Source organism: Salvelinus fontinalis, chromosome 36, assembly GCF_029448725.1.
Source record: "Salvelinus fontinalis isolate EN_2023a chromosome 36, ASM2944872v1, whole genome shotgun sequence".
NCBI lineage: Eukaryota > Metazoa > Chordata > Actinopteri > Salmoniformes > Salmonidae > Salvelinus > Salvelinus fontinalis.
The window spans coordinates 11,279,090-11,855,805 of NC_074700.1; the positions used below are offsets into that span (position 1 = coordinate 11,279,090).

The 576,716-nt window shown below is 42.6% G+C and overlaps 5 protein-coding genes and 1 pseudogene across 11 annotated transcripts; 3 read left to right on the plus strand and 3 right to left on the minus strand.

Annotated features, from left to right (window-relative positions):
• Positions 1–263: 263 nt before the first annotated feature.
• LOC129835202 (synaptopodin-2) lies at positions 264–63,013 on the minus strand. Its single transcript, XM_055900691.1, has 4 exons — positions 62,773–63,013; positions 22,251–22,402; positions 8,453–9,219; positions 264–6,594 (listed from the first exon to the last, which is right to left on the minus strand). Exons 1-4 carry the CDS (start codon positions 62,878–62,880, stop codon positions 2,636–2,638), a joined length of 4,986 nt encoding a protein of 1,661 aa, XP_055756666.1. The 5' UTR covers positions 62,881–63,013; the 3' UTR covers positions 264–2,635.
• Positions 63,014–64,633: 1,620 nt separating this feature from the next.
• Positions 64,634–95,164, plus strand: sec24d (SEC24 homolog D, COPII coat complex component). 2 transcript variants are annotated; one of them, XM_055900693.1, is made up of 23 exons: positions 64,634–64,744; positions 66,267–66,466; positions 66,839–66,938; positions 67,371–67,489; positions 67,790–68,092; positions 68,408–68,553; positions 69,062–69,173; positions 69,915–70,042; positions 74,095–74,233; positions 74,547–74,662; positions 77,073–77,197; positions 80,216–80,407; positions 84,538–84,631; positions 85,494–85,610; positions 85,767–85,937; positions 86,877–86,973; positions 87,162–87,307; positions 88,118–88,256; positions 90,696–90,814; positions 91,229–91,408; positions 92,348–92,539; positions 92,709–92,798; positions 93,786–95,164. In XM_055900693.1, the coding sequence occupies exons 2-23, from the start codon at positions 66,316–66,318 to the stop codon at positions 93,924–93,926; spliced, it is 3,117 nt and encodes a 1,038-aa protein (XP_055756668.1). In that variant the 5' UTR covers positions 64,634–64,744; positions 66,267–66,315; the 3' UTR covers positions 93,927–95,164. The 2 variants fall into 2 exon arrangements, with proteins under 2 accessions (XP_055756668.1, XP_055756670.1); XM_055900695.1 differs by lacking the exon at positions 64,634–64,744 and adding an exon at positions 66,014–66,092.
• An 8,629-nt stretch (positions 95,165–103,793) lies between these two features.
• On the minus strand, positions 103,794–387,083 carry kcnip4a (potassium voltage-gated channel interacting protein 4a). Of its 6 annotated transcripts, none has more exons than XM_055900700.1 (8): positions 386,874–387,083; positions 126,248–126,372; positions 111,834–111,903; positions 110,089–110,159; positions 107,880–107,987; positions 107,444–107,548; positions 107,122–107,184; positions 103,794–106,986 (listed from the first exon to the last, which is right to left on the minus strand). In XM_055900700.1, exons 1-8 carry the CDS (start codon positions 386,944–386,946, stop codon positions 106,939–106,941), a joined length of 663 nt encoding a protein of 220 aa, XP_055756675.1. In that variant the 5' UTR covers positions 386,947–387,083; the 3' UTR covers positions 103,794–106,938. The 6 variants fall into 6 exon arrangements, with proteins under 6 accessions (XP_055756675.1, XP_055756674.1, XP_055756676.1 ...); XM_055900699.1 differs by lacking the exon at positions 386,874–387,083 and adding an exon at positions 308,110–308,715; XM_055900701.1 differs by lacking the exon at positions 386,874–387,083 and adding an exon at positions 220,843–221,137.
• On the plus strand, positions 360,145–361,117 carry LOC129835206 (ladderlectin-like; annotated as a pseudogene).
• A 14,204-nt stretch (positions 387,084–401,287) lies between the features above and the next one.
• LOC129835207 (adhesion G protein-coupled receptor A3-like) lies at positions 401,288–453,959 on the minus strand. The gene is made up of 19 exons (XM_055900702.1): positions 452,845–453,959; positions 434,788–434,859; positions 427,400–427,471; positions 421,676–421,747; positions 421,175–421,246; positions 420,590–420,750; positions 419,500–419,713; positions 418,913–419,077; positions 417,462–417,663; positions 417,047–417,196; positions 416,205–416,366; positions 415,797–416,000; positions 414,856–415,063; positions 414,290–414,498; positions 409,054–409,178; positions 407,040–407,163; positions 406,109–406,254; positions 405,089–405,184; positions 401,288–403,163 (listed from the first exon to the last, which is right to left on the minus strand). The coding sequence occupies exons 1-19, from the start codon at positions 453,066–453,068 to the stop codon at positions 401,666–401,668; spliced, it is 4,176 nt and encodes a 1,391-aa protein (XP_055756677.1). The 5' UTR covers positions 453,069–453,959; the 3' UTR covers positions 401,288–401,665.
• An 11,756-nt stretch (positions 453,960–465,715) lies between these two features.
• LOC129835208 (cytosolic beta-glucosidase) lies at positions 465,716–472,439 on the plus strand. The gene is made up of 5 exons (XM_055900703.1): positions 465,716–466,229; positions 466,802–467,029; positions 467,342–468,144; positions 471,428–471,551; positions 471,970–472,439. Exons 1-5 carry the CDS (start codon positions 466,175–466,177, stop codon positions 472,176–472,178), a joined length of 1,419 nt encoding a protein of 472 aa, XP_055756678.1. The 5' UTR covers positions 465,716–466,174; the 3' UTR covers positions 472,179–472,439.
• The last annotated feature ends 104,277 nt before the right edge of the window (positions 472,440–576,716 follow it).

Below are 576,716 nucleotides of genomic sequence, written 5' to 3' on the forward strand. Positions count from 1 at the left end.
TTTTTCACTGTATTATTGACTGTATGTTTGTTCTACTCCATGTGTAACTATGTGTTGTTGTATGTGTCGAACTGCTTTGCTTTATCTTGGCCAGGTCGCAATTGTAAATGAGAACGTGTTCTCAATTTGCCTACCTGGTTAAATAAAGGTGAAATAAATAAAATAAAATAAAAGCAGAAAGAAGGTGTAGAGGAAAAGTAGAGAGTAACAAACGGAATGGGATCTAAAAAATGCAGAAGAGACCAACCAAGGAAACGCAAACAGAAGGATAAAATACATTTTAATTGCTCCGATGTGAATCTTACAGGAAGTGCACTATGAAGAAGAAACACACAAAAGACAATGAAAAAGAAACAACTTCAAGAACGAAAGGAAGCAACCCTATACGAAATTATACCTTAACATTACAGGGTGGTTCATCCTAACTCACATTTTTTTCTGTAACTGTGCTTATTTAAATATCCCTTTAATGATGTTTGTTTTTTGGCATTATGTAAAATCAAAGCAGGTGGACAGAAACATAGAAAAAGGATGCAAAGCTGAAATCAGAAAAGTGAGAAAAGACAATCATTTGTAGGCCAAAGCTAGAGAGTAGTGAGTGACTGCCATTCGTGTAGGTGAAATTCAAGCCTACTAACCCTCCCAAACCAACAGCTCTCACTACACACAAACATATAATCTGTGACATTGGACAGTTTAAATGTAGGAACCTAACATGACGCAACAGCTGGTAAAAAGTTTAAAATAAAACCAAACCATTCAAGTAGGGTCTTTGGAAGACGCTGAAGGAAATTGTACACGATCTACATCCTACATTCGTCCAAGTACATTCCACCTCTAAGAGATGGGGGCCTAAAAAACGCGCAATCGCACACACACACACACACACACACACACACACACACACACACACACACACACACACACACACACACACACACACACACACACACACACACACACACACACACACACACACACACACCCTTTAAACCCCCTATGCTCCTTTGAGACCCCTCTTTCAAAGTCACTAAGATCTCTTCTAGCCATGGTAGCCAAAAGAATGGGCAACTGGACATTTTTTATACATGACCTTATGCATGATGAGATGAACATTTCTTAATTAACTTAGGAACCACACCTGTGTGGAAGCACCTGCTTTCAATATACTTTGTATCCCTCATTTACTCGTGTTTCCTTTATTTTGGCAGTTACCTATATACTTCCATAAAATACAATACATTAACTTTTTGCAATGTAATTTATGAATATTTTTGTTAAAATTAAGTCAGCAGGTTTCCTATTCATTATAGCATATGAGCATTATATCCACCAAATCTAAACAATTTCACTATACATACAAAACATATATATCCTCCTAAGATCCAGGAATTCATTTTCGTCCTCTCTAATGGACATGGTTTTTTGGTCCGTATCTCTTAGGCCATACATGTCACTGTGGTAGATCCTGTTGTACCTTTGAGAGGACATTCTGGGCTTTTCAATGACAACATGGTTGGTTATGGTTCTTCAAAATGCCTACCATCACAATTAGCACATTTCATAGTGTGTGTAATTGTATAATTATAATTTTTGTGAGTTTGATGTTCAAATGGTTTCTAATAGGTAAATATCTCAGGAATAGTTTGGTGAGTTTTTGAACAATGTAATCATATGTGACATTAAATAAGAGCTAAACTATGTTCTTTACCTACTGCCCCCACTTACTGTAATTGTTCATATTTTTTCATATTTACTATATTTACAGTCCTAATGGCCACTACAGTGAACATCCGTTGACATGTTTTTTTCTTCACCCCAAAAACTTAATAAACGTAATAAAAAATGTATAAATGATCTAAAACTGGGTCTCAGGAGAATATGTCAAATAAAGCCAGACAGTTCTCAAACCTGTCTCTAAATATATTTCAACTGACCAGTCCTGGTCTCCCTTACCATGTTTTAAACGTCTTTAGTCGCTACTAATCATTTAGTCTTCTCTTTGTCATCAAGGTCAATTTTGACAAACAATTATTGCACATCTTAACAGCTAACAAATACACTGTTGATATTGCAGAAGAGATTCTCAAAATTAGCACTCGCTCACGCACCTCCTTAGTACTCATCACCAACATTTTCTTAAATCACCTTTCAATCTACTCTCATTTCCATTTTTTTCCCCTCAGCAATAAACACTCACCTGTTCACATTCTGTCAATGCCTGCTCACAGACTCTGATGAATCAACACTGATTCACATCATAAGTCCACTGAATGCATTTCATGGCTTTCCTGAAAATCTACATTTTATAATTTTTTGGGCTCAGGTAAGTAATAAGCTATACCAATATCATATATTTAATTTTCAATGTGTTTTGCATTGCATTAATGCTAAGAAACAAACTTTGAAAAGCTTTGCTTAGCTGGTGTAAAACTACACCCGAACCTTATGATATTTGACATTCTAAAATGTGTCATATTGTGACATAATTTAAAAAATATATGTTGGCTGTAAAATATTGAGAAAAGGCATCTTAATAAAAGCCTTCTATGAATATGTTGCATTTGTATGAATGTCTATTTTAACTAGATGTTATGTTGTTTCAAGCAAATATGACTTAGTCATCCTATCAAAATCACTCTTTCTCCACAGCTGCTGGCTTCCAGACCTGGGCTGAACTTTTTTTGGCCATGAACCTGGGCTTTGGAGCGGTGCTACCCCCAGAGATGGACTCAGGCTTTGCTGCTATCGGAAAGCTGGGGACCACATAGGTACTGGGAGGTAGTGGCTGGTAGGGGACCTGGGGTGCTGCTTGGTAAGGGGGGCTATGGGCTGGCTGATATGGACCTTGGGGGGTCGGTTGGTAGGAAGGGTTTGGAGCTTGGGGCTGGGGATGGTGCTGGGGTAGATAAGGGGCTGGAGGGGCTTGTTGGTAAAGGGGATTATATGGTTGTTGGTAAGGGCCAGCAGGAGCTTGCTGGTAGGGGTTGTTAGGTGGCTGGTAAGCATTAGGTGGGACTTGGTGGTAGGGACTATCGTGCATGTTTGGTTGAGGGGGCATCCCATAGGGCTGCTGAGGGTGCTGAGGCTGCTGTGGATAGGCAGCATTCATTGGTCCAGCCGGCTGGACAGGGGAAAGTTTCTCATATCTGATTGGTTGGTTTTGGTTTGGAGGGACTGGGGCAGGGGCTGGGGCAGGCTTTGGTGCAGCGGCCTTGGCAGCCTCGGCAGCCTCCACTGCTGGGCCATATGTGAAAAGGGAGGCATTGAGCTGATACGGCTGATGTTTCATGACATCTATAACAGCAAGGGGTTTGCAGGCAGGTTTGCCTTTCCCTTTCTTGGCTTTGGCCGCAGGGCTAGATGGAGGGGGTTGCTTAATGGCCCCTGGTGGGTAGGACGGGGACTGTATGGGGTTGTAATTTGATGTAGGGGGAGCTCTGCAATTGGGTGAATATTTCCACGAATGAGGTACGGAGGGAGAGGGCGATGTGGACCTTGCCTTGTTTTCCTGCGCAGTGGCTGCCTGGGCTTGCTGGGCTGCCTGTGCAGTGGCTGCCAGCACAGTGTCCGAATCCACGACATACTTCTCCATACGAGACTGCCTCTTGGCGAACAAATCGGCTCCTTTCCCTGTAACAGCCGGCATCGACAAAGCTGAGCCCATGCCTCGCACTGGTACCAAGACGCTGGCCATTGGATTGATGAGGGGTGACGATGACCTTTCTCCAAGCGTGTAAGAATTCATTCGCTGTGGGCGAGGCGGAGGAATAGAGCGGGGAGCATTTTGTGGCGCATTCCCAGGTTTCGGAGCAGGTTGAGCCACTCTGTCCATCGGGGTCTGGGTATTTACTGGGGCTTGCTGTGGTTGTGGGGCCCAGGTACTTGTGTGTGTCTGAGGCTGTGCCTGAGCCGGGGCCCATGCATTCATAGGTGGCTGTGAGGGTGTCTGCTGTGGAGGTGGCTGTTGCCAGCTTTGCTGGGATGGGGATTGGGTTGGAGTTGTTTGGGCCCAATGTGACTGTGGCTGATCCTGATTCTGATCTGGGGTCCAGGCATTAATGGGTAGCTGTGCTTGAGCCTGAGCAGGCGCTTGGGCCCATGTATTCATATGGGGTTGGGGCTGAGCTGTAGGTTGGGGTTGGGCTGATTGGGCCCAAGGTGGCTGTGGTGGCTGGGCCTGGCTCTGTGGTGGTGTCCATGCATTCATTGGAGGCTGAGGTGATGACACCCAAGGTGGCTGAGGCTGGGCCTGGGCCTGGGGCCAAGCCTGTTGTGGAGGCTGAGGTTGTTGACCCCATGGTGGCTGGGGCTGTTGCTGTACATGTTCTTGAGGCTGAACCCAAGGTGGCTGGGGCTGTTGCTGAACTTGTTCTTGAGGCTGAGCCCAAGGTGGCTGGGGCTGTTGCTGAACTTGTTCTTGAGGCTGAGCCCAAGGTGGCTGGGGCTGTTGCTGGACTTGTTCTTGAGGTTGAACCCATGGTGGCTGGGCCTGTGCTTGTTCTTGAGGCTGAGCCCATGGTGGCTGGGGCTGTTGCTGAACTTGTTCCTGAGGCTGAGCCCAAGGTGGCTGGGGCTGTTGCTGGACTTGTTCTTGAGGTTGAACCCATGGTGGCTGGACCTGTGCTTGTTCTTGAGGCTGAGTCCATGGTGGCTGGGGCTGTTGCTGAACTTGTTCTTGAGGCTGAGCCCAAGGTGACTGGGGCTGTTGCTGTACTTGTTCTTGAGGCTGAACCCATGGTGGCTGGGCCTGTGCTTGCTCTTGAGGTTGAGCCCATTGGGGCTGGGCAGCCCAATAATTCATTGGTGGCTGAGGCTGAGCTTGAGGCTGAGGAGGAGGAGGTTGGGGAGTCACCCAAGGGAGCTGTGGTGGGGACTGACTTGGAGCTGGAGCCTGGGGCTTCATAACAGCAGGTGTCCAAGTACTCACGTGTGGCTGCAGTTGTGGCTGCTGTTGTGCCTGTGTTTGTGGTGGAGCCTTAGCACTCACTTGATGCTCGGGTTGTGAATGAGGCTGAGGTGGAGAAGGTCCATTTCTTCCCCAGGCTGGTGCTTGCTGGGGCTGCTGCTCTGCCTGGGACCCTGGTGGACTACATGTGTGTTTTTCTGGTGAGGGGGTGTTGGCAGGAACTTCCTGGGGTGCAAGAGGGGGGGAGGGTTCTGGGGTCGGTACAGGGGTTGGATCTAGTTCTGGAGCAGGGGCGGACTCAGGCTCAGAGGCTGTAGCAGGTGTGGGGACACTATTTTCAGCATGCAGTGGCAACTCCTGGTTGGCCAGCTCAGGCTGAGGGGACCAAGGCGGAGAGTTGGGATTAATGATGGGCTTGGGAGCGACTGGTGGAGGCGTCTTATGTTTGACCCGTGGTGACTGGAGAAAGTTGCAAGCCTCAGCCCCCAAGCTAAGGTAGTCCTCTTCCGTAGCTGACTCAAAATCCAACTTCTTGTCACTTCGGTTGAGGAGATTCATAAGCTCCGGGTTGGGTGGCACTTTGGGAGCCTGTTTGAAATTGAACATTGGCTTGCCCTTGAATCTGTTCCTTGTGTCCTGCAAGATCCCAGACTTAATAGCCGGCGTTGAAATGCGCTCGTCGCGCGAGGCAATCTGCTCCCCCTGACTCATCGCTTCTTGGTTGTTCCCACTCACTGGGGGAAGAATTGGGACGGGCACCTGGTTTTGTACCGAGAAGAGTTGGGGGGTTCGATTGCTCATGAAACTCTGCATTTCATTGCTTTGGTGGTTGGCGACGCCGTTCATGTTAGACGAGTACTGTTGAATTTGTTGCTGCTGGTGGTACTGCTGCTGTTGTTGATATTGTTGCTGCTGGTATTGCTGCTGCTGGTTGTATTTCTGCTGCTCGTACTGTTGTTGCTGCTGGTATTGCTGCTGCTGCTGGTATTGCTGCTGCTGCTGCTGCTGTTGCTGCTCGTAATACTGCTGCTCTTGGAACTGCTGATACTGTTGCTGCTGCTTCTGGTGCACGTTCACGTCCATGTAGGCCTGGCTCTCTGTGGTGGCCTGCATGTACGAGCGCTCCTCCATCTGCTGGTAGGCTGCATGCTTCTCCACCTCCTGCACTCCCTCCACAGGAATCCCCTGGCGCCTCATCTCCTCATGTTCGGCAGCGATCTCGTCCATGCGCTGGCGGCGCTGGGAAAACATCGTGGCCCCCTTGCCCGTAGTGTTGGGCAGTTGCTCCATCTCCTCTCCGGAATTGAGCTTGCGCTCGATCTTGAGTAGTCCCGTGTCCCAGTCGCAGGTTATCACTCTGCCTCCACCATGGGCATTAGTAATGAAGTCCTCGTCAAGCTCTGACTCGCTGGTTGTGGCTACGAGGGTAAATCTGATCGCTCTGGGGTCTTTTTCCTCGTAGTCTTCCTCCTCCTCGCTGTCGTCGTCGTACTCTGGTTCGCTCTCACCAGTGCCGTAGCTGACGAGTGTGTACTTCTTGGCCCTCTGTCGATGCCTCTTGAACATCAACACCCCCTTGTTGTTGGGGTTGGGAGCGTCAGCGTTCAGAAGAATAGCAATGCGCTTACATTTAGACTTGGCCTCCTTCACCTGCTTGTCTGACAGGCTCTCACTGCGCCTGAGCCCTGCAAAATAGAGAGAGGGAGAGAGATAGCGAGAGAGAGATAGGTGGAGGGAGGGAGGGAGGGAGGGAGGGAGGAAGAGAGAGAGGGTAGAGGGAGAGAGAAGAGGGATATTTCAAATGGTTGCTTCTTGTGGCCTATTTAATTGAACTGCATATAATGGTTATTAATAGCTTGGGTCTAATTGAGACGACCACAAATCATTCCATTTGGATGAACATGCATCGGAAAATGTTTGCCACACCAAGTTACACTGTTTTCAGATACCAGCAGGCCTGCAATGCAACCACATTTTCAAAAGTCTTTTGATAATCTTTTGAAAACGAAAATGAAAATAATAATACATCTTAACACTGCATGTCCACCCTAATGACATTGTGAAAACATATCTTAATACATTAAAGCAACCACTCACTAATTACTTTCACTGATATTTCACACATACAATCACTCTTTAAATGGCAGACATGAAAAATAGCAGAAATTCGGACAAACTTCTAACTTAAATCACACCATGCTATTAGATAGTAAATTAAAAGCAGTGTTAAATATCATAGCAGACAATTGTATTCACCCCATTATATTGAAAACCGGGATCTTTTTTTCAAGCAAAAACACATTTGTAGAAATCCCTCAAATGACATAAATGCAAGCAATAACCTACACATTTCCATAAACATACATAAGAGCTAAATCTAATCCATTCATTCACTCATTCATTCAATATTTCCCTGGTCCTGATCTTGTACTTGGTTATCTATAGCCCAACAAAAAGTCCTTTAAAGCCCTTTACCTCAGTGCCGATACTTATCACAGATTTGATCATTCAATCTACAAAATCTCTATTAAATCAACACAAAAAGCAATTACCTAATTCTCTGACCAACTGTCTAATATCCTCCTAGTTTGTTCCCCGATAATACACGATATTAACAAAGCTGTGAAAGCCTATTCAAATGGGTGGTCCCCATAGTTTGAGCCAATGGCAGAGCATAGAAGAGATAAAATGAATTAAAAATAGTCTGTGGGACGGGAGTGCATTCACCAGCACCCAAGCACCTTTCCCACTCCTTATCTGTAAGTCCACTCTCGGATCTGTCACCTAAACCCGAGGCGACGACAGTCATGTCCACACACTCTTTAACAGCACCAACCCTACACACACATACACAAACATAAAAAGCTGTGATTTAAAAAAGTACCCATCCTTACATTTTTATTTCCCTCAGTACGACTAACCTCAAGGTGGAGGAAGACTGGGAGTAGTGAGCGAAGCTCGCTTTACGGCGCGGGCTAAGACATATGGTTTTAAAGGATCGGGTAACGGGCTAGTGCAGCACATGCTGGTGTCCGTCAAAGAGCACTTCTGCAGGCATCATCAACGCGCTGGCATTCAATTAAATGTCATATTTATCGCCCTGAAAGACACATCCTCATCAAGCCCCTATTCTAAGCTAGAGGAAAACATTTATATATATTTTTAAAACACGATCATTCACTATCTCTACCCATTATATTGCCACAATCCTGCCCTCAGTGATCTTGGATACTACAAACTGGATACTATTCAGGCTTGAACTGGACCTCTCTGCTTCAATCCAAACAAAACCCCTCCCAAGTAAGAAAGAGCATCTACTATTTTTGGGGCCACATTTTTGTGTGCAACAGGGCACCGGGCTAAGGAATGCACACATGCCTCCCAGAGTTGAGTTGACAAATGCAGTTCAAGGCAGTGCTACAGTATGTCAGTCTGCTATTAGGTCTGAGCCGGTGCACCCTATAAGACAACAGTAATTTGACCCTCATAAATACACACACAAAGCAGGACTAGTAACAGTGGAAACAAGCATAGAGTACTCACTGGCGTGCCTGGCCCGGTGCTTGTTGGGTTTCCCAAGGTCCTTCTCCGAATCTGAGTCTGGCTCCTCTGCCGGCTCGGCACCCTCTTTTGGAATTCCGAAGGAGACAGTGAAGGAGGCAGGAGCTCCCTGGCTTTGCCCTGTTCCTTCCTCCCTGGGGGCTCCACCAACATTTCCACTGGCCCCACAGGCACCCTCCCCCTCTACCAGACATGGAGAACCCCTTCCGGCTGTGGGATGGTGCAGGGTGATCTCCACCACTCCATGCTGACTCAGGGGCTCCCTAGCTGGGCCACAGACGTAGAGCGAGCGGGTGGTGGTATGGAGGAGGGCCTTGTTCTGGAGGGCCTCTCTCGCCTGGATCTCCCCCTCTATTCCAAGAGCACTCCCCAGGGAGGTGCAGACAGGATCATCCAGGGTGTGTTCAGAGAGGGACCACTGGAGCTCCACCATTGCCCCTCCCTGGGGTCCTTCTCGAACTCCGTGCCCTCCGAGTAACTGGGACTCTGGGCCGCTGCACTCCCCAGTTGCGGGCACGCAGAGCTGAGTACGGACCAGATGGGTCCCTCTGGCGGCCTCCGTGTCACTCTCCGTCTCCCCATAGTAGGCCTCATCCTGGGACTCAGTGATGTAGAGCTCTCTGGGTGGTTGCGACCTGCCAAGGGACAGGATGCGGAGGTTGGTGCTTTCCAAAGCCTCACCAGAGGACTCCCTTGTGCCAAAGTAGGTCTCCTCTGAATGAAATGCTTCGGGGGTTAGTGCGCAGCATCTGTATGAGCAGAGAGGGGGGGGGGGGGGCGGAGAGTGAGGAGCATAACACATCATACAATAGCTTAATGAAAATCACTTTGAATTCACAAGTGTTTAGCCTGTGCATAATAAGAGTATGGTTTGGTATGGTCATTTGGTTTGAAATGGGATAGATAGATAGATAGATAGATAGATAGATAGATAGATAGATAGATAGATAGATGTCTCAGTTTCCTCTTCCCTTGAAGACGCAGGCAAAAGGTTATCTGGGGACTGGCATAAAACATCTCATTTTAGATAAACATGTTTTTTGATCTCATGATTTGATTACCTGGATTTCCAATATGTAATATCGTTGAATATTGTGCTGCGCACCAGAGCACTTGACGTTTGTGTTAACTCAAGCCATCTCATCCACCACTGTTCCCTCAAGTGGTCACCATAATCAAGCAAACTCAATCTCCGTCCCTCATGTTAAATGACTGGAGTGAAGCACTGAAGTGGAAGGCAATCACATTTCCATTGGGCCCCACTTCATTTTCCCTTTCAGCGTCATAGAGAAATGCAGTATGTCGTTGTGTCACTATAATTATTGCATTGGAGTCAATTAGAACCTAGCAACCAAAAGGGAAGGGGGTGAGAGATGTGACCAAACATAGTTAATTAAGTGATAATGCCCTCGAAGCCGGTGTTTGGAGGATATATTGGCACGTATTAATGACAAAATAATACACAAAACAGGCTCTGCCCCACCTGCCCTGAATTAAAAAATATATATATATATTTCACCTTTATTTAACCAGGTAGGCTAGTTGAGAACCTGGTCAAGATAAAGTCAAGGATCGGCAGGATAGTCAGTTTTACGAGGTATGTTTGGCAGCATGAGTGAAGGATGCTTTGTTGCGAAATAGGAAGCTGATTCTAGATTTAATTTTGGATTGGAGATGCTTAATGTGAGTCTGGAAGGAGAGTTTCCAGTCTAACCAGACACCTAGGTATTTGTAGTTGTCCACATATTCTAAGTCAGAACCGTCCAGAGTAGTGAGGCTGGATGAGCGGGAAGGTGTGGGCAGCGATCGGTTGAATAGCATGCATTTAGTTTTACTTGTATTTAAGAGCAGTTGGAGGCCACGGAAGGAGAGTTGTATGGCATTGAAGCTCATCTGGAGGTTAGTTAACACAGTGTCCAAAAAGGGGCCAGAAGTATACAGAATGGTGTTGTCTGCGTAGAGGTGGATCAGAGAATCACCAGCAGCAAGAGCGACATCATTGATGTATACAGAGAAAAGAGTCGGCCCGAGAATTGAACCCTGTGGCACCCCCATAGAGACCGCCAGAGGTCCGAACAACAAGCCCTCCGATTTGACTCACTGAACTCTGTCTGAGAAGTAGTTGGTGAACCAGGCGAGGTAGTCATTTGAGAAACCAAGGCTGTTGAGTCTGCCGATAAGAATGTGGTGATTGACAGAGTCGAAAGCCTTGGCCAGGTCGATGAATAAAGCTGCACAGTATTGTCTCGGTGGTAACGGTGGTTATGATATCGTTTAGGACCTTGAGCGTGGCTGAGGTACACCCTTGACCAGCTCGGAAACCAGATTGCATAGCGGAGAAGGTACGGTGGGATTCGAAATGGTCGGTGATCCCCACCTCTTTAAGGAATACCTAGGATAGGATAAAGTAAAGGATAAAGTAATCCTTCTGACCCCCCCCCCCCCCTAAAAGATTTAGATGCACTATTGTAAAGTGGCTGTTCCACTGGATGTCATAAGGTGAATGCACCAATTTGTAAGTCGCTCTGGATAAGAGCGTCTGCTAAATGACTTAAATGTAAAATGTAAATGTATCTGTTTGTTAACTTGGCTTTCTTAGATCTTAGAAAGGCATGGTAGGATAGATATACGTCTGTAGAAGTTTGGGTCTGGAGTGTCTCCCCCTTTGAAGAGGGGGATGACTGCGGCAGCTTTCCAATCTTTGGGGATCTCAGACGATACAAAAGAGAGGTTGAACAGGCTAGTAATAGGGGTCGCAACAATTTCGGCAGATAATTTTAGCAAGAGAGGGTCCAGATTGTCTAGCCCGGCAGATTTATAGGGGTCCAGATTTTGCAGCTCTTTCAGAACATCAGCTATCTGGATTTGGGTGAAGGAGAAATGGGGGAGGCTTGGGAAAGTTGCTGTGGGGGGTGCAGGGCTGTTGACCGGGGTAGGGGTAGCCAGCTGGAAAGCATGGCCAGCCGTAGAAAAATGCTTCTTGAAATTCTCAATTATTGTGGATTCATCGGTGGTGACAGTGTTTCCTAGCCTCAGTCCAGTGGGCAGTTGGGATGAGGTGCTCTTATTCTTTATGGACTTTACAGTGTCCCAGAACCTTTTGGAGTGACGGGTCGCCACTGGCTAGCAAGCAAAGGATAAGAACTTTGCCAGCCAGTATGGCAAAGGATATAGGATATGTGCCAATATATCCTCCAAACAGGGCATTATCACTTTTATGCAACAGGTTACCAACATGTTCAAATAATGATTGACATATTTGAATTCGTTATTTTGATGAATTGATTCATACTGTTTCATCCTTCCACAAGATATAGTCCCGACACAAATCTACAGTTGCTACCCAAGCCGGCTGGTTGCTCGTTCTATCAGTTCGGTTGCCAGAGATGCGACCCAGTCGCTTAGTCTTTTACAGTGTCTATGGACGCAAATCAGTCCTTCGTTCTAAATAGTCCATTGCCATACTGGCTGGCAAAGTTCTTATCCCTTGAATGCTAGCCAATGGCGACCCGTCATTCAGAGCAGGTGGGGCAGAGCCTGTTTTGCATGTTATTTTGGCATTAATACGTGTCACAAATCACTTTGCAAATAATGTAAAAAATATATATAATGAATAAATCCACATACAAACATTTTTGTTTTCTTGAGTAAGGCAGCTCCAAAATGCAGGTATTTCAGCCTAGCTCAGTGTTTTCTGTGGTGGTAGGGCAAGCCAGCAGAAAATGCGGAGTGTTGCGCCGTGATTGGCTCAGTGTTCTGTCACTCATGGGGACACTACGTCACCGCCAAGTCTAAGGGTAGAGCTAGAAAATTCTAGCCCCTTGGGTGCTGCCATGGATTTACATTAGAAGTGCCTATCCAAGAAGGCTCAAGGTCATTTTCCACAGATAAAATGACGTCAAATCACGTTATCTGTACAGTAGCTTTGATCGGACTGATCATGTCAACATCCTACTTTCAAAATCTTAGCTAGCAGTCATCATCATGAATCTAGTCGACAATCTACTGGCAAATCCTTTCTAATCATTGTCATATGAAGAGAAATTATAGATAAAACATATCAGTGCTCATTGGCCATTGGACTTAACATTCCACAACAAGTTGGAAATCGCATATTCATCAATGAGTGGTTTGGAATTAATCAGTGACAGTGGCTAACTGCAAGCATTGCAAAGCAATCAATAGCCTGCTATTCAGTAGAGTGGCTGTGTGGTCCCAAATCTGGGATTAAGGAGCTCTTTTCCAAGTTTAAAATGATAAACATTCATCATCGGCCATGCTGTCAATGAAACCTGATTTGTGCCACACTCAAAACTGTTAACTCGGGAACTGCAAAAACTTGACTTCAGTGAGTTCAAGACAACTGGGAAGTCGGGAATAAACAAGCTCCGACTGGGAGCTTTTGAACAGTCATCCAACTCGGAATTGAAAATCCGGCCTCTTTCTAGAGCTTCGACGTGAAGATCAATAACGGCAACATGATTCAATGTTGTTTTTTTTCCAGAGTTCCCAGTTGTTTTGAAAGCACCATAAATCCAGAGAATGTCAGACTTTGATGGCAAAATTTGCCCATGAAGGACCGCCTTGCCACCTTCCTGTTCAAGTGAGCACAGCACAACAAGGTGAGTCCAAAAATGTATTGTATGCTGCTGCATACATGATGTAATATGCCAGGGAGATATGTATACCGTAGCTAAGAAAATAATACTAAGTGTATGTTGTGTAGTAAGTAGCCCATGTGCCTCACTCTAATAATTTGCTATTTTTACCACTCTCAATTTATGCTACGGTTCTGACTTGGTGTACAGGGAGAACACTGTAAGAACGGCCCATGCTCTCAATTCTGTCGCTGTACATATCAAAAGTGCTAAACCAATAGTTATATTGACTACGTCCGTCCTAGCTCACTCATTTAATGTCTTAATCGAATTACGGATAGCCTCTTATCCGCTTGTCGTCCCCTTATGCCATAGTTTGTACATCTCAATTGTCATTAGAAACCACATTTGTTAAAGCAAGTCAGCCATATCAGCTATGTTTTTTAAAAGGCAGTAAATGAGGTTGAATGAACTGTTTCGCTGCCAGACAAGGCTCCGCTGATAGCCAGGTGTAGCAGTGGTAAGATGTTGGGACAACTTCTTGCCACTAGGGGGGTGCCATTTCGACATAGTACAAATTAGTTTCCAAATTAAACTGCCTCGTACTCAATTCTTGCTCGTACAATATGCATATTATTATTACTATTGGATAGAAAACACTCTCCAGTTTCTAAAACCGTTTGAATTATGTCTGTAAGTGAAACAGAACTAGACTTAGAGCAATTCTCCTATGAGGATTTGAAAATGCTGAAATCTGCTTGCTGTTCCCAGACCTGTGGATAACTCTGACTGTCTTCTATTGGTTGAGATGCACTGCATGCGCCTTCCCCTGGTTGTTAGCGAATAGGGAGTCTTGAAATGGCGTCTCTACGTAGTTCCCAAAGTTTATAAATTGATTGGGAACGAGGTGGCTCATTCTTTTCACCTTCGCTCGGGCGCATTGAGGACCTGGGGACGTTCTTTTGGAACCATCGGTTATAGATCTCAGACATTTCCGTCTGTGTTTTTATTCGATATAGGTGTTGAAGACATCGTAATGTTGTTATTTTGAACCGAATTATATCAGTTTATGTCAGTATATTGCGATTTTCGGGTATTTATTTCCTTGGCGCTGTAGGAATGTGGGTATCTCTCTCTTTCGTGCTAATGTTTATTGCTAATTGCAACTCTGAAGAGGACGTTCTCCAACCTATCAACGATTCTTTTTGACAAAGGACACCTTTCCCAAGATTCTGATGAGAGTTCATCGAAAAGTAAAAACTATTTATGCTGATAATTCATTGTTCTGTTGAAAAATGTCAAATGCATGAAACGCCATTGCTTGCAGTGTAGCATTGTGTTATCGCAGCCTGTATTGCGCAGTAAGGTTAATTTTAAAAATGTAATTCAGCGATTGCATTAAGAACTAATTTGTCTTTAAATTGCTGTCCAACCTGTATTTTTTTAGTCAAGTTTATGAATAGTTTTCGATAAGAGTAGGTGGCTTTCCAAGATGGCGCCGGACAGATTGCTTGAGCTCTAGGCTACTTTCTCATTGTATAAGCACAATTTGTGCCGCTAAATATGCACATTTTCGAACAAACTCTATATGCATTGTGTAATATGATGTTACAGGACTGTAATCTGAAGAATTCTGAGAAGGTTAGTGAAAGAATTAATATATTTTGGTGGTTTATACGTTATAGCTATTTTTGCCTTGAATCAATGCTGTTGTAATGTTCGCTATTGTGCTGAGCTAATATAACGCTATATTGTGTTTTCGCTGTAAAACACTTAGAAAATCTGAAATATTGTCTTGATTCACAAGATCTGTGTCTTTCATCTGCTGCACGCTGTGTATTTTTAAGAAATGTTTTATGATGAGTAATTAGCTAATACACGATGGTCTCTGTAGTTATTCTAGTCATTTTAGTGAGAGTTGTGATGGGGGGCTGCAATGGTAAACTATGATTTATACCTGAAATATGCACATTTTTCTAACAAAACCTATGCTATACAATAAATATGTTATCAGACTGTCATCTGATGAGGTTGTTTCTTGGTTAGTGGCTATTTATATCTTTATTTGGTCGAATTTGTGATAGCTACTGATGCAGTAAGAAAATGGTGGAGTATGGAAGTGGTGTCTTTTGCTAACGTGGTTAGCTAATAGATTTACATATTTTGTCTTCCCTGTAAAACATTTTAAAAATCAGAAATTATGGCTTTATTCACAAGATGTGTATCTTTCATTTGGTGTCTTGGACTTGTGATTTCATGAACATTTTATTATATGATATCCCTGTGGCTTTAGGCTAGGCTATGCTAGTCAGCTTTTGTGATGGGGGGGCTCCCGGATCCGGGTTTGGTAGGCGTTAGAGGTTAATGTAGGCCAGTTTGTGGGCACCATTTGTCACCATTATAGCACAATTAATGTATTGTTTAGTGTTGTTTTTTTTACATGCTAAAATCGCCACTGTTGCTAGCTAGCCAACTATGGCTAACTGACAGTCACGTCAAACAGTGCAGCCAGAATAACAAAAGTAGCTGCATTTGCATTTGTTTATGCTGTTTTCTAGTGACATTTATTTGGATACATACATAACAATGAGGCACGATTTCACCTGGCATAGAAAATGTACTCTCTCTCGTCAGGACACTGTTGTTCAGAGGAGCTAGCCAACTAGACAGCTAACACAATCACTTCAAACTGAAGCTGGAAAGACTGCAAACAAGCTGCACTTCGTTTCATTTTGTTTTCTATTGATAGTTCTTTGTATAAATCCATAAAAATTATGCTGATTCATGATTTCGACTGGCTGAGAAACACTGCCTGCCTGTCTGTCTCGTCCAAACTCCCAACATGTTCATGACTATGGGACAGCTGGAGATTGAATTTGAATATTGAAACAATGTTGCAAATGTCGGTGAGACAGACAGCAAGATTTATACAAATGTCTGCTGTTGGAAACTAAATGTTAGTCTAAAAGAAATGTGAGATAATGTCTAGATGCTTTTTATAGTGGAGATCAAGTTTATAAATTGCTAAACTGAGTTGATGAGACAGTGGATTGTGCACTCAGATGGAACAGAGTAAATAGGCATTTTAACGTCATAGATTTATTTAGCTTTTGGTAACTTGTGGAATAGACACTGGTTGGAATGTGGTTAGAAAGAAATCTGCATTCCGGATTAGTACCAACCTTAAAGTGGCATAATCTTGGCACCCAGAACCACATCTTGAATGTGAGCTGGTCTGTGTTTCATCTGCCACAAGAGGCATTTGGCTAATTAGCTTTGCCACAATGTTTATTTTCACCCATCTAGTCTGTTGATGTCAAAGTGTGCTTTTCAGATATGGGGATAAGAAAAAAGAAAGTAGGCTACTATAGTGTAACATAATCCACTTTCAAAGGGAATGTGTGCCTGCCGACTGATTTAGTGAGCTTCAAAAGTATTGCAAAAGTGACACATTTTTTGTTGTTGTTTCAGCTCTGTACTCCTTGAAATAATACTTTGACTATGAGGTTAAACTGCAACTCCACTTTAATTTGAGGGTATTTTCATCAATATCGAGTGAACCGTTTAGAAACTACAGCACCTTTTGTAAATAGTCTCCCCATTTTAGGGGACCAAAAGTATTGGGACAAATTCACTTACAGTTGTAGTCTACATATACCTTAGCCAAATACATTTAAACTCGGTTTTTCACAATTCCTGACATTTAATCCTAGTAAATATTCCATATTTTAGGTCAGTTAGGATCACCACTTTATTTTAAGAATGTGAAATGTCAGAATAATAGTAGAGAGAATGATTTATTTCAGCTTTTATTTCTTTCATCACATTCCCAGTGGGTCAGAAGTTTACATACACTCAATTAGTATTTGGTAGCATTGCCTTTAAACTGTTTAACTTGGGTCAAACTTCCTCCTGACAGAGCTGGTGTAACTGAGTCAGGTTTGTAGGCCTCCTTGATCGCACGCACTTTTTCAGTTCTGCCAACAAATTTTCTATAGGATTGAGGTCAGGGCTTTGTGAAGTCAATACCTTAACTTTGTTGTCCTTAAGCCATTTTGCCACAACTTTGGAAGTATGCTTGGGGTCAATGTCCATTTGGAAGACCCATTTGCGACCAAGCTTTAACTTCCTGACTGATGTCATGAGATGTTGCTTCAATACATCCACATAATTTTCCTCCCTCATTATGCCATCTATTTTGTGAAGTGCACCAAACCCTCAAAGCAACCCCACAGCATGATTCTGCCACCCCCGTGCTTCATGGTTGGGATGGTGTTCTTCAGCTTGCAAGCTTTCCCCATTTTCCTCCAAACAAAACGATGGTCATTATGGCCAAACAGTTCTATTTTTTGTTTCATCCGACCAGAGGACATTTATCGAAAAAGTATGATCTTTGTCCCCATGTGCAGTTGCAAACCGTAGTCTGGCTTTTTTATGGTGGTTTTGGAGCAGTGGCTTCTTCCTTGCTGAGCGGCCTTTCAGGTCATGTCAATATAGGACTCGTTTTACTGTGGATACATATACTTTTGTACCTGTTTCATCCAGCATCTTCACAAGGTCCTTTGCTGTTGTTCTGGCATTGACTTGTACCAAAGTACGTTCATCTCTAGGAGAAAGAATGCGTCTCCTTCCTGAGTGGTATAACGGCTGCGTGGTCCCATGGTGTTTATGCTTGCGTACAATTGTTTGTACAGATGAATGTGGTACCTTCAGGCGTTTGAAAATTGCTACAGGTCTACAATTTTTTGCTGATTTCTTTTGCTTCTCCAATGATGTCAAGCAAAGAGGCACTGAGTTTGAAGGTAGGCCTTGAAATACATCCACAGGTACACCTCTAATTGACTCAAAAGACGTCAATTAGCCTATCAAAAGCTTCTAAAGCCATGACATAATTTTCTGTAATTTTCCAAGCTGTTTAAAAGCACAGTCAACTTAGTGTATGTAAACTTCTGACCCACTGGAATTGTGATACAGTGAAATAATCTGTCTGTAAACAATTGTTGGAAAAATGACTTATGTCATGCACAAAGTAGGTTATCCTAACCGACTTGCCAAAACTATAGTTTGTTAACAAGAAATTTGTGGAGTGGTTGAAAAACTAGTTTTAATGACTCCAACCTTAGTGAAAGTAAACTTCCGACTTCAACTGTATGTGTATTAAAGTAGTAAAAGGTAAGTATTTGGTCCCATATTACTAGCCCGCAATGACTACATTTAAGCTTGTGACTGTACAAACTTGTAGGATGCATTTTCTGTTTGCTTTGGTTGTGTTTCAGATTATATTGTGCCCAATATAAATGAATTAAGCAATAAGGCCTGAGGATGTGTGATTTAAAACCTGTTGGGGATGGGGGCGCTGTTTAGACTATTTATGCTAATTTGGCTAATTTTTTAAACGGCTTCCCACAAAATCCTTGATCGTACAATATGCATATTATTATTATTATTGGATAGAAAACAGTCTATAGTTTCTATAGGAGTTGAAATTTTGTCTCTAAGTGGAACAGAGCCCATTCTACAGCAATTTCCCTGACATGGAGTCAGATTTGAGAAATGTTGGCCACTTTTCTGAAGTCAGTTAAAAGGGCACTGTCGTTGCTATGACTATACGGACACTTCTTACGTCTTCCCCTGGATGCCTTTACGTGATGACGATTCCAACGGGGTCGATTGCGCGTTCACAGGCCCTACAAATGAAAAAAACCTTTAGCTAGCAAGTCTTTTCTTGCTGCGTAACGCGCGTGGAAGACACCGACCCTCTCCTGTTCCAAGCGTTAGTTTAGCCTGTTATATTTCTCCGGTCATCTTTTCACTCGTTATAGGAGTTACAAACATCATAAAGTAGTTAATTTAAAGCGTTTTATAGCAATTTATATCCGTTTAGTGCGATTTTGGGACATTTATTTTTGCAACGATGTGAAAAGTTGGGCACGCTTTTCAGTTCATCCCGAACGCAGTTGACATTTCCACATGGCAAGAGGACAGCTTTCCACCAAAAGACGATTTCTCCCAAGAAAGGATCCTTTGCCCAAGATACTGATGGAAGAACAGCTCAAGGTAGGACATTTTTATTATGATAAATCGTGTTTCTGTCGAAACATTTTAGTGGCTTAGGACGCCATGTTTTTTGACGTAGCTTCGCTTGGCGCAAACTGTATTGAAAAGTAAGGATAAATTAAAAAATGTAATTACGCAATTGTATTAAGAATTAAATTGTCTATCAATCCCTGTCCACCCTATATTTTTTAGTCACGTTTATGAGTATTTATGTATAAGAGTAGATCACTGTCTAAGTGGCGCAAGGACATTTTCTGACCAGCTGAGCTACATTTCACATTGTCTAACCATGATTTTGGTGGCTAAATATAAACATTTTCGATCAAACTGTATATGCATGTTGTAATGTGATGTTACAGGAGTGTCATCGGAAGAATTCTGAGAAGGTTAGTGAAAAAATTAATATCTTTTGGCGATGTTGACTTTTATCGCTCACTTTGGCTAGAATCAATGCTGGGCTGCTAATTGCTATGTGCTAAGCTAATATAACGATTTATTGTGTTTTCGCTGTAAGACACTTAGAAAATCTGAAATATTGTCTGTATTCACAGGATCTGTGTCTTTCGATTCGTGTATGCTGTGTATTTTTACGAAATGTTTGATGATTAGTAGTTAGGTAAACACGTTGCTCATTGTAATTATTCTAGTCCATTTGTGATGGTGGGTGCAATTGTAAACTATGCCATCTACCTGAAATATGCACTTTTTTCTAACAAAACCTATCCCATACCATAAATATGTTATCAGACTGTCATCTAATGAGTTTTTTTGTTGGTTAGGGGCTATAAATATCTTAGTTTAGCCGAATTGGTGATGGCTACTGGTGTTGGTGGACAAATAAAAGATGGTGGATTATGCTAATGTGTTTTTAGGTAATAGATGTACATCTTTACATATTGTGTCTTCCCTGTAAAACATTTTAAAAATCGGAAATGTTGACTGGATTCACAAGATCTGTGTCTTTCATTAGCTGTATTGGACTTTAATGTGTGAAAGTTAAATATTTTAAAAAAATATTTTTTTTGAATTTCGCGGCACTGGTTTTTCAGTGGGGGGGGGGGGGGGGGGGGTGCCGCTAGCGCCACGCTGATCCTAGACAGGATATGACCAATATACCACGGCTAAGGGCTGTTCTTACGCACGACGCAATGAGGAGTACCTCGACACAGCCCTTAGCCATGGTATATTGGCCATATATCACAAACCCCTGAGGTGCCTTATTGCTATTATAAATGGGTTCCAAACTTAATAATAGCGGTAAAAAATGTGATGTTTTGTCACACCAGTGGTATACGGTCTGATATACCACAGCTGTCAGCCAATCAGAATTCAGCGCTCGAACCACCCAGTTTATAATGGTAAAACATGTATTGTGTCATTTTGGAGTCACTTGTAATGTAAATAAGAATAGACTATGTTTCTAAACACTTCTGCATTAATGTGGATGCTAACATGATTACGGATATTCCTGAATGAATCGTGAAAAATTATGAGAGAGAAAGTTAGGGCAAAAAACAAAATGTGCACCCCTTGGGGTCCCGAGGACCGAGTAGTGGATTTAAAAAGGGATTATAGCTTTCACTTGGATTCACCTGGTCCGTCTATTTCATGGAAAGAGCAGGTGTTCATAATGTTTTGGACACTTGTGTAAGTGAATATGTCCCAATACTTTTGGTCCCCTAAAGTGAGGGGACTATGTACAAAAAGTGCTGTCATTTCTAAACGGTTCCCCTGATATGAAAATACCCTCAAATGAAAGCTGACAGTTTGCACTTTGACTGCATTGTATCATTTCAAATCGAAAGTGCTGGAGTACAGAGCCAAAGCAACAACAAATGTGTCACTGTCCCAATACTTTTGGAGCTCACTGTATGTGTTCCCTTAAATATGGGCATCGGCACAAATATCCGATGGCACACCAGACGCGCACGGTGTGTGACGCCCACTGAGTAACTGTTTAAAAGCTGCTTGTTGAGTGTGCACACAAATCTCCAACAGCTGGTTCGTCAGCAGCCAAGACACTCAAAGGTCAACGCACTTACCAATGAACCACTATCTGTCCGTCCGGCCACCATGTTCCAGGTCACTCAACTGTGTACATGCAATTTTACAATGGTTGGGTCTAATCCTGAATGCTGATTAGTTAAAACTGCATTCCGGCCGGTGTCTATTCCACAAGTTGTCGTTAAAATGCAATCCACTGTCTCATCATCCCAGCCAGGCAACTTATAAACTTGATCTCCACTATAAAAAGCATCTAGACATTAACTCACATTTCTTTTAGACTAACATTTAATTTTTCTTGTTGGCTAGCTCCTCTGAACAACAGTGGCCTGACGAGTGAGCACATTTTCTATGCCAGGCGAAATCATTGGCTCATTGTTATGGATGTGTCCAAATAAATGTCCCTAGAAAACAGCTTAAACAAATGCAAATGCAGCTACTTTGCTGTTATTCTGGCTGCACGTTTTGACGTGACTCTAAATTAGCCGTAGTTCTCTAGCTAGCAAGCAAGGTATAAGAACCTTGCTAGGCAATATGGCAATGGAACATTTAGAACGATCGACTGGATACAGAACTAGCAACCCTAGATTTGTGTCGGGACTATATCTTGTAGAAGGATGAAATAGTATAAATGAATTAATCAGAATAACGTTTTTAATGAAAATATGTCAATGGTTATTTTAATATGTTGGTAACCAATTATATAAAAGTGATAATGCTCTCGAAGCCGGTGTTTGGAGGATATATTGGCACGGTTTGCCGGCCCTCAAATTACTGTAGTCTCGGGCCTAACAACATCCGTGCCAATATATCCTCCAAACACCGGCTTCTCTGCCATTATCACTTAAATAATACACTAGTGCTTGTTGTGTTGTGTTGAACCATGCCTTGAAGTATATGGCCCAGTTTATCACACCAATCCAACATTAAGTTATGAGAGCTTTGACATAAACCTGGATAAACCTGTAGCACCCCAAGGTTGTGGTGTTAACTTGGCAGTAATTTTTTAACTAATCAAAAGGCTAAGTAAACTTTGGGGTATATAATTCTGGATATTATGTGCAGACCCTGGTTTGAGAAACCATGGTGTAGTTAATGAAAAATCCAGCCTTTGGGGTTACCTTTTGACCAGTAATTGCAGGCAGTCGGCGCAGGCGTCAATGAGAGCAATAGCTTCTGGGAGGGAAAGGTCACCGCAGGGTTCTCCATTCAGCGACACCACCTCATCCCCCTCATAAACCCCGGCCAGGGACGCACGACCCCCCTCTTCCACCTACGGAATGACAAGCAGCAAGCAGTGGTGAGTCCCCAGGACATGCCTCACAATAAAAAATCACCTACACCTAATATTCAGGTTAGTGTATTTACTGTATGTTCAGTTCCAAATTAAGCAGCAGCAGCTGAAAATATGAGCTCCTACAAATATTGAAATTTAAATGTTTTTTTTAGAGTAAAGTACATCGAAAAAAAATCAAAAGAAAACTGCAAACTGAATAGGAGACCAAACAAGCAGCAAACAAAGAAGAAAGGCTTTTGAAAAAGTAACACTTTTTTCATAAAATTATACCGTTTTCTTAGCTAGCTAAGTTGTTTACCTGTTGCTAGGCAGTTGCTAGGGACATTCCTGGAAGAAGCTAGCTAGCTAACAAGGAGTGTCTAGTTGGCAGAAGAGAAGAAGGGACAAAGAAGGGACAAAGTGGGACAAAATAAGGACAGAAGAAAAGGGAAAAGGGGGAAAGGGGACATTAAGGTGAAGCAGTCCTCTAAAGACACAAAAGACAATAATACAAGAAACAACACTTCTATTGCCTCTCCCTCTACGATACGCACTTCCGGGTTGGAGTGAGTAGTTGCATTCCGCTTTGCTCCACAGGTAGTATTACATTTCATTTCATTACAGTACAACAGTTTGATTTGTTTGATCTTAGCTGGCTACATAGCCGTCTTTGTATCCAAGATAATTGTGTAGTCTAGAGTAATTGTCAAGGTTACCTAGCCAGCTACACTTTCAAACAAAGTCAACAACGCAGCCACTGCTAGCTAGCCTATTTCACCAGCCAGCAGTACTATATCATTTTAGTCAATAAGATTTTTTGCAACGTAAACTTAACTTTCTGAACATTCGAGACGTGTAGTCCACTTGTCATTCCAATCTCCTTTGCATTAGCGTAGCCTCTTCTGTAGCCTGTCAACTATGTGTCTGTCTATCCCTGTTCTCTCCTCTCTGCACAGACCATACAAACGCTTCACACCGCGTGGCTGCTGCTACTCTAACCTGGTGGTCCCAGCGCGCACGACCCACGTGGAGTTCCAGGTCTCAGGCAGCCTCTGGAACTGCCGATCTGCGGCCAACAAGGCAGAGTTCATCTCAGCCTATGCTTCCCTCCAGTCCCTCGACTTCTTGGCACTGACGGAAACATGGATTACCACTGATAACACTGCTACTCCTACTGCTCTCTCCTCGTCTGCCCACGTGTTCTCGCACACCCCGAGAGCTTCTGGTCAGCGGGGTGGTGGCACTGGGATCCTCATCTCTCCCAAGTGGACATTCTCTCTTTCTCCCCTGACCCATCTGTCTATCGCCTCCTTTGAATTCCATGCTGTCACAGTTACCAGCCCTTTCAAGCTTAACATACTTATCATTTATCGCCCTCCAGGATCCCTTGGAGAGTTCATCAATGAGCTTGACGCCCTGATAAGTTCCTTTCCTGAGGATGGCTCACCTCTCACAGTTCTGGGTGACTTTAACCTCCCCACGTCTACCTTTGACTCATTCCTCTCTGCCTCCTTCTTTCCACTCCTCTCCTCTTTTGACCTTACCCTCTCACCTTCCCCCCCTACTCACAAGGCAGGCAATACGCTTGACCTCATCTTTACTAGATGCTGTTCTTCCACTAATCTCATTGCAACTCCCCTCCAAGTCTCCGACCACTACCTTGTATCCTTTTCCCTCTCGCTCTCATCCAACACTTCCCACACTGCCCCTACTCGGATGGTATCGCGCCGTCCCAACCTTCGCTCTCTCTCCCCCGCTACTCTCTCCTCTTCCATCCTATCATCTCTTCCCTCTGCTCAAACCTTCTCCAACCTATCTCCTGATTCTGCCTCCTCAACCCTCCTCTCCTCCCTTTCTGCATCCTTTGACTCTCTATGTCCCCTATCCTCCAGGCCGGCTCGGTCCTCCCCTCCTGCTCCGTGGCTCGACGACTCATTGCGAGCTCACAGAACAGGGCTCCGGGCAGCCGAGCGGAAATGGAGGAAAACTCGCCTCCCTGCGGACCTGGCATCCTTTCACTCCCTCCTCTCTACATTCTCCTCTTCTGTCTCTGCTGCTAAAGCCAATTTCTACCACTCTAAATTCCAAGCATCTGCCTCTAACCCTAGGAAGCTCTTTGCCACCTTCTCCTCCCTCCTGAATCCTCCTCCCCCTCCTCCCCCCTCCTCCCTCTCTGCTGATGACTTCGTCAACCATTTTGAAAAGAAGGTCGACGACATCCGATCCTCGTTTGCTAAGTCAAACGACACCGCTGGTTCTGCTCACACTGCCCTACCCTGTGCTTTGACCTCTTTCTCGCCTCTCTCTCCAGATGAAATCTTGCGTCTTGTGACGGCCGGCCGCCCAACAACCTGCCTGCTTGACCCTATCCCCTCCTCTCTTCTCCAGACCATTTCCGGAGACCTTCTCCCTTACCTCACCTCGCTCATCAACTCATCCTTGACCGCTGGCTACGTCCCTTCCGTCTTCAAGAGAGCGAGAGTTGCACCCCTTCTGAAAAAACCTACACTCGATCCCTCCGATGTCAACAACTACAGACCAGTATCCCTTCTTTCTTTTCTCTCCAAAACTCTTGAACGTGCCGTCCTTGGCCAGCTCTCCTGCTATCTCTCTCAGAATGACCTTCTTGATCCAAATCAGTCAGGTTTCAAGACTAGTCATTCAACTGAGACTGCTCTTCTCTGTGTCACGGAGGCGCTCCGCACTGCTAAAGCTAACTCTCTCTCCTCTGCTCTCATCCTTCTAGACCTATCGGCTGCCTTTGATACTGTGAACCATCAGATCCTCCTCTCCACCCTCTCCGAGCTGGGCATCTCCGGCGCGGCCCACTCTTGGATTGCGTCCTACCTGACAGGTCGCTCCTACCAGGTGGCGTGGCGAGAATCTGTCTCCGCACCACGTGCTCTCACCACTGGTGTCCCCCAGGGCTCTGTTCTAGGCCCTCTCCTATTCTCGCTATACACCAAGTCACTTGGCTCTGTCATATCCTCACATGGTCTCTCCTATCATTGCTATGCAGACGACACACAATTAATCTTCTCCTTTCCCCCCTCTGATAACCAGGTGGTGAATCGCATCTCTGCATGTCTGGCAGACATATCAGTGTGGATGACGGATCACCACCTCAAGCTGAACCTCGGCAAGACGGAGCTGCTCTTCCTCCCGGGGAAGGACTGCCCGTTCCATGATCTCGCCATCACGGTTGACAACTCCATTGTGTCCTCCTCCCAGAGTGCTAAGAACCTTGGCGTGATCCTGGACAACACCCTGTCGTTCTCAACTAACATCAAGGCGGCGACCCGTTCCTGTAGGTTCATGCTCTACAACATTCGCAGAGTACGACCCTGCCTCACGCAGGAAGCGGCGCAGGTCCTAATCCAGGCACTTGTCATCTCCCGTCTGGATTACTGCAACTCGCTGTTGGCTGGGCTCCCTGCCTGTGCCATTAAACCCCTACAACTCATCCAGAACGCCGCAGCCCGTCTGGTGTTCAACTTTCCCAAGTTCTCTCACGTCACCCCGCTCCTCCGCTCTCTCCACTGGCTTCCAGTTGAAGCTCGCATCCGCTACAAGACCATGGTGCTTGCCTACGGAGCTGTGAGAGGAACGGCACCTCCGTACCTTCAGGCTCTGATCAGGCCCTACACCCAAACAAGGGCACTGCGTTCATCCACCTCTGGCCTGCTCGCCTCCCTACCTCTGAGGAAGTACAGTTCCCGCTCAGCCCAGTCAAAACTGTTCGCTGCTCTGGCACCCCAATGGTGGAACAAACTCCCTTACGACGCCAGGTCAGCGGAGTCAATCACCACCTTCCGGAGACACCTGAAACCCCACCTCTTTAAGGAATACCTAGGATAGGATAAAGTAATCCTTCTAACCCCCCCCTCCCCCCCCCCCTCTTAAAAGAGTTAGATGCACTATTGTAAAGTGGTTGTTCCACTGGATATCATAAGGTGAATGCACCAATTTGTAAGTCGCTCTGGATAAGAGCGTCTGCTAAATGACTTAAATGTAAATGTAAATGTAAATGTATGTAACTGAAGGTCGTTTTGGCCAACCACAGTTGTTTGATGAGTAACATTGCCTGAGATCTGAAGGCGTGTGTTAGCTCACCGGGTTAATGCCTAGGACTTTATCTCAGCAGGCTAACACAGACGTTTGCCACGCAAGATACTCAGGTTCAAACTTCACATGACTGTAGGTAACATTTTCAATAGGACCTTTACATGGATAAAAGACAGAAAACATTCCCTATTGGACTATGAGGACAGTCATTCAAACAGTTTGAGTGTGTTTAACCAAGTGGATATCGGGTCATTGGCAAGACTTACGATGATGTTAATGACACATTAAGCCAACTATTTTGTGTCACTGGTCTACCCACTACCCCATAATGTCAAATAGGAATTATGTTGTTGAAAATGTTTACAAATTAATTTAAAATGAAAAGCTGAAATGTCTTAAGTCAATAAGTATTCAACCCCTTTGTTAAGGCAAGCCTAAATAAGTTCAGGAGTTTTTGAATGACTGCCTCATCTCTGTACCACACACATACAATTATCTTTAAGGTCCGTCAGTTAAGCAGTGAATTTTAACCACAGATTCAACCACAAAGAAGGGCACATTTTCTTGTTGTTGTTGAAAAAGCAGACATTGACTATCTCTTTGAGCAAAGTGAATTATTAATTACACTTTGGATGGTGTATCAATACCATCAGTCACAACAAAGATACAGGCGTCCTTCCTAACTCAGTTGCCGGAAAGGAAGGAAACCGCTCAGGGATTTTACCATGAGGCCAATGGTGACTTTAAAACAGTTACCTAGTTTAATGGCTGTGATAGGAAAAACCTGAGGGCAGATCAATAACATTGTAGTTACTCCACAATACTAACATAAATGACAGAGTCAAAAGAAGGAAGCCTGCACATAACATGCATCCTGTTTGCAACAAGGCACTAACGTAATATTGCAAAAAATGTGGCAACGCAATTAACCTTTTGTCCTGAATATAAAGTGTTATGTTTTGGGCAAATCCAATACAACACATTACTGAGTACAACTCTCCATATTTTCAAGTATAGTGGTGGCTGTATCATGTCATGGGTATGCTTGTAATATTAAGGACTGGTTCAGTCTGCTTTCCACCAGACACTGGGAGATGAATTCACCTTTCAGCAGGACAACCTAAAATACAAAGCCAAATCTACACTGGAGTTGGTTACCAAGAAGACAGTGAATGTTCCTTGAGTGGCCGAGTTAGGGTTTTGACATAAATCTGCTTGAAAATCTATGGCAAAACTTGAAAATGATTGCTAAGCAATGATCAACAACCAATTTCACAGAGCTTGAATAATATTTAAAAGAATAATTGGCAAATGTTGCACAATCCAGATGTGGAAAGCTCATGGACATGTCTATCCCCTCCCCTATGCGGAGACTGAGGCCATGGAGAGCTACATACAGGAGAGCCTCCAGCAGGGTTTTATCTGCCCCTCTACATCACCAGCCTCCTCAAACTTATTTTTTGTTAAAAAGAAAGATGGGGGACTGCGCCCCTGCATTGATTATCAAACACTGAACAAAGCTACCATTAAGTTCAGCTATCCTTTACTCCTCATCTCAACCATGATCAAACAAATGCACGGGGCGCAGTACTTCACCAAACTGGACTTGAGGAGCGCTTACAATCTAGTATCTCATGCCTTGTGGCCTGTCTAATGCTCCTTCAGTCTTCCAGAACTTTATTAACAAAGTGTTTCGGGACATGCTGGGATGGGGCGTAGTTGTTTATATAGATTACATTTTGGTCTATTCTCCTGACCACGCCCAACATGTCTCGTTAGTCAGGTCTGTGCTGGGAAGACTGTTGAAGCATAATCTATATGTTATACAAGAGAAATGTTTATTTTTCCACCGGTCCTTGTCCTTTTTGGGCTACCTCACATCCACGGAGGGAGTGGAGCAGCAACGCGTCAGCGCAGTCAGGTCATGGCCCATCCACAACTCCGTGAAAGCAGTCCAACGATTCCTGGGATTTGCCACCTATTTCCAACGGTTCATCCGGGGCATCAGCATGGTGGTCGAGCATCTTACGTCCGTGCTGAGAGGAGGTCCCCAGTGGCTTCGTGGGTCGGAGGCGGAGAAGGCATTCGAGACACTGAAGGCACGCTTCACCAGTGCTCCCGTACTGGCACATCCCGAGCTCTCAATTCCCTTCATCGTCGAGGTGGATGCCGCCGAAGTAGGAGTCGGGGCAGCGCATAGAAAACCCCTCCCAAGCTGTGGCCCTGAGCCTTCTACTCCAAGCAGCTGAGCCCCGCCCAGAGGAACTACGACGTAGGGGACCTGGGAACTCTTGGTGGTCAAGAAGGCTCTGAAGGCAAGGAGGCACTGGTTGGAGGGGTCCAAACACCCTTTCCTGGTGTGGACGGACCACTGCAACCTGGAGTACATCAGGGCAACAAAGAGGCTAAACCCGAGACAGGCCAGGTGGGCTCTATTCTTCGCCAGGTTCCAATTCACGCTTTCCTATAGGCCAGGCTCGAAGAACGTAAAGGCGGACACCCTGTCTCACTTCTATGACACAGAGGAGAGGCAGGGAGAGGAGACCCCCATCATCCCTACGTCCCATATCATCAAGCCAGTGGTGTGGGACGTGGATAACGACATATGGCAGGACCTGTGCACGGAACCTGCGCACGGAACCCGCACCTGCACAGTGCCCGGAGAACCACGCCTACGTACCCACGGGTGTGCGAGACCACCTCCTTATCTGGACGCACACGGTGCCTGTGTCGGTTCATCCTGTGATAAGCCGTACCATCGCCTGCCTGACTGAGAAGTACTGGTTGCCCACCTTGGCTAGGGATGCCCGAGTTTACGTAGCTCCTTTCCCTGCTAGTTCCACAATGACCCTGGTCTCACCTCTCGGTGGACTTTGTCACTGACCTTCCCCCCTCCCAGGGGAACACCACCGTTCTCGTCGTTGTGGACCGGTTTTCCAAAGCTTGTTGCCTCCTTCCTCTGCCTGAGCTCCCGACGGCCATGCAAACCGCGGAGGCTATTTTTACGCACGTCTTCCGGCACTATGGGATCCCGGAGGACATTGTGTCAGACCGTGGCCCTCAGTTCACCTCACGCGTATGGAAAGCGTTCATGGAACGCCTGGGGGTCACGGTCAGTCTCACCTCCGGGTACTGTCCTCAAGCTAATGGGCAGGTGGAGAGGGTCAAATCAGGAACTAGGCAGGTTCCTGTGTTACTGTCAGGACGGGCCGAGGGATTGGGCCGAGTGGGCTGAGTACGAGCAGAATTCCCTCGAACACTCCTCCGCTAACATAAATCCTTTCCAGTGCGTGTTGGGGTATCAGAAGGCCTTGGCACCTTGACATCCGAGCCAGACCGAGGCCCCTGTGGTGTACGAGTGGTTTCGGCGCACTGAGGAGACCTGGAACGCTGCCCACACTCGTCTCCAGCAGGCCATGCATCAGCACAAGGAAAAAGCCGACCACCACCACAGTGAGGCGCCTGTCTTCTCTCCAGGCAACCAGGTCTGGCTCTCCACCCAGAACCTGCCCCTCCGCCTACCCTGCCGGAAGCTGAGCCCGCGGTTTGTGGGGGTTATTGAGGGTTATTGAGGTAACGTACCGTTTGCAACTCCCTGCTGATTACCGCATTAACCTGTTGGGGATGGGGGCGCTGTTTAGACTATTTATGCTAATTGGGTAATTTTTGAAACGGCTTCCCACAAAATCCTTGATCGTACAATATGCATAGTATTATTATTATTGGATAGAAAACAGTCTATAGTTTCTATAGGAGTTGAAATTTTGTCTCTAAGTGGAACAGAGCCCATTCTACAGCAATTTCCCTGACATGGATTCAGATTTCAGAAATGTTGGCCACTGTTCTGAAGTCAGTTAAAAGGGCACTGATATTGCTATGACTGTACGGACACTTCTTACGTCTTCCCCTGGATGCCTTTACGTGATGACGATTCCAATGGGGTCGATTGCGCGTTCACAGGCCCTATAAATCAAAAAACCCTGTAGCTAGCAAGTCTTTTCTTGGTGCGTCACGCGCGTGGAGGACACCGACCCTCTCCTGTTCCAAGCGTTAGTTTAGCCTGTTATATTTCTCCGGTCATCTTTTCACTCGTTATAGGAGTTAAAAACATCATAAGGTAGTTAATTTAAAGCGTTTTATAGCAATTTATATCCGTTTAGTGCGATTTTGGGACATTTATTTCTTTAACGCTGTGAATAGGTGGGCACGCTTTCAGTTCATCCCGAACGCAGTTGGCATTTCCACATGGCAAGAGGACAGCTTTCCACCAAAAGACGATTCCTCCCAAGAAAGGATCCTTTGCCCAAGATACTGATGGAAGAACAGCTCAAGGTAGGACATTTTTATTATGATAAATCGTGTTTCTGTCGAAACATTTTAGTGGCTTAGGACGCCATGTTTTTTGACGTAGCTTCGCTTGGCGCAAACTGTATTGAAAAGTAAGGATAAATAAAAAAATGTAATTACGCAATTGTATTAAGAATTAAATTGTCTATCAATCCCTGTCCACCCTATATTTTTTAGTCACGTTTATGAGTATTTATGTATAAGAGTAGATCACTGTCTAAGTGGCGCAAGGACATTTTCTGACCAGCTTGTCTACATTTCACATTGTCTAACCATGATTTTGGTGGCTAAATATAAACATTTTCGATCAAACTGTATATGCATGTTGTAATGTGATGTTACAGGAGTGTCATCGGAAGAATTCTGAGAAGGTTAGTGAAAAAATTAATATCTTTTGGCGATGTTGACTTTTATCGCTCACTTTGGCTAGAATCAATGCTGGGCTGCTAATTGCTATGTGCTATGCTAATATAACGATTTATTGTGTTTTCGCTGTAAGACACTTAGAAAATCTGAAATATTGTCTGTATTCACAGGATCTGTGTCTTTCGATTCGTGTATGCTGTGTATTTTTACGAAATGTTTGATGATTAGTAAGTAGGTAAACACGTTGCTCTAAGTAGTTTTTCTATTCCATTTGTGACGGTGGGTGCAATTGTAACCTATGCCATCTACCTGAAATATGCACTTTTTTCTAACAAAACCTATCCCATACCATAAATATGTTATCAGACTGTCATCTAATGAGTTTTTTTGTTGGTTAGGGGCTATAAATATCTTAGTTTAGCCGAATTGGTGATGGCTACTGGTGTTGGTGGACAAATAAAAGATGGTGGATTATGCTAATGTGTTTTTAGGTAATAGATGTACATCTTTACATATTGTGTCTTCCCTGTAAAACATTTTAAAAATCGGACATGTTGACTGGATTCACAAGATCTGTGTCTTTCATTAGCTGTATTGGACTTTAATGTGTGAAAGTTAAATATTTTAAAAAAATATTTTTTTTGAATTTCGCGGCACTGGTTTTTCAGTGGGGGGGGGGGGGGGGGGGGGGTGTGCCGCTAGCGCCACGCTGATCCTAACAGGACTTTTCATGTGTCTCTCCTCAGGCCAGTGGTGCCTGGTCTCCTCGCTGAGGCTGGACCCAATGATGCCCCGGCTCCTCCCCTGGACATCGAGGGAGGTCCGGCGTACTCGGTCCGTGAAGTCCTGGATTCGAGGCATCGGGCGGGGCGTCTCCGGTACCTCATCGACTGGGAGGGGTACGGCACAGAGGAGCGGTGCTGGGTTCCTGCGGTGGACATCCTGGACGCTTCTCTGACCAGGAATTTTCACAGTTGGCGCCCTGACCGAACTGCACCGTGTCCCTGTGGTCATACCCGAGGCCGGTATCATCCCGCTGCTATTGCAGCACGTCAGGGGAGGTACTGTCACGGATCCCCCCGGTACTGCTGCTCATTCCGTTCACAAGCTCCGGAGGTCTACGTCACCAGCCTTCTAGGCGTCACTGAACTGGATTCATTACCATCAACCCCGTACTGTCTTGTCTCATTATGTACGCCTGGTTCCCATTTCCCCTGATTAGTATGTGTATATAGGTGCCCTCTGTTCCCCATTGTCCTTGTCAAATCAAACTTTATTTGTCACATGTGCCGAATACAACAAGTGTAGACCTTACCGTAAAATGCTTACTTACAAGCCCTTAACCAACAGTACAGTTCAAGAAGAGTTAAGAAAATATTTAACACATAAACTATTATAAAAAGAACACAATAACATAACAATAATGAGGCTATATACAGGGGGTACCGGTACCGAGTCAGTGTGTGGGGGTACAGGTTAGAGTTAATTTGTCCATGTAGGTAGGGGTGAAGTGACTATGCATAGATAATTAACAGTTTTTACAAACATCCTCAAAAATTGGGGATCTGGGGAATCATGCCAAATCTTTTCAGTCTCCTGAGGGGCAAAAGGTTTTGTCGTGCCCTCTTCACGACTGTCTTGGTGTGTTTGGACCATGATAGATTGTTGGTGATGTGTACACCAAGGAACTTGAAACTCTTGACCCGCTCCACTACAGCCCTGTTGATGTTAATGGGGGCCTGTTTGGTACGCCTTTTCCTGTAGTCCACGATCAGCTCCTTTGTCTTGCTCACATTGAGGGAGAGGTTGTTATCCTGGCACCACACTGCCAGTTCTCTGACCTCCTCCCTATAGGCTGTCTCATCATTGTCGGTGATCAGGGCTACCACTGTTGTGTCATCAGCAAACTTAATGATTTTGTTGGAATCATGTTTTGCCACGCAGTCATGGGTGAACAGGAAGTACAGGAGGGGACTAAGTACACACCCCTGAGGGGCACTAGTGTTGAGGATCAGCGTGGCAGATGTGCTGTTGCCTACCCTTACCACCTGGGGGTGGCCCGTCAGGAAGTCCAGGATCCAGTTGCAGAGGGAGGTGTTTAGTCCCAGGGTCCTTAGCTTAGTGATGAGCTTCGTGGGCACTATGGTGTTGAACACTGAGCTGTAGTCAATGAACAGCATTCTCACATAGGTGTTGCTATTGTCCAGGTGGGAAAGGGCAGTGTGGTGTGCGATTGAGATTGCGTCATTTTGGATCCGTTGGGGCGGTATGCGGATTGGAGTGGGTCTAGGGTATCCGGGAGGATTCTGTTGATGTGAGCCATGACCAGCCTTTCAAAGCACTTCACGACTATCGGCGGTAATCATTTAGGCAGGTTACCTTCGCTTCCTTGGGCACAGGGACTATGGTGGTCTGCTTGAAACATGTAGGTATTACAGACTTAGTCAGGGAGAGGTTGAAAACATCAGTGAAGACACCAGTTGGTCCGCACATGCTTTGAGTTCACGTCCTAGTAATCCATCTGGCCCCGCGGCTTTGTGAATGTTGACCTGTTTAAAGGTCTTGCTCACATCGGCTACCGAGAGCATTATCACACAGCCATCCAGAACAGCTGATGCTCTCGTGCATGCTTCAGTGTTGCTTGCCTCAAAGCGAGCATAAAAGGCCTTTAGCTTGTCTGGTAGGCTCACGTCACTGGGCAGCTCACGTCTGGGTTTCCCTTTGTAGTCCGTAATAGTTTTCAAGCCCTGCCACATCCTACTACATCAGAGCCAGTGTAGTAGGATTTAATCTTAATCCTGTATTGACGCTTTGCTTGTTTGATTGTTCGTCTGAGAGCATAGCGAGATTTCTTATAGGCGTCCAGATTAGTGTCACGGCCCTTGAAAGCGGCAGCTCTAGCCTTTCGCTCGATGCAAATGTTGCTTGTAATCCATGGCTTCTGGTTGGGATATGTACGTACGGTCACTGTGAGGACTTCGTCGTTGATGCATTTATTGATAAAGCCGATGATTGAGGTTGTATACACCTCAATGCCATTGGATGAATCCAGGAACATATTTCAGTTTGTGCTATCAAAACAGTCCTGTGCGTAGCATCCGCGTCATCTGACCACTTCCGTATTGAGCGATTCATTGGTACTTCCTACTTTAATTTATGCTTGTAAGCAGGAATCTGGAGGATATAATTATGGTCAGATTTGCCAAATAGATGGCAGGGGAGAGCTTTGTATGCATCTCTGTGTGTGGAGTAAAGGTGGTCTAGAGTTTTTTTCCCCTCTGGTTGCACATGTGACATGCTGGTAAAAATTTGGTAAAACTGATTTAAGTTTGCCTGCATTAAAGTCCCCGGCCACTAGGAGCACCGCTTCTGGGTGAGCATTTTCTTGTTTGCTTATGGCCTTATAGAGTTGGTTGAGTGCGGTGTTAGTGCCAGCATCCGCCTGTGGTGGTAAATAGACGGATACGAATAATATAGATGAGAACTCTCTTGGTAGATAGAGTACCTTATGATAAGCTGTCGACCACACTACCTCAGGCGAGAAATACCTTGAGACTTCTTTAATATTAGACATCACTCACCAGCTGTTATTGACAAAATTACACACAGCCCCACCCCTCATCTTACCAGACGTAGCTTCTCTGTTCTGCCGGTGCATTGAAAATCCCTCCAGCTCTATATTATCAGTGTCGTCGTTCAGCCACGACTCGGTGAAACAGAAGATATTACAGTTTTTAATGTCCCGTTGGTAGGATAATCGTAATCGTAGATCATCCATTTTATTTTCCAATGATTGCATGTTAGCAAGTAGAATTGATGGCAGTGGGAGTTTACTCGCTCGCTTACGGATTCTCAAAAGGTAGCCTGATCTGCGTCCTCTTTTCCTCCGTCATTTCTTCATGCAAATGACGGTGATCTGGGCCTGTTCCCGGGAGAGCAGTATATTTTTCTCATCGGACACGTTAAAGGAAAAAGCTTCTTCAAGTTCGCGGTGAGTAATCCCAGTTCTGATGTCCAAAAGTTATTCTCTGTCATAAGAGATGATAGCAGCAACATTATGTACAAAATAAGTAAAGAAATAAGTAACAAACAACGCAAAAAAACAAACAGTATAGAACAATTGGTTATGAGCATGTAAAATGTCATCCATCCTCTTCGACGCCATCTTGTCCCATGTCCATTGGTCCTGTGAGTACCTGTGCTATGTTGTATCGGCCTCGGTGTTATTGTGCACTTGTTTTACTGGTCTCGTCCTGTGTATTATTTAGAGGGTGACACCTCGCTCTTTTGTTTGGGTGGAGAAATAAAAAACCCTATTACGTATTCCTGCGCTTGTCTCCTATCATTATACAGTGTGACACTTACACAGAAAGACTTACAGTTGTATTTGCTGCCAAAGGTGCTTCTATAAAGTTTTGACTTGGGGGCTGAATACTTAAGTAAATTATATATTTCTGTATTTCATTTTGATTACATTTGCAGAAAAATTTGTCATTATAGGTTATTGTGTGTAGATAGGTGAGGAAAAAAAAAATCATAGATTTTTAACCACAAAATGTGAAATACGTCAAGGGGTGTGTGTAAGGGGTGCGTACTGGCGGCAGAGAAGTCAGACGCAGGAGAGCAAAAACTGTGTTTCCAAATGGCGCAGTTTAATAACAAAAAACCCACCGGAAAACAGAACAATCAAAATAATGGGTACGTAACCCGACGCACACCAAGACAGACGTGCACAGCACTAAACAATAAACAATCACAATCATAAACAATCACCGACAAGGACATGAGGGGGAACAGAGGGTTAAATACACAACATGTAATTGATTGGATTGGAACCAGGTGTGATGGAAGACAAGACAAAACCAAAGGAAAATGAAAAGAGGATCAGCGATGGCTAGAAGGTTGGTGACTTCGACCGCCGAACGCCGCCCGAACAGGGAGAGGGACCAACACCAACTTCGGCAGATGTCGTGACAGTACACCCCCCCCCCCCCCCCCCCCCCCCCGTTGCGCAGCTCCAGCCGCACGTCGACACCGGCCTCGGGGACGACCCGGAAGGCGAGGCGCAGGGCGAAGACGGTGGAACTCCTGCAGCATAGATGGGTCCAACACGTCCTCGATCGGAACCCAGCACCTCTCCTCCAGGCCGTACCCCTCCCACTCCACGAGATACTGAAGTCCCCTCGCCCAGTGACTCGAATCCAGTATGGCGCGAACGGAGTACGTTCTTAGGATTTGCCAACTGCTACTGGAGGTTTATCCGGGATTTTCCTGGCCATGGACCAAAAGAATCAATGTTTTGTTCCCCGAGCCACTTAGTTATCACTTTTGCCTTATGGCAAGGTGCTTCATCATGCTGGAAAAGGTACTGTTCGTCACCAAACTGTTCCTGGATGGTTGGGAGAAGTTGCTCTCGGAGGATGTGTTGGTACCATTCTTTATTCATGGCTGTGTTCTTAGGCAAAATTGTGAGTGAGCCCACTCCCTTGGCTGAGAAGCAACCCCACACTTGAATGGTCTCAGAATGCTTTACTGTTGGCATGACACAGGACTGATGGTAGCGCTCACCTTTTCTTCTCCGGACAAGCTTTTTTACGGATGCCCCAAACAATCGGAAAGGGGAATCATCAGAGAAAATGACTTTACCCCAGTCCTCAGCAGTCCAATCCCTGTACTTTTTGCAGAATATCAGTCTCTCCCTGATGTTTTTCCTGGAAAGAAGTGGCTTCTTTTTGCCCTTCTTGACACCAGGCCATCCTCCAAAAGTCTTCGCCTCACTGTGCGTGCAGATGCACTCACACCTGCCGGCTGCCATTCCTGAGCAAGCTCTGGACTGGTGGTGCCCCGATCCCACAGCTGAATCAACTTTAGGAGACGGTACTGGCGCTTGCTGGACTTTCTTTGGCGCCCTGAAGCCTTATCACAACAATTGAACCTCTCTCCTTGAAGTTCTTGATGATCCGACAAATGTTTGATTCAGGTGCAATCTTACTGGCAACAATATCCTTGCCTGTGAAGCCCTTTTTGTGCAAAGCAATGATGACGGCACGTGTTTCCTTGCAGATAACCATGGTTGACAGAGGAAGAACAATGATTCCAAGCACCACCCTCCTTTGAAGCTTCCAGTCTGTTATTGGAACTCAAACAGCATGGCAGAGTGATCTCCAGCCTTCTCCTCGCCAACACTCACACCTGTGTTAACGAGAGAATCACTGACATGATGTCAGCTGGTCCTTTTGTGGCAGGGCTGAAATGCAGTGGAAACGTTATTTTTGCGATTCAGTTCATTTGCATGGCAAAGAGGGACTTGGCAATTAATTGCAATTCATCTGATCACTCTTCATAACATTCTGGAGTATATGCAAATTGCCATCATACAAACTGAGGCAGCAGACTTTGTGAAAATGTATTATTTGTGTCATTCTCAAAACCTTTGGCCACGACTGTAGACAAACCCGACAGGTCATTTCTCCACTGTCAGAGTTCTGTGACATCAGAGTGTACAGTGTCCACCAGTAAACATACCACAACAGGTGCTCGTCGTGTGACACAACAATGCATATTGCTGCTTCGTTCAGACCCGTAACCCAGGCATTAAGAATAGCCAAGGAGCTGGAGGGTGTTCAGGTGCAGGAGTTACCACTGACCTTCTCTTGCACTTTAGATATGGCAGTGATACTGTATCTACAGCAAGAATACAAGTCAGCTCTGTAATGCTGTCAGCTCCAAACCACGTCAACTCCATAACTCAATCATCAGGTGAGGTATAATATTAGATGCATGGACATACCTAAAGTAATAGGGACAACATAAGGTCTCAGCTGACACTGATACGTATTTTATTTAATATAACTGTGTCACTTGTGTATTGTTGGCACAGTAATATTAGGTTACTGTACTAATTGAAACTACATTCACCTCTAAAAATATTTGCGAAGTACAATGTGGTGGATACAATTACATCATGCACTGTAGATTAATATAACATACTACTGCAATAACTCTTCACATTATAAAGCTGTAGTAAATCAACTATAAATAGACTGTAGCTAGTTATGGAGGGCTACAATTACCACTGTCCTGTTATAAAACAATATAGGGTAAAAGACATACAAACATGTGGTTATTAGTGGAGTTAGTAGGATTTGGAAAAAGTTATTCGTTAAAAGGCGCAATCTGTGATTGCTACATCAATTTTTTTTTACTTTTAAAATAATGATATACGTATATCCATGAATTCTTGAAGAATATACCTTATAAATGCATCATGAGCTTAGTTCAACTGTCGTACTCCATTAGAACCCAAAGTACAAGACTGTTTTACTCCATTGTTTGTAAAGAATGTAATTATAAACAAACACTGTAAATATTTAAAACATGGTTAATTTTGCATACATAGCTGTGTCTATGAGAGTGGTTACATTTCTCCAGCCTAGTTCCTCAGCAGTTAATCGAAAGAGTGGCAGAGTGGCGGCTTTGTTATTGTTTGAACTGCACTTTATTTGTTTCACAATAAAAAATATTTTGCATCTTCAAAGTGGTAGGCATGTTGTGGAAATCAAATGATACAAACCCCCCAAAAATCTATTTTAATTCCAGGTTGTAAGACAACAAAATAGGAAAAATGCCAAGGGGGGTGAATACTTTCGCAAGCCACTGTAAGGTCCCACAGTTGACAGTGCATGTCAGAGCAAAAACCAAGCCATGAGGTCAAAGGAATTGTCCGTTGAGCTCCGAGACAGGATTGTGTCGAGGCACAGCTCTGGGGAAGGGTACTAAAACATTTCTGCAGAACTGAAGGTCCCATAGAACACAATGGAAGAAGTTTGGAACCACCAAGGCTCTTCCTACAGCTGGTCACCTGGCCAAACTGAGCAATCGGGGGAGAAGAGCCTCGGTTAGGGAGGTGACCAAGAACCCGATGGTCACGCTGACAGAGCTCTGGAGTTCCTCTTTGGAGAAGGGAGAATCTTCCAAAAGGACAACCATCTCTGCAGCACTCCACCAATTAGGCCTTTATGGTAGAGTGGCCAGACGGAAGACACTCCTCAGTAAAAGGCATATGACAGCCTGCTTGGAGACTCTCAGACCATGAGAAACAAGATTCTCTAGTCTGATGAAACCAAGATTGAACTCTTTGGCGTGAATGCCAAGCGTCACGTCTGGAGTAAACATTGCACCATCCCTACGGTGAAGCATGGGATGGTGGCATGGGATGATGGCAGCATCATGCTGTGGGGATATTTTTCAGTGGCAGGGACTGGGAGACTAGTCAGGATCGAGGAAAAGATGAACGGAGCAAAGTACAGAGAGATCCTTGGTGAAAACCTGCTCCAAAGCGCTAAGGACCTCAGACTGGGGCGAAGGTTCAGCTTCCAGCAGGACAACATCCCTAAGTACACAGCCAAGACAATGAACGAGTGGTTTCGGGACAAGTCTCTGAATGTCCTTGAGTGGCCCAGCCAGATCCCGGACTTGAACCCAATCAAACATCTCTGGAGAGACCTGAAAATAGCTGTGCAGCAACGCTCCCCATCCACCCTGACAGAGCTTGATAGGATCTGCAGAGAAGAATGGAAGAAACTCCCCAAATATACACACACTAACGTTCAAAAGTTTAGGTTCACATAGAAATTTCATTTTTTCCATGAAAACATACATGAAATGAGTTTCAAAATTAATAGGAAATATAGTCAAGACGTTGACAAGGTTATAAATATTGATTTTCAATTGAAATAATAATTGTGTCATTCAAACTATGCTTTCGTCAAAGAGTCCTACATTTGCAGCAATTACAGCCTTGCAGACCTTTAGCATTCTAGTTGTCAATTTGATCAGGTAATCTGAAGAGATTTCAACCCATACTTCCTGAAGCATCTCCAACAAGTTGGATTGGCTTGATGGACACTTCTTACGTACCATACGGTCAAACATCTCAATAGGGTTGAGATCCGGTGACTGTGCTGGCCACTCCATTATAGACAGAATACCAGCTGAATGCTTCTTCTCTAAATAGTTCTTGCATATTTTGGATCTGGGCTTTGGGTCATTATCCTGTTGTAGGAGGAAATTGGCTCCAATTAAGCGCCGTCCAAAGGGTATGACACGGCATTGCAAAATGGAGTGATAGCCTTCCTTCTTCAAGATCCCTTTTACCCTGTACAAATCTCCCACTTTACCACCAACAAAGCACCCCCAGACCCTCACATTGCCTCCACCATGCTTGACAGAAGGAGTCAAGCACTCCTCCAGCATCTTTTCATTTTTTCTGCGTCTCACGAATGTTCTGCTTTGTGATCCGAACACCTCAAACTTCGACTGTCCGTAACACTTTTTTCCAATCTTCCTCTGTCCAGTGTCTGTGTTCTTTTGCCCATCTTAATCTTTTCTTTTTATTGGCCAGTCTGAGATATGGCTTTTTCTTTGCAGCTCTGCCTAGAAAGCCAGCATTCCGGAGTCGCCTCTTCACTGTTGACGTTGAGACTGGTGTTAGTTGTACTATTTAATGAAGCTGCCAGTTGAGGACTTGTGAGGCGTGTGTTTCTCAAACTAGACACTAATGTACTTGCTCTCTTACTCAGTTGTGCACCGGGTCCTCCCACTCCTCTTTCTATTCTGGTTAGAGACAGTTTGCGCTGTTCTGTGAAGGGAGTAGTACACAGCGTTGTACGAGATCTTCAGTTTCTTGGCAATTTCTCACATGGAATAGCCTTCATTTCTCAGAACAAGAATAGACTGACGAGTTTCAGTAGAAAGGTATTTGTTTCTGGCCATTTTGAGCCTGTAATCTAACCAACAAATGTGATTGCTCCAGATACTAAACTAGTCTAAAGAAGGCCAGTTTTGTTGCTTCTTTAATCAGGACAACAGTTTTCAGCTATGCTAACATAATTGCAAAAGGGTTTTCTAATGATCAATTAGATTTTTAAAATGATAAACTTGGATTAGCTAACACAACGTGCCATTGGAACACAGGACTGATGGTTGCTGATAATGGGCATCTGTATGCCTATGTAGACATTCCCAAAACAATCTGCCGTTTCCAGCTACAATAGTTATTTACAACATTGACAATGTCTACACTGTATTTCTGATCAATTTGATATTATTTTAATGGACAAAAAATGTGTTTTTCTTTCAAAAACAAGGACATTTCTAAGTGACTCGAAACTTTTGAACAGTAGTGTAGGTGTGCCAAGCTTGTAGCGTCATACCCAAGAAGAGTCGATACTGTAATCAGTGCCAAAGGTGCTTCAACAAAGTATTGACTAAAGGGTCTGAATACTTATGTAAATGTATTATTTCCATTATTTATTTATTTTATTAGCAAAAATATCTAAAAACCTGTTTTGACTTTGTCATTATGGGGTGTTGTGTATAGATTGATGAGAAAAAATAACAGTTTAATCAACTTTAGAATAAGGCTGTAACGTAACAAAATGTGGAAAAAGTCAAAGGGTCTGACTAATTTCAGAAGGCACTTTATGGCATCACTGACAGTTGTCTCTGAGTTCTGACAGTTCTCAGTTCTCTCTGACTACCATAGGTCATATCTTTAATGCTCCCTAGCTGCCATGATAGTAATCCATTCTGAGAGGTCCATTTGTAACCTAACACCATTTTCCAAAATAAGCTCTTCCATTTGCTATATTTATAGCCTAGTTACCCAGAGTGACCTCTGGCGACTGCTTTCCACAAAAATCATGTTCAGCTCTCCTTCCAAGCATAACATTTAGGCATTTATATACAGGCAATTACCAGGGACGATCCCCAAGGACTCTCTGACTATTTAAACAACACAGCTGTTTGAGGCTAACTGTAAATAACACTTTCCCATGCCTCGTAGGATTCTCACAACAGTCAGTCCAATGAATAAAAAAAGTAGAAATTAAAGTGTGACATTGGATTCATTGAATTGAGTGTGATGTTAAATGCTTACTCGACAAAACTGCTAAAGGTTCAACCTTTGTCAATTTTGCTTTGTTGCTCTGTCCCCAACTGCCCGAAAATGACACTCTCTTCACTTGTTATTGCTCTCAGATCACATTTTTTCCTTTGTACAATCATTGTGTAAATATAGTTTAAGGACACACAGCAGTATTATTACTATAATGTTACTTGTTATTTGCCATGGGATGTTAATTAACCACTGACTAATCTCTCGTGGACAGCTTTGCAAGAGTTTTACTTCTGGGTAACCAAGATTAACCACTGACAACAAGCACACCAGTAAATCCTGTTTTAGATAATTGTTCACCTTTGGGTGGGTCACAACATCTCATCATTTACTAAGAGGTGAATAACAAAGTTGATGACAATGGAATTTAAAAAAAAACATTTTTTCAAGGGACACTAATTCGGACAAAAACATGTATTTCCCATATAGGAGTACTGCACATAGCCTTGTCTAGTCAGTCATAACCTCTTCCCCAGGCTATTGCACATTTGGGCGGAAACTGTCTGGGAATGAGATAAAGTCACTCACAACACTGATGTTTGTTCCTCTACTCTGGCACTAGAGGACAGTGTACAGCCAATGTAGGGGAGCACAGGTCATAAACAGCATGAATATAGATGTTTCTCCCAACAGTGACTAAAGCTGGGAAAAACCTAACGTACTAAAGTCCACAGTTCTGGGCCTGTATTCATAAAGTGTCTCAGAGTAAGAGCCCTGATCTAGAATCAGTTTTGCCTTTTAGATAATAATGAATAAGATTACGTGGAGTGGAAAGGCCGAGATACTGGACCAGCACTCCTACTTTGAGACACTTTATGAATAAAGGCCCAGTTTTATTCCATGAAATTGTCTTTCTCTTACAGTGAAAATGCACAATTGCTTTCACAAATATAGTATGAACTGAATGAAATAGATGATTTTACATTGGCCCATTTGCTTCTTTCCCACTATGTTGTCTCTACTCCTTTTATAAAAAATAAATAATTGGCTATTGATTAAAGGTCCAATGCAGCTGTTTTTATTTCAATATCAAATCATTTATGGGTAACATTTAAGTACCTTACATTTACCTTACTGTGGTTGTTTAAATAAAATGCATTAAATTGTTTAAAAAAAATAGCTATTTCCCAAGCAAGAATTTTCAGAGTGGTCTGAGTGGGGAGGGGGAAACTATCTGTTATTGGCAGAGAGGTTTGGAACTTTCTTGTTGGTCTATTAACTAATTTGCTACCTGGTGAGGCAGGCCAAAACTCCATCCCACCAAAATAGGATGAAATTGCAGGGTGTCTTTTCAAACAGCTCTTACACTAAAAGGGCATAATTCACAGAATTATTCCAACCTAATAGTGTGGAATATATAACGTTTTGACTGCACTGGGCCTTTAAACGCCCACACAAGTAGAAATCCACTTTTTAGCTGGTCAGAGTTTACCCATGATGTTGCACAACGATGTAAGTCAATAAATCAAGTTTTAGTCAAAGTATGATATATTTTTGGCTTGAAGTGACAAATCCGAATGTGTGACTTTGGATGTTTCTGTGAGTCTTGTGTGTCTTTTCCTATGATATGACATGCAAATTCTTTTTAGCCTACGTTTCGTTTCAGAGCTGGGTTTTATTTAAATGTTACCACCCACCAGCATGGCAATGTTTATTAATCAGAAACACCTACAGCAAAGTTCTTCCTATTCGTGAGTCAGAGAGCCCAACAGCTTTTCTCTTTAGCCTACAGTTGGGTTTCCACTAGATAAAAAAGCCAACAAGTCCAAATGTGCTATATCATACAATTGAATTCAAACAAAAATTAGCGTGTTTTGTCTTAATTTAAGGTTGGTAGCGTGGTAAGGGTTAAGGTGGGAGTTAGGTTTAAAATCTGATTTTAAGAAGAACAATTTTAGAAATAGACGGGGTATATGACGTTTCGTCTGTGTTAAATAGTGACGACCCTACCCTTGAACGCCTTGCCATGGAGCAAATTCAAATAACGGTTGCAAACTAACGTTTTTGCACCTCCCCTTTTTACCAGCTAATTATCTTGATCCATTTGATAATTGATCAAGTTTCAAAATTTTTTTTTGCTAGTTTGCATTAAAAAAATATGACCATTTAATAAAGCTCCTCCCGTCGCCGCAAGATGAATGGTTTGGACCACTAACGTTTTATGCAAATTCGTTTAGCATGGCCTGAGGGTTTGCAGGGTTTGCTAATTTTCGAAAATTCCATTGATCCTAAAAAAAATCTCCATCCACCCGGGGCACAGGTCTATACAAAATGAACTCGCTCATTGATTTCATACAGGTTCAAAACCGTTCAATAGTTAGGCTATCCATATTATTGGAGTTTATATTCTTTATATTTCTATCGTGGATTTGCGGCCGCAATTTATACTGAACAAAAATATAAACGCAACATGTAACAATTTCAACGAGTTTACTGAGTTACAGGACATATAAGGATATCAGTCAATTGAAATAAATTCATTAGTCCCAAATATGGATTTCGCATGACTGGGCAGGGGCGCAGCTATGGGTGGGCCTGGGAGGGCATAGGCCAACCCACTTGGGAGCCAGGCCCAGCCAATCAGAATAAGTTTTCCCCCAAAAAAGGGCTTTATTACAGACAGAAATACTCCTCAGTTTCATCAGCTGTCTGGGTGGCTGGTCTCAAATGATCCCGCAGGTGAAGAAGCCGGATGTGGTGGTCTTGGGCTGGAGAGGTTACACGTGGTCTGCGGTTGTGAGGCCGGATGTGAGGCCAAATTCTCTAAAACGACGTTGGAGGCAGCTTATGGTAGAGAAATTAACAAAAAAATGATCTGGCAACAGCTCTGGTGGACATTCCTGTATTCAGTACGCCAATTGCACGCTCCCTCCCTCAAAACTTGACTTAACAGTCAGTATCTGGTGTGGCCACCAGCTGCATTAAGTACTGCAGTGCATCTCCTCCTCATGGACTGCACCAGATTTGCCAGTTCTTGCTGTGAGATGTTACCCCACTCTTCTACCAAGGGACCTGCAAGTTCCCGGACATTTCTGGGGGGAATGCCCCTAGCCCTCACCCTCCAATCCAACAGGTCCCAGACGTGCTCAATGGGATTGAGATCCGGGCTCTTCACTGGCCATGGCAGAACACTGACATTCCTGTCTTGCAGGAAATCACGCACAGAACGAGCAGTATGGCTGGTGGCATTGTCATGCTGGAGGGACATGTCAGGATGAGCCTGCAGGAAGGGTATCACATGAGGGAGGAGGATGTCTTCCCTGTAATGCACAGCATTGAGATTGCCTCCAATGACAACAAGCTCAGTCCGATGAAGGTGTGACACACCGCCCCAGACCATGACGGACCCGCTCAAGAGTACAGGCCTCGGTGTAACGCTCATTCCTTCAACGATAAATGCGAATCCGACCATCACTCCTGGTGAGACAAAACCATGACTCGTCAGTGAAGAGCACTTTTTGCCAGTCCTGTCTGGTAAGCGACGGTGGGTTTGTGCCCATAAGCGATGTTGTTTCCGGTGATGTCTGGTGAGGACCTGCCTTACAACAGGCCTACAAGCCTTCAGTCCAGCCTCTCTCAGCCTATTGCAGACAGTCTGAGCACTGATGGAGGGATTGTGCGTTCGTGGTGTAACTCGTGCAGTTGTTGTTGCCATCCTGTACCTGTCCCGCAAGTGTGATGTTCGGATGTACCAATCCTGTGCAGGTGTTGTTACACGTGGTCTGCCACTGCGAAGACGATCAGCTGTCTATCCTGTCTCCCTGTAGCACTATCTTAGGTGTCTCACAGTACAGACATTGCAATTTATTGCCCTTGCCACATCTGCAGTCCTCATGCCTCCTTGCAGCATGCCTAAAGCACGTTCATGCAGATGAGCAGGGACTCTGGGCATATTTCTTTTGGTGTTTTTCAGAGTCAGTAGAAAGGCCTCTTTAGTGTCCTAAGTTTTCATGACTGTGACCTTAATTGCCTACCGTCTGTAAGCTGTTAGTGTCTTAACGACCGTTCCACAGGTGCATGTTCATTAATTATTTACGGTTCATTGAACAAGCATGGGTGTCACGCCCTGGCCTTAGTATTCTTTGTTTTCTTTATGTTTTTTAGTTAGGTCAGGGTGTGACATGGGGAATGTATGTGTTTTGTAGTGTCTAGGGTTGTTGTATGTGTATGGGGCAGAGTAGAGTAATGTTGTCTAGTCATGTCTATGGCTGCCTAGATTGGTTCTCAATCAGAGACAGCTGTCATTCATTGTCTCTGATTGGGAGCCATATTTAAGGCAGCCATAGGCAGTAGGCTTTTGTGGGGTGTTGTCTATGTTCTATGTTGCATGTGTGCACTTAGTTCTGTTTAGCTTCATGATCGTTTGTTTTGTTAATTTTGTAAGTGTTTGTTTTTTCCTTCATTAAAGAATATGTATTTTTCACGCGCTGCGCCTTGGTCCTCTCTTTCTCAAGAAGATGATCGTAACAATGGGAAACAGTGTTTAAACCCTTTACAATGAAGATCTGTGAAGTCATTTCGATTTTTACGATATATCTTTGAAAGACAGGGTCCTGAAAAAGGGAAATTACTTTTTTTGCTGATTTGAGTTACATTTAATTTACATTTTGGTAATTCTGGGACGTTTTCCAACTGGTTTGACATTGGGAATGTTCTCAAATAGTTCAAAGAATGTTAAGAAACAACGTTCTTCTGTAGAAATGTCAGTACATCAGGATAACATTTCCAACAAGTTTCATCAAATTTTATTAGTCACATGTACCGAATACAACAGGTATTGTTGTGAAATGAAATGCTTACTTACGAGCTCTTAATCACAATGCAGTTTGAAAAAATACAGATAAGAAATAAAAGTAACACGTAATTAAAGAGCAGCAATAAAATAACAATAGCGAGACTATATACATGTATCATGGTTCTCTTTAAAGTAATGTTCTTAAATTGTTCCAAGAACATTAAGAAACAATGTTCTTTTGTGGGAATTTCAGTACTTCAGCATATTGTTTCCTACAGGTTTCCTCGTGGTTCTATTCAAAGTCATGTTCTCAAATTGTTCAGGGAATGTTAATAAAACTTTCCATAACAAAACATAAGAAACTTTTGTAACGTTCAGAGAATATACAAACATATACATTCCATTCTCAGCATCAACAAACCTCTCTCTATCCTCTAAGTGTGTTCAGGTGTGTTTGCCGTGCCCACTAATTGGCCACACCTGACCTTAATGAGTGCTTGTTTCCTTTAAACTGGGGTCTGTTTGAATAGAATAAAATGAACAGCTTTGTATGTGTAAAAAACATGGCATGCTAGCTCCATCCTTGTGACGGAGGCAGGTGGCTAGTGCACTAATTCCGCGGATAGAGAACAGAAGATTATAGGTTTTAATTTCACTGATGCCGTGTCACAATAAAAAAACGAATGTGTTTGCATGATTAATGCTTAAGGAAATACATTTCCATGTGTCTGATCTGTGCTTGGAGTTCAAAAAGGTTAACCCAAAATATGCTAGCTGTGTTATTAAGTCTTATTGAAACATTTAGTGAATGTTTTAAGGAAGTTATTCAAAAACCTCAAAATAACCTATCATTTCCGTTCTCAGAGAGTTAATAAAACCTCTCAGGTAAACTTCAAAAGAACCAGAGTAAAACATTCTCAGAACCTCCCTGCAACCTAAAAATAAATGTTCCCAGAATAGGCTAAATGTTCACTTCTGTTCTCAGAATGTTTAAAAAAAAACATCAGGAAACATTTGGTTTTGTTCCCACAAGCAATGTGAAACCAAAAACATACATTCCCACAACTTCCAAGGAACCAAATTTGCTAGCTGGGCTGTTTCTCCTAGCTGTCACTCATTCTGCTTACAACTGTAGCCCAGAATTTCATGTGCTGCCTTGCCTACATTATTTCCATCTCCATCCTAGCCACCTGCCTCTGCCAGAGTCAAACCAGAGTTACCACTCTGTCCATGTCACGTTCCTGACCTGTTTTCCTTTGTTATGTATTTGTTTTAGTTGGTCAGGGCGTGAGTTGGGTGGGTTAGTCTATGTTTTCTATTTCTATGTGGGGTTTTGTGTTCGGCCTGGTATGATTCTCAATTAGAGACAGGTGTGTATCGTTTGTCTCTGATTGAGAGTCATACTAAGGCAGCCAGGGTTTCACTGGTGTTTTGTGGGTGTTTGTTCTTGTGTCAGCGTTTGGGCCACACAGGACTGTTGCAGGTTAGTCACGTTTGTTGTTTTGTTAATTTGTAGTGTTTTGTTGGTTTGCCATTAAATCATGAATACCTCCTACTCCGCATCTTGGTCCGATCCATGCTCCTCCTCGTCTGAGGAGGAGAACTACATTGACAACCTTTACAGTCCAACATAGTATCAACATGACACACATACGTATACCGTACCATAATAGTAATATACTTCTACTCCTAACAAAAGTACAATTTACAGTAAGTACATCACACTATCAATCATTTCAGAGCATAAAGCTAAAAGATGAAAAGGCCACTATGAAAAGGCCACTACCTGACAACCTGTGATAAAAACAAGACCTTGCTATATATATACAGATATGTTTTATGGGTTTCTTTTATGAGCTGGTAACCATCTGATAAAACAGTGTGACTCCAGCCTGGGTTTTAGGAGCAGTCTGTGTGCAAACAGGGCCGTATATGGAAGCCTCCTGTGAGCCTGTGTTTGGACTCTCTGTGGGAGGAAAGTCTGTCTGGACCACCACAGCACCACTCCTCCCTCCTCCAAAAAAGGAGGGGAAACCTTTCATTTCTTTCCCCTCCTGAGCCATAGTGATAGACACAGATGTCAGACAATGTTCTGGACTGGACTGCTTTGTCACTGTTAAATATCAGCCATAGATTGCTTATAAAATGTTCCTCAGAGTACTCTATATGTTCCGCTTAAATTGTTATTTCTTTTTTGCGCTTGGTATAGAAAGATCAACAAAGGAAACACTCGCTTATTAGTGTTCATAAGAGTGTTCATAAGAGGTTTGAATCTGTCATTCAGATTACAAATCAAATCAAAGTTTATTTGTCACGTGCGCCGAATACAACAAGTGTAGGTAGACCTTACAGTGAAATGCTTACTTACATGATCTAACTAATAGTGCAAAAAGGAAATTAGGTGAACAATAGGTAAGTAAAAAACTAAAAACAACAGTAGAAAGACAGTGAAAAACAGTAGCGAGGCTATGTACAGACACCGGTTAGTCAGGCTGATTGAGGTAGTATGTACATGTAGATATGGTTAAAGTGACTATGCATATATGATGAACAGAGAGTAGCAGTAGCGTAAAGAGGGGTTGGCGGGTGGTGGGTGGCATGACACAATGCAGATAGCCCGGTTAGCCAATGTGCGGGAGCACTGGTTGGTCGGGCCAATTGAGGTAGTATGTACATATGTACATGAATGTATAGTTAAAGTGACTATGCATATATGATAAACAGAGAGTAGCAGCAGCGTAATAGAGGGCAGCTTTCAACACAATCTTGTGTGGTTACAATGTGGCATTTACCACACAAAGATTTTAACGGTAAGACATTTTATATTGGCAGCTGTAAGGCTAAAATGAGACGATTTATGCTCACGGCATGCTTGACTGCTCCTCTCCCAATTTTCCAACATCATTTTTTGTGTCTTAAACACAACACAAAACCACAGGAAATACAATACTGTGCATTGAACACAGAGCTTCAGGCAGTTCCTACTCCATGCAGCTTTAAGTAATTATGTTTTTAAATCTCAGGCAAACATTTTCCATCTGTCTTACAGGTAACTATGGAAGTGGGTGTTGCTGTATAGATGGATTTAATCACTGAGTACAGTATAAAAAAAACTCAACTTGACATCAAGCACCGATTGACCACCACAGTGAACTCCCGCAGTCACCACAAATTAATGGACAGAGCCATTTGTCTCTCTCTATAACAACTCTACGACTGCAGGGAATGCTTGAGAAAAGAGTATTTGATAGTACAGCGTCTTTATCAAGCTCATGTGGTCTACCATTAGGACTAATGTACAAAATATGGGGAATGACTTCACTGCCCTCTTCTGAAATTACTTCCGTGTGCCTCAAATTCAAAGACAGAGCTATGGATGCCAGGATTGGCCATCCATGATATCCAAAATAGAGTTTTAACCATGTTTTTAGGCTGTACAGTGTTTGTTTATAAACATGGAGTAAAACAATTGTATATTTTCAGTTCTGATGGGGTACGACAGTTGAACTAATCTCACATACAAGTTATATTCTTCAAGAATCAATGAGTACATGGCATTAATTTATACATCCAATATGGATGTAGATGCTGCAGATTGCCCCTTTAACATTGACATGAAGGGAGTCAGAAGGTCTTTATATTAAGAAAACATTTACTCTGGTCTTTGGACGACGGGATTGACTTGATACGCAGTGACATACTGTATCTCAGTAATTGGACGGACCAAATAACCCTATTCATTCACTTACTGCCATCTGTGTAGACTACATAGGACGGTAACTTGAGGGTGACTGTCAGGATTTCTGGATTCAGTGTGGACACCGAGTCAGGTTAACTTACAGTTCTTATCTCATAGGATTTAATCATGTTGGAATAGCATCACTAGTGCTTTCAAAAGAGCTGTAGCGCCAATTGAATCCCAACTATATTATTTATATTGTCATAGCAATCCATACTAGCCAAGGCCAGAAAGTAGCCTTCATGGATGAATTGCCAGGGAGCTTTTCATCTCATGCATTTTCCCATGTCTGTCTGTCTGTCTGGAAACTGATACCATTTCAAGGGGCTGTAGAAATCAAAGGACTCCGTTTGCCACAACCCCCTGCACTGTGGCAGGAAATGCCACCTGACAGTAATTGATTAATCAACCATGTGTTTCAAGCACAGTGAATGTTACTCTTTAGGACTATGACCATGAGAGATAGGGAAAGGGAAAGGGAAACTGCAACATCCATGTGGAATGAAAGTGAGTTTGGTATTGTGCAAGTGTTGTAATGTTTCATTGTATGATTAATTCAGTAGCTACACTGAACCTGAAAGTATTAGTTTGGTCTCTTTATGCTTTTATCAGAGGTAGGCCTTTCCTTTGGAGTTACAGTCCCCTCCATATGTATTTGGACAGTGAAGCAAAATGTTAAATGTATCTCTATACTTCAGCATTTTGGATTTGATATCAAATGTTTCATATGAGGCGACAAGACAATGTCACCTTTCATTTGAGGGTATTTTCATACAAAGCTCCAGTGATGGACAAACAAACTGTGATAGCCACGCACAGACGTCTGTGTTTTAAGTCAGTAGGCCTAATAGATATTATTTTCCTGTAGGTGTTTTTGTCTATTTTTTCCAACGGCATAAGGACGAACACAGTGGTCAAATGGTAGAGTAAGTTCAAGTAACATTTATTCAACATGCTGACTTGTAAAGGGACTGTTCCGTCTTCATGAATCTATATGATAGCAATGAGGGGAAAACTCATTGACTACGACGTCAAAAGTTGTCAGTCAGCATCGACGTAACATGTTTCACAAATTCGGTGTGGCAGGATGTGGAGACACCGAAGTGTTCAAGTATAATTCAATTTCTTGATGCAAAATACTTCTAAATTCAAAGTAATTCATGTGAGATTGTCTTTACAGTGAATCAGTTAAGGAAATTACATGAAAATAGACCACGAATAAAACCAACAAAGAAATAGACCACGAATAAAACCAACAAAGAAATATCCCCTACTTATTGAAATGTGGCTGCATTTCAGTCAGGCCAAAGAGTTTCTGCACTTTAAAAAAATGAAGTGGGTTGTGACTTCATCAAGTTTTTTTTCTCCCAAAAACTCAGATTAAAAAACAACTTCCCATATATGGACAACAGCTTCTTGAGTGTAAAGAGACCCCCTCGCACTGTGGGCCTACTGCATGTCAGTACATTCAACAGTCACTTTCTCTTTAGAGAGAGAGCCCTGCTCACACAATCCAACAGAAGCTTTGAATAACTCCAATTTGTCAGATATGAAAGTGCCCTAACTCTGCCAGTGGAGTATTTCTCACAATCTTGGTATGTTAGCTTTTAAAACTTTTACTGACAGCTCTTCTCCCCACCCTCTGCTCCAACCCTCCTCAAAAAGTCTCAAGACAAGCTTAAAGTTATGTCTTCCAGATGACTTGCTGTTACCACGAGGTCACTCTTCAGATATCCCCGACTGAGGCATAGACTCGCAAGAGACGTCATCTATTGCCCTTTCACACCGGTACAGGCAAATATTTGACAGTTAAGCCAAAGAAGACATTAACACAGGGCTTATATAACAATGTGCTCAAACTTTGGAAAGACCCTCTTTTGGAACTTAGCACCCTTGACCCTAAAATACTGCAGTTTAATCAAACTTTATTTGTTTGACAAATCCAAAAACGAGTTCAATGAGGATGTCATGTGCAAAACCCTTTTCTTGAGGAGTGGTGGGTGTTTTCATTCCACTTCCCTACAAATTTTAATTCAACTTAATTCAACTTTAATTTAATTCAATTTGCCCCTATTCCTTATGCTACATTAGAAAGGCCTCATGCACAGCTGCCTTGCCTAAACAAGGCCTATTGTTGCTGTCTGATGTGAATTAAATAAGCCAAGTTTCTCTACATCAGTCTTTTTTGGAATGTCAACACACTCCCCAATTCTGCAATGAACAAGGTTTAAAACGAGACTATTTGTCTAAAAATGGAAATCCAGTAGTTTATACTTATTTATAGATGAACATTACTGGAGTGGCTGTGGCCGAGTGAGGCTTATCGTGGATGATATGATACAGCAGCATTGTAATACTGTCAATCAAAAGTTATAACTTGCTCTGCCCTTAAATAAATTAACTAAATCAATTGAATGTCAACATCAAGTAATAGATTCAAGGATGACTTTAGTTGAAATTGAATTACACCAAAAGCTAACGTTCTCTAAATAGCCACATGTCAGTGCAACGATGCATGTCCAGAAATCTATGTATGTACTGTATTTATGTTCAGTTTTCATTTCAAATAGAACAGGACCAAACTACAGAAACTCCCTCTGAAACACATATACCCAGAGGCTAGCATAGGTTTATAAAAGCAATGAAGTTACGGTAGCATAGTAACTGAGTGTTTGTCCAGAAAAACAAAGATATTCCCTTTGATCGTGCTCCATGACACTGAACAAGTGCCAGGCACTTAAAGCTCGGTGATAGGCGATTTCTCCCACTCTCTTTGAATACCAACCTGACTTCTATCAGATTCTTCTGACCTTTGTGTTAAACATTGCAATGCTGTTTTGTTGAAAGGCCACTGAGCATATGGGTAAATCAATAATTTAACAGTTTAGGATTGACCTCAATCAGTAGAACAAATTCAGAATGCCACTTAATATAATGCTTACATACACTACATTACTCATCTCATATGTATATACTCTACTCTATACCATCTGCTGCATCTTGCCATCTTTATGTAATACATGTATCACTAGCCACTTTAAACTATGCCACTTTTATGTTTACATACCCTACATTACTCATCTCATATGTATATACTGTACTCGATACCATCTACTGCATCTTGCCTATGCCGTTCTGTACCATCACTCATTCATATATCTTCATGTACAAATGATTTATTCCTTTACACTTGTGTGTATAAGGTAGTTGTTGTGGAATGGTTAGGTTAGATTACTCGTTGGTTACTACTGCATTGTCGGAACTAGAAGCACAAGCATTTCGCTACACTCGCATTAACATCTGCTAACCATGTGTATGTGACAAATAAAATTTGATTTGATTTTTGACAAAGTCAAAAGGCTGAAATCAACTATTATAATATACAGTATATTATATATAGAGGTAACTTCCAAAATAAAGGAAACACTTGAGTAAATGAGGGTTCTGGTGGCTCTGTTATGATGTGTGGTGCATTTTCCTGAGGGGTATCGTACAAAGCAGGTTTGAGGAGTTCGTGAGGTAACTTTGGTGGCTCACCTTCTAGCCAGGTAAATTTCTATGGCATCAAATCCTTCAGAACTAAGCTGCTCCAGGCCAGGCTAACTCACGGCTAACTCCACTCACCCAGAATGAAATGACTGAGGACCAATGAAATCCGATTCCCTCCCCCTTGCAAAGATTGCGTCATCCACAGGTGGCTGGTGTAATTGGGGAGGACGGGCTCATAGTAATGGCTGGAATTGAAAAATTGGAATAGTATCCCACACATCAAACAGCCATTATTAACTAGAGTCCTACCCTCAGCAGCCTCCTGTGGCATCATCATCACCTTCATTTGATGACGACTACTGATTAAATGTTTTATTAATCAAACTTTTTTTTCTCTTAAATAACGCAAACATTTAACACTTTTGTATGGCGGGCCCATGTCCCGTGTAGCTCAGTTGGTAGAGCATGGCGCTTGCAACGCCAGGGTTGTGGGTTCGATTCCCACGGGGGGCCAGTACAAAAAAGTATGAATGTATGTACTTGTAAGTCGCTCTGGATAAGAGCGTCTGCTAAATGACTTAAATGTAATGTAAATGTAAATGTATGATAGGAGTGTTAAAATGTGCTTGTGCATTGATAAGCACACCAAAGACGGCATTAAAGATAATGAATAAAATAAAGATGGCACTTCTAAAAGCCTATTTCACACCATAGCCTGATGAATTTGCAAAATGACATTTCAGTTTTATTTCGCCACAAATTAAAACGTGGCACTGACTCGCCCATGGATTCATGTTTCAGCATTGTCTCAATTAAGAGTCTAGCGTTCGACTAGCCACGTGCAACATGCACAAACAGTTATATGCCTGCTAGAGTTAGCGGCAGGAGGACAAGCAATATCCATCCTCGTAGTATGAATGAAGCCTGAGTTAGGAATGTGAAGCTAACTGAAGCTGGTTAGCTTTAGAAAACCCTGAGTAGATCTAGGTTGCTTCGTAGGATACCCCTGTGGTATGGTTTAGGTCCACTCAATGTAAACACATAAATACACAGCCATTCTGAGTGAATCATTTCTATCCTGATGTAAAGGCAGTCAATGTTGTTCTCCCCCTTAGACGAGAAGGAGCATGGATAGGACCAAGATGCGGATTGAGGGAAATAAGCCATCTTTTAATGAAAAAACAGCAAACAAGACACTACAAACTACAAAACAACAAACGTGACTAACCTTCAACTGTCCTGTGAGGACACAGGAACAAACACCCACAAAACACCAGTGAAACCCTGGCTGCCTTTGTATGACTCTCAATTAGAGACAAACAATACACACCTGTCTCTAATTGAGAATCATACCAGGCCGAACACAAAACCCCACATAGAAATACAAACATAGACAAACCCACCCAACTCACGCCCTGACCAACTAAAATGAATACAAAACAAAGGAAAACAGGTCAGGAACGTGACAGAACCCCCCCCTTAAGGTGCGAACTCCGGGCGCACCAGCACAAAGTCTAGGGGAGGGTCTGGGTGGGCGTCTGTCCACGGTGGCGGCTCTGGCGGTGGACGAGGTCCCCACCCCACCATAATCAATCGCCGCTTCTTTATCCCCCTCCCAATGACCACCCTCCCACTAACCCCACCTAAATGAAGGGGCAGCACCGGGACAAGGGGCAGCACCGGGACAAGGGGCAGCACCGGGACAAGGGGCAGCACCGGGACAAGGGGCAGCACCGGGACAAGGGGCAGCACCGGGACAAGGGGCAGCACCGGGACAAGGGGCAGCACCGGGACAAGGGGCAGCACCGGGATAAGGGGCGGCAGGTCCTGGCTGAGGGACTCCGGCAGGTCCTGGCTGAGGGACTCCGGCAGGTCCTGGCTGAGGGACTCCGGCAGGTCCGGGCTGAGTGGCAGCTCCGGACTGTAGGGCAGCTCCGGACTGTAGGGCAGCTCCGGACTGTAGGGCAGCTCCGGACTGTACGGCAGCTCCGGACTGTACGGCAGCTCCGGACTGTAGGGCAGCTCCGGACTGTCGGACGTCTCTGGCAGCTCCTGACTGGCGGACGTCTCTGGCAGCTCCTGACTGGCGGGCGTCTCTGGCAGCTCCTGACTGGCGGGCGTCTCTGGCAGCTCCTGACTGGCGGGCGTCTCTGGCAGCTCCTGACTGGCGGGCGTCTCTGGCAGCTCCTGACTGGCGGGCGTCTCTGGCAGCTCCTGACTGGCGGGCGTCTCTGGCAGCTCCTGACTGGCGGGCGTCTCTGGCAGCTCCTGACTGGCGGGCGTCTCTGGCAGCTCCTGACTGGCGGGCGTCTCTGGCAGCTCCTGACTGGCGGGCGTCTCTGGCAGCTCCTGACTGGCGGGCGTCTCTGGCAGCTCCTGACTGGCGGGCGTCTCTGGCGGCTCCTGACTGGCGGGCGTCTCTGGCGGCTCCTGACTGGCGGGCGTCTCTGGCGGCTCCTGACTGGCGGGCGTCTCTGGCGGCTCCTGACTGGCGGGCGTCTCTGGCGGCTCCTGACTGGCGGGCGTCTCTGGCGGCTCCTGACTGACGGACGGCTCTACTGGCTCGGGACAGACGGGCGGCTCTAATGGCTCGTAGCAGACGGATGGCTCAGACGGCGCTGGGCAGACGGATGGCTCAGACGGCGCTGGGCAGACGGATGGCTCAGACGGCGCTGGGCAGACGGATGGCTCAGACGGCGCTGGGCAGACAGATGGCTCAGACGGCGCTGGGCAGACAGATGGCTCAGACGGCGCTGGGCAGACAGATGGCTCAGACGGCGCTGGGCAGACAGATGGCTCAGACGGCGCTGGGCAGACAGATGGCTCAGACGGCGCTGGGCAGACAGATGGCTCAGACGGCGCTGGGCAGACGGGCCGTTCAGGCACCGCTGGGCAGACGGCAGACTCTGGCCGGCTGAGACGCACTATAGGCCTGGTGCGTGGTACCGGAACTGGAGGTACCGGGCTGAGGGCACGCACCTCAGGGCGAGTGCGGGGAACAGGAACAGGGCACACTGGACTCTCGTGGCGCACTCTAGGCCTGGTGCGTGGTACCGGAACTGGAGGTACCGGGCTGAGGGCACGCACCTCAGGGCGAGTGCGGGGAGAAGGAACAGTGCGTCCAGGGCTCTGGAGACTCACAGGAGGCTTGGTGCGTGGTGCCGGAACTGGAGGCACCGGGCTGGAGACACGCACCATAGGGAGAGTACGTGGAAGAGGAACAGGGCTCTGGAGATGCACTGGAAGCCTGGTGCGTGGTGTAGGCACTGGTGGTACTGAGCTGGGGTGGGAAGGTGGCGCCGGATATACCGGACCGTGAAGGAGGACACGTGCTCTTGAGCACCGAGCCTCCCCAACCTTACCAGGTTGAATGGACCCCGTAGCCCTGCCAGTGCGGCGAGGTGGAATAGCCCGCACTGGGCTATGCAGGCGAACCGGGGACACCACCTGTAAGGCTGGTGCCATGTACGCCGGCCCGAGGAGACGTACTGGAGACCAGATACGTTGGGCCGGCTTCATGGCACTCGGCTCGATGCCCAACCTAGCCCTCCCAGTGCGGCAAGGTGGAATAGCCCGCACTGGGCTAAGCACGCGTACTGGGGACACCGTGCGCTTTACCGCATAACACGGTGTCTGACCAGTACGACGCCCTCTTACTCCACGGCAAGCCCGGGGAGTTGGCTCAGGTATCCTACCCGGCTTCGCCACACTCCCCTTTAGCCCCCCCCCAAGAAATTTTTGGGTGAGCCTCTCGGGCTTCCAGCCTCTCATACGTGCTGCCTCCTCATACCAGCCCTCCTGGGCTGTGGCTGCCTCCTTCTCCTCCCGAGAGCGGCGATTCTCTCCCACCTTAGCCCAGGGTCCTTCTCCATTGAAAATTTGCTCCCAACTCCATTCCTCTTCTCTCCATTGCCTTAGTTCTTTTTCTCTCTCCTCAATCCGCTTGGTCCTGTTGTGGTGGGTGTTTCTGTAAAGGCAGTCAATGTTGTTCTCCCCCTTAGACGAGAAGGAGCATGGATAGGACCAAGATGCGGATTGAGGGAAATAAGCCATCTTTTAATGAAAAAACAGCAAACAAGACACTACAAACTACAAAACAACAAACGTGACTAACCTTCAACTGTCCTGTGAGGACACAGGAACAAACACCCACAAAACACCAGTGAAACCCTGGCTGCCTTTGTATGACTCTCAATTAGAGACAAACAATACACACCTGTCTCTAATTGAGAATCATACCAGGCCGAACACAAAACCCCACATAGAAATACAAACATAGACAAACCCACCCAACTCACGCCCTGACCAACTAAAATGAATACAAAACAAAGGAAAACAGGTCAGGAACGTGACACCTGATAGGAAAATGCCCCCATCCACAGGGCTCGCGGTGGCCCAACGCCTTAAGACACTTTGTTGGTGTTTCCTTTATTTTGGCAGTTACATGTATATTATATGTTATAAAACATAAATGTCAAAGTTTGTAAAATATTAGATTTTCATCTATTGGGGGGATGTTTTGGCACACGTTTTTGATGTCACAGGAATGTATTTGTGTAAGAGGAATGGATTTACGCTCTCTCTATGGTTGAGAAGTTGCTGACAGATTTCCTTAAACAAGACCTGGGGAGTGTAACATTCCAACACCTGGAAGAGCAAATTTTGAATTATTATATGAGCATTCTAGCTTCAAAGTCGGACAAAGTAATGGCAGTAGCCTTGTGGTTAGAGAGGCAGGTCAGTTACCACCCACTGGGCACAGATGTCAATTCAACACCTATTCCACGTTGGTTCAACGTAATTTAATAGAAATTACGTGAACAAAACATTGATTCAAACATTGTGTGCCCAGTGATCGGAGGGTTTTCAGTTCAAGTGAAGCAGTTTTGGCTATTTCGGTCAGGCTTGATGTAAATCCTTTTGTTGAGTTTATTTGATTTTTTACTGGGACAGTGCACATTAATCAACGTTTCAAGAATTTTCAACCGCAGTCCCTGGGCAGGTTATTAAAAACAATTACAATATAGACAATCATTGAGCAGTGAGCACACGCAGAGCAACATAGGACAAGCAAGACATAGCATACAGACAGAGCAACATAGAACAAATAGCAGCAAGACAAAATTCATAAAAGCAACAAAGTGTTTCCACACCTCACAAGCTACAACAGACAACATGGAAAGCGGCAATACACAGCTAGGGATTATGTTCACAAATCTGATTGACCTTTAGCCATGTCTTCATGCATTTTGTGAAAGTGTGATATGTGGTGCAGTTATGTGTGTCTGATGGCAGTGTATTCCAGACATGGGAAGCTCTCACAGAGAAAGTGGATTTACTAAAGGTGCTTGTCCTTAAGGGAACTATACAGTCACCTCTCATGGCAGACCTTGTGGATCTGCTGCCATATGTTTGGGTTTTCTGTTTAACAGAAATACTGAGTGGAGGGGGAGCCAGGCCATTTAGGATCTTGAATACAAGACATGCGTCGGTGTATTGCACAAGATTTTCCCAACTCAGGAGCTCATGCTTTCTGAGGATGTAACCGTGATGATGGCTATTGGGCTTCCTATCAAGCACTTTGAGAGCCTGTTTGTAGACAGACTGAATAGGTTTTAATGTTGTACAGCAAGCTTGGGCCCAACTAGTCAAGCAGTATGTTAAGTGGGGGAGTATCATAGATTTGTACAGTTTTGCTACCTCTGTAGTCAAACAATTTTGTCTAAATCGGAAATTAGCTAGGTTGAATTTGGCTATTTGAATTATCTTTTTCACATGCTTTTTCAAAGAGAGGTTGGAATCAAGTATGATGCCAAGGTACTTAAAATCAGATACCACCTGGAGCTTCTCCCCTGACACATAGACATCTGGCTCAGTAGCATCTGTTGCCCTCTTTGTGAAGAACATGCAAACTGTTTTTTTCACATTGAGATGCAAACACGAGTCACTGAGCCACTTTGTAACCTGGACCATTACAGTAGTGAGTTCTTGTGCAGCTTGTTGTTTGCTCTTTGCATGCACATATATCACTGTATCATCTGCATACATTTGAACTTCAGACCCAGTACAGACAGAAGGCAGATCATTAATGTACAGGCTGAACAGGAGGGGTCCCAGTATTGACCCTTGGGGCACGCACACATCATAGCTAAGAGTGGGCGACAGCTCATTGCTCTCTCTGACACACTGAGTTCTGCCTTCAAGGTATGATTTCATCCATCTCAAGGCATCAGGGGAAAAGTTGAACTTGGACAATTTTGTGATGAGAATCTCATGGTTAACAGTATCAAAAGCCTTCCTTAGGTCCAGAAACACAGCCCCAACAACGCCCCCTTTGTCCATCTTGGACTTCACATTTTCCAGAAGAAAGCAGTTGGCCGTTTCTGTGGAGTGTTTCGCTCTGAAGCCAAACTGCATGGAGTGTAATGTGAAGGGGCTGTTGTTGAGGTGGGCAATCAGTTGTTCTGTTACACACTTTTCAACAACCTTTGGCACCACAGTATCAGTGGTGATACAGTTTTCACATAGTATCATATGATTTACAAATAGTCTTTGTAAAAAAGGATTTGGGATAAATAAATTACTAAATGTTTCACTTGAGGTTAAATAAATAATATTGGTGCTCAAAGGGAGCATTATGGATCTATGAAGTGGACAGTTCTTTTAAAATGTATTTACAACATTCTATAAGGAATTATGCCATCTATGAAATTATACTATCATGATGAGTACATTTCATGATGAGTACATTTGCCTGAGACCTGAACACTTGTGTTAGCTCCCTGAATAGTTCAGTGGGCTAACAGTCTTGTGGCACACTTTGGGATGATTTCCAGGACACAGACTAAGCCTAGTCCTTGAATAAAAAGTAAGTTCAACAAAGCTTCTCCATTGAGCATGCTTTTCAGTCAGGGACTAGGTGAAATATGTGACTGGGAAACCACCCCTTAGTGCTTAGTACTTGGTGACATCACCAATCCTGTCAAAAAAGGACCTTTAAAATAGTTGAATTCTTCAAAAATGTAGTCCATATGTTTGGTCCATATGTTACCAAAGTCATTCCCTGGAGTTCCACAAAGCAAAACCAGGCTCTCCCTAAAACAAAGGATGTAATGACTAAAAGAGTCCTATAACCCAGTAAATGGCTACAAGTTAGGTTTGGGTCAGTGTTGTGGGTCCACTTAAAATTTCAATTAGGAGAGAGTACCCCCACAAAGCTTAGGAACCCTAAGTTATTTGGCCATTTGAGAGTTAGTATTTCATGATGAGGTATTAAAATATTTATTGGTTCAGCCTTTTTTATTGGCCTGCCTATTAGAACTTTTAGTGCAGGGGAAAGCATTGCTTGTGAGTTGTTCTCCTGGCCAGAACAAATCAATACCTCAGAGTCCTAGACCCCCTCTAAGCTACACCTTGACCCCTTGCTGGGGGGCTGGATGTGGTTGATGGGGTACTAATCTACACCATCATTCACAAGCATAATCATTTTCACTTCCTTTACAATGCACTTGACATAGCCTAGTCACACTGATCCATCAACTGTCTTTGGCATTCCTACATAAAGCATCCCTGTGCTTTAAGGGTCCGTTTATCCTTATGTGATGCTTCTTAGGTAGCTCCATGTGTGGCCAACGAAGGAGCGGATTGCCTTTTGGTAAGTATCTCTGTCAAAATGGGCTTACTGTCCATTCTCTAATCCAGTAGTGTACATACATAGTAATGTGTAGCCAAGTGGCCACTGTTCCTAAACATGAGGAGAATACAACTTGTTGGCCACAAATGCTCACCAAGAAAGTTATGCCATTGGGAAAGGCACCATTATTCCAGCTGGATACAATTACTAACATGTAGCAAGTAATAGGCTACAAATTAGACCTGCATGGGATAGGCCTACTGTATGAATCAACATGTGGTTTGCTGCACAATTAGGCCTATAGGCTTCAATTAAACAAGATTTAACAAATCTACCATTTTCGATTGAGACTTATCTAAATAAAAGTTCCTATCCAGCAGCTTTCCATCTTCTCCTCTGTTTAGGTTTTTATCACTCCGTGACCCCTGAAGACACGGTCTCCAAAGCACGAGCATGTTTAGATTCTTGACGAAATCTTCACTTGTGATAACTGATAGATCGCTCTGCACACCACAGTCCTCGAGCCTTGACCATATAAGGGTCCCCAGGAATCATACCATAAAAAACCCCATCTCCGACACACCAGAAAAAAAGGGGAATTCTGCCTGTCTCAAACACACGTTCTAAACTCAAAACATTTGCTCAAATAAAGTATTTTCAAAACAATTGATTCACCATAAGAAATGTAGGCTACAACATCAACCCTAAAGATCAACATCATTAGGATACCTGTCTCGTCTTCGCATCAAATAACCTACATGTCCAGCGTAGCTAATTGATTCATTTCCAAGTGGCCACTGTTCCTGAACACGAGGAGAAAAAAAACTTGTTGGCCTAAAGCCGCATTGTATGACATGTAAATGCACGTTTTACATGGTTCAATAGAAACATTCCACAAATAAACGCGAGACAAAACAAACTTGAAATGCGACAAATCATGATCTTGATGAAGGCTCCGTTGACCTATGTTATACACTGCAACGCCAAAAGCATAAACAATTAGCAAGAAAATACTTCAAACTAATGATGTGTCTACCTGATAAACCTGCAAAGGTCGGTAGGCATCCCCCTCTCCTTGGCAGAGACTGAAGCCCCAGGGCGCGCCTCCGCGCACCGTTACACAGATATAATCCCCAGTGCCCATGCCACACGCAACAGGCTCCCACCAAAACCGCTATCATCAAATTGTCCGGAGTTGGACCAACCGGGCTCTAGGAAACCAAGAGCAGCACAGTGCAGTACAATTCCCATCATCTGCAAGTTATCCCGATTCCAGCCTTCTCGTCCAGCCCGCTCTGAAACGTCATTGCACATAGCCCCGCCTGCTCATCTAGTTGTGCGCTCTTGGGAATGTCTTGTAGCTGCATTTGTATGGGGCCACGGTCGGGGTTGAACTTCTCATACAGTGTAGCTACAATAATAATGAGCTTTGATATCTCAATTTAGTTTATGTATCGATTATGCTGGCTGTTTTCTAGTCAAATGTATGTGTTGGCCTATAGCCTATTGGTTGAAAGTGATTTAGGCCTAATTTTTATTGTGTATCCCTATAAATTAGTTGATTACTTGCATTGTAAATATAAAAAGAATATCTGATGACTAGACAAATAATGGACTATTGGAACCTAACTTTGCTTCTTATAGTCCAAGGACCTTACATGCTCTTTTTACCGGTGTGAAATGGCTAGCTAGTTAGCGGTGCGCGCTAATAGCGTTTCATTCGGTGACGTCACTCGCTATGAGACCTTGAAGTAGTTGTTTCCCTTGCTCTGCAAGAACCGGGGCATTTGTGGAGCGATGGGTAAGGATGCTTCGAGGGAGGCAGTTGTCATTGTGTGCAGTGGGTCCCTGGTTCGAGGCGAGAAGAGGGACGGTAGCAATACTGTTACACTCTTGTTAAGAGGCGAATTGGCTCTGGCAGCCAAATACTCCATCAATACACAGGTGTTTGGAGACACAGATATAGCTAATTAGCACAGGTGCTACCTCTGTCTTCAGTCTGTTTTCCGTAAAGAAGCTCTGTAACATGGAAATGTGGCTTAATATGTGTAGTGTGTAGTAATTTAACCTTTTGTTTTTTGAAAATTATTTATCGCTGAGCGTTGGGGCTCTTAACAAAACTCCCCCAGGCAGAAGATAGGCCCATAGGCGCTAAATGTTGTTAACGTCTATGAATGGGTTGTCTAATGACGTTCTCAGTAAGTGGTGGCCCGCGGAAAATGTTCTCGAGTATGTGCATGTGAGGTACACAGGATATTGAGTGTACGGTTTTGCGTTTTGCAATAGGCCTACCTATACAATATAATAAAATACAATATAATATCCTATAGTAGAGAGACTAACTCTTGGCAATAGAACATAGTAGAGACATTGCTTTTATAGGGAACTTGTTTTGTGCATATGCGCGCCTACACAAACACAAGCAAGTGAATAAACACAATACAGCCACATGTAGTCTACAAATATGCAGAGATGCAAACCATTGAATTCAAGTGCTGATTGTGTATTGAGACGCTTCATGTTTTCACATCAAATATAATCTGCACATAACCTGGAGATGGTAGGACTACCCTGTTGGGACTTTAATTGTTATGATCTATTTGGCCTGGTCTCAATTACATAGACATTGTTGATAAGCCGTTTTAGATCACCTGATGGTGGATCTATTCGAATTGCTACTGCCTATTGAATGGAGAACGAAATCAAGTTTAGATAGGCCTACTGCCTAGTTTCATACGGCCTAGTTTACATTATGAGCAGTTGATTGCCTGCTTGACAGATCAGAAATGCACAATTTTCTAGAGTTTTATGCTACGCAATCGGCGCAATAATATTTGTCTATGCTGACGTGTTGGGTTTCCCACCGGTTGGTGCATGCGCACTTACCACTGAGAATTACAGCGAGTTACGTACGGACCGGTGCTGTGTTGGAGTTTGACGTGGCACTCTACTTTGACTATCAGGAATTCGTAGAGAAGAGGACTCGGCAGGTACTCCCCAGAATACAGGTAAATAATTACATTTGACAGAGAAGCCGAATGCGTTTTATAAGAGGGTATTTCACTGTCTGTTGTAGGCCTATTAAAATACATTTTATACCAGAATGCTTTCATAGCTAGCTAACCCGTTAGCAATTTCCGTGTATGAACGACACATTTTGTTTATTTGTAACGTTAAATACACCGCGCACACACGCTAAACACAATTGTGCTGCATAGATGGATATTGTTTCGGGTGGTGTAAACAACCGATATATTTTAATGCAGTTGATAAATATTGATGTCTGTCTGGTTGTAACTGAATGGTAGCTAGGCTACCTAGCCTAGGTCCTAGGTTGGTGAAGCTCAGCTTTTAAACCATCATAACGGTCTTTGACGTGGCAATTCTGGGTTGTGGCTGAGCTACTCGTCGTACATTAGCCTACGTTTGTTTTAGCCATGACTGTTTCTTTTGATAATTCTGTCTTTATTTATGGATTCCCCCCCCCTTTATTTAAGAACTTTGCATTTGATATATGTCGCAATGCGAGACAGCTGTTTGTGGCCTTAATTTAGCAATATTTGACAGCTGTTGTATAGACTTGTGGAAGTCCATCAGGTCAAGCTCAGGTTGTTCTAAAACTGGAGAAAAAAAAATGCAACCTTACCGAAAGATTTAAGGACAAAGAATAGCTTACAAGGGAGACCAATAATTCGTTTTTTCCTTTATTATGAATTGCCTATTTGGAGAAGGTGACTAACTTATTTAGGCCTACTGTATGTATTTATTTATAACCATTGGACTTACTGAGAGGCCTATTGCTCAATAATGATTTCACCAACACTGCACATGAGCTTGTGAAGTTAGGCCTGAATCAGTCATTTAATCATTTGAACCCCAATTAAGAGATACTGTATCTACCTACAATTTCTGCTTCAATATGCCATTAAGCAACCATTACACAGGCTTTCATCAACCAACAGTTGTAAGAAATTCTATATATATAATAGTGTAATTACATTGTGTTATCGCATATATTCATCTTAAAAATATTATTATTTTAGGACCATTGTTGCAGGAAACTGACTGACAACAGCAGTATAAATCAGTCACTTATAGATTAGTCTATGTTATCAAAGATGGAACTCTCTTATCTCCCAATAGTCCAATGTTCTTGGGTCTTGTTACACGTGAGCCGTGACGTTGTTTTGAGGTCAAATATTGCTTGTTGGCTTTGCCTGGTGGAGAATACCACTTATTTACTTTGTACTGGAGGAAAGTACTGATGTTAAGTATGAGGAAAATAGTGAAGACAACGAAGGATATTACGTGTGCAGTCTATGAAAAATCTTCTCATGGGCAAGGGGACAGTTGCAGGTTGGTTTGTGAAATTCTGTGAATTAGAGCTTTTGTATTCTCATTATTAAACTCAAACTACTGTTTTGGCCCTTCAAGTCAAGACTACGAGAATGCTAGAACAATAGACATTTCCTTAAATGATCTGCCTCATCAGATAGCAAAATTCCTTACTCTGTGCTTCCATCTTTGCAGATTGTTGGATCTCTGCCATTTTGTAATGAGAAGACCTTAACAGCACAGGATGAGTCAGCAGGGTTATGTTGCCACACCTCCCTATTCCCAGGCCCAGCCTGGGATGGGAGGCTACCCAGCCGGGTTTGGGAGCGCGCCTGCCCAGCCCCTCTATAGACACTATGGGGGACCACCTCAATCATTCCCCGCCCCACCAACAGGTAAAGCCACGTGCCTTTGGTCTCCCATTCCTCCTGTGAAGTCTTCTGTTTAGCTTTTCATTTAACAGGTCTGATCTTGTCAGTTGGAAAGTGTCCAGTAGCAGTTGTTCATGAACAAGTTAAGCGATGCAGCTTCAATTAAAATGACAATATTTAAGACTACGGATATGTTTTTTTCTGCAAGGGCATGCTATTTCCTAATATTATTTTTTGCTCATGTGTATATTGTACTCTGTATGTAATGTGTGACCGTAATGTGTGATGCTTTGTGGATGGCCATACTATTGCCATAGCATTTTGATCAGATGTTTTGCTCAGGTGCATGATTTGTATATATCATGTGTAACCATAAGAGAATGCTTTACCCTCCAGGTATGATGAAGCCTGTGTCGTCCCCTTCCGGGATGCCTCCGCCACAGGTCCCCAGCCATTACGGCTCAAACGGCCAGCAGAACGGAGCTCACCCTCAAAGGTAACAGAGCTTTCTCCACTGAGCAGAGTCCATTTACTACAATAACATTGTTATGGTCAATTCTACCCTTCTCCCTGAAGTATGCACTTGATCTGTCCAACCTCATGGAATTTGATTTAAATTAAAATGGACTGGTGCAATACATATGCTAGAAACGCCCTCTAGCCAATGTTAACACCAATTCATTGCTTTCAAACCCATGAGTGGAAGGGAGATAGTGCACACTTCAGGTAAAGAATTGTAAGGCAACCATCTGCATTCCAATACTCTTAGTACGTTCCTTCTTTCATTTTCTTCATGACAAATAGGTGAAAGGACTGATTTGGTTTTCCTCTGTACTTTCAAATCATTAATGAAGGAAAATAAACAAGGAAGCTAATTGATACTATTGGAACAGACTAAATATTTAGCTCTTTGTTTACTTTCCTCCAGCTACCCTGCCCCTCCGTATGGACAGCCACTTCAATCCCCCTACCACAGCATGGCCCACCAGGGCCCGCCCCCAGCACAGCAGCTCACCAATCAGATGGGTGCCATGAACCTCGGATATGGTAATTAACCACTGTTTGTAGAACTCAACACTGTTGTTTTAAGGATGGTTGGTGCATCCACTTTAGCTGGTAAACAAGATGCAAACCAACTCCCAATCAAGTTAAAAAGTAAACTGCCTTGTTGCCCAAACAGTAAAACGGAAGCCTTTAGGTAGATCTACTTTTCTTACTAGTGTTAGTCTATATATATTCAACAGAGGCACCACAACTTAGGTACACTTTCATGCAGTATGTTATTGTTAAGGCTTCATTCATGCAGTGTGTTGAAAGTGGATCACCCTCCCCTTGCTTTTCCTGCAGGTCCAGGGTCCATGCAGAGCCCTCAGGCACCTCCCACCTCTCCCCTAACCCAGCAGCAATTCCAGACTGCCCCTCCCCCAGCCATGGGACACCCACCCCTGGGCCCCCACTCATCTCAGATGGCTCCCCCACAATCACCCCTAGCTGGTCCAACTATGGCAGGGCCCCAATCTATGGGTGGCCCCCCACCCATGGGAGGCATGGGTAGGCCCTTCCCTGGCCCACCCCCTCCAGGTGCTGGGGGCTTCCAGCAGCCTGGGCCTGGAGCTGCCGGACCACCAGGACATCCTCAGCAACTACAAGGTACCGATAGCACAGTAACCTGGAGCTCAACAGTGGCCATTTCAAAGCTTTATGGATTTGTAGGGCCATTTTCCTGGAGCCAGATTAAGCTTATTCCTGGAATAAATGTATGTTTTCAGTCCAGGGATAGGATTTATCTGGGTCCTTGGATATGGGAACTCACTGTGGAACGCAAGCTTATTGTAGTGAATGTGGCGAGGAGTGTGCACAAAAAGCTTTTGGAGGACTGTACCGCTAAGTGTGTTCTTGCCAATAGGATTGCACCAGGCACAGGTCACCAGAGCCTTACACTGTGGAATTGTTTGTGTGTCACAGGTCAATTTGGGGGGCAGATGGCGGGACCCGGGATGGCGGGACCCGGGATGGCGGGACCCGGGATGGCGGGACCCTTCCAAGGTGGGGCAGCCCAAATGGCCGGCCCACCTCAGAAAAAGCTGGATCCTGACTCCATCCCTAGCACAGTGAGTTCATATTTAATTCTCCTGTGACTTCACGTCTTTGCATACCAGAATGCCATTTCACATGTTTTTCCTAGCTACCTCCAGGCCAGTATTTCCTTTACAGACATTATAGCGTGGACCCACACTGTACTCTTTAGATTTGGCTACTTCACATACAGTATGCGCCCAGGATAGACATGTTAGCCTATCCCCCCCAATTACCCTGTTGATCATGTTGTTTTTGTCTTATTTGGGGGAAATATATGACTTACAAATGACGATGTCAACCCTGTGTCCCGTAGTTAAAACAAAATGTTTGATTGATTGTGGTTGGGTTGTTGCCAGGCAAACGGCAACAAAGCAACAGCAGCATGTGAATTTGTACAATACCAATCTGTGTCCTATACCACACGCAGCCAGCAAAAACAGAGCGGAACTGATTGAAATCTTTCACCCAGCCTGACTGTCAAGGAAATGGCTCACCACAGTAGAAGCTCTTTTACCTACAATGCAACCTCTTTTGGTTCAGACACAAGTCATCGAGGACGACCAAGCCAAACGAGGGGGACAGGTGTACACTACGAACCTCAGGGGCCAGGTGCCCCCGCTGGTCACCACTGACTATACAGTACAGGACCAAGGTAAGGCACAGGAATACCAGTGTACAGTACTACAAACCTGTCGGTGTCATTGAACAGAACTAAAGGACACAGCTTTACTAGGACACACTTCTGAAATCTGTTATTGCTTTATTTCCAGTCCATCACTAGCACACCTGACTCAACTAATCAAGGGCTTTGTGATTACTTGACTAGTTGAATCTGGTTTGTTTGTGCTGGAATGGAACAATAATGTGCTGTTGTGGGGTTCCCCAAGGAATGGATAAGTAAAACGTGACCGATGGCTTTGGACAACACCGTAATAGCCTTAGTTCAATCATACACTTTTGAAAGATTTTTTAATGGCAACATGGGGAACATGATAGGGGTGTATTCATTAGTGCACACTGTAGCAAACCTGCAAAAACGTTTTCGCAAAGAAAATGAGTTTCTTATTGGACAAGTTCAGGTAGGTTCCTCCCCGTTTCGGACTGTTTGCTTCCGTTTAGGTCCAAGTGAAAACACCCCTGCTCTACATCAAACAAATAACTCCGGAAGCTATTACTATTAACAGCTCTACTTCAGACACAAACAGTTATTTACAACCTGATGAATCTTTATGAGGGAAGAACTGAATGATATTGTGAAAATGCAAACCTGTTTTAAATTGTATTTATATTTTTGTTGAAACAAACCAATATTATTACATTCTTTACCAACTTAATTAAAAAATATATTAAATTTTTTCAACTTGATCTGTTTCCATTTCTTCTTCCCCTTTAGGAAACGCCAGTCCAAGGTTCATGCGTTGCACCACCTACTCTTTCCCCTGCACGGCTGACCTGGCTAAGCAGTGCCAAGTTCCCCTGGCCACAATCATCAAACCCTTCGCCACAGTGCCAAAGAATGAGGTAGGCACTTGCCCTCTGTATGTTTGCAGAGATTATCCACATTGTTTTATGAAGTCGGACAACTAAGCCGCTTATGAATTCTGAAACCAACATGTTTAAACCCCAAACACTACATAAACCTCAGGTACATAATTGTAGAAATGTTTGGGGAGGGAGACCATAGCACTTGTTTTCCTCAGAAGCTCAATGACTCAAACTTTTTCATTCCTTCTAAAATTATACTTTGACCAAGTGCTGTAAAAGTTTGTGTCCCAAGGACAACCTTGATTTGGATCCTGTGTGGTCCTAGGAAACCTGCCTTAGATATTCTTCCCCTCGCCTTGTTATCGGCGCCAAAGGCCCTTTTTAGGCAATGTTAATGTAGCTATTTCTCTGTCTCATAGACAGCACTAATCAACTAATGTCAAGATCTGCAGGGACCACAGAAGATGAAAGCGGTTTAACAAAGCACTCATGTCAAGCGCATTGCCATCTCAGGTTAGCGCTCAGTGTCCAGACAGTGCTAGCACGATTCCCATAGTAGGAAATTGACGTATGCTAAAGCCCTGCATGGATTCCAAATCAAACGGGCTAGCATTTTATCAGCGCGTAGCATTATTGTTTGGTTGTTTGGAATTAATGACTTCACTGCACAAGCACTCGAGTGTTAACATTAAAATCGTGTATCGTACTTGTATTTATTATAAACAAATGTATAATAACTTCACGTCCTCTTTGGATGAACTGTTCTAATAATATAACTACTTGGCTGCATTGACGTCTGTGTGCAGTTTTATGGCCTTGGAGCCCATATGAAACACATACTGTTGTATATAAAAGCCTCCCTTCAAGAAAGAGGAGAAACCAAGGTTTTTGGTTCTGTTCCCTGAACCGGTTCCTTCCTCTGGTTAAAAGTCTAATTGGAGTTTCTCCGGATAGATTTGGATTACATTTACGCCTAGTAGTGACCATCTTTTAGACAGTGTTTTGGTTGTTAGGCTCCAATGTTTTGGATAGTATATCAGTTCAGTGGTGCGAATAAATTGTCTGAACTCATTTGAATGTAGCTTGGCTCTAAGATTTTATGCCCTGAAATAAATCTTCTAACTAAGGCTATATTTGAACTGTGTGTGTAACGTGCACAAAGTTGTTTGTTTTCGTTAGTAAATGTTTGTGAGTCTACAGACTGTGCATTTTTAGAGGCAATTTGTACCATATGTTCCCATGGGTTTGTTTGTGTGTGTTAGTGCTGAGCGATTAGTGCTTTTTGATGTTGGTTTTCGATTATTGAAAAATAATCAGATTTCGATTATGTTTTTAGACATTAAATGCACTATACATTACGTGGGTTGAATGCTGTAACACAGAATAAAACATTTAATAAACGTCCCATGATGGTAGTGACTACCCATTACTGCTTATCACTTATTAACCATAATTTATTCACATTACTTTAATTAACATTTGCTTAATTAGATGACTTTATTATTTATTTCCAAGTCATCTCTATAGAGCTGCTGCCTATGCTGTCAGAATATATATATTTTTCTTGTAGTTTTTCAAAGTAAATAAGACACTTTTATGACTGCTAAATACCAACGATCTATCACTTAGTTCATGTATTTTCAGGTAGAGATACCTCGCGAAGCAACTGCTCTCCATCCCTCTCGATTGTGTATTGTTCTGCCTCTTCTCTCTGTCTGCTCCACACTAACCTACCGTAGCAGGTGTAAAAGAAACACACAGACAAGTAGGCGCGCAATGGACTATCGTCATTGTAGTTAATTACCACATTTTCTGCGCTAAACTATGTGGAATATTGGCCTGTTGGAAACTAACTGCCTACTACATCGCATAGTTCGGGCTTGATCTGATTTATCTCCAGAGAAATTGCGCATTAAACTCACAGAAGAAAAACAGAACAAAATGCAATTCAAATAATTGAACCAACGTTGGTCAATTGGTTGTTTAAAAACCACGAAATAACCAACGTTTCAGTTAATCGCTCAGCACTACTGTGTGTGGGCTGGATAAGCTATAGGAGCACCTTTACCATCTTTATTCCTACACATCCCCACTCGGCAGGAGACATATTTCATCTTTACATTGAACAAAGCCTTATCTGGCAAGAAACATTCTGCAATAGACAAATGTAATGCGTTCAGTAGATGTACCATGCAGGTATTTACATGGCCCATGAGATTGAGACGTTTTCAAGGAGATAATCTGCTTTTTGTAGCATGTCGACGTGTGTTGAGTTGCATGAGAATAACTGTTTTGAAGGTATAGATGAGATCACCGACATATTTACGACTAAATGCTTTATGGCTGAGTGTGTGGGTCTACACAGGCAAATATCTTGATAGAACTCACACTTGTTTAACATGGCAACAACTTCACACTTGAAGACTGTTGCACTGTGTTAGGTGTTTTTTTTTTCCACAAAGGCTGTTTTTTTATTTATTTTTTAAGGTTTGAATGCAAAATTGAACAGTTAGAATGATTATCTAGTGTTGCAGAACCTAGGGATGAGGCATGAACTGAGGCCTGGGAAATTGGTCTGCCTTTTGTCCAAGGCAGTTACTACAGCCCAATTACTCAGGAGGACTGGCACACCTTTAAACATTCCTCCAATCCTTTGTGACACGCTGGCACAGGCACATGTCTTCATCACTGGAAAATATAAATGGTTGATATCATTTAAGTTTGACATCCCTGTTCGTAAGCTATCTTATTTCTGTAAAAATGTTTTTTAAATTATTATAATTTTTTTCCTTTTTAATGTAAATGATCGAAAAACATGTAAAATTGTATAATTGTTATATTCACATGTTGAAGCTTATGCCCTATTTTACGTCATTCAAGGTGTGTTATGTGTTGTGCCCACCATTGGTTGAGACAACATGCTCTTGAATACAGGGTAGGTGTCATGTTTTGGTTGATAAAAGTACTAAAATGAGAATAAAGTTGACATTTCAACTTCAAATGGTACCACAGAGATGGTTGGAGGTCCACACATCAGAGAATGTTGACTTGAATGGGAATTGTTTTTCAATTCTACTATCAATCTTCCATAAGAAACTTATTGAAAACATAAAAATATAGAAAATAAATGATAATTTTAAGTTGACATTTGTTGGTGGGTGGACCTGCGGTCATCTTTGTGATAGTAATTAGAAGTGAACATTTTACATTTTGATGGTGTACCAGCTAAATTGCAGTTGTCTGAATGGATAGGTTCATTCTATGAATTATATTTCTATGATTGAAATGACTGTTTAAGAGCATGTTGTGTCTCAACCGATGGCAGGCAAAACACAAATGTCAGATAATGTGAAATAGGGTCTAAGCTACAACGTGAAAGGAAAAAAATCAGAGTTAACACATTTTTATATAATTTACATTAAAACCTTTAAAAATTACAATTTGTATTAAAGAAGTTTGACAACACTTTTGTAAGCTTTTAAATGCTATCAAACCGTTTATCTTTTCCAGTGATGAAGACATGGATGTCTCATGATATGGTGGGGTATGCTAAATGGGTCAACTTCGAGCACCTTTTATCTCTTGAATGTTTTGGCATTCAGGTCCAAAAAGTTACTTTCTGAGCGCTTCTACAATGGGCAAATATGTATGGAAGGTTTCATTCAAATCAAAAGGGGTGCTGTCAAAGTGATTGAATTTAAATGGGTTTACCCAGAGAGCACATGGGCACAGTGTTATAAATCACTCTTTGACAAGGGTTAAGGGTTTGATAAAAGTTACATTTTTGACTGTAACCTTGCATCCTGGTCCTGTTTACTGATCTATATTCATTTGGATGCTTCTGTTGGTGTATAGCCAGCTGGTGCTGCTCTATAAACTGGTGAAGATGAGGCCAATGAAATGCATTGTAATCATCATGGTTAACCTGAAGCCTGTCTATTTCACACAAACTACCAAATAAGGAATCATCTATCTGTACAGTTGACTATAGCCTACAGTTGACTCTAAAACAAACATGTGTGCGACTTCTGTCGTGTGTGTGTCCGCTGTCTTATGAGACTGCCTATCTCCTCTGTCGTCTGGCCCAGACTCCTATGTACGTCGTGAACCATGGTGAGACTGGCCCAATCCGCTGTAACCGCTGCAAGGCCTACATGTGTCCCTACATGCAGTTCATGGAAGGCGGCCGCCGCTACCAGTGTGGCTTCTGCAACTGCGTCAACGAAGGTACGTCCACCCGTAACAAGGATGCCATGCAGGGCCTTACTGGGTCATAATGGTCTGTGGATAAACATAAGCTAAGGATCTGACCAACCTTCTTTTCTTGAAGCTCAAAGCTAGAACAGGTTTCTTTAATTTGGGTAACCAATAACTGAACGATCGGTTTTTTTGGAGGGGTTATTCTTAATATTTCGGACATAAGTTCCAACCAGTGCTGTGCTTTGGGTTTATTTTGGGGTGGTTGCTAAGCCGAGGCAATATTATGTTTGGGTTTGTTTTTGTCGCCACTGCTAAAAGACGTTCTTTTGTTCTTTCATAGTGCCAGCCTTTTATTTCCAACACCTGGACCACATGGGCAGAAGGGTGGACTTCTACGAGAGGCCAGAGCTGTCGCTGGGGTCCTACGAGTTCGCCGCCACCCTGGATTATTGCAAGGTACGCGATGCCCTACTATTGCGGTTTTTCTGCCTTTATAGTGAACCGTATGGATAATATTGCTTTGTTTCATTTTATACAAATAGATAGGAATTGGTAGAATAACTAGTTTGAATGGATGAAAAGTAAATTAAGTAGTGGTATACGTCACCAATAGACCTAATAGCCTACAATGTGAATTGACATGGGGGAAAGCTGTGACGATGCACGGATAAAACGTTCAGTGCTTGGCAAGAGTCTATTTCCTAAAAACCTATATGGACAGAAAGTGAAAGTTATTAGGATCTCCATTCCCAGTGGTCTATAAAGTTTTTGTGTGTGTAGGGAGGAGGTGCTCAACTCTTGGCAGACACTGCATTCATTCTTCATTTGGGACCAAATGATTAGAAGGAAGCACAGGCAAAAGCATGTTCAGTTCTGTTACATTGAGACCACTGCATTAAAGCCAAAAGAGATCAATATGTTCTCGATTTTGGTGCGCTCTGCGGGGTTGTCTTATCTTGTACATTATGGGTAGAGGTAGGTGGGGGCTAGCAACTTCATGTTTCGCTACTTAAGCCAACGTGTTACTTCAGTCTGTTTATTAATATTTAGAAATGTAGTCCTGGACAGCTTTTATCAATAGCCTCGAAGGTAAGCTATGTCACAGACTGTTACCACAGAAACAAAACAATGGCGTGCTCATCCACATTCCTGACATGGAGGGCAGTTGGATGTTACATAGTCTTTCCTAACGGCTCCAAGATCCAAGCAAGCTGTAAGTTTAAACACAAAGAAAGTACTGAGTGTGGTGGAGGTATACACCCGGCAAAACGTGAGCAGAAGAGGGAGTATTTGCCCAAAATTCGAGTCCATTGACCAATGTAGTTTTGATAAGAGTAGCCTACAATTTCAAAGGTTAGGGGATAAGTGGCTTCAATGTAAACACTTCTTATGGGAGAGTGAGAGTGAAAAAACATGAACGGAAAAGGAAAGGGTTTGACCTAAAACTTGGGGTACATTAACGAATGAAAGGAGTACGATTTCAAAGGCTAGTGGGAAAGTGGCCTCCGATTCAACGTCTCTGGTGTGTTTGTTGTTATGTGTTTGACATTTACATTTTATCTTTAAGCAATAAGGCCCAAGGGGGTGTGGTATATGGCCAATATACCACAGTTCTTATGTGCAACGCGGAGTGTCTAGATACAGCCTTTAGTGGTGGTTTATTCTCAATATACCACAAACCCCTGAGGTGCCTTATTGCTATTATAAACTGGTTACCAACATAATTAGAGCAGTAAATGTTTTGTCATAGGCTTTCAGCCAATCAGCATTCAGGGCTCGAACCACCCGGTTTATAATGACATTTTAGTCATTAAGCGACGCTCTTATCCAGAGCCAATTACAGTTAGTGCATTCATCTTAAGATAGCTAGATGAGACAACACATCACAATTGTATCAAGTACATTTTCACTCAAAGTATTTATCATCAGTCAATGCTAGTGGGAAAGGAAGTGCTGTTTTGGGGAGGGTGTCGGGGGCACCGTGACTTAAGACACTCTTCAAAGAGGTAGGGTTTCAGATGTTTTCAAAAGATCCGCAGGGACTCCGCTGGCCTGACTTTAGGGGGTGCCGGGACAGAGAAGAGATTTGATTAGGCTGAGTGGGAGTTGCCCTCCTGTAGGGGTGGGAGGACCAAGAGACCAAAGGTGGCAGAATGGCGTGCTCGGGTTTGGGTGTAGGGTTTTAGCATAGCCTGTAAGGAGGGCCAGTTCCTCTTGCTGCTCTGTTTGGGAAGTACCAGGATCTTGAAGATGATGCAAGTTTCGACTGGAAGCCAGTAGCGTGTGCGGGTGACATGGGAGAACTTAAGAAGGTTAAACACCAGGTGGGCTGTCATTCTGGATAAGAGCCCAGGCAACAGAGAGTTGTAGCCTAGACGGGAACTGACAAGTGCCTAGATTAGGACCTGCGCCACTTCCTGTGTGAGGAAAGGTCATACTCTACGGATGTTGTAGAGCACGAACCTGCAGGAGTGAGTCACTGCTTTGACGTTTGCAGAGAATGACAGGGTGTTGTCCAGGGTCACGTTAAGGTTCTTTGCACTCTGGGAGGGGGACACCGTGGAGTTGTCAACCGTGATGGAGAGGTCTTGGAGCGGGCAGGCCTTCCCCAGGAGGAAGAGCCGACATCCGAGCTCTGATGTCTGCCAGGCACCTTTGGCCATTGGAGGCAAGGTCAATTGTGTTGATTTTATGGTATAATTGAACAATAGTTGTCTTTGTGTTTCAGGGTTATATAACTGTATTTAGACAGTCAAATACATTTGACATTTTAAATACCGCGAAATATGAGCAAATAAAATAAGGTGAAGTAACACTAGTTGAATTGAAGTTGTAATTCAAAATGTCCTCGCTCTTTCTCTATCAGAACAACAAGCCAGCCAGTCCTCCAGCGTACATCTTCATGATCGACGTGTCCTATGCCAACATCAAGAGCGGACTGGTCAGACTGGTGTGTGATGAGCTGAAGACCCTGCTAGACAACCTGCCCAGGTACACACACACACACACACACACACACACACACACACACACACACACACACACACACACACACACACACACACACACACACACACACACACACACACACACACACACACACACACACACACACATACATACATACATACATACATACATACATACATACATACATACATACATACATACATACATACATACATATGCACACACACTATCAAACACTGACCTCTCATAGTCAAGGAATGGAACCTTGAACCGCCTGCATTTAAGCACTTTCTAGAAACTGTCCCAGCATCTCTGCCTACAGCCTAGCTCCAAGGTCTTTTATATAAGATATGCCAACTTGGAGTGATAGAGGTCTTCGAGACCCACTACATAGCCTTGGAGGTCACAGTAGGATTACGTAAGCGGTGGCCAAAATCAGAATCCTTCATACAATGCCGTGTCCTCCAAGGTAATTAGATACCATGCTAACTGGTGTCTCGAGGCAGAGAGAAATTACATTAGATTTATGGAAGTTTTGGTTTTCCATACACCCATCACCCATAATGTGTAGCTGGGTGGTTTGTTATTTGGGTGGTGGGCTGTGATACACTGCCAAATAAGGAGGTCCCACAAGTCCAAGGCAAAGAAAAAAGCATTAAGCCAAGTATTCAAGTATCTCATCGGTTGAAAATTGTTGCCTGAAGGTTGCTGGGTGTGGGATGGGGGAGATGCTAGGGGAAGGGAGATGCCAGGGGAAGGGAAAGGAGGAGGGCGGGCTAAAATGGAAAATGTTACTGTGCAGATTCCAACCTTGAATCCCGTCCAAAACACAAGAAGTCAGCTGCACAGATGGGTCTGATTTTGGCTGTTTTGTGTGGGTCGCCGGCGAGGAAAAAAGGTTTTGATTTACCACTGAGAAAACAATGATATACTTCACCTGGACTTTCCTAAAATAACGTATTTGGAAACTTTCTCTCGTCCCTAGCCTGCAGCCTTATGGACATATTTGTACAGAACCCTTACATCACCCCTGAAGCAGTTAGGTAGCGCTCTCTAAATAAGCCCTCTGTTTTTAAGTCAGACTTTTCTTCCCTGTTCTCTGTTTTGAAGCTTTTCTCTCTGCTGCATTTAAACTGATGGAAAACATGTTGGACACCCAACACTTATACAGATCAGCGATGCTGCTGAAATAGCCACGTTGCTAGTGCAGAAACGGGGCTCGGAGAAAGCAAAAACAGGTGTAGACTAAATCCTGTGGTATTTCTCTCTCATCTTAATACGTCATCACTGATACTCGGAATGATGATCTGTAAAGGGAGGAAAACAGTCTTATATTTCCTTGACAGTTTCTTATTAATGTAATTGAACTTCTGTTGAGGTTGGAGAGGTGTGTGTGTGTGTGTGTGTGTGTGTGTGTGTGTGTGTGTGTGTGTGTGTGTGTGTGTGTGTGTGTGTGTGTGTGTGTGTGTGTGAAAGAGAAGGAAATTGTTGGTGTAGTTTAATGTGCGAGAAAGTGCGTGCTTAATTGAAAGCATACGAGAACCCTTGTTTCCTTCACCAATCAGCACTTTGCCCTGAAGAAAAACATCCCTACGCCTTTCTCTCCTTAGCCCCTCCAGCCTCTCTAAGACTCAATACCCCACTACCCCTCCTAGAGAAAAAGCATAGTCAGGACCTTCTGAAGTGTAACTCTCCAACACACTTGTTCTCTTCTTCCCACTCTCCTCTGCCAATAAACAATCCCATATTCTGTTATTCCACTTTTCTGTAGATGTTTGTGTAAGTTTGTTAGGTGTGCCTGGGTAATGGCCCTTTTCATTTGCTGAGTGGTGGCTGCTGCAATAGGTGCCCATCCCCGTGAATTAGACGTTTTGTTTTTGTTTGCCCTAAAAAAGCAATTCTGCCCCCAGGAATGTTTTTAGTGCATCGGTTGCCTACCCTAAAGATTCACTGTAATTTATAGGGCGGGGAGTTGTTTTGGTAGAGCAAATAAATATACAAAGGTCCTCGAACCAAGCATGAAATAGGGCAGGGGTGTCAAACTCATTCCACGGAGGGCCTAGTGTCTGCAGGTTTTTGGTTTTTCCTTTCAATAAAGCCCTAGACAACCAGGTGTGGGGAGTTCCTAACTAATTAGTGATGTTAATTCATCAATCAAGTACAAGGGAGGAGTGAAAACCCGCAGACACTCGGCCCCCCGTGGAATGAGTTTGACACCTGTGAAATAGGGCCTCAGCTTTGATGTAAGGATCTCTGAGTGGTCCATGGAGAGTTGTGGGAAAGCCATTAGCTCTCTAATTTAACATGACCTCTTGAAGCATCCATAACCAAAACATGGACCAAAAGGACATGAGCAATTTCATAGGTCAACTTTAACTTAACTGTTTTCTATGTTGTAGTACTGTATGCATATTTAGCTGAAGCTTACATACCTGGGTTAAAATACTATTTGAAATTTTTCAAATGCATTGCGCGTTTGCTTTAGCCTGCTTGGAGTGCCAGATGGGCGGACTTTACACTTTTTGGAACTATTCTATTGTTTCCATTCCACCATAAACGTTCAATCAGCTGTAGTATTTTAAAGGGATCTCAAATAGTGTTTGAACCCATGTCTGGTAGCTACCGCTGCGTGCCCACAGTGTGTATCCACATTAATTTGTGATCCGTTCATATCAGGAACACTGTCTTTTGAAAAATCATGTTTAGAGTAACACTTTAGAATAGGGGACTTATTTGCTGCTTATTGGCCATTATGTCGAAGTGGATAAACGACTACAACAACTAAGTTGTTCATATACGCTGTAACATAGTGCCCTCTAAGGACCAGCATGTTTAGTAAAAAAAGAAAAATCCCTTTTCTGACATAACTCTCCTCGTCACCTGGTCCCAAATCTGTCTTTTAGACAAATATGATCAATGACATGACTGTAATTCATGACTCACGTCAGGCTACTCTCTTTTTCTTTCCATCTCTCTCTCTCCATTGACACACACATACACACACTCATCTGCCACTTTTCCTCTCTTCCTCCCCCACAGAGAGGATGGTGCTGAGAGCTCGATGGTGAAGGTGGGCTTCGTCACCTACAACAAGATCCTACATTTCTATAACGTGAAGAGTGCCCTGGCCCAGCCCCAGATGATGGTAGTATCCGACACGGCAGAGATGTTCGTCCCGCTGCTCGACGGCTTCCTTGTCAACTTCCAGGAGTCGCGGGCAGTCATCAACAAGTAAGAGAAAGGGCACATATCTTACATGAGAGTTGATTTGAATAGTGATCCTTGATGGCATATTTTCTCATATTTAGATATGTTAGTTAGTGTGTATGAATGGCCATAGGTAATGTGAGGAAACTGAAACTCTTGAAGAAGGCACTGCCACTCTTTAGCTTATGTAGCCCAATGGAAGCTCTTTGTAAAAAAAAATAACAAGATCTCTGCACACTGCAATCTATGCTCCAAAGTCAGACAACCTGATGAACACCAAAGGGTGAAAATCTTGTCTGGATGAATCTCACTTTGGAGCGCAGTGTGTTAGTAATTGTCGTTTTCTTTTTGCCAAGCGTATACTTTGTCTTTATCTCCAGCTCCTTCTCAAAGCCCATGGATGTGCATCTACAGTTGAAGTCGGAAGTTTACATACACTTAGGTTGGAGTCATTAAAACCACTCCACACATTTCTTGTTAACAAACTATAGTTTTGGCAAGTCGGTTAGGACATCTACTTTGCGCATGATTGTTTACAGACAGATTATTTCACATATAATTCACTATCACAATTCCAGTGGGTCAGAAGTTTACATACACTAAGTTGACACTACCTTTAAACAGTGTGGGAAATTCCTGATATGCTTCTGATAGGCTAATTGACATCATTTTAGTCAATTGGAGGTGTGCCTGTGGATGTATTTCAAGGCCTACCTTCCTCAGTGCCTCTTTGCTTGACATCATGGGAAAGTCAAAAGAAATCAGCCAAGACCTCAGAAAAATAATTGTAGACCTCCAGAAGTCTGGTTAATCCTTGGGAGCAATTTCCAAACGCCTGAAGGTACCACGTTCATCTGTACAAACAATCGTACGCAAGTATAAACACCATGGGACCATGCAGCCGTCATACCGCTCAGGAAGGAGACGCGTTCTGTCTCCTAGAGATGAACGTACTTTGGTGTGAAAAGTGCAAATCAATCCCAGAACAACAGCAAAGGACCTTGTGACGATGCTGGAGGAAACTGGTACAAAAGTATCTACAGTGGAGTAAAAAAGTATTTAGTCAGCCACCAATTGTGCAAGTTCTCCCACTTAAAAAGATGAGAGAGGCCTGTAATTTTCATCATAGGTACACTACAACTATGACAGACAAAATGAGAAAAAAAAATCCAGAAAATCACATTGTAGGATTTTTTATGAATTTATTTGCAAATTATGTTGGAAAATAAGTATTTGGTCAATAACAAAAGTTTATCTCAATACTTTGTTATATACCCTTTGTTGGCAATGACAGAGGTCGAACGTTTTCTGTAAGTCTTCACAAGGTTTTCACACACTGTTGCTGGTATTTTGTCCCATTCCTCCATGCAGATCTCCTCTAGAGCAGTGATGTTTTGGGGCTGTTGCTGGGCAACACGGACTTTCAACTCCCTCCAAAGATTTTCTATGGGGTTAAGATCTGGAGACTGGCTAGGCCACTCCAGGACCTTGAAATGCTTCTTACGAAGCCACTCCTTCGTTGCCCGGGCGGTGTGTTTGGGATCATTGTCATGCTGAAAGACCCAGCCACGTTTCATCTTCAATGCCCTTGCTGATGGAAAGAGGTTTTCACTCAAAATCTCACGATACATGGCCCCATTCATTCCTTCCTTTACATGGATCAGTCGTCCTGGTCCCTTTGCTTAAAAACAGCCCCAAAGCATGATGTTTCCACCCCCATGCTTCACAGTAGTTATGGTGTTCTTTGGATGCAACTCAGCATTCTTTGTCCTCCAAACACAACGAATTGAGTTTTTACCAAAAAGTTATATTTTGGTTTCATCTGACCATATGACATTCTCCCAATCTTCTTCTGGATCATCCAAATGCTCTCTAGCAAACTTCAGACGGGCCTGGACATGTACTGGCTTAAGCAGGGGGACACGTCTTGCACTGCAGGATTTGAGTCCCTGGCGGCGTAGTGTGTTACTGATGGTAGGCTTCGTTACTTTGGTCCCAGCTCTCTGCAGGTCATTCACTAGGTCCCCCCGTGTGGTTCTGGGATTTTTGCTCACCGTTCTTGTGATCATTTTGACCCCACGGGGTGAGATCGTGCGTGGAGCCCCAGATCGAGGGAGATTATCAGTGGTCTTGTATGTCTTCCATTTCCTAATAATTGCTCCCACAGTTGATTTCTTCAAACCAAGCTGCTTACCTATTGCAGATTCAGTCTTCCCAGCCTGGTGCAGGTCTACAATTTTGTTTCTGGTGTCCTTTGACAGCTCTTTGGTCTTGGCCATAGTGGAGTTTGGAGTGTGACTGTTTGAGGTTGTGGACAGGTGTCTTTTATACTGATAACAAGTTCAAACAGGTGCCATTAATACAGGTAACGAGTGGAGGACAGAGGGGCCTCTTAAAGAAGAAGTTACAGGTCTGTGAGAGCCAGAAATCTTGCTTGTTTGTAGGTGACCAAATACTTATTTTCCACCATTATGTTTGGAAGGAAACGGCTAGCAAGCCGAAAAACACCATCCCAACCGTGAAGCACGGGGGTGGCAACATCATGTTTGTGGGGGTGCTTTGCTGCAGAAGGAACTGGTGCACTTCACAAAATAGATGGCATCATGAGGTAGGAAAATTATGTGGATATATTGAAGCAACATCTCAAGACTTCAGTCAGGAAGTTAAAGCTTGGTCGCAAATGGGTCTTCCAAATGGACAATGATCCCAAGCATACTTCCAAAGTTGTGGCAAAATGTCTTAAGTACAACAAAGTCAAGGTATTGGAGTGGCCATCACAAAGCCCTGACCTCAATCCTACTGAAAAAGCGTGTGCGCGCAAGGAGGCCTACAAACCTGACTCAGTTACACCAGCTCTGTCAGGAGGAATGGGCCAAAATTCACCTAACTTATTGTGGGAAGCTTGTGGAAGGCTACCCAAAATGTTTGAGCCACGTTATTCAATTTTAAATGCAATCCTCCCAAATACTAATTTAGTGTATGTAAACTTCTGACCCACTGGTGATGTGATGAAAGAAATAAAAGCTGAAAGAAATCATTCTCTCTACTATTATTCTGACATTTCACATTCTTAAAATAAAGTGGTGATCCTAACTGACCTAAAACAGGGAATTTTTACTAGGATTAAATGTCAGGAATTGTGAAAAACTGAGTTTAAATGTATTTGGCTAAGGTGTATGTAAACTTCTGACTTCAACTGTATTTCTGTCGAAGCTGAGCTACATGTTACATGTGGTGAAAATAAATGTTGAATGACAGCATTTGATTATCTTCCCCATCAGGTTTCCAAACCCTCATTTTCTCTGCATCTCTAGTTTCAAATCAAATCCATTTTTATTCGTCACGTGCTGAATACAACAGGTGTAGGTAGACCTTACAGTTAAATGCTTACAAGACCTTAACCAACAATGCAGTTTAAAGAAAAACAATTGTTAAGTAAAACATTTATAAAATGTTTTGGTTATCAATTTTTTACTTTTCATCATAAACGCCAAGATGGAGTTGAAAAACAGTTACGTCCAGAGAATTCTTAGGAGGTTAAGTGGTCCCTGGAAGGATTTTATATTAAAAAGACCCATGAGGATTTATATGGAAAAATAGTCTTATCTTTGCAGTTGTGTATGGCACAGCACCAAAATGATTTATAACCACTTGATATTTTGATATGTCTATGCAGGCGTACAGAGTACATGGCGGTAGTCCATCTCAAACAGGGACTTTTGGCAAAATCTCTTACTCCCGATATAATTAAACAAATGTGAGTTGAGGCCTTGGTTTAGATCCAAATATGACTTTGGAAGAATTGAGTTGCTGCCTTGCAGGGTTTTTGTCTACTTGTATGACCTGTGAAATGGACTCTTCTGAACTGTACTTGTGCATCATAGTCCCCCAATGATCTGTGGAATTGTAAGGACATTGCCTTTGGAGCCAACCACTGGCTGTACCAGTAAACTAAAATGACTTCCTTTCCTTATCCCTTGGAAACCACAGATGGGTGAAAGTACTACGGTCAATGTCCATCCAGTTAACTATCTGTTCAGATTAGCTGTCATAAAGGAGGCAATGAAACAAAGCTATTTAACACGTAGTGTTGAGAACATTATACCAGTGGGGAATGATTGTGACACTGTCCTTTTCTCCTAACCCCTGTCCAGTCTCCTGGACCAGATCCCTGACATGTTTGCCGACACCAATGAGAGTGAGACGGTCTTTGCCCCCGTCATCCAGGCTGGGGTAGAGGCACTGAAGGTGAGAGGCTGGATGTCAACTCTCACTCACTCACGAGGGAAGGGGAGATGGCAAGTCAACTGTTACTTTGTCCAGGCGGTGATGGACTCTAAAGTGCTGATTTCATTTGAATTGTTTATTTACATTAGGACAGATACAAAAACACTGGCACATTGAAATGAAAAGTCAACAGATTAAAAGACAACACATAAATTGATACAGTGCATTGTGTAATCCTACTAGATGCTTATCAACCAAGCTTAAAACTAAAGGAAGTAGAATAGTCCAAACAAATCACAGCTGTAGAGGCCAACTGAACTTTTTGCAGTCACAGCCTCCTTACTGCCAACTCTCCCCCCCCCCCCCCCCCCCAAAGGGATTGTTTTCTTTTGTCGACAGACTGTTATACTGCGCTTCTGCAAATGGCATTGTGCAGTAAAGTTTCTCCAACCCAATGACTCTGCAACTTTCCTTTTCGCTTCCTAATAGAACTGTTTATTTAATTGGCTCCAACTGAATATTTCCCAACGACTTGCCTTCAGTTTGATTGAATGTGTGGTAGAGGTCAAATCGATTTGACATACGAACAGACAGACTTGCAGAAAATGCTAGTACGTGAGCATAATGGTGAGTCAGCAACTAATTTGGGGCGGTAAGACCGTTGACTCTATTGCCTTAGCAATCTGTTGACCTAAACTCCAACCATAGAATCCCTCACTGAAAATGAACACACAGAGACCCGTCCAGGTCAAATCAATGTTGTCTCCTTCATTGAAACAGTCCCACAACGAAATGCATGCATGTGCACACCTTCTTATATTAGCACACTTCTGCTATCGCTCTCGTCTCTGTCTCTAGTGTGATATTTATTTTTGTCCTCCAGGCAGCAGAATGCAGCGGCAAGCTGTTCATCTTCCACTCCTCCATCCCCACCGCCGAGGCCCCTGGGAAACTGAAGAACAGGGACGACAAGAAGTTGATTAACACAGAGAAAGAAAAGGTGAAGCAAAATTGGCAGACTTTTTAAATTTGTATTGAAAATGCAGACTTTAAGTGCACCATATCATCGGCTATCACATTTTTTTTGAGTGTGTGAGATATCCATAGCCTGCTTTCTAACGTGTGTGTTTTGTTTGGGTCCCCTGTGCGGTCCTAGACTCTGTTCCAGCCCCAGAAGGCTGTCTACGAGCAGCTGTCCAAGGACTGTGTGTCTCAGGGCTGCAGCGTGGACCTCTTCCTCTTCCCCAGCCAGTACGTGGACATTGCCACCATGGGAGACGTTGCCACACACACAGGAGGCTCCGTCTTCAAGTACAGCAACTTCCAGGTACTTACACATCACACAAAGCACCAGCTGTCAGAGCAGCTCATAGATTACTGCACCTGTACATAGCCCATCTATAATTTAGCCCAAACAACTACCTCTTTACCTACTGTATTTATTTATTTTGCTCCTTTGCACCCCATTATTTCTATCTCTACTTTGCACCTTCTTCCACTGCAAACCAACCATTCCAGTGTTATTTTTTACTTGCTATATTGTATTTACTTTGCCACCATGGCCTTTTTATATTTTTATTTATTTATATATATATTTTGTTTGCCTTCACCTCCCTTATCTCACCTCACTTGCTCATATTGTATATAGACTTATTTTTCACTGTATTATTGACTGCATGTTTGTTTTACTCCATGTGTAACTATGTGTTGTTGTATGTGTCGAACTGCTTTGCTTTATCTTGGCCAGGTCGCAATTGTAAATGAGAACGTGTTCTCAATTTGCCTACCTGGTTAAATAAAGGTGAAATAAATAAAATAAAAAACACACGCAGCCAAGGACAGACGCCACAACAAACATATAAATATTTTGTTACTGGGTGGACATTGGCAGCTAAGAGCTGAAATGCAGTGCACAGTCCATAAAGTAAAAGAAATCAATAAAGAAATCATGTGATAATGTCATTGTAAGGAGGGAGCAACTTAGTCACAGCCTCTGGAGCCTAGGCACCACCACCAAACATGGCATGGTAAAACGGGATAGTTTCCCCAGAGTGCTCATAGTATGCCACAGGACATTGGATTTTTTTCAAACTGCCATTTGAGTCCATTAGTTCTGTTATTGAACACATGTGATGTATCAAATTACCTTAAATGCATTAGAGCCTGAATCGCATTGATCTTGGCCCTGGTACAATAGTCCATTGAGGGTAAATTGGGGAAACTCTGCCACCTTGTGGTTGACTGTAGCACTACCTGTGTATTTCAGATGGAAAGGGATGGACAGCATTTCCTGAGTGACCTGAGGAAGGATGTGAGGAAGGCCATCGGGTTTGATGCCATCATGAGAGTCCGCACCAGCACAGGTAATTCAGACATCTAGTGTATTAAGTGTATGAGCTCATTTCATTGCCCTTGTATGTACTCAGGAACTGCAAAATATGTAGTCTCGATGTGTAGGATTTTTTTGTTGTTTCCAACAGTTTTAATACTGCTGGACTGTAGTGCCACGCCAAGATACTTACTAATATGTTTCCCTCGTCTCTCCTTCCAGGCTTCAGGGCTACAGACTTCTTTGGTGCCATCCACATGAACAACACCACAGACGTGGAGATGGCTGCCGTGGACTGTGACAAGGCTGTGACGGTGGAGTTCAAACACGATGACACACTTAGCGAGGAGACGGGCGCTCTCATGCAGGTGTGTCTCTCGCACACCACTCAAAAAACTCAAAACGAACACTGAATCTGATTTTAGAGGGGTTACCACTAATAGATATTTAGGCTCACTGCAAAGTGGGTATTTGACTGCAACCAAAATAAAAATATGCATCCCATTTAATAACCAGTGGTGTAAAGTTGTTGAGGTACCACTTAAGTCGTTTTTGAAGGTATCTGTACATTACTATTTCATTTGGCAACTTTAACTCCACTACATTCCAAAAGAAAATATGTACTTTTTACTCCCATACATTTTCCTACAACAAAAAGTACATGTTACATTTCGAATGCTCAGGCAGGACAGCAATATGGTCCAAATCATGCACCTATCAATATAATATCTGGCGGACTAAACACACATACTGCATTTATAAATTGTGTTGGCGTGTGCCCCTGGCTATCCGTAAATACAATCAATAATAATCAGGCTGTCTGGTTTGCTTAGTAAAAGGAATTTACTTTAACTTTTTACTTTTACTCAAGTATGACAATTAAGTACAGTGGTGGAAAAAGTACTCAAGTACATTTAAAACCAAATACTTTTAGACACGAAGTATTTTACTGGGTGACTTTTACTTGAGTCATTTTTTATTAAGGCATCTTAACTTTTACACATGTATGTACTTGTACAAGCGTACTTTTTCCAACGCTGCCAATATATCCCTTTCACAATGTGTGTTTTCAGGCAAGGGTTCCACAAAGCCTTAAACATCTCACTCTGATATGTTAGATTAAAACCCTGACAGTCTTTAGACACACTAATGGCTTCTGTGTGTGTTCTGCTTCCCAGTGTGCATTGCTGTACACGACCATCAGCGGCCAGCGGCGTCTGCGGATCCACAACCTCAGTCTGAACTGCAGCGCCCAGCTGTCTGAGCTCTACAAGAGCTGTGAGACGGACGCCCTCATCAACTTCTTCGCCAAGTCAGGTGACTACACACAGCAGAGTATTACTGTCTTTAGGCCTGTGTCAGTATGGTCCAAATGAGGGAAATATCCTATGTGTATCAAAAGACATTATAAATGTGAGGTGCTGACTTGTTGCACCCTCGACAACTACTGTGATTATTATTATTTGACCATGCTGGTCATTTATGAACATTTGAACATCTTGGCCATGTTCTGTTATAATCTCCACCCGGCACAGCCAGAAGAGGACTGGCCACCCCTCATAGCCTGGTTCCTCTAGGTTTCTTCCTAGGTTTTGGCCTTTCTAGGGAGTTTTTCATAGCCGCCGTGCTTCTACACCTGCATTGCTTGCTGTTTGGGGTTTTAGGCTGGGTTTCTGTACAGCACTTTGAGATATCAGCTGATGTAAGAAGGGCTATATAAATTGATTTTATAAATCCACTTTAAAGGCATTATGTATGTTTGCCTCATAGAAGTTGCCAAAAGGTTTGATTGCAGAAGATATGCCTAGGCTTGTCCACTTGGAATGTTCATTTATGTTTCCTGTTTGAATATATTCGCTCCCTCCCATCTAGGCATATTGAATGAGATTCAGGTATAAATAGTATCAGTTAAATACCACTTAGTAGTAGAACATAGCTGGCTGATGTGTAATTCTGCATTATAAACAGCATACTACTCTGGACGGTTCTGACTTAGAATATGTGGACAACTACAAATACCTAGGTGTCTGGTTAGACTGTAAACTCTCCTTCCAGACTCACATCAAACATCTCCAATCCAAAGTTAAATCTAGAATTGGCCTCCTATTTCGCAACAAAGCATCTTTCACTCATGCTGCCAAACATACCCTAGTAAAACTGACCATCCTACCGACTCTCGACTTTGTCATTTACAAAATAGCTTCCAATACCCTACTCAATAAATTGCATGCAGTCTATCACAGTGCCATCCGTTTTGTCACCCAAGCCCCATATACTACCCACCACTGCGACCTGTACGCTCTCGTTGGCTGGCCCTCGCTTCAAACTCGTCGCCAAACCCACTGGCTCCAGGTCATCTACAAGACCCTGCTAGGTAAAGTCCCCCCTTATCTCAGCTCGCTGGTCACCATAGCAGCACCCACCTGTAGCACGCGCTCTAGCAGGTATATCTCTGGTCACCCCCAAAACCAATTCTTCCTTTGGCCGCCTCCCCTTCCAGTTCTCTGCTGCCAATGACTGGAACGAACTACAAAAATCTCTGAAACTGGAAACACTTATCTCCCTCACTAGCTTTAAGCACCAGCTGTCGGAGCAGCTCACAGATTACTGCACCTGTACATAGCCCATCTATAATTTAGCCCAAACAACTACCTTTCCCCTACTGTATTTATTTATTTTGCTCCTTTGCACCCCATTATTTCTCTCTACTTTGCACATTCTTCCACTGCAAATCTACCATTCCAGTGTTTTACTTGCTATATTGTATTTACTTCACCACCACGGGCTTTTTTTCCCCTTTACCTCCCTTATCTCACCTCATTTGCTCACATTGTATATAGACTTATTTTTCTACTGTATTATTGGCTGTATGTTTGTTTTACGCCATGTGTAACTGTGTTGTTGTATGTGTCGAACTGCTTTGCTTTATCTTGGCCAGGTCGCAATTGTAAATGAGAACTTGTTCTCAACTTGCCTACCTGGTTAAATAAATAAAAATTCAAAAATACTCATACCCATATAGGGTACAGTGAGCTCAAAGTATTTGGACAGTGCCAATATTTGTTGTAATTTTGGCTCTGTACTCCAGCACTTTGGATTTGAAATTATAGCACTTTTTGTACATGGGGACCAAAAGTATTTGGACAAGTCACTTATGTGTATTAAAGTAGCCAAAATATTATTTGGTCCAATATTCCAAGTATGCAATGATGACATTAAGCGTGTGACTGCAAATGCATCCAACTAGTTTGTAGATGGGTTGTGTATCGGATGATTTAGTGCCCAATAGAAATGAATAGTAAATGTATTGTCATTTTATTGTAAACAATAATAGAATATGATTCTAAACACTTCTACATGAATCATGGTAGCATTCACATTATAGATAAACATTAATGAATCGTGAATAATGATGAGAAAGTAACGGGCATAAATATCATACCCCCCCCCCCCAAAAAAATGCTAACCTCTCCTATTATTGGTCATGGTGAGAGGTTAGCATGTCTTGTGGGTATGATCTTTGTGCATAACTTTTCACTCATCATTATTCATGATTATCTGTAATTTTCAAAACACTTCATGCTTCACTTTAGCTACCTTGTATATGTAAATCACCTTAAGAAAACTAAGAGGTGAAGTAACCCATATACCTCCCATAAAGTATTAGTGACAAGCAAACCCCTTGTATGAGAGCACTTCAGACAGCTTTGGTGTGGGAACACAGTTACTGACCTTCAAATGCCCTCTTCCTCTCAGCATACCGTGCCATGCTGAACCAGCCCCTGAAGACGGTGAAGGAGATCCTGGTCAACCAGGCGGCCCACATGCTGGCCTGCTACAGGAAAAACTGTGCCAGTCCCTCCGCTGCCAGCCAGGTCAGTGGCATATAACACAGTTAACTTGAATAGAAAACTTTATTCTCAAGTTGTGACAAATTGTCTTTGTGTATGTAGGGTAATATGTGAAAGATTTCTACTAATCCAGCACTGAGTGAGGTGTGTAAGATTGTGGTGTGATTGACTCATAGGTCAGTGTGTGAATGCTAGAAACTGAACATGGAGCAGCATGGTCTCTAGGGACATCTCAAGGATCTAGTTTCAAAGAAGTGTACTAACATCCAGAAACGTACAGGTGCAGAGTACCAAAGTAAACTGATAAGACAGATTCCAACTGCAGTATTATGCTTGCTTTCGTCTTTTCAAGAATTGCAAACAAACAATATTACTGTGGCGTTAGGGAGTCCTGTGTGTATTAGGAGTGTTCTCACTAGCTCGTCTCTCCTCATGTAGCTGATCCTGCCTGATGCCATGAAGGTGTTTCCGGTTTACTTAAACAGCCTGTTGAAGACTGGTCCCCTGGTGGGCAGCGCTGAGCTCTCTACAGATGACAGGGCTCACCAGAGACTCAGCACCACAGCCATGGGGGTGGAGGATACCCAGCTGCTGCTCTATCCACGCCTTATCCCACTGGTGAGACAACACACTAAGCACTCTCTCCTGCCTTATCCCACTCACCCACGCACACACACACATACTCTCTCGTCCCTTTTACCAACTGCAATTATTTCTTTCTTTTTAAATGAATGTTTCCTTTCTCATTGAGGCTAATGGACCTCTCTTAGTAGTTTTATATCACTCTTCCCAATCCCACTTCATGTACTCATATCAGTGCTGAGTTCTGACTACAAGTGATACAATAAAGAAACAACGATATTCTGTGTGGATCCCAGGCTAGCCGAAGGATTCTGAGGTAAAGAACCATTTTACAGATGAACAGCAGAGGGCAGCCTTTCAGTGTGTGTCTCCTATAAGCAACTACATTTACTAGTTATTTGGTATTGGCATCCCTGAGGTGTGACATCTTATTTGATATGCCAACTAATTCCATAAATATGATGGCAGTGTATGAGGCTGTGTTGCATGCCAGCACACAAACAATTACCCAGCACTTTATCAAAACCTGCCATTTTGTGGTAAGAAAAGCTCAGTAAATGGTGTCCATGAAAGACTTCTGAGAAGTGTGTTTGAGGTTAAATATATAAGTTGCCCTCAGAATAATTACATGCTTTGTAATTGTGACCAAATGTCTCAGACAATGGCAATTGTTCTCCTTCACTTCAATTGCAGTGTTTGCTGGGAAGTGGCCAGGCACTTGTGATTCATATTGTTTTAATTTGTGTGTCACCAAACACTGCAATTGTTTTTAAAGCAACACTGTAATATTGCATAATTAGGGGTGGAATGGTCCTCCTAATAATATGCTGCAAACTCTGGATTACCGCTCACTCTGACCTAAATGAAAAATGGATTTAACTTGTCAAGCTATCTTGATATTGGTAAAGCCTCCTCATTTCTCCAGCCTCATTCCTTCAATAAAGTACATTTATTAATCGATTCCTTTTCTTCCAGCACAACATGGACGTTGCCAGTGACGTGGTGCCAACTCCGGTGCGCTGCTCTGAAGAGCGCCTGACAGATGCCGGCATGTTCCTGCTGGAGAATGGGTGCTCCCTCTTCCTGTGGCTGGGTCAGGCCTGCCCCCCAGAGATGATCCAGAGCATCTTCAACGTGCCCTCCCTCGCCCATGTGCCCGTTGACCTGGTGAGGACAATAACTTCCTTAACCCCCCAAGCTCTACAGAAGATGGTGTTTGGAAACACTGAAGTTAGTTAGATACCATTAGTTCAGATGGTTGAGATATTTGAAAAGTTAATTCTAGACTGTGTAGAAAGCACAGCATATCACTAATATTCATGTGTGTGCTTTCCAGAGGTCCCTACCAGAGCTGGATAACCCCCAGTCTAAGAAGCTGCACTCCATCGTTGACTCCTTGCTTGACCAGAGGCCCAGCTCCATGAAGGTATAGTATTCAATGTTGGTTACTGTTACAATGCATACTTTCCCCTGGATGTCTAAACTACTTTGATATAATGAAAGAATGGTATTTATTTTTATTTACATTTATTTAGCTAGGCAAGTCGGTTAAGAACAAATTCTTATTTACAATGACGGCCTACCAAAAGGCAAAAGACGTGCGGGGATAGAGGCTGGGATTAAAAATATAAATAAAGGACAAAACACATATCACAACAAGAGACAACACAACACAAAGAGAGACTTAAGACCACAACATGGCAGCACCACAACATGACAGCAGCATAAAACAGGGTACAAACATTGTTGGGCACAGACAATGGCACAAAGGGCAAGAAGGTAGAGACAACAATACATCACGCAAAGCAGCCACAACTGTCAGTAAGAGTGTCCATGATTGAGTCTTTGAATGAGGAGATTGAGATAAAACTGTCCAGTTTGAGTGTTTGTTGCAGCTTGTTCGTCGCTAGCTGCAGCGAACTGAAAAGATGAGCGACCCAGGGATGTGTGCGCTTTGGGGACCTATAACAGAATGTGACTGGCAGAACAGGTGGAGGATGAGGGCTGCAGTAGATATCGCAGATGGGGGGGAGTGAGACCTAAGAGGGTTTTATAAATAAGCAAAAACCAGTGGGTCTTGCGACAGGTATACAGAGATGACCAGTTTACAGAATATCTGTTTGATGAATTGGGAAACAAACATGTAACCAAATTGACCACAACTGTCTTAAGCCCTGGACACTAACAGATCAAATTCAACAGGCTGCTCAAGTTTACCTGGTTTTGCCTGTAAGCAATTGTCAAATGTAAGGAGTAGTGAAATATTGTTGGTGTCTATTCTCACAATTTATCAATTAAGTGCCAGGGAGAAACAAGCAGCAGGACTCCAGTGCACAGTTTTGTTCCTCAAGTTTGAGTGAAAGTCATAAGCTGACTATGTCCCCATTTTTACCCCCCCCCCCCCCCCGCATAGCTCATGATTGTGAAGCAGAAGGACCAGTCTGAGATTATGTTCCGCCAGCACCTGGTAGAGGACAAGGGGCTCCACGGTGGAGCCTCCTACATGGACTTCCTGTGCTACGTCCACCGCGAGATCAGACAAGTCCTCACTTAACAACATCCACTGTGGATATCACCTAGCTGGGCTGGGCTAGGACCAAAACAACCAGAGGACCACACCACCTCTGACTTCAGAGCTGCCTTTCCAAAACCCCTTTACCCCCCCCCCCTTTACTCCACACAAACCTACGGGGCTACCGCTCGCTCTTTGTCAGTGTACCAGGATCTGTGCTCCAGTCTGCATTGTACGAGTCAGTCTGACTGCTTTGTCTGTTGAATTTATGTACATTAACAATTTAACTGATTTCTATGTAAATGGGCCAATGATGGTAAAGGGAATTTTGTGGGGTTCAGAACATCAGGACCACAGGGTTGGCTACATTTTGAAACAGACCATGTTCACTCTACGTTTCACTATTGACCAAACCAAATGTAAATTATTTTGTTTTTCTGGTGCAATTTAAATTGCCAACGTCTGTTTTAAGCATATGCATTCTTTCCAAAATTGTAGGTTTGTCACAATTTCTCATTATTAAGAAATAGTTTTGACAATGTCACAGCACCAAATGGTAATTTAGCTACATGGACTGGAATAAACATCTGGTTGTAATGACTGAACACTGGTGCCGTGGCTATTAAATGAATGATTCACTCCATTTGTGATTGGATCCATTATTTTTGCCATTCCCCTCAGGAATGGAGAGGAGGTGCTAGCAAGATAATTTTTACAAGGCTGATTCCAGTGACAACTCACTGCTGGGGAAAAAAGGGAGAAATAACCTAAATCTATTTATCCGTAAAGATGCAATTAAACATTCCACACTAAATTCATTCCAGTTATAGAACTATATGCCGTTTTGTTTTTATCAAGTTATTGCCGTTATTCATTTAATATTATGTAAAGTATTGTCATGTTTTGTCAAGTATTGTGCTCTGCAAACCAATGGTTGTGTTAGTATGCGACGTGGAGGTTTTGGGGGAAACTGTTCCTGTGCCAGTTAACCGTCTGCCTTAATTAAATTGTTTTTATGGTAGTAAATACTAGAGGCCAATATTCTATTCCAGTGTGATATAGATTGCATACAAACCAAATAGATTGAAAACATCTCAGGTAATTTGTGTACCTAACAATTGTGGTGCAGTGCTGGAAAACAGGGGCGTTACTCTTAACTGGAAAGACGGAAGTGTGGCTGGAATGGATGTGTTTGAGGGAAGGGCCTTGGAGTGGCGTGCCATGTACATTTTGATCAAAAAAATCTCTTGTTTTTGATTAAATTCCTGACTATATCAAGATTGAGAGGTTGTGTGTTTTTTAAACTTGATTCTTACTAACAATTTTGAGTTGGTTTAGTCTGGTGTAGAAGTTTAGTAACAAAATAATGTAATTCAACAGTAAGTAGTATGGTTATTACTTCATCATAAACTGTATTTTGTCATTTTGTTAACCAAAGAACATTTCAGCACAACATAACTACACACACACACACACATATCTGAACACAGGGGCCCGTGAACATTCGGAGCCTTTAATTGAATAATGCCCAGTGAGCTCACTACTTGAAGTCCTTTAAATCTCACTGCTAGGCCCCTACACTATTGATGGTAGCAGTTTCCAAGATGTAGCTAATGGCAGATTGTTGGGGTGTGAAAGAGGAACATACATAGTTGATCTCTCTCTACATATATATATACACACACAGTACCAGTCAAAAGTTGACACCTACTCATTCAAGGGTTTTTCTTTATTTTTACTATTTTCTATGTTGTAGAATAATAGTGAAGACCTCTAAACTATGAAATAACACACAGAATCATGTAACCAAAAAAAGTGTTAAACTCCTCAAAATATATTTTGGGTGATTGGAGAGGCCAGGTCATCTGTTGCAGGAATCCATCACTCTTCTTAGTCAAAAAGCCCTTACATAGTCTGGAGGTTTGTTTTGGGTCATTGTCCTGTTGAAAAACTAATTATAGTCCTAAGCGCAAACCAGACGAGTTGGCGTATAGTTGCAGAATGCCCTGGTTAAGTGTGCCTTGAATTCTAAATAAATCAGTGTCACCAGCAAACCTCCATGCATCACGGTGGGAACCACACATGCAGAGATCTGTTCACGTACTCTGCGTCTCACAAAGACACGGCGGTTGGAACCAAAAATCTATCATTTGGACTAATCAGACCAAAGGACACATTTCCACCGATCTAATGTCCATTGCTTGTGTTTCTTAGCCCAAACAAGTCTCTTCTCATTGGTGTGGTTTCTTTGCAGCAGTTTGACCATGAAGACCTGATTCACAGTTTCCTCTGAACAGTTGAGATGTGTCTGTTACTTGAACTCTTATTTGGGCTGCAATCTGAGGTGCAGTTAACTCTTATGAACTTATCCTCTGCAGCAGTCTTCCTGTCCTGTGGCGGTCCTCATGAGAGACGTTTTTACGACTGCACTTGAAGAAAGTTCTTGACATTTTCCAGATTGACTGACCTTCATGTCTTAAAGTAATGATGGGCTGTTGTTTTTCTTTGCTTATTTGAGCTGTTCTTGCCATAATATGGACTTGGTTTTTTACCAAATAGGGCTATCTTCTGTATACCACCCCTACCTTGTCACAACACAACTGATTGGTTCAAAGAAATTTCACAAACAAAAGCACACCTGTTAATTAAAATGCATTCCAGGTGTTTACCTCATGAAGCTGGTTGAGAGAATGCCAAGAATGTGCAAAGCAGTCATCAAGGCAAAGCGTGGCTTTGTTGAAGAATCTCAAACATAAAATGTATTTTGATTTGCTTACATGAATTTTATTTTTATTTTTTTATTTTTTTTTATTTTTTACCGTTATTTTACCAGGTAAGTTGACTGAGAACACGTTCTCATTTGCAGCAACGACCTGGGGAATAGTTACAGGGGAGAGGAGGGGGATGAATGAGCCAATTGTAAACTGGGGATTATTAGGTGACCATGATGGTTTGAGGGCCGGATTGGGAATTTAGCCAGGACACCGGGGTTAACACCCCTACTCTTACGATAAGTGCCATGGGATCTTTAATGACCTCAGAGAGTCAGGACACCCGTTTAACGTCCCATCCGAAAGACGGCACCCTACACAGGGGCATTGGGATATTTTTTTTAGACCAGAGGAAAGAGTGCCTCCTACTGGCCCTCCAACACCACTTCCAGCAGCATCTGGTCTCCCATCCAGGGACGGACCAGGACCAACCCTGCTTAGCTTCAGAAGCAAGCCAGCAGTGGTATGCAGGGTGGTATGCTTCTGGCGAATAGTGGTAGCCTCAGAGTACCAGAAGGTGGCACCATTATATTGAACGTTATTTATAATAAGGGTTACATGGAGAAAATCTGGACTCTGAAATTAAAGTGATGGCCTTCCCTTCACCAAAATATATTTTAGCTAAATCCTCCCTTAACCCTTGAAAAAAAGGTGACCCTCCCCTATACCCAAAATAATAATTCAAACAAAGTGGATCAAGAACATGTCTACCGTTTACCCTCACTTCTTGGACAGACCAGCGGCTTAGATATGCAGTTGTAGAAACTGTTCTTCATCCTGTAAGCGTTACACGGCAATGCAGGAATTTTGATAGCACACAGCGCTGCGGGCCAGGTTGTGGGTTCGCAGACCACCGTCGACAAGAGTAGGGGTTGAAAGATATCCATTGTAAAAGCATTGCCTGAATCTATCATTGTATTTGCAGGTCCAAGAAAAATTGTCTTTTATAAACATTTCATGCAATTCTGCATCAATTTACATATTAACAGAATATTTTAATACCACACAAATTACAGGCTAAGAATGGACAGAGATAGGCCTGTGTTCATCTTATCCTATTTCTCCAATACCAAATCAGTGTGCCTTGTTTGCAACAAAACTGTTCCTGTTTGCAAATAATTATATTTGAGATGTCATTATGAATCTGAGCATGGTACTTTCAAAAGTTAGGCCTACCGTTCCACCCCAGAGTAGACCTATGGAAAAAAATGGAAGCTTTAACTGCTGGATACTTTTCTTCCGTGGCTTAACCCAAAAAGAGAAGATCACAAGTGTTTCCCAAAAATCTGTCTAGGTTTAAACATCTATTGTACAGAAAGTGAATAGCTTAATCAATATATAGTGACAGAATTCAATTGCTTCCCAAGGAAAGTACATATTTTGTCTCCTTGGCTATAGACAGTTGTAACTCAGCCTCTGAATGTCATAGAAACTAAACATTGATATCCCCATATGCATCGCTGTAATGTCTTTCCCAGGTATTTTACAGCTTGTTTCGAGCATTGCGGACCAAAGCGCTGTTAAAAACTGAACAAAAACATAAAACGCAGCAACTTCAACGATTTTACTGAGTTATAGTTCATATAAAGAAATCAGTCAATTTAAATGAATTCATTAGGTGCTAATCTAGGAATCTCACATGACTGGGCAGGGGCACAGCCATAGGCCCACCCACTTGGAAGCCAGGCCCAGCCATTCAGAATTACTTTCTCTATAAAAAGGGCTTTATTACAGACAGAAATACTCCTCAGATGATCCCACAGGTGAAGAAGCTGGATGTGGAGGTCCTGGGCTGGCATAGTTATACGTGGTCTGCGGTTTTAAGGCCGGTTGGACGTACTGCAAATTCTCTAAAACGACATTGAAGGCAGCTTATGGTGGATAAATTAACATAAAATTATTTTTGTGGCCTTTTATTGTCCCCGGCACAAGGTACACCTGTGTAATGAACATGCTGTTAATTCAGCTTCGGATCTGTTTTATGTTCTTCAAAATCTTAAGCCAAGGGGTCTGTGCTTTTTACCATTTTCTTTAATAAAAAGGTAGGCCTATGGCATACCCTCTAATACCCCCTCAATTCAAGTCTTGGTTTTAAGTCAACAGCCATTCACTGACACTGAGGTAGGCCATTTAAAAAGAGCATGGTGGGTAGAGGAATTGACTGGAAAATATATGGATATAGGAGCCTATAGCCTATTTTCGTCTATCAAACATGTAGACCTACCTCTTTTCTTGAATAGGAAAATAAGAAGAAGACAGGCTCCAACACAACGCCCTCGTTGATAGTAAATCTAATTAAAATGAATCCGGTTTCATGACCATAAGCTGTCCATTTCCGATTGATTGTGCCGCGGCTGCTTCTTCATGTTTCAGCACAACAATATACAGTTGAAGTCGGAAGTTTACATACACCTAGGTTGGAGTCATTAAAACTTGTTTTCAACCACTCCACAAATTTATTGTTAACAAACTATAGTTTTGGCAAGGCGATTAAGACATCTACATTGTGCATGACAAGTAATCTTTCCAACAACTGTTTACAGACCGATTACTTCACTGTATCACAATTCCATTTGGTCAGAAGTTTACATACACTAAGTTGACTGTGCTTTTAAACAGCTTGGAAAATTCCCGAAAATGATGTCATGGCTTTAGAAGCTTCTGATAGGCTAATTGACATCATTTGAGTCAATTGGAGGTGTACCTGTGGATGTATTTCAAGGCCAACCTTCTTTGCTTGATATCATGGGAAAACACCATGGGACCACGCAGCCGTCATACCGCTCAGGAAGGAGACGCGTTCTGTCTCTTAGAGATGAACGTACTTTGGTGCGAAAAGTGCAAATCAATCCCAGAACAACAGCAAAGGACCTTGTGAAGATGCTGGGGGAAACAGATACAAAAGTATCTATATCCACAGTAAAACGAGTCCTATATCGACATAACCTGAAAGGCCGCTCAGCAAGGAAGAAGCCACTGCTCCAAAACCGCCAAAAAAGCCAGACTACGGTTTGCAACTGCACATGGGGACAAAGATCGTACTTTTTGGAAAAATGTCCTCTGGTCTGATGAAACAAAAATAGAACTGTTTGGCCATAGTAAGGAAGTTAAAGCTTGGTCGCAAATGGGTCTTCCAAATGAACAATGACCCCAAGGACAACAAAGTCAAGGTATTGGAGTGTCCATCACAAAGCCCTGACCTCAATCCTATAGAAAATCTGTGGGTAGAACTGAAAAAGCGTGTGCAAGCAAGGAGGCCTACAAACCTGACTCAGTTACACCAGCTCTGTCAGGAGGAATGGACCAAAATTCACCCAATTTATTGTGGGAAGCTTGTGGAAGACTACCCAAAACATTTGACCCAAGATAAACAATTTAAAGGCAATGTTACCAAATACTAATTGAGTGTATGTAAACTTCTCTACTATTATTCTGACATTTCACATTCTTAAAATAAAGTGGTGATCCTAACTGACCTAAAACCGGGACTTTTTACTAGGATTAAATGTCAAGTATTGTGAAAAACTGAGTTTAAATGTATTTGGCTAAAGTGTAGGTAAACATTCCCGACTTCAACTGTAAATTACTAAAATCTGGTTTATTCTGAGGTCAATAACTCTGATAAATACATAATGGGCAAGAAACATTGATTTTAATCAAATCTACTATAGTAGTAGCAAGTTACACTACATGACCAAAAGTATGTAAACCTAAAATATCACATTTATATAGTGGCAAGAAAAAGTATGTGAACCGTTTGGAATTACCTGGATATCTGCATAAATTGGTTATAAAATTTGATCTGATCTTCATCAGTCACAACAATAGTCACAACAAGACAAACACAGTCTGCTTCAACTAATAACACACTGCAAACATTCACAGTGCAGGGTGGAAAAAGTATGTGAACCCTTGGATTTAATAACTGGTTGACCCTCCTTTGGCAGCAATAACCTCAACCAAACGTTTTCTGTAGTTGCGGATCAGACCTGGACATCGGTCAGGAGGAATTTTGGACCATTCTTCTTTACAAAACTGTTTCAGTTCAGCAATATTGTTGGGATGTCTGGTGTGAACCGCTCGAGGTCGGGCCACAGCATCTCAATCGGGTTGAGGTCAGGACTCTGTTTCTTCTGTTGAAGCCATTCTGTTGTTTATATACTTCTGTGTTTTGGGTTGCTGTCCTGTTGCATCATCCAACTTCTGTTGAGCTTCAATTGGAGGATAGCCTTACATTCTCCTGCAAAATGTCTTAATTCACTTGGGAAATCATTTCCCCGTCAGTGATAGCAAGCTGTCCAGGCCCTGAGGCAGCCCCAAACCATGATGCTCCCTCCACCATAGTTGGGTTGAGGTTTTGATGTTGGTGTGCTGTGCTGTGCTGTGCCTTTTTCTCTCCTCACAGTGTTGTGTGTTCCTTCCAAACAACTCAACTTCAGTTTCATCTGTCCATAGAATATTTTGCCAGTAGCGCTGTGGAACATCCTGGTGCTCTTCTGCGAACTTCAGATGTGCAGAAATTGTTTTTTTTTGTACAGGAGTGGCTTCTTCCGGGGTGTCCTCCCATGAACACCATTCTTGTGTAGTGTTTTCCGCATCGTAGACTCAACAGAGATGTTAGCATGTTCCAGAGATTTCTGTAAGTCTTTAGCTGACACTCTAGGATTCTTCTTAAGCAATCTGCACTGTGCTCTTACAGTCATCTTTGCAGGACGGCAACAGTGCTGAACTTTCTCCGTTTATAGATAATTTGTCTTACCGTGGACTGATAAACGTCAAGGCTTTTAAAGATACTTTTGAAACCCTTTCCAGCTTTATGCAAGACAACAATTCTTAATTAGGTCCAGGTGCAATTAGGTCTTCTAAGATCTTTTTTGTTCAAGGCATGGTTCACTCAGGCAATGCTTCTTGTGAATAGCGTTTTTAAAAGGGCAGGGCAGCTCTAACCAACATCTCCAATCTCGTGTCATTGATTAGCCTAGGGGTTCACATACTTTTCCCAACCTACACTGTGAATGTTTAAATTATGTATTCAATATAGACAAGAAAAACACAATAATGTGTGTTATTAGTTTAAGCACAATGTTTTGTCTACTGTTGTGACTTGATGAAGATCAGACACAATTGTTTGTCCAATTTATACAGAAATCCAGGTAGTTCCAAAGGGTTCGCATACTTTTTCTTGCCACTAAGTATTCTGACCCTTAACTCGGTAATTTGGTGAAGCACCTTTGGCAGCAATTACAGCCTTGAGTCTTCTTGGGTATGATGCTACATGCTTGGCACACCTGTATTTGGGCAGTTACTCCTCTTCTTCTGTGCAGATCCTCTCAAGCTCTGTCAGTTTGGATGGGGGGCATCGTTAAACAGCTATTTCCACTGATGTTCGATCGGGTTAAAGTCCAGGCTCTGGCTGGACCAATCAAGGACATTCAGAGACTTGTCCCGAAGCCACTCCTGCATTGTCTTAACTGTGTGCTTAGGGTTGTTGTCCTGTTGGAAGGTGAACCTTCATCCTAGTCCGAGGTCCTGAGTGCTCTGGAGCAGGTTTTCATCAAGGATCCCTCTGTACTTTGCTCTGTTCATCTTTCCCTCATCTCCCAGTCCCTGCCGCTGAAAAACATCCCCACAGCATGATGCTGCCACCACCATGCTTCACCATAGGGATGGTTTCAGGTTACCTCCAGACATGACGCTTGGCATTCAGGCCAAAGAGTTCAATCTTGGTTTCATCAGACCGGAGAATCTTGTTTCTCATGGTCAGAGTTCTTTAGGAGCCTTTTGGCAAACTCCAAGCGGGCTGTCATATGCCTTTTACTGAGGAGTGTTTTTTGTTTGGCCACTCTACCATGAAGGTCTAATTGGTGGAGTGCTGCTGAGATGGGTGTCCTTCTGGAAGGTTCTCCCATCTCCACAGAGGAACTCTAGAGCTCTGTCAGAGTGACCATCGGATTCTTGACCAATGCCCTTATCCCCCGATTGCTCAGTTTGGCTGGGCGGCCAACTCTAGGAAGAGTCTTGGTGGTTTCAAACTTCTTCCATTTAAGAATGATGGAAGCGTCTGTTGTTGGGGACCTTCAATGCTGCAGAAATGTTTTGGTACCCTTCCCAGATATGTGCCTCGACACAATCCTGTCTCGGAGCTCTATGGACAATTCGTTTGACCTCTTGGCTTGGTTTTTGCTCTGACATGCACTGTCAACTATGGAACCTTATTTAGACAGGTTTGTGCCTTTCCAAAATCATGTCCAATCAATTTACATTTTCCACAGGTGGACTCCAATCAAGTTGTAGAAACATCTCAAAGATGATCAATGGAAACGGGATGCACCTGAGCTCAATTTCGAGTCTCATAGCAAAGGGTCTGAATACTTACGTAAATAATGTATGTTTAATTTTAAAATACATTTGCAAGAATTTCTAAAAACCTGTTTTCACTTTATCATTATGGGGTATTGTGTGTATTTTGATGAGTAAAATAATTTAATCACATTTAGAATAAGGCTGTAACATAACAAAATATGGAAAAAGTCAAGGGATCTGAATATTTTTCGAAGGCACTGTATAGAGTACACAGCAATTGGTTAAGCAGCACACAAAAAAGTTTTTGATCAGCAAGATCAGAGCAGGCCGGGGCTCATTGTTGGAATATCCATTACAGTGTGTAAGTTTTATTTACACCATCCCAGCAGCTATCCTTGAAATATAACTTTGTTCTGTGCTTCTCCGAGCATGCACTTCATAGACAATAGGCTATGGATCATTTGATTGAGACCACACTAAATAGCCTACAGGCACACTTGATATTGCGCGCCCAGAATCAGAGGTGAGGGGCGGCAACGGGGACACATCGATATATAGCCTAATTAGCAACTCATTCTAAAATACTGAGAAATATAGACGTTTCATCAATTACAAATTGCATGACCCACCCCTGCACTAGATTTAAAAAAAATACTAAACCTCCCCCTTACTGAAATTGAAAAAGCATGACCCTCCCCCCTTTTCCTCCAGATACCCATTCTGTACATTTCTATCCATCCCTAAGTGTCTGTCACAGCGCTAAAGGTATCATTTGGTAGCGCTAAAGGTATCATTTGGTAGGCACAAGTAAATTAACATTCAGTACAGAAGTGTTAAAAAAAACAACGTTTTTTTTGTCAGTAGTAGTTGATTCATTCAGGCTTTTTTCCGATGCATTCAAATTTTCCAAGATCAGAATTGGAGTGCATAAAATCAGAAATCATAGAACCCAATTACTAGCCTCATGCACCTCCTGCTATAATGATCCATTTAAATACATTAGGATGTAAGGTTGAATAACAGATTGACATAGGTCACTTTTTTGCAACACTTTATCATTACGGAACTTGTTTTCCAGAGACATATTCAGTATGGAGAAAATGTTTTGAGATGGAATGAACGGGTGCTACCTGAACTTGCCTAAATATCAGACTTACCATGGTTACGCCATGGATAATCAGTCTGAAAAAAGTTGCTGTTAAAAATGTAATAGTCTCTACAAACTAGGTTACTTACCGGTTGTCCGTGCTGTTGGTCCTTTTGTTGGAAGGTAGTGGAGATCAAATGTCCATAGGAAAGTATTTTTTACCCAACTTTTTGCTGCACCGGTAGGTTCTGTCGCTTGTATTTTCCACCTCGACGCATTTCACGTGATGCACATTATGTGAACAATAGCCAAATGTCACCGAACGTAGTCGACCAAAGCCTGTTCCCTGCAATCAGCTGGAAATACTTGTGAAATTTGTTTGGGACAACATTCAGTCTGTGCTTCGGTTAAGCTCGGCCATTGTTGACATATTGTGCAAGTCGCATGCGAATTGCGTCAACATTGAAAATACAAACCGATATAGACCAGAAAGTCGGGTTAATAACGCTACTCCGTGGATATTTTGTCTCAGATGACCTCCTACATAAAGGACAAAATCAGCAGACAACAGGTAAAGTACGTTCAAATGAAGTTTATTCAACATCCTGACTTGTGATGGGACTGTTCACAAAAAGCCAGCCTTCATGTTAGTGACGAGATGGGAGTCTTCCACTCTTGGATTTGTAGAGGCTATACCCGAACTTCTCTAAAAATAAACTTGTTTTTCATTGCAGGCTTTTCTGTGCCCTACTTAACTTGACCCATGTGTTTAGGAGATAATTAGCCAGCTGAACAAAATCATTGGTCAAATAAGATCAAGTGAGGTACACAAACAAGTTATTGTCCTAGAATTTGCTTAATCATATGGACATCAGAACATATTCCAATGGGTACATTTACATGGATACATAAGAAATTGCCAATTAAGGCAAGAAAAATGAATTGCACAGAATACTGCAGATACTACCTTGCTCGTACCAATCTTTTAGACGAAATAGTAGGGTTTTTGGAACCACCTGTGAGTGAGATTGGGGAGGGTGAGGCCCCATCTGCTGCCCAGCATGCTCTGTGCCTGCCCACATTTGGGGCCAATCAGGGCTATAATCAGAGACAGCCGCGGCCAATCAGTCTTCATTATGCAAAGAAACTGGACACATGCCCCAAACAAGAGGAAAGAAAACACAGACCCCATCCAGAAGCAACCTCTATCCAGAAACAACATCTAGACCCATAATACACTTGTAGGTGGTTTGATTCCTGGCCATTCGAATTGGGTTGAACGGTCAAATCTGATTTTCCCTCATGTGGTTTTTAGACTTAATTGGCATATATTGTTGCTTGTTGCCAGTTTGATAAGAACATGTAGTAGATAACTAGTTTGTTTAAACACATTAATGAAAGCTAAACAGCTACCACTTGTTTTGAAAGTTGGATCATCTTATCCTTAAAAGTTTTTGAACATTCAAAGCAACTGGGAAACGTCCATGGCAGGCATTGTTGTCACCTTAGCTTGCCACATAACTTCTGAGAAGCACGAGCACTACCACCAATCAGCCTACACCACTGTGCACACACCCGTCATTACTATGACAACCAGCAAATGACTGCTGTCTGAACACACAAATCCGATTTGGTCACTTGTAATTTGCTGTTTAGACAGTCAGTATTCCAAAATGGATTTTAAAAACAAAACTGATTTGAGCAGTGTGAAGGTCTGCAGTGTGAACAAGGCTCGAGAGGATTGGATAGATACAAAGTGAAATAGGTTATAGCTCCACCTTGCCTTCTGACAGGCCGAGTGGAATTATCGCCATATTGCTTACACCTGTCCAATCCTCCCAGATCTCTGCAATCGCCTAGAAAGTTGGGGCTAGGGGTTGTTTCTGGACAGGGCAATATATTTACAAAACCAGGTGACAGAGATTAGATTTGCTTGTATAACTTCATCCCAGTGATCCTCTTTATAAGACAGTGATCAATATACATTACATACCCAAGAAGACTGCAAATTCACCCCAAGAGTTAGCTTCTGCTTAATACTGAACATCTGACTATCCCTTTGTACACTGACTATCATGTTATATAAATAAAATCAAACATACCAGTGTAAACTACAAAATAGTGCTTCGAAGCATGAATGGAAACATGTCGACAGGAAACATCTCAAAACAGGGAAATACACACATGTAGGGTCACATAAAATACATTTAGAAGCAGCATAATCTTGTGACAAGATGGTCATTTCTCCTATGCGTAGACTCAAGGTAAGTAACACCAACCTGTGTGCTTCTAAGGATACTTTTCATTCTCCAGACTCATCAAATTCAATGTGGAGTGCATTGTCTCCTTCTAGTTGGCAAGTAAACATGAACAAAGTTGAACAGTCCTCAGATAGTATATACATATATTTTTTTAAATGGTACAATGTTAAGTCTATATTTTATCCGGGTCCTGGGAGAGCAAAGGATGGACCACGGTGGGTGAACAACCTTGGAGTTTGTAGCCTACTTTAGCAACGCTTGCTTGTCACTATTCATCACAAACGCTCACCTTTCAAACTCATTGTTGTCCATCTGTTCAAAGGCAGTGGCAAAATCTAACACAGCTGGGTTTCCTGTACTGCAGATAAATACTGACTGCGGCACAGCTGTTAAGATCGAGGCATCTTTGTACACAGGTTTGAAGAGTTCAATTTACTCAATCAAACCACAAAACTCAAATTGAAAAGGTAAGATTGGAAACCTCAATGCTTTTTTGCAAAGTTATTCCAGAATGTTTCATACCGTTACATCTATACTGTATTTGTTGTGTGACAATACTTCCTTATGTTTGCCTGAACAGCGTACAGTTGATAGAATAGTCCGGTCCAGAGCTCTCCACGTCAGCCACCAAGTTAAATGACGTTATCAAAGAGCTGCATCGATCTCATGATGTTCTCATCCTGGTGGACAAAGATACATTTTAAAGATATGTTGCTACTTCACTGACAACTCTTATGTGAATACCAGAGGTACTAAATACTGCATTATGCAAAACATATGATGCGATTGCAGAAAAGATGGCAGAAATAACTCACATTTTGGCAGCAGTCAATAAACTCATCTATGGTTACAACTCCATCTTTGTTTTTATCCATCTTCTGTTGGTCAGGAAGGGCAGAGATGTTGACAATGCAACACAATATCATGTATAATGGAACATTATAGACAGAAATACATTGAAAAGATGGTCAATTGTTCATTTCATTCCACACAACAAATGTCACTTTACTTTAGGGTTATTTGTATCTAAATATGACAAGCATTGGACTATGGGTCCATACAATAAATGCTGCTAATGGTGAACATAATATGCACATTTTGGCAACAATGTACAGAACTTAAAAATAAAAAACATACCTGAAAAAATATCTCCACGTGTTGCCGAGGCGTATCGTCTTTGAGTAGGGGATATGTGCATTTCCCCATCATGTCATAGATGGCCTTCATGATGTCAAGCATTTCCTTTAAAAGGGAGAGTTAAGATAACAGATATGTTGACAAGGACATTATGCAATACCCGACTTTCAGGGTATCATACTATGAAACATTGACAAAGTAGGGGATTGTTCTTTTTTTACATATCATTAGACTGGTTGTCCAGTATTAAAAAGACGTCCTGCTTTACATCTACATACAGTAGGTCATCACTCATACAACAAGTTACAATTATTAGGTCAGTATTGTTATCCCTTCTATTCGTATTTAAAGAAATTTATATATGATTCACTCTGTTCAGTCATCTACCATATCAACATCATCGTTGACAGCAAGTTGTGACATTAACGGGAAGTACCTCCTTAGTAATATAGCCATCCTTATTAATATCATACAGATTAAAGGCCCAGTTGAGCTTCTCCTGGACTGAGCCTCGGAGCAGGATAGAGAGTCCCATTACAAAGTCCTGCAGTCGAAACACAACCCATTAGACATTTGCACTTAAACAAACACAATACAATTGTACCAAGAATATCTCGAACATCAGCTAAACCTGAATGGATTGATATAGTGGTACATCCAACATACGCAAAAGTATATTCATGTGGAAAGATTGAACTTGAATTGAACTAAGTTTGATTACCATATCTAAGTGAATATCTTAAGTATCTAGTCTGAAAGACATAATGCATTCATCGATATGATTCTTCCCAACAATATTCTTCCCAAAAAGCAACAATTGAACAAAGAGAACATTATATCCTTGAAGTGCTGAAACTTAAATAATAAAAAATGCATTAGATTTGAAGAGTTTTTTTTTTGGGATCCCTATGAAATAGGCTTGAGGGTTATCCAGTACTATGGGACAGAAGGTCCCAGTGTTTATTAACGCCAGATAACTAGGGTGTAGAGCAATGACAACATGTCTGTTGTAATATGTAAGCCTATACTCTTCATTAATGTTAATTATATGTATGCTGGGGGGGGATTACCATAAATAAATATATATATATATACAGTTGAAGTCAGAAGTTTACATACACCTTAGCCAAATACATTTAAACTCAGTTTTTCACAATTCTTGACATTTAATCCTAGTAAAAATTCCGTCTTAGGTCAGTTAGGATCACCACTGATGCTGCCACCCCCATGCTTCACGGTTGGGATGGTGTTCCTCGGCTTGCTAGCCTCCCCCTTTTTCCTCCAAACATAACGATGGTCATTATGACCAAACAGTTCTATTTTTGTTTCATCAGACCAGAGGACATTTCTCCAAAAAGTATGATCTTTGTCCCCATGAGCAGTTGTAAACCGTAGTCTGCATTTTTTATGGCGGTTTTGGAGCAGTGGCTTCTTCTTTGCCGAGTGGCCTTTCAGGTTATTTCAATATAGAACTCGTTTTACTGTGGATATAGATACTTTTGTACCTGTTTCCTCCAGCATCTTCACAAGGTCCTTTGCTGTTGTTCTGGGATTGATTTGCACTTTTCGCACCAAAGTACGTTCATCTCTAGGAGACAGAACACGTCTCCTTCCTGAGCGGTATGACGGCTGCGTGGTCCCATGGTGTTTATACTTGCGTACTATTGTTTGTACAGATGAACATGGTACCTTCAGGCGTTTGGAAATTGCTCCCAAGGATGAACCAGACTTGTGGAGGTCTACAATTATTTTTCTGAGGTCTTGGCTGATTTATTTTGATTTTCCCATGATGCCAAGCAAGGAGGCACTGAGTTTGAAGGTAGGCCTTGAACTACATCCACAGGTACACCTCCAATTGACTCAAATTATGTCAATTAGCCTATCAGAAGCTTCTAAAGCCATGACATCATTTTCTGGAATTTTCCAAGCTGTTTAAAGGCACTGTCAACTTAGTGTATGTAAACTTCTCACCCACTGGAATTGTGATACAGTGAATTATAATTGGAAAAATCTGTCTGTAAACAATTGTTGAAAAATTACTTGTGACATGCACAAAGTAGATGTCCTAACCGACTTGCCAAAACTATAGTTTGTTAACAGGAAATTTGTGGAGTGGTTGAAAAACGAGTTTTAATGACTCCAACCTAAGTGTATGTAAACTTCCGACTTCAACTCTATATAGTTTCAGCATTATCTCGGGTCTTGTGGGTAAAGCTCAAGCTATGGAAAAGTTTGATCAACTCCTGTCAAATGCTCCTAGGGCAATGGGGTAGATAACTGGATTAGGACTGAGAAGACCAACTGAGTATCTCATCAGAGACTGATATACTGTATATAAGGAATCTCCACAACTGTATGTTCTATATTAAAACCTGTAATGTTAAAGAAATTGAGATATATGAATGGAACATTCCTGGTTAAATAAAAGTTAAACGAAAACAAAATAAATGTATGGACTAGTGTCTGTCAATCCTTTTCCTGGAGACCTACGGGGTGTTCAAGCTTTTGTTCTTGCCCAGCATTAACACACATGCGTCAACTTTGACACTATAGAACCAAATCTCGAATGTAAAATGTTTCAACGCCATTATACTTCAGAGAGCGACGTCAGTCAGTGATGAATGGTCAAGGACACACTAGCTTACCTCAAAACTCACAGATCCATCTTTATCCGTGTCAAACGCGTTGAACAGAAAATGTGCATATGTCGAAGCGTCTGAAATGAGAGACACAGTCTCGGTCAAACATTGTGATGACAAGTCACAAACTTAATTTACACGTACAATACATGCTGACAGCGGTTCCAACTAGAAATGTTCTACTGTGGTGTTCTCTCTCCTTTGGTCAACATAAAGCCATCATAAGTTTGTTTCCCAAAGCAGAGTAAGAATAAGAGATTTTAGAGTTGTTTTAATTTGATCGTTTTCCCAGTAGCAGGCCTTTAAGCAAGATGTGTTATCGCTCCCTTTCAAAGTTGCATCTTCACATGTTTTAGTTGCAACTCTCAGGCAATCCTAAAATATTTTCAAGCAGCACAACAGAACTAAGTGTCTATGTGTGTGCCTGCGTGAGCTCTCAAATCTTGGCCTGTTTGCGACTGACTGACAGCGTGTGTGTTTGCTGTAAAGATGAGAGATAAAATAAAAATGTGCTGAGTTTTCTTTTGTTGAGCTGTATGGGCTAATGCAGATGACGTTCCATCAAACGCAAGGAACCCAGGGGGATGAGCAGAAAAGGCTGCCCCAGTCAGTGTAACAAATAAACGGAGCACAAAAGAACAAGCGATATAACGACATTACAATGTAACATTGCTTCTTAAAAGGAAATCCATCATTGTACAGTGGACAATAAGACACATACTGTAGATCTATGACCTACAGTATGAAGACAATATTGCTTCATGTACTGGTTGAGGAGAACGTATCTGTGTGACTTTGGCTGCAATCCAGCACTGTCACATACAAACAGTTTATATAGAAAAGTTATGTTTTTATAGGTATCTAACGTACTATAGGCACCTGTACTTTATCATTGGGAAAGAAATTAAGATGTGTGTTTTGCAGAGGTAGACAAGTCTGCCCATATCCCTGGCGTTTACACAAAGTTCAGTCTCTCTTGCTGTAATGCAAGAGACCTCCAGAGCCATATATTTTGAGCTATATTTAGCCACGGACACATCATATAAAAGTGACTTGTGGGACACATCCTCCAGTGTCTTTCGATAAACAGAAGAAATATGTTTTATTTATATTTGGGTGAGATATAGTGCCTTATAGGGGGCTTTATAAAAACAATGTGTGAATTAGAAAATGGGAGAACTTCGAAGTAGAAGAACATTCCCTTTGGGCTTTGTGAGCTGAATTAACTGAATATCCATGTGCCACAGAAAGTTCAGGTGCTCAGATACTTATTTCCAAGAACCCAAACCCCTCTCTTTCCAGTTATACCAATTCCAATGACCCAATTCCACCGGATAACCAAAAGCAAAAGCATACCTTGGCCGTACACATTTTGTCCATCCAAATGCAAAAACCCAGAATAAAAATGGATTTAACATTTTACACTTGCTTTCTCAAGTCAGCATGAAAAGAAAACATAAATCTGTCTTCATTTCCACTTTGCCTGTCATGTGATATTCATTCATTCTTCTCCCGAGGCAGTCCCCGACCAGGGTTGTCTTCAGTAGACAAAAAACAGAAAGCGTTTGAAACAGGAAAAAATACCATACCTGTTGGACAAGTTTAAGCAGTAATTTTCAGTTTCAAAGTATTTTTGTGCCATTTTGTGCTTACTGAACACAACTCCGTGGTAAACACTTCAGTCTGAAGCAGCATGGTTCATGGGAGCCATTCATCAACCAGAACAATTCTCACCAGATGTGTCAACATACCTCCCTGTGGAAAGAACTGGGAGTAGATGTCTTTGAAGGTGTCTTCATTGACCACACCACTAGGGCACTCCTGCAAGGAAAAGAGAAAATCATTCCATAATTCATTAAAGGTTTCTCAATTCATACATGTTTTTGAAAAAGGCGAATTGATGTGATCACAGGGTCTTTGCTTCAGACGCACAAGGTATTATTAATTTGCCTCTGACATGGCCAACCCCATGCTGCAAGACATGAAAAAAGCATGTCTTGTACTGCTTAGAAAAAGACCGCCGTAGCCTTTCAAGTTTTAAAGTGTATTCGTTATGTGTTAAACAGTACAATGAAATTCTTACCTTGCAGTGATAAAATAGAATAAAACATTTAAGACTAAAAAAACAACAAAAAGTATATACAGGTCAGTGCCAGTACTTATTCAATATGCAGGGGTACTGGAGTGGTTGAATTGGGTTTATACATAAAAAGTGACTGGTAGTAGGACATATACGTAAACAGCAGCATACCACCCTGCATCCCACTGTTGGCTTGCTTCTGAAGCTAAGCAGGGTTGGTCACTGGATGGGAGACCAAATGCTGCAGGAAGTGGTGTACGAGGGCCAGTAGGAGGCACCATTTCCCAAATCCCCAGGGCAGTGATTGGGGACATTGCACTGTGTATGGTCTCATCTTTTGAGTGGAACATTAAACGGCTGTCCTGACTCTGTGGTCACTAAAAATCCCATGGCACTTAATGTAAGAGTAGGAGGTGTTAACCCCGGTGTCCTGGCTAAATTCTCAATCTGGCCCTAACACTGTCACCTAATCATCCCCAGTTTACAATAGGCTCATTCATCCCTGTAACTATTCCCCAGGTCGTTGCTGTAAATGAGAATGTGTTCCAGTCAATTTACCTGGTACAAAAAGGGTCTGAAAGGTGACTGGTAGTAGGATGATATACATACTAATGGTAATATATACACATGTGAACAGGAGTAAGTGTGACCAGTACCAGGATAAATGTTAATAGAAATCAATGGACAGTGGTGTAATAAATCTAATCAATGATCATTTTAGTAGAAGGGTGGTGTTCAATCCCAGGGTCCAGAGCTTGGTGAGAAACTTGGTAGGGCACTATGGTGTTGAACACTTAGCTTTGGTCGATAAACAGCTTTCTCTCATAGGTATTCCTCTTGTCCAGGTGGGAGAGAGCAGTGTGGATCTGTTGGGGTGGTATGCAAATTGGAGTGGGTGTCTGGGAGGATTGAGGTGTAGTGTTCCATGACCAGCCTTTCAAAGCACTTCATGATTACAGATGTTAGTGCTATGGGCTGATAGTCATTGTTGCAGGTAGCCGTACAGTTCTTAGGAACAGGAATGATGGTGGTCAGCTTGAGACTGGGGATTACAGACTGGGACAAGGAGAGGTTTCAAATGACCGTGAAGAGCATGCGCTGTTGGTCTGCACATGCTCTGAGAAAGCGCCCTGGAATACCGTCTGGTACCATGGCCTCGCGAGTGTTGACCAGATTCAAAATCTTACTCACATCACGTCAGTCCTCTGAGATGGCAAGGGGCCCTCAAGCACGGCTGGGTGTTGTTTTAAAGCGTGCATAAAATGCATTGAGTTCCTCTGGGAGACAGCATCGTCGGATAGATCACGGCTAGGTCTAGCTTTATAATCTGTATTGGTCTGTAGCCCCTGCCACATGCTTCGGAGCCGGTGTAATAGGATTTCCCCTTGTTCCTATATTGTCGTTTTGCCTGTTTGATGGCTCTGCGGAGGGAGGACTTATTGTACGCAGTCATGTCCAAAACCTCGGATTTGGCTGCGAAAGCCTTGTGTGCAGTAACTCTATCCTTTAGCTTAGGGCGTACCTCTGTGTTAATACAGGGCTTGTAGGGGGACAATGTCGGCGATGCATTTCCTGATGAAGCCCAAGACGGAGGTGGTTAGCTAGTCGATGCTATCTCTGGAGTCCCGAATCATATTCCAGTCAGCGCTAGCAAAGCAGTCCTGCAACATAGCCTCTGACTCGGAAGGACTTTCTCTACAGAGCGCGTTGCGGGTACTTCCTGGAAACAGGAGTATAGAGACATGGTCTGATTTGCCAAAGGGGGGACGAGGGAGGGCCTTGTATGTTTAGTTGTGGGTTGAGTAACAGTGGTCTCTATCGCCCCTAGTGGCGACGGAGACGTGTTGATAAAAGTTGGGCCTCACGTGTCTTACTGACGCAGAAATAACTCAGTAAAATTGTTGAAATTGTTGCACGTTGTTTATATTTTTGTTCAGTATACTTGTAGTGTGGTTTTCTTTATTTACTAATAATAAGACTTAGTGCTAGAGGCGTCACTACAGACCCTGGTTCGATTCCAGGCTGTATCACAACTGGCCGTGATTGGGAGTCCCATAGGGCGGCGCACAATTGGCCCAGCGTCGTCCAGGTTAGGGTTTCGCCGGGGTAGGCCGTCATTGTAAATAAGAATTTGTTCTTAACTGACTTGCCTAGTTAAATAAAGGTAAAATAAAATTTAAAAAACAACTAGAGGGCTAACAGGATGTATTTACAAAACCTTCCCATGGAACTGTGAAGAGCTTCAACCAGATACCACTTAGCCAGTCAAAACAGTGAGATGGGTACAATTAAACCATAAAACAGTAAGCGGCGTTCATGAGTGGAACTCATTAGGAAATGTGTTTCAGGCAAATACATTGGCATTCAGTGGGGAGTGGTTTTCACCTAACAGCACAGAACTACAGTATATCAGATGCATTAGGCTGGCCATTATCAACCAAAAGAGTGTGGAGAAAAGTGAGTACAGTCCACAATCACCAAAAGGGATATGAAAGGGTTTGTGGTGAATGGTGAAGTCCTTTTTGAGAAGAAAATAGGGTTTGTGATGCCTCTTATCAAATGTGCAGAGGGCGTCTTCCTTAAGTCCAGAGCTATACATGCATCTGCCCTTGTGAGCGCAATGGAAATCTGTAAAATGATATTATCATAAAGGCCTAATCTCTGGAGCTATTGTCAAGGCAATCTTGCTTGTTTCTTACAAGCTAAAAAAAACGTGATCAATTTCTGTTTAGATATCCACCAAGGATACCTTTTAAAAAGAGATCAATGCTTGACATGAATAACTGTTACCTTTCATCCTCATCTGTAAACAATGAGCAGCAGCATACAATTCAACTTTTATCTCGTCTCTGTCCAACAAGACAGAAATAGAATATCAATATTTTATTTACACACAAAATATCATTCTGATAATGTAAATATATTGTTTGTGTCTCATTTCGTAATCTAAAGGACATGAATGGATTCCCAGCTCAAGATGCCATATGCCTTTAACCCCTAGAGTTGATATCGGCACCCCCGCGGAAATCCCATAAAAAAAGAGTCCGAAAGATGATGAATACAATGGTGTTCTACGTTTTGCTCTACGACCCCCACAAGCGTTACGGGACTCGTCTGAAGTCGGTTCCGCCAATCTGCCTCTTTCTGAATGTAGCATCCGAACAGATTGGGCTACACACTAATGACGCCTCTACGGAAAGATGACTCACGAACACGTGCAGTTGAAGTCGGAAGTTTACATACACCTTAGCCAAATACATTTAAACTCATTTAAAGTAGATGGCCTAACCGACTTGCCAAAACTATAGTTTGTTAACAAGAAACTTGTGGAGTGGTTGAAAAACGAGTTTTAATTACTCCAACCTAAGTGTATGTAAACTTCCGACTTCAACTGTACATGTTGGGTGTTTTACAAGACTAGTCCGAAGGTAGCCCGGCACCAGTTAAACAGGTGAATGGAAGTATACATGGAAGTAGTTTAGTGCCTAAAAAAGGGGTTAAATACAGTATGTGTAAAAAATATATTCATAAGTTCCTGATCCTTCTTGTGTGTGTGTGTGAATATATATATATATATATATATATATATATATATCTCAGCAAAGAAATTGCCATCCTCTCACTGTCAACTGTGTTTATTTTATTTTCAGCAAACTTAACATTTGTAAGAACATAAGATTCAACAACAGACATAAACTGAACAAGTTCCACAGACATGTGACTAACAGAAATGGAATAATGTGTCCCTGAACAAAAGGGGGGGGGGGGGGGGGTCAAAATCAAAACTAACAGTCAGTATCTGGTGTGGCCACCAACTGCATTAAATACTGCAGTGCATCTCCTCCTTATGGACTGCACCAGATTTGCCAGTTCCTGCTGTGAGATGTTACCCCACTCTTCCACCAAGGAACCTGCAAGTTCCCGGACATTTCTGGGGGGAATGGCCCTAGCCCTCACCCTCCAATCCAACAGGTCCCAGACGTGCTCAATGGGATTGAGATCCGGGCTCTTCGCTGGCAGAACACTGACATTCCTTGCAGGAAATCACGCACAGAACCAGTAGTATGGCTGGTGGCATTGCCATGCTGGAGGGTCATGTCAGGATGAGCCTGCAGGAAGGGTACCACATGAGGGAGGAAGATGTTTTCCCTTTAACGCACAGCATTGAGATTGCCTGCAATGACAACAAGCTCAGTCCGATCATGCTGTGACACACCGCCCCAGACCATGATGGTCCCTCCACCTCCAAATAGATCCCACTCCAGAGTACAGGCCTTGGTATAACGCGAATCCGACCATCACCCCATGTGAAAAAAAAACGCGACTCGTCAGTGAAGAGCACTTTTTGCCAGTCATGTCTGGTCCAGCGACGGTGGGTTTGTGCCCATAGGCGACGTTGTTGCCGGTGATGTCTGGTGAGGACTTGCCTTACAACAGGCCGACAAGCCCTCAGTCCAGCCTCTCTCAGCCTATTGCGGACAGTCTGAGCACCGATGGAGGGATTGTGCGTTCCAGGTGTAACTCCTGTACCTGTCCCGCAGGTGTGATGTACCAATCCTGTGCAAGTGTTGTTACACGTGCTCTGCCACTACGAGGACAATCTGCTGTCCGTCCTGTCTCCCTGTAGCGCTGTCTTAGGCCTCTCACAGTACGGACATTGCAATTTATTGCCCTGGCCACATCTGCAGCCCTCATGCCTCCTTGCATTATGCCTAAGGCACGTTCACACAGCTGAGCAGGGACCCTGGGCATCTTTCTTTTGGTGTTTTTCAGAGTCAGTAGAAAGGCCTCTTTAGTGTCCTAAGTTTTCATAACTGTGACCTTAATTGCCTACCGTCTGTAAGCTGTTAGTGTCTTAACGACCGTTCCATAGGTGCATGTTCATGAGTTGTTTATGGTTCATTGAACAAGCATGGGAAACCTTGTTTAAACCCTTTACAATGAAGATCTGTGAAGTTATTTTGATTTTTACGAATTATCTTTGAAAGACAGGGTCCTGAAAAAGGGACGTTTCTTTTTTTGCTGAGTTTATTTATCTCAGATATAGGATAGACTAGGCTTTGGCGTTATACCGTATATACCCTATAGTGACGTATTTGGAAAAAAGCCACAGGAAGGTTTTTCAATACAGTCAAAACCGTTAACTTGAAAATATGAATAGCTACTTTTTATGTAAATACCTGCAGTCAACTTGTGCCATACGTAAGAAGCTAAAGAACATTGCATTCTTCATTTCACCTGTCACATTATTATGTAGCTTACGGTAGTTCAGTCAAGTGATGTTTGTTTACAAGCACACACAGCGACACTGGAGCCTTGTGACTCACTGAGTGTCATGCAGCATACTCCAGGTGATCTAGTTACAGTATGGAATTCCCAACTAAATGTTTGCCAGCTAGATATCTTAGAACTATTAAGTGAAGTGTCTAAAATGTGCTAAATACTTTGCTAATTTAGTAGCTAGTTAGCTATCTAGTTAAGTGGTGGGCTTCTTCCAAAATCAAGCATTTGCTTTGTAACAGCACAGAATCCCAAGACCCTTGCAGGTTAATATTTGTTTTGTGCGTGTAACAAACTGTGTTGCGTTTTTAAGTTACTTCATTGATTAGGTCAGAAAATGTACAAATTGCTCTCAATGTGCTCATTAACATTGAGTTAGCATTCTCTATGACGATTCCTTAGTACTTGTTAGCATTTTGTTAGCATTCTGGTAAGTGACGTTTTTTGGGCTTTGAATATTAGTACTTGACTGCAGGTATTTATAAGTAAACTTGTGCACTAGGTAATATATAAAATAGATCGCGTTCATAATTTCTCCAGTTAGATTTTTCATTATGAAACCTTTTCAATATGAAGCTTACCGGTACTCGCCACCCCTCATTTTCCAAAACAGCGGTTTAAGCCAGTCACGTGTGTTTGTTTACAAAGAAGCACAACAAGCAAAATGGGAGCTTCATAAGATGAGTCACTCCTGCAGCGCAACTTAAGTGAGGTGATCAAGTATGAAATTCATTAATAATTATTAACTATCTAAGATGTGCCAAGCTGAGTTGCTAATGTTATCTAAACTCGCAAGATCAAGCTTCTTAGTAATAGCTACAGAGACAATCCCTCCTGGATTAAGACACATTCTGCTTTTACAAAATGTTATGCTGTTTTCAAATGAAACACAATAACTTGCTTGTTAAAGCTCTTAGAATTGATTTGTTTGGAAACCCACAGTGTTATTTTATCGTTATGAATACTGAGGTAGCACCGGTCATTGCTACGGTGGCCATGAGGTGCAATACCCCAAAACAATAAGAAATTGGATAGAAATAAAATGAACTTGACAAACTAAATGAACGTGTCATAAACTGAATGAACTTGACGCGAACACAACTAAGTTGGCACAAACAAAATATAAATTGGCCACAACAGGCCACTTACAACATTTATAGAACTCACCCATGCATGCAAAACTGTATCAAATCTGAGGGAGACAGCGAAGGTTGGTAATTGTGTGGGCCACAGCTGCCGTTTCGATGTTTGTGGGTGAGGGCCAACTACATAAACAAGGCTGGTAGGTGGCACCCTCAGACTTTAATGGCTGCCTCGACTTGTCAAGTGGCAAATCACATCAACACCAGCAGACATTCGATCAGCTGTGTGGCACATGAGTTTGTGTTTAGATCGTTGATTGTAGCTCCCATGTATTATGGCACTCTTAATAGTCCATGGGATACTCAAAAAAATATGTAAAATGCAAAACCAAACCTTTCCACACATTAGATAAATGTGTTACCACACACAGATGTACAAGAGAGAGTACTAGAGAGCTTTTGTACCTAAACAAAAAGGTTTCTGCTCTACAGACAAAGCTTGACGTAGACAATATTTATTTTGGAGCCTTTGTTGTTCTGCAAAGCTACAGTACTGCTAATTAAAATTATGTTTTGTGTTCTTGTCAACCCCCCCCCACCTCTTGTTCACGCTGCGTGAAGCCATATCGAGTAATTACACTCAGAAGAATTACAGTATGTTGAGACATTAAACCACTTCCCTTAGTTCACCACTATTGGCTGCTAGTCAAAATAGAGTGGAAATACAGTTTGTTCACACTATCCTCAAAAACCCAGGGACTGTTGGGACATTAGATGTCAACACTAATTGGACTTAGTGACTAAATGTGAAAGTAATGAAGACTTTGTTCCAAACCAAAAAATGTCCTACCTCTGCCCTTTATACAGTGCAGTAACTCGCCCGAGCACATTTGAGGAGACCATATAGATTAAAGCATATACGCGATTCAATAACATTGCTTAATGTATCCAGTCAATCCAACGTGATGACGGCAAGTGAACAAGGGCAGGGAGAATGTAGGAAGTTTTCAGTTTGGAATCCAGCCAACTGACCCAAATTAAAGCACCCGGGCAATAACATCTTTACTTCAGATCACACAACATGCCAACCTCTGCTGCATATGTTGCTTTTCATGGCGAACATGCATCTAAAATGGTTAAGAGATACATTTAGAGGAGAGGGTTTGGATAAAGGCAGCGAAGACAGGTCAAGTGGGCAAGCCTGCTGAAAGAGACAACTAAAATATTTTCTATCGATTCCATCAAAAAGCTAGGCTCCAGAACCTGCAAAAAACTGCCAACTTCACTTTAGGCTCTTCTTCCATCTATAAGTTTTTATTTCAAATCTATAAAAACAGCGTTTTGAAACGGAGTAGGACATTACCCTGTGCACTTCCCTATTACATTTCAGGAGGTGAGGTCTAGTTCATTTCTCTCCCGGGGACATATCTTCTGGGGAAATCTCATGAGGACACTTGTATTTCAGACTTTGATTCTCAGAGGTGTCCTACACTGTGTCCCTTGCTGCTTCTTATTTGTTGTTTAATAAACCCATTTTAATATCCTGTCAGGAGTAGCTGAGGTCAAGAAGTCCCTGAACTGAAAAGCAGGCTAGGAAACAAAGTTTGAACTAAGTCGGTCACAGGTTTTTATTTTGGCTGTTTCGTGACATGATTCGGTGAAAAGTGAAGTGTAAGGGAGCTGTGAAGGGTGTTGTGTGGTTAACCTCTGACCTCCCTGGCTTTGAAAGTAATGTGGTGGAAATTCTTGGTCACACTTTGAGGCTGTCACTGTAATAAATACAGCATATTTTACAAATGCATAATCATGGATATTACAGTAATTCTAATGTACCTTGGATATTTGGTCATTTGAAAATGCAATTTCAATGAGGGTTTTGCATAGTCATGATACTGTACCACAGGTCATCTGAGGCCATGGCCATTATTGTGGACACAGCACAGTGATTACAAACATGTTTCTATCAAATGCAAAACCAAACCCTCTTACACATATCATTTTGTTACCACACGTTTCGAGAGATGTACAACAGAGAGAGTACTAGAGAGCTGAATCAACTTCAAACCTATTCCTTTTATACCTAAACAAATCAAAGTTTCTGCTGTACAGACACAAAGTTGGACATAGACAATTTTTCTTTGTTGTTCTGCAAAGCTACTGCTAATTAAAACTTTTGTGTTATTCTCAATTTCACCTCTATTGTCTGCTAGTCAAAATACTGTATGTTTGTGATTCTTGCAGAGTGGAAATGCAGTGTGTTCACACCATTCTTGAAACCCCAGGGACTGTTGGGGAGATTACAGATGTCAACGCTAATAGTACATAGCGACTAAATGTGAAAGTAATGAAGAATGGCTGGGTTCCAAACCAAATAATGTCCTCCTCCTTTCCTTTATACAATGCAAAAATCCCCAGGTGCCCATTATTTTGGATACCACGGCTAGAAGAGATCTCACTGACCTTGAAAGAGGGGTCTCAAAGGAGCATAGGGAGTTTAAAGAGTGTGTGTCTCAGTCACCAGATCTCAACCCAATTGAACTATCAACACACACCTCGCCATACTAAAAACTGAAAGCACGAACCACCGCATTTAACCATGGAAAGGTGACTGGGAATAGGGCCGAATACAAACAGTGTAGTTATTCCCTCCGCAAGGCAATCAAACAAGTGAAATGAGTATAGAGAAAAAGTGTAGTCGCAAATCAACGGCTCAGACACAAGGCGTATGTAGGCGTACACATCACGGACAAACTGAAATGGTCCACCCACACAGACAGTGTGGTAAAGAAGGCGCAACACTGCATTTCCACTCTGCAAGACTTCATACAATGCATTCGGAAAGTATTCAGACCCCTGGACTTTTTCCACATTTTGTTACGTTAGCTTTATTCTAAAATGGATGAAATAAAATATCCTCAACCTACAAACAATACCCCACAATGGCAAGTTCTTAGAAATGTTTGCGCACTTGTTAAAAATAAAAAATAGATACCTTATTTACATAACTATTCAGACCCTTTGTTATGAGAATTGAAATTGAGCTCAGGTGCATCCTATCTCCAGGATGCTCAGCGCCTCTTCAACCTCAGGAGGCTGAAGAAATGTGTCTTGTCACCTAAAACCCTCACAAACTTTTACAGATGCACAATTGAGAGCATCCTGTCGGGCTGTATCACCGCCTGGTACGGCAACTGCACCGCCCATAACCGCAAGGCTCTCCAGAAGGTGGTGCGGTCTGCACAGCGCATCACCGGGGGCAAACTACCTGCGTTCCAGGACACCTACAGCACCCAATGTCACAGGAAGGTCAAAAAGATGATCAAGGACAACAACCATCTGAGCCACTGCATGTGCACTCCGCTACCATCCAGAAGGCGAGGTCAGTACAGGTGCATCAAAGCTGGGACCCGAGAGACTGAAAAACAACTTCTATCTCAAGGCCATCAGACTGTTAAACAGCCATCACTAACACAGAGATGTTGCTTCCTACATACAGACTTGAAATCATTGGTCACTTGAATAATGTTTACATATCTTGCATTACTCATCTCATATGTATATACTGTATTTTATACCATCTATTTCATTTTGCCTATGTCATTGCCATTTTGCTGTTGCTGTTATTGCTCATCCATATATATTTATATGTACAGTGGGGCAAAAAAGTATTTAGTCAGCCACCAATTGTGCAAGTTCTCCCACTTAAAAAGATGAGAGAGGCCTGTAATGTTCATCATAGGTACACTTCAACTATGACAGACAAAATGAGAATTTTTTTTCCAGAAAATCACATTATAGGATTTTTAATGAATTTATTTGCAAATGATGGTGGAAAATAATTATTTGGTCAATAACAAAAGTTTCTCAATACTTTGTTATATACCCTTTGTTGGCAATGACAGAGGTCAAACGTTTTCTGTAAGTCTTCACAAGGTTTTCACACACTGTTGCTGGTATTTTGGCCCATTCCTCCATGCAGATCTCCTCTAGAGCAGTGATGTTTTAGGGCTGATGCTGGACAACACGGACTTTCAACTCCCTCCAAAGATTTTCTATGGGGTTGAGATTTGGAGACTGGCTAGGCCACTCCAGGACCTTGAAATGCTTCTTACGAAGCCACTCCTTCGTTGCCCGGGCGGTGTGTTTGGAATCATTGTCATGCTGAAAGACCCAGCCACGTTTCATCTTCAATGCCCTTGCTGACGGAAGGAGGTTTTGACTCAAAATCTCACGATACATGGCCCCATTCATTCTTTCCTTTACACGGATCAGTCGTCCTGGTCCCTTTGCAGAAAAACAGCCCCAAAGCATGATGTTTCCACCCCCATGCTTCACAGTAGGTATGGTGTTCTTTGGATGCAACTCAGCATTCTTTGTCCTCCAAACACGACGAGTTGAGTTTTTACCAAAAAGTTATATTTTGGTTTCATCTGACCATATGACATTCTCCCAATCTTCTTCTGGATCATCCAAATGCTCTCTAGCAAACTTCAGACGGTCCTGGACATGTACTGGCTTAAGCAGGGGGACACGTCTGGCACTGCAGGATTTGAGTCCCTGGCGGCGTAGTGTGTTACTGATGGTAGGCTTTGTTACTTTGGTCCCAGCTCTCTGCAGGTCCTTCACTAGGTCCCCCCGTGTGGTTCTGGGATTTTTGCTCACCGTTCTTGTGATCCTTTTTGACCCCACGGGGTGAGATCTTGCGTGGAGCCCCAGATCGAGGGAGATTATCAGTGGTCTTGTATGTCTTCCATTTCCTAATAATTGCTCCCATAGTTGATTTCTTCAAACCAAGCTGCTTACCTATTGCAGATTCAGTCTTCCCAGCCTGGTGCAGGTCTACAATTTTGTTTCTGGTGTCCTTTGGTCTTGGCCATAGTGGAGTTTGGAGTGTGACTGTTTGAGGTTGTGGACAGGTGTCTTTTATACTGATAACAAGTTCAAACAGGTGCCATTAATACAGGTAACGAGTGGAGGACAGAGGAGCCTCTTAAAGAAGAAGTTACAGGTCTGTGAGAGCCAGAAATCTTGCTTGTTTGTAGGTGACCAAATACTTATTTTCCACCAGAATTTGCAAATAAATTCATAAAAAATCCTACAATGTGATTTTCTGGATTTTTTTCTCATTTTGTCTGTCATAGTTGAAGTGTACCTATGATGAAAATTACAGGCCTCTCTCATCTTTTTAGGTGGGAGAACTTGCACAATTGGTGGCTGACTAAATACTTTTTTGCCCCACTCTATATATTCTTATTCCATTCCTTTACTTAGATGTGTGTGTATTAGGTAGTTGTTGTGGAATTGTTAGATTACATATTAGATATTTTGGCACTGTAGGAACTAGAAGCACAAGCATTTTGCTACACTTGCAATAACATCTGCTAACCACGTGTATGTGACCAATAACATTTTATTTGAGTAGGGAGAATCTTGAGCGGCGCTCAACAAAACATGGTATTTCTTGTGGAAGAATGGTGTCGCATCTACAGCTCCAGACACTTGTAGAATCTATGCCAATGCACATTGAAGCTGTTCTGGTGACTCATAGTTACCCAACGCCCTACTAAGACACTTTATGTTGGTGTTTTCTTTATTTTGGCAGTACATAGTCAGCAGCATTCACATTCACAGTTTGAACGAGTCCGAGGTGACTCAATGTATCTGCATTAATTTGATAAGCTTGTGAGATGAACTCATCCATGACAACAAAATCATGACTGTAATTTGTGGAATGCAAAAACCAGCCGCATGTGAAATTCGTTCCAATGACTCATCCCGGCAAGATTGGAAAGAAAATGTATGGGGAAAATAAGGTTATTGACAGAGGTTTGAACAGTGGCATCTCCACTGATGAAATTGAAAGTGTCACAATCTGAGATGGCAATCTTCTGCCCCATGCCGATGCCCTGGCTCTGAAATCCTGAGTAGCGCCGAAGAGTTTGTCAGACGTGATGACATCTAGGTTGCAATTACCAGGAGTCTGGCATTCAAAAAGACGATATTCTACCACCCGTGGACACTCACCCTGGAGCCATTTGATTCGCACCCAAGTCTGAGACGTCAAAGACACAGAGCCAAATTGCTCGTAATGGAGACTGTGCCAGACATTTGTCTGGCTAGTTTTAAATATTGCCTTTATCCTGCCCTTGTCACTGGGTTAGTGTGAACCATAGATCAGGTATTTGATTAGCACAAAGGCCGGCTGATGGCGATATTGAGTCGTTTCATCTTTTCATCCAAAGGGAATATATACATATGCCTAAACACTTGTGTCTCCCGAGTGTTATATATTTATATTTAATGCAGTTAATATTATATTTAACTGCATACTATATTTAATGCAGTTAAGAAGTTTGAGTTATAGCCTCGTTAATTGACACAAGCAAATAAACGGCTTTGAGTTTTCCAAGTGTGACACACTGTCCTTATTGGAAAGGTACCCAACTACAGTAGCTGCCCGACTTTATAGTGATGGGTCTAGCTTCTGCTGAGAGAGGCCACTATTATTGAACATGCAAGACCAAAAGCCACCAAGGTACTCAGCAAAACGACGTTGCCATGAGCAGCACCGCAGATATTGAAATGAGCGAGATGCAATACATTCTCTCACACAGTATCTGCGCATGTGCACGGGTTCCCTTCAGGCTGTTACATAGTGGTAGTCACGGCACCAAACCACCGGAGAAGTTGATCCTCGCGCTTCAACAGCCTTAGTTGTTGCAGAAATGTACCCACTATACCGTTAACTTTCTGCATCTACGTCATATCGCTGAGCCTACCTTTAAAACGCTGGTCTTGGTTAAAGAGGAGATAAAACAAAAGGCTCTAGAGGTAGGAAAGCAGAAGGGGTCTAAAAAACCTTTTGATGGGAGATCTCATTGGGGAAAGGAGTCAGGGAGATTACAGGGTGCCAATTAACAGCCGCCTCACTCATTAGACCACTTATCAACCCCTATTTCCAGTCTCCTGTGGTGAAGGGCTAATGGGTAGAGTTGACCTCCGTGCCTCCCAGGGTCTCGGGTTAGGGTCCATGGGGGCCAGGGCCACTCAGGATGCAGGTATCATAGGCCGTGGCTCCCCTCTTCCATTTGTCACCAGACAATTTGGGTCAAATTCATTCTGGGTCATCTCATTACGGTTCACAACAGTGGTGACGATTTCAATTGTATACATACCTCTCTAAGGATTTTTGTGTGACCTGATTGTACGTTAGTCATAAACTAGAATGGAATATATTCTACGTATGACCTAATTGTTCCTTGAGGACTCTAGAATATTCTCGAGTGAGACATCTTCCAACTGTGATTACACTTGTGCCATTTGACAGAAGATCACACATAACATTTTTTGGTCCATTAAACCTATTGAATACTTTCAATGCCCCCCCTACAATTCCTTAGACAGAGTTGAAATGCCATGAACCCAAGGTCAGGGGACAAGTTTCCCCCTGCACTAACAAGAGCTCAATAAGGCATACGAAATGAAGTTCAATAGGTCAGGTCATCTTTAGAAAGGAAAAACAAGTGTAGCAAGTAGACTAAACATCTACAAAGTAGACTAAACATCTACACACCTGGCCATAGTAGGAAAAAATAAATAAATAGCTATCTAAGAATGGAGACGTGAATTCGACTGGATGGAGGACGACCTTAGCGGAGAGACAAAAAAGACAATGCACGTTCTTTCAATGGCTTTGGATGCGTGGTGAAACTGGGCCACTCACGTTCTTGAAGCCTCGGTAGAGGATCTGCAGCTCCTTGCGGTTGAAGCGGGTCAAAGCCTCCAGTTGCTCCAGACCCTCGGGGCGATGGCGGACGGCCGACAGCTCCAACTCATCTTCCACGCTGTCTGGAGAGGAGGAAGAAGGAATCTGACTCATTCAGAACAATTCAACACAATTGGCTGCATTTCACCGATAAAAGAAAAGTGTGTCCTGTCCTGCTTCAGTAAGTTTTGCAGTGCCACACGGCGTTCTGGAGCCCACAAAGGTCTCACAGCACTGACTCGCCCTCTTAGAACAGAGATTAGCAGTGTAGTTTACACTAGCCACGTTAAACAAAGCATTTATACGAAACAATAATGCACTACCATATGCTAGTTTGTGTTAAAGCAGCAAGGTTAATGGCGTTAATGATATGAATGTCAAACACATTCTAAACATGATAATTCTGGATCCTTAAGTAAGCACAGCACTGCAGCTATTGTGAAACCAGTTACTTCACAGTTAGATAATTGTAGGCATAGCATACCATTACCATAGCAGCACCATAGTGAGCCAAAGGAGTCTATAGCCACTTTGAAATGTTTGATTATTATGGGAGGAGCAAATGAGGATACGAATAAGTATTGGAACCAGCCCACCTGTCGCTGTTATCTGATATGATCATTTTTATCACCCATGTTGCTAATGCAATCCCATTGAAATGCCATTCACGCAAAGGCCACTGTAATGTCTTAAAGGCCTACAGCCAGGTGAATCTCAGCCACAGTCTCAGGAGGGGTAGAATATAGGCTAGTAGTGTACGTTCATTGTCAATTTAGCCATACCCACTTGATGATCCCCACAATTTGATGTTATTTGATATTAAGGTTAAGGTTAAGCTTCAAGCACACTTCCAAAGCCAACCAATAGAGGAAGATCTTTTCACATCCTTGCTTGGTCCCTCAACTACAAAATCAGGCAAAACCCTCAAACGCTTGGCAGTGTCCCGATCTCTCCTCATGAAATATCACAGCAGAGGTAATTAGCGTTATCGAAACCCAGGAACAAGGGCCCTCTGGCAGGGAGCCTCCTCGAGATGGGGGCCGTTGAACTCGGAGAGGCGCTTTAATGGGCCTGTAATGATGGCAGCCGCCGTCTCGGGCCTGTCAATGCCAGTGGTTGTCCTCAGAGCCGAGCACTTGAAAAGTCTCTCTTGCACACACTCACCTGAGGTATGCCAGCGTCTCGCCACCCCTCATTAGCCCTGAGAGGAGTCTTGTGGACGGTGGCCACAATGCTACGTCTCTTCTCAGTATTGGATTAACCTGCCGAAGAGCTGGTGTGTATGTGTGTCTACAAGCATCAATAGGATAGGGAAGACACTCTCATAGCTCATATGCTGCCAATTTCAGAGTTTCCCTTTGATGTTGGTGAAAACCCTATGCTCCCACTCCAAAAGAATACAGTATCTTGTGATCTGGTTTATTATGCTAATGACAAGGTGCTCGTCGTCCTCAGATTGCTATAATCAAATCCTGCCATCCCTCACACTTTCATTCACACTGTCAAGTCAATTAATCACACACAAAGGCCATGGTGAGTCTGTCCAGTCCACTGAGCGTGTTGGCACCACACGGTGAGGTAAAAAACTGCGTGACGGTGATTCTTCAATAGAGCTATGGAGTCTGACTCTACAGTGAGCAGGTAAGATGATGAATGGGAGACACACAGGAACACACAGTGACAATCAGACAACCCCGATTAACGATTCACCCGTTTCTCCTGACTCAGTTATGATATAGTCATAGGGTTTCAATTCATGTTTGTGTTATTTAATAGACAAAGTACAATAAACAGGTGGGTTGTATCAGACTTAGCTTAACACTTCGCCTTCAGTGTCTAACCCAGTTCATTGACATCTTCCATATTGGCATTTGCTTTTCCCATGCATCTTATTTCTCATGACATTAAGGAGCTCACTCAGTGAAGTTTCAAATTGATTTGAAAAGGGAGGGATTAGACTTTGATATTAGGTCCCACATTTTGTGTAGAATCTAAAGTAAGGATTAGCTCTCTAAAAATGTTTCCTTGGTGGTGCCTCTGGCCAGTGGCCAGCCACATAAGGACACCAGAGAACAGACTGGAGAAGCAGTGACTGCTGGCCTGAGGTTCCTTTCAAAAACCTCACTGACTGTTCTACAACACCACAGAGTAAAGGGTGGGAGGTAGGATAATATTTAGGAGGAAAGGGAGGTAAAGGGGGGAAAGAAAGAAAAAGAGTGTGAGAGAGAAAGATGTTCTGAGAGAGAGAAAGATCTTCTGGGAGAGAGAAAGTCACTTGCTTTGGCTACAGGCAGATGACTTTTTGACGGCGGAGCACGGTAAGAGCTTCATTAGTCGAGCTTTGACGCCGCGCCTGTTGCCGTTCTGAGGGTAGACATAACCTAGGACAAACAGCATGGTGAGTGAAACAGTTACCCTGACAACCGACGGCGGCTGTGCATGCTGGGAGACTGAAACAGAATGGAGAGTGCAAGCTGTGGAGATGAGTTACTGTCACAAACGGCTCTCAAGACAACACTGGACGGGAGTGCATTTACGTGCCATGTGTAAACATTCAGAGTCAGCACATACAGTGGGGCAAAAAAAGTATTTAGTCAGCCACCAATTGTGCAAGTTCTCCCACTTAAAAAGATGAGAGAGGCCTTTAATTTTCATCATAGGTACACTTCAACTATTTTTTATTTTACCGTTATTTTACCAGGTAAGTTTACTGAGAACACGTTCTCATTTGCAGCAACGACCTGGGGAATAGTTACAGGGGAGAGGAGGGGGATGAATGAGCCAATTGTAAACTGGGGATTATTAGGTGACCATGATGGTTTGAGGGCCAGATTGGCTATGACAGACAAAATTAGAAAAAAAATCCAGAAAATCCAGAAAATCACATTGTAGGATTTTTTATGAATTTATTTGCAAATTATGGTGGAAAATAAGAATTTGGTCACCTACAAACAAGCAAGATTTCTGGCTCTCACAGACCTGTAACTTCTTCTTTAAGAGGCTCTTCTGTCCTCCACTCATTACCTGTATTAATGGACCTGTTTGAACTTGTTATCAGTATAAAAGACATCTGTCCACAACCTCAAACAGTCACACTCCAAACTCCACTATGGCCAAGACCAAAGAGCTGTCAAAGGACACCAGAAACAAAATTGTAGACCTGCACCAGGCTGGGAAGACTGAATCTGCAATAGGCAAGCAGCTTGGTTTGAAGAAATCAACTGTGGGAGCAATTATTAGGAAATGGAAGACATACAAGACCACTGATAATCTCCCTCGATCTGGGGCTCCACACAAGATCTCACACCGTGGGGTCAAAAGGATCACAAGAACGGTGAGCAAAAATATCAGAACCACACGGGGGGACCTAGTGAATGACCTGCAGAGAGCTGGGACCAAAGTAACAAAGCCTACCATCAGTAACACACTACGCCGCCAGGGACTCAAATCCTGCAGTGCAAGACGTGTCCCCCTGTTTAAGCCAGTACATGTCCAGGCCCGTCTGAAGTTTGCTAGAGAGCATTTGGATGATCCAGAAGAAGATTGGGAGAATGTCATAGGGTCAGATGAAACCAAAATAGAACTTTTTGGTTAAAAAAAAGGACAAAGAATGCTGAGTTGCATCCAAAGAACACCATATCTACTGTGAAGCATGGGGGTGGAAACATCATGCTTTGGGGCTGTTTTTCTGCAAAGGGACCAGGACGACTGATCCGTGTAAAGGAAAGAAAGAATGGGGCCATGTATCGTGAAATTTTGAGTGAAAACCTTCTTCCATCAGCAAGGGCATTGAAGATGAAACGTGGCTGGGTCTTTCAGCATGACAATGATCCCAAACACACCGCCCAGGCAACGAAGGAGTGGCTTCGTAAGAAGCATTTCAAGGTCCTGGAGTGGCCTAGCCAGTCTCCAGATCTCAACCCCATAGAGAATCTTTGGAGGGAGTTGAAAGTCCGTGTTGCCCAGCATCAGCCCCAAAACATCACTGCTCTAGAGGAGATCTGCATGGAGGGATGGGCCAAAATACCAGTAACAGTGTGTGAAAACCTTGTGAAGACTTACAGAAAACGTTTGACCTCTGTCATTGCCAACAAAGGGTATATAACAAAGTATTGAGATTGTTATTGACCAAATACTTATTTTCCACCATAATTTGCAAATAAATTCATTAAAAATCCTACAATGTGATTTTCTGGATTTTTTTTCTCATTTTGTCTGTCATAGTTGAAGTGTACCTATGATGAAAATTACAGGCCTCTCTCAGCACAATTGGTGGCTGACTAAATACTTTTTTGCCCCACTGTATATTCCTCAAAGGAAAATGAAGCATCTCAAATCTGGGCACAAATTATCAAAGTGCATGCATCTCATGTCAATTCAGTGTGCAGATGCAGCCTATAAGACCTTGTTTAGGCAGCTTGGGCTCACAATAATTCAGTCAAGTATTGAAAAAAACTGCAATGCAGTAACTTTGCTATTACAACACTGGTACATCAAAGAATCTATCCACTTCAGTATGGCAATATTGTATTTTTTTTCATTTTTAACTGTATTTATTTAACTAGGCATTTAACTAGGTATTTCCTCACTGTAAATCAGCTCCAGAGTTTTATGTTTACTGTATTTATATTATATAATCTGTGTATTGACTTCTGTCTGTATTCTGTTTGCATATTGTCATTTGCTGGCAGTAGAGATTCAACCCGTATCAGTCATTTTGATCTCCTATTGCAACGTCTGCTCCATGGAAACCAGTCAGTATGTTACTTATTAATATACTGTAGTATTGTGGCACTAAGTCATCACTGTAAGAGTGGCTTTGAATACAATCTGTAGCACATGACCTCAGGTTGGACTTCAAATCTCTAAACTTTTTACACACACAGTCAAGCGTATCGCTTCACAAAACACACAGGGGTCCATATTGTACTTGCTACTGTGAGCAATATTATACATGACTGACAAATGGGTAATGTTGCACGTAATCCACTCTCGCAACAGCATCGTGTGTCAACACAATTTCTACCCACTCAAGGGGATCCACATGCTCAATCTTTATGATCGCTTTATGATCGCTATCTACTTAGTGTTCTAATGGTGCCCCGCACTCAACATGAAAGTCTTTAAATAACACGTTTAAGAGTCCTCTCTTACAAGCACTAAAGTTGTTTCTACCCCTTTGCCAGAGGCAGTGCTGAAAAATGTAGTCCAAGGCTTTAAGGTAAGCGTAGGCATGAGACAAGCTCTCAAATGACGTCGTTCACCACTCACTTCCAACACTTGTAATTCCAAGACAGCTTTGACGTTAGGTATAAAGAATAACAGCGGTGTTGCGTGTTTGTGAGGAACACACAGTGAGGACTCAGACACTGACAGCCTGTAGATGGGAGATCTATAGTGGCGAAAGAGGCTTCACTTCATTTGGGACTTGTTCAGTAGGGGGCTACATTTAGCAGGTTGCAGATCGAAATACACTATGTAGAGCTTATAATGGTCTGACACAGCAGTATGTGTGACAATGGTCAAACACAGCAGTATGTGTGACAATGGTCAAACACAGCAGTATGTGTGACAATGGTCAAACACAGCAGTATGTGTGAATTATGACATACAATGTATAGTTAGATTCTATAATATACAGTGCATTCGGAAAGTATTCAGACCCCTTCCCTTTTTACATTATTTTTTACATTACAGCGTTATTCTAAAATTAATGCCAAAAAATTATCTCAATCTATACACAATACCCCATAACGAGGCGAAAACAGGTTTTTGCAAATGTATTAAAAACAAAAAAACAGAAATACCATATTTACATATGTATTCAGACCCTTTGCCATGAGACTCGAAATTGAGCCCAGGTGCATCCTGTTTCCATTGATCATCCTTAAGATGTTTCTACAACTTGATTGGAGTCCACCTGTGATAAATTCAATTGATTGGACATGATTTGAAAAAGGCACACAACTGTCAGTAAAAGGCACGACAGCCCTCTTGGATTTTGAAAAAAGGCACCTAAAGAACTCTCAGACCATGAGAAACAAAATTCTCTGGTCTGATGAAACCAAGATTGAACTCTTTGGCCTGAATGCCAAGCTTCACGTCTGGAGGAAACCTGGCACCATCGCTACGATGAAGCATGGTGGTGGCAGCATCATGCTGTGGAGATGTTTTTCTGCGGCAGGGACTGGGAGACGAGGGAAAGATGAACGGAGCAAAGTACAGAGAGATCCTTGATGAAAACTTGCTTCTTCAAAGTAGCCACCTTTTGCCTTGATGACAGCCTTGGACACTCTTGGAATTATCTCATCCAGCTTCACCTGGAATTCTTTTCCAACAGTCTTGAAGGCACACTTAACCAGCATGGCTACCACAGCATTCTGCAGTGATACCCCATCCCATCTGGTTTGGGCTTAGTGGAACTATCATTTGTTTTTCAACAGGACAATGACCCAACACAACTCCAGGCAGGGTAAGGGCTATTTTACCAAGGAGAGTGATGGAGTGCTGCATCAGATGACCTGGCCTCCACAATCCCCCGACCTCAACTAAGATGGTTTGGGATGAGTCGGACCGCAGAGTGAAGGAAAAGCAGCCAACAAGTGTTCAGCATATGTGGGAACTCCTTCAAGACTGTTGGAAAAGCATTCCAGGTAAAGCTGGTTGAGAGAATGCCAAGAGTGTGCAAAGCTGTCATCAAGGCAAATTTGAAGAATCTCAAACATAAAATATATTTAGATTTGTTTAACACTTTTTGATTGCTACATGATTCCATATCTGTTATTTCGTAATTTTGATGTCTTCACTATTATTCTACCATGTAGAAAATTGTAAAAATGAAGAAAAACCCTGGAATGAGTAGGTGTGTCCAAACTTTTGACTGGTACTGTATGTTTTTTATATTTAACAAATGTGCAAAAATTTAGCTTTTTCATTATAGGGAATTGTGTGTAGATTGATTAGGGGAAAAAACAAATTGTATCAATTCTAGAATAAGGCTGTAACGTAACAAAATTTGGAAAAAGTCCAGGGGTCTGAATACTTTCTGAATGCACTGTAAATATAGAAGCAGATTAATGACATTAATCTGGTTTGTTCTTCGAGACAATATCCATCCAGGCCAATAACTGTGTGAGCTATGTCGCAGACAATCACGCAGACACAATTGCCTCCTCCTCTAGCATGATGTCAGACAATTTTATTGACCATACGGTCAGATGTCTTGCGTTTGTCATCCATTCTTGTTACCACACTGACACACACCCTTCTGCTGACTGGCAAGGAGAAGTCTGTGCGTCCTCGCTAAAGACAAAGCGTGTTGGCAGTTCTTTGGAGAGCAGACATTTATGTGGAATGATTAAGGTAGTGCAGTGACAAGCCTTTAGTGGCTTGGTGTTTCAACTAGAAATGTTTTAAGCAGTGGTGGCAAGGGTAAGGGGGTGCATTGCTACTAGTGTTAGCACAATGACATGCTAGCTGTTCTCATAGACTTCCAGTCATTGAGCCAGCGACTATCCATTTAAAAGTGCGTCTAGGCAGAAATATATATATACTGCATATACAACGTTTTTGCAGCGGTGGCAATAAACAAAGCAGTGGGCCACCGCTGCAAAAACGTTGTATATGCAGTATATACATATATATATATATATATATATATATATATATATATATATATATATATATATATGCTAAATGAATCTAGGGGAAACACTGAGTAGCTCCACTAAGAGCTAAAGGGAATAAGTAAAGGAAGTAATGTGACTAGTGTGGCCAGTGTTGACGACATTCAAGGATAAGGTTTTTGTCTGAAGTGAATGCGCTTATACAAACATATAATTGCATGTTTTGTTATTTTCTGGAGCTGTGCAGTAAGGGAATAAGTGTCTGACTTGAGAAATGGCAGACAACAGTGGAATTAATGTAGGGTCTGAGTGACGCGGCCCTTAATCAAGGAGGAAAAGAGCATGCAGCCAGTGTGTCTGGAGGAATACATGCCCTTTGTTCCTTTATTGACTAAATGGATGCGATATGTAATATGTAGGGGACAGCTTTGACTATGAGTTGGCAGGGGTCACAGTGACTGCTTCCTTACCACTGCTCCAGTGAATTGTCGTGCCAAGTTCGTAGTGTGACACAGTATTAATGATACGCAAAGGTCGAGTGTTGTTGTCCTAACCAAGACACTGTTGTAATATGGACAAACTGGGGACCCAGCATTTAAAATCATAACGCAGCATAAAAACACAAGATGCACACTGCTGTCATGTCATACTTTTGCCTTCTGTGAAAAAGTGAACAAAACCTGGAACAGGTAGTTAACAAATAGATTGACACAGTGTTACAGGAATGGTAGGTTGTTAAGTGCAAAGCTCATCAAACTGTTGGAGCATTTTACTTTGAACCAGTCTCTCATCAATAAAGTGGTTGCCTTCAATATTTTGCCCTAGAGGCAAAATGAGGAATGAGTTCCGATCCCGTCAAGGGTTATAGGAAAGGCAATAAATGCCCCAGCAAAACAATTACCAGGGGATGCTATTACTTTGCGGCCTGACAAACACAAAGTATGCAGTTATGCTCAAAGAAAAAAAGGATGCCAGAATAGTGCTATTCCCTACAGACTGACTTCAGACACATCAAATCCCAACTGCTCAATTTCAGAAAAGTATGACATTCACAAGAGTCATTTGTCCTACAGTAGAGCTAATGGTTACAATTACACTCACTGCCATCAATATGATATATGGCCTGAAATACATGGTTTAATTATTTGATAGATTAATAGTATGTATAAACTCAATTGCCTTTGTTTCAGTAGACAAATAGTTAGACATGGTTGCGAATACTTATAATCAATTCATAGTTATATAGCATTTTTCTGCTGAAACAAACAATTTGATGATTTCTGCTGCTGTGCTTGTGTAGGTCCTATTGTTTTGTTAAAAGGTGAAGGGTGGGGTTGCCATAGTTCTGAGGGGCCACGTGCTGACGTTATTCAGTACACATACAATTCATTATTTTGCTGACTGAAAGTTCCCGCACATACAGTAGATTATCTTAGAAAGTATCAGCAGTTTATTTTTGCAGTTCATTTCTTACATTTAAGCTGACCATGTATTTTCCCTCAAATGACTTACAAGCTGAGATGCAGTATACCAAAAGCATGACAAAGTCCAGATCAGGGAATCGTCCTGAACCTTTCCACGATGAACAGTATTCTGGGTGAATGTCCTATTATCAGAACAGACAAAGTATCATGAAGAGGAAACATAATTCACTTCCAGCTTTTCAATCTTATCCCTCATGTAAAGCTCTGATCTTCTCATGACTTGCATCAAACCTCATAGGTTAGCCTCCCCTAACAACACCCCTTACAAATATCCCCCGATAGTCCAATATTACTGGATCATCAAACAGAGATTAGTCAGTTAGGCCTTACAGTGCTCTGTTCAGAAAGCCTTTGTTTCTCATGCCTGTCAAGGTCTTACCCTGGCATGAGTTAGCGTCAGATCCCAGACATTATGTTCGCTCTGTGGCGTCAGGAAGCAGGGATAAAAATAACAGGCCACCACTCAGAGGACCTACAACTTATCATCCGTCGACACACCTGCTAGTGTTACAGGCAATCACAATCATGTGTCATAAGATCCTTTTCGTAGGTCTGTGGGTCTCTTAACCATGCCTGGAATGTCGCTCCATTACGGTAGATGACAGGTTCACCGTAATTACCGTAACCCGTGTTGACTTGTGGATATCCAGGCCTTGTTTGGTGATAATGCGGTCCGGTCGTTAACCAGAGGAAAGGAAAGGAAACTCCTCTTGGGTGACGAGAAACCCAGTTGAATAATTGAGTAGAGTCAGGTGACCATACTATACCATATAGTGCCCACTCCAAACACGGAGGTAACATTATCTAGCTGCTGGGAGGATGTCATGTCATTTGACAAGTGGAAGCATTTTTTCCCCCGTATCGTTTTTCGTTGGCTACAGCTAGAGATGCGGGCGCTATTTGGTTAGCTAGCAAGAAATCTGAATCACTTTACTAGGTAGCTATGCTGAACTTGAACAACTTATCCACAGTTAGCATATATCTTAGTTGTCAAACAAATGACTTTAGAATTGATAAAATGGACGGGCAGGCAGGCAAGTACCCACTCAGTTGACATAATGTGGGTTGGGACAAGCATGCATTGGCAGGCAAGCTGCAGAACGGCGAGCAGGCTACTATTCCCCATTGTATATCAGTGCAATTATGACGGCCAACTACAAGCTGAAAAAGTTTGAGGGTTTATCTACTGTTCCCTCGTTAGACTTTGGCTCATCTCACTCTGGCTAACATTAGTTGTTGATTTTGTTGTTGTTGATGTGCATAGGCAACTGAGGGAGAGAGCCTACCTCCATGGTTCTTTGATCAATAGGATTGTAAAGTTCCCAAAGGTAAGAGGACCCATGGTATTTACATATTTACAGAAATCCATTCAGGTGCATTTTGTGGCTTTTGGTTAATGCTTTCTAATGATCTGAAGTCGTGCTGTTGCTACTGCCTGTAAACACACAGTCCAGTTCAAAGTGAATGATGGCAGGCCCATGTGGCAAATGGTTTATTTGCATATAGGCCGACTGTAGCTCTGATTGGCTATGGCACACCGGTCTGTGTAAAGTACAGTCCTATGCAAGACAGGTGTTTTATTAGTATTTATTTACTGCAGTGTCTATTAATTGTCCAAACACACAGCCGCTTTCCCACTCTATATTGCTATAATATTTTCACAAATGCCTTACTCCACGTCAGGGGTTCCCACATTTTTTTCCTCTCAGGCCCATCTACCAGCATTGGGGAACATCCCGGCGCACCATGTCTATTTCTATGGGCACTGTTCATGAAACAAACTGTTCACACACTTGTTGGTTTAGACTTTAAGAATATTTTGTCATGAGCTGCAGATACATTTTTGCAGGTTTAAAGCTCATTATCTTACAACTTGTAACGATCATTCTCCTCCTCGAGGAGGAGGAGGAGGAGTAGGGATTGGGCCAAAGCGCAGCGTTGTTATATGACATAATGAAGTTTATTAAAGAAAGACGAAACACGAAAACACTTCAACAAACTACAAAACAAATAAACGATGTAGACAGACCTGGACTTGAGAACTTACAATATACGAAGAACGCACGAACAGGAACATACTACATACACGAACGACAAACCGAAACAGTCCCGTGTGGTGCAACATACACAGACACGGAAGACAACCACCCACAACAAACAATGTGAAACAACCTACCTATATATGGTTCTCAATCAGAGGAAAACGTAAAACACCTGCCTCTGATTGAGAGCCATTCAAGGTCAATTAAACCTGACACTTAACATAGAACAAACAACACAGACTGCCCACCCAGCTCACGTCCTGACCCACTAAACACAACTATACAAAAGGAAAACAAGGTCAGGAACGTGACACAACTCTATACATTTTGTCATGTCTAATGTGTATTAATGTGATATGAGTGACTCTAGCATTACAACAACAAAGACATCGATAGGCTAACAAAACTTAGCTAAAGAAAAGTTTGCTGACGTGGGCTGGTTGATCTGGACATTTCTGACAAGTTATAAATAGCTCTCTAAGGTTTGCAATGACTGACATGACAAGAGGAAACTGATGATGTACTAGCCAATTTCAAAATTGCACCTTGTGCATTATACTGTTACAACTTTAAGTCCTTGCCGATGACAAGCATTCCCATAACATAATTTAGCCACCACCATGCTTGAAAATATGAAGAGTGGTACTCAGTTAGCACCAAACATAAATCTTTGTATTCAGGACATACATTTATTTTCGTTGCCAAATTTTTAACTGTTTTATTTTAGTGCCTTATGCCTTCCTTTTTTTTTTCATTTATGTTAGTATTGTGGAGTAAGTGCAATGTTGTTGATACATCCTCAGTTTTCTGCCATCACAGCTATTAAACTCTGAAAATGTTTTAAAGTCACCATTGGCCTCATGGTGAAATCCCTGAGCGGTTTCCTTCCTCTACGGCAACTGAGTTAGGAAGAACACCTGTATCTTCGTAGTGAATGGGTGCATTGATACACCATCCAAAGTGTCATTAATAACTGCACCATGCACAAAGGTGTCTTTGCAAGGCATTGGAAAACATCCCTTGTCTTTGTGGTCCTTTTGTTATATTAAAAAATAATGTTAAACACTATTAATGCACACAGAGTAAGTCCATGCAACTTATTTTTTGACTTACGCACATTTTTACGACTGAACTTATTTAAACTTGCCATAACAAAGTGGTGGAATAGTTAACTCAAGACATTTCAGCTTTTCATTATTGATTCATTTGTAAAAAAATCTAAAAACAGAATTCTACTTTGACATTATGGGGTATTGTGTGTAGACCAGTAACAACATCTAAATTGTATGTATTTTAAATTCAGGCTGTAACAACAAAATGTGGAAAAAGTCAAGAGGTGTGAATACTTTCTGAAGCCACTGTACATGAAGAGAACAAACGGTCATAGGGCGAACACAATTGGAACGGCAGGTCAGTATCATTTCTTTCTCCTTCCTGGTTGCTTGTGCACTAAGAGTGAAAAGAAAGCCTGGTCGGGACAATCCATGTGTTGTGATCTCACGACATACGACACACCACAGCACACTCTGGTTGACACACTGAATCCTGAGCCAAACTGTAACGTCCTGACCAGAGTTCTTATGTGTTTTGCTTGTTTAGTGTTGGTCAGGACGTGAGCTGGGTGGGAATTCTATGTTGTGTGTCTAGTTAGTCTGTTTCTGTGTCCAGCCTAATATGGTTCTCAATCAGAGACAGCTGTCAATCGTTGTCCCTGATTGAGAATCATATATAGGTGGCTTGTTTTGTGTTGGGGATTGTGGGTGGTTGTTTTCTGTCTCTGTGTTTGTATTCTGCACCAGATGGACTGTTTCGGTTTGCCACATTTTGTTATTTTGTTCGTTGTAAGTGTTCACTGTTTTTGTTTAATTAAACATGTTGAGCACTGGCTACGCTGCGTGTTGGTCCGATCCCTGTTTCACCCTCTCTTATAGTGAAGAGAGGGAAGGCTGCCATTACACAAACTCTAAACTGATCTTATCTCCACCTCAACCATCTCCTTATTTAGTCTCCATTGGGACCTGGCAAGACAACAGAAGACCGAAGCAAGAGTCTTGTATTCACAGTAGGCAAAGCAACATTCTTCCATTGTCCATTTCTAAGGAAATGTATAAAGGTGTATTGAAAAGTCACTCCACCTGTCAGTGGTGCGATATGTGACAAATTTCAATGAGTGTGAAAGTGTTCTACGGGCATTGAACATGTCAGGATGGCCAACATCACAACAGTCTGGGGAAGGTTATTGCCAGAGAGCGTTATTGGACCCGCAGTCGCAAGGTATTGATGTACGGTACCAGTCAAAAATTTGGACACAGCTACTCATTCAAGGATTTTTCTATATTTTTACTATTTTTCTAAATTATAGAATAATACAAGACATAAAAACTATTAAATAACACATATGGAATCCTGTAGTAAACAAAACACTTTTAAACAAATCAAAATATGATTTATATTTGAGATTTTTCAAAGTAGCCACCCTTTGCCTTGATGACAGCTTTGCACTCTCTTGGCATTCTCTCAACCAGCTTCATGAGGTAGTCACCTGGAATGCATTACAATTAACAGGTGTGCCTTGTTAAATGTTTAATTTGTGGAATTTCCTTCTTAATGCGTTTGAGCCAATCAGTTGTGTTGTGACAAGGTAGGGGTGGTATACAGAAGATAGCCCTATTTGGTAAAAGACCAAGTCCATATTATGGCAAGAACATTTCAAATAAGCAAAGAGAAGCGACAGTCCATCATTACTTTGAGACATGGAGGTCAGTCAATGCGGAAAATGTCAAGAACTTTGAAAGTTTCTTCAAGTGCAGTCGCAAAAACCATCAAGCGCTATGATGAAACTGGCTCTCATGAGGACTGCCACAGGAAAGGAAGACCCAAAGTTACCTCTTCTGCAGAGGATAAGTTCATTAGAGTTACCAGCCTCAGAAATTGCAGCCCAAATAAATGCTTCAGAGTTCAAGTAAGACACATCTCAACATCAACTGTTCAGAGGAGACAGTTGACAGATGTGTGAATCAGGCCTTCATGGTCAAATTACTGCAAAGAAACCACTACTAAAGGACACAAATAATAAGAATAGACTTGCTTGGGCCAAAAAACACAAGCAATGGACATTAGATCAGTGGAAATATATACTTTTGTCTGATGAGTCCAAATTGTTATTTTTGGTTCCAACCGCAGTGTCTTTGTGGGAGTAGGTGAGTGGATGATCTCCGCATGTGTGGTTCCCACAGTGAAGCATGAAGAAGGAGGTGTGATGGTGCTCTGCTGGTGACACTGTCTGATTTATTTATTTAGAATTCAAGGCACACTTAACCAGCATGGCTACCACAGCATTTTGCAGCGATACGCAATGCCATCTGGTTCGCGCTAAGCGGAGCCATCATTTGTTTTTCAACAGGACAATGATCCAACACACCCCCAGGCTGTGTAAGGGCTATTTCACCAAGAAGGAGAGTGATGAGTGCTGCATCAGATGACCTGGCCTCCACAATCATCCGACCTCAAACCAATTGAGATGATTTGGGATGAGTTGGACTGAAGAGTGAAGGAAAAGCAGCCAACAAGTGCTCAGTATATGTGGGAACTCCTTCAAGACTGTTGGAAAGGCATTCCAGGTGAAGCTGGTTGAGAGAATTCCAAGAGTATGCAAAGCTGTCATCAAGGCAAAGGGTGGCTACTTCGAAGAATCTCACATTGAAAATATATTTTGATTTGTTTAACACCCTGCAATGAGTAGGTGTGTCCAAACTTTTGACTGGTACTATATATGCATATATATGCATGTGTGACAGGGAGAACAATGTAACCCACGTACTATGGAATTCAAATTGCAACCCAAGTTCCAATACTGGCGGGAGCATATTTTCTTTAATTCTGCTTTCCAGGAGGCAGTCAGTAGGTGTCTGCTATAACACCAATCAATCCACATGTTCTTTCGGAGTTGAAATGAGGATGAACAGACTATTCCTTAGCAGATGGTAATGAACTGGAATTACACAGCGAGAGACAGAGTATGAATGCAAACGGGAGAGTCCTGCAGTCTGGGCAATGGTAGATGTAAAAGGTTTTGGTTCAGTCCTGTGGAAGAGGTTGACCAGCATGAGATCGGTTTGACCTGCTCTCCCGCCATTTTACCGACATCACTGGTGCACCTGCTTTTCCCAGCACATTCCTGAGATTTTGGAGAGCCGGATCTGATCGCCCCCAGATTGACAGTTAGTACAGCAGTTCTGGCGGCTTCATAATTAGCCAGTCAGAAGCACATCTGCTCATGTTTGGGGATGAGCCTCACTAACTTTCCACTTTTTTTCCCTCCAGAATTTCAAAAGAGGCAAAATCATGTCAGGTAAGGCTTAGCTAATAATATCAAAACGATGGTGATTAGGCGTGAAGCCAGATCTGGTGGAGAGGCTTGAAATTATTTTAACCCACATAGGCGCCAGGGGAAGTAGTGTTCAACTGTTGCACCCATAAATATTTCAACCACCTGCCTCTCAGTCAGATGGAGAAATGGTGCTGGTGAGCCCCAAGGGGATGGAGATCTGTCTTTCAGACTGACAGACAACTGAAGCTTTGGTTGGTGAGGTTTCGCGTTTGAAATTTGATACAATCCTCTGGCACCAGAATAACATTTCTGTTCATGTCCATCCGCCAAACTTCAACAAATGCCTCATCATTACAATCTGTGACGCGAAAGTGGACACACCTTCACTTATAACCTGGCCCGAGCACATTTTAGAGTCAAGACTATGAAGCTAGTTTCCAAATGTGATTATAAAGCAGCAACATCCCGGTACGGTCAGAGACAGAAATGTGTACACCCGCCACAGGCAACACGTGCCATCATTTTTTATCAGGGAATGTCAGAGCGCTGCTGTCAAAGGTGCTGCTCAACGAAGCAGGTGAGCGCAAACATAAACACGGACCTTGTGCCTTCAAGACCCCACGCTGTTTTATCTGATGAGGCAAGAGGCATTAGTCTCTTTGCTGAGTAGCAGACGGCAACAATTCACACACATATACAATGAGACCCCTTTCCTTATTGAATGTTGGAGCAGCACATACTGTATAAGGCCATAGACAGCTTAGTTGAGGCATGCCAAACTGACGACTCAAAAGGAGGCATTTGCTTTTACAGGCAGTGGAAAGGGGGAAATCTATTTGCCATTGTCTCCACTGTCAACCTGAATATTGACCTTTTTAAAGTCTAGCTTTTTGGAGACAGTGCCAGAAAAAAGCCACGTCCACTGACAACCACTGGATCTTGTGTACAAGATGGCTGTGTGTGTGTGTGTGTTTGTGTGCAATGTTGGCATTCCAAGGTCTAGTTTGTAGGAAGGGGGTGCGACCAAGTCGCACCTGTGGTGCCCTAGGGCTGTATTCCGATAGTCCGCCTGAGTTTACGTTTCCTGAGGAGTAATAGATTCCCCTTGGCCCTTTCACCGCCACAAATATTTGCAAATGATCCAACACAAATGCTAGACCACAGCCTGACACCAGAATACAATACAACCACTGCCAAACAATGGACAGCCGTCAACTTACTTCTCTGCATCGGTGTTGTGTCTGATGTACAAAGTCGATTGAGGATGGTACTTTCGACCACACTCTTGACTACCTAATGGGGAAGGCTCATTATCTCCCACATAGCCATGGAAAAGACGGGGGACGGTAGAAACAAATAAATGCAGCCATTCTTTCCCATTTGCTACATCTCAAACACAAACGTGCCTTAAGATTGCAGTCTGGGAAAACAATATTACATAGCAGTTATCTAATAAATCATTAGCATCTATACTGAACAAAAATATAAAACGCAACACGCAACAATTTCAAAGATTTTACTGAGTTGCAGTTCATATAAGGAAATCAGTCAATTGAAATAAATTCATGAGGCCCAAATCTATGGATTTCACATGACTGGGCAAGGGCGCAGCCATGGGTAGGCCTGGGAGTGCATATACCTACCCACTTGGGTAGAAGCCGGGTGTGGAGGTCCTGGGATGGCGTGGTTTCACGTGGTCTGCGGTTGTGAGGCCGGTTGGACGTACTGCCAAATTCTCTAAAACAACTTTGGAGGCGGCTTAAGGTAGAGAAATGTAATTCTCTGGCAACAGCTCTGGCGGACATTCCTGCAGTCAGCATGCCAATTGCAAGCTGCCTAAAAAAAAACTTCACATTTTAGAGTGGCCTTTTATTGTCCCCAGTACAAGGTGCACCTGCTTAATGACCATGGTGTTAAAGCAGCTTCTTTATGTGCCACACCTGTCAGGTGGATGGATTATCTTGGCAAATGAGAAATGTTTATTAACAGGGATATAACCAAATTTGTGCACGGAATTTGACAGAAATACGTTTTTTGTGCATATGGAAATTTCTGTGATATTTATTTCAGCTCTTTACATGTTGCGTTCATATTTTTGTTCAGTGCAGTTCTATGTTGCTGGCTCTGAGAACTGCAGTGGAATGGCTTCGGATAGGAAGGCTGGTCATTGTTTCTGTGAACCCCGTGAATCCACACACATCAAGAGAACATCCCTGGTCATCCCTACTGTCTCTTATCAGGCAGACTCACTAAACATCAATGCTTCTTTTGTAAACGATGTCTGAGTGTTGGATTGTGACCCTGACTATCTGTAAATTAAAACAACAAGAAAATAGTGCTGTCTGGTTTGCTCAATATAAGGCATTTTAAATTATTTATACTTTTATACTTTTAACTTTTAATACTTTTAATAATTCATTAAAAATCCTACAATGTGGTTTTCTGGATTTTTTTTCTCATTTTGTCTGTCATAGTTGAAGTGTACCTACGATGAAAATTACAGGCCTCTCTCTCATATTTTTAAGTGGGAGAACTTGCACAATTGGTGGCTGACTAAATACTTTTTTGCCCCACTGTATGAAAATTGGGTACTTTTTCCACCACTGCTTTTCCCTGTAGCTGCTCCACCCACCAATTCACAGATATACAAAAATAAAGTTAATGAGAGGTGAGAAATTTCAGGATCCTGTGCAATTAAATCTCAACTTTTATTTCATGAAATGAAGAAGCTCTTGAGTTTCACAAAATCAACTTGCTAATAAGTTTTCTTTCATTGAGTGTGCATATGAACCAAAAATTGGTTGGACAAGTGACACACATTTTCACATTCATGTTGTGATAACACATACATAATTAGATAACATGAGCTTTAGACTTAAAAAAATTATTAAAGAAGTTGGGGGTATTATTAAGACCCCTTCCCTTTTTACAGCCTTGTTTGAAAAATTATTACATTCAAAAATGTCCTGATCAATACCCCATAACGACAAAGCGAAAACAGGTTTTCCATTGATCATCCTTGAGATGTTTCAACGTTGAGAGTCCACCTGTGGAAAATTCAATTGATTGGACATGATTTGGAAAGGCACACACCTGTTTATATAAAGTCCCACAGTTGACAGTTTATCTCAGAGCAAAAACCAAGCCATGAGGTCAAAGGAATTGTCCGTAGAGCTCCAAGACCGGATTGTGTCGAGGCAAAGATCTGGGGAAAGGTACCAAAAAATGTCTGCAGCATTGATGGTCCTCAAGAACACAGTGGCCTACATCATTCTTAAATGGAAGAAGCTTGGAACCAGCAAGACTCTTCCTAGAGTTGCTAGCTCCACAATGAAATAGGGTGCAGGCCAGGCAGCAGGCTGTTAGCCAGCCTGCCAATTTAGTGGAATCTGGGATTAGCAAGTCAGTGTAGTCAGCTCAGCTATCCCCATTGAGACCATGTCTGTGCTCTCGACCTAGGTTAGGCAAAACTAAACATGGCGGTGTTCACCCTAGCAATCTCACTAGAATAAAGACCTCCTCCATTCCTGCCATTATTGAAAGAGATCGTGATACCTCACAGCTCAAAATAGGGCTACTTAATGTTAGATTCCTCACTTCAAAGGCAGTTATAGTCAATTAACTAATCACTGATCATAATCTTGATATGATTGGCCTGACTGAAACATGGCTTAGGCCTGATGAATTTGCTGTGTTAAATGAGGTCTCACCTCCTGGTTACACTAGTGACCATATCCCCCGTGCATCCCGCAAAGGTGGAGGTGTTGCTAACATTTACGATAGCAAATTTCAATTTACAACAAAAAAAACAACGTTTTCGTCTTTTGAGCTTCTCGTCATGAAATCTATGCGGCCTACTCAATCACTTTTTATAGCTACTGTTTACAGGCCTCCTGGGCCATATACAGCGTTCCTCATTGAGTTCCCTGAATTCCTATCGGACCTTGTAGTCATAGCAGATAATATTCACATTTTTGGTGACTTTAATATTCACATGTAAAAGTCCACAGACCCACTCCAAAAGGCTTTCGGAGCCATCATCGACTCAGTGGGTTTTGTCCAACATGTCTCTGGACCTACTCACTGCCACAGTCATACTCTGGACCTAGTTTGTCCCATGGAATAAATGTTGTGGATCTTAATGTTTTTCCTCATAATCCTGGACTATCGGACCACCATTTTATTACGTTAGCAATCGCAACAAATAATCTGCTCAGACCCCAACCAAGGAGCATCAAAAGTCGTGCTATAAATTCTCAGACAACCCAAAGATTCATTGATGCCCTTCCAGAATCCCTCCCTTACCCAAGGACGTCAGAGGACAAAAATCAGTTAACCACCTAACTGAGGAACTCAATTAAACCTTGCGCAATACCCTAGATGCAGTTGCACCCCTAAAAACTAAAAACATTTGTCATAAGAAACTAGCTCCCTGGTATACAGAAAATACGCGAGCTCTGAAGCAAGCTTCCAGACAATTGGAACGGAAATGGCGCCACACCAAACTGGAAGTCTTCCGACTAGCTTGGAAAGACAGTACCGTGCAGTATCAAAGAGCCCTCACTTCTGCTCGATCATCCTATTTTTCCAACTTAATTGAGGAAAATAGGAACAATCCAAAATGTATTTTTGATACTGTCGCAAAGCTAACTAAAAAGCAGCATTCACCAAGAGAGCATGGCTTTCACTTAAGCAGTAATAAATTCATGAACTTCTTTGAGGAAAAGATCATGATCATTAGAAAGCAAATTACGGACTCCTCTTTAAATCTGCGTATTCCTCCATTTTTTTAATTTTACCTCTTGGGGAAGTCATTAGAAAACATAATGTTAACTTTCACTGCTATGCGGATGACACACAGCTGTACATTTCAATGAAACATGGTGAAGCCCCAAAATTCCCCTCGCTAGAAGCCTGTGTTTCAGACATAAGGAAGTGGATGGCTGCAGACTTTCTACTTTTAAACTTGGACAAAACAGAGATGCTTGTTCTAGGTCCCAAGAAACAAAGAGATCTTCTGTTGAATCTGACAATTAATCTTGATGGTTGTACAGTCGTCTCAAATAAAACTATGAAGGACATCGGCGTTACTCTGGACCCTGATCTCTATTTTGACGAACATATCAAGACTGTTTCAAGGACAGCTTTTTTCCATCTATGTAACATTGCAAAAATCAGAAACTTTCTGTCCAAAAATGATGCAGAAAAATGTATCCATGCTTTTGTTACTTCTAGGTTAGACTACTGCAATGCTCTACTTTCCAGCTTACCCGGATAAAGCACTAAATAAACTTCAGTTAGTGCTAAATACGGCTGCTAGAATCCTGACTAGAACCAACAAATTTGATCATATTACTCCAGTGCTAGCCTCCCTACACTGGCTTCCTGTTAAGGTAAGGGCTGATTTCAAGGTTTTACTGCTAACCTTTAAGCAAACAGCTGGAGGCAGGGCTTTCTCCTATAGAGCTCCATTTTTATGGAATGGTCTGACTACCCATGTGAGAGACGCAGACTCTGTCTCAACCTTTAAGTCTTTACTGAAGACTCATCTCTTCAGTAGGTCATATGATTGAGTGTAGTCTGGCCCAGGAGTGTGAAGGTGAACGGAAAGGCTCTGGAGCAACAAACCGCCCTTGCTGTCTCTGCCTGGCCGGTTGCCCTCTCTCCACTGGGATTCTCTGCCTCTAACCCTATTACAGGGGCTGAGTCACTGGTGCTCTTCTATGCCGTCCCTAGGAGGGGTGCGTCACTTGAGTGGGTTGAGTCACTGACGTGGTCTTCCTGTCTGGGTTGCCCCCCCCTTGGGTTGTGCCGTGGCGGAGGTCTTTGTGGGCTATACTCGGCCTTGTCTCAGGATGGTAAGTTGGTGGTTGAAGATATCCCTCTAGTGGTGTGGGGGCTGTGCTTTGGCAAAGTGGGTGGGGTTATATCCTGCCTGTTTGGCCCTGTCCGGAGGTATCATCGGATGGGGCCACAGTGTCTCCTGACCCCTCCTGTCTCAGCCTCCAGTATTTATGCTGCAGTAGTTTATGTGTCGGGGGCTAGGGTCAGTCTGTTATATCTGGAGTATTTCTCCTGTCTTATCCGATGTCCTGTGTGAATTTAAGTATGCTCTCTCTAATTCTCTCTTTCTTTCTTTCTTTCTTTCTTTCTCTCAGATGACCTAAGCCCTAGGACCATGCCTCAGGACTACCTGGCATGATGACTCCTTGCTGTCTCTAGTCCAACTGGCCGTGCTGCTGCTCCAGTTTCAACTGTTCTGCCTGCGGCTATGGAACCCTGACCTGTTCACCGGATGTGCTACCTGTCCCAGACCTGCTGTTTTCAACTCTCTAGAGACTCTCAATGATAGGCTATGAAAAGCCAACTGACATTTACTCTTGAGGTGCTGACTTGTTGCACCCTCGACAACTACTGTGATTATTATTATTTGACCATGCTGGTCATTTATGAACATTTGAACATCTTGGCCATGTTCTTTTATAATCTCCACCCGGCACAGCCAGAAGAGGACTGGCCACCCCTCATAGCCTGGTTCCTCTCTAGGTTTCTTCCTAGGGTTTGGCCTTTCCAGGGAGGTTTTTTTTTCTACACCTGCATTGCTTGCTGTTTGGGATTTTAGGCTGGGTTTCTATACAGCACTTTGAGATATCAGCTGACGTAAGAGGGGCTATATAAATACATTTGATTTGACCAAACTGAGCAATCGGGGCAGAAGGGCCTTGGTCAGGGAGGTGATCAAGAACCCGATGGTCACTCTGACAGAGCTCCACAGTTCCTCTTTGGAGATGGAAAAACTTTCCAGAAGGACAACCATCTCTACAGCACTCCACCAATCAGGACTTTATGGTAGAGTGGCCACACGGAAGACACTCCTCAGTAAAAGAAACATGACAGCCCGCTAGGAGTTTGCCAACAGGCACCTAAAGGACTCTCAGACCATGAGAAACAAGATTATCTGGTATGATTAAACCAAGATTGAACTCTTTGGCCTGAGTGCAAAGTGTCACATCTGGAGAAAACCAGGCACCGCTCATCACCTGGCCAATACCATCCCTACGGTGAAGCATGATGGTGGCAGCATCATGCTGTGGGGATGTTTTTCAGTAGCAGGGACTGGGAGACTAGTCAGGATCAAGGGAAAGATGAACGGATAAAAGTACAGAGAGATCCTTGAAGAAAACCTGCTCCAGAGCCTTCAGGACCTCAGACTGGGGCGAAGGTTCACCTTCCAACAGAACAACGACCCTAAGCACACAGCCAAGACAATGCAGGAGTGGCTTTGGGATAAATCTCTGAATGTCCTTGAGTGGGCCAGCCAGAGCCCAGATTTGAAACCAATCCAACTCTCGATCTCTGGAGAGACCTGAAAATAGCCGTGTAGCGATGCTTCCCATCCAACCTGACAAAGCTTGGGAGGATCCGCAGAGAAGAATGGGAGAAACTCCCCAAATACAGGTGTGCCAAACTTGTAGCATCATACCCAAGAAGACTTGAGGCTGTAATCGCTGCCAAAGGTCCTTCAACAAAGTACTGAGTAAAGGGTCTAAATACTTATGTAAATGTGATATTTCAGTTTTTGGTTATTAATACATTTGCAAAGATTTCTAAAAACCTGTTTTCTTTGTCATTGTGGGGTAGTGTGTGTAGATTGATGAGGGGGAATAAAACAATTGAATCCATTTTAGAAAAAGGCTGTAACGTAACAAAATGTGGAAAAAGTCAAGAGGTCTGAATACTTTCCGAATGCACTGTATATCAGCCCTAAAATCTCACTGCCATGTGCCATGTGTTCAATGTTAGGAAACTGATGCAGAGTTGGGGTTCATTGAGTCTCACAACTTAAACTCAAGGAGCATGTCCATTACACATCAACAGCACTAAGTTACAATTGGTTTTGTGATGGATTACAGCGAGTGAAAGCACACCAGAGGCTTTCACTTGCAATTCACATGAAAGGGTTCACCCCGTTCATGCCCACGCCAGTGGTTGTGACAACATTATTTATATCCTGCAAACTTCAAAGCCACTGCAGAATTCTATGAAAAGGTGGTTCCGTGTGGCTCAGTTGGTATGACTCTTGTAACACCAGGGTTGTGGGTTCGATTCCCACAGGGGACCAGTAAAAAAATGAAAACGTATGCTGCACTACTGTAAGTTTCTTGTGTTAAGAGTGTCTGCTAAATAACTAAATTGTAAAGAGATATCTCTAATTGGGAGCATTCCCATTTGCTGATACCACAAAGCTCCCTGGTATTGTTGTAGCCTAACTACAATGTGATGATGTATCCAATCCAATAAAACTGCAGATTCCTTTTTTTTACGAATGGTCCCTTTTATCAGTCTTATGGCAAATTACAAACCTGTCTGTGTGGCTGATAGTTTTCACTCTTTCATACATCATGCAATGGTAGTGGTACCCTGAGGTGGTGGCATCCTCTTTAATGAAGTGACTTTAGACCAGCCAGCACTTTCACAACTCAAACTAAAATGGCATGAACTCACTCACAACAACATTATGTGCAGACTTTAAAATGTATGGGTTAAAGACTTTCAAAGCCAGACAAAACACTCTGACATTCAGGGATATCCGTCTGGAAAAACAAAACGAAAAAACTAATTCATAAATATCTGATCAACCTTTGCATAATGCATGAGAACACCTACCTCCTCTGCATAATTACGGAAAACATCTATTTTTTTTTTACTTAGCTCGATAATTCACGTTATCAAAGTGCTGATTGAGAGTATTCCCTGTATTGTCTTGATTGAATAATAAATAACGGGTGGGTTACTTCGGGCCTCAGGCAGTCAGCTTCAAAACTCCTCAAACAAAATGGAAACGTTTCAAGAGAAAACAAAAATAAGATAATACTTCATACATTTTTCACGACAACCATAGTGTAATTTCATTTAATAAGTATTTTACAGTCTGTGATATGGGCCACAAAAGCATAACAACTGCAGAGGTTTTGAATTCATTAATGCATGGCAACACTGCGAAGCCCTTATGGTCTTGAATAAATTAGTCAATCTAACACCTCAAGCATTGTGAGACTTACATGGTCACACTGAATTCAAATGGCATTATGGAGATACATTACTGTTTTCCCCATTGCTCTGAAACCGAGGTCATTTAACCACCTACAACTTGACAATCTGTCTGTAGCCCAATCTGTTATTAGCCTTAGGCATCACAATCATCCAAAACAAATTCACCTCATCACTGTCACTCTCCCCTGTCAGAATTGATTAACTGGGATACTTTTATCAGTATTGATCAGCAGGGTGCTACTTTTTTTGTCTCTACCACTGTAATCCTAATTGACGGGGATGGTCCAGACCGTTTCAATAAGTTTCACTCCCACTGATGAGCGCTAAAGACAACTGAGGGGACCATGGGTCAGGACACCCTGGGAAAGGTCATGTCAATCACTCCAGCACTGTCTATAGGCATCTCTTTATTATCATCATCATCTTGCATGTAACAGATGTGCTGAGGTTTCCTCTTACAGACAAGTAGAGACTTTACGGCAGTAGAAAATAACGACATTTCTGTTTTATTAAGGACGGTGTCCAGACATGACAGAGTACGCCAGACGAGCCCGGTTGTAAATTGAGACTTTAATGGACATTGAGACTTTAATGGACATGTAAATAAACTTTAAGTGACTTGGTTGAGAGAGGGAGAGGATTTGCTAAGGTTTTTATCTTACAGTCCAATACTTTCAGTCAGAGGCAACATACTGACACTATGTGGTGTAATTTAAAAGGGACACTACTTAAGGCAACAAAATGATACAAAGCTCACATGGTCACTTAACTTTGATAAACGTGTAAATCAACACGAAACTGCATGCCACATAAAAATTGAGCGCTGGTTGAGTCACACACACAAAACACAGACACACACACACACACACACACACACACACACACACACACACACACACACACACACACACACACACACACACACACACACACACACACACACACACACACACACACACACACACACACACACACACACACACACACACACACACACACCTATCCATACCGACTACACAGTAAACATTGCATTAAATTCAACCAAGAATACCCCTTGAATTCTCATAGTTTTAGAACGACCCTTGATAAAGATATTGTGTCATATGTACCATAACAGCAAACAAGTACCGGGAGGACAAGGAGCTGTAATTGCAAGTGTAAAAAGGTTACAGTGAAAACAAAAGGTTGACCAAACCAGGGCATTTGCACCACTAGCAAACTCTGCTGAAAGCCCAAGGGCAAAGCACCATCTCTGCCACAGACCCCTTTCAAAACCCAGCCTCCAAAACAAACCGCAGAGAGAACATTAACGTTATGTAAGACACCAAAGGACAAGGTTAGCAAAGAAATGAAAATGTCTGGAAGCCATGTTTCTTTTTTACTGGACGTTTGGTCATTTTGGCCGTGATGCTGAATGACAATGACATGAATAAGACTGTAATTTAGTCTGCTGACTAAACGTCCCTGTGTGTGATGGACGTGGATTTTGGCTCGAGTGTAGAAATGAACGGTAAATCTTAGCTAAACAAGGTGTACCCACTATTCACACATTGTAGTAATTGGATGTTGGGAAATTCTGCTTAACTACATACAGATAGGCCTAGATGTGTATTTGTTTAAAATAAATACAACTGTATCCTGGCATAGTAAGTTAATTCTTGCAACTATAGGGGGTGCTGTTTCACATTAGCATAATTTTCTCTACAGATTAAACTGCCTAGTACTCAATTCTTGCTCGTACAATATGCATATTATTGTTATTATTGGATAGAAAACACTCTCTAGTTTCTATAGCCGTTTGAATTATGTCTCTGAGTGGAACAGAACTCATTCTACAGCACTTTTCCTCCCAGTGAGTGAGTTTTCAGAACTCTTGGCCTCTGGTTCCAGATCAGTTTTAAAGCCACTGTTAATCCTATGAGGATACAAACACTGCCCACGCCTTCCTCTAGATGTCATAAAGTGGTGACAATTTGAATGGAGTCGATTGCGCAATCATTGGCTCTATAAATCACCAAATACCGGAAGTAGCGTTCCTTTGGACACTGCGCTCAACGCAAGAAGGATATCTGACTGGCCTTTTTCCAAGCCTTGGTTTAGCCAGTAATATAGCGTCGGTCATCTTTTTACTCGTTATAGGTGTTAGAAACATCATAAGGTAGTTAATTTAAACCGTTTTATAGCAATTTATATCCGTTTAGTGCGATTTTGAGGCATTGCTTTGTAATAGACTTTGAAGCTCCGGGCACGTTTCGGGGTCCCGGTCGTACGTTAGTGGGCATTTCGACGGACAAGTGGACATCTTTCGACCAAAAGAAGATTAGACCCAAGAAAGGATTCATTGTCCAAGATTCTGATGGGAGAACAGCTCATAGTAAGAACAATTTATGATGATAAATCGTGTTTCTGTCGAAAAATGTTAAACGCTTATGCCGCCATTTTGTTTGCTATAGCTTCGCTTGGCGCAACCTGTATTGAAAAGTAAGGATAATTTAAATAATGTAATTCCGCGATTGTATTAAGAATTAAATTGTCTATCAATCGCTGTCCACCCTGTATTTTTTAGTCAAGTTTATGAGTATTTATGCATAAGACTAGATCACTGTTTAATATGGTGCAGGACATTTTCTGACCAGCTGAGCTACTTTTGTCATTGTCTAACCATGATTTTGGTGGCTAAATATGCACATTTTCGAACAAACTCTATATGTATGTTGTAATATGATGTTACAGGAGTGTCATCTGAAGAATTCTGAGAAGGTTAGTGAAAAAATTAATATATTTTGGCGATGATTACGTTATCGCTCTCTTTAGCTAGAATCAATGCTCTGGTAACGTTTGCATATGTGGTTTGCTAATATAACGATTTATTGTGTTTTCGCCGTAAAACACTTAGAAAATCTGAAATGTTGTCTGAATTCACAAGATCTGTGTCTTTCCATTGCTATGTGCTGTGTATTTTTAAGAAATGTTTTATGATGAGTAAATTGGTAATACACGTTGCTCTCTGTAGTAATTCTAGGAGCTTTGGTGAGATTTGTGATGCTGGCTGCAATGGCAAACTATGATTTATACCTGAAATATGCACATTTTTCTAACAAAACCTATCCTATACCATAAATATGTTATCAGACTGTCATCTGATGAGGTTTTTTCTTGGTTAGTGGCTATCAATATCTTAGTTTAGCCGAATTGGTGATAGCTACTGGTGTTGAGAGAAAATGGTGGACAAAGAAAAACGGTGATTTTTGCTAACGTGTTTAGCTAATAGATTTACATATTGTGTCTTCCCTGTAAAACATTTTAAAAATCTGAAATGGCGGCTTTATTCACAGGATCTGTATCTTTCATTAGGTGTCTTGGACTTGTGATTTAATGATATTTAGATGCTACTATTTAATTGTGACGCTATGCTAGCGATGCTAATCAGTGTGGGGGGGGGGGGGGGGGGGGGTGCTCCCGGACCCGGGGTAGAGGCTCCTGAAAGGTTAATTGAGAACCAATCTGCATGTGTTGCTATGTGTATATACTATTATTATAATAAACTGGGTGATTCGAGCACTGAATGCTGATTGTCTAAAAGCCATGATATATCAGACTGTATACCACAGGTATGTCAAAACATTCTAATTGCATTTATAACCAGTTTATAATAGCAATAATGCACCTCGGGGGTTGTGGTATATGGCCAATATACCACGACTAAGGGCTGTATCCAGACACCCCATGTTGTGCGAAAGAACAGCGCTTAGCCGTGGTACATTGGCCATATACCACACCCCCTCGTGCATTATTGCTTATTATATTACTGTACATCAAAAGTCCTTGACAGCAACATTTTCAATTGAGTTAAAGGTGCTACACAGAAGTTTTTTACATTTTTACTTTGTAATTTCAGAAAAGGTCCATAATACAGAATGTCTGCAGTAATAGTGGATTGACTGTGTATCACTTAACTGCCAGTGTTGTGATTGGCTGTGATATTTGCATATAGATTTTTCCACCGGAGCAGCATCTGTTGTTAACGTGTGAAATCTGTACTGACTTTGTAGCTGTGTTATCTAATGGAAATCACTTACTGGTTGCTAAAATACGCTCAGTGTAGAATGACTTCTGAAACTAACTTTCGGTTTTGGTTCACCAGCTTCAAACAGCTGTAAAAACAATATTTTTGGTTATTGAAAATATACTGAAAATTATCAAATGCAACATGCAACAATTTCATAGATTTGACTGAGTTACAGTTTATATAAGGAAATCAGTCAATTTAAATAAATAAATTAGGCCCTAATCTATGGATTTCACAGGTCCAGCCAATCAGAATGAGGTTTTCCCCACAAAATGGCCTTAATACAGACAGAAATACACCTCAGCACCCCCTCAGTCAATCCCACAGTTGAAGGAGCCTGATGTGGAGGTCCTGGGCTGGCGTGGTTACACGTGGTCTGCGGTTGTGAGGCCAGTTGGACGTACTGCCAAATTCTCTAAAATAATTTTGGAGGCGGCTTATGGTATAGAAACAAGCATTCAATTCTCTGACGGTCAGAGCTGTTGTAACGGTCAGGGCCGTCACAACAGCTCTGGACATTTCTGCAGTCAGGATTCCAATTGCACGCTCTGTCAAAACTTGAGACATCGGTGGTATTGTGTTGCGAGGCAAAAATGAAAATTTTAGAATGGCCTTTCATTATCCCCAGCACAAGGTGTAATGATCAGGGATGCAATTTTCACATTCTGAAATTGCATTTTAGTCTCCCCTCCAATTTTATAATTGGAATGTGATACAAAACGAGTTACGTGTGCTTTAGGACCATGCGGACGCCTCCGGGCGGTCGGGTAGGCTGGATTTTAAAAAACATATGCAGCACTAGTCAAAAGTTGACACACCTACTCATTCAAGGGTTTTACTTTTTTTGACTATTTTTTACATTGTCGAGTAATAGTGAAGACATCAAAACTATGAAATAACCCATATGGTATCATGCAGTATTTCAAAAAAGTGTTAAACAAATATATTTTCTATTAGAGATTCTTCAAAGTAGCCACCTTTTGCCGTGATGACAGCTTTGCACACTCTTGGCCTTCTCTCAACCAGCTTCACCTGGAATGCTTTTTCATCATTCTTGAAGGAGTTCCCACATATGCTGACCACTTGTTGGCTGCTTTTCCTTCACACTGCAGTCCAACTCATCTCATCTCAATTGGGTGGAGGTCAGGTGATTGTGGAGGCCAGGTCATCTGATGCAGCACTCATCACTCGCCTTCTTGGTCAAATAGCCCTTACACAGCCTGGTGGTGTGTTGGGTCATTGTCCTGTTGAAAAACAAATGATAGTCCCACTAAGCGTAAAGCAGATGGGATGGCGTATCGCTGCAGAATGCTGTGGTAGCAATGCTGATTAAGTGTGCCTTGAATTCTGAATAAATAAGTCACAGTGTCACTAGCACACTATCACACCTCCTCCATGCTTCACCGTGGGAACCACACATGCGGAGATCATCCGTTCAGCTACTCTGCGTCTCACAAAGACACGGCAGTTGGAACCAAAAATCTCACATTTGGATTAATCAGACCGAAAGGACAGATTTCCACCGGTCTAATGTCCATTGTTCGTGTTTCTTGGCCCAAGCAAGTCTCTTCTTCTTATTGGTGTCCTTTAGTAGAAGTTTATTTGCAGCAATTTGACCCTGAAGGCCTGAGTCACGTTGTCTCCTCAGAACAGTTGATGTTGAGATGTGTCTGTTACTTGAACTCAGAAATTGCAGCCCAAGTAAATGCTTCAGAGGCTGGTAACTCTAATGAACTTTTCCTCTGCAGCAGAGGTAACTCTGGGTCTTCCTTTCCTGTGGCAGTCCTCTTGAGAGCCAGTTTCATCATAGTGCTTGATGGTTTTTGCAGCTTCACTTGAGGAAACTTTCTAAGTTCTTGAAATTTTCCGGATTCCCTGACATTCATGTCGTAAAGTAATGATGCCAATGTTCATCGACACCCAGCAGGTGATGTACTGCACACAGCCAGCATTTTTTATGACACGTCTTGTCCTTGAAGACAATATAGTTTAGTCAACCACAAATTAGAATTACAACTAGAAGTATAAAGTATCCACAGTGTTGGGTCCGGTGGGGCAGCCAGTGCCTGATGCAATGTTCAAGTTAATCTTTCCAGAACATGGAAGTGCAATAGGAGAAAGTGTGTTTTGCAGACGGCAACCAGTCTACTACCTGGTGTTGCTCAGAAGTGATCCGAGCATGCTAATGGAAAACTCCCTGGGTCATACTGTACACGATCCCTGCTGGACAGGAAGGGACATTTCCAGCTCAAATATAGTAATGAATGGGAATATAGACTCACATAGGCCAGTTTATTAGGTACACCCATCTAGTACCATGTCGAACTCCCCTTTGCCTCCATAACAGCCTGAATTCGTTGGGGCATTCTACAAGGTGTCGGAAACGTTCCACAGGGGTTTTGGTCCATGGTAACATCACGCAGTTACTGCAAATTGGACGGCGGTACATTCATGCTGCGAACAGCCCGTTCCATCTCATCCCAAATATGTTCTATTGGGTTGAGCTCTGGGGACTGTGCAGGCGACTCAAGTAAATTGAACTCGCTGTCATGTTCCAGGCAATGTTTTTCCACTCCTCAATTGTCCAGTGTTGGTGAATTCGTGCCCACTGGAGCCACCCTTCCTGTTTTTAGCTGATAGCAGTGGAACTCGGTGTGGTTGTCTGCTGCAATAGCCCATTCGTGACAAGGATCAACGAATTGTGCGTTCCGAGATGCCGTTCTGCACACCACTGTTGTTCTGTGCAGTTATTTTTCTGTTTGTGGCCCGCCTGTTAGCTAGCACGATTCTTGCCATTCTCCTTCGACTTCTCTCATCAATGAGCTGTTTTCCCCCACAGGACTGCCGCTGACTGGATGTTTTTTGTTGTTTGGGTCGCACCATTCTCGGTAAACCCTAGATACTGTCATTTGTGGAAAAACCTAGGAAGGCGTCCGTTTCTGAGATACTGGATCCGGCGCGCCTGGCACAGACGATCGTACCACGCTCAAAGTTGCTTAGGTCACTCGTTTTGCCCATTCTAACGTTCAGTCGAACAGTAACTGAATGCCTTGATGACTGTCCGCCTGCTTTACAGCCACGGCGACATGACTCACTGTCAGTAGGAGTGATACATTTACATGAACGGGGTGGTGTACTTAATAAACTGGGCAGTGAGTGTATGCTAGGTCATCTGTGGACCTTGCATAAGGGGGTGACCTTGATAATTTATTGTTAAAACGAGAGGCTGCCTGGATCTTTAACTTAAAGACCCTTGCTCCCTTCGGTCTCAACGTGGACTTTGATCTGAAGCCATTCTTGTGATTGTTGTGATTGTTGTGACTTTGTCATTGTGGTTGTTTGTAGGCTTGTGTGGTCTTAAGTGAGTCTATGATCGTATGCTATCCATTTGTATTTATTTTATGCTGCTCTTTCTATGCCATTTTAATATTTGAGAAATTAACCAATGATATTAGGCCACTCTTGGCCATGACTACAGACACCTGTGTGTCTTGACACTATATAAACGAGTCATCCCGCAGTGTCTGTGATTGTACCCTGATGAAGACAGCTTGCCTGTCGAAACGTTGGTAAATAAAATATTTTTGCATCTGAGCTCCTAGAGTGTGCGGCTCTCCTTTATTTGTAAGTTTTCTACTCCGCTAGCCAGCACCTCGCCTAAATAGGTGTGCGTTTCTTTTTCTTCTAGATAGGTCATCTGTGGATGACAGATATAGGTCTACAGTACTATTACTGGACTGTGGCATAACTGATGTTCCTATGGGGCACTGTAATGGACAGCAATGAGAACTTCAGAGCACACTCCCAGTATGATTCCAAAGAGAATCAAGTACATGTTCAGTTTGTTTTAATACATTTCAGGTTATAGTTGAGTCTGCGAGGCAAAGGAGAAGGGACAAGCATGTATCTTTCACCAAGGAGAGAAAGACAGTGTTCTTTGTACAACTGCACCTTGAACACAAATTCTAAAATGAACAAAAGATATGGTGGATTTCTAAACTATAAGTCCATCACTTCTACCCCCAAATACCAGACATCTGCCAGACTGCCTAAACACCATTCCACTCCAAGACATGACTGGATTGGAGATGCAACACGTCAATGTAGTTATTGACCAACTGTCAGGCGGTCTAAAAGCTTTGCCACCAGACATCCTGTCAAGGTGATTATTCTGGGGTGAACTGATTCATGAGATAGTGATCATCTGGTTTTCACAGATTCATACCACACACTGTGAAGGTTGATACAGTTTCTTTATCCAACCTCCACAGCAACAGATCGATACAATGACCACTGCTGAAAAGCAGGACAATTGTCTTTCAAAGACAGACTAAAGATTTACCTCCAGGATATCAACCTAATTTAGTGTCCCTTGTGATGTAAAAAAATAAATCATTATTATTAGACACACTTGAATCTGCTTGTAGAACTTCTTAGGAACAATAAAAGAGAGTAACTGAAAGCATGTTTGTATATGACCACAATTGATATTGATTAAGCAACGGCAATTGAGTCTCTCTCTCAAAGCTTTTAAATGCACATCTATTTCCTATGTACATGTGAATGAGAATACAAGGACCCACCAACATTTGATTCAAAACTACGGTTTAAAGTGTGTTAACCAAACCATAGCCTGACGGATGGTCTTTAACTAAACTAAAAGTGCTTACTAAACATTTCTACTAGACAACTGTTCTGCCAAATTAAACCGTTTATTTAGTCATGCCACGTTCTGTGCTCAGTTCAACAGTCTGCCCTTACTTAGTAACATCTGAGTGGCAATGATGTCCCTTGTATACAGCAAATGAGATGTGTACAGAGCTTATAATAGTAATTCACACCTCCTATGATTACCCAACACACTTCAGCACAGAGGAGAAGGGCGCTTTGTTGCGTATGTAAGCACAAAGCGCAATACAGCGATGATTACACAAGCGCATTTACAGTAAACACGCACCAAGAAAAATGATCCCTCACACTAACTGTTTCCTTGAAAACATCCAAATATTTTTATGAACCTAAAACGCAGAACGACTTAAAATCAAGAGGCACTCTTGACCTGTAGGCCAATATAAACCACAACTGGAGATGCATTACAGTATGTCTGAGTTGACTAAGCCTCCAGCACCCGTATCTTCCTCAGCTAATTCGGTATCTCTTAATGCTCTCTTTACACTACACTACTTTGAGACACATGCTAGTCCAAGGACATATACTTTTGTAGCATGAAGAGACAGATCTAGATTCAAATCTCTTTGAGAGTTGTTTCCCACACTACCTCCGGAGCAGGGTTTCCGTTAGCCGGTAATCCCAAATAAAATTGTTGCTGGCCAAATTTCCCAGGAGAATACACGGTGCTCAGGATGCAAAAATCACATTACGATTATGGTAATTAATCTTAACAGAACATGCAACTCCTGTAATGAAGCAGCCAATAAAACATCATTTTCAAACATTTTCCAAAATTCAATTTTGCCAAAAAACTCTAAACAGCGCACCTGATGAGAGCAGCTCCATATGTGATGGATGAAAATCTCTGTTAGAATTTTAGAGGGGGAATCTAAAGATGCAACAACTAGGATGGGCTGCTAATATGACTATGATTGTGCATTTGGCTTCTTGACAATGAAAGAAAGTTCATATGAAAACAAATACAACAGGAGAGAAATGCATGGTTTCAATGGCATATGAGTAAGTATTTTTTAAATAATTGCCCCCATGTTTCTATGGTCAGATTATGCCTAGGCTTCTTTGAAGCAAGGTAAGACAGGCCTCATAATATGAAGTAAAATGTTTCAGATTTCAATCAATTAAGTGCATACTGCCTCCAGCTCACAATACAAAGACGGTTGGGGGATGCGCTGACAGCCTACCGTTGCCTATGCACTCGAATGGCGAATGGGAGGCGTGCTTCAATTACCAGTTGAGAAATAAAAATAGAAGCGCTTTTTAAATCGTGGCCATCAAAACTGTTTAACATAGCACATTCCACTCCGGCAGAGGCGAGAAGCTGGAGCAGCTCTAGCACCGTCTGACCAGTGATCCTCTGCTAAAAATAGGCTCTGTATGCTGTGATCAATAAGATACATGACGGACTAAAGAAAATACACACGCCCCAATTTAATTCCCCCAAATTTGGCTAAATAACCTATAGACCAATAAGAATGACAATCAAATGTTTATCCATACATAAATGAATAAAAAGCATTCTGCAATTTGGATAGTTTTTTCTCCTAATCAATTTGTCTGGCAACTATTTTATTTTAGCCAAAAGCCGGCAATTACCGGCTAACGGAAACCCTGCTTCGGAGGTAGTGTGGGAGAAATCTAAACCACATAGTCCTCTTAGTGGTACAGTGTAATGAAACTACACGTGTCCCACACCACATCCCTGTAAAGATGACCTTAAAACCAGAATACAGCATTTTTGCCCTGTTAGCATAACTGAAAATGAAAGGCTTCTAAAATATCCACACATTTGCGAATCGCTGCATTAATCAAGTGTGCAACATTATGTGCAATATGGTTTAGATTTTGTTTGTCTATATACTATTGTATTTACGGTATGCTAATAGTTGGCCACACCACATCCAAGGCTAAAGTAAGAATAGTGTAAACAGAAAAGTTGCAAATGATGTTGAACAGGGATAGTTCTCACTACGCATATATTACTCATGTAAATGTACCCTTACACAGTAGTTGACCACCCCGGTCTTATAGCGGCTGGCTACACCAGTTTAAGTTTCCCAAACTGCTCTCAGACACTCAACAACAAAATCAAACAAGCTTCATTGGCAAGAAAGGAGCAAAATAATACAAAACATATTACATACCAAAATAACACATTATAATCAAGTTAGGAGAGCCACCAATGAACAAATATCTCTCGCGTATACTACAATTCGAAAGCCCCTCACTCTCTTTGTTTTCCATCTCTGTCTCTCTCCTTTCTATCTATCTCTCTCTTACCCTCGGAGAAGTTGATGAGCCCCAGCAGGTGCAGCAGTTTGAGCGAGGCACACACCAGCACCACGATGCCCACCGTCTGCAGCCCCTCAGTCTCCCACACCATGTTCAGCATGGCGCCGCCTCCACCACCATGCCCAGACCCTGCAGCCCCGACTTCGGACCCCGACCCGGCCTCCTCGCCCTCGGGAGCCCCGGCCGCGCCCTCGGCGCTCCAGTTCCCCCGCGCCCACTCCACCGCCGTCGCGCCCACACACACGGGCTGGGCGCCCCGAGGCACCCGCCTACCGCCCGCTCACTCCCCAAACCCAGACTGGGTGGGTTGGAAGCGGAACGGGTGGATAAGGAGTCTACCTTAGAGTCCCAGAAAGTCTGCTAGAGGCATACAGGAAATGTTAGTCTCGTTAAAAAGTAAGAGAGTAGAGGAAGAGTGATGAAGATAATAACGTGGCTCCTAAAGTCCTTTTAAAGAGTGCCTCTTTCTCTTCGACTCTCTTCTTGTCTACGTATGTATCTCTCTCTGTAAAGGGAGAAGACTCTAAGAGCTATGGATGAGGAGTGACTGAACTGCTATGTTCCCTCTGACAGTCACTCTGGCTCAGATGTAGAGAGGGGAGGGAGGCAAAGGAGGGAGGGAGTCCGGGAGGGAGGCAGAGAAAGAGTGGAAGGGAGGCAGAGGGGAGAGAGGCAGAGGAAGGGACGAAGTCTATGTACAAGAGAGCGCAAGATAGCAAAAGAAAGCAAGAGAGAGAGAGAGAGGTAGAGAGAGGGAGGTAGAGAGGGAAGGTATATGAGAGAGAGGAGATAGAGAGGGGGATAGAGAGGGAGGTAGAGAGGGAAGGTATATGAGAGAGAGGGAGGTAGATGGGGAGGTAGAAAGGGAAGGTATATGAGAGGGAGGGAGAGAGAGGGGGATAGAGAGGGAGGTAGAGAGGGAAGGTATATGAGAGAGAGGAGATAGAGAGGGGGATAGAGAGGGAGGTAGAGAGGGAAGGTATATGAGAGAGAGGAGATAGAGAGGGGGATAGAGAGGGAGGTAGAAAGGGAAGGTATATGAGAGAGAGGGAGGTAGATGGGGAGGTAGAAAGGGAAGGTATATGAGAGGGAGGGAGAGAGAGGGGGATAGAGAGGGAGGTAGAGAGGGAAGGTATATGAGAGAGAGGAGATAGAGAGGGGGATAGAGAGGGAGGTAGAGAGGGAAGGTATATGAGAGAGAGGAGATAGAGAGGGGGATAGAGAGGGAGGTAGAGAGGGAAGGTATATGAGAGAGAGGAGATAGAGAGGGGGATAGAGAGGGAGGTAGAAAGGGAAGGTATATGAGAGAGAGGGAGGTAGATGGGGAGGTAGAAAGGGAAGGTATATGAGAGGGAGGGAGAGAGAGGGGGATAGAGAGGGAGGTAGAAAGGGAAGGTATATGAGAGAGAGGGAGAGAGAGGGAGGGGTAGAAAGTGAAGGTATATGAGAGAGAGAGATAGAGGGAGGTAGAGAGGGAGAAAGAGAGGGAAGGTATATGAGAGAGAGGGAGGTAGAGGGAGGTAGAGAGGGAGAAAGAGAGGGAAGGTATATGAGAGAGAGGGAGGTAGAGAGAAAAAAGTATTAAATGTATGCACTCACTACTGTAAGTCGCTAAATTACTAAAATGTCAAAGTAAGGTAGAGAGGGGGCAGTAAAGAGATAGAGAGAGAGGGAGAGAGAGAGAGATGGTGAGAGCAAGAGAGAGAAGTAGAGAGTGAGAAAGAGAAGTAGAGAGTGGAAGGTAGAGAGGGAGTGTTCAAATAGTCATCAAGGCAAAGGGTGGCTACTTTGAAGAATCTAAAATATATTTTGATTTGTTCAACACTTTTTTGGTTACTACATAAGTGTTATTTCATAGTTTATCTCTTCACTATTATTCTGCAATGTAGAAAATAGTAAAAACAAAGAAAAAACCCTTGAATGAGTAGGTGTGTCCAAACTTTTGAGTGGTACTGTACATATTAACTACCCCAAATAGGACAATCAACAATCAGGTCAATCTACAACAGACACTAGGCTAGCGGGATATATGAACATACAGTACAGTTCTCTAATATTATTACATGAAGAGGAGTAGGCTAAACCCTGTGAATACTGGTCTAAAATTGGTTAGAGTAAGACTATTGGATACTGGGACAGTTGTTAATTTACATAAATGCATATTTACCGATTGGAGCATGTGATAATAATGAGATAATAATAAGAAACAGTCCATTTGAAGGGACAACAGCGCCATAGATGAACATACTCTCAGTTATAGCCAACAGTCAATTAGGAAAGTGGAAACTTCAATCTACTAATAGCAGTTTTCATTTTAGTGACTGATTGTAACATATATTAATGGTTGTTTAAGCCTCTGTCCAATTGAACTGTAGATCGCGAGGGTCACTTCATTTGAAACAGGAACCTTTTCCAACAAGAGCAAAAAGCAAATTGATTACTCTAGCTCATTAAATGTGACTGATTACATTTAGGATCCATTTGATTCAACAGAAATCGATTGAAGTGGGTAGGAGGTAGAGGGGAAAAGCAATGTAGCTTTTCATATTCTAACTACCCTCTAGCGCGGTGTGTGTGTACTCGCTCCAGACAAAAAGCCAGTGATCATACCCCCACCTACAGGGCTGCTATAGAACTGTTCACAATACCACCGACTTTATTATGGTTTATGAGCTCTTCTGAGCTGTTCTCCATCTACCCACTGAACCATCCTTTCAACTAACAGTTCAGTCAAATGGAGGCAAAAAATAAGATAACTCGTGACTGACAGCACCTTTGTTACAGCTAATACAGTAAGTCCCCTATGAAGACAAATCTATACCCGTTTTCATTAACATTCTGCTCAAATTTACTCAGATCTTATATGGAATGCAAATTCAAGAACAAATTAAAACTATTTTCATCTTCTCGCATGAATCATTTCACATAGTGCCATTTTTTTTATCCACCAAACATAGGCCACTGTATTTAATGAAAACGGTATTGTGAGTGCTCTTTGGCAGTATGTGTGTTACATTCACAGTGCTAAGATGTCCTCGGTGACAATATTACTCTAAAAGGCCCCTGGGAGCAAGGGATCTCAAATGTCAGATTTGTGTTATTGCAGGAGAGGCACTAAGGACATACTCTATCAAAAGTAATTGTGATTGTCGTAGCTGAATCAGAATTAGTTAGGTAACATAGATAAATAAGATGTTTTATTTATTTTATACTTGTCATTAGAATGTCTTCTTTTGGACTATACTGTTGGCAGTTGCATTTTCCTACCTCCTCTAGGGAAAAGTCACTTGGGGCCCAGAGAGGGGAGAGGTCAGGCTTGTCTTTTACATGTCTGGTAATAGGCAGAATATCAGAAAGGGAGAAGTCAGGTTTGAACATTGTCTTCCTATTGAATATATCTGTGAAACCATGTGAAGGGCTCCACTATGTGGCAAAATGGCTTAAGGACAACAAAGTCAAGGTATTGGAGTGGCCATCACAAAGCCCTGAACTCAACCCTAACCCTATGGAGAATCTGTGGGCAGAACTGAAAAAGTGTGTGCGAGCAAGGAGGCCTACAAACTGACTCAGTTACACCAGCTCTGTCAGGAGGAATGGGCCAAAATTCACCCAACTTATTGTGGGAAGCTTGTGGAAAGCTACCTGAAACATTTGACCCAAGTTAAACAATTTAAAAGCAATGCTACCAAATACTAATTGAGTGTATGTAAACTTCTGACCCACTGGGGATGTGATGAAAGAAATAAAATCTGAAATAAATCATTCTCTCTACTATTATTCGGACATTTCACATTCTTAAAATAAAGTGGTGATCATAACTGACCTAAGACAGGGAATCTTTACTCTGATTAAATGTCAGGAATTGTGAAAAACTGAGTTTAAATCTATTTGGCTAAGGTGTATGTAAACGTCAGACTTCAACTGTACAAACTATCCTGACCTACTTGTTGTGTGTATGTACTGACATGCACAGTACCAGTCAAAAGTTTGGACACATTTACTCATTCAAGGGTTTTTCTATATTTTTACTATTTTCTACATTGAAGAATAATAGTGAAGACATCAAAACTATAACTGATAGATTCACACACACACTACATGTTCATGTTTTTAAATGTACACTCCCCTTCAAAAGTTTGGGGTCACTTAGAAATGTCCTTGTTTTCCATGAAAACATACATGAAATGAGTTGCAAAATGATTAGAAAATGTAGTCAAGACATTGACAAGGTTAAAAAATAATTATTTTTAATTTAAATAATAACTGTGTCCTTTAAACTTTGCTTTCGTCAAAGAATCCTCCATTTGCAGCAATTACAGCCTTGCAGACCTTTGGCATTCTAGTTGTCAGTTTGTTGAGGTAATCTGAAGAGATTTCACCCCATGCTTCCTGAAGCACCTCCCACAAGTTGGATTGGTAGTTCTTACGTACCATACGGTCAAGCTGCTCCTACAACAGCTCAATAGGGTTGAGATCCGGTGACTGTGCTGGCCACTCCATTATAGACAGAATACCACATGACTGCTTCTTCCCTAAATAATTCTTGCATAGTTTGGAGCTGTGCTTTGGGTCATTGTGCTGTTGTAGGAGGAAATTGGCTCTAATTAAGCGGCGTCCAAAAGGTATGACACGGCATTGTAAAATGGCGTGATAGCCTTCCTTCTTCAAGATCCCTTTTACCCTGTACAAATCTCCCACTTTACCACCACCAAAGCACCATCAGACCCTCACATTGCGTCCACCATGCTTTTCAGATGGGGTCAAGCACTCCTCCAGCATCTTTTCATTTTCTCAGCGTCTCATGAATGTTCTTCTTTGTGATCCTTTGTGAACGCCTCAAACTTAAAATTGAACGCCTCAAACTTAAAATTAAGCACTTTTTTCCAATCTTCCTCTGTCCAGTGTCTGTGTTCTTTTGCACATCAGGAGATGTGGTTTCCAGTTTACACAAAGTCTAGTGTAGTTCCTTGAGGGCCGTTGTGGTATTGGCTTGAGGGGGAATATACATGGCTGTGACTATAACCAAATAAAATTATTTTGGGAGGAAATATGGTCTTGGATTTGATTGTATTCTAGGTCAGGTGAACAAAACCACTTAAGTTCATTTACCTTATCACAATCACACCATGAATAGTTAATGAAACATATACCTCCGCCTTTCTTCTTCGCGGAAAGCTCAGTATTCCTGTCAGCGTGATGTACTGAGAACCCAGCTGGCTGTATGGATGGGGACAGTATATCCTGAGAGAGCCATGATTGCTTTAAACAGTATGTTACAGTCTCTGATGTCTCTCTGGAAGGAGATCCTTGCCTTGAGCTTGTCTACCTTATTGTCCAGGGACTGAACATTAGCGAGTAATATAATCGGAAGCGGTGGATGGTGTGGATGCCTCCTCAGTCAGACTAGAAATCCACCCCGAATACCTTTCTCCGCCGGCGGCTTCTTGGAACAGCCTCCGGCATAAGATCAATTGCCTTGAGGGCTACAAACAAAGGATCCAATTTGGGAAAATGATATTTCTGATCGGAATGCTGATGAGTTACCGCCGCTCTGATATGCAAACGTTTTTTCTGGCTATATGTAATAACACAAAAAAACGTTCTGGGCTAATAATGTAAGAAATTACAACAACAACAAAAATACTGCAAAGTTGTTAAAGAGCTAGAAGCAATGCTGCAATTTCTATCCTACAGTACAGTAGAGCAGTAAGTCATTCAGTCACCAACACGCATCTCCAGTCGCCCAACGGTGTCAATTCACGAAACCATAGCCAAAATGATAAACACTTGGGAGACTGTTTCAGACCCTAATAGAGGGTAAGCGAGCACGAGAAAGATAGGAAGAGGGAGAGAAAGAGAGAGAGAGTGAGTGATCTCCTTCCATCAATGTTACAGATTAACCTACCATTTGATAGATTGTTTAATTTTTATTCCAATGGACGACATGGGTCAACTGACATAACAAGTAGTCTGTGTGAACCTGGTAAAACTTGTTTTGTTGGAATACAATCAAGTCCCCATATAGTCCCCATATTCCAGCAACATCTCTCTTCCAGTGCATCTATAGTAGCCAGTGTCTGAAAATGTCACTCGGCTTCGTCGATGGATAGTGCCTCTCCATTCCGAGACTGATTCCTTATCATGGAGCACATGTGCCACTGAAAAACCTGAGGCCTTTGTTCCTCTGTCTCTGCAGGCGAAGATATTGATTTTGGGGGAAGATTACATATTTTCTCTCTCATGGCTGTCTCTCGCTGCCCTCGTCCTGTCATATTCGCATGGGGGGGATCTTATCACCAGGTGTCTGGACTGACCGGGGCCTGCAGGAAGAGGTAAAAGACAGTCCTCTACATCGACAGTGTGTTTCTGTTTGGAAGCTAGAGTTGCGTTTGCACAGGGAATGAAATCATGAAATTGCATCATGAATAGCCAGCAATCGATGAATAAGCACCGTACCCAGTGGGACGGTCTTTGTCAAATGGGCAAATTCATTTGCATCAGAACTCTAAAGTTTAGAGTAACTGATGTTTTTATGCCTTTTCATCCCAAAACCCATAACTCTGATGATTCCAGAATGACAAATCAAAAATGCTAATATAAAACACCACGGGGGAGATAGTAATTACATTTGCTGTCGTTGGAAAAAGTAACCTCATTCCTTGTTTATTAGCTCCCCCAATGCATACCTAGCCACTAGGCAGGCAACAACAACAAAAAAGCTAACTAATTTCCATAAATGTTTCGACAGCTGTTATCTTTCCTCAGGTGCCCAGCGTGGAATTTAAGCTGGCGTTAAACTACAGGATCAAGAGGAGACAGCAGTCATCAATCAAAATGCTGACAATCGTTGGATAGGCAAAAGGGCAAAGACTACATCTTGTGCACGTTTTCAGATCAGCTCAGGAGCGTGCTAGCATTGTAATTAGGCAACACCTGAAGCGGTCTGCTCAGGCATGCAGAGCAGCTTTGGTGTTTGGGTTGCTGTTGTATTTTGGGAGCGTGTTGAAATGAGTCCGTCATATTTACAGACGCATCGCCTGTGAAGGGGATGGCAATTATAAACTATGAACCGAGGAAACCCGTAGAGGAGCTGCATATGCAATGAATGGTGGAGGGACTCTTGCAATGCAGACATATTTCTTAAAGGCTATGCATGGTCTATCCGACCTCGGCAGTGGCCGTACAGCATTTACTGCAATGCGGCCTGCGCTAAAGTCAGATCAAACATAATTTTTGCGGTTCGCAGAGCTGTTGTCAAGGAAGTGAGTTAGTGTTTATACAGGACCTCCCACCCCCACCTACAGTCAACCAATCATGTCAATGTGGAGCGATACGGAGTCCTCCGCATTGCTACAACATTTGCGTCACACCCTACATACAAAGCCTCGGACCACATTTTTGGATCAAGAATAAATGGGCTTTTAGTGGCCTCTTTGGATCTTGCAGACACACACAAAGGAGAATGTCACACAAGTACACATCTACAGATGCCGCGTGCTTGCATCAAAAGCACACGACCCTTAGGTCTGACAATAGGCCTATTGCTCACTCCAAGGGGCTACATAGGCCTCCTTCATTTTGAATCACTTCAAGCCCCAGGACACCTTGTGAGAATTGTTCATCTCGAACAGGTGACAGTGATATATTTTCACAACACTCAAGTTGCCAGTGTGCTCTGTGGCTATTTTTGGTGTCAAACGGCTTGCTCCACACCATCACACACAATAATCAGAAATCACCTGACTTCAGGAGACACAGATGGCCTTAACCCCTCACTCATATGATATTGATTGACCCATTTGCACAATGAGTTGCTATTGGTTTTCAATACTCATGTCTCTATTGACAGATACAGGAGGTCAATGGGTCCAATCAGTTGTACAACCAATTGCTGCCAGCTGGACAGGCATTGTCTGCAGGTGGACAGTCACACAAAAGCCATGGGTTTGAACTCAGAACAGTGTGCTGCTGCTGATAACATTGACTCGCTGTTCCATCTGTCTTAGCCTGGTCGCTAACATGGTCTAAAAACCTTACTATGGACGTACTGCATGGAAGACAGAGGGCAAGAAGCCTTTTTGAAGGACTAGCTTTGTACTTCTGATTCACAGTGTAGGCTAGGCTACCATCCTTCAGTGGCAAGGTACCACAAAAAACAACCATTGATTAAAGTTCGCTGAAGAACATGAGGTGGCTGAAAAACAGTGGGGAAAGGCATGGGGCGCATAAAAAGGAAGTGGACATGGTGCTGGGTGATATGGCCATATAGATTTTTTTCAAACATATGGGTGATTCATCACACAGTACATCTTGATTTGTTGTATCTTTCCTCCAAATAAGCTTTGTTGTACAGTTAAAGGTCATATACACTGCATTTTAAACAGTCAGCAATAATATAATACATTTAGGGCTTGTGAAATTATACCTAGGCCAAATTTAACCCTTCCACAACCATAAGAGCCACTAATAGGCTTTCTTTGCAATAATCACTGATCTGGCTTTCAAGACAGTCTATGAAAATGCCTTTTCCATTACAAATGTAACCAGAACCATGCATAATGCACAATCACTAATAATGACTAACTTCATCTAGCAGGCATTATAGAACATTAATACAGGTCTCATAAACAATCTCTCAAGCACAAGCCCACGTGCTAGTGAGTAGCCAGCTAATCTTTATGAACTCAGCAAAAAAAGAAACGTCCCTTTTTCAAGACCCTGTCTTTCAAAGATAATTTGTAAAAATCCAAATAACTTCACAGATCTTTATTGTAAAGGGTTTAAACACTGTTTCCCATGCTTGTTCAACGAACCATAAACAATTTATTAACATGCACCTGTGGAACGGTCGTTAAGACACTAACAGCTTACAGACGGTAGGCAATTAAGGTCACAGTCATGAAAACCTAGGACACTAAAGCGGCCTTTCTACTGACTCTGAAAAACACCAAAAGAAAGATGCCCAGGGTACCTGCTCATCTGCGTGAAGGTGCCTTAGACATAATGCAAGGAGGCATGAGGACTGCAGATGTGGCCAGGGCAATAAATTGCAATGTCCGTACTGGGAGAGGCCTAAGACAGCGCTACAGGGTGACAGGACAGACAGCTGATCGTCCTCGCAGTGGCAGATCACGTGTAACACCTGCACAGGATCGGTATATCCGAACATCACACCTGCGGGACAGGTACAGGATGGCAACAACTGCCCGAGTTTCACCAGGAACGCGCAATCCCTCCAGCAGTGCTCAGACTGTCCGCAATAGGCTGAGACAGGCTGGACTGAGGGCTTGTAGGCCTGTTGTAAGGCAGGTCCTCACCAGACATCACCGGCAACAACGTCGCCTATGGGCACAAACCCACCGTCTCAGACAGGACTGGCAAAAAGTGCTCTTCACTGACGAGTCAAGGTTTTGTCTCACCAGGGGTGATGGTTGGATTCACGTTTATCGTCGAAGGAATGAGCATTACACTGAGGCCTGTACTCTGGAGCGGGATCGATTTGGAGGTGGAAGGTCCGTCATGGTCAGGGGCGGTGTGTCACAGCTTCATCGGACTGAGCTTGTTGTCATTGCAGGCAATCTCAATGCTGTGTGTTACAGGGAAGACATCCTCCTCCCTCATGTGGTACCCTTCCTGCAGGCTCATCCTGACATGACCCTCCAGTATGACAATGCCACCAGCCATATTGTTTGTTATGTGCGTGATTTCCTCCAAGACAGGAATGTCAGTGTTCTGCCATGGCCAGCGAACAGCCTGGATCTCAATCCCATTGAGCACGTCTGGGAAAAGTTGGATCGGAGGGTGAGGGCTAGGGCCATTCCCCCCAGAAATGTCCGTGAATTTGAAGGTGCCTTGGTGGAAGAGTGGGGTAACATCTCACAGCAAGAAATGGCACATTTGGTGCAGTCCATGAGGAGATGCACTGCAATACTTAATGCAGCTGGTGGCCACACCAGATACTGACTGTTACTTTTACTTTTGACCCCCCCTCCTTTGTTCAGGGACACATTATTCCATTTCTGTTAGTCACATGTCTGTGGAACTTGTTCAGTTTATGTCTCAGTTGTTGAAGCTTGTTATGTTCATACACATATTTACACATGTTAAGTTTGCAGAAAATAAATGCAGTTGACAGTGAGAGGACATTTCTTTTTTTGCTGAGTTTATTTCAAGTGTAGGTAACTTGAAAGGTAGAACAGTTTAATTCTTATGACCACACACTTCTGTCAGTCTCCAACTGTTTGAACAGCATGCTTGCGCCCGCAACCGTCTGTCCAAACACAAGATATTGTAAGCAAGTCGTGGTTGCTGAGAGGAAATCAATTCAGGCAGTTATCTCTTGATGGGATCATGAAAATGGTGAAGAAATAGGAAAGGTAGAACGTGTGTCATCAGTGTTCAATCTAAGTGTCCTCGGTTCAAGTCAGGAGTCCGTAGCAAAGAAATGCAGTCAATGCTCATGGCTTGTCCTACTGACAAACTGTCAATGCTGTCTAGTCTCCAAAAACGTCAAAGCCGTATGGCTATTTCCTGTACACTGAACAAAAATATAAACGCAACGTGCAACAATTTCAAAGATTTTACTGAGTTACAGTTAATAAAAAGAAATGTGTAAACTGAAATAAATTAATTAGGCCCTAATCTATGGATTTCACATGACTGGGAATACAGATATGCATCTTTAAAATAAAGTAGGGGAGTGGATCAGAAAACCAGTCAGTATCTGGTGTGATCACCATTTGCCTCATGCAGCGCAACATCTCCTTCGCATAGAGCTGATCGGGCTGTTAATTGTGTCCTGTGAAATGTTGTCCCACTCCTCTTCAATGGCTGTGCAAAGTTGCTGGACAATGGCGGGAACTGAAACACGCCGTCGTACATGTTGATTCAGAGCATACCAAACATGTTCAGTGGGTGACATGTCAGGTGACTATGCAGGTCATGGAAGAACTGGGACATTTTCAGCTTCCAGGAATTGTGTACTGATCCTTGTGACATGGAACTGTGCATTATCATGCTGAAACATGAGGTGATGGCGGCGGATGAATGGCACGACAATGGGTCTCAGGGGCTCGTCATGTTCTCTGTGCATTCAAATTGCCAACGATAAAATGCAATTGTGTTCGTTGTCCGTAGGTTTTGCCTGCCCATACCATAACCCCACCATGGGGCACTCTGTTCACAACATTAACAGCAAACCGCTCGCCCACACGATGCCATACAGCGTGTCTGCAATCATCCCCGTATAGTTGAAACTGGGATTAATCGTGGAAGAGCACACTTCTCCAGTGTGCCAGTGGCCATCGAAGGTGAGCATTTGCCAACTGAAGTTGGATACCAAGACGAACTGCAGTCAGATCCAGATCCTGGTGAGGATGACAAGCACGCAGATGAGCTTCCCTGAGACGGTTTCTGACAGTTTGTGCAGACATTCTGTGGTTGTGCAAACACAGGTGGCTGTCCAGGTGGCTGGTCTCAGACCATCCTGCAGGTGAAGAAGCCGGATGTGGTTGTCCTGGGCTGGCGTGGATACATATGGTCTGAGGAAGTGAGGCCTGATGGACGTACTGCCATATTCTCTAAAATGGTATTGGAGGCGGCTTATGGTAGAGAAATTAACATTAAATTATCTGGCAACAGCTCTGGTGGACATTCCTGCAGTCAGCATGCCAAACTGCTTGCTGCCTCAAAACTTGAGACATCTGTGGCATTGTGTTGTGTGACAAACTGCACATTTTAGTGGCCTTCTGTCCCCAGCACAAGGTGCACCTGTGTAATGATAATGCTGTTTAATCAGCTTCTTGATATGCCACACCTGTCAGGTGGATGGATTACCTTGGCAAAGGACAAATGCTCACTAACAGGGATGTAAACACATTTCTGCACAACATTTGAGAGAAATAAGCTTTTTGTGTGTAACATTTCTGGGATCTTTTATTTCAGCCCATGAAACATGCAACCAACAGTTTACATGTTGCGTTTATATTTTAGTTCAGTATATAAATAGCTTACAAAAAGCCTTTGGAAAAAGTCAACAAAAAAAGTGGAGGAGCGCCCCACATGTCAAATTGATCGGTCTAAGCGCCACTAACATTTGAGACAAATATGTACGGCTTCCAAAGCTTTTCCTCCAATCACAGTGGGTGAGTACACTTTGACATCACAGTACCACAATTGAAACGGGTCAATTGCAAAATCCACAAAATCCAGTCATGATTCATGAAATAGGAAAAGTGGGACCTTTTCCCCCTTTCTTTTTAGTGATTTAATTACAGTGTGATCTGTAGTAATGTATTAAGGATCTATTTGCTGAGAATGTGGAGGGAGAAAATGTCCACTGGTTACGAAGACTAACTGCAGTCAGATCCAGACCCTGGTGAGGACGACAAGCACGCAGGTGAGCTTCCATTAGACGGTTTCTGACAATTTGCGCAGACATTCTTTGGTTGTGCAAACACACAGTTTCATCAGCTGTCCAGGTGACTGGTCTCAGACCATCCTGGTGATCAACCAGCGGTGGGAAAAGTACCCAATAGTCATACTTGAGTAAAGATCCCTTAATTAACATGACTCAAGTAAAAGTCAACCAGTAAAATACTACTTGAGTAAAAAAGTCTAAAACTATTTGGTTTTAAATACACTTAAGTATCAAAAGTAAATGTAATTGCTAAAATATACTTAAATATCAAAAGTAAAAGTAGAAAATAATAGAAAAATCCTTATATTAAGCAAACCAGACGGCACCATTTAAGTGCGGATAGACAGGCACCCACAACAACACTCAGACATTTACAAACAGTGAGTCCGCCAGATCAGAGGCTGTAGGGAGGACCAGGGATGTCCTCTTGATAAGTGTGGTAATTGGACCATTTTCCTGTTCTGCTATGCATTTAAAATGGATCGAGTACTTCTGGGTGTCAGGGAAAATGTACATCATTTTCTTTAGGAATGTAGTAAAGTAAAATCACAGATGCCCCAAAAACCTACTGAAGTAGTATTTTAAAGTATTTTTACTGAAGAACTTTAGACCACTGTTGATCACTGTAAAACTTTTCAGATTTATGGTTTCAAGACCTAAATGGCTAGATGCTTTCAAGAAGGCATTAATAGTGGTCGGGTGCAAGTGATCGGGTAATGCTGAATGTGCAGATGTCCAACACTGACATGATGCACACACCAGTGTCTACAAACGGTGGGTATTATGTCCAGCCCAGGGATGGGCAGCTCATTGATTGCATCATTTCCTAGAACATTTAGGCCCAGAGCCAATATAAAGTGTCTTATTTTAATTACCGGGAATATTATAATAAATCCCCTACAGATTCTTGTTTCTAATTGGGTTGAGTAGAGAAATCACATCGGAAGTGAACATGAACCTTCATTCTTTTATCAAGTACTCTCTTCCATTTAACCTCCCAAGGGATACAGCCATCCCCAAAGGGAATATCGCTTTGGTTTTAATAATGTTCCACCACTCTATATTTCAGGATATTTTCTTTCTCACATAATCCCAGTTAATTGTGTGGAGACATCCCTTGTCATAAAGCAGTTGATGCCGGCACAGCATTTTCAGGGGCCATCTGTGCAGATTTGCAAAATGGATCAGATATCGTCGGCAGCAGACAGCACCCCCCCCCCCCCCCCCCCCCACACACACACACACACACACAAAAAAAAACTGAGCACATCGAGTAGGTCGAAGAGTCCGAGAGAAATGGATAGTGACTGCCCGTAGATAATAAAAAAGGAACTTAAAGGGATAGCTAATACAGATAGAAGTCAGCATGTGGGGTAAACTGATTTCCACTTATGGAGCGGAGGGAAATGTAAAAAGAACACTCGAACTGAAAAAGGTCCCGTCTTATTACAAACCAGATAAAGCACATTCATCAATAAACATTGTTTTATAAAGCTAGGCTATTCTGCTGAAGAGGATGGAACATTTGCGGATTCTGTATTTCTTGTGATGGTAGAAATGTTGAAATTACACATTCAAGGCATGTTTTGGGGGGTGTTGAAAACACAAAACCAATTACGATAATACAACAGCCAGAAGTGAAGCACTTAGCTGCATAAAACATGCTGTGCGAGGCTACACACCAGCATACACTACATTTCCAACATTGGGAGAGTCAATGTCAAAGTCAATTAATTAAGCCCTTCTGATCATTAATCACCATGGAAACAACAGATCTGTAAATTACTGTATGTTTTTCATGCTTGTGACAAGATACACTGACTTTGCATGTTGTGTATTAGAATCTCTGACATTTATGAATAGCTTTTAAAGTGATAATAAAATATGGGGAAAAGATGCGCACAGGCAAGAGTGCAAATGAAATATTTCAACGACCCATAGTTTGCAGGAATGTGAGGAATATACAGGACTAATGATTTTAAAGATGTGAGACAGTAGAAGACAAGATGTCTCAGTTCAAGGACGACGGGCCCTTTCGAAGTCCGGTATGACCCATGACCTGCTCTAAAAGTGCTCTTTTAAAATGTGAAAGCGACTCCGTTCACGGAGCAGTGAACAGATCCAACTAATTGGGCTGAACAAAGAGATGTAAAATAGAGTATCCCCCTTAGCCAAGTTTAAAAAAGAATGACTGTCATAAAATCATTCCTACACCGGGAGTGTGTCCAGGCCAATACAGACAGGAACAGATTATTAAACAAAGCCATTAAAAGTCATCTCCATAAGCCTGTTTGACCTGGTGTAAAAAGGGATGACTTTGCAGAGACTTACTACCTCTGCAAAACTTCTGCCTCGTAAATCGTTTGGTAAGTAGGCTCAACCTACTTTTTTAAATTCAAGAGCTCAAAGTGGAAGTTTCAATCGGTTATTTTACATTGTCCTTTTTTTGACTTGGTCCTTTTCGGGATATAGGTAATTAGCTTCATCATCAGCTGGTGTCAATCACTTGGGTGAGTACTATGTCTATTGAATAGTCACTGCTCTGTGTCTGCTCTGAAGCGGAATGGTTTTCTGAGTCGGGGGGATTTAATCTCATAGAAAAATGTGTTATGTGTTTCCAAAACACTAACATGGAGACTCCCATCTCCTCTATTAAAAAGGTGTATGTAAGCAACATAAAACAAATTACAGGAGAGCGAATACGCGGATGAACAAATTGCATCGACTTAATGTGGCTCCCACTTGCACCGTGATGCATGGTCCTGTACAACTAATGCCTGTGGAAAGACTGCCTACTCAGGCATAATTCAATGTAGAGCTCCCTTTAGTGACAACATGCCTGCTATTCCACATCTGATATTCCAAGCCATTAGAAATATGATAAATTGTACAGTTTGTAGATTTGCCTTTGGTCTGTATTCAGCTATACCCAGTTAATTCAATCAGAATGTAATAAAAAGGTGCAGAGGAGAACTTTAATATGAATAATATACTGACAAATAACTTAACGCTAGATCATAAGCAGAATGTAATGCTTGTTTTTTTATTTTCGCAAAACAATATAGGTTTTGAAAAACAGTTCCATGAGTTGAATACTCATAAAAAAGCGGTAATTTGTTCTAAAAGCTGTTTTAACAGCTTGGAAATGTTGTATAGAATAGTCCATTTAAGCACCCAGAAGGGTGCAAAAAAATATGAAACTCATGAATAAAGCAACAAAACCTCTCACTCACATATGCTTTTGGATGGTTATTTATTGATACGCTAATTTATCCACTCGGAAGTATTTATTTTTCAACTGCTTTTCAGTAATTGCTATAACATAAAAACACTGAGCAGAGGTTGTCTAGTGGTTGCCATTGTGTTTGCCTTTCCTCTTCAAAAGGCCCAGACTGCAGCAGTTCATATTCCATCAGCAAACAGGTCTGTCAAGGGGTAAAAAAAACAGCCTATGGCTCCCTCCTGTGGCAGATCTTAGAATTAATCCATATTCTTTCTGCACAACAAGAATGTTATCACTTTTCATGGAAACCAGGGGTGTATTCACGACAAGAGCGCAACCCTTTTCAACGGAAACGAGAGTTACTGTAGGACAAACATTTCGTTATTTTTAGTTCCATTTGGTTCCTGTGAATACACTCCAAGTTATCACGTTTTGACTAGGCACACCATATAGTGTCTGAGGTTTGTTTTTATATCCAAATGGGTTCGGCCTTAAAAAAAAACAATCAATCATATACTTCAGAGCAAACACAAGCAATGTAAGCAATGGACTCTGGCACTCCAGGCAGGCTAAATCTTATGGCTTACGTATTTGAAAGAAAACAAATACTATACTGATGTCTGCTTTCATACGATAATGACAGCTTGCCATTGTGCTACCATGATGACAATGACGTCAGAGAATAGTGAAGGGCTGTGAATGGCGCTGCCATGGTGATTAGTGAATCACTGCAGAGTGAAAAGTTTCTCCGGTAACAACTTTCAGTCACAAAACAAGAACATCACACAATGTCACTAGTCGCTATGACTAAGCAAGCGGTCTGCAATTAGAATGCCATTATAGGTTTAAGGCTAATTGATTTAGTGACAACTTAAAAACGCATGTCATCTTGGCTGCACCCCTCACAATGTTTACTTGCGTTATTAAAAATGAATAATCAAGTTTGTTGAGCTCAGGATAGATGGTCAGATAGACAGATGGTTTGTTACAAAACTAAATGATGAACTGTAAAATTTGCACTTCCTTAAAAATCTTTTTAGAGTAGGACCCGACTACCTGTCAGACCTACTCTCCCCCTATGAACCTCCCCGCAGCCTACGTTCAAGCCACGCCAAACTGATCAAACTGCTCCATGCCCCAAGGACCACGCTCCACACAATGGGGGATCGTGCCTTTTCTTCCCATGTACCACGCCTATGAAACTCCCTGATAATCTCAGGGCTGTTCAGACTGTTGGGGCTTTTAAAGCTGGCCTTAAGACTCAACTCTATCGGACGGATGTTATTGTTGCTTTCGTGATATATACACAATATATACAAAAGTATGTGGACACCTTAAATGAGTGAAATCAACTATTTCAGCCACACCCGTTGCTGACAAGTGTATAAAATTGTGCACACCGCCATGCAATCTCCATAGACAAACATTGTCCGTAGAATGGCTTTACAGAAGAGCTGAGTGACTTTCAACGTGGCACCGTCATAGGATGCCACCTTTCCAACAAGTCAGTTTCTCAAATTTCTGCCCTGCTAGAGCTGCCCTGGTCAACTGTATCAGCTGTTATTATGAAGTGGAAACGTCTAGGAGCAACAACGGCTCAACCATGAAGTGATGAATCACACATCACCATCTGGCAGGCCGACGGACGAATCTGGGTTTGGCGGATGTCAGGAGAACGCTACCTTTCCGAATGCACAGTGCCAACTGTAGGTTTGGTTGGAGGAGGAATATTGGTCTGGGGCTGATTTTCATGGTAGTTCCAATGAAGGGAAATCTTAAAGCTACAGCATACAACGATATTCTAGACAATTATGAACTTCCAACTTGGTGCCAACAGTTTGGGGAAAGCCCTTTCCTGTTTCAGCATGACAATCAAATAAAATATAATTGTATTTGTCACATGCGCTGAATACAACAGGTGTAGGTAGACCTTACCATGAAATGCTTACTTAATAAAAACCCTTGACTGTATTTTCTAAAAAATGCATTGTTGGTTAAGAAAATATTTACTAAATAAACTAAAGTACAAAAAAATAAGTAAAACAAAAATAACAATGCCCCCGTGCACAAAGCGAAGTCCATACAGAAATGGTTTGTCAAGATCGATGTGGAAGCACTGACCTCAACCCCATCGAACACCTTTGGAATGAATTGGAAAGCCACCTGCGAGCCAGGCCTAAACGCCCAATGCCTGGTCTGGTTCATCCTTGGGAGCAATTTCCAAATGCCTGAAGGTACCACATTCATCTGTACAAACAATAGTACACAAGTATAAACACCATGGGACCACGCAGCCGTCATACCGCTCAGGAAGGAGACGCGTTCTGTCTCCTAGAGATGAACGTACTTTGGTGCGAAAAGTGAAAATCAATCCCAGAACAACAGCAAATGACCTTGTGAAGATGCTGGAGGAAACGGGTACAAAAGTATCTATATCCACAGTAAAACAAGTCCTATATCAACATAATCTGAAAGGCCACTCAGCAAGGAAGAAGCCACTGCTCCAAAACCGCCAGGAAAAAGCCAGACTACGGTTTGCAACTGCACATGGGGATGAAGATCGTACTTTTTGGAGAAATGTCCAACAAAAATAGAACTGTTTGGCCATAATGACCATCGTTATGTTTGGAGGAAAAAGGGGGAGCCTTGCAAGCCGAAGAACACCATCCCAACTGTGAAGCGCGGGGGTGGCAGAATCATGTTGTGGGGGTGCTTTGCTGCAGGAGGGACTTGTGCACTTCACAAAATAGATAGCATCATGAGGGAGGAAAATTATGTGGATACATTGAAGCAACATCTCAAGACATCAGTCAGGAAGTTAAAGCTTGGTCGCAAATGGGGCGCGAACCAGGGACCCTCTGCACACATCAACAATAGTCACCCACGAAGCATCGTTACCCATCGCTCCACAAAAGCTGCGGCCCTTGCAGAGCAAGGGGAACCACTACTTCAAGGTCTTAAAGCGAGTGACGTCACCGATTGAAACGCTATTAGCGCGCACCACCGCTAACTAGCTAGCCATTTCACATCGGTTACACAATGACCCCAAGCATACTTCCAAAGTTGTGGCAAAATGGCTTAAGGACAATAAAGTCAAGGTATTAGAGTGGCCATCACAAATCCCTGACCTCAATCCTGTAGAAAATTTGTGGGCAGAACTGAAAAAGTGTGTGCGAGCAAGGAGGCCTACAAACCTGACTCAGTTACACCAGCTCTGTCAGAAGGAATGGGCCAAAAGTCACCCAACTTATTGTGGGAGGCTACCCGAAACGTTTCACCCAAGTTAAACGATTTAAAGGCAATGCTACCAAATACGAATTGAGTGTATGTAAACTTCTGACCCACCGGGAATGTGATGAAAGAAATGAAAGCTTTAATAAATGATTCTCTACTATTATTCTGACATTTGACATTCTTAAAATAAAGTGATGAATCTAACTGACCTAAGGCAGGGAATGTTTACTAGGATTAAATGTCAGGAATTGTGAAAAACTGAGTTTAAATGTATTTGGCTAAGGTGTATGTAAACTTCCGACTTCAACTGTACGTATTCAGACCCTTTGCTATGAAACTCAAAATTGAGCTCAGGTGCATCCTGTTTCCATTGAATAGATATATCTATCTATCTATATACAGTTGAAGTCGGAAGTTTACAGCCACGTTTCATCTTCAATGCAAGGGCATTGAAGATGAAACGTGGCTGGGTCTTTCAGCATGACACTGATCCCAAACACACTGTCCGGGCAACGAAGGAGTGGCTTCGTAAGAAGCATTTCAAGGTCCTGGAGTGGCTTAGCCATTCTCCAGATCTCAACCCTATAGAAAATCTTTGGAGGGAGTTGAAAGTCCGTGTTGCCCAGCAACAGCACCAAAACATCACTGCTCTAGAGGAGATCTGCATGGAGGAATGGGCCAAAATACCAGCAACAGTGTGTGAAAACCTTGTGAAGACTTACAGAAAACGTTTGACCTCTGTCATTGCCAACAAAGGGTATATAACAAAGTATTGAGATAAACTTTTGTTATTGACCAAATACTTATTTTCCACCATAATTTGCAAATAAATTCATTAAAGATCCTACAATGTGATTTTCTGAAAAAGAAATTCTCATTTTGTCTGTCATAGTTGAAGTGTACCTATGATGAAAATTACAGGCCTCTCTCATCTTTTTAAGTGGGAGAATTTGCACAATTGGTGGCTGACTAAATACTTTTTTGCCCCACTGTATGTATAGCATACACATGGTATACACCGTCCAAAGAAATGCTTACTTACAGGTTCCTTCTGGACAATGCAACAATAAGAAACAACAATGAAGAAAACAAAAAGTAAATAGTCATTTACAACATTAACAATGTCTACACTGTATTTCTGATCAATTTGTTGTTACTTTAATGGACAAAAAAATATATTTTCTTTCAAAAACAAGGACATTTCTAAGTGACCTCAAACTTTTGAACGGTAGTATACCTTTCATCACCAAAGCCATGTTAGCATTCACTGCACATGTTGCTGAACTATTCAACCCTTTTGTTAGTGTCATATTGATATTTGGAAATTCACATACAATATTCAGTTAATAAGCATTGACTGTAATACCTCCAGGGTCCTGTGGTGAAACAACTGCGGTTCCAAGGTATTGGGCAACAGCTTTCTCCACGGCCCCATATACACAAAACGTATTCAGAGTAGGAATAGTGTTCTCGGACCAGCTCCCCTTGTCAAGGTAATCATATTCTTTGTTATCTAAAAAGGCAAAAATGATCCTAAAATCAGTACTCCTACTCTGAGATGCTTTGTGAATATGGGCCGCAAAAACACCAACAACATAATAATTAGCCTAGTCAGTAACTTAGCAAACTAATGAAACACTCACGTAAATGTGCACAGGCCTATGCAGCCAAATTATACAAAAAAATCAAGAGCAGCATTTTTCTTGCGTTGGTGACTGAAAAAGTTGGCATCATTAAACAGGCAGGGGAACGAAGTAGCTTGACAAAACGTGTTTAATAGTAAGTAACTAGCCTTTCGTTAGCAAATATACACAGTGTACAAAACACTATGAACACCTTCCTAATATTGAGTTGCACCCCCTTTGGCCCTCAGAACAGCCTCAAATCATCGGAGCAGGAACTCTACAAGGTGTTGAAAGCGTTCCAAAGGGATTCTGGCCCATGTTGACTCCAATGCTTCCCACAGTTGTGTCAAGTGGGCTGGACTTCCTTTGGGTGGTGGACCATTCTTGATACACACGGAAACTGCTGAGCTTGAAAACCCCAGCAGCATTGCAGTTCTGAAACATTCAAACCGGTGCATCTGGCACCTACTACCATACCCTGTTCACAGGCACTTAAATATTTTGTCTTGCCCATTCACCCTCTGAATGGTACACTTACACAATCCATGTCTCAATTGTCTCAAGGCTTATAAATCCTTATTTAAAACTCTCTCATGCCCGTCATCAAGACCGACTGAAGTTAATTTAAAAAAGTGACATCAATAAGGGATCATAGCTTTCACATGGATTCATCTGGTCAGTCTCATGGAAAGAGCATGTGTTCCTAATGTTTTGTACACTCAGTGTAGTAATTTTTGAGAACCCTGGCTATAGTCTACTTAGCTAGCTAGGGTGAACTCAGACTGATGGTTTGAGTTAGGTAACGTTAGCTTTCAATCCAGCTTGCTTGCTAATGGCATTTTTTTTTTAAATCAACTTTATCAATTAAATGGATAGCAAGCAAATACACTGCTCAAAAAAATAAAGGGAACACTTAAACAACACAATGTAACTCCAAGTCAATCACACTTCTGTGAAATCAAACTGTCCACTTAGGAAGCAACACTGATTGACAATAAATTTCACATGCTGTTGTGCAAATGGAATAGACAAAAGGTGGAAATTATAGGCAATTAGCAAGACACCCCCCAAAACAGGAGTGATTCTGCAGGTGGTGACCACAGACCACTTTTCAGTTCCTATGCTTCCTGGCTGATGCTTTGGTTACTTTTGAATGCTGGCGGTGCTCTCACTCTAGTGGTAGCATGAGACGGAGTCTACAACCCACACAAGTGGCTCAGGTAGTGCAGTTCATCCAGGATGGCACATCAATGCGAACTGTGGCAAAAAGGTTTGCTGTGTCTGTCAGCGTAGTGTCCAGAGCATGCAGGCGCTACCAGGAGACAGGCCAGTACATCAGGAGACGTGCAGGAGGCCGTAGGAGGGCAACAACCCAGCAGCAGGACCGGTACCTCAGTGCAAGGAGGTGCACTGCCAGAGCCCTGCAAAATGACCTCCAGCAGGCCACAAATGTGCATGTGTCAGCATATGGTCTCACAAGGGGTCTGAGGATCTCATCTCGGTACCTAATGGCAGTCAGGCTACCTCTGGCGAGCACATGGAGGGCTGTGCGGCCCCACAAAGAAATGCCACCCCACACCATGACTGACCCATCGCCAAACCGGTCATGCTGGAGGATGTTGCAGGCAGCAGAACGTTCTCCACGGCGTCTCCAGACTCTGTCACGTCTGTCACATGTGCTCAGTGTGAACCTGCTTTCATCTGTGAAGAGCACAGGGCGCCAGTGGCGAATTTGCCAATCTTGGTGTTCTCTGGCAAATGCCAAACGTCCTGCACGGTGTTGGGCTGTAAGCACAACCCCCACCTGTGGACGTCGGGCCCTCATACCACCCTCATGGAGTCTGTTTCTGACGGTTTGAGCAGACACATGCACATTTGTGGCCTGCTGGAGGTCATTTTGCATCCCTTTATTTTTTTGAGCAGTGTATATGTATATGAAGCCAGCTAGCAATGTCAAGTTCATGCCTTTTACCCAAATAAATAATTTACACATATAAAAGAGACAATTACCTTCAAGCCGATAATTCGTTTTATTCTCGTACTTCAGGCCGAGAAGTAATGGCTACTTGTTTCTGGAAATGGCTTTTTTTTTGTCCCCAGTCAGCTCCAGTATTCACTTAAACTGATGTCATAGGCTGTGTCAAGCACTTGAGGGAGCATTGTTTACTAGCGCACGTGCTTCACAAATTGGTTTCTCTAGCAGCCCGGAGGATATTTTTTGGCATTGAAATGACTTCGGAACTGTACACACTTTGGAGAGGTGTGTGGCCTCTTGGAGACTCGTTAGTCCCCTACCTCAAACCCTTGTCATTTGTTTTTGTCTTATGTTGCACGTAGAATATTACCAACATTTAAATGAAATGTAACCATGTTTGACATTTTAGGAAACAGTACGTTAAAGCAATCAATTAAAGCAATCAAATCCAAGAAAATTGTTTTTTTGTCAAGTTCCTTAAATGTGCTGAGAATGTTCCAAAGCCAAGCAACTATTCTGCACCACTCCCAGAAAGTTGTGGGTAGGTTGTATGCAAAATAACCACTCTCTTCCCAACCTCTAAGACACATATGGTCCTCAGAACATTATGTGTTAGCTGGGCATTGTTTTGACCCTCTTGCCAATCACCATCTCGGTTCACCTGTTGTTGCATATTACAACTATCTATTTCTCACCCTCTCACAGTTTGACTACTTTGTACTGGATATGTGAATGGCTAGCAAAATAATAGAAATCTTAGTGTAACACTTACGGAGTGTGGTCATAGAAAATGAAATAGCTAAGAGAGCACAGTCATGGCCAAAAGGCATTTGCCGCAGAGGGAACTACAGATTCAAATATGTTAACAAGATGAATGCCTGACCTGTTGACTATTTCTTAGGATGCATAAAAAGTACATAAATAGCTATGAAAACACAATTCTAGTCTGCAACAGGAGCTATACTCAACTTTAAATCAAGATATCAATAAGGAACCAGACAAGTCCACAATTAAGTTGAATAGTTTGTAGTTTGAGTAGTGAAAGAGCTAAATAAATCAGTTTCTACAAACTGTGGAATATCAAATACAAAGTTACATTCAATCAGGTCGGACAAACTGACAACCTTTGTTCTAAAAGGTCCTCAAAACTACTTTAGTGCTCTGACAAAACAACAAAGTCTTGGTTCTATCTTACCGTCGTTACCCGCCTCTAAAAGTCCAAACTGCTCCAGAACCTTGACAAGTAGGACCACCACCACTAATACCGCGATCATCTCCAGCCCCTCCAGGTTCATGGTGATCAAGTATGTCGGGTCACGGGCTGCCCATGCCACGGTCACAATCACAGAGCTCACTGCCCGTTTACAGGCCAGTTACCTCCACTTAGAGAGCCAGCATCTCAGACTTGACGAGACACCGGAGAGAGAGAGACAGACAGAGAGACAGACAGAGGCAGAGAGAGACAGAGAGAGAGAGAGAGAGAGAGAGAGAGAGAGAGACAGAGACAGACAGACAGAGAGAGGTGTGTGAGGTTAAGGGAGTAATGAGAAAGGAGAAAGAGCAATGAGAAGAAAACAGGAGAGCGGGTGAAGAAAGTAACAAAAATAGAGGAAGAGGGGGAGAGAGAGAGCAAGGGAAATGGAGCAACACAAAGACAAAGAGCGAGAGAAAATGAAAGGGAGAGAGAGAGAGAGAACCAGTTGCCAGGGGCTGTAGGGAATACCAAACCCCTTGTTGTCTTTTCCCCACAGTGGGACACACCAATGCTGCAGAATGGACTGCAAATCCCATCCCAGCATAGGAGGGTCACATAGGAGCCACTCCCCAAACCTCCTGTTCCCCCCTCCATAGTACCTGGACTCTCCCATGACCCCATGGATTTGGGAAAGTCCAAAAGGCAGCTCTCTAGGAATAATGCACTTCTCAATACAGTACATTCAATAATGGTCCAGTACGAACAGAAGGAAGCATTCAGAATAGCCTGTTGCTATGGTGACGGTAAACATGTATGGAACTATAGAGATATTTGAGCAGCTGTGTACGTTTACCAAAGCACATGGTACAGTAATGGGGAAAAAGTGTTTAAGGTGAAACATTGTGTCCACTTGATAATTTTCTGTACTCATCTACATTTAACAGCTTTACAAGTTGGAAACAAAAACACCTGGGACCAATTATATTTTTCTGTGTTAAAGGGAATTTCCTTCTAAATGCATAACTAGGTAACCGTGTAACACTGAAACCAGCAAAGTATGGTAGGTTACATAAGAAGACAGTGATAAACCCGCAATTAAGTATGTAGTAAAAAAAAAATCTTTAAATATCCTGTTCTGCAATTTACTACCCAGAATTCACTACACAGTTTCAAACGATTCTAAAGAATTGGAAGAAACTTCATTTTTACTTTTATTTAAATTTGTGTTTTTACCCATTGCAGTGCCTATGCAAGTCACATGGCCACTTATATGGGTCTCTTTCCTCCTCTTTAACTGTTGTAATAATGACATTAAGCATTAGGCTTGATTGCGATGATATAGCCTCTCAGGTTGCCCTTTGATTAGAGTTTGGCCTAATTTAATTAACATGTTTGCCTGCGCTGCGCCGCCCTCAAACATTAGCAAGGTAAATGCATTAGCCCAACTTGATTTATGAATCCACTTCGATAAAAAAGGGGTCTAAATAAGTATATAAACATGGTTTGTTCTCATGGGAGAGAGTTTAATTGAAAGCCTGGTTATTTTTGTACTGGCGTTTCATGGAGATATGAATTGTAATATTTACAAAAGTAGTCATTCAATCGTTCTTAAAACATGCACTTTTGACTGGAAGCCTTCATTAGCATATATTTCCTCTTAGCAGGCCAAGCATGCACTAAGGAAGCTAACTGTCAAACATTTGGCTGTTTTAAAAAACAATGGACCAAGTGAAACTCATGAAGCGGAGTATGGGCCTCTCACCTTTTCGATATTGCAAAAGAGGCAAAACTTAGTAACACTTTACTTGACACCTAGTTTTATAACACAGTCATAACCATGTCACAATGTCATAACAGCTGACATAATATGGTCAATACACAGTCATGACCTATATATTTAAACCTGTTGTGACATATATTACAATTTGTATGGCTGGTTATTATACCTACGTAGTGTGAAAACCATATTGAAACAAGTTTTTTCCCTGCCAATTAGTTACCTTTCGTTTTAAAAGTTAATTTCTTAAATCCTTGTCTGTTGTTGTAATGAATTCTTTAGTCATTTTTCTCATCATATTTTAAATAACTTGTAGAAAAACATTATGACCATCCTGTGTCACTTTACTTGGACTAAGAAAATACACTTTATAACACTGTCAAGAAGCATTATGACCATCATAATCATAAGGCAGATAGGCCTATCACGTACATGCCCTTGTATATCAGTCATCAGTCAAAAAGTGTGTGTCTTGTCCTGCTCCTGAAATGTGCACCTGCATTCATCCCAGTCATCAGCAAGAGCATTGGGATGGGTGCATGTCTGACATCAATGTATGCACAATTACAATGATAATTGAATATGGTCAACAACAAAAAAAAGTATATATATATATATATATATATATAAATAAACAAAGATACTGTTGACACGTAGGCTATGGTGTAATGGTATGTTTTGCCTTGTGTGGTAGATTTTGTGGGTTTTTGTACTATTATGTATGTCTCATAACCAGCCGCAACGTAGCGCAATGTACACTAAATACACAAGAGTATGTGGACACCCCTTCAAATTAGTAGATTTGGCTATTTCAGCCACACTCGTTGCTGACGTGTATAAAATCAAGCACACAGGCATGCAATCTCCCTAGACAAACATTGGCAGTAAGATGGCCTTACTCAACAGCTCAGTGACTTTCAACGTGGCATAGGATGCCACCTTTACATGAGTTTGTCAAATTCTTGCCCTGATAGAGCTGCCCTGGTCAACTGTACGTGCTGTTATTGTGGAGTGGAAATGTCTACGAGCAGTGGTAGTGGTAGGCCACACAAGCTCACAGAACGGGACCGCCAAGTGCTGAAGCCAGTAAAAATCATCTGTCCTCGGTTGCGACACTCACTACCGAGTTCCAAACGGTCTCTGGAAGTAACATCAGCACAGAAACTGTTTGTTGGGAGCTTCATGAAATGGGTTTCCATGACCGAGCAGCCACACACCAGCCCAAGATCACCATGCTCAATGCCAGGTGTCGGCTGGAGCGCTGTAAAGCTCGCCGCAATTGGACTCTGCAGCAGTGGAAACGCGTTTTCTGGAGTCTGACGGACGATATGGCAGTCTGACGGACAAATCTGGGTTTGGCGGATTCTAGGAGAATGCTACCTGCCCCAATACATGGTGCCAACTGTAAAGTTTGGTGGCGGAAGAATAATGGTCTGGGGGGGGGTGTCTTTCATGGTTCAGGCTAGGCCCCTTAGTTCCAGTGAAGGGAAATCTTAAGGCTAGAGTTTACAATGAGATTCTAGACGATTTCGTGGGATTCCAACTTTGTGGCAACAGTTTGGGTAAAGGCCCTTTCCTGTTTCAGCATGACAATGCCCCCGTGCAGAAAGCGAGGTCCGTACAGAAATGGTTTGTCGAGAAAGGTGTGGAAAAACTTGACTGGCCTGCACAAAGCCATCACTTCAACCCTATCGACCACCTTTGGGATGAACTGGAACACCGACTACAAGCCAGGCCTAATCGCTCAACATCAGTGCCGGACCGCACTAATTCTCGTGGCTGAATGGAAGCAACTCTCAACAGCAATGTTCCAACATCTAGTGGAAAGCTTCCCCAGAAGAGTGAAGGCTGTTATAGCAGCAAAGAAGGGGGGGGGGGGGGGGCTCCATATTAATACCTATGACATGTTAGACGAGCAGGTGTCCACATACTTTTGGTCGTGTGGTGTATCTGTGACCGTACACCGCATCGATTATATGTGACGCAGGACAGGCTAGATAGACTAGTAATATCATCAACCATGTGTAGTTAACTAGTGATTATGTTTGATTGATTGTTGTTTTGATTGATTGTTTTTTATAAGATAAGTTTAATGCTAGCTAGCAACTTACCTTGGCGTCTTACTGCATTCGCGTAACAGGCAGTCTTCTCGTGGAGTGCAATGAGAGGCAGGTGCATTGGACTAGTTAACCATAAAGTTGCAAGATTGAACCCCCGAGCTGACAAGGTAAAAATCTGTCGTTCTGCCCCTGAACAAGGCAGTTAACCCACCGTTCCTAGGCCGTCATTGAAAATAAGAATGTGTTCTTAACTGACTTGCCTAGTTAAATAAGGTGTAAAAAAATAAATAAAAAATAAATTGTTATGAAAACTTGAAATCGGCCATTCCGATTAATCGGTCGATCTCTACCACAGACCCACTCCAAAAGGCTTTCGGAGCCATCATCGACTCAGTGGGTTTTGTCCAACATGTCTCCGGACAATCTCACTGCCATAGTCATACTCTGGACCTAGTTTTGTCCCATGGAATAAATGTTGTGGATCTTAATGTTTTTCCACATAATCCTGGACTATAGGACCACCATTTTATTACGTTTGCAATCACAACAAATAATCTGCTCAGACCCAAACCAAGGAGCATCAAAAGTCGTGCTACAAATTCTCAGACAAAAGATTCCTTGATGCCCTTCCAGACTCCCTCTGCCTATCCAAGGACGTCAAAGGACAAAAATCAGTTAACCACATAACTGAGGAACTCAATTTAACCTTGCGCAATACCCTAGATGCAGTCGCAACCCTAAAAACTAAAAACATTTGTCATAAGAAACTAGCTCCCTGGTATACAGAAAATACGCGAGAACGGAAATGGCGCCACACCAAACTGGAAGTCTTCCGACTAGCTTGGAAAGACAGTACCGTGCAGTATCAAAGAGCCCTCACTGCTGCTCGATCATCCTATTTTTCCAACTTAATTGAGGAAAATAAGAACAATCCGAAATTTATTTTTGATACTGTCGCAAAGCTAACTAAAAAAGAAGCATTCCCGAAGAGAAGATGGCTTTCACTTCAGCAGTAATAAATTCATGAACTTCTTTGAGGAAAAGATCATGATCATTAGAAAGCAAATTACGGACTCCTCTAAAAATCTGCGTATTCCTCCAAAGCTCAGTTGTCCATTAGTCTGCCCAACTCTGCCAAGACCTAGGATCAAGGGAGACACTCGAGTTTTTTAATACTATATCTCTAGAGACATTAATGGAAATAGTCATGGCCTCTAAACCTTCAAGCCGCATACTGGACCCTATTCCAACTAAACTACTGAATGAGCTGCTTCCTGTGCTTGGCCCTCCTATGTTGAACATAATAAACGGCTCTCTATCCACCGGATGTGTACCAAACTCACTAAAAGTGGCAGTAATAAAGCCTCTCTTGAAAAAGCCAAACCTTGACCCAGAAAATATAAAAAAACGAATCGGCCTATATTGAATCTCCCATTCCTCTCAAATTTTTTTGAAAAATCAGTTGCGCTGCAACTCACTGCCTTCCTGAAGACAAACAATGTATACGGAATGCTTCAGTCTGGTTTTGAACCCCATCATAGCACTGAGAGTGCACTTGTGAAGGTGGTAAATTACCTAGTAATAGCATCAGACCGAGGCTCTGCATCTGTCCTTGTGCTCCTAGACCTTAGTGCTGCTTTTGATACCATCGATCACCACATTCTTTTGGAGAGATTGGAAACCCAAATTGGTCTACACGGACCAAGTTCTGGCCTGGTTTAGAGCTTATCTGTCAGAAAGATATCAGTTTGTCTCTGTGGATGGTTTGTCCTCTGACAAATCAACTATAAATTTCGGTGTTCCTCAAGGCTCCGTTTTAGGACCACGATTGTTTTCACTATAAATTTTACCTCTTGGGGATGTCATTCGAAAACATAATGTTAACTTCACTGCTATGCGGATGACACACAGATGTACATTGTGACATAAGGAAGTGGATGGCTGCAAACCTTCTACTTTTAAACTCGGACAAAACAGAGGTGCTTGTTCTAGGTCCCAACATCAAAGAGATCTTCTGTTGAATCTGACAATTAATATTGATGGTTGTACAGTCGTCTCAAATAAAACTGTGAAGGACCTCGGCGTTACTCTGGACCCTGATCTCTATTTTGACTAACATTTCAAGACTGTTTCAAGGACAGCTTTTTTCCATCTACGTAACATTGCAAAAATCTGAAACTTTCTGTCCAAAAATGATGCAGAAAAATGTATCCATGCTTTTGTTACTTCTAGGTTAGACTAGTGCAATGCTCTACTTTCCGGCTACCCGGATAAAGCACTAAATAAACTTCAGTTAGTGCTAAATACGGCTGCTAGAATCCTGACTAGAACCAAAGAATTTGATCATATTACTCCAGTGCTAGCCTCCCTACATTGGCATAAGGCAAGGGCTGATTTCAAGATTTTACTGTTAACCTACAAAGCATTACATGGGCTTGCTCCTACCTATCTTCCCGATTTGGTCCTGCCGTACATGCCTACACGTACGCTACGGTCACAAGACGCAGGCCTCCTAATTGTCCCTAGAATGTCTAAGCAAACAGCTAGAGGCAGGGCATTCTCCTATAGAGTTCAATTTTTATGGAATTGTCTGCCTACCCATGTGAGAGACGCAGACTCGGTCTCAACCTTTACGTCTTCGTTGAAGACTCACCTCTTCAGAAAGTCCTATGATTGAGTGTAGTCTGGCCCAGGAGTTTGAAGGTGAACGGAAAGGCACTGGAGCAACGAACCGCCCTTGCTGTCTCTGCCTGGCCGGTTCCCCTCTCTCCACTGGGATCCTCTGGCCTCTAACCCTATTACAGGGGCTGAGTCACTGGCTTACTGGTGCTCTTCTATGCCGTCCCTAGGAGCGGTGCATCACTCGAGTAGGTTGAGTCATTGACGTGGTCTTCCTGTCTGGGTTGGCGCCCCCCCTTGGGTTGTGCCGTGGCGGAGATCTTTGTGGGCTATACTCAGCCTTGTCTCAGGATGGTAAGTTGGTGGTTGAAGATATCCCTCTAGTGGTGTGGGGGCTGTGCTTTGGCAAAGTGGGTGGGGTTATCTCCTGCCTGTTTGGCCCTGTCTGGGTGTATCATCGGATGGGGCCACAGTGTCTCCTGACCCCTCCCGTCTCAGCCTCCAGTATTTATGCTGCAGTAGTTTATGGCCAGTCTGTTATATCTGGAGTATTTCTCCTGTCTTATCCGGTGTCCTGTGTGAATTTAAGTATGCTCTCTCTAATTCTCTCTTTCTTTCTCTCTCTCGGAGGACCTGAGCCCTAAGACCATGCCTCAGGACTACCTGGCATGATGACTCCTTGCTGTCCCTAGTCCACCTGGCCGTGCTGCTGCTCCAGTTTCAACTGTTCTGCCTGCGGCTATGGAACCCTGATCTGTTCACCGGACATGCTACCTGTCCCAGACCTGCTGTTTTCAACTCTCTAGAGACAGCAGAAGCGGTAGAGATACTCTCAATGATCGGCTATGAAAAGCCAACTGACATTTACTCCTGAAGTGCTGACCTGTTGCACCCTCGACAACTACTGTGATTATTATTATTTGACCCTGCTGGTCATTTATGAACATTTGAGCATCTTGGCCATGTTCTGCTATAATCCCCACCCGGCACAGGCAGAAGAAGACTGGCCACCCCTCATAGCCTGGTTCCTCTCTAGGTTTCTTCCTAGGTTTTGGCCTTCTATGGAGTTTTTCCTAGCCACCGTGCTTCTACACCTGCATTGCTTGCTGTTTGGGGTTTTAGGCTGGGTTTCTGTACAGCACTTTGAGATATCAGCTGATCTAAGCAGGGCTATATAAATACATTTGATTTGACCGATGTCCCCTAATCAGAGACGCACGTCCATTTTATGTCTGGCATGTCTTTGTTTGTTAAACACGCTCGTACATGAATATCAATGAACCATGGCCAGATGTCATACAAATACATGTAGAAGACCATTAAGAACCACAGTTCCTTGCATTAATATGGATGACTTCTTCGCCCTTCAACACCCATAGACAACGCTCCCCGTTTAACTTTGCCGAGGGAGTGTAAGACTCCTTTCGACAAAGTGCTCAAATTAAGCACCGGCTGAGCTCAATATTGATATATGCAATGCATAATTCAGATACAGTACACATTTCTGCCAGTGAAGTTACTCATGCATGATTTATGATCGTAAACGTGGAAACACAACAACCTAGTTGATGCATACAGTACGTGCCATGTTTGATCCGTTTCTAGGAACATGCCCTAAACATGCTGTATAAGGTTGTGACTGGTTTTTAAATGGGGTATGTGACCAAATGGCGTACATTGATAAATAAGTCTCCAAAATGTTTTTGTTAACAGCAACATTTAGAATTACTTTGATGTAGCCTTCACATTCCATTTAATGTAGGGAGATGCTTGAGTAATTTATTGTATTGATTTGTCAGCCATGACTAATAAATTACATTACATTGTTGTCTGATTAACTGATTGTTCTATTATCTGAAGTGCAGCATATCGCCTGGAAGTCCTCCACTTAGTCTTTGTTGATTTAAGGTTTTCAAATAGCATTGTGTAGAGTACTAGAAGAATTGTAAGGAAATGTTTGTTCAAATTGACAGACAAATTGATACAACTTCAGCATCATGTCAGTCACATCTGGGGTTGCAGGGGAGGACACTTGAACAGTGCACAGCATGGTTGGTAACATTTGGCACAAATGAAGATGCAGCCCAAGCCAAGATCAAACCTCAAAAGTGATCTAATGTTTCACACTACGTCCCACACCATCTGTTGTGTAGACCCAACCGGAGGTATACACTGTATATCAAGATGTAGGCCCGACAAAACAGATGGCATGAATATTGGCCTAATCGCCCAACATCAATGCCCAACCTCACTAATGCTCTCGTGGCTGAATGGAAGCAAGTCCCCACAGCAATGTTCCAACATTTAGTGGAAAGCCTTCCCAGAAGAGTGGAGGCTGTTATGGCAGCATAGGGGGGTACCAACTCCACATAAATGCCCATGATTTTGGAATGAGATGTTCGACAAGCAGCTGTCCACATACTTTTGGTCATGTAGTGTGTTACAACAGGTCTAACTATGTCATGACAGTGTTATGACCATATTATAACAGGTTATGACAAGCTATGTTAGCTGTTTTGACATTATGACATGGTTATGAGTGTCAAGTAAAGTAGTGAGAGTTTATTTCTAGAAATATAAATAGTTCTAGTCTCTCATTTTCAACCTATTTTCCATGAAAAACTAATTTAGTGTCAAGTTTGATAAGGGTGACATATCGATAGTCACCTTTTTCAGTGACGACAACAAGAGCTTGTCTTTCGCCTTCCATCTTGTTGCAAAATGGCTATATACAAAGGGCAACTTAACCGACAGCATTTTAACAACATGAAATCTTATTCAAATCTGTTCATATAAACACCCAGGAAGAATGATACCTTTTTTGTATTTCATGACAAGACTACACTTAGATATGGTCATTTTCATAAATTCATAGAATGTTTGGGAATTATGTATAGTAGGGTTGGGCGGTATCCAGATTTCCATACCTTCACACCGTGCCTGAGCCATCCAGGGATACACAGTAGTACACACAAAAGAGCACCCTTTTTCACCCGAATGTAAAAAAAGCCTAAAAAACATCACTTGCCAGATTGCTAAGAAGTACTAAGGAATTCTCATAGCAGATGCTTGGTAAATGCTAATGCGCGCATACAAACATTTACTACTAGGACAGACAACCCAGCTTGCAGTACACACAAAACAAATCTAATTTTAGGAGGGGATTGTCTATGCTGCTGTTACCAAGAAGCTTAATCTTGCAAGCTAACATTAGCCACTTAGCTAACATTGGCAAGTTTGCAAAACCCAGCTGGAGAATTGATTTGGCACATGTTCAATTGTTAACTTGGACACATGCACGTCGAACATCTCATTCCAAAATCATGGGCATTTATATGGAGTTGGTCCCCCATTTGGTGCTGTAACAGCCTCCACTCTTCTGGGAAGGCTTTCCACTAGATGTTGGAACATTGCTGCGGGGACATGCTTCCATTCAGCCACAAGAACATTAGTGAGCTTGGGCACTGATGTTGGGCGATTAGGCCTGTCACGCAATTGGCGTTCCAATTCCTCCCAAAGGTGTTCGATGGGGTTGAGGTCAGGGCACTGTATATGGACCTCACTTTGTGCATGGGGGCATTGTCATGCTGAAACAGGAAAGGGCCTGAATCATCTAGAATGACATTGTGTGCTGTAGCGTTAAGATTTCCCTTCACTGGAACTAAGCGGCCTAGCCCGAACCATGAAAAACAGACCATTATTCCTCCTCCACCAAACTTTACAGTTGGCACTATGCATTGGGGAAGGTAGCTTTCACCTGGTGTCCGCCAAACCCAGATTTGTCCGTCGGACTGCCAGATGGTGAAGCGTGATTCAACACTAACGAGAACCCGCTTCCACTGCTCAAGTGTCCAATGGAGGCGAGCTTTACACCACTATAGCCGACACTTGGCATTGTGCATGGTGATGTTAGGCTTGTGTGCAGCTTCTCGGCCATGGAAACACATTTCATGAAGCTCCCGATGAACAGTTTTTGTGCTGACGTTGCTTTCAGAGGCAGTTTAGAACTTGGTTGTGAGTGTTGCAACCGAGTACAGACAATTTTTACGCGCTACGTGCTTCAGCACTCGGTTGTCCCGTTCTGTGAGCTTGTGTGGCCTACCACTTCGCAGTTGAGCCATTGATGCTCCTAGACATTTCCACTCCACAATAACAGCATGTACAGTTGACTGGGGCAGCTCTAGCAGGGCAGAAATTTGACGAACTGACTTGTTGGAAAGGTGGCATCCTATGACGGTGCATGTTGAAAACCACTGAGCTCTTCAGAAAGGCCACTCTACTGCTAATGTTTGTGTATGGAGATTGCATGGCGGAGTCCTCAATTTAATAGACCTGTCAGCAAAAAGTGTGGCTGAAATAGCCCAATCCACTAATTTGAAGGGGTGTCCACATACTTTTGTATAGTGTATAAAGCTGACAAACATTAGTAGTGAATTTCCTACACGTGTAACTTGATCGCCTTAAGTTGCGCTGCAGAGATAACTCACCTCACAGAGCTACCGTTGTGCTCCTTTGCAAGTAAACACACATAACTGGATCATACTGCTTTTTTGGGATGATCTAACGAGGCGAAATTATGAACGTGATCAGCTTTATCTATTACCTTGTGCACAAGTTGACTGCAGGTATTTATTTTTTTAAATCCTAATATTCAAAGCCCCCAAAATGTCACTTACCAGAATGTTAACAAGTACTAAGGAATTCTCATAGAGAATACTAACTAAATGCTTTTGAGCACATTGAACATTAAGTACAGTTTCTGGCCATCTGCACGAACCCAGTCTTCACTATTAGAGAATACTAACTAAGCGGTCCTGCTGCTGGGTTGTTGCCCTCCTACGGCCTCCTCCACGTCTCCTGATGTACTGGCCTGTCTCCTGGTAGCGCCTCCATGCTCTGGACACTACGCTGACAGACACAGCAAACCTTCTTGCCACAGCTCGCATTGATGTGCCATCCTGGATGAGCTGCACTACCTGAGCCACTTGTGTGGGTTGTAGACTCCGTCTCATGCTACCACTAGAGTGAGAGCACCGCCAGCATTCAAAAGTGACCAAAACATCAGCCAGGAAGCATAGGAACTGAGAAGTGGTCTGTGGTCACCACCTGCAGAATCACTCCTTTATTGAGGGTGTCTTGCTAATTGCCTTTAATTTCCACCTTTTGTCTATTCCATTTGCACAACAGCATGTGAAATTTATTGTCAATCAGTGTTGCTTCCTAAGTGGACAATTTGATTTCACAGAAGTGTGATTGACTTGGAGTTACATTGTGTTGTTTAAGTGTTCCCTTCATTTTTTTGAGCAGTGTATATATATACATATACGTCTCCATATACAATATTTGCATTGCCCAAAAGCCACAAAATACACCTGAATGGATTTCTGCAAATATATAAAGACCATGGGAGTTCTCTTACATTTCGTAACTTCACGGTCCTATTGATCAAACAACCATGAAAAGGTAAGCGCTCTCTAAGTTATGCACATCAACAAAAACAAGATCAACAACTAATGCTAGCCAGAGCGAGATGAGCTAAAATCTAAATTTGGGAACATTAGATAAACCCTCTACCTTTTTCAGTTAGTTGGCCGTCAAAATTGAACTGATAACCGATGGGGAGTAGTAGCCTGCTCGTCCTTCTGCAGCTTGCCTACCAATGCATGCTTGTCCCATCCCATGTTTTGACAACTAAGTGGGAACATCACTGCCTGCCCACCCATTTGATCGATGCCAAAATACATTTGACTGAACACTAAGGGTGCAGTTGTAAATTGCCTCCAGTGTGTGGTCTGGAGTCCAAATTTGAGATTTTTGGTTCCAACTGGATCATCTCACCATGTGTATTTCCCACCGTAAAGCATGGAGGAGGTGGTGTGATGGTGCTTTGCTGGTGACACTGTCTGTGATTTATTTAGAATTCAAGGCACACTTAACCAGCATGACTACCACAGCATTCTGCAGCGATACGCCTTCCCATCTGGTTTGGGCTTAGTGGGACTATCATTTGTTTTTCAACAGGACAATGACCCAACACACCTCCAGGCTGTGTAAGCTCTATTTGACCAAGAAGGAGAGTGATGAGTGCTGCATCAGATGACCTGGCCTCCACAATCCCCCGACCTCAACCACACTGAGATGGTTTGGGACGAGTCGGACCACAGAGTGAAGGGAAGTGCTCAGCATATGTGGGAACTCCTTCAAGACTGTTGGAAAAGCATTCCAGGTAAAGCTGGTTGAGAGAATGCAAAGCTGTCATCAAGCAAAGGGTGGCTATTTGAAGAAACTCAAATATAAAATATATTTTGATATGTTTAACACTTTTTGGGTTACTACTTGATTCCATATGTGTTATTTCATAGTTTCATGTCTTCACTATTATTCTACAATGTAGAAAAAAGTTAAAATAAAGAAAAACCCCTGAATGAGTAGGTGTTCTAAAACTTTTGATCGGTAGTGTACGTATATGAGAAATTCAACGAACCAAAGGTGACAATATGGGCTATAATTGCAAAGCGCTACAACAATTAGGACGCCCACACAGACTGTCATTAATGGCACCCCTACCACGTTTCTCTCAATGTTGCTCTAGGGAGGGACTCTTAGGAAATATTGGTGATTTACCAAGGCAACTACCTCGGCGGCGTTAACGCTTTTAACCAGCTCGTTTAGGGTGCTATCGGTTACTTTTTGTTGTAGCAGCTGGGCACACTAAATATAGCTTTCAGGACCTGTTGGTAGGTTGTTTTGTGTTGGTAGCTGGTGTGATTTTTGGAGATGCCAGGACAGGCTGGACTGAGTGGCTATGAAAGAACTGACAGTGTATAGAGGCTTAGGGAAAATGCTGGAGTCCATGGAGTTTGTTCCATATTCTATCAATTCTCAAATCACACAAATTGAAGTCAAAAATAATTATAGTCCCTGGGAAATGGAAATGAACGCAATCAAGACCTGAGCGCTGGATGACACACGTCACTACCGCACACAGTTTGGCACATCCAGCAGATGGGTGATGGCAATTATGGGAGCTACTGTACAGCTGAGTCGCCTCAAATGGCATTCATTAAGCATGATCAGTGTGTATTGCGGAACTATGAAATCAGAAACTGCCCTGACCAGCAGCCCCAGAAATCCCTAAAACAGATCTACAAAGACAACTCCACAATGGTCATTCTTCAACAGGGATAACATGGACATGTTACATGTTTCAATTAGAAATGTAGCTATTCAGAACAGTTCAAAGGGCAAGAAGAAAAGGTATAGGCAAAGATTCTTCTGCACCCTTAAACTTAATCTCACTGAGCTCCACCCATATAGAAATGTATGCCAATCCAAGGTCTTCCCCAATGAAGGGAAGCCAGATAACTTTGGCAAACTTCATAACATGCTCAAACACAACAAAAAACCAGTGGATGCTCAGATGGCATTTGCCTCATATTCTTGTGCAAACATCCAACAGCACATTCTTTAAGATTTGCTCTCATTACACCAGCTCTTGGCACGTTCTCACAGTAGACAAACAAACAGAGGGACTATGGTTTCCTGGAGTGCATTGAAATCGAGTTACCATTGAATTCTTAACTCCTGACAAATACTTCTGGAAGCGTTAAAACAAATTGTTGTTTTCCATTTGTTGCTGGAATTACATGAGACAAGCCCTACTGGCCTGTAGCCTTTCAAGCAATAAGCTTAACTGCAAATGTATTTGATTTTGCTCTCAGTAGCTCCCAAGTAATGGAATGGGGTACAATGACAAAAGAACATTTCATCCTGTACGGCTTTCTTCCATATACTGATAATATAGTTAGGGCTTGCAAACACACTGACAGGAAATTCACACAAAGAAAGCAATTGTCTAACCCAACCATTTTGTTTTATAGATACTTAGGAATGTTGATAATTTTTTATTTTTTTATTTTTTATTTTACCGTTATTTTACCAGGTAAGTTGACTGAGAACAGGTTCTCATTTGCAGCAACGACCTGGGGAATAGTTACAGGGGAGAGGAGGGGGATGAATGAGCCAATTGTAAACTGGGGATTTTTAGGTGACCATGATGGTTTGAGGGCCAGATTGGGAACAATGAGCACCTTTATCTACTTCCCCAGAGTCAGAATAACTTGTGGATACTACAGTATTTGTATGTCTCTGTGTCCAGTATGAAATAAGTTAAAGGTGGTTTTGCGAGCCAATGCAAACTAGTGATCCTTGATGAAAACCTGCTCCAGAGTGCTCAGGACCTCAGACTGGGGCCAAGGTTCACCTTCCAATAAGACAACGACCCTAAGTACACAGCCAAGACAATGCATGAGTGGCTTCGGGACAAGTCTCTGAATGTCCTTGTGTGGCCCAGCCAGAGCCCGGACATGAACCCGACCGAACATCTCTGGAGAGACCTGAAAATAGCCGTGCAGCAACGCTCCCCATCCAACCTGACAGAGCTTTCGAGGATCTGCAGAGAGGAATGGGAGAAACTCCAGATACAGGTATGCCAAGCTTGTAGCGTCATACCCAAGAAGACTTGTGGCTGTAATCGCTGCCAAAGGTGCTTCAACAAAGTACTGAGTAGAGGGTCTGAATACTTATGTAAATGTCATTTCTTTTTTTTTCTTTTTTTTTTTTACAAATTTGTAAAAATGTATAAAAAAGTTTTTTGCTTTGTAATTATGGGGCATTGTGTGTAGATTGATGAGGGAAAAAACAAAATAATCAATTTTAGAATAAGGCTGCAACGTAACAATGTGGAAAAAGTCAAGGGGTCTGAATACACTGGATGCACTGTTTATCTGTTCCAGAGCTTGTACTAGATAACAAGAAAATGGGACAGGGAAGGGTTGACCATCTTGACGCAGGCGGAAAATGGTGGAAGTATGCGTGTTTGGGGATGCTCAACATTGCCATCACAAAGGCGTACATTGTGTCGGGGCCCCTTTCCAGAAACCGCAAGCGCTGGTCCAAGAAGGCATTCAAAATGCAGCTTGTGCATCCACTTTGTGATATGGCTACAGTGCCAGGAAGAGGAGAGCCAAGAGTGTGGCACCAGGGCATGTGGACTGAGTTTAAACTCATAATTTGAAAGCAGGTGAAGTTTGAAGGTCTTTGTGATTTGTTTCTTCTCTCTATCTATTATTTGTTGCATTCACAGAATTTTTGTCAAAGTAGGCTACTATTTCTACATTTTGTGTCAGGCCTGGTCTGTACTAAACCTTATTGAGAGAGGTTATCTACATGTTGAAATAGTCACTGAATAGTTCTTTGCATTTTTACAGACGTAAAAAGCATCAAATAGCCTAATTTCTGAAAATTGTTCTCTGGTCATATTTTGGAATTTTTTAAAATATATACAGTACCAGTCAAAAGTTGGACACCTACTCATTCAAAGGTTTTTTGTTAATTTTACTATTTTGTACATTGTAAACCCTTTGTCAATATAACAGCTTTGCACACTCTTGGCATTCTCTCAATCAGCTTCATGAGGAATGCTTTTCCAACAGTCTTTAAGGAGTTTCCGCATATGCTGAGCACTTGTTGGCTGCTTTTCCTTCACTCTGCAGTCCAACTCATCCCAAACCATCTCAATTGGGTTGAGGTCGGGTCATATGATACAGCACTATCACTCTCCTTGGTAAAATATTCCTTACACAGCCTGGAGGTGTGTTTGCGGTCATTGTCCTGTTGAAAAAATAAATGATAGTCCCACTAAGCGCAAACCAGAAGGGGTGGCGTTTCGCTGAAGAATGCTGTGGTAGCCATGCTGGTTAATTGTGCCTTGAATTCTAAATAAATCACTGACAGTGTCACCAGCAAAGCACCCCCACACCATCACACCTCCTCCATGCTTCACGGTGGGAAACATGCGGAGATAATTTGTTCACCTATTCTGCGTCTCACAAAGACACGGTGGTTAGAACCAAAAATCACAAATTTGGACTAAGACCAAAAGGACAGATATCCATCGGTCTAATGTCCATTGCTCGTGTTTCTTGGCCCAAGCAAGTCTCTTCTTCTTATTTGGTGTCCTTTATTGGTGTCCTTTAGTAGTGGTATCCTTGCAACAATTTGACCACGAAGGCCTGATTCACGCAGTCTCCTCTGAACAGCTGATGTTGAGATATGTCTGTTTCTTGAACTCTGGGAAGCATTTAATTTGGGCTGCAATTTCTGAAGCTGGTAACTCTAATGAACTTATCCTCTGCAGCAGAGGTAACTCTGCGTCTTCCTTTCCTGTAGTGGTCCTCATGAGAGCCAGTTTCATCATAGCGCTGATGGTTTTAGCAACTGCACTTGAAGAAACTTTCAAAGTTGTGGAAATATTCCGGATTGACTGACCTTCATGTCTTAAAGTAATGATGGACTGTCGATTAATTTCGCTTAGTTGAGTTGTCCTTGCCAAAATATGGATTTGGTCTTTTACCAAATAGGGCTATCTTCTATATACCAACCCTACCTTGTCACAACACAACACAACTGATTGGCTCAAACGCATTAAGAAGGAAAATAAATCCACAAATTAACTGATGTGTGGACTGTCGTTTCTCTTTGTTTATTTGAGCTGTTCTTGCCATAATATGGACCAATAGGGCTATCTTCTGTATACCAACCCTACTGTCACGCCCTGACCTTAGTATTCTTTGTTTTCTTTATTATTTTAGTTAGGTCAGGGTGTGACATGGGGAATGTTTGTGTTTTGTCTCGTCTTGGGTGGTTATATGGTAAAGGGGGTGTTGGGTTTAGTGTATGGGTTTGTGTTTAGTGAATGTTTCTAGGTATGTCTATGGTTGCCTGAGTGGTTCTCAATCAGAGACAGATGTCTTTCATTTGTCTCTGATTGGGAGCCATTTTTAAGGCAGCCATGGGCATCATGTGTTTGTGGGTAATTGTCTATGTCTAACGTTAGTAGCTGTGTGTGCACTTTCGTTTGTAGCTTCACGTTCGTGGTTTATTGTTTTTGTATTAGTTTGTATAGTGTTCGTTTCGTCTTCGTCTCCAATAAAAGAAGATGTATTCATATCACTCTGCGTTTTGGTCCGATCTATGCTCCTCCTCAGACGAGGAGGAGAACGAACGTGACACCTACCTTGTCACAACATAACTGATTAGCTCAAACGCTTTAAGGAAAGAAATTCCACAAACTAACTTTTAACAAGGCACACCTGTTAATTGAAACGCATTCCAGGTGACTACCTCATGAAGAAGCTGGTTGAGAGAATGACAAGTGTTCAAAGCTGTCATCATGGCTTTGAAGAATGTCAAATATTAAATATTTTGCTTTGTTTAACACTTTTTTGGTTACTTTATGGTTCCATGTGTGTTATTTCATAGTTTTGATGTCTTCGCTATTATTTGACAATGTAGAAAATAGTAAAAATAAAGAAAAACCCTTGCATGAGTAGATGTGTCCAAACTTTTGACTGGTACTGTAAGACACAAAATGTTAAGTACTTACCCTGCAATTCTGAGTTCTCTATACAAAAAAACTCTTGACAGCTAGATCCAGGGTTCAAGTTCAATGTCTAATTTAACTGATTAATGCTTAATACAAGATTTACACTGCCATAAATGCAAGGACAGAAAAGTAATATTTTATGTCACACGATTTAGGACATATCTGTTATGACACAAACCATAATAAAGGGTTAAACATAGGGTTTAAATCAACTCCTGAATTTTATTGAATATAACCAAGATCCCACCTTATATTTTAATGTAATGACATAAATCATTGATTATAATCTGCCAAATGTTTTTATCAACAGCTGTAACAAGTGTTCCAAGGTAGGAAATCCTCACCTGTACCCTAGTTTATACAAGGACACAATTACAGTACAAGCAGAGTGAAAAAGGCTATAACTGAATGACTTCCAGTACATGGTTGCACTGCATGATTTTATTTCATACATCTAACCACACACAATACTCACTACCAATCATGCATTCGGACACAACTGACAAGTCTATAACAATATGACCTTATAAGGAGGCATGTATTGCACCACATTGCCATCGGTTGCCTTTTAGCAGTGTAAAAGGCAGTGTGCATATCTAAAAAGATGGCCCTTTCTTTTCATCTCCTCAGGTTGTTGTATTGTTTAGGTTTCAGACAGCAATCAACATACAGTACTGTGTTTGTGACTTTGCTGCCATCAAAAGGCCACTGACAGAAACAGCCGGGTTAGACAGTTCGCCACTATGAATCAATGTAGAGGCCACTATTCATTCAAATACTACCCATTACTCATTCCATTGATAAATTATGCAACAGAACAAAGACACTCCACAGTGAGATATACACTCCCAAGTGCATTTACTGAAACCACATTGACCCTACAGGTCTTCATCAGGTCACTAGAGGGGAAATTGCCTGAGCAATGAGCAATTTGAGGAGTTGAATTAAGGCAAATACACTTAAAACTATTGAAAATAACCAAGGGGTCAGATGGATTATGCAATTTGCGCCATCATGATTTAGCTTAAGGTTCAGATACTGTTAGTGATGCAACAGTCAGAGTGCCCCCAAGAAAGGGTAATTAAAACTGACCAAAAAGGCAATGGAATATGCAATTCTTAAAGGCCCAGTGCAGTCAACAATGGGATTTCCTGTGTTTTATATACATTTCCACTATGAGGTTGGAATATTACTGTGAAATTATGATAATGCCCTTTTTGCATAAGAGCTGTTTGAAGAGAACACCTGAGATTTCAGCCAGTTTGGGTGGGAGTTTTTGCCTTCCATGGTGACATCACCAAGGGGTAAATTAGTGAATAGACCAATAACAGCTAATTTTCAGTTTTCCACTCCGACAGTTCTAGCTACAGTTTTGCTTGAGAAATTGCTCTTTGCTAAGTAGCTATTTGTTCCTTTTATACATATATTTTTTACTGAAAATCACAGTACAGTACTTAATTGTTACCCTGAAATGACTTGATATTGATTTAAAAACAGCTGCATTGGTCTTTAAACATTTTTAAGTTAATCAACTCACAATCATTAAAATGATGAAATAGAAGGCATGTTGAACTTTGCAACATTGGGTCTCACAGGGTTAAAGTTTCTCAAGAAAGCAAATGTGTTGTTGGAAAACAAGAAGGGAACCAGGACTCCTTGTTGGGGCGAGTATAACCAACTGCTGCCCCATGATGTGTCATGGTCCATTCAGTGGGAATAGGCCAGTCTGTGCATGGCTAAGATGACTTCTTAACTGCATTTACATTTGAGTAATTTAGCTGATGCTCTTATCCAGGGTGACTGACTTACAGTAGTGAGCAGGGGCTAGAACCAGTTCAGGGAAATCAACCACATTTTTGTTTTGAGGAATAGAAATATAACCGGAACTTAAGTGATCTAGACTTTTCCAGAACAGAAACATTATTAGTTAATAGACCAATGTTAACTAATACGCCTGGGAACTGGTTAAAATACAAGTTTTTACTTTCCAGGCATTTTTTTCAGACACATAAAAAAACTCAACAAGCAAAGCCCCCAAAGCCCCCTGATTTCCAGTGTCTGCCTGCCAACTGAAAATCATGGCCAGTGTGTGCGTGTGTAGGCAACCTCCCCCCCGAAGCGTAGGCTACTGTAGCCTACTGACATTACAAGCGCGATTTACAAGTTAGATACATTTTTAATTAGAGAAGAATTGTGACCGACCGGCTCAAATCGGTCTTGTGTTGCAAAATTTGAAATTGGATAAAAGTAGAGACTCAGAGCTACAAAATGGTAAATCATACAGTACAGTTGAGGAAAAATGGGAAAGTAATTTTGCTTTGAAAGTTGATCAACTTGTAAACTCACTTTTGAGAAAATGGCCTTTAAATGTTTTGTAACTACTATTGGAGATTTCTTTGTCTACACCCATTCAGAATTGTTCACACCCTCTTAAGCTTTAGCCCCACCCATCTCTTTAAGGGTTGATCCCAGCTTTCTGTACTAACAATAGTCAAGCACCAATGCTAACTTGCTAGCTACTTCCAGACACAAATGACAGAACAGCTCACTGAACATTACTCGCCCTAGCAGAGCTGGTTAGGCTGTTATGTTATCCAGAGCTTTGGTGACTGCAACTGTGCCATCAGATTGTCCGTTTGTAAATTCAAAAAGTGTCACTCTCGGCGTTCAGAACGCACACCGGACGCTCTGGCCGATGAGTAGAGTTGATCCGAACATTCTGACCACACAACTGCAGTCAAGCACCAAAGCTAACTGCCGGACGTTTACTGACACCGGCCATATTCAACGGTGTTGAGCGTTGAGCGTTCTTAAATCCATCAGTTATTCTGCGCTCTGGCACACAGAGAGTGTTCTGAAATTGGAGTAGATAACAATTTACGAACGCACCCGAAATGGTTAACGTAAACTCACCCCATTCAAACGAGGCTGCATTGAAAACTAATGGAACTGTAGTGACTGTATTGGCAGCAAAATCCGGGGTGTGAACTAGATTTTGATTCAGTGTTGACATGGTAATGGACTAACAGTATTGGAGAAAATATGAAAAAAACTGATCCCTCTGACACTGTACGTTACATCGTGACGTGTCACTACGTAATGTACAGCGCGCATTTGCAACTCATTTTGTGCCGTACAGCCTATTTCCACCAGGGGTAGCCCTTCTCTCGCAGATTAAAATCATGCTTAACCATATACACTTGTAAGAAAACTTAATTATTCATGATTTTTGTCTAAAATAATATAATTATTGCTAATATTAAACTAATATTTCATGGGTGCCAATTGCATTTTTTTGCGTGTCATTACTGCGAGCCATCATGACACTCAAAAGCCGGAACAGCTGCAGTTCACTTGTGAGGCTAACGTTAGCGCAGCCCTAAATCCCTCTTTAAATTCGACACAAACCTTCAAACAGGTATGTGATGAGACATTACATAAACTCTTTGTTTTATTTACATTTAAAAGTTGATTAGTTGGAGAAACATATTTCACCCTTTCAAGATCACTTCGTAGCCTTCGCTCCCCACCCGCCATTTTTAAAAAGACCAGACGAAGCTCATTGCCTTCTTGAATTATGCAGAGATGGGCATCATGAAGGTCTCGTCATTCATTTTGTTGGAAAGGAGAGAAATTGTGCTTTACATTGGTATTGATATTACAGTTGATCTGGAAGTATTACATTTTTTGGGCGCAAAAATAAGGTCAATTGTTTGGACCAAGGCGATGTACAAAAGTGAGTGAGTTTACGTTACTTGCATAGTGGAGTCTTTTGTTAAGACATGTAGCTAGCATCCCAACTCATGATGCTACTACCCTGCAGGTAGCTAACAAATCAGGTTCAATGTTAGCTAAATAAGATTAGGCTATAGCTAGCCAAACAAATGTCTCTTTCTGTCAAAATTAAAAATGTGTAATATCTGGAAATGTAGCTAGCTATCATACCCGTATACATCATTCATTCATTTAAGGGCTCCTGAGTGGCGCAGGGGTCTAGGCATTGCATCTCAGTGCAACAGGCATCGCTACAGTCCCTGGTTCGAATCCAGGCTGTATTACATCCAGCCTTGATTGAGAGTCCCATAGGGCGGCGCACAATTGGCCAAGAGTCATCCAGGTTTGGCCGCGGTAGGCCGTCATTGTAAATAGGAATTTGTTCTTAACTTACTTGCTTAGTTAAATAAATCACGGATGGACGCGTCTCCTGTCAGATGCCGTGGTTGCCCTTAGTTTGAAGATATAATCCTGAGGCAGGTGTTTTCTCCATCTCCTTAGCTATCATACTCAACTGCCACTGATTACAATACATTTTTGAAAAAGCTGCGGTAAACAGGATTACCTAGACATACTGACCAGCTCAAAGACAGAAGCGTGCTGTATGGCAGACCAATTCAAACTCATCTCTCGGCATGTCCAGCACACTCATTATCTCAGCCAATCATGGCTAGCGGGGAAAGTTCCTGACTTTGTCTTTGGCTAAACCAACTAGGCTCGTAATTTAACAATTTAATTAATATTTACTGATGTCATACAACTTTATTTAGGCACATGAAAGTTCACATTATCGAGAAGGCATTTCTGCTACAAAAAAACGCATTTAGATTTTTTTTAAAATACGTTTAGGTTCAAATGGCGCTCCTGTGAAGTAGTGACCAGTTACATATGCCTAGTTTCCTGAAATGGGTCACAATTGATTCACTTTTTCAATGCTATTATGGATACTATAGTTATCGCGTTTTACATTGGATTTATTAACTACAAAACTATTACACGTTTTCAATTCTGGTGGCACACACAAGCTTGCCAAATAGCTACTGTAGCTACCGTCCAAATTTTAGCCAACTCTTGGAAGTTCAAAGACATTCAATGTTCCTCCATAGAAGCTGCTCCTCTGTAGGTATAATTACTTGGGCCTAATTCGGATAATGCATGTCATAACAATTCCCAGCGCTTCAAGCCAAGCCTCCTCCTCCTCCACCCCCTCACCCCACCCACAAAATTTCAGTCATATCTCACATATAAACAAGTATAGCCTAGGCAGCCGATAGCACCCATGCACTATCGGCTGCCTAGGCAAAAATAACTATAGCTTGCCTGCTCCATAGCAAGTTCGGTGAAGTAATGTAATATCGAGCTAAATGTAAAAAATAATAATAATAATAAAATAAAATAAATACTATGAGAGGTTTAAAAAGGAACAGAAAGGAACTTTATAAATGGTTACTTTTTGGGGGTTTGAACCGGTCAGAACTCCATTTAGCAGGTTGGAACAGTGGAACGGAATGAAGGGAAAAAAATGATTCTGTTCAGAACCAAACGATTGGAAAATAATTTAGGTTCCAACCCCTGGCGAGTGCATACATTTCTACTTTTTCGTACCGGTCACCCGCGGGTTCGGAACTCACAAAGCTTATGCTGCAAGTGCCATGCTATACCAACTAAGCCACACAACATCTTTCAGACCCCCTAAGAGGGATGCTAGTCATTAATCACAGGCCCGCATAGACTGTACGATCTTAGCTGTCCATACAAAATTTCCAAGTCGTGGGCAAATTCTTAGGTCGTAAAGTATTGTTGGACGTCTTGGCTCGTTCAGTGTGACAGGGTCTAGGGTCTGCCGATTAAGTACTACTACGTCAAATATTGAACTTTTATCGTGTAATACGCTGTTGTAGCAAGCTGATCCCAGTGACTGATCAATAGGAACATATTGTGAATAGTCCGGTTATTATTATAGTTTGATTTAAACGTTTGCATGCGTTGCAAGAAGAGATATTTCCCTAATAATCTTGTTTACATGACACATCCGAAATCAGGCTACCTGACTGATATTTTGATAAATGCACAAAATAGGCAATCAAAATACACGTTGTACCACAGCAATCATGTTATTTTTGGGAAGCCAATTTGATTCCGAGTTCAGACAAAGTTGGTATGTGAAAACTATTTCTAAGATGTATACTTTCCTAACTCACTCTCACGCATAAGAATAAAGGGAGGCTTGCGCTGCTGGTGCTGGCACATACTTAGATCAAAGACACCGCTGCAGTTGATGTAGCTTTCGTTGGCTGACGTAGCCTCGCAAGCCAATCGCAGAATGTGATGACAAAACTGAAGCAAATTGTAAAATCGAGCCATATTGATATCAAGATTTTAATTTGGTAACAATCGCACAACGTGACACGGAATTATTGTAAAAGACTGAATCTGACGTACAGTGTGGGAAGGCCTTTAGGAAGCCTTCCTAATATTGGTCAGTGTGTACCCTAAGGAGACCAGTGCTTAATTACAAGGAGCAAGCGATCGTGTCGAGAGCCACACAACGTTTGGAAAAAAAACAAGTACCCCCTAAAAACCAACTTCTGTGACCCCACCGTTTCAATCTGTGTGTCAACACAGCAATGCTTCAAAAGTGACAGTGAAAAATAAGTGAAATCTCATACGGTTCTTAGGGATGGAAGGTAAGGGGTGTTTGGATAGCTCATACTGTTAGTATTAGCATTTGCAATCTTACGCATCCTTCAAAGGATAAAGAGTTAACTTCACACTAATGAATGAGATGTGGTGAGTTGTTGAATCAACCAACATCTCTTGGGCCATTACTTTTCTCAATACTTACAAATGATTTGCCACTTGTCTTACAAGGAGCTAGAATGCCTATATGCGCTGATGGTTCCACACTATACAGGTCAGCACCCACAGTCACCGAGACTGGACCCCAGAAACAGTAGCTGAGCAAATTTCAGATCTGCTGAGCGCAACTTGAACATAGTGAAAATTCCAGCACCCGTTTACCATGAACTCTGAGGCTGTACCAGCTAAGTTACAGTTTTAACAGTGGTCAAGTAGGCTACTGTGGCTATTTGATCATAATGTAGGCCTACCAGAGGGACCTACCATTAAAAACAATGGAGAAATATGTATACCAAAACATTTTAAAATGGAAATAGCTGTTCTATCATTCAGCCTACAGCAGCAGCAAATGTGTGGTGTTCAATGTAGGTCTACATTCCATGAGACCTTTGAAAAAAACATGAAGGACTTGACATTAACCTGTTTATCCACTTGTCCTTCAGACAAGGTGGTGACTGAACATGTTGTTTGATGCAAGAAACCACCATTATTCCCAAACCATTATCAGACAAATGATGCGACCCTCTGCCTATTAGGAACTTATCTTTTTCAAGACAGTCTCAAAATATCTTTATCTGACTTTCTTTCAAAGATGGCTAGAAATGCACACACAATGTGCTCTTGTAAGAACAACCACTCCCCCACCGTTGACTAGAAATGAGCTATAACTGGGCTAATAACTCATTGACTAGCAAATAATATGAACAAATGTGCACAGGTGGCTACATGATCTCAAAACAAGAGCATCTTCTCATGACCGCTCACGCTGTCCAGTTCAAAGTGAAGGGCACAACACCATATATGGCAATGGCTATTTGCATTTTGGCCTACTGCAGCTCTGATTGGTTATGACCCACCGATCTGTGTATACAAGCCTGAGGTGTGCATATCAATGCAATAGAATCCTACTCCAAGGCTTTCTGCCTACAAGAAAATCTCTTGCACAGTTAGTTTTGCATAGTTAATTTTGTTTCGGTATGTTACATTGAAAGTGGCTAATATAGGGTTGATCCGAGCACAATTCCCACAGCAGAGCGAAACAGTGTTTTATTTTTTAATTACATTTTATTTAACTAGGCAATTCAGTTGAGAACAAATTCTTATTTACAATGACGGCCTACCCCGGCCAAACCCTAACCCTGGACGACGCTGGGCCAATTGTGCACCGCCCTATGGGACTCCCAGTTGAGTGAAGTTCAATCTTGTGCTTCTCTACGTGGGCTGATATTTAATCTGCATGGCAGTCCGAGAGGAACATTGCTGATAACTCCATTATACAGTATGAGCATGTAGAGTAATGAATACATTTTTCAAGTGTATTAATTTTAAGCCCAAGCTCTTCCCATTGCCAGCAGCATACCACTCTGCATCCCACTGCTGGCTTGCCTCTGAAGCTAAGCAGGGTTGATCCCTGGATGGGAGAAAGTGGTGTTGGAGGGACAGTAGGAGGAACTGTTTTATCTGGTCTCAAAAAAATATCACAATTCCACAGGACAGTGATTGGGGACATTTCCCTGTGAATCGTGCAGTCTTTCGGGCGGGACGTTAAACGGGTGTCCCAACTCTTAATAGTCACTAAAGATCCCATGGCACTTATTGTAAGAGTAGGGGTGTTAACCCCGGTGTCCCAGCTAAATCATGGCCAACTAATCACCCCTAGCTTCCAATGGGCTCATTCATCCTCCCCTCCTCTCCCTTAAAACTATTCCCCATGGTGTTGCTATAAGTTCTACTCCAGAAGGGCGCCGACAGAGATGGTCGCCTCGCTTCCCATTCTTAGGAAACTGTGCAGTATTTCGTTTTTTTAATGTATTATTTCTTACATTGCTACCCCAGGAAATGTTAAGTCTTATTACATACAGCCGGGAAGAACTATTGGATATAAGAGCAACATCAACTTACCAACATTACGACCAGGAATACAACTTTCCCGAAGCGGATCCTCTGTTTGGTCCACCACCCAGGACAATGGATCGGATCCCAGTAGGCGACCCAAAACAACGACGCCGCAGAAGGGGCAGACGGAGTGGTCTTCTGCTTCGTAGACAGGCTCATCGCTCACCGCTCCCGAGTATACTACTTGCCAATGTCCAGTCTCTTGACAACAAGGTAGACAAAATTCGAGCAAGGGTTGCCTTCCAGAGAGACATCAGAGATTGTAACATTCTCTGTGTCACGGAAACATGGCTCACTCCGGATATTTTATCAGAGTCGGTACAGCCACCCGTTTTTTTCACACATCGCGCCGACAGAAACAAACATCTCCCTGGTAAGAAGAAGGGCGGGGGTGTATGCCTTATAACGAGTTGTGGTGTGATCATAACAACATTCAGGAACTCAAGTCCTTTTGCTCACCTGACCTAGAATTCCTTACAATCAAATGCCGACTGCATTAGCTACCAAGAGAATTCCCTTCGATTATAATCACAGCCGTGTATACCCCCCCAAGCAGACACCTCGACCGCCGTGAAAGAACATCATTGGACTCTATGTAAACTGGAAACCATATATCCTGAGGCTGCATTTATTGTAGCTGGGGATTTTAACAAAGCTAATCTTAAAATAAGGCTCCCTAAATTTTAATCAGCATATCAAATGTGCGACAGGGGCTGGCAACACTCTGGATCATTGCTATTCTAACTTCCGCGACGCATAGAAAGCCATCCCTCGCCCTCCTTTAGGAAAATCTGACCACGACTCCATTTTGTTGCTCCCAGCCTATAGACAGAAACTAAAACAGTAAACGCCCATGGTCAGATCTGTTCAACGCTGGTCCGACCAATCCAATTCCATGCTTCAAGATTGCTTCGATCACGTGGACTGGGATATGTTCCGGATAGCCTCAGACAATAACATTAATGTCTACGCTGATTCGGTGAGGGAGTTTATTTGCAAGTGATTCGGTGATGTACCCACGGTGACTATTAAAACCTTCCAACCAGAAACTGTGGATTTATGGCAGCATTCGCGCAATACTGAAAGCGTGAACCACTGCTTTTAATCATAGCAAGGCGACTGGAAACATGACCGAACACAAACAGTGTAGCTATTCCCTTCGCAAGTCAATCAAACAAGCTAAGCGTCAGGATAGAAACAAAGTAGAGTTGCAATTCAATGGCTCAGACACGAGACGTATGTGGCAGGGTTTACAGTCGATCACGGATTACAAAAAGAAAAGCAGCCCCGTCGCGGACACTGACGTCTTGCTCCCAGACATACTAAACAACTTCTTTGCTTGCTTTGAGGACAATACTTGTTTAGTTGTTGAAGTTGTTTAGTATGTCTGGGAGCAAGACGTGTCTCAGTGCCACTGACACGGATCGCGACCAAAACCTGCGGGCTCTCCTTCACCGCGGCCAACGTGAGTAAAACATTTAAACGTGTTAACCCTCACAAGGCTGCCTGCCCAGATGGCATCCCTATCCGCGTCCTCAGAGCATGCGCAGACCAGCTGGTTGGCATGTTGACAGACATATTCAATCAATCCCTATCCCAGTCTGCTGTTCCTCCATGCTTCAAGAGGGCCACCATTGTTCCTGTTCCCGAGAAAGCTAAGGTAACTGAGCTAAACGACGATCGCCCCGTAGCACTCACTTCCGTCATCATGAAGTGCTTTGAGAGGCTAGCCAAGGGTCATATCAGCTCCACCCTACCTGACACCCTAGACCCACTCCAATGTGCTTAGCGCCGTAATAGGTCCACAGACGACGAAATCACACTGCCCTAACCATCTGGACAAGAGGAATACCTATGTAAGAATGTTGTTCATCAATTACAGCTCAGCATTTAACACCATAGTACCCTCCAAACTCGTCATTAAGTTTGAGACCCTGGGTCTCAATCCCACCCTGTGCAACTGGGTCCTGGGCTTTGACGGGCCGCCCCCAGGTGATGGGAGTAGAAAACAACATCTCGATCCCGCTGATCCTCAACACTGGGGCCCCACAAGGGTGCGTTCTCAGCCCTCTCCTGTACTCCCTGTTCACCCATGACTGCGTGGCCATGCACGCCTCCATCTCAATCATCAAGTTTGCAGACGACACTACAGTGGTAGGCTTGATTACCAACAACGAAGAGACGGCCTACAGGGAGGAGGTGAGGGCCCTCAGTGTGTGTTGTCAGGAAAATAACGCTCACACTCAACGTCAACAAAACAAAGGAGATGATCGTGGACTTCAGGAAACAGCAGAGGGAACCGCCCCCCTATCCACATTGACTGGACAGTAGTGGACAGTAGCGGCACCCCCCCCCCCCCCCACTGAAAAGGCAGAGCCGCGAAATTCCCCAAAATTTTTTTTTTTTAATATTTAACTTTCACACATTAAAGTCCAATACAGCTAATGAAAGACACAGATCTTGTGAATCCAGACAACATGTCCGATTTTTAAAATGTTTTACAGGGAAGACACAATATGTAAAGATGTAAATCTATTAGCTAAACACATTAGCATAATCCACCATCTTTTCTTTGTCCACCAACACCAGTAGCTATCACCAATTCGGCTAAACTAAGATATTGATAGCCACTAACCAAGAAAAAAGCTCATCAGATGACAGTCTGATAACATATTTATGGTATAGGATAGGTTTTGTTACAAAAATGTGCATATTTCAGGTAGATGTCATAGTTTACAATTGCACCCACCGTCACAAATGGACTAGAATAAATACAATGAGCAACGTGTTTACCTAACTACTAATCATCAAACATTTCGTAAAAATACACAGCATACACTAATCGAAAGACACAGATCCTGTGAATACAGACAATATTTCAGATTTTCTAAGTGTCTTACAGCGAAAACACAATAAATCGTTATATTAGCATAGCACATGTGCAAACATTACACCAGCATTGATTCTAGCCAAAGAGAGCGATAACGTAAACATCGCCAAAATATATTAATTTTTTCACTAACCTTCTCAGAATTCTTCAGATGACACTCCTGTAACATCACATTACAACATACATATACAGTTTGTTCGAAAATGTGCATATTTAGCCACCAAAATCATGGTTAGACAATGAGAAAAGTAGCCCAGCTGGTCAGAAAATGTCCTGCGCCACATTAGACAGTGATCTAGTCGTATACATAAATACTCATAAACGTGACTAAAAAATATAGGGTGGACAGCGATTGATAGACAATTTAATTCTTAATACAATCGCGGATTTACATTTTTTAAATTATCCTTACTTTTCAATAGTTTGCGCCAAGCGAAGCTACGTCAAAAAAGATGGCGTCCTAAGCCATTAACATTTTTCGACAGAAACACGATTTATCATAATAAATTGTTCCTACTTTGAGCTGTTCTTCCATCAGAATCTTGGTCAAAGAATCCTTTCTTGGGTCTAATCGTCTTTTGGTCGAAAGCTGTCCTCTTGCCATGTAGAAATGCACATTGCGTTCGGCATGAACTGGAACGGTGCCCAGAGATTCACAGTATCTCAAAAATAAATGTCCCAAAATCGCACTAAACGGATATAAATTGCTATAAAACGCTTTAAATTAACTACCTTATGATGTTTTTAACTCCTATAACGAGTAGAAACATGACCTGAGAAATATAACTGGCTACACTAATGCTTGGAAAAACAGTAGGTCGGTGTCCTCCGCGCGCCTTACGCACCTAGAAAAGAGTTCCTACCTACACGTGTTTTTGTTTTATAGGGGCTGTGATTGGGCAATCGATACCATTCAAAGCGTCATCACGTAAAGGCATCCAGGGGAAGACGTAAGCAGTGTCCGTATACTCATAGCAATAACAGTGGCCTTAAAACTGACTCCAGAACAGGGGCCAAAATGTGTGAAATCTGACTCCATGTCAGGGAAATTGCTGTAGAATGAGTTCTGTTCCACTCAGAGACAAAATTTCAACGGCTATAGAAACTATAGACTGTTTTCTATCCAATAATAATAATAATATGCATATTGTACGATCAAGAATTTTGTAGGAAGCCGTTTCAAAAATTACACGATTTCCATAAATAGTGACAACAGCACCCCCTAGCCTTAACAGGTTTTAAGTTCCTCGGCATAAACATCACGGACAAACTTAAATGGCGCACCCACACAGACAGCGTGGGGAAGAAGGCGCAACAGCGCATCTTCAATCTCAGGAGGCTGAAGAAATTTGGCTTGTCACCGAAAACACTCACAAACTTTTACAGATGCACAATTGAGAGCATCCTGTCGGGCTGTATCACCACCTGGTACGGCAACTGCTCCTCCCACAACCGTAAGCTCTCCAAAGGGTAGTGAGGTCTGCACAACACATCACCGGGGGCAAACTACCTGCCCTCCAGGATACCTCTACACCACCCAATGTCACAGGAAGGCCAAAAAGATCATCAAGGACAACAACCACCGAGCCACTGCCTGTTCACCCCGCTATCAGCCAGAAGGCGAGGTCAGTGCAGGTGCATCAACGCTGGGACCGAGAGACTGAAAAACAGCTTCTATCTCAAGGCCATCAGACTGTTAAACAGCCATCACTAACTGTGATGTGGCTGCTGCCAACGTACTGACTCAAATCTCTACTTTAATAATTAACAATTGGATGTAATAAAAGTATCACTAGTCACTTTAAATGATGCCACTTTATATAATGTTTACATACCCTACAGTACTCATCTCATATGTATATACTGTACTCTATACCATCTACTGCATCTTGCCTATGATGCTCGGCCATCGCTCATCCATATATTTATATGTACATATTCTTATTCATTCCTTTACACTTGTGTGTTTAAGGTAGTTGTTGAAAAATGTTCGATTACCTTTTAGATATTACTGCACGGTTGGAACTAGAAGAACAAGCATTTCGCTACACTCGCATTACCATCTGCTAACCATGTGTATGTGACCAATAACCTTTGATTTGATAATTGAGAATGTGTTCTCAGTCAACTTACCTGGTAAAACAAGGGTTAAATATATTGCCTGCAACGTTCAGGCCTTACCCTACCCATTGCTTCTGCCAAATTCAAGAAACAACTTCCTCTGTTAGTAAATCCATTAGCTGCACCTCAATGTCTGTCACTCATGCTCTGCTCATGACGGCTCTGGGTCTGTGAGTATCCATAGCAACAGTTTTGCTTGGGTTGCGCTGCTCAGTGACGAGACTACCTTTTTTTTTTTACTCTAAACTCAGACAAAACAAGGAACATTTTCTGTGAAATAATCTCTCCTGTCTTATATTTGATGAGGTTGAAGCACTTCTGACACCATGTTATGATCTTAGTCAGATATGACTATTGCGCAGCAGAGCACGAGAAAAGGGCTCAGCTTCAAAATGTTACAGAATAATTTGGTGATACCCGAGCATTACCCGTACCCTAGTTATTGATGGAAACTGTTTCGGGGGCCCATCTGGCTCGGGTCGGGTAGCAGAGCTCTAAATCGGCGGTAATATGCTTTTTTTTTTAAACGTTCAACTAACCCAGTGTGGTCTCAGGAACGAAAAGTAAGTGCTATGGATTTGCTCTGTAAATACGTGCGTTTGGAAAAAATAGAGTTGTGCCCTTTTCAAAAGGGAACAACTCTCTTGTGATAAATGCCATGAATCTTTAGTGATCAAAAAGAATCCAGACCTTTGTTTTAAAGTTGAATTTTATGGACAGTAGAAATACACAGTGTGGTATAAAGGCATGCTATTAAGCCACTTCATGCACTGTATGTGTTGCTTAGTAGGGTGGCCATGAGCTGTGGGATTTAGTAGCACTGAGTGAATGGCAACCATGTAATTGGAATGCGATGACAACTTATACAACTTGGGATCCGTAACAAAGTTCACGCTCAAACAGACATACAACACAACATACAAACACGTAGTGAATGTGTGCATGTGGCACATCCGCCGTGTGAGCATAGTGGAAAATGGGCTGATCATGGCTGAGCAGTACTATGGGTGTAGTGGCAGCTGCTCTCCCTGCGGATGTTACAAGTCTCTTGTAGTTCTGTAAACACCAGAAGTGTCCCCCCCCCCCCCCCCCCCCCCCCCCCCCCCCCCCACCGAAACAGAGGGAGATCACAACAATCAATTAACAAAACATACTGGAATTGCCGTTCAAACCCAGGTCTTCTTCATGCTACAAGACCGTGTTGGTCTCTTGAGCTAAAGCCTACGCATTCGATCAGAAAGCTCATCCATGTAGCAGGCAAGGACACACATCACTCGAGTGTGGTACATGATGGCAGAGTTGAAATTAGCTTTTTCTGCCTGACACATTATATCATTTTAACATGAAACTTGAAACTAAATGAACAGTGCAGAGGGAGGGGTGGAAAGCATTTAGTGCTTGCTTATACAACCCTTCACCTTCATATGACAGATTCGAAAAGTACAAAACAGACATCCATTTACCCGCTAAGGGGTTGAGTCACTTCATGTTTTGCCGTTTCTATCTGAGAGGTAATGCATCAGTGCAGCACTCCTACGCCAACCCCACTCACAAACAAACCCTGAAAAGATCGAGTCACAGCAGATTACGTCGACAACAAGCCCACTACACCCAGACCTACAATCATAATAAAACCACCATAACTACAATGTTACATCATTTCACATTGGAATACTTCAGTAGCTCAAAAAACCCACCCGGACCAATGCTGAACAAAATAGTCATAGATCTAGACCTACCCATAGATTGACATATTTAACTCGATAGAAACTGATTGCTATGATTTTGGTGGAGCATATACTCTTGTATCTTTTCACCTTGAGACACTTCAAAAGAATGGGTCTGAATGGAGTAGAAGAGAGAGGAGTTAGAGGGTACGGTTGGCTAGGCGCTAACTAAAACAGTGGCTCTTCACATGTAGGTGAGAGCAGCTTTGGTAATTAATGTGGAACACCGAGTGGGTAGTGGAGAGGCACTCAGGGCTTCTGGCCCCATGTGTTAACCATGCAACGAATCAGCCCAATTCATAAATCGCTTCCATCCACTGTGATGGTCCCAGGAGCTCAGTCTGGGTTTGAACTCAACTTCAAATCTCATACATATGCATACACACACACACACACACACACACACACACACACACACACACACACACACACACACACACACACACACACACACACACACACACACACACACACACACACACACACACACACACACACACACACACACACACACACTCTTCATGGCGAAATGCTAAATAATTTAGACCAGAATAATAAGAGCTCATTACAATGCTGAGCACAGTGAGTGAGTAGTCATCCAATTTGGAGGTTTTCAAATTTTGATTTCAGCTTAAATTGAAATTTAACAAATGTTCAACTTCATATTAAATCATCTCCAGCACCACCCCAACATCAACATGTGAAAAGAGTAAAAAAATAAATAAAATAAAAAAATCTAGAAAAAATCTAGAAAAGGAGAAGATAGTGTTTCCAATGACATCGGTGTGCATTGTGATTTTAAGCAATTCTGAATAGTAGGCATTGCCTACTAATTGTCTTAATTGGTTGATGATGTCATTGGAAACACTCATCTTCATTTAACTTTTTTTTCCACAAAACAGAAACGTGCTATTTTCACATATGTTGATGTTGGGGTGGTGCTGGAGATGATGAATATGAACTTGAACACTTTAGAAATGTACCTTTAAGAGTTTATGGAGGGGAATTGTGCCTGCCTGGTCCACATGTTCTCCTATCTGAGTTCTGGTGAAATGTGCTTACAGTGCACAGACAGAGCTGTCAAAACTGATCTATTACCTAAGAATGGCTCCCCCATTAATTTTGCTTTCAGCTTGTTTCACAATACTTCAATGAAATATGGCTTAAGATAAGAGTGATCCATCAGTGATCAGTCTCTCTTACAGCACCAAATGACTAAATATAACTTTTGACAACTTACAACCCCCACCACTACCACCATGACTGACCACCTGTTAAATATTTCATTGTCCTTAAATGGATGGTCTTACACTCTGTTTTAAGCTGCAATATGTAACTTTTTGGGCGACCCAACCAACTTCTCATAAAAATGTGACTTATAGATCTGTCGTTCTCATTGAAAGCAAGTCTAAGGAGCGGTAGATCTGCCCTATGAGCGTTATTTCTATGCTTCCCGTTCTTAAGTTTAGTTTTTACTTTTGGTTTTGTACATCAGCTTCAAACAGCTGAAAATACAATATTGTTGGTTATGGAAAATATATTTCACAACGGTTTATATGGTACAATAATTCTCTACACTATACTTGCTTGTTTTGTCACGAACTGAAATTACAAACACAAGTTTATATTTTGGGCTCGTATGCCAGTTGAACTAAACTCGCGAGGCATTTAGCTTTAAGTGATATTCTTCAAAAAGCCAATGGCTATATGTCATTCATTTAAAAGTTCAAACATGTATGTATCAATCCCAGATGACCTATTTAAATTGTGAAAGGTGGCATTCTAAAGTTCAAGGGGTAAATTATGTGGAGTCAATTTCATGGACTGATGGTCTGGCACATTAATTCATACAGGAGTATAATGAACCCAACAACACATTACTAGTGGAAAAGTCTGTAGGGGATTGAAGAAAACAAACACCCTAAAACATGTTGCAGATAGACAGAAAATGCATATTAGAGAATGAAAAGATAAAGATCTCATTCAGGTCTGGGCTTGAATGAGAGGAATTAAGGAATTAACAATTGAGCACATTACCTCAATGTCTTCAGTAGTTTGAGTAATCTAGTTTAGTGAATACGACCACCATCCTGCATACCACCCCCCCACATGCACACACCCTGGCCTACCTGTCCTCTTGCGCCTCTGATCTTTCTGAAGAGAAAAGATGACCATCAAAGCACCCATGTTACCCCCCTGTCCCGGTCTTGCTCAGTGATCCAGAAGTCCTGCTAGTTTTGACAACGCTACAGCTTTACACTTTGCTGGCTTCTGAGTAGAGCTGACGAGCTGCAACTATAAGAGTCTCCGGTCTGTGCTTCCTAGCTTCCCTTTTCTCCACCCAGGCTTGGTGAGCTGGGTGCGCAACGAGGGTGTGGAGTGGGAGTCGAGCGCCGGTGCCACCCTTTTTCAGTTTAGAATTTTGAGCGTTTCAGTCTCTGGCCCCCCTCCTTTTTTTTGCTGAAGTGGGCACTTCGGAGCAGAGTGCTGCTGCACTGCCTGGCTACTTTGTACCAGTTGAGAACCTAGATTAATTGAGCTCTCTCAGCAGGAGCCAGGAACTCGCTGTGGGTAATAGTAGCGCCACTCAAGATACCCCCTTACAGAGGAAGGGAATGAGGGAGGAAAGGGAGGGAGCTCAAAGATAAATATTATTGCTTGTGAATAGGTATCTTTTAACTAAAGCCCCCATGCTGTGAGAATGGGAAAACCATGCCATATCTATGACATTGACTAAAAGAACGTTGGCAGCCTGTGTAGATATTTCGATTGCAAGCGGGTCAACCACTTGACGACAACAAGGTCCATCTGTACCATATCAATTCTGGAAAAGGTGGAACCAATTTAAAGGCAGATTAATGTGTCAAGAGACATCCCTCATCATGCTGTGTATAACACCTATTCTGTTGATTCTACCAGCATATTCTAATTCTTTATGCAAAATAGACATGTTTTTCAAAGGATGAGATCCTGGAAATTACTATGGAAGGGCATGCCTTGCTGCAAATTTCATTCAATACATTAATCAAGGTTTTCACCTCCCTATATAAATTTGATTGAAATCAATCACAGTCGTTGAGTCCTCTAATTACAATCCTGCAATCACAAAATGCATAATACAAAGGAACAGCAATGGGATACTTGTAATCAAAAACACCACAAAAGACAGAATATTTTGATTGTTTTCCCTCCAAATGCATTGATATGCAGAGTGCATAGACTACTAGTGCATCGAGCATCAACAGGTTGCACAGGGAGAGAGTGGTGTTTGAAAAGGTAGACAATTCCAATTCATTGAATGTTTGTCAACACATTCAACGTCTCACTCTACCACGCCAAAGCCTTTTCTTAACCTACCCATACAACCCTTAAAATGTAACGGCGAGTTTTTAAAGGAGACCCTTCGCCTTCCTATTTGTGTTGGACACAAAAGGACTTTGTGGACTTGGTACTCCCTGTATATATAGCCATGTTATTTTTACTCATTATTGTTCTTCACTGTGTATTTATTCCTCGTGTCACTATTTCTATTATCTTTAACTCTGCACTGTTGGAAAACAACCGGAAAGTAAGCAAGTCACTGTTAGTCTACACCTGTTGTTTAAGAAGCATGTGACAGATAAAATGTGGATGGTCAGAGAAGAGGGACCTTGAGGGACCATCCCTCAGGTGACTACTGAAGATCTACAGAACGTTGGCCCGTTTTCTACAGACATGGTCTCCTACTTTAAAATGTATGGTCACTGGCACTCGACTTTTCTCTTTCACACAACAAAAATAAAAAATCATTCCGTTCCCACTGCCACCCCTGCAGAACCCCTAGCAGTCTTTTCAAAGAACATCTACGTCAGCGGTCCAATTTACAACACGACCGCCCGCAATCAAGTACCAATTTTCCCACACCATTATCCCGCTTCCTGCCTCTACGGTGTGCCGGTCGCCCTTCTGGGGCCTCCTACGGATAAAAGTCTAAGGAAGAAACTAGTAAGTGGGTCTGGGGATGATGAAAACAACTTCAGCATGGAATGAGCAAGGCTTTAGAGAGCGGGATGGAGGGGCTAACATAGACATCTACCTGGAAGTGTGTCATCATGACCATCCTGAAGGTAAAAGGCCCTTTGTGTCACCCGCTGCACTGGATCTACATTGTAATTGGGTTTCTCTCAAGGAGTCCGAGTCCAGTCTACAAGAAGCAATCACACCTGCCTGACAACTAAATTACAACCAGAACCACTCTGACCAGTTCAATAAAATACATGGCTTTGTTGTGGTAGGATCCGGGAATAGGGCTACTGTCACTTGTTACAAATATGTTTTTCTGCCTCCAGTGGTGCTTTCAAAGCATAGGTCACAACGGGAGAGAAATTGCAATTTGCTGGCCAATATCTTGGTTAGTCCCTCAGCTATAAAGATCTACTTCAATACAATTATGGAACGTTAGCATTGCAAATGGATTAGGCTTGGTACAACATCTGATGAATGTACAATACGTCAGAGAATTTTACTGGGGGATGTCGGTTAATGTATTTATGTGCACAAAAACAAAACACCACATTCATAATTTTAGTCCTGTGCGAATGTGCCATGTCAGTAATTTTTATATAGCGGGGCAAATTCCAAGGTCCTCTGATAATATTCATCCCGTACCCAACATCCCTGTGTTTCCAAGAGGTTAGAGTTTGACAGGTGCTGCTTGCAGTTTGAGCAAGAAAACTGATAAATTGATGCTTATAACTAAGTGCTGCGCATATATTTCCTCAGAATGGCCTACATTTATCAACTTCCACAGTGAATACTTTTATTTAGGCTGTGTTTTGTGCCAATGAATTTCAACATCGCCAAAACTCTGAATATTGTCCAATAAAAGTATTGTGCCAAGGCCAATTTAAATGAAACCCTGGCTGTAAAAGTAGGTAATATATCGTAAAGCAGGTCATCCCCAATTCCTCACTGAGCTAAACTTTTGTTTAAATCGTTCACTTTCTCATATTATTTTGACATCTTCATGCCTAGAATAAAAACCTCCAGAATTCCATCCTCATCAAAAAAATTATATATTTTTGATATTACATCAGTGTTTCTGCTGCAGTCATTTAGCTGTGGCGCTGCATCACCGCAATATTATTGCAGCCACGGCCAAAAAAATATGTAACATGAAAAAATATTACTGCCGATGCACACATTGAAGACGCTAGAACAGTCCACATTCGCTTTTCCTCTGCAAACAAAACGAGTATTGAATAGAAAAATCTGACAACCCCATTGTAGAATGGTTTAGCGATTTACCTAACTTCATTGGAGTCCACCTGCGGCAAATTCAATTGATTGGACATGACTTGGAAAGGCACACACCTGTCTATATAAAAGGTCCCACAGCTGACAGTGCATGTCAGAGCAAAATCCAAGCCATGAGGTCGAAGGAATTTTCCGTAGAGCGCTGAGACAGGATTGTGTCCAGTCACAAATCTGGGGAAGGGTACCAAAAGAATTCTACAGCATTGAAGATCCCCAAGAACACAGTGGTCTACATCATTCTTAAATGGAAGACGTTTGGAACCACCAAAACTTTTTGTAGAGCTCGCCGCCCGGCCAAAATGAGCAATCGAGGGAGAAGGGCCTTGGTCAGGGAGGTGACCAAGAACCCGATGGCCACTCTGACAGAGTTCCAGAGTTCTTCTGTGGAGATGGGAGAAACTTCCAGAAGGACAACCATCTTTGCAGCACTCCACCATTCAGGCCTTTATGGTAGAGTGGCCAGACGGAAGCCACTCCTCAGTAAAAGGCACTTGACAGGCAACTTGGAGGACTCTCAGACCATGAGAAACAAGATTCTCTGGTTTGATGAAACCAAGATTGAACTCTTTGGCCTAAATGCCAAGCGTCACTCACATCTGGAGGAAACCAAGCACCAGTCTTCACCTGGCCAATACCATCCCTACGGTGAAGCATGGTCGTGGCAGCATCATGCCGTGGGAATGTTTTTCCGCGGCAGGGACTGAGAGAGTAGTCAGGATCGAGGGAAAGATGAACGGAGCAAAGTACAGAGAGATCCTTGATGAATAACTGTTTCAGAGCGCTCAGGACCTCAGACTGGGGAGAAGGTTCACCTTCCAAGAGGACAACAACCCTAAGCACACAGCCAAGACAATGCAGGAGTGCCACCGGGACAAGTCTCAATGTCCTTGAGTGGCCCAGCCAGAGCTCGGACTAGAACCCGACCGAACATCTCTGGAGAGAGCTGACGCTCCCCATCCATCCTTACAGAGCTTGATAGATTCTGCAGAGAAGAATCGGAGAAACTCCCCAAGGACAGATGTGCCAAGCTTATGGTGTCATACCCAAGAAGACTCAAGGCTGTAATTGCTGCCAAAGGTGTTTCAACAAAGTACTGAGTAAAGGGTCTGAATACTTACAGTACCAGTCAAAAGATTGGACACACCTACTCAAGGGTTTTTCTTTATCTTTACTATATTGTAGAATTATAGTGAAGACATCAAAACTATGAAATAACACATATGGAATCATGTAGTAACCAAAAAAGTGTTAAACAAATCAAAATATATTTTAGATTCTTCAAAGTAGCCACATTTTGCCTTGATGACAGCTTTGCACACTCTTGGCATTCCCTCAACCAGCGTCACCTGTAATGCTTTTCCAACAGTCTTGAAAGAGTTCCCACATATGCTGAGCACTTGTTGGCTGCTTTTCCTTCACTCTACGGTCCAACTCATCCCAAACCATCTCAATTGGTTTGAGGACGGGTGATTGTGGAGGCCAGGTTATCTGATGTCGCACTCAATCACCCTGCTTCTTGGTCAAATAGCCTTTACACAGGCTGGAGGTGTGCTGGGTCATAGTCCTGTTGAAAAACAAATAACAGTCCCACTAAGCGCAAACCAGATGGGATGGCGTATCGCTGCAGAATGCTGTGGTAGCCATGCTGGTTAAGAATGCCTTGAAATCTAAATAAATCACTGACAGTGTCCCCAGCAAAGCACCCCCACACCATCACATCACCTCCTCCATGCTTCACGGTGGGAACCCCACACGCGGAGATCTTCCGTTCAACTTCTCTGCGTCTCACAAAGACACGGCAGTTGGAACCAAAAACCTCAAATTTGGACTCCAGGACAGATTTCTACTGGTCTAATGTCCATTGCTTGTGATTCTTGGCCCAAGCAAGTCTCTTATTCTCATTGGAGTCCTTTAGTAGTGGTTTCTTTGCAGCAATTCAACCAAGAAGGCCTGATTCAAGCAGTCTCCTCAGAACAGTCTGGATCTTCCTTTCCTGTGGTGGTCCTCATAAGAGCCAGTTTCATCATAGCGCATGATGGTTTTTGCGACTGCATTTGAGTAAACTTTCAAAGTTCTTGAAATGTTCCAGATTGACTGACCTTCATGTCTTAAAGTAATGATGGACTGTTGTTTCTCTGTGCTTATTTTAGCTGTTCTAGCCATAATATGGACTTGGTCTTTTACCAAATATGTCAATCTTCTGTATACCACCCCTACCTTGTCACAACACAACTGATTGGCTCAAACGCATCAAGAAGGAAATAAATTCCACAAATTACCTTTTTTTAACTTCTTATGGCTGGGGGCAGTATTGAGTAGCTTGGATGAATAAGGTGCCCAGAGTAAACCGCCTGCCACTCAGGCCCAGAAGCTAAGATATGCATATAATTAGTAGATTTAGATAGAAAACAAACTGAAGTTTCTAAAACTGTTTGAATGATGTCTGTGAGTATAACAGAACTCATATGGCAGGCAAAAACCTGAGAAAAAATCCAACCAGGAAGTGGGAAATCTGAGGTTTGTAGGTTTTCAAGTCTTTGCCTATTCAATATACAGTGTCTATGGGGTCATATTGCACTTCCTAAGGCTTCCACTAGATGTCAACAGTCTTTAGAACCTTGTTTGATGCCTCTACTGTGAAGGAGGGGGGAATGAGAGCTGTTTGTGTCAGGGGTCTGGCAGAGTGCCATGAGCTCAGTCTCGCGCACTCCCGTGAGAGTTAGCTGCGTTCCATTGCATTTCTACAGACAAAGAAATTCTCCGGTTGAAACATTATTGAAGATTTATGAGAAAAACATCCTAAAGATTGATTCTGTACTTCGTTTGACATGTTTCTACGAACTGTAATTTGACTTTCGTCTGAACTTTTGCCTGGACTTGCCCGTGCCTCCTGAGTTTGGATTTGTGTACTAAACGCACAAACAAAAAGGAGGTATTTGGACATAAATGATGGACTTTATCGAACAAAACAAACATTTATTGTGGAACTGGGATTCCTGGGAGTGCATTCTGAAGAAGATCATCAAAGGTAAGTGAATATTTATAATGCTATTTCTGACTTCTGTTGACTCCACAACATGGCGGGTACCTGTGTGGCTTGTTTTTGTGTCTGAGCGCCGTACTCAGATTATTGCATGGTGTGCTTTTCCGTAAAGTTTTTTTGATATCCGACACAGCGGTTGCATTAAGGAGAAGTTTATCTAAAGTTCCATGTAAAACACTTGTATCTTTTATCAATGTTTATTATGATTATTTCTGTAAATTGATGTGGCTCTCTGCAAAATCACTGGATGTTTTGGAGGCAAAACATTATTGAACATAACGCACCAATGTAAACTAAGATTTTTGGATATAAATATGAACTTTATCGAACAAAACATCCATGTATTGTGTAACATGAAGTCCTATGAGTGTCATCTGATGAAGATCATCAAAGGTTAGTGATTCATTTTATCTCTATTTCTGCTTTTTGTGACTCCTCTCTTTGGCTGGAAAAATGGCTGTGTTTTTCTGTGACTAGGTACTGACCTAACATAATCAGATGGTATGCTTTCGTCGTAAAGCCTTTTTGAAATCGGACACTGTGGTAGGATTAACAACAAGTTTATCTTTAAAATAGTGTAAAATACTTGTATGTTTGAGGAATTTTAATTATGAGATTTCTGTTTCAATTTGGCGCCCTGCACTTTCACTGGCTGTTGTCAAGTCGATCCCGTTAACGGGATCTCAGCCGATCTCAGCCGTAAGTAGTTAACAAGGTACACCTGTTAATTGAAATGCATTCCAGAGAATGCCAAGACTGTGTAAAGCTGTCGTCAAGGCAAAGGGTGGCTACTTTGAAGAATCTCCAATATATTTTGATGTTTAAAAGTGTTTAACACTTTTTTGGTTACTACATGATTCCATATGTGTTATTTCATAGTTTTGATGTCTTCACTACTATTTTACAAAGTTGAAAATAGTAAAAATAAAGAAAAACTCTTGAATGTGTAGGTGTGTCCAAACTTTTGACTGGTACTTTATATAAAATGTGATATTTCAGTTTTATATTTGTAATAACGTAGCAAAAAAATGTAAAAAACTTTTTTTGCTTTGTCATTATGGGGTATTGTGTGTAGATGATATTGTAAAAATGTTGAATCTATTTTAGAATAAGGCTGTAACGTATAAAATGTTGAAAAACACGCCTTGACTTTTTCCACATTTGTTGCGTTACATGAAAAAAATACTAATACTTCTTCATTATATAAGTAGTCAACCCCCTGAGTCAATACATGTTAGAATCATCTTGGCAGCGATTACAGATGTGGGTCTTTCTTGGTAAGTCTCTAAGAGCTTTCCACACCTGGATTGTGCAACATTTGCCCAATATTGTTTCCAAATTTCTTCAAACGTTGTCAAATTGGTTGTTTATCACTGCTAGAGATCCATTTAAGGTCTTGCCATAGATTAAAGTCAAAACTGTTACTTGGCCACTAAAAGGCTCTGAATGGTCAATCCGACTTCTGCAGTGGCCATACAGAATTGAATGCAATGCGGCCTCAGCAGAATTCAGAGCATTCATACTTTTGCGCTTTGGAGAGCTGTCATAGGCATGCAATAAATTAGTCTGCACTGCACCACTCATAGTGATTCAGAGCTAATCTCTATAGCCATCCAGCTAATTACAAGCAACTGGCTAAACGAAAATACCTTCCCTCTTCTGAGATGTTGGAGTCCATTTCCTGGTGCTGGACATAGGAGCTCAGTCAAGTAGCATGAAGTAAGAAGGCTGCACCATTTCCCCACCTGCATCTCCACCCCGAATCGCCCCAGCAAAATTTTCCAACATTTAGGCTATTGTTTATATACTGAACAAAAATATAAAATGCAACATGTAAGGTGTTGATCCCATGTTTCTTGAGCTGAAATGTTCCTTATGCACAGAAAGGTTATTTCTCTCAAATGTTGTGCAGAAATGTGTTTACATCCCTGTTAGTGAGCATTTCTCCTTTGCCAAGACAATCCATCCAGCTCACAGGTGTGGCATATCAAGAAGCTGATTAAACAGCATGATAATTACACAGGTGCACCTTGTGCTGGGGACAAAAGGCCATTCTATAGTGTGCAGTTTTGTCACACAACACAATGCCACAGATGTCTCAAGTTTTGAGGGAGCATGTAATTGGCATGCCGACTGCAGGAATGTTCACCAGAGCTGTTGCCAGATAATTGAATGTTCATTTCTCATTTCTCTGCATGGTCCAATATGTTTTTGAGCTCATTTCGGTAGGTGGAAGTTATATTTAGATGGTGTCAGCATAATTGTATTTTAATTCATCTTGCAGTAGAATGCCCTTAAAAAGGTCACAAGAACTTAGCTCAGCTCCTCACTGTCTCGATCCACAGATGGCTACTAACTGCTCAGAACTACTAAATAGTGAAATCCATTAATATAAATAACCTCTGCAAGGTTGAGGCCGACTGCAACTAGGCTGACTCTATAACCCCAAACTGCAGGAAATACAATAATCACACAGGCAGGATGAAAGGATAGACAAATCCTCACAGTGGCAGAGAAGTATTGGGCCAAAAACAAAAAAACTGGCCTTAGATCAGTGTCTTGGGGCAACCTTACCCTACTCCTATCTTGACTGCAGCTACCTCTTTAGCTGCATTAGCTCTGGCAACACTTCAAGCACCCTGCCAGCCACTGAGCCTGTGGATTTAATAAGCTGTGAGACTAGCAGTGTAAAATTGCATATCCATTGAGTCTGCCCCCAAGTTACAATACCCCAGCAAGGATCAGTCCCAAAAGCAAAGTCATTATTTTGACACTTTCATGCCTTCCATCATTAAAAGTGATTAGATACATCCCTTATTCTTCGAACCATCATTTCATCTGCAGTAAGACTTCCATCTGTGTGCAGAGATACCATGTAAGAATCATGCCCCATGTGTTTTAACTGGCAAACATCTCAAATGGCATTCTGTCACAAGCTGCTGTCCCTACTTGTAATGCAACCTACATTGCAAGAGCATAACAATTATTGACTGTTTATCACTGTCCTTTGTAAGACAAATGAATTGGTTATTTGTTTTTAACACAGTCTGGAACTCAATTTAGACAGTGGGAAAATCACCTTCTCCTTTCTCCTATAAATGTTTTAAAGTAGCGTGATGTGATTTCTTGAGGAAACTAAATCAAACCGATTTCGATATCAAGGAAAGAACATACACATCATAGTAACAACGTGAATTCTGTTTTGATTGAATTTGGCCCTACTGTCAGACAAAAGCAAGGCGGTGAGTTTAAACCGAGTTCACTCCACTCAGTCAGTCGGCGCCTCACGTACTTGATTTACAGAGACGTTTGTCAGAAACACCCATTACAATCTATCACCGTTTCCAATGTACAAGCAGGGAATGGAAAGCTGGCTCATGTCATCATGCTCAATGAGCTGACTGACTCAATGCGTGGCTTCTCTGTATCTCACAATGTTCATTTTACAGTCGCAGATATGTGTGTGTCTCAAATGGCATATATATAGTGCACTACTTTTGACAAGGGCACATGTGGAATACAGTGTGTCAAATAAACAAAAATGATTCAATTAAACTCATTCATCTAACCCTTCTTATCAGAAATGACTAATCTTATGTCAAATGGAGCGACAGGTAGCCTAGTGGTTAGAGCGTTGGACTAGTAACCGAAAGGTTGCAAGATTGAAACCCCGAGCTGACAAGGTAAGAATCTGTCGTTCTGCCCCTGAACAAGGCAGTTAACCCACTGTTCCTAGGGCGTCATTGAAAATAATAATTTGTTCTGAACTGACTTGCCTAGTTAAATAAAGGTAAAATGTTAATGAAACCAATTTAAATTGATTGCTTCTTGTTCACAGATAAAATTGAAGAAATGAAAAATGTACTAAGAGTACTAAGTGCAGCCTGTTGCACTGTCAAGTGTTGACAAAAGACTTTAGAAGAGAAGAGTATAGAATAACTAGTATAAATGGCTGTTATAGGACATTATTTAGACCAAAACTTTGTCAATCGCTGTTATAAAGGAAATCTGTTGTTAGGGGGTTGGTAAGGACATTAGAAGTAAGGAGTGTGGGTGGAATTAAGTCAAAGAATGTGTCAGTGAGCCTTCATGTGTGAGTGTGAAAGAGAGACAGCGACAGTGAGAGAGAAAAAGCGAGAGAGCGGGACAGCGAGAGAGAGAGAGAGACAGCGAGCGAGAGAGAGACAGCGAGCAAGAGAGAGAGAGCGAGCGAGAGAGAGCGAGCGAGAGAGAGAGAGCGAGCGAGCGAGAGAGAGCGAGCGAGAGAGAGCGAGCGAGAGAGATCGAGAGAGAGAGACAGCGAGAGAGAGAAAGGCAGCGAGCGAGAGAGAGAAAGACAGCGAGCGAGAGAGAGAGAAAGAGAGAGAGAGAGAGAGAAAGAGAGAGAGAGAGAGAGAGAGAGAGAGAGAGAGAGAGAGAGAGAGAAAGACAGCGAGAGAGAGAGAAAGACAGCGAGAGAGAGAAAGACAGCGAGAGAGAAAGACAGCGAGAGAGAGAGAGAGAGAGAGAGAGAGAGAGAGAGAGAGAGAGAGAGAGAGAGAGAGAGAGAGAAAGACAGCGAGAGAGAGAAAGACAGCGAGAGAGAGAGAGAGAGACAGCGAGAGAGAGAGAGAGAGAGAGAAAGACAGCGAGAGAGAGAGAGAGAGAAAGACAGCGTGAGAGAGAGAGAGAAAGACAGCGAGAGAGAGAGAGAGAGAGAGAGAGAGAGAGAGAAAGACAGCGCGAGAGAGAGAGAGAGAGAGAGAGAGAAAGACAGCGAGAGCGAGAGAGAGAGAGAGAAAGACAGCGAGAGAGAGAAAGACAGCGAGAGAGAGAGAGAGAGAAAGACAGCGAGAGAGAGAGAGAGAGAAAGATGGCGAGAGAGAGAGAGAGAGAAGGATGGCGAGAGAGAGAAAGACAGCGAGAGAGAGAGAGAGAAAGACAGCGAGAGCGAGAGAGAGAGAGAAAGACAGCGAGAGAGAGAAAGACAGCGAGAGAGAGAGAGAGACAACGAGCGAGAGAGAGACAGCGAGCAAGAGAGAGAGAGAGAGAGCAAGAGAGATCGAGAGAGAGAGACAGCGAGCGAGAGAGAGAGACAGCGAGAGAGAGAGACAGCGAGAGAGAAAGACAGCGAGAGAGAGAGAAAGACAGCGAGAGAGAGAGAGAGAGAGAGAGAGAGAAAGACAGCGAGAGAGAGAGAAAGACAGCGAGAGAGAGAGAGACAGACAGACAGCGAGAGAGAGAGAGAGAGAGAGAGAGAGAGAGAGAGAGAGAGAGAGAGAGAGAGAGAGAGAGAGAGAGAGAAAGAAAGACAGCGCGAGAGAGAGAGAGAGAAAGACAGCGAGAGAGAGAAAGACAGCGAGAGAGAGAAAGACAGCGAGAGAGAGAGAGAGAGAGAAAGACAGCGAGAGCAGCGAGAGAGAGAGAGAAAGACAGCGAGAGAGAGAGCGAAAGACAGTGAGAGAGAGAAAGACAGCGAGAGAAAGACGCTGACACATACAGACTTATACATACACACACACAACTGATGTCGCTCTTCTCTTCGCTTCTCTCACTCTCTCTATATTGTAGAGAACTGTTTTATAATTTCATATGTTTCTTGTTTGTCTATATTTTTTACGCATTTGTCTACAAGTTTATATATGTTTACAACAAGCAAGGGGAAGATATCAGAATAGGGGCATTGGGGAATTATAACATATTGTATGGAATGAGTAAAATGTGTCGTAGTGAAGCTGTCTCTAGAGTAATGCAAGGAACATCTATAACAATGCAAGGAACATGATATTTCATGATCATGTGAAACGTCAATTGCTATGGAAATGCTGTGATGTGTTTTTCAATGATGTTAAAGGTAATTATGATGCAACTATAACAGTGATAGGCTATGGATTACAATTATCATCATGAATATGAAGGCTTTACGCACTACATGTTACACACATAGACACTCAACCATGCAAATTGGCGGAATTATTATTTATTTGGACAGCATACATTATAGTCTTACTCTTATACAGAAATCGTACACACTCTCACTAAATCACATCCATTATCATACACATCAACCTACTCAGATTTACTAAGCACATAATATCTTGTCTCAATTTTCTAACATCTGTGGCATTGGCTCACAGGCAAACAGGCAAGGGAATAAAACAAATATTGCTAGAACCTATTTCTTGAATTCTAAATATCAGACATTTGAAAGCTCTAATTTTGACCGTCATAATACCTCTGATGGCAGTAACTTTACAAACACAAATGACGGTCAATTTAGACTGAGAATAGTATCTAGTTATGGTAAGGGGTGAAATAAGTATAGCCAGTTATAATTGTAACGGTTTAGCAGATTATAAAAAAAGAGGATCAGTCTTTACATGGCTAAAAGAAAAGGAATATAACATATACTGTTTACAGGAAACTCACTCTACATCCTGATGAAGTTGTGTGGAAAAAGGAATGAGGTGGTGAAAAATGTTTCTGTCATGGACAAAGGAACTCAAAAAGGTGTGATGATATTAATTAACAAAAAATTTCAAACTGAACGTGCAAATAGTCAGGAATGATTCGCAAGGAATAGACTTAATCAAGCTAGTCGTCTTGACTACTTTCTTGTCTCTTTCGCTCTTACATCAAAGGTTAAAAAAGTTAATAGGAGACAGGAGACAGAATGCGATCGGATTATCATCTAATTGGCATTCACATAACTCTTATAGATGTTCCTCGTGGACGGGGATATTGGAAATTGTATCAAAGTTTACTGGATGACAACTTATTTTTAACTAAGACAAAATAATTTATAACTGAATTTTTCCAGTATAATATAGGTTCAGCAAATCCCCTTATTGTTTGGGATACCGTTAAATGTACCTTCAGAGTTCATTCAATTCAATATTCATCAATAATAAAAAAGCAGTTTCTGGCTAAAGATACAAGACTAACAAGGGAAATCCATGAACTAATAGTACAGGTAGATAGCAATAAAAACAAAACTACAGAGATAGAAAATAAGTTAGAGGAAAAACAAAAGGAACTTGACGAACTTTATCAAGAATGATCTAATGTAATCTATTACAAAAATAAAGCAAACTGGATGGAATATGGAGAAAAAATGCACAAAAGTCTTTTGGAATCTTCAATACAGGAACGCTAACAAAAATAATTTGAAGACGGAGTCATCTATGATTCTCCTAATGATATTTTAAAAGATGAAGCTAATTATTTTAGGCAGATGTTCTCTTTTCCATCCCATCCTCTCCCACTGAATGAAGATTACGGTAAGGAATTATTTCCAAATAATATAAAAAATGGAAAATTAGCAAATGTACAGAAAGATCAGTGTGAAGTCAAAATTACAGAGGAAGAACTTTGAGGCTATTAAATCCTTTCAGTCTGGAAAAACCCCAGGGCTTGATGGCATACCCGTAGAGGTATATCAAGCCTTTTTTGATATAATAAAAGCTCCATTGTTAGATTTTTTTTAACTACTCCTATAGAAATTGTAGTCTGTCAGGTACTCAGCAGGAAGGTCTGATTTCTCTATTATTAAAACAAGACCCAGATAGAAAATATAAAGACCTAGTCTATCTAAAAAACTGGAGGACCCTTACACTTCAATGTTGTGATTCAAAAATACTAGCAAAATACATAGCACTCAGAATTAAAAAGGTTTTACCAGTTATTGTTCATCCTGATCAGACAGGTTTTTTACATAGACGATACATTGGAGATACTATACGAAAACTACTAGAAATAATAGAACATCATGAAACATCTAAGAAGCCAGGCCTGGTATTTATAGCAGATTTTGAAAAGGCATTTGATAAAGTAAGACTGGATTTTATTTAGAAATGCCTGAATTTTTTCAATTTCGGTGATTCTCTTATAAAATGGGTAAAAATAATGTTATAGCAACCCCAGGTGTAAGATAGTAAATAATGGCTACTTCTCAGAGAGTTTTGAATTGACAAAAGGAGTTAAACAAGGGTGTCTGCTGTCACCATATCTATTCGTTATGGCCATCGAAAAGCAAGTTATTAAAATTAGATCCAATAACAACATTAGAGGATTAGAAATGAGAAAAGGTTTAAAAACAATAGGTGTGTATGCCGATGTCTTAGGTTTTATATTAAGTGCGCAAGCTAGATCCCTGCAATGTCTCATTGAAGATCTACATAACTTTTCTGTACTCTCTGGACTAAAACCTTATTATGATTATGATAAGTGTACAATATTACGTTTTGGATCTTTAAAAAATACTACTTTAACATTACCCTGCAGTTTACCTATAAAATGGGCTGATGGTGAAGTAGACATACTTGGTATTCATATCACAAAAGATATAATTAAGCTCTCCACAATAAATTTCAATAGAAAACTTGTAAAAATAGACAAGATCCTGCAACCATGGAGATGTAAATACCTGTCTATTTATGGAAAAATTGCCCTGATTAACTCCTTAGTCATATCTCAGTTTACCACTTACGTATGGTGCTGCCTACTCCTGATTCGTTTTTCAAATCATATGAGCAAAAAAAAAGTGCTTTATCTGGGACTAAACCAGACAAAATAAAGCGTGCCGATCTATATAATGAATAAGGTGGTCTGAGATTATTAAATATAAAAGCACTAAACCTAGATTACTAGATTACAATTTTTTTAAATTGCCTTTTTGCCTTTGTAAAGATTGCCATTTCTCATTTTCGATTACTTTTTTCAAATGATCTCTCTTTTTCAAACAAGCATTGCAGAGCTGGCTACAATTTCAATTTCATCCCCCTGAAAAGATAGAACAAATATTAGAACAAATATTATGGCTGAACTCAAATGTGCTGGTTGATAAAATACCTGTATTTATGGGAAAGATGTTTGATAAGGGTATTTTGTTCTTAAATTATATTGTAAATTGTAATGGTAGAGTTATGTCCTTCATGGAGTTATCATAATTGTACGGGAAGATCTGCTCAATCCAAGAGTACAACCAATTGATTACAGCATTACCCCAAAAATGGTGGAGTCAGGTGGGAGCGTGAGGAGGTAGGGAATTGGTCTGTCTACCCAATATAAAGGATCAAAACTTGCAGAGGAAAAAAAATAGTATAAACAGGATGTTGACAGCTGTGTAAAACAGATTGCAAAATAGTTGGTTAGAGATTTTTAATGTACCAATTCCATGGTACAGGGTGTATGAGTTGATATATAAAACAACGCAAGATTTAAGTCTTCGTGCTTTTCAGCTAAAATTATATAGAATTCTTGCCACCAACAAAATGTTGAATATTGGGGGCATAAAATCATTGAAGCTCTGCAGATTTTGTGGTGGGATACAGAATCAATAGACCATTTATTTTGGTATTGCCCTCATGTAGCCTGTTTCTGGTCTCAGATTCAGCAATGGCTGAAATTGCATAGCATTGATATAAAATTGACCCTTGTTAGTGTTACTGTTAGGAGATCTGGAGAGATCGGGTCAGTCAATTACGAATATTCGAATAGTCTGAGCAAAAGTATTTTTCTTCAACTCGCAATCTGTGGATTCTATTTGATAGATTGAAATTGTACATTAAACATCACAGCATAGTTGAAAAATATATGTTGCATAGAAATCCGAAGAGGGTGGCAAGCAGAGAGCGGTGGGATGGGCTGAGGGAAGCTGAGGGTTGGGATGTGGAATTGGAGACAAGTGGGAGTGGAGTTGCTGTGCGGGAGATAGAATGATGGTCAAAGATAAGTCAAAAATAAAGTCAAAATAAAACAGAATAAAAAGTATTTTTGAATGACACTGAGGGGCAGTGTTTTTACAGCTAATGCCGGTTTGCCTGAGGCTGATGCCATGCATATACACACATTCAAATAAGTGCATACAAGAACACACACATACATGTAATAGTGCCAGACATGCACACAAACATATGCAGTTTGCATTGCTGTTATGATTTAGTTGTCCTTCGTTTTTTCTTTTTCTTTTTTCTCTTTAGTTCATTCTCTTGTTTGGAATTAATTGTATTTAAATTTTTATTCCTGGGGGGGGGGGGGGGGGGGGACTGTGGAAGGGGTCTCGAATGGTTGAGGGACAGCTATTGGGGAACTGTGGGGGGGGGATCTTGGATGGTTCGGGTTCACGTTTTTTGACCTGGTTGGATATCTGTCAATGTTCCCTTGAGCAGGGCATTGACCCTGGATGCTTCTGTGTGTTGCTCTGAATGGGAGTCTGTTGGATGACTTGTATGATGTAGTTGTTGAGCGGCTTCACTGCAAGTATATTGTATGTTTCGGATATTCAATCAAAATAAAAATTAAATAAAGAAAAAAAGTTCTGGCCAATGAGCTTCAGCCCCTCACCATTTGAGTGACAGCTAGCAAGATACACACACAGCAGAGAGAGAGCGCAATGACGTGGTGAACATATCTGCATATATGTGACGTAGAACGGAATAGTCAGGGATCACTTTAGGTTTGTGAGTGCTACTTTCATAACTACTGGATAAAAAGTATGCAAAGGTACCAGAGAATCTCTTTAATGTGGAACACGGCCATTAGGTAATATTCCCCATCTTTGTTGATGTCCAGAGAGGGATCCGCCTGAGGTACAATAGCACCAGTGATGTGGTGCTGATGTTTGAACAGCAGAGGGCGCTACAGGCTTCTAGAAGAGAAAGACCACACAAACCCTCTCAGCTAAACCTGTCTCCCCATTGTCAGTATGGCCTATGGTCTCAGGGTGTACACCATCAGCTTGTGCACTTCATTCTGCAAGATTAACTCTTCACTATATTACGCCACGTGATAATCTTCTTGTGAGAAGAGATCTGACTCATCATCCGAGTCATGAAATACAATTGCTTAGTGTCGTTGAATAAGAACAACTAGAACATAAATGTACCTTATCATCTATCGATGAAAACATTACCACCGTCTAACACCCCCAACATGCCTTTAAAGACTGCTTCGCTCTCCTCAAAATCAGAGGAAAATGTTCATTCTCCAAGAACATTGAACAGTGTCCGGGGATCGAACCCCCAACCTTCCAATCTTGTGTTGAGATTGGAAGCCTGAGATTTTGAAAGCAAAAATAGGACCCGATGCCGCTCTGCTTAGCACTCAGCATTATGGAGATGAATAGGGGCTAAGGCCCTGTGACAACCTAGCATCCTGTCCAGGGGGTGTACTTGTATATCAAGCTGCCTCACAACACAGAAACAGGAGACGGTCTCCTGCCCTATGGGCTGCTCTGGTTCAGACAAGGGAGGCTTACTTGTCCAAGGCTTACCTACTTGCTTTTACTACACTTAGCTTAGGGCCTAGAAGGATATAAAACAGAATATAAATAGTGGATGACTCAGTAAAAGGGTTATCATAAGGACAGCAACAGATCAGTCTCCCCTACAAACTATAGGCCTACAATCCTGACTGTCTATTCTTAACATTAAAAGTTTGGCTCAAGATAGAACTCCAACCACCTAGTATACAGGTCAGTTACATGGCTAACACAGCCTTGTACTTTTTTTAAACGGTGGCTTTGTGTTTAGGCCATTTGGGGAAACTACTGGCCTCTTTGGATAACAGAGGCAGCATTGTGAATCAGTGATTGAGAGGATAGTAGAACACCACTGTAGCCAAAGGGATTTTTGCAAACTGCAAGCAGAGCCGTCCCACTGTCAGAGGAAGCCAAGTGGAAGTGCCTCAGGAATACTAATTTAGTGTTTTCAGCAGTATGACAGGGAGGTTTAAGAAAATTGCAGAGTAAAATCGAGGAATAACAAATAGTGTCTTTTTTTCGACAGGCAAATAGTCAGAGGGGGGCCGGGGGATAGAGGAGGGAGAGCAACAACCCAAGAAATACGATTTTTACAAAAGGACTGAACAGACACAGATTAGAAACCACATTATGAGTCCCTAACACAAGAATCAGTGGTGCCTTCTTAATAAGTAATGCCACCTCTGCTCCATCTTACCCAACTTTGTGGTGTGAAGACAAGCTATCAACTGATCCAGGGAAGACTTGTCTGTCTTACCCATGTTTGGGAAGATCAGGACCGGTGTACTGGTGTAAGGAGAACTGATCTAGAATCAGTTGTTGAGAATAACCAGACCATCCAAGTAGGCTACAGCGCTTACATGAGCAGCAGTTGGTGAGAGCATGCAGGCCCCTAGAATGCCATGGCGCAGATGCACATTTACAGACGAGTCTGCAACCTGCTGTTTTTAATTAGAGCCCAATTAAGACAACAGCCTTCTGAGGACAAGGGAGGCACCGGGTGCGGGCCAGCGATAGAGTTGTGTTTGCGTTGTCATGGAAGAGAGCAGACGGCGCCGATTAGAGGGTGCTCATCTCTGTGTGTGATTGAGTGAAAGTGAGTAAGAGAGAGAGAGATTGAAGGTCTGTACTGTATGCTTTGTGTCTGTATGTAACTAGTGCGTGTGTGTGTGTGTGTGTGTGAAGGAGAATTGGCGTATTACAGAAGGTTGCCAATCCTGCCATGTCCTCCTGTCCTTCTCCCATATTTTTTAACAACCACACATTACTAAAGATGTGACATCACAAGACAAAAAGGGCACTTTTTCCAGATGGTACACTTGTGGAATCCATCAGTGGGCATGGGGCCACACGATGTGTGACATTTGACATCATCAATCACTGACAAACATGACCCAATGCAAGCGCTTTGCTCCTTCGAAAGGGTAGTACAGTACAGAGTCATTAGAGTGTGAATGACAACTTAACCACCTATGGGCCTCCTGTAGCTTCAATACCCCACTCATTGAAATGCAATATAAAAGGTAGAGGACACTGGATTAGTTAGCACCATAGGGATGGAAGCCTTTATCATTTCCCACTGTTTAAAGAAAGACATGTCTGTCAGGCCAGGCAACAGCTCAGGTCCATGGAGAGTAGGTAGCAGTTGGCCTTAAACACATCCGTTTTTAACTCAAGAGTAAGAGAGAGGGTAACGATTAAAGGACCTTACTATGATTGTTTTCAATTTAAATGGTCAAAAATAAACAAAAACTAGCTTCTTAGCAAAGAGCAATTTCTCAAGCAAGAATTTTACTATGTCTGGAAGTGGTCTGAGTGGGGAGGGGAAAACTGAAAACTAGCTGTTATTGGCAGAGAGGTTTGGAACTCTTTCTTATTGGTCTATTAACTAATTTACCCCATGGTGACGTCACCATGGAAGGCCAAAACCTCCTCCCACCAAAATGGGCTGAAATTTCAAGCGGTCTTTTCAAACAGCTCTTACACTAAAAGGGCATTATCATAATTTTCTCAATTTCACAGTATTATTCCACACAAAGTGTGGAAATATATAAAAAACACAGGAAAATTATGCTTTTGACTGCACTGTGCCTTTAACTACTGGACCAGGGTCAAATATCGTTTAACCCCACTAATATTCAATGTTAAGATTGGGTATAGGGTAACCTGATCCTAGATGTGCAGTGAACGTCCATCTCAAGCAGTTTATTTGACCCAATTTCCCCATCATGGACCAGTGGTTATGTGGGACTGGGTAGCGTTGAAAGGCCAGGCAGCAGGACCGGTTGGGCGCCCAGCCCAGTAGCACCTGCTCCAGTCTATATGTACTGTAGCTGATTAGCACAACCCCACCTGCTGCCACTCTGGCCCCTGGAGTCACAGCCTTTGTCAGTTTCTGTTATCACACTAAGTCATGCTGCCAAGGGCTGACAGAGAGCCCACCAATAAGGGTCATCATGTTACAACACAACAAGCTCTAAAAAGGCACAACTCCAAAAGTGTGATATTCATGACAATACAGACTACTATAATACAGGAAATGCAGAGCTAAAATATGAGTAGGTTTGGCACAGTCTAAATTCACACCGTCTTGTCCAACATACCTCAAATCATGGCAAAAAATGATCATTTATCACACATCTGCAGTTGATAACTGCGCAGCATACTGAATCATTTGGCTCTAGGTATAACCATGAGGTATAATCTTTGAAAATGAGGGCAATAACATTCCACCAGTAAATCCAATCAAAGTTATTTGGGAACACAAATACAGCTACACCCAAGTGAAATGTCAAAACGCTAGCAGGAAACACAATTTATCGGAATTTTGCATAAAAGAGCAGTCCTAATCTCCAAGGCAATATATATTTTCACTATCTTACTCTTTCATTCCATACATCTCTACTGTACAATCTAATATGTTTAACCGAATACAAATGCTGACCCCAAATGCTTTGCATGAAGGAGGTGAGAGTTGGTGGTATATTTGAATTAAGTCCCCACACTGAAATGCCCTTTGGCTCTGGAGATGGTTCTTGGCAAGAGAGTATCTTTGCATGTTTAAAGTGCTCAGAGATGTTGAGATTACGTCAGAGTGATACATCTCTACTTCATTTCACGTGCTCCTGCATACCATTACCTAAGCAGGGTGAAGATGAGATTAAGAGCTTTGGGATGAGGATTTATACAAATTAAAATCTCAGCAGATTTAACATTATTGAATTATGGGCATTCATTATTTTATTTCTCAAAACTAGAGAGCTCACCAGAGCCCAGATGGGCAACGGTATCGTCGTCGCTCATGTTGCGTTGTCATGGCGATGATTCATCTGGTGCGCTTTTGAGCATATTACTTAAGTCCTTCTGCGGTGTGTCAGACTCCAAACTGATTTACTGTCTCCTCTTGTCTCATTCTTTACATTATATGCATCTAATATTCTTAAAAACACTGGTTCTGAATACAGGTGCTGTCAGCGGTTTGTAGGGCTTTTAATCTATCACAGTGTGGGTTCGCTTTTTGGGAGGTCATCAATGAATGTGGGTTAGTAGTACGTGTGTGTGTGTGTGTGTGTGTGTGTGTGTGTGTGTGTGTGTGTGTGTGTGTGTGTGTGTGTGTGTGTGTGTGTGTGTACATGTTTCAGAGGGATTCAACCCCTCCAAGACACCAGCTTACAGAGAAGTGAGTAACACACCCAGAGACACCAACATATTGCTTGAATTGCACAAACCAACTCCCAACAGTAGCAGTGTGTGGATCACACGTTGGCGACCACACCCAAAGAGCGGCTCGCCAATTCCAATTCTTGAATTTTATTAACCATATCTGTGGGGAACCATATGAGAACCAAATAACAAACTGCAATACCTGCTCAGTGCTCACACCACTGAAATAACCATATTAAGTATACTTGAAATACAGAACTTAGGGATGTCCCCCCTAATCTTGGTCAACTGAGAGTTGTCTGTTCTTTCGACCAATCAACATTTTAAATGTCTATTTTTACATACAGTGTACTTGGAAAGTATTTAGACCCCTTGACTTTCTCCACATTTTGTTACATTATAGCCTCATTCTAAAATTACTTAACTGTTTGGGCTGCAAGCTGAATATTGAAAAAACTGGAAAATGTGTGCACATTTTCAAACGGCCTCCTAAGAAACTTTTTATTTTCCAATATGCATATATTTACTACTGTTGGATAGATAACAGTCTATAGTTTCTAAAAAGGTTTGAATTGTTTCTCTAAGTCGAACAGAAATATTTTTACAGCCATTTTCCCAGCCGAATTGAGATTTCCAAAATGCGATGTGTCTCTTTAAGACCTTCTCTATAAAAGGCCCTTTGACTTGGGACCATAGGAACACGTCACACGCCTTCGTCAGGCTGTAATGCGGAAGTGAGAATTGAAAGGAGTCGAATATCTCGTCCATGGACTGAATAACACACCTTCTTGTGAGACCTGCGCAGTTAAAAAAAAATTCCGGGCGCGAAGCAGAATTTGGTCTCGGCTTCTGGAACAAGGTAGATAACGGTGAATATGATCTCTGACTACGATATTATTTGATACATGTCACAAAATCATCCTAAAGTATGTTTTTTCAATATACTTTAATTATATTATTGCAATTTATTCTGGACTTTAGATGTGATACGACGGAAGAATTTTTTGAAGAAACGCTGAGTAGCGCCGCAATGCTATTGTGCTTGCTAACCAAAGAGGGAAATAATTCGTTCTGGAACCCAACTAAAGACTCTACTGGACATTGGACCCCGTTACAACATTCTGATGGAATATCAACAAAGATAAGACCCAATTTGGGATGCTTTTTCATATATCTGTTGAGCTGTGCTGGGCTAACTGGGCTAACTGTGCTAGGCTAGCGCTTGACCAATGCTAGTGCTGACTTATGCTAGCTTATGTTGTTAGCTAATATAACGATATATTGTGTTTTCGCTGTAAAACACTTCAAAAATCGGAAATGTTGGCTTTATTCACACGATATCTGTCTTTCATTAGCTATCCACCATATGTTTTTCTGAAATGTTTTATGAGGTGTAATTAGTAGCCGACGTTGGTGTATGTATTTTCTCTGGCTACTCCCGTCTGGATTCAGACTCTAGCTATGTGTTAGCATTTTTGGTAGCATCAATGTAAAACTGATTTATAGCTAAAATATGCACTTTTTATGAACAAAACATAGATTTATTGTGTAACATGTTATATGACTGTCATCTGAGGTAGTTTTTTCTGGGCTCTTTAGGTTGGTTTTAGTTTATTTCGGTTGGCTTGTGCATGCTACTTGAATCATAATTCATACTTCATAATCATATCCATACGTGTCTGTCCACTTTTGTATTTGGTGGTGAGCTAAAATAAATATATGTGGTGTTTTCTCTGTAAAACATTTAAAAAATCGGACATGTTGGCTGGATTGACAAGATGTTTATCTTTCAAATGCTGTATTGGACTTGTTAATGTGTAAAAGTTAAATATTTTTAAAAAATAGATTTTGAATTTCGCGCCCTGCAGCTGTTGTCATTGTCGTTCCGATTTCGGGCTTGCAGCCCAAACAGGTTAACCTCTACGGGATCAGTGTCCCTATACCAGGACATAGACAAGTCATATATGTGCAGAAATCTTAAATTCTTGTTAATCTAACTGCACTGTCCAATTTACAAAAGCTATTACAGTGAAAAAAATACCATGCTATTTTTTGAGGAGAGTGCACAACAAAACACTTTTATCATGGCATTGGTTTGATACATTCAAACCAAATAATCTACTTCAATTCAGTAATTTTACTCTGATTTGTTATCCTCAGGATCCCAAAGATAAAATGGTTAGCAGTTTTGTTCAATAAAATCCATTTTTATATTCAAATGTAGGAAATGGGTTCTTAAGTTGGAACCCCTGCTGTTTCTGGAGGTAGACTACCAGTCAAAAGTTTTAGCTAACCAACCAGGTTCAATGTTAGCTAGCTATCATTAGGCTATAACTAGCCAAGCAAATGGCTCTGAGATACGAATAATGAGATCATACACAAGGCTAGCTAGCGAGCCAGCCAGCCAACATTTTAACTTGAAATGAAAACGGCTGTCAAAATTAGAAACGTGTAATATCTGAAAATGTAGCTAGCTAGACTATCTTACCCATATAACGTAAACTCACCCCATTCCGTACAAATGTGCGCAACCGCGACATTCAAACGAGGCTGCGATGAAAACGAATGAGACTGTAGTGACTGTGTTGGCATCAAAATCCGAGGTGTGAACTAGATTTTGATTCAGCGTTGATTGACATGGTAATGGACTAACAGTATTGGAGAAAATATTTTAAAAAACTGACCCCTCTGACGCTGTACGTTACATCGTGACGTGTCACTACGTAACGTACAGCGCGCATTTGCAACTCATTTTGTGCCGTACAGCCTCTTTCCACCAGGGGTAGCCCTTCTCTCGCAGATTAAAATCATGCTTAACCATAACCATATTTAACCATATTTAAGAAAACTTCATTATTCATGATTTTTGTCTAAAAAGTGTTGGAGTGTGCCCCTTGATTATCCGTAAATTTGAGAAAGAAAGAACATTTCTGCCGTCTGGTTTGCTTAAAATAAGGAATTTTAAAAGATCTGTACTTTTACTTTTGATACTTACAGTAAGTATATTTGAGCAATTACATTTACCTTTGATAATTAAGTATATTTAAAACAAAATCCTTTTAGACTTACTCAAATAGTATTTTTCTAGGTGACTTTCACTTGGGTAGGACAATTGGATACTTTTTCCATCACTGCACAAGGCTACTACTATAAGAAGCCGACTAATGATAATGACATTACTTTTTATAATGATGATCATAATAATAATTGTAATAATAATGAGATCAAGAAAACGGAGGATATAGGACCGAGAGCTGCTTGCATATTGTATGTGACAAACAGGTGCCGTTAGATTACAGTATTTATTTTCTGACTTTTTGGAACAGTGTAAACAAAAAAACAAAAACATTTAAAACCAGAGTCTGTTCTAAAAAAAAAAAAAAAAATGTAAAGCCTTTATTACAGCATAGCAAAAATAAAAAGTCAAATTTGTGAAATTGTTTTATCCAACTTTTTGCGGTTGCGTGAGGCTTGGTGCTCCCGGAGAAAATGCATGTTATAAAATAGTATATATTTATTTATTTTTTTATTTTTTTATTTTTTTATTATTATTTTTTTCTTGTGGGGGGTGGATCAGCTTAATATTGCGGAAAGAATGTTGCTTCCAATGTAATTGTCTGCATCATTTCCAATCCCCCATATTTTTTGGGGTAAATATATATATATCCATTCACGTATGCATACATATACACATATATACATACACATACCTACATAGACATACATACTTTTTTAAAGAGTATACCTTTATTATTATTCCCCGCAAACCCTACCACCGATCCCCCAATTGGAGTAAACTGATAAACATTTCTGTTTTTACCTTCAATTTATACATCTTATACACATTTTACAGACACAGTCTACTTTATAATAGTTCTCTCTTGTTTGTTCTTAGTCCTTCCTCTATTTCTGTTGTCCATCCAGTTTGATTTCCACTTGTAACTGTGCTATTTCACAATAGCTCCGCACCTATACACATTTCACAGATCCCGTATGCCCTACATTGTTTATCTTGTTATTAGTCCCACCCTTCAGCTCCACTCAACCTTTCCCATCTATCTTCCAACATCATCCATTTCGGATTTTTATTTGCCATATATTTTTCAACTGTGCTGTGATGCTTCACAAACAATTTGAATCTTCCTATTCTCATAGCTTCCACGGATTGTAAATTAAAAATAAACATTTTTGCTAAAATAATTATTATATTATTGATTGATTGACTATGGCTTTTCAGATCCCCCAGTATTGCTATCTGTAGCGTTAGTTCTACGCAAATGTTGCAATTCTTCAACCATTCCTGGACCTGTGACCAAAAACGAGCTACATGCGGACAATACCAAAATAAATGGTCTAATGACTCTGCCTCCTCACAGCAGAATCTACAGAGCTGGGAAGATTGTATCCCCCATATTTATAACATTCTATTAGTTGCAAGAATTTTTTACAATAATTTAAATTGAAAAATTCAAAGTTTTGAATCCGGCGTTGTTTTCCGTATCAATTCATAAACCATGTGCCATGGAATGGGTACATCGAAAATCTCTTCCCAACTATTTTGCAATTTATATGGCACAGCTGTAAGTTTTTTGGTCCTTAAATGAAATTGGTATATGTTTTTATTTATCACACTTTTCTTTCACCATTTATGTTCTTTAATATAAGGCCGACATACAAGTTCCTTACTTTTATCCCCTTCCACCTGCCTCTTCCATTTTTGTGGTAATGCTGCAATTAATTGGTTGTAATTTTGGGTAGAGCAGACATTTCCATATGTCTGTGTTAGCTGCATGTGTGACATTACTCCACCAGTCCTATTTATGATATCATTCACAAAAATTATACCTTTTTTAAACATTTCTTCGATAAATACAGTTTTTTTATCAATTACTATATTTGAATTTAACCACAAGATTTGTTGTACTATTTGTTCCGTCCTTTCAGGTGGATTAAACTGAAATTGCAACCAACTTTCTAAGGCTTGTTTAAAAAATAAAGATATTTTGGAGATTATTTCCTTTTCAAGCAACCGAAAGTGAGCAGGTGTAATCTGAATAAAGGGAAAAAGGCCCTTCTTGAACATAGGATGAGACATTCGTACCAATCTACTAGAGAACCAGTTTGGATTTAAGTATAACTTTTGAATGACTGATGCCTTTAGTCAGAGGTCTAATGCTTTATAATATTTAATAATTTCTGCCCTCCGAATTCATATTCGTTATATAAATAGGCCCTTTTAATTTTATCTGGCTTGCCGTTCCAAATAAAATTGAATATTTTTTGTTCATATAATTTAAAAAGCAGGTCACTAGGTGTAGGCAAAACCATAAGCAAATAGGTAAACTGTGATATGATTAAAGAGTTAATCAGGGTGATTTTCCCACAAATCGACAGGTATTTTCCTTTCCATGGTAGCAAGATCTTATCTATTTTTGCTAACTTTCTATAAAAATTTATTGGAGTGAGATCATTTCTTTCTTTTGGGATTTGTATACCGAGTATGTCCACATCACCGTCAGACCATTTAATTGGTAAACTACATGGCAATGTAAAATGTGTATTTTTTAGTGATCCAATACGTAATATGGTACATTTATCATAATTTGGTTTTAATCCAGAGAGGATAGCAAATGTATCTAGATCCTCTAAGAGGCCGTGGAGAGATTCTAGTTGTGGTTTTAAAAGAAAACATGAATCATCAGCGTACAATGACACCTTAGTTTTTAGGCCCTGGATTTCTAATCCCTTAATATTAATGTTTGATCTAATTTTAACAGCTAACATTTCGATGGCAATAATAAATAGATATGCCGATAGTGGACAACCTTGTTTTACTCCTCTAGATAGTTTAAAACTTTCTGAGATGTAGCCATTATTTACTATTTTACACCTAGGGTTACTATACATAATTTTTACCCATTTTATAAGAGATTCCCCAAAATTGAAATATTCTAGGCATTTATATATAAACTCCAGTCGTACTTTCTCAAAAGCCTTTTCAAAATCAGCTATGAAAACCAGGCCTGGTGTCCCCGATATTTCATAGTGTTCCATTGTTTCCAGTACTTGCCTTATATTATCTCCAATGTATCGTCCATGTAAAAAACCATGTAAATAGTATATTTATTAGTGTTGCACCATTATTCTTACATCAAGTAAGTATTTACAATTTCAGTAGCACATGTCTTATAGTGATGGACTGCCATCCAGTGGCCATCATGAAAACAGGTATAGACTGTCATCTATGAGTAGTACTTCAGATCATGTTCTGTCAGTCACATTGCAAAGCCATTACCGCCACTCTGACAGAAAGTCAACAACACTGACAGGTGAAACGTTAGCTGTCATCAATATTAACATTAGCGGTAACGTTGTGGTACCTGTCAATGTGAAGACTATATCCCTATTCATAGTCAGCTGCTACTTGAGTGTACAAGGGAAACCCTTTCCCTGAGATGGCTTACCTGCTGAAAACAACCCCCAACCAGACCTAAGGACTGTAACAGAGCTAGCAATGCTATCTAGCATGTAACAAAGCACAAACATTTTCTCACCATGCCCACGGTTTTCCACATGACTGTAGTGTGGTGTGCATTACATCACATTGTTCCATCAGTCACTTTCTGGGTTTAAAGTGGAAGTGGATGGTGTGATTTCCAAGTGATCAACAGTGTCAGTTCCCTTTGATAGTGATTGGTACTGATTCATCCGTAGATGCTAGGCAGGGCACTTATTTACCAAAAACTGACTGCCTTTCTTGCTATTTGTCTTTACTCTTTTTTGAGAAACACAAATCGGTTTATATGAGCTACTAAAGAGTTAATACAAGATGGCTCAAGACCATTTCCATTGGACACCACCTTCGGCACCTGCAAGAAGCGCTGACGGACAATTGCGATGCAAAAGCTACACTAAACCAAATTAGTTAAGATGTCCATTCAGAGGGTGACCGGGATTTAAAGTGTTTTTGGCCAAGGTTTGGCAGCAGTTGGTGCTGTGTTCTTTTCCGCTGTCAGCCTAATTCAGTTACAAACACTACAGCGTAGACACTCGGGGACAAAAGGATGATTAATGGCACTGGTGGCTTCACGACGATGAAACAGCAGACATGTTTTAGTCGATTGGCCCTGTGAAAACCTGCTATAAAATGTCACAAACAGAGGATGTGGGATTGAGCAGTAAACCAAGATAAATCTTTGTCATCAAGTACTGTAGTTAGGTCAGAAGTGGTCGACTAATGTTGAGATGAGTCAATGTTCCATGTCATCTGTTGCGTTGGGCCTGCATCTTGATATATACCTCAGGATTGCGCTACACAACAGAAACAGATGGTGTGGGACATACTGTCAAACAATAGATCACCTTTGAGGTTTGATGATCTTGGCTTGCATCTTAATTTGTGACAAATGTTACCAACCATGCAGTGCTGTTTCAAGGGTCTTGCAACCCCAGATGTGACTGACATGATGCTGAAGTTGTGTCAATTTGACTGTCAATTTGAACAAACATTTCCTTACAATTCTTCTAGTACTCTACACAATGCTATTTGAAAACCTTAAATCAACAAAGACTAAGTGGAGGACTTCCAGGTGATATGCTGCACTTCAGATAATAGAACAATCAGTTAATCAGACAACAATGTAATGTAATTTATTAGTCATGGCTGACAAATCAATACAATAAATTACTTAAGCATCTCCCTACATTAAATGGAATGGGAAGGCTACATCAAAGTAATTATAAACGTAGCTGTTTAACAAATACATTTTTGTGGGACTTATCAATGTATGTCATATGCCCTATTTAATAAAAAACATTCAGAACCTTATACAGTACAATATACAGCATGTTTAAGGCATGTTCCTAGAAACAGATCAAACATGGCACGTACTGTATGCATCAACTAGGTTGTTGTGTTTCCACGTTTACGATCATAAATCATGCATGAGTAACTTGACTGACAGAAATGTGTACTGTACCTGAATTATGCATTGCATATATCAATATTGAGCTCAGCCGGTGCTTCATTTCATTTCAGCACTTTGTCGAGACGATTCCGCTCAATTTAATCACGAGTCTAACACTCCCTCGGGAAGCAAAGTTAAACGGTAAGCATTGTCTATGGGTGTTGAAGGGCAAAGAAATCATCCATATTAATGCAGTGAAGTAGGGTTCTTAATGGCCTGTCATGTATTTTTATGACATCTATCCATGGTTCATTGATATATATATATTTTTTTTTAACCTTTAACTAGGCAAGTCAGTTAAGAACAAATTCATATTTACAATGACGGCCTACCAAAAGGCCTCCTGCTGGGACGGGGGCTGGGATTAAAAATACAAATAAATTAAATTAAAATATAGGCCAGAAACACACATCACAACAAGAGAGACAACACAACACTACGTAAAGAGAGAAATAAGACAACATAGCATAGCAGCAACACATGACAACACAATATTCATGTATGAGCATGTTTAACAATAAATGACATGATAGACATCACAAAAAATTGTACATGGGTCAATGATTAGGGGACATCGGTCAAGCATGTAGATAACTTGACCTATATGTTGTGGATGTCATGTCAAAATGTACCTCCATGTTGAGGACAGTTACTTCACAGCTGTTTTTTCCCCCTGCTATAAAGTGCTTCAGACAAACACAGCAACTAAAACACACAACACTGTTCACAGTCTACCTGGGATTCTAACGCGTGACAACGCTACCAAAGTCAGAAGCGACAGTACTTCAGGTCGGCAGTGGCAAAGCTAACTTCGCCATATGCTACACACGTACTCATGTACACAACACATCATCCACTACACACACACTGAGGAAGCTACGGCGTTCACGTTTCTCAGTGCTCCACGGCTACTCTTTTAATTCACTCCGTGACTGCTGTGGAGTGCCATCCATATCTGGGTGACGCATGGTCAGCTCATCACCTCTCAGCCTCTGTCAAGGCCCTACCATCATCACTGCTCTCTGGGAATAGACACCCCCAAGGAGGGCTGACCAGAAATTAGGAACCACTGGAAATAATATATTTTAACATTTGCTTGAATTATAGACCACTTTAGATTTTTAATTGGGTTATTTCTGGAAGACACTATTCACTTTCTGCAACACAAGTACAGTAATATACACTTCAAATCATCCAGATCAATCTAATCACCAAAATGATATCCTCATTGCCCTTCATCATAAACTCATAAGTCACTCTCCTACCACCATGTTAGTGCTGTATACAGTGAGATCAAATACAGCAGACACCAGGAGCCACCATTCAGTCTATTCTACTGAGGAGCACTGAGTGTGTCATAATGAAATCTCTCATTATGAGGCCATACGACTCATACTCTATCTCTGTGGCTGGGGGTCAATACCAGAAATCAATGGAATTCATTTCCTGGCTTCATAGTTCAGGAGCTGAAATTGACCAGGCTCATTGGAGACACCATTAGAATTTGATTAGAATCTAATCAAGGGGAAATGGCCCCAGATATGAGGCAAATATGTGCTAAGAATAGCCTGCCTCCAATGCGTAAAACTTAGTTAGCAACAGAATATAATGCACACAAACGCACAAATACTAAACGTTTGAATATTACATGTACACTGAACAAAAATATAAAACGCAACACGAAACAATTTCAAAGATTTGACTGAGTTACAGTTAATTTTAGGAAACCAGTCAATTGAAATAAATGTATCATGCTCCAATCTACAGATTTCACAACTGGGAATACAGATATGCATCTGTTGATCACAGACAGTTTAAAAAAGGTAGGGGTGGGGATCAGAAAACCAGTCAGTTTTTGGTGTGACCACCATTTGCCTCACGCAGCGCGACATCTCCTTCGGATAGAGTTGATCAGGCTGTTGATTGTGGTCTGTGAAATGTTGTCCCACTCTTCAATGGCTGTGTGAAGTTGCTGGATATTGGCAGGAACTGGAACACGCTGTCGTATACGTCGATCCAGAGCTTCCCAAACATGCTAAATGGGTGACATGTCTGGTGAGTACACAGGCCAAGGAAGAACTGGGACCTTTTCAGCTTCCAAGAATTGTGTACAGATCCTTGTGAAATGGGGCCGGGCATTATCATGCTAAAAAATGAGGCGATTGCGGCAGATGAATGGCACGACAATGAGCCTCAAGATCTCGTCATGGTATCTGTGGAATCAAATCGCCATCGATAAAATGCAATTATGTTCATTGTCTGTAGCTTATGCCTGCCCATGCCATAACCCCACCGCCACCATGGAGCAATCTGTTCACAACGTTGACATCAGCAAACTGCTCAGGCCCCACGATGCCATATACGTGGTCTGTGGATGTGAGGCCGGTTGGACGTACTGCCAAATTCTCTAAAACAACGTTGGAGGCGGCTTATGGTAGAGAAATGAACATTCAATTCTCTGGCAACAGCTCTGATGGACATTCCTTGCCAATTGCACACTCCCTCAAACCTTGACATTTATGGCATTGTGTTGTGAGGCAAAACACATTGTATTGTCCCCAGCACAAGGTGCACCTGTGTAATGATCATGCTGTTTAATCAGCTTCTTGATATGCTACACCTGTCAGGTGGATGGATTATCTTGGCAAAGGAGAAATGCTCACTAACAGGGATATGAACAAATTTCTGCACAAAAATTGAGAAATAAGCTTTTTGTTTTTATGGGCAATTTCTGGGATCTTATTTCAGCTCATGAAATAAACATTACATGTTGTGTTTAAATTTTTGTTCAGTGTAGTTCACATTAAGTTCAATTATTGGGAGAGATCCATTTTCCATCCAGTGTTCTTTCATATAATTAGGTAGTGCTCTTCAGTTGAAGAAAATGTAATTTCTCTCAGTCCCTACAAAACATGCCCCAGTATGCTTTAACTGTGCTATTAACCTGGATCCAGAACGTACAGTAATATTCACAACCTGATATGTACTGAATTAATAATGTGAAAGAAGCCGAGTGCCTTTCAGACATACATCGAAACCCTCCTCATGTATGTTGACATTACATTGCCCTCAAGTTATAAAAAGCCACATCTGGGGCTGAAATAACCATGAGAATAAAGATGTGAATACTGTAGTGTTTACAGTGAAGTTGATGGGTGTTTCTATGCACACATCAAAACACAGGCTCTGAACAAGACATTAGTTAGCGGCACTTCCAATTGGAGAAAGTTGAACATTTTTCCTAAACTTGAAAATCATAGTGAATGTGAATATTTAAAAGTAGAAAATATCTGAGTAGACATTAGCACGGTTAGAAATGTTCAATATTAAGTGGATAAAATTAAACCTACGGTGTACTCATTGAAATGTAAAAATATTGATTTAAACTGTAGACATTGTTTCCCAAATATGAATGCCAAAACTTTGGCTGCTGTAGCTCAAGAGAAACTCATAGAATATGGGCAGCAGTCTAGCCAACAACTGAAGCAATTCTATCAATTAGAATTAGAATTCTATCAAGTCATCATGGCAGAAGTTTAAATGATGCATTTCGGCCACAAAGCCTGTCAACACTATTGTCAAAACACAAGTGGCCCTGTCAACATGATACAAATCTACGTACCAGCCCTTTTATCACAATGACCGGTACCACATCGCATTGATATGGCAACCAGTGTGACCATCTGCTATGGAAACAACTTCTCAGACTCACACCGCTTCTTGATGTTAGTATGAGGTGAGTGCACGCACCCCCTGTGACGTACACGCAGACAAACACGTGGCTACAAATGAGCTAATACAGCTTCTACCACCAGGTCATCAGACTGTTGAACAACTTACCCTAGCCATCCACCTGCTCAGACCAGCATCTTAGAGACTATTTGCACTTCAGACTGTCGGTAAAAGACTCTCCACACACAGTCAACTCTGCCGTTCTATAATTAAGCAATAAGGCCCGAGGGGGTGTGGTATATGGCCAATATACCATGGCTAAGGGCTGTTCTTATGCACGATGCATAAGAACAGCCCTTAGCAGTGGTTTATTGGCCATATACCACAAATCCCTGAGGTGCCTTATTGCTATTAGAAACTGGTTACCAATGTAATTAGCGCAGGAAAAATAAATGTTTTGTCATACCCATTGTATATGGTCTGATATAGCACGGCTATCAGCCAATCAGCATTCAGGGCTCGAGCCAGCCAGTTTATAATATACTATGAATTCAACTGCGCGACCAAGACACTATCAACTTTATATTTGTAACAGTTAACGTGTCATAGCACATACATCATTTATACAGTATATCCTATTGTGTACATAGTTTCATTACAATGCATACTACCTTTCCTCTAAATATATATATATTTTTTTAAACTTGATTATTATTGATATTGTGCTGTAAACTGTACATGACTAATACAATTTCATGCACAAAACAGACACACACAAAAACACATGGCTACAAAAGGTGCTAAGACACACACACACACACACACACACACACACACACACACACACACACCACCCCCATCTCCTCCTTCACTTTGATTGCCTATTATGTCACGCAGATGAAGTTCTCCGACTTTTAAAGCAGAGACCTGCTGCCTCACCATGGGTTATTATGCCAATACAGGGGTCATAAAACTCTTGTGGAAGGCAATTAAAGAGGCCAACACGTGAGGTGCCTGCATATAGAGCGATCAAGGCCAAGCGTAAGCGTCTGTCGTGTCTTTACTATCCTTAATGTGATGGCATGCTATTTTATCAAATCGATTACCTAACATTTAATTGATTACGTGTTTGAATTAAACCATGCAACAATTAAACCATTAATAACCTGGGGCACCACGGCAGCATTCATTTATATAGAGCGGTTATCTCCCAAATCCACTCTCTTAAAGATCTGAAGATCTTTTATATCAATAGCAGTCAATTATGAATTACCTTCCATCAGTCTCATCTGAACGTCTTAAAATTAGTTATCTGCACAAGCCCTAGTTTCCATAACGAATCAGCGATATATAAATTGGCTTAATTATTTATTTACTAACTAAATAATAACAGAAGTACAAACAGTAGATATTGGTTACTAACAATGATAGGAAAATCCCTAGTGGGCTAAGTCGATATAACAGCTTGGTAGACAAAAGGAAAGGGGTGGGACTGAGAAAGAGCGGGAAAGACAAATGGATTCATTACACACACACACAAAGTCTATAATTATATTCATTGAAATGCTAATCCTTTGCACATGAACGGACGCTCATTTGAGAATAATTGCACTGTATATATATTTATGTATGTCGTTGTTGTCTTTTCTGTTGGAATCCTCGATCGTCCTGTAGGGTTCATCAGAGTCTCTGGTTAACTTTCATTGAAGTCAAAGTATTGTGGTTGTAGGTGGTTTGAATAGATATTTCAGAGTACCATCCAGAAATGTTCTCATAAAATACATGCTTCGGCGGTTGTTGGTATTCTTGTCCTAGGTTTACGTAATTTCTAGCTGCAGTCAAGTAATTTGTGTTGTCTAGAATTTCTCACTTATTCTGTAGTGAAACGATAGTCTCAGAGTTGAACCATTTCCAGCCGTGTAGCCAATGCTCCACGTGGTATAGTCTTGTCCTTTAGTAGAGCCGTAGTTTAAACCACTTCACACACCAGCGTCACACGGCATGTTTTGGTCTTAGAAATGCAACCAGTTGCAACCTTAGCTTACACCGGGGTTTGCGTGGTCTGGTGTGAATTTCATCAGGAGTGGGTTTTATATGTTTCAGTAGTAGAGGGCGGTCCATGATGCCTAATGTGATGTCTGGGCACGGGGGCGTGGAAATCCATGAAAATCCATACTCTCATTTAGAAGGTTAATATCACTGTCACGATCGTGTGGCGGATTGATGGACCAAAACGCAGCTTTAGGAAAATAAGCCATCTTCTTTTATTTTTTAAAGATGACGAAAAATAAACACGAAACACTGGTTGGCGGCTCTGGCAGATCCTGTCTGACGGACGGCTCTAGCGGCTCCTGTCTGGCTGGCGGCTCAGTGGGCTCATGGCAGACGGGCGGCTTTGCAGGCTCATGGCAGACGGGCGGCTTTGCAGGCTCATGGCAGACGGATGGCTCAGATGGCGCTGGGGAGACGGATGGCTCAGATGGCGCTGGGGAGACGGATGGCTCAGATGGCGCTTGGCAGACGGGCAGTTCAGTCATCGCTGTGCAGACGGCAGACTCCTGCCGGCTGAGGCGCACTGTAGGCCTGGTGCGTGGTGCCGGGACTGGTGGCACCGGGCTGGGGACACGCATCTCAGGGCTAGTGCGGGGAGCAGCAACAGGACGCACAGGACTCTGGGGACACACAGGAGGCTTGGTGCGTGGTTTAGACACTGGTGGTAAACGGCTGGAGACACGCACCATATAGCTAGTGCGTGGAGGAGGCACTGGTGGTACTGGGTTGGGGCGGGGAGGTGGCGCCGGAAATACCGGACCGTGCAGGCGTACTGGCTCCCTTGAACGCCGAGCCTGCCCAACCTTACCTGGTTGTATGCTCCCCGTCGCCTGACCAGTGCGGGGAGGTGGAATAACCCGCACCGGCGAACCGGGGATGTAGGCGAACCGGGGACATTTCCGGCGCCACCTCCCCGCCACCTCCCCGGTTCGCCTATGTAGGCGAACCGGGGACACCATGCGTAAGGCTGGTGCCATGTACGCCGGCCCGAGGAGACGCACTGGTGACCAGATGCGTTGGGCCGGCTTCATGACATACGGCTCAACGCTCAGTCTAGCCCGGCCGATACGTGGAGCTGAAATGTACCGAACCGGGCTATGCACGCGTACAGGAGACACCGTGCGCTCTACTGCGTAACACGGTGTCTGCCCGTACTCTCGCTCTCCACGGTAAGTACAGGGAGTAGGCGCAGGTTTCCTACCTGACTTCGCCACACTCCCTTTAAGGCCCCCCCCCAAGAAATTTTTGGGTTGTACTCACGGGTTTCCAGCCTTGTCTCCGTGCTGCCTCCTCATATCGCCTCCTCTCGGCTTTAGCTGCCTCCAGCTCTTCACGAGGAAGGCGATATTCTCCCGGTTGAGCCCACGGCCCCTTACCATCCAGTATCTCCTCCCATGTCCATGAATCCTGTGTAGGTAGGTCCTGTTGCCGCTTTCCATGCCGCTTGGTCCTATAATGGTGAGTAATTCTGTCACGATCGTGTGGCGGATTGATGGACCAAAACGCAGCTTTAGGAAAATAAGCCATCTTCTTTTATTTTTTAAAGATGACGAAAAATAAACACGAAACACTTAATACAAACTAACAAAACAACAAACGATCGTGAAGCTAATAAACGTCGTGCACATACAACAGGCTACAAACGTTCTGACATAGACAACTACTCACCACAAATGAAAGCCTATGGCTACCCTAAATAAGGCTCCCAATCAGAGACAACCGAAATCAGCTGTCTCTAATTGGGAACTCATTCAGGTAACCATATACTCTCCTAGATAACTAAACATACATAGACAACGCTAGACACCTGAACTCAACACAAACCCATATACTACACCCAATAACCCCTTTACCATAGAAACACCCAAAACCAACAAAACACAAACATTCCCCATGTCACACCCTGACCTAACTAAAATAATAAAGAAAACAAAGAATACTAAGGCCAGGGCGTGACAATCACATTAAACATAAAACTATTTGTGAAAAGATGGCTTCACATAAGTTTCACAATAGTTAGATGTAAACCTGACAGCTGGGAGATACCGTTGTGTTTCCTGTCCTTCATGAGATCGCCAAATGAAACACACTCGTCATAACTGTCCCTTAAGTGTCCACGGACTATTCCCACATTCTCAAAAGTAGAAATATGGTTTAATTCTCCCATTTTGGGGATTTAGGAGTTTGGCCAAGTAAAGTCCTTAGTTCTCTCTCTGTGCTCTCTCCCTCTCTTTCTGCATGACCAGGGGAGAGAGTCTCTGCCAGGAATTTATGACCTGAGAAAACAAACCTGGGTTTAGGAGAAAGAGTGAGAGAGGGGGGAACCCCGATCTACACCCAGAAAGGGCCACGTCATGACACGTCTATAGCAGCTACTCAGACGGACCGAGGTCCGGATCCGAACCCAGAACAGGGTCAAAACAAACCGCAGTTCCAATTTTCATTTTTTAGGAACTCAGTAGTGCTTTCAATTTAATGTGATTGAGAGTTGTAATAGAACACACAAGGTAGAATTTTTAAACATGGTAGTGCGCATGGGCAGTTTCCCTCTTATGTCATTCACTGACAGACCTTAGAGAGCTATTTATTACCTGTCAAAAATGTCCAGTTGATCAACTTGCCCATTTTAGCGAGATAGCTGGTACCCTAACATACGGAAAGTATTCAGACCTCTTCAATTTTATGTTACAGCCAAATTCTAAAATATATTGAATAGTTTTCCCCCTCATCAATCTACACACAATGCCCCATAATGACAAAGCAAAAATAGGTTTTAGAATTTTTTTGCAAATGTATTACAACTAAATATCTTAAATATCACATTTATATCAGTACTTTGTTGAAGCACCTTTGGCAGTGATTACAGCTTCAAGTTTTATTCAGTATGATGCTACAAGCTTGGCACACCAGTAAATTGGGGAGTTTCATTATTTTTTGAAGATCCTCTCAAGCTCGGTCAGGTTGGTTTCAGGTTTCAGGTTTCTCCAGTGATTTTCAATTGGGTTCAGGTCCAGGCTTTGGCTGGGCCACTCAAGGAGATTCAGAAACTTGTCCCAAAGCCACTCCTGCATTGTCTTGGCTGTGTGCTTAGGGTCATTGTCCTGTTGAAAGGTGAACCTCAGTCCCAGTCTGAGGTCCTGAGTGCTCTGCAGCAGGTTTTCATCAAGGATCTCTCTGTACTTTGCTCCCTTCATCTTTCCCTCGATCCTGACAAGTCTCCCAGTCACTGCAGCTGAAAAACATCCCCAGAGCATGATACTGCCACCACCACCATGCTTCACCATAGGGATGGTGTCAGGTTTCTTCCAGACGTGAATCTTCGCATTCAGGCCAGAGTTCAATCTTGGTTTCATCAGACCAGAGAATCTTGTTTCTCAAGGTCAGAGTCCTTTAGGTGCCTTTTGGCAAACTCTAAGCGGACTGTCGTGCCTTTTACTGAGTGGCTTCCGTCACCTCCCTGACCAAGACCTTTCACCCCCGATTGCTTAGTTTGGCCAGCTCTAGGAAGAGTCTTGGTGGTTCCAAACTTCTTCCATTTAAGAATGATGGAGGCCACTGTGTTCTTGGTGACCTTTAATGCTGCAGAAATGTTTTGGTACCATTCCCCAGATCTGTGCCTCGACCCAATCCAATCCTGTCTCAGAGCACTACGGACAACTCCTTTGACCTGACTTTCTCAAATAGCAGTCAAGTACCCCTGGTTTATTGCCTTCTAAAGCCATAGAGTGATGACATCCGAATATGTACACCGTAGGAGTGACTTTCCTTTTTAGGGAATAAAGCCGTCCTAATATATCCAGCAGTGACTATTAAAGGGATTAATAATATGGACACTGTACCAGATTTTTGTCTATATCAGGAATTGGTCACATATCAGGAATTGGTCACCTATCAGAAATTGGTCACATATCAGAAATTGTCTATATCAGAAATTGGTCACATATAGCCTAGTGGTTAAGAGCGTTGGGCCAGTAACTGAAAGGTCGCTGGTTCAAATCCTTAAACCGACTAGGTGAAAAATCTGTCCGTGTGCTCGAGCAAGGCACTTAATCCCAATTTCTCCTGTAAATCGCTCTGGATAAAGCTTCTGCCAAAATGACTCAAATGTAAATAGTCTGGACAGTTCATGTGTAGGTGCTGAACAGATAGTTTGTTAATAGTATGACCGACCATCTGTTGATAAGCAACTGCTTCCTCAGGTTAGGTTTAGAATAAGGGCTAGGGTTAAGATAAGGGCTAGGGCTAGGGTTAAGATAAGGGCTAGGGGTAGGGTTAAGTAGATATTATAAGTAACATTTCAACTATGTAGTTTGTCAAGCATCTACAGATGAACGATCCAAATAAAGTGTTACCCAGAGCCTTGAGCCTTTTTTATTAGACCCGTTTTGGCGCCACTGTCCTGGGAGTTCGCTGCGAAGGATCGGCCCATCTTTATCAAACAGATCGATCACTTTGTTAAGGGACAAGTAATTCACAAATAATTCTCAATTTACCTCTGGGCTGCTTCAAGAGCAATTTGTCTGGGCATCACTCGGCCTGGGGGCTCCAGCATAGAGGGGGAAGACTGAGGGGGGATGTGGATGGGTAATGTGATCTCCTCATGATGTGTAGTGAGCTCTGACTAGTCTCCCTCCTTGTCTGTCTGTTTTGGGTGTACTGGGAAACGCAACACTGACGATCGATTCGGAGCCTAGCACTCTGGTCGAGGGTAAGTGAGGAAGGCAGCTCGGGGTCTTGGGTACTTAGTATTGCTGATCCACTTTCTCTCATCAGTTTAACAGCGACGAGTTAAGCTTGGTTTTCTGATGCTAACGTTCAAGAGGAGCTTGTAGCCATTTCATTTGCTGTCATGAGATGCTTTAGCCTAGGCTAGTGCTGCACAGTATACCGAAACTTTGGTACTATTTTGATACTAGAACATGAAAAACTGTTCAGTACTACAATTTTTGTTACTTTCGGTACTTTATCAAATGAGGCCGTCATTGAAAATAATTATTTGTTCTTAACGGACTTGCCTAGTTAAATAAAGTAAAAAAAAAAAATACTAGTTGATTTTAGCTTTGTAGGCTGTTTCCTTAGCTTACAGCTGAAGCTAACATAAATTCCCTACCAAAGTAATTTGTGATACCATAATGCAAAATATGCTGATTGTTACCAAAAAACAGTCATTGCCAAAAACTTTTCATTCACTTTGTCTCCCTCTCTCTCACTGTGTGTATGACATTCATAGGTCTTAAAATTGATAGCTTCTTCTATGCAAATGTCGATCAGTACAATAGAATAAGTCCCATAGGATCAGCCAAAACAAGCTCAATAACAATGCATGCACACACTCGTATTGAATATGCATTCAACTGTATTCGTATTGAATATGCATTCGACTGTATTGTGAATAGCCCAAGGCTACATCTTGATTTACCCAGTTCATCAAGAAATTACCATTCAAATAAATTATTCTGAACATTATGTTATATAGTTAGATTGGTAAATACACAGTTAAATTGAATGTATACTGAACAAAAATAAAACACAACATGCAACAATTTCAAAGATTTTATTGAGTTACAGTTCATGAGGAAATCAAGTCAATTGAAATAAATGAATTAGGCCCTAATCTATGGATTTCACATGACTGGGAATACAGATGCATCTGTTGGTCACAGATACCTCACAATGGGCCTCAGGATCTCATCACTGTATTTTTGTACTTTCAAAATGCCAATCAATAAAATGCAATTGTGTTAGTTGTCCATAGCTTACTCCTGCCCATACAATAACCCCACCGCACACCATGGGGCAGTCTGTTCACAACGTTGACATCAGCAAACCGCTCAGCCCCCACGACGCCATACACGTGGGCTGCGGTTGTGTCGCTGGTTGAACGTACTGCCAAATTCTCAAAAACAACGTTGGAGGTGACTTATGGTAGAGAAATGAGCATTACATTCTCTGGCAAGTCATTATGCCAATTGCACGCTCCCTCAAAACTTGACACCTGTGGCATTGTGTGACAAAACTGCACATTTTAGAATGGCCTTTTATTGTCCCCTGCACAAGGTGCACCTGTGTAATGATCCTGCTGTTTAATCAGCTTCTTGATATGCCACACTTGTCAGCTGGATGGATTCTATTGGCAAAGGAGAAATGCTCACTAACAAATCCCATTGTATTAGTCACGTGCGCCAAATACAACATGTGTAGACCTTACAGTGAAATGGTTACTTACGAGCCCAAAACCAACAATGCAGTTTAAAAAAAAATACAGATAAGAATAAGAAATAAAAGTAACAAGTAACTAAAGAGCAGCAGTAAAATAACAATAGCGAGACTATATACAGGGGGGTACCGGTACAGAGTCAATGTGTGTGGGCACCGGTTAGTTGAGGTAATATGTACATGAAGGTAGAGTTAAAGTGACTATGCATAGATGATAACAACAGAGTAGCAGGGGTGTAGAAGAGGAGGAGAGGGCAATGCAAATAGTCTGGGTAGCCATTTCATTAGGTGTTCAGGTGTCTTATGGCTCTTGGCCCTCTAATAGGGATGGCCCTCTAACAGGGATGTAAAGAAATTTGTGCACAACATTTTAGAGAAATATGCTTTTTGTGTGTATGGAGCATTTCTGGGATCTTTTATTTCAGCTCTTGAAACATGTGACCAACACTTTACATGTGGCGTTCATATTTTTGTTGAGCGTATAATTGATTCATACGTGGCTGTTTCTGAAAAATTGATATTGAACTCAAAACATCTGTCAGGATCAAGTGCCATTCTGTGACCTTCGCTAATATGCTTTGCTTTGGTATCGTTTTTATATTGAGTATCGTGATAGTATCGAGTATTGTGTTACTAAACCTGGTATCGAAGTCAAAATTCTGGTATCGCTACAACAATAGCCTAGCGAACAGCCTAAAACAACAGACACCTGTACAGCTCGAGCTATGCAGTGCCAAGTAAACGCAACATTAGAAAGGCGCAGCTTTTAAAAACTAAATGGTGCCACTTCCTGACAAGTGTCCCTTTCAACTAGGAGAGCACCCTATGAACATGTCTGCTGGCACTTCGCTTGACTAAAGTCCATGTAGTCAAGCACTTGGCCCTCCAAATGACATCAAAATGAATGTGCCAGTACCATCCTCTCCTATTTGAATTTATGATGGGTAGACTACATAAACCAGCATAGCGAGGCCTTCTGTGCAGATAACGGCACCGCTTAGCAGTCACATGCTATTGATAGCCATCTCACTAAAACAAAATATACACATCGTTAATGTTTTCTCTGGTGTTTGTTCGTCACCTGTGGACTGAAAGCTATCCTCATCCCATAGAAGTGCATCAAACGCATATCCAATACCGCATTCAGTCAGATTACCTTCATCATCGCTCATGTGAGTATCATCCCTCTTTATGGAGTTTCATTGCGGTGCTGTGGGCTCTAGATTTAGCCACCCATTATCATGCGAGGGACATTTTTCATGTCTAATGGTTTCCTTCATTAAAGAGGAACCTGGAGGTATGGTAATTTAGCCTGCTGTCATTAAGCCGAGACCAAAAGATGCTTCTGGAGATATGCTCTTTGAGCTCAGTGTCTCGTGATAAAAGGTTCAAGATGGGAAAAATATACTTTATCTGAAAGGTTAGATAGGATAGACTTCAACTGAAATGTTATCCATAAAATACACTTTTTCATGGCCCCTCAGACCCATTGTTAAAAGAGGATTGGGTGGAATTAGGATGTTAAGCAGGGATGGGCAACTTTTTTTTTTATTCAGTCAGGGTCTCAATTTATTGTTGAGAGTTAGAATAGTAGAATACACAAGTTGCATTTGGTTGTGCATCAGCAGTTTCTCTTGTCAGTCACTGACAGTCACTCAGTGGAAATTGATCATGTCAGCTAATATTTTTTAGATTGGTAGATTAATCTAGCCAGCTCAGTGGCGATTTCAGCATGTAAAAAAACAAAAAACAAGTGGGATGCATGGCAGCAAGGCCACTACACAACACTAAACAATACATTAATTGCACTAAAACAGTGACCACACACTGTTAGGGCCTACATAACACTGTCCCAACAGCAGAGTCCCAACAGCAGTCCCAACACCTTACCACTGCTACACCTGGGTCGTGTCTTTGGCATCGTTAAAGGTGAAGACTTAATTTATCAAATCAATTCTCTGTAATTATTATTACGTGATAAAACTAATCATGTAAATGTAATTAACTAGGAAGTCAGGGCACCAAGGAAAATCTTCAGATTACAAAGTTATAATTTTCCAAATATAACGCTTCAGATATTTTAATATCTGATCAATTAGTCTTCTATTAATTAATTATTCTTTACCTCACGTCAGTCTCATTCTAAACGTTGTATATTGTTGGTTATCTGCACAAACCCAGCCTAAACTATGAATCCTCCATACACCAATTGGCTTAATCATTTATTTACTAACTAACTAAATAATCACAGAAATGGATAAACAAACAAACAGTAGATATTGGTTACTAACAATGACAGGGATGAATTTCTAGTGTGCTAAACAAAACAGTTTGGTTATAACACTAAAGATTCAGAGAAGAGAAGGGGTTTTGGAAGGAAGGCTAAGGAACATTGGTCTTTATCGGACCTGGGAAGCTATTCTCACATAAATACATATGCCAGTAACGATCGCTCATTTGGAAAAGCAATGCATTGTATTTACGTGAAGCTGGTTATGTGAGGCTCTGGTTTGCCCTGTCCTTTGTGGAATCTTCCGGGTCGTTGTGTCGTCACGTGGTCTGAGAGGCTCATCTTACTCTGGAGATTGGTCCATGTCAATCAGTGTTCTCCTACTAGATTTGCTACCTTTCCAGCTGCAGTCTGTTAGGCTGTCATCTAGGACTCACTTCTTCTTGGGTGATCAATAGTTCAGAGTTCATACCATTTCATGTGTAGCGCAAGCTCTCATGTTTCCTGGCCTGTAGGGTTGAAATTAGAATTAGCCCTTTTAAAACGTGAGGACAAGACCTCCCCTTATTTGGAACTTAGGTGACTTTGGGTCACGGGGGCTTTTATAGAAATGTAGAAAAGGTGTTGGTTCATAATCTCCAACCAATGCCCATTTACTTGGGCGTGGCTCCTGACAGTTAAACTTTACAATGAAGGCCAATTCTCTCATTTTAAAAGGTTAACGTCACATCATTTCGCAAATAGTTCTCTACTCATTCATTTTATACAAGAATTAGATGCAAGCCTCATGACTGAGGAACCTGTATAAACAGAGTTAGGATGATGTGGCTGTATTGTCTTTCATGAGGTCACAAACATGAAACAAAACGTACCGGGTCGTAGCTGGCTTCTCCACCCACCGTTTACACATTCTCCAAAATAAGGATATTGTTCAATTCTCAAACTCTGGAATGTAGTAGAATTTGGTGGGAGTTCCTTTGTTCTACTGTGAAACCCTCTCTCTCTCTCTCTCTCTCCATACTGCATGGCCAGGGAGAGTCTCTTTACATAATTTACAACATGGGGGTTAAGTTGTAAAACTGCCCCCCTCCCTAATGACACCTGGCTTTCAGTGGAGCCTTGTCTCGCAGCGAAACAGTTCATTCAGCCTCATTTACTGCCCTTTAAAATAACATGTCTGACTTGCTTAAACAAATGTGGTTTATACTGACAATTGAGATGTTCAAACTATGGCATAGGGGACAACAAGCAGATAAGAGGCAACTCGTAATTTTGATTAAGACAATAAGCGAGCGACGACGGACGTAGTCAATATAACTATTTGTTCAGCACTTTGAAGTACAGCGACAGAATTCAAAACATGGGCCGTTCTTATAGTGTAGTCCCTGTACAACAAGTCAGCACTGTAGGATAAATAAAGGGGGCATATAGACAGACAATGAAAGCGCTTACAATATGATGATTACATTTGTCTAAAAATAGGTTATAGGCTACATGTGCACAACAGTAGGCAAAATTAAGAGGTGAAAATAGACCAAATGTCACGATCTTCTTTGGGAGAAAGAGAGGAGGACCAAAACGCAGCGTGATGTGAATCCATTCTTCTATTTATTAAACGAAGAACACTTAAGCAAACTATACAAACTAAACAAAATAACAAACGACCGTGACGCTAATGAAACCGAGTGCAGACATGCAACATCAACTAACATAGACAATCACCCACAAAACAGGCTACCTAAATATGGTTCCCAATCAGAGACAATGACTACCACCTGCCTCTGATTGAGAACCATATCAGGCCAAACGACAAACCCAACATAGAAACACAAAACATAGAATACCCACCCAACTAACGCCCTGACCATACTAAAACAAAGAAAATACAAAAGAACTATGGTCAGAACATGACACCAAATTATTAGGGTGAGGCACAATGAACGCCGTTAGGGTCTTTGCTTGTCAAAAAGATGCACGTCTTAGACCACTATTTGATGCGTCAAATAATACCATTCTGTTATAGAATGTTGTGTGTGCTGAATTTGCACGTGCAAGCCAAGCGCCACTACTACCATCAGTAGCACTGTCAAAGCTGAACAAAACAAGCCTACACCAGCCACGAACTGTGTGTACAATACCGCATTGGTGAAAATAGACCAAATTATTAGGGTGAGGCACATGGGCTACTAACAGCTTTCTACACAACATACACCTAGTATTACACACAGCCACACCATTGAACAGCAGGCTAACGTTAGTGGTTGCTTTGCAATGCTTGCAGTTAGCCACTGATTCCTTCCAAACGACTCATTGTTGAATTTGCGATTTCCAACTTGTTGTGTAAACTTCATGTCCAATTGCCGATGAGCACCGATACGTTTTATCTATTATTTCTCTGCATATGACAATGATTGAAAAAGATTTTCTAGTAGATTGTCGACTGTTGATTCATGATCATGACTAAGCTAAGCCTTTGAAAGTAAGATGTTGACATGATCAGTCCAATCAAAGCTACTGTACATAAGTGATTTGACGTCATTTTATCTGCGGCCAATGACCTTCAGCCTTCTTGGAAGGGAACTTGTAATATAACTATGGCAGGTCCCAAAGGGCTGAAATGTTGGATGTCTACCTATACTAAGGACTTAGTAAGTGACAGAACACTGAGCCAATCAAGGTGCAATGCTCCTATTGTCTGCTGGCTCGCCCCACCGTCACAGAAAGCACTGAGCTAGGCTGAAACACCTACATTTTGGAGCTGCCTTACTCAAGAAAACAAAAAATAGACCATGTGTGTATGCAGCTTTATTAACTGAATTACATTTTTTTTATTTTTTTTTTTTACATTGCTTGCAAACTGATATGTGACACATATTAATGCCAAAATAACATGCAAAACAGGCAAGCGCCCCAAAAAATGTGGGGCTCAAAACATGTGGGGCTCTCTGCCCCACCTGCCCTGAATGACGGGACGCCACTGAGCCAGCGATCTAAACTTATAGTAAATCATGGACGAATTACCGACCGGGGGGCCCCCATTGATTTTGTTAATCACTCACTTAGACATTAAAAACTGTAAAGATCTCTCTCCACTCTATGGCAAAATTTATAGAATTGTAGGAAATTAGCTGTAGAACTGCACATTTCTCTCTCCACCCCATGGCAAAATGACTAGAATTGCATAAAATGAATTATAAATTGCAACATTTCTACACCACATGGCAAAATGTGTAGAATTGCAGGAAATTAACTCTAAAACATACATTTTTCTCTCTGCTGTCAAGAGGTGGACTGCTAAAATGTTTTGATCGCAAGGTGGGTTACCCCCCCTTGCGACCCCCCAACTAAATTTAACTAAGGGTCGGATCTGACTGCATGTGTGGGTCAGGATGTGGATATGCAGACCCGCAAGCCACTGCAGCACCACATGATGAGTTCAGATTTTTTTGACCCCCACCTCCATCAAAGTTTCCCATCCTCGATTTAAAGTATAGGCCTATGTGTTTTCTAATTTATACTACTGATTATGATATACTGCTTGTACACGGTGTAACTCTTCATAATTTCTAGCATTAGAACTGCTTATTGATAAAATGGCAATTTCACTGATCTTGGTCGAAATGTCAATCAATACTTTGAAAAGGGTTGACAAGAACCGTGCTTCAGGCATCCCTTTTGGACTATCCATAGGGTCAAAGCTTGTCACACAGTGATGTCAACCAAGCTGATCACAAAGGAAGGACCTTAAAGGGGAGCACCTTGTCACCAAACCAATTAACGTAAAGCCATGTCAACTTAAATCATACGACCAAAAAGTAGAGAAGGTCCCCTGGTTTAGATAGATATGCTCTGGTGTAATATATTCTCTTAATTTCATTAGTCAACAATGAAGAATAAGCCATACTTTCAGATTTTAATCAGGTTGTTAATATGAATTATAAATGACAAGCCATTTCATGATAGTTCCTGATAACTGCCACAGCCTACATATAGGCTGTGCCGTTATCAGGAAATTAAAACACGGAAATATCCGTCGTTGTACTTAGCAGAAGTCAGAAGCAGTCTGCAAAACATTACCAAAGGAAAGGCATTAAGGTGAAACAAGGTTCTTGTACGTAGTATCTTAACACCGTCTGGAATACCATTACAGGTTACAGCGTTTGTACCAAATGTGCTGCAGGAATATGCTTTTCCTCCTAGTTTGAAACTTCACACCACACATCCTGTGGAATTGACTACCAGTTTACTATCCTCACATAAAAAAAACCTTGGGGTTGATAGCACTGTCCTTTCCAACATTCTTAAATTGCAGTCAGGGAGCTCAGTTTGACGCACTCACTCATTGTCCTGTGGCTTTGCAGTCTCAACTCCTCTCCCAGCTATACTGGAGGAGATAGATTTAAATTGAAACTCAAATAGAAATGCAAAGTGGACGATCCAAAGGCAAAAAGAGTCAATGTCAACGTCACTAACACGTTGGTGAAACAACTTTGTACATAAACCTGCCACCCCTCATTAAGTTATAACAGAGCTATTGTAGCCTATAGTCCATTAAAGCAGATCTCAACCTGACATGCAGAGAATGGCCATGAACCAATTAAATACTACCATTCACAAACGTATTGTCACGCCCTGGCCTTAGTTATCGTTGTTTTCTTTATTATTTTAGTTAGGTCAGGGTGTGACATGGGGGATGTTTGTGTGTTTTTGTCTAGTCGAGGGTGTTTGTAGAGTTTATGGGGTTGTGTTCAGTGTAGGTGTCTAGGTATGTCTATGGTTGCCTGAGTGGTTCTCAATCAGAGACAGCTGTCTATCATTGTCTCTGATTGGGAGCCATATTTAAGGCAGCCATAGGCATTAGACGGGTTGTGGGTAATTGTCTATGTGATGTTGCATGTTTGCACTCAGTGTTATAGCAGTCACGTTCGTTTTGTTATTTTGTATTGTTTGTTAAGTGTTCTTCATTATTAAAAGGAAGAATGTATTCTAATCACGCTGCGCCTTGGTCCTCTCTTTCACCTATAGACGATCGTGACACGTATGTTACATAATCCAGTCATGAAATTTTACCTCTGACAACATGTTCTTAAATATGGTACACATATCACACATACAGTACCGGTCAAAAGTTTGGACACACCTACTCATTCAAGGGGTTTTCTTTATTATAATTTTTTTTACATTGTAGAATTATAGTGAAGACGTCAAAACTATGAACAACACATATAGAATCATGTAGTAACCAAAAAAGTGTTCAATCAAAATATATTTTAGATTCTTCAAAGTAGCCACCCTTTGCCTTGATGACAGCTTTGCACACTCTTGGCATTCTCTCAACCAGATTCAGCTGGAATGCTTTTCCAACAGTCTTGAAGGAGTTCCAACAAACTGAGCACTTGTTGGCTGCTTTTCCTTCACTCCGCGGTCCAACACATCCCAAACCATCTCAATTGGGTTGAGGTCGGGTGATTGTGGAGGCCAGGTCATCTGATGCAGCACTCCATCAATCTCCTTCTTGGTTAAATAGCCCTTACACATCCTGGAGGTGTGTTGGGTCATTGTCCTGTTGAAAAACAAATGATCGTCCCAATAAGCACAAACCAGATGTGATGGCGTATCGCTCCAGAATGATATGGTAACCATGCTGGTTAAGTGTGCCTTGAATTCTAAATAAATCACTAACAGTGTCACCAGGAAAGCACCATCACACCTCCTCCTCCATGCTTCACGGAGGAACCACACATGTGGAGATCATCCGTTTACCTACTCTGCGTCTCACAAAGACACGGTGGTTGGAACCAAAAATCTCTAATTTGGACTCATCAGACCAAAGGACAGATTTCCACCGGTCTAATGTCCATTGCTCGTGTTTCTTTATTTGGGCTGCCATCTGAGGTGCAGTTAATTCTCATTAACCTTTTGTCAATAGGGGGGCGCTATTTTCACTTTGTAAAAAATCGTGCCCAAATTAAACTGCCTCGTACTCTATTATTGCTCGTACAATATGCATATTATTATTACTATTGGATAGAAAGGGCCTACCTATTAATTTGCCTGAAATCTATGGATCTACATGCACTGCATACGCCTTCCACTAGATGTCAACAGGCAGTGAGAGGTGGAATGGGGTGTCTAGCTTGATCTGAGGCCGAATAAGAGCTTTTGGAATGACGTGTCTGGAATTTTCATTGTCTTCGAAGGCGCGAGAAGGAACACCACATTGCCTTCTGAAAAGCTTTCGGTATACACGTTAGATATCTCCGGCTCTGATTTTATTTGATATATGTGATAAAAACATCATAAAGTATTTTTTTTAAACCGAGTTATATCAGTTTATTGAACGTTTATTGCGATTTTTGGAATTTTCTTTTCTTTGCGTCATGTGAAGTTGGGCACGTTTGCGCCACATGGCTAGCTATGTTTGCTAATTCGACAGGAGAAGAGGACATTCTAAAACCAAACAACGATTATTCTGGACAAAGGACTCTTTGTATAACATTCTGATGGAAGCTCAGCAAAAGTAGGAACCATTTATGATGTTATTTTGTATTTCTGTTGAAAATGTTTAGTCATATTTTCCGCCCTTATTTTGAGCGCTGTCTCGCTATAACGTAAGCTGTATGTCGTACTAAAGTTATTTTTAAAAATCTAACACAGAGGTTGCATTAACTTCTTGCGACTATAGGGGGTGCTGTTTCAAATTAGCATAATTGTCTCTACAGATGAAATGGCTTCCTACTCAATTATTGATCGTACAATATGCATATTATTGTTATTATTGGATAGAAAACACTATCTAGTTTCTATAGCCGTTTGAATTATGTCTCTGAGTGGAACAGAACTTTTTCTACAGCGAAATCCATGACAGGTTTTGCGAAGGTCTGAGAGCGAAGCTCTGATCTCAGTTCAGTTTAAAGGGGTGTGTATATCCTATGGAACGACACGAACTGCACCCGCCTTCCCCTGGATGTCAGTAACCAATGAGAAGTGGAATGGGCTTCCTAGGTGGCTCTCAGAGGTTATAATACACCAAGGAGTGAGGTGCGCCATCTTTTCGACATTGAACTTTACGCAGAGAGAGACCTGGGCATGCCATTTTCGAGCGCTCAGTAATGAACTTTAGATATATCAGTCTGTAATTTAATTTGATATAGGTGTTAGAAACATCATAACGAAGCTATTTGAAACCGAGTTATATCAGATTATGCGAGTATATTGCTATTTTTCGGAATTTCCTCAGTATTGCGTATTGAGGATTTGGACACGTTAGCTAATGTTAGCAATTGTTAGCTATAGTTAGCTGCTATATCAGTAGTTGAATGCAACGTTTTACAACCAAGCAACGATTCTTTTGGACAAAGAACAACCATGGCAAGATTCTGATGGAAGCTCGTCGAAAAGTAAGAGCTATTTATGATGTTATTCCGTTTTTATGTGGAAAAATGTAAACTCAATAATGGTGATTAGTGACGCCGTTATTGCGTCACTAGTCTGGCTGTAACGCACACTGTATGTCTAGTAACGTTAATTTTAAAAATCTAACTCTGCGGTTGCATTAATAACTAATACATCTTTCATTTCATGTCCAACCTGTATTTTTTTAGTCAAGTTTATGAATAGTTTTCGATAAAAATAGTTGTATTATCATGATGCTGCCGGGCAGATTGCTTGAGTAGTTGGACAGTATTTCCATTGTGTAAGCACGATTTGTGCCGCTAAATATGCACATTTTCGATCAAACTCTATATGGATTGTGTAATGTGATGTTACAGGAGTGTCATCTGAAGAATTCTGAGAAGGTTAGTGAAAAAATGAATATATTTTGGCGATGTTTACGTTATCGCTCTCTTTGGCTAGAATCAATGCTCTGGTAACGTTTGCATATGTGGTATGCTAATATAACGATTTATTGTGTTTTCGCTGTAAGACACTTAGAAAATCTGAAATATTGTCTGTATTCACAGGATCTGTGTCTTTCGATTAGTGTATGCTGTGTATTTTTACGAAATGTTTGATGATTAGTAAGTAGGTAAACACATTGCTCTATGTAGTTATTCTAGTCCATTTGTGACGGTGGGTGCAATTGTAACCTATGACATCTACCTGAAATATGCACATTTTTCTAACAAAACCTATCCTATACCATAAATATGTTATCAGACTGTCATCTGAGGAGGTTTTTTCTTTCGTTAGGGGCTATCAATATCTTAGTTTAGCCGAATTGGTGATAGCTACTGGTGTTGAGAGAAAATGGTGGACAAGAAAAATGGTGATTTTTGCTAACGTGTTTAGCTAATAGATTTACATATTGTGTCTTCCCTGTAAAACATTTTAAAAATCTGAAATGGTGGCTTTATTCACAGGATCTGTATCTTTCATTAGGTGTCTTGGACTTGTGATTTAATGATATTTAGATGCTACTATTTAATTGTGATGCTATGCTAGCGATGCTAATCAGTGTGGGGGGGGTGGAGGGTGCTCCCGGACCCGGGGTAGGTGCTCGGTAGAGGTTAAGAACTAGTGTATCTTTCATTTGCTGTACAACATGTATTTTTTAGTAAAGTTTATGATGAGTTATTTGATTAGATTAGGTGACTGTCCAAGATTTCTCCGGACAATTTTGTGCATTTTGACTACATATTCACATTGTAAAACCACAATTTGTACCGCTAAATATGCACATTTTCGAACAAAACATATATGTATTGTGTAACATGATGTTATAGGACTGTCATCTGATGAAGTTTGTCAAGGTTAGTGAATAATTTTATATCTTTTGCTGTTTTTTTGCGATCGCTACCTTTGCGGTGAATGAATGTGTTGTGTGGTTGGCTATTGTAGTAAGCTAATATAATGCTATATTGTGTTTTCGCTGTAAAACACTTAAAAAATCTGAAATATTGGCTGGATTCACAAGATGTTTGTCTTTCATTTGCTGTACACCATGTATTTTTCATAAATGTTTCATGATGAGTATTTAGGTATTTCATGTTGCTCTCTGTAATTATTCCGGCTGCTTTGGTGATATTTTTTTTATGGTAGCTGCAATGTAAAACTATGATTTATACCTCAAATATGCACATTTTCGAACAAAACATAGATTTATTGTATAACAGGTTATAAGACTGTCATCTGATGAAGTTGTTTCTTGGTTAGTGACTAATTCTATCTCTATTTGGTCGGTTTTGTGATAGCTACCTATGCAGTAAAAAAATTGTGAAAATATGCGGTTGAGTCTTTTGCTATTGTGGTTAGCTAATAGAAATACATATTGTGTTTTCGCTGTAAAACATTTTAAAAATCGGAAATGATGGCTGGATTCACAAGATGTGTATCTTTCATTTGGTGTCTTGGACTTGTGATTTCATGATATTTATATGCTAGTATTTACTTGTGGCGCTATGCTAGGCTATGCTAGTCAGCTTTTTTACTGATGAGGATGCTCCCGGATCCGGGATAGTGACTCGATGATTAGTTTTAACTTATCCTCTGCAGAAAAGGTAACTCTTCCTTTCCTGTGGCGGTCCTCAGAAGAGCCAGTTACATTGTAATGCTCGATGGTTTTTGCGACTGCACTTGAAGAAACATTCAAAGATCTTAACATTTTCCAGATTGACTGACCATGTCTTAAAGTAATGATGGACTGTTGTTTCTCTTTGCTTAATTTAGCTGTTCTTGCCATAATATGGATTGTCTTTTACCAAATAGGGATATCTTCTGTCCACCATCTTCTCTACCACCTCTACCTTGTCACCATACAAACTGATTGGCTCAAACTCATTGAGAAAATAAATTCCACAAATTAACTTTTAAGAAGGCACAAATGTTAATTGAAATGTATTCCAGGTGAGTACCCCATGAAGCTGGTTGAGAGAATGTCAAGAATGTGCAATGCTGTCATCAAGACAAAGAGTGGCTACTTTGAAGAATCTCAAATCTAAAATATATTTGGATTTGTTGAACACTGTTTTGGTTACTACATGATTCCATATGTGTCATTTCATAGTTTTAATGTCTTCACTAATATTCTACAATTTAGAAAATAGTAAAAATAAAGAAAAACTCTGGAATGAGTAGTTGTGTCCAAACTTTTGACTGATACTGTAAATGAAATGTAACCTCAAGGACAGAGAACTGTATTCTTGCAATAATTAGCATACTACAGAAGAACCCCCTCATACTGTGAAAGGGGGGGGGGGGGGGGGGGGGGGGGTAATGAGAAGTGCACCAGTGCTGATAAAAGCATTTAGCTTCTACTTAGTTTGAAGTCCCTTGACTGGAGCTCCGTTCAAATGTATTTTTAATAGCCCCTTTAATGGCAGCGCGTTAAGTAGCGGACGCCATGCTGCTCACTCAGAGTTGAAGCTGCAGCAACTCCCTCTCTCTTTGTTGCATATACACAGTGTACAAAACAGGTGAAAGCTATGATCCCTTATTGATGTCAATTGTTAAATCCACTTCAGTGCAGAAGCAGGGGAGGAGACAGGTTAAAGAAGGATTTTTAAGCCTGGAGACAATTGACAATTGTATGTGTGCCATTCAGAGGGTGAATAGGCAAGACAAAATATTTCAATGCCTTTGAACGGGGTACAGTAGTAGGTGCCAGGTGCACCGGTTTGTGTCAAGAACTGCAACGCAGATGATTTTTCTTTCTTGTTCATGTGTATCCAGAATGGTCCAAAGGACATCCAGCCAACTTGAATGTGGGAAGCATTGGATTCAACATGGGCCAGCATCCCTGTGGAACGCTTGACACCTTGTAGAGTGCTTGCCCCTACAAATTGGAGGCTGTTCTGAGGGAAAAAAAGGGTGCAACTTAATATTAGGTGTCCTTAATGTTTGATTTACTCAGTGTATACTAATAAGCACACATATACAAATAAATCTGTGCACCGCCAAATGTGCATGAAGCACAGCAGACAGACATAAATGTTCCACTACACATGTGACATTAACCTGGGTAAGGTTTCTCTGGACACAGACAGTGATGGGTCTTCGGCAAAAATACGATACGCATATTCCATTGACAAATGTAATAAATCAGGATGAACCCGGATATTAGCATTCACGCCACACAGAACAACCACCATTTATTTTTACCAAATATTACATGCATGCAATAAGAAAAACAGATGCCAAAGTCACTCAGTTTTGTCTCTAGTGGGACAGTCACGTTTATTTAATGTGTGGCTTTTGGCGAGACTCTCTCATCCCTTTGCTAACAGGCACTGAAAGTTAGGATGGGAGAGGGAGGAGAGATAAAGAAATCCCATTTGGAGGGCTCTATATGCTGTTCTGCATCTGTCATGGAGATCTATGGCTGTAATTCTCATTATTAAGCCGTCAAGCAGGGGCACCGATTGCCTGCTTGTGCCGAACGCCGCTGATCGCCACAATGATTTATTCCCGCCGATCCCCGGAGATAGATTCCGGTGTGTCAATGCTAGGGGTGATAATGATGTTTTTCCCCCTGTTGATGTTTCATTTGTGGCTTGTAAGATCCAGCGGGTCTGAGGACAGGGCCTGGTTCAAACCGGGTCTGGCTCGCTTTCATCTGTATGTTGCAAGGTGCATTTTTAACATTAGGATAAAAAACATTTGCTTCGTATGTCTCGATCTCAAACACACACACACACACAGTTACCTGTGAACCTGTAGCCTACACAGTGGGTATCTCCAGTAGTACTGTTCCACTGATAAAGGAAGCGCCTCTGGTGGTGATGTATGACACCTCCAGCAGTAACAACAGACAACCCTGTCAGGTGCCATTAGTCAATAGCCTGAGCTACACAACAAGAAGAAAAAAAAGAATTAGTTCATTCATTAGTTCACTGGATGGAGGACAAAGAAGAAGACAGGGAACACCATCATATGCTCCATGTCGCTGCACATCAAGATGAGATGTTCTGTGTTGAGCTCTGGTGTAAAAACCCTGCATTTCCTCAGGACATAGTTTAATCACAGACAACTAAAGCAAAAACAGGATGGACAGACCTTAGAGTAGTTATAAGAGAAGGGGGTGATCTATCCTTATTACGTACAAATCTAAATGTCTTAAGTCACAGACCGCACTGAATCTACTTTGTGCATGACAAGTGATTTTTCCAACAATTGTTTACAGAACGATTATTTCACTTATAATTCACTGTATTACAATTCCAGTGGGTCAGAAGTTAACTACACTAGTTTACTACACTAAGTTGACTGTGCCTTTAAACAGCTTGGAAAATTCCAGAAAATGATGGCATGGCTTTAGAAGCTTCTGATAGGCTAATTGACATAATCTGAGGTGTACCTGTGGATGTATTTCAAGGCCTACCTTCAAACTCAATAGCTCTATGCTTGACATCATGGGAAAATCAAAAGAAATCAGCCAAGACATCAGAAAATAAATTGTAGACCTCCAAAATCTGCTTCATCCTTGGGAGCAATTTCCAAATGCTTGAAGGTACCACGTTCATCTGTACAAACAATAGTAGGCAAGTATAAACACCATGGGACCACGCAGCCATCATACCACTCAGGAAGGAGACGCGTCCTGTCTCCTAGAGATTAATGTACTTTGGTGCAAAAAGTGCAAATCAATCCCAAAACAACAGCAAAGGACCCTGTGAAGATGCTGGAGGAAACAGGTACAAAAGTATGTATATCCACAGTAAAACGAGTCCTACATCAACATAAACTGAAAGCCCGCTCAGCAAGGAAGGAGCCACTGCTCCAAAACCGCCATAAAAAAGCCAGACTACAGTTTGCAACTGCACAGGGAGAAATGTCCTCTGGTCTGATGAAACAAAAATAGAACTGTTTGGCAATAATGACCATGTTTGGAGGAAAAAGGGGGAGCCTTGCAAGCCAAAGAACACCATCCCAACCGTGAAGCACGGGGTGGCAGCATCATGTTGTGGGGGTACTTTGCTGCAGGAGGGACTGGTGCACTTCACAAAATAGATAGCTTCATGAGGAAGGAACATTCTGTGGATATATTGAAGCAACATCATATTGAAGCAACATATTGAAGCAACATCTCAAGACATCAGTCGCAAATGGGTCTTCCAAATGGACAATGACCACAAGCATACTTCTAAAGTTCTGGAAAAACAGCCAGCAGCATACCACCCTGCATACCACTGCTGGCTTGCTTCTGAAGCTAAGCAGGGTTGGTCCTGGTCAGTCCCTGGATGGGAGACCAGATGCTGCTGGAAGTGGTGTTGGAGGGCCAGTAGGAGGCACTCTTTCCTCTGGTCTAAAAAATATCCCAATGCCCCAGGGAAGTGATTGGGGACACTGCCCTGTGTAGGGTGCCGTCTTTCGGATGGGACGTTAAACGGGTGTCCTGACTCTCTGAGGTCATTAAAGATCCCATGGCACTTATCGTAAGAGTAGGGGGTTAACCCCGGTGTCCTGGCTAAATTCCCAATCTGGCCCTCAAACCATCATGGTCACCTAATAATCCCCAGTTTACAATTGGCTCATTCATCCCCCTCCTCTCCCCTGTAACTATTCCCCAGGTCGTTGCTGCAAATGAGAACGTGTTCTCAGTCAACTTACCTGGTAAAATAACGGTAAAATAAAATAAAATTAAAATAAAATAAAAAATGGCTTAAGGACAACAAAGTCAAGGTATTGGAGTGGCCATCACAAAGCCCTGACCTCAATCCTATAGAAAAGTGTGGGCAGAACTGAAAAAGCGTGTGCGAGCAAGGAGGCCTACAAACCTGACTCAGTTACACCAGCTGTCGTCAGTAGGAATGGGCCAAAATTCTCCCAACTTGCGGGAAGCTTGTGGAAGGCTACCCGAAACATTTGACCCAAGTTAACTTCTAGTTGCACACAATCCCGGATCCGGGAGCACCCTCATCAGTAAAAAAGCTGACTAGCATAGCCTAGCATAGCGCCACAAGTAAATACTAGCATCTAAATATCATGAAATCACAAGTCCAAGACACCAGATGAAAAGATACACATCTTGTGAATCCAGCCATCATTTCTGATTTTTAAAATGTTTTACAGGGAAGACAAAATATGTATTTCTATTAGCTAACCACGATAGCAAAAGAGCCAACTTTTTTCCCCCACCATTTTTTTACTGCATAGCTAGCTATCACAAATTCGACCAAATAAAGATATAAAATCGCAATATACTGATATAAACTGGTATAACTCGGTTTAAAATAACTACATTATGATGTTTTTAAAACCTATATCGAATAAAATCAGAGCCGGATATATCCAAGGCCTATAACGAGGGCTTTTCAGAATGCCATCCTGTGGTCTGCTTTGCGCCATGACGAACGTTGAAAAGACTGCACCACCCGTTCCATGAGCCTTTATAGTGCCTCAGATCTACCTAGCAACTCCATTCTAATTCTCACTGCTTGCTGACATCTAGGGGAAGGCGTATACAGTGCTTGTCGACTCATAGATTACATACAGATTTATAAACTGACCCTGGAACAGAGCTCCAGATTTCAGATTTTTCGGTTCCTGACAGGACGTTTGCTGCAAAAGGAGTTCTGTTTTACTCACAGATATAATTTAAACAGTTTTAGAAACTAGAGAGTGTTTTCTATCCAATAGTAATAATAATATGCATATTGTACGAGCAAGAATTGAGTACGAGGCAGTTTAATTTGGGAACGAATTTTTACAAAGAGAAAACAGCACCCCCCTATTGAGAAAAGGTTTTAAACAATTTAAAGGCAATCCTACCAAATACTAATTGAGTGTGTAAACTTCTGACCCACTGGGAATGTAATGAAAATAAATAAAAGCTGAAATAAATAATTCTCTCTATTTTTCTGACATTTCACTTTCTTAAAATAAAGTGGTGATCCTAACTGACCTAAGACAGGAAATTTTTACAAGGATTAAAATTCAGGAATTGTGAAAAACTGAGTTTAAATATATTTGGCTAAGGTGTATGTAAACTTCTGACTTCAACTGTACCTACTCCGGATGGCCCAGCTCATTGATTGCAGCGGACCAAACCAACCCATAAAACTTCTTATGGCTGCTATCCCGTTAACGGGATGATATGACAACAGCCAGTGAAAGTGCAGGGCACCAAATTCAAACAGAAATTTCATAATTAAAATTCCTCTAACATACATGAACCTTATACCATTTTAATGGTAATCTTGTTGTTAATCCCACCAAAGTGTCCAATTTCAAATAGGCTTTACAGCGAAAGCACCACAAACGATTATGCAAAATCACAGAAAAACACAGTCATTTTTCCAGGCAAGACAGGAGTCACAAAAAGCAGAAAGAGATAAAATGAATCACTAACCTTTGATGATCTTCATCAGATACATTTACATTTGACATTTTAGTCATTTAGCAGACGCTCTTATCCAGAGCGACTTACAGTAGAGTGCATACATTTGTATTACATTTTACATACTGAGACAAGGATATCCCTACCTGCCAAACCCGGACAACGCTATGCCAATTGTGCGTCGCCCCACGGACCTCCCGGTTGCGGCCGGCTGCGACAGAGCCTGGGCGCGAACCCAGCCCAGCCTGGGCGCGAACCCAGAGACTCTGGTGGCGCAGCTAGCACTTTGATGCAGTGCCCTAGACCACTGTGCCACCCGGGAGGACAGGATCAGATGACACTCATAGGACTTCATGTTAAACAATACATATCTGTTTTGTTCGATTAAGTTCATATTTATATCCAGAAACATCAGTTTACATTGGCGCCATGTTCAGAAATGCCTCCAAAATATCCGGAGAAATTGCAGAGAGCTACGTCAAATAACATAAATACTCATCATAAACTTTAAAGAAAGATACATGTTTTACATAGAATTAAAGATACATACTTGTTCTTAATGCAACCGCTGTGTCAGATTTCAAAAAGCTTTACGGCAAAAGCACAATATTCAATAATCTGAGAACAGGGTTCAGCCACAAAAGGAAGCCATACAGTTACCCGCCAAATTGTGCAGTCAACAAAACTCATAAAAAGCATTCGAAATCTTCACTTACCTTTGCTGATCTTCGTCGGAATGCACTCCCAGGACTCCTACTTCCACAAAAAATGTTTGTTTTGTTCGGTAATGTCCATAATTTATGTCCAAATAGCTATCTTGTTAGCGTGTTTGGTAAACAAATCCAAAGTCAGGAAGCGCGTTCACTAAAAGCAGGCGAAATGTCAAAAAGTTCCGTAACAGTCAGTAGAAACATGTCAAACGATGTATTGAATCAATCTTTAGAATGTTTTTAACATAAATCTTCAGTATCGTTCCAACCGAAGAATTACATTGACTTCAGATGTGCGATGGAACAGAGCTCCCTCTCATGTGAACGCGCATGGTCAGGTCATGCTAGACCTTACTCAATCCCCACTCATTCGGTCCCCCTTCACAGTAGAGGCATCAGACAAGGTAGTACAGACTGTTGACATCTAGTGGAAGCCGTAGGAAGTGCAAACTCATCATATCCCACTGTGTATTCAATGGGGTCTTGGTCGAAAATCGACCAACCTCAGAATTCCCACTTCCGGTTTGGATTTTTCTCAGGTTTTTGCCTGCCATATGAGTTCTGTTATACTCACAGACATCATTCAAACAGTTTTAGAAACGTCAGAGTGTTTTCTTTCCAATATGAATAATAATATGCATATATTAGCAACTTGGACTGAGCAGCAGGCAGTTTACTGTGGGCACCTCTGTGCACCTTTCATCCAAGCTACTCAATACTGCCCCTGCAGCCATAAGAAGTTAACACTTTTTATTTTTTTTGTGTTGCTTTGCATTTAAATAGAATTTTAAGCAGTCGCAATGGTCCGTGGAAAGAAGAATTTCCTAAATGTTCCCGGGTCCTTGAGGCCAATGTCCTACATCTTTCCTCCCAACTGCTCTACAGAGCGTACACACACACACACAAACAACTGTGTGGTCCATACCCACTGCACAGAACATGACAGAACAAGTCAGTCAAACTATGGCACATCCCTAACACATTCATTAACCCAGTTTCAGACATGAATGCGTCTGGGGGGGGGGGGGGGGGGGGGCTAGGTGTGATCCTGTTTTCAGCTGCCTTGCTCATACACTGAGCCATGAAAGTAATGGGTCAGGAGCTCGCTGGCTGTCTGCCTCCTGAAGGGTGGAGAAGGTGCTCTATTTTCCGCATGACGATCCATGACAGGATCCACGAGAGAGAGTGGTGGATCATCTGGATTTAGAGGGGTTTCTGGCTAGGATTACTTGTGTCAGAGCGGTAACTAAGTCTCCGTTGACTACTAGGCTGAGGTTGCAGTGTCCGTCACATCCTGCTGGTTAAGACAAGGTCACAGTCTGACTGCTCCCTGCACGCACACACGCTCGCTCACACACATCCCCAAACCTGCAGTCTATACGTGCAGACATTGCATAGCAAAGACAACTATACACCCCAGATAGACTCACACATAGCATCCCAAAGGAGAGAAGATCACACATGGGCCCACTTCTCCCAAATGAAGTAAATAACATCCCTAAACTAGGTTAATTTACACAGCCCGATTTCTGGAGCAGCTGTGCCACTTGAACAGAATGCGTCTGCTCAGATCCAAGAGTAGAAAATGCACACAAAAAAAGAGTAATATTCCTATGTTAATCTATTACCTTCTCAGATGGGACTTCATCCTCGATCTGTTGATATTTATACCCTACTGGCCTTCCGTAAATTAAAACATTAAATAAAATGTACAACATTTGGCAACATACATTTTATCACACTCCCAATCTATTCGTTTAAGGCTATAATCAAAACTGTATGGTGCAGACGTTATGATTGAGATAAGGTCATATATTTCTCGTCAAGATCAGGTTAAAAAGGGGTTGTGGGCATCAGGGCCATCTTCTCTATTTACTCACTATTCGCAATAGCAAAACATAGGAAGGCTAAAAGGTTTTGGCAACAGGCAGACTGAACATCCATTGCCTTGAATTCACAGCGGGTTTCTCTCAAACACTTGCCAAGGCTGGTGGATTTTGTCATGATAATGTCATTGGATTGTAAAGTCTCAAGGGCGAGGTGACTAAAGGGGTTCACATGCTTCCCAGCTAAAACAGTTCGGTAGAGTTGGTGAAATATGACATATGTTGTGACGTTTTTATTTGTTTTGGACTTGGGTTTTTCCCAGCTGTTCAGGCACACAACATTTTTTCTGGAGGCAAGCCAAAGTTAGGAGCAGAAGTCTACAGCCCTTCAGTGATTGGTCAACAGTAGGGATTCTTCAATACAATCTGTTATTATACTAGAGATTAGTGGTTTTCAGGCAATTTTTTTATTTGAAAAATAATGCAAACATCTTTGATGTAAAATTGCGCAATTAAGATATCTTCTGCAAAAACATCAAAATTAATGACAGATTTCTTGAGTTATCTTAGATTAAGTAACTATTTTGAGGAAGTGTATACTGGCTATCGAATCTCAAAATGGGCAAACAGTACTATTGCCGCTTTCTTCATCATTTTTCAAGCGAAGGTCTTTTAAGGGAGTATGCCAGTAAATTTGTTTGGTTCATCTAGGTGCCAGCAGAACTAAAGCACACTGAGGCCTTTAGACTAGAGGTGGAATTCTATCTGCACCTGAAGGCAATACTAAGATGTGCACAGCAGGTCTGGCTGGGTGTATTTAGCTGGATGTTATAGAAAGCTAACCTGAACAAAAATATAAACGCAACATGTAAAGTGTTGGTCCCATGTTTTGTGAGCTGAAAAAATAAATTACTAAGAAATATCCGTTTGTACAAAAAGAGTATTACTCTCCAATTTTGTGGACAAATTTGTTTACATCCCTGTTAGTGAGCATTTTTCCTTTGCCAAGAAAGTCCATCCACTTGACAGGTGTGGCATATCAAGAAGCTGGTTAAACAGCATGATAATTGCACAGGTGCACCTTGTGCTTGGGACAATAAAAGACCACTCTAAAAATGCCACAGATGTTTTGAGGGAGTACGCAATTGGCATGTTGACTGCAGGAATGTTCACCAGAGCTGTGCCAGATGAATGTTAATTTCCCCATCATAAAGCGCCTCCGGTTCTCGAGAATATGGCAGTATGTCAAACCGGCCTCAACTGCCGACCATGTATAACCATGCCAGTCCAGGACCTTCACATCCGGCTTCTTCACCTGTGGGTGGCTCCCGGGAAAGCTGATGAAACTGTGGGTTTGCACAATGAAAGAATTTCTGCACAAACTGTCAGGAATCGGCTCAGGGAAGCTCCTCTGTGTGCTCGTCCTCCTCAACAGGGTCTCGACCTGACTGTGGTTTGCCGTTGTAATCAATGTCAGTGGGCAAATGCTCCCTTTCGATGGCCACTGGCACAATGGAGAAATGTGCTCTTCACGGATGAATCAGTTTCAACTGTACCGGTCAGTTGGCAGACTGTGTATGGCGTTGTGTGGGCGAGCGGTTTGCTGCTGTCAAAGTTGTGAACAGAGTGCCCCATGGTGGCGGTAGGGTTATCATTATCATGTTTCAGCATGATAATGCATGGCCCCATGTCGCAAGGATCTGTACACAATTCCTAGAAGCTGAAAATGTCTCAGTTCTTCCATGGCCTGCATACTCACCAGACATGTAACACATTGAGCATGTTTGGGATGCTCTGGATCAACGTGTACGACAGCGTGTTCCAGTTCCCACCAATATCCAGCAATTTTACACAGCCATTGAAGAGGAGTGGTACAACATTCCACAGGCCACAATCAACAGCCTGATCAACTCTATGCAAAGGAGATGTGTTGCGCTGCGTGAGGCAAATGGTGATCACACCAGATACTGACTGGTTTTCTGACCCCTGCCCCTACCTTTTTTTAAAGTTATCTGTGACCAACAGATGCATATCTGTAAACCCAGTCAAGTGACAGCCATAGATTAGGGACTAATGAATGTATTTCCATTGACAGATTTCTACATATAACTACTGTAAATCAGTAAAATCTCTCTAAACTCAGTAAAATCTTTGAAATGGTTGCACATTGCGTTTATATTTTTGTTCAGTGTAGATAAGCGTTCAGCCACGCCAAGGACCGTAAAAACAGATTTTTTTGAAATTCTCCTCTTCATAAATCTGTGTGTGTGTGTGTGTATATGTATATGTATATGTATGTGCACTGCATTTGAAGCCAGCTGGGGATGAATCTTGCTCAATGACGCACCAAATGAGAAAAAAGAACATTAGACTAATAGACAATTACAAAGGTAACAGAGGGTGTAATTACAAAACAACAGTGTTTCAACATTTATGCTTACCCTCATGTTTCCCAGAGTACAGTGCACACCGTAACAAGGATCACTGAAATGTAAAAAACTACAACTGAGATTACATAGTCTCTGCATACAATTACTGCTGTGCCATCTCAAACAGCGGCTGGCCACGAATGTATGATTTCAAACACCATACGATAATGATTCTGCATATGTTGCCTACCACCTGCCTACAGATGGACATTAGCCCTTCAGATGAACCTGGCACAGTTGATTGATGGGCTTTGTCCCTGACAAGTAAATCAAATTAAATACAAATGGAGAGAAAGTTAGCGCAGTCACATATTAATCCAGAAAGGAGAGTTAAGTCTCATTCAATATTGAATGTCAGCTCTTCTGTAAGCACATGAAGATTCCACCGCTGTCACCAACGGTGAAGTAAAGCAGACTAACAGAACCCTCCAAGATATTGCACAGGTGCAATAGCATATATGTACAGTGAAGCCTCCTGATCATGCTCTCCATGTTAGTCAGAGTTCATACGGGAGGAGAATTGAACCCAGGTCACATGCATGACAGTGGTGATGTTAAAGAGTCTCAGAAAGGAACATACAAATGTCAATCAATATGCAACACACATGCTGCCTCAATGGCAGTGTCAGTGGAATTCCACAGGGCATGCATTCATTTGACATATCAGTCATTTAGCAGACGCTCTTATCCACAGCGAATTACTGTATTGAGTGCATACATTTTTGTATTGGTTCCCTGTGGGAATTGAACCCACAACACAGGCGTGGCATTGCAAGCACCGTGCTCTACTAACCGAGCCACACGGGACCACACTCAAACAGGGCTCTTCCATTCTGTACATCTCTCCATTGCCCATTTATTTAACATCCTGGACGTCGTCATCCATATTTTATGGATTTAAATGAACAGGGTCGTTCTATTACAGAATACAATTTAGCGCAAATCTAAGACTTGAAAGCATTTCCAGGAAATGGCTACATTCAATCAGTGAAAAGGGGTGTTGCTTTTTATGTTTCTCAAGCACAGGCCAAACAAATGCAACATTAAAAATAAAGAACTTAAATAATAAGGAACTATACATGAGAAAGTGCCTCAAAGCATGCCACATTCATCGCATATAGACTTTGCATTCACAGCATTGCAATGCAATTACTCAAGACTTTCACATTACTGAAACCCCATTCCTACCCAACCCAGCGTATATAACTCATGAAAACTCCTGATGAATCATTCCATTATCTTAAGGCCTTAGTGGTATACTAAAGTTCTTCCAGTTTCCAAGGGACTCTTGGAGAGACTCTCCAAGGGATTCTCTCTCCAATCAGGGTATATTGATTCCCCTTTGTTGCAGGAAGAGCAGAGGACTTCAGTGGTGGTAATTGGGAGTTAACCGTGCAGGGAGGACAACGTCTCTCCTGTCACAAGCCGTCCTGGGCAAGAGGATTCATTTCTGGAACACCAACCACGTTTCCATCCACAGTTCTCATGCGAGTAAAGTCATATGTACAAAACAGAATTTGTTAATTCAACATGGTGGGATCCTTGTGTGTCAGAAAAATGTTTTTATGCGCAAACATTGATATAATAGGGAGTTCCGGTTTAGCATGTGAATGGAGATGAAGCTCGTGGATGAGGCTACTACGGCTTAGTTAATTTTATCCAATTTGTACTTTGCATTCCGCTTTCTTACATGACATATTTGATTGGTGAGTTTGTAAACTACCTTTTGATTCAAATGTCACACAACCTGAGGAGCAGAAGACCTGTAATTAACGTTTCAACCGCAATGGCAAACGTGAATGGTAATGGTGCTGACTCCAGTCCAACTGTTACAGAGCCTCATGCTGTTAAACTCCCCACAGATCTTCAGAACCTCAGTACGGTTCTGGTCTCGGGAAATTACAGCTATCATTGCCACTCAGCTCGAAACTGCCATCGATGCTGCTCTGGCCCCCTTCTCTGCCGTACTGTATGGTGTCCGAGCCGCTGAGGATGAACAAGGCCGCCGAATTGACGGCTTTGAACATGACCTGTGTGACTACAGTGATCGCATAGTAGCACTTGAGGAAACGGTCACCCATCTGAGGTCTGGAAAACAGAAGCTGATTGACAAGACCGATTACCTGGAATCCCATTCTCGCCGTTGCAATCTTTGTGTTGTTGGTATACCAGAGAAACGTGAAGGAGGGGACTCCGTTAAGTTCATGTCAGAATTCTTTGCGTATGTGCTGGGTCCGGCCATCGTTCCATCACCCCCGAAACGCAAACTTCATGAGAATTTAAATTCTCACTCCGCTTCCCTGCTCCTCTGCACACTGAACATGCCGGGGGAAAGCTACAGTTCGACTCCCACGAGGACGCCCAGCGTTGGTTCGACAGTCACTTCTGAGCCGTGTCTTGGATCTATGACCTACTCTTTTGCCAGGTAGCATGCATATAGCCTAGACTCTAAGTCGAAGGTATGTTTGACTTTTACGGCAGGGCATTTTTTCCCGTTGCCATTCCTTTTATACTCGGCAGAAACACTAACGTTATTGGACTCTGATAAAAAAACTAATACTGTCTTGTGTTGTTGTCATTTAAGCTACACATTTGGGTAGTCCTTTTAATTTGGCTAGATGGCTAGCGTAGTAATGCATGGCTACAATTCCAGGCTTTCGCAGAGCTTTTCTATGTTGTTTTTCTTTTTCTTTTCATTTAGATACTTAATGAAGGTCTTTTCACCACTTTATTACGCCCTATTGATCATTCGTACATGTACAGACACTCGGACTCTTTTCTTTTTTTGTAACAGGGTAACATACTGTGGGACACTTATTTTGCCATCCTTAAGACACATTGTACGTGTTGCACTGATTGAAGAATCTCTGAGTCAGGAAAGTTCACTTTCACTGTTATGGGGTGTTGATCTACTTCACCGTTTTGTGAATGCCTTTTCAAATGTATTTCACCACCGAGTTAGGACAGGAAGTTTCTCTGTTAATATGCACCGGAGCCACGCAAACTTCAACCTGCTGTCTCTATTCGCTGGGGAAGGAGAAGGAGTGACCTTTTTTCGGTCCTATTTGTTATTTTTTGCTTTTTTCATCAGTTCTCTGTTATCTTTACAAATGATAATAATAGTATTATGGGAATAGGTAGGCCTAATCTTATAAAGGTTTCTATCTTGGAATACTAAGGCAAAGAAATTTCCTGTCAAGAGGTCTAGGATCTTCTCTCATTTGAAAAAGCTAAAAGTAGATGGGTCTCTTGTAAAAAAAAATAGCACATTTACGCATTAAAGATCACTCAAGGCTACAAAACTCCAGGTTTAGTCAGGTTTTCCATTCAGACTTAACTCTCAAGCCAGAGGGGTTGCAATTTTGGTTAGTAAAATAATACATTTCTCTACTACTAATGTTATTTCAGACAGTAATGGGAAATATTTCATCATAACTGGCACCATTTGGCACACACCTGTAGTATTGGTCAGTGTATATGCTCCCAATTATGATGTTGAATTTGCCAATGGGTTGCTGGGGAAAATCCCTTCTCTGAACACCCATCTTTTAATATTTGGCGGGGATCTGAATTGTGTTATTAGCCCGGCTTTAGACCGCTCCAACCACAGAACTATGTCTCCTTCTGTTATGTCAAAGTCCTTCTCAGATTTTATGGTTCAGAGCGGGTATACAGATCCCTGGAGATTTCAGAATCCCCAGGCAAGAGAGAATTCTTTCTTTTCACATGTACACCATTCTTTTTCTCATCTTGACTATTTCTTTATTGAACATAAGCTACTTCCAAAATGTCACCTCTTCTGAATATTTACCCAGTGTAATTTCTGACCATGGACCTTTAGCCCTCGCCATAGTCCTATCAGGACAAACCCGTACTCCTCTCTGGAGATTCAGTTCTCTTCTCCTGTCTGATGCAGACTTTTGTAACGTTATCTCCACTTCTATTGATCATTTTCTTATTTCAAATCAGACAAACTCAACCCTCTCATTCTCGCTTATGGGAATCACTTAAGGCCTATCTTAGAAGAATAAGAAATAATTTCTCCTCTCATTTAAACAAAACTCGGAAAGCTACACTAGAAGAACTGACTAAAGTCATCCTTGACTTAAACCGTCAACATGCCCCGATTCCATCCCCAGAGCTATATAAGCAACGCTTGAACTTACAATCTGAATTCAATCTCTTGTCCACTACAGATGCAGAATGTTTACTATTGCATTCACGTGGTAACTACTATGAACATGGCGACAGGCCAAGTCATCTGCTCGCACACCAATTAAAACGCAGTGCTGCTACCCGTCTGATTCCCCAAATTAAAGATTCCTCTCAGATTGAGTTCTGACCCTACGGGGATCAATGACACCTTAATATTTCTATTCGTCTGAATTTCCATCAGATACTGCCAATATGACGACATTTTTGGGTGAACTGGAGACTCCCACAGTTGAGGCTGAAACTGCAGATGACCTTGATTCCCCTCTCAGCCTTGAAGAAGTTATTCATTTTATCAAGTCAATGCAGAGCAGCAAGGCTCCAAGGCCTGATGGATTTCCAGATGAGGTCTTTAAGAAATTCTATACCAAGTTAACCCCTTAACTTTTATCTATGTATAATGAATCCTTGAACGTGGCTTGTTGCCACCTACCCTAACACAGGCTTCAAATGGGCTTCTCCTTAAGAAGGGTAAAGACCCTACTTCCTGTTCTTCATTTAGGCCCCTAAGTCTCCTTAATGTGGATGTAAAGGTGCTGGCGAAGGTGATAGCGAGGCGTCGAAGTAGTCTTACCTGGAATCATATCACAGGAACAAACCGGCTTTATAAAGGACAGATATTCATTTAAACATTCAGACGCTGTTTAACATTATTTATTCTAAACAATTCTCCAACTCCCCTGAGGTGGTAATCTCCCTAGACGCAGAGAAGGCATTCAACAGAATTGAGTGGGAGTACCGCTGCATCTACTATGAGTCCAATTGATAAGAATCACTTATTCCCCGCTTCTCTAATAGATAACAAGGAAAGGTACTAAGTCCTTCCAAGACTTATATGTAAATATAATTATTTTCTAGTTTTCCCAACCTGGCCTCTAAAATACTCGTTGCCTCCATTTCACTTTTTTCGTTAACTTAAAATTAGACATTGTCTCCTCCCAATTCTCTGGCTTCCCTGCAATCTTCTTTACACTCTCTTTGGATAATTAATTCCAATAATTTTAAAGTTAACAGCAGGTATTTTGCATGTAAGTTTAATTGAATTTATTACCTCAACAGAAAGCAGTCATTTCTCAGATCTGTGTATTTTGTCATTGGACTAACACTCCACCAACAAAATTAAATCTGCTTGGGAATTTACACAGGAGTGGTGGGATGAGGCGATTGATAGAGTACGCTCCACGACATCTTGTGTTCGTCTTAGTCTCATACAATAAAGGTTTTACATAGGGTGCATCATTTTTCCAAATCCAGATTGTCTGACATATATCCAAATGTAAATGAGTGTGATAGTCACATGTTAATTCAATGCTCTAAACTACTAAATGACTGGGATTCTACATTTAAAACATTATCTGAGGTGCTTGAGATGAACCTGCAGCCTTGTCCCTTAATAGCGGTTATCAGTATTCCAGAAGACTTGTTCTCCTTGGACCCCAATCATGCCCATATTGTTGCTTTTACATCCTTATTAGCTCGACGTAGAGCTCTTCTCCAGTGGAAGTCTGCTCAGCCCCCCCCCACTTGAGAAAATTAAGTATTCTTTGGGGTTCCAACGATACATTTGTCAGAAAATGGCAACATTTATATCATACTTTAATGGCTTGCAGAGGCTCACCTCTGATGAGATGCTTTAAGGTTTCCCAGTAGGCATTACATAATAGGTACAGACATCAATATAATGCTATCCAGCCCAAGCAAGTTTGTCTAAGGTTTACTGATAATTTATTTATTTCTGTTTGTATTTTGAATCTGTATTGAGTTAGTATATATCTGTAGAATGTGATATCTCCGTAGAATGTGTTTTCTTGGACCAAATTGAGGGAGGGTGTGGGATGGGTTGGCTATATGGGGTGATCAGGGTGGGTTGTTGGGAGGGAGGGAATCGAGGAGGGTGGACTGAGGTAGGGAAGGGACTAGGGGGGGATTGGGTGGATGTGTTGTAATGAGGGAGGGTGGTTGGAATATGGTAAAATATTTGTAATTACCTTGATGTACATTCTGTAAAACTTGAAAAAAAAGTTTGGGGTCACTTAGAAATGTCCTTGTTTTTGAAAGAAAAGCAAATTTTTTGTCCAATAAAATATCAAATTGATCAGAAATACAGTGTAGACATTGATCATTAGAAAACCCTTTTGCAATTGTTAGCACAGCTGAAAACTGTTGTGTTCATTAAAGAAGCAATACAACTGGCCTTCTTTAGACTAGTTGAGTATCTGGAACATCAGCATTTGTGGGTTTGATTAGAGGCTCAAAATGGCCAGAAACAAATAACTTTCTTCTGAAACTCGTCAGTCTATTCTTGTTCTGAGAAATGAAGGATATTCCATGCGAGAAATTACCAAGAAACTGAAGATCTCGTACAACACTGTGTCCTACTCCCTTCACAGATCAGCACAAACTGGCTCTAACCAGAATAGAAAGAGGAGTGGGAGGCCCTGGTGCACACCTGAGCAAGAGGACAAGTACATTAGAGTTCTAGTTTGAGAAACAGACACCTCACAAGGCCTCAACTGGCAGCTTCATTAAATAGTACCCGCAAAACACCAGTCTCATCGTCAACAGTGAAGAAGCGACTCCGGGATGCTGGACTTCTAGGCAGAGCTCCTCTGTCCAGTGTCTGTGTTATTTTGCCCATCTTAATCTTTTATTTTTATTGGTCAGTCTGAGATAAGGCTTTTCCTTTGCAACTCTGCCTAGAAGTCCAGCATCCCGGAGTCACCTCTTCACGTTGAGACTGGTGTTATCCATAATAATCTCATCCTGTAGACTACCTACCCACACTACCTGCGAGCTGTTGGCTAGAGCACGTACCAAGACCAGAGTAGGCACATTTGCCATGCAACGCAACAGTTTGTGACAAAACTATCAATAGGGTTGAAAATGCGATTGAAAGTTTAACCTCTATGGAATCGGTGTCAGACTGTTGTGCTAACGTAGGCTAATGTGATTAGCATGGGGTTGTAAGTAACAGGAACATTTCCAGGACATAGACATATCTGATATGGGCAAAAATCTTAAATTCTTGTTAATCTAACTGCTCTGTTCAATTTACAGTAGCTATTACAGTGAAATAATACCATGCTATTGTTTGATGAGAGTGCACAGTTATGAACTTGAAAATGTATTAATAAACCAATTAGGCACATTTGGGCAGTCTTCATACAACATTTTGAACAGAAATACAATGGTTCATTGAATTAGTCTAAAACTTCGCACATACACTGCTGCCATCTAGTAGTCGAAATCTAAATTCCGCCTAATCTGGAATATTACATTTTGGCCTTTCCCTTGCATTTCAAAAATTATGGTACAAAAAAAAAAAATCTTTGTATTATCTTTTACCTGGTCTAAAGTGTTATATTCACCTACATTCATTTCACTTTTCCACAAACTTCAAAGTGTTTCCTTTGAAATGGTATCAAGAATATGCATATCCTTGCTTCAGGTCCTGAGCTACAGGCAGTTCCATTTTGTGTGATGTCATTTTAGGTGAAAATTGAAAAAGGGTCCGATCCTTAAAAGTTTTTAAGCATTACTGTGGACTTAGAACATCCAAATGTTATTTTTCTATTAAAAAAGTTAGATTGAGATCAAACACCTGGGAAAACAAAACCTGTAACGGTCCTGACCTGTTTTATGTTGTTTTTGTATGTGTTTAGGTCAGGGCATGTGTTTTGGGTGGGCAGTCTATGTTATCTGTTTCTATGTTGGTTTTGGTTGCCTGGTATGGCTCTTGATTAGAGGCAGGTGTTTTGCGTTCTCCTCTAATTAAGAGTCATATTTAGGTAGGGTGTTCTCACTGTTTGTTTGTGGGTGATTGTCTCCTGTGTCTGTGTCGATGTTACACCATACGGGATTGTTTCGGTTTGTTCGTGCGTTTTTGTAGTAAGTACTTGTTCGTTCGTTCTGCGTGTGTTATGTCAGTTCGTCGTACTAGTCTGTCTATTTTCGTTTTGTTATTTTGTTAGTTTATTCAAGTATAGTTTGTTTCGTTTTGTCTATTAAATAAAACTCATCATGTTTTCACAACCCGCTGCGCCTTGGCTCGATCACTACACCTCCTCTTCTTATGAAGAGAGAGAGGAACGCCGTTACAGAATCACCCACCATTCCAGAGCCAAGCAGCGGAGTAAATGGAGTAAGGGACAGGAAAAGAAGGAGCAATGGACATGGGACGATATATTGGACGGAAAGGGTTGCTACACATGGGAGGAGATCCTGGCTGGTAGGGATCGCCTCCCATGGGAACAGCTGGAGGCACTGAGGAGAGCAGAGGCTACCGGAGAGAGGAACCGGAGCTATGAGGGAACGCGTCTGGCACGGAAGCCCAAAAAGCCCGTAAGTAACTCCCAAAAATTTCTTGGGGGGGGCTAAGAGGTAGTGGGCCAAGGGCAGGTAGGAGACCTGCGCCCACTTCCCAGGCTTACCGTGGAGAGCGGGAGTACGGGCAGGCGCCGTGTTACGCAGTAGAGCGCACGGTGTCTCCTGTACGAGTGCATAGCCCAGTGCGGGTTATTCCACCTCCCCGCACTGGTAGGGCTAGATTGGGTATTGAGCCAGGTGTCATGAGGCCGGCTCAACGCGTCTGGTCTCCAGTGCGTCTCCTCGGGCCGGCATACATGGCACCGGCCTTACGCATGGTTTCCCCGGTTCGCCTACATAGGCCGGTGCGGGTTATTCCACCTCCCCGCACTGGTCAGGCGACCGGGAGCATTCAACCAGGTAAGGTTGGGCAGGCTCAATGCTCAAGAGTGCCAGTACGCCTCCACGGTCCGGTATTTCCGGCGCCACCTCCCCGCCCCAGCCTAGTACCTACAGTGCCTACACTACGCACTAGGCTACCAGTGAGTCTCCTGAGCCCAGTTCCTCCTCCACGTACTCTCTCTGTAGTGCGTGTATCCAGTTCGGTGCCTCCAGTTCCGGCACCACGCACAAAGCCTCCTGTGCGTCTCCAGAGCCCTGAACACACTGTATCTTCTCCCCCTACTAATCCTGATGTGCTTGTCCTCAGCCCGGTGTCACCAGTGCCGGTACCTCGCATCAGGTATAGAGTGGGCTTTGAGAATACAGTGTGCCCTGTCCCTGCTCTCCGCACTAGTAGGAAGGTGCTTATCCTTAGCCCGGTGCCTCCAGTTCCGGCACCACGCACCAGGTCTACAGTGCGCCGTATCCGGCCAGAGCCATCCGTCTCCCCAGCGCCATCTGAGCCATCCGTCTCCCCAGCGCCGTCTGAGCCATCCGTCTCCCCAGCGCCGTCTGAGCCATCCGTCTGCCATGAGCCTGCAAAGCCGCCCGTCTGCCATGAGCCTACAGAGCCGTCCGCCAGACAGGAGCCGCTAGAGCCGCCCGCCAGACAGGAGCCGCTAGAGCCGCCCGCCAGACAGGATCTGCCAGAGCCGCCAACCAGACAGGATCTGCCAGAGCCGCCAACCAGACAGGATCTGCCAGAGCCGCCAACCAGACAGGATCTGCCAGAGCCGCCAGCGAGCCATGAGCAGCCAGAGCCGTCAGAGAGCCATGAGCGTCGAGAGCCGTCAGAGAGCCATGAGCGTCGAGAGCCGTCAGCCCGCCATGAGCGTCGAGAGCCGTCAGCCCGCCATGAGCGTCGAGAGCCGTCAGCCCGCCATGAGCGTCGAGAGCCGTCAGCCCGCCATGAGCGTCGAGAGCCGTCAGCCCGCCATGAGCGTCGAGAGCCGTCAGCCCGCCATGAGCGTCGAGAGCCGTCAGCCTGCATAGACCTGCCAGAGTCCCTCAGCCAGGATCTGCCAGAGTATATCAGCCGGGACCTGCCCCTTGTCCCGGTGCTGCCCCTTGTCCCGGTGCTGCCCCTTGTCCCGGTGCTGCCCCTTGTCCCGGTGCTGCCCCTTGTCCCGGTGCTGCCCCTTGTCCCGGTGCTGCCCCTTGTCTCGGTGCTGCCCCTTGTCTCGGTGCTGCCCCTTGTCTCGGTGCTGCCCCTTGTCCCGGTGCTGCCCCTTGTCCCGGTGCTGCCCCTTGTCCCGGTGCTGCCCCTTGTCCCGGTGCTGCCCCTTGTCCCGGTGCTGCCCCTTGTCCCGGTGCTGCCCCTTGTCCCGGTGCTGCCCCTTGTCCCGGTGCTGCCCCTTCTCCTGGTGCTGGCCGTTTATTTAGGGGATGTGAGTTTTAGGGTGGTCATTGGGAGGGGAAGACAGAAACGGGGAGTGACTATGGTGGTGTGGGGACAGCGTCCAGAGCCGGAGCCACCACCGTGGTCAACTGCCCACCCAGACCCTCCCCTGGACTTTGTGCTGGTGCGCCCGGAGTTCGCACCTTGAGGGGGGGGTTCTGTAACGGTCCTGACCTGTTTTATGTTGTTTTTGTATGTGTTTAGGTCAGGGCATGTGTTTTGGGTGGGCAGTCTATGTTATCTGTTTCTATGTTGGTTTTGGTTGCCTGGTATGGCTCTTGATTAGAGGCAGGTGTTTTGCGTTCTCCTCTAATTAAGAGTCATATTTAGGTAGGGTGTTCTCACTGTTTGTTTGTGGGTGATTGTCTCCTGTGTCTGTGTCGATGTTACACCATACGGGATTGTTTCGGTTTGTTCGTGCGTTTTTGTAGTAAGTACTTGTTCGTTCGTTCTGCGTGTGGTTATGTCAGTTCGTCGTACTAGTCTGTCTATTTTCGTTTTGTTATTTTGTTAGTTTATTCAAGTATAGTTTGTTTCGTTTTGTCTATTAAATAAAACTCATCATGTTTTCACAACCCGCTGCGCCTTGGCTTGATCACTACACCTCCTCTTCTTATGAAGAGAGAGAGGAACGCCGTTACAACAACCTTTAATTTATTTTTCATGATAATTTGTGCTATTTTCAGTTTTAATATAATGTATATTTTGAAGAACAAACATCATTGTGGCAAATCATATCATGCAGTAAAACTGTAAGTAACACTTTCATCTCGAACACCGGTTAAAGGTTTCATGTTCTCTTACTTAGAAAATAGTCCTGAATCGTATAGGCCTAGACAATACCCAAAACAGCTAACAATACACTGAATTCATACATTTTCAGTCATTCAAATTGTAAAGTAATTTTTCCAATCTGGGAGGTAAACTCTATAAATTATTAAATCATTTTGCTGTATATTTCAGATGGAATCGAGGCATTTAAAATTTACCAGACGCCATACAAAATAGATGTCCTTGGAAGCCTGGCTGGCTACTGTCTCTATTTGGCTGGCTACTCTATGTACTTGTGGAAACCACCTTCTTGGGCTCTAAATTCCACCTCTGTTCTTTTCTGTCGATCTTGTCAGTAGCTAGGTTTCCATCTAATTCACGACAGATTTTCATGTGAATATTCTAAAATCCACAAATATGAGCATTTTCCCTCCAGTGGTGTTTCCACCAAACTGACTTGGCGGAAACACCACCGCTGAAAAATCGTCGAGTGACGACACAGTGCACACACACAATGTAAGTTTTCGCTCAAGTTTTAATGTACCGGCAAAAAATAGAAACACATTAATTAAACCACATCAGACCACTTTTGAGGTCCGGGAAACATCTGAGAAATGTAGATTGAGGTGTACTTACCCTTCAATTAAAGTGTGCACCTTACAAGAGGCTGTTTAGCTGTGCTTTTGTAGCACACGTGATGGTAGAGTTTGCGAAACAAATACCCACTGGATTGATGAAAATAATCATAATATCATTCTGCCAGGTAAGCATAGGCTACTTTAAAGTTAACCTCAATTTAATGTTTTTGGGAAAGACTATCTACCAGAGGACCGTTTTCATTAGCATTATCGCTAACAGCTACACAAAGTGGTAGACGTGCGCATCACACACACAGAGACAGGGGCATTTTCGTTGCCTCTTCAGAAAGTTAAGATAAAAGATATAAGATAAACTTGGGCAAATTGCATTTTCAATACATTTACAGTAGTTGATTGCTGACTAAGGTCAATAATTTATATATTTTTGAATTCAGTTTTACTGCCTTGATTCCGTGAGGACACTAATTATCATATTTCCTCTCCCAATTGTTCCTGCAGTGATGATTCACCATATAGGAAATTATTATTTAGGGATGCACCGATATTACATTTTTGTCCGATATCCAATATTTCCCTTGACAAAAAAAATTATAATAAAAAAAATAGTTTTAGCATTCTAGTACAGTTAAATAGTTGAAACACACACACCAAAAAGTTATTTTTGTTGGCATTTACGTATGTCTCCATTACCAGTAAAACATAATCAAAACCTATTTCTTTCACTTACTTGCTGTGCTGTTTCGTTGTTCAGTCGTTTCATTCTCAACCAGGATTTCATCATACATGTCAAGCAGTGAAGTTTCAGCTCTGTCTGTCCGTGGCCTCTCTTCCTCGGTACACACTGTCACTGTGTCCGTTTCCATCTTGTCCAGCTGTGTCTAACATTTCACGTAAACCCTGTTTCCTGTCTGCATCAAAGTAGCGGTCCTTGTACCTAGCATCGAGCATGGTGGCGACCCAGTAAAGAGGCTCAGAGAGAATGCCACCAAATCGCTTGTTCACAGCGTCTAGTAGAGTACTTTTGCAAGTTTAACCCCACGGTCTGTGTCGGCAGTTTTGTTGAGCAGGCGTTTCAATGCCTTGACAGAGGGTATCACGTCTGCTGCACACACAGTTGATGAGCTTATTTCTCGAGTCAGTTGTTCGAATGGCGCTAGGAGTGTGTTCATGTTGCCATGTTTCAAACATGTTCTCAAATGCTATTGAAATGGCAGCAGCGGAATGAGAACCAGCACTTTCTTGAGCATGCAATACAGCTTTCCTCAGAACTAAATCCTTGTCGACTCACTGTGCTGTCAGACTCAGCATGCTTATGGGGCTGACGTCGCTGGTCCAAATGTCAGTCTTGAAGCTAATAGCAGTGACGCCCATAGCAAGTAGCTCATGGATGTGCGTTTCAACAATACTGTGTAACTCCGGTAGGGCTACATCTGAAAAAATAGCACCTACTTGGTAGTGTGTACCGGGGCTCGTGGTGCTCGACCAGTCGGCGAAAGCCAACATCATCCATGACAGAGAAGGGTTGATTGTCAAGGGCAATGAATTCCATTAATGGATTTCGTCCTTGAGCGGAAATTTTTGCTGAAATGTTCTTACTCTTTCAAATGGCTGCTCGACTTGAACTTGTTTAGTTGTTGGAAGTGTGCACTTAGAACAAAAGCAGGGGGAAAAACTAAAGTAGTCGAACGTCTGGGGGTGAGGCACTTTCAAATTAGTAATTAGGTTTGTGGTAAGGAACTATTTCACTTTCTTCCCTCTGGAAATAGCAGCACAAACGTTGCATTCTGCGTTTTTGTTATCTTCCTTTGAAACGTCAAAATAGATCCACACAGCAGTCCTTGTGGGCTAGGTTAGGAATGCTGTGTTGCACGTGCAGCGCGGTATTTTTTGTGGCTTCATTACGTCATCTACCTATGTTATATAGGAATGCAAGTCAGCTTTGACATCGGTTTTGCACATCTGCGTTAAACTAGACATTGGGTCGATGCCGGCATTTTTAGCTAATATCGGCCGATTCCGATATGCTTACCGATATCCTGCATCCCTATTATTATAAAATAATTTTAGACCACTGCTCCACTCGGGAGGCCCGCAAATGTAAACTTTTAATTGAAAAGTAGCCTAGTTAATATGAGGTGGAAAATGTAGCCGGCTGAAAATGATTAGCAGACACCCGACGCTAACGTAAAACACTGAAGAAAGAGTGGGAGGAAAAGAGAAAGATGATAGAGAACAAGATGGATTGAGTGCGCAAGCAACAGGGCGGGGAGAAGGGGGTTGGAGAATTTAGTAATCTAAATTTAAATCTAAGTTTACTACAGTAATGATGACTTGAGGGAGCACCAAAACACAAAAAGGTGCTGAGGTATTGGAATGAGTCGCTGAGGTGATAAAACACGAGGAACCAATAAAACAAATCAACACCAAACAAATGAAGATCCCTGTGTTGATCTAAAAGGGCAAAGCCTTTGTTGGCTGTTCAATGTCCTTCGGCTCCGGTCCGACGGCCCTGCCTCTTCTTCACATCATTATCTAATAATGAAGCGGGTCCATAATCGCTGCAGGTTTTCAATTTGGCTCCACTCCTGCAGCAGCAGCTCTACCCAGGCATCTGTGGTCTGTGGGTCCCCAGGAGGCATCAAAGTACAGAGGTATCCAATACACAGAGCTCAGTGCTCTACCATGCCCTCCAACGCTGCTGCTAAAAATACCCTGGCCATTCTTTCTAGTGAAAGGGACTCTAATTTACAAACATTAGTGCAAATGGGAAAACTGATTACATTTTCTATAGGGGCTAGATTGGAATGGACTGCAGGCTAGGATCACTAGGAGCAGTAGGCCAATGTACATCGCAGAAAAACAATGACTTCTCGGTATCCAGAGGGACTGGTGAATTCTCCGATTGTATTGCAGTCGCCACGGGCACAGACTACTAAAAAACAACCTAAGCAAATGTAAATGTCACTGACTTTTGGCGTGTTTCCTTTAATGAAAATATTTTATTTATTCAGGGAAAACCCATCGAGATCAGGGGCTCATTCCCAAGGGTGCCCTGATCACAGTAATACAACAATCAAATACAATAACACAAAACAGAAAATCAATACAAAACACACAGTAAGAAAGAAAGTTACTCCTCAGCTACTACGTCCTCAATCAACACCATAAACTGCCCGAGCTGCACCAGAACATCCAACCGTAATATGTAAACATCAATTCTCCAGTTTGTGAACAATTCATGAATCTAAAACAATTCCAAAGTCAACCCTAGGGTGTCGGTCATTCAAAAGTTCTTACTTGATCAAACTTGTTTCATATAAATAACTAAATCTTAATGCTGCCGACATACAAGACAGATCATACTAATTTGTTTAAGAATACAGCGCATGTATACAGTGAATTAAATATGTACACATTAACAAAGGAGTAACTAGAATTAAGGTCCGAGGGGGTGTGGTATATGGCCAATATACCACGGCTAAGGGCTGTTCTTAAGCACGATGCAACGCGGAGTGCCTGGATACAGCCCTTAGCCGTGTTATATTGGCCATATACCAAAACGCCCCGAGGTGGCTTATTGCTATTATAAACTGGTTACCATCGTAATTAGAGCAGTACAAATAAATGTTTTGTCATACCCGTGGTATACACTCTGGCTGACAGCCGTGGTATGTCAATCAGCATTAAGGGCTCGAACCAACCAGTTTATAAACTGGTAGACCAGGGGTGTGGGGGCGTATACACAAAAACTCCAGCTCTAGTCCCTGGATACAGGGTGCTGTAATCCCTTCTCTCAACCCTGAGGGTGACATTAATTTGACAAGCTCATCATTATCTAATTACTCATTGTAAGTCCAATTAATAACGGGCTACTCAACGATGGGGTTTCTAGCTCTACAGCGACTACTAGAAGGCTGAGCCATCCATATCCACTGGTGTGTATGTGAGCTATGTGCTCACATCATAACGCACTCGTGAGGGTTTTTTGGAGAAGTTGGCGCCAAACACACATAATCAAAGTCAGAATAACAGCTGGTTGCCTTAACTTCTGATTTATAATGGGGTGGAGGATTGCTGAAGCCAAGAATCTTTTTCTTTTTTTACCAGCATAATTACTTTTTGGCTTAGAAACTTGGCGGAAGACAACCGAGTAGCCAAATGAAAGAAATTGATCATGCCCATCCTCTCCCTCCTCTCTTTAAGATAAGAGTGAGCTGGATTGCTTTACTACATCCATCCCAGCCCGAGGGATAAGTTGTTTGGACTGTGGAGTCCGATATCCCTCGCTTTGTGTCCGCGGGCAAGCAGTGCCAACTTGGGTCCAGGAAGCCATGCCAGTCTGACGGCAACAAAGCAGCGGTACCTCTGGGGACAAGGGGCCAGTGAATCAGACGTGGTAAGACGTCTGATTCACAGACCTCTTCCTGGTCCGTGCTAAAAGGTAGTGAACTGTGGGAAAGGGGTCGCCATGAAAGGTCAATATTCATTGGACATGATGGATACCGTCTTGAGATGGATACCGTCTTGAGATTTTGCCATTTTTGTTTAATTATGTGTAGAACAGCTTGATAAGACGTTACTAATGCCCTTGTCAGACACTCCATGTCTTATGTCACCTGGTGTCATGTCAACTGGGCCTGGTTACCTGTCTAAATGAATGATGAATTAAACAAAATGCCTTTGATCTCTAAGATCAGCTGAAGGAGGTTTGGGGACGTTCGGTCACAGAGGTAGAATAAATAGCTCTCGCCTCTGACAGAGGTAATTCTATTGTCCTACTTTACTTTCTTGGCTCCGTCTGCAGCTAGGGGTTGTCTGAACATTTTCAGTCTAAATTAAATCTAATTATGATGCTGCTTGTACTGTGTAGCTGCTTTGTGATATGTTGGCCTCAGAATGTCTCAGCATGAGCCAGGCTCCATGGACTGCAAATTCAAGAAAGACAATTGCAGAGTCATTGCTGTATCATTATGAGACAAACATAAGCATGCTGCAAGCAACATAATATCCTAGAGAGACTTAATGGGCCAGTTCCCCTGTAATAGAACGACTAGGCTTAATCTGTCGAGACTTTAGGGTTTTGGGCTGGGTTACAGAAAGCACTATACGCACCAAGTACGTTTTCACTATAGAATATGGACCAAACAATTATCTTGAGAAGAGTAGCTCTATCGGAAATAATTAGCAAATTTGCAAAGTAACGAGTCACATCAGATCTTGATTCTCTGCACACAACTCGTATATTGGTAAAAGGGTGCGTCTCAGGTTCTAAAGTAGATGCCATATCAGTTCACTGGAGGTGAAAGGCAACATTATGAAACGTTCGTCAACCATCGGTCATTGTTGTATCTAAATGAAATGTGGAGTTGGGCCGCATGGACTGTATACAACAAAAACTCATGTGTGTATCGGTTCAATCAATATTGTCATTGCGTCGCTTTTCCTTCCGATAGGCTGGGTGGAATTTTAGCCACATTGCTTAGACGTATACAATTGTTTCAGATCTACAATGCCTAGCAGGTAAAGACTAGGGGTTGATTTGGGTTTCACACAGAGTTCAACAGTGAGCCTTCTCTGGTTACAGAACAGGTAGACTACGTACTGTGAGGGCCAACAACATGCCAACCCAATCTGCAATTCGGTATTAAATATTCAGTGTTTGGTCCGGGACTACGGGCTTTGAGAGCGCAGTTTCCAGAGGACAGGTGGAACATAAAGCGAGGGAAAGAAGTACAACCTGTCATCACGGGGCAGGGAAAGCCTTCACAAGCTCAGTCACATGTGCATGCCCCAGTCACAGACACGCTTGAGGGCACATCCACACAAAGACAAAAAATAAACATACTAGGAAAATGGTGACGGTCCCGTGAATGCACACCTTTGCTCATATCTAAACACACACTGATGCACACTGAAACAAACAACCTCCAAACAGACCCTACTTTGTAACAGACATGAGACGACGAGTGGGTCTCAGTAATGTCCTAAGCTTAGAGCTGGATCCAAACACTTGCAATGTTTATGCAAATCCCTCCCTACAAGCAACTTCCCATGAACACATCTTCTGCTGAATCGACAGAATTAAGCCCCGACGGTACAACATTTCTCAATAAGGAAGCGCAAGGACGGGAAAATATTCGTCTCGACAGAATTCAAAGTAATTTCGTTGACAAGCGAAATGAAATAACTTAATCAATGAGGGACCACTGAACCGCTTCCAAGAGAATCTAGAAGCCTGTACACCTCTACTTTGACAGGGAGGGAGAGAAGTTGTTAAAGTCCGTTGTATGGAAACTTTCCCCAGGTAAGTGATTCAAAAACAAACAAAACAGGAGGGAAATAGGAGGTAATGTTCCAGAATGAGCACCAGGTATCTGAGCCTGTCCGGCTGAAAATGATGTATTACAGGAGCCGCCGCCGGGTGAAAGCTGGATGCTAAGGTGGCCATCCGACCGGAGAGGGGGAAATAAAATAGAAAGGAAAATATCTGCCTCTGATCTGGAGCAAATGGCAGATTTACCACACGCTGTCTGTAGCGCAGGCAGGGGCACCAGCGGCACAGAAAAGAAGAGGCATGCCTAATGTACAGGGGAGACTTGGAAAACTTGTGCAGAGTGTTTGCGCAAAGTCTGAGGGGATATTGACAAGCAAGGATTGACTCTGAAATTAGGCCGCTTAGGCGTAAACACGGAATACGTACTGGTTTACAACTTCTAATACACTTGATTAATACTTTGTGAATAGTCCTTCTTTCTTCCCCCCTCTCAATCAGTGAAAATGACTACTTAAAAAGGGAAATGTGTTTCCCTCAGTGCTCAGATAATAGGGATGTTTTGTTTTATGGCTTAAGAACCTATACAATTTTGATTTGCACCGCCCTTACTCTCGGAAGCAGATCACTGCTGAAAAATGTAAGGATCTGCTCTGCAAAAGTGTTAACATAGAATGTGTTATGAATACAAATTCAACCGGAGGCCTGACTCTAGCCATTGTACTTGCCATGACCTTATGCGCTGGACATAATCATGGTTCCTCATCCACATAAATAAACCGGAGCGTCACATATGATAGTTGGCAGTAAAATAACCAAATTTATATACAGTCCGGTGCAACATATTAAGTCACACATACTGCACTGTTGGCCTATGCATAAAGATACCATTTTAGTGACTGTTTATAACAGAAAGAGCATGCATGGACTGTGCTTTGTAAGTAAAGTCATCAATGTCCGCGGAGCCCATTCTAGAACAATGAACGTCTCAATTAAAATCTTACGGTCCAGTAATTTGCATAATCAATCATTCTCCTACCAGATCATCACAGTGATGCGGCCATCGCTCTAGTAAAAAAAAAGGTTCTATAAAATAATTGGCCCGTGCAGATTTTTCAACAACGGGTTAACTGAGGTGAAAATGCTATTCTGGCTCTAATGGTTGAATTATTAATGGTTGATATAATCATGTGTGTTTTTATCTACATCACAGGTATGACTGCCCTTCTTGTTGCATCGCATCATCAAATTCATTGGCTGTTGGCAGTTACACCCCTCAGCATATGTTTTCATACCAAATACAAAATGAGCAGCAGCATTGGTGGTTTACAACACATTAAGTCACTCGAAGAGCATCTTCTCATTCTCCCATAAGAAAAGGCTAAAATATCTAAATATGTGAAACTGAGCAGGGCTAGACTATACTAAATAACTGATTAGAGATGGGGGACATAAGCCTAGTTCAGTGGCAACCGCTCCACACCAAATGTGCAAATAACTGGCAGAGACGGCCACGTTGCATTATCTGGATTTTGTCGTTTCAGATAAAAGCACCACAGCAAAAGTGCAACACCTCCATATCAAACCATTAGGCTTCTTACAAATCCATACTACTATTGATCAAACTTACATACTGTATTTAATTGTGAACACTTTGCTGTGTCAGAATCAAATTTGATGCCACCAATGGGTATTGGAGGTTTAGAGAAAGAGACAATGCACACTTAGAACAGCTCAACTGGCTTTAAGTGGTCTATAACATTTTGGTTTTCCTAATTCAGCGAGCTTACAGGAATTGGGCTTCCTCCAATGGGAATTACAGCGTCTCCATTTATCCATTATTATTAATAATTAATAAGTTAGGCTTTAGCTGTCAAACAGAGAACTGCCAGAAAAGACTATACCTAAGCAAAATACACTAAGTAGATTCAGCTTTCTTTTTATAAAAAGCATGTTTTACTGGTGCATCCGCAGACCTGGAATAAGAGAGCCTTTGAAGTTACCAAACACAAATTACTGACAAAAATGTACTTAATTTGGGCCTATATTATCCCCCAATTTGTAAAATGAAAGGCCAGAATAATGCTACCTTGAGAAAACAATATCTATGTTTCAATGAACAAATGCATAAACATGTTCTGATGAAGCAAGGGAGGACGACAATTGCTGACGTGTAACCTGCCCACAATCTCCTGTAGGTATGGAAACCAACATCTCATTTGGTGGAGAGATGGTGCTCTCCTTGCTCCATACCGCCAACGGTGATCACATCAACGATTGGTGTAATTGAGTGGAAAAGACCCTCCTACACTCTGCCCCATTGGTGGAGCAATCGTGACATCTCACTGCAAGGCTGCCCATTGGTGGAGGACATCCATCATGACACATCTCCCCAAGACCACCAACGACGAGCCTGTGGACTGTTGTTGTTTACCATGTTGACCATGGCTACAACCAGATATCGTATGCAACAAAATCCAGTCAGGTACTGAACCACTAACTTCCCCAATGCTGAAATGTCCTCTACAGTGCATTCGAAAAGTATTCACACCCCTTCCCACATTTTGTTACGTTACAGCCTTATTCTAAAATGGATTAAATAACATGTATTCCTCCTCAATCTACACACAATACCCCATAATGACAAAGTGAACAGGTTTTTGGAAATGTATTATAAATATAAAACAGATAACTTATTTACATTAGTATTCAGACCCTTTGCTATGAGACTCGAAATTGAGCTCGGGTGCATCCTTTCTCCATTGATCATCCTTGAGATGTTTCTACAACTTGGAGTCCACCTGTGGTAAATTCAATTGATTGGACATGATTTGGAGAGGCACACACCTGTCTATGAGGTCCCAGAGTTTACAATGCATGTCTTAGCAAAACCAAGCCATGAGGTCAAAGGAATTGTCTGTAGAGCACAGAGACCGGATTGTGTTGAGGCACAGATCTGGGGAAGGGTACCAAAACATTTCTGCAGCATTGAAGCTCCAAGAACACAGTGGCCTCCAACATACTTAAATGGAAATAGTTTGGAACCACCAAGACTCGTCTTAGAGATAACCTCTGGTCAAACTGAGCAATCAGGGAGAAGGGCCTTGGTCAGGGAGGTGACCAAGAACCCAATGGTCACTGACAGAGCTCCAGAGTTCCTCTGTGGAGATGGGAGAAACTTCCAGAAGGACAATCATCTCTGCAGCACTCCACCAATTAGACCTTTATGGTAGAGTGGCTAGACGGAAGCCACTCCTCAGTAAAAGGCATATGACAGCCCGCTTGGAGTTTGCCAAAAGGCACCTAAAGGACACTCAGACCATAAAAAACAAGATTCTCTGGTTTGATGAAACCAAGATGAACTCTTCAGCCTGAATGCCAAGCGTCACATCTGGAGGAAACCTCACGCCGCTCATCACCTTACCAATACCATCCCTACAGTGAAGCATGGTGGTGACAGCATCATGCTGTGGGGATGTTTTCCAGCAGCAGGGACAGGGAGAGTAGTCAGGATTGAGGGAAAGATGAACGGAGCAAAGTACAGAGAGATCCTTGATGAAAACCTGCTCCAGAGCACTCAGGGGCTCAGACTGGGGTGAAGGTTCACCTTCCAACAGGACAACAACCCTAAGCAAACAGCCAAGACAATGTAGGAGTGGCTTCGGGACAAGTCTCTGATTGTCCTTGAGTGGCCCAACCAGAGTCCGGACTTGAACCCGATCGAACAACTCTGGAGAGACCTGAACATAGCTGTGCAGCGACACTCCCCATCCAATCTGACAGAGTTTGAGAAAATCTGCAGAGAAGGGAGAAACTCCCCAAATACAGGTGTGCCAAGCTTCCAGCGTCATACTTGAGAAGACACAGGGCTGTAATCGCTGCCAAAGGTGCTTCAACAAAGTACTGAGTAATTTACAGAATACTTATGTAAATGATCAGTTTTGAATACATTTGCAAAAAACCCCACATAAAAAAACAGTTTTTGCTTTGTCATTATGCAGTAGTGTGTGTAGATTGATGAGAGGATAAATGCACTGTACATGTGTTACAGGGTTTCCACTAGTTACCACAGCTACAAAGTCAAAATTGGCTATAATCGTTAACTTCATGAAAACAAATGTTTTTTGATCTTAATTTAAGATTAGGCATAAAGTTAGCAGTGCGGTTAGGATAACGATTTTAAGAAGAGAAATTGTAGAAATAGGCAGGGTTTTTGACTTTGTGGCAAGGACCGTATTATAGGCATGCGTGCATTAATTCATGTCCATATGCAATGAGTATGGAGCAGCTATTCATGAAGTACATTCAGTCCCACATACCACTTCATAAAGGTGCACATTTGCCTCTGTCATTCATTAGCATTTTCATTTAGCACCTCAGAGGCTTAGGGCCACCTCATACACATAGGGAGATAATCAACCAGCCCTTCTGCTAGACAGCCAAATGAATGTACTAACAAGACAGGGACATGATGTCTACTAGCCTAAGGAGACCACAGAGATGACAATGAACTCTGGTGATGACAAAAGCCAGTGTCCTCATAATACATGAACATCATCTGAATGAGCGAGAAGGACAAGCAAACACTGATTAAATGAATAATGTATATATGTAGGTTATATAACTACTGCATGCATACAGTATCTATAGAACATGTTCTCCCCACCTTCTACTATAAGTAACCTTTGTTCTGTATTGAACGTAATCAAATATGTAATCTGGTTCAATCTCATTTGTTCATTATCACTCCCATCGCCAAAGCTCAGACGTGGGAGTTCAGCTGGTGCTGAAGTTACAATACATCTCTTAATATAGGCGTACTCGGGATGAGTTTTACAACGACACCTAAATCATGCAAACAAGACAGTCACTGTAGGAATTATTTTAGATATATGCACATTTTTCCGATGCAGTATAAGGCTGTATAATTTACCTGTCAAGAAGTTCGCTGAGGAGCAAGCAACACGCTGGCCGAGGTAACTTTGCCAATTGATTGATATATTCACTGAATGAAACTTCATCACGTTCGATGACAAGGACCACACTTTGTCCATGAATACACTGGAACCAACAGCATTATGAATTCCTGAAAGTAAATGTTCAGGAAACTGATTCGTTTATAACCTTAAACATAAAATATACTGCATATGAAGTCAAATGCAGTATTCTATAAATCAATTGTGGCCAGGTATGAAAGTCTGTTGGATTGTCAGCCATAATGATTCTCGATTGATCTATGACAAAACCATAAAATATTATGGGCTTCTTTGATGAAGCTGAATGGTTCTCAGTGACTACGTCACATTTTGTGTAGTGTAGCTCAGGCATGCTGGAAGGGTTGTACACTACTTGCGACCAGTGACAGATATTCAGGCACCTGTCCAAGGTGGAGATTTTTCAGTCCCTCCCACACTCGTCCTTACCAATCTCTCACTCTGACACATACACACATATACGCAATGACCTGGCGCATGTAAAAAGCACACTCCAACTCCGGTATTTTTCACTGTACTCCAACTTGGCCTAGAGTCATGACCGTCTACATGAGCTAGACACCACAAGGCACGGCAAGCATTAAAGTGTGCTAGCTCTGAGTGGAAGTTTTCTGCTTCTGTGGAAGCTCTGCACCGTGAAGCAAGTGACCATAAATGAACACGTTTAGGAGCAGCTTCCAAAAGGGCTACAGCCCATCTCAGCAGGACTGAAAGCAAGATAGTTACTGTACACACAAAACACAGTAGAAGACAAGGGATGGCACAAAGCCCCTCAGAAACTTTACCTGCATGAAGCGTGCCCGTGACGAGTCTATACAGGTACTGAGCGAACTTAAACATCTCCCTCTTGCACCTCTTCCTGCAGCTGCTCATGTTGGCACAGGGGGTCAGGGGTCGCGAGGGGAATGGGGACTCTTCTTCGGGGTGTAATCCTGCTTGTTCCTCTCTCCGGGTTCTCCTCTAGTCCACTGTGTGGCTACGTTCCCCGGCGTGCCCCTGGTGTAAGTGTGAGAGTGGTTGTGGTGGAGGCGGGAGCGGGAGCGCTTTGTGGAGAGCACCCCGGGGCTGCTCTTAATGTGACACCTCTCTCAGGGCTTCTCCGGCGCCTAGGCTCCGATCCCCAGTGGGACGCTACACAGTGAGCGCTGTAAGGGTCATTAATATTTCCTCACCGGCAGTTTACCTCAAGGTCCCCACGGTGCTGCTCTGCATCACTTGCACTCCCTCTTTTTCTCTGTACAGTGACCCTCCCTCGCGTTCTCTCCCTCTCACTGTAGCTTATTTTACAGAAGAGGCTATTCTCTCTCCACCCTTCTCTTTTCTTCCCTGTACAGTGGCTCTCCACCTCTCGCTCCCCTACTACGCCAGCTGCTTACTCTACTCAGCACCATCTGAGAATGTTTTGCCCTCGATGACTGTTATCAAGGGGGGAGGGGCCTGTTTGGCCCTAGGGAGGAGGAGAGATAGAGCAAAAGGAGGAGAGAAGGAAACAAGGGGAAAGTAGTAGAGGGAAAGTGTCTAACTCAATGAATCAGCAATGACCGCAGATTACGGGCCTGTCACATCACGCTGCTCTATAGACCATGACTGACAGTGATAATGCAATGGAATCAGTTTCCTAGGAGAGAAAGCAAGAGGTAAGATTGAACAGGTATTTCAGGATTTAAAAAAATAATAATAATATTTACCTAGGCAAGTCAGTTAAGAACAAATTCTTATTTACAATGACAGCCTAGGAACAGTGGATTAACTGCCTTGTTAAGTGGCAGAACGACATATTTTTACCTTGTCAGCTCTGGGATTCGATCTAGTAACCTTCCGGTTACTGGCCCACTGCTCTGACCACTAGGCTAAATGCCGCCCTATGAATCTGAACTGAATGAATATTGTATTTCATTTAAGAATAATCTTTCAGTTTGATTTAACATTCAAGTTCAATATTTATATATTCAGTTTCAATAGTGTAGATATGTCATACATTGTCTATCAAGTTTGCAAACTATAATTTAAAGTTGATCAAAGTTTCATATATCGAACTTCTCAAATGCATTCAGATTCAGTTTTCAAAACCACTGTTCCCCAAATTCAGATTCAAAACCAGACAACATCCTGGTAGTTTGCCAGGCATGAAAGTTAGAGAACAGATAATCAAATTCTCACTGTGGTAAACAAAAGCTTCTGGTAGTTTCTCAAGCCAATGTGGCATGTTGAATGTATTTTATTTATTTTCTTCCAATTCATTTGGCTCTAGCATTTGAACCATTTTGGCTATGCAATATTATGTCCCCATCCCTGAAAGCTAAGACTCGAGCAAGGATGTGCCTTTTGTTCCCAGTCTATGATGATCACAGGCCTCGTTAGAAGGGAGAGTCATAAAAGCCGCTATTTAGCCACCATAAAAATGTTAAACAGCTCCGTCACAGCCCTTTTATGGATTGCCTTTCTACTCCCCATTTAATCTTGCTCTTGTGGCTGGCGTGGATAAACGTGGTCTGCGGTTGTGAGGCCGGTTGGACGTACTGCCACATTCGCTAAAATGACATTGGAGGCAGCTTATGGTAGAGAAATTAACATTAAATTATCTGGCAACAGCTCAGATGAGACATCTGTGACATTGTGTTGTGTGCCAAAAGTGCACATTTCAAAAGTGGCCTTTATTGTCCCCAGCACAAGGTGCACCTGAATAATGATTATGCCGTTTAATCAGCTTCTTGATCTGCCACACTGGTCAGGTGGATGGATTATCTTGGCAAAGGAGAAATGGTCACTAACAGGGATGTAAACATTTGTGCACATCATTTGAGAGAAATAAGCTTTTGTGCTTATAACTGACAGGGTTCAAAATCAGGCCATCTGCAAAACAAGAATGTTGCAGATCGAATCAGAAGGATCTGTGCCCCCCATTTAATGAGAGTGCAACAGAGGTGGCGATTGTGGACTACAGGAAACAGAGGGCCGAGCACACCCCACATTCACGTCGACGGGCTGTAATGGAGCAGGTCGAGAGCTTCAAGTTTCTCGGTGTCCACATCACTAAGGACCAATCATGATCCAAACAGTGGTGAAGATGGCACAAAAACACCTCTTCCTCCTCAGGAGGCTTAAAAGATTTTGCATGGGCTCTCAGTTCATCAAAAAGTTGTACAGCTGCACCACTGAGAGCATCTTGACTAACCGCTTGGTATGGCAACTGCTTAGCATCTGACCATAAGACACTAGTGTTTACGGCCCAGTAAATCACTGAGGCCAAGCTCCCAACCATCCAAAACCCCTTCATGCTGTTGTCTGTGCCCAATAATGTTTGTACCATGTTTTGTACTGGTGCCAAGTTATGTTGCTACCATGCTGTGTTATGTGTTGCTTCCTTGCTATGTTGTCATCTTAGGTCTCTCTTTATGTAGTGTTGTGTTGTCTCTCGTCATGTGTTTTGTCCTATATTTTTTCATCCCAGCCCTCAGTCCCAGCAGAAGTCCTTTTGATACACCGTCAGTGTAAATACGAATGTGTTAACTGACTTGCCTAGTTAAAGGTTAAATAAATAAAAATACCAGGCGGTGTCAGAAGGAGGCTCTAAAAATGATTAGACTCCAACCATCCAAGTATAGACTGACCTCTACTACCGCATGGCAGCGATACTAGAGCGCCAAGTCTGGGATCAAAAAAGCTCCTGAACAGCTTCTACCCCCAAGCCATAAGACTGCTAAACAATTAATCAAATGGCTACCCTGACTATTTGCATTGGCTCTCTTGCACCGGCTCTATGTACACTCACTGGACTCTACCCACAGACTGACACATACTACACTGACACTAACTACAGTGGTTACTCCACTAAAAGTTTGTCGATTATGCTGCGGGACTTAAGGTAATGTGTGGTTTAGTACGGTACCCTGCGTCACTACTTCATTGCTCCAGACTAGCGCAAGGGGAAGTTAAAGCACCGATTATGCTTTTGGGTCCCAAGGAGCTACTGTGTCTCTGTAGTACTGTAGCCTACTCCCGACCAGTCATGTTGTACAGCGCCTTAGTGGCGCAGTGGACAGCTTGCAGTGCAAGCTCTGTTGCTACAGATGCTGATTCAATACCTGTACCGGCCTTGACTGTGAGATCCATGAGATGACTGTAGGTATTTGGTTTCTCTCCCTATAAAAACATAAATAATTCTAAATAACAAACTGGCTTTATTTACAAATTTGTAACAATGTCCCACCCCATGTTCAAGAATGGCCTTCTTCCTCACTAATTTTACGTTATTTGAAAACAAAATATATATATTTTTAAACAAAGCGATTATTATTATTTTTATTATTATTATTATATAAAAGCCCAGTCTGCACGAAGAACTAAAACATTGTAACTAATAATGGCGCAAAAAATACCCCTTAGATATGAATTCGGAGGGCAGATATTAGTAAACATTAAAGCATTAGACCTCTCACTAAAGGCGTCACTCAAGTTACTTATATCCGAACTGGATTTAACGAAAAATGACATGGAAAAGCACACATTTGTAAATCTCAAACTCTAAAAGTAATTAGAAAGGTAGATACAAATCATTTGTGATAGTGGTTACAATAAAGAACGTAAACAAGATCCTGTGTTTTTATTTACAGTAGTGATGGACAGCTGATGGAATTTTAAAAACTGGTTTTAAAACACTTGTAGCCAGATTAGCAGGACAATAGACTCTTTATATCCCAGGTACTGTAGGTGTGAAAGTCACACCTTTCCAGTTCTCCTCACCCCGCCCCAAACTCCACCCGTAATACAGTTACCATTAAAAAATTAGCTGTTAATGTAAAAATAAAATAAAAATGACATTGCGGCCAAAAATAACAGACGAAATTGACATTGTTTTCATCAAGCCAGCTTCTTTCAATGGTGCTACCCATTCCAGGATTAGGACCATAACCACGAGAGACTTGAAAATGAGCTAGAGCTGAGAGGATCACCAAAACTAAAAAGCTTTTTTGGTTTCAGTGCATTTTCTTTAAAAAAAATATTATATAGCCTATCAATGTCTAGGCATACTGTGTAATAACATCGATAATGGAATAAAGGTTAAATAAAAATGTAATAAATAAAAATGAATGTGTTTTTGCAGCGCATACAACCATGCCGACAACCATCCGTGAAGATCAGTGGACAAAAGGTGGACAACGGGCCGCAACGATTGCTAGATTCTTAAAATGTGTACGCAGCATGTGTTGGAGTCATATTAAGAATATCTACCGTTTCTATCATAGGCCACTGTAATCGATGGGGGCTCTGGGCGGTACCATTCTGCTCATCAGATGAAGGTGCACATGAATCAGATTCAAACTTTGAAGACTGAGATTGCGTCATTGACGGCAGACCAGAAGAAAGATTAACATTATCTGAGGGCAGCGATACGAGCGACAGCTGATGCATTGGTCCAGAGCCAGGCGGCATTGGCGGAGAGTCAGGCAGAGAATGACCCGTTGAAGAGGGCGAGGAACAAGATGGAATCACAATCCATGCCAGGCACACCTGTGAGCTCTGGAACGCCACCTCCGACAGGCAGTCAACATACCTGGTGGGTTCATCAGGTCGTCGGTTCACCCTGAAATTTCCATTCCTCTTCTGACAACAGAACTTGACCAACTACTCACCAGGCACAGCAACGGCCATCTGGACCGTTATGCTGTTCTGCTATAGCCTAATAAACAAATGCAAGTGGTTTATCTTCAAAATGTTTTATTATCCAAATGTAAAAGCATATACTGTACAGTGCTGTATTTCTTCATCAGCATCTTTATGCTTTCGTTAATAGAATTATACAAATATGTTTATTTAGTTATGGATCCATAACAAATTACTATGGGAATAAATATCACCGAATTACAGAAATAAAGTTGTCTAATGAAGGTAAACAAATAGTTGCTTACTGGAAAATACTCTTTCAAACACATGGTCACGTAGTACAGCACCATTATGGCTATTAGTAGGTAGCTGGACAATAGACATGCCTAGGAGGGTAGGGGAGAATTCTATCATCAAATGTATTTCTTGTTTAGGTTGGCTGTATCACAACTGACCGTGATTGGTTGCAATTTCAGTTTAATCCACCAGAAAAGACCAAACAAATAGTACAACAAGAAGTATTATTATTATGCATCACAGCCGACCGTGATTGGGAGTCCTCTCCCTCTAAAAAAACTAAATAAATATTTTGCCCTTTATTCAGATTACAAATCGCTCACTTTCCTTTTTTTTTAAACAAAATAACGTGCAATATATTATCAAGTTGATGGCAGAGTCATATAGCCCGGCACCTACATAAAGCTGAGTGACTCACTCATTCATGGTTTTGGATCAAAATAAATACACCAACATTCTTTGTGATAGTCTTTAATAAAGAAATGTTTTAGTTATCCTGACCCCTGGACACCATCTACAGTATTATAATAACCAGACAGCTCTCTGTATTTTGATACTTTGTGGATGGGGTCTCCAGAGTGGATGGGGGCTCCCGCAGTGCAAAATAAGTTGCTACAGATGCAGGTTCGATACCCGTGCCGGGAGAACCATGAGGCGGCTTTTGGTATTAATTTAGAATCCTCTATATGTAATTATTGGCGGAGAGTCATGTCAAATTTTTCGATATACTGTAGGCGACATGAGTATCACTAGTGTTGAGTAATGTGCTGTTAAAAGTGGTGTAGGCTTTATTAATTTAAAGAGCATATTGAAGTTAGAAGCAATAGGATTTGAAGCAATGCCTACAACTATTTTAGCACCGTTTCGCACTGCTCTGAGACAAGAATGATGAATGGTCTTGATTTTATTTTCACTGTATCTCCGTTTGGGTATTGGTTAGACTACAAATATGGTGTAGCAATGTTATGCTGTTAGTGTAACCTTTATTTCACTAGGCAAGTCAGTTAAGAACAAATTATTTTTTTATAAGGACAGGCTACTCCTTCCTCCCTGCCGGGGAATTGAACCCTGGTCTCCCGCGTGCATGCACGACACGGGGATTCTTTAGCTCAATAGCCCAGTACTGTAGCCTACTCCCGTCAGTCACGTTGTACAGCGCCATATTTTCTATTCTATCCTTATTTATTTAAAAAGCATATTGAAGTTAGAAGCAATAACTATTTCAGCATTGTTTCTCGCTGTTATGAAACAAGTATTGGGACTGATCTTGATAAATCAATGACATTTTTATTTTCACTGAATCTCCGTTTGGATACTGGTTACACGACAATTAGGGTGTGTAAATGTTTTGCCCCTATATTAATTTTGAATCCTCAAATCCTCTTAGTACTGTAGCCTACTCCTGACCGTCGTGTTGTACAGCTCCATATTTTCCATTCCATCCTAACGGAAACCCTGAGGATTTCGTTTTTCATGTTTCTTGGAATAGAAACACCATAATATCAAATTAAGCTAAATTTCTTAAAATCAATCCCATATACTATGTCCTTACAAAAAGGTTATAAATGCTCTAGTAATGCCAATATTGAAGACTATCAAATGCTTCTCAAAGATGCTCTCTGGAGGTCAAAATAGCACTAACTTGCATTAAATGGTCAAAATGGCTGACAATTAATTAACGTGCCATAGAATTCTGCAGCAGCCCGCAAGGTGAGCTTGAGTATAACAACTTTTAAAGGAGTAACACACAAAACACACACTGCTGCTACTCTGTTTATTATCTATCCTGATTGCCAAGTTACTTTTACCCATACCTACATGTACATTTTACCTCAACTACCTTGTACCCCTGCACATTGACTAGGTACCAGTACTCTTTGTATATAGTCTCATTATTATGTTATTGTGTTAATAGTTCCTCTTGTACACATTTTCCATACTTTTTAACTCCGCATTTTTGGTAAACGTTTTCACTGATGTATTTGTTTTTTTGGGGGGGCGGGGTGTGATCTATCCATAGCCTCGTAATTACCACACTGGTTACCGCGTGTAGCGAACCATTCGTGTCAGCTGGCGGAGTCAGACCACTCGTAACGCTATGTGATGCGCAACCTTGTCAGAGACATGTTAATTTGACTGATAGGGTTCTAACCCAGGTGTCCTGTGCATCGAACAATGCAACTTCCTCAAGTTACTCATCAAACCAGCGTGGTCACCGAACCACCTGTTACACTTCAGCACCCCTTTAAAAAAAGTTGCCCCTCCATGTCACAGGACCTATGCCTAGGCTTTAGCTCAACAGGCTAACAGTCTTAATCCAGTCGGTCATGTTATCCTTATAATGACTACTCTTGCCGGAGACTTGAAACCAGGGGCGGAATGGGACCAAAAATCAGCGATGGCAATTCTTTTCAACCAGGCCCTCTCACAGCAGCCCATTATTTTCCTTGAGGCCCCCATTAGTAGCCAGATTATAATTTTGTACAAAAGACAAGGTAGACAGGCCGCCTGGGCTAAAAATGGCCCAGCCCATCTGGCATTTGTCTGAAATGCCAGTCCGTCCATGCATGAAACTAGACCATGTCAAACACAAACTAACACATCAAACTAGCATGTCTTCCGGTCTCAGGCAAGGTTCTCATCAGACAAGCATGGACCACCAAACCATGTGAGTAACCTTGCTGGATCTTGTAGACTTGTATTAGTGTAGTACATGGGGATCTGCTAAACTCACTCATCAGCCTGAATTGTTGACCCATGCGCATTTGAAGGCCTTTTTTAATAGCACGATGGCTTGAAAGTCTTCAGGAGGGCGGTCACCTGTTTGAGGCAGAAGTCCTGAGTTTGAGTCTCCATATGAGCTGAATCCTTTGCAATTTTGCTACTGGACTCAGATCTACAGTTGTGCTGGTTCAACCGCTGGGGTCGCTGTGAAGTGAGTTAAGGGGGTTAATGTAGAAGTTGGGGATCTATGAATCTCACTCGTGAGCCTGAAGTATCGCTTTTTGTGCAATTTAAGGCTTTTTTTAATATCATGATGGGTTGGAAAGCTTCAGGCGGGCGGTCACCTGTGTTTGCGAAGCAGATGTCCTGAGTTCGAGTCTCGGTGTGAGCTGAATCAGGGGGAAGAGGTACTCGTAAGCAAGCAGCATGTCGTCCTTTACCTAAAAATTCCTGAATTTATCCCTACAGGCTTTAGCTAAGTGGGCTAACAGTCTTGTGACATGCAGGAGACCTGGTTTGAACCCAATCAGTTACAAGAGCAATATTAAATAGGGAGTGGAAGGGCTATGATGTGGCATTTCAACTATATTCTTATGGGGGAAATTATGAATTATTTCGGACATTCCCTTTTAAAACACATCCTGTGATCATCAGATGGGAACAGAAAGCGCATCCATGCCCCAGTCTTAGCTTTCAGGAATTATATAATAGCAATAGCCAAAGAGGTTCATAAGCTAGAGCCAAATTCATAAGAAAATACATTCAACATGCCACATGGGCTTCAGAAACTGCCAGAATCCTACTTTCACCACAGAGCGAGTTTAATTCTTTCCCCCCTACCTTTCTCGGCTGGCAAAGTACCAGGATGAGGTATCACATTTTGAATCACAAAACCGGAGAACTGAATTTGAATGCATTGAATATGAACTCAGCAAAAAAAGAAACATCCTCTCACTGTCAACTGCGTTTATTTTCAGCAAACTTAACAAGTGTAAATATTGTAAGAACATAAAATTCAACAGACATGTGACTAACAGAAATGGAATAATGTGTCCCTGAACAAAGGGGGGGGGGGTAAAATCAAAGTAACAGTCGGTATCTGGTGTGGCCACCAGCTGCATTGAGTACTGCAGTGCATCTACTCATGGACTGCACCAGATTTGCCAGTTCTTGCTGTGAGATGTTACCCCAGTCTTCCACCAAGGCACCTGCAAGTTCCCGGATATTTCTGAGGGAAATGGCCCTAGCACTCACCCTCCGATCCAACAGGTCCCAGACGTGCTCAATGGGATTGAGAGCCGGGCTCTTCGCTGGTCTGCCACTACGAGGATGATCAGCTGTCTGCCCTGTCTCCCTGTAGCGCTGTCTTAGGCCTCTCACAGTACGGACATTGCAATTTATTTCCCTAGCCACATCTGCAGTCCTCATGCCTCCTTGCAGCATGCCTAAGGCACGTTCACGCAGATGAGCAGGGACCCGTGGCATCTTTCTTTTGGTGTTTTTCCAGAGTCAATAGAAAGGCCTCTTTACTGTCCTAAGTTTTCATAACTGTGACCTTAATTGCCTACCGTCTGTAAGCTGTTAGTGTCTTAACGACCCTTCCACAGATGCATGTTCATTAATTGTTTATGGTTCATTGAACAAGCATGGGAAACAGTGTTTAAACCCTTTAAAATGAAGATCTGTTAAGTTATTTGGATTTTTATGAATTATCTATGAAGGAGAGTCTTGAAAAAGGGACATTTCTTTTTTTTGCTGTGTTTATGAAACATTGATCATTTACTTGAGACAATGAATGCATTCTCTACCATATTGAAATAAAATAGACATGTTGAATTTGAATATTCAATTAAATACACATTTTATTTTAAAACAGAATGCAACATTCATTCAATTCAGCTTCAAATCATGAAATACAAGTTCAATTTATGAATTCAATGATTCAATTTGTGGATTAAACATTAAAATATATTAAATTCAATATCCTAATACAAAATTAAAATGCAATCTGCTTGCACTGAAATCGCTCCATCCCACGATTCCCCCGTCAAAAGATATTGTGGTTAACACAACTCATCAACTCAGTCTATTATCTCCCATGACACGCCATCAATTTTAAAAACCATCACTTTTCAGTGGTATTATTTATAAGATAATAAAGTGGGTACTTACAATTGACCCTAGACACCTTCTGAGAGTGGGGTCAGAGCCAGGGATCAGCCATTAGGGTTAAATGCCTTGCTCAAGTGCACAGGCAAGATTTTCACCTAGTCGGCTCAGAGATTTGAACCAGCAACCTTTTGGTTAATGGCACAATGTTCCTAAATGCTAGGCTACCTGCTGTCCCATGGATAGTCTAGGTACTGTGAGGCCTAGTATTTGACTGATAATACATTTTTCGTCTGACTAACATGGGCGGCTGGAGCTTTCAGGTATGAAATGAGATGGCTAAAACCAACTGTGAAATGAGGCTAGTGTTCCATAGGTCATTCTGTGCATACGAAGCAGGCAGGCCTATTTTAGGAATGTCTGCAAGTTCGGTTGTCGTCTGAGGATTCTGACCTCTCTGCTCTCGCCGGGGCGTGACCGACGTATATGGTTTTAGCATAGAGATGAGAAGCAAGGGGTCCACGTAGAAAAGTGTTTGAACAAATTGTAGACATCCTTTGTGTCAAAACCTAAAGCTGTGGATAATATTCACACCATTGGTTAAAGTTAAGAATTAGTCTCTCCAATAAGTATAAAAACAATGCAAAATTTAACAGGCCCGGGGAGTGTGGCCAATATACCATAGCTAATGGCAGTTCTTCCTGGACACAGCCCTTATCCGAGGTATATTGGCCATATCCCAGAGGTGCCTTATTTGCTATTAGAAACAGGTTACCAACGTAATTGGACCAGTAAACTTGCATTTTTGCATCATACCCATGGTATATTGTCTGATATACCACGGCTTTCAGCCAAATCAGAATCCAGGAGCCAAACTACCTGGATTATAATATGCCATAATGAAGGACAACATTCGCATGTCTAATATAGAACATTTAGCACCACTGATCAAACATTATCACCACTAGTGCCATACAAGGCTTCAAAGTAATTTTTTCCTAAGGCTAATCAATCAATGTGTCGTGTCAGCTCATTGTTCACTTTGTTTTCTTCTAAAATAAAATAGACAAAAACACATTGGAGTCCAGACATGGACACACACTAACGTCAGCTTGAAATTCAGAAAAAGTGAAAAATAAAAACAAGCTCTCTGTAACGGCTGTTCTACCCGCTCAAGAATCCACGTCCCAGGCTCCCAGTCAATACCTGAAGTTATGCAGCCCTACTCAGGCATGTTCAATAGAGAGTCATTTCAATCAGCAAGGTCTGAAAAAGTACATGGACAGACATTAGGAAGGAAGGTGTACTGTATTTACTCAAAGACTGCACCATTTAACCAAGGGAGAATTTGGGTTGATAATCTGTGCAGCTCTGTCACCTCTCACCCAGCCCCTGCATTCCAATTCCAGCCGTGTTTAAAAGTCTACAACCAATTCCCTCGCAGTTGTGATTCAATGCTGTTATGCTGGGGTATTTTAAAGGACAGTCTATAGTGACGACACTTCAAGCTGCATGAGGACAATGGAGTTCTCTGGCCTATATTTGACAGAGTGAGATTGTGGTTCCCTTCACACAAGCCTGAGCCAATTTGAAAGAAAATAACACCAACTAGTGTACACAACAATATCTTTCAACTATAGTGTTCTAGAAACTGCAATCGCTCATCTTCGATCAGACGCGCAGTGAACGGTTTTCATAGATCAGAAAATTAGCATCTCCTGTTCCACAAAATGTATATGACACTTGACCATCACATTCCAAGCCCATTCATGTACCATCAGCTCCCTCAAGACCAGGGCACGTTTGCCTTAATGGAAATTACCATGATTACAACAGTGCTGATAACTCACATCATTACAGGAGCTAGTGTGGAATGTGCCTTCTTGGAAGCCCTGCTGATGTCATGGGATGTTTGCAGTGAGGCTCGATTATGTATTAGGCAGCTTCTGTACTGGTACTAGTATTCCAAATAGGATTATGTCAGAACACAACCTTTTGAAAAACATCTCCTTTTGGGGATTTTTAAAATCGTATAATTTGTTTTTATTTTACCCCCTTTTCTCCCCAATTTTCGTGGTATCCAATTGTTAGTAATTACTATCTTGTCTCATCGCTACAACTCCCGTACAGGCTCGGGAGAGACGAAGGTCGAAAGCCATGCGTCCTCCGAAGCACAACCCAACCAAGCCGCACTGCTTCTTAACACAGTGCGCCTCCAACCCGGAAGCCAGCCGCACCAATGTGTCGGAGGAAACACCGTGCACCCGGCCCCCTTGGTTAGCGTGCACTGCGCCCGGCCCGCCACAGGAGTCGCTGGAGCGCGATGTGACAAGGATATCCCTACCGGCCAAACCCTCCCTAACCCGGACGACGCTAGGCCAATCGTGCGTCGCCCCACGGACCTCCCGGTCACGGCCGGCTGCGACAGAGCCTGGGCGCGAACCCAGAGACTCTGGTGGCACAGCTAGCGCTGCGATGCAGTGCCCTAGACCACGGATTTTTTAATTCTGTTAAGATACCTAATGCTGCAATTGCTGAATGACTTTGTATAAATTAGGCTAATACTGTATTGTCTCACTGTAAGGTCTACACCTGTTGTATTTGGCGCATTTGACTAATACGATCTTGAATTGATTTTGATTCCTTCACACACTCTCCTACCCCAGCCTCACGTTTTCTCTCTACCTCATGGCAGAACATGTGGAGTCAGGATACAGGTGCCTGCTAGGTCAGGATGTGTATTTCAGCAACAGACCTCACCAGGTCTATAGCCCACTAGGTTCTCGTTTCCTATCTCTGCTGAAGATGGTTGAAACGAGGCCGTGCTTCAGACACCAATCCCCTCCAATACGTTCAAGGGCATAAGGGAGGAGAGCGTGTCTGGGGGGAAAGAAGCAGTCTGCTCAACGTTTGCTGCTGGTGGACTGAAAGTGATGAGCGAGCCTTGGCAAGAAATGCTTACTTTCGAGCCCCTAACCAACAACGTAGTTTAAAAAACAACTTTTATTTCATATTCTTATCCATAACAAGTAATTAAAGAGCAGCAGTAAAATAACAATAGCGAGACTATATACAGGGGGGTACCGTTACAGAGTTCATGTGCAGGGGCACCGATAATAAGTACATGTAGGTAGAGTTATTCAAGTGACTATGCATAGATGATAACAGAGTAGCAGCGGTGAAGAGGAGGAATAGTCTGGGTAGCCATTTGATTAGATGTTCAGGAGTCTTATGGCTTGGGGGAAGAAGCTGTTTAGAAGCCTCTTGGACCTAGACTTGGCGCTCCGGTACCGCTTGCCGTGCAGTAGTAGAGAGAACAGTCTATGACTAGGGTGGCTGGAGTATGACAATTTTTAGGACCTTCCTCTGACACCTGGTATAGAGGTCCTGGATGGAAGGAAGCTTGGCCCCAGTGATGTACTGGGCCATTCGCACTACCCTCTGTAGTGCCTTGCGGTCAGAGGCCGAGCAGTTGCCATACCAGGCAGTGATGCAACCAGTCAGGATGCTCTCGATGGTGCAGCTGCAGAACCTTTTGAGGATCTGAGGACCCATGCGAAACCTTTTCAGTCTCCTGAGGGTTCTGTCGTGCACTCTTTACGACTGTCTTGGAGAGGAGAGAGAACTACTAACAAAGCAAAGAGAAAAATACCTTTCCAATGCGTTACCCCTCTTCAACCAAAACAAACCTTCAAAAACTTTCCATAACAGTTTGAATGAGTTTCCTTTTTTGTTTGATGTTTTATACAGGTGAAACGGGAACTTTGACATTTAGCCTTCTGGCAATGGGGACAATGTGAGGTGACCGCCATTCTCTGATATGTTGGCAGGTGTATTGATGCTGAAAACAATGGAAGGCAGCACCTGGGGAGAGATTGCGACCATCACCACTGAGGCATAGCGTTGATTTCACTGTTTGAAAACTGATCTAGATCCAAATAGAATGCCGTTCCAGTAAAAAAATGCTTTATCTGAAAGGTATTCCTTGAAATTCAAATCAAAGAAACTTGAGTGAAATAAAAGCAATGAACTAACCATTTAAGAACAGTGACAGATTCAAAACATGACACGTCTTTTATAATGATCCATTCCTTGATATCCAAGTCAATCAGGTAAAGACATTATTTAACATTAGCAAAGGTGTCATTGTAGAACTAGATCATTAATGTCAAACTGAGGGTCAATAGCAAGTTCAACGCATTCCAATTTTCCATGGCGCACACACACCCACAACAAATGTGAATGCATCTGAAAGATACTGCATTGAAAAGGCTAACGGTATGTCGACCTTGACTACAACTCCAATTTCACACTTGCTTTTTACAGGAGCAAATCCACAGAGACATGAGGCTGAACAAATACAGCTTTGCAGTGGATTTGAAAAGTATGAGGAGAAACTACTGGAAACAATAGTGATAGACTCTGGGTTGATGTAGTCATTTTCAGATAATACAGTACTGGGCTCTCTGCCCAGAAACGCTTACTGAGAGCACAATTTCATCAGCCTCAAACAGCGAAAGGTAATATGATGTATCGTCGCCAAATGTGCACAGTGACATGAAATGGGAAATCCTTGCTGTGGAGAAAGACACTTAAATCGCAGACAAGTTCATGCCAAGTGCCTCTGCAGAAAAGAGTCGAGCCATGCAAGACTTATTTAAACTTCCCAAAATACTATGAGTCCTTTTAAAAGTTCATTCGCAACTGAAAAAATAACAAAATAAAATATCACAGAGCACTAACGTAACCATATGGTGAAATTGCACAATTAACTACACTAATCAAAAATAAAGTGCATCTACCCCACCACTCAGCATCCTACATAAGTACTGTAGTTCCCGGCTGTGCCTTACAAAAATGACAGTTTGAAATGCAGCAATTAAGATTGGAATTTTAATTACAACGTGTGCATACTGTAGGCTGTAGTTACTTTAACAAAATAGCCTGAAATAAAAAAAAATATTTTAGCTTGTCACGAGGCATAGGCCAATGCAGCGTAGGCCTAGTGTTTATCTTAGTTTTTTTTTTTTATATGTACTCATTCGGGTTCAGTGTGGACCGAACCGAGGTCCCTGTACTGAACAGTTCAATACAAATGCATGTACCGTTACACCCCCATCAGCTATCATTTTTTTTAAATTGGTAGGTTAGTCTAGCCGTCTATCTGAAATTGTAGTAATCATGGTTGAATTACCGACCGGGGGCCCCCCATTGATTTTGTTAGTCACTCAGATACTGTGTCATATTAAAAAGTGAAAACTTCTTAGCTGTTAAAAAATGTATGTTTTACTCTGTCAAGGTGGCACACTAAATAGTTTTGCTGGTAAGGTGGGGGGGACCAACAACTACATTTTGCTTACGGCCCCCAACAATCTAGGACCGGCTCTAACTGCATGTGTCGGTATGATGTGGGTACGCAGAGCTGCGAGCCAATGCGGCCCCTCATGATGTATCCAGATTGATGGAGGTAGGGGCGCCAAGTTGCCCATCTCTGGCCTAGGCCTACTGATATAAAAATTTGATACATCTATCTATCTATATATATTCTGCTGCAGAACAGATAAACACTCTGCGGTTCTCTCATGTCACGTTGGTCCGAGTGCTCTCTCTCTGAGAACTCAAAAGCCAGGGCATGGATATACACAGAGCCAATCCTTAAAACCACCTGCAGCTTTTTATCATTCGCAAAACCATTCAAAGCCCTGGAAAAGCTGCCATGTTTCTGATCAGCAACAACTTTCATACAAAGTAAACAACTCTGGTCCCCTCATACAGTATCTTTCATTTGAACCAAAGTGCACAGGTCAGTCGTGTGGCTCAGTTGGTAGAATAAGGTGCTTGAAACAGAAATGTGATACAGAAAAAGTCATTCTGAAATAGTATAGAATCAACTATAAACATCAGTGCCTCTTAACTGTATAAAGCCACAGGAAACGTGAGAATGAACATCATTCCTTCAAAAGACAGCCCAAGGCTATACAGCCTGCTATGGTAACCTTTGAGGATAATAGACCATACTGATGTGGTCATTAAGGCAGAGGACAGATCAATATTTGAGTGCATGGAAAAAGATCCAACAACAGCCTTTCTTAAGAGGGACCGTCACTAGCATGGGCTATCAATGATAAACACCCCCAAAAACCACGGTAAGTAATGATGTTTCTGCTCTTAGCGGAACAAGACCGCATTCTCTGAATTAGCGAGGTGATTGAACGCTGGTCAAAGTAAAAGAAGATTCAACGATCAGTTTGGGCTCAGCTCAACGCTCAAACCATACAAACCCATTAAGGATAGACCACGTATCAATGTACAGTGATATCACCCACCAGCTACGCCACGCTTGGGGACGAGAGCGCTTTAAAAGGAAACATGGCTTCTTTTGTCTGAACTGCATAAGTAGAGGGTTGTTTGAAGGACAAAAAAAAAATGTTAGCCAAAAACTAAAAGAGCATAATTTTCCATCAGTGCACTGGTTTATATTCCACTATTATGAAATGAAGTGCCAACTTTCACAATTAAACATTGATGGAACAGAGCCAAGCCTTTGAGTTGAATTATTAACTGTAGCGTGTGAAGTTGAAGCTCTCGTTTAAGCTATGCTATTCTCTTTCCACATGTTTTTACATTCCTTCAAACCACAACTACAAAGTAGCCGAATCCACTAACTTGGGAGTGTCCACATACTTATGTATATATAGTGTACACACACACAAACAAATGGAACATGCAACAATTTCTAAAGCATTTACTGAGCTACAGTTCATAAGGAAATCAGTCAATTGAAATAAATAAATTAGGCCCTAATCTATGGATTTCACATAACTGGGAATACAGATATGCATTTGTTGGTCACAGATACAATACCTTAAAAACAGGGTAGGGGCGTGGATCAGAAAACCAGTCAGTATCTGGTGTGACCACCATTTGCCTCATGCAGCGTGACACATCTCCTTCGGAAAGAGTTGAACCGGCTGTTGATTGTGGCCTGTGGAATGTTATCCCATTCCTCGTCAATGGCTGCGTAAAGTTGCTGGATATTGGCAGGAACTGGAACACTCTGTCGTACACGTCGATCCAGGGAATCCCAAACATGCTCGATGGGTGACATTGGTGAGTATGCAGGCCATGGAAGAACTGGGACATTTCCAGCTTCCAGGAATTGTGTACAGATCCTTGCAACATGGGGCCGCGCATTATCACGCTGAAACATGTGATGGCGGTGGATGAATGGTATGACAATGGGCCTCAGGATCTCGTCACAGTATCTCTGTGCATTCAAATTGCTATTGATAAAATGCAATTGTGTGTGTTGTCCACAGCTTATGCCGGCCTATACCATAACCCCACCATGGGGCACTCTGTTCACAAAGTTGACATCAGCAAACCACATGAAGCAAATGGTGGTCACACCAGATAATGACTGGTTTCCTGATCCACGCCCCTACCTTTTTTGTTAAGGTATCTGTGCAACAACAGATGAATATCTGTATTTTCAGTTATGTGAAATCCATAGATTAGGGCTTAATTTATCTCAATTGACAAATTTCTTTATATGAACTGTAACTCAGTAACATCTGAAATTGTTGCATGTTGCCTTTATATTTTTGTTCAGTAACCGTTATTCCTTGCCATAAAGATTGACAATTTGTAACTTTCACTTGCATGACTAACATACCTTTGGTTGGTTGCATTTCACTACACTCACATGAACATCTGCTAATCATGTGTATGGGACCAATAACATTTGATTTGTAGTGCATAAGTCTCCAGTTCTCCCATTAATGAGTCCCAGTCATCTTGTCATTCTTCAGCACTGTTGCGTCGGCTGTGCAGGTGCCTTATTTTTCACAGAGTGAAGGGAGCTCCCATCTTACTTTGTTCATGGTGCCGGGCCAGACATGTTTTCCTTGCTGGGAACTTGTTTGCCAACTACAGTGAAATTGTCCATGGTGACATTTCACCCCTTGCTAACCTAAGGTTCCACAAGTCTCATCCCCACATTCTCCGACACTCGCTTACCTGCTGCCCAGATGTGGATATTTTCACAGATATTGAAAACCGTTCAGGATATACAATTACGCACGCGTTCACTGTGTAGTCTACTCCAAGTATGCCAGAGTAGACTGCTTTGAGTCGGTGGACTGATATAGGGTACATACCATTTTATGATAATTAGAGTGGATCAATAGAATAGTCCGCACTGTTCATTCACAATTGTCAATAACATAATTAGGCATTGTTCGCTTCCACTTGCTCATCAACTCACCCATTCTCCCTTATCGTACTTTACTTATTTCATCTACTATGTGTGTGAAATTTGTTTCAGTATAGTTTAGGTCCAGTTGAGGCAAGTATCAATTTGATTATCAGCTGGACACCACTTTCAACTGCCCGAAGGAGCAGTGGAGCAGGCCCCACTGTTGGATTAAGGAGGAGCAACGGGGAGCAGGCCCCACTGTTGGATTAAGGAGGAGCAACGGGGAGCAGGCCCCACTGTTGGATTAAGGAGGAGCAACGGGGAGCAGGCCCTACTGTTGGATTAAGGAGGAGCAACGGGGAGCAGGCCCTACTGTTGGATTAAGGAGGAGCAACGGGGGAAAACATTTTTAAAAAACATGCCCACCTAAAACTGGTTATAACACCAGTTCTGTTTGTGATATTAAGATTCTAAACACTGACAGTGTGTCATTTAGACTTATTTAGGAAAAGTCAAGGATGGAGGGGGGCATGACTCCTAGACAGCCCGAGCTAAATTCTTGTTTGAGAAATTGCCCTTTGCTAAGTAGCTATTGTTTCTTTATGACCATTTTAATTGAGAACAATCACAGTAAGGTACTTAATTGTTCCACAGAAATTATTTGATATTGAGATTTTTTAAAAGCTGATTGGACCTTCAAGCTCCCAACTTGTTGTAATTCACACCTTTTTTGTCCAATTCTAAATCCAAAATAACATTGAAAAGAACAAACGTTACACTTGGGTACACTTTAAAAGGTGTCCCATCTCTATACTGTAGGTGTTAAAGTCATAAGGCCATAAAACCCTGTGACAAATGTAATGGATGTGAAATGGCTAGCTAGTTAGCGGTGGTGCGCGCTAATAGCCTTTCAATCGGTGACGTCACTTGCTCTGAGACCTTGAAGCAGTGGTTCCCCTTGCTCTGCAAGTGCCGCGGCTTTTGTGGAGCGATGGGTAACGATGCTTCGTGGGTGACTGTTGTTGAAATTGTGCAGAGGGTCCCTGGTTCGCGAGGGGACGGACTAAAGTCATACTGTTACACAAACATGCCTTTCCAATCAATAAACGGAGTCCATTAGAGCAGATTTCATCAAAAGGGTAACAATCACGGCACTATTACACTCGGAGCAGATCGTTCAACTTCACCTGAGGTATCATTCATTATGGCGTGGCTTTAACCCCCTACACTCCACAACCCCTGGGGCGTGCTGCTATGGGTAAGGGGAAGAGAAAAAAATCTAAATGAAACATTTTCAGAGACTGAAACAATAAAAAGAGCACATCAAACTGTCTTGGAAGGAGAGCTGTTGGGCTACGGTGGCTCAGAAGGTAACAAAAGTAACGCCGAGCTCAAGGCAGAACGGTGTCATCAGTGATAGTTGGAGTTTAATGCACTGAGCCTTTTCAGAAATGAGCCAGGGTTAGTATGACATCAGTGTGCTAATGTTAGCTCTCCTGCTCCCTTAGGGCATTGAGGAGAAGGCATATGGTGTGCATCCTTGTGCTAATTTGAATTTGGGATGGTTCTGTATCCACTCAAGGATTTGACAGTGTGTCGACCTATAACTAGGCAATACTGAACCATATGGATGATCATTTGAATTAAGTGCCAGAGCAATATGATACTCTAGGTATTATTTTATATATGTGTTTGGCATGAAAGGAAGGGCATTTAATTTGAACATATTGCAGCTGACATGTACAGTACCAGTCAAGTTTGGACACACCTACTCATTCAAGGGTTTCTCTTTATTTTTACTATTTTCTACATTGTAGAATAATAGTGAAGACAGAACAACTATGAAATTACACATATGGAATTATAAAGTAAACAAAAAAAAGTGTTATACAAATCAATATATCATTTTATATTTGAGATTCTTCAAAGTAGCCACAAAGTAGCCACCCAAAGCATGCCACATTTGGATCGGTTTGGGGTCCATTGACTCTTCTCTCTGCGTGTGAATCATTGTTGTTTACCCTGTACTGTCTATAATGCGGGCCTTCACCTCGGACAGGGTATCAGAGTCTCCGCTTTCCACCTTCTCCCATTTTGCCCACTGATTACGGGCAAGGTCGCCTGCTCAGGCCAATCAAATAGGAGCCTTGTGTTCAAATGTAGAGAACGCACCGAAGGCAGGAAACCATATAATGCACGGCCATATGTGGGTGTGGTAAATCTGTGGGCTTTAAAGTATAGTGTGAGGCGTCTGAAGCTTGACAATGGAAACATAAGAAGGGCGCTTAAGTTTCCAATGTGAATAAATGTGTAGATTTACAGGTAGGGTTCTTGTAATGGCAAGGTAGTGAACTATACCTTCAGCCGTGCCACAATAGAGCAGGATTATGATTGTGGTCAAAATAAGCACACTTTGTTAGGTCTATTCATACTACTTGCTTAGAGGTGACTCAAGAGAGTAAGCGCTGATAGAATCTACAATGACTCATGCCACATGGTTAAGCAAAACTTAAAAGGGCCGCTGAATGAAGGAATAATGCATTATCATATCAACCTCAGTGGTGAACAATGACTCACTACTGGAGGCAGGTAGCCTACCGGTTAGAGCGTTTGGCCAGTAACTGAAATGCCGCTGGTTTCGAATACCCGAGCTGACAAAGTAAAAACATTTTGATATGTCCTAGAGCAAGGCACTTAACCATAATTTGCTCCGGGGCAGCGTACTACTATGCCTGACCCTGTAAAGCAACAAATTTCACTGTACCTATCTGGTGTGTGACAATGCAACAATTATTATGCTTACCATTGTAGACATCTGTAACACGAGACACTTCTAAACCACTGCATTCTTAAGCAGGGAGGAGTGCCATCAAAGCAGATGTCTCAAATGTGCTCTACATGCTGAGCTACAGCTGCCTAAAAACATCCCAAAGGCCAAAACTCGCTTTAGTTACTGTCCACCGAGCAGTCAGCCTGCCAAATTACACAGAGGTACAGACAGAGGAGAAGCAAAAGTTAAATCTAGAGCCAGTCTGAAATACTTTGAAGAGACTGATAATTCCTCATATGAACCCATCTCTTCTAGACCTTGTTCTAGTGTGGGAAGCTGCAAAGGGAAAAACAAGTTGGAATAATGACATCACTGGTGACGACTGTCTCCTAGGTCCGACTGACAAAAAAGTTAAGGAGCAGTCAGAGGGTCCAGGTGTAAGAGACACGGAGGGTGAAAGAGAAGAAGGAGACAAAGACAAATGGAGAGCAATGAAGACCTCAGAGATGGGGAAAATAATGATGACCATCCCTCCATCTATCTATCTATATATCACTCTTTGATGGAGTGAGAGCTCAATTCTCATTTTGCCTGAGCAAAAACTAAAACTTCCATGGAGTCTGAAGGCCCCCCATCTCCTTCCCCTACAATCCCTCAGGCCAGCAAAATCTTTAAATATGATGCCCCTCTACGCTCATAAAGTATACCATCCATCTCACTCTATGGTGGAGGAAGTAGACATTAGCAGGATAAGGCAGGTAGCCTAGTGGTTAGAGCGCTGGGCCAGTAACCGAAAGGTTGCTAGATCGAATCCCTGAGGTGCCAAGGAAAAAATCTGTTGTTCTGCCCCTGAAGTAGGCAGTTAACCCACGGTTGCTAGGCTGTCATTGTAAATAAGAATTTGATCTTACTTACTTGCCTGTTAACTGCCTTGTTCAGGGGCAGAATGACAGATGTGTACCTTGTCAGCTCGGGGATTCGATCTTGCAAGCTTTCGGTTACTAGTCCAACGCTCTAACCACTAGGCTACGCTGCCGCCCCAGATTTACTGTAGTACAACTTTTTCTACTATGGTGGGTTACAGGATGGTGTGGTACACCACAACTTACTGAACAGATACCACACCAATGGTGTCCAGGTGGAGACTAAGATGAGACAATTAACTGTCAAGACTGAACAAATTTGATTGACTTCAGGTGGCTAGTTTAGCCAACGTTAAACCGTCCCATCGGTAGCACAATATAAATGCCCATTGAATATGTAGTATAAATATATAAAAAATAGGATTGTTCGACACCAATGGTTATCTATATTAAATATTCAGTTTTTCCATGTCTTGTGACAAATCTTACATTTGCTTGAGTCATTTTGCAGTTGCTCTTATCCAACGCGATTTTCAATAAGTGCGTTCAACTATGGGAAGGGTGAAACAACCACATGGGGCTTTCGAGTGAGATGTCAATAAGGGTTCCAATCCAGTGTTTCATTGAGCATTCAATTTCGAGACAAATGTGGAGTATTCATTTCCATACCCTCGAAGTGCAATGTCATGAGATGTGCTTATTTGGAGGTCCTTTATGAGTGGGAATGACTAATAGTGTGGGATATTGAATTAGTACAACTGAAGAGATAGAGGTCACAAGAGGTGATAGCAATGTAAGAGACCTGTTTCAGTATTCAGAAAACACATTCTACCAATGTTAAAGATGCAGTCAGTAATGTGAGAAGACGATTCATTACCTAGCAACAGCCTAAAAATTCCAATAAAACGATCCAGGTTGAAGTTCACTTTCCTTGTTTTGTCTTACACTATCATGAATTTCGCAAAAAAAGTAGTGGGACATAGTGCTGTATGTATTTAGTTTCATAGCACAAAAGTTTCTCACAATATTTCTCACACTGGCTTTTGCCACCGAGGGAGCAGGCCTGCCCTGGCAAGTGCAGTGGGGTTGCTGAGCAACATGTGCCTCAGAGGGAGTCAACGTCTGCATTACGTGACAAATTCCTATGATTTGTGAATCTATTCAGACTGAACAGCTAGCGTAAGAGCTTACATGGGTTTGAAAATAATATGATTTCCACTAATAGGGAGAAGCATCTAACAAAATAAATACACTGAACAAAAATAACCCGCAACAATATTAAATATTTTACTGAATTACACTTCATAAGGAAATCAGTCAATTTAAATATACACTAAAGAAAAACAGAAATGCAACATGGAAAGTTTGTCCCAAGTTTCATGAGCTAAACTTCATGAGTTAAACTAATTTGTGTACCACATTTAAGAGAACCTTTGTGCGTACGGAACATTTATGGGATCTTTTATTTCTCCCTCTCTAACTAAGCATCAGCTGTCAGAACAGTTTACCGATCACTGTACCTGTACACAGCCAATCTGTAAATAGCACACCCAACTACCTCATCCCCATATTGTTATTTATCTTCTTGCTCTTTTGCACCCCAGTATCTCTACTTGCACATCATCATCTGCACATCTATCACTCCAGTGTTAATGCTAAATTGTAATTATTTCACATCTATGGCCTATTTACTGCCTTACCTCCCTAATCTTCTACATTTGCATATAGATTTTTCTATTGTGTTATTGACTGTACGTTTGTAACAGTGCAACAAAAACTGTTGTTTTTGTTGCACTGCTTCGCTTCACCTTGGCCAGGTCGCAGTTGTAAATGAGAACTTGTTCTCAACTGTCCTACCTAGTTAATTAGGTGAAATAAAAACATATATATATAATAAATAATTAAACATTGGACCAAAACTACATGTTGCATTTCTATTTTTCAACACTTTACATGTTGCTTTATATATTTTAGTTAATTGTACATTATGGCATTCACAAATTAAACTACTTACAGGTAATACAAATGCCTGTACTTTTTTGACAATTCTCACTCAACCTTGAAGTACATTTGGACATGCCAATTGAATTACCTTCATTGTGCAATGAATAAATGCAGAGTAGGCCTCGTAAAACATTGAGAAATTCATTCCTCAGAAATTGGCCACCCACACACACACACACCTACAAACTATTCAAATCACTGCTGACAGTCACCATTTAATGACTAGGCCAGTTACCGTGGTAGATTTGTCCATTCAAATCAAATCAAATTTTATTAGTCACATACACATGGTAAGCAGATGTTAATGCGAGTGTAGCGAAATGCTTGTGCTTCTAGTTCCGACAATGCAGTAATAACAACAAGTAATCTAACCTAACAATTCCACAACTACTACCTTATACACGCAAGTGTAAAGGGATAAAGAATATGTACATAAAGATATATGAATGAGTGATGGTACAGAACGGCATAGGCAAGATGCAGTAGATGGTATAGTGTACAGTATATACATATGAGATGAGTAATGTAGGGTATATAAACATAAAGTGGCATAGTTTAAAGTGGCTAGTGGTACATGTATTACATAAAGATGGCAAGATGCAGTAGATGATATAGAGTACAGTATATACATATACATATGAGATGGGTAATGTAGGGTATGTAAACATTATATTAAGTGGCATTGTTTAAAGTGGCTAGTGGTACATTTTTACATAATTTCCATCAATTCCCATTTTTAAAGTGGCTGGAGTTGAGTCAGTATGTTGGCAGCGGCCGCTAAATGCTAGTGGTGGCTGTTTAACAGTCTGATGGCCTTGAGATAGAAGCTGTTTTTCAGTCTCTCGGTCCCTGCTTTGATGCACCTGTACTGACCTCGCCTTCTGGATGATAGCGGGGTGAACAGGCAGTGGCTTGGGTGGTTGTTGTCCTTGATGATCTTTATGGCCTTCCTGTGACATCGGGTGGTGTAGGTGTCCTGGAGGGCAGGTAGTTTGCCCCCGGTGATGCGTTCTGCAGACCTCACTACCCATTCTTCCACTTCCACTTCCATTCTCGAGGTCTGGGGAAGCGCCATCAGGATTTAGTGATTTATTAAATGCATTGTCCAGCAGCTCTAGTCAAGCTGTCAGGGGCTATATAGATGCTACTCACACCTGACAAGTGAGGGAATCACACTAATTACAATAAGCGGACACGCGCCACAACCTGCAGCCATCTTCGACACATTACCTCTGACTCAATTGTTTTATTGGATTCGATTTGCGTTATATGACATCTAAGTGCCGAATGCGGCGATGCCAAAGTGTCACGAGGGAAACAAAGTAAATTAACATTTGAAATGAAATGGCTACTGGCTGATAAACACTCATTTACTTTGCATTTCACACAACCTTCAGCAGTTCATGCCAAACTAGTTATTACCTTAAAGTCTGCAGTTTGCCAACTATGATAAAGCAATTATGTTGAGACATGGGTCCACGTACAAAAGCCATTTACTGAATGGCAGAGATATATTTGATACAGCCATGGGAATCGGACAAATTACTACAACCACCACCAACTAGCAGTACAGCACAATGATCATTAGCAATGCAACGACTGTGAATGTGAACCCATTGTGTTTGAAATTCATGAGTGAAAGTAGATTGCCAGCAAGCATTAAAGCATGGAGGAAAGCATTACTCAGGGGATTATGTAGCAACTAATGTCCTCCCAGTTTACAAAATACACTACTCCCTTGACCAGGGGTTGCTGGAAAAGTCTCTGACACAGCCACATTGATCACGCATGTCTGGCATTGTGTTTGGCCAATAGGGCTCTGGTAGCATTCATATTATTAGGATTTCATCAAAGGAGACCACTTTTCATAACGAGGCCCAAGTGTTTTGCTGGTACAATGAACGTTTAACATTCGATTTTTTCTTTTTTTTGCCTTGTGCCTCTAAAATGTGCGTTATCATACACCCTACTCGTTTATAAACTAAGGTGTTATCCTTTTGCTGGTTCAGGAGGTTCAAGTAAACACACTGCGAGCGCTTATGAAGAATATGTTGGCAAAGAAACTGTTAGTGTTCGGATGGAGTTCTGTCATAACAAAGTGTATATTTTACCACGCTAAAAAGGTCTGCGGGCCAGCTGAAGCATTTTTTTTTTTTTCCATGACCTCATGTTTAGTTGAACTCTAAAGGACTGTAGTTCTCCGACCTATATTCTATCCAATTCGCCAGAGTTGCCTTGAAGACTGAACCCACACACAGAAAGCCAGGGGAGAGATGGTACTCCTCGGGGATGGAACTCCCATTTTGTCTTCGAAAATTTTGCAAATGAAATGTCCCATTTCTACTCCACCACACCGAGGCTGACCTTAATGTGTAGTTGGGAAGCGAGATAGCTAGGGGAAGGGATCACTGGCGCTGTGTGGGTGAAGAATTACCAACCTAGTTCTTGGGTGACCTAACGGTGCCATGTCAGAGACTGGGTTAATTCACCAAGGGACTAATAAGCATCCATCTATCTCTCTCTCTTTTGCAGCCCTCCTGGGGGGCCTTCATAATCACACAAAGGTTATGTGGTTGGGTTTTTCTTGGAAGCTCTATGACAACACTGACGGGGAGGGAAAATGCCCTTTGCCAAGAACCGCATAACCCAGGTCAATTAAAATTCCCTGGCACATGGTTTGCAATGAATTGAGCAGATGTTTGAAAGCAGATTTTTGAAAATCCAATCATGCTGTGGATTGTCGTGCTCGGTGAGAGCAAGCTACCCACAGATAATTTAGCACAACTTTTTACCTTCTCTCCCCACTACCCTCCATCTCGCCCCAAAACCCACTGCCTTACCCTCTCTGCCTACCCTTTTTTGCCACCTTGACTCTGTCTATTAATCCCGCTCTCATTCTACACCTCTCTCTCCCAGTCCATCAATCTTTCACTCTATCCATCTTTTTACCAAGTCACTCTGCCCCCCTCTCTCTCTCTACATATGTTTCCGGCTTTCCATCATCCCAACCTTGCTTTCTTTTACACACATCTTTTTCCCACCACCGTCTGTCTCCCTGTATTCCTCATCTCCCCATCGCTTCTCCATTTCTATCCCTTAAAAGCTACCACTTTCCCTTTTCTCTCCAGCTCTCCTCCCTCAATATCCCCCTCTCCCTCCAGTCTCTTGCTCTACCTCCACTCTCACAGAAGTCCCTCTCGGTCGTGTCCATTGCTGGTAGTGACAGGCCGTCTAACATGTCCTCCTGTTGTAAGCTTTGGGAAAGCCGGTTCGCTATAATCACTGCCACTATACCTGGGTCTTGTTCAGGAGGGCGCAACATACTGGACTTGAAGATAAAAATATCAATGTAGTACTGACATAATTAATTGCTCTACATTTCAGTTGCATGTTCCATTGTGCACTCAGGTTTATCACGGGTGATAGTTACAGAACTCATCACTGTATCCTATATCAACATGTGGGTTGGGTCTCTCTATCTGTGAGGCGAGAGCAACATGCTCTCTTGTTTATTTATTAAGCACTTCTTTTAAAACTACCTCCATATATATCATCATTAATTTCCACAAGATGTACTAATTCTAAAACCAGATCACAGATGTGGATTACATTAGAGACTCCTGTGGTTTCCACAGAGTTGGGTAGAACTGCCTTCAGTTCCTTTGCACCTTATTTATGGAACAAACTGCAGATCGAACTTAAGTTAGACACTCTGGTGTCCCTTGCCCATTTTAAAATGCTTATGGAGGATCAATATGATGTTGTCTGTGATTGTTTCTGTTGAATTGTGTATGTTTTGAAATGTTCTTGTCTGTATGTCTAAAACTGTACATGTCAACATGTTTACACAGGGCACAGCCGTAAAAGAGATCCAGGTCTCAGTCTGTTTTCCCTGTTAAAATAAAGATTAAAAAAAAAAAAAAAATGTCTACACATTCTGATCTTCACAACATATTTCTATCAACAACCTAGAGCGTTGTGCCCTGATGAACGTGGCCTATGCACCTCGTAGACCTTCACTCTCATTAATATTACATTTCCATTCAGACTGGGTGAGATGGCTGCCATCTCGTCCATTAGCCCAAGTGATAATGACGAGGGTCTCGTAATCAAAGTGTAAACAAAGGTGACATTGCCTCAATTATTCATGGCGGTGGCACTTGGCGCCAAACAAATATGAAGGATTAAATATCAAGCCGCCAGTCATTAAGGGGGGCTACAATCAGAGAGCTGTGTGGAGGACTTGGAGGGCAAAGTCAGAAAGTGTACTTAAACTGGGACGTTACAAAGACATGATCTGGGCACTAAACAAACTGTCAATGGGTCAGTGTGAATCTATTCAGAGTTGCTTTGGGCCAATAAAATCCAATTAGGCTTTTAAAGCAATGGTGCAGAAGTTGCATTCAGGCTATAGGTGGTTTAATAACAGGCTGTAAATGAGTTCTGCTCTGCTGCTATGAAAAGATAGGCTACTTCATCTCATCTCTGTATTGACAAAAAGTTACATTTGCCGCGAGCACCACATTGAGAAGTCAAGCTAATGTTCAAATGCCAAATGTATTTGCAGAGGGATGGGGTATAAAGTAAATGTCGTCTCCCTCACTACTCAATCAAACGTATTTATAAAGCCCTTTTTTCACATCAGCAGATATCACAAAGTGCTTCTACAGAAACCCAGCCTAAAACCCCAAAGAACAAGCAATGCAGAGGCACAGTGGCAAGCAAAAACACCTTAGAAGGTCAGGAACCTAAGAAGAAAGCTTGACAGGAACCATGCTCCAAGGAGTGGCCTGTCCTCTTCTGGCTGTGCTGGGTGGAGATTATAACAGTACATGGGCATTTAAGGCAAGATCGTTCTTAAAAATGTTCAAATATGACCAGCAGAGTCAAATACCAACAGTGGCTATAGAGGGTGCAACAGATCAGCACCTCGGGAGTAAATTTCAGTTTGCTTTTCATAGCCGAGAATTCATAGGTAGAGACAGCAGAGATATACAGTTGAAGTCAGAAGTTAACATACACTTAGGTTGGAGTCATTAAAACTCATTTTTCAACCACTCCACAAATTTCTTGTTAAACAACTATAGTTTGGCAAGTCGGTTAGGACATCTACTTTGCACAGGACAAGTCATTTCTCCAAAAATTGTTGACAGATTGTTTCACTTAATCACAATTCCAGTGGGTCAGAAGTTTACATACACTAAGTTGACTGTGCCTTTAAATAGCTTGGAAAATTTAAAAAAAATGATGTCATGGCTTTAGAAGCTTCTGATAGGCTAATTGCCATAATTTTCCAAATGCCTGAAGGTACCATGTTCATCTGTACAAACAATAGTACGTATAAACACCATGGGACCAAGAAGCCGTCATACCGCTCAGGAAGGAGACGCACTCTGTCTCCTAGAGATGAACGTACTTTGGTGCGAAAAGTGCAAATCAATGCAAGAACAACAACAAAGGATCTTGTGAAGATGCTGGAGGAAACAGGTACAAAAGATTCTATATCCACAGTAAAAACGAGTCCTATATCGACATAACCTGAAAAGGCGCTAAGCAAGGAAGAAGCCACTGCTCCAAAACCGCCATAAAAAAGCCAGACTACGGTTTGCAACTGCACATAGGGACAAAGATCGTACTTTTTGGAGAAATGTCCTCTGGTCTGATGAAACAAAAATACAACTGTTTGGCCATAATGTCCATTGTTATGTTTGGAGAAAAAAGGGGGAGGCTTGCAAGCCAAAGAACACCATCCCAACCGTGAAGCACAGGAGTGGCCGCATCATGTTGTGGAGGTGCTTTTCTGCAGGAGGGACTGGTGCACCTCACAAAATAGATGGCATCATCAGGAAGGAACATTATTTGGATTTAATGAAGCAAAATCTCAACACATCAGTCAGGAAGTTAAAGCTTGGTCGCAAATGGGTCTTCCAAATGGACAATGACCCCAAGCATACTTCCAAAGTAGTGGCAAAATGGCTGAAGGACAACAAAGTCAAGGTATTGGAGTGGCCATCACAAAGACCTGACCTCAATCCTATAGAAAATTTGTGGGCTGAACTGAAAAAGCGTGTGCGAACAAGGAGGCCTACAAACCTGACTCAGTTACACCAGCTCTGTCAGGAGGAATGGGCCAAAATTCACCCAACGTATTGTGGGAAGCTTGTGGAAGACTCCCCAAAACGTTTGACCCAAGTTAAACAATTTAAAGTCAATGCTACCAAACACAAATTGAGATTATGTACATTTCTGACCCACTGGGAATGTGATGAAAAAAACAAAAGCTGAAATAAATCACTCCTATTATTCTGATATTTCACATTCTTAAAATAAAGTGGTGATCCTAACTGACCTAAGACAGGGAAGTTTTACTATGATTAAATGTCAGGAGTTGTGAACAACTGAGTTTAAATATATTTGTCAAAGATGTATGTAAACTTCCGACTTCAACTGTATGTATGTATGTATGTATAAAAAAAAAATAGTGAGTGAGTGTGTGTGTGAGAGATCGGAAGAGCAGGTCCAGGATAAGGTAGCAGATCCGGTGAACAGGTCAGGGTCAGCAGAAACTTGATCAGCAGCATGACCAGGTGGACTGGGACAGCCAGGAGTTATCAGGCTAGGTAGTACTGAGGTATGGTCCTAGGGATCAGGTCCTCCAGGAGGGGAGATGGGAGAGTTCGAAAGTGAAAAATGAGACGATAAAAGCTTGAAAATTGCAAGTGCATCTGGGACTACATTAGCAATGGAAAGTCAACATGTTTAATTCAGGACCATTCCTTCCATTAGAGATTTGTCATGCTGTGAAATGTCCATTAAGCAACATTTTCCCTGATTGCAACCTATTAGAGGTTCAACCTCTTGTAGCTTAATTATGAACTGGAAGTCTACCTTCAGTTACAGGTAATTCTCCAGAACATTCTCAGTTTAAATATATCTATATACACTACCGTTCAAAAGTTTGTGGTCACTTAGAAATGTTCTTGTTTTTTAAAGTAAAGCACATTTTTTGTCCATTAAAATAACATACATTTTATCAGAAATACAGTGTAGACATTGTTAATGTTGTAAATGACTACAGTAGCTGGAAACGGCTGATTTTTTATGGAATATCTACACAGGCGTACAGAGGCCCATTATCAGCAACCATCACTCCTGTGTTCCAATGGCACGTTGTGTTAGCCTTTTAAAGTGATAAACTTGGATTAGCTAATTGATCATTAGAAAACCCTTTTGCAATTATGTTAGCACAGCTGTAACTGTTGTCCTGATTAAAGAAGCAATAAAATCTGGCCTTCTTTAGACTAGTTGAGTATCTGGAGCATCAGCATTTGTGGGTTCGATCACAGGCTCAAAATGGACAGAAACTAAGCACTTCCTTCTGTAACTCGTCAGTCTATTCTTGTTCTTAGAAATGAAGGATATTCCAGGCGAGAAATTTCCAAGAAACTGAAGCTCTCGTACAACGGTGTCCTACTCCCTTCACAGAACAGCGCAAACTGTCTCTAACCAGAATAGAAAGAGGAGTGGGAGGCCCCGGTGCACAACTGAGCAAAAGGACAAGTACATTAGTGTCTAGTTTGAGAAACAGATGCCTCATGTCCTCAACTGGCAGCTTAATTTGATAGTACCCGCAATACACCAGTCTCAACATGAACAGTGAAAAGGAGCCTCCGGGATGCTGGCCTTCCAGGCAGAGTTGCAAAGAAAAAGCCATACCTCAGACTGGCCAATAAAAATAAAATATTAAGATGGGCAAAACAGACACTGGACAGAGGAACTCTGCCTAGAAGGCCAGCATCCCGGTGTCATCTCTTCACTGTTGACATTGAGACTGGTGTATCCCATGTCATCTTCATAGTGACAGCTTTTTGATCCAAGCCACCTTCGCCAATGGCTGGTTGACAGAACCACCTGTCTGGGCATTCACACCACGGATCAACACATGCCATGTGGTGAAAGGTTGGGACATGGGGGAAGCCTTACATACAGTCGGCTGCATGACATTGCAATCCGTGTACTGACGTAGGCATCTATCAGATTCCGATTGGCATTATGCTGCATTCAAAATGAATGTAAGTAACCATGTGGACAGTGTAAACATATACCAGCAATACAATTACAGTTTTAAAGGAACGCTAACAATAATGGGGTCCCTGCTTTAAATGTAGTGTATAGAAAGTGTATAAAAAAATACAGTTCAAATCATGACAACTTTGTGTGTGGAACTCCAAGGTCATCTCTAAACACCTTCTGTTGCTTATCTCGCTCGCTCAGCTGCGGCAACGCACCTCTGTCATGTGCTCAACGTCATTTGACAGAGGCAATAAATTGGCGCTGGGACAGGTGTAACAGCAGAGACAAACCATGTTTCCATCCACAGAGTAAAGTCATGGCGTAAAAAAAAAAAAAAAGGCGATGGAAAGTGTCGGGACAATTTTATAAACGTTAACAAAACATTCGACATGCAAATTTTAGTAGTCGCATGAAAATCTGTTGCCAATTGTAATGGAACGTAGCTACAGATGCATATAATGTCATTTCTGGCCACAAGAGCAGACTTTCACTGTTCCTAGTATCAATCACAGGGGCTATTTTTAGCACAGCCAGGCTGTCATGTAAAAATATTCCCAGCGTGAAATAGTTCAGTCGTTCTGATTGTGACATCATGCTGCAAAATGCGTGAAAATGTTCCCAGTTCAATAACTGCATGCACATTTCTTTATGTGGATGGCTGAGCTAAGGCGGATGTTTCGCACACTCTCCCTCGACCTCAAAACTTCTGTTGATAGTACACGTATTTGCGTCACACATCTGCCAATCAAATGGTGGCTAGGATATTGACTCTGACCAATCCGTTTAAGTGCTGCGATTTTTTGAGATTGCAAAGACTTGGGCACAACGTTTTCGATTGACAATGCATATAATTGTTTGATAGTTAGCTATACAAACAAGTTAAAACTGCACACCTCTGAGAACAAGCCATCTCGACCAATTTACAGCTAATAATGCTATTTAGCTGGATAAATCAAGGGGGGGGGGGGGGGTTGAAACATCTGCACGAACTCAGCCATCCACACAGACGTGCATGCAATTATTGACTTGGGAAAATGTTTACAACATGACGTCACAATCACAACAATCAGAACGAATAGGAACTACTTCACGCTGGGAAGATTTTTAAGTGACCTCTGGAATACAAACACAGCTGAAGCATGTTCGTCTACAGAGAGCGATACATATTATCTACGGCGGCCATCTTGGAAATACAGTAACAGCTGATTGATGACAAAGCAGAGATTTGCTAATGGCAGAGATGCATTTAAAGACCTACGAATAACCACAATGAAGGAAGGTTTTCATTTTATAAGTGAAATTGCCTCCACTCTCTAAAAGGCTGACGGAATGTTGCATATCTTGTATTAATTCTCAGTGAATTAGAGTTTGTGGCGGCCCTTGGAACAGCCTTACAATTACCTATATCAAATATGAAAATTACTGAGATACTACTGAGTACCATTGGCAAATTTCAGTAGTTTTCATATAGGTAATTGTCAGACAGTCCCCTGAACCTACATAGTAAAATACACTGCTACAGAGAATGAATGGAAAACAATGTATGTGGTTACAGATGCAGCTTTAATGATGGAGGCGTATAGAATGAACACCACCTACAGAAAGGACAAACTAGCACGGCGGGGCAAACCAACGAGTGTCACATGCTCGCGTGGCATCTCAGTTGACGTATCCCATGACAGTTACGAGTCCTATTGTATATCACCGGGTAACTTTGAGCCGTTTTGCAGCAGGCTTCGTTAGCAGGGGGTCGACCATTCTGAACGAAGCACTGGCTGTTAGCCACATTTAGCTGCTAATCTTGTTTATCATCACACAGTGTAGGGTTCTGTTGAGACAGGCTCCAGTCAAGTGGGGTAAAGGACTGCCAGTCTCATTATGGATGAAACATTTGTAACTAATACTCAAGTGTGCGTTTTTGGCCTTTTTGCACAACTACTACTCACACCATTGAGTAATAACACTAATTGCGTCACCCAATGTCATCATAGGGGCCTTCTGGGCCACCATTATCAACGTCGCCATTATGTTAATGGAAAATGAATGGCGCTAACTGCTAAAACAGCTCGTAGTTCACCTGATCAAGTAAGAAACTGAGTGTGGCCTTTCATTTAAATCGACACAGATGGAAAAAGTAAAGGGGTCATGACTAATACTCACTGCAAGCTAGGTGAATAATAACTGAAATAAAATCTATCAAAAATAATAACTCAAATTTTTGTCCAGCCATCAGCATGATAATTGTACAATTGATTTGAAACGTAAGTCTTCGGGCACATGTGGCAAGTGTTCTCCTATCTAGCAATTTCTAGCCATGCAACAGTGGTCCGAGGTGATAGAGGCAACCCCACTATGTGCTTCCAAGCTTCGCAAATGACACATTACAAAAGATGAATCAACAAGATGAAAAAGGAAAGGGGCAAGGGACACGCAGGCACTTTTTGGGCAATTACTCGTCCTCCCCTTTCCCCAAACAGTAACTCTGCTGCTGCAAGTTTCACTTTAATCCATCAAGGCCGACACAGAGGACTCCCACTTTGGCAAAGTGGGAAGGATGAAAACAAGTCTTTAAACCAATGAAGCGTGATACAGTATGTACTCAACGACAGTAACTGATCCATAGGGGAAAAGCTGTATTTGATGTAATACATCAGAAACTCAGCTGTCTTGTCTGTACTTGGTCTGCCCATTAACATTGCCATTGGCAGTAATAAACTGTGAAATACTTGCAAGTCTGACAAACATTTTCACTAGTACTTAATAAAAAAAATGATAACAGAGGGGATGACAGGCATTAATCCTCAAGGTGAAGAGGCCATTTCAGCAGCATCACTCAGCACTACGTCAAAACCGCTAGGCCTACATCTCGTTCTGCGACTGCTCTTTCCCTCCAGCAATAAACTCAATAACAGTGCAAGTCAGACCGAATGAGTTCACCAAAGAATAGCAAAACCAAAAAATCCAATTGAGAAAATGCTTCCTTTTCATGCTCATGTTACAAGAAACTGTTTCCGAGTGCTTGCCTTGCTACCCAGGGGAATTGGAGGATACGACCCTGACATGTAATCTCATGGTGAGGGACTCTGCATCTGATGGATGGGATAGGCAGAGCCGTGGAGAGCATTGGTGCCCCCTGTGAGGGGGAAAAGCATGCAGTAAAACCTGTAGCATAGAAGTTGAACTGGAACAACGCTTTCACTCAATTAAGGTGGAAAACCTGGAGAGGTTGTGTTTTTTGTTCTGTGATTCTTAATTTAATTCGAAATTATAAAGCCAATTTAAATGAAGTGGAATTCTTTGTGTGTATTCATGTGGCATTTAAGGAATTTCATGGATCTTCGAGCCAACTGAGCATAACAAGTGAGTCAATATCCCAGCATTCCCCAAAACTATGACGGTATTCCATTCTAATTACTTATTCTGAGCACACGCAATGTTGAGGCTGAAAAATGAACAATTTGCGAGTGCTTAAGCTCACTCGAGTGCCATATCATCAGATGAATACTATTTAGCTTCATTTCACGACTGGCCACTAATGACAGTGATATGCCACAATCTATCCATATTTATGCCAGCATTATTTTATTATTCAAGTGCGGCCAAACTTCTTCAGAAAACAGAGTTTATCGCATCAAGTGTGTCTGGGAACAAAACAATCAAAAGACTGCATGACAATGATACTTGCCAACTCTAGCAAATATCTACTCAGCCTAGAGTGACTTTAGCATGTACGCTAATTGCCTAGATAGAGATTCAAGTGTAGAAAATGTGTAGTATTGCAACATGAAGCATGCTACTGACAACCTTTTAGCCAGCTTGGATAGTTGTCTAATCTTATGCAATCCATAGAGCGACAATAAAAGGCCTAAGCTGCTATATATTCAAACTGAAAGATATTCAAGATCAAATAATTGTACAATTATCACATACAAAATTGCCAATTTGACCTGAATATTAGAACCCTGCTGCTAACACAGGCAATGTGTAGGCCATGGCCGAGATCAAGCGAGAGACAGCCTGTGAAAGCAAGTAAATGGTGCTACACAGTCAACAACAGTAGCTGTTAATGACAAGTTATTTAACCTGCACAACCTATGGATACACGTGGCGTCCAATTTCATCTTCGACACATACGCCTGCAATATGACACTTTGAAACATCTGAGGATGATCAAACAGTTTGTATTGTGGACTATAAACTGAAGATATCCACATTATTACTTGGTATTAATTCACTGACAAATGGTATTGCATACAGGACAAAAACACTGGTAATGATACATATCTTGTGCTCTTGCCCCCTCTATCGTCCAAATGTAATATTAGGCTTGCTTATGCATAGTTTGGAGTCGTCCTGTTTTGTGGACAACATCACTGTAGCACATAGAGGATTCTGATACAATTGTCAAAATAATACTTTAATAAAATATCAGTCACCTACAAATAACAAAACTAGGTAGGCCTATATGGACAAAAGGCCTGCCATTCAATTAAATCCAATAACCCAAAACATTTGACAAATCCAAAGCAGCCTAAATCACAGTATACAACCCATCATGGTGTGCAGCCCTCTCAAAGATATATTGACTAGCCCTCGAGCTCTGACTCAGGGCATGCGTATTTATTTATGCCCGATTTAGCAAGCTTGCTCATTTGCCAGCAACTGCTCCTTGGTCCTGACGGGCTTTTTGGCACCTGGCAGGGCTGTAGTGTGATTATCTAAGTAATGAAGAAACAGTCTGTTCTCAGACTGGGGTAATACGCTTTGAGACAAATTGCAGGAGGAAGGAGGGATGGCGAGAACAAACAAATGTTCTGTCTTGGTGGGGCGAGACACCTGACGCTGGCCTGGCCTCAGCAAGGGGGCCGTAGCTCACTGATTACAAGGTAGAGGGCTCCATAACAACTGAAGGCAGACAAAAACACACATTTATATTCAAAGACAGACCGACACTAACAACTCCATTGGAGGTGTTACAATGGGACCCTAATGATAGAGTCATCTACAGACTGCATGTGCCACACTAAGGCAAACTCCATCTGAAGAAACAAAATGCAAATGAAGAGAACAGTGATATGACATGCATACATATTAGTCGCACAAGGTCAGCAGGCAGCTGGAAATACGATGAAGGGTAAATAAAAATGTGTTTTCATCAGTCCTAGGGTTAAGTGACAGTGACTTCTGTATGCTTGTGTCCTGACTGAAATATAATTTGAATGCAAAATGTCATTCATGAGTGATATAGCACGTGTCACTTGCTAAAAGGTTATGCTTTAAGAGGTAACTTGGCAGATGCAGCTAGGCAATTTCACTGTAATAGTGATGCTGAGACTCAGCCTCCCGAGTAGCGCAGAGGTCGAAGGCGCTACTATAGTATTGGTTGGATCCAAGGCTGTGTCACAGCAGGCCATGACCGGGAGCTCCATGGGGCGGCGCACAATTGGCTCAGGGTTGTCCGCATTAGGGAAGGGTTTGGATGAGGGGGAGGATTTCCTTGTCTCGTTGTGCTCTAGCGACTCGTGGAGGGCCGGGAGCCAGCGCGCTAACTTCTGTCGTCGGTTGGACGGTGTTTCCTCCGACACATTTGTGCGGCTGGCTTCCAGATTAAGCGAGCGGAGTGTCAAGAAGCATGGCGGCATGGAAAGTCATGTTTCAGAGGATGCGTGGCTCTCGACCAACACCTCTCCTGAGTCTGTTGGAGAGTTGTGACCATACATACATATCCCAACCACAAGCCATGGATTACAAGCAACATCCGCATCGAGCTAAAGGCTAGAGCTGCAGCTTTCAAGGAGCGGGACACTAATAATAAATCCCTCTATGCCCTCAGACGAACCATCAAACAGATAAAACTTCAATACAGGACTAAGACTGAATCCTACTACAACAGCTCTGATGCTTGTCGGGTGTGGCAGGGCTTGCAAACTACTACGGACTACAAAGGGAAACCCAGCCGTGAGCTGCCCAGTGACGCAACCAGAGGAGCTAAATGCCTTTTATGCTAGCACCAGCTGTTCTGGACGACTGTGAGCAAGACCTTTAGACAGATGTGAGCAAGACCTTTAAACAGGTCAACATTCACAAGGCCGTGAGGCCAGACTGATTAGCAGGATGTGTACTCAGCGCATTCGCGGATCAGCTAGCAAGTGTCTTCCCTGACATTTTCAACATCTCCCTGACCGAGCCTGCAATACCTACATGTTTCAAGCAGACCACCATAGTCTCTGTGCCCAAGAAAGCGAAGGTAATCTGACTAAATGACTACGGCCCCTAACACTCACGTCAGTAGCAATGACATGCTTTGAATGGCTGGTCATGGCTCACATCAACGCCATTATCCCGGAAACCCTAGACCCACTCCAATTGACATACCCTCCCAACAGATCCACAGATGACGCAATCTCAAATCGCACTCCACACTGCCCTTTCCCACCTGGACAAAAAAGGAACACTTATGTGAGAATGCTGTTCATTGACAACAGCTCAGCGTTCAACACCATAGTGCCCACAAAGCTCATCACTAAACTAAGAACCCTGGGACTAAACACCTCCCTCTAACAGGATCCTGGACTACCTGACGGGCTACCGCCAGGTGGTAAGGGTAGGCAACAACACATCTGCCATGCTGCTCCTCAAGACGGGGGTCCCTCAGGGGTGCATGCTTAGTCCCTTCCTGTTCATCCACGACTGCATGGCCAAGCACGACTCCAACACCATCATTAAGTTTGCTGACGACAACCGTGGCAGGCCTGATCACCGACAACGATGAGACAGCCTGACCGGGTGCATCACCGCCTGGTATGGCAAATGCTCGGCATCTGACCGTAATGCGCTACAGAAGGTAGTGCAAACAGCCCAATAAATCACTGGGGACCAAGCTTCCTGCCATCCAGGACCTATATACTAGGCGGTGTCAGAGGAAGGCCCAAAGAAATTGTTGAAGACTCCAGTCACCCAAGCCACAGACTGTTGTCTCTGCTACCGCACGGCAAGCAGTCCCGGAGCGCCAAGTCTAGATCCAAAAGGCTCCTTAACAGCTTCTACCCCCAAGCCATAAGACTGCTGAACAATTAATCAAAAGGCCACCCGGAATATATTTGCATTAACACCCCCCCCTGTGTTTTTAAACTGCTGCTACTCGCTGTTTTTTATCTATGCATAGTCACTTTACCCCTACCTACATGTATAAATCATCTCAACTAACCTGTACCCCCAGGACATTGACTCGGCACCAGAACCCCCTGTATATAGCCTCATTATTTTAATTTTGTGTTAACTTTTAATAAATCGTTTTTATTTTTCACTTTATTTAGTAAATATTTTCAGAACTCTTTCTTAACTGCATTGATTATGGGCTTGTAAGTAAGCATTTCACGGTAAGGTCTACACCTATTCAGTGCAAGTGACATAAATTTGATTGGATTTAATTTGTTTAACTTTGAAAAATCTGTGGTTTTTGCTTGACATGCATTTTAGAGTGAAGAATCTGAGTCTCAGCATCACTCGTATTGTGGAATTGCCCTGCTGTAATGCATCAATGTGTCATTAGACAAAGAGATTGGCAGGTTCCTCAACAGCAGGGAAGACCGAACCAGAATTCTAAATTACAACTGCTCATTGAACAACATTTTCCTCCAGGCCACAGTAGCCCAGTCTCAGATGCCATTTTAATGCAAAACAAAAACATAAAATTGAGTTTTATACTTACTAGGTAACAAAAATCCCAGATGCTCCGAACCCAAGCCATGAAAAAGGGAAATCTCCGAATAATCCAAACTGAAAGACAAAGACTTTAGGACAAATTGATCTCAGATAGCCAAGACTATTTCATTACTTTTTCCACCCAATGGTTAAATCTACATGATAATAATTCCCACTGGTCCTGCTCGTTCTCTTTTGAGGATATGTCCTTGGAAGATTTCTAAGACTAAAATATACCCCTGCCAATTTAAAATTATATTGGTGCAGATAATGTCCAAGCCATATTTCCATACAAGGCTGTATTGTATATTGACAGAATATAGAAATTCCGTGACTGACCCTCGAGCACCTCCAAAATTAATCCAAGTATTCACTAACGCATACAACGTGGGGAGTAACAAAAAAACGATTTCAAATCTCTACTTGGGTATTCAATCCTCAAAGAAACATTCTACAAACTATATTAAAAAGAAATGGGAGGAGGAACTTAACATTGAAATAACTGATGAAACATGGTTGAACATATTAGAGACTCAACAAAGCTCCACCAACTCAAGGTCATGGAGAGAATTCTGTTGGAAGACTGTTAAACGTTTCTTCATAACACCTAAACTGAAATCAAAACAGACTGGCTCACCACACCCTTGTTGGAGAGAATGCGGTCTATTGAGGGCGGACCACTCTCATATCTTTTGGTCCTGCCCCGCAATCGAAACTTACTGGGGAGAAATAAGATCTAACATTGGAAAAATAATGGGATTTGACATAGAACAAACATTCATTTCTTTGTACTTGGGTGAAATACCAGATAACTTACACAATAGAGAAAAGTCCCTCTTGAAGGTCCTACTGGCAGCCAGTAAAAAAGGCTATCACTAGGAAATGGCTACAAAAAGACCCTCCCACAGTGACACAATGGATAGACATTGTAGAAGAAATACACCACATGGAGCGTATGACCTTTGCTTTAAGAACTCAACAGGAGAGAGGTCAGGAATACTGGGAAAAATGGGTTTAATACTTGTAAAAGGTCTAATTCAAAGATGCTAATGTAACTAATATGATGATGAAGGTATGAAGTGCACTGACTGCCAGATCATTTTTGTTCTTATATTTTACTTTATTTGTACTTTCTTTGTGTTCCTACAATAAAAACTAAGTATAAAAAAATAAAAAAAGAATATAGAAATTCCAAATGTTTACTTTTAAGGCAAGTTTTCTGGACACGCATTAAGCCTGGTCCAAAAAGTTATTTCATTGAAAATTCTCCATAGAGAATGCTTTTTATACAATAGTCCAACACCAGGCTTAATTTGTGTCTGGAATACCGACTCTGGAGACATATACTAAGACCACAGGAAATGCATAACTCATTGGCAGTAAAGCAAGTCAATCTGATACACAGCCCCTAACCAAAGTCACCCAACTGTTTCTCTACCATCTATCAGTTTATGGCCAATGTCTTCTGATCCAATTGGAGGGAGCTCTCCTATAGCAAATGCTATTCCAAAATGCCGTATGACCAATGTACATATACAGCCCACTGAGTAATCAATAACACTCCCGTTACAGTGAAAATACATTTATCTACCGCTGTCAGCTTTAGCATACGGTGCGATGAGCGCCGATCATTTTTCATTCTGACTGGACCATAAATTGTGCCGTTCCTACAAAAGGTGAGGACAGGGCTAATCGATATCACATTAGTGTTTTAATAGTCTTGGAAGCATGAGATGTTTTTTGCCCCACATACAGCGACACGGCCTGATATGAATCAGTGAACAAGGTAAAGCATATTTCTGGGACTTGTGATTGATTACAAATTAACAGTAGACAGACCAAATCATTAGACAAAGATTCCTGCCCAAAATATCAAGGATTAAATAAAATACTTTTTTTTTTTAACTCACCGGTGCATCTTGATCATTTAAAAAAAAATCTCTAATTAGGAACCAGCTCTTTGCTGCACATCCATTTTTAAATGTGGGAAAATGACCGGGCCATCCATGGGTATATATCGTCGGCTATCATCAAACCACAAACTGCAACACAATACGCTCATTACACAGCTGGAGTCCCTGGAGTACTAGTGAGGCTACCACCAAAACAAAGACATGCTGAAAAAAGGTAAGCGTTATGTTGACAGGGGAAATCAACCTGCTAGTAAGTGTTACTCATGTTCCACAATGCAACAATTTCATTCATTTTACTGAGTTACAGTTCATATGAGGAAATCTGATTTAAAATAAATTCATTAGGCATCCTGTTGATCACAGATAGCTTTATATAAAATCAAAAAATGGGCCTTACAATGTTCCTCAGGATCTCGTCACTGTATTTGTGCATTCAAATTGCCATTGACAAAACACAATTGTGTTTGTCGTCCGTAGCTTATGCCTGACCATACCATAATCCCACTGCCACCATGTGGCACTCTGTTCACAACATTGACATCAGCAAACCGCTCGCCCACACTTCGCCATGCACGTGGTCTGCGGTTGTGAGGCCGGTTGGATGTACTGCCAAATTCGACAAAACTTAATTGAGACGGCTTATGGTAGAGAAATTAAAACTCAATTCTCTGGCAGCAGTTCTGGTGGACATTCCTACAGTCAGCATGCCAATTGCAAGCTCCCTCAAAATGCGAGACATCTGTAGTATTGTGTTTAGTGACAAAACTGAACATTACAAGGTGGACCTGTGTAATGCTCTGCTGTTTAAATCAGCTTCTTAAAAATGCCACAGGGATGTAAATGCAAATTAATTACTTAAAAATCATACAATGTGATTTTCTGGGTTTTTGTTTTAGATTCCGTCTCTCACAGTTGAAGTGTACCCATGATAAAAAAATTACAGACCTCTACATGCTTTGTAAGTAGGAAAACCTGCAAAATCGGCAGTGTATCAAATACTTGTTCTCCCCAATGTATCTGACATTGCATCACGTCACCACAATGACATGCAATAGCAGATCCCATGATCAAGACCCAGCGCTTGTGTATACAAATCAACGTTCTGCTCTGATCGGATAACATGTTCTCTGACACAACTACAAAGCTGATCATTGTATCCAATACACTATATAGCAAACCACCGATCATTTCAATCCTGAGTCTTCAGGTCTCAGGGCAACGTGACGTCACTTTAACAACCATTGTTAGCATAGCTAGCGGCTAAGCTACATTACCAACCCACTCAAGTGGAGTTCCCTGAACCAGGCGATGATGCGTTGGACCAGGCAGCAGTTGAGCAGCACCTTCTTGGAGATGCCGTGTTCCCTGCAGAAGTTCTGCAGTTTCTCCCGCCACTGGGTTCTCTTGGTTTGGGCCGACATGCTTGTCACTCACTGCTGTGGAACACGTACACGTGTTAAAATCTTGTTTGTTACGTCAAATTTTAGCCTTTATTTAACTAGGCAAGTCAGTTAAGGACAAATTGTAAACAACTGTGACGGCATACCCCGGCCAAACAACAAGAACTCTGGGCCAATTGTGCGCTGCCCTACGGGACTCCCAATCACAGCCGGTTTTGATTCAGCATGGAATCGAACCAGGGTTTATAGTGGTAGGGTTATAGGGTTTATACGCCTCTAGCACTGAAATGCAGTGCCTTACACCGCAGCGCCATTCGGGAGCCCAAAATGTGGGGTTATGAGGACAGTCACAGCTTGACACTAGAACATGGTCTCTGAGGAAATGCAACACTAAGCAAGGTCTTTGTTATCCTCAACATGGCGACACTGATACAAACTGCTTGTCAAACTGAAAAATAGAACACCTTTCCTTTACTTCAATAAACAGAAAGACTAAAAACGGCAAGTTGCACTTGCTACAATCGGTATAATTTAACAGGGAGTCACGGCACGGGATAAGATTTTGCGAAATACAATTTATTGTAAACAATTCATTTGTTGTGAGAAACCACATTAGCAAAGCACTTGCTTACCCTCTCCTGATAATCTTACTGGAGTACAATACACAAGATTGCATGCTTCTAAATACAAAATGGCATTCTGCTTAGCTACATACTATGGTTTCCGTCCCCTGAGAGGCCCCTTTCAGGAGCTGAAGTTTGAGACAACACATCTATAACAATTTCCACTCGCTTAAATACTTTTAAAGTTGATTTTATTAGGCAAGCCAGTTAAGAACAAATTCTTAAAATCTATAATGACGGCCTAGGAGCAGTGGGTTAACTGCCTTGTCCAGGGCCAGAACGACAGATTTTAACCTTGTCAGCTCGGGGATTGGATCCAGCAACCTTTCAGTTACTGGCCCAATGCTCTAACCACTAGGCTACCTGCCACCACATACATATGCCATTGTTAATTTAAGTAGTGGCAGAAAAGTTTATAACAGACAGAGGCTTTTTGCTATGATTTGTCTTTTCAGGCACTGCCTTACCTTGTAGGCTAAGGCACGATGTGTGATCTCTCCCTCGACTCAGAGCAAGCCGCAGGTTTCACAAGCGCTTTCCCTTCTCTGAGCCAATCAAGTGTGTGAAAGGGGGCGGGAGGAGGGAAACGGGAAGGAAGGAGCAAGCAGATCTTGTGTGAGTGTGATCATGTGTGACTTTCCCTGACCAGGCTTATCAGCCACCTTTGTTTCAGTGCCGAGGGCAGTGTGTGTACGAGTGGTGTATGGGGTGTGTGAGTCTTCATATGCACAACACACACAAAAGCACAGAAACCGACCTGCTGATTACGTGCTAGAATTAGAACTACCCAGACCCCCCCAAGACACTCTCTCCATCATCAAGCCAACAACTGGCAAGATGTGGCCAAACAAGATAGTAACTTAACACATTTGAAATGGCTACAAAAAGTTGATCAAGTACCAAAATTGTTTTCAGAAATGTGATAAAAGCAGAGGCCAGATGCTCAATTAAATGTCACTGACACAGTGCAAGGTTGCACTTTCTAACAAAGATGATATCAAATCTGAACAATACTTCATATTACAGGCATGAATTTATAATTATCCGTTTGGAATAGGCCTACGTAAAATGTGGCCAATTCCTGTCCTCTTATGCAAGTTATGGTATAATTTATAAGCCCCATAAACATACCTCTAATGGAATGTTGTTTTTTTATATCTAAATGCACAGAGTTAATTACTGAGCAGCAGTGATAGATGGGTAGGCTGACTGGGGATTGCGAGACTAGCTTTGAATTACTTCTCATGATATCTATAAAGCAGATAATGTAGCAATAAAGACAGAGGGTGTGTCTGACTAAACAGACCTGGAAATACGTCCACTTCATCCCAGCAGGACAACGCACACACACTATACCTGGAGCAAGTGCTCCGATGGGTCTCCAAGAGATGGTATAATATGCAGTCAAAATAAACATTTTCTACATAAGGGAACAGGTCCCACAGTTTACCTGAATGTGACAAACAAGGCAGAACAGTTTATCAGAGCCCTGAGAGATGCCAATACACCCATGGGGGTTATTGGTCGTGTGTAATGACACGCTCTGGGTGGAACTGGTGGTTCTGCTAGGCTTGATTGAGTTACACTCCCGAGACAGTCAAACTTGTAGAGCAGAATGAAATGACGAAGGAAAAGTGTGTTCAAGCCAACGACAAACTTGGCCACTACAGAAAAGGTCTTCAAAAGCAAAGCATTGAATTCACCTGTTTAGAACACAATTATTTAATGAACACTATAAAAAATTATTCTATACAGGATTATTCAATAATGTTTATGACTTAGCCTCACCCCGTTGACTGAAAACCAAAATGTATTGCCTAATTCCTTTCACTGCTGTGTGGGCGCTAAGCCTGCCGTGTGTTATGTTGCTTTGGGGGAAATATAGCAGAGTTTGTCGATGGATGGCTGAGAGCTGCAACCTCATTGTTCCGTGATTACATATGCATATTGATCTCCAGTTAGAAGGGAATGCCTTAACGCGTTCACAAAATCAATAGGCCTATAGGCTGCGCTTAACTTCACTTTTCTATCTCGTGTTACAATGGAGGACTATGATTGGCTGCCAATACTGCCTAAACAAGTAATTGCGTCACTCACACTGTATTTCACAAGATAGTTAACCAAATTCAATGGTCTTAGATGTCATGGGCTGACACCATTACCAAACAAAATATTCAACATATTAACTTCTCTGGGATATAGGGGGTGCTGTTTCGACTTAGGGAAAATTGGTCTCCAAATTAAACTGCCTAGTACTCAATTCTTGCTCGTACAATACGCATATTATTGTTATTATTGGATAGAAAACACTATAGTTTCTATAACCGTTGGAATTATGTCTCTGAGTGAAACAGAACTCATTATACAGCACTTTTCCTGCCAGGGAGTGAGATTTCAGAAATCTTGGCCCCTGCTCCCAGGTCAGTTCATAAGTCCCTGTGAATGCTATGATGCTACAAACACTGCCTACGCCTTCCTCTAGATGTCAGTAAGCGGGGAGATTTTGAATGGAGTGGATTGCGAAATCCGGGCTCTATAAATAGACCCTGGAGCGGAAAGAACGTCCTTTTCAACAGTGCGCTCGACGCAGAGTGGTCGTCGGACTGGCCTCCTTCCAAGCTTTGGTTTAGCCACTTATATATCGCCGGTCATGTGGTTATTCGTTATAGGTGGTAAAGACATCATAAGGTAGTTAATTTAAACCGTTTTATAGCAATTTATATCCGTTTAGTGCGATTTTGAGGCATTTCTTTGTGATGCACTTTGAAGCGCTGGGCACGTTTCCAGTACCGGTCGAACGTTAGTGGCCATTTCGACAGGACAAGAGGACATCTTTCGACCAAAAGACAATTAGACCGGAGAAAGGATACATTGCCCAAGATTCTGATTGAAGATCAGCTCATAGTAAGAACTATTTTTGATGATAAATCGTTATTCTGTTGAAAAACATATAAGCCGCCATTTTGTTTTGTGTAGCTTCGCTTGGCGAACCCTGTATTGCACAGTAAGGATAATTTTAGAAATGTAATTCAGCGATTGCATTAAGAACTAATTTGTCTTTCGATTGCTGTCCACCCTATATTTTTTTGTAAAGTTTATGAATAGTTATTCATTACGCGAGATCACTGTCCAAAATGGCGCCCGACATTTTCAGCCCAGGTTGGCTACTATTCTCATTGTATAACCACGTTTTTTTGTGGCTAAATATGCACATTTTCGAACAAACTCTATATGTATGTTGTAATATGATGTTACAGGAGTGTCATCGGAAGAATTCTGAGAAGGTTAGTGAAAAAATTTATATATTTTGGCGATGATAACGATATCGCTCTCTTTGGATTGAATCAATGCTCGGGTAACGTTTGCATATGTGGTATGCTAATATAACGATTTATTGTGTTTTCGCTGTAAAACACTTAGAACATCTGAAATATTGTCTGAATTCACAAGATCTGTGTCTTTCCATTGCTGTGCTCTGTATATTTTTAAGAAATGTTTTATGATTAGTAATTAGGTAATACACGTTGCTCTCTGTATTTATTCTAGTCGAGTTGTGATGGTGGGTGCAATTGTAAACTATGATTTCTAACTGAAATATGCACATTTTTCTAACAAAACCTATCCTATACAATAAATATGTTATCAGACTGTCATCTGATGAGGTTTTTTCTTGGTTAGTGGCTATCAATATCTTTATTTGGCCGAATTGGTGATAGCTACTGGTGGAGAGAAAAAATGGTGGACAAAGAAAATGGTGTCTTTTGCTAACGTGGTTAGCTAATAGATTTACATATTTTGTCTTCCCTGTAAAACATTTTAAAAATCTGAAATGGTGGCTTTATTCACAAGATTTGTATCTTTCATTTGGTGTCTTGGACTTGTGATTTAATGATATTTAGATGCTACTATTTAATTGTGACGCGATGCTAATCAGTGAGGGGGGGGGGGGGTTGGGGGTGCTTGTCAGTTGGGACGCTAGCGTCCCAACTATCCCAGAGAAGTTAAATGAATAATATTAGGAAATCCAGCCAAGTCCACCTTACAAATAACCCTTCCCCTGGCTTTCCCTGCTGTGAGGGTACGTTAAAAATTATATGAACATACCACAATCCCACACTTAATGATGATGGAATACACACACTCAAAACAATATGCTCATCTACACCCCAGCTCTGAATCTCCATAAAGCCATGTGAGGATAATGCTAGAACCTATTAGGGAGGCCATTACTGAGCGCCAAGGAAGTTGCTATTCAAACAGCATAGGCTTGATGACATTAGACCAGGACTTGGCTCAGGTGCTCAAAACTCCATGACCCGTATCACTTTATATGAACACTTCCTAGGTTTGTGACGCATTATTTGTGTTAATGGTGCCGGAAGAAATGGCAGCAGCTTTACGGGCGCCCAACCAATTATGCCATTATGTTTTTTTTCGCGTTATTTGTAATTTATTTTGTACATAATGTTTCTGCAACCATATCTTATGGCAAAAAATTGCTTCTGGATATCAGGACAGCGATCACAAAACTCGGATTAGACGAAGATTTTTTTCTTCAACAAGCAGGAAGCACAGGACATTCTCCAAACACCTGACAGGGCCAACATCCCCATTATTTGCAAGAGGAGACGCAGGTAGAGGACACAGAGCGGGATGCCTCGTGAGGACCAGCAGGAGGCGAGTGGGAAAGCTGCCGTTACCGTCACTATTAGCCGCCAACGTGCAATCATTGGACAATAAATTAGACGAGGTACGATCACAAATATCCTACCAACAAGACATCAAAAACTGTAATATCCTATGTGTCACGGAATCGTGGCTGAATTACGACACGGATATTCAGCTAGCGGGATATACGCTGCACCAGCAAAATAGAACAGAACACTCCGGTAAGACGAGGGGGGGTGGTCTGTGCATATTTGTAAACAACAGCTGGTGCACAAAATCTAAGGAAGTCACTAGATTTTCCTCACCTGAAGTAGAGAATATAGTGATAAATTGTAGGCCACACTACTTGCCTAGAGAGTTTTCAGCTTTTCGTGGCTGTTTATTTACCAACACAGACAGATGCTGGCACAAAGACCGCACTCAGTCAGCTGTATAAAGAAATAAGCAAACAACTCACCCAGAGGCTGCACTCCTAGTGGCCGGAGACCTTAAATGCAGGGAAACTTAAATCAGTTCTATCAACATGTTAAAATGTGCAACCAGAGGGAAAAAAATTATAGATCACCTGTATCCCACACACAGAGACGCGTACAAAGCTCTCCCTCGCCCTCCATTTGGCAAATCCGACCACAACTCTATCCTCCTGATTCCTGCTTACATGCAAAAATTAAAGCAGGAAGCACCAGTGATTTGGTCTATAAAAAAAGTGGTCAGATGAAGCAGATGCTAAACTACAGGACTGTTTTGCTATCACAGACTGGAATATGTTCCGGGATTTTTCCGATAGCATTGAGGAGTATACCACATCAGTCTCTGGCTTTATTAATAAGTGCATCGAAGATGTCGTCCCCACAGTGACCGTACGTACATACCCCAACCAGAAGCCATGGATTACAGGGAACATTCGCACTGAGGTAAAGGGTAGAGCTACCGCTTTCAAGGTGCGGGACTCTATCCGGAAAGCTTACAAGAAATCCAGCTATGGCCTGCGATGAAGTGCTTTGAAAGGCAGGTAATGGCTCACCTAATTTGCATACCGCCCAAACAGATCATGCAATCTCTATTGCACTCCACACTGCCCTTTCCCACCTGGACAAAAAGGAACACTTACGTGAGAATTCTATTCATTGACTACAGCTCAGCGTTCAACACCATAGTACCCTCAAAGCTCATCACTAAGCTAAGGATTCTGGGACAGAACACCTCCCTCTGCAACTGTATCCTGGACTTCCTGACGGGCCGCTTCCCAGGCGGTTAGGGTAGGTAGCAACACATCTGCCATGCTGATCCTCAACACTGGAGCCCCCAGGGGTGCGTGCACAGTCCCCTCCTGTACTCCCTGTTCACCCACGACTGCATGGCCAGGCACGACTCCAACATCAACCTTTACATTTGCAGACGACACAACAGTGGTAGGCCTGATCACTGACAACGACGAGACAGCCTATTAGGGAGGAGGTCAGAGACCTGGCCGGGTGGTGCCAGAATAACAACCTATCCCTCAACGTAACCAAGACTAAGGAGATGATTGTGGACTACAGGAAAAGGAGGACCGAGCACACCCCATTCTCATCAACAGGGCTGTAGTGGAGCAGGTTGAGAGCTTCAAGTTCCTTGGTGTCCACATCACCAACAAACTAGAATGGTCCAAACACACCAAGACGGACGTGAAGAGGGCACGACAAAGCCTATTCCCCCACAGGAAACTAAAAAGATTTGGCATGGGTCCTGAGATCATCAAAAGGTTCTACAGCTGCAACATCGAGAGCATCCTGACGGGTTGCATCACTGCCTGGTACGGCAATTGCTCGGCCTCCGACCGCAAGGCACTGCAGAGGGTAGTGCATACGGCACAGTACATCACTGGGGCTAAGCTGCCTGCCATCTAGGACCTCTGCACCAGGCGGTGTCAGAGGAAGGCCCTAAAAATTGTCAAAGACCCCAGCCACCCCAGTCATAGACTGTTCGGTAGCGGTACCGAAGTGCCAAGTCTAGGACAAAAAGGCTTCTCAACAGTTTTTACCCCCAAGCCATAAGACTCCTGAACAGGTAATCAAATGGCTACCCGGACCATTTGCATTGTGTGCACACAACCCCTCTTTCACGCTGCTGCTACTCTATGTTTATCATATGCATAGTCAGTTAAACTATACATTCATGTACATACTACCTCAATTGGCCCGACCAACCAGTGCTCCCACACATTGGCTAACCGGGTTATCTGCATTGTGTCCCGCCACCCACCAACCCCTCTTTTACGCTACTGCTACGCTCTGTCCATCATATATGCAGTCACTTTAACCATATGTACATACTACCTCAATCAGCCTGACTAACCGGTGTCTGTATGTAGCCTCCCTACTTTTATGGCCTTGCTACCGTATATAGCCTCGCTACTGTCATTTTTCACTGTCTTTTTACTGTTTTTTCTTTTCTTTACTTACCCATTGCTCACCTAATACCTTTTTTGCACTGTTGGTTAGAGCCTGTAAGCAAGCATTTCACCGTTGTATTCGGTGCACGTGGCAAATAAACTTTGATTTGATACAGGCCATTACATTGCCACAACCTGTTATAGAAGCTTACATTAATTTTAAAGCATGATGGTGGATAATACACTATTCATATGTGGTTCATAGAACGTTACCAGAGTTGTCTCCAAGAAGAGGACAGTCGCATACTTAGAATTTCCTGACCCTCTCCTACTTTCCTAGATAGTAATCCAAACTACTAGAAGCTATGTGCATCCCCTGAACGTGGAGGTGACCTTCACACATCCTTGACACAATAGCCTACTGAGGAAGAGATTATCATTCTAATCGTCTCACTTAAAAATGTGTCTACTTTCTGTCCCAACAACTATGCACAACGGAAATGATCCAATGTATGTTTTTATCAACAAATTCTTGGCTTTGATAATCCTTTATCTAGAAATTCCTGTACTGAGTGTGTACATGCCATCCTGCCCAGTACCACAATGTCATTGTGGTCAGAAGCTTTGTGGTTTCATGACAACAAGTCAATGAGTAACCACAGCAGGGCCAGACAGCAGAAGAACACTGCATCACACACACCAGGGCTATAAACTGGTCCTCCATCAAAAACAGCAGAAGGGGCATAGCAAATTGTCTCCTTAATAAAATCCCCTGCAGCATTTAATGTAGAGGTTTTGAGCCCTCCAGGCATTGGATTTAGTACACCAACTGAGCTGGCCCTGTCTTTCTACAACAAAAGTAATTCATTTGGCAATAAATGTATATATTGTGCCATATTAAAAACAGAACACTTCACTGTTAGGAGCATCATGAATTGTTCGGCTTTTACTCAGACACTACCACTCACTGGCACAAGAAATGGATACAATGAGCTCGTTGACCATATCAAGTAATATGATATACCATGGGGGAAATCCTAAGACAACACAAAGCCCAGAACAAGGAAGCCAATGTCGAGTTAAAAACAACGGCTATGAAACATAAAACTGCTGTGAGTGAATTCATAATGCAGTCGACTGCCTTTAACTTTGTTTTAATCTCATTTATTTTTTTAAACATGGATGGTATCAACAAACATGCCATGACAAGGAAAGAGAGATGACCATAAAAGACAATTAATTCGGAAATTCCTTGTCTACAATAAATCCCTGCGCTCACGTGGAGGCATTCATCAATAAGGAAACAGACACTTGTTTTTTTGTACTTTGATCAATTGCTACAGGAATCACTCGTAAACAGTCTTATATCAGCAAGACTAGTTAACCATTGTTAGGAATTACTGTTGTGGCCTGTACTGTATAAAAGGTGCATCTCTTTCTCCAGATGAACAGAACCCTCTAATATGAGACTAGTGCCATGGCGAAGTTGACCATCCTCCTACTTGTCAGTGCCGTCTTGGAGCTCAGCAACGAAACGCCCTTAATGGAGGCCCAACTTCTTCCTCTTGAGCGTTCACAAGAGGCAAACCCAGAGCTCCCTACTTTAGAAAACTTACAGAATATTGACGCCGGACATGTTCCTCCTATGGAGGACATGGGTGCCGAGGGAAAGTACTTTGAACAGAACCCACCTCTCGAGGTGTTGGAGGAAACAGACGCCGAACAGGGTCTCTCTCTCGAGCCATCAGAGGAGCTTGGCGTAGAGCAGTCCATGTCTCTGGAGGAGGAGCAGGTGAAGACAGAAAGCAGTAGCGTATGCCCCACAGGCTGGTTCAAACATGGACACCGCTGTTTCACATACATCCGCACCGAACGGACATGGGCCGAGTCGGAGCAGTACTGCGCGTTTCAGGGGGCCAACCTGGCATCCATCCACAGCACAGAAGAGAACCACTTCATTCAGGAGATGATCCGCAGACAGACGCACAACTTCCCAAGAGCCTGGATCGGCGGACAGGACGCTACCCAGGAGGGCCTTTGGCTGTGGAGTGACGGGTTCAGGTTCTACTACCGCGACTGGAGCAATCTACAGCCTGATAACGCCAGGGGAAATGAGAACTGTATGCATATAAACTATGGAGAAGAAAAACGCTGGAATGATTGTGTCTGCAGTATGGCGTTACCTTCTGTATGTTCCATGAAACTATAAGCTCTGACGTCACCTTAATCAAGATGTCTATTTTGTTTAGTTTTCCTATGTATTTTCATGACTATTAGCGAATGAGTAGGATTAAATAAATTGCTACTTAACATGAATAACACGAAAAACCGCACTCCATTTTGTGCATCATCGTTTCTATTTTTATCTCTGCATTTGCTAGTAACAGCCATCTTGTCAAGACCAAAATAAGGGAGGTTTGATCATGTTTGCCAAATGTAAATAAAGGATTAGTTCTGTATATATTCAAAAGGCTACACATGTTATTGTAAGGACACAACCTCTAAACTGGTTTGTAGGGTGACACAATTCTTAGACTATGTATCTGTAAAGAATACAACTTAAAGGAAAAAATGACTTATATCCCAATCATTGAATAGAATTACATGCCAATACAGAATTTTCATTCTACAGTAATAATTATACACAGATTGTAATTATTTCCCAAATGAGACTTGTGCAGTTTTTTTTTTAAACAGGAATTGTCAATACTCTAGGGAAGAGCCAACTTCGCATAATTGTAATGAATTGTGAGAGCGGCGTAGTCCATGTTTGCTTGATCTCCATCTCCCCCCATAGCAGCCTTTTCACCTGACATTAACGGCCTGAGTAGCAAGCCACTTTATAGACACACGAGTCACGACACACACGCACAAAGGAACCTTAAACCCATCTTTTCTCAGGAGATGTGCCATGCTCAGATGGGTTGGAATGTCTCAATAAATTATTATTTAGCCATGCGGTGCCTGCTATACGCAGATAACAAGTGGCTCTTTACCAGTCAACGTGTTCCAAAGACACTGCACACTTAACAAGCCACCTGGGATTCAGGCCTCTGTCCGTGAAGGGCTGGGTGTCATTGTTGCAAAGGAGCACAATACAAAAAGTACTGTATCCTACATACTAGAGGTCACTATTTTTCTCAGCTCACTAGCAAGAGGCTATTTGGGGTTAGACTTTACACCAACAGCAACAAAATGTACATCAGGAATGAATGAAGGCAGCGTGTGACAGCACTGTTTTGCCCCAACATATGCTAGGCTGTTGTAAATCTCAATCTTTAAAATAAATAATTGTTTTGACAGATTTTGCAATCAACAGTGCTGAGCTTAGCTAAAATCCATAAGCATTCTGCCTGAAATACAATACCTATTTGGTAGGGGTGTAACGTAGGGCTGGTCAATATGGCCAAAATACCATATTACGTTTTTTTAAAGTGACAGTATGATGGTATTTTATGTTCTAAATTTGCATACGGTGTAACAATTGACCCTAGGGTGGCAACACATACATAAAGTTATTTCAAAATGGGTCTTTCTCCATTCTGATTATTTGAACAGTATAAAACAAAACTACATTTCTCATCAATTTCCACATTTCCTGCACTCTTTTTTTTATCCACACTGCCACGTAGGACTGCACGATATCTAGGCCTTTACCAAATTTTGTTAATTGCGATTTGACTTGCGATGTAGATCAAAAGACTTGGGTGAACTGTTGGAATCATGGAAAAACAATTATTATTTTAATTCTATAGTTAGAATATAATAGTGGGCACTTTGAATACAGTGTGACATGACAATGAATGAAAATGCCAGGGAGGAGTTATTTTGACAGGGTAGGAACCAAAGTGTTGGTCAGTGTTTCCTATGGGACCCTATAATCTTTGGCTACGTTAAATGTTCTCTTTACTTCATGTAGCCAACATACAGTGGCTGCAGTCCAAACACGTTATTTTTACCCCCTCAGCCCTTGCACTATCCACTTTCCCTCGGGGGAATCCCCATCGAAAACAGATGCAGTTTGATTGGCATCTTAAGCGGAGGTCCAATTCATTAACTTTGCCTCCTCGGCCCTCAATTTAGCACGAGGGAGCGAGTGAACAAGTTTGGTCACTTGCGGGGTTGATATAACCCATAATTCAATGCAAACTTTAGTCGCATGTCAAACTCTCGTGGCTTTGAAGTGTAAAATATAAATCACAAGACTGCATTTTCAGCATGTCAGAAAAAAGTATGAAGATAGCCTGGAAAAAAATAAATATATATATATATATATATATATATATATATACACACACACACACACACACACACACACACATTATATACACTGATTTTAAAGTTGGCAAATTGGCTTAGTCACGTAGTGAGGAGCCTATAAAACATTGATAGATTCAATGAACATTTTTTGCAATTCTGAAATGTATTTGAATAAATGACCAAACTATAAAACTAGCTAGCCAGCTATGGGTAACTGTAGCTAGCTACCCTACAGGAGGGCTACCTACAGTTGTAGTCGGAAGTTTACATACACCTTAGCCAAATACATTTAAATGCAGTTTCACAATTCCTGACATTTACTCCTAGTAAAAATTCCCTGGCCAGTTAGGATCACCACTTTATTTTAAGAATGTGAAATGTCAGAATAATAGTAGAGAGAAGGATTTATTTCAGCTTTTATTTCTTTCATCACATTCCCAGTGGGGCAGAATTTTACATACTCAATTAGTATTTGGTAAGATTGCCTTTAAATTGTTTAACTTGGGTCAGACGTTTCGGCTAGCCTTCCACAATAAGTTGGGTGAATTTTGGCCCATTTCTCCTGAAAGAACTGGTGTAACCGAGTCAGGTTTGTAGGCCTCCTTGCTCACACATGCTTTTTCAGTTCTGCCCATAAATTTTCTATAGATTGAAGTCAGGGCTTCGTGACGGCCACTCCAATAACCTTGACATTGTTGTCCTTAAGCCATTTTGCCACAACTTTGGAAGTATGTTTGGGGTCATTGTCCATTTGGAAGACCCATTTGCGACCAAGCTTTAACTTCCTGACTGATTTCTTGAGCTGTTGCTTCAATACATCCACATAATTTTCCTCCTCATGATGCCATCTATTTAGTGAAGTGCACCAGTTCCTTCTGCAGCAAAGCACCCCCACAACATGATACTGCCATCCCCGTGCTTCACGGTTGGGATGGTGTTCAATCGGCTTGCAAGTCTACCCCTTTTTCCGCCGAACATAACGACATTTCTCCAAAAAGTACGATCTTTGTTCCCATGTGGAGTTGCAAACCGTTTTGTACCGTTTCCTCCAGCATCTTCACAAGGTCATTTGCTGTTGTTCTGGGATTGATTTGCACTTTTCGCACCAAAGTACATTCATCTCTAAGAGACAGAACGCATCTCCTTCCTGAGCGGTATGATGGCTGTGGTGGTCCCATGGTGTTTATACTTGCGTACTATTGTATGTACAGATGAACATGGTACCTTCAGGCGCTTGGAAATTGCTTCCAAGGACGAACCAGACTTGTGGAGGTCTACAATTTTTTTCTGAGGTCTTGGCTGATTTCTTTTGATTTTCCCATGATGTCAAGCAGAGAGGAACAGAGTTAAGGTAGGCCTTGAAATACATCCACAGGTACACGTCCAATTGACTCAAATGATGTCAATTAGCCTATCAGAAGCTTCTAAAGCCATGACATCATTCTCTGGAATTTTCCAAGCTGTTTAAAGGCACAGTCAACTTAGTGTATGTAAACTTCTGACCCACTGGAATTGTAATACAGTGAATTATAAGTGAAATAATCTGTAAACAATTGTTGGAAAAATGACTTGTGTCATGCACAAAGTAGATGTCCTAACCGACTTGCAAAAACAATAGTTTGTCAACAAGAAATTTGTGGAGTGGTTGAAAAACGAGTTTTAATGACTCCAACCTAAGTATGTAAACTTCCGACTTCAACTGTATGTCCTGGGTCATTATCTTGAGGTAGGATGAACCCCTGAAAAACTAGACTGCAAAATGCTGTGGTTGCCGTTTTGGTTCAGGGTGCCACTCACTCTGTGAAAGTCACCTACACTGGATCCAGCAAAAGAGCCCCAGACCATCATGCTTCCTCCATGTTTGACAGTTGGTGTCACACACTGAGGAACCATCCTGTCGCCTAATCGATAGCGTACAAAAATATTGCGTGATGAACCGAAGACTTAAATCGGTCCATAAGACCTTCTTCCAGTCTTCAGTAGTTAAATGGCGGTGCTTCACGGCTCAGGAAAGACTCTTATTTTGCCATCTTAGCAATGGCTTGCTTACTGCCACTCGACCTGTCAAACCTGCAACTCGAAGTCTTCTCTTCACAGTTGAAACTGAGACTTGCTTACTTCGACCAGTGTTAAGCTGTGCTTGAAGCTGTTGTCCTGTGAGCCGCCTATCACTCAAGCTGTTGACTCTCAGAAACTTGTCTTCCGATTCGGTTGTGGCTTTGGGTCTGCCAGACCTCCTGTCAGAGTTTCCTCCAGTTTCCAAGTGCCTTTTGATGGTGTAGGAAACTGTACTCACTGACACCTTGGCCTTCTTTGCAATTTCTCTAGATCTTTCATTTTACACTTTTAAGGGAAATAATGGTCTGTCTTCCTTCCTTTGTTAATTTCCTTTTTCCTTCAAATTGTAAATAATCAAAAGTTGTGACACTCTGAAATGTATATTAATTCCGTTTTACGTAACCTAAACTTTTACCTCTGGCAGTTTACCGCTTACCTTTGTACAATTTCAGGTTATTCACTGGACTTGAACTGCTTACATTTCAAGAATCTATTTAAATTAAAAATGGGGGTGTTCTATAACTTTTGACCGGTAGTGTAAGTATTCAGACCCTTTACTCAGTACTTTGTTGAAGCGCCGTAGGCAGCGATGACATCCTTGAGTCTTTTTGGGTATGACGCTACAAGCTTGGCACACCTGTATTTGGAGAGTTTCTCCCATCTCTGCAGATCATCTCAAGCTCTGTTAGGTTGGATGGGGAGTGTCACTGCATAGCTATTTTCCAGGTCTCTCCAGAGATGTTTGATCAGGTTCAAGTCAGAACTCTGGCTGGGCCACTGAAGGACATTGAGACTTGTCCCGAAGCCACTCCTGCATTGTCTTGACTGTGTGCTTAGGGTCATTGTCCTGTTGGAAGGTGAACCTTCGCCCCAGTCTGAGGTCCCGAGCGCTCTGGAGCAGGATTTCATCAAGGATTTCTGTACTTTGCTTCATTAATCTTTCCCTCGAGCCTGCCTACACTCCCAGTCCCTGCTGCTGAAAAACATCCCCACAGTATGATGCTGTCACCACCATGCTTCACCGTAGGGATGGTGCTTGGTTTCCTCCAGACGTGATGTTTGGCATTCAGGCCAAAGAGTTCAATCTTGGTTTCATCAGACAAGAGAATCTTGTTTCTCACAGTCTGAGAGTCTTTAGGTGCTTTTTGGTAAACTCCAAGCGGACTGTCATATGCATTTTACTGAGGAGTGGCTTCCGTCTGACCACTCTACCATGCAGGCCTGATTCATTGGTGGAGTGCTACAGATATGGTTGTCCTTGTGGAAGGTTCTCCCATCTCCACAGAGGAACTCTGGAGCTCTTTCAGAGTGACCATCGGGTTCTTGGTCACATCCCTGACCAAGTCCCTTCCCCAATTTCTCAGTTTGGCTGGGCAGCCAGCTCTATGAAGAGTCTTGGTGTTTCCAAACTTCTTCCATTTAAGAATGATGGAAGTGTCTGTTTTTGGGGACCTTCAATGCTGCAGAAATGTTTTGGTACCCTTCCCAGATCTGTGCCTCAACACAATCTGGTCTTGGAGCTCTACGGACAATTCCTTCGACCTCATGGCTTGGTTTCTGCTCTGACATGCACTGTCAACTCTGGGACCTCATATAGACAGGTGTGTGCCTTTCCAAATCAGGTCCAATCAATTGAATTTACCACAGGTGGACTCCAAACAAGTTATAGAAACATAAAAGATGATCAATGGAAATAGAATAATTGAGCTCAATTTCAAGTCTATTAGCAAACGGTCTGAATACTTATGTAAATAAGGTATTAGTTTATGTAACACATTTTCAAAGTCTAAAAACCTGTTTTCACTTTGTCATCATGGGGTATTGTGTGTAGATTGATAAGAATGTTTATATTTAATCCATATTTGAATAAGGCTGTAACGTAACAAGATGTAGAAAAGATGTCTGAATACTTTCCGAATGCGCAGTAGTCATGCTTCGCCTATTCCTCTGATTTAGAAGATACTGTTGCAAACATGCCAATTTAGGCCTACACCATCATTAGTATCAGGCTGTATAGCTACCTACATTTGCTCTGACTCATCCTCCTCCCTCAGGTGGTACCCTTCCTGCAGGCTCATCCTTACATGACGCTCCAGCATGACAATGCCACCAGCCGTACTGCTCGTTCTGTGTGTGATTTCCTGCAAGACAGGAATGTCAGTGTTCTGCCATGGCCAGCGAAGAGCCCGGATCTCAATCCCATTGAGCACGCCTGGGATCTGTTGGATCGGAGGGTGAGGGCTAGGGCCATTCCCCGCAGAAATGTTATGGAACTTGCAGGTGCCTTGGTGGAAGAGTGGGGTAACATCTCACAGCAAGACCGGTCAAATCTGGTGCAGTCCATGAGGAGGAGATGCACTGCAGTACTTAATGCAGCTGGTGGCCACACCAGATACTGACTTTTGATGTTGACCCCCCCTCCCTTTGTTCAGGGACACATGTCTGTGGAACTTGTTCAGTTTGTCTCAGTTGTTAAAGCTTATGTTCATACAAATATTTACACATGTTAAGTTTGCTGAAAATAAACAGTTGACAGTGATAGGACTTTTCTTTTTTTGCTGAGTTTCAGCAAATCTCATTAGGCCAACTGTTTGCAAATGGATGAGAGCAAAGCAAACTGTCAGTACATAAGACTGGAGCCCTGTCTCTAGCGTCTTTCCCACGTAAAACCTTTAATAATATTTCCTCCATGACCACTAATCTGACAGGGAATAAAAGGTTAATTCTGCATGGCAGAAACCTATCCAGTCCTTTCACGTGTCAGTGGTGATGGACAAAAGGAGACAAGGAAACTATGCCAATCAACTAGAACATGTCATCCTGTGCTTAGTGTAGTGGGATCTCATGTGTTCTTAGTCTGTAGAAATAGTTCAGTTTCACTGTACTACCACTGGATGTCAGCCTTGCACACCATTACTGCTGTTGTACCAAAGTGTTTTCTGGGAATGGATATGCCATCCAGCTGTCCATTTCAGATATGTAACAGAAGAGATCTCTTCTTTTTCTTCAGAGATATATTTGTTTGACACTTGTTCATGTGTTTGATTTCTGAAAGGGGTGAAGGGTTTACAAGAAAGACACAGCATAATGTGGGTTATTGCACACATCATAGGTGTGTACATTGTGGGTTATTGCACACATCATAGGTGTGTACATTGTGGGTTATTGCACACATCATAGGTGTGTACATTGTGGGTTAGTAGGAGCAGCACGACGTTGTCCCACGACACTCTAGGGTCAGTATCGCTTGCCATCTAATAATTAAAATGGCACTCCAGTCTCCTTTTCCCCTCATTTATAACCTGATTTATTTAACAAAGGCACATCAATAGGTGGTCCACGTATGACATGGCACAAGTGGGGAGGTAGGCCTTTTCTCTTTTGTCCTCCATTGCTTCTGCAATCGTGTATATTACTGTAGGTAGAGTTAAAGTGACTATGCATAGATAATAACAGAGTGGAAGCAGCGTAGAGGTGGGGGGCATGCAAATAGTCTGGGTAGCAATTTGATTAGCTGTAGGGGTAAAGTGACTATGCATAGATAAAAAACAGCGAATAGCAGCAGTTTAAAAACACAAGGGTGGGGGGGGGGTGTTAATGCAAATATATTCCAGGTGGCCATTTGATTAATTGTTCAGCAGTCTTATGGCTTGGGGGTAGAAGGTGTTAAGAAGCCTCTTGGACCTAGACTTGGGGCTCCGGTACCGCTTGCCGTGCGGTAGCAGAGAGAAAACTATGACTAGCGGGGCTGGACCCTGACAATTCTTAGGGCCTTCCTCAGATAGTCTGGTATAGAGGTCCTGGATGGCAGGAAGCTTGGCTGATGGGGAATAGGTTTTGTCGTGCCCTCTTCACAACTGTCTTGGTGTGCTTGGACCATGATAGTTTGTTGGTGATGTGGACACCAAGGAACTTGAAGCTCTCAACCTGCTCCACTACAACCCCGTCGATGAGAATGGGGGCGTGGTCGGTCCTCCTTTTCCTGTAGTCCACAATCATCTCCTTTGTCTTGATCACATTGAGGGAGAGGTTGTCCTTGCACCACACAGTCAGGTCTCAGCCTACAGGGAGGTCAGTCTGAGATATTAGTCAATGAATAGCATTCTCACGTAGGTGTTCCTTTTGTCCAGGTGTGAAAGGGCAGTGTGGAGTGCAATAGAGATTGTGTCATCTATGGATCCGTTGGTGCGATATGCAAATTGGAGTGGGACTAGGGTTTCTGGGATAATGGTGTTGATGTGAGCCATGACCAGCCTTTCAAAGAATTTCATGGCTGCAGACGTGAGTGCTACAGGTCAGTAGTCATTTTGGCAGGTCACCATAGTGTTCTATATTACAGCTAATGTCCCGCTGGTAGGATATACGTTTTTTCAGTTTGTCCAATTTATTTTCCAGCGATTGAACTTTAGCTAGCAGGACGGAAGGCAAAGGCAGATTAGCCACTTGTCTCCTGATCCTCACAAGGCACCATGATCATTTTCCACAAAATCTGTTTCCTTCTCCAGGCAATGAGGGGGATTTGGGCCTGGTCAGGTGTCTGTAGTATCTCCTTCATTGAATATAAACTCTGTCTGAGGTGAGTAATCGCAGGTTTGATGTTCAGAATCTCTTTTCGGTCATAAGACGTTAGCAGCAACATTATCTACAAAACAAGTTACGAACAACGCGAAAAAACTAAATAGCATGATGGTTGGTTAACTTCTCTAGGGTAGGGGGCAGCATTCGGAATTTTGGATGAAAAGCATGCCCAAATTAAACTGCCAGCTACTCATCCCCAGAAGATAAGATATGCATATTATTAGTAGATTTGGATAGAAAACACTCTGAAGTTTCTAGAACTGTTTGAATCGTGTCTGAGAGTATAACAGAACTTATTTAGCAGGCGAACCCCGAGGACAAACCATTTAGATTTGTTGTTTTTTAGGTCACTCTTTTCAATGGATTTTCATTGGGAATACAGATTTCTAAAAGGGACCTTCTTGCAGTTCCTACCGCTTCCACTGGATGTCAACAGTCTTTAGAAATTGGTTGAGGTTATTCCTTTGTGTAATGAAGAAGTACGACCATCTTGAACGAGGGTCACTCGAAGTGTCCTGTTTGTTAGAGGCGCATTACCAGAAAGCATGCTACAGATTGTTTAAATCCTGTATTGAACACAGATCATCCCATCTTCAATTTTATCGATTATTTACGTAAAAAAATACCTAAAGTTGTATTACAAAAGTAGTTTGAAATGTTTTGGCAAAGTTTACAAGTAACCTTTGAGATATTTTATAGTCACGTTTCACAAGTTGGAACCGGTGTTTTTCTGGATCAAACGCGCCAAATAAATGGACATTTTGGATATATATCGACGGAATTAATCGAACAAAAGGACCATTTGTGATGTTTATGGGACACATTGGAGTGCCAACAACAGAAGCTCGTCAAAGGCATGAATTATATTTTTATTTCTGCGTTTTGTGTCGCGCCTGCAGGGTTGAAATATGCTTCTCTCTTTGTTTACTATGGTGCTATCCTCAGATAATAGCCTTGTTTGCTTTCGCCGAAAAGCCTATTTGAATTCTGACATGTTGGCTGGATTCACAACCAGTGTAGCTTTTATTTAGTATCTTTCATGTGTGATTTAATGAAAGTTAGATTTTTATAGTAATTTATTTGAATTTGGCGCTCTGCATTTTCTCTGGCTTTTGGCCAAGTGAGACAGTAGCGTCCTGCCTAAACTCAGATTTTTGGATATAAATATGAACTTTACCAAACAAAACATACATGTATTGTGTAACATGAAGTCCTATGAGTATCATCTGATGAAGATCAAAGGTTAGTGATTAATTTCTCTATTTCTGCTTTTTGTTACTCCTCTCTTTGGCTGGAAAAATGGCTGTCTTTTTCTGTGACTTGGCTCTGACCTAACAATCGTTTGGTGTGCTTTCGTTGTAAAACCTTTTTGAAATCGGACAATGTGGCTGGATTTACAAGTGTATCTTTAAAATAGTGTAAAATACTTGTATGTTTTAGGAATTTAAATTATGGGATTTCTGTTGTTTTGAATTTGGTGCCCTACAGTTTCACTGTCTGTGACGCTAGCGTCCCACATACCCTTGAGAAGTTAAGAGCCAATAAGACAGCAGCCATCCCCTCCGGCGCCATCTTCCGATTCCTATGCAAAACAATGCCTACTGTAACATATCATCCTACTTCAGGGGAAAGTAGTCTTCCAAAGATATCAAAGTGACTGGCCTATAGTATAGAGCAACAGAAAATGGAAGGCAAGAGTCACTTAATTTAAATTGCTTGTGGCACAATCTTGTCAGCCTGGGTTGATGGTTCAACCGGCAATGTCAACATTACCAAATAATCCTGATAGAAGAAAAGATGTTTGAGACATAACCCAGAATTCCCATTACATCGGATTTTACAGTGTATTATTATTATTGAATGAGCAAGTTGAAAGACATTACTTACCATTGTGTTTGTGTCTGCCTATGCATACAAGAAATGCCAACTGAGCAATATTGTGAGAATAGAACGATTAGAATGTTTTAGATTCCACTACATTCTAGTCCAAACTGAAAGAGCAACCCTTTTAAACACACAGTTGGGTGTTAGAGAGGAAACACTGAGTACTATACACAGGTGGTAAGAAAGGGTTTCTACTTTCCCCTTATTCCGATCGATGTGTCGCTTATTCTAACGAACTTGGAGAAATAAGACAAAGCTAGAGCTGCCAGACTGCTTTATTGGGGAGCTTTAATGGACTGTGGGTATAAATCAATGGACTTTATTTTCTGGCTGTATATCAAAAACATCAAATCATTAACATACCAAACCTCTGTCTGCTTCAACAGTGTGGCAAAATAGTTCAAAAGCACTTCCATCTGCACTGCACCCAAAAACAATGACAACATTCATTGGTAAAAATAGTTATATCAAACCACTTGATCACTACACGTTGGGACTGAGTCCATTTGTGCAAATCATTTAATCCTAAAAAGCAAGAGTTGAAACCTAAACAAATATTACAATTGTTATGTTCTGAACAGAATCAGTTGTTGTTTTCGTTCTGTTCCACCAATTAGTCCACAAAAAAAATCAACTTTTTGAAGATGTTCAAATCCCCAAAAAGTAAAGGTTGATCTCATTCCTTTCTGTTCATTTTTAAACCTTGGAAAACAAATATTATATTCAGCTCAACATTACATCACCAATGGATAGAGAAGCTTGCTATGGAGCGGACAAGCTATGTAAATGCACTGGACAGACAAGTGTAGCGTTGGCAGGATTTAACTGAAATTTCACAGGTGAGGAGGGTGCTGGGCATCTTGTTCTTATGACATTCATTATCTGAACTAGGCCCACAGAATTCTACCTACGGGGGAGCGGCTTCTATGAACGAACTTTGAACTTCAGAGCGTTGGCTTAACTAGCGTTGGATCAGAGATAGCACCCTTGATCATGACTCTGTTTCACTACATTACACATAATGCCGCCTGGAGTTTGGGAGCTAGACGAGAGCTAGCTAGCTATGTAGCTAACAAGCTTGTGTGTGCAGAGCAGCACCCGATTGTAAATAAACATCTAACATTTGTAGTTAAATAAATCCAAAGTGAAACTTGATACTATCCTTAACCCTCAAAGAAAACGTTTATCCATTCATCTAATAAAAAAAAATCTCCCCCTATTTACTGAATCATGCTTGTAATGTCAGTCGCTACGATAGACTATGCTTCAGAGGGTGGGGGAGGTAGCCTACACACAGGGAAAAATGTATAGCTGGCAGGCAGACACTGGAATAAGTTTGAGTGACAAAGTGAGGGCTTTGCATAGGCACTGTTGCGTTTGCGGGACTGGAAAAAAATGGCATGAACGTAAAATAACAGTTCTGTTCCGGAACAGTATACAGTACCTGTCAAAAGTTGGCACACACCTACTCATTCAAGGGTTTTTCTTTATTTTTTATATTTTCTACAATGTAGAATAATAGTGAAGACCTCAAAACTATGAAATAACACATGGAATCATGTAGTAACCAAAAAAGGTGTTAAATTAAAATATATTTTATATTTGAGATTCTTCAAAGTAGCCACCATTTGCCTTGACAGATTTGCACACTCTTGGCATTCTCTCAACCAGCTTCATGAGGTAGTCACCTGGAATGCATTGCAATTAACAGGTGTGCCTTGTTAAAAGTTAAATAGTGGAATTTCTTTCTTTCTTAATGCATTTGGGGCCAATCAGTTGTGTTGCAATAAGGTATCGGTGGTATACAGAAGATAGCCCTATTTGGTAAAAGGCAAGTCCATATTAGTGCAAGAACAGCTCAAATAACCAAAGAGAGACGAAAGTCCATCCTTACTTTAAGACATGAAGGTCAGTCAATGCAGAACATTAAAAACTTTGAAAGTTTCAAGTGCAGTCACAAAACCATCAAGCGCTATGATGAAACTGGCTCTCATGAGGACCGCCACAGGAAATGAAGACCCATAGTTCATTTGAGAGTCACCAGCCTCAGAAATTGCAGCCCAAATAAATGCTTCAGAGTTCAAGTGTTCAGAGACTGCTTGAAATCAGGCCTTCGCGGTCAAATTGCTGCAAAGAAACCACTATTAAAGGAAATCAATAATAAGAAGAGACTTGCTTGGGCCAAGAAACACAAATAATGGACATTAGAATGGTTGCAATCTGTCCTTTGGTATGATTAGTCAAAATTTGAGATTTTTGGTTCCAACTGCAGTGTCTGATACGCAGAGTAGGTGAACGGATGATCTATGCGTGTGTGGTTCCTACCGTGAAGCACGGAGGAGGTGGTGTGATGGTGCTTTGCTGGTGACACTGTCAGTGATTTATTTAGAACTGAAGGCACACTAAACCACAGCATTCTGCAGCGATACACCATCCCATCTGGTTTGCACTTAATGGCACTATCACAATGACCCAACACACCTCCAGGCTGTGTAAGGGCTATTTGACTGAAAAGGAGAGTGATGGAGTGCTGCATCAGATGATCTGGCCGCCACAATCACCTGACCTCAACTCAATTGAGATGGTTTGGGATGAGTTGGACCGCAAAGTGAAAGAAAAGCAGCCAACAAGTGCTCAGCTTATGTGGGAACTCCTTCAAGACTGTTGGAAAAGCATTCCAGGTGAAGCTGGTTGAGAGAATGCCAAGAGTGTGCAAAGCTGTCATCAAGGCAAAGGGTGGCTACTTTGTAATCTATATATTATATTCGCTATATTCATAGGCTATATTCGTAATCATATCCATAAATTGAAAGATGATAGTCGGATCGGATGATACTAGTGATCGGAAAAAACTAAAATGTTTTAATATGCCTATGTAGATGTTGGCAAAATAGGTTACCAAACTCTCTACACGTTTATAGACCAAACAAGCTGCAGATTAGGAGCCGGGAGGGAGGGTGTGTGTGTGTGTGAGACGTGTCTGTGTCCTCAACTTGCAGAGGACAGACAAGTTGACTATTAATCAGAATGTGCGTCGGCGTGTCATCTTTTTTTCCCTACCCTCGCCCGCTTTAGATATGATGCACAATGATAGATTGACAGCAAACATCCTTGCCATTTGTCATAATAGCAGGCTAACGAGAGGCAGCAGCAGTCTGAATGATCAGACTTAAAACAGAAGAGAAAATGATGGGGTGAAATTATGAAGTGAGTGGACAGAGAAATACAACGTTACTCTATCCAAACAGAGCAGCAGGATCAATGTACAGCCCACCCTTCTCTTAGACAGGCAAACTTTTTTATTTATTTTTATTTTTATTTAACCTTTATTTAACCAGGTAGGCAAATTGAGAACACGTTCTCATTTACAATTGCGACCTGGCCAAGATAAAGCAAAGCAGTTCGACACATACAACAACACATAGTTACACATGGAGTAAAAACAAACATATAGTCAATAATACAGTGAAAAAAAATAAGTCTATATACAATGTGAGCAAGTGAGGTGAGATAAGGGAGGTGAAGGCAAACAGATATATGTATAAATAAATAAAATATAAAAAGGCCATGGAGGCGAAGTGAGTACAACACAGCAAGTAAAATAAAAACTAAAAAACACTGGAATGGTTGGTTTGCATTGGAAGAAAGTGCAAAGTAGAGACAGAAATAATGGGGTGCAAAGGAGCAAAATAAATTGATAAATAAATACAGTAGGTAAAGAGGTAGTTGTTTGGGCTAAATTGTAGATGGGTTATGTACAGGTGCAGTAATCTATGAGCTGCTCTGACAGCTGGTGCTTAAAGCTAGTGAGGGAGATAAGTGTTTCCAGTTTCAGAGATTTTTGTAGTTCGTTCCAGTCATTGGCAGCAGAGAACTAGAAGGAGAGGCGTCCAAAGGAAGAATTGGTTTTGGGGGTGACTAGAGAGATATACCTGCTGGAGCGCGTGCTACAGGTAGGTGCTGCTATGGTGACCAGCGAGCTGAGATAAGGGGGGACTTTACCTAGCAGGGTCTTGTAGATGACCTGGAACCAGTGGGTTTGGCGACGAGTATGAAGCGAGGGCCAGCCAACGAGAGTGTACAGGTCGCAGTGGTGGGTAGTATATGGGGCTTTGGTGACAAAACGGATGGCACTGTGATAGACTGCATCCAATTTATTGAGTAGGGTTTTGGAGGCTATTTTGTAAATGACATCACCGAAGTCGAGGATTGGTAGGATGGTCAGTTTTACAAGGGTATGTTTGGCAGCATGAGTAAAGGATGCTTTGTTGCGGAATAGGAAGCCAATTCTAGATTTGACTTTGGATTGGAGATGTTTGATGTGGGTCTGGAAGGAGAGTTTACAGTCTAACCAGACACCTAGGTATTTGTAGTTGTCCACATATTCTAAGTCAGAGCCGTCCAAAGTAGTGATGTTGGACAGGCGGGCAGGAGCAGGCAGCGATCGGTTGAAGAGCATGCATTTGGTTTTACTTGTATTTAAGAGCAGTTGGAGGCCACGGAAGGAGAGTTGTATGGCATTGAAGCTCGCCTGGAGGGTTGTTAACACAGTGTCAAAAGAAGGGCCAGAAGTATACAGAATAGTGTCGTCTGCGTAGAGGTGGATCAGAGAATCACCAGCAGCAAGAGCGACATCATTGATGTAAACAGAGAAGAGAGTCGATCCAAGAATTGAACCCTGTGGCACCCCCATAGAGACTGCCAGAGGCCCGGACAACAGACCCTCCGATTTGACACACTGAATTCTATCAGAGAAGTAGTTGGTGAACCAGGCGAGGCAATCATTAGAGAAACCAAGGCTGTCGAGTCTGCCAATGAGGATGTGGTGATTGACAGAGTCAAAAGCCTTGGCCAGGTCAATGAATACGGCTGCACAGTATTGTTTCCTATCGATGGCGGTTACGATATCGTTTATGACCTTGAGCGTGGCTGAGGTGCACCCATGACCAGCTCTGAAACCAGATTGCATAGCGGAGAAGGTGTGGTGTGATTCGAAATGGTCGGTAATCTGTTTGTTGACTTGGCTTTCGAAGACCTTAGAAAGGCAGGGTAGGATAGATATAGGTCTGTAGCAGTTAGGGTCAAGGGTGTCCCCCCCTTTGAAGAGGGGGATAACCGCAGCTGCTTTCCAATCTTTGGGGATCTCAGACGACACGAAAGAGAGGTTGAAGAGGCTAGTAATAGGGGTGGCAACAATTTCAGCAGATAGTTTTAGAAAGAAAGGGTCCAGATTATCTAGCCCGGCTGATTTGTAAGGGTCCAGATTTTGCAGCTCATTAAGAACATCAGCTGACTGTATTTGGGAGAAAGAGAAATGGGGAAGGCTTGGGCGAGTAGCAGAGGGGAGGGCAGTGCTGTTGTCCGGGGTAGGGGTAGCCAGGTGGAAAGCATGGCCAGCCGTAGAAAAATGCTTATTGAAATTCTCAATTATAGTGGATTTGTCGGTGGTGACAGTGTTTCCTATCTTCAGAGCGGTTGGAAGCTGGGAGGAGGTGTTCTTATTCTCCATGGACTTTACGGTGTCCCAGAACTTTTTTGAATTTGTGTTGCAGGAAGCAAATTTCTGCTTGAAAAAGCTAGCCTTGGCTGTTCTAACTGCCTGTGTATATTGGTTTCTGGCTTCCCTGAAAAGTTGCATATCACGGGGGCTGTTCGATGCTAATGCAGAACGCCATAGGATGTTTTTCTGATGGTTAAGGGCAGTCAGGTCAGGAGAGAACCAAGGGCTATATCTGTTCCTGGTTCTAAATTTCTTGAATGGGGCATGCTTATTCAAGATGGTGAGGAAGGCATTTTAAAAAAATGACCAGGCATCCTCTACTGACGGGATGAGATCAATATCCTTCCAGGATATCCCGGCCAGGTCGATTAGGAAGGCCTGCTCGCTGAAGTGTTTCAGGGAGCGTTTGACAGTGATGAGTGGAGTTCGTTTGACCGCTGCCCCATTACGGATGCAGGCAATGAGGCAGTGATCGCTGAGATCTTGGTTGAAAACAGCAGAGGTGTATTTGGAGGGCAAGTTTGTTAGGATGATATCTATGAGGGTACCCGTGTTTACGGAATTGGGGTGGTACCTGGTAGGTTCATTGATAATTTGTGTGAAACTAGCCCGTTGAGTTATGTAGACCACATAGCACCTCACTTAACATGTGAAAAATGCGTGCTGGCACCCGGAAATTGCTCCCGGAAATTACACCCCTCCCGCCATCACGGATAATTACATAAAATACTCGGATCATCCAGAAAATTTCCCATTTCGGCTACGATACCAGTTTTGTCCGACTACTCCGCTCACCTCTACTGGGCAGTGTGAGATTTGCTTTTCTCTTATTGAATGAGATTGTGAACGTAACAATTTGAATGATCTATCATATGTTCCAAATGGCAATAAGGTTCCAAAAAACAAGAACGCTCCTATAAAATCAATACATAGAAGTGTATATGACGTCGTCAGAGGATGCCAATAAAGTACCACAGTAGGAGTCATAATACCCATAAAACCTAGCAGTCAAACAAGGAAAATAGTTCCTATCGTTTTTCCACCATAGGGGATTTTAGAAACGCTTAAAATAAGGTCTGTTTTGTGTAGACTTACCCTGGTGTGACTTTTAATGTTAATTAGCTGTTAATGTGACTAATAAAGAACTACAAATTTCATGATCTGGACAAGACTGCCGAATTAAGGCAAAGGTAAGAATCTCTGGATGAACTATGAATACATTTAAAGATTTATTTAAATTGACAATTCTGTTCACTGTCATGTGCAAGTTTTAAATTGACAATACTTATTTCGCAAAGCTGTCAACCAAAGATGATGTGCAGGCGCATGCAGCGATTAGTAGTCTTGCATGATGTTTACTTGATGCTAATTAGCATGTTCGAATCAGAGTAAATAGAGCCGAATACATTGATAAAAGTCACCTTGTCCGAGAGAGATTTACATGTTTATCAAAACGTCACGCCAGGGTAAGCCTCCACAAAACACAGCCCTTATTTTAAGTGTTTCTAAAATTCCCTATGGTGGAATGACTATTGGAACCATCTGTTTGACCGCTAGGTTTTATGGGTATTATGACTCATACTGTGGTACTCTATAATGTGTGGATCTGGGATCTCAGCCAGCAAGACTCATGGGCTGAATGGTTTTCAAACCGGTGTCTAAACCGAGCTCCTTTGCACAACATCAGATCTATTTTCCACAATCTAATTCGCACCATTTCCAATACTGTTAGATAAAAAGAAAGAGATGGGTATTATGACAACTATGCAGGGCTCCATGAGCCTATTATCATCTTGATCCATCAACCTCTTCATCTGTCCAATCAAAGCACTCAGAACGCAAAGAAGCCAATTGGACAGGCCATTCCATTGTACATGTGATGATTTCGCTTAATTGCATGTTATGCTCTTACATCATATATATGAAACATTAACCATGACCTCTATCCCACACCAATTAACATATGGATAGGCAGTTGGGAATATTATAATTTTATGAAATGTCCTTCTTTCAAATCTTTCAGACAGGACATAAATGAAGAGTGCGGGGGACGATGAGCATGAAACAGAACATTTATCATTGACATGGGGGACTGATGCATGTAGATGTAGCGTTCCAGATCAGTACTTCAGGATATGGGCAGGCAGCATGAAATTTCAGATGACCTCTATGACAATAGTGCAACTCTGTACATTATTAGACTTGACTACATTCTCTGAAACGTTGCCCTAGTTCAAACACCGCTCAAAAAAAACAACATCTCACTCTTTGGAAGAGCGAGAATAGAGTGCCGTCTGAAACATTGTAGTACGCCTCCTCGGACTTGACTTTTGATGATAGGGGCAAAGACTGCCGAACTCTTCCGGCACGGAGCGGGTGAATCACGGCTCCGTTTCATGCAGCGCGCCAGAGCAGTTCTTCCACTGTCGGGAGAAATGGTCATCCACATTAATTGCATCGCTACCATACCCACAACGGAAGCACAATCACAGCCTCGGATTTGCAGGTGGTCATTCGAACAGACCCAGGGTCTGTTTGTGGTGGCAGAAACACTATGGCTCATGGTTAGTGTAGTTTTGGTGCCCTTGGAAAGCAGGAAATAACAGTAAAAGATGATTTTTCAACAAGAGCACTACATCAACATACAAATTGTTTTGCAATCTGAGGAGAAAATATGTCTACATTGCACAGTAGGCTTAATATTGCTAACAGATCTCATGGTATATGTCTTATGGATGAGACTTTGTGATTCCTTAGTAAAAAGGGAGTTATGGAATCTGAAGACCTGTTCCATTAACCGAGACAAATTAAACCAATCACATTAATTGTTTAAAACATTAAATTCCGCAATGCACAGGTGTGTGAATCGTGAAAACCAATTAGCAAGTCTGCAGTGTTGAGAGTGGTTGTATGAAACCAAGCAAAGCGCTCAACCATGCCAGCCCGCTTAGAATTTCTATTCAGTTAGACTCGCTTATGGTGTCTGAACTGCACGTAAGTAGCCTACAGCACACTACAGTGAGGGAGCTGACTGGCACTCACTCGGTGGCACAACCTGTTTGGTATACCCAACCAAGGAAGTCAAATGGAGTAGAATGTGTGGCATAAACAAGCCTAGGGGTTGACTATCTAAACAGTCCAGTCTCCTTTTGGCCTCCAGCAATCATAAACAAACACCTTCTGTTCCCTCTTCCCTGCGCTGTTTATTTCTGCCACCACCGCACACCGACTCCACCACTTCCACTCCCTCTCCCCATCTGCCTCGATCCATCTCTCCCTCCCTCTGCTTCTCTCGCACTCTGGCCCGAGTCTGATGGCCATCCTAGCAGATGCTTCCCACCCCAGCACCCCTATGGAAAAAAATAAAAGCTGGCTCCAAAGCAAACAGAACCTGGTGGAGAGCGCCCGAGAGACAAACGGGGAAGTTCTCCTCCGCAATTAATCCTCCTTTTCAGAGGGATGCTTTTTTTTAGGTGAAATCAACTTGGTAACTAGCTAGTCTTACTAAGTAAGACGGCTGGCATGGTCTCACCTTTCAAAACACTTTCAGAGACCAATTTGTTTATAATGCATCCTTCCTTCCTACCTCAGTTCTCTATTGGTTTGAAAGTCAATGGGTGAATTTGAAAGCCATGGGGTGGAACCAAGCCTTCACTTTCCCAATTCAATACAGAACAGTGGTCTGCTCTTTCTCCAATTCATATAATAGTCAGCATTACTGATTAAAACACTGTAAACACACCGACAGATCACTCAGCAATCCGTAAACCAGTGTGCCAATTCTGGAATGGCTTTCTGCTTTTTCAGAGTTCTGCATTCTGATGATCAAGTAATCTGAGAAATATTTTAAAAAGGCACATTGTCATCGTTTTAAAGACACAATTAAAGACACAACCCCCTACTGTATCTTTATAATGTGTGCTAGTGTTTGACATTACTTTGTACATAGAACACACACATCCTTTGCAGTCTGTAGTCACCAGAAACATCTGATCATTGATCCGGTGTTAAGAAACAATGTCCTCTGAAACACAAAGATGTACTTCTCTATTTTCGGAGATTGAGGGCAGCCTGTTCAATCAGTCGAAACTCTGCTGTGAGCTCAGGAATGTTGGCAGACAAACACAGATGTTTCAAAGATGGTCGTACACGCTCTCACGTGCTCAGCTCTCCTCAATCTAGTTGAACTCAGTGCTCCCATCTACTAGGAGATGATTAAAGCCAATAGCAGGAATGAAGAGCAGGAACACTGCGACTCCTTGTTATTAGACTAGGTTTAATAGCCGAGTGCTAAAAAACTAAGTTGCATGGTTCTCACAATAAAAAGGTCCCACTACCCTATTACAGAGGCTGAGTCACTGGCTTACTGGTGCTCCTCCATGCCGTCCCTAGGAGGGGTGCGTCACTTGAGTGGGTTGAGTCACTGACGTGATCTTCCTGTCCGGGTTGGAGCCCCCCCTTGGGTTATGCCGTGGCAGAGATCTTTGTGGGCTATACTTAGACTTGTCTCAGGATGGTAAGTTGGTGGATGAAGAAATCCCTCGTGGTGTGGGGGCTGTGCTTTGGCAAAGTGGGTGGAGTTATACCCTGCCTGTTTGGCCCTGTCCGGGGGTATCATCGGACGGGGCCACAGTGTCTCCAGACCCCACCTGTCTCAGCCTCCAGTATTTATGCTGCAGTAGTGTGTGTCAGGGGGCTAGGGTCAGTCTGTTATATCTGGAGTATTTCTCCTGTCTTATCCAGTGTCCTGTGTGAATTTAAGAGTGCTCTCTCTAATTCGCTTTCTTTCTCGGAGGCCCTGAGCCCTAGGACCATGCCTCAGGACTACCTGGCCTGATGACTCCTTGCTGTCCCCAGTCCACCTGGCCGTGCTGCTGCTCCAGTTTCAACTGTTCAACCTGCGGCTATGGAACCCTGACCTGTTCACCGGACGTGCTACCTGTCCCAGACCTGCTGTTTTCAACTCTCTAGAGACAGCAGGAGCGGTAGAGATACTCTGAATGATCTGCTATGAAAAGCCAACTGACATTTACTCCTGAGGTGCTGACCTGTTGCACCCTCTACAACCAATGTGATTATTATTATTTGACCCTGCTGGTCATCTATGAACATTTGAACATCTTGGCCATGTTCGGTTATAATCTCCACCCGGCACAGGCAGAAGAGGACTGGCCACCCCTCATAGCCTGGTTCCTCTAGGTTTCTTCCTAGGTTCTGGCCTTTCTAGGAAGTTTTTCCTAGCCACCGTGCTTCTACACCTGCATTGCTTGCTGTTTGGGGTTTTAGGCTGGGTACTTTGTGACATCAGCTGATGTAAGGGCACATTACAATAGAGGCATTACACACGTTAGGTCCAAATGTCAGAGGAAACAAATGGAAGCTATAGAATGTTAGCATAGAGATAAAATAATTAACTATAATTTAGTCATGTTATTATGTTTTGTCAAATCAAAATAAGATCTGGGGGAAATATTGCATGGTGAGGTCAGGTGCAGGCTGCATACAAAGAGTTAGAGTCCAATACAAATCCAAAAAGCTTTCTTGATCTATTTACAGTAGTAAAGAATGTAAATTGAGTGACAAAGCATATAACTTAGTGGGAAAAGTAAAGGGGGATACATAGTCAAGTTGTACAACTGAATGCATTCCAACTGAAACTTCCGCATTTAACCCAACCCCACTGAATCAGAGAGGTGCCGGGGGGCTGCCAAATGGCTAAATTAGCAAAAACCCAGCCGGTGTGAATCTGAATAATTCCAATGCACCTATATCTAATTATTGATTAATGCAGAAGTGTTTATTTAATTTATATACCATCTACCTGCAGTGAAACCGCTCAGCAATTACAAGTGTTTATCTTAAAGCCAATTTGTAAAGTGATGCAAATGTATATTTGTTCTGAGACAAACCAAATAAAGGTGAATTTTTTTACACTTAAACTGCTAGCAGAGAGAATGTGCTATTATGTAGAGAATGCACCTGACTCCAAAAGCAAAACTATAAAATGTTTGCACTTGGACAATGTCAACGCAAACCAGGGCCCAGCTAAGTTCATTGTTAGAACTTTCGTAGGAGCATTGTTAAATCTCTGAGCAGTTTCCCAAAACAATCGTTATTATCGTTCGTAATCGAACGCCTGCCTCAGACTACTAGTAGAAAAGCTTAGTTTGTCAGATGTTTTGCCCTCCCGCATCACTTTATACACAGAAGATCTCAGCTAAACATAGAATCACATGGTTTATCGGTCTCTGTGACCAAGGCTGATAACTTCAGAACAAAGTTGACTACAAATAAAGTTTCCAATGTCTTTGCAATTGATACAAACAAGCGACATAAGAGGTGCATCAAATGAAAACCAAAATGACAGTATAAAAATATAGATATACATTAGGCCTACTCCAATCATATTGAAATACATTTCATGTTCAATAAATTGAGTTCAATGTTGCTACGGTCTAATTTGTTTCAATGTATTTAATGTGTAGCCCAACAAACATGTGTCCATTTTTATTTGGGTAGGCATTAGAATAAGCCACCTGCTGTAGCCGTAGGTGGTTATCTCTAGGAGCTGATCCGTCAGTTTGCTGAAATAATTCACGTTAAGGTAAGATTTGAATTGCGAAAGCTGATCCAAAAGCTACACTGCCTTTCTGACCTATCAGTAGCGACATGCTCCAACGACGCATTCAGCTAACTTTCTGCGTGGTGTTTTAGGAAACGCATTTTAAATCTTCAGCTGTTGTAGAAAAACACTCCTAAGCCTAAGGTCGATCGCTATCGGGAAACCGGGCCCAGGTCCCATTAGTGCATACTGGTGCCAGCCAATATGCTGAAATGGATTGCTGCGTTAAAAAAAAAAACACTACTATATATCTGATAAACCAGACCAAAAGATCCCATTTCCTTCTGCCTATTGTGACAACGCATGTGACTTGTCATCTGACAGATGGTTAAGGAAAACCCTACCGTGGTTTGTTGTATTAATATGGCTGCCAAATTGCAGAATCGCAAGAGAAAACAATAGGGAGAAATAGCAGCCGATCCTACAGAATGCATCTTCCTCCACTGTAAACGCTCAGTGGTATTCTACTAGGAGGATGAATAAGGCAGTGATGCCAGTCATCGTTGCCCCCACAGTACCCCAAACTGGGTGGCTGGTTGTAGCTTTTTCAAAAGGGACAATTCCATTCCAAGAAAAGTTAAGGGGGGGTGGGGGATTAGTATCAAGTCCTGGTAGACTCAACCATTATGCGCTGCCACTTGAGTGACATGAAAAGCTTGATTTGCGGTTGCCAACGCAGATCAACAACTGAAAGGGTGACTGGCTACTCATCAGTTTGTTGATGCAATGTAGTGAAATGGCCAAGCCTAGGCAGATATATAAACACACACAATAACATGCAGAGTACCCCTGCCTATTTACACAGCACACGGATTGGAGGCAGGATCCTTACATTGCATCATGGGTGGCCAAGTCACCTAGAGAGCTACTGGGCTGTTGTCTTTTGTTCCAGCCCTGCTCAAACCACCTAAATCAGCTCATCAATGTCCTGGTAAATAGCAGGTTAGAGCAGGGCTGGAGCAAAGGCCTGAATGTACCGAGTAGCACCACAGGAGGAGATTTGGCCACCCCTGTATTACAGAATATGTTTCTAACAGTTAGGGTTGATACACTGTCTTTCTAGAAGAGACAGCGCAAAACGATAGTATGTACAAACACTGCACAGTGTCACTTGTCATTGTACAACATATTTAGCCAACATGTTTAAATTAGGCAACCACTTAGATTATACAGCTACGGAATCTAAAACTGACCACCCATGGCCCGAATGTAAAGAGAAGACAATCTGAGCATATATATATATATATTAAGCACCATGCAAGGTTAAAAAAAAAGGTAATAGAAATTACAAAGCAGCTAAATGCATTGAATATGCAAATTAAAGCAATTAAACTAATCTTGCCAGAGTCTGAGAGCATTTCTTGCAATACCACAAGAACATCAAATGATTGCATGGTTAATCTGCCTTGTCAGTAGAGTTGGTTTAAGGAGGTACAGAATTACCCAGTCAGAATAAATCAGTTTCATATCTCACATCTGAGAACACATTGGGAAAATGTGAAAAGCACTTAAATTACATACACTTTCTACCTCTGCAGAGGTCAGCACACTTCCATCTACTCAGTTGGGATTCCTTGAAATCCTTTGATTCAAACTCCTATGCAGGCATAACAAGGACCCAATCACGGATAAACAGCCAAAAAAACATTGACCTGTGTGAGGGATAATTATCTGTTAACTGCTGTTCAACTGCTTTGTGAGAAGCGATGAGCTGCCTGAGGGAAACCCATCAACTATAACAGAGTGATAATCTGTCTGGAAGGCAGCCAAATTCTCTGATTAGAGAAGCAGCCAGGATTAGAATGCAGGTGTTCTGCAACCTGTGGTCAGTTCTACTGTAGAACAAACTGGATTGTCCATGATCTCCAATGATCGAGCTCCCTTCTTGTCAAAATGGACAAATTATGTAGTTGCAGGGACTGAGGATCTAAAAGTGCATTTTTGTTTTTAAGAGCACTTGGTACTACAGAGGAAAAATGTACTTACTACAGTCAATTGTGTAACATTGTATTAAGTTATTTGCTTTCAAGTTGCATTGAAATTAAGTTGAGCAGATAAGAGCAACAATGTTCATGGAGAGAATGTCAGTTATATGGTTTACGTTTTTACATTACTGAAATGGTGATTAAGACATTAGCTAGGCCTAGTAAAACAGTCTACACAGTTTGGTCCTGACTGCAGTAATGCAAATCATGGGTATTTATTAGCCATTATAACATGGGTTGGTAATCAGTTTACAATAGTAGTAAGGCACCTGAGAGGTTTGTGACACTGTATATGGCCAATAAAACAAGGCTAAGGACTGTGTCCAGGCACTCTGCTTCACATCATCTCCGAAAGCGTCATTGCATTTTGGTACACCAGAATTACATTCATTCCAAATGAAACGCTGCGTTTGCCTTGCAGTATTGCGTTGCTGAGGAGCCACGTTCTTTGTGGTGCATACGTTGGATTTATCGAACGTATGCGTCAAACTGTATGCGTGGAGGGCTTGACAGAAATGGTAGCAGAATGTGAATGGTGAACTTTTGTTGGATACATATCAAGATGATGCATACCATTTTGCACAAATACGCTGTTCGAAGCATTAGCCTTGGTCACACCGATGGTGTTTTTGCGCAAAATAGTATGCAGCTTCATCTGGATGTGTGTGCAACAAAAGTTCAACATTCACCTTCTGCTACCATTTCTGTCAAGCCATGTACGTATAGTTTGACGCATACGTTCGATAAATCTAACGTATGCATCACACAGAACGTACACCAATTGCATTTGCAAAGCTGCACAGTAAACGCAGCATTCCATTGGAAATAAATGTACTTCTGGTGTACCAAAACGCAATGACACTGATCGAGGCGTTATCCGTGGTATATTGGCCGTGGTATATTGGCCGTATAGCACACCACCTCGGACAATATTGTTTTATTATATTGGTGTCAGTTACATATGTTTTTAATAATCTGACAAACGTGTTGTACAAGATCCCTACACAAAGGCTGGGACAGTAATGCTAAACAATCGTGCTACAAAACGATGCGACGCAAAGGACGCTGCCTCATTCAGGTGTTGTTAATCAAAAACAGCTGTTCAAATTGAATAGAGAGTGTGCCAAGTAGTATAATGTAGACCAAATAAGGTAGGGATGAATTTCGTTCCTATAATATCGGAGAAGACAAAAGTACAAACATGACTCCTTAAAAAAAAAGCATTTAGCAAAAGTCTCCATGCAAACACTTCGAGGGAAAAATAACATGCTTGTTGCTCCAACTGCACCCGAAATTGATACATAACAAATCATTTGCAAACATGCAAATACTGTCCTACCAGTTGAAGACCCAGCAGCATCCACTCGGGCAGAAATGCTTTCCACTCTATTCGTCTTTGAATCCATGGTCATATAAGTTGCAGTTTAGTTTGAGTTCCGACGGTGAGTGTTTGGAGCGCTGGATAGTTTGTTGTATTTATGCTCACTTGCAACTTGTGCCGGAGTTATTGCAGAAATCTCGCGCGCATGACATTCTCCATGGGCGCGCACAAACAATGTGGTATAATTGCAGACCGCAATTCGGGGCGTTTCGCCCATCGATATCTGCCTTTGAGCGGATCCGATGATGCTGAATCGCGGGCCACCAAAAGCGTTGAGGTCATGTTGACGCTGCTTGGTCATGTTGTCAACAAGGCAGCATGGTGCATCGTCCAGAAACATGTATCTCTTTCCCATAAAATATGTTTTAATTTTCAAACTAATTTTCATTGGGAAGGCAGATAAAGCGTTTTTTTTTTTTTATCAAAATCAATCACTTTTGCATGTGAAAACAGAATCTTACTCATTACTCCTCGTGCTTAATTATGTCACTTTCATTTTGCGCCAACTTCGCCCAGGGCTTTGAACGAGCATCTGGCTCATGCCTGTGAGGCAACTAGGTTCCAAAATGAATGCAATCAACTTTCACCCTGTATAAAACACTCCTACCAGGCACCTGGACCAAATTAAACGAATCCCCTTATTGGCTCGTTCTGGTGTTATGAGACTGATGGTTTATTGACAGATGATTTGTTTACATAGCAGGTTAACTAATGTGGCAAGTTAGGTGAATTAGTGTGGCAGGTTAGGAGACTGAGGTTAAGGTTAGGAAAATAGTTAGGGTTAGCTACAAAGCTACAGTTGTCCCCAACTGCCACGGACCAGAAACTGGCACAGACCAATGGCGAACATCAATGGGTGTAACTTGATATCAAGAAAGGCCTAAATCAGAAAACACAGATTATTCGGTCTGCAATTACACCCTTTTTATTCCAAAATGTGAATAAAATCAGGTAAATGTCTCACTGTGCACCCATTTAAATTCTAGTCTGCACCGTATAGGGATATGAAAAGGTCAATCAAGGACATATACAAGTTCTTCCTATTGACACAATATATTGACTATATATAATTCTGTCATGCAGGAGTATGGTACTGTGGGTAGCTAATATTCCAGCTGTGCATGCACGTGCACACATGAACATGCACACTTGTCATCTTGGTTTTACCATACAGACTCTAATGCTTTCAATTCTGAGATCAAAAGACCACCCAGATTCATCCAGATTGCATGTCAGCAAATGTAGACAACAAAATCTGACATTTCACAGAAAATGGTTCCTTTCTGCTTTTTACAAACTGTATCAAGTGCCTGTCAGTGACAAATCAAAGGAGTTTGCAAATGAGTGTAAAAAGTTATACTCGCACCAATGGGAATAGACATTTTCTCTCTATTTTGGACACTGTCAGTTACCTAAAGCACGACGGACAGCTTTGGGGTAATCATTGGTGTGAAACAGGAGGCAATTTACTCAGTTGATTGCAGAATTTGCTGACAATATGTAGAAGGGACGCACTCCATTATAGTCCTTGTTAAATTAATAATTATGCTGTGAATGATGTATTAAACCACACATTCACATCAAAGATGCAGTTGTCCTGCTGAGCTGTGCTGCAGGACAGGAAAGAAACTGCTTAGGGATGTCACTATGTGGTCATTGGTGATTTTAAAACTACAGAGCAATGGCTGTGATGGGAGAAAAATTAGGATGGATCAACATTGTGACTCCACAATAATCACCTAAATGGCTAAAAATATATATTTTTTAAAAATACAAGTATTCCAAAACATGCATATGTTAGGAACAATAATAAAAAGCCAACGCTAAGGAATACACTTAAATGCAAAGCCTTATGTTGGGGCAAATCCGATAACACATCGCTGAGTAACTGCTTCATTGGTACGGCAAAGACTGGGGAGTTTATCAGGATGAAAAGAACCGGGATAGAGCTAAGCACAGGCAAAATCCTAGTGGGAAAACCTGTTTCAGTCTGCCAGACACTGGGAGAGGGATTCACCTTTCAGCAGGACAATAACCTACAACATAACCAAATCTAAACTGGAGTTGCTTACCAAGAAGACAGTAAAAGTCCTTGAGTGGCCAAGTTACAGTTTTGACTTAAATCTGCTTGAAAATCTATAGCAAGACTTGAAAATTGCCCTACAGCAATGATCCCCAACACCTGGATAAAGCTCTAAGAATTTTGAAAAGAATAATGGGCAAATATTATACAATACAGGTGTGCACAGCTCTAATGAGACTTACCCAAGAAGTCTCACAGCTGTAATCGCTCGTGTTTCTAACATATATTGACTCAGGGGGGTGAATACGTATCTAATCAAGGTATATAAACTCAGCAAAATAAGAAACGCAACTTTTTCAGGACCCTGTCTTTCAAAGATAATTCGTAAAAATACAAATAACTTCACAGATCTTTATTGTAAAGGGTTTAAACACTGTTTCCCATGCTTGTTCAATGAACCATAAACAATTAATGAACAAGCACCTGTAGAACGGTTGTTAAGACACTAACAGCTTACAGATGGTAGGCAATTAAGGTCACAGTTATGAAAACTTAGCACACTAAAGAGGCCTTTCTACTGACTCTGAAAAACACCAAAAGAAAGATGCCCAGGGTACCTGTTCATCTGTGTGAACGTGCCTTAGGCATGCTGCAAGGAAGCATGAGGACTGCAGATGAGGACTGCAGATGTGGCCAGGGCAACTTATTGTAATGTCGGTACTGTGAGACACCTAAGACAGCATTACAGGGAGACAGGATGGACAGCTGATCATTCTCGCAGTGGCAGACAACGTATAACAACACCTGCACAGGATCGGTACATCGGAACATCACACCTGCGGGACAGGTACAGGATGGCAACAACTGCCCGAGGTAGACCAGGAACGCACAATCCCCTCCATCAGTGCTCAGACAGAGAGCCTGGACTGAGGGCTTGTAGGCCTGTTGTAAGCCAGGTCCTCACCAGACATGACCGGCAACAACATCGCCTATTGGCACAAACCCACCGTCGCTGGACCAAACTAGACTGGCAAAAAGTGCTCTTCAATGACGAGTCGCGGTTTTGTGTCACCAAGGGTGATGGTCGGATTCTCATTTATGGTCGAAGGAATGGGCGTTACACCGAGGCCTGTATTCTGGAGCGGGATCGATTTGGAGATGGAGGGTCCATCATGGTCAGGGGCAGTGTGTCACAGCATCATCGGACTGAGCTTGTTGTCATTGCAGGCAATCTCAACGCTGTGCATTACAGGGAAGACATCCTCCTCCCTCATGTGGTACCCTTTCTGCAGGCTCATCCTGACATGACCCGCCAGCATGACAATGCCACCAGCCATAGTGCTCGTTCTGTGCGTGATTTCCTGCAAGACATGAATGTCAGTGTTCTGTCATGGTCAGCGAAGAGCCCGGATCCCATTGAGCACGTCTGGGATCCGTTGGATCGGAGGGTGAGGGCTAGGGCCATTCCCCCGTCTGGGAACTTGCAGGTGCCTTGGTGGAAGAGTGGGGTAACATCTCACAGCAAGAACTGGCAAATCTGGTGCAGTCCATGAGGAGGAGATGCACTGCAGTGCTTAATGCAGCTGGTGGCCACACCAGATGTTGACTGTTACTTTTGACCCCCCCCCCCCCCACCTCAGGGACACCTTATTCCATTTCTGTTAGTCACACGTCTGTGGAACTTGTTCAGTCTATGTCTCAGTTTTTGAATCTTATGTTCATACAAATATTTACACATGTTAAAACTTCTTGTCAATAGGGGGGCGCTGTTTTCACTTTGGAAAAAATCGTGCCCAAATTAAACTGCCTCGTACTATATTCTAGATCGTACAATATGCATATTAATATTACTATTGGATAGAAAACACTCAAGTTTCTAAAACTGTTTGAATTATATCTGTGAGTAAAACAGAACTCATTTTGCAGCAAACTTCCATACAGGAAGTGAAAACTCTGAAAACGATGCTCTGTTCCAGGGCCTGCCTATTCAATTGCCTAATATTTATCGATATGCATGGACTTCATACGCCTTCCACTGGATGTCAACAGGTACTGGAAGGTGGAATGGGGTGTCTAGCTTGATCTGAGGCCGAACAAGAGCTTTTGGAGTGACAGGTCTGGAAATTTCTTTGTCTTCTCTGGCGCGCGAAGTACGTCGACATTGGCTTCTGAAAAGCGTTCGATATACACGGCGGATATCTCCGGCTCTGTTTTTATTTGATACATATTAGAAAAACATCATAAAGTAGGTTTTTTTCAACCGAGTTTCATCAGTTTATTCAACGTTTATTGGGACTTTGAGTTTTCCGTTCTTTGCGTCGAGAGAAACTGGGAACGTCATCAACATTGGCTAGCATTGTGGCACGAATTCGACAGGAGAAAAAGACATTCTAAAACCAAACAACGATTTATCCTCGACCTAGGACTCCTTATACAAGATTCTGATGGAAGCTCAACAAAAGTAAGAACAATTTATGATGTTATTTCGTATTTCTGTGGAAAATGTTGATTCCTATTCTCCGCCGTTTTGGCGGGTGCTGTCTCGCAATAAGGCAAGCTGTTTGTTATGGTAAAGTTATTTTTAAAAATCTAACACGGCGGTTGCATTAAGAACCAGTGTATCTTTCATTTGCCATACAACAAGTATTTTATGTAAAGTTTATGATGAGTTCTTTGGTCAGATTAGGCGAGTGTCCAAAATAGCTCCGGACATTCTGGTGAATCGATGCTACATATTCACAACGTATAACCACGGTTTGCAGCTCTAAATATGCAAATTTCAAACAAACATAAGTGTATTGTATAACCTGATGTTATAAGACTGTCATCTGATGAAGTTGGTCAAGGTTAGTGATTAATTTTATATATTTTGCTGGTTTTTGCGAATGCTATCTATGCGGTGAATGAATGCGGTTGTGTGTTTGGCTATTGTGGTAAGCTAATATAATGCTATATTGTGTTTTCGCTGTAAAACACTTAAAAAAATCTGAAATATTGGCTGGATTCACAAGATGTTTATCTTTCATTTGCTGTACACCATGTATTTTTCATAAATGTTTTATGATGAGTATTTAGGTATTTTACGTTGCTCTCTGTAATTATTCTGTCTGCTTTGGTGATATTTTTGATGGTAGCTGCAGTGTAAAACTATGATTTATACCTCAAATATGCACATTTTCGAACAAAACATACATTTATTGTATAACATGTTATAAGACTGTCATCTGATGAAGTTGTTTCTTGGTTAGTGACTAATTATATCTATATTTGGCCGGTTTTGTGATAGCTACCTATGCGGTAGAATCATGGTGAAAATATGCGGTTGATTCTTTGGCTATTGTGGTTAGCTAATAGAAATACATAGTGTTTTCGCTGTAAAACATTTTAAAAATCGGAAATGATGGCTGGATTCACAAGATGTTTATCTTTCATTTGCTGTATTGGACTTGTGATTTCATGTTATTTATATGCTATTATTTACTTGTGGCGCTATGCTAGGCTATGCTAATCAGCTTTTACTGATGAGGATGCTCCCGGATCCGGGATGGGTGTTAAGTAAAGGTTAAGTTTGCTGAAAATAAACGCAGTTGACAGTGAGAAGATGTTTCTTTTTTTGCTGAGTTATATATATATTTTTAAACATCTTTAAACAATGATAGAATGTTTCTTCCACTTTGACAGAGTATTGTATAGTGTAGATCCCTGACAAAAAGTGACAATTAGGAACTCCGAGTGGCGCAGTGGTATAAGGCACAGCATCGCAGTGCTAGCTCTAGCTGCCACTAGAGATTCTGGGTTCGAGTCCAGGCTCTCCTTTTCACAATTCCTGACATTTAATCCTAGTAACATTTCCCTGTCTTATGTCAGTTAGGATCACCACTTTATTTTAAGAATGTGAAATGTCAGAATAATAGGAGAGAGAATGATTTATTTCAGCTTTTATTTAATTCATCACATTTCCAGTGGGTCAGAAGTTTACATACACTCAATTAGTATTTGGTAGCATTGCCTTTAAATTGTTTAACTTGGGTCAAACGTTTCGGGTGGCCTTCCACAAGCTTCCCACAATACGTTTGGAGAACTTTGGCCAATTCCTCCTGACAGAGCTGGTGTAACTGAGTGAGGTTTGTAGGCCTCCTTGCTCGCACACGCTTTTTCAGTTCTGCCCACACATTTTCTATGGGATTGAGGTCAGGGCTTTGTGATGGCCACTCCAATACCTTGACATTTTTGTCCTTAAGCCATTCTGCCACAACTTTGGAAGTAGGCTTGGGGTCGTTGTCCATTTGGAAGACACATTTGCGACCAAGCTTTAACTTCCTGACTGATGTCTTGAGATGTTGCTTCAATGTATCCACATCATTTTCCTCCCTCATGAAGCCATCTATTTGTGAAGTGCACCAGTCCCTCCTGCAGTAAAGCACCCCCACAACATGATTCTGCCACCCCGTGCTTCACGGTTGGGATGGTATTCTTCGGCTTGCAAGAATCCCCCTTTTTCCAAACATAACGATGGTCATTATGGCCAAACAGTTCTATTTTTGTTTCATCAGACCAGAGGACATTTCCCCAAAAAGTACAACCTTTGTCCCCATGTGCAGTTTGAAACCGTAGTCTGGCTTTTTTATGGCGGTTTTGGAGCAGTGGCTTCTTCCTTGCTGAGCGGCCTTTCAGGATATGTCGATATCGGAATTATTTTACTGTGGATATAGATAATTTTGTACCTGTTTCCTCCAGAATCTTCACAAGGTCCTTTGCTGTTGTTCTGAGATTTATTTGCACTTTTCGCACAAAAGTACACTCATCTCTAGGAGACAAAACATGTCTCCTTCCTGAGCGGTATGATGGCTGTGGTGGTCCCATGGTGTTTATACTTGCGTACTACTGTTTGTACAGATGGACGTGGTACCTTCAGGCATTTGGAATTTGCTCCCAAGGATGAACCAGACTTGTGGAAGTCTACAATTTTTTGTCTGAGGTCTTGGCTGATTTCTTTAGATTTTCCCATGATGTCAAGCAAAGAGGCACGGGGGTTGAAGGTAGGCCTTGAAATACATCCACAGGTACACCTCCAATTGACTCAAATGATGTCAATTAGCCCATCAAAAGCTTCTAAAGCCATGACATTATTTTCTGGAATTTCCCAAGCTGTTTAAGGTCACAGTCAACTTAGTGTATGTAAACTTCTGATCCACTGCAATTGTGATACGGTGAATTATAAGTGAAATAATCTGTCTGTAAACAATTGTTGGAAAAATTACTTGTGTCATGCACAAAGTAGATGTCCTTACCAACTTGCCAAAACTATAGTTTGTTAACAAGAAATTTGTGGTGGTTGAAAAACAAGTTTTAATGACTCCAAGCTAAGTGTATGTAAACTTCCGACTTCAACTGTACATATAAATATATGGATGAGCGATGGCCGAGCGGCATAGGCAAGGTGCAATAGATGGTATAAAATACAGTATATACATATGATATGAGTTTATTTATTTATTTTATTTTATTTTATCGTTATTTAGCAGGTAAGTTGACTGAGAACACGTTCTCATTTGCAGCAACGACCTGGGTAATAGTTACAGGGGAGAGGAGGGGAATGAATGAGCCAATTGTAAACTGGGGATTATTAGGTGACCATGATGGTTTGAGGGCCAGATTGGGAATTTAGCCAGGACACCGGGGTTAACACCCCTACTCTTACGATAAGTGCCATGGGATCTTTAATGACCTCAGAGAGTCAGGACACCCGTTTAACGTCCCATCCGAAAGACGGCACCCTACACAGGGCAGTCTCCCCAATCACTGCCTTGGGGCATTGGGATATTTTTTAGATCAGAGGAAAGAGTGCCTCCTACTGGCCCTCCAACACCACTTCCAGCAGCATCTGGTCTCCCATCCAGGGACTGACCAGGACCAACCCTGCTTAGCTTCAGAAGCAAGCCAGCAGTGGTATGCAGGGTGGTATGCTGCTGAGTAATGAGTAATGTAAGATATGTAAACATTATTAAAGTGGCATTGTTTAAAGTGACTAGTGATCAATTTATTAAAGTGGCCAGTGATTGGGTCTCAATGTAGGCAGCTGCCTCTCTGAGTTAGTGATTACTGTTTAGCAGTCTGATGGCCTTAAAATAGAAGCTGTTTTTCAGTCTCTCGGTCCCAGTTTTGATGCACCTGTTCGGAACTCGCCTTCTGGATGGTAGCGGTGTGAACAGGCAGTAGCTCGGGTGTTTGTTGTCCTTGATGATATTTTTGGCCTTCCTTTGACATTAGGTGCTGTAGGTGTCATGGAGGGCAGGTAGTTTGCCCCCGGTGATGCGTTGTGTAGACCGCAGCACCCTCTGGAGAGCCTTGCGGTTGTGGGCGGTGCAGTTGCCGTACCAGGCGGTGATACAGCCCATCAGGATGCGCTCAGTTGTGCATCTGTAAAGGTTTGTCAAGGTTTTGGGTGACAAGCCAAATTTCTTCAGCCTCCTGAGGTTGAAGAGGCGCTGTTGCACCTTCACCACGCTGTCTATGTGGGTGGACCATTTCAGTTTGTTTGATTTGTACGCAGAGGAACTTAAAAACATTCCACCTTCTCCACTGCTGTGCCTTCGATGTGGATAGGAGGGGTGCTCCCTCTGCTGTTACCTGAAGTCCACGATCATCTCCTTTGTTTTGATGCCGTTGAGTGAGAGGTTGTTTGTGACACCTCCTCCCTGTAGGCTGTCTCGTCATTGTTGGTAATCAGGCCTACTACTGTTGTGTCGTCTGCAAACGTGATGATTGAGTTGGAGGTGGGCATGGCCACGCAGTCGTGGGTGAACAGGGAGTACAGGAGGGGGCTGAGCACGCACCCTTGTGGGGCCCCAGTGTTGAGGGTCAGCAAAGTGGAGACGTTGTTTCCTACCTTCACCACCTGGGGGGGCGGCCCGTCAGAAAGTCCAGGATCCAATTGCTCAGGGCAGGGTTGAGACCCAGGGCCTCCAGCTTGATGATGAGCTTGGAGGGTACCATGGTGTTGAATGCTGAGCTTTAGTCAATGAACAGCATTCTTACATAGGTATTCCTCTTGTCCAGATGGGATAGGGCAGTGTGCAGTGTGATGGCGATTGCATCGTCTGTGGACTTGTTGGGGCGATACGCAAACTGAAGTGGGTCTAGGGTGGCCGGTAAGGTGGAGGTGATATGATCCTTGTCTAGTCTCTCAAAGCACTTCATGATGACAAAAGTGAGTGCTACGGGGTGGTAGTCATTTAGTTCAGTTAACTTTGCCTTCTTGGGTACAGGAATGGTAGCCATCTTGAAGCATGTGGGGACAGCAATCTGGGATAGGGAGCGATTGAATATATCCGTAACCACACCAGCCAGCTGGTCTGCGCATTGCTCTGAAGATGCGGCTAGGCATGCAGTCTGGGCCAGCAGCCTTGCCAGGGTTAACACGTTTAAAATGTTTTACTCAGGTCGGCTACGGAGAAGGAGTCCTTGTTAGAGGGCTGTGACGGTGGCACTGTTTTATCCTCAAAGCGGGCAAAGAAGGTGGTTAGTTTGTCTGGAAGCGTGATGTTATTGTCTGAAGTGGCTGGTTTTCTTTTTGTAGTCCGTGATTTCCTGTAGACTCATACATCTTGTGTCTGAGCCGTTAAATTGCGACTCTCCTTTGTCCCTGTACCGGCATTTTGCTTGTTTGATTGCCTTCCGGAGGGAATAACTACACTGTTTATATTCAGCCATATTCCCAGACCACGTTCCATGGTTAAATGCGGCGGTTCGCGCTTTCAATTTTGTGCGAATGCCTCCATCCATCCATGGTTTCTGGTTAGGGTAGGTTTTAATAGTCATAGTGGGTCAACATCTCTAATGCACTTCCTTGTAAACTCACTCACCGAGTCAGCGTATAGATCAATGTTGTTCTCTGAGGATGACCGGAACATGTCCGCGTGATCAAAACAATGTCGAAGCGTGGATTCCGATTGGTCAGACCAGCGTTAAATGGTTCTAGTCACTGGTACATTCTGTTTGAGTTTCTGCCTATAAGACAGTAGGAGCAAGATGGCGTCATGGTCGGATTTGCCAAAGGGAGGGCGGGGGAGGGCTTTGTATGCATCGTGGAAGTTAGAGTAGCGGTGATCTAGTGTATTACTCCCGCATGTAGTGCAATCAATATGCTGATAGAATTTAGGTAGTCTTGTTCTCAAATTTGCTTTGTTAAAATCCCCAGCTAATAAATGCAGCCTCAGGATATATAGTTTCCAGTTTATATAGAGTCCAGTGAAGTTCCTTGAGGGTCGTCTTGGTGTCTGCTTGAGGGGGAATGCACACAGCTGTGACGATAACTGACAATAATTATTTTGGGAGGTAATATGGCCGGCATTTGATTGTAAGGAATTCTAGGTCGGGTGAGCAGAAGGCCTTGAGTTCCCGTATGTTGTTATGATTATACCATGAGTCATTAATCATGAAGCATACACCTCCGCCCTTCCTCTTCCCAGAGAGCTGTTTATCTCTGTCGGCGCGATGTATGGAGAAGCCCGGTGGCTGAACCGATTCCGACAACATATCCCGAGAGAGCCATGTTTCCGTGAAACAGAGAATGTTACAATCTCTGATGGCTCTCTGGAAGGCAACCCTTGATCGAATTTCGTCTACCTTTTTGTCAAGAGACTGGACCTTGGCGAGTAGTATACTCAGGAGCGCTGGGCGATGTGCGGAGCCTGACCAGGAGGCCGCTCCGTCTTGCCCTTATGCGGCGCTGTTGTTTTGGGTCGGCTTCTGGGATAAGATCCATTGTCCTGGTTGGAGGTCCAAACAGAGGATCCGCTTCGGGATAGTCGTATTCCTGGTCGTAATGTTGGTAAGTTGACGTCGCTCTTATATCCAATAGTTCCTCCCGGCTGTATGTCATAAAACCTAAGATTTCCTGGGGTAACAATGTAAGAAATAATATATACGAAAACAAAATACTGCACAGTTTCCTAAGGACTCGAAGCATCTCTGTCGGCGCCATCTTGCTAATGAATAGTGTTTACATGACTTCCTATCCTGATTGATAGTGAGAAAGAAATGTGTTGTGTAGAACAGACAATGTGAACTTTCTACTGTGTACCATTATACATTATGGTTGCACATTTCGAGTAACTTCCCCAAAATTCACAGTTTTTCTGAATCCTGGTTGGAAAATTCCTTGACGTCAGGATAGAATAAGCAGGAAATCCGTAAATCGTCCAATCAGGATTTCTAGAAAAACTGGGAATTTTGGGAAAGTTACTGGAATTGTGCAACCCTAATTGCATACAAGCATAGTAGGGTATACTATAGAAAATGTGTCCCACTTGGATGTTTGTAAATACCACTGCCAGCACATTCACTTAACTTGAATGGCCTATGAATATGTGCAAATGCCATAGAGTTACATTGTAGTACATGAAATAAGCTAGTTTACCCAAAAAGCTAGTGGCTCAGTCACAGTAGCTTCCCCTTCAGATGCAATTTGGAGTGATTCTCACAACCTCCTGAATCTACTATGCAGTTGACGGGTCGCACTAGAACTGAGTGTGGCCTGGGGGTGATGAGGCTAACACAGTCTGTTATGTGTGATGGGTTTATGTAACTCCAGTCTAAAGTCACCACTTTCTGGGCTATATGGTACACAAAAGCAGGTCCCTGGATTTGGATATTACAAATACCTTTGTGTGGATTATCCTAATGCTCTGAGGTATCGTGTGTAGTCATAGCCTAAAATGCATGCCTTCCGATGGAAATGTAAGTGAAAATCATGAATGTGGCAATTAATATAGAAGATTTGAATGAGTCAAAAGATTTCAGATTATTTTGAATGAATCAATCAATAGTGCAATATTGTGGCTCTCTTGTAAACCTGTAACATATTGCAATGTTTCAACTAACCAACATAGACTCCAACCCCTGCAGGTTTAGTGCAGGGCTGTAACAAAACTGAGCACTCTGGGAGTCCTCCAGGAACGGAATGAAAAAACAAAGGAACCTCTCCCTTCTCTTCTTCAACTTCTACCTTCTCTCTTCCTTTTCCTCAACCTCTCCCTTTCCTCCATCTCACTTTACCTCAACTTCTACCTTCTCTCTCTCTCTCGCTCTCCCTCCCTCCCTCTTCCTTCGCCCTCAAGCTCGAACGCTCCTTCAATCTACCGCCAGTCGCCCTCTTCTCAATCTCTCCCTCTATTCTACCTTCCCTCTCCCTTCGCTCTTCCTCAATTTCAACCTTCTCTCTTGCTCTACCTTCTCTCCCTCAACCTGACCCATTACCTCAATCTGAACAGCGATCTCAGTCTACCTCCACACACCCTCTACCACCACTCCCCCTCACCTCAATCTCTCCCTTCACTCCATCTCTACCTCTTCGTCACTTAGCTGAATCTGGACCTCTGCCCATTGCCTTAAAAAATGGCCCAAACACCCAGCCATCTGCATAGTCAAGAATCCATTTGGATGAGCCTGAAAAGACCATGAGATCCCACTTTCCCATACTGACATCCTAAGTGACTATACCTATAGACCTGCAAAAGTTGGATTCAGGACAAGCAAGCCAAACAATGACTTACTTTGACTTCAGCATATGCCATTGATGAATGTCCTCCATTTCACTCGGTTCAAGGCAAGTTCTTCCACTCGCTCAGTCATCTCCACCTGGTCTCCTCTCCCCCAGGTGTGACTGCAAACAATGCGTTCAGATAAAAGCACACGACTACTCATCATTTTTAGCTGAAAATACTAAGAATACAGATTAATGAAAAGCACCATCAAAAGGGACGGCATGGTCTTCCACATCAGTCCAAATGGCCTCCATGTGCAGGAGCACAACAAACAATCAACTCACCACCACACGGATTCCTGATTTCATATTTCGCTACATGTAATAAGACAATGGCTTGACACTGCCATAATCATTAGAAACGCTGGTTGCTCATTTATATTTGAACTATATTTCAGGCCTCTAAAGTTGTAAGTAATTAGGACGCTCCAGGTAATATATTTTCCTCTAGACAGTTCGAGCCAGCTAATTGTGACTACCACAGATGGCATGACTTTGTAGAATGTATCAATCTTAATTCCCATGGCAAGTTTCCACAACAAAGCCAGATGCTTCTTCCAGGCAAGGTAGGCAGTAATCGGAAAATGTAAAAGATGCATTACTCGTCTGACCTTTACCGTCCTTCGCCTCCCATAAGAACGTGGTTGGTCACGCTCTCTTAGGCATTCATATTTGATGACAAAAACCAGCATTTGAAGTTTCCCAACTACTTTTTTTTTTTTTTACAGTCAAGTCCTGGAAGCATTGGATATCCTTTGCCGAGTTCTAAACACACATTTGGGGAAGCAATTGACTATTAATATCGGATCTTTCATTTATACATTTTTGCCCGAGGTGTCTGCGTGATTTCAAAGCAGATTGTATCAGCCTGTTGGTTGACTTGATTAGCTCAGGAAAGAAAACACAGAAGTGTCAACCACAAGTGAACTTCCTAACAGATGGGATCAACTCCTTGAAACCTCTGTCATTATTTGAAGCTCACTCTCCTGACTGGAGGGAATCACTGAAGCCAACACTAATCAGGCCATAACTGCTCAATACATTATTCAAAGGCCGTATTTCACATTGTCACTTTCAAGATGGCTGGGTAATACATCTCTGCCTGCCTGAAATATGCTTTGTATTGCATCATTAGCATCAACATTCAAGTGATGTCTTTACTTTCTTTGCGACTTCGAAAGTTAGTCAGTCTTTTTTTAATGAATCACATCTGGACTTTCTTTTTACATGACCTTCACACAAAAGTTGAATAAAATGACAGGTTGATTCGTAATAGGTGCAGTATGTCAAACAAATGACTGTCAAACGTATTGTGAACATTTAGGGCAGATCCTCCAGCATGGATTGCCCCCAGGCCCTATACGGGGATGACTAATAAATGGATTAAGACCAGTACATGATAACTGACAATGGGATGCATCTAGCAGACTAAATGATGGCAATCCATCCCTCTCCAATACATTGTGCAGTAAAGTACAGCTCAGTCGTCACCCCTCCCCACTCTTTCCTAACAGATATATCCAGCAGTAAAAAGCACTGATGGTCTGCTACAGAGAGGGGAGCGGTATAGAGGTGAAGATGCACTGCACTAATTATCCTCTCCTCTCATTGCCGACAGTGACTCTTGTAAAATCACTGCAGGCGCTGCAAGCCAGTGGACCCCTTGAGCAAGCCAGTGGTTCCTTGAGCTTGTCAAGTTCTCAACTTTTGAGAACCAAGATGCTTTGACTCACCTTCGCACTCTTGAAATATGCCGGAGTCAAGGTTAACCGAGAACAGGGGAATGAGAGACTTTCAATTAGGTGAATGGAAATAGAAACTGTTGGTTTATTGCGTTGAAACAAACTAGAAAATACAAAAGAACCAGCCCAATGGATATGCATGGTACAGTAACGGTACAGACCATGCAGTTTCACATACAAAACTCAAGAACAGTGTAACCAATCGGGATGAAATGATATAAAAATAGACCATTTATAAAATGTCTACTACAGAAACAGACGAGTGGCATCCAAAACACACACTTTCACAAACTCAAAATAGTGGGACTATTTTTCCCGATACATTTTAAAAATAAAAATTGTTGTACACAAATCTAAAAAGCAACAATAGTAGAAAATAAAATTTCACAGTTGAAGGGTAGAGCACATGATATGCAGTCTTTGGTGCAGAAAACATTCCCTACACGGTAGTTTCGTGTTTCCATAGGCCAGTCTTTATGTTGGCCGAGCTCGAGCTCTCTGTGTTGATTAAAGGCATGTTCTGCCCGTTGTCTTTGACCGTGCCGTTTTGTGTAGCCAGGTTGAGCCCGTACGATTTGGGCTGGCCCTCCACCAGTTCTGTGTTATTGGGCTGCTTTACGCGACTACTGCTTTTACTCGTAATGGAAGCAGCAGTCCCAACCCCCTCACTTTCGCCACCTGATCCTACTATTGTTCCTACACTTCCACTTCCAACTCCTCTGACAGCCCCGTTGCCCAGGGTGCTAGTGCTGCCCCCTTCCTTGTCGGCATAGCGTGAGCGTCGGGGCAGGGACGTGCTGGCGTCGCTGCTGTCCTGTTGCATCTGGCTCTGGAGGCGCTCTCTGTAAGCCATGTAGGCTGCCCGTCGGCTGCTCCGTGCCTGCTGACTGTCGTGGTGTTCGTGGCGATGCCGCCTGTGGGGGGCGCTCTGCACGCTGCTGTCCACGCTGGTGGGCACGTCATAGGCGTACTCGCGCAGCACCGTGAGTCGGCTGGCCCGGTGGGCCCGCGCCCTGTTCTTGTGGTGCCGGCCCGCGTGTCCGTTGGTGGCGACGGTGGGATTGTTGTTGTTGTTGACGGGCCGGAACTGCACCTCCACAGGCGCCACGTGCATCTTGATCTCGTTGTCCACAGAGTGCTCAGTGAGGCTGTTGTCAAGCAAGGCTGCACCATTGGCTGGCGCGGGCAGGGGTAGTAGGGGCAGGGACTTGTTCTGTGCCGCCTCTGCATGCAGATTGGTCAGTTTACTTCCCTGGGCGGAGTTTCGCATGCTGGGGACACTCTTATTGGTGCAGGATGACTCAGCACTGCTGTGAGCACACTTGACTGCATCGCCGTTGCCCCTACCAACCGACCCAGCCGCGGAGGCCGTGGATGTCCCCGGCAGCGGCAGCAGGGCGTCCTCTTGCGTAGAGTAGGCCCGTCTCCCAGAGCAACAGGCCTGAGCCCAGTGACGCCTCATGTCCTGGCGGTTGACGCAGTGGTGCGCCATTAGAAAGCCACCTAGGGCCAGCGCCGTCACGCCAAACAGGCAGGAGAACACCAAGTCGGCCGGCCTCTCCTGGGACACGGCCATGGCGCCAAACACCCATAGCGCAGCGTAGAGCCCAAGAGCCGCGGCCGCGCCCAGGAGCTGCACCGCAAACGTATGCTCGTTCTCCAAGGCCAACAGGGACACGGCGTGAGGAGCCGAAACTGTGGAGGACGAGGCGTCGTGGGGGTGGAGGTGGAGGGTGGTGGCTGGGACATCTCCGGCCTCGCTGCCTGCTACCGCCAGTCGACGCTGCTCCTCTGCGGGCTCTTTGAGTTCGTAGCGGCGCTCAGGATGGCGTTGCAGCTGGAGGAGAATGCTAAGGAAATACATGCAGTCCACGAAGACGATGAAGCTGACAGGGCCGTAGAAGGCCCCCAGGCTGGGCTCCCACGCCATCCAGCAACTGAGAGACACACAGAGGGGGAAGGCATCAGTACAAACAGTAAATATTTTTGTAAATGTGGTACACACGCACGTTATCATTCACATAAATGCAGTATGCAGTGGTGTTGATATGTCAGCAAAAACACATGTTGGCAATATGACATGTTTTAGGGTCGTGCCACAAAGAGTGCCTTTGATATTTTAAGTAGAAATTATGCACCAATACTGAATGTTAAAAGCCTGTTATATTAAATGAATTGTCCTTTAAAATATACCTTAATTGTTAATTCAATAAATCAGATTTTTATATATTTGCATTTGCATTTAAGTCATTTAGCAGACGCTCTTATCCAGAGCGACTTACAAATTGGAAAGTTCATACATATTCATCCTGGTCCCCCCGTGGGTATTGAACCCTGGTCCCCCCGTGGGAATTGAACCCACAACCCTGGCGTTGCAAGCGCCATGCTCTACCAACTGAGCCACACGGGACCACAAGGGTGGATATATATATAAATAAAAAGACTTGCTAAAGTGCCAAAATTCTGAATTTTTACATGTCCCTCCATCAACCAACTGTCACTTCTTGGAAGATAAACCCCAACATTTCACCATCATTGTAAAGCCCTAGTTATTTTGTTGCTTTACAAAGTCCTTTCTGAGATAATCATTTATTTCATTTACATCTGTCCCTCATTTTAAAGGTCAACCCTGTTACGTGAACTGAAATCTTGTGTTAATGGTGAAACTATTCCTTTTTGTTATTATTGCAAAAGAAACATTAAACATTTAATAGTCAAATAATAATGTTAAAGCAGGTGAGCTGGTTCTCTTTTGGGGCATTTTCTGATGTTTTGTGGCAGAAAACTAAGCATAACACGTCAACCCTGTAGATAGGCAAGAAATGTTTTCACAATTTCATTTTGCCACTCCTATTTACACACAACAAGCTTCCCATGTCACAAGGGGATTTATGGCCGATTTAAGGTGAAATAATCAACCCGATTAGTCATATCTGTTACTTTATTTAGCATTTAATAGGCACTTACTTTAGTATTTTTCTCTCTTTATGACAGAATGTTTAAATGAGATGAAATCAAAAAGTTACACTTTTCAAAAGGCACCATGACGACCCATGACAAATCATAATGAGTCACTGGATGAGTCAAGTGCCAACCATTCAAGTGGTCCAACCTTTAAAAAATCTATATAATAACTTCATCATTTCAAGTTTGACTCAACCCCTTATCTCATTAAATCAGGTAAAGACACACGTGCACGCATTGAGTCTCTTTGTATTAAACATCCTGCTCTTTCTATTCTCAGAGAATCTGTTCCAGAAAATTCCACAGGGCGGTTTCCATTTGTCTCGGTAGCTGTGAATTAATTAAACTCCAAAGACTTCCAGGTCCAGATTTCCAAATTACTCAGTGTGCTTATGCAACCCAAACAGCTGCCACCATAAAAGAGAAAGGGGGGAGCGAGGGAGTGAGCAAGAACAAGAGAGAGAACATGAGAATGAGAGAAAAAGAGGACGAAAGAGAAGAGAACGATAGATTAGGAAAATGGCAGAAGATTCGAGAGAAAAGAGAGCGAGAAGAGTGAAAGAGAAAGACAGAACACGAGATCGAAAGAAAAAGGAGTGAAACTGGCAGCAGACGTGAGGTGCCGAAACACTATAAATAGCGCTCCCTAATCGGGTTCTCAGAACTTCACAGGGACTCAGAACTTTTCCTATCCCCGCTAAATATTTGTCATTTCAATAAATCCACACACGCATTCTGGTCAGTCAAAAACAAAAAGCAATTTCTCTTGGGTATAGTTTTGTCTATACACACACAAAGCCTTCTGGCGAGATAACATTTAACAGAATTTCCATAAACACACAGTATAGTAGAAGGACTAATTGGTTTCCATACAATGTGACAGACTGGCACTACTTACTATGCCGCGTTGGCCCGACTACCGTAGTTCTTGATGTTGGCGGCTGCGGTTATGCCACAGACTATGATCGGTATCCCTCCGCCTATTAGGTAGAACCTGGTAGGAAAAGGTATTGGAAGAATAACTTATGAGGACCTGCTTTCTTGTGAAAGAGATCAAATTGGTGGTAGAGATGGTATGTATGCTTAGGCCTCTATAGTAACACCCTGTGATGGAATTTAAATCAACAACACAAACCAACCTTTCTCCCTCCACAAGTCACAGAGATAAGAGAAACCTTTCTAGAATATATTTCAATAGTATTAGCAGCCCCTTGTAAAGGGAGAGAAAAACATTAAAGAAAAACATTCAAATGTGAATGTACGGCATTCCAACTACAGTGCACACACTTGTCGGACTCGCTAGATGCCATGAAAGTGGTACTTCCTGGTTCCTCATTTTGTAGGCCAAGAATTGGCTTGAAATTTTCACCGTCAAATTCATGAAAACGTGGTCATGTAAACATGTATAAGTGTTTCCGAGTGAATTTACTTACCATATGCCGGTTTTCAATGTATTTGACGGCCAAGACGAAGCATGAAGCCGAAAAATTATAATTTTGTATTTCTTTTAAGTACTGGCTGGCATTGTTCAGTAAAAAAGACACAGCGTAATCTAATATAAAACACATCAAATGGACTGTAACTAAAGGGTTTTTACCGTCCTGTGAGTCCTCAACTCAAGTTAGCACGCTCCAGCATGCTAACTAGACTACAAGAGTTGTAGTTCAAATTATACAACTTTCGCCGATGTGTCTTACGTATTAAGCATAAAATATTTTGATGAAATGCATCATGCATAAATATGAATATAATTTATATATATATATCTTATATGACTGCGTTTTCATGAATTTGATATAAGCTTGAAGCCCATTCAAAAACTGTACAGGACTAGAATCAGGAAGTAGGCAGGGCTTTCATAGGGTATAATGACAAAGCAGTTTCATAACAGTGCATTGTGGGAAGTGTGGTATTTTACCTCAGCATGGGCCGTGGAGGGGGCGGGGGCTCGTCCAGCTCTTCATAGCGCTTGGCCTTGCGAGTCACCTGCTTGTAGATGTTGCGTGCCGTCACGCCCACCCACAGAGCCGTGGCCAGGGTAGAGTAGTGCAGAATGATGCCCACCTAAAAACAAGACAACAATCTCAGTCCAACTTCAAACAAAAACCTTAGCTGTGAAAAGGTTCAGTGCCCCAAACTGTACAAGTGTACCAAGTTTCATGCTTTTATGAAAAAGTGAAAGATTTTTTCCATATATTTTGCCTGGACTATATGAAGGCTTTATAGAGCATTCATACATTCTACATAGGCGCTATATGTAAGCAAAATACTAGGCATTTTCTGAAAATGTACTTCATGAAATGTTATTGTACTAATTGTCAGTTGTTTCAATTCCTTGACAAAGTAGAGCCTAGCTGTCGGATACCCTTTATTCCTGGTGGAAAACCAGTATTTTCCCAGATGTTCTTTACCAGCCGGGCCCTTTGTATGAGGGACAATTCATTAATAAAAGAACCCAGTGAAGATCAGCAGGGACTGCCTTCAGCTGAAGTATAAATACTTGAGAGACAGACTGAGTCCCGATTCTCCATCCTTCTCCCAAAGTGTGCACTTGCACACATCTCATCGTGGATTTAACAAATGGTGTAAACTCCCTCGAGCCAATCCAATGCATTTCGATCTATGACGGCAAGTGCACACTTTGGGAGAAGGGTGGAGAGTCGGGACTCAGCCACAAGTGCAGAATCATAGAATGTTGCCAAAGGCACATCTTTCTCCACAACATCTTGAGATCCCCATATAATTGTGAGATGCTTTGGGCACGGGAAGGCAGGCTGGCAGTCTGCATGGTGGGCAGATAGGCTTGCACACCAGGGGGGGTATGGTGGGTAGTAGGGGGGAATACTCACGGCTTGGCACACGCTGGCGTAGCGTGTCTGGTTGATTCCACCCACAAAGACGCCACAGGTGAGGAAGATGTGGAGGCAGAGGTTGACCAGCATGTGCCAATACTTACGGCTGATCCGGACAGACCTGGACACGCACACAGAACAGACATAGTAAGATTCAGCAAATAAATGCTGAGCTCAGGGAATAAAATATGCCAAATGTCAAAAAAAGAAAAAGCTATTCGTACATTTGACTAATTAAAAGTCTTTGTTGTAATTTTGAATGAGTGTGGAATGGTATAGAGGCGCTTGTGGAGTGGTGAACATCTTACTGGAGCCTGGACAGTATTGGTTCCCAAACTTCTTTGCATTGTGACCCAACCAATAAGAAACCTTCCGGCCACAAATCTTATGCTGCGACCCGAAAGCGAGTCACAGTCCACCATTTGGTTTATATACACTGTATTAGATACCGTACTACTACTACTACTAAGATGGGTACTTGGTATTGTCATGATGTTGCCCTGTTGGTGAGGTCTATGACCCCCATGAATACCTTTCCCCCTTTTCTCTCTCTACTCTACAGATTAGACTCTTAGAAAGCCCTTTGTTAACATAGAGAGAGTCTGGTAACATCAAAAGGTTGGGGAACGGAACCATATTTCAGTAATCCAACCAGTTGAAAATATCCGTTGGTATATAAAGAATAGGATGTCAGATCAGTTGTCGTCTGAGACATTATTACTGATGATAGGATGACAAACTGTCACATCCTAGTTATCAGATTTACATGGAGGTGTTGTGCAATTTAAATGCTTAAATATGAAACTATTTGTGAAAAGATCAAATGTAATTTTAACTTCTAAATGAAATAATTATTTTCATAAGTGAACTATGCTCACTCAGCCCAAGTGAACAGACATTGGTTGTGAACTATGCAACACGCCCTTCTTTCCCCCACTACAAAAGCCCATTGACAAAAGTCAACCTTGTGTTCCCAATGACGTGAGGACTGCTGTCCATACGTTTAAAAGGGCTAATATCAACTACAGAACTAAGCCAACCTCAGCGTGAGCTCTCGTTGCGAATGGTTGAACGGAAACTTGGTATGAACTTTGAACTCTTATTCAATAAAGAAGTGATACAGCCTAGATGTCAAGTTAGCAGCAGCAGCTGTAAAGGTGGGCTAGCTAGGAAAGGACGAACAATCTCTTCAGAAAGACAGGGTACTACAACGTACCCGTTCTACCACACAACGACGGTACTACAACGTACCCCTTTTTACCGCAAGACATATTCTTCAAAGGACAAGGGAGATCTCTGCTGGGCAACCCAGTCTTCCATCTGCGACCAATCTATCGAAGCGCAGCTCAGAGTAAATATTTCTTGCATTTTCCTTTTCCAAATGGGCGGTTATTTAGAATGCATAAGATTCTATATTTACGATAGCATAGCTTCATAAGGTCCGATAGAGACCCAATCATTTTGTTCCTCAGTCTTCCCGCGCTTTCATTCAAACCCCCTTTCTTTGTGTAACCAGCTGTCATATCGGTTCCGTCCGCTAGGGACATTTTCTTGTATGACATAATTAGTAATCAATGTATGATCCATCCTGTGTATATGTAATTTTGTGTGATTATTTAGGTATTTAGTATATAAATAAACCAAATTTTGTATTGCTGATTCAACTTGTTAGCCAGTTTCTTGACGATAAACCAAGAATTTTACAAAGTTCAGATGAGACTGAATAAGGTGACGATTAATAATTGACTGCTATTGATATAAAAGATTACCAGGTCTTTAAGAGTCTATTCGGAAGACAACAGCTCTATAAACATTCTTCCGTGGTACCCCGACTTTCTAGTTAATTACATTTACATGATCAGTTTGATCAGGTAATATTAATTATTATTATTTTATAAAATATCATGTCATATCACTTAATCCGGCATAGCAAAGACACGACAGTATCTTATATATCTGGTATTCACTGTATTAGTTTCTAACAGGACGAGTATGCAGGTAGAGCTGTTACCTGTGGTGGTATATGTAGCTGATGATGATGATCAGTAGACAGAGCAGGAGGACGATAGCCGTGGCGTAGATGACTGGGTGGAGAGGCTCGATGCTGGGAGAGAAATACTCCACCCCAGCAAGATCCTGTGGGATCAAAACAATTCTTTATTTGTCATATGCGCCGAATACAAAAGGTGTAAGTAGACCTTACCGTGAAAAACTTACTTAGAAGCCCAATGCAGTTCAAGAAATAAGAGTTAAGAAAAGATTTACAAAATAAACGAAAGTAAAAAATTAAAAGTAACACAATAAAATAGCAATGAGGCTATATACAGGGGGTACCGGTACCAATGTGTCAATGTGCGGGGGTACAGGTTAGTCGAGGTAATTTCTATATGTAGGTAGAAAATGGTCAGACTCCAGAAAAATGGTCAGACTCCCAAAAACTCCAGTCACCGAAGTGCATAGACAATAAACAGTGAGTAGCAACAGTGCAAAAACAAAGGGGGGGGGTCAATGTAAATAGTCTTGGGGGGAATTTGATTAATTGTTCAGCATCTTATGGCTTGGGGGTAGGAGCCTTTTGGACCTAGACTTGGCGCTCCGGTACTGCTTGCCGTGCGGTAGCAGAAAGAACAGTCTATGACTTCGGTGACTGGAGTCTGACCATTTTTGGGGCCTTCCTCTGACACCGCCTAGTATATAGGTCCTGGATGGAAGGAAGCTTGGCCCCCAGTGATGGACTGGGCCGTACGCGCTATCCTCTGAAGCGCCTTTTTTTTAACCTCTATTTAACTAGGCAAGTCCGTTAAGAACAAATTCTTATTTTCAATGACGGCCTAGGAACAGTGGATTAACTGCCTTGTTCAGAACGACAGATTTTAACCTTGTCAGCTCGGGGATTTGATCTTCCAACCTTTCAGTTACTAGTCCAACGCTCTAACCACTAGGCTACCTGTCTTACGGTCAGATGACGAGCAGTTGCCATACCAGGCGGTGATGCAACCGGTCAGGATGCTCTCGATGGTGCAGCTGTAGAACTTTGAGGATCTGGGGACCCATGCCAAATCTTTTCAGCCTCCTGAGGGGGAAAAGGTGTTGTTGTGCCCTCTTCACGACTGTCTTGGTGTGTTTGGACCATGATAGTTTGGTGATGTGGACACCAAGGAACTTGAAACTCTCAACCTGCTCCACTACAGCCCTGTTGATGTTAATGGGAACCTGTTTGGTCCTCCTTTTCCTGTAGTCCACGATCAGCTCCTTTATCTTGCTCACATTAAGGGAGAGGTTGTTGTCCTGGCACCACACTGCCAAGTCTCTGACCTCCTCCCTATAGGCTGTCTCATTGTTGTTGGTGATCAGGCCTGCCACAGTTCTGTCATTAGAAAATGCAATGATGGTGTTGGAGTTGTGCCTGGCCACACAGTGAACAGGAAGTACAGGAGGGGACAAAGCACGCACCCCTGAGGGGCCCCAGTGTTGAGGATCAGTGTGGCAGATGTGTTGTTGCCTACCCTTACCACCTTGGGACAGCCCGTCAGGAAGTCCAGGATCCAGATGCAGAAGGATGTGTTTAGTCCCAGGGCCCTTAGCTTAGTGATGAGCTTTGTGGACACTATGGTGTTGAACGCTGAGCTGTAGTCAATGAACAGCATTCTCACACAGGTGTTCATTTTTTCCAGGTGGGAAAGGGCAGTGTAGAGTGTGATTGAGACTGCGTCATTTGTGGATCTGTTGAGGCGGTATGTGAATTGGAGTGGGTCTAGGGTTTCTGGGATGATGGTGTTGATGTGAGCCAGGACCAGCCTTTCAAAAGACTTCATGGCTACCGATGTGAGTGCTACGGGTCAGTAGTCATTTAGGCAGGTTACCTTCATTTTCTTGGGCACAGAGACTATGGTGGTCTGCTTGAAACATGTAGATATTACAGACTCTGCCTTGTTAATGTTGACCTGTTTAAAGGTCTTGCTCAAAACGGCTACGGAGAGCGTGATAACACAGTCGCACGGACCAGCTGGTGCTCTCATGCATGCTTCAGTGTTGCTTGCCTTGAAGACAGCATAAAAAGGCCTTTAGCTCTTCTAGTAGGCTCGCGTCACTGGGCAGCTCACGGTTGGGTTTCCCTTTGTAGTCCGTAACAGTTTGCAGGCCCTGCCACATCCGACGCGCGTCAGAGCCGGTGTAGTAGGATTTAATCTTAGTCCTGTATTGACGCTTTGCCTGTTTGTTTCGTCGGAGGGCATAGCACGATTTCTTATAAGCATCCGGATTAGTGTCCTGCTCCTAGAAAGCGGCAGTTCTAGCCTTTGGCTCGGTGCAAATGTTGCATGTAATCTATTGCTTCTGGTTGTGATATATACTGTTGAAATCGGAAGTTTACATACACTTATGTTGGAGTCATTATAATTAATTTTTCAACCAATCCACAAATGTATTATTTACAAACTATAGTTTTAGCAAGTCAGTTAGGACATCTACTTTGTGCATAACAAGTAATTTTTCCAACCATTGTTTACAGACAGATTATTTCACTGAATCACAATTCTAGTGGGTCAGAAGTTTACATACACTAAGTTGTCTGTGCCTTTAAACAGCTTGGGAAATTCCAGAAATTGATGTCATGGCTTTAGAAGCTTCTGATCGGCTAATTGACATAATTTGAGTCAATTGGACGTGTACCTGTGGATGTATTTCAAGGCCTACCTTCAAACTCAGTGCCTCTGCTTGACATCATGTGAAAATCTAAAGAAATCAGCCAAGTCCTCAGAAAAAAATAGTAGACCTCCACAAGTCTGGTTCATCCTTGTGAGCAATTTCCAAACGCCTGAAGGTACCACGTTCATCTGTACAAACAATAGTATGCAAACACCATGGGACCACGCAGCCGTCAATCTGCTCTGGAAGGAGACGCGTTCTGTCTCCTAGAGATGAACATACTTTTGTGTGAAGTGCAAATTAGTCGCAGAACAACAAAAAGGACCTTGTGAAGTTGCTGGAGGAAACAGGTACAAACGTATCTATATCCACAGTAAAACGAGTCCTATATCGACATAACCTGAAAGGCCTTTGCTGCAGGAGGGACTGGTGCACTTCACAAAATAGATGACATCATGAGGCAGGAAAATTATGTGGATATATTGAAGCAACATCTCAAGACATCAGTCAGGAAGTTAAAGCTTGGTCGCAAATGGGTCTTCCAAATGGACAACGACCCCAAGCCTACTTCCAAAGTTGTGGCAAAATGGCTTAAGGACAACAAAGTCAAGGTATTGGAGTGGCCATCACAAAGCACTGACCTCAATCCTATAGAAAATTTGTGGGCAGAACTGAAAAAGTGTGTGCGAGCAAGGCCTAGAAACCTGACTCAGTTACACCAGCTCTGTCAGGAGCTTGTTTAAAAGGCACAGTCAGCTTAGTGTCTGTAAACTTCTGACCCACTGGAACTGTGATACAGTGAATTATAAGTGAAATAATCTGTCTGTAAACAGTTGTTGGGAAAATTACTTGTGTCATGCAAAAAGTAGATGTCCTAACCGACTTGCCAAAACTATAGTTTGTAAACAAGAATTTTGTGAAGTGGTTGAAAAACAAGTTAATGACTCCAACCTAAGTGTATGTAAACTTCTGACTTCAACTGTACGTACGGTCACTGTGGGGATGACGTCGTCGATTCACTTATTGATGAAGCCGATGACTGAGGTGAAATACTCCTCAATGTCATTGGAAGAATCCCGGAACATATTCCTGTCTGTGCTAGAAAAACAGTCCTGTATCGTAGCATCCGCGTCATCTGACCACTTCTGTATTGAGCGAGACACTGGTACTTCCTGCTTTAGTTTTTTCTTGTCAGCAGGAATCAGGAGGTTAGAATTATGATTGAATCAGATTTGCCAAATGGAGGGCGAGGGAGAGCTTTGTATGCGTCTCTGTGTATGGAGTAAAGGTGGGTCTAGATTTTTTTTCTTGTCTGCAGGAATCAGGAGGATAGAATTAGCATTGAATCAGATTTGCCAAATGGAGGGAGAGCTTTGTATGCGTCTCTGTGTATGGAGTAAAGGTGGGTCTAGATTTTTCCCCCTCCGGTTGCACATTTTACATGCTTATAGAAATTAGGTCAAACTGATTTCAGTTTGCCTGCATTAAAGTCCCCGGCCACTAGAAGCGCCACTTCTGGAAGATAATTTTCTTGTTTGCTTATAGCTTTATACAGCTCGTTGAGTGCGGTCCTAGTGCCAACATCGGTTTGTGGTGGTAAATAGACAGCCACAAATAATATAGATGAGAACTCTCTCGGTAGATAGAGTACTTTATGATAAACTATGGACCACACTACCTCAGGGGAGCAATACTTTGAGACTTCTTTAATATTAGACATCACGCACCAGACAAATAGACAAACTCCGCCCCTCATCTTTCCAGACGTAGGTGCTCTGTCCTGCCGATGCACGGAAAACCCAGCCAGCTCTATATTATCCATGTTGTCGTTCAGCCATGACTCGGTGAAACAAGATACAGTTTTTAATGTCCTGTTGGTAGGATAGTCTTGATCGTAGATCATCCAGTTTATTTTCCAGTGATTGCACATTGGCTAATAGAACTGATTGTAGTGGCGGTTTACCCACTTGCCGAAGAAATCTCACAAGGCCCCCCAACCTCCGCCTCCGGTATCTTTGTATTTTCGAATGACGGGGATTTGAGCCTGGTCTCGGGAATGCAGTATCGGACTCGGACTCATTAAAGAAAAAATCTTCCTCCAGTTCGAGTTGAAGCTCTTTTCGGTAGCAACAACATTATGTACAAAATGAGTTACAAACAATGCGAAAAAACACTAACAGAATAGCACAGTTGGTTAGGAGCCCGTAAAACGGCAGCCATCCCCTCCCGCGCAATTATTAAAATATACACATAGCATGTTAAAATGGCATCACTTAAGACAATGTATCATAGAATAACAAATGAACCCTGACGAAATGCCAATTTCGCCAACTCAGGAGATTGTCATGTGGTTGGGCCAAAACTAAACTGGAAGTGTATATAGAATGTGTGAACCCAAACAGATGGGGGAAAGGCTAATGTCTCGAAAATAGTAAGGATGTCACGATATCACTATCCTAATACTCAGAAGTATCATGGCAAGAAAACACAAGAAGCTGACTAGATTTCCTGAGGAAAATAGCCCTCGTTGGGAACAAACAACCTTATGTTGTCACATTTGTTCATTAAGTTTAAAGGCCAGGAACCCCCTGGCCACTCACCATGAGCACGGCATAGTTGCTGAGCGAGTCACAGGAGAGCGTGGTGAAGTTGTTGTGGTGGCCCAGGAGACGGCAGCCCTCGCTTTGCCAACCGCCCTGCCCACCCAACAGGCTGAAGTTCCAGCAGGCGGGCACGGCGTCAGTGCCGCGGGCAAACCTCCGCAGCGTGGCGTTCACCGGCATCCGCAGGCCGCGCAGTGGGAAACCCTCTGACCAGAGAGAGAGGCGTTAGTCTTGAAGGTCAAAACATGTCATGTCACATTTTCAAAAACCTGCTGTAACTAAAAACATATTGCCATCTCTCACGTAATTAATAGAGAATAAAATGGCCTCACACACTTTCACTACATACAACTAAATGTTTTTTAGCTTTTTCGTACACTATAAAATGTCAAATTACAGATGGATCCTAAATCAAGTCTTCGCAAGCTTTAATCAACATCTACTCATTCTAATAACATTTGTTGCCCATACCATAAAATTCCCTATTAAAACAAGTCACAACATCCTCTTGAACAAAACCATCTAATACTATTGTGATACAGTGAGGTCCATGCCAGACTCACCTATCTTGGCCAGGAGCACAGGGGTGGCCACGTTTCTCCTCTTTCCCCCGTCGGCCAGCAGGGTGGAGTTGCCCGTGGAGGGGAAGAGCTTGCCGTTGCGGAAGGCCAGCAGGTGGAACTTGTAGACGTTGTCACCGGCCTGGCCCGGGACAGAGTACTGTGAGAACAGAGAGGGGGGGAGCTGCAGGGACGCCTCCACTATGGTGTTCTAGGGAGAGAGAGAGGTGATTTGTTCTAGAATTGTATTTATACTTTATTTCTACAGGTGAATCCCATTGAGATGAAAATGATGGAGTGTACAGTATAACTCTGGAATTCTAGGTAACGCTTTATTCTACAGTTCATCGTTTTAATGTGTTATGGGTGAACGTCACATGACAATGCACCTCATTAAAGACGTCCTCATGTTTCCCATCCGAAACTGTTTTGTGGATATTATGACAACATTTTGTGACGTTTTGGTCTTCGGTATGTTTTTTTGGGGGGCTGTTCGTGCACACAACACAGCCAAAGTCTACGCCCCAAGGGATTCTTCAATTAGTTGTGTTTTGCCATTCAACAAGAGTTGACTCTTTTTCCTGCACATATTTTTCACTGGAGAAATACTGCACCAAACAGATTAGTGTGATGTAAAATTGCACGACTAAGCAAAAACATCAACATTTATGACAGATTTCTTAAATTATCTTAGACTAATTCTGACTGTTTTGAGGAAGTGTATAATGGCTACAGCGTCTCAAGATGGACAAGCGAAGGTCTTAACGGAGTTCACGTCGCCTAGGCGAGTTCTGCTAGGAGCAAGCCGAACCAAGTATTCAGACGGCTTAAGGAGGCCTGTTTCAATTAACATGACTGCTGCTGCTCGCTCTTTGCGGTCTAGACTTGGTTACTTTATAAGCACTTTGTGATTGACTCCCGTATGGACATTCCTGTGTACTGACCTTAAGAGCAAGGCTGGACAGGGTGCTGGTGATGTTACACTTGAAGCTGAGCTGGCGGTCAGGGTTGCCGTCTAGGTCGATGCGTGGGCCCAGGTCTCTGATCCCAACACGTTCAGGCATCAGCTTCTGAAACAGTGTGCAGGTCATGCCGTTGAAGCTGCTCGCCTTGATGGCGTGGGCCTCCAGAGCAATGTTATGGGAATTCTGGGAACAAATCATGGGAATTAGAGAAAGAATAATACACGAGGCGAAATGAAGAACAATAAGATCAGACGGGCTTTTAAATTCAAATAGTGGAAAACAAACACTTCTACAGACAGTAGTCCCAACTTCATGTGCGCCTCCCAATGGCATCAATGCATTTATGGACATTATATACTGTGATCTCATGATTTACTGTGATCTTACGGTGGAGTAGGTCTGGGCTGTGCTGGCTAGGCGGTGTACAGCGATCCTCTGGAGACACTCCACGATGCGGGAGCAGGCCCTGGCCTCGCGCTGAGCCATCCACAGCAACCGCTCATCAGCCAGCATCAGGTTACTGGAGATGTCCACCATCACATCCCCCAACTGAGACAGACAGAACAGGGTTAACACACGCCAGGAAACAACATAAGTACACGCTAACAGTTACCTGCGTATGTGCAGGGCCACAGAAAGGCACATGCATACGCCAGCCATATCAATCGAAACAATAACACAATGTTATTATCAACCAGGTGTGACATTCAACGCCCTCTCTAATGAGCTCCAATGGAAACCCAACAGGCAAAGAAACCTGACCCGGCCTCGCTCTGCAATCCCCCACAGCTCAAATCCCACACAGGAAACATCCCTCATTCCAGATCCTATCTTATCCGCTCTCATTCCGATTCCTCTGGATTTAAACAGGACAGGGTTGCTTTGTCTCAACTACGAGGAACGTAGTGATAAAGTCAAGGGAAGACGCCCCAAATATCAGCAGTAAGATGGAAAGGCCTACAGTAAGTTGTATATTCACACTGTCACTTGCAATGTGGCAGCAATCACCTGAACACAGTGAACACACACTGACAAACTATTACCTAGAGTAGCTCGACTTAAAGTGACCCCATTTCTTCTCATTACACCTATGCCTGAAGGTCCACCTCATCGTGCATGGTGTTCCTATCCTCTGTTTGTGCTTCTGTGTGTCTTTATATGCAAGTGCGTGCATCTTATTCATGCCTCAATGAGATGCAAGGTGGGACTGAGATGGAAGCGGGACTCACCTCCTTGTATTTCTCGGCAAACTTGCCAAACTTCTCGATCATCTCGGCCACGAAGATGACGTCCATCTTATCGGAGAAGTTGGCGGCCTCAATTGTGTAGACGAGCAGCTGGCGGGCCGTGATCACTGCGTTGGTCATGTTCAGAGGCATCTAGAAGACACACACGCACAGACAGATTTAGGGTGAAAGCGTCAAGAAGGAATTTGAGTGTCGGAGGGGATAAATAATAATAAAAACACTGTCAGAAGAAAGAGATGAAAATGACAGACCAAGAGTAAAGACTTGAAAGATGAAAACAAAAGGAAGATGAGGAAAAAGACTAAGCTATAAGAGAAGAGAACGATGGACGTAGAGAGACAACACAGACAGACAAAGCGGGCAAATCAAACATGGGCAGACAGAGTGCCATGGTCACCTGGTTGATGATGTAGAGGATACGGGTGACGTCCTTCTGGTACTGGCAGCGGGAGTAGTTGTCCTCGGCCCACAGGCCCCCACGGTCACAGTGCCGCCATGCCCGCAGCTCATCACCCACCGAGCCCGAGTAGATTCCCGCGCCCGACGCCAACTTGTTGCAGGGCATGTAGGCTGTGATGCCCGCCATGGTACGAGGCCACCTGAGAGATGGGGGAGAGTGAGAGGATAAGAGAAAGACGGAGGGGAGAGAGACAGACGGAGGAGAGAGAGAGAGAGACAGACGGAGGGGAGAGAGAGAGAGAGAGACAGACGGAGGGGAGAGAGAGAGAGAGAGACAGACGGAGGGGAGAGAGAGAGAGAGAGACAGACGGAGGGGAGAGAGAGAGAGAGACAGACGGAGGGGAGAGAGAGAGAGAGACAGACGGAGGGGAGAGAGAGAGAGAGACAGACGGAGGGGAGAGAGAGAGAGAGACAGACGGAGGGGAGAGAGAGAGAGAGACAGACGGAGGGGAGAGAGAGAGAGAGACAGACGGAGGGGAGAGAGAGAGAGAGACAGACGGAGGGGAGAGAGAGAGAGAGACAGACGGAGGGGAGAGAGAGAGAGAGACAGACGGAGGGGAGAGAGAGAGAGAGACAGACGGAGGGGAGAGAGAGAGAGACAGACGGAGGGGAGAGAGAGAGAGACAGACGGAGGGGAGAGAGAAAGAGACAGACAGAATTTGTTCAGCTAGCAAAATGCCAGAATCCCCCTAAGATTGATGAAGTGCTTAATAGATGTGCCAGGTTCACGTTTATTGTCATGCGTCTTCCTCCCAACAAACCAGTTAAAGAGAGAGAGAGTTCGTTACGAAAAAGAAGGGTGGGTATGCCAGAGTGTGGTTAGCATGAGTCACGTGGTGTGTTCCAGGAACATCATGTGATTATTTAGCCACAGCAGCTGCCACTTACTGGAGCTCAACATCATCATCTAAAACTGTGGAAAGCTTTTATTCCAGCCCTGTTCTACGATTCACTCAATGGATTAGACGCTTTTAGACAATTACAATTTTACAAATTGAAAACATTCAGCAATCAAAACGAGCATTTCTTATCAGACAAGTTCACGTTAGTCCTTCCCTGCTTCAGTCAGTTTTCTTCCATTTGGTGCCTAGTGAATACAACCTAGATATTACTACAATTAAAAGTCTGATATTCAGCCACTAGAAGGTGCCACAGTGCCGAGCTTGTTCCACAAACAACTGACACACTTAAACAAGTCCATTCAAATTACACAAGTCAGTATATACATACCTGCTTACATAAAACATTAGATGAGATTAAACCACATGGCGGCGACTAGATTAAACCAATAGAAGAATAAAAGTACAACACTTACCTGAAAACATTTATCTGACACATTACTGACTGACATCAACCTAGTCTGTGACAATGAACATATCCCCCGCTCACCTGAAGTCGCCCTTGTTGTTGGACACCCTGTCAGGTGGGCAGTACTTGGCAGAGCTCTCCAGAACCATGATGTGGACGGTACGTGTGGTGTTCCCACGGCTGGTCCTCACACGACACTCCCAGTTTCCCGTAGAGCCAGGCTGGATGTTGGAGATGGTCAACGCACTGATAGAACAGAGGGGACAGTGACATAATATATTACTGCCAACCAGTAGCTAGTTTCAACCATGATTGCTGACAGGGGCCATTTGCATCAAATTAAAGTTTAGAAAAAGGTAACGTTCATTGCCATTTCTGGCTTTGGCCTTTTACTGTAACATAAAAGTCATGCACAGGATTTCCTCAGGGCTGAGCGCATTGCTTTTTTACAAATGCATATACCGTGGTTTCATACACTGCCGTGGTAAAGAGGCCGCTTCAACTTCACGGTATCAATCAAATTTTGTTTACGCTGCCCTTTTTTCCCCCAACGGCATTTGTCACAAAGTGCAAACAGCAGCACAGTGAGCAGATAGCAGAAGCACAGTGGCAAGAAGAAAGTCCCTGGAAGGAGGAAACAGACAGGAAGCAGATGGTCTTCATCTTACCTGGCGATGAGGGAGCAGTTCTGCACCATGCTCCTCTCGATGAAGATGCCCTGGGCTGCGTCGGGTTCCACCATGCGGCCGTCCTGGTACCACAGTACCTGCATGTCCTCCGCCACGAACGAGGCCTGGCACTGGAAGGGCAGGCTGTCGCCCTGGAACACGACCTGATGCTGGGATGGCGTCAGTTGGAAGGAGGGCAGCTCCAGGGGTGCGTCTGGGGAGGACAGGGTTACATTTAGGGCATTTGTTTCAGATGTGTTTTATTTTAGAGTTTGGGCTTTTTTTACTTGGCGATATGTGTGTGTGTGTGTGTGTGTGTGTGTGTGTGTGTGTGTGTGTGTGTGTGTGTGTGTGTGTGTGTGTGTGTGTGTGTGTGTGTGTGTGTGTGTGTGTGTGTGTGTGTGTGTGTGTGTGTGTCTCTCTAGTGGACATGTCTGAGTAGGATGGGGTTAATTCAATGCATAACAAAACAACTTCATTAATCTCCTGCTGGGATCCCCTCAATAGTCAAATGTTGGTCCTATTCATCACTCAGGTCATGTGTGTCTACACTTGTGAAAGCTGTGCCACGTATTTCCTAACCCGTGCAGTGAAGTGTGCCAAACTGATAAGACAGGGCAAGCACAAACAAACGCTGCACTGCGACGTACTGGCCCATTCCTTATCGCCTGTGCCATTGGACAACTCCCATTCCCAAAAATACCAGCAACACAAAACCGACTACGGAGCCAAACTAACCACTATGGAGTGGAGAGAGAGAGGTTTTACGTACATCTATACTGTATATCTGTCCTGTCTGAGAATGCGTCTTGGGAGGGCAGCGTGCCAAAGACTGCTTGCGAGAGTGTGTTCATCAAGAGTTAGCCTCTTACTGGGAGCTCTGGTTGGAGCAAGGTGGTGTATGGTGTAGGAGAGGGAGTAGCATGTGTGTGTTTTGGTGATTGTGTTCTGACAAAACGTAGGTCTGATGAAGGTGAGTGAGTGTGTATTGGTGCGTGCCTATGTCTAGGGTTCTCTCTGTGTGTGTATACGTACGTGGAGCTTAAGGGCTGATGACTAAGTGTAGGACCAGGTGTGTGTGTGTCCTTACCACAGGTGAACAGCTCAGGCTTGGTGGAGGTGATGAGCTGGCCCTGCAGGGAGCGGGGGTAGGAGCAGCTGGTGTCCTTCACCCCCACGTTGTTGTCATTGATCCAGTGCAGCAGCCACAGCAGGTTGCAGTCGCACAGCAGGTATGGCGTCTGGAACTCCCTGAGGTAACATGGAGACAGACGCCGAGTTAAAGGGGCAGTTCAACACTCCCGATGACATTGTAGAGAGTCATTTTCTTATCTTTTTGACTGCAGAACACATTAAATCACCGTTTTACACATCTGTAGAGATAATAAATATGAGGTTCAAAAGTGGTAAAGTGCCCCTTTAAGTTTAAAAGTGCTAGCCCTATGAAGCAGTCTGGAAACAGAGGTTGAGGGGTTTTGGCAGAACCATTTGATTGTATGTTTGGTAATGTGTTTGTAGAACCTTGAGTTGCCAACTGGGAAATGAAAGTTACAGATTCCACCTTTAAGTGGCTGCCTGAAGAACGGTGTAGCCCTACCATTTGTAAATAGCCCAGTAAAAACACTAAACTGCTACAGAGACGCAGTTCTTTCCGTAAACCCTAAATCATACTTACAATGTCTTCAACGACACCAAGCTGTCGAACGTCCCTTGGGCTAGCGATGAAAATATATTTCCTGAAAGGTTTCTGAAAAGACAAGACGAAGGCTATCAATCACCTATAACAAATTCATTAAATATGCCAACCTGTCACATCACACCATCAGGACCCAAACACAAACTGTCATTGGTTACTCTACTGAGAAGTCCAGGAGTATCTTAACCCTCACCTTTGTATTGTGGGAAGAGGACATGGAATAATGTGTTGCAGCTGTTGCACTGAAACTCGTGGGGGAACCCTGGGTAATATGCTAATATCTCAGCACCTGCCTGCCACCATTTTATGGTGTTCTAAGAAGGGCAAATACTATTGGGGCGCTGGAGCCAAATATGTAACTTTGCCGTGAATGTACTTATCAAGGACTGATGGCGTTATTTTGAAAGTAATTTTTAAAGATGGATAGAGGGAAAAAAAGTGAACGGTTTTCAAAGCAAATCGAAAATAACTATTACTTACAGTCGAACCAGACTTATGAGGCCCTTGAATATGTCCACGTTGAGGCAGCCAATGCGGTTGTTGGACAGGTCTCTGTAGAAAGCCAAACCAATGGAGATTCTGGTTATATTCTGTCCTGATTTGCTCATGTCAAACAGCAGCCAGATTTTTGGAAACATCATAGGCCATCGCAAATTGTACAAACATGAAATGCATATGACTATAGTTAATTGACATGTGGTGACTCAGTGAATTCTAATAATTCCACGTTTTAGGTCAACAAATCAAAATCGGAGAAAAACTGTCAACTAGACTGGTGTTGTCATTCTCTGAGCGACAGGTTGGGGCAGAGGCAGAGATAAAGAAAAAAATAATAATTCAGGTGTCAGTTGTACAACTTTTCAAGGTGATATGAGATGTCTGTGTTCACCCAGAGGGGGTTTCCACATCAAAGCTTGTGTAACACACTCAAGTCAAGATGAACCTCTATTGATGCATGTCATTCACATCAAAGTGTGTCTTTCTCGCCAGGACGTCAGGTTGCATTATCGATTGCCCGGAGGTCCTTTGTGAAGAAACCATGTTTGGGCAAAGATTTTTCTTTGACAACATTCTGAAAATATGATTTTCTTTAACTCAAAGATACAGTAGGTCAAACTAGAAGAAATTAGGTAGGCAGGGAATTCAAAACAGACATTCCAAAAATATGCCCCCATGTATAAAAGTAACGCTGTGTGTGTATAAAAAAAAAATCAAGGTTGTGGGTGTATATGCAAGCAGTTACAGCTGGATAAAATAGCATCCGCTTAATGACTCAAACGTAAACCAATGACTAAAGTGTTACGAGCATGATAGTGTCGATGACATCCGTACGATGGCATCGTCCACATAAGGTTAACCCACATTTACATTATCAAGGTCTCACAATGAAATACAAAGCCCTAACCTAAGGCAGCAGAATTGCTACAACCCTAACCCAAGGCCCAATGCCAGGGCAGCAGCATTTCTACAACCCTAACCCAAGGCCCAATGCCAGGGCAGCAGCATTGCTACAACCCTAACCCAAGGCCCAATGCCAGGGCAGCAGCATTGCTACAACCCTAACCCAAGGCCCAATGCCAGGGCAGCAGCATTGCTACAACCCGAACCCAAGGCCCAATGCCAGGGCAGCAGCATTGCTACAACCCTAACCCAAGGCCCAATGCCAGGGCAGCAGCATTGCTACAACCCTAACCCAAGGCCCAATGCCAGGGCAGCAGCATTGCTACAACCCTAACCCAAGGCCCAATGCCAGGGCAGCAGCATTGCTACAACCCTAACCCAAGGCCCAATGCCAGGGCAGCAGCATTGCTACAACCCTAACCCAAGGCCCAATGCCAGGGCAGCAGCATTGCTACAACCCTAACCCAAGGCCCAATGCCAGGGCAGCAGCATTGCTACAACCCGAACCCAAGGCCCAATGCCAGGGCAGCAGCATTGCTACAACCCTAACCCAAGGCCCAATGCCAGGGCAGCAGCATTGCTACAACCCTAACCCAAGGCCCAATGCCAGGGCAGCAGCATTGCTACAACCCTAACCCAAGGCCCAATGCCAGGGCAGCAGCATTGCTACAACCCTAACCCAAGGCCCAATGCCAGGGCAGCAGCATTGCTACAACCCTAACCCAAGGCCCAATGCCAGGGCAGCAGCATTGCTACAACCCTAACCCAAGGCCCAATGCCAGGGCAGCAGCATTGCTACAACCCTAACCCAAGGCCCAATGCCAGGGCAGCAGCATTGCTACAACCCTAACCCAAGGCCCAATGCCAGGGCAGCAGCATTGCTACAACCCTAACCCAAGACCCAATGCCAGGGCAGCAGCATTGCTACAACCCTAACCCAAGGCCCAATGCCAGGGCAGCAGCATTGCTACAACCCTAACCCAAGGAACAATGCCAGGGCAGCTGCATTGCTACAACCCTAACCCAAGGCCCAATGCCAGGGCAGCAGCATTGCTACAACCCTAACCCAAGGCCCAATGCCAGGGCAGCAGCATTGCTACAACCCTAACCCAAGGCCCAATGCCAGGGCAGCAGCATTGCTACAACCCTAACCCAAGGCCCAATGCCAGGGCAGCAGCATTGCTACAACCCTAACCCAAGACCCAATGCCAGGGCAGCAGCATTGCTACAACCCGAACCCAAGGCCCAATGCCAGGGCAGCAGCATTGCTACAACCCTAACCCAAGGCCCAATGCCAGGGCAGCAGCATTGCTACAACCCTAACCCAAGGCCCAATGCCAGGGCAGCAGCATTGCACTAGCAAACATCACGGCACTAGCAACACTTTTTTTCAAATAATTGTGGAGCGCATCCCGTAAACATCCTGGTGTTGGTCTAATTATTGATGTGGGTCCTAGGGAGGGTGGCAGCTGGGGAATTTACTGTGTGAGGTGGTTAGTTCCGCCTGCCCCGGAACCCGGAAAAACCTTTCGGGGGCTGCCAAGAAGTCGTGCTGGCATCCTGTGTCTGAGGAGGATCACCTAGTGGGGGGGGGGGGGGGCCACTGCTGCCATGCCATATCACTAGACATGGTGCAGTGCTCTCGTAGTTGGGAAAATGTAGTGTGATGTCAAAGCAGCCCATATGAGGAGGAAACCATCTGCCATGCCTCTCACAAATGACATTGTTGTTGCTTGTGTCATCATCAGCAATGATCATAGCAACATCATGTCCAATGAATTTCACACAATATTTTAAAATGACAATTGCAGACTATCTCCTTGCCAGACCCCCCACACACACACTATAACGTCGCTTCAGGGCTGTGTGTCAAAGTCACAACGATCTTGGTTTTACAGTACTTCAAATCATAAAACCTGTCCATGAACGTGTAGTCTGTCCATGAAAGTAGCAGCAGGGCTCAACATTACAGCCAGGCAGACCCAGAGCACGCTGTCTTTTGTGATATGAGCAGATGTTAAAATAGCCTGGTGTGTAAGTAACAAGGCAGGGTCAGTGACTGTTCAGCTGCTGGTGGAATGTTGAGGCTGCTGCTAGGTGGCAAGGCCCTGGAGAGGCCAGTACGGAAGAGGAGGGGTTGTAGGGTGAAGTTTCCCCCAGACGCTGATCTTTGGTCAGTTTTGCATTTTCCCCACTATGGGTTAATATCAGGGGAGGGGGAAGTTGATCCTACATCTGTACTTAGCGGTAACTTCACCCTGGAGTGACTTGAATAGGTGGCACTAAAACGCATCCAGTGACTCATGCAGCACAAACGAGCATTGTCATTTCATAGGAGTCATGTGACTATATTGCCAACGTATGCATTTTGCTGAATGCAGATGATATATCGACACAGTACTGAGTCTACTACTTGCTCCTCACCAGGACCTTGACTAGATGTATCAGGTGTTCCAACAGGGTTGGAACTTGCCTTCCCTGGGGGCTCTCTCCTCCCAGGGTCTCTACTCCCCCACCTCTAGCCAGCCCACCCCTAACAGCTGAGACCAGGCACCGTCTGACTGACACCAGACGTTTGTCCCGTGAAGAGTCCAGGCGCCAACCTAAAAGCAAAGCTAAGCGACCCTGCCAACGTTGCGGTCACGTTGTGTTAGCTCTGCTTTTTATTTACTACAGTGGGAGTGGATCAGTTGCATATCTGTTGTGCTGTAAGAGCCCTGGTTTGACTTTTATTTGAATTATTTAACCTTTATTTAACTAGGCAAGTCAGTTAAGATCAAATTCATATTTACAATGACGGCCTACCCCGGGCCAAACACGGATGACGCTGGGCCAATTGTGCGTCACCCTATGGGACTCCCAATTACGGCCGGTAGTGATACAGCCTGAAATCGAACCAGGGTCTGTAGTGACGCCTCTAGCACTGAGACGCAGTGCCTTAGACCGCTGTGCCACTCGGGAGCCAATCAATAGGCTACAACATTTCCCAACAATGTACACTGGAATGGAAAGAGGACTTTGACCAAACTAAGTTTTGATTACAAATGATGACAATGAAAGAGGTGAAGTAATGCATTGTAGCGTGCATTGAACATGTCTGTTTCTTCATGAGAACATGTAAAGTCTGACTTCCCTCTCCTCTCTCTGACAAGACGGGTAAAAGAGGCAGGCAGCCTCGGTTTGGCCTAGCCGCTAGCGAGTGGCATGTCTCAAAAACAAGCAAAAATCTAATTAGGGTCTTTGGAAAGAGGTATAAGGACAGATGGGAGAAACTTAAGATTGGCTGAGGCTCTGTGTGTATGTGTGTATGTGTGTGTGTGTGTGTGTGTGTGTGTGTGTGTGTGTGTGTGTGTGTGTGTGTGTGTGTGTGTGTGTGTGTGTGAGAGAGAGAGAGAGAGGGCGCACTGCAAGTCTTTGTCAGGAGCCTTTGCTACCGACTGCACTAGAAGAGAGGGAGCCTGTATTTTCATGTCCTCCGTGTCAATTAAGTCTATCACCTTTTTCCAAAAGCCCAGCAGAGGGCAGGTGAAAGGGTGGGAGTTCAAGACTTTTTACCTCAGCTCCTCTTTTCGCACTTTCGTTAGCTGTGGAATAGGTTGAAGTGCAAGCGATATATTGGAGACGCAGCCAGTTACCAATCAAATGCATGATTTAACGACCTGACCAGCTGTCTGCAATATATTTCCACTGCCAAACATGTTCATTTTGTGAAAAGACTGCTGTGTCTTTCTGAACAGAAACGCATTATATTGATGAATGTACACCAATGGATAAACATTGTTTCTGATCAATTAATTTCATTCTGACCCAACGTTGGCATTGTGTTATATAGTTGAAATATAGATGAAATAGCTGTTGGCTGAATGATATAGGTTAGATAAGGGAACTACAGCTATAGGTTTAGAGAATATAGTTATACGGTTGGTTGTAAAATGGCCGCAGCTTGACAAGGGGAAATGAAGCTCTGTCCAAGCCAAGGAGATGACAACCTTCCCGTCTCACTCACTGCTCTGCACCAGCAGCCAAACTCTAGTTTATGTTGGCAAGGTCCGGCCAGTGTGAGATGACAATACACACGCACTCATACAGGCGCACGCTCGCACACACAGGCGCACGCTCGCACACACAGACACACGCTCACACACACAGACACACGCTCACACACACAGACACACGCTCACACACACACACACACACGCACGCACGCACGCACGCACGCACGCACGCTCACACACACACGCTCACACACTCTCTCTCCCTAACACACACATACCCAAGCACACACCCATCCCCCCTTTCCGTGTATGTGTGAAAGTAGATAGGGCCTCATGCAGTCTCGAGCAGTCCCTGGCAAGGGCCCAAGTGGACTGGAGAACTGAATAGAAAGCTGCTTTACAGCAGTCGCTTATAGACTGGATACACTAGAGACAGAGAGTTGGCAATAGCCTCTATACGAGATACGACAGACAGGGCCAACAGTATTGATGAAACCTGACAAAAACCTATCGGTCAAAATGTTGCGATGTGGGAACATATACAACAGTGTGTAGGTATTTCTCTTATCATCATACCCATCTATTTCTCTTCTCTAACAGTATTGGAAACGGCGCGAATTGGATTCTGTGAAAGAAATCTGACGTTGAGCAAAAGAACTTGGTATAGACACAGGTTTGAAACCGTTCAGTCCATCATTCTTGCTGGCTGCCGTCCAAGAGCTACACATTAAAGCATCTGCCAAGAAATTGACAAATGTTATTAAAATGAAAATGACTTAATGCTGATGGTAATACTGATAATGCTCACAGTCTTTTGAGTGCGAGCAGTCCAAGAAAAGCCCCCGGTTCGATACGGCTGATGATGTTGTTCCGCATGTCCCTGTGAAAGACAAAAAGAAGGTAAGACACAAGAAAATAAAGACAAACTAAACATCAAGTACACAACAATTAATACTTGTAGTCTTGTTCAGATATTACGAATACTTGCAACAGACTTCAGTAAAAATGAGTAAAAATCATATTCTACCCATCTTATTACACACATTAGAAAGGGTTGATTCATATTCCCTGATTGACTGCTCTACTGTTAATATAAGTGTGTTGTACATTCAGGGACCACATGAGGGCAACGAGACTAAAGGTGTTCGCATGCTTCCCAGCTGAAACAGTTCGGAAGAGTTTGTGCGTTTTTGTTAGTTTTGGACTTCAGTTAGCGTTATTTTTTTTATTCTTCTAGAGGCAAGCCGCCTACATCCCTTCGTCTGCGATTGGTCAACAGCAGGGATTCTTAAATAAAGTCTGTTGTCGTCATTCAAAGAGAGGCGACTCGTTTTGATGCACATTTCTTTACGGCACCAAACATCTTCTTTAGACGTATAATTGCGCTACAAAGATCTCCATGGCAAAAATGTAATCATGTCTTGAGTGATTTTGGATTAATTCTGACTATTTTGAGGAAGCGTATACTGGCTACGGCATCTCAAAATGGACAAACAGTACTAATGACACTTTTTTTTGTATTTCAATAGAAGGTATTTTAAGGGAGTACGCAAGCACACATTAGTTCGGTTTGGCTAGCCAAGTTCGGCTAGGCGCCAACCGAACTGAAGTATGCTGATGCCTTAAGGCCTTCACCCATGAGCCAGCTTTAAGCTAAAAATTCAGAAGAATGCAATGACTGAAATCCCACTGCTGCTCACCCCATTAACCCCTGGTTCTATGGTACCTCCCATATCCTGTAGGACTCTCACCCACTCAGACACCTGTGGCAAGGGCACGAGACCCCCCCCCCCCCATCAATCAGGCCTCCTCAGCACAATCGCTGACAGCCGTGGGTCCACACACACTAAGGACACCGCCACGCTTCGTTCTGGACCAAGTTCAAAGGCTGCGCGGTCACAGATACCTGCTAGCGCCTAGCGCTCACCCGCGCCGCCACTGCCGAGTCACTCATTACGATCCATGTTTCAAAAGATCTCATGGGTCGCCACCTGAGCCCCCACACAAAGGCCGCTGGGTAACTGTGACCGGGCTGTTTGATGATGAAGAGCTGTCATCTGGTTGGAGGAGTATGGTGGAGGGGATTGGGAGGCAGGGCTACACGTGGATCATAGGAGTCTATTGCGTTTGATGTGAACTGGCAGAATTGGCTTTCCTGTAGAGGGGTGTTGATAGAAAGATGGAAAAGTGGGAGGACGAAAAAAAATATTCCCTTTGAAATGCAAGGCACAAATAGAGCACAGAGTGCCTTCGACCACCTGCAAGAGGCTAGGAAGTGAGGATCTTTGTACTTGCTTTGCGCCAAAATTGTACTTTTTCCCTACTAATTTCTCTATAGCCAATTCTGTTCTCCCCTCTAAAAACCTTCCAAAAGTTTTAATTTGAAATGCTGGTGTTGCCATCCCCAACCCTAGCTGTGGTTTTTACCCAACTGTGTTATGTTGCTGACCATAGTAAATCAACAGAGAGGGGCAAAATATCACAAGTGGTAGAATAGCAGTCCAGACTCTGGGGGAGGGTGTTCAACAAGCAAAAGGTGGGTTTTACATTTATCCATGTCTTGATCAGGCTTAATCGTGCCATGGTGGGGCCGGTGCCAGTCAAATGACCGGTGTCAAAACATCAGTGGGGGCAGTTTAGCACCAAAGCCAATCCCAATCTAATGAGCCTTTCATTTCCTCAAAGAGTAGTGTTGGAATGCTGGCAAAGGGTGAAACAGTCCAACAATTGTTCTGGACTCGTTTCGAACTCCAGTTCAGATTTCTCTGCGATTGCCTTTCCTAAGTTCGTTCAATGGTTTTCCCAAAAAAATGACAGCTTGAAGTGATCAGTTCTGGGCTTCTTGGAAAGGGGTAAATAATGGTCTTTGTTTGGTGGATTACTTGAGGCGAGTCACAGAAAGGTACCGTTTCCAATCTGTTTGCAATTCAACGGAGTGTGTCAGTTGTTTAAAGATGGAATTTGAATTAGGGGAAACAGCGCCACTGGTCGCCCCCCACCGCCTTTGTTATTGTTTGAACAAGGTGAGGAGCGTCACCGTGTGGTAAAGACGATTTGCAGTACACATTCTTCTGTTCTATCGCGAGTCCAGTATTCGTTGTTGGAAGTGACTTCTTTGTTGTTGTAATATCCCTGACGGACGTGGCCGTTTCACCATTACGGATTCCAGCTTTAAGAAGCTGGTTGATCTATATTTTTGATTCATTGACGCTTGCGTGAAGTACAATCTGCAGTACCCCACTGTCAAGTCGTCACTGCTATCACTAAGATACAATTTGAGGGGTGGCATCGACGTATTGCAAAGTCAAATATTACAAGCCCAACACTACCACCTTTGCATCTGCAATCTACTGGCAGAAATAGGAGTAACAGTGCAGAATACAAAACCAATTGAAGTTTCCTTTTTAGGGAAGCTTGTGGATAACATGAGGGAGGAGTTGGGTTAATGGTGGGGGTTGCATTTGGAGGTACACCGTGCACAACCTATCCCAACTCAAATTCTATAAAGTCTCTTTGCAAGAACACACTAGGCCTGCTTGCCATGCTAAAATGGAAATTACTGGATAATGGAGTCGGAATTAATTTACCTCAAAGTGCTTTAGGGGGTTCCAGAATTATCCTCATGTTCGGTCTAGTTTAAACTAAAGATTATGAGAAGCCTATGCAGCCATTTTGAAAAGGTGTAGAAACATTGCCAAATGCGCTGTTCAATGTAAGAGCACGGTAGCTACTGACAAACATTATGACCGTGTCATTCTGAAGGTGGAAAAGAAAGTCTCTTCAATTTCCATTTGCCACAAGCAATATTAAAGCCAGATTGTCTCTTTGGCAGGTTTCTAAAAATATACTCTACCAAATCTGTCACAAGGCTGCATTTTCAAGATGAACATTTATGTTGCAACGAAGAGACATTGCCGATGTTAAACAAGGCTGTCTGCTGAAACAAATTTATGGATGATTCCTTGTTAGCAGATCACAAGATCACACGCGTCGATCAAATAAGGCTTTTCTCAACGCTGAGATTTTTCACTCCACCTCAGTCCGGTTAAGTGAGAAACACAAATGTCTCACCCCATAATATACTTTTTCTGTAATTGCTTTGTTATCTTATGCAATGTTGAGAACCTACAGTCACACAATATGTACAGTTCTCTTACATGCATACAGTTCCAGACTAGCATTCCTCATAGACGGTTATTCCCCATAATAATGCTTCCTCCTGAAACTCAATACCTCTCCAGTCTTTCCAAATAACAAGAGATTAGTCCTGCTTCATTCGTAATAACCCTTCGCTCTGCATTGAATTTGTGACAGCTTGGAGAGAGAATAACCGTGCGACAGGGGCTAGCTTGGGTTCATATTACTGTGTAGGAGGGCAATAATGGGGATTCAGTGGGCCTCATCTCCATGCTAGGACACCTTTGGCCCTAACAAAACACTGCTGTCGCCACAGTTACCCTGCCATTTCACGGCTGGGGCTGGAAAGGGCTAATCAATTTACCCCCTGCCTGCCACTCACAATCAGCTCCTATCACAGAACGCACCACTGCACACAGACTTACCCAAGCAGAGAATCCCTATTTTTGTTGGCTGTGATCTGGGAAAGGAGGGAAGGAAGGAAGCAGGGGAGGAAGGAATGAAGCAGGGGAGGAAGGAATGAAGCAGGGGAGGAAGGAGGGATGACAGAGCTCGTCACTGCATGCAAACAGACCAGGGCACAGAATTTGTATTTTGTTGTTGTCGACTGTAGTCAGAGGAGAGAGAGGAGGGAAGAAAAGCAGGGGCCACTTCAGCATGCAACCGGGCTGGCTTTGTGTGTGTGTGTGTGTGTGTGTGTGTGTGTGTGTGTGTGTGTGTGTGTGTGTGTGTGTGTGTGTGTATCATTCTGCCGACACCTCTGGTCTTGGCTTCATTAGAATGACAAAGCAAAGAGCTTCTCTGGATGAGGGGGTGGGATGAAAGGGGGTTGGAGAGGAGGGAAAGCACAATGGGAGCTGCTTTGAGGTACATGTGCCACTGGCTGCACACTTCTTCCACCCAGAGATTTAACTCGCCAGCCAAAGCGACTGGCCGTACACTGTGCATTAAGATGAAGCAAAGAGCATTAAAGGCTTCCTCAGCGTGAGGGATCAAAGGAGCTTACACTCACCGTCAGAAAGCACTTTCAGTTTATTTTCCGGCAGGGCTGCCCAACCCTCTTTCTGGAGATCTACCGTCCTGTGGGTTTTCAGTCCAACCCTAATTCAACACCTGATTCTACTAGTTAGCTGCTCAACAAGACCTTAACTAGCTGAATCAGATATGCTAAATTAGGGTTGGACTGAAAACCTACAGGACAGTAGATCTCCAGGAAGAGGGTTGGGCTGAAAAACCTACAGGACAGTAGAGCTCCAGGAAAAGGGTTGGGCTGAAAACCTACAGGACAGTAGATCTCCAGGAAGAGGGTTGGACTGAAAACCTACAGGACAGTAGATCTCCAGGAAGAGGGTTGGGCTGAAAACCTACAGGACAGTAGATCTCCAGGAAGAGGGTTGGGCTGAAAACCTACAGGACAGTCGATCTCCAGGAAGAGGGTTGGACTGAAAACCTACAGGACAGTAGATCTCCAGGAAGAGGGTTGGACTGAAAACCTACAGGACAGTAGATCTCCAGGAAGAGGGTTGGGCTGAAAACCTACAGGACAGTAGATCTCCAGGAAGAGGGTTGGGCTGAAAACCTACAGGACAGTCGATCTCCAGGAAGAGGGTTGGACTGAAAACCTACAGGACAGTAGATCTGTAGATCTCCAGGAAGAGGGTTGGACTGAAAACCTACAGGACAGTAGATCTCCAGGAAGAGGGTTGGGCTGAAAACCTACAGGACGGTAGATCTCCAGGAAGAGGGTTGGGCTGAAAACCTACAGGACAGTAGATCTCCAGGAAGAGGGATGGACTGATAACCTACAGGACGGTAGATCTGCAGGAAGAGGCTTGGACTGAGAACCTACAGGACAGTAGATCTCCAGGAAGAGGATTGGGCTGTAAACCTACAGGACAGTAGATCTCCAGGAAGAGGGTTGGGCTGAAAACCTACAGGACAGTAGATCTCCAGGAAGAGGGTTGGCAGCCCGGTCTTACGGCCTTCCACTCCGAAACTCTAAAATATGACCCACTTATAAAAACCAGGAAGGAAGCTCGCCCCACATAATCTGGGAGCGGATGTCTTATTAATACGGCAAGGTAGTCGGGGTGAGGTCAGGCATGTGGCTGGTCCAAACAGAACTCAAAACAACTAGTGTACGACATACATCCGCTTCAGTGCAGTGATATTCTAAAGCAAATCACTGCCTAGGTACATCCCTGGCCGTGACCCCACTCTCCAAGGGTGTCTTAGGGGGAGTTGGGACATTTACATTTCACACTCGTACAGGTTACCCACTTGTACATGCAGTGAAACAGGACAAATATAAGCACCCCCAATTTGACCTTTGATGTCATTCTGGGTCTTCTCATTGGTTCAAGATGCATTAGCATGGATCTACTAGTCAATAGCGTCATAACATATTCAGATGAGGGATAGGTATGATGGGGGTGAAAGACAAACGGAGGGTAAACAGGTTAACAGACTGGAGCTAAACATGTAGCCTCACACACAGAGAGGAACCTCAACAAGTGGGAATGTTTACTAGGTAGAACAAACTTCCACTGAGCACGGTTACATGCACACAATAATGTGATTATTGTGGACAGACAGGTTAATATAATAGTTTGTTTAAATGTTTACATGCTTTGCAAGAAGAACGATTTCCCGAATAATCCTGTTTACATGGACACAACTGAAATCAGGCTACTAAATGGGACTTTTAATAAATGCAGAAAATCACCAATCAGAATAAAACAGTCTACCACAGTGACCATGTTAAGTACTTTTTGACTTACAAACTTTATATGTGAAAACTACTTATAAGGATGCATCCTCAATTCACTCGTACATAAGAGGGAGGCTTGCGCTACCCGGTGCTGGCACATGTGCAGATCAAATACACTGCTGGAACGCTGATTAAGCGTTTTAATCGGCGTATGCTTAATTCGATTATGACCGTACGCCGATTAAGATAAGCAGAGTACGGTGTTTTACGTGACTAATGCCATACTCGACCATCTGCCATAATTAGATTAATATCGAATTATTAGTGTGCATGTAAACGTACTGTGACCCAACATTAGGGGATACGTTTGTTCTACTCAACCTCCAACCGCCTGGCTATGGTTTCTAGACCAATCCCAGATAGCTAACTGCGGCCCAAAAAGGCTTCACATACCTCCCACAGAGACTCCTGTACCTTTTAACAAGACCTTGGAAAATATTCCCTTAAAATTCCCCATTGATGCGGTCATCGGTTATTGTAGCCTTGGGTAACAACGTGGCTATTAATGGTCTGGTTATTTTATCTGCATGAAGCCATTGCGAAGCAATAAATCATCAGAGGTCCATAACACGCGGGCCGAGAGCATTTCCTCTGTGTCTCGGGGGAAACCGCGGCCGATAGGATTCCAAAACAAGACTCTTTGCGTTGTGGCAGGAACGACGAATTTCCGCGTGCTCACTCAATCGTTCCGACGCATATTCAATATTGACAGAGCAGAGTAGACCTCAATAAATGTCTTCGCTGCCAATTGACACGGAGGCAGAGAAAGTACAATAGGCCTAATCCTCTCTGTATTGCTCCCCTCTAGCTTTCGCTCTTATTCTCTGCCTCATTTATCTTAAAAAAAAAAAAATGTTCTCTTGTTCTCTTTCTAACACTAATAGTTTATTGCATAATGTATACTTCCCTTACAAACACTAGATATTGTTCTGAAATGAAACACTAAGAAATATCTGGTGTGTGAAACAAGCTCGGATTGGATTCTGTCATAACTCCCCCTAGAAAAGCTTTGCAAGCCTGTAATAAATAAAAGCACATTTCTGTCTAACATAGCACTTCCCCAAGCTTTACTATGGTATATATAGTAAGAGCAATGGGTTTGGTTTAGGAATCATGTCACACATTATACTGAAAGGTAGATGTCTTGTCAAAGAGTATGTGTAAAGTGAAACGTGATTCTAGATATTGATTGACACAAGATGAAAGGCATAAATTACACTTAGTATTCATTCTCCCATGGTCAGAGCTTGTAGGAAATATCAGAATATTATGAAAATGTTAAGACTCACAATCTTTCCAAAGTAGACAGGCCGATGAAGGATCCATTCTTCAGTTCCTGAATTTTGTTGTTGCTTAAAATCCTGAAGGAAAAAAAGATACGTCAACTTAATTTAAAGGATTCCTACAAACATACAGCAGCTTCCAGCAGTAATTAGTATTAGCAGAATTTTAACTCAACGAAACTACATTTCACATACTAAAACGGGCTCATCACCTAACAAGAATGAGTCTACTTTGGACATTTGAAATTCCTTCAACACTGAAGAAAAGCCCAGCTCTAGTAATCCCATCCTATTGTCCCTCAACCCTCTATTCATGGAATGTTCTCTCGTGCCAGAAAGAGGCCAGGGGAAAAACAACTTTATCTTCTGCCCACCATGGTCTTTCATGATGCTAAACTGGTAGCATGTGTCTCTACGGGGTACAATTCATCCAGGTTGGTGAGATGTGAGAAAGTGGGTGGTTGCATACTTTCCGTCAACCCTCCTCCGCTTTGATGGTTAAAGGTATGATCCTTTGATCCAAAGCGGCGGTGACTCACTTTGAGATTGTTTCCAGAGTGCCACAAGAAGTCATTTGATGTAATGCTATATGCTTGATCGTAGACACCGGCAGTTCAGGTGTCTTGTCTTGACCTTCAATAATGATAGACGCGTTGGCAACCAGGCATTATCTTTTTATTAGGGGCTAGATCCACATGTCACCGGTATTGCTAAATCTAGGTTCAGACTAGTCCTGGTCGGGGCAACAATGACTCAATGAAAGTATGCAGAACTTGTCTGAGAGAAATCTGATCTCTACATATGGTAAGATGCATCACCTCTATATACTATCAATCAGATAACAGAGAAAGCATTGTACAAAGTGCTTAAGTATTGTACTTATTGACCCCTTATGAATTTGAGAGAAGATGCTATCAGGTAATCAACTTTGTGAATGCCAAATACGTGACCAGGAGCACACTGCCTGCCCTCTCGGACACTTACAGCACCCGGTGTCACAGGAAGGCCAAGAAGATCATCAAGGACCTCAACAATGACCTGTTCACCCAGCTTTAAGGCGGACACCGTACAGGTGCATCAAATCTGACACCGAGAGACTGAATCACAGCTTCTATCTCCAGGCCATCAGACTGTTAAATAGTCACCACTCCTCCGCCCAGTACCCTGCCTTGAACCTTAGTCACTGTTACTAGCCAGTTACCACCCAGTACTCTACTCTGCACCTTAGAGACTGTTGCCATATGTATATATTCATCGAACAATGGTCACTTTAATAATGTTTGGATACAGCTTTACACATTTCATACACTACTGTTCAAAAGTTTGTGGTCACTTAGAAATGTCCTTGTTTTTGAATAAAAAGCCCCAAAAAGTTGTCCATTAAAATAACATCAAATTGACCAGAAATACAGTGTAGACACTGTTAATGTTGTAAATGACTATTGTAGCTGGAAATGGCTGATTTTTAATGGTATATCTATATAAGTGTACAGAGGCTCATTATCAGCAACCATCACTCCTGTGTTCCAATAGCACATTGTGATAGCTAATCCAAGTTAATAATTTTATAAAGGCTAATTGATCATTAGAAAACCCTTTTGCAATTATGTTAGCACAGCTGAAAACTGTTGTTTTGATGAAAGAAGCAATACAACTGGCCTTCTTTAGACTAGTTGAGTATCTGGAGCATCAGCATTTGTGGGTTCGATTAAAGGCTCAAAATGACCAAAAACAAAGCACTTTCTTCTGAAACTCGTCAGTCTATTCTTGTTCTGAGAAATGAAGGCTATTCCATACGAGAAATTGTCAAGAAACTGCAGATCTCATATGCTGTGTACTACTCCCTTCATAGAGCAACGCAAACTGGCTCTAACCAGACTAGAAAGAGGAGTGGGAGGCCCCAGGGCACAACAGAGCAAGAGGACAAGTACATTAGAGTGTCTAGTTTGAGAAACAGACCCCTCAAATCCTCAACTGGCAGCTTCGTTAAATAGTACCCGCAAAACACCAGTCTCAACGTCAACCCTGAAGAGGCGACTCCGGGATGCTGGCCTGGATGTCCTTTGGGTGGTGGACCCTTTTTGATACACACAGGAAACTGTTGAGCGTGAAAAACCCAGCAGCGTTGTAGTTCTTGACACTCAAACCGGTGCGCCTGGCACCTACTACCATACCCCATTAAAAAGGCATATTTTGTCTTGTCCATTCACCCTCTGAATGACACACACACACAATCCATGTCTCAATTGTCTCAAGCCTTTAAAAAAAATGTAAGCCGTCTCCTCCCCTTCATCTATAGTGATTGAAGTGGATTCAACAAGTGACATCAATAATAGATCATAGCCTTCACCTGTTTTCACCTGGTCAGTCTTTGTCATAGAAAGAGCAGGTGTTCCTAATGTTTTGTGTACTCAGACTAATTCAACATCTTTCATTGAATCAGATGGTTCATTTATTAGAAAACGCTTTGGTATTGACAATCACAAAGTAGGCAAACTTAGGAATGAAATGCCAACAACAAACTGTGAACCTTTTTTTGGGGCGGCAGGTAGCCTAGTGGTTAGCGTGTTGGGCCAGTAACCAAAAGGTTGCTAGGTCAAATCCCTGAGCTGACAAGGTAAAAATCTGTCGTTCTGCCCCTGAACAAGGCAGTTAACCCACTCTTCCTAGGCCTTCATTCATTTAAATAAAATATCATAAAATACCTAATAAATGAATGAAAATAATTGTAATTTTGAATTCTGTAAGGTTAGTGTGGGTGAGGTAGAAAATTGTTGTCCGTCAATAATGAGAAACCACCTGGTATTGACAACTTAGATGGAAAGCTACTGAAGATGGTAGCACACTATATTGGCACTCCTATTTGTCTTTTTTTTCCTCAGACCTGGAGGGAAGTCAGTCATTCCAATACCCAACAATGGTAAAGCACCCCTTACTTGTTCTAACAGCCGACCAATCAGTTTGCTGCCGACTTTTAGCAACATTTTGCAGAAATTTTATTTGACCGGATACTATTTATCTGTAAACAAATTAAAAGACTTTCAGCATGATTATAGAGAAGGACACACAGCATGCAATGTACTGACACAAATGACTGATGAATGGTTGAAAGAAATGTATAAGAAGAAGATTGTGAAAGCTGTACTGTCATTATTGACCTTAACCTGTTGCTGAAAAAACGTGTGTTATGGCTTTTCAACCTCAGATTGCCATATTGTGGATTCAGAGCTATATAACAGAACAGAGGGTTTTCTTTAATGGAAGCTTCTCTAATGTTAAACATCTAAAGTGTGGTTCTCTTGGCCCTCTACTCTTTTCTATTTTTACTAATAACCTGCCGCTGGCATTAAACAAAGACTGTATCTATGTAGGCTGATGATTCAACCCTATGCGCATCAGCAACCACAGCTAGTGAAACTGCAAACAAGGAGATGCAGTCAGTTTTAGAATGGGTGGCGTGTTATAAACTACTCCTGAACATCTCTAAAACTAAAAGCCATTCCCTAAGTTCTAGACCTCAGATGAATCTGGTAATGAATAATATAATGTAGCTGTTGAGCAGACTAAATTACTTGGTGGTGCCTTGGACTGTAAACATTCATGGTCAAAACATATTGATTCAATGGTTGTAAAGATGGGGAGAGGTATGTCCGTGAGGAAGAGATTTGACACCACAATCCACAGAGCAAGTCCTCCAGGCTTTAGATTAATCTTATCTTGATTGCCTAGTCTCATGGTCAGGTGCTGCGAAGGAGGACCTAGTTAAGCTGCAGCTGGCTGAGAACAGAGCGGTAGGTGTTGCTCTTCACTGTAATCAGAGGGCTAATACTATGCATGCCAGTCTCTCCTGGCTAAAAGTAGAGGAGAGACTTACTGCATCACTTCTTTTTATAAGAAACATTGTTTTGAAAATTTCAAATTGTTTGCACAATCAATTTACACACAGACTTACTCCACCAGACATCCAGCCTTGTGTCTTTTCAGTCCCCAAATCCAGAACAAATTCAAGAAAATGTACAGTATTATATAGAGCCATGATTGCACAGAACTCCCTTCCATTTCATATTGCTCAAGTGAACAGCTAATAAACAGATAAAGCAACACCTCCCGGCACAATGCCACTCCCCTATTTGACCTAGATATTGTGTGTGTTTATGTACTGATATGTGCAGGTGTGAAAGTGTAATTAATTTCTTTCTGGAACAGGACCCCTTAAAAATTGTATGGGCCTAATCATAGAATTGCTATTAATTCAATAGGATCTCTGTGGGCCTAGTCGTAAAATATTTGTCATTTAACTTTAATAACCTATTACCTTTTTTTGTGGCATAAACACAACCAGTCATGATGTTCTCTTCTGATTGTCAAACAATCACTTCAAAAGGGCTCCTTTACTATGCTACCCCCGCACGTTCATCCACTTGAAATATATTTCCAGCCTCAAAAGAGTTGTGAATGGACTAGTCTAGGATACCAGTCTAGTTACACAAAACACCAAAAAGTGTAATGACATTTGGAGATTGTTATTAAGCCAGAATTAATGCATCCACTGCTGTCCACGCGTGTCTTTGTGTCAGCCACTCATCTCTGCCTTGGCAAAATGTCTGTGTTCTCATCGAACCACATCGCATTTCGGAGCATAGGCTATACCACCCGTTTTCAAGTCCATTCGCTTTTCCATTCCTCTGACATGCGGTAATGATCAAAAGTGGTGTAATGATCAAAAGTGGTGTAATGATCAAAAGTGGTGTAATGATCAAAAGTGGTGTAATGATCAAAAGTGGTGTAATGATCAAAAGTGGTGTAATGATCAAAAGTGGTGTAATGATCAAAAGTGGTGTAATGATCAAAAGTGGTGTAATGATCAAAAGTGGTGTAATGATCAAAAGTGGTGTAATGATCAAAAGTGGTGTAATGATCAAAAGTGGTGTAATGATCAAAAGTGGTGTAATGATCAAAAGTGGTGTAATGATCAAAAGTGGTGTAATGATCAAAAGTGGTGTAATGATCAAAAGTGGTGTAATGATCAAAAGTGGTGTAATGATCAAAAGTGGTGTAATGATCAAAAGTGGTGTAATGATCAAAAGTGGTGTAATGATCAAAAGTGGTGTAATGATCAAAAGTGGTGTAATGATCAAAAGTGGTGTAATGATCAAAAGTGGTGTAATGATCAAAAGTGGTGTAATGATCAAAAGTGGTGTAATGATCAAAAGTGGTGTAATGATCAAAAGTGGTGTAATGATCAAAAGTGGTGTAATGATCAAAAGTGGTGTAATAGCCTCCAGTTTTGGACATTTTCTTTTTATTATTGTGATTGACTCATGTACCGGACCGCCTTTACCCCTGGCTATGTGTGACGTTTTCATTAAGAAGTTCTTCCATTGAGCTGCTCTTGTCTATTAATGTTCTGCATTATGTCACGTTTCCTGTTTGTGTGGACCCCGGGAAGAATAGCTGCTAATGGGGATCCTAGCATGTAAGCGAACCCTTCCCCTAACCTTAACCCCTAACCTAGACACCTAGCTAGAATTTGTAACATACGTTTAGCAAACTCATAACATCATACGAATTGTAATTCTTAACATATCACACCAAATGAGTGATGGACATCCACAAATTAATACATACCATATGAAACGTAACATACTGTATCATACTAAATGGAGTGTTTCGCATTTACGTACAGAATAGCAAAAAAAGCTCTGAGACCAGGTAAAATAATTTAAAGGGAAATTGCAGTGTCAGCTAGGCTGGATTCTGTGCAAGAATTAAGGCTACTGGCTACCTGACAGGCTGACTTTCCCATTAAACTCGAATCCGCAGGAAATATACGATAGAGGTAAGACAGATATCAATTGAGACATGACATGTAGTATTTTCATACTTTATTATACGCTTCTCATATCAATTACAAATTCCTGTTCTTTAGAAGAAGATTTCTCACAAAATCAAGCGTCTCTGGAATGTCAACGGAGCACTGAGCGTAATTTTTATTTTCAAAGCCTTTCAAATTTAATTCAGCTCATGTCACGCAAATTTTGCAACCCGCTGAAACAACTTTGAAGACAAACACAAAATGTGAAATCCTCAAAACAAAACTGGATCGCTATGTCAACAGAGCTTGGTGCTTATTATCGGATGTATTAGGTTAAGATTTCCAACTTTTTTGAAAATATGTTTATATTGTTAGAGAATGACCCCACTGAATGATTCAGAACATTAATAATTATATTTGTCTTGGTAAAAATGTATTTTATAGCATAAGGAAGTGAATTTATATCACCAAAGTGCTTTTTCACCCAAACTGTGTAAACTGGACACCCTACAGTCATTGGTTTACTCTGAAAAACATTGGTCAGGGAAAATGTCCTGTGACAGAAGCAGTGTCATACATGTCAGAAGAAAAGCAAAGAGCAGGAAAAATGTTGGCCCCAAAATACACTTTCTTCAGATTTTTAATCATGCTAGTCACCTTCACAGTATAGTATGTTATTCAATAGTATGTTAACATCACTATTCAATTACTATGCCTTTGGAGGAAGAGGGTGTGAGAAGAGGGGGGGGGGCACAACTGGCTTGTGGTCGCCCTATTTTTTGGCCTTCTGGAGGGGATGTGGTGGGTCACACACACAACCAGTACCCACAACCCCCGGCCAGATTGGAGTCATTAAAGGGTGTTGAGGGCTAGCTTTATTACAGGGTTGGCCGGTGGAGACTCATTCGATATTTTCTCTTCCCTGCTAAAAACCCCTCAGAGAGGGAACACAAACAGTTCCTGTGTTTCATGGCTGGCCCGTGCAGACTTTCCTCTGTGCTGTAACTCCAGATGTCGGGGCTTGGTGAGGACCGAGACTGCAAAGTCTATCACAGCTCTCGACACGTACTGATGATACAGGCAGAGCCACAGGGGCCTCGCATAAAGTGCTCGGGTCGAGAAAATCTCATTTGCATTGAGGAATAACTGGTTTGACTGATTTATACAGCCTATTGGATTGCTATATTATATGGTTTAGGGAGGGATGGTCTAAAAATGTAATTTCATTGTGAATAAATAATAAGTACATTAATGGTTTTGCACTGATGATAATGAGCACAAAGATGACAGCAAGCAATGCTCCAAAATAATTACGTTTGTATATTTGTGTGTGTGTGAGGGGGGGCCTGTGCATACATTTATAACTTCGGATACACAAGTCCAATATATTCTCTCTCACAGGACCTGAGTGACATGTAGGCACATCCAGATCCAATTACAGCTTTGTTTATCCACAAATATCCATGCTAGTTTCTTAGAAAACTGCATAAATTAGGTATACACTGGATTCAGAATTAAAATCGGCACAGCTATATTACAGATATACACACACTGTTCGGAATTCTTCAAGTCCGTCTAGATAAATATGCACTGCTAACCTTGTGACTCTCTGACTGTCAAAATAAATCTGTGTAAGAGAATTCTCCTGAGTCATGAGCTCTGTTCTCGCTCTTTTCCTTCATCTCTCCCATGACTGGTGTGTGACCTCCGTGAAGGGAGCTGCTAAGTTCCCAGGGCTGCAGAATAACTTGCATATAGTTTACCATAAACAACTTCCTCTAAACAGAAGGTGTTTATAGTTCTGTTGACCACTCATAATATTCACATCTTAATTGGGACAAGGGTTCTGCATTGTAGATGAATAGAGAAGCCTACGATGAAGAACAGATAGTCAACCTGTGCTCTAGAATCGATTTTGAAAAGTACGTCAAAGTAGGTCAATCGACTGTGCCGTTTCATACGTGAAAGCACAGTTGAAGTCGAAAGTTTACATACACCTTAGACAAGTCCAGGCTCTCTTTTTCAGAATTCCTGACATTTAATCCTTGTAAAAATTCCCTGTCTTATGTCAGTTAGGATCACCACTTTATTTTAAGAATGTGAAATGTCAGAATAATAGTAGAGAGAATGATTTATTTCATCACATTCCCAGTGGGTCAGAAGTTTACATACACTCAATTAGTATTTGGTAGCATTGCCTTTAAATTGTTTAACTTGGGTCAAATATTTTGGGTAGCCTTCCACAAGCTTCCCACAATAAGTTAGGTGAATTTTGGCCCGTTCCTCCTGACACAGAGCTGGTGCAACTGAGTCAGATTTGTAGGCCTCCTTGCTCACACACTCTTTTTCAGTTCTGCCCACAAATTTTCAATAGGATTGAGGTCAGGGCTTTGTGATGGCCACTCCAATACCTTGACTTTGTTGTCCTTAACTTAAGCCATTTTGCCACAACTTTGGAAGTATGCTTGGGGTCATTGTCCATTTGGAAGACCCATTTGCGACCAAGCTTTACCTTCCTGACTGATGTCTTGAGATGTTGCTTCAATATATCCATATAATTTCCCCTCATGATGCCATCTATATTGGGAAGTGCACCAGCAAAGTACACCCATGTTTGATACTGCCACCCCGTGATTCACAGTTGGGATGGTGTTCTTCGGCTTGAAAGCCTACCCATTTTCCTCCAAACATAACGATGGCCAAACAGTTCTATTTTTGTTTCATCAGACCAGAGGACACTTCTCCAAAAAGTACGATCTTTGCCCCCATGTGCAGTTGCAAACCATAATCTGGCTTTTTTATGGCGGTTTTGGAGCAGTGGCTTCTTCCTTGCTGAGCGGCCTTTCAGGTTATGTCGATATAGGACTCGTTTTACTGTGGATATAGATACATTTCTACCCGTTTCCTCCAGCATCTTCACAAGGTCCTTTGCTGTTGTTCTGGGATTGATTTGCACTTTTCGCACCAAAGTAAGTTCATCTCTAGGAGACAGAACGCGTCTCCTTCCTGAGCGGTATGATGGCTGCATGGTCCCACGGTGTTTTTACTTGCGTACTATTGTGTGTACAAATGAACGTGGTACCTTCAGGCGTTTGGAAATTGCTCCCAAGGATGAACCCGACTTGTGGAGGTCTAAAAGTTTTTCAGTCTCTCGGTCCCAGCTTTGATGCACCTGTACTGACCTCGCCGTCTGGATGATAGCGGGGTGAACAGGCAGTGGCTCGGGTGGTTGTTGTCCTTGATGATCTTTTTGGCCTTCCTGTGACATTGGGTGCTGTAGGTGTCCTGGAGGGGGGGTAGTTTGCCCCCGGTGATGCGTTGTGCAGACCTCACTACCCTTTGGAGAGCCTTAATGGTTGTGGGCAGAGCAGTTACCGTACCAGGCGGTGATACAGCCCGACAGGATGCTCTCGATTGTGCTTCTGTAAAAGTTTGTGAGTGTTTTTGGTGACAAGCCAAATTTCTTCAGCCTCCTGAGGTTGAAGAGGCGCTGTTGCGCCTTCTTCCCCACGCTGTCTGTGTGGGTGGACCATTTCAGTTTGTCCGTGATGTGTACGCCGAGGAACTTAAAACTTTCCACCATCTCCACTACTATCCCGTCGATGTGGATAGGGGGTGCTCCCTCTGCTGTTTACTGAAGTCCACAATCATCTCCTTTGTTTTGTTGACGTTGAGTGAGAGGTTACTTTCCTGACACCACACTCCGAGGGCCCTCACCTCCTCCCTGTAGGCCGTCTCGTCGCTGTTGGTAATCAAGCCTACCACTGTAGTGTCGTATGCAAACTTGATGATTGAGTTGGAGGTGCGCATGGCCACGCAGTCATGGGTGAACAGGGAGTACAGGAGAGGGCTGAGAACGCACCCTTGTGGGGCCCCAGTGTTGAGGATCAGCGGGGTGGAGATGTTGTTTCCTACCCTCACCACCTGGGGGCGGCCCGTAAGAAAGTCCAGGACCCAGTTGCACAGGGTGGGGGTCGAGACTAGAGATCGACCGATTAATCGGAATGGCCGATTAATTAGGGCCGATTTCAACTTTTCATAACAATCGGAAATCAGACACCGATTTGGCCGATTAAAAAAAAATAAACATTTTACATCTTTATTTAACTAGGCAAATCAGTTAAGAACACATTCTTATTTTCAATGACGGCCTAGGAACGGTGGGTTAACTGCCTTGTTCAGGGGCAGGATGATAGATTTTTACCTTGTCAGCTCTGGGATTCGTCTCCAAATGGGCACATTTATAGGCCTACATTTGCGCATAGCCCGGGTAGCCCAGGCGTGCATTTATATGCGCAATCAGGTGTGCGTCTTCATTCAACATTGACAGGAGTGCTCCAAAAAAAGACAATGAATAAATTGACAAAACTCGCAAATGGAATGAAATAAACCAAAATGTTGTTCCTCACAAGTGTTGCATAGGTTGTGAGCTCTGCAAACAACATGTCCACTCCAACAATGAGAATATTACAGTCGGTTACCAATAATAATAATAAATAGAATACATTAACCGAAATTAACGTAACCAACCAAGCATTGTAGAGCCTACATTATGGGAATTAACGGTAAATGAACTACTGGTGACCTACAGAATGTAATAGGGAATTGAGAGACACTAACAATCAAAGGGCAAACAGTTCACACAATGAAGTTACGAAACAATGAATGTGCACTGGCGGGAGGAAGCACATTCTGGAAAGAAGTGCCTTGTGCATCTTAGCCAAACTCACTTCCCTGCGGCCTCCGCAATTGATTATTCCACTGACACGAATCAGACAGCTGTCTTGTGTGCCATGAAAAATATATATATATTTGCGACTGCTCAACTAAAAAAAAAAGAATCGCTGTCGACCAACAGCCTATCGACCAAACAATCAACCAGTCTACTAAATGGGGTCAGCCCTAAGAGAGATCCACACAAATCTCTCGTAATATGCTCTAATTAAATAGGGACTGTAAATCACAAGAAATGTAGCCTCTATCATACAAACCGTGCATGTCGTCAAGCCTAACTGACTGAACTCTCTCTCTATGGTTTCACCACCATTCCACCAAATCCATTGCGATAATTCCTCAGCAATAAATTTAAAAACACTTATAACATAACAGGCAAACTAATGTTCTGTTCTCCCCGTGCTCTTCAAGTGAAGCAAAGATCTTAAATGATAAAACACACCACCTACAATAAGGTAAGGTTGCACTCTTTTCACAACAGAACATCCAGCCATTTGAAGTACATCGGCCCCAGGTTATTAGCACAAAAGTTAACCAGGGATTGAGTAAAAAAGAAAAAAGGTCAGCCACTATACAACCCCCCCCCCAAAGGCAGTAGGCAAAAAAAAAAAAAAGCCTCGCAACACTTTCTTTATGCGTAGAAGGCTTAACAAAGGACGGCCTGAAGGAGAGCTGGAGCCCTTTAGAAACACAGGGGTAACAACGTTTCTGATGGCAATTGAGCTGATAAAAAAAGAAAAACCCTGCTAAAGAGACTCCACCATTCACTAAGCTCACACAGAGAGAGGGGATGGGTTGTGGTGGTGAAAGAAAAGGCGGGCTCAATAGCTGTGGTGCTGCTGAGCTTCAGGAGGAGCCTTACTTTCAGCCCTTTATCTCTTGCCAGTCCATATTAAAGGGGAAACTATGAACATTCATCAAAAGTATCTGATTGAGATAGGAGGGTAGGCATCATATTACTTAATTACATCTGATGAAATGGCGGTTAAAGGTGACCCTGGCACTTTCTCTCCACTCCCTGAAACTGTGGTAACGACCAGAATGCTTGGGAGACCATAAGGAAACTCCTCAGAAATTCCCATAGATTATTCTTTAACTAAGTTATGAATTGGCAGCGTGCGTATTGCGCAAAATTAAGGCCTGAATACTGTCTCGCATTTGGAAGGCAAATGCCTTGTCTATAAAATAATTCACTGAGGTCACTTGTCATACAAGAACAGACTATGCTGTGTCACTCTCCCACAGCTATAAGCCGGACAATATCTCCTTTTAATTCCAATGAGCTACGTTAAAGCATGTATAGAAAACAGTCACCTTACAGCTCCTTTACGTGCAAGGCAGAGGTCGACCGATTATGAATTTTCAACGCTGATACCGATTATTGGAGGACCAAAAAAAGCCTGTTTATATATATATAAATAAACACACACACATTTATTTTGTAATAATGACAATTACAACAATGCTGAATGAACAATGAACACTTATTTTAACTTAATATAATACATAAATAAAATCTATTTAGTCTCATATAAATAATGAAACATGCTCAATTTGGTTTAAATAATGCAAAAACAGTGTTGGAGAAGTAAAAGTGCAATATGTGCCATGTAAAAAAGCTAACGTTTAAGTTCCTTGCTCAGAACATGAGAACATATGAAATCTGGTGGTTCAATATTCCCAGTTCTTCAATATTCCCAGTTAAGAAGTTTTAGGTTGTAGTTAGGAATTGTGACGCGTCGACATTTGTATTTCACATACCTTTGACTATTGGATGTTCTAATAGACACGTTAGTATTGCCAGCCTAAACTCAGGAGTTGATAGGCTTGAAGTCATAAACAGAGTGTGAATCAAGCATTGCTAAGAACTGCTGGCAAACGCAGTAAAGTTTGAATGAATGCTTACAAGCCTGCTGCCGCCTACCACCGCTCAGTCAGACTGCTCTATCAAATCATAGACTTAATATTATAAACACAGAAATATGAGCCTTAGGTCATTAATATGGTCAAATCCGGAAACTATCATCGCGAAAACAAAACATATATTCTTTCAGTGAAATACGGAACCGTTCCGTATTTTATCGAACGGGTGGCAACCCTAAGTCTAAATATTTCTGTTACATTGCACAACCTTCAATGTTCTGTCATAATTACGTAAAATTCTGGCAAATTAGTTCGCAACAAGCCAGGCGGCCCAAACTGTTGCATATGCAAAATACAGGGCTAACAGACAAAAGAATAGAAACCAAGAACTGGAGCCTTTCAGATAGACAAACAAGAAGGCCCACGTTCTTGTACAGAAATTCAGGTGCACATAAGACCAAGCCCAAATGAATAGCCTAGCCTTTGAACTTGAGGCCCAAGTATGGTCTGGCAAACCAAATGCTCAACAGGTCTGAGTGTGCAAGGAGAGACTGTGAGCCGCCTGGCTGTGAACAGTCAGCCGCCAGTCATTGCCTCGCCTCCGGGATTTGGTTCTCCTCTCCAAACATCACACAACAGCAATGGGAAACACAGGGGGCGTTGCGTTAACCCAAATGCGTGCCTGAAAAGCAAAAAAAAAAACTTTCTAGCCACCGGATATGCATGACAGCGTACTCTTGGGTACTAGTTACACAAGCACATCAAAGGGCTGCCGACCTGCCAACTTCACCTTTTCATGTAGGAGCAGCTAAATAAATCAAGCGAACAACAGAAAGGATTCTACCTTCAGATGCCACAACTAAATTCAGCTCACTCATAACGTAAACAACGATGTCAAATATAGTGGCGAGAGAACGTAGGCTTATAGCTTACTCGTCTTTTTCATGCATTTAAAACGTTTTATAAATGTAAAATGTAAATGTTTTTTTACAGCAAGTTTCAAGTCAATCTATTATGAAGTTAGCTACTCCATTATAAAAACATGGTCCACTGGCATTCACTGCAGGTTAAGTATTCAGGAAACTGGACGCATACCGGGCCATCCCCCATGATTCCCTGCTGCTGTGAACCTTGTGTTAACTTCTCCTAACTGTGTCGTGAAATCACACTTGCTTTTCCTGCAGTGGGGAGGAAATCCATGCCTCGTGCTGACATCAGTTCCACACTCTTCGGTGGACTCCAGGTGTGCTCTGGGCCGCATAGTCAAGCCCAGGTGCCTGCTGGGAAGGATCCCAGAGGGGCTCCTCTAATGTAGGGTGAAACATGAACAGGTACAGCCTCACACACATTTGGTTGCGCATATACTCTTCAAACGACACACGGAGGAAAGAAGCAAAGGTTATGCTAGCACGAGGCCTCATTTCACAAAACACTTTTCTGACAAGAGAAAAAGCTGGGTGAGTCAATGAGTTTGTTTCATTTCTCTCAGATTCCTTTGGCATGCAGTATCAGTTGGAGAGTCCAAATGCTGGCAATGCAGCACTCATCCTTTCTCCACAGAGACATTCAGCAGCCTGAACTCAGAGAGAGCCACGCTGGATAAATGGATGCATTCCACAACAGGGTCCCCAAATACTTTCCCTATGAACCTAATGAGTTTGACTTTTAAACCAATCAAGGTTTTCCAGCCATTTTGATTACAAACTATGTGCAACTAACATTTTTCTAAATCATAGTGCTTAGTTACTCTGACTAAAATGTCTAGATGAATTTCGTTGATGACTCAAGAAAGTTTTAAACTTGTCTTTTTTATTCGCTTTAAAGCTGCAATATGCTGAAATTGCTTCACCATTTACTGGTTGCTAAATTTTTTTTGAAGACTGTCTTATTTCAATTTATGTGACAAAACAAGCAGTCTGGATAGAGTATCATTGTACCATCTAAACCGCTGTGAAATATGTTTTCTATAACCAAAAATATTATATTTTCATCTGTTTGAAGCTGGTGTACAAAACCAAAAGAAGCAACAAAAAAAAAATAACTCAGAGCGGGAAGCATAGAAATATTGCACATAGAATAGATCTACTGCTTCTTAGACTTGCTTTCAATGAAAATGAGAGACCTATAACTCACATTTCTGTGAATTTAGTCAGTTTTCCCAAAAAGTTACATATTGTAGCTTTAACCGCTAGCTGGTCAGTTTGGCTAAAGGTCAGATGATCCCTCCAGACAGGAAACAGGAAGTGTGTGGGTCAAAGAGAGGAAAGGTATGATTAATGGGTCTCTAATTACACCCAACATGAATCACTGCATCGGACCAAGTCTTTAATGTACTGACAAGCAAGTCTGTCAATAGACTATTTCAAATCTCCCAAATAACAAGTCTGGAAAGGGACTGGTAACGATGCACCAAATCAACACATTTAGAACATGTTATGGTGGTTTCGCAGACCCTAGACCAGTGGTTAAGGCTGGATACGATTGTGTGAACTCTGTCCAGAAACATCCATTATCTGCACAAGTCAGAGGTAGCTCCAGATAAGCCATTCCCTGAGATAATGGCGTGGTAATCCAAACTAAACCAGATAGAAAGGTTTATTTACCCACAATGGTGGGTCTGACAAAGGTCATCTTGACATAGAAATTTCACTGGGGAAAAGTTGTAACTTTTGCATACCACGGAATTAAAGATGAAATGCCCACAAAACAATCAATGTATGTGGTGTGCTTAACCAGAAGTTAAGGACTATCTTATTGGCAGTCCATTTTTCAAAATAAATCGAAAGTGCCATCCAAATTTCCTTACACTATCAATTTAGTTTTTGCACTTTCTGTCCTCCCAACTTTAGCTTTTGGGGCCAGAAGGCAGGGTGAACTTCTTGGCCCCACAGAACAAGAGCGAGAGGTAGTAGGGCATGACTGGGACCTACGGTGTCCAGGCAGGGGGAAGTGATTGATTTTCAGGGTCAGGGAAGGTCGGGTGGAGCAGCAGGGACCCTGCCTGGGATCAGGTCAGTCCAGGCCCAGTGTCCAGACCGCTGTTAACCCCTCTGACAGGACACAGAGAGGTCGTAAACCAGCCCCTTAACCACTAGGCATGCTGATCTTACAAGCCATAAACAAACACCCCTAAAATGTAGCAGCCAAAAAGAGAGCGCGGTTTCATGGAAAGCGGTCACTTTCATCTGGACAGAGTTGCAGTGAGTCTATTTGACGGAAACCTTGAAATCCTGAAGACCTACCGCCATTATTCCCGAAATCTGTTGACAAACACTTTAAGAGACCCGTGGGGACGTTTAGTGGGAAACCCATAGGAATGCCGGAGAACGTTGCAATGTGTGCAATCTCATTAGCGCGCTTGTTCTGCGGTGACCAACTCTCAGACCTTGAATCACGGAGCTTGGTTCAATGCTCAAGACAGGAATATGTTTCCACTCCCAATCAATCACTGTCGGGCGGAACAAAATGATGGCCCTCCAAGCAGTTGAGCTCATTGTAAGGAAAAAAGAAAGATTGCATACCATGACGGGGTAATAACATCTCAATCAGTCACTGACTTAACCAAATTCATGCCTAGTCAGAGTAGAAAAATAATCCTTGAGGAACTACAAGCTTCTTTGGAGGAACTTTAAAAAATGAAGAAGAAAAAGAAACAATCTACCACCCACATCAATCCACACCTACATCCTCCGTTTTAACGTTATAGAGGCCCACGTACAACCACTAAGCCAAATTCCTTGCATTCTTTCCTCCTATTTTTGGAAGAGGCCACTAGAAGAGAGACAACTGTACCAATGAGGCTTTGATACATGCTTGACGTAGCCCCTTGAAAAGACATCCCATCACGTGGTTTGTCATTAATTTAGCTCCGTACAAAAAAAAGCCCCCCGACACAACATAGATCAAATTAGGCAAAGGCTCAACCTTTCATCAACCAAGTCACAATAAAAGGCCTTTTCCATCTCTTGGGCCATTCAAATGAGGTATTAGTGTAGAGTACTAGTATAACGAACTGATGCTCTTGACTGGTGTAGACTCAAAAACACTTCAGTCTTCTCTCCATCGGGGTAACTGCATGTGCAATATGCTGTGGTGGTTTAATGGTACACACAGTGTGGTTGCATTACACAAATAGCTGTGTTGTGGCAATGAAAATGATTACCAACCACACACTAGATGTGTTCAACAATCTCAGTATATGTGTCTGCTCAGCCTATATAAATACCCTTGGGATGCCATACAGGTATACACTGCATTTACCATATTAAAACTGTATTCTGGTCACTGACATTTCCATCATACAGGAGTAGTTATAGTGAGACATGACAATGCCATCTGTTAGAAAGGATACTATTATTGTTATACAGCTGACAGGGGATGGACGTGATGCAGTAAAGCTACACATGAAATAGTGACCTCTGTATCCTTGACACAAGCAGGAAATAAATGTGGAAATTGAGCAAATAGAGATGACTAAACTGCTTGGAGTAACCCTGGATTGTAAACTGTCATGGTCAAAACATATTGATACAACAGTAGCTAAGATGGGGAGAAGTATGTCCACAATAAAGCGCTGCTCTGCCTTCTTAACAGCACTATCAACAAGGCAGGTCCTACAGGCCCTAGTTTTGTCGCACCTGGACTACTGTTCAGTCGTGTCGTCAGGTGCCATAAAAAGGGACTTAGGAAAATTGCAATTGGCTCAGAACTGGGCAGCACGTCTGGCTCTTGGATGAACACTGAGAATTTATATTACTCATATGCATGTCAATCTCTCCTGGCTCAAAGTGGAGGAGAGATTGACTTCATCACTACTTGTATTTATGAGAGGTATTGACATGTTGAATGCACCTAGCTGTCTTTTTGAATTATTGGTACACCGCTCGGACACCATTGCATACCCCACAAGACGTCTCTTCACAGTCCCCAAGTCCAGAATAGACTATGGGAGGCGCACAGTACTACATAGAGCCATGACTACATGGAACTCTATTCCACATCAAGTAACTGATGCACGCAGTAGATTCAGATTGACAAAACAGATAAAAACACTATGGAACTGCGGGGACGGTGAAGCAACACAAACATAGGCACATGTATACACCCACACGATAACATACGCACTATACACATACATGGATTTAGTACTGTAGATATGTGGTAGTGGTGGAGTAGGGGCCTGACGGCACACAGTGTGCTGTGAAAACCTGTGAATGTATTGTAATGTTTTTAAAATTGTATAGACTGCCTTAATTTTGCTGGACCCCAGGAAGAGTATCTGCTGCCTTGGCAGCAGCTAATGGGGATCCATAATAAATAACATTTGTAAGGGCAGGATCATTTTATTTGAGCTGTAATGTACAGTATGTGTATGTCAGTCGTTGAATTCATCAGCAGAACTTAGTGATTAACCTAAACATACCCAAACTAGGTCAGTGTAAAACTAACAAGATATAGCTGGCTATTAGCTAATTGAAGAATTCTGCCAGTTGTGTTGGCCTGAAAGTTGAATAGTAGTTGGCCTCAACAGAAAGAATAAAGTGTAGGTAATAAACAAGACAAACATTTGGCGGTTTGGTTATTTCTGTGTGCCCAAGTTGTTCCAAACAAGGGGACAGCATAATTATTTTGTTGATGCGATTTATACTTACAACGTGACTGTTCTGTTGGGGAAGGAGTCCGGGGGTAACACCTGATGGAGTTCCATATTGCTACAGACCACTTTCCTATCCGCCGTGGCCACCGACTGTGTGCTTTTCCCTGCGCTTTTTGAACGTTCATCATATGATTTACAATCATATGATAGCGCAGATCCATCGCCACTGAGTAGCAAAACAAGTAACAATTGCAACAAATCCACCGCGTTTACCCTCATTTTAAATGAGATGTTAAGATAATTAGGCTACTGAAGCATATGTAGAGACAAGTATATATTAATATCAAGTAGCGTGGAAGGCGGGGATTTATGGTCGTACTATGAAATGGTCTGGCACAAATAGGGTACTGTTAAAATGGTAAGCCAAAACGTCCTTCAGAATATTCTGAGCTTCAGTCATGTTGCAAACATATTGTCCACCATAATGTGGATTTCCCCCTCCATTTTTTGCAAAGGTTTCGATTTGTGTTCGGCGTCAATTAATCCGAGAGAGGGTCTATACATCCTTTGTTTGCCAAAATACACGATTTATAATTCAATTTCTTTATCGGGTCTTTGCTGCCTTCCGGGAAAAAAAACATTCACTTGTAATTGTAACGATTTTTCTAGGCTACACAATTTGACTTAAACGATTGAGAAAATATTTTCTTTGTCGCCAATAGCGCGGATCCAAGTGAGAATTTTGCCTACTCCACCAAGAGACAGCTGCAGTCATCCAAAGATAAACGCACTAACTTAATGAAATCTGATCACGCCTAAACTTTAAAAATGTTCTCCCTAAAATAACTGATCGCGAGAGGCGTAAACTGCCACACATTTAAATAGCCTTACAACTAACTAAAACATCTGTAAGCAACTTTTCACTTTAGGCGTCCATCGAGTCCAGTTGTTGGTGCAAAGGGAAATCATAGCACTCCTAAAAAACGAAAGAAAGAAACATATTCCCACTCGAGTTAGTCAGTAATGTGAAGAAATTCTTCCAAGTTTAAATAGATATCCATAATTGCTGTCCTCGTCTCTCTCTTTGAAAGTATTCATTGGCTTCATTTCCGTTGAGAACTCTTCTCCCACAGTCTTGACCCGGGCTCCATGTTGCATACATTTACAGCCACTGACGTCACTCTACAGGCAATACAGACTGCCTCTTGTCTCCCAGTCTATCTGCTGCTCAGGTTTACATTTTACGTGCCGGTGAAGAAAAAGATGAAACACAATAAAAGGTAAACAAAGCAAAATTGTGCACCCATCAATTATAGAGAAAAAAAAACTATTTTCTTTAATTGAATGGAAAATAGATATGCCTAGCCATATTGACCATGAAAAATATCCAGTATTGGTCCTTGAACTTTTGAGCATTCCCGAGTGACACATATATATTCTTGAATATTCCTAGAAAATAATTTAATGTTGTCAAGCTTTAGGCTACATCACAAATCAGGGAATGTCAGTTAATAACATGTATTGCCCCTCTCCTTGATAGACCGAAGTTTTTTTTATAAAAAAAATTATTTCACCTTTATTTAACCAGGTAGGCCAGTTGAGAACAAGTTCTCATTTACAACTGCGACCTGGCCAAGATAAAGCAAAGCAGTACGACAAAAGCAACAACACAGAGTTACAGTCAATAACACAAAAGAAAAATAGAAAAATAGAAAAATCTATGTATAGTGTGTGCAAATGTAGAAGAGTAGGGAGGTAGGCTATAAATAGGCCCTAGAGCCGAAAATAATTACAATTTAGCATTAATACTGGAGTGATAGATGTGCAGATGATGATGTGCAAGTAGAGATACTGGGGTGCAAAAGAGCAATAGGGTAAGTAATAATATGGGGATGAGGTAGTCGGGTGTGCTATTTACAGATTGGCTGTGCACAGGTACAGTGATCGGTAAGCTGTTCTGACAGCTGATGCTTAAAGTTAGAGAGGGAGATATAAGACTCCAGCTTCAGAGATTTTTGCAATTCGTTCCAGTCATTGGCAGCAGAGAACTGGAAGGAAAGGCGGCCAAAGGAAGTGTTGGCTTTGGGGATGACGAGTGCAATATACCTGCTGGAGCGCATGCTACGGGTGGGTGTTGCTATGGTGACCAGTGAGCTGAGATAAGGCGGGGCTTTACCTAGCAAAGACGTATAGATGACCTGGAGCCAGTGGGTTTGGCGACGAATATGTAGTGAGGGCCAGCCAACGAGAGCATACAGGTCGCAGTGGTGGGTAGTATATGGGGCTTTGGTGATAAAACGGATGGCACTGTGATAGACTATATCCAGTTTGCTGAGTAGAGTGTTGGGGGCTATTTTGTAAATGACATCGCCGAAGTCAAGGATCGGTAGGATAGTCAGTTTTACGAGGGTATGTTTGGCGGCATGAATGAAGGAGGCTTTGTTGCGAAATAGGAAGCCGATTCTAGATTTAATTTTGGATTGGAGATATGAGTGGAAGGAGAGTTTACAGTCTAACCAGACACCTAGGTATTTGTAGTTGTCCACATATTCTAGGTCAAAACCATCCAGAGTAGTGATGCTATGGGTGGGTGTTGATTTGGATATGTAGCCTATTTGGTGGTCTACTAGATTTGTTGACAGATAAATCCTTTCTCATCCTTGGGTAAAATGTATTTGGTAACACTTTACATACTCTTGGTGCTATATGCGTAGTAATACTGCAATGACTACAGTAACAACATTGTTGTTACATAGCAATTTAATTTGTGTAATCAAATGCAATTTTTTAAATGGTATGTAACAACATAACAATACTTCATTGTTGTTACTAGTCTTATAATAGCATGAGTACCCGTCTACCTACACATGTCTACCTTGATAACAATGCAGCCAAGACAATTAAACAATGCTTTCCTTTTCAAATGTAATAAAAGCAGTTCTTTGCGATGCACCCCCTCTCTCTTTTAGTTCATCCAGCATTGTATCTCCTCTCTTTCTGTGTTCCTTCACACAGAGCTTCTCAAACAAGTTCAGACTAGCTTTTCAGTGGGCAATAGCCATGGAAAGCCAGAGTCAGTCAGAGAGGAAAACACCATATAAGAATTCACATGTGCAGTACTACAATACCCTTGTGTAACACTCATGCAGAGCCAACCTGTCTTCACTCATCTTTTCTATGATGGGGTAAATTGAGCATCTTGGTTTTAGAAGAGCGACAGACGGACAGACAGACACAGAAAGAGAAACAGAGAGACATACAGAGACAGTCAGACAGAGAAACAGAAAGACAGACAGACAAAGTAACACAATTATCTCAGGAAACCTCATACCCCTGGGCTACGCAGCTTTTACTTCCATTAGTCTTGTTTGTTTTCAGGCTCACACAGGACTTTGACGTCCACTGAAAGAAGGCTGTCTGCAAACATACGGACAACAGCTATTGTAGTAACAGATTTTCCTGGAGGCAAAGCAAGGAGTGTTTCAGGATGACACAATTAAATGTATTGAATGTATATTGGTAACATAACAAGACAATTATTTGAAATAATGTAATATGAGTAATATAAAATGACTGTAATTTATCTATTTCTCCAGATGCAGGACTTACTCCTATTATATTACCCATAAACTATGCAAATTGTCACTATGGTCCAAAGAATGTCTGTTATGGATAGTATGCAATGACTGGTAATTTGATTACCGGTACTAGATTGTGCTATCCCTATAGAGGACAGAGGACTAGTCAGATGCCTGATCATGAATGATTCAGGTCATCTCACTCTCTGGGTTATTTTTTTAATCAATGGACTCCTGGGACAACTGTTGTGAGGTAGCCTATAACTAATGCATTTATGAATATATATATTTTTTAAATCAAATTCAGCCAGGGTACAGGACAGGTAACAAGTGATTAATGAGCAATGTGCGGATTCACAGATAAATAGAGGGCCTTCAGAAAGTATTCATACCCCTTGACTTATTCCACATTTTGTTGAGTTACAGCCTAAATTCAAAATGGATTTAATCGATTTTTCTCTCTCACACATCTACAAACAATACCTCATAATTACAAAGAAAAAACATGTTTTTAGAAATGTTTCCAAATTTATTGAAAATAAAATACAGAAATATCACATTTGTATAATTATTCACACCCCATGAGTAAATACATGTTAGAATCACCTTTGGCAGCGATTACAGCTTTGAGTCTTTCTCTGTAAGTCTCTAAGAGCTTTGCACATCTGGATTGTACAATATTTACACATTATTGTTTTTCAAATTCTTCAAGCTCTGTCAAGTTGATTGTTGATCATTGCTGGCTGCAATTTTCAAGTCATGCACTAGATTTTCAAGCCAATTTAATTCAAAACTGTAACCAGTCCACTCAGGAACATTCAATGTCATCTTGGTAAGAAACTCCAATGTATATTTGTGTCACGTTCCTGACCTGTTTTCTGTTTTGTATGTGTGTAGTCGGTCAGGGCGTGAGTTGGGGTGGGCATTCTATGTTATGTGTATCTATGTTGGTTAATGGGTTACCTGATATGGTTCTCAATTAGAGGCAGGTGGTTTACGTTTCCTCTGATTGAGAGCCATATTAAGGTAGGTTGTTTCACATTGTTTGTTGTGGGTGGTTGTCTCCTGTGTCCGTATATGTTACCACACGGGACTGTATCGTTTGTTTGTAGTCGTGTACCTGTTCGTGCGTTCTTCGTTATATGTAAGTTCACATGTTTAAGGTCAGTCTACGTTCGTTTGTTGTTTTGTAATTTTCCAAGTGTTTTTCGTGTTCGTCTTTGACTTCAGTTAATAAATCATTATGTCATCATACCTCGCTGCACATTGGTCTTCCGATCCCTCTCTCCTCTCCTCGTCCGAGGAGGAGGAAGAGCTAGAGAGTCGTTACAATTTGGCCTTGTGTTTTAGGAAATTGTCCTGCTGAAAGGTGAATTTCTCTCTCCCAGTGTCTGTTGTAAAGCAGGCTGAACCAGGTTTTCTTCTAGGATTTTGTCTGTGTGTCACGTTCCTGACCTATTTCTGTTAGTTTGTTGTATGTGTTAGTTGGTCAGGACGTGAGTTTGGGTGGGCATTCTATGTTTTCTGTTTCTATGTTGGTTTAAGGGTTGCCTGGTATGGCTCTTAATTAGAGGCAGGTGTTTGGCGTTCCTCTAATTGAGAGTCATATTTAGGTAGGTTGTTTCACAGTGTTCGTTGTGGGTGGTTGTCTCCTGTGTCAGTGTTTGTCGCACCATACGGGACTGTTCGGTTTGTTTTTGTACATCGTCATTTTGTGTAGTCTATTTTCCCTGTTCGTGCATTTATTTTCCCTGTTCGTGCGTTCTTTGTGTTTAATGTAAGTTTGTCGTCCAGGTCTGTCTACTCCGTTTGTTGTTTTGTTAGTTATAGTGAAGTTCGTGTTTTTTCGTCTTGTCTTTAAATAAATTATGTGTTCACAACCCGCTGCGCCTTGGTTCCATCACTACTCCTCCTTTTCGGTTGAAGAGGAGGAGGACCACCGATACAGAACCACCCACCGATCCAGAACCAAGCAGCATGAGTTTGAGCAGCGGCCAAGAAATCAGGACTCATGGACTTGGGAGGAAGTATTGGAGGGAAAAGGTCCTTGGGCGCACATTGGGGAATATCGCCGCGCTCGTGAAGAGATGGAAGCAGTGCGAGCCCAGGAGCGATGGTATGAGGAGGCAGCAAAGAGACGTGGCTGGAGACCGGAGAATCAAGCCCAAAACCGGCGTTATGAGGGGACACGTCTAGCACGGAAGCCCGAAAAGCCCGTGAGTACTACCCAAAAATTTCTTGCGGGGGGGGCTAAGAGGTAGTGGGCCAAGGGCAGGTAGGAGACCTGCGCCCACTTCCCAGGCTAACCGTGGAGAGCGGGAGTACGGGCAGATGCCGTGTTACGCAGTAGAGCGCACGGTGTCTCCTGTACGTGTGCATAGCCCAGGGCGGGTTATTCCACCTCCCCGCACTGGTAGGGCTAGATTGGGCATTGAGCCAAATGTCATGATACCGGCTCAACGCGTCTGGTCTCCAGTGCGTCTCCTCCTCCTTACATGGCACCAGCCTTACGCATGGTGTCCCCGGTTCGCCTACATAGCCCGGTGCGGGTTATTCCACCTCCCCGCACTGGTCGGGCGACGGGGAGCATTCAGCCAGGTAAGGTTGGGCAGGCTCAGTGTTCAAGGGAGCCAATACGCCTGCACGGTCCGGTATTTCCGGCGCTACCTCCCCACCCCAGCCCAGTACCACCAGTGCCTACACCACGCACCAGGATTCCAGTGCGTTTTCAGAGCACTGTTCCTCCTCCACGCACTCTTCCTATGGTGCGTGTCTCCAGCCCAGTGCCTCCAGTTCCGGCACCACGCACTAAGCCACCTGTGCGTCTCCAGAGCCCTGTACACACTGTTCCTTCTCCCCGTACTCGTCCTGAGGTGCGTGCACTCAGCCCGGTGCCACCAGTGCCGGTACCACGCACCAGGCATATAGTACGTTTTGAGAGTCCAGTGTGCCCTGTCCCTGCTCCCCGCACTAGGCTTGAAGTGCGTGTCTCCAGTCCGGTGCCTCCAGTTCCGGCACCACGCACCAGGCCTACAGTGCGTCTCAGCCGGCCAGAGTCTGCCGTCTGCCCAACGGCGCCTGAACTGTCCGTCTGCCAAGCGCCGCATGAACTGCCCGTCTGCCATGAGCCTACAGAGCCTTACGCCAGACAGGAGCAGCCAAAGCCTTCCGCCAGACAGGATCAGTCTGAGCCATCCGTCTCCTCAGCGCCGTCTGAGCCATCCGTCTCCTCAGCGCCATCTGAGCCATCCGTCTCTCCAGCGTCGTCTGAGCCATCCGTCTCCCCAGCGTCGTCTGAGCCATCCGTCTCCCCAGCGCCGTCTGAGCCATCCGTCTGCCCAGTGCTTTCTGAGCCATCCATCTGTCCCGAGCCATTAGAGCCGCCCGTCTGTCCCGAGCCGTCAGAGCCGTTAGTCAGTCAGGAGCCGCTAGAGCCATTCACCAGACAGGATCTGCCAGAGCCACCAACCAGACAGGATCTGCCAGAGCCGCCAACCAGACAGGATCTGCCAGAGCCGCCAACCAGACAGGATCTGCCAGAGCCGCCAACCAGACAGGATCTGCCAGAGCCGTCAGTGAGCCATGAGCGTCCAGAGCCGTCAGTGAGCCATGAGCGTCCAGAGCCGTCAGCCAGCCATGAGCGTCCAGATCCGTCAGCCAGCCATGAGCGTCCAGAGCCGTCAGCCAGTCATGAGCTGTCCCTCAGCCCAGAGCGGCTATTTATCCAGAACTGCCCCTCAGTCCAGAGCTGTCTCTCTGTCTGGAGCTGCCTTTCAGTCCGGAGTTGCCCCTCTATCCTGAGCTACCTCTCTATCCTGAGCTACCTCTCTATCCTGAGCTATCCCTCTGTCCTGAGCTATCCCTCTATCCCGGTGCTGCCCCTTGTGTTGATGTTACCCAAAAGATTAAGTGGGTGTAATAGGAGGGTGGTCATTTGTAGGGGGAGATGTAAGCTGGGATTGACTATGGTGGGGTGGGGACCTCGCCCTGAGCCTGAGCCACCACCGTGGTCAGATGCCCACCCAGACCCTCCCCTAGACTTTGTGCTGGTGCGCCCGGAGTTCGCACCTTATGGGGGGGGGGGTTATGTCACGTTCCTGACCTATTTCTGTTAGTTTGTTGTATGTGTTAGTTGGTCAGGACGTGAGTTTGGGTGGGCATTCAATGTTTTCTGTTTCTATGTTGGTTTAAGGGTTGCCTGGTATGGCTCTTAATTAGAGGCAGGTGTTTGGCGTTCCTCTAATTGAGAGTCATATTTAGGTAGGTTGTTTCACAGTGTTCGTTGTGGGTGGTTGTCTCCTGTGTGGGACTGTTCGGTTTGTTTTTGTACATCGTCATTTTGTGTAGTCTATTTTCCCTGTTCGTGCGTTCTTCGTGTTTAATGTAAGTTCGTCGTCCAGGTCTGTCTACTCCGTTTGTTGTTTTGTTAGTTATAGTGAAGTTCGTGTTTTTTCGTCTTGTCTTTAAATAAATTATGTGTTCACAACCCGCTGCGCCTTGGTTCCATCACTACTCCTCCTTTTCGGTTGAAGAGGAGGAGGACCACCGTTACACTGTGCTAAACTCTATTTTGTTTCTTTTTATCCTAAAAATCTCCCTTGCCGCTGACAAGCATATCCATACCATGATGCAGCCACCACTATGCTTGAAAATATGAAGAGTGGTACTCAGTGATGTGTTGGATTTGCCCCAATATAACACTTTGTGTGTCACGATCGTCGTTACGTGAAAGAGAGGAGGACCAAGGCGCAGCGTGAAATGAACACATATTTAATCAACGAAGACGAAGAACACTTACAAACTAAACAAAACAACAAACGTGAAGCTATATAATGACAAGTGCAGACACAGGCAACTTACACATAGACATAGACAATCACCCACAAACTACCTAATGACTATGGTTGCGTAAATATGTCTCCCAATCAGAGACAACGATAGTCAGCTGTCTCTAATTGAGAACCAATCTAGGCAACCATAGACATACATACACCTAGACTAAACATTGCCCCATAAACATACAAAACCCCTAGACAATACAAAACACATACATCCCCCATGTCACACCCTGACCTAACTAAAATAATAAAGAACACAAAGATAACTAAGGCCAGGGCGTGACATTGTGTTCGGGACATAAAGTGAATTTCTTTGTCATATTCTTTGCAGTTTTACATTACTGCCTTATTGCAAACAATATGCATGTTTTGGAATATTTCTTTTTCTGTACAGGCATTCTTTGTTTCACTCTGTCAAATAGGTTAGTATGGACGTCCTGCTTAGGCGAGAAAAAGCAATCTTTGGACGAGGGAGTTAAGAAAAATGGATGGTATAAAAGGGCTACGATTTGGGGGACAGAAATAACTCTCTTTGAGCTTGCTAGAAGATTTTTGCTCATCATTTGATTTGTGATATTGATCTGTGATTGATAGATCTAGGATTTTTTTTATGCCTGTTTCTGGAATTTTAAATAAACTTGCTTTATTGTTCTGAAACCCTGTCATCAATCAGTCATACAAGTATATGTCATTTTACTCTGGGTCTCTGAAAAATGCTTGATTAATTGAGGATCTCTAGCTAATTTTCATGGTTAAAGGAATCTAACCTGAAAGCCAACTATAGGTATTGTATAAGGCCATAAGTAAACAAGAAAATGCTCATCCAGAGAAGGGGTTCCTAGTGGCCGGGGACTTTAATGCAGGGAAACTTAAATCCATTTTACCTCATTTCTACCAGCATGTTACATATGCATCCAGAGAAAAAAAAAACTCTAGACCACCTTTACTCCACACACAGAGACGCATAGAAATCTCTCCCTCGCCTTCCATTTGCCAAATCTGACCATAACTCTATCCTCCTGATTTCTGCTGACGAGCAAACACTAAAGCAGGAAGTACCAGTGACTTGTTCAATACGGAAGTGGTCAGATGACGCAGATGCTAAGCTACAGGACTGTTTTGCTAGCACAGACTGGAATATGTTCCAGGACTCGGGTAGGCCGTCATTGTAAATAAGAATTTGTTCCTAACTGACTTGCCTAGTTAAATCAAGGTTGTATACAAAATAAGAAAAGTATCTTCACTGACATTTTCAACCTGTCCCTGACCGAGTCGGTAATACCTACATGTTTCAAGCAGACCACCATAGTCCCAGTGCCCAAGAACACCAAGGTAACCTGCCTAAATGACTACCGACCCATAGTACTCACGTCTGTAGCCATGAGGTGCTTTGAAAGGCTGGTCATGATTCACAACAACACCATTATCGCAGATCGTAGAACCACTCCAATTTGCATACCGCCCCAGCAGATCCACAGATTACGCAATCTCTACTGCACTCCACACTGCCCTTTCCCACCTGGACAAAAGGAACACCTACGTGAGAATGCTATTCATTGACTAATATCTCAGCGTTCAACACCATAGTGCCCTCGAAGCTCATCACTAAGCTTAGGACCCTGGGACTTAACACCTCCCTCTGTAACGCGATCCTGGACTTCCTGACAGGTCACCCCCAGGTGGTAAGGGTAGGTAACAACACATCTGCCATTCTGATCCTCAACACGGGGGCCCCTCAGGGGTGCGTGCTCAGTCCCCTCCTGCACTTCCTGTTCACCCATGCCTGCATGGCGAAGCCCGACTCCAACACCATCATTAAGTTTGCTCACGACACAACAGTGGCAGGCCTGATCACTGACAATGATGAGACTGCCTATAGGGAGGAGGTCAGAGACCTGGCAGTGTGGTGCCAGGATGACAATCTCTCCCTCAATGTGATCAAGACAAAGGAGATGATCGTGAATTTAAGGAAAAGGAGGGCCGAACACACCCACATTCACATCGACGGGCTGTAGTGGAGCAGGTTGAGAGCCAATGAACTATCATGGTCCAAACACACCAAGACAGTCTTAAAGAGGGCACGACAACACCTATTCCCCCTCAGGAGACTGAAAAGATTTGGTATGGGTCCTCAGATATCAAAAAGTTCTACAGCTGCACTCTCGAGAGAATCCTGACTGGTTGCATCACCGCCTGGTATGGCAACTGCTTGGCCTCTGACCGCAAGGCACTACAGAGGGTAGTGCTTATGGCCCAGTACATGACCGGGGCCAAGCTTTCTGCCATCCAGGACCTCTATACCAGGCGGTGTCAGAGGAAGACTCTAAAAATTGCTAAAGACTCCAGCCACCATAGTCATAGCCTGTTCTCTCTGCTACCGCAGGACAACCGGTACTGGAGTGCCAAGTCTAGGTCCAAGAGGCTTCTTAACAGCTTCTACCCCCAAGCCATAAGAGTCCTGAACAGCTAACCAAGTGGCCACCCGGACTATTTGCATTTACCCCCCCCACTTTACCAACATGTACATGTTACCTCAATTACCTTGACTAACCTGTGCCCTCGCACATTGACTCTGTACCAGTACCCCTGCACATAGCCTGTTATTTTATTGTTGCTCTTTAATTATTAGTTATTTTTCTATTTTCTTATTTTAATTGTTGGTATTTTTATTTTTTAGTAAATACTTTTTTACATATTTTCCTTAAAACTGCATTGTTGGTTAAGGGCTTGTAAGGAAGCATTTCACTGTAAGGTCTACACCTGTTGTATTCGGTGCATGTGACAAATACAATTTGACTTGATTTGAGTGCATTGGTAGGAGTCGTAGGAGGGGAGATTCTGGGCTAAGCCAACCCGGGAGGGAGCCTCTCATAGTGCTCTAAGGTTGAAGCTCTGGCCTGGACGACCCTGCCAGGATGCAGGGTGAAAGAGCACAGGCAATCGACTTTGGGGATAGCCCACTCTACTGTAAGGCCCTTACTGTTGAGTCTGAGGGACAGTCCCTAGCTGTACACTAACCCAGTGGTAAAGCAGAGTGGCATCTATCAGATCTTTGGGGATTATGGGCAAGAGATAACGGAACTGCCATTGGGTAGACAGGGCCTAGTTGAGTCAGTTAATCCTGCAGGGGTGGTATTTTAGCTTTGACAACAGCTATTAAACTCTGTAACTGTTTTAAAGTCACCATTGGCCTCATGGTGAAATCCCTGAGCAATTTCCTTCTGCTCTGGCAACTGAGTTAGGAAGGACGCCTGTATCTTTGTAGTGACTGGGTGTGTTGATACACCATCCAAAGAGTAATTAATAACTTCACCACGCTCAAAGGGATATTCAGTGTCTGCTTTTTTTTACCCATCTACCAATAGGTGCCCTTCTTTGCGAGACATTGTAAAACCTCCCTGGTCTTTATGGTTGAATCTGTGCTTGAAATTCACTGCTCGACTGAGGGACCTTACAGATACTTGTATGTGTGGGGTACAGAGATGAGGTAGTCATTCAAAAATTATGTTTAACACTTTTATTGCACACAGAGTGAGTCCATGCAACTTGTTTTGTGACTTGTTAAGCACATTTTTACTCCTGAACGTATGTAGGCTTGCCATAAAGATGCGGTTGTATACTTATTGATTCAAGACATTTCAGCTTTTCATTTTTTATTCATTAGTAAAAATGTCTAATGTCCAACCCCTCTTTTACGCTGCTGCTACTCTTTGTTTATCATTGATGCATAGTCACTTTAACCATATCTACATGTACAGACTACCTCAATCAGCCTGACTAACCGGTGCCTGTATGTAGCCTTCCTACTGTTATAGCCTCGCTACTGTTATTTTTCACTGTCTTTTTACTGTTGTTTTATTTCTTTACGTACCTATTGTTCACCTAATACCTTTTTTTGCACTGTTGGTTAGAGCCTGTAAGTATGCATTTCACTGTAAGGTCTACACCTGTTGTCTTTGGCACACGTGACAAAAAACTTTGATTTGAATTCCACTTTTTTTCCACGGTGCCAGTTTAACCCAAATCAAGTTTGTATATCTTTTTTAAGTTGGTAAATGAATCATTTATTTGAAATTGAACAATTGTTTACATATAATTTTAATCTGCAAAATAATTTATTTTATTTGTTTCCAATTGGTGCTTGCCGATGTTCACCTGGGGCGTGTTCGGCAGGACTCATTGTTTTGGAACGTTCAGAAAGAAATATGCTATGTAGGACAAACATGCATCTCTGACATTGGGGTATTGTGTGTAGGCCAGTGACACAAAATCAAAATTTTATTTTTAATTCAGGCTGTAACAAAGTGTGGAAAAGGTCTAGGGGTGTGAATACTTTCTGTAGCCAGATAGATCCTCATCTTACAGCTATGTTTTTTTTTTTACTCCATCCTTTTTGTAGCCTACAAACAGAATTTGCGCAGGCTGACTTCACAACAACGCTTGCGAACAAGCCCTAGTGATGTAACGCATCAGAGTCTACGTAACTAAAAGCCAATTTATGCTTTATTCTAAATATGGTTGGAGGCTATGTGTGGAGGGTGTGACGCAATAGCACAGCCTCCAGAGGCATCCAGAGACCAAATTGAGTTCTGTACCGCACCGCCGTGCACTTCCCAAATGTTGTAACAATGCGGAGGGCTCCGTATAGCTCCGAATCGAAATTGATGGTTGACAGTAGGTAATGGCTGGAGGTCCTATATAAACACAAACTCACTTCCTTGAAAACTTCCTTCACAATAGCACCGCTCAACAGTTCTGCGATGCTCCACGTAGCATTAATGCCACGGTAAATGCTGCACGGCTAACGCAGAGGACAGATTGACTATGGAGCTCCTTTAACTCTAACGCTTGCTTGCTTGACAACACAATATTTCACAACAAGAGGGTTGTTTACTTTTTTTCTTACATGTAGGCAAATATAACCAACAGCCCTGAATGGAATTGTATCCATACGAACGATTCTGAAACCATGTTCCCGACTAACTTTGCATGGGGCGCGGCTACATCCGCTTATCAAATCGAAGGTACGTAATACATTTTTTGCAGTCAAACTGTACAGGTGTTTTTTGTGTGTGTGTGCATTTGTAGATACAGTATTTTGATTAGGAAAGGTAATGCGCGTCCCCGAGACGACTTTCTATGGCCAAGCGCGAGAAGTAGGCTAACCTACACACAACTGGTTGCAACCTATAGGTCTACCTGTAGGCTGCAGTTGGATCTCTAATGCAAAAGAGGGACTAACTCAATGTAGAGTCTCATAGAGAGTCTAAATACTAATGTAAATAAGATATTTTTAAATATATTTTTATGTACATTTACAAACATTTCTAAAAGCCTCTTTTCCCTTAGTCATTATGGGGTATTTTGTGTAGATTGATGAGGAAAACAATGAATACATTTTAGAATAAGGCTGTAACGTAACAAATTGTGGAAAAAGTGAAGGGGTCTGAGTACTTACAGAATGCACTGTATATAGGCTACAATACAATAGCTATTTTTAGGAATTGTAGGCACATTTGTCTTTCGAATTTTTTGTTGTTGATATTCAAACAGTGCGTTATGAATGAGCAATACTGCTATGAATTTAACCTTGCAGGAGGCTGGGATGTGGATGACAAGGGACCGAGCATTTGGGACACGTTCTGTCACGAGGGGGGCAGACTAGTGTTCGAGGGCCAGAGTGGAGATGTCACCTGTAACAGCTATGAGCTCTGGGAAGAGGACCTCCGGTGTATCCGACAGCTAGGCCTGACCCACTACCGCCTGTCTCTGTCCTGGTCCCGCCTGCTACCGGAGGGGATAACACGGCATGTCAATCAAAAAGGTAGCCGTACTCTGAGACTGTGCTACTTACGATAAGATTCCTCCAGTATTTATTTGTGGTGAATGCCTATGGTATATGATAATGCCTATGGCATATGATATGCTAAAAAAAAGAAATATCATACATTATTGTGTTACGACCAGACTTTTGTTTATGTAAACAATGCAGTGCCACAAACTCTGTCAAGGGGTCTGGACCCTTTTGCCACAGTTTGTTGTGTGCTTCTCTTATAAGTGCAGCGTCCCTGATTGAAGCCAAATTTAGCCTTGATACCCATGATTTACTACTAAGCTATGCGTCTCTGTCCTGCAGGTTTGCGATACTACAACAAAGTGATCAATGATTTGCTGGCTAGTGACGTGTTGCCCATGGTTACTCTGTACCACTTTGACCTGCCACAAGCTCTCCAGGACCAGGGAGGTTGGAAATCACCTGAGATTGCGGCCATCTTTGACAGCTACGCCTGCTTCTGCTTTGAATCTTTCGGGGATCGTGTGAAACTGTGGATCACGTTGAATGAGCCGTACGTGTGCGCTAAACTGGGCCACGAGGATGGCATCTTTGCCCCGGGAGTAAAAGAACCAGGGATGGCTGCCTACCTGGTGGGCCACAACATGCTACGTGGCCACGCCAGGGCCTGGCACAGCTACAATGTCCTCTACAGGGCAAAACAGGGTGGCTCGGTGTCCTTAGCGATTAATAGCGACTGGGCTGAACCGTTGGACCCGACCAGTCCTGATGACACGGCCGCCACTGAACGCTACCTGGCCTTTACACTAGGGTGGTTTGCCTGGCCCCTGTTTGTCACTGGAGACTACCCAGAAGTGATGAGGTCTAGTATTGAGGTCAGAAGCAAAGAACTGGGTTACCAAGAAGGTTCTAGACTGCCCAGGTTCTCCAAAGACGAGCCTAGTCTTCTCGGCACGGCTGACTTTTTTGCGTTGAACTACTATACGTCTCGGAGGGTAAAGCCAGGTGAATGTTGTCCAGGGCTGTTGGGGTTGAAGAGTGACCAGGATGCAGAAGGGGTGGTGGACCCATCCTGGCCGGTATGTGGGGTGTCATGGCTGGCTGTGGTTCCTGACGGCTTGAGGAAACTGCTGAAGTACATTAAGGTAAAGAGGACCAGGGTCCTGTTCCAATACTTACAGAAATAAAACAACATTTTAAAAGTTCCACTTCTACCAATCCACATCATGTCAGATCAGTGATTACATTAAGGAAAGTACACATTTTTAAAGTATCCGAACAGCGCCCAGGTTAACAGGGTCGGCTCCATTCGAAAGCAGTCAATTCAGAGGATTAATTTTATTTTTTTATTTTACCTTTATTTTACCTTTATTCAACCAGGTAGGCAAGTTGAGAACAAGTTCTCATTTACAATTGCGACCTGGCCAAGATAAAGCAAAGCAGTTCGTCACATATAACAACACGGAGTTACACATGGAGTAAAACAAACATACAGTCAATAATACAGTAGAAAAATAAGTCTATATACAATGTGAGCAAATGAGGTGAGATAAGGGAGGTGAAGGGGAAAAAAAGGCTGTGGTGGCGAAGTAAATACAATATAGCAAGTAAAACACTGGAATGGTAGATTTGCAGTGGAAGAATGTGCAAAGTAGAGAGAAATAATGGGGTGCAAAGGAGCGAAATAAATAAATACAGTAGGGGAGAGGTAGTTGTTTGGGCTAAATTATAGATGGGCTATGTACAGGTGCAGTAATCTGTGAGCTGCTCTGATAGCTGGTGCTTAAAGCTAGTGAGGGAGATAAGTGTTTCCAGTTTCAGAGATTTTTGTAGTTCATTCCAGTCATTGGCAGCAGAGAACTGGAAGGAGAGGCGGCCAAAGGAAGAATTGGTTTTGGGGGTGACCAGAGAGATATACCTGCTGGAGCGCGTGCTACAGGTGGGTGCTGCTATGGTGACCAGCGAGCTGAGATAAGGGGGGACTTTACCTAGCAGGGTCTTGTAGATGACCTGTAGCCAGTGGGTTTGGCGACGAGTATGAAGCGAGGGCCAGCCAACGAGAGCGTACAGGTCGCAGTGGTGGGTAATATATGGGGCTTTGGTGATAAAACGGATGGCACTGTGATAGACTGCATCCAATTTATTGAGTAGGGTATTGGAAGCTATTTTGTAAATGACATCGCCGAAGTCGAGGATCGGTAGGATAGTCAGTTTTACAAGGGTATGTTTGGCAGCATGAGTGAAGGATGCTTTGTTGGGAAATAGGAAGCCAATTCTAGATTTAACGTTGGATTGGAGATGTTTGATGTGAGTCTGGAAGGAGAGTTTACAGTCTAACCAGACACCTAGGTATTTGTAGTTGTCCACATATTCTAAGTCAGAACCGTCCAGAGAAGTGATGTTGGACGGGCGGGCAGGTGCAGGCAGCGATCGTTTGAAGAGCATGCATTTAGTTTTACTTGTATTTAAGAGCAATTGGTGGCCACGGAAGGAGAGTTGTATGGCATTGAAGCTCGTCTGGAGGGTTGTTAACACAGTGTCCAAAGAAGGGCCAGAAGTATACAGAATGGTGTCGTCTGCCTGGAGGTGGATCAGAGACTCACCAGCAGCAAGAGCGACATCATTGATGTATACAGAGAAGAATTGAACCCTGTGGCACCCCCATAGAGACTACCAGAGGCCCGGACAACAGGCCCTCCGATTTGACACACTGAATTCTATCAGAGAAGTAGTTGGTGAACCAGGCGAGGCAATCATTTGAGAAACAAAGGCTGTTGAGTCTGCCAATAAGAATGTGGTGACTGACAGAGTCAAAAGCCTTGGCCAGGTTGATGAATACAGCTGCACAGTATTGTCTCTTATCAATGGCGGTTATATCGTTTAGGACCTTGAGCGTGGCTGAGGTGTACCCGTGACCAGCTCTGAAACCAGATTGCATAGCGGAGAAGGTATGGTGGGATTTGAAATGGTTGGTAATCTGTTTATTGACTTGACTTTCGAAGACCTTAGAAAGGCAGGGTAGGATAGAAATAGGTCTGTAGCAGTTTGGGTCAAGAGTGTCTCCCCCTTTGAAGAGGGGGATGACCGCAGCTGCTTTCCAATCTTTGGGAATCTCAGACGACACGAAAGAGAGGTTGAACAGGCTAGTAATAGGGGTTGCAACAATTTCGGCAGATAATTTTAGAAAGAAAGGGTCCAGATTGTCTAGCGCGGCTGATTTGTAGGGGTCCAGATTTTGCAGCTCTTTCAGAACATCAGCTGATTGGATTTGGGAGAAGGAGAAATGGGGAAGGCTTGGGCGAGTTGCTGTGGGGGGTGCAGTGCTGTTGACCGGGGTAGGGGTAGCCAGGTGGAAAGCATGGCCAGACGTAGAAAAATGCTTATTGAAATTCTCAATTATAGTGGATTTATCGGTGGTGACAGTGTTTCCTGTCGTCAGTGCAGTGGGCAGCTGGGAGGAGGTGTTCTTATTCTCCATGGACTTTACAGTGTCCCTGAACTTTTTTGAGTTTGTGATGCAGGAAGCAAATTTCTGCTTGAAAAAGCTAACCTTTTCTAACTGCCTGTGTATATTGGTTTCTAGCTTCCCTGAAAAGTTGTATATCACGGGGGCTGTTCGATGCTAATGCAGAACGCCATAGGATGTTTTGTGTTGGTTAAGGGCAGTCAGGTCTGGAGAGAACCAAGGGGGAAGTGTTAGAATACATTTTTTCCCGATGATTTTACATTTAAGGATTATTCAATTCATCAATTGAGTCCCCTGCCTTGAGCCAATCAAATTGAGTCAAACCTTTAGTGAGGAGAACATTTAACATTAATAGAGTTGATCGCTATTGATTGTTTTTTTGCACAGTAAACAGATTGAGGAGCCATTACAGTTGTCACATTGAATTGTGTCACATTGATTGCTTCAGGTGAAAACAGTTTTTTGAGAATGAGAAATATCCTGCTGTCGCGGTTTGTCACCGGGGTAAATCCATTTGAATGCAATTTAGCTAGTATACCATTGAAATTTAATTGAAAATGTAACTTCTAATACCGCAAAGATGACCGGTCCACCCACTGTTGAATGTCAACTTAAATGGTAATGTCTATTCTATTATCTATATTTCTATGATTTTCCTATGGAGGATTGACAGTATAATTTAAAACAACATATTCCCATTCAAGTCAACATTCTCTGATGTGTGGACCTCCAACCATCTTTGTGGTACCATTTGAAAGTTTAAATTTGTGCAACGAAACCAACAAAAGCCAGAACACACACACACACACACACACACACACACACACACACACACACACACACACACACACACACACACACACACACACCACTGTACTTTAAAGCCTTCCACTGTGTTGTTTGACTGTAATTATTGAACTCATGTTTTGTTGGACAATGATAGCAACCAATTTCTTTGACAGGACACATTCAACAACCCTGCGGTCTACATCACAGAAAATGGCTTCTCCCAGGTGGGGCCAGTGGACATGGAAGATGTCCAGCGCTGTGGGTTTTACCATGACATCATCCAGGAAGTAGCCAGAGGTATAGACCAGAAAGTGGCCACCATAAAGCTGCCGTATATTATGGAGAATCGATCATTATTTAATGTGAATTTCTTCTGAAATTCAATCCAGTCACTACTTATACTACTTAAACCTCTGAGAGGCTGCTTCTCACATGAAATCGTAGTATTTATACATGATCCAGAAACTAAGTTACAGGGGGCTGAGTGACTTGAATCCTTTGTTGATGAACCTGTTCTTTTGAATTAGTGACAGTATTTAGCTAATTTCAGGTCAATGGAGAAGGTTAAGAGAGAGACTATGGCAATCATAATACAATGGGATCTTGTCCTTTTGTAATGTGTGAACAAAGTATTTTCACATGACCTCTTAATGCGCACTGTCACATGTATTTAAAAAAAAAAATACCATGTATGTTGTTTGTCTCTTTGTTCTAGCTCTCCGAGAGGATGGTGTTGACGTGCGAGGCTATTTCGCCTGGTCTCTCCTGGATAACTTTGAATGGGCCGACGGGTTCAGCGTACGTTTTGGCCTCTTCCACGTGGACTTCTCTCGACCGACGCGACCACGGACTGCGTACCGCTCTGGAAGGGAGTATGCCGGCATAATTTCCAAGTACAGATCTCAGACCATGGTAAATATCTAAACAGCCAATGGGCACAGTGTTAATCAGCCAATAAGAGCTATTTTTTTGCTCAATGTTCTGTTCTAATCGACTGCAACCAAGCTTGGTCCATTGCAATGTTCCTACAGGCAATTTTGAATTGAAGCCCATCTGAAACAGATTGTAGCTGTGAAGTCTTTAAGACGTTCTTTTCTCCACTTTTCTCTGTCAACCCTGAAAACGTTTTGTTAAACAGTGCTAAGCTTATTCTGCTTCCTTCGCAATAAAGTGATTTTTGTCTGATTTCTTCCCTGACTTTGGCATAGAATTGCAAGGACCCAGCCAAAGAGTGTTACATTTATTCAAGTGAATGGAAAATGTATTCTATCTTGCCCAATTCCCATTCAAATTGTACAAAGGGTTTATGTTGCCAGGCCAAGCTGTTGTGGCCAATGCAGGGCTTGGTGAGGGGCACATGTCTACAGAGGTGTGTGTGTGTGTGTGACCTCATATCTCAACCCGCAAGGCCCCTGTATGGCTCAGATGATAAAAAACAACAATCCTATACAGCCCTCATGTTGAAACAAAATACACAATGCAAGTCACTGTGCCCGGTGAAGAGTTGGGGTTGAGTGAGAGCTTGATTTAACAATACGAGTAAAAACATAAAAAATGACACCAGGCAGGAGCCCATGCCCAGATAAGTAGGATCACATAGTCTAAAACATAGGTTTGTATTTACAAACAGAATAATACACAGGGAGGGGCCACTTGGATGTCAGTACATTATGAGGGAAGTTACGGACATTCAAATGTCCAGGATGAGAACAAACATGGAAAAACATTTACCAGCCGAATGTTAGCAAATGTCAACATTGTTACTGGTGCTCAAGGTTTGCTGCTCATTGTGCTATTCATTGGCAGGAGAAGCCTTCGAAACAGCCAATTCGTCAGGGCATGGACTCTACAAGGTGTCGAAAGCGTTCCACAGGAATGCTGGACCATGTTGCTTCCAATGTATCCCAACTGTTAAGCGTGAGAAACCCAGTAGCGTTGCAGTTCTTGACACAAACTGGTGCCCCTAACACCTACTACCATACCCTGTTCAAAGGCACTTACATTTTTTGTCTTGCCCATTCACTCTCTGAATGGCACACATAGTACTCGTGCTTCTACACCTGCATTGCTTGCTGTTTGGGCTTTTAGGCTGGGTTTCTGTACAGCACTTTGAGATATCAGCTGATGTAAGAAGGGCTTTATAAATACATTTGATTTGACATACACAATCCATGTCTCAAGATTAAAAAAATCCTTATTTAATCTTTTGATTTTACAAGTGATATCAATAAGGGTCAGTCTATGTCATGGAAAGAGCAGATGTTCTTAATGTTTTGTATACTCAGTGAATACAGTACTGTACATACTATAAAAGGGAAACCGTCCTTTTCATCAAGGGAGAAAAGGTATCCGTCAGATGTGTTTTTAGTTTAAAGGGTAAAGGGTCCGCCCATTGGGGGCTGAGGTACAGACAACATATTGCTCTCTTAATGGATCCAAACACCAGGGGGATTATGATACTTCCTGTGTATGAGACCCTAGTCGAATGGAATAGTGCTGTGGCATAAAGACTCATGGACAGGAGTACTGAGTCCTGAGAACTCCAAAACAGCAAATGCATCCAACAAATGTATACAGTCACAAGCTTGATGTAGTCATTGAATGCTATGAAATGGGACCAAATACTTACCTTTTTACTACTATAACCCACATATTCACTTTTACGTCCCAATACTTTTGGTCTCCTAAAATGGGGGGACTATGTACAAAAAGTGCTGTAGTTTTTAAACGGTTCTCCTGATGTGGATGAATCTACCTGAAAATTAAAGCTGACAGTCTGCACTTTAACCAATTTTAAATCCAAACTTTTGGAGTATACATATAAAAGAAGAAAAAATGCTACACTCTCCCAATAATTACGGAGGGCACTGAATGGAACATCCTGTTTGTGTTTCCCTGAATCTCAACCCTTTTCATACAAATGTTCCTTTGTGAACTACAGTGTGTACTGTACAACAGCCTTGACCTGTAGTTTTGGTAGTACCTCTGTTTTGCCATCTCGTCTTTCCATTCATTGAATTCAAAGCCACCAATTACATTCAATAAAAGGTATTAAAAAGATACAAATACATTTATTGCATTATGAGCCTGTCAGCATGGATAAAACTCATTGGAACACCTCTGATCGGAATGCCATGCTGAACAACAGATGTCATCATGCCACCAGAAAACCAGGGTGGCATTTGTGTACTGCTCTGGCTGCTCCCGCGGCTGTGAGAAACTACCCAGGGAACAAGGTGAAAATCCTCCCTCAAGTTCTGTGTTTACTTGATGTACATACTGTGGTTAATTCTGGTTCCATTTTACATAGACTTTTAAACAATGGGACTGCAAATCCTGCACAGCTGAGGTTGGTCTTTCTCTGGGCAAGCCATTGCAAAACACCACTGAATGGCATGTCATGCACCCACATATTTTGAGGGGGGACTTAAGGGATGACCAAATTGAATGTATTTGAACTAATACAGTGTAGAATTAACTACATCTTGAATGTTTTATCTGACAAATGATTGAAATTGCTCCCTTAGTTTCAGTGGGCATTGATGATTGAACAGCCTCAATTGAGGGTGAAAATGTTAAAATAAAAATATACATTTATTTGTTGTTAGAGAAAAAATATATTCCTTTTACTCGAACACTCGTGAACAACATGTTGGTTATTTTTGTTGGCTTACACTGCCGCTGTGTGGTACTAAATGGAACTACAGCTTTAGTGCAAAATTAAATGATCATGGACACAACGTGGCATCACTCAATAAAGTGTTTTGAACCAATACAATGTATCACAAACAATCTATCTATCCACAAGTCCCTAAACCATATCTGTCGTTATGATATATTTCACATTAAATATTAATATATCTGCACCAGTAGGATAGAAAGCATAATTTATATTATGTATTATGTGACTTTGTTGTTTGCATTAATAAGGATATTGTGGCATGACGTAGCGTCGACTATGCAGATTGTTTTCAACAGATGTGGAAAAATGCCTCCGTGGCCCTCTATCTAAGTCAAGCAGAATGAATTTGTCTTTTGTCTTATGATGAATAACAACCTATTGTGCGGCCATCAATAATGTCTTTGAAGTCGGCAGTGAATATTTCTATGCAGATTTGTTTTTATATGTATGTGTGATTTAACAACCTTTCACACCACTTCTCTAACAAGTCTTGAAAACCTTTGGACCAGATAATACATGCTTTAAAGTGCTTTCACCAAAGTTCGCCTCCTATTTTACAGAGGGAATAACAACATTAACAGCAGAATATAAGTATGGTAAGTTATTCATTAAAGGGGCATTTCACCACATTTAAGCCATATTTATTCTCTCCAGCGCCATACCAATGTCTACGTATTTGAAAACAGCGATAAAGACAAAAAAAAGCGTGGAAACCAGTACATTAACACACTACTAATCATTTTACACAACATATCAATAATCCTACTCAGTTTGAATCATACAAAACATTGCACGTTATAGTTCTACCAGTTTCCAAACTATAAGGCTACATTTAGAACACATGACAAGCCCATATTCAGTTAGGTAAGCACAATAACTAAGTGTTTCTTTTTAGCATCAAATTGGGGGTAAAATAAGAGATCTTGAGTTATTTCCATATGACCTTTGATTGTCAAGGTGTGTAATTTCCCCTCTAAATTCTAGCCTGGACTGGGTGAGTAATTTCCCAGCCTGTCTGTCATTATTGATAGATTCATCTTTCCATGTGACTAACTAGGGACTAGTATGTGTGAGAGAACTACTTCGGAATTGATTGCCTGAAATATGAGGAGAAGTTAGCATTGCCCCTAACGAGCGGCAAGATTGGTCTTTTGTGATAGTTAGGATGTAATAATATGTGCCTATTGCAGGTTGGAATGCTGAAACATTAATTAAAATTGTAATAATTCTCTGTTACAAGCTCTTTTAATCAGCCCCACAAATATTAAACTTTAATTATTTATGTAGGGAATTCATTCATATTAGGCTGTGATGTAGAAAGTCACTAAGCAAGTTGTTTCCGAACCTGCTTTCCAATTAAGCCACAAATGTATACCGTATAATACATTAATAATACATTATTATTGTCATTATTATTTGTATTTGGACAAACTTAACTTGTTATATTTGACAGGCCCTATAAAATATTCAATGGCTAGGGAACTCATTTTCTTAATATAAGTTATCTGAATAATTTAGCTGCAAATTAACGAGTATCTCCATAACAAATTACAGTGCATTGGGATAGTATTCAGACCCTTTGACTTTTTCCACATTTAGTTACGTTACAGCCTTATTCTAAAAGGTATTAAATATTTTTTCCCCCTCATCATTCAATCAAACAATACCCCACAATGGCAAAGTGAAAAAAAGGTTTTTAGAATTTTTGCAAATTTATAAAAATTTAAAGATTTTATTTTATTTTTTAATAAAAGAAACTGGCTCTTCTGAGGACCGCCACAGGAAATGAAGACCCAGAGTTCCCTCTGTTGCACAGGATAAGTTCATTAGAGTTACCAGCCTCAGAAATTGCAGCCCAAATAAATGCTACACAGAGTTCAAGTAACAAACACATCTCAACATCAACTGTTCAGAGGAGACTGCGTGAATCAGGCCTTCATGGTCGAATTGCTGCAAAGAAAACATTACTAAAGGACACCAATAAGAAGAGACTTGCTTGGTCCAAGAAACATGAGCAACGGAACTAGATTTTTGGTTCCACTAGATTTTTGGTTCCAGTGTCTTTTTGAGAAGCAGAGTAGGTGAACAGATGATCTCTGCATGTGTGGTTCCTACTGTGAACCATGGAGGAGAAGGTGTGGTGGTGTTGGTGTGCTTTGCTGGTGACACTGTCAGTGATTTATTTCGAATTCAAGAAACACTTAACCAGCATGGCTACCACAGCATTCTGCAGTGATACGCCATCCCATTTGTTTTGCGCTTAGTGGGACTATCATTTGCTTTTCAACAGGACAATGACCCATCACACCTCCAGGCTGTGTAAGGGCTATTTAACCAAGAAGGAGATTGATGGAGTGCTGCATCAGATGACCTGGCCTCCACAATCACCCGACCTCAACCCAATTGAGATGGTTTGGGATGAGTTGGACCACAGAGTGAAGGAAAAGCAGCCAACAAGTGTGCAGCCAATATGTTTGTACAACTTTATTGAAGTCCACCTGTGGTAAATTCAATTGATTGGACATGATTTGGAAAAGAAAACACCTGTCTATAAAAGGTCCCACAGTTGGCAGTGCATGTCAGAGCAAATACCAAGCCATGAGGTCGAAGGAATTGTCCGTAGAGCTCCGAGACAGGATTTTGTCAAGGCAGCATTGAAGCTTCCCAAGAACACAGTGGCCACCATCATTCTTAAATGGAAGAAGTTGGAACCACCAAGACTCTTCGTAGAGCTGAGCAATCGGGGGAGAAGGGCCTTGGTCAGGGAGGTGAACAACAACCCGATGGTCATTCTGACAGCGCTCCAGTGTTTCTCTGTGGAGATGGGAAAACCTTCCAGAAGACAACCATCTCTGCAGCATTCCACCAATCAGGCCTTTATGTTAGAGTGGCCAGACCGAAGCCACTCTTCAGTGAAAGGCACATGACAACACGCTTAGAGTTTGCCAACAGGCACTTAAAGGACTCGCCGACCATGACAAACAAGATTCTCTGGTCTGATGAAACCAAGATTGAACAATTTGGCCTGAATGCCAAGCGTCACGTCTGGAGGAAACCTGGCACCATCCCTACATGGTGGTAGCAGCATCATGCTGTGGGGATGTTTTTCAGCGGCAGGGGCTGGAAGACTAGTCAGGATCGAAGGAAAGATAAACTGAGAAAATTACAGAGAGATCCTTGATAAAAATCTGCTCCAGAGCGCTCAGGGCTGGGGCAAAGGTTCACCTTCTAACAGGACAACAACTTTAAGCACACAGCCAAGACAAGGCAGGAGTGGCTTTGGGATAAGTCTCTGAATGTCTTTGAATGGCCCAGCCAGAGACCGGACTTGACCCGATCGAATGTCTCTGCAGAGACCTGAAAATAGCTGTGCTCCCAATCCAACTTAACAGAGCTTGGGAGGATCTGCAGAGAAGAATGGGGGAAACTTCCCAAATACAGGTGTGCCAAGCTTCTAGCGTCATATCCAAGAAGACTTGAGGCTGTAATCACTGCCAAATGTGCTTCAACAAGGTACCGAGTAAAGGTTCTGAATACTTATGTAAATGTTATATTTCAGTTTTTTATTTTTATAAATTAACCAAAAATGTAAAATATAACTACTTTGGTTTGTCATTATCAAATCAAATGAAATATGATTTGTCACATGCGCCGAATAAAATAGCTGTAGACCTTGCAGTGAAATGCAAACTTACAAGCCTTTAACCAACAATGCAGTTTTAAGAAAAAAGTAAGAGATAAGAAAAACAAATAATTAAAGAGCAGCAGTAAATAACAATAATGGGGCAATATACAGGGGGTACCGGTACAGAGTCAATGTGCGGGGGCACCAGTGTCGAGATAATTGAGGTAATATGTACATGTAGGTAGAGTAATTAAAATGACTGCATAGATAATAACAGAGAGTAGCAGCAGCGTAGAAGGGTGGGGGGGGGCAATGCAAATAGTCTGGGTAGCCATTTGACTAGCTGTTCAGGAGTCTTATGGCTTGGGGGTAGAAGCTGTTTAGAAGCCTCTTGGAAGCCTCTTGGACCTAGACTTGGCGCTCCAGTACCGCTTGCCGTGCGGTAGCAGAGAGAACAGACTATGACTAGGGTGGCTGGAGTCTTTGACAATTTTTAGGACCTTCCTCTGACACCGCCTGGTATAGAGGTCCTGGATGGCAGGAAGCTTGGCCCCGGTGATGTACTGGGCCTTACGCACTGCCCTCTGTAGCGCCTTGTGCTTGAAGGGTTTTTATGGGTTAGTGTGTGTAGATTGATGAGAAGAAAAAAAACAATTAAATCCATTTTAGAACAATGCTGTAACGTAACAAAATGTGGAAAAAGGCAAGGGGTCTGAATACTTTCCGAATGCACTGTATATAAAAACTCCTGAGTCTTAGGTCTTGACATATACAGGTACAGATACCTTTTCTATTTACCCTCAATACATATTCCTGTGAGAAATGGTGCATTGAAATTGTTAATTTATTATCACGACAAAGAGATGTGCCCTTTGTGTACTGAAATGATAGCTTTCATGTATTTCACCATCTCTTCCTCTCTCACATTCCTAAACTCTCTATCTCGTTCTCTCTCGGCCAATCAGAAAAGGACAGAGGAGAGGTCTATACAGATCTCTGTATCTCTTTCTCTCTCTCGCCCTCTCTCCGTTTCTCTCACATCTACAGTATGTGTGCGCCTCTGTCTATCTTCCCCATCCCTCTTTCTCTTTCACCCTCTCTCTCTATTTTACTCCTCTCTCTTCCTCTCTCTCACCCTCTCTCCTCCCTCTCTCCTCTCTCTTTCTCTACAGAGCTCATCTCCTTCCCTCCTTCTAATCGCATTGCTGCTCAGTCTCCATTGACAAGAGAGGAGAAGAAAGAAAAAAAACAGCCCAAACTTTCTAAATCCCATTGACCTACTTCACCAGACATTTTGCTGGGAATTCATATTAATGCGAAACACTGAAAAAGAAACGTAGAAAAAATGTGTTCTCTTTTTATTTTTTTCTCATCACAACCTCAATATCCCCCTCTTCTTTGAGCTAGAAGCCATTTCCAGCACATCACATTCTGAGGGTAGGGTGGGGGGGGATAAATGCTTTGCGTGGCATAACTCGCTCTTTCTGAGCTTTTGTCCATCTCGTAAGAAGTGTGACATCGGAGTTAAAAAGCGATTGGACAGCCTCGACATTGATTCTTGAATTTGGGGATGAGACAAGATTGAGGGATGAATGCTTCGGCCTCGAAGACAGGAACTGACATAGCAGGAGCGATGCCGAGGACTAAAGCACACAGAAATTAAGAAAAAAAGAATAAACTATTCAAAGTTTTTCTTTGTGGTCCCACTGAGAGAGAGGAAATGACCTCACTGACGACTGTTCAAGCCCAACTTCTCCGGCGTACGACAGCTCTCCGTGATGGGAGTTTACATACCCCTTGAAAAATCAAACGCTTGTGGAATATTCAGCTGCTTCTGAGAGCACAGTGGGTGAGGTGTGAGGAGATTGGTATTCTGGGTGTGTGTGCGGTAGGTAGGTCTAGCGGGGGTGGGAGAGAGACCCCCTGTGTTTGTTGAGGTGACCAATGAGCCAAGTTCCGCCGCCTCTATCTCATGGCGGAAACCGCGGGAGAGAGATAGAGTGAGTGTGTGTGTGTGTTTGTGTGTGTGTGTGTATGTGTGTATCACACCGGGACACCTGCAGCAGCTCGAAAATCAGAAGTCAGTAGTTAGGAGCCAAGCAGAGAGAGAAAGAGATAATATATCAAATATAGACACTCTTGTGACCACTGTCATTATTATTTGACCCTGCTCGTCATCTATGAATGTTTGAACATCTTGAAGAACAATCTAGCCTAATTGGCCATGTACTCATATTATCTCCACCCACACAGCAAGAAGAGGACTGGCCACACCTCAGAGCCTGGTTCCTCTTAAGGTTTCTTTGTAGGTTCCTGCCTTTCTAGGGTGTCTTTCCTAACCACTGTGCTTCTACATCTGCATTGCTTGCTGTTTGGGGTTTTAGGCTGGGTTTCCATATATGCACTTGGAGACATCTGCTGATGTAAAAAGGGCTTTATAAATACATTTGATTTGATTTGATATTTATGTGGTCGTATGCAAACCGATTCCCATTAAAAATGTCAACAAAGACCAAGACGAAATCTGAAACACCCTTGAATCTTGTCAAACGTCGTTGAAACTCACCAATGTAACAACCACAACACCCCAAAACGATACCTAACTATTTCCACAAAAACATCATCAATGATCCCTACCAAGGTGATCAATAAAACCCCATAATCATCCGATAATCACCCTATTTTTGCGTGAAGGATTATGGTTCCAACAATCGCTGTCGTCTGCCACCTCTAGCCTTACACCAAAAGGTATCAGTGCTAAATAAAGGGAGAGGCCTCCGTCCACTGTCCTCTCGCTAGTGACAGAGCATGGAGGTGAGGGGGTGTTGGGGAGCAACAGTGTGCTACTGCCTTGCTAACCAGTGGTGGAAAAAGTACCCAATTGTCATACTTGAGTAAAAGAAAGTGAAGATACCTTAATAGAAAATGACTGAAGTAAAAATGAAAGTCACCCAGTAAAATACTACTTGAGTAAAAGTCTTAAACTATTTGGTTTTAAGAATCAAAAGGAGTATCAAAAGTAAATGTAATTGCTAAAATATACTTAAGTATCAAATGTAAAAGTGAAACTATAAATCATTTCAAATTCCTTATATTAAGTAAACAAGATGTCACTATTTTCTTGTTTTTATTTTATTTACGGATAGCAAGGGGCACGCTACAACAAACAAAGCATGTCTGTTTAGTGAGTCCGCCAGATCAGAGGCGGTAGAGATGACCAGGGATGCTCTCTTGATAAGTATGTGAACTGAACCATTTTCCTGTCCTGCTAAGCATTCAATGTGTAATGAGTATGTAATGAGTATGTAATGTAATGGTTGTCAGGGGAAATTTTATAGAGTAAAAAGTTAACTATTTTCTTTAGGAATGTAGTGAAGTAAAAGTTGTCCAAAATATAAATAGTAAAGTACAGATACCCCCAAAAAAGTAGTACTTTAAAGTATTTTTTACTTAAGTGCTTTACACCACTGTCGCTAACACTAATGAGCTCTAAGTGTTGTACGACATGCTCCCTCTCACCCGCGTTGTCACTCAGGGTTGAAGTGTGGCTATTGAGTGAGTAATCTAGGCCCCAGCCCTGGTGATAATACATTCAAATGAACACCGCTGACCTGACCTACGGGATGGCTTTTTAATCTCACCACTTAATACCAATCAGACCGCTCGCTCGGCGCTCGTTAGCTTAGCTTCCTTTTATTTCTGCCCAGCCGCTGTCCATTTTCGCCATTGATCAAATAGGTGTGCTAATTGTGTATAGTGTCTCTGCGATTTCTCTACACATGGATCGTCAGGTGTTTTGGAGCGAGGGGGGTGAAGTGGCACACGCACACTTGAGTCCTGAGACAAAGTGACATGGGTGTGTGTTAGGGTGTGTAAACCCCTTATCGTGGGTATACAGTCAAGGATTAGGGAGGTTAATAAGGTCACGAGTTTACAGCGGAATTCCGCGACGTGCAAAAGAGCTTTCGCTTTGTTTGGATTAACATAATCATTATCGGCTGGAGCCAAAACCCGACACTGGATTGTAGTGCAAACATTGTTTTCCAACGCAATACAAACCTTCCAACGGGTTGCCGGGGAAACTTTATAATAATTACCTGGGTGATATTAGTAATTTAAGTGTTCACACTTTAGCTAATAAGCTTGACATTTTTAAATTGGATAAAGGTTGTTGTTGTGGAGGGAGGGAATGTGTGTCTGTATCGCTTTCTGCCTCTCAGCCAGACAGCATTGAACTTCAGCAAAATGAGGAATAACTCCCTTCAGGTGTTTGGATGTTGGTGTTTTTGTTTTTCCAAGTCATACCGGTAATAAATAGCGGATCAGGCAGAGTTCAAGGCTGCGCACAAATGGGCTTATGAGTTGGCTGGCTTTTGGGGGCTTTTATCGTTATGAATCTCTTTGGTGTTTGGGCGTGCGTCTGTGTGTGTGTCTATGTGTGTCTTTCCGTCTGTGAATGTGTGTTTGTCTGTGTGTGTCTGTTGGGGGGAGGGCATTAGCAGTGTTTTAACTCGTGAGCAGGGCTATGAAGGTAAATCAAACACCCTTGGCCCTCAGACGTCACAGGGAGCGGAGAGGATGGAGAGAAAAGAAAACAGAAAGAAAAAGCAAACTCACACCTACACACACTCTGGAGTGACTTACCCAGAAGGCCCTCCACTCCCCAAACTCACTTCTTTATATTGTGTACAAGAAATTTGAATCGAACTGAATAGAGTGCAATTAAGAGGGATTTAACAGGATTTGCTAAGAGGGTCACTCCGGGGAGATCAAGGCCTATACCTTGGATAGCCAATTCGTTCCGGAATGTATATTTCCAGTTCAATTTAAAAACGCAACAATGGCCACTCGAAGACAACTGTCATCTTATGGGAGTTGCTACGCCACCCCGGAACCTCAATAATGACGGGATTAGATGCATGGCAATTGTTATTCCAGCCCTTTTGTTTAGACAAGAGCTTTTTGTTAGTGCATCGCTCTGAAACATACTTCCCCTCTCCCCTGTCACTCTGATGGACGCAGAAAACTTCACCAGCCAGTGGACTTGAAACGTGTTGGATACTGTGTAAGTGTAGTCATTCTTATATAATTATACAGTGAGGGGAAAAAAGTATTTGGTCCCCTGCTGATTTTGTACATTTGCCCACTGACAAAGAAATGATCAGTCTATAATTTTAATGGTAGCTTTATTTGAACAGTGAGAGACAGAATAACAACAACAAAATCCAGAAAAACGCATGTCAAATGTTAGAAATTGATTTGCATTTTAATGAGGGAAATAAGTATTTCAAACACAAGATTAGTAGTCATCATGGTAACCAAATTTCAACATAGTCCTTTTATCAATTCGATTTCCTCACCTCCTGCATCTTCTCTCCTCCGTCCTCTCTCACCTCCTGAAAAATGTCAAAGGTTATCGAGAATCGGCGAGAAGAGAGCGTGGATGGAAATGCGCTTGCTTGAAATGAGACGGTCCTTCTCCACTTGTGCGTCATTAGGCTAATGACGTTTACAGGGTGGAATCACAAAGTAGATGTTTAAAGGGATCAAAACAAATGTAGCTAGTTGTGTAAGAGATTTTATAGATAAAAGGATATGTAACATATTGTTTTGAAATGTTATCATGCTTTTCTCCTCTGAGAAAACAATAGCTGATTCAAAGGGGGTGTGGCAGATTTCAAAGTTCTTCCGCAAAGGACTCAGGTAAGATCCACTTGTGCTTGCATGGCAAAAAAAGGCTATTGCGGAGGACTTCTTCCATTTGCCTACTAACGAATTGACGCACTCCTTGACCACTCGGCCACTTATCGGTTATCTGGTCACGAGGAGAGAGGACGAGGGCGACAGGACAGACGACAGACTTTTGCCAAAGCAAGAAAACCCTGTAGACAAACCTTGTATAACATATGTTGAATTTGTACTTTTAAAACCACAGCAGACTTTCAACATGATATCCACTATCATAAAAAAACAATAGGCTGGGAAGCACCTCCTACAGAAGAGTTCATCTATCTACAGTTACCCAGGGCAGCACCTCCTACAGAAGAGTTCATCTATCTACAGTTACCCAGGGCAGCACCTCCTACAGAAGAGATCATCTATCTACAGTTACCCAGGGCAGCACCTCCTACAGAAGAGATCATCTATCTACAGTTACCCAGGGCAGCACCTCCTACAGAAGAGATCATCTATCTACAGTTACCCAGGGCAGCACCTCCTACAGAAGAGTTCATCTATCTACAGTTACCCAGGGCAGCACCTCCTACAGAAGAGTTCATCTATCTACAGTTACCCAGGGCAGCACCTCCTACAGAAGAGTTCATCTATCTACAGTTACCCAGGGCAGCACCTCCTACAGAAGAGTTCATCTATCTACAGTTACCCAGGGCAGCACCTCCTACAGAAGAGTTCATCTATCTACAGTTACCCAGGGCAACACCTCCTACAGAAGAGTTCATCTATCTACAGTTACCCAGGGCAGCACCTCCTACAGAAGAGTTCATCTATCTACAGTTACCCAGGGCAACACCTCCTACAGAAGAGTTCATCTATCTACAGTTACCCAGGGCAGCACCTCCTACAGAAGAGTTCATCTATCTACAGTTACCCAGGGCAGCACCTCCTACAGAAGAGTTCATCTATCTACGGTTACCCAGGGCAGCACCTCCTACAGAAGAGTTCATGTATCTACAGTTACCCAGGGCAGCACCTCCTACAGAAGAGTTCATCTATCTACAGTTACCCTTTGGTCTCCCATCCAAGATTTGAACCAATCCCAGTTTATCTACGATATTTGTCACTTTTGAAATACAATAAATAGCCGATTAACTTGTCGAAAAGTTGACAAATTATATGTTGGACTCATGTCTCCCAACTCAACCTAAAATAAAAGTTAAAGAATGGGATTAAGCCAGTTGCTCAGATGGAACTATTTGAGCAGTAGATAGATCTCCTTTAAATTTAATTGCGTTGTCAACCAAAACAAAATCTATGTTACTTTTGTAATATAGTAAATAGCTTAAAGTTAAGGCTATCTTACAAACTAATGTAACATTCAACCTAAAAATGAGTAACAGATCCTTGGCCACATTTTGAGGTTTCTGTAATTGTACATTTATTCTAATGTAATCATATAAAGTGTGCATGTTCAAGATAACATGCATAGGTCATCCCAGGTCTGTGAGACCTTCACAATTGCTGTGATAATCTGCACAGAATCGCAAATGGCATTGATCACTTGCACCATGTACTTTTAATGTAATCTTAACTGCAATCCAGCTCATTTGGTTCTGCTATTAAATGATATCAAATTAATCTGGTTGTATAAATTAATCTGTTGTATAAATAAACAACATATCTGATTGAAAGCACAGTGATAGACATTTGGGTGACAACTAAAGCAAAAATCATTGGAATTTGGTTATGCTTTTAGATGGTATAGCATAGTGATAACACAATTGGAAATTCAACTAACTTGTGACGTTGATCAATGAGAATCACAACATATATGGTGAATATATGTTGTGATTCTCATTGATCAACGTCTCAACTAAATATGACCTAATTATCCACGTTGAAATGACGTAGTGTGCCCAGTGGGTAGCCTCTTCTTGAAAGCCATGAGAGTGTTCTATATGGCCTATGGGAGGCAGATTCATCCCTCTATCTATCGCGGCGAGGCCCACTGTCATCTAATGCCTCAGGTAAAGAGCCCAATCGTCACTTAATCCCGTGACGGCAGACGCTATCTACCCTGACGGTGACTGATGACAGGGGTGCCTGAGAGTGTGTGTGTCTGTGTGTCATTTCCGAGGGGGGTCTGGTGGATGGAGGCTGCGTGTATGGGAAAGATGGATGCCACCCTGGCTAGGTGCTCTGTTGGAGGCCGGTAGGCAATGCCACGCCGTGCAGCCATGCCCATGACAGAGGAGGGGGGCGGACGGACAACCAAGGGCGACCACAGTCGGCAAGATGGATCAGTTGTCAAATGGTCATTTGTTGGTGTGACCTTATTGGAGTACTCTATTCCTGGGGGGGGGGGGGGGGGGGTGCACATTTCTGTTCTAGCCCAGCACTAACACATCTCATCCAACTAACCAAAGGCTTGGTCATTAATTGATTAGTTGAATCAGGTGTGGGTTAGGTGCTGGGCTAGGACAAAAATGTGCACTCTCTCTTGAGACAGACCCAGTGAGTCACAATCACCAGCCTGGCCGAAGTGCATGAAGCCGTCTAGTGGACACAGGGGTATGTAACTCAATGTGACCATGTGTCATTACTGGACCTAGGTGCTGAGGTGTGAGGTGCTCGAATCACCACAATGAACTCTGGGTGCTGAGTGTGTCTGTGTGTGTGTGGACTGAGGCTGAAGGTGATGTGCATGTGTACGTGTGTGTGTGTGTTCTCACGCAGCCTTCCCTGAGAAGATCAATGTGTCCCCATGGAACATTGTCCTGACTCCAGTGAGTAGAGACTAAGGGGTTGTAGGGGAGGAGGGGGAGAAAGAACAGCACACTGTGGATGTGATGCGAATGGCACCCGAGGACATCAGAATCAATTTACCTTATTGAAACAAATGGGGAGAGCAGCTCAGCCAGGCGGGATACATTTTCTTTGGCAGCCCCCATTGTTATTGTAATTAACCCTCCCAACCCAAATCCGTGACCCCCCCTCTTAACTCTCCCCCTGCACCCCACTCCCGGCGACCCCATTGCCGGGTCCTGCCTCAGATCCCTTTTACCTTAATGAAAAGCCCTGACGTTCTCAGGTAACATGTAAATGCAGTAATTGTGATTCATAGTCCCGGGTGACATGCTAAAAGGCAAATGAGATTTTACATTTACATAAAAATAAAAAAAATGTGGAGACTTAGAATAAACACTCTCTCTTATCTAGAGTGCACACATTTTTAAACTTGTCCCCTGTGAGAATGGAACCCACAACCCTGGCGTTGTAAGCGCCCCACTGGATCCCAGACCTGCTGTGAAAATCATTTACCAAGACTATTCCATGTAGGCTGTAGCACCCATTATCAGCACCCCTCTGAGATGGTTACGGTCATTCCCCAGAACGCTCTCATGTTGATAAACTCAGCCACATTCATGTAATCCCAAATACACAAAATGGACCCCCTTCGGCAAAATGACCTCGTGAGACACCAAAGCGGCCACTCCAGCACAACGATTATTTCAGTGATGTGTGTCCTATTGAGTATTTGCCATTGTTGTTTTTTTTCTTTGGCTGGCCATATTGACGTCTGTGGTGGCAGCGGCTGTTCCTGAGCGCGGCGGGGCAATGTGATGGGGTCACAGTGGTGATCAATGCCTCCATGTAAATGATCTAGAGCCGCCGCAAGATTGGCCGCTTGACACCTGAGACGGACTTTTCGCCAAATGCCCTCCATACAGAAATGCCACGATGGCGGGGCGACGGCAGGTCTACAGATGCCCCGGATCCATAACAAAAAGAGGCTATATGCAAACTAACCCAGCACCCGGGAAAGTGCCACCAGTGTAGTGCCCACAGTTTACCCTGTACTACCTAAACACAAACACATGCACCTGAGAATGTAAATTAGCCTGTGCACAGTGCATGTGCCCCCTCTTGTGGCTTGCGTTTAACAGGCAAATTGGGATTAATTTGGGAAATGGCAGGCGTGGAGGTGACACCGTGTCGTTCCGCCCCGAAGAAAGGGGGTTTTCCGTGGAGAATGTGGAGCGGCAGGCGACATTGATTGTTCCCCCATTACCCGAGTGCCATTTTGCATAAGCGCCGCTTGGTTGTGATGAAAACAAGTGGCGGTTGATTTCAGGTGTGAGGCAGACACACAGACAATTAGTTTGTCTTTTTTCTCTTCTCGACCCTTTCCACCACAGCATAATTCAGGGAAGCCATCTTGTGGAAATGTCAGCGTATGATGGGGCCGCAGAGCAGCCGGCGTGACAAAACGGGACACCTCCCAGGCTGCCGGGCCCTGAGACGAGCTAAGCGAAATGAACGCCGCTGCACACCTGACCTTGTGGCTGGTGATGTATGCGGCCGCATCTGCGTCAGAAAAACTGAAAACGGATGCCTCTGTCTTGGGCAATTCCAAGCCAGGACAGCTACAAAATATTTTGCCTTTCTCAGATTGTTCTGGCAGTTGTCACGCAAGGCTGTAATTGCTGAAAATGGAGGATTCTTTGACGAAAGCAAAGTTTGAAGGACACAATTATTATTTCAAATAAATCATTATTTATAACCTTGTCAACATATTGACTATATTTCCCACTCACTTTGAAACTAATTTCATGTATGTTTTCATGGAAAACAAGGACATTTCTAAGTGACCCCAAACTTTTGAATGGTAGTCCTTCAACTAAACAGTAGCGACAGGTATTAGCATTAACCGGTGCTTTAAGTCCTCCAGACCCAAACTTCTGAGGCCTTTGGAAAGAAGCTCCAAAAAAGGTGACCTACTATTCCTAGGAGTAAAGTTATTTTTATGGTACATGTTACTGTTTGACTCAAAAGGGCTTTTATGTGTTAGCCTGTACTCATCTACAAGGATTGCTGCATCACTTGGAGACTTAACTTTACGTTCATTCATGTATGTAGCAACCTGGTCAGACACAGCATTTTTGAACTGTTCTAACACAATCAAATTAGACAGACCCTCAAAATTACTAACTTCAGAAGCTATACACCAACGATTAAATGCAGAAGTCAAATCACGAACAAACTCAGAATAGGTTTGTGAATCTAACTTTTTCCTGTAACGAAAACGTTGACGATATGCCTCTGGCACAAGCTCGTAGACCTTCAGAACTGCTGATTTAACTTTAGCAAAAACTTTACTGTCAGCTACACTCAGTGCTGCAAAAGCCTCACGTGCTTTACCTGTAAGTACACATTGCAACAACATAGTAATGTCCAAATCTGACCAAGCTCTAGCTTCCGCAATACGCTCAAATAAAGCGAAGTATGTGTCTGGATCTGACTCATCAAATTTAGGCAACAAACGAAGATTCTGTGAAACATCAAACTGTGGTAGTCTTTCTGGTCTATTAGCGTTTCTCAATCGCTCTATCTCTAACTGCATTTGCAACAGTTCCCTCTGCTGCTCAAAAGTTGAAGGGCTAGACTGAAAACTTGCACCCTCACTACTAGCAGACTGACCGTCAAAAACACCCATTTCCCTAAGACCCTGCTTTAAGCTAGTTTTAACAGTCTAATTTTTTTATCAACAATCTCAATCTGATAATGTTCAGCAATTTCCATTAACTGCTCCTTAGTACACAACTCTAAGGCTACCTCTCAAGGAGCTTGAACAAAACTACTCAATATGGAAAACATTTTCCTCAACCAATACAACTTTTACAAATGCTCCAAGAAAAACATACAACTCACTTGCTGTCAGTCTGGGTTCAAGGACAGGAGCCACACCCCACTATCCTCCAAAAACAACTAACTAACTGGCCCTGGTCTTCGTGCAGTCACATGTGGTGGGGTTTTATGCACACAAAACCAGTGGAGTGGAAAAGACAACCAGAAACTGGCGGCCCCCCCCATAACCACGGAGGTGCTCCCGAGCCGATGTAGGGGAAAAGGGAAAGGGATGCTCTACCCACGTTCACTGCCACCTAAAACAAAAACACCACGAGCCTCCTATTGACACTCGCTGATAAGCCTGAACAGGAGAGGACTCCCACCTGAACAAAACCCAGAATAACACAGAGTGAATTGCTTAGCTACCAGCTAACTGAACCAAAAGAACACATGGCTCTCTTCAACAATATTGGCCCAACCAAAACATCCCCTCAAACAATTTTGTTTTGGCAATCTGAACTAAACTAACCCAAGTTAACTACTATCCCGGATGAGCCCCCACTTGTCACAAGCCGGCTCATAGCCTGTGACAAAAATGAGGGGACACGAACAACAGGTATAGGCCAATTAAAAGTGTTCTTTATTATAAACAAACTATTAACTTAAACTAAGAAATAGGAATGAGGTGTGGATGTATCATAATGTAAGGTGTATGTAAAGTGCATGGATGCGTGAATATGTGTGTGTGAACATGACTGAGTGAAAACTATGCAACACTACAAAGGAACAAACAAAACAGGATCATACCTGGAGGAGCAGAGAGAGAGAGAAGTGATTAGTGAAGCAGTTTTATACCCTGAGCCCAAGTGGCTCCAATCACCAACGACCCTCCTCTGCCCGCAGGAGGAACCGCCCCCTGCACTGCAGAGGAGGAGCCGTGACAGTACATAGACAACAACTACTATGGTTGGCGAGTCCGAGCTAACCAAGCTAGTTGGTGATGTTAATAGTCATGTTTCCGTTGATGGCACAAGGTGGAAGAACTGTACATGGTCCTGGTACTGGTTGGTGACAGACAGTACTTGCCTCTTCTTTGGTGGAGAATGGGACTTCCCACTCACACCGTTGACAGCTAAAACAGCACTCCAGTGCTTTTTGTTCTCCATATTAGGAGCTGCTGATAACTCTTGAGTGAGCTCTCACACCGATGGCCACTTACAGCCATTATTTCCCTTGCCTCCAGGCCCGCATCTGGTACCTTTTGCATTCTGAAGTTGATACCCAAGCGACTGTTTTGACCCAGTCTTTAATTCTATTCATTCGACGTTGCTATGCTAAACAAATCATTGGCATGTAGCTAACTAGCAGATAGTCAATGATTATGAGAGACAAGAACCTCAATAAAGAATTGTTTAATAAATACCCAATAAGCTTACATAGGCCGCAACGCGCTGCTTCATAAATCACTGGAATTCTGAGTGTTTACAGTTTCCATGATGAATGATTCGTTTCACGTGCATTCTTGGGCTAGCCAGCCTACTGGCATTGGAGAGATCGCATTTGTAAAATGATGCAGTGTTGCACAGGTCGTAGAGGCAGAGAGGTAGGTTTATACAACCCCCAGCAGGGCGGCAGGTAGCCGAGTGGTCAGAGCATTGGACTAGTAGCGGAAATGTTGCAAGATCGAATCCCCGAGCTGACAAGGTAAAAATATGTCGTTCCTAGGCCGTCATTGAAAATAAGAGTTTCTTCTTAACTGACTTGCATAGTTAAATAAAGGTACAAAAACAGTTGCAAACCTGCCTTTTTTAAAAAGACCCGACACAGCTCATTTCCTTCTTCAATCATGCAGAGACGGGTAGAATGAGTATTTCGTCATTGATTTAGCTGGAAAGGGTAGAAATTGTGCTTTACAATGGTATTCATATTACAGTTGACCTGGAAGTATTACGTTTTTTGGGCATTAAAACAAGGTCAATTGTATGTGACAAAGCGAAGCACAAAATGTGTTTGCTAACTATACAGGTCTCAAAAGCATATAAAATGGCCACATTCATCATGATTTCCTTAAAAAGAAAATGTGATACAAATGTCAAAAGCATGTCAAACATCCTTCCTCCCAATTAAGTTCATATATGAGAATTGCCAGGACAATTTGAGATACCCCAAAATATTTCCAGACTGTCCCAACTCCTGGCGGCAGGTTGACATTTATTGGGATGAATCTTATCCTGGCGCCAAAGCTAATTTCTACTAGATGGGCCAGCTGTAAACATGCATGACAAAAATGATATATTTTGTCTTAATCTAAGGTTAGGGTTAGGCATAATGTTAGATGTGTGGTTAAAAGGAGATCTGATTACTTTGTCAGCTAGTGGCTACGCTGCAGTGCAGAGAACAACAGCAAAGGTACCATCACCATTCCTGCCACCTTCTCTCTCCTTTAGAGACCTGATTACAAATGGTCAACTTGAAAATAGAGTCGAATGTCCTCCAAGGCCGCTTGCTTGTCACTTTGAAAAGGCACAAGGACGAGTAAGTCGCCCGTGTCCTCATCTTGATATTCCGAGGCGAGAGAGATAGAGAGAGAGGGAGGGAAAGAGAGAAAGAGAGAGATAGAGAGAAAGAACATAACAAATTCTCCCTGTTCAGCAGGCGAGGCGATGGTAGGTGATGTGGATGCGAGCGAGGAAGAAGCAGAGGCAGAGGCTGCGGGGGGAACAGGGGATCTTGAACATCTAGCCCTCAGCATTTATATCAGAAGTCTCCACAAAGCCGCAATGGATCACTCCAGTCAGCTGGTGTTCGCGGTATCAGGAAAACCATGGGACTTTCATAATTTACCACAGACAGGCCCTACCCTTTTCTCCCTCAGCCTCAGCCTAACTCAAATGCAGACGCAAGGCTTTGAGGATAATATCTTCTCAAATCCCTCTTCACCATGCTGAGAGAGAAGGCTGTATATATATATTTATTTATTTATTTCATTCTCTCACTATCTTTCCATCTCCCGCTTGTTTGTTTTCACCGTCCTTCTCTCTCTCTCTCTCTCTCTCTCTCTCTCTCTCTCTCTCTCTCTCTCTCTCTCTCTCTCTCTCTCTCTCTCTCTCTCTCTCTCTCTCTCTCTCTCTCTCTCTCTCTCTCTCTCTCCCCAATCTCTTTCTCTCCTGGCCTATGACTTTACTGCTTGTGACTGCTGTAGGAATTGCTCCAAAGTTAGTCGTGGAGTGGTCTTTTGGAGTTGTATATATAATACCAATTTATACAGTCCCCATTCAAGTATTTTCACAGTGGTAATTTACCAGTAAGTGCCACAAGTCGAAAATATTAGGCAGCGAAGCCCCAAAAACATTTAATCTGAAGTAAACCTGTGACGGTGATGATTAGCTTTGGCACTTGCTCTCCTAATAATTTATCACACAAATTTCACCCATCCTCTGTCCATATAAATACTAAGGCCATTGTAATGCTACAAACCAACGCTATGAAAGATGTCATCTAGGCATCTGCTGTGATTTTTTCGCATTCATGATGGCCCGCTCTCTGATTAATCATAGCTATGATGGAGAGTGCCCTTTGAAACACTCCAGATGCCGACTGCACCGCAACTCTTCGAAGATGGCTCGTAATCAGATGGGATACACGCTCCCCCCCCCTCCCCCTCGCTGTTTTCCCCCACTCTCCCCGGAATACATTATGGAGGAATATGAGCGACGGAATGGTCTTTGATATGGCGAGGTGAATTGAAGAGGTCGTGCTTGTGTCGTACTCAAACAGTTGAATGGTAATAGATAGTAGAAGACATATTTTGTTTTATGTGAGCCCGGAGCTCACCAGGATAGCAGCAGGCTGTGTAGGTACACTGCCCCCGACTCTTACAGATAAAAGGGAATATTACCATAAATCACTCTATTGGGCCATTACCATGCGGGTGCTTATCACTGACTGTTCCAAAGCTGCAACATCACCCTAAATGTATGTATCCTGTGAACTTTCCCCCCACTTTGCATGACAGGGGCTGTGTTTCATATTGAATGCTGAGCTAGCCTTTGCTACCTATTAGCCAAAACAAAGCTAGAAAGGAGTGGAAAATGTACAGTATAGCTTGACATCTTTAGGGTTGTGACCAGAAACACACCTGGTAGAATATACTATTCCTTTTGTTTCGCCCTGATGAAGGCATTTCCCCAGAAGGTGTTGGTTTTACCAATAAAGCATTGGTTTATAAAACAAACTATTGTCCTAACTATTGTCCTACCAAGAGTTGCTGAATATCTTTTCATCTAAGATGAGCAGCCTTATAAACTGCCAGGTTCTCCATCAAGCTAATAAGACTATGCTACTGTTATTACTGCAGACACCTATTGGCTACTAGATAAACAAGGCCGCATCGAGCTAATTCTTTTTATTTTCTCTCCTCTACTCCACCTGACAGTAGTTTTTTGCACACGAAGGCACATTTGAAGTTGTTGTCTATTATTCTTTATCTAATTCCCTCTAACTACAGTTAAAAAACAACTTTCCTATCTTCCACTTCTCCACTAAGCCGGGTCTTAGTGCGGCCCTCTGCTTACGGGGTTGGGGAGGGATGGAGGGTAAGAAATGCTTGGGTTAGCAGAGTAAGGATTCCTTCTTTTCCAGGTAGTCCCCCCTTTAGCTGAGACGAGTTCTAACCCTGACCTTTCTTATTATTATTATCAGCAAACAAGTATTTTTGACGATGATAAGTAATAGCGGAACCCGTATGTGTAGGATGAAAATCTCGTTGGAATAGCAAAAGCGATGTGGCCATTTTTCTTTTCAGTTCAGTATCTGACGTTTACTGGGAAAATGGAGTGTGTGTGGGTGCTTATGATTTGTTGTTTTTGCTATTCTCAATTGGCGGCAATGAAGGCAAACTGCTGAGAGTGAGTAGGCCTAATGACACAGACCAGGTGTGGCCACCGAGTGTTTGGTATACTACAACAGCTTTATTAGCTGAGAGTTAAACCAATGAAGACAGAGTCAGATTTGTTCAAGGGATGAAATGGCACATTATTTAGTCTTGAATTCCATGCACGCACGCACGCACGGACTCACACACACACACACACACATGCATACACACGCATGTACGCACACGCACGCATGCACACGCACACAATGTGGATAATACCCCATGATCAATATGTCAAAATGTACTAGCGAAGGAAAGCTGCAAGCAGAAACTTTGCACTTGCAAAAGCAATCTATAATCTCTTTATGGTAGCAGTAGCACAAATGTCAACTCAACGTGAATAATGCATAGAAAAAAGTTTAGGCCCATTTATGTATTAGCATACAATGCTGAATTCTCAGCTGCAACTAAAACCCACAGAAAAGGTCAGAAAGTTCCTCTGCAAACCATGCATTAGTTAACTAACCCAAACCCTAACCCTAACCGTAGGCATAATGTGCATATTTCTTGGTTTGAGAAGGGAGGTGGGCTTCAAAATCAGGTCTATTCCTCCTGACAGAGGTTTTGCATCTCGCTGAGGATGGGAGGATGGTGAGGAGGATGAAAGAGAGGCATGGACAGGAGGAAGATATATGCTAACCAAGTGGACACAAATAAACAGTGTCTCAGGGCCTCTAATCCTAGAGACATGCTCGGCAGTGCCCTGTCAAACTGCGCGTCGCCAATTTGAATGCACAGCGGGAACTCCCCACTCATCAATTTTGAGGGATCTTGTTCATTTGCAATCCCTCTCTCTCCACATCACCAAAAAAAACATACCCCTACAAAAAAATGCGTATTATTTGTTTGTGTGCAATTGCTGTTTGACATTGAGGAATAGGGGGAGGATAAGTTGACCCGAAGACGAAGGATTTGGATATTTCAGTAATTGGGAAAGTAAAGGTGTTGGCCTTGTGGACAGAGCGTTCAGACTGTTGTTGAATTGTCAGCTACGAAGTCTTGAAGGCCTTCAGGTCCCTTGTCAAGGAAGCCATTCACCGGCAGTGGAATTCGAAGCGTGTGTCCAGACCAATACATCAACAGGGCTGTGGCCCCGCCAACGGAACGTCACACTGGGAGGTGAGACTGAGGCTAGGTTGGAGGGTTGTGGGGAGGAGGAAGGGTAAAGCGAGTTGCCTCATACATTTGGTCTTTAAAGCATACTGTTGTCTGTGGTAAGGACACTTCCCAAATGCGACAGGCCGTTGATTTGTGGTTGCAGTCCCACTCCTTACGGATTTTGTCATGTTTATTGAATAGAGAGTTGAAAGGTAGGGGAGAGTGTGCTGAAAGAGCACTGGGCTGGATTTGAATCCATGCTGACAGTGGTACATCGTACATGTGCTTTAGAGGCAGCTGCTTTGACCACTAGACCACCCCAGGCCAAAGGATCTAATGTTTTTAAAAATCCTGTTGTTAGGGCTAACAAGCTTGGTAGATTACAACATCCTGCTAGTCAAATCTATAACACTGGTTAAGTAATGGCATAGAAGGGTAGAAGGGCCAACAATTTGAATGCAAATTACAGTACGTTTCCTCAGACTTCACACTGAAGTTTGGCTTCCTATAAAGTTAGAGAAACAAGCTGAGGAACAAGTAACTAGACAAAACATTTTTTATTATGACCTGAAAAAACATGTTTCTCCTGTCTTTAATGAACATTCCATATTTTGCAATCTCCCAAAATAAATGCGAGCTCTGATGAGGTCTTCTCCATCTTGCGTTACAAACACTGCACTTGTCCAACCAGCAGCAGAATAAGATTGCATGAAAAGGACATACGGCCGAAGGGCGGTAGGTAGCCTAGTGGTTAAGAGTTTTAGACCAATAACTGAAAGGTTGCCGGTTTGAATCCCTGAGCTGACTATGTGAAAATTCTGTTGTTGTCCCCTTGAGCAAGGCACTTAACCCTAACTCCTCCTGTAAGTTGCTCTGGATAAGAGTGTCTGATAAATGACTTAAATGTAATTCTGTCTGGTTGTGATTAGGGAATAACACACACACTAATGCCTGTTGGGTTGCCTGACAAGTAATGCCTTGCAATGTACATGAAGTAATGCCTTGCGATGTACATGTATCACACCTCCATGTTCCTGTTTGAATATGTTGTACATGGCACAGTCTCTCTCTGTGAGTAGCCTATGAAGGGAAGGTGCTTGGAAAGAATAGGCCTTGTTCTATTAATAGGAGTTGTCATTTCCATATATGCCCAGGCTGCACATGTACTGTAACTGAGTTACTCCGTCATGAATACAAATTAGAATAGTTAGATTGATGCCAGGCTAGTTCATAAACCACGGGGCCTGCCTGGTAGTAAGGCTGTTTTGCCACTTTAAGGCCTCCGAGTGGGAGTGGGAGTGGGGGGGGGGGGGGGGGGGGGGGTCATAAAGTTATCCCTGCAAAGGGAATTGTGGGACAGTGCCACACATCGCGCCACTCGCATTTTTTTCTTCATCTTTGTCTTCCTCAAGAGTTCCGGCAAGGTGTTAATTGTGCACGGCTGTAATTAATCCGTGTCAGGTCAAAAACAGGCTAAAGTATGATTGCCACGTATTGTCTCGCATTGACAGGGAAATGTAGGAGCCCAGAGGAGCTCTTGCTGAGTCCTCTTCTTCTACAGTGCTTTCATGTTTTTAATGCCTGCTAAAGCCTCACGTGGTTGACAGCAAATAGTACACATTCACTGCTATAGGATACAGCTTGGGGTTAGAAGTGACAGTGGACTTATGAAACGGAAATGGCCATTCAATGGACACCATGGAACTAATGTACATGTGGCCACTGCCTAACCCCGATTTCTGGTCCAATCACCAATTCAAAAGAGCATGTTGATGTAATTCTTATGAAAAATATGTTCCCCAAAGAGGATGAAAGTATGCCATGGTTCCAGGATAGATTGGGTTAGGAGTAATATGCCTGTCCTCCCAGCAGGAAGCCACGGGGCACAGACATCAATCAGTTCAACGTCTAGTTTTGATGTATTCAAAGTGAAATCAACCAAAAATGTCACCCTGTCATTGGATTTAGGTTAAAAGTTGGGTGAAAATAAAACAAAATTCCCTTACGTTGATAACTTTTTGCAAATCCAATCCGTTTTCCACGTTGATTCAAGGTCATCGCATTTCATGTTTTGGTTGGAATTACGCGAAAACAATGTTGATTCAACCAGTTTTTTCCCAATGGGGAAGTCCAGCCAACATGCCTGGAAAAGGCCCCGGGTGATGATGCACCATATCATCGGAATTTAGCTAGCAGTGTAAAGCTACAGTAGTTACAGTAACTTTACACTGTACCAGAACTCACACCGGTTGTAAAACCCCCCGAAAACATCTACTCTAGCACTCCTGGAAGCCCTTGCCACCCGTCCCGACAGGTGCCATGAGGGTTCTGACATCGACTGCTTGGATGAATCACTTGCAGCAAAAGGAGTTCAAATTCGATCGATCTGGACGAACAAAGAGCATGAAAACCCAGGTAGTTTTTAACAAGTACGTCACAGGGGGTAGAACATGAATGTAAACATGAGATTGAAGAACGGGAGGAGGCCCGGACCACTTTCCGAGTTCACACACATGCACACACGCACATTTCGAAACACTCTGAATACACCTTGAAATGTCCAAATATACCAAGCGCACTCAGAGGCAATCGAGAAGGTCCCACATGCCCTTGCCCCACATTCTACTCTCTTAAACATCTGTGAGTTTCTAACCGTTTGGCCCAATGCATAATATAGAGCTGCTCTATAGAAACAAAGCTTCAGGTGAAGGGGTGAAAAATATCCATACCAAATTTGGACCACTGAGCAAAACCTCCCATGAGTCTCTTGGCTCAAAGATGAGAGCTAGGGTAAAGAATTCTAAAGGGATCTGTTGTTTTTTAACTTTGTTCAAAGTTTTTTCATAAAGGTTCATAAGTTTGCTTCAGTATCAGGTCTGATTAACATTTCTTAAATGAAAAGTCAGACGAACCAGCGATGAGAGGGAGAGAGAGAGGGAGAGAGAGAGAGAGGACTTGGGATTTTAGGTGCGATGAGGGAGACGAGGAGCCGAAGAATTGCAGCATAAAAAACTTTTTTTTGAACAGATAATGAACAGATAATGTGTTTCTCCCAGGACTCCCTCAAAGGATGAGCGATTTTGGTTTTCACTCCTGCCCCGGCGCTCATTTAGACCCTATTAATCTAATTACTCGGCCAATTGTACATATTTAACATTTGCAGGGTTCTCTCCCACTTGACGATATCAAGACATGCCGCGAACCAAGGTGCTTTACAACACTATAAAAGAAATTGCTGAAGCTCGCAGATAAAAAAGCTAAATGGCCGCAATTCATCAAGCGATTACACCAATTATGTTCCTGGATTTGGATGGAACCTCCGGATCACGAACCTCTCTGTCTGCAGTTCCTGCCACCGCATCCCAACACCGGCCCATCCATCTACCTTTGGGAATACCGTACCCGAATGTCGGAGTTCCGGTGCATAGATATTAATGTCCGGCTATAATTCCCGACATCTCTCTGCCTGGTCGGTGTCACAAGCAGTTTATATATATGTTATTAATAGCCTATAAATATTCACTAGATGTTTAGTAGGACTTTGTGGTGAGAGATTAGCTGAAGTCATTCTCATGGCGTGGCAAGGAAGAGAGGGAATTTTTTATGTTTTGACGTGACAAAGTGCAATGCTGTGGCTAACCTTGGGGATCAGATGATGGGGGAATAGACCTTGGATTGAAGCGCCACTTTTATTCTCGCGCTTTTCATGACTAGCCAGGCAGAAAATGAGCGGCTGCATGCTCCAGACGACTCGCTCTCATAGCCTTCAATCCCAGACCGCCAAAATACAAAAGAATCCAGTACACCAGGCAAGTGTGACTGTCTGGGATTCAAACCCAGGTCTCCAGCATGACTGTGTTAGCCCGCTCAGCTAAAGGTTCGTTTTCAGATCTGAGGCAAGATTACTCATCAAGCCACCTCTGTTAAATAAGGCAATAAGGAGATGCCTTCACTTGCTCAAATAACACCGCCAATTCAATCCAGTCTTCAATCCACTTCAATTTTCTACAAATACACCTTAATAACTGAGCCGACACCTCTCATTGCATAAACCCTTTTTCTAGACAACACACAAAGCGGGGAGAAAAACACTGAGAAAATGCATGTGTATTGTGAGAAAATTTGCCGGTTGACTCCCTCAGAATATTTCACCACAGGTGAAGAGAACCAGATCCACACGAATACCAAATACAACCAGATATCTTGCTGGAACAAGCACACACCGCTATGTACACCTCAGCTCACAGAGAAACAAATTGCCATCGACAAAGTCTTGTCGCACTTTCTCCTACGCTGAGCATGATCTAAATTGTATTCATACAGACTATTTTGAGAGAGAGAGAGAGAGAGAGAGAGAGAGAGAGACAAAGACAGACAGAGATAAAGAGAGAGATAATAGACAGATGCACACAGATAGAGGCACAGAGAAAGGAAGATGAGAGTGCGAGAAAGAGGAAGAGTCTCACTGTCTCACTGTCTCTTTGAGTCTGGCTAGGTTTGGCTCACTCTAATTCATGGAGACAGGATAGGGGATAGATTGCTAGCCTTGGGTGTTTAAGGACAGGCCCATTCTCCCAGAGAGATGGATTAGGAGAGGGAGGGGAAATGAATGATCATGGGTTTTAATGGCCTTATGGCTTTCCTACGCCACACCTTCATACCATTTCTGGTTGGGGGACTTTTGCGATTATAACATTTTCGCATATAGAGCATCACCCATTGCAGTTTGACACCACTACAACCTGACTATATTATGTGATTGAGAGGTCTCACAGACAAAATGGCCAAATGGTAACAGCTAAAGTATTTATAAAGGATTACGACTGAACCACTGCAGGTTGACAAAGTACTGAGGCAGAAACGGACTGGCCATGGCGCAGATTGGCCAGTGGGCATGTCTAAATTGTTGAGTTTCTTTTTAACACAATGATCATTATTTAGCTAATATTGTGGAAGATATAGGCTGGTGAATTGGAAATGCCCAGGATGTCTGGTCACACTCCGTCCATGTGCCTCGGTGTTCGCATCTCCTATAAGTCTCTAGAATGGACGTATGCATCCAGCAAGGTTTCTTGGCTAACTCAAACGGTGCCACCTCAAAAGGTTCTTCACAGACGAGCAACGACGTGCACACCCCAGATAAACCTTATTCGCCCCATGTTGCCCCCCATAGCACACATTGTCACCTAAATCTGTATGGGTCAACCATTGCCCCCTGCAGGGGTTGGAAGGTTAGATCTACTTGGCCGGGAAACCAGCTGCCAAGCTCTCTATCTACACGGCACTACTGTCTACGTGAGCAGAAGTGATAAGAGGAAAGAACATGAGAGCCATAAATATTAGCCCGGTCAACGCTATCTCAAAATACAGCACATCATAAATCTTTTTATGCACAAGGCACATAGAAGTCTCTAATAGTTGAATAATACACTGTGCCATTACTTTATATGGAAATGTGGCCTTAGGTCTTGGAATAACGAATGGGGCTAGCTCTTAATTTCTGTTATGATAAGTTCTCTTCGTGATTGCCTTCCATAAGGCAAAGATCTATCTTCATAAGGCTCTGTGAGGGTTGTGAGGACTATTAGCGCTGATAATCCATTGGTTTGATTTATTTCTATTACAATACGCCGGGTTACATCTTTTTAATTTTTTTTTATGTGAGCGAGAGAGGGATGGAAGAGATAACCAAAGAGCCGGACAATGAAAAGGAATCTGGGAATGAAAGACTTTAAATGTTCGTGCGTGTTTGAATTAACTTTTTCTCCATTCAACTTTCAACTTTTTTTTATTGACAAAGGAGAAGGCGTGGTAACATTTTGGAGGTCATCTTTTAGAATTTCTGTGTTTTTTATCTTCTGCAGGGCCTTTATATTTGTATTTCACCTTGGTTTTGAATCTGATCAATCTTTAACGACTTAAAGGGAAACTCTGGGATTTTGGCAATGATGACCTTTATCTTCTTCCCCAGAGTCAGATGAACTTGTGGATACCATTTTAATGTCTCTGTGTCCAGTATGAAGGAAGTTATATGTAGTTTTGTGAGCAAATGCTAACTAGCGTCAGCGCAATGACTGGAAGTCTATGGGTATCTGCTAGCATGCTATATAAAAATAGTATCCATGGGTTAATCTGACTCTGTGGAAGTATATACAGGGCTGCATTACCAAAATCCTGAAGTATCCCTTTAATAACAAGACACCAACAAAAAATGGACAAAATTAAACAGAACTGAATATTACAATGCACCAGAGTCCAAATAAGAACTTGAATCCCCATTTTATTATACATGTCCATTTGAGGCTGTGACCATGGAAGATGAGAAGAGCACAAAGTCAATTCATCACGCTGTCTCTCTGTGTCTCTCTCTTTCCATCTCTCTCTCTCTCTCTCTCTCTCTCTCTCTCTCTCTCTCTCTCTCTGCCCCTCCCCTCTCTCTCTCTCTGCCCCCCCCCCCTCTCTTTCTCTCCCCCCTCCCTCCCTCCTTCACCTTTGACCTGGCCAAGGTCGAAGGGATTAACAGCCCGGTTTAGGGCAGAGACTGGAATGAGTTTGGGGGGCTTCGGCCCTGTCTGTCCAGCCCCGGGAATCCGTCACCGTCACACCGACCATACCGGCCCCCATTCTGGAATCGGTGGGAAAGGGGGATCGGAAGAGGGAAGGATAAAGATGGATGGGTAAGGGGCTTGTGCTCCTCTATCATAATTTCACAGCTCTGGGACAGCTACACCTCACACTGGGAATCATCCCTAACTGTGCTGGAGGATGGAGGATGGAGGGATCGAGAGAGGGATGGAGGGAGGAAAATAGGTTGGAGAGAGTGGGACCAATATACTGAACATCAAGCCTGTGTGGTTTGTCACTTACAAAGAACAGCTACACCTATTTGCGGTCAGACATTGAATTGACAGACTGATTGAAATCCAATTTAAACTGATGTGACAATAGATTGTTTATGGGCCACTTGATGAAAAGGTCCATCAAATACTACCTTGTAAGAAATTCGATCACTCTTTTCAATTCATCCAATGTGTTTGACACCTCTGTGCATAATCACGAAGGGAAGGGAACTTCGTGAAGCCATATGCAGTAGGCACACAGCCATACAAACATGTATCCTCACATAAAGACTTCACCCCCCCCCATACAGATTAGGCCACTGCTGGGACTGAGGAAAATAGGTTTAGGGGACCCAGGGCTGCGTCTGTGGTTCCCCGTCTGGGCTTAGACACAGCCTGTCGATAACTAATCCTGACCTTTCCCCAGCCGCAAAATTGAAAATAAGAATAAGAAAAATAACATAGATGGTGGATGCTATCAAGAGGCGTGTGGCTCCAGCGGAGGATATGGTAGAGCTAATGGATTCAGCGCAGGGGTAAGGGGGAAATTGGACAGGCGTTCAGTTGGACGGCCCTATCAGTCCGGGGGCGAGGCCACACAGCACAGGGACTAATTCCTGTCTCCTTGTTCCGACCCAACAGCACAATCCCATCCAGGAGAGGAGCGGCAGTCACGGAGTGGCCGATTGCAGTGGGGATAGAGGGCAAACAGAATGGGAAATGTGCGTGTCGGTCTTCTGGATAGATAGAGATCTAGAAATTGACACCTGAAATGGCACCTTCAGGTAATTGGTGACCTATACAGATTGTAATATATGTGCAAAGCACTCTTCCGGCTCACGTCCCCCTGGTTCACACTGTGCAGGGAGTAGGGACTATATCTGTGGCCTCACCTATCATTTAGCATCCCTTTCCTTACACACACACACAAATACAAACACACATGGCGGCATGATCACACACACACACACACACACACACACACACACACACACACACACACACACACACACACACACACACACACACACACACACACACACACACACACACACACACACACACTCACTCTGTCATACCTGTTAGAGCTCTAAATGACCTTCCCCATCGCCATGGCGAGGGTTGCCATGCATCTCAGTGTAGCGCATACATTTGGTTACATTACCTAGCTACCCATGGAGCTGGGGGAAGTAAGTACTGGGCTAACTCTCCCCAGGATCAAAAAGCAATTCATGCAAAATCATCATTTCGTCATCTGCAGATGGTAGCCATGTCATTGTGTGAACACTAGATACATTAACTAAAATAGTGTCAACTATCTGCTTCAGACAAGTCATTCATTACTACATGTCACTCGCTCAATGTCACTCATTTTCACTGGTTGACAGGTGCGGCTGTGTCGCCTTTCCACACAACGCGACAACTTCTTAATTAGGTTGATCATTTAGCAGGCTGTGAAACCTTTCGCTATTTAATTCCGAAGCATGATACATAAGAGAGCTGAAACTAGGAGCATCTGCCAGTGGCGTTAACGGCTGAGCTGGGCTCTCCAAAACCAGGCGACTAAAAACCTGTAGAAGATCCTGGCCAGCTCTCCTAAACAAAATCCAACAAGGCCCAATCTCATTTAAATGTACAAACAGCCGTGTAGTTACAGCCACCCTGTCCAACTGGAACTAGGCTCCTGGGTATACATTCATACGGCGAGCCTTGGCACGGAATGGCCACTTTCACACACAAAGGATAAAGAAACACACACACACACAGAGCTATACACACAAGGGCAGGCACGCACGCACACACAGATGCATACACAAGCACACAGAGACACAACACACACACACACATACATACACACTAATCAAAGTGCCAGGCTGATGTACTGCTGGGGGCCACTAGGGGGAGCTATTTCCTCTTTCCTTCTCGGACAAGTGCAAAGGCAGTCAGTCTGTCCAGTCAGGTCTGTTTAATCTTCTGCGCTGGTGTTGTGATTTAGCTCTAGCTCATATATAGCCCTCACTCCAGGTCACCAGAGGGATTTCAGGTCAGTCGGTTTGCAGCTCCTAATTCCCTGCCTGTTGGTGGTTGGGATAATAAGGTGCGAGGATCTCGGCTGGGTCATTAGGCAAACCTAATCCGGTTTGAACAAGTCGACTGTACACACAGAGACAGAGAAGAGGAAGAAGAGAGATAGAGAAAGCGAGGGAGAGACAGACAGAGAAGGGAGGGGGAGAGAGAGCGAGAGAGAGAGAGAGCAAGAGACAGACTGAGGATGAGGTGAGGAAGAGAGAGAGAGAGAGAGAGAGAGAGAGAGAGAGAGAGAGAGAGAGAGAGAGAGAGAGAGAGAGAGAGAGAGAGAGAGAGAGAGAGAGAGAGGAGAGAGAGAAGAGAGAGCAAGCGAGAGAGAGAGAGAGACAGAGAGAGAGAGCAGTGAGAGAGAGAGAGAGAGAGAGGAAAGAAAGAAACAGACACAAACCTGTACACGTACTGTTTACACACACACTCACTCACTAAAATGATTGGTTTCGCAGACGTTCGGGCATGTGGCTACGAGAATGAGAACGGTATAATCTCCCTCCCTCCCAACCTCCCTCCCTCTCTCTCTCTCTTTCAGTTGGCAGATCAACAGGCCATACCTGTAACTGCTTCTTCCTGGGCGCTGGCACGTCTCCGCTGCTGAAAATGCGCCATGCCTTTTGATGCAAATAATACACATTTGTAAGACTCATTAGTTGCTCAGTGGGTAATGGTGCCAGGCAGAAGCAGAGGCCCGGCTAAACAAAAGGAGATAGCATTTTAACAGCCGCCCAACACAGTATCCTTCCCAGAATTTTCATTGTATTGTTCGTTCCTGCCCAGATAACCAGAGTGAAAGAACATGGAGGTAGCGTAGGGGAGAGACCTACAGAGGTGTATTTTTTTACTCTTCTGGGTAAATCGAAATATGGTTTCTCTTTTTTTCAAGGGAAACCAAAAGGCAGCTCCACGTTTGACTTAAAATGGTAGAAATAGTATCGGTGGATGTGGGTTTATGGACATGTTGAAATACTCCTTTCCTGCCCCCTTCCTTCAAAGTTACCAACAATCTGACATGACTGGAAATGTAAAAGCTAGGCAGTCAAAGCTAACACATCCTAAATGTATGTCTATGCCATTTTATGGCAGGTAGAGCTACGGCGGGTAGAGCCCCTTGTAGAGCTATGGCGGGTAGAGCCCCTTGTAGAGCTACGGCGGGTAGAGCCCCTTGTAGAGCTACTGGCAGTGCAGAGTTAATCTCCAGCCCTTCATCAACACACCTGATTCAGCCAATCACAGTCCTGAAGAGCAACTCATTTGAATCAGCCGAGTCAGGTGTGTTCAAGCATGGCTGGAACAATATGCTGCATGTCCACTGGCTCTGCAGGAAGGTTGGCCACCCCTGATTTAGACTATGGTTGCATCTATAATGGCACCCTGTTCACTGGTCAAAATAAATCCACTATATAGGGAATAGGCTGTCATTTGGGATGCAGCCTATTCCTCCTTGTCTGTGAAGGTCAATGGAGTGGCGCCCCCTAGTGGAGAGTGTCCTGTTTCTGCACACAGAGTTGTTTTTTTAATGGAGCGTTCGCCTCCAGCTATCCACAGCATGGCTAATTAGCTGGAGTAATTATTTGCTTAGGCAGACAAAGTGAGCGTTTTGTCTGCGTTCGGCACTTTCAAGAGAGGGAACATTGTGTCCGGATGAGGACACAGTCAATAGATGGGAGTAACCGTGGGTGAGAAACTGACAACAATGGTCACGACGTGCCACCGTGAGTCGTGACCTGTCCGAAGAAGAGATACGGAGTGTTTGATTTTGAATTGAATAATAACAATTGGGATCAATCACGTTTTGGATCAGATATTCATATTTGTAGCGTCGCATGTGTTTGATCGTGTGCGAATGTTTTGAATCACGGCAGTGAGAGGTGTATGATGGCTCTCTTCATTCAGTCATGAGGAAATGAATTGACATTCAATTCATGACCTTCATAACATCATCTGAAATGGACAATGTCTGTGCAGATATAGGCTTGCGTCCCAAATGGCACTCTTTTCCCTATGTAGTGCACTACTAACATATGGGCCCTGGTCAAAGGTAGTGCACTATAAAGGGAATAGGGTGCCATTTGTCACCTGCACCATAAATGAACATCAAACCACAGAGTTACTGAGAAAAATGCTAAATTGGGCTTTGGTAGAATATAATACTGTAACTTCATAAACAGAAGACAGACAAGAGCCTAATGCGTCACGTCATGGGCAGTGGTCTGTGAGAGACTTACTGTATAGAGGGACTACAGAATGAACCTGTTCCCTGACTTACACACACACACACACACACACACACACACACACACACACACACACACACACACACACACACACACACACACACACACACACACACACACACACACACACACACACACACACACACACACACACACACACACACACACACACACACACACACAGACAGTGTGATAAAACAAAGCACTTAAGAAATCAAAGTGAGAACGGCAGGGGCTGGGAGTGAAGGACACCGATCGGGGCTGGGGGTGGTGGGGGGAGCCACTCCCACACACACACACACACACACACACACACACACACACACACACATCTGCACACACACAGACATAAACCCAAGCTGTGGCTTATGATGCTGTATGCATTCATATGATGCCATTTTCTGTTCTCTCTGCTACCGCACGGCAAGTGGTACCGATGCACCAAGTCTGGAACCAACAGACCCTGAACAGCTTCTACCCCTCAAGCCATAAGACTGCTAAATAGTTAGTTAAATAGTTAGTTAAATAGCTACCCGGATTATCTACATTGACCCTCTTTTGCACCAACTTTCTTGACTCATCACATATGCTGCTGTTACTGTTTATTATCCATCTCGTTGCCTAATCACTTTATCCCTACCTGTATGTACATATCTATCTCAATTACCCCGTACTCCTGCATATTGACTCTGTACTGGTAGCCCGTGTATATGGCCAAGTTATCATTACTCATTGTGTATTTATTCCTTGTGCTATTATTTTTCTTACATAATATATAAAAATAATATCTGCCGTTTAGCGGATGGCTTTATCCAAAGCGACTTACAGTCATTTGTGCATACATTTTACGTATGGGGCGGTCCCAGGAATCGTACTCTCAATCCTGGCGTTGCAAGCGCCATGCACTACCAACTGAGCTACAGAGGACCAGCATGATCGCAAACGTACATGTTCGCAAATAGATCGTTATAGAAACATTCGAACATGCAGGAACATACCGGTGAACAGCTAAACAGCACATTCACAGACAGGCAAAGCAATTCCGCATAGAAAGAAATCCCTAACAACGCAAGACCCCCTTCCCCCTCCACCCCCATCGCCTCCCATCCCTCTCCTAGGTGTATTGAACAGCCGAGTCGAGCACCTTAAATCTGTTAATCTGTCAAAGCCGTCAGCGTCTATGCGTCATCCCGAGTCCTCGGCGCAGTGGGGTAACAAACACAAGTGCCGTCCCAAATGGCACCCATTGCCCTACACAGTGCACTACTTTTGACCGGAGCATATGGGGCTCTGCTCAAAAGTAGTGTACTGTGTAGGGAATATGCCATTATCTCTCTGAGAAGCCAGAAGAAGGAGGTTTACCATATTTGAAATAGAACCAGAGCGGTGCCAAGTAATGAAATCCCATTCTGTCATAGCTAGTTCTGTACGAATTAGACGTCATTATAAACTGGCAAATTGTATAAGTATGGATTATCCATTGTGAACTACAGCATTTTATTGAGCATAGTATAGGATGCTCATCTCAAGGATTTTATTCCAGAGGCACGAGAGCAATGTACAGCCAATTCCTCCTTGACTAGCTTACTTACAACACAGCCACTGTACACACATAAGGACAATGAAATCATAGTCATATCATCAGACACACACACACACACGCACGCACACAGACACACATTCAAACACAATGACACACACCCACAAACAAATGACTTCCATTTGCTCTTTAGGGATCTGCTTACATCAGCATTCTGAACTCACATCCCCTGGCACTAACACAGGGGGCACCAGGGAGGTGTATTTGGGCACTGAGGTGTGTTCAGATTCTACATGCTCCAGGGCTTCAATGACCTTTGAGAGTGAGTGTGTGCGAGCGCGTGCGCGCGTGTGTGTGTAGCTGTCTGTGTGTTTGAGTGTATGTGTGTGTGAGTGTGTGTGTGAGTGTATGTGTGTGTGAGTGTATGTGTGTGTGTGTGTACAGCTGCTTGCACTCCTTAGCATTCCTGCCAGGTGCCTTTCCAGGGGGACGTTCGGTGCCATCGCGGACCGGTGTACAAGCGCCACCTGAGCACTGCAATCTCTCTAATTGATTGCGGGTGTTGTTGCTACGCCGCACCGTATCCTGACTCAAGAGGCCTCCGTATCTCCCGCTGACATGCCTCACCTTGTTCCCAGCGAACATGGGGTTTCAAGGCGTGCGGTAGCACCATTGTTTCAAGGCGTGCGGTCGCACCATTGTTTCAAGGCGTGCGGTCGCACCATTGTTGCAAGGCGTGCGGTCACACCATTGTTTCAAGGCGTGCGGTCACACCATTGTTTCAAGGCGTGCGGTCACACCATTGTTTCAAGGCGTGCGGTCACACCATTGTTTCAAGGCGTGCGGTCACACCATTGTTTTAAGGCGTGCGGTCACACCATTGTTTCAAGGCGTGCGGTCACACCATTGTAAGACGTGCGTTTGTCGAATTCAATACAAAGGAGAATATTTTTAGACTCAAGCTCGGATGACGTTGAGTCTAAGGTGTGAAGGTGGACAGTAGTATTGGAAAACCGGTCTGTGAATATGACAATTCAAAGTTTGGCCCAAACGCTCTTAGTCACTAGTACTCATATCACCTCTTCTGAAGACATTCCTCTATATTTGTAGCCCTCTCTATCTACCTTACTCTCTCTTCCTATAGACCCTCCCTTAAGGTCACTCTCCCTTTCCCTCTTTCACTCTCCTTCAATTTTTCTCTCTCTCTTTCTTTCTCTGTCATTTACAGTTTCTCTCACCCTCTCCCACCATCTCTCCTGTGAGCAGTGAGATGAGAGTGTGTGTTTGATGCGGTAGGGGAGGAGGTGTGGTGGTTTAATGTCAGACCGTGCCATGATCCGCTCTGAGGAGTTGATTTGCTCCGGCTCAGCGCCCAAGAGGCCGATTAGCATTCTGTCGCTAACCCCATCTCCCACATACTGTACCCGTATGCACGGCACCATACGTCTGCTGCCACCGCCATCCCTTCACCCGCTCAACCATTTCCTCCTCCCTTCTTCTTACTTAGTCGTTCCCGCCACCCACGCTAATAGCGAGGCCTACAACTACATTCTTTGAAAAAAAGTTGCTATGTAGAAACTAAAAGGGTTCTTCGGCTGTCCCCATAGGAGAACCCTTTGAAGAAACCTTTTTGGTTCCAGGTAGAATCCTCTGTGGAAAGGAGGGGGACAGCCGAATAACCCCTTTTCTAAGAGTGGATGACTGCCATATCCATTCCCAGCTATCCTGGAGTTAGTTCTTATAGATTCAGAGAAGTATTTGTGAGTATAGGAGTAGTTATCCAAGCAGGAAATAGACCAATTTCTTTCCCACCCTGTAGGAGTTGTACCTATTGTGATGATGCTGCACGTGTTCAGACCAACACTCAGACAGAGGCCTACGCCTTGGGCTCTTAAACGACTTGCCAGTCTCATTGGCATTGAGACACAGTCGCGGCAGGTTGGAGTTTGTGGGCCCGTTCCTTCACACAGTGGTAATGAGACTAGTACCGATGCCGGTGGGGAGACAATCGATCTGAAATAACCAGATTACTCGTTGTTGGGTTTGGAACTCCGGATAAGCTCCCCGCTCCCCTTAAAACTGTATGTCCCCTCCAATTGAATGTTAAGATATTTGAATCTGAAAGTTCAGAATGAAATGTATATTGTTTTGATAACCCAAATAAGCAATGTAATAATACTCTCTAAGATACAATGTTGGTAAAGCCGAATAAGACATTTAAATGTGTGCTGATATGCCAATAGCTTTTGAATAAGTATTGACAAACAAAGTTTATGGTCAAACCTTGTGTGGAACATTGAATAAATATACCCAACGACATTTAATTACAGAGATTTAAATTAATTTAATTCAATCAAAGCCTATTGGATGATAACTTGTTTTTAAGTAGGACAGAAGGATTTATAACAGACTTTCTCCGACATAACATAGATACAGAAGATCCCCTTATTGTATGGGACACTTTTAAATGTGTCTTTAGAGGTCATGCAATTAAATACTTGTCTTTAAAACAAAAGCAATTTCGGTCAGAAGAGTTCATATTAACAAAGGAAATAGAAGGACAAATAAAAACTGTACCATAGAGGCACAGAATAAGTTAAAGGAAAAACTGAAAGAAATGGAGTAACTTATTCAAGAAAGATCAAGTGTGATATATTATAAAAATAAAGCGAACTGTATGGAATATGGGGAAAAATAGCAAAACTTTTTGATTTACTCAGAGGACCGTTATTAACATGTTCTAACCACTCCTATAAAAATGGTGGATTATATATAGAAAGAGTACCAGTCAAAAGTTTACACACACTTACTCATTCAAGGGTTTTTCTTTATTTGTACTATTTTCTACTTTGTAGAATAATAGTGAAGACATCAAAACTATGAAATAACACATACAGAATCATGCAGTAACCAAAAAAGTGTTAATCAAATCAAAATATATTTGAGATTTGAGATACTTCAAAGTAGCCTTGATGACAGCTTTGCACTCTCTTGGCATTCTCTCAACCAGCTTCATGAGGTAGTCACCAGAAATGCATTTCAATTAACAGATGTGCCTTGTTTAACGTTAATTTGTGGAATTTGTTTCCTTCTTAATGCGTTTGAGCCAATCAGTTGCGTTGTGATAAGGTAGGGGTGGTATACAGAAGATAGCCCTATTTGGTAAAAGACCAAGTCCATATCATGGCAAGAACAGCTCAAATAAGCAAAGAGAAATGACAGTCCATCATTACTGTAAGACATGAAGGTCAGTCAATCTGGAAACTTTGATGAAACTGGCTCTCATAAGGACCGCCACAGGAAAGGAAGACTAATGAACATATCCTCTGCAGCAGAGTTAACTGCACCTCAGATTGCAGCCCAAATAAATGCTTCACAGAGTTCAAGTAACAGACACATCTCAACATCAACTGTTCAGAGGAGACTGCATGAATCAGGCCTTCATGGTCTAATTGCTGCAAAGAAACCACTACTGAAGGACACCAATAAGAAGACGAGACTTGCTTGGGCCAAGAAACACGATCAATGAACATTAGACCGGTGGAAATCTGTCTTTTGGTATGATGAGTCCAAATGTGAGATTTTTGGTTCCAGCCGTCGTGTCTTTGTGAGACGCAGAGTAGGTGAAGGGATTATCTACTCATGTGTGGTTCCCACCATGAAGCATGGAGGAGGTGGTGTGATGGTGTGGGGGTGCTTTGCTGGTGACACTGTCAGTTATTTCATTAGAATTCAATGCACACTTAACCAGCATGGCTAGATGAACGATGATCTCTGCATGTATGGTTCCCACCAGGAATTCAAGGCACACTTAACCAGCATGGCTACCACAGCATTCTGCAGCGATACACCATCACATCTGGTTTGCGCTTAGTGGAACTATAATTTATTTTTCAACAGGACAATGACCCAAAACACACCTCCAGGCAGTGCAAGGGCTATTTGACCAAGGATAGTGTTGGAGTGCTGCATCAGATGACCTGGCCTCCATAATCACCTGACCTCAACCTAATTGAGATGATTTGGGATGAGTTGGACGGCAGAGTGAAGGAAAAGCAGCCAACACGTGCTCAGCATATGTGGAAACTCCTTCAAGACTGTTGGAAAAGTATTCCAGCTGAAACTGGTTGAGAGAATGCCAAGCGTGTGCAAAGCTGTCATCAAGGCAAAGGGTGGCTACTTTGAAGAATCTAAAATCTTGTCACGACTTCCACCGAAGGTGGTTCCTCTCCCTGTTCGGGCGGTGCCCGGCGTCGCCGGCCTACTAGCCATCACCGATTCATGTTTCCTTTTCCGTTTGTTTTGTCTTTGGTTCATTCACACCTGGTTTTCATTTGCTTTAATTTCTGTGTGTATATTTACCCGTTTCCCCGCTTAGGTTTGTGCGGGATTATTATTCTTGTTGCTTGTGGAGGCTTTCCTCAGTGTATTTCGCGTGTGGTTATTATAGTAAGGTGCGTTGTGTTTTTGCGCCTTACGGGAGTACTGTTAGTTCCCATTGTCTTGGGCGTTGTTTTGGGGTATTGTACTGTAGCGTGTTTTTGGACTTGCCCTTATTAAAATATACGCTACACTGACATCTCTGCTCTCCTGCCATTTGACTCCTCACCTACCTTCAGTGCGTAAACGCAACAAATCTAAAATATATTTTGATTTGTTTAACACTTCTTTGGTTACTACAAGATTCCATATGTGTTATTTCATAGTTTTGACGTCTTCACTATTATTCTACAATGTAGTAAATAGTAAAAATAAAGAAAAACCCCTGAATGAGTAGGTGTGTCCAAACGTTTGACTGGTACTATATATTTACAATAAAATATTTGGGGGCTCCGTAATGATGCAGACAATTACCCTGATGAAAGCTACAATCTATCTGCAATGTTAAAGCTGATCTACACCCTAAATGTACTTTGGGGAATTCGATAATGCAATGAGTTACAGATGAACATTGGCTTGTGAATATGTTACATTTGTCTTATTGAACTGATACCAATGTAACTGTCGACTGTACTGTATATCTACTTCTGAAAATGGTACTCTATATGGTACTCTATATGTACTCTATATCTTCTTCTGAAAATGGTGGCTTGACATCAGTAAGGCTGGTAGATGCCATCCAACCCATGCATTACATCTCCTAACTTGAGATGTCATAATTTGATTGGGTGCTCAAGGTCTGTTATATGAGCCATGCATCTGATATTTGGTATAAAATCCATAGGTGAGGAGTGCAAACTTTATTGAACTAAAGTGAGAATAAACTTTGGATTATTGAACTCACCCCAGGTGCTCAATAAATGTCATGTTCGATTAGGTGACGGAGCCAAGGTAATGAGCATCAGAGTTTGTGTTCCACCACTCCAGCAAAGGAAAACAAGGCTATAACTGTGTAGGAGTGAAGTTACCACTGAGATAACAGAGTTAGAGAAAGACAGATACGTTTTGGGGATTTCCAAGGATCTTCGAACCAGCCCATTAGTGAGTCCCTCAGCATTGCGAACAACGAGAGACGACTCCGTAAAATAATAATAATAATAGAATAGGAATTTTCAAACGTCAACCTCGAGGCAAAGTGCTCGATCATCGGCCATTGGCGCCCTAATCCCTCGTCTGGGCACAGCTTGAAGCTCCTGCCTCTCGTCCTGCCGCTAAATCACAGAGCGCCGTCGCTTTATTCTTTCATACATCAAAATAAGAGAGGAGTATGCATTTTGTCTGCAAGTGTATATTTACAAATGAGCGGTTTTAATGTAAAAGAATGACTCAATTCTTCTCCAGTGTCAAAGACATGATGACTAATGCTTTGCCTGGAGTCGTGCTGCAAGTGATTGGTTTTCCATTGCATCAAAATCAGAGATTCATAGATCATGATAAAGTGGTGCGGCCTGGACAATGCTTCATTAATGACTGGGGGAATCTGCAGACAAGGAAGCAATTTTTTTTAAGAAACAGAGTTTTCTACAAATGCAGCTTGATCGCACTGGAAACGTATGTTGCTTTCAAACATCGTTCAGAAGTACGGCATAGTTCCCAGACAAAAAGCAAGGCTGTACAATGCATGTGATGCTGGGGGTGCTCAAACGTTCAGGTAACTACTGTACATTGCAGGGGTTTAACTGCATGGTGATTGAGTACAGGGGTTACTGTAAGAACACTACAGTGGCCTGAAAGGGTAAAACCTTTACTCGAAGCATCATTGCGTACTGTGCTGTCATTTTGCACAGAGAAGAACCTATGAGGCTGCTCTCGGGAAACTTTGCAGGAGAGTGGTAGAAGGAGGGATAGGCCAACATGAGGACAGGTCCTTTAGGAAATTTCTGACTTCTGTTTTTCCTTCCTTCTCAGTCTTTTGCTTAGCTTGAGTCCTTGAGGTGGCTCCCCTGTTCCCATTCCCCTCCTGGCTGTGTGGATTTTTAATAGCGAACCCCCTCCACCACCACTTCCTCTGCCCTAAAACTATATTTACAGTTACTCGGTGGCCCTGCCAAATCAGGAGCCCTCAAATTGGGTAGTTAAGGGCCCGGGGGAGTGAGGAGCGTGTTTTATCACTAGATATGCCGAGAAATCAATGTGCCCTCACCAATGACTGTCTCTTTATGGACAGTCAGGGAAATGCACAGATGAAGGAGCAGGAAGTGAGTGAAGGCCTTAATTTTCACCCTCCCAAACTTAAACACAGGTTTTAGCACATTGGGCTCTGTAGCTTATAGCTTCCGTATTGGAGTCCATTTGAGCAGTTGGGGAGATTCTTTGTCTTGATGGCTTTGCATAAACCGACGAAGGAAAGTGTACAGACAAGATGACTCAGCGTAGCAAATCAATGAGACTTGCATACCTGCTACTGTATGAGAGTATGAGAGTACACCAGCGGAGGCTGCTGAGGGGAGGACGGCTCATAATAATGGCTGGAACGGAGCGAATGGAATGGCATCAAACCACGTGTTTGTTCTATTTGTTACCATTCCACCTATTCCGCTCCAGCCATTACCACCAGGCCATCCTCCTCAATTAAGGTGCCACCAACCTCCTATGGAGTACACACACACACCACACGTGGGCCAGGCACAACTCCACAGTTCAATCACTAGGTGTGTTGCAAATGCCGAAGGGGAAACTATGCAACTGACTCAATCACAGCCGTGTCTTTATTCAGAAAGGCTGCTGTTGCTTCCCAGGTCCAGACTCAAGGTCAGTGGTTGCATCACGTATGGACAGCGCCTGCCAGCAATGAAGCCTATCAGTCATCAGCCTTAATGAAGAGGGGGGTCAGGCAGCCATTCTGGCATAAAAATAGACACCAGGGGAGTCAAACTGTAAGCTTTCAGGGACGAGGCCTGGAATGGGACTTGGCAATGGGGTACCTCTGGATTATCAGTTGCCTGACGACTCACACTGAATTCCACCACTTTCCAACCTCATTTTTTATGATATCCAGCACAATACCAGTCTACATATCCCATTCATGTCCATAACGGAAATTAAAATGTACATCTGTTCTCTGAGCTTACTGACGGACAAATCTGAAGACATGTTTTAAATCGGCCAAAGCGTTTGTCTGCAATGTGAGCTTTTTTATATTGTACGATATTTTGTCTTTGGATGCATGAGGTTACTGTTTTTTACACATTTCATTTCAAGTCCTGTGAATACATGTTCAATGATTATACATACAGTGCCTTCGGAAAGTTTTCAGACCCCTTGACCCCTTGTTCTTGACATTATATTATAATAGGGCTATCTTCTGTATACCAACCCTATCTTGTCACAACACAACTGATCGGCTCAAAAGCATTAAGAAGGAAATAAATTCCACAAAATCACTTTTAACAAGGCACACCTGTTAATTGAAATGCATTCCAGGTGACTACCTCATGAAGCTGGTTGAGAGAATGCCAAGTGTGTGCAAAGCTGTCATCAAGGCAAAGGGTGGCTACTTTGAAGAATATCAAATATATTTTGACTTACATTGGATTTGCTTAAGCTGTATTAAGATTTGAATATGTTTAAGATCTGAGAAAGAGAAAAACAACGCTGATAAAATGACTCCATTGAATTTGATTATACTGCATATGCTCTAGGGGTGTGTGTGTGTGTGTGTGTAAGAGAGAAAGAGAGTGTGTGGATGTATTTATATATTGTTTTTATATATTGGTCCAGACAATCTATATACCAACCATTATCAAGATCTGAACATGTTTAAAATATTTCTCTCTCCAGTCTCCATTGACTTGAATTAGATCTGGAAATAATCCATGTCCTCTAGGGTTGTGTGTGTGTAAGGAGAAAGAGTGTGTGGATGTCTTTCAGTATTGTTTTCATACAGTGCCTTGCAAAAGTATTTGGACCCCTTGGATTTCTTCACATTTCATTGTGTTAAAGGTGGGATTAAAATTGATTTAATTGTCATTTTCTTCTCAACAATCTACTCAAAATACTCAATCATTTTTTTTTTAAAGATGAATAAAAACTTGATAAATAAAATAGTCATTGCATAAGTATTCAGCCCTTTGTTAAGGAAAGCCTAAATTAGATCAGACACATGCATCAAAGACACAGTTATCCTGATTTTAAAACAATTATAGAGTTCAATGGTTGTGATGGGAGACAACTGAGGAAGGATCAACAGCAATTTAGTGACTCCGCAATAATGAAAAGAGTGAAAAGACCACAAAAGCATGCATCTTGTATGGAGCAAGGCACTAAAGTAATACTGCAGAAAAAACACAGCAAAAGAATACACTTTTTTTGGCCTAAATGCAAATCGTTGTGTTTGGGGCAAATCCAACACATCACTGAGTGACTGCTTCTTTATTTTCAATTATGGTGGTGGCTGCATCATTGTGTGTATGCTTGACATCGGCAAATACTGGGAAGTTTAACCGGATAAAAATACACGGGATGTGGCTAAGCACAGGAAATAATCCGAAAGGAAAACCTGCTTCAGTGTGCTTTACACCAGACACTGGGGGAGAAATTAACCCCTCAGCAGGACAATAACCTACAACACAAGGCCAAATCTACATTGTAGTTGCTTACCAAGAAGACAATGAATGTTCTAGAGTGGCCAAGTTATCATTTTGACTTGAACCTGCTTGAAGATCTATGGCAAGACTTGAAAGTTGCTGCCTAGCCATGAACCCCAACATCTTGACAGAGCTAGAAGAATTATGAAAAGAGTAATGGGCTAATATAACACAATCCAGGTGTGTAAAGCTCTTAGAGAGTTACCCAAGAAGACCTAGCTGTAATCTCTGCCAGGTGTTTCTAACATGTATTGACTCAGGGAGCTGAATATTTATGCAACGACTATATTTTAGTTATTTCATTCCTATTAATCTTTAAAAACTGTAAAAAAAAAATGCAATAGAGTATTTTGTATAGATTGTTGACAAAAAAATTGAATTAAATCCCTTTAAATCCTACTTTGTAACACAATGCAATTTGAAAAAATCCAAGGGGTATGAATACTTTTGCAAGGCACTGTATTTACAGTTGAAGTCGGAAGTTTACATACACTTAGGTTGGAGTCATTAAAACTCATTTTTCAACCACTCCACAAATTTCTTGTCAACAAACTATAGTTTTGGCAAGTTAGTTAGGACATCTACTTTGTGCATGACACAAGTCATTTTTCCAATAATTGTTTACAGACAGATTATTTCACTGTATCACAATTCCAGTGGGTCAGAAGTTTACATACACTAAGTTGACTGTGCCATTAAACAGCTTGGAAAAATCCAGAATATTATGTCATGGCTTCGCATAGCTTCGCATAGGCTAATTGACATCATTTGAGTCAATTGGAGGTATTTCAAGGCCTACCTTCAAACTCGGTGCCTCTTTGCTTGACATCATGGGAAAATCAAAAGAAATCAGCCAAGACCTCAGAATTTTTTTTGTAGACCTCCACAAGTCTTGTTCATCCTTGGGAGCAATTTCCAAATGCCTGAAGGTACCACGTTCATCTGTACAAACAATAGCATGCAAGTATAAATGCCATGGGACCACGCAGCCATCATACCACTCAGGACGGCGACGCGTTCTGTCTCCTAGAGATGAACGTACTTTGGTGCGAAAAGTGCAAATCAATCCCAGAACAACAGCAAAGGACCTTGTGAAGATGCTGGAGGAAACAAGTACAAAAGTATCTATATCCACAGTAAAACGAGTCCTATATCGACATAACCTGAAAGGCCGCTCAGCAAGGAAGAAGCCACTGCTCCAAAACCACCAGACTACGGTTTGCAACTGCACATGGGGACAAAGATCATACTTTTTGGAGAAATGTTCTCTGGTCTGATGAAAAAAATATAGAACTGTTTGGCTATAATGACTAGAATTATGTTTGGAGGGAAAAAGTGGGGAGCTTGCAAGCCAAAGAACACCATCCCAAACGTGAAGCACAGGGGTGGCAGCATCATGTTGTGGGGGTGCTTTGCTGCAGGAGGGACTGGTGCACTTCCCAAAATAGATGGCATCATGAGGAAGTAAAATTATGTGGATATATTGAAGCAACAGCTCAAGAAATCAGTCAGGAAGTTAAAGCTTGGTCGCAAATGGGTCTTCCAAATGGACAATGACCCCAAGCATACTTCCAAAGTTGTGGCAAAATGGTTTAAGGACAACAAAGTCAAGGTATTGGGGTGGACATCACAAAGCCCAGACCTCAATCCCATAGAAAATGTGTGGGCAGAACTGAAAAAGCGTGTGTGAGTAAGGAGGCCTACAAACCTGACCTCAGTTACACCAGCTCTGTCAGGAGGAGTGGGCCAAAATTCATCCAACTTATTGTGGGAAGTTTGTGGAAGCCTCCCCAAAACATTTAACCAAAGTTAAACAATTTAAAGGCAATGCTACCTAATACTAATTGAGTGTATGTAAACGTCTGACCCACTGGGAATGTGATGAAAGAAATAAAAGCTGAAATAGATCATTTCCTCCACTATTATTCTGACGTTTCACATCCTTAAAATAAAGTGTTGATCCTAACTGACCTAAGACGGGGAGTGTTTACTAGGATTAAATGTCAGAAATTGTGAAAAACTGAGTTTAAATGTATTTGGCTAAGGTGTATGTAAACTTCCGACCTCAAGTGTATATATTAGTCTGGACAATCGACATACAAAAAATGATGAATAACTGATCATTTAAAAACGTATTCACACGATTTGTGAAAGTGTTAAAAAACAATAACCCCATGTGTCCAAAGACTAAATATACTGTAGTACGATACAGAAATGGCTGTAGTTCTGAAACGACAATGAGTTGAATCATATAAAATGATTTTGATTTTGGAATAATTGGGTCTAGAATAGGTCAAATAACAATAATATATGCTTTTAAACTATTTCACATATGCTGAAGTCATTTGAATGACTATTTCAAATTGATCCGAAAAGCGAATAAAAATCGAATCAAATCCCATTTTATTGGTCACATACACGTGTTTAGCAGGTGTTATTGCAGGTGTAGCGAAATGCTTGTGTTTTTAGCTCCGACAGTGCAGTAATATCTAACAGTTTCACAACATATACCCAATACACACACATCTAAGTGAAGGAACATCATGAAGAATATGTAAATATATGGATGAGCAATGGTTCATCCTAGTTTGATTTGGCCTGGTCCAGCATGGATGGGTATATTCAGCGAGTGTGCAGAGCGTGGTCTCAGCCTATAAGAGCCAACCTCTGGGCCCCATGAGTATGCCACTCAAGTCATGACACTTCCATTTAAACAGCTGACATGCCCCCAACAGCATTTCTCACTCTCACACACGTGTCTACTGCATGGCAGGAATCTGTCCCCTTTCAAGTCAATTGTCTGAGTATGTGTCTGTGAGTGTGTGTTTTTTAAGAGATGTGTTATAGTGTGTGTTCATTATTTGATTGTGTGTGTGATAGTGAATGAGAGAGAGAATGTAAGTAAGTGCATGCATTTGATTGTGTGTGTGTGTGTGTGTGTGTGTGTGTGTGTGTGTGTGTGTGTGTGTGTGTGTGTGTGTGTGTGTGTGTGTGTGTGTGTGTGTGTGTGTGCGTGTGCGTGTGCGTGTGTGTGTGTGTGTTTAAGCGCACATGCACTGGGGCAAGGGTAAGACGGGGTCAGTGCAAAAAGGTAGCATGTGTCTTAAGAAGCCCTGTCACATGAGAGCAGAAGGACTTTAAAGTACATTAAAGCGCTGTCACTGTTAATGATCAAACAGATGGACAGATTTAGTTTGCAATTAACGCTAACAAAACTATTTTGCCCCAGAGGAAAGACAAACTACTATAACGGCCCTGTAGTACACCACTCCACTGAAGAAACAAGGGGCTTTTTTCAAAATCAATCCAAAAGTCGAGGGAGGGTGTACCAATCAAGCGTCCTGATTGTCTCAATTATGGAGATGAAGCTAGGGGTAGAATTGACACCAACCTACCCTTAGGTAAAAAATGTTTCTGGTAATCATAGTCCTCCAGAACTTTCTTCTCCTCTATTTTGAGAACCACGTTATACTCATTGCTGAAAAATGTCAACTCCAAAGAGAATCGAGATGTGATCTCACTTGAATAGAAATTGGAGGCTGCGATTTAGTTGAAAGACTGAAACTTTTGAAAACTTGGTTTAATCAAACCAAAATATGAGGGTTGGAGAAAGGATGTCTGACGAAGATTATGCTTCAGATTGAAAAGATGAGTTCACAAGGGCTGCGTTTAGACAGGCAACCCGATTCTGATCATATTTTTTACAATTTGGTCTTTTGACCAATCAGATCAGCTCTGGAAAAAAAACTGATGTGAAAAGATCTGATGTGTTTGGTTAAAAGACCAATTAGTGGGATTTTTAAAATTAGGCTGCCTGTCTAAATGAAGTCAAAGGCCTGCTCTGAAAACTCATTGTTGTCTATATCCATACAAAATAACGCTTCAAAAGCAGTTCTCCATAGGCTCCCAGTGCTTAACAAACCACAGGCTGCAATATTCCTACATTTGACAGCATGCAGCATTAATGCCACTGTCAAAACACACCATTTAATTTCTATAATATACTATAGAATTACTCATCTACATGGGATGCAACAGATACAAGACTGAAGTGTATATCTCTATGTACTGTATGTATCACCAATACATTCTGACCTTGCATCAGTTGTACCTGCATGAACATACCAGAACTCAAGGATTTAACATAAATTCCACATATCGGGCATATTATGGTTTCATATGACATTTACTGTATGTCACTCTCCTGCATTGAGCCCAAATGGGACTCCCATGAGGCCCTGAGGTAGCTAGCGACAGATGGCAGACCCCCTTACGGAGCGGGTATAGGGTTGGCGCTAGCATTCCCACCAGCCTGGAGTAACCACACATGCTCCCACAACGTGGTCTCAGGGCAATTGCGTATTATTCTGTACTTAAATCTGTGACACTCCATTTAGTATATGTTATATTACGTTAGGTTACATTATGAATGGAATAGGGGTTTTACAATATCATACGGATTGTATGATGTAACTTATCATATGTCTAGGAGGATATTTAGTATTATAAGTCTATCTCTGAGACCAGATCGCTTGTTGCGTCTTAAACAAAGGAGAATTACAGGGAGAATTTAAATTGATGGTTAGGTGAATTAACAACAAAGGTTAGGATAATTTGCATAAAAGGTTAGGAGAACTAAAACAACACAGGTTAAGTGAATTTGCGTAGCGGGTTAGGTGAATTGGGTTAAGTTTAGACAAGGGTTAGCTAAATTGCTACAGTTATCCCCGACGCAACTTGAACACGCAACCTTTGGATTGCTAGACGGTCGCAGATTATGCCCACCCATCCCCAACCAAGCACCCTACTTAAGTTTCTGTCTAAAGTAAGTAAACTATTAGAACATATCATACATCTTGGAGATGGTCTGACATTCGTATAGTATATTTCGTATGGCTCTGAGGCCAGGCTGGTTCCCAGTGCAATTAAGTCTAGCTGACCCCTTTGAGCCCTGGTACCTGTGGGGTGTTTCCGTCACATTTCCCCATGCAGATGCTAACGCATGCATGTCCAATGTGAAACACCCTTTCCCACACGTCATGCCGTGCACATATGGCCACTCCGTGTAAGGCACGGTTAATAATGCTGACATGTTTAGGAAACATGACACGATACCATAACGTGCTGCTGGAATACCGGCGGGAGACCTAGATTGGTGTGACCATCTGAATGAAAGGGAAAGGACCAACAAAGTTGTTGAGATATATGCAGGTAACTGCCAAAATAAAGGAAACACTTGAGTCAATGCATATTGAAAGCAGATGCTTCCACACAGGTGTGGATCCTGAGTTAATTAAGCAATTAAAACATCCCATCATGCTTACGCTTCAGCTCCACTATAAGCGTTGCGTTGCCTTGCCATCAGAGTCGTGTCAATGTGACGTTCTACCTGCTACACAGAGCACGTTGTTTTAAAAGCGGAGAAGAGCAGAGGGGAGAGGGTTTATTCTATTTTCCCCTACTGTACTGTAGCATATTCATCAATTATGCGTAAGTACAATACCTCTGGACCAGTTTTTCACAAGTACTCATTAAATTGTACAACAGTGTTATACTTAATGATCCTCTAATTACACAAGTTGTTTAATTACACAAGTTTGTTTATATTGTGAGATAGCTAGCTAGAGTTTCTGCTAGCTTGTAGCAATTTGCCTTCCTAAATCTTAATCAATTATGGACTATTTTACTTTTGGAGAATCTCTTATGCAATGGGTTAAAGTTATGCATAGTAACCCCAAGCATAAAATAATCAATAATGGCTACTTCTCAGAAAGTATTCAACGGTCAAGAAGAGTAAAACAAAGTTGTCCACCATCGGCATATCTATTTATTATGGCCATCGAAATGTTAGCTATTAAAATGAGATTCAAAACTAATATCAAAGGACTAGAAATCCGGGGCTTAAAAACAAAGGTGACATTGTATGCTGACCACTCATGTTTTCTTTTAAATCCACAATCTAGATTCCTGCACAGCGTCATAGAGGATCTAGATAGGTTTCAATCCAGAGAGGTTTGATAAATTAACTATGATAAGTGGACAAGTGGACATACTCTGTATTCATTACCCGAATGATCGCAATAAAATACATGGAAAGGTAAACACTTGTTTATTTGTGGAAAAATCACCCTGATGAATTATTTAGTCATATCCCAGTTTACTGATGGCCCTGCCTTCACCGGACAAGTTGTTGAAATTATATTAGCAAAAATGATTCCTCATTACTTGGAACGGCAAGTCAGACAAAGTTAAACGGGACTATTTATATAATGAATATGAATTCAGAGGGCTAAAATGATTAAATATTTAAACATTGAACCTCTCACTAAAGGCTTCAGTCATACAAAAGTTATACTTAAATCCAAACTCACTTTCGGTTATTTGAAAATGAAATAATCTCCAAAACAAGTCATATAAAGCTGGTTCCAATTTCAGTTTAATCCACCAGAAAAGACAGAATAAATATTACAACAAATATTATGGCTAAACTCAAATATATTAATTGATAACAAAAATCATTATATATATATATATAAACAGCATAAACTTTGTTAATGATATCATAAAAAGGACTGGGGAGCAATGTCACACATGGAGCTAACAAAAGTATATGGAAATGTCTGCTCTATGCAAAATTACAACATTACCACAAAAATGGAGGTAAGTGGAAGGGGAGAAAGTAAGGAACTTGTTTGTCACCCCTGCATTAAATACCAATATTGGTTTTAGAAAATGTGATGATTAAAAAAGTACACCAGTTCCTTTTAAGGACCAAAAAGTTTACAAAGTTGAATGTGCCGATTCTATGGCACAGCGTTTAAGAACTGATACACAAAACAACTATGGATTCAAAACTTAGAGTTTTTCTATTTGAATTATACAGAATTCTTGCAACCAATATAATGTTGTGTGTCACGCCCTGATCTGTTTCACCTGTTCTTGTGCTTGTGTCCACCCCTATTCAGGTGTCACCTAACTTCCCCATTAACCCCTGGGTTTTCTGTCTGTCTGTGCGAGTTTGTTTTGTTTATTCTAACCTACCAGCAGTTTCCCTTGCACCTGTCTTTACTATAGTCCCTGTTTCCTGGTTTCCTGGTTTTGACCTTTCCTTCCTGCCTGCTGTCCTGTACCTTTGCCTCTACTCTGAATTACCAACCTCTGCTTGACCTGACCCTAAGCTCACCTGCTGTTCTGGTGCCTTACACCCTCTCTGGATTTTTGACCCCTGCCTGCCTTGACCTGTTGTTTGCCTGCCCCTGTTTAAAGAATAAACTTTTGTTTCTTCAACACTGTCTGCGCCCGGGTCATACCTTAAAACGTGATTGTTATGTATATGGGGTTACAACCATCCCAGCTCTGCAGATTTTGCTGAGAAGAGACAGAATCATTAGATCACTTGTTTTGGTACTGACCATATGTAGCTTGTTTTTGGTTGCAGGTTCAGGAATGGCTGAAAAATCACAACAGTTACTTAAAGCTAACTCTGCAAATAGCAATGCTGTGTGACTTGAAAATCCATGGTCAGTCGATCAATAATATAATAGTACTTTTACCAAAGGTGATAATCTTTCATTTAGAATCTGTAGAAACTATGATTAGAAAGGTTCAGAACTTTTGTGAAACATCACAGCTGAAAAATATTTGGCAAGTAGAAGTCAACACTGGATGTTTTTTAGAGATGGGAGGGGTTGAGAGTAGCTGAATGGTGGTGTAAAAAAAGAGAACTAATGTAAAATGTCCCGTGTCCGTGTACCGTGTCTGTTGTTTGTTCTAAGTTGGATGTAGTGCTATGAAGATCCCAGTGACCATGCCTCAGAATGTATTGCGCAGAGAGAGAGATCTGCTGGGGTGGTGGTGTTTTGGGGGGGGGGGGGGGGGGTTGATGCCCCTCTCGCCAGACCTGGCCAGATCAGAATAGGATGTTGGTTGGTTTTGTACCTCTAGGTGGGCAAACTCATCGAGCATGCTCACTATGCGCAAACACGCACAGCGTCTTCCTCTGAGGCTCAAACTATTTAGAAGCGGTACAATACTCATATCAAAAAAGTACATCTCCTCATCCTCTTGAGGCACATGTGGCTGGTCCTCAAGTAAGTGAAGTAGCCTGTCATCGTCAGCCATTGCGTCACCTGGGGTGGTTGACATGGATGTTGACACAGAGGAGGAAGTTGAACTGGGAGTGTGTGTTGCTGGAACCGTGGTTGGTCTTCTGGGTTCTGGATTTTCATCCCTTAATGATGCTGATGAATCACTATCACATGAAGGGGATTTACAATGCTGCCTCGTTTCTGTTGATGTCTCCTCTGTATAGACAAGGTGCATATTCACTGGTCCACTGCTGGGTTCACAGTCGGAATTCAAGTTGCCCTTTGACCTACAAATAGGAAAGAAATCATGAGTTACATAATAAAAAAAATCAATTAGCCAGCATTGAAGTTGAATGTATCAAACACATATTTGTATTCACAACATTCCAATGAGAGTTACTTATTGTAGATGAGGCAACACAAATGTTATAATTTGTTCATACTTCCACTAGTTCTCTTTGCTGGCACTCGAGCCACTGGGGAAACAGTTGGTTTTGTTATTTCTGTGTCTGTTGAATTGGTCCCTCAAATGTATTTATAAAGCCCTTTTTTACATCAGCTGATGTCACAAAGTGCTGTACAGAAACCCAGCCTAAAACCCCAATCAGCAAGCAATGCAAACAATTTCCATCTTCCTCTGCAATCTTGACCTGTTGATTGAACTATGACATAGGTCAGATAATCATTCGTTTGTGTACTGTAAGAACACGAGTACTAACGTCCTCTCTTTGCACACATGTTCCTGGCAACAGCCTCAAGAGCCTTCAGCTACCGCCTGGGAAGGAAAACAGTGGCAGACAGTGTCTACGTGACCTGTGACGCCATAATCCAGCGGAGAGACATTTGTCAAGACAAAGCTGATCGGTTTTGGAACAAACGGAACTTCCCGAACTGCTTGGGGGAAATCAATGGGAAACTTATTCTCATACAGACACCTGGAAAGTCCGGAAGCATTTTCTTCAATTATTGTTTTATTTTAATTAATGGATGCCGACTATAGGTTCCGCATCGCCCAAGTTGGAGACTACGGCAGAACCAGTGATGGTGGGATATATGCAGAGTCACCGCTTGGGAAGGGAAGCTGGAACAGCCCTGCCAGGCTCTAGTGAACTGGGGGAAATGCCTTATGTTAATGGTGGGGGAAGCAGCCTTTCCCCTCATTACCTACTTTATGAGGCCATATCCAGGCAAAGGTTTGCCCAGAGAGAAGGAAATATTATAGATCATCAAGGCAAAGGATGGTTGTAAAATGTAGACAGTGGTGTATTGGCAGCATGCATCTTGCACTTCTACCTGTTGATCCCTCAGGATGCCAGGGCCCTGCAGAGAGAGGCTGGGGAGTCTGGGCGAGGACTACAAGCCATGAGACAAATTGGGGCCAACCGAGCAGGAAGGGCAGCCTACAATGTGCAGGACCTGTTTTTCACTTTCTTCAATGGGGAAGGAACAGTGTCCTGCCAAGACAGAATTGTCAACAGGGAAAGATGTGGAGACGAGGGTGGACGGTAAACAGCACTTAAGCCTGACAGATAGCTGTCAGTACTGTCAGGTTCTCATTTAGCTTCTCATTTATAGTACACAGTTTATGCAATTGTTGCTTCCTGACTGGTATTTTTTTGTAGTCATTTACAGTGAGAGAGATAGAGATTTGTTCAGGTAGTGAAATGCCAGACTCCCCCGAAGACTGATGAAGTGCTTAATAGGTTGAAGTTTATTGTCATGAGTCTTTCTCCCATCAAACCGGTTAAAGAACTCAGAGGCTGTTCTGTCAACCTTCTTGCAACATTGTTTAATGCACCCTGATACAAACATTATCTGAATGTCAGCACAACTGGGCAGTTTGTGTGTTTTGGGAACCCATCTCTTGCCATATCCCCACAATGTTCCCACAACCAATGTTCCCTCTAAACTGTGTGTGTGCGCAGGCGCGCAGTGGCCCTGAGACTGCTGACCAGAAGAAATATCAGCCCACGGAGAGAAGCATGACATTGAACTTCCTAAACTTTTCCCTGTTAGTTAACACTATCAACGTTTCCCTTTACTGTGGCAATTGTGATCGAATCAACACAATAGACACTTTCAATACAACACGGACTATGCAAGACTTGGTATGCAAAAACTAACTATGCAAGAGATTTTGTAGTAGGCAGAACACATCAGAGTAGGATTATATTGGATTGACATGCATGACTCGGCCCGTACTCTACATAGACCAGTGCAGCATAACCAATCAGAGCTGCAGTAGGCCTATATGCAAACAGACCATTGCGCTATATAGATCTGTGCTATTTACAGCATGAGCCATAGTGAGTAGCTTGTTTTGAGATCAATGCGAGAGATGTATGTAGCCAGATGTGCACATTTTGTTTATATCCTTTGCTAGTTAGTGAGTTATTAGCCCAGTTCTAGATAATTTGTAGTCAGCAATAGGGGAATGATTGCGTCCTACAAGAGCACCAAACATGTACATTTCTAGTCATCTTTGAAAATCATGTAAAGAGATTTTTTTTTGTCTTAAAGGCGAAGTGTTGTATTTTGAGACAGGCGTGTTGTATTTTAATGCCTAGCCCTGCATGTTTTGAAAAGTCTCATGGAATGTGGGCCTACATTTTATCCATTGTTTTTGATGGTAGGCCTACATTATGATCAAATAGCCACAGTAGCTACTTGACCACTGTCTGGAATTGGAACTTTAAGCGGGCACAGCCTCAGTGTTCACAGTAAATGTGCGCTGGAAGTTGCACAGTATTTTCACTCAGAAGACCTGAAATTCTGTGGCCCCCCAAAAAATTGAGGGAACGTTGCCCACAACCTAAAGAAAAATCCTGGGAACCTTTTAAAAACGTTATTGTAACATCAGGAGAACATCAATTTAAAAACAACATTTGTAGAGCAGTGTTGTGTACACTTTTTTCATATTTTTATAGGCTATTTCAAAGAACAACATGACTATATTGCCAATGTCGATTAGGCCTAATTTTAAACATACACATACCACGCATATGCAGTATATTATAATATTAGCTACATAGCCTGCAGGAGCCCTGATCTAGGGCCCCCCAATTTAACCCCTGGTTATATAGCTGAATAACTCAAGTTATAGTATTGTGAGCACAAATAAATGTCTAATACGCCTAGTCGAATTAACCTCGTCAGATCAACACATGCCACCTGACTCTAACCCACATACAGTAGAGTAGCCTAGAGCACCATGAAACCAGCTAGCAAGGCTATATATAGCCTTGAAATACATTTTCAAAATGCATTTACAGATAATTTAGCCAAACTTTTGAACCACAGGCATATTACAATATGTCAGTATCGAACATTACAATATCATTGTGATATTATTGCAGTACTTAACCTGCAGCTCCAATGATGGACTCAATCTCATCTCATGCTCATTGTTTTACTGTAATGTCCTTGTACAGTGTGTCACTTTGATCGTATAAAATCCTGTACTTCTCAACTTCTACAATCAATCATTTGTCATCCATCACTTTGCCCATCAACTTTATACCGTCAAAAAGTAGCTACCTGTAGTTTCTCTAGTGGGGTGTGTTAGCTGAACTGTAGCATCTGCCAAAAAATTATAATAAGAACCGGCACTCCCGAAAAGAATACAAGCAATGTCGGTAGCTCACAGAGCAGAAACAAACTATAATACATACAGTGCATTTGGAAAGTATTCAGTCCCCTTGACTTCTTCCACATTTTGCTACATGACAGCCTTATTCTAAAATGGATTTAAAAAATGTTTTCCCTCATCTACACACAATACCCCATAATGACAAAGCAAAAACAGGTTTAGACATTTCTGAAAAGGTATTAAAAATAAAACTGAAATATCACAGTTACATAAGTATTCAGACTCAGTACTTTGTTGAAGCACCTATGGCAGCCATTACAGCCTTGAGTCTTCTTGGGGATGACGCGACAAGCTTGGCACACCTGTATTTGGGGAGTTTCTCACATTCGTCTCTGCAGATCTTCTCAAGCTCTGTCGGGTTGGATGGGGAACGTTGCTGCAAAGCTATTTACAGGTCTCTCCAGAGATGTTCCAGCTGGTTCAAGTCCGGGCTCTGGCTGGGTCACTCAAGGACATTCAGGGACTTGTCCCGAAGCCACTCCTGCTTTGTCTTGGCTGTATGCTCAGTCTGAGGTCCTGGGTGCTCTGGAGCAGGTTTTCGTTAAGGATCTCTCTGTACTTTGTTCCGTTCATGGTTCCCTCAATCCTGACTAGTCTCCCAATCCCAGTCGCTGAAAAACATCCCCACAGCATGATGCTGCCACCACCATGCTTCACCGTAGGGATGGTGCCAGGTTTCCTCCAGACGTGATGCTTTGCATTCAGGCCAAAGTGTTCAGTCTTGGTTTCATCAGATCAGAGAATCTTGTTTCTCATGGTCTGAGAGTCCTTTAGATACATTTTGACAAACTCCAAGCGGGCTGTCATGTGCCTTTTACTGAGGAGTGGCTTCCGTCTGGCCACTCTACCTGATTGGTGGAGTGCTGCAGAGATGGTTATCCTTCTGGAAGGTTCTCCCATCTCCATCGGGTTTTTGGTCACTTCACTGACCAAGGCCCTTCTCCCCTGATTGCTCAGCAGTTAGGTGGTTCCAAACCGGGCAGTTAGGTGGTTCCAAACTTTTTTCCATTTAAGAATGTTGGAGGCCACTGTTCTAGTGTACCTTCAATGCTGCAGAAATGTTATTGTACCCTTCCCCAGATCTGTGCCTCGCCACAATCCTGTCTAGGAGCTCTACGGACAATTTTTTCGACCTCATGGCTTGTTTTTTTCTCTGACATTCACTGCCAACTGTGGGACCTTATATAGACAGGTGTTTTCTTTTCCAAATCATGTCCAATCAATTGAATTTACCACAGGTGGACTCCAATCAAGTTGTTGAAACATCTCAAGGGTGAACAATGGAAACAGGATGCACCTGAGCTACATTTCGTGTCTCATAGGAAAGTGTCTGAATACCTACACTTAGGTTGTAGTCATTAAAACAAATTTTTCAACCACACAAACTGTAGTTTTTGCAAGTCGGTTAGGACATATACTTTGTGCACTACACAAGTAATTTTTCCAACAATTGTTTGCAGACAGATTATTTCACTGTATCACAATTCCAGTGGGTCAGACGTTTACATACACTAAGTTGACTGTGCCTTTAAACAGCTAATTGACATCATGTGAGGCTAATTGACATCATGTGAGTCAATTGGAGGTGTACCTGTGGATGTAATTCAAGGCCTGCCTTCAATCTCAGTGTCTCTTTGCTTGACATCATGGGAAAATCTAAAGAAATCAGTCAAAACCTCAGAAAAAATATTTTTAGAACTCCACATGTTTGGTTCGTCTTTGGGAGCAATATCGAGGGTACCACGTTCATCTGTACAAACAATAGTACGCACGTGTAAACACCATGGGACCACGCAGCCACCATACCGCTCAGGAAGGGCCATAATGACCATCGTTTTGTTTGGTGGAAAAAGGGGGAGTCTTGCAAGCCGAAGAACACCATCCCAAACGTGAAGCACGGGGGTGGCAGAATCATAGTGTGTGGCTAATTTGCTGCAGGAGGGACTGGTGCACTTCACAAAATAGATGGCATCATTAGGAAGGGACATTTTGTGGATATATTGAAGCAACATCAAGAAATCAGTCAGGAAGTTAAAGCTTGGTCGCAAATGGGTCTTCCAAATGGACTATGACCCCAAGCATACTTCCAAAGTTGTGGCAAAATGGCTTAAGGACAACAAAGTCAAGGTATTGGAGTGGCCATCACAAAGCCCAGACCTCAATCCTATAGAAAGTTTGTGGGCAGAACTGAAAAAGCGTGTGCGAACAAGGAGGCCTACAAACCTGACTCAGTTACACCAGCTCTGTGTCAGGAGGAATGGGCCAAAATTCACCCAACTTATTGTGGGAAGCTTGTGGAAGGCTACCCGAAACCTTTGACCCAAGTTAAACAATTTAAAGGCAATACTTCTTGGGTGTATGTAAACGTCTGACCCACTGGGAATGTGATGAATTAAATAAAAGCTGAAATAAATAATTCTCTCTACTATTATTCTGACACTTCATATTCTTAAGATAAATTGGTGGTCCTAACTGACCTAAGACAGTGAATGTTTACTAGGATTAAATGTCAGGAATTGTGAAAAACTGAGTTTAAATGTATTTGACTAAGGTGTATGTAAACTTCCGACTTCAACTGTATTTCAGATTTTTATACATTTTCAAAAATTTCTACAAACCAGTTTTTGCTTTGTCATTATGGGGTTTTGTGTGTAGATTGATGAGGATAAACATACATTTAATCAATTTTAGAATAAGGCTGTAACGTAACAAAATCTGGGAAAAGTCAAGGGGTCTGAATACTTTCACTGTATATGGAGAACAGCTACAAACTACTATAGTCAGCTACTGCAATTATCAGTTGCTGTGTTTACATTGTAGTCACTCTAAAAAATGTGCCTTTATTTATTGAACATCATAGGCCTATATGAATTGCCAACAATTTTAGGATTTTTTTACATGAGTCAAAACACCAGAATCCCAACAAAGTGTATTTATAATTATTTAAATTCACAAGATAGAATGAACAAAGTGTCAGCCATAAAAAATTGCTTCAACGATTCTTGATCTTGGACGCTGCCATTGGACGTGACGCAACACGAGCACCAGAATAAGATATTTAAGTGACTTTGAAAAAAGTGTCTCAAAGGGGCATATGGAGTGATCCCGGAGTCGCCTCTTCATTGTTGACGTTGAGACTGGTGTTTTGTGGGTACTATTTAATGAAGCTGCCAGTTGAGGACTTGTGAGGTGTCTGTTACTCAAACTAGACACTAATGTACTTGTCCTCTTGCTCAGTTGTGGGCCTCCCACTCCGGGAATGAACCCGGATCTGTAGTCACGCACTAGCACTGCGATGCAGTGCCTTAGACAGCTGCATCGGTATATAAAAGTGGATCCTCATGATTGTATTTTCCTTCCTTTTTAGACCACATAGGCCTAATAAAACACTTAAAAATGGTAGGCTAACCGAGTCTCTCTCTCTGTGCGTGCGTGTGGAGACTTAAAGAGTAAAGTTACATTCAGCAAGATGTTGAGGCCTTATCTGAATTGACATCTGTCGGTGCCCATTTTGAAAGTTCTGAAGGAATAGGCTTACCTCGTTGCAGCTCGTTTGCTTGTACATTAGAGTTACAGTAAGTGTTAATGATATAAGAATAAACATTCCGAATTCACTGAACATAAATGTAATAATTTTTGTGTTTGATTCAGAAGTCAAAACTCATTTTGGCATTAGTTAGGAGTCAGTAGTAAACACATTTGTTTAAGTTAGTCAGCCATATCAGCTATGGTTTTTAAAAAGGCAGTAAATGAGGCTGAATTAACTGTTTCGCTGTCAGACAAGACTCCGCTGATAGCCAGATGCAGCGGTGGTAAGGATTCACTCCATAGTGCTGAAAGGAATGTTGGGACATCTTTATTTAGGCCCTAACAGTTTGTGGGCACCATTATAGTGCAATTAATGTATTGTTTAGTGTTGTTGTGTAGTGGCTTTGCTGGCATACCCCCCCCCCCCAAAAAAAATAAAAATAATCAGTATGTCCCCCAAGATTTATATGCTATAATTGACACTGATTCAGCTTCAATATGGTAGATATGGTTGACCTGGTCAGTCACAAGAACAAGATTACATAGGTAGTAGAAAGCCCTTCTAAAGATAGCCTATGACAGGGCTATTCAACTAAATTCTTATCGGGGCCAAATTGCGGTTTTTGTGATCGGCCTGTGATCATTATAGAAGGGGAACAGAAGGCACATCTATGCTCCAGAGTCTTAGCTTTCAGGAATGGGGTCATTCATACTAGCTTATAGCCAAAGTGGTTCAAATGTTAGAGCCACATTTATAGGAAGAAAATAGATTAAACATGCCATGTTGGCTTCAGAAACCGTCAGAAGCTTCTGTTTACCACAGAAAGCTTTTGATTCTGTATTCTACTCTACCTTTCCTGGCAGGCAAAGTACCAGGATGTTGTCTCTGGTTTTGAATCTGAATTTGAAAACTGAATGTGAACGCATCTGAAAAGTTTAGATTACCTTGAAATGATGGTGTCACGTTCGTCATAAGGTGTAGACCAAGATGCAGAGTGGTATGTTTCCATCCTTTATTTTGGAATAGAAAACTTCAAAGAACAAAAACAACAAACCGAACAAACAAACCGTGAAGCTACAAATAATGATCACAGGCAACTATACATAGACAAGATCTCACAAAGCACAATGGGAATATGGCTACCTAAATATGATCCCCAATCAGAGACAACGATAAACAGCTGCCTCTGATTGGGAACCATACTAGGCCAACATAGAAATATAATTCACCTAGATAACCCACCCTTAATCACACCCAACCTAACCAACATAGAGAATAAAAGCTCTCTATGGTCAGGGCGTGACAGATGGTCTGTAAACTAGATACACAAACAATGAATGCAATATCTACAATATTGAAAATGAATATTCAGTATAAATATTGAACTTGAATATTAATTACATTTAAATAGAATTTTGAAACTGAATGCAATATTAATTAAATTCAGTTTTAAATCATGAAATACAAGTTCAATTTCTGAATTAAATGATTCAATTTGTGCATTACAAATTCAGTATTGTAATACAAATTGGCACTGAAATTCGTCCATAGGGTTTAAAGGGTGTGTCTGTGTGTTTCAGTCACCAGATCTCAACCCAATTGATTCTGAAGCGGCACCTGAGACAGCGTTTTCACCCACCATAAAAAAACAACATAATGATTGAACTTATTATGGAAGAAAGGTGTCACATCCCTCCTATAGAGTTTCAGACAGTTGTAAAATATATTCCAAGGCTCATTGAAGCTGTTCTGGCATCTCTGGCAGCTCGACTCCACTCAAAATCTTTTGGTATTTTCTTCATTAGTCCACTGTTGATACAGTCCCAACATGTTTTGCAAGTCAGCAGTCAAGTTTAAGATATTGGACTTTCAAGAAGAAAAGTATCACCGGCCACATCATCATGATGATGCAAAATGCAAAAAGAGTTCAAATCGGTGGGGAGGAAAACCTTACGCTAAATTCTACCTCTCCAGCTCTGTGCTCCAAGTCAGAATTCAAGAATTTCCCCACCATATGATTATGGTACTGAATCATCTGTATATATTGTAACTTGCATTCTCGTGTTTTTTATTGTTTTATCTTGTATTACATCTCGTATTTCATAATTTTTTGACAGTTTCTCATCTCTATATTATTACTTGGATCTGCAATGTTGGGAAAGAGCTCGCAAGTAAGCATCTCACTACTGCTTTACAGCTTCTGTGTACTGTGCACATGACAAATAAACATTGAAACTTTTTTTCTTTATCTTCTGTTGTTCGGATGTCACAGCCAGAGGGAAAGGAATATGAAAAAAATGATTCCTGGGAGCTTTTCCTCCTGTCTTGGTATCCCTGATCAAAACTGTTGAAGTAATAGAGGCAGACGTAACCTTGCGCTCCCCATTGCCTGTAATAGATTAAGCAAATTCCGCGCTTGTCCCAACATTTATATGGGCGTAGTTGTGCGCGGCGGCAAAGAAGCGTGGGTATAAAAACAAACGACTTGATATATCACAACACAACCTGATTTATCGGAGTCTGGGCGTTCGCCCGCGACAAAAAGGCCTTTTCCTGCCATTACCATCATGTGATTCATTTGAATGTTATGGGTGATTAGGGGTGGAGGCCTGTGCGTTCATATATTAGCATGCTCAGAATGTGCTCTGTTGTCTCATGCCTTGTGACTTCTGGGTAAATGAGAACGTCTTCCTGTGCAGATGCATCTGCTACCAAACGTGAACTGAACATGGTTGCCAACAGCACACATTCATGAGGCAAATAATTGGTTAATCCTCCTACACTGTTGTCTATCTACTGGTATCCATCTATCTATTATATCTATTTATATTGACATCTATACATCCACCTATTCATCCACCCCTTCACCCGCCCATCCATCTCAGTCTGTTTTTCTGTCAGTCAATCTGTCTATCTGTCCATCTATCCAATTTGGAGAGAGAGTGAAGCTACTCCACTGTCTGGGCACTAGCCCCGGTTCTTCTATCTCTGAGTGTTGAGCAGCACATGAGCTCAAAGAGCATCATAGCTGTCAGCCTCTCTGTAAATTGCTCTGGTTCCCAGGGATCTGTCCGACTAGATGGCCAGGGTCAGGCCAGAGTTAATCTGATCTCCTCATCCAATTACGAAATGAGTGAAAACCCCAGTGTAAGGGTTAGGGTTACAAATGTACACACACACATACATGTGCCAAAGCACGCTTGTGCACACACACACACACACACACACACACACACACACACACACACACACACACACACACACACACACACACACACACACACACACACACACACACACACACACACACACACACACACACACACACACACATATTCAGGATCTGTCGCATCACTCACACTATTTCTTAATTTAGATCTCAGGATGGATAACCAGTCAAAACATACTCAAACACACAGAAGGATAAATAGTCTGTCTGTCTCCTCCCCCTGCCACACATTCCACGACACAGAGTCTGCATCACACACACACAATCACACAATTCAGAAAAAATGCACACACACACACACAACATCATCAACCACACACACTCGCCGGTGGCTCGTGGCAGGAGTGGACAGGCCTTTGTGAGATAATGGGCAAACGCGGGTTGACAAGCTCGGTTGGGCCATTATTGAATTGCAGTGAAGACTATATTACTTTAGAGTGAGATAAAAGACTACGTACAAGACTGATGGGCGAGGGACATCAAACAAGACTGTGTCCGGATAGTGCCAGGAGTAATCCAGCTGAAGGCAGCACTGATTTCCCTCAGGCCAGGTGCCATTTCTCCTTGAATAATTCTTATGAGGAACGCGACAGGGCTGCCCGCTTTGGCCTCTTTCTTTCTTTCTTTCTTTCTTTAGCCTCTCTTCTCTTCTTCCTCACTCCCACCCCCTTGCTTTCTTTATCCCTTTCTTTTTTTCTCTGCCTCTGTCGCCGCTATCTCATCCCACAAATCGCCATTGCACCAAACGCATGTTATGATTGGAATTCCTCAGAATCGTTTTATTTCACATTGTGTGCTCTAGGCCGGGGATGCTTGCTTGGTGTACGAAGAAGGAAGGACCTCTGGGGAAATCCGTGTTATAGTGTTTGGCAAGGGGTGGCCTCGAATGCAATGCGGCCGGTGTAAAGGCATCTGATGCTGGGAAAACATGGTCTGCCTTGTGTTGTGTTTGGGCTGGGCAATTCCACGGGAATAGAGTGATGCTGAGATTTTTCACTTTAAAATGTATGTCAAACAAAGACAAATGATCGCAAAGTAAAACAAACCATTCAACTCTATGCAGAATGACTACTTTTAACAATTTCCACTGAACATTTTTACAAAATCACATTTACTTTAAGAACAGTGCAGATGTAAAGTTTGGTAACAGAATGATTGTTTGTGCTGTTTGCGCATTTTAAAATGAAAAATCTGCATCTCAGCATTTCTCTATTATCGTGGAATCGCCCGGCTGGTTCACAGTCAAAACAAGTGGCTTCCATCTTTTCTTTCTCGCAGAGGAAACACATTTTTCCTCTAGACTGTTCAATCCAAGCACTTTGGGCTGCCAATTGTTGAATTAAAGGCCATGCATATAATGCTACAGATGAAGATATTATCATTATTCAATTAATATACAATACAGGGTATTCATTACAAATTCTAAACAAACAATGCTGAATTAGCTCTGAGGAAATTGTCAGTAACAACATACTTTTTTTGTATCGTTTTCATCCACCACAGGGAAATCATCATCTTTACTTGGCAGTTGCTAAACGCCATTGGACTTGACAGGATTGCAGGCATGTCATTAATCAAACATATATTCATGGAACTCATCCCTGAACCTCGACACAGGTTACGCTCAGGTGTCAGAACAAATAAAATAACTGAGGTGAAATGAAACTTCTCCACACTGGGAATCCAATGCAATTCCCATGGAAGTCTAATAACTGAATGCGCCGTAACATCAATCTGAAATCTGCATTAATAAAACATATAGATGCTCAGTGATACGGGGAAATCAATCGAGTTTCAGACTGGGCCGCCATTTTGTGCCTTGCTGGCAGAGATTTCCTGGATAACTGGGTGAGTATATTGTTCACAGCCTGAGTCCTGAGGATAGACAGCTTCTGAACTGTAGAATCAGAGGCACAACCAAGGTCTTCTCCCAACAATAGTTGCTCCCTATTGTATTACTGATAAATTGCACCAGTGCCCACAGTTGAGGACGAGATGCCTTTGTCAAGATGTGACTTCATATTTTAAGAAATTAATTCTACAGATCTGCAGCAGCAGTCTTTTGGTGGCGCAGCGTCCTCCATTGGCTCAAGGCTTAATTGAAATGCAAATGATGCCGTAGCACAATTGAAGACCTCTTCGCCATTCCCGGGAAAAAAACATTGACAACAACACAAAAAAAATCTGTTTGTTGAAATTCTGAACATACACCTCCGAGAGGAGCAGCTGCGAGTTGCGGCAAACTCCCCTCTCTTCTTTAATGAATTGACTTCCCATTTAATCCTCCAGTTTGTTTCATTGATTAAGCGCCCAATGCATTATGACCGCTGCAGTGGGATTCAGTGTGGGAATAAACATTGGTTTCTCCTTAATTAAAAAGCTGGCTGAATTGCCAAATAGAGTGCCACACACATTTTAAGTTACTACTGCCGTCAACGCTTTCCGACGGGGGACGGGGGGGACGGGGGACGGGGGGTCTGGCCGGTATAGCGACAAAGGTGCCATTGTCTTATTTATCGTCTGATGTGATTCACAACACGATAATAATAATTAAGTGAGGTTATTAATTTTTAATGAGAGCCCTAATGGTGTGCCCCTTGGGCCTATAACCTCTTGGTTTTAATTAATATGTAGTGGGTGCACATTAGGCTTTCAATTAGAGTGGGGGGAATGGCCAGGCAATCACTGAGCACTTTTAATCCATATGCTCATCAAGGGTCCGAGTCATGGCTTTTTAATCAACCACCCGAAAGGAAGAAAGAAGGGGGTAAACGCGCATCTATCAGTCATTCGCTTAAGACGAAGCACACCGTCGTTAAAGATGGGTGGGGGGGATTTTGAACTTCAAGAGTGCTCTTTTTAATGAGTTTGGATTAAGACAGTAGCATGGCATTAAAGAGAGGGGGAATTCAGAAGAGGAAGGGGAAAAAGGTCGAATCCCTCAAGAAAGGAGGGGGAGGGGAGATTAATGAGATGCAAATTAGCCCACGTTTGTTAAAAATGCTGACAACTGAAGTGTCGCATTGACAGAGGCAATGTCAGCCGAACATGCACAAGTAAATGCTCATAGCAAAGCAGACAAGACGCCAGCACCGTGAGGGCAGCACCTAGATCTTCTGCACAGATTCTGCCAGACCTGGGCCATGACAGTAAATCTCAGTAAGACAAAAATAATGGTGTTCCAAAAATGGTCCAGTCGCCAGGACCACAAATACAAATTCCATCTAGACACCGTTGCCCTAGAAAACACAAAAAACGATACATAACTCATCCTAAACATCAGCGCCACAGGTAAATTCCACAAAGCTGTGAACGGGCTGAGAGACAAGGCAAGAAGGGCCTTCTATTCCATCAAAAGGAATATAAAATTCGACAAACCGATTTGGATCTGGCTAAAAATGATTGAATCAGTTATATAACCCATTGCACTTTATGGTTATGAGGTCTGGGGTCCGCTCACTAACCAAGAATTGAGACTCCGCATGCAGAATTCTTCCCCCCAAAATATAATCTGTGTACAACGTAAAACACCAAATAATGCATGCAGAGCAGAATTGGGCCAATGCCTGCTAATTATCAAAATCTAGAAAAGAGCCGTTCAATTCTACAACCACCTAAAAGGAAGCAATTCCCAAGTCTTCCATAACAAAGCCAACACCTACATAGAGATTAACCTGGAGAAGAGTCCCCTAAGCAAGATGGTCCTGGGGCTCTGTTCGCAAACACACACAGACCCCACAGAGCCCCAGGACAGCAACACAATTAGACCCAACCAAATCATGAGAAAACAAAAAAGATAATTGCTTGACACATTGGAAAGAATTAACAAAAAAAACAGAGCAAACTAGAATTCTATTTGGTCCTAAACAGAGAGTACACAGTGGCAGAATAACTGACCACTGTGACTGACCCAAACTTAAGGAAAGCTTTGACTATATACAGACTCAGTGAGCATAGCCTTGCTATTTAGAAAGGCTGCCGTAGGCAGACCTGGCTCTCAAGAGAAGACAGTCTATGTGCACACTGCCCACAAATGAGGTGGAAACCAAGCTGCACTTCCTAATCTCCTGCCAAATGTAGGACCATATTAGAGACACATATTTCCCTCAGATTATACAGATCCACAAAGAATTCGAAAAAAACCCTGACCAATTTTGATAAACTCCCATATCTACTGGGTGAAATACCACTGTGTGCCATCACAGCAGCAAGATGTGTGACCTGTTGCCACAAGAAAAGGGCAACCAGTGAAGAACAAACACCATTGTAAATACAACCCATATTTATGTTTATTTGTTTTCCCTTTGGTACTTTAACTATTTGCACATCGTTACAACACGGTATATAGACATAACATGACATTTGAAATGTCTTTATTATTTTGGAACTTCTGTGAGTGTAATGTTTACTGTTAATTTGTATTGTTTATTTAACTTTTGTATATTATCTATTTCACTTGCTTTGGCAATGTTAACATGTTTCCCATGCCAATAAAGCCCTTGATTTGAGCCGAATTGAATTGAGAGAGATACAGAGAGGGAGATACAGAGTGAAAGATAGAAAGAGGGAGAGATAACAGAGACAAAGAGAGAGAGAGATACTGAGAGAAAGAGATACAGAGAGAACTCCCATATCTATTGGGTGAAATACCACAGTATGCCATCACAGCAGCAAGATTTGTGACCTGTTGCCACAAGAAAGGGCAACCAGTGAAGAACAAGCACCTTTGTAAATACAACCCATATTTATGTTCATTTATTTTCCATTTTGTGCTTTAACTATTTGCACATAATATAACATTTGAAATGTCTTTATTCTTTCAGAACTTTTGTGGGTGCAATGTTTACTGTTACTTTTTATTATTTCACTTTTGTTTATTATCTGCTTCACTCGCTATGGCAATGTTAACATATGTTTCCAATGTCAATAAAGCCCTTAAATTGAAATTGAATTGAATTGAGAGAGAAAGACAGAAAGATAACAGAGAGAGAGAGAGAGAGAAAGAGAGAGACATTCACTCTCCCCAATTTAGCCACTTAGCAAGCACCTCAGCGCAATCTAGCCTGGCCACAGTGCCTTGTGCACATATAGCACATCAACAAGACACCGTGGCATTTAGCTGGAAGAGATGGAGGCTTCAACCGACAGGCCTATATCCCTTTATGACTAGTCTGGTGAAGCCAAGTGACATTTAGACGCCTCTAATACTCTGAAAAGACCAGGACTACAGGATCAAAGCTGCTTTAGTGCTCTTTGAGTAATGGACCATAGGAATGTGCACATTAAGTGTAGTTTTTCACCCTTTGTTTTGTTCCACCAGACTCTCTCTTTGTTATACATGGACATCATTATAGTGCTTTGTTGACTGCACATTGCAACACGTGCTGATAAATTGCAGAGCTTTCGAGTGTAGTATTAATCCATGCAGCAGTTGCTCAAGGGAAAAAGGTAAAGGATGCCCTTCCTTAATGTATTCCTTCCTTGTTGATGTTCAGGAGCGTTTTGTTTTCTACTGTCACACATGCGGACACACGCACACGCACACGCACGCGCACGCACACACACACACACACACACACACACACACACACACACACACACACACACACACACACACACACACACACACACACACAGAGAGAGACACACACACAAACACACACACACACACACACACACACACACACACACACACAGAGAGAGACACACAAACACACACACACACACACACAGAGAGACACACACACACAGAGAGACACACACACACAAACACACACACACACACACACACACACACACACACACACACAGAGAGAGACACACAAACACACACACACACACACAGAGAGACACACAAACACACACACACACACAGAGAGACACACAAACACACACACACACACAGAGAGACACACACACACACACAGAGAGACACACACACACACACACACAGACACACACACACACACACACACACACACAGACACACACACACACACACACAGACACACACACACACACACACACACACAGAGAGACACACAAACACACACACAGAGAGAGACACACACACACACACACACACACACACACACACACACACACACACACACACACACACACACACACACACACAGAGAGACACAAACACACACACACACACACAGAGAGACACACACACACACACACACACACACACACATACACACACACACACAGAGAGACACACAAACACAGAGAGACACACACACACACACACACACACACACAGAGAGACACAAACACACACACACACACAGAGAGACACACAAACACAGAGAGACACACACACACACACACACACACACACAGAGAGACACAAACACACACACACACACAGAGAGAGGCACACACACACACACACACACACACACACACACACACACACACACACACACACACACACACACACACACACACACACACAGAGAGAGCTTAGCAGGGTCATTAAGCATTCTGGGAGTCCCCATAATTTCCCAGGCACTGCTATAGAACCTTAGGTCTCAGCTAATGTAAATATTAAAGCTCAGAGCAAAACAAACCACAGTAGGACATGAACAAAAAAACTCTGTTGGAAGAAATTGCAGAATTCCTCACCACTTAATTGTGAAATCAGTGAGTATTTTGTATGGTTAATATAATGTATGCAATTTCTCATATATTTTATCCAACGCAAACAGTGAGTATGGTTGGCCCCAGCGGGAATCGAACCCACAACCTTTGCATTACTAACATCATGCTCTACCAACTGAACCAAACAGGACCACGGTCTGGTTCTCCGGAAGCCATTATTAATAAGCATTTCACTGCACTCGCTATAACTTTTGCTGTGTACACGGACAATAAACTTTGATTTGATTTCTTAGCTGGGAGCAGTGTATTCTTAGCTCTATAAACACATTGGAAGGGTTCGAAGAGTCCACAGGGTCCGATAACTTTTCCAACACAACATTGGATGAGAGTGCATCCGCATCCTCAAGAAAATGACCACCTTTTCGAAACGTGTCACAGAAGTGGCTCCAAATGAGAAACACTCTCCCCCCTACTTTCGTTACCCTGGTGAGGAAGAGAGAGCAAGAGGGACTGCAACGGCTAATGTACACCGGCAATTACCTACCATCATAATCACAGCATCCATTGACAACATAATCACAGCACAATCAGGTGATGAATCAGTGGCAATTTGCAAAGTAGCCCTACATCTTGGAGAGGTTGGCTAAATCCTCCATTTGTGCATGGAGGGCTGACAAGGTCTAATTAATGTAATGAGGGGGTGTCAGAGAGGCTAGGCAGGAACCACCTATGAATACGAGACAAACCTCAGCAAGCGTTAGCCTCTGTCGCTAACACCTGGAAACTGCTTTCGCTGGCGCTTCTACAAACTCCATTGCGGTGCCAATATACAACGAGCAGGTGTCAAATTGGGCTTGATTGAGAAGATGAGAAGACAAGAAACGTTAGATGTACAAGTTGTTGTGGCAATATGTCCTGTAATCTTTTGAGTGTGTGTGTGTGTGTGTGTTTGTGCGTGCGTGCGTGCATGCGTGCGTGCGCGCACACGTTTAAAGAGTCGTGATAATGAGCTGCATGAATATCTATATTCCCTATGGTGGGTGATTATCCTTGCAAAGGTCTGGCTGCAAGCCAAGATATGTAGATATTGGTTAGCTTGCCTTTTTAGTTGTATTATGTATTCTTGAACAGGAATGGGGGGGGGGGGGGGGTCTGTAAAAGGACAGACAAAAATAACTGCTGAAATTGCTCAAGATATGCCAGCATGTTAACTGGACAAAAAAGAAGTACCTTGGGGTTATGTTATTAAACTTAAAAATGAACAACAAGGAAACTGAATTAATCGGCACCAAAAAAGGAGGCAGATATTCACAGTCGAGCAAATTGAATTGGAATGTAAATATTAAAAACGTGTCACGTACCGGCCTCCAAATTCACAGTCTGTGCTTTTCCCTCCATTTGCTCAAATATGTGGATAACAACAAAATTAATTATGCATATTAATGCTTGCTAACAATTTATTTTTCCCTCGCATCTCCTTGAAAACAGCTTTCTTCAAAAGCTGCCAGTCCAGAATTTGAACCAACTAATAATCTCAGTCTGTCTGAAGAGAGAAAACAAGCTCCTTTGAGGGAATAAGTTACATTCTGTAACAGCGTTTACATGTGTGGGTGAGCACAGAGCCGCAGACTTGGCATTTCAATCAAGAGCCATCAGAAGAATGGTTAGCAGATAACACAGTAATGCTACAGAAACTACTGCGCTTTAGAAGTACACAGGAACAGAGGCACAGAGGCACACCCCAAACATATACATACAGTGTGATTAATAATGTAGGCCCAAGTGTCCCTTATAATTCTGATTTCACATGGTAGTTACATATGCAGTTACAATGTAATTACATTGTAGTTACATTGTATTGACAGCTGTTTTATAAACACACATTCATGTGTAATTTAGGTATTGTAACAATTTCAGCAAAAAGTGTAACAGGCATACCTAGGCAAGACTTATTACCGTATGACAGTACAAGCAGGACAATCAAAATCAAGAGCAACATAAGATCTATAAATGCATACAAGGCGGATCAACAAAGTTTAGCTAAGCAAACTGCAAGGTTCTTTGCATTAACTTCCCAAGGCTATCATTTAGAAAGGTATGCCCTCAATTCCACGCTGTTTTCCTGTGCTCTTCAAACAGCTATGTTATGTCAGATGGGAGCTGGACGCCTCCCAATACCCTTAAGGCTTATTGGTACAATGTATCTACCGAACCCACAGAGGACACCTAAAGATAACAGGGGAAGTTGGAATTCATCCGAAAAGTGAGAAGTGAAGTAACTGCAGGGGAGGTCGTGTGTTCAGTATGTAGCTACATTAGGTTTTCATAACCCCTACAGGTTTATGTCACCCGACATAAAGATTCATTCAAATGCACCTTTGTGAAAATACCCCATCTATTGACACATCACTTTTGAATGACAACCATGACCTTTGCGAATCGCAACCTTGCGATAGACAAATACATAGGGGGATTTCCCATGCTGCATCTGTGCTCAGAAACAAAATGAACCTGCTGCTCTGCTCCTCATACTGTGGCCGTGTCCCAAATGGCACCCTACTCCCTAGCCCTGTGGGCCCTGGTACAGAAAGCATGCACTACGTAGGCGACAGGGTGCCAATTGTGATGCAGCACCGTTAGCTCTATTGCCATTACAATCATGGAGTGACTATTGCTGTTGCATCACGAGTGACCTATGCAGTGTGCTTGGCAAGATGTGATGAATGAGTTTGTTGGGATGTTGAAGGTGAGAACGAACTGTGTCGGGAGTCCAGAGCTCTGGCTCAGCTATTAGACCTCATTAAAAGCTTGCTCGACGCTCACCTCAGCTGAAATACAAAGACGAGCTAAAAGAAGGACAGATACAGTGTCCGAGTAGAGTACACCGAATCATCCAGCAGGGTTACGTCTAGTGCTTCCTCAAAAGGGAACTGCTGGGGTGTTACAAATGATCGGTAACCCTAGAAACATACGGCACTGAGTTTATTCGGTGCTGATCTTTTCCATGCATAAGGTTGAAGCATATTACTGGATCTAGACAACCGGTGCCGTGGGAGGGAGACTCTTCTTGACGCCACACCACTTTTGAGGTCTGAAAAGGTCCGGGAAACTCTTGGAGTAGACCATCATTTGAAATCACCCTCAGTAAAGTGCTACGTTTGAGTAAAAGCGAGATCCTCTCAACATACTAACCGGACATCCTTCCCACAATTTCCTACACGCTGAATAGCCTAGCTACACGAATCATGTTTAGAAGAAAACCACGTAGGCATTTACCCCACAGAATTGACATTAAGCAGTTTTCCATATTAGCTGGTACTTTTTCAACAGTCAGAGTAGTAGTGTGTGTTTCTAATTTCTGTATCAGTTTGAGTCTGATGGTGTGTGTGGGTTCAAATCACAGAAGACAGTTGAGCTGGCAGGTTAGCGTTTTTTGTCATTAATCATTTTCTGGAGGCAGCTCTGCAGAGTGGTCATTAGCTGGCACAAAGTCATATAATCTTATTTTCAACCTAACCCTAACCTTGTCCCTAACCTTAACCACACTGCTAACCCTAATGCCTAACCCTAATCTTAAATGAAGAACAAACCACTGACCAGTCGTGCTGATGATTATAGAATGTTTGTGTAAAACATTTGTCTGATGTTGCAAGAATGTTCATGGAACACATTTAATCTGTTCTTTAAAGGCTCCCAGAATGTTTCATTAGGTTGTGGGAACAGTCTGGTGGGAACATCACAAAAGATATGTTCCCAAAACACAAAAACTCCCCAGTTGTGCAGATAGTTCTACAATGTTTCTTTTAGGGTACAAAAAACATTCACCTGATGTTACAGGAACTGTTCTTTAAAAGGTTCCAGAATGTTTCTTTAGGTTGAGGGAACATTGTGGGGATATGGCAAGAGATAGGTTCCCAAAACACTAAAACTGCCCAGTTGTGCTGACATTCAGATAATGTTTGTATCAGGGTGCATTAAACAATGTTGCAAGAAGGTTGACAGAACAGCATTTCTGAGTTCTTTAACCAGTTTGATGGGAGAAAGACTCATGACAATAAACGTTAACCTGCAACATCTATTAAGCACTTCATCAATCTTCGGGGGATTCTGGCATTTTACTACCTGAACGAATATCTCTCTCTCCTCCCCTCTCTTCGCTATCACTAATAGTTTTGTATGCAAAGAGTTGACGGGCAGGAGGAAGGAATTGTTCCAACGGCCAGATAACACTGTTTATAAATGATTTGGTTATGCTTCATTGATATTAAAAGGAGCGTAACACACAGAGTGGTAGTTCAGGTTTTCGTGGGAAATGGAAGAGAGAGCTTGTGATGCAGCATCTGCTTTTGGACATTAACAAGGTGACACTCCATCTTAGCTCCTCCTTCACATTTGCTGGATTGGTTGAACAGTGCAGAAGAGAACCTCCTAACAGTTAAAAAAAAATTCTCAACAGACCAGAATGTGCGGGATCTAGTTTCAGGCGTTTGTCATGTGACACACACACACACACACACACACACACACACACACACACACACACACACACACACACACACACACACACACACACACACACACACACACACACACACACACACACACACACACACACACACACACACACACACACACACACTCGTTTGGGGCTGGAGTTGAGAGAGTGAGAATGAGTGAGTGTGTGTGAGAGAGAGAGAAATAGAGTGTTTGTGTGTGTGTGTGTGTGTGTGTGTGTCACGGGCAAGAGCTTTTGTAAAGACTGACAAGGTCAACCTTGTGGAGAGAGGAGGGGAGGGGGAGAAAATCATTAAAGGGAAGTAGGAACGGGAGCGGGCCAGACCAAGGAGACCTAATCCTTCTCTACTAGTGTTAATGAAAGTCATCAGTCACATTTCTAATCACAGCAAAGATACACAGGTACAGGTACAGGTACACATACACACATGCACACACACACACACACACACCTGTAAATGTGCATATGCCAAACGCATTCAAGCGCTGTATCTCAAACAAACAATCTAACTGGCTTACGCCTTCCCTGTTTGAATCACATGACATGCTACTGTATGTTTTTTCACTGATTAACATTTCTGAAATGCCCATCTCCTTGGCAACCAGAGGAGTCATGCACCCCAAAAATCTGAGGGGGCACAAAGCATGTGAGTTCGAGAATGTAGCATTTTTCAAACAACTGAAACAGTTTCTTCCTGCAATCTAGAGCCATAATCGTTATGCTTAGTTCTATGTAAAAAATGTAATATTTTTTCTGCTTATTTAAGCATACCTCTTGAGCTGTCTGTAACCTGACTGGTGGTTCTTTTTTAAAAGAAAATAAATATGCTTCTCTGCATCTCTGCTAAAATCTGGGTAAATGATTGAAAGGAATGTGAGTCTTCTTCAGTACATTTAGTTATTGCTTGCTTTTCTACCAACCTTGCCTGCAGGCATGCCAGCTATGATAGTTAGACAAGTTGCTTCTTGGCAGCTGAAAATGGCTTCTTGGCAGCTAGTTATGAGGTTGGGATATTGGGAACCTATCTTGGCTAGCTAAAGCCAACTTCATAAAAATGCTAGGTGGATAGTAGTATTGCAGAGAAACAACAAAAAAATAAAAAATATGTACTTAGTTATTATTGTTTTTTACAACAAATCGGATGAGTATGACGCAACAGCGACAAGCATGTGAGTTGCCATCCTACCCCAAAAAAGGCATTCACCTGGGGATTGGCTTGTCATTGCTATCATTATGCACTTTTGAGTTTGACGCTGACTTTGTGAATTACCTACTTTCTAAATGGCAACTATGTTCCATTGAATGAATGTAATGATAAATTGACGAGATACCAACTCCTGCCATGAGATATGCCATCTAATTTCTACAGTGAGTGAAAAACTATGTATGAAAGGTAGTCTACAGTCCTAATCGAATATATCCAGGGAATTCACTGATAATATCCTTGCAAAACGTACTTTCCCAAAGTAAACACCTAACCGTGCTCTACTTTTACTACCGACTTACTCACAGAATCCTCTCCACCCCCTACCGAACCAACATCAAGATACGAAGTAAAGACAAAACAACTAAACTGCCTCCCCTACGCAAACGCAAGCAACTACTTCTGAAAGGAGGGACTGCAGGTGGGGTGAACTTTCCCTTTCGGTGGCTCTAAACTCCTCTGCGGTCGCAGATTTGCAGTGTCAAATTTGATTTGGTGTGCATTGTCGCGTCACCTTGACGAGAGAGTTTGGAATCATTTGATTAGTCGCCCACTAAAAATTGCTCTGTCAGTTTAATGGGATTCCGGTGGCTTTTAAAAAGCACCCTGCAACGCTACATGAGAGAGAGACCAGATGTGGGAGAAATAGGCGCTAGAGGAATGAGTAGACACCATCGTGGCGCGGAGGGCAACGGGATGCTTGCGCTGGTCCACAATATACCTCGTTGTCATCAATAACTCACATGACATCCCAGGAATAGGTTAATTTCAACCACGACCAACACCAAACAACCTGACACCAGTCAACCAGAGAGCATAACAGTAGCCACTATGATGAATTAAACATCACGTTAAAGAGCAGCATCAGTCAACCAATGACCATGAACAGGCCCGACGTACAGAACGGCTTCCTCTTGCACAAGTAAGCAATCTGCGCTTTGAACACTTGACTCGATCAAATGTACTTGTATACTGTGAATATCATCTTAAATCGTTTCCCTCTCACTGCATGTCATTTGTGTCCACTGAGAGTGGTTTGGCCTTTTACTAGTCTAGAGTGTTGCAGCGTATCAGAAATCAGTGCGACTGTGACTCTGTTGAGACCTGGTGTGGCCAGAGATTTACAACCTTCAGGGAGCACATCTGAGAGCTGAGAGAGAGGCAAAGAGAGAGCGAGAGGGAGAGAGAGTGACAGAAAGAGAGAGCTGTAGAGTGAGAGGGGAGAGAGAGATACATTGATAAAGAGAGCGACATACAGTGAGAAAGAGACAGAGAGTGATACAGAGAAAGAGATATGGAGTAGGAGACAGATGGGGAAGAGACACATGGAGAGGGAGAGAGAGAGAGAGAGAGAGAGAGAGAGAGAGAGAGAGGGAGACACACAGAGAGAGATGCAGAGGAAGACTAAGAGAGAGGAGGGAAAAAAACATTGACCAAGAAAAGCTCCAAAAAACATAAACATCCGGTGGACATTCCCAGAACAGAAAAAACCTGGAGCCAGAGTTCATCAGCATTCCGGACGACTCGCCAGATTACTTGGGCCACTCTGGAATTTTCCATAAAGAATAAAGATGACGTCAAAACAAAAACAAATCTGAGATGATACAATGACCGTGCTTGGTTTAGTCTGTCAAAGCAGTACATTTCCAGCAGGCAGCGTAAAACTCAGGTCGGTCGCGAGTGCATCAGAAATGAATGAGCTGTCCCTTTGCATTATTTTATTTCCTTGTATCTTCGGCGTTACGCCCGGATGGTGAATCAATCCGCCTTTATGGTAATGATGACGCGTCAATGCAGGAAATGATTGCATTAAATGGATTGCATTCGTACTGGGTGTAAAAAGGGAGACATCATACTTGACCCTCTTCACGGGCCAAGGACTGGAACCATTAACTTTGATGATGCTCATCGGGATATATACACACATTGCATAAAGTTTCATAAAGTGTCATGTCGACTTCATCTTATCCAGGTGGCCACAACATTTCTGACAGACCCCTTCCTTAACCCCCACCAACCCTTTCCCCTCGCACCCTTCCCCAGAATGTTTTAAGTGTCCCTCTCTCTCATTTGATCTAATGTGTCTCATTTATCAAATCGCCACATTGCCGAATGCCTCAACCTCTTGTTTATCGGCTCCAACCAGTGATGTCACTCAATTTTCAGGAAGTCCAGTGAGGTAAATCCCTTGCCCAACCAACAGCAGAGAGGGTCTCGGGTCTCTCTCTCACCATGGGGACAGTATGGCTGACACACAGATAAGACTGGACCTAACCTCACCTCACTTCATATCCCTCCGCTGACTCACCACTGCTTGCCCTTTCAGATTAGATTATCCATCCTCTTCGTCATAAAAATAACCATAACCTCTGTTTACGTTGGTCACATCGCGTTGATCCGAGATATAGCAAATATATTTACACTCAAAATAGGGTTCGAAGAAAATGCTGCGGTTGCTGAGGCGGCACTAATACGCTAGATGGAAAATTTTACGCTGGGTTATTTTCCCTCTACCATCTTCAATCTCTCGATCTCTCTCGCTAACTCTCTCGCTTTCCAGCTGTGGTGTGAATGTTAGTCTGACCCCAACCTGCAGCTTCTAGGTCAGCTCTCACGGGACCCTCAGCATATGCTGACTGCTTCAGGGCCCTAGCTGGCCGCATGGTCCACTTGTTCTCGTCAGCACGCCGCAGCCAAGCAAAACTCTTTCCCGGGGGGCTCGCGCCACACGACGGTCATACACCAGGCCTGTGTGTGTCAGGCAATCTCCTTGAGCTTTCAACCGAGGAGAGAAATTAGACTTGCAATGTGGCAGAGCACGCTAAACTTCTGTTTTCTGGGCCGACCTCTGCGGAGCTTAGTCTTGTTCCACTTAGGGTCGATGAAAAGATTATTATGGGGTCAGCTCCGGAACCACTCCGAGACGTAGGTGGAAACATAGAAACGGTCATCTGACATTGTTAACAGAGGCCTTTGTTCAATTAACAAGAGGGCAATGTAGATGTGACAAATGGACTTTTCAAAGCTCTTGTAGCTATGAACACATACAGCAGGTCAAGTGACATTGGAGTTTTGCGTCCCCTGGTTTGAAGTATAGGATATGTGAACTGTGAACCAGTGCTATTCTGTGCGCAGGTGGGATTCAATTGGATCAGCTAAACGTTGACCGAGCTTGAATAAGACAAGATGCACCCATTCATACGCGTTTACACATGGCCATTTTTTACACACATGTTGAGTTGACATCAGTTGTCCCCTTAAATGTTGAGGACAGTGAGGACAGCGAGGTCTCGTGTCTGTCACCTTCACATAAATCCCTTACATGGCTGCCTGGAGGTATTTACGGACACAATAGCACCTGGGGAGAGAAAACTGCTGAAACAAACCCAGCCTGTATATCTCAAACCCAATATAAATATATACATTTGTATTTGCCAATTCGGTATGGAGGCGAAACGCACGGCTGGAGACAGAGGGAGCTGAAATAATCCATCATGTCGGCACCAGCCTAAATAGCAGTCCGCCTCCAGTGAGACCTCCATTTGTGATGTTGCATCGTGATGCGACCGGCCTTTTCTCCCTCTGACTCCCGGCCCTTTGGTGGCTCAAAGGGACGCTTTACAGTAAGTGAAACCCCAAAATAACCCCCCCCCCCTGTTCCCAAGCGTGGCCGACTCAGGCAGAGGCTCCGATTGCCACTATGTATCCATTATCCATTACCTCCTTCCTCTGGTGCTTACACGTCAATATGGCCGACTAAAAGGGGTGAGGGAGCTCGACCGGCTGCCCGTCCATTGACAAAGCGTGTCCCGGCAGGTCGATAGCGTATTAATATGGGACAATGGCGGTCCCGGCGCATCCCTTGCACCGCTAGGCCCTATTGGAGACCACAGCACGCCGAGTGGCTGTGTGAACGACCTCTTTCACTCCACTGGGGAATATGGCTGTGTGTGTGTAGCTGTGACCGTTCTCACCCCAAGAGGTCCTAATCACTGACTAGCAGACCGGAGAGAGAGAGAGAGTCTGCTGGGTAAACCGATGACAAAGGCACAGAGCACAGACAGAAACGTGTGTGCGTGTGTGTGTGCATGTGAGTGTGTTGAGGTTCTAATGGTAAGTGGGATACGATTAGTAATGCAGGTCAACTTATGGAGCGTGTGTGTGTGTGCGCTTCGATAGGTACAGCAAAAGGGACATGTGACAGACAGACCTATAATGTTCAGCTAAACAAAACACCAATAACATACCAGATCCAACGTGGTAAACAAAAAAACTTCTATGACTGTTTTTCATATTCCGTATCTATTGCACTGACTTGTATTAATGGTTTCTCAACCCCACCCTTTCCAATGCTACCTCTGTGCCACATCATAGTAACGACATATATTCATCAACAGGGAACCACCTCACAAAAATGGCCGTTGTCACAACAATGTGTCACTTTGCTCCCTGGTTAATTTGGTTAAAAGCGAAGGAGTAAATGCATTTTTCATCACACAGATTCATGTATATTCCTGGTGAATGTGCCACAAACATACACAGAGGAGAGGCAGATCATAGATCACTGTCTCTAAGAAGAGCTGTGCTTTGTTTTCTTATACACACCAGTAGAGGAGGGAGAGATAGTGAGAAAGAAAGATGCCAGGGACACACACTCACACATGGACACACACGCATGGACACACACACACTGACAGGCAATGGCAGAAAGGACTCTCACAGGCACACACACACACGCACGCGTGTACGAACACAGACAATAACACACACGCCACCCTGCACAGAGGTGGTTTTGATTCATCCCCTCCTGCCGGGTCTCCGTTTACATGTTTGATTTGAGCCATATGGAGAAGAGGGCCCGCGACAGGGCTGTGTCTACACGAGTAAATCTTGCCACACCACTCGCCACTGCCTAGGAGGGCTGGTGTTGTGTGTGTGTATGAGGTGAGGGAGGGACATTTCAGCTCGCCACGTGGGATCTTGATGGCCTCAGCCCAGCTCCATTAGCATCTACCCCCTCAATCCATGTATTATTCCCGGGGAAATTTAGGCACTCGGAGGCATGGCGGCTTGTTTATTCGCTAAACACCCTTGGTGGAGAGTGGCGTTTTCAGTTTGTGGGTTGGGGGGGGGGGGGGGGGGGGGGTGGAGGAGATTGACTGTCTGTGACAAGGGGAGGGTGTGCAGGGAGAGTGTACTCTCAAATGCATTCTTTAACGTCCCCCACCACTACTGACATGCTTTTCTATCACACACGCCACCTCACCTCGATGAAATCCATTTTCATCTCAATAGATGAACTGTTCCACATGTGAATGATATCCCCCCTATGCCCCAATTTCAAAGTAGATGAAACCGTGAATGTATGCATGGTTCTAAACACGACGGCATGATGGACGCCGAATTGGAGTACGAATGACGAGCGATCGCCTCACTTTTTACGACTCCGTTTACTGTCGCATTAACATCATATTCAATGTAACCATTTCACAATCCTTTCTCCGTTTCCACATATACGCTTCACAACCCCTGGTATCTCTTTCGAAGAGATCGTCGGCGACTGACTGAAATGGCGTTCTCCGAATTACTTGGGAACCTGGGGCAAATTGATTTAAGGAGGCTAAGGGACGATGCTGACAGTTCGTTATCAAAGTTCATGTATTGTATTTACCCGAGCTGCGATTACCTTAACAAGGAGCATATATCACATAATTAATCCCCAAGATTACCATCAGAAATCCATAAACCAGTAACACGTTTCCTCACTCTCTGCCATTAATTATGTTTGCCTGATAAAACAACCACTGTCACCTCTGTGAGGGAGAAGAGCCCATACACATAAACATGCCATTTATCTGATGGTTTTCCCTCCAAAACAAAATGGCTACTCGTCATTAGGTTAGTGGTGCCTGTTTGGGTTGTAAATTAGGATATTGCTCTACAAGTTAATATGTTATAGATACACACATGGACATGTAGGGTAAACGTGAGGATGTGATTGTATTTTTGCCATACAAAAGGGAAATGTCAGGACCCATTGACACACACACAGTAGCTATTCTAGAATAAATGTGAGGACCTTCTTTATGTTTTGATGCACACAAGTCAAATGATATTATAACACCTATTCTTGTGAAAGATTTAAGGGTTTTAGGAAACATGTCAATATCATTAGCCAGTTTGATGAATGTAGACATTGCAGGCAAGGCATTGAATAGGTTTGTCTTCCAATTCATTTGAGAGACTCTCTTTATCCCGTACAGTATTTTCTGTGAAATCAAAATACAAAAAACCTTCTCCAGCAGTACCTGCCAGTTGGTGTAACATTGTTATCATTCAGTAGTAGGGTGCTGTACTTTTCCTAGGCTAGCCTATGGCGCTATGCGCTGAAAGAGAGGACCCTGTCAACAGGCCATTGCCCTAAGCAGGAATACTGATACAAAAGATAATAAAATTGAGGTTTCTTTGAAAATAGCATCACCCCTTGAATGGTTGATGTTTTTGGACTGAGATCTCCAAACCGTTATCAATTTCAATTTGCAATTCAATATGCTTTCCAATCGTGGGATAGTGTTTTCAAATTGATCTTTGGTTTTTTGTTCATGCAGAAACTGCTTCTCTCTCTCTCTCTCTCGCTCTCTCTCTCTCTCTCTCTTCTCTCAATCTAGCCGTCTCTTTCTCTCTTGCTTTCTTCACCCACTTTTTCATTCTGTCCCTCGGTCCACCATTTTTGACCATTCAGTCCACCTTTTGGTCATAGGCCTACAGGGATTCCAAGAAGGCATTCCAATATAATTTTGCCCGAACTGAATATCTAGCATCATGCCTTTGTCAATGTATTTCATGTCAGTGGCACCATCTACATTTGCCTTCTTGCCATCTTGAGAATCAACCAGGAAGGAAGCAGTTGTCCCATAGAAGGCTATAGGGGAAACCATTATAAACTGAGTGTCACAATGGGAGCTGCATGTCCCTCTCACTCCTTTCACCCAGTCTCGGAGCTAGAGGACCGGGGCACACATAACCCTGTCGTGAAAATGCCCTGGGGCTACGGAGTCTCTCACTGTCACATCTGAGAGCTGTGTGGTGTCAGGGCCAAAGAGCTTTGTTCATGACAGAGCTAGATGCCTAGATGCCCCAGTATAGGCCCATTCAGGTCCCCATAGCCACAAGACAGGTGACAGGGTCAGAAGGGCTCCCTAAGTGGCAGACCTTTGACAAGTCTCTTATATGACAACAGAATGGTGGTCTTGAGAGGGGGGAGGACCATACAAGCCAGAACCTCCATCAGGAGCTAGCCATCAGAAGCTAACCAGCTAATTAGCTACTAGCTATTTAGTCATTGTTAGCCACTGCTAGCGGCCCTTACCTTCTGCACAGACACCAGACGTTTTTTTTAGCCTGGATAATACTTGCCAGCCTGCCTGTATCGGACTGTTTTCTCCACTACAACGCCAGATTTCTGCCGTAAACTCTGGACCATTACTCCTGATCATCACAGCTGCCACCGAGTGACCCAGCCCCAAAGCTAGCCCTGAGCCAGGCCCCCCTCCCGGCCAACTCTGTGATCACTCGGCTACTCAGCCGATGCCTCCCGGACTCTACCCCCAACACGGCTAGAATCCACTACTCCACCGGATCCTTGCTGTAAGCTTTGGAACTTTGCATCGGATCATTGCAGCTAGCTAGCTGCTACCGAGTGGCTATAGTGGCTAACGCCCCTGCCCCGAAGCTAGCACCAGTTAGCCGTGAGCCAGGCACATCTCCCGGCTAGCAAACGAAATTACTACAACTACAATACCTCTTTCGCCATCTGGCCCGGACCCTTTGTCGACACGAAGCCCCGCCGTACCACCACGACTGGTCCGCAGACGTAACTCCATCCGCTGTGCCCTCAACCAGCTTTTGCCAGACGTCGGAGCAGATGCTTCTCTTTACCCCGGCCTGCTAACTTTAAACGCTGCGTCTCCCGCGTGCTAGCGTAATATTGGCTTCCCTGTTCCATCTATTTCTGTTCACTGGACCCTATGATCACTTGGCTACATAGCTGATGCCTGCTGGACTGTTCATTAATCACGATACTCCATTTAATTTTTAGTTTTTGTTTATCTGTCGGCACCTGCCTCGAACTCAGGCCCAGTGTGTAGTTAACCGACCCTCTCTGCCCATTCATCGTCATTTTACCTGTTGTTGTCTTAGCTGATTAGCTGTTGTTGTCTTAGTTGTCTTACCCGTTGTTGTCTTAGCTAGCTCTCCCAATCAACACTTGCGATTGCTTTATGACTCGCTTTATGTCTCTCTCAAATGTCAATATACCTTGTACACTGTTGTTTAGGATAGTTATCATTGTTTTAGCTTACTGCAGAGCCCCTAGTCCCACTCAACATGCCTCAGGTACCTCCTTTGTCCCACACTCCTCACCCAGCATACCCGCACCCCACCATACCCCTGTCTGTACATTATGCCCTGAATCTATTCTACCACACCCAGAAATATGCTCCTTTTATTTTCTGTCCCCAACGCACTAGACGGCCAGTTTTGATAGCCTTTAGCCGTACCCTCATCCTACCCCTCCTACTCCTCCTCGGGTGATGTGGAGGTTAACCCAGGCCCTGCGTGTCCCCAGGCACTCTCATTTGTTGACTTCTGTAACCGTAAAAACCTTGGATTCATGCATGTTAACATCAGAAGCCTCCTACCTAAATTTATTTTACTCACTGCTTTAGCACATTCCGCCAACCCTGATGTCCTTGCCGTGTCTGAATCCTGGTTTAGGAAGGCCACCAAAAATTCTGAGATTTCCATACCCAACTACAACATTTTCCGTCAAGATAGAACTGCAGAGGAGTTGGGGGAGGAGTTGCAATCTACTCCAGAGATAGCCTGCAAAGTTCTGTCATACTTTCCAGGTCTATGCCCAAACAGTTCGAGCTTCTAATTAAAAAAATGAATCCCTCCAGAAATAAGTCTCTCACTGTTGCCACCTGTTATAGACCCCCATCATCTCCCAGCTGTGCCCTGGACACCATATGTGAATTGATTGCCCCCCCATCTATCTTCAGAGTTCGTTCTGTTAGGTGACCAAAAATGGGATATGCCTAAACTTGTCCACGGTCAAACGACTACTACTCATCCCGTCAGTCAAGGATGCCTGGTCGTTCTTTAAAAGTACTTTCCTCACCATCTTAAATGCCTCTTTCAAAAAATGTAGAACTAAGAACAGATATAGGTTTACTCCAGACCTGACTGCCCTCGACAGCACTGTGGCGGACTGCACTAGCATCGAATCGTCCCGGCGATATTCAACTTCTCAGGGAAGTCAGGAACCAATACACGCAGTCAGTCAGGAAAGCAAAGGCTAGCTTTTTCAAACAGAAATTTGCATCCTGTAGCTCTAACTCCAAAAGGTTTCGGGACACTGTAAAGTCCATGGACAATAAGAGCACCTCCTCCCAGCTGCCCACTGCACTCAGGCAAGGTAACACTGTCACCACCGATAAATCCACGATAACCGATAAATCCACAATAATGGCTACCCCATCCCCGGCCAACAGCTCCGCACCCCCCGCAGCTACTTGCCCAAGCCTCCCCAGCTTCTCCTTCACCCAAATCCAGATAGCAGATGTTCTGAAAGAGCTACAAAACCTGGACACGTACAAATCAGCTGGGCTAGACAATCTGGACCCTCTCTTTCTAAAACTATCCGCCGCCATTGTTGCAACCCCTATTACCAGTCTGTTCAACCTCTCTTTCGTATCCTCCGAGATCGCTAAAGATTGGAAAGCTGCTGCGGTCATCCCCCTCTTCAAAGGGGTTGACACTCTAGACCCAAACCTAAATCCATCCTGCCCTGCCTTTCTAAGGTTTTCGATCACTGACCACTGACCCTTTCGAATCCCACCGTACCTTCCCCACTGTGCAATCCGGTTTCCGAGCTGGACACGAGTGCACCTCAGCCGCGCTTAAGGTACTAAACGATATCATAACCGCCATCGATAAAAGACAGTACTGTGCAGCCGTCTTCATCGACCTGTCCAAGGCTTTCGACTCTGTCAATCACCGTATTATTATCGGAAGACTCAACAGCCTTGATTTCGCAAATGACTGCCTCACCTGGTTCACCAACTACTTCTCAGACATAGTTCAGTGTGTCAAATCGGAGGGCCTGTTGTATAGACCTCTGGCAGGCTCTATGGGGGTACCACAGGGTTCAATTCTCGGGACGACTCTTTTCTCTGTATATATCAACGATGTCGCTCTTGCTGCGGGTGATTCCCTGATCCACCTCTACTCAGACGACACCATTCTGGGTACATCAAATCAAAATCAAATCAAGTTTATTTTATATAGCCCTTCGTACATCAGCTAATATCTCGAAGTGCTGTACAGAAACCCAGCCTAAAACCCCAAACAGCAAGCAATGCAGGTGTAGAAGCACAGCGGCTAGGAAAAACTCCCTAGAAAGGCCAAAACCTAGGAAGAACCCTAGAGAGGAACCAGGCTGTGAACCAGGCTGTACATCTGGCCCTTCTTTCGACACTGTGTTAACTAACCTCCAAATGAGCTTCAATGCCATACAACACTCCTCCTGTGGCCTCCAACTGCTCTTAAACTCTAGTAAAATCAAATGCATGCTTTTCAATCGTTCGCCGCCCGCACCCGCCCGCCCGACTAGCATCACTACTCTGGACGGTTCTGACCAAGAATATGTGGACAACTACAAATACCTAGGTATCTGGCTAGATTGTAAACTCTCCTTCCAGATTCACATCAAACATCTCCAATCGAAAATTAAATCTAGAATCGGCTTCCTATTTCGCAACAAAGCCTCCATCACTCACGCCGCCAAACATACCCTCGTAAAACTGACGATCCTCGACTTCAGCGATGTCATTTACAAAATAGCTTCCAATACTCTACTCAGCAAATTGGATGCAGTCTATCACAGTGCCATCCGTTTTGTCACCAAAGCCCCTTATGCCACCCACTACTGCGACCTGTATGCTCTAGTCGGCTGGCCTTCGCTACATATTCGTCGCCAGACCCACTGGCTCCAGGTCATCTATAAGCCTATGCTAGGTAAAGCTCCGCCTTATCTCAGCTCACTGGTCACAATAACAACACTCACTCGTAGCACGTGCTCCAGCAGGTATATCTCACTGGTCATCCCCAAAGCAGACACCTCCTTTGGCCGCCTTTCCTTCCAGTTCTCTGCTGCCAATGACTGGAACGAATTGCAAAAATCGCCTAAGCTGGAAACTTATATTTCCCTCACTAACTTTAAACATCAGCTATCTGAGCAACTAACCTATCACTGCAGCTGTACATAGCCCATTCTGTAAATAGCCCACTCAATCTACCTTCCTCATCCCCATATTGTTTTTATTTACTTTTCTGCTCTTTTGCACACCAGTATTTCTGCTTGCACATCACCATCTGCTCATCTATCACTCCAGTGTTAATTTGCTAAATTGTAATTACTTCGCTACTATGGCCTATTTATTGCCTTACCTCCTAACGCCATTTGCACACACTGTATATAGACTTTATTTTTTTCTATTGTGTTATTGACTGTACGCTTGTTTATTCCATGTGTAACTGTGTTGTTGTTTGTGTCGCACTGCTTTGCTTTATCTTGGCCAGGTTGCAGTTGTAAATGAGAACTTGTTCTCAACTAGCTTACCTAGTTAAATAAAGAACATTTTAAAATTTAAATGAACTAAACAAGAGCAAATGGAGAAAGGAGGTGGATAGGAGGAGATGAAAGAAGAGGAGGAGGACGAGGACGAGGAGGAGGACAGTGGGGCTATAAGCGATTGTGATGTCCATTATAAAGCCTGGTCCCTGAGACAGAAAAAGCAGGAGGATGAGGAGTTGTTTAAGTAAACTGTCAGCTCGCCACTCAGAGACGGTGCTCATGTGGCCTCCTGAGTGACGCAGTGGTCTAAGGCACTGCATCGCAGTGCTAGCTGTGCCACTAGAGATTCTGGGTTTGAGTTCAGGCTCTGTCGCAGCCGGCCACGACCAGGAGACCAATGGGAGCGGCGCACAATTGGCCCAGCATTGTCCGGGTTAGGGGAGGGTTTGGCCGGCAGGGATGTCCTTGTCCTATCGCGACGCTGGCGACTCCTCTGGCGGGCCGGGAGCAGTGCATTCTGACACGGTCGCCAGGTGTATGGTGTTTCCTCTGACACATTGGTGCGGCTGGATTCCGGGTTAAGTTGGCATTGTGTCAAAAAGCAGTGCGGCTTGGTTGGGTCGTGTTTCAAAGGACGCACTCCTCTCCACCTTCGCCTCTCCCGAGTCTGTACGGGAGTTGCAGTGATGAGACAAGACTGTAACTACCAATTGGATACCACAAAATTGGGGGGAAAAAGGGGTAAAAAAATGTATTACAAAAAATAACATAAAAAATAAGAGATGGCGCTCACGTCCACCATCCTGTCCAGAGAGCTCTCGACAGATATCTATTAGCGGAGACAGGCCGTTTCCATTTGGACCTCCCGGCCCCAAGGTGCCCTGTCCCCCTCCATCTAGGGTCGTACTCAGAGTTTACCAACCCATCTGCATGCCACCTCCCTCCCAGTCTCCAGACAATCTCATCTTGCCCACATCAATCAGTGCTGATGGCTCTGGCTTTGGAGTTTTTTTAATAACTCACTACTACTTTTTGGTTTTCTGTGCTGTGGGAAAACACCAACTCTGTTTGACCATTTAAACTGGAGGACTGGAGAGGTGTTTGTGTCTTAACCTGAGCTACAATTCCGGGCTCTCTTTTCTGTTGGTGTTAAGGCGCTGCTAGTGTCAAGGGCACGCTCATTGGCAATTTCACTTGTAAAAGCCAGGGCTCTGCTATTTTCCAACCCTGGCGCCAGTGTTGGTAATTTACCTGTCTTATATCAGCTCGCTTGCACTGAGGTGGGAGGGGTAGAAATATTTGAGGTGTGTCCTTAAAAACATGCGCCAATGTGCCAATTTCAAGCAGCACTACTGGTCTTAGTGGTAACGCAATTGGTTATGCAAACTTTTGAAGTATAGAGACAAAAGAAGAAGAAAAATATTCACTGTCCTAATAATTACAGAGGGCACTGGGCATTTACAATGGATAGGACAAACAATGTGCACACATTGGTTAATGCTCATGGAACGAGAGCTGCAATTTATGATATCATGCTTCTGACCCGATCCTATTTAGAAATATTGATGTTGGTTTAAAAAACAGATGGATTGTTTTTCGTTTCATTTGATTTAAAAGCAGAAAGATTCATCCGTCCATGGGTTTATGGCGAGAACGTACATGGCTTGAATGCAATGCAATTTCATCTGCAATTTCTAGAGAAGTGCAAATATGATCTGTAAGATGGTTTCATGATGTTTATAAAACATTATATTAGCGAGCATATTCCCTCCTTTCTCTTTATATTGTATCTTTATCCAGCTCCGGTGAAAACTTTGGATATGCGTAAAACCCTTCATGGTCTTAGTTGCCTTGTCTGTATTATACGCCCACAGGGAGCAATTATGGTGTGTGCAACTGTATAAAGACAGTTGATTAGAATTATACACTGTCTTTTTAGGCCTTATCAATAGTCTAGTGAATATAATCTTGCTTATTGACTACTTTTGGCATATCCATGTCCAGACTATAATTTACAGTAGGTCTAGCCCCTATATCAGTGGGAATGTTATAGCCTATGTTTAACCATGTACAGTATTTCAATATTGAAGCAATGTAATTAGAGCAATGTGGACTGCAAACATGTTCACAATATTTAACAAATATGGGCAGGCTATTTAACAAACTAGGCTGGAACGGACTAACATTCGAATTGGAGTTGATGGCAACGCAATACATAAAAGACCATAAATACACAACTTAAAGCGACCACATATTTAGCCATGGAGCATGTTCCGATTGGCCAGTGAGGGCCCAAACCTCGACACACCCGCAACTTGTTAATTCATCAAAACCCAGCCTTTTTGCACAACCTCTACTGCACTCATAATTCCAGTTGTGAAGATAGGAAAAGTATTTTTTACAAAACCCCCGAACCACCAGCACTAAGATTTGCCATTGTGTTTGGTTTGTTAAAATAGAGCCGCCTATTTTCATTTACCTCTTATCTGAAATAAATGTCTCAGACAAATAGCACAGTTATAATAGTCTATTCTTGACATTTTAAGCAATTATCCTTTGGGTCAGAAGTGCAACACGGTAACTCGATCCACTAGGTTAGAAGTCATGGCCAAGCCATGTACACAACAATACGGAGTTGATTAGTATTGGCACGAGAATCCAGAGCTCGCTTGTACATCACCTTGCAAGGCGCCGCATAACTAGTTTGCATGCAACACAAATAAATTATCTAATTGAATATGCAAAGAACAGCAGTAGGTCACTGACAAACACAAACACAACAAGAAACAAAAAAGTTAGACGACAACGTGATCCCTGTAATAAAATATGCAAATGAACAACAAATTAAATGGATGGAAGGAAACACAGTAACTGCACAAATACAAGGGAATGGTTCCCACATAATTCAAATGGCAACTCAAGACCCACCCCACAGTTAACAAACAAGCGCAGGGGGCAGAGGTTTTGACTTGACATAAAAGTTCCAGATATTGCCATTTAAAGGTTTACATTTGGCAAGATCTGAGAAGCCATTTTGTCATGCTATGTAACCTGGAAGGGGTCTGCTTTCCAAACTCAAGCGAGTGGTCCCTACCGTGGAAATAAACTGCAAATAAAACCAGCACAGACAAGGTGATTATTTCAAACTAAGGCCTCAAAGGCTCCCGATGGCATTTCACTACACTTTAGCCAGCCAGACATTGATGGTGGATGGTAGCTAGCTGGTCATTTAGGCTTGGCTGCTACCTGGCTGTCCCTAATGTTGCACTAAATGAGTTAGAAAGGTTGGAGCGCTATGTGACTGACTGTCTGACTGACTGACTATTATTGTCTTTGGACACTGGGCATACTTTGTGTGTGGTGTGTGTGGCAGATTGTGTGTGTGGCAGACATGTGGCGTTTTGGATGAGGGGCTGGCCTTTCCATGATATAGCATAGGTGAGGCTATTAGCATTAGAAAGGTCACTTTGAAAAGTGGAAATCAAATATGGGATTCAGAGGGCCATTAAGCCAACGGGCCTATTAGTATTCATGTGGTGCGGATGAATGGAAGATAAAAGCGCTACAGTGGGACCAAAGTATTAAACTCAATAAGCGCTCATTTACCCAACCTCCAACACCCTTGTTTTTCAACCCCCCCTCCATATTAATAGTCATCATTTTGCTTTAAAGGCATGGGCTGTCAGAATCCGTAGGATTCCAGTTCTGACCCTCTCACTTGGCTGTCACTGTTATGACCACCAACCAGTGGTATGATTTATGATTGTCTGGAGCTAGCATGGGAGGCAGGACCTAGCAAGACTAGCCCTATTTTCGGTACTGCCATCACCACTACCTTAGCGGGCAGAACTGGTTGGAATGACGTCAGGCTTTGTGACGAAAATATGTCTTAAACTTGTAGTAACATAACAAATAGGCTTGTGTGTACAGGAAACCAGAACCAAATGTTTCGAGTTTTTTCCTTTGCCTTATGCAGGTGGCCAGCTGAGACTTCTGGGAGAGTGAGTTCTTCTGCGGTTGAGTCACTGAATGCTGACTGACTGAGCAGAGGGTCCTTAGGAGTGTTTGAATGATGCATCGTAAAAACAACGTCTGAAAATGTCACATCCGTTTCCCAAAACACTATGAAGTGCACTCATTACAAAGTTAAACTTAACTGTGTCGTTACAGGAGCTGCCTCATGCTGAAAAAAGATAGCAGAATATAGGCTAAAGAGCTTGCTGTAGCTCTTAAATGGCTATTCAAGGTCATCTTTATAAAATATAAATAAATTATAAAATACCGTTTTCCCATCAAGAGAATAAATGTTCTGTAGCATATTATGTATTCTAAGTGTTTGTATTATGTTTACCATGCGTTAAGTATTCTAAGTGTTTGTATTATGTTTACCATGCGTTAAGTATTCTAAGTGTTTGTATTATGTTTACCATGCGTTATGTATTCTAAGTGTTTGTATTATGTTTACCATGCGTTAAGTATTCTAAGTGTTTGTATTATGTTTACCATGCGTTAAGTATTCTAAGTGTTTGTATTATGTTAACCAAGCGTTATGTATTCTAAGTGTTTTCACATGCTATTCTGTATGCAATGTTTGATGATGTAAATTCTGCACTCAGTTTGTGTAAACTGTGAGCAAGAATGAATAAAGACAAAGTGGAAGTTGCTCGTTGGCTGTCAACGTGACCTAAAAATAGGATCCACTGCATACAGTGCATTCGGAAAGTAACACATTTCCACTGCTCCAGAGTCCAATGGCAGCGAGCTTTACACCACTTCAGCTGACGCTTGACATTGCGCATGGTGATCTTGGGCTTTATGCTGCTGCTCAGTCACGGCACCGATACGTTTTATATATAATTTCTCTTCGTTATTTCTCGTCATATGACAAGGATTAAAAATAATTTGCCAGTAGATTGTCGACTTGAGCTACTGTAGATGTAACGTAATTTGATGTCATTTTATTTGTGTCCAATGACCTTGAGCCTTCTTGGATGGGAACTTCTAATTTAACTCTATGGTAGCACCCAAGGGGCTAGAATTTTAGAGCTCTACCGTTAGACTTGGCGGTGATGTAGTGTCCCCATGAGTGACAGAACACTGAGCCAATCATGGCGCAAAGCTCCGTATTTTCTGCTGGAATGCCCCACCACCAAAGAAGCAAGGAGCTAGGCTGAAACACCTGCATTTTGGAGCAGTCTTACCGAAGAAAACAAAAAAGAGACTATGTTTGTATGCGACTTTATTAACTTAATGATATATATATATATTTTTACATTGTTTGCAAACTGATATGTGACACGTATTAATGCCAAAATAACATGCAAAACAGGCAAGCCCCCCCCATTTAAAAAAAAAATATATTTTTTTTTTGTTGCTAAAATGTGGGTCTCTGCCCCACCTGCCCTGAATGACGGGTTGCCACTGCTTGTAGAGTATGTGAATCCATTCATTTGACAAAGTTATTCAATAATACTTTGATATTCGCTTCTCATGACCATTTCATGATCTCAGTTAGCTAAATGAATAATACTTGATTGCACATGGATTACTATAATGTTAAATGAAGTCAGATAAAGATAAACATTTAAATAGGCTACTTGCATAGTCTTATTACGAGTCGCATATGAGGTGTATATAATATGCATATACAGTGCCAGTCACGCCCTGACCTTAGTTATCTATGTTTTCTGTAATATTTTGGTCAGGTCAGGGTGTGACGAGGGTGGGTATGCTTGTTTTGTCATGTCTAGGGTTTTTGTAGATCATGTTTTTTTGTAAGTCTAGGTAATTGTAGGTCTATGGTGTCCTGAATTGGGTCCCAATCAGAGGCAGCTGTTTATCATTGTCTCTGATTGGGGATCCTATTTAGGTTGCCATTTTCCCTTTGGGTTTCGTGGGTTCTTGTCTATGTGTAGTTGCCTGTTTCAGCACTCTTTGTTATAGCTTCACGTTCGTTTTGTTACTTTGTTAGTTTGTTTAGTGTTCTTTCTTCGTTAAAAGAAGAATGTATGCATATCACGCTGCGCCTTGTTCTCCTCATTACAACGGACGTGACAGTGCCTTCAGAAAGTATTCATACCCCTTGACTTATTACACATTTTGTTGTATTACAGCCTGAATTCAAAATGGATTAAATATACATTTTTCTCATACTTTTCTCATACATTTTTCTCATACATTCTCATACAAATGAAATACAGAAATATCTCATTTACTTTCACACCCCTGAGTCAATACTTTGTAGAAGCACCTTTGTAGCAGCGATTACAGCTGTGAGTCTTTCTGGGTAAGTCTCTAAGAGCTTTCCACATCTGGATTGTGCATCATTGTCAAATTGGTTGTTGATCATAGCTAGACAACCATTTTCAGGTCTTGCCATAGATTTTCAAGTAGATTTTAGTGAAAACTGTAACTCGGCCACTCAGGAACATTCATTGTCTTCTTGGTAAGCAACTCCAGTGTAGATTTGGCCTTGTGTTTTAGGTTATTGTTCTGCTGAAAGGTGATTTTAGCAGACTGAACTATGTTTTCCTCTAGGATTTAGCCTGTGCTTAGCTCGATTCCATATTTTTTTTATCCTGAAAAACTTCCCAGTATTTAACGAGGACAAGCATTCCTATAACATAATCAAATCAAATCAAATTTTATTTGTCACATACACATGGTTAGCAGATGTTAATGCGAGTGTAGCGAAATGCTTGTGCTTCTAGTTCCGACAATGCAGTAATAACCAACGAGTAATCTAACCTAACAATTCCACAACTACTACCTTAGTAGTAGTTTACCCTTTATCCCTTTACACACACAAGTGTAAAGGGATAAAGAATATGTACATAAAGATATATGAATGAGTGATGGTACAGAACGGCATAGGCAAGATGCAGTAGATGGTATAGAGTACGGTATATACATATGAGATGAGTAATGTAGGGTTTTTAAACATTATATTAAGTGGCATTGTTTAAAGTGGCTAGTGATACATTTTTACATACATTTCCATAAATTCCCATTATTAAAGTGGCTGGAGTTGAGTCAGTATGTTGGCAGCAGCCACTAAATGTTAGTGGTGGCTGTTTAACAGTCTGATGGCCTTGAGATAGAAGCTGTTTTTCAGTCTCTCGGTCCCTGCTTTGATGCACCTGTACTGACCTCGCCTTCTGGATGATAGCGGGGTGAACAGGCAGTGGCTCGGGTGGTTGTTGTCCTTGATGATCTTTATGGCCTTCCTGTGACATCGGGTGGTGTAGGTGTCCTGGAGGGGGGGGTAGTTTGCCCCCGGTGATGCGTTGTGCAGACCTCACTACCCTCTGGGGAGCCTTACGGTTGTGGGCGGAGCAGTTGCCGTACCAGGCGGTGATACAGCCCGACAGGATGCTCTCGATTGTGCATCTGTAGAAGTTTGTGAGTGCTTTTGGTGACAAGCCGAATTTCTTCAGCCTCCTGAGGTTGAAGAGGCGCTGCTGCGCCTTCTTCACAACGCTGTCTGTGTGGGTGGACCAATTCAGTTTGTCCGTGATGTGTACGCCGAGGAACTTAAAACTTACTACCCTCTCCACTACTGTCCCGTCGATGTGGATAGGGGGGTGGTCCCTCTGCTGTTTCCTGAAGTCCACAATCATCTTCTTTGTTTTGTTGACGTTGAGTGTGAGGTCATTTTCCTGACACCACACTCCGAGGGCCCTCACCTCCTCCCTGTAGGCCGTCTCGTCGTTGTTGGTAATCAAGCCTACCACTGTAGTGTCGTCCGCAAACTTGATGATTGAGTTGGAGGCGTGCATGGCCACGCAGTCGTGGGTGAACAGGGAGTACAGGAGAGGGCTCAGAACGCACCCTTGTGGGGCCCCAGTGTTGAGGATCAGCGGGGTGGAGATGTTGTTACCTACCCTCACCACCTGGGGGCGGCCCGTCACGAAGTCCAGTACCCAGTTAAACAGGGCGGGGTCGAGACCCAGGGTCTCGAGCTTGATGACGAGTTTGGAGGGTACTATGGTGTTAAATGCTGAGCTGTAGTCGATGAACAGCATTCTCACATAGGTATTCCTCTTGTCCAGATGGGTTAGGGCAGTGTGCAGTGTGGTTGCGATTGCGTCGTCTGTGGACCTGTTGGGTCGGTAAGCAAATTGGAGTGGGTCTAGGGTGTCAGGTAGGGTGGAGGTGATATGGTCCTTGACTAGTCTCTCAAAGCACTTCATGATGACGGAAGTGAGTGCTACGGGGCGGTAGTCGTTTAGCTCAGTTACCTTAGCTTTCTTGGAAAAGCTGCCACCACTATGATGCTGCCACCACTATGCTTGAAAAAATGGAGAGTGGTACTCAGTAATGTGTTGTATTGGATTTGCCCCAAACATAACACTTTGTATTCCAGACAAAAAGTGAATCGCTTTGCTATTTTTTTTTTGCAGTATTACTTTAGTGCCTTTTTGCAAACAGGATGGATGTTTTGGAACATTTCTGTACAGAGGTCCTTCTTTTCACTCTGTCATTTATGTTAGTATGGAGGAGTAACTACAATGTTGTTGATCCATCCTCAGTTTTGTCCTATCATAGCCATTAAACTGTAACGGTTTTAAAGTCACTATTGGCCTCATGGTGAAATCCCTGAGCGCTTTCCTTCCTCTACGGCAATTGAGTTAGGAAGGATGCCTGTATCTTTGTAGTGACTGTGTATACTGATACACCATCCAAAGTGTAATTAATAACTTCACCACGCTCAAAGGGATATTCAATGTCTGCTTTTTTTTACCCATCTACCAATAGATATCCTTCTTTGCGAGGCATTGGAAGAACTTTCCTGGTCTTTATGGTTGAATCTGTGTTTGAAATTCACTGCTCATGGTACAGAGATGAGGTAGTCACTCAAAAATCATGTTAAACACAAGTCCATGCAACTTGTTATATGACTTGTTAGGCACATTCTTACTCCTGAACTTATTTAGTCTTGCCATAACAAAGAGGTTGAATTCTTATTGACTCAAGACATTTCAGCTTTTCATTTTAAATTAACTTGTAAACATTTCAAATAACTTAATTCCATTTTGACATTATGGGGTATTGTGTGTAGGCCAGTGATAAAACATCTCCATTTAATAAATGCTTTATTCAGGCTGTAACACAACAGCATTTGGAAAAAGTAAATGGGTCTGAATACTTTCGTAAGCACTGTATATCAAATATTATAAACTGGGCGGTTTGAGCCCTAAATGCTGATTGGCTGAAAGCCGTGGTATATAATATCGTATACCACGGGTTTTACAAAACATTTATTTTTACAATTACGTTGGTAACCAGTTTATAATAGCAATAAGGGACCTCTGGGGCTTGTGTTATATGGCCAATACACCAAGGCTACGGGCTGCGTCCAGGTACCCTGTGATGCGTCGTGTTTAAGAACAGCCCTTAGTTACCCCCCCCCCCCCCCCCGTGCCTTAATTATAACATTGCAAACTTTTGAGGCTATTTATATTCAACTATTACATGTTTGTGTGGTCACAGATATACAGAAAAACATTTTCATTCTATGTTAGCAGAGATTTTCTGTGTGTAAAGCGGGAGGGCAAACACTGATCTAACGACGCACTTAGCTGTTCTACGAGTGGTCTGAGGCAGGTGTTAGATTACGAGCTATGTCAAGTGCAATGTTAATAAAGGCGGTTTTGGATAACGGCTCGGAAATTTTAAGATGCTCTTTCGAAGGTTCCAACGATGGCAGATCCCCACAAGCAGCCTACACCGCCCCCCAACCCCCACCCCTACCTGCCCCTCCCGCCCCACCTTCCGCTCCATCTGTCAGCCAATAACCTGCTGGAGCTTGCCATCCCGTTAGCGCACCTGTTCCTGCCACCTCAAATAGAGTTGTCTGAAGCACGCACACGCACAGGAACCCTCTCACGCACTATGCTGTCCTATACACACACGCACAGTATCTACTCAGATGTACGCACACACATCTACACACACACGCCCACACACTTTCCCCTCACAATGTAGTCAGCTAACGGCTTGGCTAAACTAAATCCCTGCCACTTCTCAGGGTGACGACTGCCAGGCAGTTGGTGTTTGGTGACGCGGACGGGAACACACACACAGCTTGCCATCTCTCTGTCTCTGTCCCTTTCTTGCTCACATTCACTCACAGTGACGTAAAGAGGACAAAAGGAGTGCCTGGGGCCATGCTCCCACAGTTCCATTACCTCAGATGAGGGATGCATACACACACACACACACACACACACACACACACACACACACACACACACACACACACACACACACACACACACACACACACACACACACACACACACACACACACACACACACACACACACACACATATAGCTGTCATATACACAAGCGCATGCAGACACAAAAATGTACACGCACACAAACACACACACATGGACGTCATTGAGTGGCAAAGGTGTTCACCAGGCCCTCCCCTCATTGGATTTAAAGTATGGCTGGGAACAACACTGTCTCATCCCCTCCTATCCCCAGATAGACTTGCACCATCACTCTAGTCTGATAGGAGACAACATGGCAGCCCCCCACCCGTCCTGTGACGGAGTGTCGCTCCCCAACACCTTGAGCCATCTGTTTACCAACACACAGCCAAATGACACCCTATTTCCTACATGGTGCACTACTGTTGAACAGTGCCCTATGGGCCCTGGTCAAAAGTAATGCATAATGTAGGGAATAGGGCTGTTCTTAAACACGACGCATCACGGAGTACCCTATTTCCTAAACCCTATTTCCTACATGGTGCACTACTGTTGAACAGTGCCCTATGGGCCTTGGTCAAAAGTAATGCATAATGTAGGGAATAGGGTGTCATTTTGGATGCAATCAGTTACATTTTGTCCCCATTTCCAGGCCTGGCAAACTTTGTTCTTTCGGGTTTTACCAGGTGCTGGCAACTCAAGGTTGGCGGTTGTTGTGTTCATTCAGATGTTACCAGGTGCTGGCAACTCAAGGTTGGCGGTTGTTGTGTTCATTCAGATGTTACCAGGTGCTGGCAACTCAAGGTTGGCGGTTGTTGTTCATGGGATGAAAATGTTTGCATTTTCATACGTTGTGCTCTTTTTAATACTACAGTGTTTCCACAATTCATATCCTTGAATGAGTTGTGTCCTCTGTACACAAGTTCAATTGTTATGTGATGTTAGTCCATTGAATGACACGAGGGAATGTGATCAATTAAATTATTTGATATAACATTTAAACTGTTAAACAACCAGTTAGATAAAAATCCATGACAGTGATAAATAAGTGGTTGAGGCAAAAAAGTACTTCCAATTAGAATGAGAAAATGATACAACCCACTAACCAGAAAAGCTTGCTCAAAAGACTACCACCAGTTCTTTGCTCCGACGACTATGTCACGAAAAGCACCACTCCAGTGGTTCATAGCCACTGTCTTCTTCCTCGAATGTGGCGAGAAGAAAAGGCACAATTAGTCAGCATTAGTTATAAATGAATAATTGATTCCGATTTGAAATTTAGATGAGGCTGCCACTGGATTCCCACGTGACGGCGCCGCCGAGGCCTCGGCACAACAAAAAGCCTGTCTGCCAAGAAGATAGAAGATATATGTTTAAGTAGTGCTACTGGAAGCCCTGTGCCGCCAGGCTGAGCGATAATACACATCCCCCAACTTCTCCTACTCATCCGCAGACAAAGTCTATTGACTCTCTCCCAGTCACATTCAGTCGTCTCTCCTGTCAATCTGTCACATATTCTTCCACTGTATTTTCCATTCCTCCCTCTCTCCATGGCACTCCCTTCATCTGCATTGTGTAGTTACGTCCTGAGTGATATTTTGTTGGCCAATTGACCTTTTCCCAGTGACGAGTGGCCCAATGAGTAGGTACTCTGTGATTGTTCTAGACACAAAACATTGCTGCTCTGATGAAAAGGCTCAATTTGGGAGGAGTTTTTTGCTCCTTCTGTCTCTCGGCTAATTGGTGTGGACATCTTGGTTGTTTGGCTGAGGAGAATCATAGCACATTTATATGGCCTCCCGTCGACTTGAAGAGACACACATTTCTGTTTAGATTGCCATGGGTAAAGAGCCCCTGTCATTGTCAAAAGGGGCGATAAATGTATTCTGATTAGCTACCCTCACTTTTTGTTTGTATTCTGTCTTTGTTTAAATATTTGAAACATTAATACTTAAAATAAAAGTGAAAAGGAAGTAAATCTCAAAATACTTCTGGCCAGAACCATCTTTTAATAGCAACTAGGACTATGTACAGTACAGCAGGGATCATCAACTAAAACCATCCGCGGGCCAAATTTGGGCCTCCAGTTGGAGAATCCTGATATACAGTATTATCCACCTCTATCCAGTTGACTGTTGCTGGAAAGAGTTTGTTACAGAAAGAAATCTCTGTCTGAGCAATCCCTTACCTCCTCACCTCTCTCTCTCTGTCAATCAATAGTCTCTTTCATCCAGTGGGTTGAGATATCATTAATAATGGCTGAACGCTGCTATAGCGGTAATAAACTGGGGGAATATGGTGTGTAATGGTACAGTAATGGCACCTGGACAGTGTGTTACACATGCGACAGCTCGTGATGGATAAGCCTAGATAAATGGATTTGGGCTCATCGCTACTCCTGGCTTTGGATTGCCTTCCCTCTTTTGAGTTGTGGTGTATGAATACAGGGGGTTTTGTGACCTGCTATTGCTCAGGGAGGGTAGCTATAAACACATGGATGTATGGTTTTAAAACAGGGGGGGGGGGGGGGGGGGGGGGGTCGGCTTTTGGTGCTGCTAAAATAGAGTCTGTGGACAAATATGGAGATTTTCTGAGTGAGACTACCAGACCCGGCTTCAAATCGTATTTGTTGTCTTTGAACATTTTATTGAGCCTGCTTATAGTGGCAGATGGGTGACGTTTGCACTTTTGGGACTATCCTATTAGTTCCATTGCGCATGGCAAGCTCAATCAAGCACAGCTAACATATTCGAAGAAAAACAAAATACAATTTGAACCCAGGCCTGGAATGTCCCTGAACTGGGGATAAATGAAAATGTAATTGGTAAGTAGTTTCTAAGTGGGGCAAGTTACGGCAATTGCTATATTCCTAGAGTTGCAAAATTCGGGGAACTTTCAATAAATTACCTGATTTTCCAGAAATGCTGTCTGGAATATTGCCAGATTTTCTGCTTATGCCCTCCTGATTCTAGGATTCCTCCAACCTGGATTTCAGGAAAACCAGGGATTTTATTGAAAGTTCCCGGAATTTTGCAACACTAGTCATTCGCCCTCCCTCTATTCACTATGAAGAATGATTTGCTGGTCCATGTGCTATTCCATCTCTACAAAACATAGACAAATGTCGACCCGGGTAGGGTGCTAAAAAGGCCAAACTCCTTCAGTCGTTTCAGTAGCCAAAGAGTTGAATTAGATGATTGATTTCTAGAGATGATGACTTGTCATTTTCAGACTGAGCGAGGAGGAGGAGAGTGAGAAAAAGTCGAGCAAAGATTAGATATTTTTCCTCTCCTAACTGACAAGCCTGAAATTTGATCTATACTGGTTAACCAAAAGGAACACATACATTTTCTACATTAGAAAAATTCCCATTATTTCTCTCTCAGCCATGAAAATCAATTCTGAAATGATTGCATTCAGGGACAGAGGGTGAGAGAGAGAAAATAGTTGATGCGCCTTTGGCTGGTCAAATAGATAGAAATAGAAGTTGTTTTTCTCTTCCTACTTCCCAGTCCCGAGAGAACAGCTCGAGACGGGGACGCCTAACTATTTCTGCTGTTCTTTTTCTTTCCTGTCATCTTCCAACGCGCGTACCTTTTGTTTACCTCATCACGATCCCTGCAGTTGCTCGTCTTAACGTTTTCTGCGTTCCTCCACTGCTATAGTAAAAACCCAGAGCGTAGGTGTTCAAGGTTTTGAGGGTTTGCCTTGTCTTCCCATTTGCATTTTAAGTGCACAGACAATGATGATGCGAACGCCTGCGAATATTTAATTGCGGCTGCCAGGATTAAGTTAAGCTCTCGAGAACGTCTCTCACCGCCGAACGGGTGTGTGGGCCAATGAGACGTTTCATTGACTGCACAGTCCCATGCCAACCGCTTGCTGAATCAGAGCCTGGCGTGGAGAGGGATTGGAGGAGTGTCTGATCCGCTGGGGTAACCGGGGCTCGTTGCTCCGTAGCCAAGAATCCCAAACGGCCAACCCAACCTCACCCCTCTGCCTCACACCTCCTCTCCACATCACGGCATGTGTTTCCTCCAAGGGCGTAATAACAGAATGAACATGTACCTGGCGCCTTTCAGGAGAAAAAAAGAGCCGGGAGAGGCACATTTATTTTTCATGAACCCTGGCTAAAGTTTAATGACCAGAACCTGTAATGTGAGCCGCGAATACGAGTGGGCTAAATTCAGACATTGTGGTGTTAGGAGAGACCCTTGGAGAGACCCCTCTGTGCCCTCTTGAAAAGAGTGCCTTTCAAAGGACTAGCGTCTTCAATGGGAGAAATGGCAGGGATAATGGATGTGGTCTTTGTGTGTGGTTGTGTGTACTTGTGTGGTGTTTGGGATTATTTGCAAGACTGGTGTTTGTCTGCCTGTGTGTGTGTATATATATATATGTTAGAAGCTGTATGTGTTAATGTGTGTATGTGTGTGTGCAGGGGTAAGGGGTGGAATTAAAATGCCAAATCCACATCTGGCTGAGTGCCCCGGCCTCATAGCTCATTCCAGATATGCTCATCTGTTAAAGTGGCAACCACTGACATCCTCAAGGAGCCGTTCCTTTTCCGAAGAGAAGCGAGGGAGCAGGAAAATAAACGAGGGCCTGCCAGAGGAGAGAAAGTGAGAAAGAGCTCCTCCGCTTTTCGGTTGGACCCCGCGTCCTCCATAGCTCTACTCAAATTACACACAATCACAGGAGAGGGGAAATTAGCACATTTGAGTACCCAAATTAGCATGCTGCGCAAAGAGAGCAATATAAACTCTGTTATAGGTACATCTCCTGTGAGGCAATAACGGGATAACAGAGGGAGGAAAAGACAGACACAACCCCCCTCCTTTCTGGTTGTCAATGCTCGATGACCTGTTTTAACTGACCCCAGGATCTCAGCTGTGACTCGTCGCTGTGTCCATTAAACATGGATGAGATGGACTCAATATCGCTCATTGCTTCTTACACACACAGCAACTTTGCCATACAGACACCAGTCCACGTTTCAGTCCACTTCTCAAATGCATTTCTTCTTTCTTTTTCTTTCTTTTTTTCCCAAGCATATTCAATGTTATTACTTTCTCCAAAAGACCACTTAGGATGCACAGGGGTAATATGCTGGGTATCTTCGATTTTTTTTCCACAGGTCCGTTCGCTCCTCCCGAGTGTATTTCTAATTCACTCTGTTGGCATGGTTCGCTACATATGAAACCGCACTACATTGAAAGGGACCTAAAGGGGGAACACATTTATGAACTGAATTCCTACCCCAATGGAACCGGGTGGGGGGAAAGATATTTGCCTTCCCAAGCGCTAAAGTGAAATGAGCCATTTGCCGCACTATATTATACATATTTTTTTTTTTACATGTGGCAACCTCCCTCTGTGGGTGACCCCCATAAATATTCCATGACAGTAAACAGCAACAAGTAAACAATGGATAGAAGGAAGTGAATCGAGAGAGAGATGAAGTGTGCACAGGTGCAGCCGACTGTATCCTTCAACATGTGTGTTCTAGAAACCTCTAAATTCATGCGCCAGTCAAGCTACAGCTCATCTTTTGACAGTTTGCAGCTTAAGTCTAGAGGTTTGTCAAAAAACAGTAATGAAAAAGGGTCACTAATGTGAAGGGGCTAAGCCCTCAATCCTAACATGTCCAGCAGTTTATCGATCGAGTTATGTCATATATCTACTCTATTCTTTTAAGAAAATCAAGAACATGACGGCTGCCAGTATCCTCTCAAGTGCCAGTATGTCAGAAAAGTTTGTTCATTGAGTTAGTTTGAGTGCTATTAAGGCATTGTAAGATCTTTGAAAAGGCAGGAAAGATAAGGGATTGCAGTTGCCATACTTGGTGTTTGCACCTGAAGCCTACCCTGACCCTTGACCCGAACAAACATGACGATTCAGCCAATCGAGTCCGTGCTACAACCTGTCTCTTTAAGGCAAACACACACAAACACGCATGCATGCACACACACATACATAAATTAAAATGGCCCGACGAGAACAATCTCAACCTCGGGTCCGTGCCCTTAAATCCACATGACGTGCCTCAATCTCCTGCGCCTGTCACACAACGAACCCGACGCACGCTGACAAATCTGTGTGCGCCTCCATGTATGATAAAATTAGAGAAGTACCCCTGTGGTATCGGGGAGAGACAGAGAGACAAGTTAATCATGTCTGAGTAGCTTCTCCCATCACTGGCAGCCCATTTTAATCAAATTATGACCTTGTAAAGCATGCACTTGTCATTTGGGACCAAAATCTCTTCGCTAATGACTAATTAGCCTCACATCACCTGTGCCTTCGAAACTTCCATTACACCCAAACTATGCTTAAGATAATGGAATAAACAAAAGAGCAGAGGGAAAAAAACAAGCCAAAAAAATTCAGATGGCAGCCATCAATCAAA

Coding starts and splice junctions, on each gene's coding strand:
- LOC129835202 (XM_055900691.1), bottom strand. CDS start 62,880: ATGGGCACTGGGGATTATATCTGTGTAACGGTGCGCGGAGGCGCGCCC. Junction 9,220..22,250: donor CTGCAATTACTGGTCAAAAG/GTAACCCCAAAG, acceptor CTGCTCATACAG/ATGCTGCGCACTAACCCCCG. Junction 6,595..8,452: donor GCACCGGGCCAGGCACGCCA/GTGAGTACTCTA, acceptor TCTATTTTGCAG/GGCTCAGGCGCAGTGAGAGC.
- sec24d (XM_055900693.1), top strand. CDS start 66,316: ATGAGTCAGCAGGGTTATGTTGCCACACCTCCCTATTCCCAGGCCCAG. Junction 67,490..67,789: donor TGCCATGAACCTCGGATATG/GTAATTAACCAC, acceptor CTTTTCCTGCAG/GTCCAGGGTCCATGCAGAGC. Junction 92,799..93,785: donor AGAGGCCCAGCTCCATGAAG/GTATAGTATTCA, acceptor CCCCCCGCATAG/CTCATGATTGTGAAGCAGAA.
- kcnip4a (XM_055900696.1), bottom strand. CDS start 161,974: ATGCTGAACATGGTGTGGGAGACTGAGGGGCTGCAGACGGTGGGCATC. Junction 126,373..161,862: donor GCTCATCAACTTCTCCGAGG/GTAAGAGAGAGA, acceptor CCTCCTCTCCAG/ACAGCGTGGAAGATGAGTTG. Junction 111,904..126,247: donor TCTACCGAGGCTTCAAGAAC/GTGAGTGGCCCA, acceptor TTTTCCTTGCAG/GAGTGCCCTAGTGGTGTGGT.
- LOC129835207 (XM_055900702.1), bottom strand. CDS start 453,068: ATGAGGGTAAACGCGGTGGATTTGTTGCAATTGTTACTTGTTTTGCTA. Junction 427,472..434,787: donor CTGTCTACTTTGGAAAGATT/GTGAGTCTTAAC, acceptor TGTCTTTCACAG/GGACATGCGGAACAACATCA. Junction 421,748..427,399: donor CTGCTCGCACTCAAAAGACT/GTGAGCATTATC, acceptor GGCTTTCTACAG/AGACCTGTCCAACAACCGCA.
- LOC129835208 (XM_055900703.1), top strand. CDS start 466,175: ATGTTCCCGACTAACTTTGCATGGGGCGCGGCTACATCCGCTTATCAA. Junction 466,230..466,801: donor ATCCGCTTATCAAATCGAAG/GTACGTAATACA, acceptor TTAACCTTGCAG/GAGGCTGGGATGTGGATGAC. Junction 467,030..467,341: donor ACGGCATGTCAATCAAAAAG/GTAGCCGTACTC, acceptor TCTGTCCTGCAG/GTTTGCGATACTACAACAAA.